General features: G+C 41.9%; 2 protein-coding genes, 2 long non-coding RNA genes and 1 pseudogene across 7 annotated transcripts; 2 read left to right on the forward strand and 3 right to left on the reverse strand.

Annotated features, from left to right (window-relative positions):
- Window positions 1–14,584: 14,584 nt before the first annotated feature.
- Window positions 14,585–68,262, forward strand: CCDC14 (coiled-coil domain containing 14). Of its 2 annotated transcripts, none has more exons than XM_060198254.1 (13): window positions 14,585–14,867; window positions 22,152–22,207; window positions 22,816–22,888; window positions 24,009–24,078; window positions 24,170–24,292; window positions 32,722–32,955; window positions 33,060–33,154; window positions 35,184–35,691; window positions 44,762–44,903; window positions 56,576–56,658; window positions 58,983–59,159; window positions 59,277–59,409; window positions 65,901–68,262. In XM_060198254.1, the coding sequence occupies exons 1-13, from the start codon at window positions 14,838–14,840 to the stop codon at window positions 66,823–66,825; spliced, it is 2,649 nt and encodes an 882-aa protein (XP_060054237.1). In that variant the 5' UTR covers window positions 14,585–14,837; the 3' UTR covers window positions 66,826–68,262. The 2 variants fall into 2 exon arrangements, with proteins under 2 accessions (XP_060054237.1, XP_016046211.1); XM_016190725.2 differs by having other exon boundaries at window positions 58,983–59,201; window positions 65,901–68,261.
- Window positions 68,263–99,300: 31,038 nt separating this feature from the next.
- Window positions 99,301–448,062, forward strand: MYLK (myosin light chain kinase). Of its 3 annotated transcripts, XM_007528900.3 has the most exons (32): window positions 99,301–99,528; window positions 208,414–208,581; window positions 270,459–270,663; window positions 285,347–285,398; window positions 286,322–286,487; window positions 288,021–288,186; window positions 289,925–289,943; window positions 291,301–291,824; window positions 293,265–293,471; window positions 298,820–298,954; window positions 302,024–302,176; window positions 322,138–322,275; window positions 324,636–324,833; window positions 327,131–327,380; window positions 332,182–332,253; window positions 332,687–333,717; window positions 341,209–341,325; window positions 353,958–354,044; window positions 376,436–376,486; window positions 377,610–377,737; window positions 380,137–380,290; window positions 386,876–387,178; window positions 396,847–396,879; window positions 396,987–397,080; window positions 398,859–399,062; window positions 409,921–410,138; window positions 413,160–413,283; window positions 421,640–421,792; window positions 425,376–425,499; window positions 433,377–433,506; window positions 435,273–435,404; window positions 446,010–448,062. In XM_007528900.3, the coding sequence occupies exons 2-32, from the start codon at window positions 208,504–208,506 to the stop codon at window positions 446,267–446,269; spliced, it is 5,706 nt and encodes a 1,901-aa protein (XP_007528962.3). In that variant the 5' UTR covers window positions 99,301–99,528; window positions 208,414–208,503; the 3' UTR covers window positions 446,270–448,062. The 3 variants fall into 3 exon arrangements, with proteins under 3 accessions (XP_007528962.3, XP_016046213.2, XP_016046214.1); XM_016190727.2 differs by lacking the exons at window positions 99,301–99,528; window positions 208,414–208,581; window positions 270,459–270,663; ... (12 more) ...; window positions 332,687–333,717; window positions 341,209–341,325 and adding an exon at window positions 341,635–341,761; XM_016190728.2 differs by lacking the exons at window positions 99,301–99,528; window positions 208,414–208,581; window positions 270,459–270,663; ... (24 more) ...; window positions 421,640–421,792; window positions 425,376–425,499 and having other exon boundaries at window positions 433,174–433,506; window positions 435,276–435,404.
- LOC132540459 (uncharacterized) lies at window positions 283,501–332,764 on the reverse strand. Its single transcript, XR_009551642.1, has 4 exons — window positions 332,636–332,764; window positions 299,104–299,157; window positions 283,844–284,648; window positions 283,501–283,715 (listed from the first exon to the last, which is right to left on the reverse strand). It is a non-coding gene; the product is annotated as an uncharacterized LOC132540459 (long non-coding RNA).
- Window positions 353,061–358,836, reverse strand: LOC132540460 (uncharacterized). The gene is made up of 3 exons (XR_009551643.1): window positions 357,486–358,836; window positions 355,720–355,918; window positions 353,061–353,376 (listed from the first exon to the last, which is right to left on the reverse strand). It is a non-coding gene; the product is annotated as an uncharacterized LOC132540460 (long non-coding RNA).
- Window positions 404,343–404,864, reverse strand: LOC103118694 (cytochrome b5 type B-like; annotated as a pseudogene).
- Window positions 448,063–462,959: the final 14,897 nt, after the last annotated feature.

Consider the following 462,959-nt stretch of genomic DNA (forward strand, 5'->3'; position numbering starts at 1 on the left):
AGCTGGGGCCCTATTCAGGGAGTCTTGAGATTCCCAAACAGACCTGATGGGCCTAGACCTCGAATAAATCCCTCTTTCCATTGTTACCTGTTATTTATATCAGGAACAACACAATAGACCCCTTTGTGAGCCCCCATAGGACTTTGCCCTCAACTTGGATCAACAATGGTACAGGCTGGATTATAATCTCTATGCTACAACTGAGGAAGCTGGGTCCTGATACTGGGCAACATGGGATATTCCTACTTATGACCACAGAATGTGAGCTCAGATCTACAGGGATGCAGAGGTCACATAGGCTCCTAAGCTGAATATGGGCCCCAGATAACATCAAATTGATGGGTTTTATAGTCAATAATATTTATACAACTTTCCATATTAGGGAGCTACTCTCTTCCCTGATCCAGCTTTCTGGTCCTTCTGCCGCCATGACATCACCTCCCCAGACAATAATTAGGATCCACCTGCTGGGAAATTGTGCAGATGCAGTCACATCTGCCATGTTGTCCCCTCAGGCTATTGCTAGTTCCCACGAGAGTTGGGACATTCTCAGAGCGCCTGTTCCACCATGTTGTGCCCTCAGGGCATTGTCAATTCCCCATGATAGTTGGAGTGCTTTGGTTACTCCTCCCCCTTCCTATTCTCACGAGAGTTATTATCCTACCCTGGAGTGCTATGGTTACTCCTCCCCCTTCCCATTCTCACAAGAGCTATCCCCATAAAAATCCCTTCTTCTTCTGCCCCTGGCTCTCTTGCCTGCCTTTCACTTCAGTGATTAGATGCAGGGAAGGTTGCTGCACGAGGCGGCCATTTTTGCTACCTCCACGTGGCCCAAACTGCTGCTCTCTCACCCAACTCTGAGGTGCCAGCGCGAATAAAGGACTGTGTTCCCTTTCTGCTCCAAACCTCCTTTTTCTGCATCCCACCACCGCCACCGCCAAGTGACACCTGGCGCCCAACGTGTCCCGCACTCACGCCCCATGGGGCGGCCTGGCCTGAGGTCCAGAAAAGCCACCCAGACACAGGTAAGTGGCAGCCACCTGACTGTGGCGCCACATTTCCCCCACCACGGGATTTTGCCCACTTTACGAGGAGGCGTCCCAGACATTTTATTCTTTTCTCATGGGACAGGCTCTCTCAGAGACGCTTTACTGGAGGCTGCACTGGGGGCTGCACTGTGGGTTATCTTGGCTATGTTTGCAGCTTTCAGGATATATATAAGGCGCCCTGCCAAAAGGTTAAGAGACCTTGAGGCTGAGATACAAGAGTTAAAGGAGATATTCTCGGTGCTTAACCTCCCTAAGCCTTCTGTATTTTGCCCCAAGAGTTCTGTTTCGGCAGACATGTGTTCGGTTTCTCTGGCAACCGCTTCTCCAGCAGCTTCCACTTCCATGACTCCTCCCCCCACTGATACCTCCTCATTAAGAGACCTTGAGGCTGAGATACAAGAGTAAAAGGAGATGGTCTCGGCCCTTAGCCACCCTAAGTCTTCTGTTTTGGTAGACACGTGTTCGGTTTATCCAGCAGCCGCCTCTCCAGCAGCTTCCACTTCCATGACTCAATCCCCCGCTGATAACTCATCATTAAACCAAGTCCACACCTTCCCGGTAAATGTGGCCCCCAATAAACAAAACCCTCAGGTGTGGCACCCATACTCCTCCAAAGTACCTAGAGAAGTCAGACAGGCAGTGAAGGAGGATGAGATCCATGCCCCATGGACCAAGTCCATTTTACAAGGCTTTTTCCAGCACCTTAATACCCCCCAAGATTGAAGGGACTTAGCTCTTGCTGCGCTCCCAGACCCCCTCTACCTGCGATGGGAGGAATGCTTTTGTGATGAATGCTCAAAACAATCCCAGAAAAATAGAAACAGATACAATGGAATTTTGATGCACTGTTTGGAGCAGGAGAGTTTGAAACTGGAATTCAGCAGGCAGAAGCCAAGTTTCCAGTCGGTTATTTTGAACAGGTACGCATCTGTGCAACACAAGCATGGGAAAGGTTAATCCCATCTACAGGAGAGGCCTCAGTCTCCATTAAATCCCTTCACCAAGAAACCGATGAATCCTTAGCTAACTTCATTGCCAGGATGCAGTCAACCTTAGAGAGAAAGATTTATAATCCTGAAGTCTGCTCTCTTCTCATGTATTCTATTGTCTGGGATGGCATGATTCCGCAATTCCATCAGGCATGCCTCAGTCTTAAACAGCAACCCAGATAATTGGATTTTAGTGACATAGGAACTTAGACCAGGCTCTTATTGGGCACCCATTACGACACAAGCTTATGCAGTTACCACACAATCAAAACGAGGCCTGCTTTCAGTGCGGTCGCCAAGGGCATTGGTGTAACCAATGTCCAGATAAACCACGACCACACCTCCAGTCAGGGCAACCACACTTCCAGTCAGGGCAACCCCGCCTTCAGTCAGGGAGCCAGAGGACACGAACCCCTTGTCCTAGATGTCAGAAAGGTTTTCATTGGAATAGAGATTGTTGGTCCAAGTTTCATAAATATGGCACGCCCCTGAATGGTACAAATTCAGGGCCTGAGATTTTGTGGACCACTCCTGTCTTACAACGAGGTCACCCTACTATGACAGTAAGGATTGGCAATATTCCTTTTAAATGTTTGATTGACATGGGGGCCGAAAAGATGATTTTAAGGCAACAGAGGCTCCCTGGAATTGGGAATTCCTCCCAGGACCCCGTTTACACGAAGTTGGAGGGTTGACCCAAGCCTTTCTTACAAGAGATTCGCTCATGTGGGAAAACCCTGAAGGGACTACCGGACACTTCCACCCTTTGGTAGCTGATATTAGCACCAACCTACTGGGCAAGGATCTTCTGGAATGTCTTGATGTTAGGATATCCACAGATACCTCTGCAGAGCATAACACCCGCTCCTGTGAGACTAGATCTAATCAGCACCCCCAATACTAACTGTCATTGTTTGTAACCAAACTCCCTGATTAGACTAGCTTTCTAATGAACCTGTCTGGGTGGAACAGTGGCCTTTGCCTAGGGATAAGCTAGAAATTTTAAAAGAGCTCATCCAAGAGCAGTTGTTCTTGGGACACATTTGTCATTCTCAAAGCCCATGGAATACTCCTGTCTTTGTGATTAAAAAGTGCTTGGGAAAATGGCACCTCCTCCAAGGTTTCCGTGTGGTAAATAAAACCATGCAGGTCTGGGGCTCCCCACAAAGGGGTTTGCCTCTTGCTTCTGCAATTCCCATGGGAATTCCAGTCATAGCTATTGATATACAAGATTGTTTTTTCTCTATTCCCTTGCATCCACAAGATTGTAAACGTTTTGCCTTCTCTGTTCCTTCTATTAATAACACCAGCCCTGCCAATCTTCTATTAATAACACCAGCCCTGCCGATATATTTGAATGAGTGGTGCTGCCCCAAGGCATGGCCAATAGCCCTACAATTTGTCAAGAGGCTGTTAAATCGGCCCTTTTTCCATATATTCATAAGGGCCTTAATGTTTTTCACTACATGGATGATGTCTTAATATGGGGAGAATTAGATACAGATCTCTGTGCCCTATGTGATTTTCTCATTCCTGCCTTAAAGAAAAGCGGCCTTAATGTAGCTCCTGAGAAGATACAGCTAATTCCTCCAATATCTTTCTTAGGTTCAGAGATTTCTCTAATGCAAATTCGTCCCTTAAAAACTAGTGTTACTTTTCCTTCTAACCTTACTCTTGCTTCTTTACAAAGTTTTCTTGGAAATTTAAATTGGCTTAGGCAGTATCTTTATCTGCCTACTAGCTGCCTCCAGCCACTGTTTGACCTGTTAAAAGGAAACAAACATCCCTCCTCAAAATGTATGTTAACTCCTGAGGCCTCCTTGGCACTGGAAAGGGTTAACCAGGCCCTCCAGGACATGCACCTTGTTCGATTCTCCCCCTCCTCTCCAGTAAACCTTGTAATCTTCAACTCCACCCCCACAGTAGAGGGGGCACTGTGGCAGAACCATGGGATTCTCGAGTGGCTTCACATGCCAGTAGGTGGAGCTCCAAGACTCCTCACTGAGATAGACGCATTAGCACTCATGGTTTGCCAAGGAAGAAACAGGTCTGTGCAGGTCTTAGGGAAAGAACCCGATTTAATTATTCTTCCTTTTTCTCTCACAGATACAGAGTGGCTCATACGCCATCATTTCCCATTTTGCCATAAGCTTCGTGGGGTTTCCAGGACAAATTGATAACCATTTTCCTTCTGATAAATTGATAGCTTCTTTACCTCTTTTGCCTCTACTAGTACCTAAACTTTTCTCTCGAGATCCCATCCCCTCTGCTCCTACAGTCTTCACTGATTGTGGAATAAAGAGAGCTGCTGCTCTTATATATTACACAGACAAGCAATCCCCTAAACCTCTTTTTATTGAGCTTCCTGATAATTCACCTCAGTACAAAAAACTTTATGCCGTTTTCCTTGCATTAAAAGCTGTACCAGAAGCTTTTTTTCTGACAGTGTGTATACTGTTAACTTACTTCCATGGCTTGCTCATTCTTATGTGAAAATTGATGACAACCCACTTTCCCCTCTTGATTCAAATTGCCTCTATGCTCTGTTCTCGAACCCAACCACTGTATGTTCAACACCTTTGTTCCAACAGCCCTCTTCCTGGTTCCCTGTCTGAAGGGAATGCTGCAGCTGACCGCCTTGCCTCCAGAGGAACTCTCCTTGTCTCTGTCTCTGATCCTGCTAACTTTCATTCCCTAGCCCATGTTAATCTTAAAGGCCTTTGAGCTCGATTTCCTGATATTCCTTTACCACAGTTGAAACATATCCTTGCTACATGTTCTTCCTGTGCAAGTCTCATAAAAACACCTGCTATTCAAACTCTTGGGGTTAACTCCTGAGGCTTAAAAGCCAACGCTCTTTGGCAAATCAATGTCACCCACATACCAAACTTTGGCAAACAAAAATATGTGTTTTTCTCAGTTGATACCTCTAAATATGTGGGCAACAGCTCAGATGAGAGAAAGCTCAAAAAAGCTTATAAGCCATATGCTCTCCTGTTTTGCTATAATGGGCTTGCCTCTTCAACTGAAAACTCACAATGGGACTACATTTACCAACAAACTATTTAAAGATTTTTGTTCCCTCTGGAACATTACTCATACCACAGGCATTCCCTATAATCCACAGGGACAAGGCATTGTCGAGAGGACCCATCAAACCCTTAAGGCTCAATTAAACAAAGATAAAGGAAGAATGTTCTCCCCCAATATCCAGCTAGCAAAAGCCTTAACTACATTAAATCTCTTTAATATTCACAATAACTTGGGCCTACCTCCTATTATTCTTCACTAGCAAACACCATCTACCCTCCCAGCTATTAAGGTTAATGGAAAGACCCACTCAATAAAATTTGGAAAGGACCCCCTATTGACCATGGGGAGGGGTTTCTCATGCGTTTTTCCACAGAATTACTCCAAACCTGTCTGGGTTCCTGCCTGCCATGTCCGACAATACCCGCATGATGGTACTGCTATCCCTGAAGAACAAGAAATACTACAAGAGGACTATATGCAGGATGCATCCCAGGATCCATAATACGACATGGCGGAATCTGGAAAATCTGGCTCACAGAGCCCTCTCTCCTACCCTTTCTCTGGATGTCTTATGTTATGACTGGCCAGTTGTGTTTTGTGAGTGAGTGTGTTGAATGACAAAAAAAAATTTTATATGACCCATCTGCTCAGAATACTCTAAAACTTAATTGACTTTATATAAAAATGCTGGATGCAGCCAAGATTTCTGGTGACATCCAGAAACATTCCAAAAATTTTTTTTTCTCTCTCTTTTGATTTTTTATATATAGTCTTGGTATATATGTAAAGTGCTTAGTCTTTAACTGTGTGAGTTAAGACGGATCTAAATTTGTTTTTAAAATGATATGTTTTCATAACAAAAGTTTTTCTCCTCCTGTGTGTTATAACTAAATGTTTATAGGTGTGTTTTCGAGTTTGGTAAACACTAATTTAACGGTTAAAAGTGTAACCTTGAAGCTACATTATTACCAGACAAGGTAAAAGTAACTAACTATTTAAGGTAAAGTCTAAATATTTAATGTGACAATACATCCCCAAAACTAAAAAGCAAATTCTCTATACAGGGCGCTTTTGGAGGGCCCCCAAAAGTGCCCTGTAAGCTATCTTGTGGAAATTAATCCACAACAGATCTGGCATCAATCTGGCACTGTAAATGTTAAAACCATTGTCACTAACATGTGTTAACTCTCTAAGTAACCTGAGTCTATTTATAGTCCAAAGTAAAAATAGTTTAAAAAAATAGTTTAAAAAAATATATTTTAACTAAAATTGGTCTGAAGATCCTGCTGTAGAGACTGCTACAAGGGATCACATTAGATGACCTTTAAACAAAATCACAAAGATACTTAAACCAATTATAATCATCGAGCTATCAATTATAGTAAACATCTAACTTGTTACAAGTTTTATTTTTTTTCACAAGTAAGTGATTACAGCTATCAAACCTTCACATGAAGAATCATCTGTTCATATGGTAATGTATTAAACTATAAAAAGTTCCTCCATATACAACTTATGTGAATTAACAACATTCACATATTCTTCTACACTTAGCTGATGTATCTTGTCCTGCCACTATAGGCCTGCCAACAATTTAAAGATACTTCCCTTTATAACATCACCCATGCCATGGACATCTCTTACTACCCCCAAAGACAAATGGCTGTTGAGAAGGCCCGCAAAACACCTAGGATCAATTAAGTAAAATAAGTAAATAATAATAATAATAATAAATAAATAAATAGGGAAGATACATCCCTCAATACTCAGTTGGCTAAGGCACCAAACCTCTTCTTCTATAAAAAATTCAAATCAGATGCCCTGATAACCACGAGAAGCAGATTGTTTGTGTTTCTTTCACAGGAATCCCGGGAAAAACCATCTGGACCCCTGCACACTCTGACATCACCCACTAGACGGCACAACTACAGTGGCACACCCCCCGAAAGCCTAGATGTCACCTGACGTGATCTAAAGAACCTGATTCACAGACTCCAAGGACAGAACTTTCTTACTGCCTCTGCCCTTTCTGCTTCTGCTTTGTCTGTCATGTTTTGGCGGTTCCAGATCACTCTCTACAGAAAAGCAGAATTCCAGCAGCTGACCTTCCTCATGCAGTGTTTCATCCCCTGCCATTTCTCCCCCTAGTTGCCTACTTTGGAACGACACTTCTATTGGACTTGCTGGTTTACCCTTTGGACACTTTACACAATTTTACAACAGCTTCCTTCCCTTCACACTGCTGGCTTTTCAAAGACTGTCCCTGAGTAGTTCATAGACTTTGCAGACTGTTGCCTTGAGGACTATACAATACCAAGTAGCCCCTCCGCTTGGCAGGCCATGCCCTCCTGCCCACAGGTCCTTCCCTTTGAGGCAGGAAATGCCCCCTCATTACGAACACTTGCCCCCCCCCCAAGACAGGGAATGTTCCTTTGCACACCAAGCCTTCCCTTGACATCACACTGACTCTTACTGCTCCCCTACTTGTCCCTTCCTGTTTTGTTATATCATTCAGGTTTATGCCCAAAAGGTTTCTGATCACCCCTACACTACTATTCCTCTGTCACAGATGGAGTATTTTATAGACATTGACCCATCTTAATGCAATGACTAGATAGAAAGATAGGGAAAGATGCAGAAAAATTGTGAGGAGATAGTGGAGCCTGGCAGAGCTTAACCTACGAGATGAGTCCCTCCAGGTAAGTCTCTCTCTCTCTACAGAGGGGTTGAGCACAGGGGGGGACACATAAATCTCACAAGGTTGGCGGCCATGTAAGTTTTCCCTCCCCCACAAAAACATCCTATGTCTTCCCACCTGAGCATGGCATTCCTTAAAAACATTTAAGCCTGCTCCACTCTAAATTTCCTATACTGTGGCCATTAGATATAAGGAAAGGGGGAGATGCTGGGAAATTGTGCAGATGCAGTCACATCTGCCATGTTGTCCCCTCAGGCTATTGCTAGTTCCCACGAGTGTTGGACATTCTCAGAGTGCCTGTTCCGCCATGTTGTGCTCTCAGGGCATTGTCAATTCCCCATGATAGTTGGAGTGCTTTGGTTACTCCTCCCCCTTCCCATTCTCACAAGAGTTATTATCCTACCCTGGAGTGCTATGGTTACTCCTCCCCCTTCCCATTCTCAGGAGAGCTATTCCCATAAAAGCCCTTCTTCTTCTGCCCCTCGCTCTCTTGCCTGCCTTTCACTTCGGTGATTAGATGCAGGGAAGGTTGCTGCATGAGGCGGCCATTTTTGCTACCTCCACGTGGCCCAGTCAGCCTGGGAGTATGGATCGACCTGTCAACACCCATGTTCAGTGGGGATGCAATTACAGAAGGCAGACCTTCCACCTTCTGCATCCCACAATGACTTTGGGTCCATACTACCAGAGGGTTAAAGTGTAGGAAAGCTATGAATGGAGGGGATGGGATACAGAGTTCTGGTGGTGGGAACTGTGTGAAGTACCCCTCTTATTCTATGGTTTAGTTGATGTTTCCTTTTTATAAATAAAAAATTAAATAAAAAAATCACAGGTATTTTTCAATAGGCAGATTTAAAAGACATATGAATGAATAGGGGTACTACTACCATCTGAAGAAAATCTGAGATTTTAATAAAAATAACTTTTAGTGTTTTGATCCCCAGTGTAGTTGGATAGTATGCCAGCTCCCCCCCGGCTTAAACACCAGTATGTCTGTATGAGATTAATTTGATCCCATTCAAAGCTGCGGTCTATTTACATAAATCACTTTTATATTTACATAAAGCACCACCTTCCCTCCAGGGCATTGGTGGTTCAGTGGTAGAATTCTCACCTGCTCCGCCCCCTCTCCTTGTCACACCCTGATCTTCCACCAGTCACTTTTCGCTCCACCCTCTCTATGTCACATCCTGTTTCCACCCTACTTGGAGAGTATAAAAACAGCTGCTCTTCTGATTAAAGACACTTGGACATTGCTTTCCGGCTCCGAGAGTGCCAGAGTGTATCTCCTGCGAAGTTAGTGCGGCACGAGTTCCTGATCCCTCTCCCACGCAGCAGCCTAGATCGGCTCCAGTTGAGTTCTCTCCAACCCAGAGAGCACTAGCTCAGGAAGAAGCACCCTCAGGCTATCCCGGCACAGTGTAACTCTTTTTGGATCAGGCACAAATCCATATTGGCTTCAAGGCAGTAAGTGACACTGCTATTTTAAAATCATACCCTCAAACTTGGCACATTGTCCCAAACCAATTGTCTCTTCCTTACAATGAGATCACCCCAAAGGGATTCTCTGGTCCTTGTTGACCATTGTTGCCATCTTCTTAGACCCATTCCATAGTCCCTCCTATAATGACTAGAAATATCTGAATCCTAACATAACAGTTAAGGATCAGGCCCTTGTTACATGTGGTTTATAATTCTCTAAAGAAAAATATAAGGAAATCAGATTTTTAAGGAAAAAGAAGTGGGTTCTGTATGCCTTAAGCTATTTTGATTAAAGTGAAACTGAAGATATGTTTAAAGTTTCCATGGAAAATGCAAAGATTTTGGCTCAGTTCCATATTTTCAGTTCAACTTCACCCTCTTCACAATGCTATTCAGTCATGCAACTCACTATCCATAGTTAGCCAGCAACTTCCAAGATTGCCAGAACTGCTGTAAAAGTAGCTGGACACTTGAATTAGATTAGGATTCCTAGCATGAAATCCTCAGAGAGGCTCCTGAATGGCTCTGATACCATTTTATATGTGAAAATAAGTTTCAGAAATGTGCATATTAGCATTTTTAGAAAAAAAATACAAAACCCTTAGCAAATTCCCAAAATTGTATAAATCTCAACATGTTGAGAATTCTTGGGCTAGAAATAATTTCAGAAGACTCAAAATGTCAAAGGAAGAGCATCAGGACATTCTCAGATCTTTTTAAAGAGAGGGGAGTTCATACTCTCAACAGTCAATTTATTGTCCAGTCCATAGCTTTCTTCATTACCTTTTCTTCTGGCTCATCATCTGTGTATAGAAATGACACAGATTCATACATATGAATTTGTATCTTTCCACTTTACTGAATTTTGTGATGGTTTCTAGTAGAGTTTTTTGATTTGTGAAGTCTTTACGAGTTTTCTATGTTTGTTATGTCATCTGCAAATAGTAATAGCTTAACCTCTTCCTTTCCAGTTTGGATTCATTTAATATTTCTTTCTTAACTGGTTTTACTGGCAAGGACTTCCAGGACTATGTTGAACAGTAGTGGTGAGAACATTTAGAATTAATCAAAGGGGTTGGGGAAACAGTATGATGGCTATGCAAAAAGCACTTCATGCCTGAGGCACCAAAAGCCCCAGGTTCAGTCCTAACACCACAATAAGCCAGAGCTGAGCAGAGCTCTAGTTAAAAAAAAAAAAAAAGAAGGGTGGGGGTGACTGGAGAGGACAGACAGTGGTGCATCCATTGAGTGAACATATTATATACTCAATGATCCTGGCTGGATTCCCATTCCCCACTTGCAGGAGAGGCACTTCATGAGTGGTAAAGTAGGTCTGCAGGTGTTTATCCTTCTCCCTATTTCCTCCTCCCTTCTCAATTTTTGTCTTCTCACACAAAAAAATAGAAAGGGAAAATAAGGCCACTAGGAGTGGTGGATTTATAGTGCAGGATCTGAACCCTAGTAAGAACACTGGTGGCAATTAAAAAGAAAGAAATAACTGAACCAAAAAAGATAAAATACCTTGAAACTAATGTAATAAGAAAAGTGAGATTACCCCCCCCAAAAAACACTTCAAAATAAATAAATGGAAGAATGTATCTTGTTCATGGATCAGAGGAATATTAAAATGCCCATTCTACTAAAATAAATGTATAGATTCAGTGCAATGCCTACCAAAATTCTAATGAATAATATAAAAATTCATGTAGATTCATAAAAGACTACAAAAAGTGAAAGAAAACCTGAAAGAAAATAAATAAAAAATAAGTATCACTCCACCTGACTTCAGTTTATATTAAAAAGCACTGGTAATTAAAACTGTGGTATTGGAACATAAATGAGCATGCAGATCAATGGAACAGAGAGTCCAGAAATAAAATGACATCTATATGGACACCTAATTATTTTTTTCTTTATTGGTGGATTAATGGTTTACAGTAAAATACAGTAGTTCATACATGTATAAAATTTCTCAATTTTCCCCATAACAATTCAACCTCCTCTAGGTCTTCCTCTGCCATCATGTTCCAGAACCTGACCCTCCCCCCCACCCCAGTCTTTTACTTTGGTGCCATACACCAAACCCAGTCCAAGTCCTGCTTTGTGTTTTCTTATTTTTCAACTTCTTTTTTATTATTATTAGTGATTTAATAATGATCGACAAGATTGTGGGATAAGAGGGCTATAATTCCTAACATTTCTCACCACCAGAGTTCTGTATCCCATCCTCTCAATTGGAAGGTTCCCTGTTCTTTATCCCTCTGAGAGTATGGACCAAAGGGATTGATATCAAAGATCTATAAAGAACTTGCAGTGGAGATAGCATAATGGCTATGCAAAAGACACTCATTCCTGAGCCTCCGAGGTCTCAGGTTCAATCCCCCCCCCCCCAGTACCATAAGCCAGTGCTGAACTGTGCTCTGGTAAAATAACCAACCAACCAACCAAACAAACAAACAAAACAGGAACTTGTACAGCTCAGTAACAACAAAAATAACCCAATTAAAAATGGGTAAAAGGGAAGTCAGGCGGTAGTGCAGTGGGTTAAAGCGCAGGTAGCACAAAGTACAAGGACTGGCATAAGGATCCTGGTTCAAGCCCTAGCTCCCCACCTGCAGGGGGGTCGCTTCACAGGTAGTGAAGCAGGTCTGCAGATGTCTATCTTTCTCCCTCTCTGTCTTCCACTCCTCTCTCCATTCCTCTCTGTCCTATCCAACAATGATGACATCATCAACAACAATAATAGCCACCACAACAATAAAAAAACTAAGGACAACAAAAGGGAAAAAATTTTTTAAAAATGGGTAAAAGAGCTGAAGATTGTTTACTTTCTTTTTAAAAAATATTTATTTATTCCCTTTTGTTGCCCTTGTTTTATTGTTGTAGTTATTATTGTTGATGTCATTGTTGTTGGATAGGACAGAGAGAAATGGAGAGAGGAGGGTAAGACAGAGAGGAGGAGAGAAAGATACCTGCAAACTTGCTTCACTACTTGTGAAGCAACTCCCCTGAAGGTGGGGAGCTGGGGGCTTGAGCCAAGATCCTTACACCAGTCCTTGCACTTTGCACTAAGTCTGCTTAACCCACTGGGCTACTGCCTGACTTGAAGACTGTTTTCTTTTCCTTTTTTTCCTCTCTTCCTTTCTTTTCTTTCTTTCTTTCTTTTTTTCTCTTTCTTTCTCTATTTTGCCTCCAGGGTTATTGCTGGGGCTCAGTCCCTGCACTATAAATCCACTGCTCCTGTGGCCAATTTTTCAATTTTTTGGATAAGGCAGAGAGAAGTTGGGGGGGGGGGACAGAGAGGGAGAGAGAAAGATAGACACCTGTAAAGTTGCTTCATCGCATGTGAAGCAACACCCCTGCTGGTAGGGAGCGGGGGGCTCAACCCAGGATCCTTACATGGGTCCTTGTGCTTCTAATATGTGCACTTAACCCATTGTGCCACTACCATGCCCCCAAGACAGTTTTCTAAAGAAGAGATACACATGGTCCACAGACATATGAAGATAAGCTCCACTTCACTTATCATTAAAGAAATGCAAATTAAAACCCATTGAGAGTCCATCTCACATCCATGAGAATGGTCTACAACAAAATAGGAAATGAGAAGTGTTGGTGAAGATGTGGCGAAGGGTTGCAACCAGTACTACCAGTGGCTGAGTAGTTCACACAGCTGTTTCCTGGAGGGATCTGGCCATTTGGAAATGGTTTGCTAGAATGTGGTAATTTTATTTCTTGTGTAACTTGAGATATCATTAAACTCTGTCATTTGGAGGTCTAAAAGTTTGAGGAAAAAAAATTTTTTTTTTCTGCCTCCAGGATTATGGCTGCGGCTCGGTGCTTGCACTATGAATCCACTACTCCTGGAGGCCATTTCCCCAATTTTGTTGCCCATTATTGTTATTATTGCCATTGCTGTTGTTGTTATTGTATAGGACAGAGAGCAATCGAGAGAAGAGGGGAAGACAGAGAGGGGAGATAAAGATAGACACCTGCAGAAATGCTTCACCGGCCTGTGAAGTGACCCTCCCTGCAGGTGGGGAGCTAGGAGCTCAAACTGGGATCCTCACTTAGGTCCTTGGGCTTTGCGCCATGTGTAACGCACTGCACTACCGCCCGCCTTCCGGAAAAAAACATTTTTTTTAATAAGACCCAGATGGTAGTACCACATGAGGTATAGCACACACTTTACCGTAAATTTGGACTGGGGTTCAAGCCCTTGGTTCTCATTGCAAAGGAGAAGCTTCATGATGCGTGGAGCATTGCTGCAGTTTTCTATTACTCTCTACTATCAAAAAAGAGAACAGAAAAGAAAGAGAAAAATGGCCAGGAGCAGTAGAATCACCTACAGTCACAATGTCCTAGTGATAAGTGTGGTGGCAAGGGAAAAGCAAATCCTTAAAAGCAAATCCTCTGAATGGCATGTTCCTAGTACCAGAAGACAGGGCAAAGGACGGGATGCACTGGATCAACCTTCCCGTGGTGCATCCCGTGAGTACCCATTCATTGGGGAAACTGACGATCCTTCCTAGCCGACTGAATCCACATGGATCCCAGTCACTTTCAAAGCCATTAACTGGAAGAAGGGCAAAGGACAGGTTCTTACATTGTTAATCAATACCTTTTGCTATGTACAGGTTTCCATGTGAGGGGGTGAGGGGATTTAAGAATTGCTTATGTGGAAAACAAGATGGAGTCTGTCATGCTTGCTCACTAACAATAATCACCTAGGCTGAAGAGCAGACGGCTATGCCTGGAGGTAGAGCCCAGCTCCCAGCTAGCGAGCCCTTTTCTGAGGCTGTGGACCAGAGTCATTTTCAAATAGTTATCAGAAGTCCTCCACGATAATCAGACTGCCTTCTCGTTGTAATAGGTTATGAGGAACACAAATTCAAAACCAAAATGGAGGAGCAAAACCCCAAAATCTGAATGCAGTTTTAGAAACCTACCCACCCTCTATCCTAGGTCCTTCCTTTGTACTTCCCATTTCCCGCAGTCTGTGGAGAGCCCTTAATCGCTTTCACCAGAAGGCCATTTGTTTACTTACTTATTTATTTATTTTGGTCACCAGGGCTACAACTGCCTGCATTAATCCCTTCTCTCTCGGTGGATATACATTTTCTCTTTTAAGATGGAGAATGCGAAAGAAAGCGCTATCTGGACCCCCCAGCGCTCAAACCTGCCCGCACCCTCGGTAAAATGTGTGCTCTAACTTAGTTTCGCCCAGTCAGGCCCCTCAGTGTCGCTCCCAGTCCCCTGGCCGGGTCTAGCCCCGCCCCGCCCCGCCCCGCCCCGCCCCAACGCCGCCCCACCACCCGCCTGAGGCTCCTTCCTGGAGCTTCGCCCACCTTCCCCAGTGTGACGGACCCCGGAGCCGGGGCCTATTGCGCAAGCCGAAGGCACTCGGCTAGGAGACTGTAGCTGTCTAGGCGGCTCGCCTCACACTGCGGCGGGACCTGTGGCGGGCTCCGCGCCGGAAGCGGAAGCTGGGGGGCGGGCCCGGGGCAACTGGAGCCCGCGGCAGTTAATTTTTTTTTACCGTGTGGTCTTGCTTCCTCCGACCCGACTTTGCTGAAGCTGCGAGAGATGGTCCGGTCCGGAGCTCGCCCGGGCCAGGTGAGGGCTGTGGAGCTGGAGGTATCCGCTCCGAGGGTGGAGAGGGACTTAGCCAGGAGAAGCGCAGGCCTGTTTGAAAATCATAATAATAAACAAAAGTTAATGTGTTGACATTAAAGTGCTAGGAAAGGAGGTGATTGGAACATCTGAGCACAGCCGCCCCGCCCTCTGTGATGGTTTGTCTAAACCGTTGTCCTCGAGATCCCCGACTTGGCTGTGGGTCCAGGCGCGGGTGGGCTTGGGCGCCTGGTGAGGGAGCCCCGCCTCGCGCAAGTCCAGGTTTTCGGCTCTTCCATTGCAACTGCTGATAACTCAACTGCTGGTTAGAGAGAGAAGTCTTAATAGCGCTTTTCCCTTTATTTTCACGAATGCACAGCTCCTCTGTTGCAACTAAATCGCTCCTTTTTCTGAAACTCTTTTACGAGATACAATTTCAGTTCTTGGGCCTGTCCACAAAGCCAGTTTTTCGGCCTGGCCAGTGCATTCCTCACTTTCTTATGCTATTATATGAGCTCTTTATACTTTCTTTTCTTTTTTAAATTTATTTCTTTATTGGGGAATTAATGTTTTACATTCAACAGTAAATACAATAGTTTGTTCATGCATCACATCCCCCAGTTTCCCATTTAACAATACAACCCCCACTATGTCATTTATCATCCTTCATGGACCTGTATTCACCCCAGAGTCTTTTACTTTGGTGCGATATGCCAATTCCATTTCAGGTTCTACTTGTGTTTTCGTTTCTGATCTTGTTTTTCAACTTCTGCCTGAGAGTGAGATCATCCCATATTCATCCTTCTGTTTCTGACTTCTTTCACATCTGTTCATTGGTTATTGGTCGCTTTTCCCGCACCTCAGGGACCACCTCTGCGAGCCTTGCTTAGAACTCTCACATTCCTCTGTTTGGGTGCCCCTTGGTACCCCTTTTAGGAACCCTGTGCTAATCTTTATTGAACTATTTTTCAGGCTCGAGGCATCTATGCGATTTATCTTCACATCTTCAATGCCTAAGATAGCACTTGGTGTTCATTTGCACATCACATATTCTTACTTAAAGTGTAGTCTTTCTCCTTAAATAGATCTATTTTGCCTTTGGTCCATTATCAACTAATCTACAATGCAGTCTTCCCAATCAATGTAAATGCTGCACTCTTTTTTTTTCCAAGGCCTCACTCAAAACTTCATGAGAACATCCAGACCAATCCCACCATAAAGATTTTTCTTTTATGTTGCATAAACTCAAAATATGTGCAATTAGCATAGGGGAGAGAAACAGTTTTAGAGTCACTTCCATTTACAGATTAAAATACCAATCTTAGGTGCCGCGCGGTGGCACACTTGGTAGAGCACACCCTACAATGTACAAGGACCAAGTTTAAGCCTTGGGTCCCCACCTACAGGAGGAGAGGTTCCCTTGGGTCCCCATCTGCAGGGGGAAAGGTTCGTAAGTGGTGAAGCATTGCTTCAGGAGTTTCTCTCCCTATCTCCCCAATTCCTCTGTCGATTTCTCTCTGTCTTCTATCCAAATAAATAAGATATGAAAAATATTGAAAATACTAGTTCTGTCACAGTGTTGGTAGCTGATAAAAGTAGACTACTTTAAAAATACTTAGCCTCCTTTCCTTTATCTATATGATAAGCATAAAATTCTGTGTGCCTGTAAAATCTGTAAGAAATGACATAAAGTGAATAATAATAAATAGACATTATTAACTTACATGGCAAACTTTTTAGCATTCCCAGCCTCCCCCCAACCCCAGAAAAATATATATACTAGCCCAAAATAACACATAGTAAAGAGGGATGATATGATATGCTAAATGCACAACCTGTTTATACAAGTTCTCCAGGAAGAAGTTGTTACAGCCACTTTCTCTTCTTGGTGTGTTGCTTCTATACTGATGGATACAAAACATGCTATTTTTTACTATAAAAGTGAAAATCTCTTGAATTTATTTTGATTAGAAGTCTTTCCCTTTTTACCTCAAATTTTATTTAATTATTTTTTTGTTTTTTATTTTTTATTTATTTTCCCTTTTGTTGCCCCTTTTTTGTTGTTGTTGTAGTTATTATTGTTGATGTCGTCATTGTTGGATAGGACACAGAGAAATGGAGAGAGGAGGGGAAGACAGAGAGGAGGTGGGAAAGATAGATACTTGCAGACCTGCTTCACTGCTTGTGAAGCAACTCCCCTGCACATGGGGAGAAGGGGGCTCAAACAGGGATCCTTATGCCAGTCCTTGCATTTCAGGCCACTTGTGCTTAACCTGCTACGCTACTGCCCGACTCCCTTGAATTTTATTTTATTTTTATTTCTTTTGTCATCAGGGTTATTCCTGGGGCTTGGTGCCAGCACTACGAATCCACCAGTCCTGGAGGCCTTTTTTTTTTTTTTTCCTATCTATTTTTATCAGATAGGACAGAAATTGAGGGGGGATGGAGAGAGAGAGGAGAAACAGGCTCCCTCCAGGTGGGGTGAGGGGCCTTGAACCTGGGTCCTTGTATGGTAATATGTGCACTTAACCATGTGCACCACAACCCAGTCAACCTCCAATTTAAAAAAAGCAGGAGTTATTGGTATTCTCAGCAGAGAAAAAAGTTTAATAATGCTCGGTGGAAATAAATGAGATAAACTTTTTCTCATGCATTTTAATTTGGGGCTTGCCTTTTGGAGAAAATTTGGCAGTTACAACAATGGCTACTAAACAACTAAATAGTCTTTCACCAAGCAATTAAACTTTTAATCCAGAATATGAAAAGGCTATTTTCAATACACAGGAACATTTGTTTTAGATTTGTTTTTTAATTGTGAAAAGAAAATTGAAGCAAATCAAGACCATGTTATATTATCTTCAAGGATATACTATAATCTTTTTTTTTCCCAGACTGTGGTTTAAAAGTGAAAGTGCATGATTTAAAATTAAACATCTGGAGTCAGGTGGTATAGCACAGCGGGTTAAGTGCAGGTGGCACAAAGCCAAAAGACAGGCATAAGAATCCCTGTTCCGAGCCCCCAGCTCCTCAGCTGCAGGGGAGTCGCTTCACAAGCGGTGAAGCAGGTCTGCAGGTGTCTATCTTTCTTTCCCCCTCTCTGTCTTCCCCTCCTCTCTCCATTTCTCTTTGTCCTATCCAATAGTGATGACATCAATAATAACAATAATATAACAATATTATATATTAATATTTTGTTGCCCTATAACAAGGGCAACAAAAGGAAATTAATTAATTAAAATTAAACCTAGTCATTGGGACTAATAGTTCATATAAAAATGACCTGGGGCTAGCAAGATAGCTCACCTGGGAAGTTTTTTATACTTAGATTTTATGGACCTGGTGTACTCTTAACCCTTGATTATAAATGCTTATTTGCCTTTTACCTGTTTCACCCTAATAAACCTTTTATTGTTTAAACCAGTTCCCAGCTCCCCACTGTGAATCCTTTTACACCAGCAGCAGTCCCCAAGTCCCAACCCCCCTCCCTTTTTCTTTGCCTCCAAGGTTATTGCTGGGGCTCAGTGCCTGCACCAAGAATCCACTGCTCCTGGAGGCCATTTTTCCCTCTTTTGTTGCCCTTGTTGTAGCCTTGTTGTGGTTATTATTGTTATTGTTGATGTCGTTTGTTGTTGGATAGGACAGAGAGAAATGGAGAGAGAAGGGGAAGACAGAGAGGGGGAGAGAAAGATAGACACCTGCAGACCTGCTTCACCGCCTGTGAAGCGACTGCCCTGCAGGTAAGGAGCCTGGAGCTTGAACTGGGATCCTTATTCCGGTCCTTGGGCTTTGCGCCAGGTGCGCTCAACCCGCTGTGATACTGCCGGACCTCCTCCCAGCCCCTTTTTTAAAGTTAAATTACAACACCCCTACGGGTGGTGACTGGGGGCTCGAACCTGGGTCCTTGTGCGTTGCGACATGTGCACTCAACCAGATGTATCACCACTCGGCCCCCAAATTAAATTTTCTTAGATATGAACTCATATATACATATATATATTTTGAGAAATGGCTATATACAACCTTACAGACAGTATACATATTTTTTGAAAGATATAAATTTCAGGAGCTGTTTTTGGGTTCAGCTGCACCATGGTTTGGGTTTTCATTGTGGTTCACACCAGTATCACTACACTGAAGGAAAAATCCCTGAAAGTGTCATGCAGGGGTCAATAGAGCTATATTCCATAGGGTCTTATTTCCTAAAATGCTTTTCAGTGCGGCTTCTCTATTGCACCATATTCTAATGTATCTTATGGAGAAGTAAAGCTGTCAACTCAGGTTTCTTGTTTTGTTTTTTGAGAGAGAGCAGTGACAGGGAGTGAACCCAGGTCTTTACGCATGAAAGACATGCAGTCTCTCATCATACCACCTCCCAGACTCCTCAATTCAGTTTTAAAGTGTATTTTCAGTAGTATGCTTATGATAGAGTGATATATATATTTATTCATATATATTTACATATAATATATGTAATAGTTACTACTCAAAGCTGTTTTGCAATGAAACATATACATGTCAAGAAAACTCATAACTGTCAATAGCGACTATACCAAAAGCACAAAATGACAGAGTAAGGAATTTAACTCAAGTCTTTAAAATATTCTGAATAAAGATTATATTTAGCTAATGTTAAAGTGATAAAGTACTACATGGAAAGTTTCTCTTCTTATTCTACTCCTGCCTTGCCCTCCCTCCGCCACCATTCCTTCTCAGTTTCTCTCTGTGGCAGCTACTATGAACTGTTTCTCAAGTAACTTTCAAGATAACAGATGCGTATAAAGGCAACTGTGTATTGTCTTCACAAATAGTAGCCCACCTGTGTTATTCTCAACTTTGCTATACACATTTAAAAATAGCAACTGAGGGGAGCCTGGCAGTAATGCAGTGGAATAAGACACAGGTTCGATCCCTCAGCTCACCACCTGCAGGGGGGTTGCTTCACAGGTGGTAAAGCAGGTCTGCAGGTGTCTTTCTCTTCTACTCCCTGTCTTCCCTTCTTTTCTTAGTTTCTCTCTGTCCTATCCAACAGCAATAATAGCAACAACACAATGGAAAAAAAATGGCCTCCAAAAACAGTGGATTTGTAGTGCAGGTACTGAGCCACAGCAATAACCCTGGAGGGAGAAAAAAAAATTGAGAGAGAAAGGGATCAACTAGGAATAGCACCAGAGAAAGCAACAAGATAAGATTAGGATTACTTCAGGAAACCTCCAAGCCAGGGATGAGTGCATACATGTGTGGGTCATGGACAGAGAGGGGCTCAATGAGAGATTACTGGAGCTGAAAGCCCATACCTACCTGTGAGCGAGACTGGCAGTTGCCAATTGATGCACCACCTCCAGTCTGAGTTTTATCAACAAAAATGACTGCTGAAGGGAGAAGATCGCCTAAACCTCACTAATTTACAACTGTGGGTCTTTGTTGTGGTTGGGCCTCAAGGGTTGGAACAATAGCCGGGAAGCCTTATACTGACATGGGGGCAGAGAATTGGCTGGGTAACTCAAGAGAAAATATATTCCTGGTGGTCCGGAGGTGTGGCTATATAGTAGGAGCCTTTTCACATCGTTCTTCTGATAAATAAGGAAAAAAGGGTAAATAATTCTTTCAGAAATCAGGATTTATTCTGAATCACAGGGCCACAGAGTGCTGCTTGGTTTAGCTCTGGCTGGTGGTGGAGTGGGGATTGAGCCCAGGATGTTGAACCCTCAGGGCTGTGGGAGTCTCTTTGTATAACCACTGTGCTATCTACCCCCTCTCCCCCCAGGTTGTTTTATCTCTTGGTCACCACAAAGTGATTAAGTTAAAAAGTCTACTTAAAGTTAAAAAGCCCTCAGGGTCCCATAGCCTGCAGGGAATATAAATAATATAAGAAGGTTTAACAGACACTGTGCTTCACCTCAGGGATTGAGATAACATTGAAACAGTTAATTACTGCAAGTGTGAACTCTTGAGTACCTTACTTAGACTCAAGTCAATCTAGGCAAGTGTGATTTGTGGCTAGAGAAAGGGATGTAGGTAAAGAGGAATAGTAGAAATTTCATCTACTCATCTTATTGAGCATTCTAAAGAATGTGCTTAAATAGAATTAGAGTTACAGAAATAAGGTTAGGAGCTCAGCTCTGTATCTTGAATTAGCATCTGTGTTGAACAATGTGAGGAGTACAGAATATGTTTAAGTCTTTTATTTAGCCCAACTTTAGTATAGCAGCCTACTTCTGAATTAAAATCTCATATTTTAGTATATGTAGACATAAGGAATAAATGTGTTGATTACTCATATTTTATATAGAATAATTTGTAATAACTCATTGTACTTGTGAGTTTTCAGGAAATAGATCACTTAAAAATTAATATGTGGTACAGTGGAATATTACTCAGCCTTAATAGGGTGGCAGTTTTGGCACATGGCTAAACTTTGAAGAAACTATGCTAAGAGAAATAAGCCAGTTGCAAAAGGAAAAATACTGCATGATTATGATTTCACTTTATAAAGAACTTCCTTGAGTAGTCAGGCAGGTTTGTAGGGTCAAAGTAGAAGGGTATTGCCAAGAGCAAGGGAGAGAAGGGTATTACTTGTTTTTATCGACAGTACTGCTATCTCTTACTATTAGTGATGCCATGTATTGAACCTGAGACCTCTTACTTGCAAATTCTGTGTGTTTGTGTTCTGATTTTTGGCCAGAATTGGAATGATGACAAAGCTTGGGTGATTGGTGGTGGTGATGATTAAACATCAGTGTGAATTTATTCAGTGTTACAAAATTGTATACTCAGGAAATGGCCAAAATGGTACTTTTAGCATAATGTATGCTAACACAAGTAAAACAGGAAGCATTTCAGTTTTTGTCAGGATGGAATAATGAGACTCAAAAGGGGTTAAAGGATGTACTGAAGAATTTAATATTCTGTAGTGGAAAGAGATGGTTTGGTGGGAAGTGAAGTGGAAGGTGAAATGTGGAAATGTATCCCTGTGACAAAAATCTTGTAAATCAACATTTAAAAAAATTCATTATTGGATAGAAACAGAAATTGAGAGGAGGGGGGAGATAGAAAGGGAGAGAGACAGAGACACCTGCAGTACTTCTTCATCACTTGTGAAGCTTTCCCCTGCATATGGGGACCAGGGACTTGAACTTGGGTCCTTGTACATTATAATGTATACACTTAACCAGGTGTTCTACCACCTGGCCCCTCTACGTTTCCTTAATAAAGTGATACTAAAAGAATGAGGATATAATAGAAAAAATTATTTGTACATCTACTGTAACATGGTACATTTTATCATAGGTGTTATCTTCAGGAAAGCACACAAGACCTACTAAATTAACAAATGGAAAGAAAGGGTAAGTACTTAAAAGAAGTTTGCAACTTTAGGAAATCAAAGGCACTTTAGCCCTTTGAGCTAGACTAAATTTCACAAGCTCAGTGGAATAACTTTCCATGTCTACACATGCTGAAGATTTTAGTTTTTTAAAATCTGGTCTTCAAAAAGTTTTCTGAAAACTCATAGAAGGTATATAACGTGTTGGTAAGAAAGTTGCTACTCAGATAATTTGGGAAATTTTTGTTTGTTCCTCTAACTTTTGAAATATTTCAATTCCTGAGAAAACAAAAACTCATATATATCCTAGATATACCAGTTGTTAATATTTCCCTATTAGTTATATTTAGTATTTATTTTGAAAATAAGCTATTGACATTGTAGTGCACCACCCCAGGAAACTTCAACATGCATCTCCTAAAAAATGTATTTCTCTATTAGTATTTTCACATCTGAAAGTTTTATATGAATTCAGTTATTATAAATTTAAATTTTGGCACCCAGTGGCTTTCTCAAATCCTTCATAGATTTTTTTTTTCTAATTTAAAGTCTAGATGAGTTTAAACACACATATATGTAATATATAGCTTGTGTTATTTGTAAAAAATGTTCCATCAACTTATTTTCTAGGACCCACTTAAGAAAGATTTCACATATTAATCCTGATTCTGCCTGTCCTGTCCATTCTGATTCAGAAAGCCAGGTAAGAGGAAATTGTAGTTATTGGGGATTGAAGGATGGCACAGAACCTTGGTGATGTGTGGGTATGAAAATACACCTGAAATCTGATAATTCTGTAAAACAATATTAAACCACAAATTTAAAAAAATTGCACAGGTACTATATATTCTATTTAAATCAGTCTTCAGGTTAAATGAGCTATTGGAGTAAACACTGAAAGAAAAAGTATGGGGTGGGGTAGTTATGCAAAGAGGCTTTCATGCCTGAGGCTCCTAAGTCACAGGTTCAACTCCCCATATCGCCATAAACCAGAGTTGAGCAATGCTCTGGTATAAAAAGAAAGAAAAAAAAAAAAAGGAAGAAAGAAAGAAAGGAAGAAAGAAAAAGTACTAAATACTCTAAAGATATGTGAGGGCATTTTTGCTTTAAAACATTTATTTTTTATTTAATTTTTTTATATTTATTCCCTTTTGTTGCCCTTGTTTTTTTTTTTTTTTATTTTCTTTAAATTTATTTCCCCTTTTGTTGCCCTTGTTTTTCATTGGTGTTGTATAGTTATTGTTATTGACATTGTCATTGTTAGGACAGTGAGAAATGGAGAGAGGAGGAGAAGACAGAGAGGGGCAGAGAAAGATAGACACCTGCAAACCTGCTTCACCGCCTGTGAAGCGACCTCCCTGCAGGTGGGGAGCTGGGGGCTCGAACCGGAATCCTTATGCTGGTTCTTGCGCTTTGTGCCATGTGACCACGTGCGCTTAACCCACTGCACTACCGCCTCCCTCCCACCCTTGTTGTTTTATTGTTGTAGTTTATTATTGTTATTGATATTGTCGTTGTTGGATAGGACAGAGAGAAATGGAGAGAGGAGGGGAAGACAGAGGGGGAGAGAAAGATAGACACCTGTAGACCTGCTTCAATGCCTGTGAAGTGACTCCCCTGCTGGTGGAGATCTGGGGGCTGCACTGGGATCTTTACGCTGGTCCTTGCACTTTGCACCACCTGTGCTTAACCCACTGTCCTACTGTCCGACTCCCGCTTTAAAACATTTCTAATTGATTCTAAATCAAAAATGTTGAAATATAGTATTTGTCACCTGCACAAAAATTTTATGTACAAAACACTAAATGATTTTTTCCTTACAGACTGAAACTATACAAGGGCTTGATGGTTGTGCTTCTTTGCTGCGGGACATTATGAGAAATGAAGATTCAGGTTTTATTTCTTAATGCTTCTTTGATGAACACCTTTCATCAATTAAGTAGTTCTCTTAATGCTAATGAGCTTTTGTTTTAATTATTAATAGGTTCAGAAATAGCATATTCAGAAAACAAATGTATTCACAGACATTTAGAAGACAGACGATATGGAACTAAGAAGAAAGGACATGAGAAACTTACTGTACCATTAGTAGTCCGGAAAGAAATGTGTGAGTGCTTTTTCTCTTATTTAAATATAATCTTTAATAGTTTCAGTACATTTGCAAGGTGAGATTGCACTAGTGCTATATTGGTTATTCAGATGTGTATGAACTAGTGTGTCCCTTTTCATATTGACCTTCTAATAGTTACTTTGTTTACTATTACTGTTCCAAGAAGAAAAGTAGAAAAAGTGACTGAGCTTTATAGAAAAACTCAGAATGACACTTAGGATATGAGTTCTTTTCCTCCTCCTTCTTCTTCTTCTTCTCCTCCTCCTCCTCCTCCTTCTTCTTCTTCTTCTTTTAATATTTTATTATTTTGTTCTATTTTTGCCTCCAGGGTTATTGCTGGGGTTCAGTGCCTGTACTATGAACCTGCTGCTCCTGGAGGCTATTTTCACCCTTTGTGTTGCCCTTGTTTATCATTGTTGTTGTTATTATTATTATTGTTGTTGTTATTGCTGTCATTGTTGTTGGATAGAACAGAGAGAAATCGAGAGAGGAGGGGAAGACAGAGAGAGTTGAGAAAGATAGATACCTGAAGACCTGCTTCATCACTTGCAAAATGGGGAGTCGGGGGTTTGAACCGGGATCCTTATGCTGGTCCTTGTGCTTCGCGCCATATGTGCTTAACCCACTGCGCTACTGCCTGGCCCCCCTTATCTTTGTTCTTTCAGTCACTTTTTTGCCAAAGCTAGTCACAAATTGGTTTTGTTTCATGTATATATTTACAGATAATGAGTCTTTAATTTTTTTTTTTTTTATAAAATGGAAACACTGACAAGACCAGAGGATAAGAGGGGTACAATTCCCCACCACCAGAACTCCATATCCCATCACCTCCCCTGATAGCTTTCCTATTCTTTAACCCTCTGGGAATATGGACCCAAGGTCATTGTGGGATGCAGAAAGTGGAAGGTCTGGCTTCAGTAATTGCTTCCCCGCTGAAAATGGGCATTGACAGGTCGATTTATACTCCCAGGCTGTCTCTCTCTTTCCCTAGTAGGGTGGGGCTCTGGGGAAGCAGAGCTCCAGGAAACACTGGTGGGGTTGTCTGTCAAGGGAAGTCTGGTTGGCATCCTGCTAGCATCTGGAACCTGGTAGCTGAAAAGAGAGTTATCATACAAGGCCAAATAAATTGTTGATCAATCATGAACTTAAAGGCTGGAATAGTGCAGATGAAGTGTTGGGGGGGGGGGATCTCTGTTTTGTAGATAGCTAGTAGGCATATTTTAGTTATATTCCAAAGGGCCTGTGGCTATACTTTTTTTAAAAGAAAGAAAGAAATATTAACACATTGGTGCAGTCGACAGTGTTGGACTCAAAATCATAAGGTGCTGAGTTGTATCCCTGGCATTACATGTGTCAGAGTGTTACTTTGGTTCTCTCTCATTCTCTTTCTGGTGCTCTGCTCTAGTTTCTCTGTTACCTTCTCTTATATAAAAAAATAAAACCACTAAAAAACAAAACAATACAAAAAATCCAAACATTTGTATTAATTATGTTCTAATAATAATATTTTGGACATAGGGGCTGGGTGGTGGTGCATCTGAATGAGCACACATATTAAAATACAATTTGGGTTCAAGCCTCCATGCCCTACTTGCAAGGGGGGGGGGCTTCATGAGCAAACAAATCTTCAAGTGTCTCTTCCACTCTTTTTTTTTAAAAATATTTATTTATTTATGTTCCCTTTTGTTGTCCTTATCATTTTTGTGGTTATTATTATTGTTGCTATTGGATAGGGCAGAGAGAAATCAAGAGAGGAAGGGAAGACAGGGGGAGAGAAAGATAGACACCTGCAGACCTGCTTCACCGCTTGTGAGGCGGAAACCCCCCCCCCCCACAGGTGGGGGCTTGAAGCAGAATCCTTACGCTGGTCCTTGTGCTTCGTGCCATGTGCATTTAACCCTCTGTGCTACTGCCTGACCCCTCTCTTCCACTCTCTATCTCCCGTTCCCTCATTTGCTCTCTGTACTAGCAAAACATAAATTTAAAAAATATTTGGACATACTGATATTAATAAAACCATATAAAATAATTTTACCTTTTTATTTTTACTTTTTATTAGTGATTTAATAATTCTTAACAAGATTGTAGGATAAGAAGGGTATAATTCCCACCAGAGTTCGTTTTTTTTTACATTTCTTTTTTTTTGTTTGTTTTTTTAATATTTATTTATCTCTTTTTGTTGCCCTTGATTTTTATTCTTGTAGTTATTATCATTGTCATCATTGTTGGATAGGACAGAGAGAAATGGAGAGAGGAAGGGGAAGACGGGGAGAGAAACCTAGACACATCTGCAGACCTGCTTTACCACTTGTGAAGCAACTCCCCTGCAGGTGGGGAGCCAGGGCTTGAACCCGGATCCTTACGCCGGTCCTTGCGCTTTGTGCCACCATTCCTTAACCCGCTGTGCTACAGCCCGACTTCCAGTTCCCACCAGAGTTCTATATCCCGTCCCCTCTATTGGGAGGTTTCCTATTTTATATCCCTCTGGGATTATGGACCAAAATTCTTCATGAGGTACAGAAGGTAGAAGGTCTGGCTTCTCTATGTAACTGCTTCTCCACTGAGTGGACATTGGCAGGTCGATCCATATCCCAGCCTATTTCTGTCTTTCTCTAGTGGGATAGAGCTCTGGGGAGGTGAGGTTCCAGAGACACATTGGTGAGGTCATCTGCCCAGAGAAGTCAGGATGGCATTGTGGTAGTGTCTGCAACTTAGTGAATGAAATATCCCTGCTAAAAGATTTTTTTTTTTTTCTTTTTCCTCCTCCAGGGTTATTGCTGGGCTTGGTGCCTGCACCATGAATCCACCGCTCCTGGAGGCCATTTTTCCCCCCTTTTGTTGCCCTTGGTGTAGCTTCGTTGTGGTTGTTATTATTGCCCTTGTTGACGCAATTCATTGTTGGATAGGACAGAGAGAAATGGAGAGAGGAGGGGAAGACAGAGAAGGGGAGAGAAAGATAGACACCTGCAGACCTGCTTCACCGCCTGTGAAGCAACTCACCTGCAGGTGGGGAGCTGGGGGCTTGAACCGGGATCCTTACGCCGGTCCCTGTGCTTTGCGCCACATGCGCTTAACCCACTGCGCCACCGCCCGACCCCCCCTACTAAAAGATTTTTAATTGCAGATGTGAATTACATTATATTTCTCTTAGACAACATTGTTTTAAATCAGGGCTGGGCGTATGACAGTTTTATTTTATAAATAATATTTAGTTTTATCCATTTTGTAAATAAGGTTTTATTGGAGCACAGCCATATCAATTCATTTATGTATTCACTCTTTTTTTTTTTTTTTGTCACTGGGATTATGGCTGGGGCTCTGCTGGCACTACAAATCTACTGCTCCTGGTAGCCTTTATTTCCAGTTTATTGTATAGGACAGAGAGAAATTGAGAGGGGGGAAAGATAGATACCTGCAGACTTGCTTCACCAATTGTGAAACTTCCACCCCTGCAGGTGGGGAGTAGGTGGGGAATGGGGGCTAGAACCTGGATCCTTGTTCGGTTCCTTCCGCTTAGTACTATGTGTGCTTAACTGGGTACGCCACCACCAGGTGCCCCACTTATGTATTCTCTGTGGTTGCACTATATGGCCAAAACTGAATACAGGTAGTGTTCACTGAGTGAGACTTGGTCCATAAACAAATTTGTCAAGAAACAAGGAACCTCCCCATACCAATATTTTCAAACATAATGTACTAAACTGGTAGTGAGTTTGTCAACCATTTTTAGGTAATTTAATGTCACCTTTGCTTTACTCATAACATTTTAATATCTTTTAAAATGTTTATTCAGTAGTGTATTTTATACATTGTACTGTAATAAAAAGAGCAAATAAATTGCACAGTAAAGTAAATATATGGATTAAAACCATGTGTATAGTGTACACTGACCCATTGAAACAGAGAGATGATGCAAGATGAGATGCTAGAAACTGAGCCACTAAACTGCCATTTTCCATGACCAAAGTTCTCATACATAAGCTACAATACTAGAGTTGGTCATAAACAAGTAGGTCACTATGTCAGGAATAGATGTAGTTGTGATAGGCCTTGGCCTACAGAATCTAACATATCTACTTTCCAGCCTTTTAAGCAAATGTGTGCTACTCCCTAATTTATACTCTTATAGTTACTGGAGCCCATTGGACAAGGAAACTGCCTATTTTTCCAATTTCCTCCTTTTTTTCTCAAGGCAGGTTATTTCTTGTCTAAGCTACTCTTCTCAAACATCTCACTTGGAATGTAAATGGCTGACAATGCTGTCATGCAGCAACTTGTTAAATCCTGTTTAACTGATTATTTAATTGATAATTTAATTGTTCCTGACAACAGGAAATAATTAAAGCACTAAAATTACAATAATTTGAAGTTTATTTATAAAGGGATTTATTACAAAGATGTGAGTGAGTTATAGAGAAACTACAAGGGATCAAGCTAGGAACAGCAGAAGCAGAGGAGCTATAAATGAAATAAATGATGTAGAGAGGGACAGGATACTAGGACTCAGAGTCAAAGCTAGCCCAGACTAGAGCTATTGAGGGAGCTGGGAATTAGTACTCCACGCTTCATGCTTCCTTTTCTTGATACGCCAAGACTCTCATTGGACCAGACACAACTGGAGCTCAGTGTATTTCACTCAATGTATTTCACTTTGGGGTTTGTCTTTTATTCTTACAAAGTATTAACTCTGCCTCACTTTGTCATGGGGACCACATATTTCCTGGGTGTTCAGATAAAGGACTTCAACACTTATAGCACAACATCAGTATATTTGTGTTGATTTTCCTTCATGTCCAGTTCCCATTGGGAGTGATGCAATGGATTCAGTGGAAGCTTTGTGTCCAGTAGGTTTCAGCTGAGCAATATTGAGGTTAGTAAGTCCATCTCTTTAGTAGCTTATACTTGTATCAGAGGGAAACATTACCTTATCCTTCAAAATTGTTTTCTATAAATACGATTGTAAAGCTTAGGTCAACACCTTACTTTCTTGATAGACTTGGCAGGACACATATGAGCTGAAGAGATCCAGGAAGGAATCTCTCAATAATGTAATGCAAATAGATCATCATACCAAGAAGGGCAGGATGGAGATTAATAGAGAAAGGCTTTAGAGGAGCAAATGAGAAATATCTTTACATCCTAGTATTTAGCATTAACCTTATTTGGACTAGAGTCAGGTTAGCAGTTTTGGTCTGTACTCAGGATACAGTTTTATCCTTTCCCTTACACTTTTATCATCAGAAAAAAGGGGCTTTCCTTAGGACAGTCTCCTTTAGGATTGCAGTATTAGAAATTAGTTCTTTTTTAAAAAAAAAAAAATTATTGATAGAGACAAAGAGGAATTGGGATTGGTGGGGGACAGAAGAAAGAAGCCTGTAGTACTACTTTACTACTAAGGTGGAGGCTGAGCACTTGAACCCAGGTCCTTGTGCATGGTAGCATGTTTGCTTTATCAGGTGTGCCACTGGCCAACCCCAAGAATGAGAGAGACTGTAGAGCACTGTTTAGCTCTGGCTTATGGTGGTGCTGGGACTGAACCTGGAGCCTCAGCGCCTCAGGCATGAGAATCTTTTGCATGACCATTATGCTGTCTCCCCAGTCATAGAAGTTAGTTTTTATTGAGTTGATTCATTAAAGCAAATAGCATCTTTCTTTTTTATTCAATGTTGCTGTGCTTTTTCAGTTTATCAGACTATAGCAGTATGGAAAGAATCATCTGTGTGTGTATGATACCAGTTAGTCAATATAAGGCTTTTACTGTTATAGCGCTCAACAATACAAAACCACTCACAGTTCTCTTTTCTTCCGTAAGTGAGATAATCATAAATAGAACTTTAAGGAATCCATTATAGTGTATTAACTAATATATGTCATCTTAATTTTAATGTACGTTATTTTACTATTTTAAGTCTTTTCTGAGATGTGACCTCCTTAGGTACTCCTCTCTGGAACCTGCCTAATAATTAAAGAGTCTGCGGGATCAGATCCACCCACCTAACACATACTGAGTCTGAGGGTGCAGAGAAGCAGTTCTAAATATGAACTGAATTTATTAGAATGGGCTTCTCACATCTTAAAAACTTTCTTTTGAAATATGGTACTGGCAGTTGAACCAAGGACCTCACTCACACAGGCACTCTGCCAGTGAATCACTTCCCTGATCCAATTTCTCTAAGTTTTAAAATTTATTTATTTACGAGTGTGTGAGAGACCAAATCAGTGCCTTACCATCCATAGAGTTCCACTTGAAAAAACACTTTTTTAAAAACATATTTATTTATTTATTTTCCCTTTTGTTGCCCTTTTTTTTTTTATTGTTGTTGTAGTTGTTACTGATGTCATCACTGTTAGGTAGGACAGAGAGAAATGGAGAGAGAAAGGGAAGACACAGAGGGGGAGAGAAAGATAGACACCTGCAGACCTGCTTCACTGCCTGTGAAGCGACTCCCCTGCAGGTGGGGAGCTTTATATCACATGCACTTAACCCGCTGCACTACCACCCAACTCCCAGAAAAACATTTTTTAAGTATCCAGCTTTATACATTTGATAATTGTAAATACTGTAGTCACATGACTTTATTTCTAGTAACATTTTGCTGCCCTCACATTGGTGAAATAAATCATAGACAGAATACTTTGATCATTGATTGCTCCCATCAAGGCCAGGTGTTCTTTTACATATTTCCAATTATAATCTGCATCCAGTAGCTCTTACCTGTGGGAGATGCTTGTCCTATATTTGGGTGTCAGGAATTATTTTGCCTGTCAAACAATGCTTTTACATCCAAGTGAGAGTGATTTCGCCACAGCTATACTCCAAGGACTTAAAAAGTTAAGTGTACTACACAAATAAATGCATGCCTTTCATGAATTCTATTTATCATTTGACATTAATTAGACATACTGCCATCATAATCTGTTAGGTAGGATTTTTATTTAGGGTACTTCGAGGTAATGAATAAAAGCAAGAAAATATACTTCATGGGCAGGAAAGAGAGCATATGGTTATGCAAAAGACTTTCATGCCTGAGGCTTCAAGGCCCCAAGTTCAATCCCAGGTACCACCATAAGCCAGTGCTGAGCAGTGCTCTGATTGGTTTGTCTTTCTCTCCTCTTCCCCTTCTCCTTTCCTTCTCTTCTTCTTATTCCTCCTCTTTCTTCTTTCTCTCCCTATGTTTTCAAAAAATAAAAACAAATCTAATCATTCAAAAAAAGAAAATACCAGATCTACAGGGATGCAGAGGTCACATAGGCTCCTATGATGAATATGGGCCCCAGATCACATCAAATTGATGGGGTTTACAGTCAACAATGTTTATACACCTTTCCCATATTTGGGAGCTACTCTCTTCCCTGATACAGATTTCTGGTCATCCTGCCAGCCATGACATCACCTCCCCAGACAATAATTAGGATCCACCTGCATATCAGATTTCAGGCTCAGGCAAAACAAAAAAACAAAAAACAAAACAAACAAACAAAAAACATTAGTATAGCCACAGGCTCTTGGGAATATAACTAAAATATGCCTACTAGCTATCTACAAAATGAAGGGCCCCCCAACTCTTCATCTACACTATTGCAGCCTTTAGGTCCACGATTGTTCAACAATTTGTTTGGCTTTGTATGTTAACTCTTTTCAACTACCAGGTTCCAGATGCTAGCATGATGCCAACCAGACTTCCCTTGACAGACAACCCCACCAGTGTTTCCTGGAGCTATGCTTCCCCGGAGCCCTTCCCCACTAGGGAATGAGAGAGACAGCCTGGGAGTCTGGCTCAACCTGTCAATGCCCGTGTTCATCGGGGAAGCAATTACAGAAGCCAGACCTTCCCACCTTCTGCACCCTATAATGACCTTGGGCCCATACTCCCAGAGGGTTAAAGAATAGGAAAGCTATCAGAGGAGGGGATGGGATACAGAGTTCTGGTGGTGGGAATTGTGTGAAGTTGTACCCCTCTTATTCTATGGTTTAGTCAATGTTTCCTTTTTATAAATAAAAAATAAAAAAAGAAAATATACTTTATTTGTATTTTTGTTGTAACAGGCTCACTTTAAAATTGTTTTAAATTTTAAAACTGCATAGTAATAATACTAATAGAATTTTTCTTTTACATCTATTTGTGGTTTTTAACTTGTCTTAGCTAATTTGCTTTAAGATTTTGTCTCTTAAATACAAATTTTCTGCATTGTTAGTAATGTTTCATAGACTTGGTAAAGAAATAAACTAGCTCCTTTAATTCTAAAGCTTTGATTTTAAAGAAATATGTTCAGAAATTGTGAAAATTACCTGTTGAAGACGAAGTGTATGATAACCAATGACTAGGCTTGTGAGTGTGAAAATCCAAGAACTTCTTTGTCTTATAAAACTAAGATTTCTTTTTAAAAAATCATATTTCAAGAATTTTTATTTTCTTCCACATTAGTATCTTCAAAAAATAAGAAACAGATACCCAGTGAAGTTTCTGCTAGAATTGAAAGAGACTTGTCAGATACAGCACAAAACTGGTCATTTCAAGATCATTATAGAATGTATTCACCTATAATATACCAAGCCCTCTGTGAGCATGTACAGACTCAGATGTCACTGACAAATAACTTGTCTGCAAAGAGTAACTCTGCAAGTCCTGCTGTATCTTTCCACACAGTGTCTAGTTTTGGTTAGTATGATTGATATTTTTACAAGCAACAATATAAGTTCTAAGTCACCTGTTATTGCATAAATATTAAGAGATGTGAATTTTTTTTTCTCATTAATCTCTAGAATCTCAGGTAAATCCACAAGCTAACTGTGGTGTATCTACCTCTACCCCAGCTCAGTTACTTCAGCAACCACCCTACCCACCAATGGTCCATTCTGTGAGTGTCATTTATATTCTATACAAGTAATTCTTTGCTTTTAGAAATTGAATTTTAAGAGAGAAAATTGAATTTACTGATTTTACCTTAATCCAAAGACTCACTAACTTTTCAAGTTATTTTTAATTATTTGTTATTAGAAAAAATAGTATCTATTTATTAGGGAGAATAAGAAGAAAAAGATAATCATCCCTATTCAATACCCAAGCACAGTTGTTGCTAATACATTGATAGAGCATTTTCCAGTCTTGATTCTATGTGTAGCTTTTGTTTTCTGGTTTTCATTTAAGTTTGCTTTTTTAAAAAGCCATAATTTAAAAATACTCTTGGTAGTGGTTTTTCATTGTTTAATCATAAGGGTGTTTTTCTGTTAACATATCTTTTTTTGTTCTGTTGTTCCTTATCTCTCTCTCTTAATCTTTTTATTGAGGGAGTTAGTGGTTTATAGTACAGTTGATGACACATAAGTACAACAATTTTGTTATGCACCAGGATCCAAAAGTTCTTGTTTGTCCCTTTGTTTCTTCCACAGAGCTTCCCTTCTTTGCAATAAACTATACCTAGTCCATGTTTCACTTTGGTGTTCCCTACCTGTCTCTATTAAGTCCTGCTTATAAGTGAGATCATTCAATAATTGTCTTTCTCTTTTTGGTTCATCTCATGAAGCATGATGTCTTTAATTTTCATCCATGATAGAGCAAAGGAGATAACATTTTTAACAGCTGAGTAGTTTTGCACCATATAAACATATCATGATTTTCTTATCTATCCTTGGATGTCTGGGTTGCTTCCAAGTTTTGGTGATTACAAATTGTGCTGATGTGAACATAGGTGATAGGTGTTTTTGTATCCTTTGGTAAATCCCCAGGAGAGAAATTGCTGGGGCATAGGGTAGTTCCATTTCTAGTGTTATGAGAAATCTCCAAACTCTTCCATAATGGTTGGACCAAGCTACACTCCTACTAGCAGTACAGAAATGTTCCTTTTTCCTCACAACCTCTCTAACATTTGTTGTTACTGCCCTTTCTAATGTCTCACTTTTTCACAGGTGTAAAGTGGTATTTCATTGTTGTCTTTATTTGCATTTCTCTGATAATCAGTGACTTTGAGCATTTTCTCATGTGTCTGTTGGCCCTCTAGATCTCTTCCTCAGTGAAGTTTCTGTCTGTGTTTTCACCCCATTTTTTTTTCTTTTTCTTTTTTTTTTTTTTTTCCTCCTCCAGGGTTATTGCTGGGCTCGGTGCCTGCACCATTCACCTCATTTTCTAATGGAATTGTGTGTTAAGTTTACTGAGCTCTTTATATATTTTGGTTGTTAGTCCTTTATCTGAGGTATGTTCTATATAAAGATCCCCTCCCACACTGTAGGGTGTCTTTCTGTTTCTCTGTTAGTATACCTTTTATAATTTTCTAAATTATTAATACTTAATTTAGTGGCTATGCTATGGTCTGTACAAATTATGGTTAAATATTTAATAGGGTTTTTTAAAAAATATATTTTATTTATTTATGTATTTTGAGTGAAACAGATTGAGAACTAGAGCACTGATCAGCTCTGTCATGAGGTGGTGCCAGGGAATGAGCCTGTAAACTCTAGGACTTGCAAATTTGGTACTCTAACAGACTGAGCAGTCTTCCCAACCCAAAAGTCAGTTTTCTGCTACCATATCATTTTTGTAAATATATAAATCTTTTTGTATACTTAAACTTATTTTCTTACAGTGTAATTTCTCAAGGTGGAAGTTTGTCTTAGTCTCAAAGTAGACTAATTTTTGATGCTTTTGAAAACTATTTGTATAAACAATCTATTTTAGTTGTGACTTTATAATGTTCCCATATTACAGAGTGAACTAATTAAATTTTAAAGAACTAGAATGTTGTGCTAAGGGGCAATACAGCTTATTCACTAGTAATCTACAACTCTATCCTAGCAGAGTCATTTTATAGTACTTTTAGGTTTGAGTTTATTATAACTAAGGTATTGAAGTCATTGCTCAGATATTTGAATGCTTATCTTTTTTTTCTCTAGGCAGTTCAGACCGATAGTGACTATCAGTTTCTATCAAAATCTAAAACAATGTCTGTGAATTATAATGATTTTCTAAAGAATTCATTCAGTGTTGATGTTGGAGCTCCATATAGACTACCCAAAACTGACAAGCCAGTTCTTCAAGCCCATCAGCTGGATTTTATTAATGGAACTCTGCCACAAGGTGTTCCTAGTGAACCAGATCTGCAGAAGTGTTTCCAAACATATATGAATCTGTTGTGTTCTCAAGAACAAGCAAGTCAATCTAATAGTCAGACACATCAAAGCTCTACACTCTTAGAATCAGCTTTCTTGGCCACCAATGAAGAACAGTGTGGAGAAGGACAAAGTGGAGAGATCACAAGTGATGGAAAGGATTTAAATGCACATGTACAAAATTCAAGAATAAAGGATGTGCAGAAGGCAAAAGATGTGAACCAGAGTACTGAAAAAATTAGAACTATAAAGTATTTGTTGGGAGAGCTTAAGGCCTTGGTAGCAGAACAAGGTAGGTGAGCCCTTTTACTGTTTTCTTTTTCTTTTTTTTAAAATTAATTAATTTATTCATGAGAAAGACAGGAGAGAGAAAGAACCAGACATCACTCTGGTAAATGTGCTGCTGGGAATTGAACTCAGGACCTCATGCTTGAGATCCAGTGCTTTATCCACTGTGCCACCTCTCAGACCATACTTTTTTACTATTTTCTATAGTATGGTTTACTGTAGTATGGGCACTTCATAACAGTGTCATGTAATTTAGCTATTACATTTAAAATAATTGACATGGAATTGGGCATATTTTCTATAGGATTATTCTTTGAATTAAGGAAATTACTTCTGCCTGTTTTATTTGAATTTGTTAGGTTTTAATCTGTCTTGTTTCCTATGGATTTGAGGTGTGCTGGGGCATATCAAACACCCTTTATTGGCAAGCTTGTATTCATTCTGTTAGATCCAAAGGGAAAAAGATTCAATTAAAATCAATTTATAAAAATGTATCTTACATTTGTTAGGACAGAGCAAAATTGAGAAGGAGAGAGGGGGAGAGAGAGAGAAAGAAAGAGAGAGAGCTGCAACACTGCTCTACCACTATCAAAACTTACTCCCTATATATGGTGACCAGGGGCTTGAACCCAGGTCCTTGCATGTTCAACCCAGCTATACCACAACCAGTCTACCTGGTTTCTTATTTGAAAAAAATCAGCCTACAGTGATAACAGAAAAGAGAGAGAGAGAGAAAAAGAGAGAGAGAAAGAAAGAAAGGTGAAGGGAGGGAGGAGAGAACAAGGGGACGAGGAAATGGCTCAGTAGTAGAGTGCATGCTTTATATACATATGTCCTTGGTTTTCACATACTTGCACACACACCTGTACCTCATAAAAACAAGAAAAGGAAAAAATAGAACACCATAGAATGGAACAGTGTACTGATTTCTATAACAATAAAAAATAAATAAGAGATTTTACCATAATTTCTTTAATAACCAAGTGTGGATGTATGTAACACATCTCACTTTAAAAAGTAACCCAAATCATGGGAGTCGGTTGATAACACAGTTGGTTAAACGCACGTGGTGTGAAGCGCAATGATCCCAGTTCGAGCCCTCCAGCTCCCCACCTGCAGGGGAGTCGCTTCACAATCGGAGAAGCAGATCTGCTTTCTCTCCACCTCTCTGTCTTCCCCTCCTCTCTCCATTTCTCTCTGTCTATCTAACAACAACAACATCAGTAACAACACAATAATAACTACAAAAAAAAAGGCAACAAAAGGGAAAATAAATAAATATTTAAAAAGTTTTTTAAAAAAGTAACCCAAATCTTTGTATACTTTTTTTTTATTAAATAAAAAAGTCTTAGTTGGAGCTATGAGATAAACTTGTAAGATAACAGGATACAATTCCATACAGTTCCCCCCAGTAGAGTTCCCTGTTCCATCCCCTCCATTGAAGCCTTCCCTCTTCATTATCCCTCTGGGAGCATAGACCAAAATGAAGAATACTATCTTATTTAATCCTCACAGCAGTCCTGTTAGTTACTGTTGCCATCTTCGTTTAAGTATGAAGCAGTCTTTTTTTTTTAATTTTTAATATTTTTTTCCCTTTTGTTGCCCTTGTTTAACATTGTTGTGGTTATTGATGTTTTTGGATAGGACAGAGAGAAATGGAGAGAGGAAGGGAAGGCAGAGAGGGGGAGAGAAAGACAGACACCTGCAGACCTGCTTCACCACTTGTGAAGTGACACCCCTGCAGGTGGGGAGCCGGGGGCTCAAACTGGGATCATTACGCTGGTCCTTGTGCTTTGCGCACGTGCGCTTAACCCGCTGTGCCACCACCCAACCCCCTTGTTTTCTCTTCTGATCTTGCTTTTCAACTTCTGTCTGAAAGTGAGATCATCCCATATTCATCTTTCTGTTTCTGACTTATTTCACTTAACATGAATTTTTTTCAAGCTCCATCCAAGGTCTGCTGAAAATGGTGAAGTCACTGTTTTTAAGCTGAGTAGTATTCCATTGTGTGTATATACCACAACTTGCTCAGCCACTCATCTGTTGTTGGACACCTGGGTTGCTTCTAGGTTTTGGCTATTAGAAATTGTGCTGCTAAGAACATATGTGTACACAGATCTTCTTGGATGGATATGTTGGGTTCCTTAGGCTATATCCCTAGGAGAGGAATTGCAGGATCATAGGGTAGGTCCATTTCTAGCCTTCTGAGAGTTCTCCAGACTGTTCTCCACAGAGGTTGGACCAATTGACATTCCCACCAGCAGTGTAGGAGGGTTCCTTTGACCCCCACATCCTCTCCAGCATTTGCTGCTGTTACCTTTTCTGATGTATGACATTCTCACAGGAGTGAAGTGGTATCTCATTGTTGTCTTTATTTGCATTTCTCTGACAATCAAAGGCTTGGAGCATTTTTTCATGTGTTTCTTGGCATTTTGGATCTCTTCTGTGCTGAATACTCTTTTTTAAAAAATATTTATTTTATTTATTTATTCTCTTTTATTGCTTTAGTTGTTTTATTGCTGTAGTTATTATTGCTATTGATGTCCTTGGTGTTGGATAGGACAGAGAGAAATGGAGAGAGGAGGGGAAGACAGAGAGGGGGAGAGAAAGACTGACACCTACAGACCTACTTCACCACCTGTGGAACAACTCCCCTGCAGGTGGGGAGCCAGGGGCTCGAACTGGGATCCTTACGCTGGTCCTTGTGCTTTGTACCGCCTGTGCTTAGCCCACTGCTCTACCTCCCTGTGCTGAAAACTGTCCATGAATGGCCTCCCTCCATTTTTGGATGCGGTTATTTGTTTCTTGTGGTTGAGTTTGGCAAGCTCTTTATATACTTTGGTTATTAAACTCTTGTCTGATGTATGGCATGTGAAGATCTCCCATCCTGTGAATGGTCTTTTTGTTTGTGTAGTGGTTTCTTTTGCTGTGCTTTTTAATTTGATGTAGTCCCATAGGTTTATGTAGTCGTCTCCTTCTTCTCCTTCTCCCTCTCCCTCTCCGTCTCCCTGTCTCTGTCCCTGTCCCCCTCCCCCCTCCCCTCCCCCTCCCCTCCCCCCCCCTCCTCCTCTTCTCCTTTTCCTTTTCCTTCTCCTTCTCCTCCTTCTCCTTCTCCTTCTTCTTCTCATTCTTTTTAAATTTTATTTATTGGATAGAGACAGCCAGAAATCAAGAGGGAAGAGGGAGGATAGAGAGGGAGAGAGACAGAGAGACACCTGCAGCCTTGCTTTACCACACGTAAAGCTTTCCCCCTGCAGGTGGGGAGCAGGGGCTCAAACCCGAGTCCTTGTACATTGTAGTACATGCGTTCAGCCAAGTCCATCACTACCTGGCCCCTTGCTTAGTCTTCTTTGTAATTGGATTCATTTCATTGAAGATGCCTTTAAAATATATGTGGGAAAGAGTTCTGCCAATATTTTCCTCTAAGTATCTGATAGTTTCTGGTCTAACATCCAAGTCCTTGATCCACTTGGAATTCACTTTTGTGTTTGGTGAAATATAGTGGTTCAGTTTCATTCTTCTGTATGTTTCAACCCATTTTTCCAACACCATTGTTTTGAAGAGACTCTGCTTTCCCCATTTAATAGTGTGGGCACCTTTGTCAAAGATTAGATGTCCATAGGTGTGGGGGCTTACTTCCAGGCTCTCAGTTCTATTCCACTGGTCAGTGTGTCTATTCATGTTCCAGTACCAAGCAGTTTTGATGACAGTGGCGCTATAGTACTGTTTGAGATCTGGGAGTGTCATGCCTCCAGTTCTGTTCTTTCTTCTCAAGATTTTTTTGGCAATTCTAGGTCTTTTCTGGTTCCAGATAAACATTTGTAGCATTTGTTCTATTCTCCTAAAATATGTGGTTGGGATCTTGATTGGGATAGCATTAAATTTGTAAATGGCTCTGGGCAGTATATTCATTTTGATGATGTTAATTCTTCTAACCCATGAATATGGAATATCTTTCCACTTCTTTGTGTCTTTTTCAATTTCCTTGAGTAATGAGTGACTTATAATTTTAAGTATACAAGTCTTTCATTTCTTTTTTTTAATATTTATTTTATTTTTATTTATTCCCTTTTTTTGCCCTTGTTGTTTTATTGTTGTAGTTATTATTGTTGTTGTCATTAGATAGGACAGAGAGAATTGGAGAGAGGAGGGTAAGACAGAGAGGAGGAGAGAAAGATAGACACCTGCAGACTTGCTTCACCGCCTGTGAAGTGACTCCCCTGCAGGTGGGGAGCCGGGGCTCGAACTGGGATCCTTATGCCGGTCCTTGTGCTTTGTGCCACCTGCGCTTAACCTGCTGCCCGACTCCCTAAGTCTTTCATTTCTTTGGTTAGGTTTATTCCCAGATATTTTACTGTTTTTGTTGCTATAGTAAAAGGAATTGATTTCTGGATTTCTTCTTCTAACTTAGTGTTTGCATAGAGGAATGCCACTGACTTTTGAATGTTAATTTTCTAGCCTGACACCTCACTGTATTACCTATTCACTCTTTGGAAGAACCAGCATTTACTTTCTTTGATCTTTTGTGTGGTTTTCTTATTTTCAATGTTACTTATTTCTGCCCTAACTTTAGTTATTTCTGTCCTTTGGGTTGCTTTAGGGTTCCTTTATTCTTCTTCTTCTAGGTCTTTAAGATGTGCAATAAGGCTGTTTATTTGTGCTTTTTCTTATTTCCTAATGTGTGCTTGTATAGCTATGAACTTCCCTCTCAGTACTGCCTTAGCTGTGTCCCAATTTTTTGATAGCTTGTGTCTTCATTTTCATTGAACTCTCAAAACATTTTGATTTCTTCCTTTATTTCCTCTTTGACCCAGTAGTTGTTAAGGAATGTACTGTTGAGCTTCCACATTTTGGGACTATTACTAATCTTTTGTTGACTGTTAAGTGTTAGTTTAATTCCACTGTGGCCTGCGAAGATGTTTGGCATGATTTCAGTGCTCTTGAATTTGTTGATGCCTTTGTGGCCTAACATATGATCTCTCCTTGAGAATGATCCATGTGCACTTGAGTAGAATATGTATTCTGGTTTCTTGGGATGAATGACTCTGAAAATGTCCAATAGTTCTAGTTTATCTATCTCCTCATTTAGCTCATTCATTTCTTTATTGATTTTCTTCCTGGTTGGTCTGTTAAGGTGAGAAAGTGGGGTGTTGAAGTCCCCTACTATGAGTGTGTTGCTGTTAATATATTGCTGTAGCTCTTTCAGTATGTTTGATGTATTCAGATGGTTTCTCATTGGGTGCATAGATGTTAATAATTGTTAAGTCCTCTTGATTGACTGATCCTCTGAGCATTAAGTAATGTCCATCCCTATCTTTTAAAATTTTATTTATTTTAAAGTCTATCGTGTCAGATATGAGAATAGTTGTTCCTGCCCTTTTTTGTGGGCCATTGGCTTGTATGATAGTTTTCCATCCTTTGACTTTGAGTCTGTGTTTGTCTTGTTGAGTTAGGTGGGTTTTCTGTAGACAGCATATTGTTGGGTTGTGTTTTGTGATCCATCTTCCTACTCAGTGCCTTTTAAATAGGTGAATTCAGGCCATTGACATTTATTTATATCAATGATTGATGAGATTTTAAAGTCATTCTTGTAGAATTTTTAGAGTTTTCTGATATATGGCATATTTATGGTGGTCTGTTTATAGAAGACCTTTCAGAACTTCTTTCAGGGCAGGCTTGATGATAGTTGATTCTTTCAACTTTTGCTTGTCTGAGAAGATTTTTATGCCTCTATCTAGTCTGAATGACAGTCTAGCAGGTTACAGTAGTCTTGATTGAAAGCCTTTCTCATTGAGCTCTCAATAGATATCTTGCCATTCTCTTCTGGCCTGCAGTGTTTGTGTGGAGAAGTCTGCTGCTAATCTTCAGGGTTTTCCTCTGTAGGTGACTCTTTGTTTTTCTCTTGCAGCCTTCAGGATCCTTTCTTTATCCTTATTCCTTTCCATTCTCAATATGATGTCTCTTGGTGTCTTTAAGTCTGGGTTAATTCTGTTTGGGACTCTCTGGGCTTCTTGAACCTTTATGTTTTTGATGATGTCTAGACTAGGGAAGTTCTCAGCTATTACGTTCTGAAGAATGCTTTCTTCCCCTCCCTCTCTTTCTTCCTCTACTAAGCCAATAATGCATATATTATTTCTTTGAAGTCATCCATATGTCTCTGTTGTTGTTTTCAGTATCTTAGTCTCTTTTTGAGATCTCTTACTTCTTTTTTAGTTGTCTCTAATTTGTTCTCGATCTTGCTAATTCTGTCTTCAGCCTCATTTATTCTTTTTAAAAAAATTTTTTTAAGTATTTATTTTATTTATTTATTCCCTTTTGTTGCCCTTGTTGTTTTATTGTTGTAGTTATTATTGTTGTTGTCATTGTTGGATAGGACAAAGAGAAATGGAGAGAGGAGGGGAAGACAGAGAGGAGGAGAGAAAGACACCTGCAGACCTGCTTCACCGCCTGTGAAGCGACTCCCCTGCAGGTGGGGAGCCGGGGTTCAAACCAGGATCCTTATGCCCGGTCCTTGTGCTTTGCACCACCTGCGCTTAACCTGCTGCGCTACAGCCCGACTCCCCTTTTTAAAAATTTTTTAAAAAATTTTATTTATTATTTATTTTTCCCTTTTGTTGCCCTTGTTGTTTAACATTGTTGTCATTATTGATGTCGTTGTTGTTGGATAGGACAGAGAGAAATGGGGAGGTAAGGGGAAGACAGAGAGGGGGAGAGAACGACATACACCTGCAGACCTGCTTCACTGCTTGTGAAGCGACTCCCCTGCAGGTGGAGAGCCGGGGGCTCGAACCAGTATCTTTATACCGGTCCTTGGGCTTTGTGCCACCTGCGCTTAACCCGCTGTGCCACCGCCCAACTCCCCAGCCTCATTTATTCTATTCTCTCTCCCCTCTACTGTTTTCTGGAGTTCATCTATTTTGTTAACCTATTCTGATACTGTATTAGCTTCTTTAGCTAGTTGTGTTCTTAGCTGAGCTATTTCAGCTTTCAGCTCTCTAATAACCTTGAGATAATTAGTGTTTTCTTCCGGAGTCTTATTTGTTGTTTCTGCATTTTTTTATGACAATTCTTTCAAACTCTTTACTCCTGTGATTATTTCCTTAACTATTGTGTGGATGTTGGTCGCATTATTTTGTGCTTCAACCTTTGGGAGGCTTTTGGTTGGACTCTTGTCCTGGTTCATTTCTCCAATATTCTTCTTGTTGGTTTAACCATTGTATATAGTGTGTTATGAGGTACCTCTCTCAGTACTTTTCAAATTACTGATCACTCCTGCCTGGATTGATTTGTCTCTAAGTAAAGTACTTAAAGGGCTTACAGCTGTGGAAATAAACAGTTTCAATATTATTTTAATCCCTGAGTTGGAGCTCAGTGGCTTAAAAGCCTCTTTTGTGCTTTTTCTTCTCTGTAGGCTATGGGAGCCTGAGGCTTTTAAACTATAAGTAGGCTTATTAGCTTCAGGTGATTTGGTGGGTTCCTGAAGTTGTTATAGTCCTTTCTTTTGCTGTCCCAGTTGATTTCCTTTGATATTCGTAGTTGACCCCACAACTAAAGTTTTATTGCTAGAAAATGGTGGAGTTCGTATTTCTACCTCTTAACATTTGAGCAGAACCTCTCTACAAAGGGTTGGTAAAAGAATGCTTGGTAACTGAGTCCAGTTGTTATTGTAATTGCATATTGGTTTACTTTTTATTTTATTTTTATTCCTTTATATTGCCTTGTTCTTTTATTGTTGTAGTTATTATTGTAGTTATTGGATAGGGCTGAGAGAAATGGAGAGGGGAGAGGAAGACTTGCCACGCCCCTGCAGGTGGGGAGCCGGGGGCTTGAACTGGGATCATTACGCCAGTCCTTGTGCTTTGTGCCTGCAGTGGTACCACACAACTCCTTATTTTTTCTACTCTCTGCATGTGGTCTTCCTTAGGATTCTAAAATACCTGTAGGATTGAGTACATTTTTGTAATACTGGACAAATGTTCTACGTCTTTTAGGTAGCAGCCAGTTAATAATATAAGTAAGTGATTTAATCCATAGAAGATTTGAGTGGGAATGAAGGGGAAAAAATAAAAAAGATAAAATACTTGAAATCTACCTTCTAGTTTTGGGTTGCCATCTCTAAAAATGGCCACTTTCCACAACTATTAAAAAACAGTACTGCTTTTGTTGCTGCATCAAATGAAATGTGACTTGTCTTAAAACTGTTTATTAAACAGTTAAATAACAAAAATGAATCTTAGTAAAGCCTCAGTTTTTTGCCAGTTTGAATCATGTAGACTGAATTAATTGCTCATATGAAAATCAAAGGCTGTATTATAATGCTAATACTATAATCAACTTTAGGGAATCTCTTAGGATTTATAGAACTCTAACATAGTCATCTCACAAAATTAGCCTAAGAAATATTTTTAAACTATCTTTCTATAAAGTTTTTTACCTAAAAATTCACTAATGAGATAATCGTATGTTTAAAGAGTAATCTTTGATTTGCTGTGCTAAATTCCTTTTTTTTTTTAATTGATGAAGTGTCTTTCTACAAAGTTGTTGTCACTAGGGTACCATTTTCCAGTCCCCCAGAAATAGTTTTCAGTACTTCTCGCCCATCACTTAAATTTCTTTAAAATTGTTCTGAATAAACAAACACAGGTAGCAGGAAAGAGGAAAATAGAATTTTATTTTATTTAATTTTTTCCCTTTTGTTGCCCTTGTTGTTTATCATCATTGTTTTTGTTATTATTGTTGTTGCATAAGACAGAGAGAAATTTAGAGGGGAGGGGAAGACAGAGAGGGGGAGAGAAAGATAGATACCTGCAATATTGCTTCACTGCCTGCGAAGGAAACCCCCTGCAGGTGGGGAGCTGGGGGCTTGAACTGGAATCCTTATGCAGGTCCTTGGCTCTTCGCACCATGTGCGCTTTACCCACTGCGCCACCACGTGGCTCCCAGAAAATAGAATTTTATATTCATAGTTGAGCTTATACCAAGTATGTACATATATGAACATTTTTAGTAGTATATATGAGTAATCTAAAAATTGTTTACAATATTGTTTTTATTTTCTTTTCTCCCTTCTATAGAGGACACAGAAATTCAAAGGTTGATTATAGAATTGGAGACATGTATATCTCTACTTCCAATAATAAAAAGAAACACAAATGTTCAAGTTGAAATAGCATTGGCCATGCAACCACTAAGAAGTGAAAATGCTCAGTTACGCAGGTAAGAATTTCTCTTTGAATATTTTTGCCTGTATGTAAAGATGTGTCACTGCCAGAACAAGGTAACAAATGAAATAATAGCAAGGGCCTCACAAGGATAATAGGTTTACTGTTTTACTCTGTTTCTACTCTGTCTTCCCTATTTTCCAAACTGTTGGCATTCTCTAAGTCTTCTATCACTCCTTTCTCCAACTTCTTTTACCTGCTATTGCTAGTGTGTGTGTGCGTGTGTGTGCATGTGTGTGTGCGTGTGTATTGTGTTGGAAGGAATGTAACACTTCAGGGTATTTATCTGGATAATTTAGGATATGCTGTAGACACTCCAAATACTCAGGCTTTTTTTCTGTTTTGTTTAGCTAGAAGGAAGGGATGAGGTGGTGGTACACCTGGTCAAGTAAACTTGTGACAGTGGACAAGGCCTGAGTTCCAATCCCTGCTCCCCACCTGTAGGGTAAAGCTTCACAAACAGTGAAGCAGTGCTGCAGGTGCCTCTCTCCCTCTCTCTCCATCTCCATGTCCATTTCCCCCTTCTCTACCAATTTTTCTCTGTCTCTATGAAATGAAATATTTAGAGAGAGAGGACTACTAGCACTAATAGCACTACTCTCCCATTCATGAACCTTATGTCATCAGGTGCTCCCATGTGGTGACTGGGGGCTCAAATCTGAGTCTTTGCACAAGGCAAAGAGAGTACTCTGCTAAGTGAGGTAACCCATTCCCTCCTTCCCCTCTCTTCCAACACTCTTTTACACTATAACTCAGGATCTAGGTTTGTTGGTATGCATGAGACCCCTTCTGTTTCATTTGGTTTAAATCCCCCCTGCTTAACACTATTCTATTTACATAACCACTTCATTCTATTTACATAACCGCTGTTAATAAGCACCACCCTCCCTCCAGGGCATTAGCGGTTCAGTAATAGAATTCTCACCTGCTCCACCCCCTCTCCTTGTCACACCCTGATCCTCTCCTTGTCACACTCTGATTTTCACCAGTCACTTTTCTCTCCACCCTCTCTATGTCACATCCTGTTTCCACCCTACTTGGCAAGTATATATAAAGACAGCATTGTGAGTTTTAGGGTACTTTAGTTTAGCTTAGCTGAGCTTAGATTGTGCTGCGTCCTGCATGAATAAAGAGATACTGCCTATAGCTCAGCCATGAGTCCCTGGTCGTCTGTTACCCACCCGTGAAGCCAGCCCCGTGAAGCCAGCCCGGTGAAAACAACATAGCCCGTTGAAAACAACATAGGTTCTCTTATCATATGAAGCCATTGTTTCAATATGTATTTTCCAGGAAAAAAAGAGAATGGGAGTATGACACACCAATTTACATACCCTGACCTAAAAGTGAGTCTCACTTCTACTTATATTTTGTTGGCAAAAACATAGCATGTATGTGGCCTGGTCTAATATGAAAATCTGGGGCATAAAATTTTTCTATTTGCCACGAATAGAAGGGATGTCCTAATTTAGGTTAACCAATAGCCAGCCTTTCCCCACTTAGACACACATAAACTTCATTCAATTTCTTAAATATTTTTTCTTTTGGTAATTTGAATTGATCTTGAATTTATAGTCTTAATCTGTATAAGAATTAAAAACCAAGGGTCTGGCAGTAGTGCACTGGGTTAAGCGCACATGGTGTGAAGTGCAAGGAGTGGCGTAAGGATCCTGGTTCAAGCCCCCAACTCCCTACCTGCAGGAGGGTTCACTTCACGAGCGGTGAAACAGGTCTACAGGTGTCTATCTTTCTCTACCCCTCTCTGTCTTCCCCTCCTCTCTCCATTTCTCTCTGTCCTATCCAACAACAACAACATCAATAACAATAATAATAATGATCACAAGAAGGATAAAACAACAAGGGCAACAAAAGGGAAAAAAAAACAGCCTCCAGGAGCAGTGGATTCGTGGTGCAGGCACCAAGCCCCAGCAATAATCCTAGAGGCAAAAAAAAAAGATACAAACCAGGGCAGAGGGTAGATAGCATAATGGTTATGCAAAGAGACTATCATATCTGAGGCTTCAAAATCCCAGGTTCAATCCCCTGCATCACCATAAGTCAAAGCTAAACAGTGCTCTGATAAAAAAAAAAAAAAACCAGAGAGCTGATCTAAAAATGTAAATATCACTTACATGTGATCAGTAATAGATCTGAATATTTTGATGATGTCCACTAAAAACAGTACTCTGATATCTTATTAGTATATTTTGCAGAGAATTAAAGGTCGTTTTCAAGAGTTTCTGTAGCATTGCAATGTAATTGTTCCCTGAGAGGGCACTAGAAGGAACTACAGGCATTGACCAGATAGGACCTACAGACATTTTCAAGAAACTGAAAAGCAAGTGAAGTAGGATTCCTATTTGGAATCTGATTCTGTAGTTTGCAAAGACAACACTTAATAAGATTGACCTGCTTAGCATTATTTCTCTAAAATTCATTAATTTCTAGATACTATACGATATTGTTGCCTGGCTTAAATTCTAGGAATACTTTATTTTTTTAGATTTTTTTATATTTATTTATTTTCTCTTCTGATGCCCTTGTTTTTTCGTTGTTGTTGTAATTATTACTGTTGTTGTTATTGCTTTTATTGTTTTTGGATAGGACATAGAGAAATGGAGAGAGAGGGGGAGAGAAAGATAGATACCTGCAGACCTGCTTCACTGCCTATGAAACTACCCCCCTGCAGGTGGGGATCCAGGGGCTGGAACCAGGATCCTTATGCCAGAATACTGTCTTTATTCCTGACCTTAGATATCACTGGAATAACATTAGTTTTTCAAAGTTCTTCATAAGTACAAATAGTAAAATGGTAATAGCCATTACTGCTACTGATCTTTATTGAAAGTTTTTTTTATATTTATTTTCTTTTTGTTGCCCTTGTTTTTTATTGTTGTAGTTATTATTGTTGTTGTTATAGATGTCATCATTGTTCGATAGGACAGAGAGAAATGGAGAGAGGAGGGGAAGACAGAGAGGGGAGAGAAAGACACTTGCAGACCTGCTTCACTGCCTGGAGGGTTGTCAGGGGCTACAACTGAGATCCTTATGCTGATCCTTGCACTTTGCGCTACGTGCGCTTAACCTGCTGTGCTACAGCCTGATTCTCTGAAAGCTTTTTTATGTGCCAGCTTATAATCCTTTATATTTATTTTCTTCTTAAATATTCACAACTCCAAGGTAGGCATTATGTAACCTCATTTGCAGGTGAAGAGACCAAGGCCCAGAGAAGTTATATAATTTACCCAAGGTTATATATTTAAGAAGTAAAAGACAACATTCAAGTCTGGCAGTGTGATTTTAGAGTGCATTGTTGTGTTTGTGTGTTTTAATTTTTATTGTCACCAAGGTTATTTCCGAGACCACTCCTGGTGGCCATTTTTCTATCCCCCCCCCCCCCTTTTTATTAGATAGGACAGAGCGAAATTGAGAGGGGAAAGGGAGTGGGAGAAAGAAAGAAAGATACTTAAAGCCCTGCTTCACCACCCCAGTGCAGTTGAGGAGCACCAGGGATTAAAAACTGGATCGTTGTGCATGGTGATGTGTACTTTCTACCAGTTATACTACCACCAGGCCCCTCAGTGCAGCGTTCTTAATCTCTACATTTCTGCAAGCAAGTACTCAGCTAGGAAGTAAGATCTTATTTATATTTAGTTGTATGTTATAGAATAAAAGACTATAAGTCAGGGGGCCGGGCACTAGCTGCAGTGGGTTAAGCACACATGGCGCAAAGCACAAGGACTGGTTTAAGGATCCTGGGTCGAGCCCCTGGCTCCCCACCTACAGGGGACTCGATTTGCAAGCAGTGAAGCAGGTCTGCAGGTGTCTATCTTTCTCTACCTCTCTGTCTTCCCCTCCTCTCACCATTTCTCTCTGCCCTATCCAACAGTGATGACAACAATAATAACTACAATAAAACAATAAGGGCAACAAAAAGGAATAAGTATTTTTTTTAAAAAAAACATGCTTTTGTCACCATTTTTTTGATCTTCCAAAAATCAAATTATTGAGAAATGGGGAGTCGGGCGGTAGCGCCGCGGTTTAAGTGCATGTTGCCAGAAGCGCAAGGACCAGCATAAAGATCCGCTTCAAGCCCTGACTGCCCATCTACAAGGGAGTTGCTTCACAGGTGGTGAAGTAGGTCTGCAGGTGTCATTCTCTCCCTCTGTGTCTTCCTCTCCTCTCTCCATTTCTCTGTCCTATCTAATGACATCAATAACTACAACAGTAATAAAAAAGGGCAACAAAAGGGAAAATAAATAAAAATAAAAAAAATTTGAGAAATGAATTTTTTGAATAGGTTCCTTTTATCAGAATGAGATTTTCAGTAAAAGCATAGCTATTTTTGTTACTCTTTAGTAGTCTTTGGTAAGAACCATCCCTAATCTTTATTATAAATAAAAGTTGGAATATGTAGGCATCTTTAAAAGTAATCTTTGATATTTTCAATACCAATTTTCTTTCCTATTGAATGTTTAGAAACTACAAATGTCTCCATTTTATGAAGAAAGTGATCTTCCTTCTAGGTCTTTCTTGGAGTTTATTGCCATCTTGTGGCATTAAAAAAAATAGCTAGATGTATTGTTTTGATAGCATTTGGACATTTTTACATTTTGGGCTGGACAGCTTTTATATGGGACAACTTTAATTTTTTTTTTTTTTACTAGTGATTTAATAGTCGTTTACAAGACAGTAAAATTTCAGGGTATATTTCAATACCACACTCACTACCAAAATTCTGTTCTCTCAACAGTGACCACCATAGTGCTTACAAAGTCTTAGAGGCAATTTGGGTACTATTTACTTTCTCTCCCCTTTTGTGTTTCAATTTCCTGTATTTCACATATGACTGAAGCTATCTGGTAGTTATTTTTCATCTCCTTATTTACTAAGCATAATTACCTCCACTTCCATCTATTTTGTCCCAAAAGACTTTATATCATCTTTTTAAGTGACACAATAGTATTCCATTGAGTATATATCTTTGTAGGACTACTTAATAGCGCCCATGGATGGGAAGTGGCACAGTAGGTAAAGCACTGGCCTTGGAAGCATCCAGAGTTCAATACCCTGCATGACATATGCTCTGGATTCCCATGTTTCTCACTGATAATAAATCTTTATTCTTCCTTCTCCTTTTCCTCCTCCTTTACAGAAAAAAACAGTGCTCAATATTTAGCTTTCCTGAACTCTAATCACTATGTATTTGTACTGCTTCATTCATTGTGACCACTAAGAGCCCTGGAACATTCCCAAATTTCCTTGATGGTGGTTAAGAGATACTATTTCCAGACAGGAGCCATAACACTAGAGAATAATCTACAGGACAAGTTAGAATTTGTGACAACTTCCTTGACATAATATATGCCAATACAGCAAAAAACCAAAAGGAAAGTGAGAGGAGCCAGGGTTAGAATTCAGGTTTTGGGGAGTCTGGCGGTGGCACAGCGGGTTAAGTACACATGGTGCAAAGAGTAAGGACTGGTATAAGAATCCCAGTTCGAGCCCCTGGCTCCCCACCTGCAGGGGAGTCGCTTCATAAGCGGTGAAGCAGGTCTGCAGGTGTCTATCTTTCTCTCCCCCTCTCTTGTCTTCTCCTCCTCTCTCCATTTCTCTCTGTCCTACCCAACAATAGTGACATTAAGAACAGCAATAATAACTACAATAAAACAACAAGGGCAACAAAAAGGAAAATAAATAAATATTTTAAAAAATTCAGGTTTTGGACTTAGTAATTTTTTTATTTGTCGTTAATAGTTTGTTACAAGATTGTAAGATTACAATGTATAGTTCCACATAACATCCACCATCAAAGTTCTGTATCCCCAGTTTCCAGCCTCCCAAAGATGACTACCATACTTCTCACGAATCTCAAAACTGTTTGCTTGCTTCTGTTTTGTTTGGATTTTTTTGGGGTAAGGGCAAGTTCATGAAGATCAAATCTCTAGATTCCATACATGAGTGAAACCATTAGGTTTTCATCTCTTTACTTACTTCACTAAGCATAATCACCTCCAGTTCCATCCATTTTGTCCCCCAAAACACAGTATCATGTTTTTGATCACAGAGTGATACTTCATGGAATATTACTCTGGATTTAGTAATTTGATATTATTCTTTCAGATTGAAGCTACTTGAAGAAGATAGAGAGGGAGAAAGACACCTGCAGACCTGCTTCATCACTCATGAAGTATACCTGCTGCAGGTGGGGAGAAGGGGCTTATGTGTGCTTAACTAGGTGCACCACTACCCAACCCCCAAAATTCTTATGTTTAAAGAAAGTTTCCTCTTTACAGCAAAGAGTATACAGATCTAGAAAAGCCAAGTCTTTTCCTCTATCAAGTATGACAAAAAAATTGGTCAATAATGTTTTTATTCATCGCTAGTTAGATTCCTGTTTCCAATACTCCATCTAAATTCTTCTTCACTTTTTGTGAGGCTTTGTCTATCTTCCTCTCAGAAGGATACTTTCCTATTTCACTACAAAACAGTTTGGGAGCAAAGTTTCCTCAAGTCCCATTTTCATAACACCCTGTTGTCAGACAAAAACTGACTTATAGATTGGTTTGCATTTTCCAGAATGTGGAGCATATTTTAATGTAATTATTTGATGTTTATCTTATTTGTTATGGTGTCTACTTAAGTATTTTACTCATTTTCCCCACAGTTGTAATAGTTCTTTACACATTCTAAGTACAAGTCCTTCATCAGATTATATATTATAAGTATATTTGGCTTATTTTTAGTAACAGCAAAATCTGAAGAGCAAAGTTTAATATTTTTATAAAACTCAATTGTCTAATTTTTTCTAGTTATTGAGAATATTTAAATCTACTTGTTTGTTTATTTTATTTTATTATTTCTTTATTGGGGAATTAATGTTTTACATTCAACAGTAAATACAATAGTTTGTACATGCGTAACATTCCCCAGTTTCCCATATAACAATACAACCCCCACTAACTCCTCTATCATCCTTCTTAGACCTTCTGTTTCTGACTTATTTCACTTAACATGAATTTTTCAAGGTCCGTCCAAGATTGTCTGGAAACAGTGAAGTCACCATTTTTTACAGCTGAGTAGTATTCCATTGTGTATATATACCACAACTTGCTCAGCCACTCATCTGTTGTTGGACATCTGGGTTGCTTCCAGGTTTGGCTATTACAAATTGTGCTGCCAAGAACATATGTGTACACAGATCTTTTTGGATGGGTGTGTTGGGTTCCTTAGGATATATCCCCAGGAGAGGAATTGCAGGATCATAGGATAGGTCCATTTCTAGCCTTCTGAGAGTTCTCCAGACTGTTCTCCACAGAGGTTGGACCAATTGACGTTCCCACCAGCAGTATAGGAGGGTTCCTTTGACCCCACACCCTCTCCAGCATTTGCTGCTGTTCCCTTTTCTGATGTATGACATTCTCACAGGAGTGAAGTGGCTTCTCATTGTTGTCTTTATTTGCATTTCTCTGACAATCAGAGACTTGGAGCATTTTTTCTTGTGTTTCTCAGCCTTTTGGATCTCTTCTGTGGTGAATATTCTGTCCAAGTCCTCCCCCCATTTTTGGATGGGGTTATTTGTTGTCTTGTTGTTGAGTCTGGCAAGCTCTTTATATATGTTGGTAATTAAACTGTTGTCTGATGTATGGCATGTAAAGATCTCCCATTCTGTGAGGGGTCTCTTGGTTTGGGTAGTGGTTTCTTTTGCTGTGAAGAAGCTTTTTAATTTGATATAGTCCCATAGGTTTATACTTGCCTTAGTCTTCTTTGTAATTGGATTCATTTCATTGAAGATGTCTTTAAAATTTATGCAGAAAAGAGTTCTGCCAATATTTTTCTCTAAGTATCTGATAATTTGTGGTCTAACATCCAAGTCCTTGATCCACTTGGAATTTACTTTTGTATTTGGTGAAATACAGTGGTTCAGTTTCATTCTTCTGCATGTTTCAACCCATTCTTTCCAACACCATTTGTTGAAGAGACTCTGTTTTCCCCATTTAATAGTCTGGGCCCCTTTGTCAAAGATTAGATGTCCATAGGTCGTGGGGGCTATTTTTTTATTTTTAATGCCACCAGGGTTATTGCTGGGGCTCATAACCTGCACAATAAATCTACACTTCTGATGGCCATCCCCTTCCTCTTTTTTTTTTTTTTCCTTTTTCCTTTTTTTGACATGGAAAGAGAAATTAAGAGGGAAAGGGGAGGTAGAGAAGAAGACAGAAAGATACCTGCAGGGAGGAAAACTTCACAAATAGTGAAGCAGATGTACAGATGCCTCTCTCTCCCTCTCTACTTTTCTCTTCCTTCTCAATTTCTCTTTGTTCTATCAAATAAAATAGGGTTTGGGAGAGGAAAATTGACTCCGGGAATGGTGGATTTGTAGTGTTTGCAGTGAGCCCCATTGATAACCCTGAAGGCAATTAGAAAATTAAATTACAATATATATTTTTAGAAATCAGAAATTTATTAAAACAAAAATAGAATTTAATTACATTGTACTGTATCTTGCTCCCCCCACCCCCACTCCCAACCCTTTACACTGTGCCTTGGAGATTATTTCATGTCAGTACATATGGATATCTCAATTTAAAGCTTTATCTGTGTATGTGATCTGGGGTGGGGGTTAGGGTGGCACAATGGATGAAGCATTAGATTATCAAACATAGAATCCCAAAATTGATCCTCACCATTGGATGTGCCAGAGTGGTGTTCTGGTTTTTCTTTCCTTCCATTCTCTCTCATAATTGAATAAATAAACCTATTTATTTATTAGTTTATTTTTTACCTGACACTGCTCAGGTCTGGCTTATGGTAATGTTGAACCTGGGAATTTTGGTGTCTTTGGCATAGGAGGCTTTGTGCATGACCACTATGCTATCTCCCCAACCTGAATAAGTAAATCTTTAAAAATGTGTGTATTAAGAACATTAATTCCGGGAGTCAGGCTGTAGTGCAGCGGGTTAAGCGCAGGTGGCGCAAAGCACAAGGAGCGGCATAAGGATCCCTGTTCGAACCCCAGCTCCCCACCTGCAGGGGAGTCGCTTCACCGGCGGTGAAGCAGGTCTGCAGGTGTCTTTCTCTCCTCCTCTCTGTCTTCCCCTCCTCTCTCCATTTCTCTCTGTCCTATCTAACAACGACTACAACAATAAAACAACAAGGGCAACAAAAGGGAATAAATAAATAAAATAAATATTTAAAAAAAAAGAACATTAATTCCCCAATAATAAAAAAATGTGTGTATTAGTAATTTATAGTATAAATATACCATAATTTCAAATTATTTTCAACTTCTCACAAATAAATATTATAGTTGTAAATATCTAGTCTATGTCTGCAAGACTATGGCTGTTGCAGCTGGGAGATATCTCAGTGGATAAAATGTTGAACTTTTAAACTTCAGGTTCTGAGTTCATTTCACAGCATCACACATGCCAGAGTGATGCTTTGGTATTCTTTTTTTCTCTCTCACTAGGAAATTTATTTTTAATCTTGTAGCTGTTTATAGCATGTATACAACCATATCTGAGTCTGTTAAATAACTTGGTAGAATTACTCCTTCAAAAATTACAAACATGTTTATTAGCTACTACTAAATTGCTATCTAAAAGGGCTATACCAGTAGACTCCTATCAATTGATGAGTCTCAAAAATGGTTTTGGAGAAAACAAAATTCTATATCATTACTATTAATTTGTCTTTATTTTTGTTAATGCTATGTCATTGTCCTTTTAAAATTTGCTTTCCTTCATAATAAGTGAGTGAGCATTTTTCATAGGCTTTCAGACCATTCCTGTGTATGTGCATGCGTGCGTGCGTGCGTGCGTGCGTGTGTGTGTGTGTGTGTGTGTGTCAGTAGCCATTGCCTCATGCATGTATATTTCACTGCTTAATGGCTACTTTCTTCATCCAGGTAGAGAGGAAAAGAGAAAGGAAGAGAGAACATAGCATACAAGCTTCTTCCTTTGCTATAGCACCTCTCTTCGAGGACTGGGCCTAATCTTGAGTTGTGTGCAGTGCAAGTTACCTTCCCCACTGAGCTGTCTCTTGCCATTTCTATTTATAGTAAAAGCCCATTTTTTCTCTTTTGCCACTTTGTACTGCTTTTCTTACTGATAGAGCTTTCTAAATGTTAGACCTTTTAAAATCTATTATATTACAGAGAGTATTTCCTTCTAGTCTATTAATCCTAAAATAACATAAATTTTTACACAGTTAAATCCTTCATTTTCATTGATGGTTGCCAGATTTTGAGTTTTTCTTAGAAATGCTTTGTCCACTTCATGATTATATAACTTTCTATTAAAAAAAGTAAACAAGTAATATAACTTTCTATTAAAAAAACAAACAAGTAATATAACTTTCTATTAAAAAAACAAACAAGTATAGTAAGTTTTTATTTGTGTATTTTATGTTTAGCTGCTTATCCATCCATAATTAATGTGTAAATGATGGGAGGGTACTATTATTTTAGATTCAGTAACACAGATAATTATAATAATGCAAAATATTTTCAGGTAATTCTGCAAAGATATCTGGGAAAATATCTTCTTGAAGTAAACAAAATACTTTTGTTCTTTTGTCTGTATATGAAAGCAGTTGCATATCACAAAGTTCACTGTAGAGCAAAGTTGCTGTGTATTACCATTCTCTTAAATAAGGGTATTAACTTTTCCACCTAACAGAGAAATAAGAATATCATAAATTTCCCTTTCCCAATTTTCCCAATGTGTGAGACAAATATCAAATAGATGTTTGATATTTATTCCATGTGGGGTATTCTAGTCCATATGTATGGTGGAGATTTTATTTTATTTAAGTACTTTTTTATTATCTTTATTTATTTATTGGATAGAGACAGCCAAAAATTGAGGGTAGAGGGAGAGAGACAGAGAGACACCTGTAACCCTGCTTCACCACTTGCAAAGCTTTCCCCCTGCAGGTAGGGACTGAGTGCTCAAACCTGGGTCCTTGAGCACTATAACATGTGCGCTCATCCAGGTGCACTATAACCTAGGCCATAGAAATTTTATAAGTTAGGTTATTAGCCCCTAGGAGTATGTAAAAGGATTTCATGCCTGAGGCTCTGAGGTCACATGTTCCATCCCCCTCCACCACTGTAAGCCAGATCTGAGTAGTGCTCGGGTTTAAAAAAAAAAAAAAATGCAGAGAAGGGATAAAGTAGATAGAAAAGAGATAGGAACTGAAATAAATGAGACAAACAAGGAAGTCACTGAGAAGATAGGAAATAAAAAAAAGCAAAAAAGAAGTGAAGATAAATTAACCTCTTTATAGTATGGGAAGGTTTTTGTGTTTCTGGCTTTTTTTTTTTTTTTAGAAACAGAGGGAGAGAGGCAGAGTATGAAAGAGATTATAGAACCTAAGCTTCCTTCAGTGCAGTGGGTGTTGGCAAAGAAGCACTCTATTCTAGTGAGCTGTTTCGCCCACCCTATGGAGGTTTTTTGCAGGTCCCATGCAACCTTTCTAAAACCATCTTAGGACTGATAGTAGTAACGTAGTTTTATTTGGTTTTTGTCTTGGGGATGAAAAGAATTTCTGTTATTATAATGGGTACCTAGTTTGTGTTGTCTTTTTAAATAAGTTGTGAAATAAATGTACACTGTTAAATGAATCTGAATGCGTGTATTCATGGTTTTGCATTATTTCTCTTAGACAGTTGAGAATTTTGAACCAGCAGCTTAGAGAACAAAAAAAAACTCCAAAGGCAACTGGTTCTATGGAGTGTAATCTTGAATGTAAGTAAAAGAATTTTAAGCACCTATGTTAAATTATTTGTGATTATTTAAGTATTGATAATGAATTCAACATTTTTTATTCATGAGACAGAAGGAGAAAGAACCTGCTCATTAGTCCAGCACCTACAATGTGATGAATTGAGCTCAGGACTTCATGTGTGAATCTAAGGCTTTACCCACTGTGCTGCCTCCTAGGCTGCAAAAATTTAGTTTTTTTAGTTATTTAATGTGGGGATTGGTAGAAGTGTGTCATTAACGTTTGGGGCTCCAGCAGGCCAGGCTAGCTTCGCGGCGGTAGACAGAGACTCGAGAACACACGGCTGGGCAGAGAAGCTATATTTCTTTATTCACGAGCAACGATTCAAAAACTAACCTAAAACTATCCTTCTCCTCCAGTGGCAGGGGCAAGAACTCTCGAAATCAGTAGGGGGCAGGGGGCGGGGAGAAGGGGGCTTGCGAAACTAGCAGGGGCCAAACCACAATCTCCCAGAGGCGGCGGGGTGAGACCAAAACCAATGTGAAGCATACAACAGAAGTGTCAATTGGTGAATCCTTTATTGAAAGCAGAATAGAAATATGTCAAAAGGTTAAAAATAGAGCAGCTGGTTCAGTAGTATTTTTCATGCCTTTAAAAATTTTTTTATTAGTGATTTAATAATGATGAACACAATTAGAAGATAACAGGGGTACAATTCTACACAGTTCCCAACATCAGAGTTCTATGTCCCATTCCCTCTGTTGGAAGCTTCCCTATTTTTTATCCCTCTTTGGGAGTATGGATCAAGATTCTTCATGGAGTGCAGATACATGCTCCCCCCTTTTTTGCCACCGTTAATTTTGGGGCTTGGTGCCTGTACAACTCTACCTTTTCTGGTGGCTATTTCCTCTTATTGAAGGGGAGGGGAGAGATAGTAGGAGAGACCTGTATTGCTTCACAGTTTATGAAGCTTCCCCTTGCAGATGGGCACCAGAGGCTTGAACCTGGGTTCTTATACAATAATGTATGCAGGTGAGCCACCATTGGCCCCTGCTCATTCCTTTTATGCATGAAGCTCTGGGCTCAAGCCCTGGTACATGTGAGAGCAACAGAGGTGAAACAAGTGAAACTTCATGAATTTAAATGTTTTGTTCATAATAAAATAAACTTGTTGGGGGGGAGTGGGTTAATGGTATAGTGCATGCTAATCAGTTTTGTTCCCCAGCACCACATACAGAACTTAAAAATAGAGACTCCTTATGATTGAGTTGTCCTACTTCTGGATATTTACTCCCCAAATACAAAACCCCCACTAATTTGAAAAGCGCTATATAAACTTAAGTTTTTGCAGCACTACTTACTAATAGCTAAGAACTGGAAACAACCTAAGTGCCCATCTGAGGACTGACAACTGGCTAAAGAAGATGTGTTCTTTATAAATAATACATTACTAGTCTTCAGCAAATATGAAATCCTTCCATTTGCCACAACTTGGATGAACTAATTGAAATAAGTCAGATGGAGAAGAACAAACAGCTTATGATTCCATTGTGTGGTATACAAAAAACACACAAAAGAACTAAATAAAACAGTAATAAACCTTTGGCCAATTAGTGGTTGGTAGAAATGAAAGGAGGGAATTAAATCAGGATAAATAAAACTTGTTTATTTTAAAAGTTGCATACCAGAAATTTGCATAATGCCTCAAACAAAAATAAGTTGAGCTTAATTACTTTAATGTAAGTGGATTTTTTAATCATTGTAAAAAAGAATATTTATTGAAATCGAAATAGTGCAAACACAAGAATTAAAAATTAATATTAGTTGCCTTTGGAGTGAAGAGTAGGGTGGAAGAAAGACTCTTCACTGAGATTATTTGATATCTCATGGTGTTTGCAATTTTTACTTTGTTCATGTATATTCTTTCATTTTAAAAAAATTTAAAAAAAAGACAACTTTACAACCAAAGTATCAAGTAGAGGTAAAAGTTATGACTTCTGCTGATCACATTTCAAAGTATATTTTGTATTTACCTGGACATACTTGAGCATATTGTTCAGCAAAATTAGTAAGTTTCAAGACCATTTTTCTTTTTTTGTGGAGACCTCATACATGTATAATTTCACCACTTCCAGACTGACATTCAGATAGAGAAAAACAAAGATAAGACAGAGAGAAAGAGGGAAAGACACTACAGTACTGGAGCTTTCCTGGGTGCCACTACCCCATGAGGGGCCAGGATTTCAAACTGGGCTGCACAGATCCTACCCAACAAGATATATCGCTGACTCAAGCTTTTTCTCTTTTAAAAACAGGTGCGCAAACAATTATTTAATTTGTATTTCAGTGTTTTCTCTTCAGTCATTGAACAAATCACTGCAAAATCAATTACAGGAGTCCTTAAAGAGCCAGGAATTATTACAGAGAAAAAATGAAGAGCTTTTAAAAGTAATTGAAAATCAGAAAGATGAAAACAAGAAGTTTGCTGATGTATTTAAAGAGAAAGATCAAACTTTACTTGAAAGTAAGCAGCAATTTGATATTGAGATAACAAGAATGAAAATTGGTATGTATTTAAACTGAAGTTATAGCTTTATGTTTTAAAAGAAATAAGGAAACTGAAATTGTTTGTTTGTTTTAGAATTCGAGGAAGCTTTAGTCAATGTGAAAAGCTCTCAATTTAAGTTAGAAGCTGCTGAAAAGGAAAACCAAATATTGGGAATAACTTTACGTCAGCGTGATGCTGAGGTGACTCGACTAAGAGAATTAACCAGGTAGTATTGACTTATTTTGAATAGCATATTTCTTTCATAAGATGTATCTACAAACTTCAAAATCATTTGAGACCTACCCTCTCTCCCTATCTTTTATGTTATTTTTATGTCGTTTTTTTCCTGCTAATTTCTAGTGATGTTTTCTTCTGTTTCAATTTAATTAGAAATTACAGACTTGGGGCCAGGTTGTAGCATAGCAGGTTAAGCACACATGGCGAGAAGTGCAAGGACCCGCACAAGGATCTGCGCAAGGATCCTGATTCAAGCCCCCGGCTCCCCACCTGCAGGGGAGTCACTTCACAAGTGGTGAAGCAGGTCTGCAGGAGTCTAACTTTCTCTCCCCCTCTCTGTCTTCTCCTCCTCTCTCGATTTCTCTCTGTACTATCCAACAACAATGACAACAACAGTAAACAACAAGGGCAACAAAAATGGGATAAAATGGCCTCCAGGAGCAGTGGATTCATAGTGCAGGCTTGCCCCAGCAATAACCCTGGAGGCAAAAAAAAAAAAATCCAGACTTAAGCTAAATTTTTTTTTAAGCTATGTGATTCTGGAAAAAGAACTCTGATGATGAACCACAGATGTGTTTAGCTAAGTGGTTAAGAGCTGTCCAAAAGCTATAGAGACCGGAAAGGAATCTCAGCTTTCTATGTACTAGCCACATTCTTAGGACAAGTTATATAACTTCTCTAAACCTCAACTCTAAAGTGGGGGATATGAGTAGGGTTGATGGGAAGACCAATGATATATGAGAAGCACTTCGTTTGGTAAGTGTTCTTGCCATATTGTCTTGGGTCAGGTAGCCTCTTTGAACCTCATTTACTTCATTAGTAAAAAATAAGGGATTTGGCAGCAATCTTTAAGATTATTTGTTCCCTAACATGTGTTTTCTCAAGTAAATAAAATCACTGTACTTAAATTTTATATGATGCACACTTAATAAAGTTTTTTTAAATGGAGGGGTTAATGGTTTACAGTAGATACAGTTGTCAATACATATGTAAATTTCTATTTTTTGTTGTTTTTTAATTTTATTTTATTTTTGCTCCAGGGTTATCACTGGGCTTGGTGCCTGCACTACGAATCCACTGTTCCTGGAGGCCATTTTATCCTATTTTTGTTGCCCTTGTTTATCATTGTTGTAGTTATTATTGTTGTTATTGCTGTCTTTGTTGTTGGATAGGACAGAGAGAAAAAGAAGATGGGAAGGCAGAGGGGGAGAGAAAGATAGACACCTGCAGACCTGCTTTACCACTTGTGGAGTAAACTCCCTGCAGGTGGGGAGCCTGGGGCTTGATCCTTGGATCCTTGTGCGTGGGTCCTTGCACTTCCCAGCAATGTGCGCTTAACCTGCTGCACTACTACCCGGCCCCCTAAAATTTCTGTTTTCTACAAAACACTCTCACCTCCTCTACCATTATGCACCACAGCCCGAAAGCACCCATACCCGTCTCCCCCGCCCCCCACCCCAAGTCCTGTACTTTGATTCAGTACACCAATTTAAAAAATTTCTTGAGATATTTGTTAAAAGTTGTATTTTAGCTTCTGCTTATAGACATCAATTATTTTTGGCCAGAATATATCAGAACTGATCATGTCTTGGGATAATTCTGGAAGTTTATAATTCCAAATATGAAGCAGCCCCGAATAATAAGCAGTCATTTGTTTTTCCATAATGAGAGAATCCATTTAGGGAAATAAATGAAATAATAATAATAAGGGGTTCGGTGCCTGCACTCCGAATCTACTGCTCCTGGAGGCCATTTTTCCCATTTTTTTTGTTGCACTTGTTGTAGTTTTTATTGTCTTAGCTGCTGTTGTTGTTGGATAGGATAGAGAGAAATTGAGAGAGGAGGGGAAGACGGGGAGAAAAAGACACCTGCAGACCTGCTTCACCACTTGCAAAGCGACCCCCCTGCAGGTGGGGAGCTGGGGGCTCAAACCAGGATCCTTATGACAGCCCTTGCACTTTACGCCATGTGCACTTAACCTGCTGTGCTACCATCCAGCTCCCTAATTATATATTTTTAATGAAAGAGAGATACACAGAGAGGCCAGAGCACTGCCTTATGGTGGTGGTAGGGGTTGAACTTGGGACCTCAGAGTCTCAGGCATAAGTTTTTTATGCTGTCTCCCCAGCCCCTATTGTTGTAATACTGAATACCTTTTTATATACTTTTTAAAATATTTACTTGATAAAGACAGAAATAAATTGAGAGGAAATAGAAGATAGAGAGAGAGAGAGAAGGAGTGACACTTGCAGCCCTGCTTCACTGCTTGCAAGCCCCTTGTAGTTGGGGACTGGTGTTTGAACCTGGGTCCTTGTGCATTGTAACGTGTGCTCAACCAGGTGAGCCACCACTCTGTACAAAAAAAGGAAATAATAATAATATATATTAATTTAGCTTTGTAAACATTTGAAGTGATTATATAAGCTTATATAAGCTCTGTTAATATAGAAATACTTTTTTCACATCCACATTTCATAAAATAGCTATATTCACACTTGTATTGAATACTTCCACTCAGATTTTTATATTAAAATTTTTTTTATTTATTCCCTTTTGTTGCCCTTATTGTTTTATTGTTGTAGTTATTATTGTTGTTGTTATTGATATCGTTGTTGTTGGGTAGGACAGAGAAATGGAGAGAGAAGGGGAAGACAGAGAGGGGGGAGAGAAAGATGTGAAGTTCCTCCCCTGCAGGTGGGGAGCCGGGGGCTCAAACCAGGATCCTTACTCTGGTCCTTGCGCTTTGTGCCACGTGCACTTAACCCGCTGTGCTACCGCCTGACTCCCTTCCACTCAGATGTTTATTGAACAGTGGGGGGAAAGTAGTAGATACTTCTTGTACTTACATAGTATTAGAATTAATTAAACTCTAGTCAGAGTATCTAAAATACAGACTTTTCTTGGTCAAAGAAGTTGAAAGTTCATTTTATGAAAAACTTTATAAGGTAAAAAAAAAAAGCAGTTGCTCTTTCTTGAGTAGTTCTGGGGTAAAATGTCTAATTGTCAAGTACTTATAGCAAAAGTAGACAATCACAAAATATACTCTCACATGTATATATGTAATATATATTATAATATACACATATTTTATAATCTTGTTTATATGAAAGGTCCAGAAAAGGTCCAGAAAAGTTCATGAAAATAAAGAATACTAGTAGGTGCTAAGGATTGAGAAGAGAGGAAAGAATGAGATGTGACTGCCAATGGGTACAGTTTTTTTTCTTTATCTTTTTCTTTTTAAAAAATGTTTTTATTGGGGGAATTTATGGTTTATAGTCATTAGTAAATACAGCAGTTGGTACATTTGTAATATTTCTCAGTTTTCTACATAACACTCTTAAGACCCCACCTATATTCTCTTCCACCATCATGCTCTAGGACCTAACCTTCACCCAAGAGTTATTTACTTTGGTGCAACATACAGCTTTTTTTTCTTCCAGGTTTATCACTGGGGCTTGGTGCCTGCACTGTGAATCCACTGCTCCTGGAGACCATTTTTTCCCTTTTGTTGCCCTTGTTGTTCTTACTGTTATTGTTGTTGTTGGATAGGACAGAGAGAAATCGAGAGAGGAGGGGAAGACGGGGAGAGAAAGATAGACACCTGCAAACTTGCTTCACCACTTGTGAAGCAAACTCCCTGTAGGTGGGGAGCCAGGAGTTCCAACCAGGATCCTTGTAAGGGTCTTTGTGCTTCGTGCCATGTGCGCTTAACCTGCTGAGCTATTGCGGGGGGGGGGGGGGGGGGATCCAGTTTCTTTTAAGGGTGTTAAAATCTTGTGAGTTTAGAAGTGACGGTTATATGACTATAATAAACTAAAATCCATTATGTTGTATATTTTAAAAGGGTGAATTTTTAGTACATAAATTACGTCTCAGACTTTCTTTTAAAGTATGTATGGTTTACGTTTGGAAATTAAAAAGTAGAACAGAGGGAGTCGGGCTGTAGCGCAGCGGGTTAAGCGCAGGTGGCGCAAAGCACAAGGACGGGCATAAGGATCCCGGTTCGAACCCCGGCTCCCCACCTGCAGGGGAGTCGCTTCACAAGTGGTGAAGCAGGTCTGCAGGTGTCTATCTTTCTCTCCTCCTCTCTGTCTTCCCCTCCTCTCTCCATTTCTCTCTGTCCTATCCAACAATGACAACAACAATAATAACTATAACAGTAAAACAACAAGGGCAACAAAAGGGAATAAATAAATAAAATAAATATTTTTTTTAAAAAAAGTAGAACAGAATGTCACCATAGTGAACTTCCATTTGTGGTTGTTTAAATATCTATCGCTTGGTAGCATTGTCTTGTTTCTAAGACATGTGGCTCTCAGCAGACCCAAACAGAAAATGAAACAGGATTTAGTTTCCTGGAAGTTTTCATCTCATGGCCACATGCAGTGGGGACTTGTCACAAGCAGTTAAGCAGGTTTTCAGGTGTCTCTCTTTCCCTCTCCCTATCTCCTTCTCCCCTCTCAGTTTCTCTCTATCCTATTCAATAAAATAGAAAAAGGAAAAAAGGCTGCTAGCTGTGGTGGAATCATAGTGCTCACCCCAGTGATAATCCTGGAGGCAAAAACAAAACAAACGAGCAGAAGAACCTGATAGAGTCATTTAAGAACAGTTTTTCAGAGTAACTAAATAATAATTCTAGATATTACCATAAATGGTAACCCAAAGAAATAAAGCTATCTATCTTACTTTCACAACTGTTAGGTACTTGAACTAGGACCTGAATCAAGATTTTAATTTCTCTCTTCAACCTTGCTTCTTCTTTTGAAAAGGACAATTTATCTCTGAGAAATGATCTGTTGCTGAGAGACTCTTCTACCTTTGTAGAAAAATATCTTTGGACCTGCTCTTTCTTTCAGATTAGCACGCAGTTGACCATTTCCAAAATTTATTGGGAATGAAAAAAGGATTACTTCCAACTGGAGCCTCTTAACATTTACCCTCACTTAGAAGCATAGGAATTGAGATGAAAGTGTCATTTGTTAGTCATTGTTTACCACTTACTTTAGTAAAGTCTAAAAAATGTAGACATTTTACTTTTGTCAATGCTATCAAGAATTTCCCCGGGCGGGGTAGATAGCATAATGGTTATGCAAAGACATTCATGCCTGAGGCTCCAAAGTCCCAGGTTCAGTCTCCATCTCCTGCACCACACAGAGTTGAGCAGTGCTCTGGTAAATTAATTAATTAATTAATTAAAAACCCCCCTCTAATTTTCTTCTATTACTGTCAAGGACTTTTTCTTAATGTTGGTTTATTGTTGGGCATAGATCTTACCTCCTATACTAGCTCACCTCACATTTAGTTGCCTCTAGAAACACAGTGGGCAGCCTTAGTATAGTGTCTTATAGGGTCTGATGCTATCCTCCATTTTCTGAATTTTCAGTGGCAAAATTAAAATGCTAAGTTTACCCACTGATGGAAGTTTTTGTTTAGTCTTATAAATTAAAAAAGCAAAATGGGAGCCCAGTAGAGCACACACTTTACCATGACTGGGAATGAGTCTCCAGTCACCATGTGGAAATAGCCTGCACAGTGAATTTTCACAAGCAGTGGAGCAATGCATGTGCATGGACCTAGACTTAAGCTAAGCACCACATGGGAGCAATAATTTTCAGTGTCTCTGATTAGAAATTGAACTTTTAAAATATGCTTGTCGGCTAGTTGTGATCTTTTAAAATTGCCTGTTAATATCTTTTTTTTTTATTTGCTTTTTTTTCCCTACCAAGGAAATAATATAATGCAATTCAAATAGACTAAAGGCTGGTGTATTAGATAATTTTGGTAGGACTAATAATAGTTGTGATCATTTAACCTGAAGCTCTGTTAAGCACTTATCCCATTTATATTGTTGTTTTATCTTGTTTAGTGTTCATTGTAATTTTCAAGTTGGTGTTTACATTTTGTTGTTTAGGAACTTGAGGTTCAGAAAAGTTGAATATTAAAGATCAAAGCAAGTAGTTAATGTTAGAATTTTTTTTTCCTGTTCAGTCTGACTTCAGACTCTGTTTTTCCTTCTATTGCACTTTTCCTGGTATCTGGCTAGTGCTGATACCTAGTTATTCCAGATAATCAATCTCTAGTTATACTTTCTTCTCCAGTTTTGTTTCAGTGTTTTTTGCATATATTTTTTATACTAAGAGCTAAGAAATAATTATTAACAGAATCCACTAGCAAATGAGTAGTATGTTTGCCATTTTTCAGTGTTGTTCAAGAATAAAGCATCTTTGTACCTTAGTATAGTCCTGAACTTCATTTTTAGACATAATATTAGATTTAAAACAGATGAAGATTTTTTTTAATCATTCATTTTAATATACTCATTACAAAGCATATTCTTCAACTTTATTTCTAGTTGCTTTTTTTTCATGTCAGAAACCTGGAACTGACCTCAAATCCTTTCTTTTAGAGATGAGGTGTATGTAAATAAATGAAAGAAATGAGCAAAAAGAAATAATTAGTGTGCTAAATTCTTCTTAACAGAACTTTACAGAGCAGTATGGCAAAGCTTCTCTCAGATCTTAGTGTGGACAGTACTCGATGCAAGCCGGGGAATAATCTTACCAAATCACTTCTGAACATTCATGAAAAACTTCAGTATGACCCAGTCCCTATTCACACATCCATAATGAGCTACCTAAATAAGTTAGAAACAGATAATATGTTCACACATTCAGAGCCACTCTCTACAGTTAACAATGAAGAAAACACAGTACCTTCTAGATCCTGTGAAGATATTCTGCCTTCTAAAGGCTCTCAGCATAGTAGGAGCACAGAGGAACTATCACCACCTGGAATCATTTCTACCCTTTCAAAAAATTCTGATGAGGAAATCGAAGTTATGACTTTAGTTGAAGATGAGTGCAATTTGGATAATACAATTTACATCCCATTTGCTAGAAGCACTCCTGACAAGAAACCACTGTCTAAAAGATTATCCCCACAGTCTCACAGCAGTGTAAATCCATCTCATCTGATTAGCAACAGTGGCCTTGCTATCTCTGAAAAAGAAAATACACTGTGCGTAGCTGGAGTTTGTTCTTTTTCCAAAAAGGAAGCAGAAGATACACCTGAGAAGCTTTCCAGAGCAGCTGATCTGGAGGATAAGCAGCTCCTCAAGAAAATAAAGGAAGTAATTGGTAAAATCCCATCTGCCACCGAGAAGCCAGAGGACCTTGCTGTGCAGCTTGGTCCCTCGGTTTGTCCGGGCAGCAACACTCAAGTGAAAAATAGAGCCATCTCTGAAGGTAGCTTTTTAAATTCTGACTTGATGTCAGATTGGAGCATCTCATCTTTTTCTACATTCACTTCCCGAGATGAACAAGACTTCCGAAGTGGTCTTGCAGCCCTTGATGCCAATATTGCAAGACTCCAGGAGTCCTTAAAGACTGACTTTCTGGAGAAATGAATTTAAAAGTAAACAGATTGAGTACTTTTTTTGTTTTTTAAGAATAGAACTTGATTACATTGAATGTATACTTTAAATTTATTTAGAGAAATAATGTTTTATGTTAATTATGGAATAATAGATTGTATGAATAAAATTGATTATTGGAATATATTGATATGGGAGCTTGTAAAAACAAGTCATCTTGAAAAATTGACATTTTCTAAAAGAATTTTTTAGATAACAAGGGTAAAATTTATTGTAAATAACATATTATTTTGGTCCTTAGCAGTTATAGGGGTTGTTCTTATTTACCCAACTGGTGTAAAGGTGCAGCATGGGAGGATTCTTTTCTTATCCTGAAGGATAATAAGGGAATCTAGGTCCAATTTTATTAAAATCAAACTAGTTTCTTTCATGATTCCTGTTTCTTTTTTCTTTTTTTTTCTTTTTTTTTCCTGTTTACTTTTTCAATGGTGCATTGTATTTTTATGTGATACGCTCTGTGCTCCAAGCTAGTGTTGTTGATGAAATATATAAACATCTCTTTTAAGAGGAAAAGTGCCAATATCTGTATCTTTTAAAAGCATTGATTGGTCCAAGAAAATGCAAAATAACATCCTAATGTACCATATTTTAAACATTGTCACTTTTACTTATTTTTATCTGATGCACGTTTAATTATGATCTTTAAGCAAAGTTGAACTAAAAAATGCTAACAGTCCTTAGGTTTTGAAATTTAGGTCTCTTCAATAAGAAATATTTACTTGGTTTTTGTCATTCTTATATGACAAAATATCTGAATGTGGTAAGTGTTTATAAATCTTATAATAGTTATAATTCTGCCTTTCTAAACCAATTGTTTCAGCAACTTACCTGAGAACATTTTCAGTCTATAAGAAATATGAACTAAGTTGTCTCTGTTCCTCTTACTCTTCCTACTACTTGGTATAACCCCCTTCATAAATAGCATATTTTTACTCTTGGAAAACTGAGTGTTCTGCTGGCACTAATACTCCATATAAGTTACCTGCCTGGTGTCAGTGTGTTTAGTGCTTGGGCAGGCATTAGTGTTCTGCTTGTCCCAGAACCTTCCCTGCTACTTTTGAAAGTGTTGATTATTTCTTGGATAGAGACAGTCAGAAATTGAGAGGGAAAGGGGTGATAGAGAGGGAGAGAGACAGAGAGATACCTGCAGCCCTGCTTCATCACTTGCAAAGCTTTCCCACTGCAGCAGGTGGGGACCGGGGGCTCGAACCTGTGTCCTTGCGCATTGTAACCTCTGTGCTTAACCAGGTACGCCACCACCTGGCCCCTCGTGTTAATGTTTTTTTTTTTTTTTTTCCTCCTCCAGGGTTATTGCTGGGCTCGGTGCCTGCACCATGAATCCACCGCTCCTGGAGGCCATTTTTTTTCCCTCCTTTTGTTGCCCTTGTAGCTTCGTTGTGGTTATTATTATTGCCCTTGTTGACGCAATTCGTTGTTGGATAGGACAGAGAGAAATGGAGAGAGGAGGGGAAGACAGAGAAGGGGAGAGAAAGACAGACACCTGCAGACCTGCTTCACTGCCTGTGAAGCGACGCCCCTGCAGGTGGGGAGCCGGGGGCTGGAACCGGGATCCTTACGCCGGTTCCTGCGCTTTGCGCCACATGCACTTAACCCACTGCGCCACCGCCCGACCCCCCCCTCCCCCCCCCCCCCCCCCCCCGTGTTAATGTTTTTAAAGTGAACCCCGGTGTAGTCTCTGACATGTCTAGGTTCTACACATAGACATTTCTTAAGTATACAAATATTTGATTTTAAACTACTTTTCACAGCTTGTCCATTAATATTTAAATTTTTCTTACTTTAGTATTTATAAATGGATCCCTTGGTTTATTTGAAGGCAATAGCCTACACTCTTTTATACCACTTCAGAGATAGCAAATAGTAAAACAAGGAAGAAAACTTACCTGTGTCCTCCCAAATACTCAGTTTATTTTTTATACCAGAGGTCTCATTAAGATTCAATACCTACACAACTCCACCATTTTCAGTGAGCATTTCTTTTGCATGCATATATATATATATATGAATAGAGATAGAAATAAAGAGGTAAAGAGGATGAGAGAGGAGAGGAGAGTTACCTACAGCTCTTTACCATTTGAGAAGTTTATTCCCTGCATGTGTGATCCAAGGCTTGAACCTAGGTTGTCACAAATGGTAATGTGTGTTGTCTACCTGGTGAGCCACTACCTAGCTCTGGTGATTGCCCTATTTTGTGCTTAACACAAACAGGCATCCTTTTATGCAAAAAAAAAAAAGAAAAAAAAGTTAATGCTTACGGATAGTACTAATTTGGGGTTAATTTGATTGAAGAACAGATGAGATGGGAAAATAGAAGGGCCGTTACTGTTTGATATGTATTTAATACATATGATATAAAGGCTACTTATTTGATGTAAGACCTATACATGGCATAAAAGAATGAAAGTATTTATTTTCATTTTTACTTATTTATTTTTACCAGAACACTGCTCAGTTTTGGATTATGGTGCTGCTAGGGATTGAACCTGGACCTTTGGTGCCTCAGGCATCAAAGTCTTTTTGAATAACCATTATGCTATCTCCCCAGCCTTGAATTTGATTAAATTTCAAGGTGGACTATGACTCTAGCAAAATGGATAGAATAAATTGTTTCATAGAAGTTTAGTTTAGATGGAAGCCAAAGGATGATAGTGGAAGACCTAAAAAACATTAAGATGTATTTGTGTGTTGAGGAATTTTTAATATTTGGATAATCCTGTGAATGTCCTAAAAGGATTACCTTTATAGAAAGATGATAACAATAAAATGTAGGTGTTGGTTGGATGGTATATTAAGAGAATGATGGGTACTCCAATCTTATCAAAATAGAGAGGACTTCAGATTATAATATAACACATATGGTACAATTTAAGAGTTGGATATGTTGGATTGTGGCTAATCAAGTTTTCAGGAGTGTTTGGGTGTCTTTGATGTTCTCTTTTAAATTGAGAACACTAGATGAAATTGGGGTGTTCTTAAAATTTCATGGGGTGGTATAAAATAGAAATTAGGAGGGAGAAGCTGCAGACCACTTAGAAAGCAATTGCTCTAGTCTATAGAATTTTAAGCCTTTTATAGTAAACATGAATGAAAAGAGATTGAAATTTTAGAAGGTGAAAGCAAAGATGACTTTGAGGTTTCCAGTTTGATCATTTTGAGTCACACTGAACAATAGCTAAACTGAAAAATTAAGTTCTTGGTTAAGTTCATGTTAACAAGTTCTAAGTGAAATCTTAATACAATGCTAATAGTGGAGTGCAGAATAGAAAAGAAAGAACCACATCCACAGTAGTCCTCTTTTGGTCTTCATACCATGAGTCTCACCATTGCAGTCTTAAGAAGGGTCAGACCTACCCCACGTCCCATCCCTTTCCCAAATTCTTCAGATACTGCAAGTATGAAAACATATTAGTAGAGTATCCCTAAGCCTCTGATAGGATGGATTTATTATTTATTGATATATTGGGTGTAGAATGTAAAAGAGACATCCATTAACATTTTGGAAACATGCTACTGTCACTTCCTGAATTTTTGGTAGTAATATAACAAACTCTTTACAATGATTTAGTATTTTTGAGTATCACTGAAGATACAGTTTGACCTTATTTGATCAAGTCTTTTCTGGACTATCCTTTTTGAGGGCTCCTTCTGACACTTTTATCTATTTTTCAAACCCATGGTACTTCTTTTTGTTTACTTTTTAAACACCTGTATTGATGTATGTATCAACTTACATAGCAGTCCTTCATACCCTGTAATCAGCTTAAGTACATGAACAAGGATATATTCAGACCTGTTAGACTTGATCTGCCTACTTGTTATTAAGACAATCACTATTTTTTGGACTTAGCAAAATCCTTAATAAACTATCATCTAGAATTCCCTTGATTTTTCTCTTGGTGTTAAGTTTATGCTAGTAGCTTTTTTATATACATGTAAGTCTGTAGCATTTACTTCTCTGCAAATTGTTCTGTATTCCTATTATTATTAATTTCTAAAGCAAAATCTAGTTGTTTAACAAATTTATGTATGTGACTGCTTAAGATAGGAAGAAACTAAAGTCTTGTAAACATTTAGAAAGGAAGAAAGTTGGGGGTGGGGGTATCATGTCACCTGTGCAGGAATAGTTTATCTCACCAACCTACCACACTGGTTTGTGGGAGGGATAATTGTAAGCAAAGCATTGAAGACTACACTGTACAATTGGTGTCTTCATTAAAAATTTGAAAAGGTTTCACCTTCTTACTCTCTCTAATACTTCTAGTTTGTCAGTTTTTTTTTAATTTCTTTATTGGGGGGTTAATTTTTTTAAAATATTTATTTTATTTATTTATTCCCTTTTGTTGCCCTTGTTTTATTGTTGTAGTTATTGTTGTTGTCATTGTTGGATAGGACAGAGAGAAATGGAGAGAGGAGGGGAAGACAGAGAGGAGGAGAGAAAGATAGACACCTGCAGACCTGCTTCACCACCTATGAAGAGACTCCCCTGCAGGTGGGGAGCCAGGGTTCGAACCGGGATCCTTATGCTGGTCCTTGTGCTTTGCACCACCTGCGCTTAACCCGCTGTGCTACAGCCCGACACCCAGGGGGATTAATGTTTTATAGTCAACAGTAGATACAATAGTTTGTACATGCATAACATTTCTCATTTTTCCACACAATACAACCCCCACTAGGTCCTCTGCCATTCTGTTCTAGGATCTGAGCTCCCCCCCTCACCCACCCACTCCAGTCTGTTTTACTTTGGTGCAATACACCAACTCCATTCCAAGTTCTGCTTAGTGTTTTCTCTTCTGATCTTATTTTTCAACTTCTGCCTGTGAATGTGATCATCCCATATTCATCCTTCTGTTTCTGACGTATTTCACTTAACATTATTTCTTCAAGCTCCATCCAAGATGGCCAAAAAATGGTGAAGTCACCATTTTTACTCTGAAAATGTCCAATAGTTCTAGTTTATCTCTTCATTTAGCTCCTTTGTTTCTTTATTGATTTTCTGCCTGGATGATCTGCCAAGCTGAGAGAGTGGGGTGTTGAAGTCCCCTACTATTACAGTGTTGCTATTAATATATTGCTGTAACTCTTTCAGTAGATGTTTGTTGTATTTAGATGGCCTCACCTTGGGTACATAGATGTTGATAATCATTAAGTCCTCTTGATCCTCTGAGCACTAAGTAATATCCATCCCTGTCTTGTTTTAATGCTTATTTATTTTAAGATCTATCATATCAGTTATGAGCATAGCTGTTCCTGCCCTTTTTTTTTTGGATCCATTGGCTTGTATGGTAGTTTTTCCAACCTTTCACTCTGAGTCTCTGTTTGTCTTGTTGAGTTAGGTGGAATTCCTGCAGACAAATCAGGTTGAGTTGTGTTTTCTGATCCATCTTCCTACTCTGTGCCTTTTAATAGGTGAATCCAGGCCATTGACATTTATTGATATTATAGATTGAAGATATTTTAATGCCATTATTCCAGACTTTCATTCTGATAAATGGCATGTTTATGGCAATCAGATTACAGGAGACCTTTCAGACCTTCTTTCAAGGCAGGCTTGATGATAGTTGATTCCTTCAACTGTTGCTTGTCAGAAAAGGTTTTTATACCTCCATCTAGTCTGAATGACAGTCTAGCAGGATACAGTAGTCTTGGTTGAAAGCCTTTCTCATTGAGCACTCAACAGATATCTTACCATTCCCTTCTGTCCTGTAGTGTTTGTGTGAAGAAGTCTGCTGCTAATCTTCAGGGTTTTCCTCTGTAGGTGACTCTTTGTTTTTCTCTTGCAGCCTTCAGGATCCTTTCTTTATCTTTATTCCTATTCATTCTAAATATGATATGTCTTGGTGTCTTTAAGTCTGTGTTAATTCTGTTTGGGACCCTTTGGGCTTCTTGAACCTTTATGTCTTTGATGTTGTCTAGACTAGAGAAGTTCTCAGCTATTATGTTCTGAAGAATGCTTTCTTCCCCTCCCTCTCTTCCTCTAGTAAACCAATAATGCGTAGATTATTTCTTTTGAAGTCATCTTATATATTCTCTGTTGTTGTTGTTTTCAGAATCTCTTAATCTCTTTTTGAGATTGTTTACTTCTTTCTTAGTTTTCTCTAATTCATCCTCAATCTTGCTAATTCTGTTTTCTGCCTCATTTATTTCTGTTCTCTATCCACTCTGCTGTTTTCTGTAGCTCAACTATTGTGTTACCCTGTTCTGATACTATATTAGCTTGTTCAGCTAGTTGTGTTCTTAGCTCAGCGATTTCAGCTTTCAACTCTCTAATTACCTCGAGATAGATAGTGCTTTCTTGAAGAATTGTCATCAGAAATGCAGAAATAACAGATGAGACTCCAGAGTCTCATCTCTGTTGTTTCTGCATTTCTTTTTTTTTAATTTTATTTATTTATTTATTCTTTTTGTTGCCCCTTGTTTTTTTTTTGTTGTTGTTGTTGTAGTTATTATTGATGTCATTGTTGTTGGATAGGACAGAGAGAAATGGAGAGAGGAGGGGAAGACAGAGGGGGAGAGAAAGACAGACACCTGCAGACCTGCTTCACCGCCTGGGAAGCGACTCCCCTGCAGGTGGGGAGCCGGGGGCTCGAACCGGGATCCTTCCACTTGTTTCTGCATTTCTGATGACAATTCTGCAAACTTGTTCCTCACTCCTATGACTGACTCCTTAATAGCATTTAGATGTTAATCTCATTCGTCTGTTTCTGCCTTTGGGAGGCTTTTAACTGGACTTTTGTCCTAGTTCATTTCTCCAATGTTTCTCTTTGGTTTAATCATTATTATAGCATTTCTGATGACAGTTCTTCAAGAAAGCACTATCTATCTCGAGGTCCTTCTCCCAGTACTTTTCAGTCCACTGGTCACTCTTGCCTGGATTGACTTGTGTCTAAGTAAGGTGTGTGGAAATTAACAGTTGTTTCAATGTTATCTCAATCCTTGAGTTGAAGCACAGTGGCTTTTAAAGCTTCTTTTGTTCTTTTTTCTTCCAAATAGGCTATGGTAGCCTGAGGGCTTTTTACCTATAAGTAGTTTATTTAGCTTAATCACTCCCTACCAAGAGATAGAATAGGGGAGGGGAGAGATAGCACAGTGGTTGTGCAAAGAAACTCCCACACCCCAAGGATCCAAAGCTCCAGGCTCAATTCAGCTTCTCTGCTGGCAGACAGAACCAAGCTGGGCAACACTGCTGGGCCCTGTGAGTCTCTAAACAAGTCCCGTTTATAGTTTGTATATATTTGTAGGTTCTGAGGCAATTCAGTCTGTTCTCATCATGAGGACAATGTGGAAAAGCTCTCACTATACAGCCCCACTGCTAGACCACTGTGGTGTAGATCTTTTCCTGGTCAGTTCTCTGCCCCAGATGTCAGTACAGGGACTTACCCCCTGGTGCTTCAGCCACTGAGGGCAGTAGCAAATGGAGACTCACAGTTGCATTTGGTGAGTCTTAGGGGAGTCTTCTCCCTTCAGCAGTCTTTTTGATGGTAAAAATAGACTGGAGGTGGCTCCTCAACTGGCAAACTGCCAGACTGTTACCAGCCACTTGGAAGTAGATATGGGCTTTAGCCCCAGGAATCTCTCTTTAGGCACTTCACTGTCCACAAGCCACATGTGTTTTCACTCACTGGTGACTTGGTGGGTTCCCAAAGTAGTCCCAGTTTTGTCTTGTTGCAGTCTCAGGTGATCTTTGATATTCCTTGTTCTTTAGAGAAGTTTCTCAATTGGGTAGACCTGGAGGTCCAGGCATAGTTGTGGTCTCTGGATGCTCTGGTGATTTGGTGGGTTCCCCAAAGTAGTTCTAGTCCTGTCTTGTTGCTGTCCCAGGTGGTCTCCTTTGATATACCTAGTTGACCGAAGAGAAGAGAAAAATGCAGCTGCTGCTGTTCTGTAGCCCAACCTCCGGAAGTCCATAAGTATTTTTTAAATGATTATTTATTTATGAAAGAGAAGAAAGGAAAAGAACCAGAGCATCACTCTGGCACATGTGATGCCAGGGATCAAATTCAGAACCTCATGTCCAAGATTTCAATACATTATCCACTGAGTCACTTCCTAGATTGTTTATCAATGTCTTAGTCTGAACGTTTAAATCTGGCAGTAAAGATTGGGAAATAGTTCACCTAGTAGAGTGCACATTTCACTATGCATGAGGATCTGGGTGCAATCCCCCAGAACCAGGTGGCCAGTACTCATAGTCTGAGTTGTGTAAACTGCATCTCTGTTGTACTGTAATATTTCCCACATCCTAGTTTTTTTTTTTCTTATAACTTGGCAGTGTAATTTAAAACTTGGCCAGATTTAGATTTGATGTTTGTGGCAATGATAATTCTATAGGTGATGTCTGTTTATTCATCAGGAGTCATATAATACCTAGCTGTCTTTCCATTTGTGATATCTGCAATTGATGTCTTGACCCATTGGGCTTACAATGTGCCAATAATTTAACTTTGCATTTTTTCACTCATTATACAGAGTATGTTTATAAAGAAAAAAGCACCTTCTATTTTTTTAACCTGATATCATCTATTCATATGTAAATGACACAATGAATACTTTATTCTTCCCTATTATTTATTTACCAGTTAGGTGCATCCCGTGAGTACCCATTCATTGGGGAAACTGACGATCCTTCCTAGCAGACTGAATCCACATGGATCCCAGTCACTTTCAAAGCCAGCAACAAGCAGCTCTTGACAGCTTTCAAGCTGTTGGTCCTGCTCTTCAAGTCCTCCAACTTAATGTTGAGGGGCTATCCTTTGCCAAATGCGTTCTTCTGTTAGACTTCAGTGGCAACTTTAGTATCACAATGGATTTATGGGTTACCTTTGTCCATTACTATCTTTTGTCTCATAGCATACCTGGAAGGGTGTCTGCTTTGCCATCCACAAAACCCAAAGCCCCCACTGCACTGGAAGAAGCTTTGGTGCTGGTATTTTTCTCTTGCTCCCTTTGTCTCTGTTTAACTCAGAGCAAGAGAGAAACAGAATACCACTTTGGCACATATGATGTCAAGTACTGAATTTGGGGCCTTGTGCTTTTAAGTTTAAACTCTAGCCACTGTGTCACCTACTAGAAAAAAAAAAGTTATCTGTATGTGACCAAATTGCCTATCTTTTATAGATTCTTAGTTAAAAGATTTACATATGTAACTTATTATTTTTCTTCAAGTTTAGAAATTATTTTTATTTGACACTAAAGTATTTAATCCATTTGCAATTTATTTTTGAGTTTAATATATTTCAAGATGGATAGTTTATTGTGCCTGTACTTTTTAATAGCTCATCGTTTTCTCGTTGAACTACCACTTTGGTACAGAAACCTTTTTCATAACTACTATAATATAATTACCAGTTACTTATTCTGTCCCTCAAATATACCTTATATATCCTTAAGAATATATTTGAATTAAATACATAAATTTACTGATATCCCAATAAGGCTACATACATATTTTCTCATACTTTATAGTTTTATTTACTTTGCCACTTTTTTCTGTATGAGCTTTAGAATTATTTAATCTAATTCTAAGAAGAATCCTGTTAGAATTTGGAGTCCTTGCACATGAGCTACCTCCCAGCCCCTGCTTAACTCTAAATATAGAAACTAAACTGATTAAAGAAAAGAAGCAATGTAAAATAAAGATACTTAGTGAATGAGTTATTTCTTTTTCTTTGTTTTTCAGAGTCTGGGCCTTGTACATGCACAGTTTCACCACTCCCAGGCCAACTTTTTCATTCAGATAGAGAGATGGAGATACAGAGAGAGGGTGAGTGACATCACTGCACCAGAGCTTCTAGTACCATGGCACTTCCCATGTGATATGGGGGATTTGACCTGGGGCTACACATATGCAAAGCACATGTAACACCAATGCTGCTACTTATTTCAGTTTAGATGTCTATTCAAAATACAATTTATGAAAATGTTTTCTGACTGTTAATAAGCAGTTGTAAAAGTGAGGGAAAGAATGTAAACAAAAATGTATTAAGGATATTCACAAGTGCTAAATCTTGGGTTTTTGCTTCATACCTGGCCAGGATCTTCTAGGTTTATATAGTTTCTTTTAGCACCTCAACCCTCCACTTAGTTTGTATGACATCTCTTGCTGCCACCTATCAGGTGGACTTTTGCCCAGGACCCTAAGTTTCAGCTCATAATCCAAGCTGGCACTGGATAAAGACCACATGAGCAAAGGTTATCAGAAGCACAGAATCATGGAAATCATTTTAGCCCTCCAGGGATCAGAGTACAGTTTGACATGGCATAGTTAAATAACTTACTTATATTCCACAGAATACTTAATTACTACTTGTGGGAAAATGATTACATGTCAAGCACTCTACTACTATGCTTTTCAGTGGATCTTCTTACTCAACTCTCAAAAGAATCCTATGAAGTAGAGAGTTTTATCTACTTATTTAAATGCTTATTTTATTTGTGTGTGTGAGAGAGGACCAGAGTATTACCCTGGCACATGTGATATTGGGGATTGAACATTATTACACAATTGTTTGAAGTTGCACAGTTAGTTTAAATAGCCCAGCTGCAAAAACAAACCAAGTGGCTGACTCAAATATTTGTATTTTACTATATTTACTTCACACAGTGAATTTGAATTAGAATTAATATGCCTTGCTCTCTATTATCCACTTCTGTCTACAAAACAAAATATTTTATTTATTGCTTTGTTAAGGAAGTATAATGTCGGGCTGGGGAGGTAGCATTATGTTTATGCAAAAGATTTTCATGCCTGGGACTCTGAGGTCCCAGGTTCAGTCTTCAGTATCACAAGCTAGAGGTGGGCACTGCTCTTCTACCATCTGTCTGTCTATCTCATTAAATAAAATATAAAGAACTATAGTTTCATATCTACAGATATGCAGTATATACAACTCACGATACCTGCTACTACAAAGGATTGTAAATAGATGATATTGCCTGGCAGTAGATTCCCATTATGCAGAAAATTTATTTAGCAGAACTTATGTATCAAGGATCTTACATGTAAAATACTCCAATTTCTTCCACACAGTAGATAGATTTATGTACCATGTACTCATTTTGTCCTTAGATGCTGTCTTTGTTGCTCTAGTCTTTATAGCACTTCCCTTCATGGTTCCTAAGAAAACCCCCTACAAAATGTCTGTGGGGGAGAGAGAAAAAAGAGAGCCTATTAATTATTAGTTGTAGAACATTAGAAGTATATAATGTAATCATGTTTGTTGCTATTTGTTTAGACTATTTAAAACAGTGGATATAAATAGACTTACATGAAATTCAGAAAAACAGAGCTTCTGTAGGCCAGAGACAGGTCCCGAAACCCCATGCCTCCCTAAATGTACATTGGAGTCCCAATTCTGTAGCTTGAAACCATGGATTTAAATTTTTTTTTTTCATGGATTTAAATCTTAAACTTGTTTCCAACAAAGTAATACCCTTAAGTATTTTTTTTATTATTATTAATGACACTTTGTACTATATTATAAATTGTGTTAAACAACTTACTGAGAAATCCCTTGGGACACACAGTTATATTTAGATTAAATAAAAATGATCACTTTCAAAAATCAATGTAAATGATATGTTATTAATACAAACCATCCCCTGACTCCCTGGCTTCCCATCCAATTTCTTTTCATCTTTTCCCCACCCACATAACTTTTCAGTCAGTCTTTCCACCATGCCTTCCAGTCTCCATGGTCTCTAGAAGGGTGACCCAGAGAGCACATGCCCTGCATACCAACACTTTCCCTCTTACCACCACCCCAGTGGTGGCACTGGATTTTCTCTGTGCTTCAGTTGGTAGTGATGTTTGTAACAGGACTGCATGGAGAAGGACCTGAAGGGACCCTCAAATTATTAATCTTACCCAGCTATAATTATCCATGAATATGATGATCCAAACTTTCTGGCAATGTGTTCTCAAGCTCTTGACTACTAAAATGCCAATCTAATATTCATGAGGCATAAAACCAATCTCTATGAGAGCTTTCACCTCTTTCCTGGTCAGCCTAAACTCTGTCACTCTATTGAACTTGTATTTTTTAAACCCTTACTTGACACCTTGCATTTCCTCTACTCTTATTTCTGAGAGCAATTTATAGTGTTGTTTATCATAAACATCCAGCTTATTTATTTTCTTTTTTATTGTTTTATTTGAGAAATACTGATTTACAAACCAGTTGCTATATGGGTGAAATTTCTCATCTTTCCATGATAGGTGTTTGCACACCGCTGCCACCACCAACCCAGGTCCTCTGCCATCTTGCATTGGGTCCCCAATGCCCTGTTAACCTCTTACTTTCACCCACATCCACATGTCCTTGGCCTTGTTGCAACAGACCATGTCTAGTCTAAGTTCTGTGTGGTGTTTTGCCTTTCCCTCCTATTTTCTTTTTTAATTTTTTTTTAATTTAAGAAAGGATTAATTAACAAAACCATAGGGTAGGAGGGGTACAACTCCACACAATTCCCACCACCCAATCTCCATATCCCACACCCTCCCCTGATAGCTTTCCCATTCTCCATCCCTCTGGGAGCATGGATCCAGGGTCATTGAGGGTTGCAGAAGGTAGAAGGTCTGGCTTCTGTAATTGCTTCCCCGCTGAACATGGGCGTTGACTGGTCGGTCCATACTCCCAGTCTGCCTCTCTCTTTCCCTAGTAGGGTATGTCTCTGGGGAAGCTGAGCTCCAGGACACATTGGTGGGGTCTTCAATCCAGGGAAGCCTGGCCAGCATCCTGATGGCATCTGGAACCTGGTGACTAAAAAGAGAGTTAACATACAAAGCCAAACAAATTGTTGAGCAATCATGGACCCAAAGGTTGGAATAGTGGAGAGGAAGTGTTAGGGAGGTACTCACTGCAAACTCTAGTGTACTTCTGCTTTCAGGTATATATTTTGCAGTAGTTTGTGGATACGTGTGAACATAAGCTCTCTCTCACAGAAACTGGTGTATATCTAGGTTTTGGGACTTTGTTAGAAAGTGAACCACCTGAGATGAAATTAGAGTGTACTTCAACGCCCATGTTCAGCGGGGAAGCAATTACAGAAGCCAGACCTTCTACCTTCTGCATCCCTCAACGACCCTGGGTCCATGCTCCCAGAGGGATAGAGAATGGGAAAGCTATCAGGGGAGGGGGTGGGTTATGGGGATTGGGTGTTGGGAATTGTGTGGAGTTGTACCCCTCCTACCTTATGCTTTTGTTCACTAATCCTTTCTTAAATAAAAAATAAAAAAAGAAAAAAAAAGAAAAAAAAAAAGAAATTAGAGTGTACTATAAAAGGAAAGGTCTCACTCGAGTAATGAAGCTGAAGGGTTGTCATTCCACACGTGAAGTCTCTGGACACAGTCTGAGGTGAAGCATGTTGAGGTGGCAATCGTTGCGTTGATTAGGTTGTGATCGGCAGATGCAATATTATTTGATATGGATTGGGAGAGGCATGTGGCAAACTGGGCCCTATCCAAGGGTTCCAGGACTGGGGGAAGTAGGGGCTCTATAGTGGAGATGTGAGGTTCCTGCTGTCTTAGGGTTCAAAAAGACAATCGATAGTTAATGTTATCATCACATTATTTGGTAATTGGGTTAACTTTGAAAAGTCCTTTTGTTAGGGTTTGCTGTACAGTATCCAGTATCTTGTATATAGCTGTGCCATTGTATGCTTCTAATCTACTTGGTCTAGGCTTTTGAGAGTTCGCATATCAAATACACAGCCTATATATTAGATTCAGTTTGTGTTTTGAAAAACTTTGAGACATACAATTGATTTTTCCCCCTCTCATATTAATTAACTACTGATTTATATGTCTACATTTTGCTAGGAGTGTACATAAACACCATTCCCACCACCAAAAGACTGTGACCCATCCCTCCCACCCACTCCCAACCCCAATGGCCCAGGAAGCTACATGTCTACCCCTCACCACAGGGTTATTACTTTGGTGCCCTACTTACAATTTGGTCAGGTCCTGCTTTTAGTTTCCCTTTCAGATCTTCTTCCTCAACTTCTGTTGATGAGTGGGATCATCCCATACTCATCTTTATCTTTCTGACTTAGCTCACTTAACATAATTCCTTCTAGCTCTGTCCAAGATGGGTCAGAGAAGGTGGGTTCATTGTTCTTGATAGCTGCATAGTATTCCATTGTATATATATACCACAGCTTTCTCAGCCACTCATCTGTTGTTGGGCACCTGGATTGCTTCCAGGTTTTAGCTATTATGAATTGTGCTGCTATGAACATAGGAGTACACACCTCTTTTTGGTTGGATGTTATGGAGCCCTTGGGGTATAACCCCAGGAGAAGAATTACTTGATCATATGGAAGGTCCATGTCTAGCCTTCTGAGAGTTTTCTAGACTGCTCTCCACAGAGGCTGTACCAATTTACATTCCCACCAGCAATATAAAAGGGTTCCTCTGTCCCCACAACCTCTCCAGCATTTGTTGCTGCTGTCCTTTTTTGATGTATGCCATTCTTAGAGGAGTGAGGTGGTATCTTAGTGTTGTCTTAATTTACATTTCTCTGACAATCAGTGACCTAGAGCAGTTTTTCATATGTTTGTTAGCCTTTTGGATCTCCTCTGAAGTGAATGTTTTGTTCATATCCTCTGCCCATTTTTGGATGGGGTCATTTGCTTTTTTGGTGCTAAGTTTGCTGAGCTCTTTATATATTTTGGTGATTAGTTTCTTGTCTGATATATGGCATGTGAAGATCTTCTCCCATTCTGTGAGGGGTCTCTCTGTTTGTTTAATAGTTTCTTTGGATGTGCAGAAGCTTTTCAATTTGATGTAGTCCCATTGGTTTGTTTCTGCTTTAGTCTTCCTTGCAATTGGGTTTGATTCATCAAAGATGTCCTTGAGGTGTAGGTGGGAAAGTGTTTTACCAATGTTTTCCTCTAAGTATTTGATTGTTTCTGGTCTGACATCTAGGTCTTTGATCCATTTGGAGTTGATTTTTGTTTCTGGTGAGATAAAGTGGTTCAATTTCATTCTTCTGCATGTTACAACCCAGTTTTCCCAGCACCATTTATTGAAGAGAGCCTCCTTTTTCCATTTAATCCTTTGGGCCCCCTTATCAAATATTAGATGTCCATAGGTGTGTCCCTCCTATTTTCTTAAATTTCACCTACAGTTGAGATTGTTTGGTGAGATGTTAAGTGAGATCCTTTTCCTTCTGGTTGATCTCACTTAACATCTTGTTTCTTTATCAGTCCTATAAGGTCACTAATGTAGGTGCCCTCCTAACCCTCAACTAACTCCTTCCTCTTTCCTCAACTCTTCGCCCCTTCATAATTTCATTCAGCTTTCAGTTCTGCCTTTTTAGTTTTCAGCCATTGACCCAAACCCCTAGATAGAACAGACACAGCAGCATCTCAAAACTAAAAAAAATAAAATTATTACTCATCTGCTAATAAATTCTGTAACACTTATTCAACTTATTAACTACTAAAGATATATTAGAATAAACATAGAAATGTATATCTAAGTAAATATGGCAATAATGTTGGTAATGGCACCAACAGCTTTAACAACACATGCTGTATCAACTTAGAATAAAGTAATTTCCACCTGTTTCTCAGTGAAAAACCTGCCCCTTCCCCAAAGAGGTGTACTTGGCAGCCATCTCCCGTTCTTGCTGAGCCTTTCTCTTCATGGCCTCACACTCCAGCCTCTGCTCTTCTATGATGGGCTTTGACTTCACTGGCCCAGAAATGCTGGGCTCTCTCCATGGTATTGGCTGGAAGCTGAAGTCTTGGAGCAGAAACTGGCTTTGAGGCTTGTGTAGAGGCTGGGGCTTGGTCACAGTGCTAGGAATAGGCTTCCTCTGCAGAGAACTGCAGGGTGATGTTTTGGAGGGTGTAGGCCTGGAAGCAGCAGGCTGAATAGGGCTGATGAAATCTGGCCCAATGGGTTGTTTGCACTTGACCAAGCTGGCCTGGCAGGAGATGGCAAACCTGCAGGATCTTTCCAGTGTGGATGGACATCCACAGACTGAGCTGGGTCAATAGAAGCAGGCCTGGCAGAGTGAGCCACAGCCAGTTGGGTTGAGGCCAGTGTGTGTAGCCTCCGAAGAACATGTTGGGCTGAAGGTTGGTCTATGGTCAGAAAAGGCAGAGGGATCAGCTTCACCTTCCCAGGAGGTAGTAGCATTGCCTGGGGTAGAGACGAATGCTCTCTTTTAGCATTGCTATTCAGTGTCTGGGCTTTGGCTTCAGCTTTCCCAGGAACTCTTCCTTTATGCTGTCCAGCCAGCCAGTGTTTGATAGCTGGAGGTGGCTGTGGGTCTTTGGGCTTGCTTGAATTTCCCAGGGCCTAGGAGAAAGAGAGTCCTGCTTTTTCACTCTTCCCTACCAGTGCAGCCTTCAGTTTGGTCTCACTTGCACAGCACCAGGGCTTTTTAAAGGTCTCTTGGCTAAGCTCAGATCGATGTGTCTTGCACTTGACCTTGGGAATGACTGGCTTCTCTTTGACTTTGACTTTGTTTCTTGGCTGCTGTTGCTTTTTGGTCTTCTCCTGCTGGGGGCTCTTCTGAGGCTTGTTCTTAGATGGTCTGGCCATGGTCACAGGTGCCCTGTCTCTGGCTGCTGCATTCCAATGGGTTATCTCTCCCATATATAGGCAGCCTGGTCTCTTCGGCTGCATTTTGGCCTTGGGGGCACCATCTGCAGACTCTGGGACCTTATGTTTGCTGTTCCTGGCTTCATTAGAGGGGACTTTCATGGCTTTTGGGATTTCATGATTCTTACTCAAGTTGGTAGTTCTGGTACCTTTGACCACTGAAGGATTTACCTTTCCTGTTGGGACCTGGTATGTACCCTGGGACTTTGCAGGCTTGGTTTTCATACCCTGAAAATTCTTGTTCTCTTGGTGTTTCTGGCTTGGAGATGGAGACAGTGCCAGGGTCCTAGAACTCTGAACTGGATCGATTATTGAATCATCCCCAATTCAGGTGGTGAGCTGCTCTCAAATATCTGCATCCTGCTACTGTAAGGTGTGGATTCTACAGCTTCTGAGAGGCAAGTTGGCTGTTCTGCAGGCTGAAATCCTAAGGAAGTGCCCATCCCTAGGGAAGTTTCCATCACTGCAAAGGAATCAAGGAAGAAATTAACCCCTGCTAAGCAAGATGCTTTCCCTTAAACACCAGTTGTAAATTTTCTAGCAAGGCACAAGGCATTTATACATAGTTTCTTAAGGATCATGGACAAAGTTCTGTGTTAGGGAATAAAGGTGGCTGTTCTAGTTTTTACTGGTCATCATTTGATGTCATTATTTATTGGTTTTCTTTATATTTTATAGACTTGTGATAAGCCAAATAAGGATGGTTATTTTGGTGCTCGGGAGATAAGGTAGTTAGTTTATAGGAGTTATATGGGTTGGTTGGGTCAGGTTCAACCCCTGGCCTAACGAGTAATCAGAACTGAATGGTGCTCTGGTAAAAAAAACTAAACAAATAAAATTTTATTTTAAAAATTTGAAATATTTTACAAGTGTAGCACTTTCAAAGAATCCTCCCAGTTCTCACCACTTTCATGAGATAATAAATTCATTATACATCATTGAATAGGAGAGGGAGTGGAGATCTTCCTCATGGAATACATAAGCAGGGACAAGTCCTGAGCCTGGTTGCTTTGGACAGGATCTTTGAACACAGGTCTTAAATGGTGTAAATTAAAGAAATTAAGGAAATGGGAGAAAATAATGCCTGAGGAGTTTAAAGAGATATGAGGGAAGGGGGTTTGTTTGTTACTGGATGGTGATATAGGGGGACTGATGAGCTAGGGCAGTGAAAAGTTTTGGCGTTCTATTATATGTCACAAGCTTTGGCGTTCTATTATATGTCACTTAGATGGCAAGAGTAGCATCTCTATCAGGTATTATTGTACATTCTGGACGTGGAGAGCCCTATGGTGAATGAGAACAGTGTTGTTAAAGTCTCAGAATTTAAATGCTTCCCATCAGTGGACTATACATTTCCCAGATGCAGATCTGCCCCCGATCTTGCAAAGCTGGCCTCTCTCCTGCTGTTTGTACTCACCTTGAGAGCTTGTTTCTGTGATGTGTTGAGCAGACATAGAGTAGTGTTTTCCATAGTTGGAGGCTGTGAGTGGGCCATTTGAGGGCTGGTCCTCCTCTGGTGCCATCACCATCTCAGGTGATTAGTTGTTATAAATTTGAGGGTCACAGTACCCACTCCCCATGTAGGGAACAGACCCATAGGGCAGCAGGCAGGGGCCAAGTTCTCCAGACAGTGGAGACCCCACTGTACTGTAATGACAGTAACTGGCCTGACTTTCTTCCTGGTAGGGAAATAATAAGCTCTGCCCCCGGTATGGAACCTGAGATGGTATCCCCTGAGCAAGGCTGGAAGAAAGGGATTGATACAGAGGGATTGTGCTATTGTCATTTGAAGTTTCACCATACAGGTCTGATCTGTGTCTTGATCAGGGACATCAAATGTGAAGTCTGCTAGTGTAGATGATTTGTTTTCAGTGCTCCCTGTAATGTCCCACTGAACAACACTGGAATAGGAAGCCACTGAGATGGACATCTGGCCCTGGCCAGTAGCCCCACAAAGCACAGTTGTGCTACAGTGATGATAAATGTAGGCACTGCTCACAAGTAGCTGGTCAGAAGTGCCAGGTGTTGGTTGCAGCAGCCATGTGATGCTGACAGCTGAGGAGGTACTGGAGAAACTGTAGGCACTTTGGGAGACAGCACTACTCAACACAGCCAGACAAAACTGTGGAGAATTTGGAGTTCCCAGTAAAACGATACTTACAGGGATACCAAAAATCAAGAAATTTATGATGGCAGTAAGTGCTGGAGCACTTTGGGATTTTTCTGATATGTAGAAGACCAAAGTGGCCCCAGCCTTGTCTTTCCCTTGCACCTGCATTACAATTGATTCATATGCTATTTTCTAGAATGGAAGCATTTTAAAGCTAGGAGGTCCTCAGAGAACATTGCTTCTAATAGTCTTACGGGTGAGGAAACTGAGGCTGAGAGAGATGAAACTGACCTTGTCAAGTTCTCCCAATATAATAGTATCATTATCAGTTTACACAACATATTACCCACCCTGATGTCCTCTTAAGGACCCTGGTTTGAATATTACATTACCAGAACCTGAAGTATGTAGGGGAGGATAGAATGGGGGGGGAGGGGGATTTGGTGGGTCCTAGTGTATGATGGCTAACACGTTTCTAGGCTGAATGTAAGAGCGATTTGTAGACACCTATCATGGGGAGGTAAGAAAGTATACTCGTGATCTGGGAGGTAAAGCAGTGGATAAAGCATTGGACTTTGAAGCATGAGGTCCTGAGTTAGATCCCTGGCAGCATATGCACCAGAGTGATATCTGGTTCTTTCTATCTCTACCTCCTTCTGTCCCTTTCATAAATAAATTAAAAAAAATGTTTTTAAAAAGTAAATGTAGGGGAGTTGGGCTGTAGCACAGCGGGTTAAACGCAGGTGGCGCAAAGCACAAGGACCGGCATAAGGATCCTGGTTCGAACCCCGGCTCCCCACCTGCAGGGGAGTCGCTTCACAGGCGTTGAAGCAGATCTGCAGGTGTCTATCTTTCTCTCCTCCTCTCTGTCTTCCCCTCCTCTCTCCATTTCTCTCTGTCCTATCCAACAATGACAACAACAATAATAACTACAACAATAAAACAACAAGGGCAACAAAAGGGAATAAATAAATAAAATAAATATTTTTTAAAAATTTTTTAAAAATAAAAAAAAAGTAAATGTAGTCAATTGTCAACAACTGTACTGTAAACCATTAACTCCCCCAATAAAGTGATAAAAAGATTCAAACCAAATTATAGTGACATTTTTGAGTTTTCTTTTTCTTTTTTTTAATTTTCTTTATTGGGGAATTAATGTTTCACATTCAACAGTAAATACAATAGTTTGTACATGCATAACATTCCCCAGTTTCCTATATAACAATACAATCCCCACTAGGTCCTCTGTCATCCTTCTTAGACCTGTATTCTCCCCACCCACCCACCCACCCCAGAGTCATTTACTTTGGTGCAATACGCCAATTCCATTTCAGGTTCTACTTGTGTGTTTTGTTTTGTTTTTTCTGATCTTGTTTTTCAACTTCTGCCTGAGGGTGAGATCATCCCATATTCATCCTTCTGTTTCTGACTTATTTCACTTAACGTGAATTTTTCAAGGTTCATCCATGATTGGCTGAAAACGGTGAAGTCACCATTTTTTACAGCTGAGTAGTATTCCATTGTGTATATATACCACAACTTGCTCAGCCACTCATCTGTTGTTGGACACCTGGGTTGCTTCCAGGTTTTGGCTATTACAAATTGTGCTGCAAGAACATATGTGTACACAGATCTTTTTGGATGGATATGTTGGGTTCCTTAGGCTATATCCCCAGGAGAGGAATTGCAGGATCATAGGGTAGGTCCATTTCTAGCCTTCTGAGAGTTCTCCGGACTGTTCTCCACAGAGTTTGGACCAATTGACATTCCCACCAGCAGTGTAGGAGGGCTCCTTTGACCCCACATCCTCTCCAGCATTTGCTGCTGTTCCTTTTTCTGATGTATGACATTCTCACAGGAGTGAAGTGGTATCTCGTTGTTGTCTTTATTTGCATTTCTCTGACAATCAGAGACTTGGAGCATTTTTTCTTGTGTTTCTCAGCCTTTTGGATCTCTTCTGTGGTGACTATTCTGTCCATGTCCTCCCCCCATTTTTGGATGGGGTTATTTGTTGTCTTGTTGTTGAGTTTGGCAAGCTCTTTATATATGTTGGTTATTAACCTCTTGTCTGACGTATGGCATGTAAAGATCTTCTCCCATTCTGTGAGGGGTCTCTTGGTTTGGGTAGTGGTTTCTTTTGCTGTGAAGAAGCTTTTTAATTTGATATAGTCCCATAGATTTATACTTGCCTTAGTCTTCTTTGTAATTGATTTCATTTCATTGAAGATGTCTTTAAAATTTATGCGGAAAAGAGTTGAATATTTTCCTCTAAGTATCTGATAGTTTCTGGTCTAACCTCCAAGTCCTTGATCCACTTGGAATTTACTTTTGTATTTGGTGAAATACAGTGGTTCAGTTTCATCCTTCTGCATGTTTCAACCCATTGTTTCCAACATCATTTGTTGAAGAGACTCTGCTTTCCCCCATTTAATAGTCCTGGACAAGCCCCAATACATCCCCCAATACTCAGTTGGCTAAGGCACCAAACCTCTTTTTCTATAAAAAATTCAAATCAGATGCCTGCTAACCACGAGAAGCAGATTGTTTGTGTTTCTTCCACAGGAATCCCGGAAAAAACCATCTGGACCCCTGCACACCCTGACATCACCCACTAGATGGCACGACTACAGTGGCACCCCCCCACTCCCGAAACCCTAGATGTCACCTGATGCGATCTGAAGAACCTGATTCACAGACTCCAAGGACAGAACTTTTTTACTGCCTGTCTGCCTTTCCTGCTTCTGATTTGCCTGTCACGTTTTGGCGGTTCCAGCTCACTCTCTATAGAAAAGCGGAATTCCAGCGGTTGACCTTCCTCATGCAGCGTTTCATCCCCTGCCATTTCTCCCCCTAGTTGCCTACTTTGGACTGAGACTTCTATCGGACTTGCTGGTATACCCTTTGGACACTTTAGACAATTTTACAGCAGCTTCCTTCCCTTCACATTGCTGGTTTTTCATAGACTGACCCTGAGTAGTTCATAGACTTTACACACTGTTGCCCTGGCCATTAGATAAAAGGAAAGGGGGAGATGCTGGGAAATTGTGCAGATGCAGTCACATCTGCCATGTTGTCCCCTCAGGCTACTGCTAGTTCCCATGAGAGTTGGGACATTCTCAGAGTGCCTGTTCCTCCATGTTATGCCCTCAGGGCATTGTCTATTTCCCCCACGATATTTGGAGTGCTTTGGTTACTCCTCCACCCTCCCATTCTCACGAGAGTTATTATCCTATCCTGGAGTGCTATGGTTACTCCTCCCCCTTCCCATTCTCACGAAAGCTGCTTTTCTTCTTCCGCACCTCTCTCTCTTGCCGGCGCTTCACTTGGGTGTTTAGACGCAGGAGAGGTTACTGCATGAGGCGGCCATTTTTGCTACCTCCATGTGGCCCAACCTGCTTCTCTTGCACCCAATTCTGAGGTGCCAGCGCAAATAAAGATTTGTGTTCCCTTTTCGCCCCGGACCTCCTCTCTCTCTTCTCCGCAGCGCAGAACTACATGGGCCCCTTTGTTGAACATTAGATGTGGGGGCTCCATAGGTGTGGGGGCTCACTCTGGGCTCTCAATTCTATTCCACTGGTCAGTGTGTCTATTCATGTTCCAGTACCAAGCAGTTTTGATGACAATGGCCCTATAATACAATTTGAGATCTGGGAGTGTGATGCCTCCGGTTCCATTCTTTTTTCTCAAGATTGTTTTTGCAATTCTAGGTCTTTTCTGGTTCCAGATAAGCATTTGTAGCATTTGTTCTATTCTCCTAAAGAATGTGGTTGGGATCTTGATGGGGATAGCATTAAATTTGTATATGGCTCTGGGTAGTATATTCATTTTGATGATGTTACTTCTTCCAACCCATGAGCATGGAATATCTTCCCACTTCTTTGTGTCTTTTTCAGTTTCCTTGAGTAGTAACATAATTTTCAGTATACAAGTATTTCACTTCTTTGGTTAGGTTTACACCTAGATATTTTATTGTTTTTGTTGCTATAGTAAAAGGAATTGATTTCTGGATTTGAATTTCTTCTAGCTTAGTGTTTGCATAGAGGAATGCCACTGACTTTTGAATGTTAATTTTGTAGCCTGACACCTTACTGTATTGCCTGATGATTTCCAAAAGCTTCTTGCTGGATTCCTTAGGTTTTTCTGTGTATACTATCATGTCATCTGCAAATAGGGAGAGTTTGACTTCTCTTCCAATCTGTACCCCTTTAATTCCTTGCTCCAGCCTGACTGCTATGGCAACAATTTCCAACATTATGTTGAATAGTAATGGAGATAGTGGGCAGCCTTGTCCAGTACCTTATCTGAGTGGAAATGCTTCCAGTTTTTCACCATTACGTATGATGTTGGTTATAGGTTTGCTATATATAGACTCTACTATCTTCGGGAATTTTCCATCTATTCCCATTTTTTGTAGTATTTTGATCATAAAGGCATGTTGTATGTTGTCAAAGGCTTTCTCTGCATTTATTGATATGACCATGTGGTTTTTGGTCTTGCTTTTGTTGATGTGGTGGATCACATTGATTGATTTACATATATTAAACCAACCTTGCATGCCTGGGATAAACCCCACTTGGTCATGATGAACAATCTTTTTACTATACTGCTGTATCTGGTTGGCTAGAATTTTGTTCAATATTTTCGCATCTATGTTCATCAGAGATACTGGTCTGTAGTTTTCTTTTTTGGTTGTGTCCCAGTCTGCTTTGGTATCAGAGTATTGTTGGCTTCATAGAAGCTGGCAGGGAGTATTCCAGTGTCTTCAATCTTCTGGAAGACTTTTAAAAGTAGAGGTATTAGTTCTTATTTGAAGGTTTTGTAGAATTCATTTGTAAAAGCATCTGGTCCAGGACTTTTATTTTTGGGGAGATTCTTGATAACTGTTTCAATTTCATTAGCTGTGATAGGCCTGTTCATGTTATCCACTTCCTCTTTACTTAGTTTTGGAAGTTGGTAGGTATCTAATTTTTGAATTTTCTACTATATCCTGCAACTTTTAATTTTCAAAAAAGTTTTTTCCATTTTTGTTGTCCTTGTTGTTTTATTGTTGTAGTTATTACTGTTATTGATATAGTCATTGTTGGATAGGACAAAGAGAAATGGAGAGAGGTGGGGGAGAGAAAGAGAGACACCTGCAGACCTGCTTCACTGCTTGTGAAGCAACTCCCTTGCAGTTGGGGAGCTGGGGGCCCAAACCAGGATCCTTATGCCAGTATTTGTGCTTTCTGCCACCTGCACTTAACCCGATTCCTGCAACTTTTAATTTTATAGAAGTCATGGAAACTATTATATCATTGAGATCAACCATAATTAAATATTAATTACATACACATACACACACAAAGAATCCAAGAGAAGCTTAATATAGTTATATTTTGTCAGTTAGAAAATAGTGCAGCCATCACCATATAATCCTCATTGTTTCATTTTCTATATAAAATTTACATGCCATTTCAAAGAGTTCACATACTACTCAGACCAGGTAACAAATTTATTTTTAAAATTATTTATTTATTTTGGATAAAGACAGAAATTGAGAGGGGTGGGGGAGAGAGAAAGATACCTACAGCACTGTTTCACTACTTGTGAAGCTTCCCCCTGAAGTGGGGACCAGAGGCTTGAACCTGGGTCCATGAGCATGGTAATGTGTGCACTCAACTGGGTGCACCAACACCTGTCCCCTAGAAATCTTTATTAATGATTTCATAATGATTTACACTATACAGGGACTATTTCGCACCAGGTAACAAATTTAAAGGTTCATTCTTTTCTTCATTGATGACTACCTAAGAGTTGGGTTTCTCTAGAAGTACTTTTTGAATGAAAAAAAATTTAAACCCTCTAAGTCTTAGGCTACTTATCTACAAAGTGGTTATAACAGCAACAAAAATAATAGATTAATAGTCACACAGAGGTACAATTTACTTATTACTTTTTTATTTATATGGGGTGTATAAGTTTTGTGAAGACCATTAAAATTATGAAAAACATTGTTCACACAACTAAAAATAAATGCGTAGATCTTAATGAGAAGAGATCTGTGTAGCAATAATAATTTTACTTGAGCTGGGAAGATAGCACAGTAGTAGTGCAGTAGAATTTCATGCCTGACTCCTGATAATCCATATCCAGTTAAGAGCTATCCTTTTTTTTTTTTCTCCAAGGTTATCACTAGGGCTCAGTTAATAGCTGCACTATTAATCCACTACTCCTGGAGGCTATTGTTTCCCTTTTGTTGCCCTTGTTGTTTATCATCATTGTTGTTATTGCTGTCATTGTTATTGAATAGGACAGAGAGAAATCAAGAGAGGAGAGGAAGATGGGAGAGAAAGACACCCACAGACCTGCTTAACTGCTTTTGAAGTGGCCCTCTGCAGATGGGGAGCCAGGGGTTCAAATCGGGGTCCTTACACTGGTCCTTGTGTTTTATGCCATGTGTGCTTAAGCCACTGTGTTACCTACCACCTGGTCCCCCAAGAGCAATCATTTCTGAGCTTGATTTAATCCTCTCTAGGCAAAACATGCATATAGCCTAAAACTCAGAATTAGATAAAACACTGGAAATGATTTCATCACCTGAGGTAAACATTTTTATTTGTTCTTATTTATAGGAAGCATCTTTTAAAAAAAAATTTAAATTTTTATTTATTTTTTTTCTTTTTCCTTTTATATTTATTCCCTTTTGTTGCCCTTGTTTTTTATTGTTGTAGTTATTATTGTTATTGATGTCGTTGTTGAATAGGACAGAGAGAAATTGAGAGAGGAGGGGAAGACAGAGAGGGGGAGAGAAAGATAGACACCTGTAGACCTGCTTCACCGCTTGTGAAGCGACTCCCCTGCAAGTGGGAGCCAGGGGTTCGAACCGAGATCATTATGCCGGTCCTTGCGCTCTGCGCCAAGTGAGCTTAACCCGCTGCACTACCGCAGCACTCCCTCTAAAGCATATTTCTAAGATGTTTATATTCAAAACTGTCAAGTGCCATCTGTGTTCTTAGAAACAACAGAAAAATCAAACAGCCAAAAATGACATTTTCAATAAAGTATATTTTTTAAATTTATTTTTCCTTTTGTTGCCCTTTGTTATTGTTGTTGTGGTTATTATTGTTGTTGTTATTGATATCGTTGTTAGATACGACAGAGAAATGGAGAGAGGAGGGGAAGACAGAGAGGGGGAGAGAAAGATAGACACCTGCAGAACTGCTTCACCACCTATGAAGCGACTTCCCTGCATGTGGGGAGCTGGGGGTTGGAACCGGGATCCTTACACCTCATGCCACTTAGGCTTAACCTGCTGCGCTACTGCCTGACTCCTAATAAACTACATTTTTTAGTGATATGCTATTTTATCTTTAGTGTCCTTCCTAATCTACCAATGTAGACATTTGCTAAACTCATCTTCTTTGCCTTTTGTGAGCTGATTTCACTATTATCTGTTTGAATTTAAAATCTTTGAATTCAAACAGATAATAGTGAAATCTCGGGTGCCAGGTGGTGGTGCACCTGGTTTAGCATACTTGTTACAATGTGCAAGGATCTGGGTTAGAGCCACCAGTCCCCGGCTGCAGGGGGGATGCTTCAAGAATGGTGAAGCAGTGTTTCAGGTCTCTCCTCTCCTCCTCTCCTCTTCTCCTCCTCTCCTCTTCTTCTCCTCTCTCCCCTCTCCTCCCCTCCGCTTTCCTCTGGAAGCAACGACCAAATAAGGATCTGGGTTCCAGCCCCCCCCCCACCTGCTAGGAACTTGGGGGGGATTGAGTCACAAGCAGTGAAGCAGGTCTGCAGGTGTCTGTCTTTCTCTCCCGTTCTCTGTCTTCCCCTCCTCTCTCGAGTCTATCTGTCCTATCCAACAATAACAGCAGTAATAATAACAACAGTGATAAAATAGCCTCCAGGAGCAGTGGATTGATAGTGCAGGCACAGAGCCCCAGCAATAACCCTAGAGGGAAAAAAATTAAAAAAAAATTTTAAATCTTTGACTCTCTTCAATATTCCATCCCAAACTACCTATACCCCCACTTGATAAATCCTCCATACTTTGTCATCATTCTTAGATACTCTCCTCTTTCTTTCACCTTATTCTTGGTTCCTGATGTTCTCTACTTGATGAAAATAATTCTTAACTTCGTTACCATAGAATACTGTCCATCCCTGTGATTCAGCACTCTCTAGCCTCTCCCTCTTATTTTCTTTTCACCTCAATTAGATAGAAAACTTCAAAACATATGAATACTATTTTTAAAAATCTTTTTAAAAAATATTTATTCCCTTTTGTTGCCCTTGTTGTTTTATTGTTGTAGTTATTGTTGTTGTTAATGATGTCATTGTTGTTGGATAGGACAGAGAGAAATGGAGAGAGGAGGGGGAAGACAGAGAGGGGGAGAGAAAGATAGACACCTGCAGACCTGTTTCACCGCTGGTGAAGTGACTCCCTTGCAGGTGGGGAGCCAGAGGCTTGAATTGGGATCCTTACACAGGTCCTTGCACTTTGCGCCACCTGCACTTAACCCGCTGCTCTACCACCCGACTCCCTGAATACTTTTTAAAAATTATTACTAACTTTATTTATTGGACAGAGACAGCCAGAAATCAAGAGGAAAGGGGGTGATGGAGAGAGAGAGAGACAGAAAGAAACCTGCAGCCCTGCTTCACTCGTAAAGCTTCCCCCTGCAGGTGGAGACCAGGGTCTCAAACCTGGGTCCTTGCAGATTGTAATAATACATGTGCTTAACCAGGTGTGCCACCACCTGGGACCCTGAATACTGTTTTTAAAGAACTAAATTTAAAATACAAAAATTGAATTTTAGTGGGGGAGAGACCTTTATAGTAAAAGATTGAGTTAGTTTTCTATACTACATAGGTCTCTATTTCTATTTAAACATTCTCCAGAAGTCTCTGATTTAATTTTCTTCATGGCTTCCCTTTAGGGTCAGTATCAGAAAGGGACGGAAACAAAATGACCTATCTAATATCCAAATGTAGATGAGAAACAAAATAGATTTTATATGATAGTCATTGACTTGCCAAAGTCATGCAGCTAATAAATGTCAAAGTTGAAACTGAAATCAGCCCTCTTTCTTCCTTTCTTTCTTTCTTTCTTTCTTTCTTTCTTTCTTTCTTTCTTTCTTTCTCTCTCTCTTTCTCTCTTTCTCTCCTTTCATTTATTCTAAGGTCATTCTTGTTCCTGAATAGCTGTTCCTGCCCTTTTTGGGGGTCCATTAGCTTGTATGATAATTTTCCATCCTTTCACTTTGTGTCTGTATTTGTCTTGTTTTGTTAGGTGGGTTGTGTTTTCTGATCCATCTTTTTAATAGGTGAATTCAGGCCATTGACATTTATTGATATTATAGATTGAAGATATTTTAATGCCATTATTCTAGACTTTCCTAGTGTTCTGCTATATGGCATGTTTATGGTGATCTGACTGTTTATAGGAGACCTTTCAGAACTTCTTGCAGGTTAGGCTTGGTGATAGTTGGTTCCTTTAACTGTTGTTTGTCAGAGACTGAATGACAATCTAACAGGATACAGTAGTCTTGGTTGAAAGCCTTACTCATTGAGCACTCAGTAGATATCTTGCCATTCTCTTCTGGCCTGTAGTATTTGTATAGAGAACTCTGCTGCTAATCTTCAGGGTTTTCCTCTGTAGGTGACTCTTTGTTTTTCTCTTGCAGCCTTCAGGATCCTTTCTTTATCCTTATTCCTGTTCATTTTAAATATGATGTGTCCTGTGTCTTTCAGTCTGGGTTAATTCTGTTTGGGGCCCTCCTGAGCTTCTTGAACTGTTATGTCTTTTATCTTGTCTAGAGTAGGGATGTTCTCAGGTATTATGTCCTGTAGAATACTTTCTTCCCCTTCCTCTCTTCTGGCAGGCCAATAATGCTTATATTATTTCCTTTGAAGTCATCCCATATGTCTCTGTTGTTGTTTTCAATATCTCTTAATTTCTTTTTGGGATCTCTTACTTATTTCTTAGTTTTCTTTAATTCATCCTTGATCTTGCTAATTCTGTTTTCTGCCTCACTTAATTCTGTTCTCTCTCCCTCTGTTGTTTTCTATAGCTCAGCTATTTTGTTACCCTGTTCTGATACTGTATTAGCTTGTTCAGCAATTTGTGCTCTTAACTCAATTATTTCAGCTTTCAGCTCTCTGATTACCTTGAGATAGTGTTTTCTTTCAGAATCTCATTTGTTCTTTCCCCATTTCTGATATTACATTCAAAAGCTTTCCTCACTCCTGTAACTATTGCATCAATTGGTGTTTGGATGTTGTCCTTATTCTTATGTGCTTCTACCTTTTGGGGGATTTTATCTGGGCTTCTGTCCAGGTTCATTTCTTCAATGTTTCTTCTTCGTTTAACCATTGTATATGGTATGTTATGAGGCCCCTCTCTCAGTACTTTTCAGTCCACTAATCACACTTGCCTGAATTGACTTGTGTTTAAAGTACGTAAGAGTTCACAGTTGTGGAAATTAATAGTTGTTTCAATGCTATCTCAATCCCTGAGTTGAAGCACAGTGACTGTTAAACTGGCTTATGTTCTTTATCTTCCTGCAGGCTATAGTTAAAAAAAACCTTAGGGCTTTTTAACTATAAGTAGATTTTTTTAGATTCACTCCTGATCAAAAGATAAAACAGGATGTGAAGTAGATAGCACAATGGTTATACAAAGCAACTCCCATTCCCTAAGGGTCTGAAGTCTTGGACCTAATCCCCACCCCACCCCCAGCTGGAGCTGAGCTGAGACAAGCAGTGCTCTGTAGCCCTCTGTTTCTGAATAAATCCTGATTTCTGGGGGAATTACTCACCCTTTTTTTCTAGTTTATCACAAGAAAAATGTGAGAAGGCTCCTACTATATAGCCATACCTCCTGACCACTGGGAGTGTAGATTTTCTCCTAAGTCTCACGGCCAGCTCTCTGCCCCCAAATGTCATTATAGGCTTTCCTTGCTGCTGTTATAGCCCCTGAGGGGCAACAGCAGTGGAGACCCACAGTTGTAAATTGGCAAGGCTTAAGTTCTTCTCCCTTAAGCAGTGTTTTTATTGATGAAACTCAGACTGGAGGTGGTGTTTCAATTGGCAGACTGCCGGACTGGTACCAGCTGCCTCCAAGTAGGTACAAACTTTTAGCCCCTGGAATCTACCAAATTTGGGGGGGGGGGGGAATCTAATGAAGAACCTTAGAATGTTTCTTTCCTTACCTGACATGGTCAGAGAAGAGGAAAAATCCACTGTAGACACAAAGGATGAGGAGATGATGCACTAGAATGTCTTAAGTGGCTGAAATTAAAGCGTGCATGTGTCCAGTATTGATTGAGGTCACTGGTCACTGATCATTCACAATGATCCTAGAGTTACTTATAGAGAGCTGGACCATACCTGGAAAAAAAATCTCATGGAGGCTCCAACTTGCACAGACTAGAAACTGATACTCCAGGCAGGGGCTGGGGGAGGCAAGTGGTGGTACACCCGGTTGAGCACACATGTAAGCATGGGCAAGGACTCCACCTGCAGAGAGGACACTTCATAATAAGGTCTACAGGTGTCTGTCTCTCTCCCTCTCTATCTCCTCTCTGTATATCTCTGTTTTATCAAAATAAAATAGAAAAAAAAAAAAAGAATGGCCACTGGGAGAGGTGTATTCCTAGTGCTGGCACTGAGCCCCAGTGAAAACTCTGGTGGCAATAAAATAAATAAAGTAAAAGCAAAAAGTAAAGAAAACTGAGACCTAAAGGCAGTGAATACCACATGTGCAAAAGTAGTACCAGAAGCAGGTCTTATACTAGGGGCTCCCAGTCTCAGAAAGACTGTTTTAACATTTTAATTCTTTTTTAAAAAAAGTTACTATGTTGAACAATTTCCATTTCCCAAGGCACATAAAAAAAAAAGACATTAAGGTTGTATCTTCTGAGGAGAAAGATGATGCAAAAATGGCCTCTTGGAGCCAGGCCTGGTTGGTTCCACAGCAGTTTGGTGGAAAAGGCCAGTTTGAACTTTCAAGAGACAGTCTGTTCACTCACAGAGGTCTTGGTTTTGCCTTCTATAGCCTCTCCCTCTTGCCTTTCCTGCTGACTGCTTCTAGGCTATCTAGATTAGGGGGACAGAGATTACATATACACATTTAAGAGTTATTGGGGGCTAGCCAGGATAGAAGGGCTTGTTGCTGTTGTTGGGGGGGGGGCGGTATGAGAAAGCTCAATAAGTAGAACAAGCCTTTCATTGCCAGAGACACCAGGGTTGATCCCAGCCACCACATAGGAACACCATAAACAACACCAAAAGGTACTCCATGGATGGTGGGATGTTGCTTTGTGGTCTCTCTTTCTTCTCTTTCAATTATATAGAAATTAAAGAAAATTGGGGAAGAGAAATCTAGTTTATGGGGCTAGGGAGGTACATATGCCCAGGGGCAGAGTACATGAAAGAGGCCCTGAATTTAATCCCTGGGAGATATAGAGGGAGAGAGATTATGAGACTGACCTGCTGCCTACTGCACTAAGGAGGCAGCTCAAGAGGGAGAGAGATAGAATGCAGCACTGCTTCACCAATCATGAAGCTTCTGCTTTGCTGGTGGGAACCAGGAGCTTGAATATGGGTCCTTGCACACTGCAAGTTAGGCATTTTGCCCAAGCACCACTGCCTAGGCCCTCTTTCTTTTAAGGACTTATGGGGGCGGGGGGGGGGGCAGAATGTCAAACAGACATTTGCAGAGTAAATGGTGGTGGGGGGCGAGCTATTTCAGGCTTACCAGTCCTGCACTCTACCCGATGAGTCGTTTCCATCACTTCAGATTATTCCCAACTTTAAAGATAAGCAAATTTAGAGTATAAGTAACATTTTGCTGCTGGAAAGTAAGGAGAATGGCTTCCAGCTCCAGAACCAGCATTTATTTATTTATTTTTAATTTTTTAATATTTATTTTATTTATTTATTCCCTTTTGTTGCCCTTGTTGTTTTATTGTTGTAGTTATTATTGTTGTTGTTGTTGGATAGGACAGAGAGAAATGGAGAGAGGAGGGGAAGACAGAGAGGAGGAGAGAAAGACACCTGCAGACCTGCTTCACCGCCTGTGAAGCGACTCCCCTGCAGGTGGGGAGCCGGGGTTCGAACCGGGATTCTTATGCTGGTCCTTGTGCTTTGCGCCACCCGCGCTTAACCCGCTGCGCTAAAGCCCGACTCCCACCAGCATTTATTTTTATTTTTTAATTTTGCCTAGACAATTTAGCATTTCCTCTGGGTCAAACCAAAATGCACATAATTTATTTCTAATTTTGAAAGTGAACAACTTGCACGGTTCTTTTTCAGGACACCTTGTCGAAAAACCAAGATGTATCCCTGTGAGGAATCAACCTGATTAGTAGCTTTTGACAGCCACAGCAAAGAAGAGGCAATGTTAAAATCTACATTGCCTGTTTCCAGTGTGTGGTCCTCTGTAGTCCTTTAAGAGTGTATTTTCAGGCGGAAAAATAAAAAAGTTTTTTTTTTCTAAACGTGGCTAAGACCCCCTGAAATGGGGCGGGGAGAGAGGGCGAGGAAGACCTGTGGGAGCGCTCGCTTCCTCTGAGAATCCCGCTGGGGCGCAGGTGGGCGTGTCCGCAAGGGTGGCAGATCCATTCCCTGAGCTATATGCAAATTACATGCAAATGTGCGCGTGTGGGTTAGAGTCCACAGTTTGAGCCGGGACAGACAGAGCTCCGCTAAGCTCTAGGTCTCTGGTCCTCTCGCGCCTTCGCCCTTGTGCTTCCATCTGCCGCCTCTGGCGCCGGGGCTGCTCTGCCCGCACCGACCCGCCTTCCCGAACGCGCTTGCCGGCTCGCGGCGCTGCCCGCTGGGCAGCCAGCTGCGGGGTGAGCGCGGCTGCCGCGCTGCGCGCCAACTGCCAAGGCGTCGTTCTGCCGAGCCTTGTGCTCCGCTCCCGGGCCCCTGTAGCCGCGCGGTGAGTGAGCCCTTTGGCGCTTTTGTCTGGAACCGCCGCTGGCAGTTGTGCTGCCTGGGTGGGGGTTAGGAGTCGGGGGTCGGGAGCCATCGGATGTCTGCCCAACTCCAGCATTGGCTAGGGGCTCCTGCGTGTGGAGAGGAGGTGTGTGTGTTCGGAGGTGAGGGGGGTGGTACGCAAAGAGGACGACCGGTCGACCACAGATACTCCACGCAGCCTGGCTCTGCTTTTTGAGAGGTGGGGTGCTCGGGGACTGGGATGTCCCGGCCTCCCGAAGGTGTTCCCAGCCCCAGCTTGACTCCCGGCGGGCCGGGCAGTAAAGGCGACGGCTAGAGCCTTGCAAAAGTGGCGCGTGGCGGGCGGTGCTGCGTTGCTCTGGCTGCTGCCAGTCGGGCTCCTGCACTCAGCGCTGCTTTCTCCACGCTGCGGACGGACAGGCTGGGAGAAACTGCTTCAGAGCTCCTCCCAAAGTGTGGCTGCTCACTCCGCGGACCAAGGGGCTGCTGGCCGCCGCTGCTTCACTGCTCTGGCCCACTATTTTCCCCCTCCCCCATCGAAAGAGACTGCAATAGAGACACCACAGCACCAGAGCTTCCCCTAGTGCCCAAATACTCATGTGGTGGGGGTCTGGGGGCACCTACCTGTGTCTCATGATTGGTAGAGCAGGTGCCCTCCCAGATATGTTATCTCTAAGGCTAGAATTTAAAAAAAAAATGTTATGAGTGCTTTAATATTGATTTGCAAAAATTACAGGATAACAGGTACAATCCTCACTGTTCCCACCACCAGAGTTCTGAATCCCGAATTCCTCCATTGTAAGTTACAGTTGTTCTTTTAAGGTTGCAGATATGGGTTGACTATTATTTCTACAACTAATTTGATCATTTGTTTTTCCTATGGCCCCATATTCTCTTCCTTTCCAAGTCACACATAGACCTATTAGTACATCCAAATGTCCCTCCCCTTTTCCTCTTCTCTCTCCGGGTTCTAATGGAGTTGGAGTTCAGAGCCCTCTGGCCATCTTCCCTCTATCACGTCTCCCCCACTGAGAGTATGGACCAAAATTCTTTATGGGGTGCAGAAGAAGGGAGGTCTGTTTTCTGTAGTTGTTTCTCTGCTGGACATGAGCACTGGCAGATCGATCCATACCCCCAGCCTGTTCCTATCTTTCCCTAGTGTGGTAGGGCTCTGGAGAGGTGAAATTCCAGGACACATTGGCAATGTTGTCTGCTCAGAGAAGTCAGGTTGGAAACATGATAGCATCTGCAACTTGGTGCTGAAAGGCAGAAAGGAACAGGAACCAAAAAGTAGAAACAGAGCAGACGAGAATAGGAATCTTAGGGTGGAGAGAAGCTAGGAAGTCCATTTTAGGCATGTTCTTAGGAACCCACTACTATGGTAGTTTTTGCTAATATCAAACTCATATGGTAGTATGAGTTTGATATTAGCTATATGGAGTTGGACAAAAATATTGTCTGAGAGGATGGTGTCAGAGTAGAGAATAGGGCTAGAAAGTTGGATTAGGGTAGAGGACAGCTTCCAATGTTGAAAAAAAAAATCTATGAATAAAATTAACTGTTTACCCCATCCATACGGCTAGAATTTTTTGGAGTGGCATTTCAGATGTATAGATGGGCTGATGGGGAAATGTTTTCTTTTCTTTTTTCTTTTTAAATATTTACTTGTTGGATAGAGATGGAGAGACAGGGGAGATAGGAAGAGAAACTCGTGCAGCACTGCTTCACTGCTCAGGAAGCTTCCTCCTGCAGGTGCGGGTTGGGGGGCTTGAACTGGGGTCCTTGGGCATGGTAATGTGTGCTCAACTGAATATACTGCTGAGTGGAAGAGGTTTTCTAGAAGCTCTTTTGTGTGTGTGTGTGTGTGTGTGTGTGTGTGTGTGTAGGGGTTGGTGGCAGGGGTTTGAGGAGGGAGAGCACCCTCTACACTAGGTTTGGGGAACATCCAACCTTGAGCCTATCAGGCCAACAAAATCATCTGGTCTGAACTTGCCAGGGCAACTGGATTTTTTTTTTATGGCAATTTAAGTGCTAAATTTTAAGTTGATAATTTTGTATGACCATAAGTGATATAATAAATATCTACATGGCCTTTGACAGGAAAAATGTTTCTCACCCCTGTTCTACATCATCATCTGAAAGAAAAAAAGGTTCAGCTTCTTTGGGCATAAAGGGGGTAGAAGTACCTCAGGGGGTGTCAACCTGGAGAGTGGGCATAGTGCCAGGTCTGGATCACTGTCACCACCCTTCTCCTCCCCATGTTCAGGTGTCCCCAGCTGTAGAGTGCCTGCTTTGGAGGTTCCATCCCATTCTAAAGTCTCCCTTGTCTTAGTGAATTTTCTTTTGGGGGGAGGGATAAAAATTCACAATTTGTCAATAATTTGTTTTCAAGTTGGGCGGTGGTGAGGGCTTGAAAGGACTGTTTGAGAACACCTATTTCAAAACATCAGGCATCCACTGTACAAGACTCTGGAGGAAGTATGAGTACTTTTGATAACCTTATGATTGTCTAAAAAACTATGTCAGGTTCCAGTAAAATAGCTTTTGTTTTTATTAACTTAAAAAATTTAATATTTATTTATTACCTTTTGTTGCCCTTGTTTTATTGTTGTAGTTCTTATTGTTGTTGTTGTTAGATAGGACAGAGAGAAATGGACAAAGGAGGGGAAGACAGAGGGGGAGAGAAAGATAGACACCTGCAGACCTGCTTCACACCTATGAAGTGACCACCCTGCAGGTGGGGAGCCAGGGGCTCGAACCGGGATCCTTGCTCTGGTCCTTGAGCTTTGTGCCATGTGCGCTTAAACTGGTGTGCTACTGCCTGACTCTCTGTTTTTAAACTTTTTTTTTTATCTTTTTAACTTTTAAAAAATTTTATTTAAGAAAGAAGACATTAACAAAAATAAAACCATAGGATAGGAGGCGTACAACTCCACACAATTCCCACCACCCAATCTCCATATCCCATCCTCTCCCCTGATAGCTTTCCCATTCTCTGTTCCTCTGGGAGTATGGACCCAGGGTCGTGGGTTGCAGAAGGTGGAAGGTCTGGCTTCTGTAATTGCTTCCCCGCTGAACATGGACGTTGACTGGTCGGTCCATATTCCCAGTCTGCCTCTCTTTCCCTAGTATGGTGGGTCTCCTGGGAAGCGGGACTACAGGACATATTGGTGGGGTAGTCAGTCCAGGAAAGTCTGGTCGGCATCATGCTGGCATCCAGAACCTGGTGGCTGAAAAGAGAGTTAGCATACAAAGCCAAACAAATTGTTGAACAATCATGGACCTAAAGGCTGGAATAGTGCAGATGAAGTGTTGGGGGGTACTCACCGCAGACTCTTGTGTACTTCTGCTTTCAGGTATATATTTTTCCCTGATTTATGGACACGTGTGAACATATGCTCTATCTCAGGGGACCTGGTCTATATCTAGGTTTGGGGACTTTATTGGGGAGTGGACCACCTGGAATGGAATTAGAGAATACCATGAAAGGAAAGGTCTCACCCGAGTGATGAAGCTGAAGGGTTCATTCCACACCTGAAGTCTTTGGACACAGTCTGAAGTGAAGCATGCTGGGGTGGGACTCATTGCCTTGATTAGGTTGCAATCAGCAGATGCAATATTATTGGATATGCATTGAGAGAAGCATGCAGGAAAGTGGGCCTCACCCTAAGGTTCCAGGACTGGGGGAAATATAGGCTCTATAGTGGAAATGTGAGGTTCCTGCTGTCTTAGGGTTCAAGAAGACAATGGATTGTTATTGTTATCATCACATTATTTGGTAATTGGGTTAACTTTGAAAAGTCTCTTTGTTAGGGTTTGTTCTATAATACCTAGCATCTTGTATATAGCTGTACCACTGGTTGCTTCTGTTCTACCTGGTCTAGACTTTTGAGAGAGTCCACATATCAAAGACTCAGCCTATGTATTAAAAAGACTCAGTCTGTGTTTTAAAAAGTTTGAGACATATGATCAGTCTTCCCCCCTCATATTAATTAAATAGTGGTTTATATGATTATACTTTAATAGGAGTGCACATAAACATCCATTTCCACCACCAAAAGACTGTGTCCCATCCCACCCCCACTGCCCCGGGAGGCTGAATGTCCACCTTCCTTCTCACCACAGGGTTTTTACTTTGGTGCCCTACTCTCGATTTAATCAGATCCTGTTTTAGTTTCCCTTTCTGTTCTTCTTTCTCCACTTCCGTTGATGTGATGTTATGTTATGTTATGTTATGTTATGTTATGTTATGTTATGTTACGTTGTGTTATGTTGTGTTATGTTAGTCATCCCATACTCATCTTTATCTTTCTGACTTAGCTCACTTAACATAATTCCTTCTAGCTCCATCCAAGATGGGTCAGCTAAGGTGGGTTCATTGTTCTTAATAGCTGCATAATACATAATGGTGTGTATATACTACAGCTTTCTCAGCCACTCATCTGTTGTTGGGCACCTGGGTAGCTTCCAGGTTTTACCTATTATGAATTGTGCTGCTATGAACTAGGTGTAAACATATCTTTTTGATTGGGCCTTATGGAATCCTTGGGGTATATCCCCAGGAGAGGAATTACTGGGTTATATGGAAGGTCTATGTCTAGTTTTGTGATAGTTCTCCAGACTGCTCTCCAGAGAGGCTGGACCCATTTACATTCTCACCAGCAGTGCAGAAGGTTCCTCCCCCCCCCAACAGCCTCTCAAGCATTTGTTGCTGTTGTCCTTTTTGATGTATGCCATTCTCACAGGAGTGAGGTGGTACCTCAATGTTGTCTTTATTTGCATTTCTCTGACAATCAATGACCTGGAGCAGTTTTTCATATGTTTGTTAGCCTTTTGGATCTCCTCTGAAGTGAATGTCTTGTTCATATCCTCTGCCCGTTTTTGGATGGAGTCATTTGCTTTTTTGGTGCTAAGTTTGCTGAGCTCTTTGTATATTTTGGTTATTAGTCTCTTGTCTGATGTATGGCATGTGAAGATCTTCTCCCATTCTGTGAGGAGTCTCTTTGTGTGATAGTTTCTTTGGCTGTGCAGAAGCTTTTCAATTATAACTTTTTAAAAAAATATTTATTTACTCCCTTTCGTTGTCCTTGTTGTTGTCATTATTATTATTGATGTCATCGTTGTTGTTGGATAGAACAGAGAGAAATAGAGAGAGGAGGGAAAGACAGAGGGGGGAGAGAAAGATAGACACCTGCATACCTGTTTCACAACTTGTGAAGCAACTCCCCTGCAGGTGGGGATCTAGGGGCTCGAACTGGGATCCTTACACCGATCCTTGCACTTTGCACAATATGCGCTTAACCCGCTGCACTACTGCCCGACTCCCTTTATTGACTTTTAATCGTCCTCTTTTCTTTTAAATTCTTGACCCCTCTTCCTTCCCTTAGTTTTAGTCTCTTTCCCAGCCCTGCACACTGCAGCAACTTTGGAGGGTGAGGTTTCTGACCCTGCAGTGCCCTAAACCAACATAGAATGTTCTTTCTGGTGCTTAGAGTGAGGCTGACCCATTTGCTGTACACCCTCAACCCCCAATGACCAAGAGCCTATAGTCAGCAGGTAGGAGCCCTGGCAGTTGGCCCTGGATGAGGAGTGGCTGGCTGCTGGGATGGGTAATGGGTTCACTGGGGACTTTAACTAGGATGTACATGTCTGTCTCCGATTTGAAAAGGATACCAGATCATATGAGAGTGCAACAGAGAGACACCACAGCACCAGAGCTTCCCCCAGTGCCATAGTACTGCCATATGGTGGAGGGCTGGGGGCTCCAACCTGTATCTTTTTTTTTTTTAATTTTTTTTAAATATTTGTTTTATTTATTTATTCCCTTTTGTTGCCCTTGTTGTTTTTTTATTGTTGTAGTTATTATTGTTGTTGTCGTTGTTGGATAGGACAGAGAGAAATGGAGAGAGGAGGGGAAGACAGAGAGGAGGAGAGAAAGATAGACACCTGCAGACCTGCTTCACCGCCAGTGAAGCGACTCCCCTGCAGGTGGGGAGCCGGGGTTCAAACCGGGATCCTTATGCCGGTCCTTGTGCTTTGCGCCACCTGCGCTTAACCCGCTGCGCTACAGCCCGACTCCCCCAACCTGTATCTTATGATTGGGAGAGCAGGTGCCCTCCCCTGTATGCTATCTCCAAGGCTAGAATTATTTTTTAAAAAAATGTATTAGTGATGTTATATTGATTTATGCTGGGCTAGCTTCGTGGGCAGGAGACAGAGGTGACCAGAGACTCATGGCTGAGCTGTACGCAGTATCTCTTTATTCATGTGGAACGCAGCACAATCTAAGCTATCTAAACTATATATAATCACAATTCTGTCCTTATATATATACTCACCAAGTAGGGTGGAAACAGGATGTGACATACAGAGGGTGGAGCAAAAAGAGACTGGTGCAAATCAGGGTATACTACGAGAGGGGGCGGAGCAAAAAGGCATCATGAATCAATGGGGATTAAACCAATGCCCTGCAGGCAGGGTGGTGCTTAGTTAACAGTGGTTTATGTAAATAGAATATAGTGTTAAGCAGGGGGGATTAAACCAATGAAACAGAAAGGGTTTTAGAAGCAGAATTAGAAGCATACCAACAGATGTTTAAAATTATAAGATAACAGGGGTACAACTCAACTGCTAAGCATGGGTTTAGTTCATCCAGTGTTGAAATATCTATGCTGGTCCATATGCTTTTCCTCATTTGGTTTATTTTATGCAATAACTGGGTAGCTGAAGAGCGGGATAGCTGGGGCCTTGGAATAGTGCTACCCATATTATTATTATTTATTTGTTATGAGAGTTTCTGACCCTCTTATCAGAGATTCTTTTCTGGGGGCTAGGGGGTGTCAAATCTTGGTGTATTATAGAGGGCAGACTAGAACTCTCTGAAGGCCCTGGTCTAATTTTAAGTCTCAGTGTATGCAACTGTTGCCTGCAACTTTGCAGACGGGTTTGTTTGCAGGGGCCCTGGCTGGTATTTGCAGGAAGTTTGCTGCAAAGACTAGTCAGTCACAAAGGAGGCAGGCCAGAGATGATGCTGAGGGAAGAGACCCTAGCAGAGTTTAACGTGGGGGAAGAGTCTTCCTGAGCCTCAGAGGAACAGATTGTGAATGCTCTGGGATTATTTGTACTCAGTTTTTAATCCTACTACTTTTTTTTTTCTTGAAAGTATGAGTTGAGAGTATGTGAAACAGTTAGTTTTTTTTTTTAATTTATTTTTTATTTAAGAAAGGATAAATTAACAAAACCATAGGGTAGAAGGGGTACAATTCCCACCACCCAATCTCCATATCCCACCCCTTCCCCTGATAGCTTTCCCATTCTCTATCCCTCTGGGGTCGTTGTGGGTTGCAGAAGGTGGAAGGTCTGGCTTCCCCGCTGAACATGGGCATTGACTGGTCGGTCCATACTCCAAGTCTGCCTCTCTCTTTCCCTAGTAGGGTGGGTCTCTGGGGAAGCAGAGCTCCAGGACACATTGGTGGGGTCTTCAGTCCAGGGAAGCCTGGCCAACATCCTGATGGCATCTGGAAGTTTTGAGAATATAGCCTGACTTGTGGTAGGGATCCAGAGGCCCCATGAACATGTGGAATGTCTTTCTGAGAACAACACTTGGTATTCTGGAATTATATACTCAGACACTTGGAAGCCTACATGAGTTTTCCTAATTCAAATCAACATACACATGTTGAAAAATTGTTCATTCTTAAAATCTAGCTGTCTGTGAGTATCCCCCTAACACTTCCTCTCCACTATTCCAACCTTTGGGTCCATGATTGCTCAACAATTTGTTTGGCTTTGTATATTAACTCTCTTTTCAGCCACCAGGTTCCAGATGTCATCAGGATGCCGGCCAGGCTTCCCTGGACTGAAGACCCCACCAATGTGTCCTGGAGCTCAGCTTCCCCAGAGACACACCCTACTAGGGAAAGAGAGAGGCAGACTGGGAGTATGGACTGACCAGTCAATGCCTGGGTTCAGCGGGGAAGCAATTACAGAAGCCAGACCTTCCACCTTCTACGACCCACAATGACTCTGGGTCCATGCTCCCAGAGGGATAGAGAGTGGGAAAGCTATCAGGGGAGGGTGTGGGATATGGAGATTGGGTGGTGGGAATTGTGTGGAGTTGTATCCCTCCTACCTTATGGTTTTGTTAATTAATCCTTTCTTAAATAAAAAAAAAATCTAGCTATCTACCTTCTGAACCCCATAAAGATCTTTGGTCCATACTCCCAGAGGGATAAAGAATAGAGAACTTCACATATATATGGAATTGTACTCCTCTTATCCTGTGTGCTCTTGTTGATAATTATTAAGTCAATATAAAAATTATTTTACATTTTTAAATAAAATCACTTTCTTCTTTAAAAAAAGAAAAGAATAGGGAACCTTGCAATGAAGGGGGTGGGTTATGGAACTCTGGTGGTGGGAATTGTATGAAGTTGTACCCCCTTCTTATCCCACAATCTTGTCAATCATTAAGTCATTCATAAAATAAAATAAAATAAAATAAAATAAAATGAAAATCTGCCTGTATTTCCTGTAAGAGTAGTGAAATTTGGAGCATGACACTTAGAACATCACCTTTCCCAACAGAAGACATTCTCCTAGCCCAACTGATTATTATGTCTTTTTCCTCTGACAGAGAATGTTGCCTGAGGCCACAGATGTGTCCATTTGAATGGGAAACATGAGTGGCATATGAGCTTAGACTCTAGGGGCCACCTAATATAATTCAGAGTAAGGACACTGCAGCCATACTGTGACAGGTTCCCAGACCATATAACTTTTGTTTCCTCACCAATTCTCCTGCTTCCTGCCTCATATTCATAGAAAGGAGAGAGTGCTCAGTGGAGTCTGCCAAGGAACCACACTCACTTATCCCACTTGTGCTGTTCTACATTTGCTTCTCTGTATTTTTTTTTTTAATTTAGGCTTCATACTGTCCTGTTTGTCTCAAGCCAACATGTTGAGCAAGTACAGTTCTCACTAGAGTCTAATATGTTCATCACTAAAGGCCAGCAGAGGCATCCTTCCTACCCTGCTATATGTGCCTGATGTGCCAGGGCTTCTACCCTTGTGTAATAGTGAAAGCCAGCCCTGTGAGTCTAGAGTGGGAGGAGGGCTAGTAAGCATTGCTTCCTTTTTGCAGTTTGTGGGATGGGGAGAAGACTGGTTGTTTTAAAAAAAAATTATTAGTGATTTAATATAGATTTACAAAATTACATGTCAACAGGGATATAATTCCATACTAATACTAGATTCCACCAGAGCTATGAATCCCCAAAGCCTTCATTACAAGCCACAGCAGTTCTCCCAAGGTTGCAGACAAGGGTTAACTGGAGATGGAGTGCAGAGCCCTCTTATTCTCTTCCTCCTATCACTTCTCCCCCACTGGGAGCATGGATCAAAATTGTTTTTGGGGTACAGAAGGTAGGAGTTCTGGCTTCTGTAATTGCTTCTCCTCTGGATATGGGCATTGACAGGTTGATCTATACCCTCAAGGACTGGGTCTGTGTGCACACCACTTATTTTCATTGCCCTCCTGCTTCCTTTTCCTGGGTGTCTGGAGGTTAATGCTCACAATGGGTACCCCTAGTAGGGAACTGTGAGACTTTCTGTTTATATTCAGCTGCTATTCCCACCCTCCACCACTGGCACTTTTGTCCTCCTTTTTTCCCTCCTCTTTCCCCTCCTCTCTTCTCTTGGGTCCTTGAGTGCAGAGCCCTCTGGAGACAAAAGAAAAGGGATGAGGAGAGGATTTTCTTTCTTTCAGATCTGCTTCTCTATTTCCCTTCACCCCTGGCTCTTCCCTCCCCCTCCCCAGATCTAACTCTGGTTGTCAATCCAGGACCTTAGTTGTTTTTGAACATTTTAGAAACTAAATACCTAAAGTTCTGAGCTTTCATAGTTGGCTATGCCATTTGCTTTGTTTCAGAATGAGATTTCTAGTACAGAATAGCTCTCCTGATTTGGGGAAGAAATAGCACGGGGGTAGAATGTGATCTTTGGTGTTGGGTTCAGGGCCACCCCTTTCGCTGTCAGACTGAATGCTTTTAGGTATGATGCTTAGCCTCTGTGAATGACTGTAGTTCCTTATCTGACAGTGAGGTAAGAAAAGTTAAATGAGCCTGTGAATATAAGCAACAGGCACAACACAAAGTGTAACTATTGCCATACACCTGGAGTAGTATTCTCTGTGGCTATTATGTACTCCTATTCACCTAGACCTGTGGAGGCTTATAAAACAAAGGAAGTATGTCCATGAAACTTTGGATCTCTATGGGGGAAGTAACTAACATGTATGAAGTAATTAGGAAACTGGGACAAGTTCTGTGATAGAGACTCAATTTGGGAAATTAAGGGTGGCAAGAAATTCAGGAGCTAGGTGTAGTTAGGGAAGACCTCAAAGATGATGGGAAGGAGGAGGAGGGTAAGGAAGAGGAGGAAGGGCATGGACTGGGAGTGTGGGCATTGGCTATGAGAGAGGAAGATGGGGAACACTAGGCTCCAGTTTCTAGAAACTCTCAGTTCCTCCGTTGATGGAACCTAGTGCAACACCTTTGACCCTGTGGTAAAGCTCTCAGCCATGCAGGCCTTCTTGCCCTGAGATTTATGTAGGGGTGGTTTTCATTTTAGACTTGTTTTCCCAGTGCTACCCAGAATATTCCTGGAAGTGATTTGTTTTCATTTTATGCTAGACCGAAAACAATGAGAAGCAAATCTTTAGTTAGAGTGAAAGCCCAGCCTCATGGGAGACTTTTGGGTTCCCTGGATTTTGTGTGCTTTCCTTGTGTTTCATTTGTTGCAGTTGATTTCCTAATTCTGACATGGTGGACTTTTTAGGTGGAGACCTATCCTTCTGACATCTGTACTGTCCTGAAGTAGAACTCATGGTCTCAGAAGTCAGGGGATTTTCAGAACCAGAACCAGCCAAACTTGTTCTCACATTGCTCTGTGAGAATATGGAGGATGGCCATGGGGTGGGAATGTCTGACTGAGGCCAGAGATGTGGATGTAACTTGATTCCATCATCTGCTCCTCCTGGTTCCCCAGAGCCTTTGAAGACTGTAGTTTAGTCAGATGTGCCCTGGGGAACAGAGATGAATGTTCCCTCTTTTATCTAGCTCAACTGTTATCACCACCATCTATCTGTCTGTCAGAACCTCTGTGTATCTCAGATCTGCCTACACAAATTCCACCTCCCCTTAAAATTCTGGCCCCTCAAACCTAATATGAAGACTTGACACCTATGGCAGACACCTATGGCAGGCACCTGGGTCTTCCTTGTTTGGGTCATCATTGCCAGGATCTCTCCCCTTTATGCACAGTCTGAGGCCTTGGTCATCTCCACTGATCTTGGCAAGAGTGGTTCTCCCTTTTTAGAGCTAAACTAGATGTAATGGCTTCCAACAAAGTGTGAAAAATCAGGAAGAGGCTGTGTTTGGAGTGTTTCCCAGGTCTCTACATGTGCATCTGTAAACGGTGACTGGCCCTTCTTTGCTTTACCTGAGGAGGCTGTGGGCAGGTAAGTAACTGTTATCAGTAAAGGAGTTGGTATTGTACAGTGTTCTATTTGGCTGTGAATTCCTGGAGTCAGACACCGTTGTGCCAAGAGGTCAGCTGGGCAGTGAATTCCTGAGGGCAAAGGCCATGATTCATCTTTGTGCTCTTTTAGTATGTGACAACCACAAGTGCATAGTACATTGGGTTGAAGAATAGGCTGATAGGCAAAGTGGAAATATTCAACAGAAAATTTCAAAGAACTTCCTGTCTGCTGCTCCATAAAAAGGCACTTTAATATTGCTTTTTTCAGAATGTCATGTAAATGGGTTCACATATTATGTAGCTTTTTTAGGTTGCCTTCCTTCACTTGGTTTAATGTATTTGTGATTCATCCATGGTGGGAGTGTCAGTAGATCACTTCTTTGATTACTTCATTGAATAAATATATTGGAATGTGCTTCTCTGTTCACCAATTGGAGGTTGTTTAGGTTATTTCCAGTTCAGGGCATACTTTGACTAGTTGTGTACATGATTTTATGTGAATTTTAAGTTTTTGTTTCACTCAGGTAAATATATTGAGGTAGGGAGTTGGGCAGTAGTGCAGTGGGTTAAGCGCACATGGCGCGAAGCACAAAGACCAGCATAAGGATGCTGGTTTGAGTCCCAGCTCCCCATCTGCAGGGCCCCTGGTTGCTTCACAAGCAGTGAAGCAGGTCTGCAGATATCTTTCTCTCCCCCTTTCTGTCTTCCCCTCCACTCTCCATTTCTCTCTGTCCTACCCAACAACAATAACATTAATAACATCAATAATAATAACCACAACAAAGATAAAAAACAACAAGGGCAATGAAAAAAAAAAAGGGAAAAATAGCCTCCAGGAGCAGAATTGTGGTGCAGGCACTGAGCCCCAGCAATAACTATGGAGGCAAAATATACATATACATTTATATATATGGAGAGAGAGAGAGAGAGGTAGAATTGCTGATTGGTATGGGGGTTAGTGCTTACATGCCTCCACCATTCCTGGTGGCCATTTTTTCTTTCCTTTTTATTTCGTTTTGATAGAGAATATGGACAGAAATAGGGAGAGAGACCAAGAAGAAAGACACTTGCAGCACTGCTCCACTATTCATGAAGTTTCTTCCCTATAGTTGGGGACCAGGGGCTTGAACCCAAGTCCTCACATAAGATAACACATGCAGTCTACTGCGTGAGCCACCACCTGGCCCTTCATTTCACATTCCCACTAACAGTGTATGAAGATAATGGTTTTCACATCCTTGTCAATGTTTGTGTGATATTATGATTTATAATAAATATATATTTGGTCCTTAGTCCCTTTTCTGGTACAGAGATCCCAAAGCTCTTGGAATTTCTTTGAGAGGAGAATGATAAAACAAGCTTTTTGTTACGTTAAAGAAGCAGCTTTAGGTAAGTGCCTAAGGGCAGAGATTGGTTGCCAAGAGAACTAACCTCTTGGAGGGTTGGAACTTTCAGCTCATCCATTTACATTTATTTACTCACTTATTATTATTATTTTAAATTGCCAGTAGGCATCAGGGTTATCACTGAGGCTCAGTACCAGCATTAGGAATCCACTGTTCTAGGTGGCCCCTTTTTTTTCCCTTTTCTTTTTCTTTGGTAGGACAGAGAGAAATTGAGAGTGTAGGGGAAGTTAGAGAGGGAGAGAGAAAGATCAAGTCATCCCTCATGAGGCTTCCACCTGCTGGTAGGGACCAAGGACTTAAACTCAAGCCCTTGAGCATGGTAATGTATGTGCTCAACTGTGTGCACCACCTCTCAGACCCTTCCATTCACCTTTAGAGACAGGAGAAGGGCTGGAGATTCAATCATTCCCCAGTGGTTAATGATTTAACCAATCATGCCTGTATAACGAAGCCTTCACCAAAACCCTGGGTTTGTAAAGTTTAGCGGACACATGGGGATTTAAGGGAGAATAGGACCTCTGAAGAGGGCATGGAGTCCCTGTGCCCTTTCCCAAGTTGCATCTTTTTCATTTGACTGTGCCTGAACTATATCTGTTTATAATAAATCAGCAATGTAGCAAGTAAAATGTTTTTCTGGATTCTGTGATCCACTCTAGCAAATTAATGAAACCCAGTTGGGGTTACTGGAATCCCCAATCTTTAGCTGACTGATCATCAGCAGAGGTGACTGGACTTGAAAGTGGCATCTGAAGTGGGGTCTCACTTATTTGTGATTCTACATCTCTCAAATTGACTCCCCCCCCATTTTATTTCAGATACAGACAGAGAGGGGGAGACATCATAGCACCACTCTACTATCCATGGAACTTCCCCAGGTGCTAAGGCACCCTTGTGATATCATAGCTCAAACTCAGGACTCTGCAAATGTTAAAGCTGGTACTCTACCAGGTGAGCTATATCTTTGCCCCAGAAGTTTTAGTTTTCAGTCCAGTTTAACTTTTGTTTATTTCTTTTGCTTCAATATGTTCATTTTGTTCTAAAGAATGAATTAAACAGGAGTGATGAAAGCAAGTATTGCATTATTTCCAATCTTAAGATTGATGCTATTATAGTCAATGTTGATGTTAGCGGAAGGATATTTTAAGATGTTTTTTATCTGGTTGAGTAACTTTCCTTCTACTGCTAGTTTTCTGATATATATATATATATATATATATATATATATATATATATATATATATATAATTTATTCCCTTTTGTTGCCCTTGTTTTATTGTTGTAGTTATTAATGTTGTTGTTATTGATGTCATCGTTGTTAGATAGAAAAGAGAGAAATGGAGAGAGGAGGGGAAGACAAGGAGGGGGAGAGAAAGATAGACACCTGCAGACTTGTGAATCGACTCCCCTGCAGGTGGGGAGTTGGGGGCTCAAACCGGGATCCTTACGCTGGTCCTTGCACTTCGCACCACTGTGCTTAACCCACTGCGTTACCACCTGAATCCCTAGTTTTCTGATATTTTAAAAAATATTTCATTCTTTATTTTTATGATAGAGGATAAGAGACAAGAGGAGAAGAGATTAGTGCACTTTCTTCTCTGGCAAGTGCTGAGGGTTGAACCTTGAGCCTCTGAGACCTCAGGCACACAAGTCCTGTGCTCTAATGTTGAGATCTCCCTTGTCCTATTACTTTATTTTTTTTGTATGAGATATTGCCTTTTTTCAAGTGCTTTTTGTTTTTTAATCTTCTGAGATGAACTTTTTTTCCTTTTCTTTTGTCCTGTGTTGGCAAACTTTTCCTTAAAGGGTCAGTGTCTTAGTCTGTTCAGGCAGCTTTAATGAAAAAATCACATGGGGGCCAGGTGGTGATGCACCTGGCTAAGTGCACATATTACCATATGCAAGAACCCAAGTTTGAGCCCCCCTCCCTACCCTACTCCCTACCTGCAGAGGGGATGCAGGTAGAGCAGGTCTGCAAATACCTAATTTTTTTTCTCTTCTACATCCCCCTTGTCTCTCAGTTTCTCTCTGTCCCTGTTAAATAAAATAGAAAGCAAAAAAAAAAAAAAAGTCACTGGGGGAGTGGTTGATTGTGCCTGCACTAAACCCTGGTGGTAATTAAAAGAAAAAAAAAAGAAAGCAAAGAAAAGTCACAGATAGAGTAGCTTATGAACAACAATTTATTGGTCACCATTCTGGGGGATGAGAAATCTAAGATCAGAGCAGGATATGACTCACCTGGTAGAATACAAACTTCACCATGCACAAGGGTCAGGGTTTGAACCCCACCTGGCCATCTCTTTATTTTACTCAGTAGAATCACCTGTAGTTCTATCCATTTTGTTCCAAATGATATAATCTCATTCTTTTTGATTTTGGAATAGTGTTTCATTGAATATATATCCCACCACTTCTTTTTTTAAAAAATATTTTTATTTATTTATATATTGTGTGGCCCAGAGTAAAATGTTCCAGAGACAGAGAAACTGTCTCATGATGAAACAGTAGAGGCTTTGGCAAACCTCTTCATAAGTAGAAGAGAAGACCATAGTGCATAGGTAGGCAAAGTCTTCACTTATCTGGGAGTTGCGCAGGTCCAGTCCCACATTGTAGCACCATAGGTTGTTTTCGACGGGTTATGTCGTTTTCGCCGGGCTGGCTTCATGGGCGGGTAACAGATGACCAGGGACTCATGGTTGAGCTGTAGGCAGTATCTCTTTATTCATTCAGGACGCAGCCCAATCTAAGCTGAGCTAAGCTAAACTCAAGGTACTGTAAAACTCACAATGCTGTCTTTATATATATATACTTGCCAAGTAAGGTGGAAACAGGATGTGACATAGACAGGGTGGAGAGAAAAGTGACTGGTGAAAATCAGAGTGTGACAAGGAGGGGGTGGAGCAGGTGAGAATCCTATCACTGAACCACCAATGCCCTGGAGGGAGGGTGGTACTTGTTAACAGTGGTTATGTAAATAGAATAGTGTTAAGCAGGGGGGATTTAAACCAAATGAAACAGAAGGGGTCTCATGCATACCAACAATATTGCATAGAAGCAGAGAGGAATTGAGAGGGAGAGAGACAGAGAGACACCTGCAGCCCTGTTTCACCACTCATGAAACTTTCTCCCTGTAGGTGGGGAGTGGGGGCTTGAACCTGGGTCCCTGCTCACCGTAATATGCGCTTAGCCAGGTGCACCACCACCCGGCCCCTATCCTACCACTTTTTAATCTAGTCATCTGTCCTCTCTCTCCTTCTCCCTCTCTCTCCTTCCCTCTCTTTTCCTTGAATCAGTTGTCCTTTATTAGCTTGCTAAAATGGAAATTTAAATAATTTATTCAAGATCTCCAGTGTTCTCCTTTTCTGGGAGACTTAGGTTAAAAAGAGGAATTATGAGGCATATACCCAGTGTTTCTACCTTAATCATTTATTATGAGAACTTTAATAAAAGCTTGTGCCATGTTTTTTCCAGGGAACTTTGAGGCTTTTGCCTGTGGGTGAAGCCCATGGGAAAAAGAAGTATATCTTAGGCTTCATTCTACATGGAAGGCTGTATTTGGTCTCTGGTGCTGATTGTCTAGGAACCTCATACTCATCTGCCTCTGATCCTGGTCTGCAGACAAAGGAGATGAGATGGATTGGAGTTACTACAGTCTTTTATTTATTATATTTATTTATTTATTTATTTATTTGGGGTACAGACAGCCAGAAATCAAGAGGGAATAGAGAGGAAGAGAGACAGACAGACACCTGCAGCCCTGCTTCACTACTCTCAAAGCTTTCCTCCTGCAAGTGGAGACTGGGGGCTCGAACTTGGGCCCTTGCACCTTGTAACATGTGCACTCAACCAGGTACGCCACCACCCGGCCCCACAGTTTTAAAAGGGCTAAAAGGGCTCTCCCATTATTTTAGAGCAGACATGGATGAACTTTCTGAAAAGAGACAATAATAAAATATTCTCAGTTCTTCAGTCTGTTTTATCATTAGAAGCAGTCACCTCATGGACCAGGCAGTGGTGTACTCAATAGAGCTCACATATTACCATACACAAGGACCTGGGTTTAAGCCTGCAAGGGGAAACTGGAACAGTGAGTGTTGTGAGTGTCTGTCTTTCTTTCTCCCCCCTTCATTTTCTTTCCCTCTCTGTTTCTCTTTTTTCTTAAATTTTACTGATTTATTTATATATTATTGGATATAGGCAGAGAGAAATTGAGGTGGGGGAGACAGAGAGGTAGAGAGACACCTGCAGCCCTGTTTCACCACTCATTAAGCTTTCCCCCTGCAGGTGGGAACCAGGGGCTTGAACCCGGGTCCTGTGCACTGTAATGTGTGTGCTTAACCAGGTGCACTGCCACCTGGCTCCTATTTCTCTGTCTCTATCTGAAAGAAAACAAAAAGGCCACGGCATGTAAAGGATGGCTAGTGAACCTTTGTGGCTTGGTAGCAGCAACTGAGCACACTGGTGTTGCCTCTTGAATTCTCTTCATGGATCTTCTCAGGGACCCAGAGGAAATGGGGTTGTGTAGAGGAGTTTGGCCCTAGTGGTGATAATATAGGTGGAGGCTGATCTTTCATTTTGGAGGCTATTTTGGAAACATGGCTTAAGTTTGGTCCATGAGCCACTACTTTTTAATTACTCTCTCATTTTCCTAGGGTTGTGGTTGGTACACTGAATGCCAAGTCTTGGAACTGAGGCATTCAGATGCCAACCTAGTGCTAGTGCTCTAGAAGAATCTGACAGATCCTTTGTGTGTGTGTGGGGGGCTGTGTGTGTGTGTGTGTGTGTGTGTGTGTAGAGAGAGAGAGAGAGAGGTGAAGGGGGGAGGGCCAAGCTCACCTGGCTCCTAAGGGTGAGCACTTCTGACCTTCATAATCTGGCCTTCAGATCTGGCTGGCTGTGCGTAGACCACATAGTGCTATGGAGACAACAGTGCCCCAGACAGATCTTGTACAGGCAAACTGTAGAGTCCTTCTCAGCTGCTTCTCTTCACTGATTGGGAGGGTCACATGGGTGACTTTGCAACTGGATTTGAATCCCAGTTTAATGGTTTACTTCATGGGATACCCTGGGAAATTTTTTTTTAACTAGTATAAACTTCCATTCACTCATATATAAAATGAAGATAGGGTACTAGCAGTAGGCAGCACACATGTTGAGCACACATGTTCCCATGCACAAAGCCATGGGTTTCAGGTCCCACTCTCCATTTGCATGGAGGAAACTACACAAGCAGTGAAGCAAGTCTGCAGATGTCTATCTTTCTCCCTCCGTCTTTACCCCTCAATTTCTCCCTAGCCTATTTAATGAAATAGAAAGAAAAATGGAACTGGGCAGATAGCATAATGGTTATGCAAAAAGACTTATGTGCCTGAGACTGAGGTCTTAGGTTCAGTCCCTGCATCACTATTAAGTCAGCACTGAGCAGTGCTCTGGTCTCACTTTCATTAAAATAAATTAATTAATAAAAAATTTTTTTGTCTACGGCCATACCATCCTGAACATGTCCAATGTCGTCTAAAATATAAAGAAGAAGATGAAGAAGGAGAAGGAGAAGAAAAGGGAAAAAAAAAAAAACTGCTGGGAACAGTGGATTTGTAGTATCAGCACAAAGCCCCAATAATAACCCTGGTGGCAAGGAAAAAAAAATTTAAGATGCTCAAGTGTGGGTACATAGCTCAGCTGGCAGAGCACTGGACTTTTATTGAGTGATGATCTGGCTTCTTTCTTTACTCCTTGCCTCATGGAACACACACACTCTCTCTGTAATAAATAAGGTTAAAATAATTTTTTGAATGAAATAAGGATGCTCACAACTCCCCAGCTTTGTTGTGAATGATACATTTTAAAATCCCCTACTCTTTCTTGGCTTGGGGAGGAAAAAGGAGCTTTAAAGGATATAAAATAGGGTGTGGTGGACAGGTGTACAGAGAATTATAAAACAACTTCCAAACATAATGGGAACATTCATTAGGAAATTGTTAGTGTGTGTGTATGTCTGGGAGAGAGTGGTAGCCTAGTAATTTCTCCTGAAGGGTGGGAAGGGATAACTGAGGGTCTGAGTCTCTGATTTTGATCAGGAGCTAGGAAGATTTGACTTCCAGGTTTAGTGATGCCTAGAATTGTTTGGTTCTTTTGTCTTTGTGTTTTTCAGTTTAGTTCACTGGGATGGGAGCAGGAATCCCAAGTGGTGCCAGATCCCTGGTTAGTAGAACTGATTACATTATTTCCTAGGATTTGCTGGTGCCAAGCCCCTAAGACTTGGAGATGGTACTAGCCCTCCATATACTTGCATATGTTCTCATTGTTATCAGGTCATGTTTATGCCATCCTTTTAGCTGCCCAGTGATGGAAGGGTCAGGAGGGTCATCTCAATTGCCATCAGAATGCTCTACCTCTTTGTGCATGCTGCCATCTCTGCTTTCCTCTAGCCAAGGTTCCAGACCCTTGGGTACAGCTCTTAGTGGATGAGGCTGCTGCTTTTTCTGCAGAAAGTCAGTGAGTTAAAGGTCCACTGTCTGGAGGAATCAGACCAAGATTTTATTAGCATACTCATAAAACTAGTTGAGGATAGGGAATTAGATAAAGTTCCAATTTTGTCACCCTGGAATGATCACATGTACATTAAAATACAGATCTGTTTATAACACCACTGGTTTTTAAAAAAGACAATGTTAATCCTCTACAACATGAAAAATAAAATACTGACTGTTCAATTTGGCATGGAAACTAGGCTACAATTAGACTCTGAAGATATTCTGAGTTATTGAGCAGCTGTAAGTACTTTATATTCGGCTAATGCTTTACAATTTGGATAGTGCTTAATGCTTTCACATATTTGGCATTTAATGTTTGTAAATTTCATGATGTCACTTTTAGTCCCATTTCATAGTTGAAATCCTAAGGCTTGTTAAAATAATTTGCTTGATTTTACAGGGACACAGCAAAGTTAAAACTCTGATTAAGCAGAGAATACAAAGTATAGTTACTTCTTCCTAATGGTGTGGTGCTAAGACAGTTTTCTTTATATATGAAACCTCTAAATTCACCTATGTCACAAAAATTTTGTGAGGGTAAGACAAAATAATCCAAGTGAAACCTTTCACATATGGCCTGCTATATAGTAAGGGCTCAAAAATCTTAGGTATTATTATGACTCTTTTGGTTCTGAAAAAAAAATTCTAATGTTTATCCCATTACAATGAGAAATGCTCCTATAATTATCTTTGCTCAAATGCTTTCTTTCTTTTTCTCTTCCTTTTTTTTTTCTGTTGTATAATTTTATTGGATTATATTCCAAGAACAGCATTACCAGGTGGAAAGGTATGATGTTCTTTTTTTTCAAAACCGTTCTTCCATATTGCCAAGTAGCCTGTTAGTGTGATGAGTCTCCTTTAGTAAGCTCTGATGAGACCCATGAGGGTACTTCATCTCCTGTGGGTGGCACTTACTGTTACCAGCCTGGCAGAGAGCCCATCAGTCATTCTTAACAAAGATAGAAAGGCCAATAGATCCTAGACTGCTTGGAACCAAACCTTATAAAATAAGTTTGTATCTACAAGACACAGACTAAGCTGGTCAGAAAACTATACTGAGAACACTGGAAATGACTGACCACTCACCTACTTCCTGAGGGGCTCATGGGAGCTTTTTTGCAGGTGCCCCATAGGCAGATACAAATGGGGTGGTACTGAGGGGGAATGGATGCTGCTTTTGAGCTCTAGACCTGGGGTTGCTAAGAGCAAGACATTGGGTGGCTCTAGATTTTGTATAGGAGCCTGTACTAGTTTTTTAGGGCTGCTACATCACAAGTACTACAAAATGAGTAGCTTAAATGGCAGAACCCTCCCCCCTTTGCTTTAGATTGCTAAAGGCAACAAGTCAAATAAAGGTGGAAGCAGGTCCATGATTCCTCTTTAGGCTCTAGGGAAGACTCCATTAGCTTCTGGTAGTGTGTTGGTAACCCCTGGCATTCCTTGGCTCACACATGCATCCCTCTAATATCTACTTCTCCATATAGCCTTTTCTCATCTGTGTCCATTTATATTTACATGGTGCTCCTCTTTCTGTGTGTCTGTTGAATTCTTCTCTTCATGTAAGGATATCAGTCACTGGATTAGAACCCATCCTACTTCAAAATGACCTCATTTTTATCTTGCAAAGGTCCTGTTTTCAAGGTTGAAGAGGTGGGAGCATGAAGGTTGAATAGGTGGGAGCTTCAACATGAGTTTTGGGTGGCATAATCCAACTCACAAGTGAAGAGTAGAAAGGACAATGGGAAATATCTTTTTTTTTTTCTGTGCTGCAGACTGTTGTGGGGGGGGAGTGTGATGGATATGTTGTGGCAGTGGTAGTGCTTCTGATGGGAATGTTGGCGGTTGTCTAGGGCCATTGATGTTCTTGAGCTTCCCTACCCATTGGAGATTGGGCTTGGACTTTGTTCAGTGGAAATATGGAAGACCAGATTCATTTGACTAGGGAGATGCAACAAAAGGAGAGAGATTAGTTTTGGATGGAGAGAAGCCAGTGGAGGGTACAAGGGAGAATATAGTCATGCAGAGCAAGGCATGTGTGGTACTACTGAGTCACCTGTTCATCCTTGGCCCCTTCCTTCTTTGACATCAAATAATTCTTACTCCAGAGCTTATGTTTTAGAGTCTAAACCTCCCTGCCCTGACAGTTGTAGTGACATCTGTCTGGGTGACAGGTGAGAACAGCTGACATAGGAAGGGTAGGTTGGAAGGAGTATCCAGATGGAGTCTGGAATTACCTACCACAGGCCTTTCCAATAGGACTTCACTCATGTTACCTTCTCCATAATGCCTTTCCACACTTCATAAAGCTTCAACCTTACTTCATATTATTTCATGTCTCAGCTTTAGTTTCTCTTTTTTCTTTAGATTTTTTTCTTTTTAATGCATTTTTATTATTGGGTAGAGACAGAGAAATTGAGAGGGGGAGAATGAGAGTGAGAGAGATAGGGAGACATCTGCAGCCCTGCTTTCCCTCTGCAGGTGGAGACTTAGGGCTTGAACCTGGGTCTTTGCACATTATAGTGTGTGCACTTAGCCGGGTGCACTACCACTGTTCCCAAAGCTTTAGTTTTTCGTTATTTATTTATTTATTTTTATTTAAGAAAGGATAATTAACAAAACCATAGGGTAGGAGGGGTACAACTCCACACAATTCCCACCACCCAATCTCCATATCCCACCCCCTCCCTTGATAGCTTTCCCATTCTCTATCCCTCTGAAGCATGGACCCAGGGTCATTGTGGGTTGCAGAAGGTAGAAGGTCTGGCTTCTGTAATTGCTTCCCCGCTGAACATGGACATTGACAGGTTGAGCCAGACTCCCAGCCTGCCTCTCTCTTTCCCTAGTAGGGTGTGTCTCTGGGGAAGCTGAGCTCCAGGACACATTGGTGGGGTCTTCAATCCAGGGAAGCCTGGCCAGCATCCTGATGGCATCTGGAACCTGGTGACTGAAAAGAGAGTTAACATACAAAGCCAAACAAATTGTTGAGCAATCATGGACCCAAAGGTTGGAATAGTGGAGAGGAAGTGTTAGGGAGGTACTCACTGCAAACTCAAGTGTACTTCTGCTTTCAGGCATATACTTTGCAGTAGTTTATGGATACGTGTGAGCATATGCTCTCTCTCACAGAAACTGGTGTATATCTAGGTTTTGGGACTTTGTTAGAAAGTGAACCACCTGAGATGAAATTAGAGTATACTATGAAAGGAGATGTCTCACCCGAGTAATGAAGCTGAAGGGTTGTCATTCCACACGTGAAGTCTCTGGACACAGTCTGAGGTGAAGCATGTTGAGGTGGCAATCGTTGCGTTGGTTAGGTTGTGATCGGTGGATGCAATATTATTTGATATGGATTGGGAGAGGCATATGGGAAAGTGGGCCCTATCCAAGGGTTCCAGGACTGGGGGAAGTAGGGGCTCTATAGTGGAGATGTGAGGTTCCTGCTGTCTTAGGGTTCAAAAAGACAATGGATAGTTAATGTTATCATCACATTATTTGGTAATTGGGTTAACTTTGAAAAGTCCTTTTGTTATGGTTTGCTGTACAGTACCCAGTATCTTGTATATAGCTGTGCTATTGGATGCTTCTGATCTACTTGGTCTAGGCTTTTGAGAGAGTCCGCATATCAAATACACAGCCTATATATTAAAAAGATTCAGTTTGTGTTTTAAAAAACTTTGAGACATACAATTGATTTTCCCCCTCTCGTATTAATTAACTAGTGATTAATATGTCTACATTTTGCTAGGAGTGTACATAAACGACTGTGACCCATCCCTCCCACCCACTCCCACCCCCCGCTGGCCCAGGAAGCTGAATGTCTACCCCTCACTACAGGGTTTTAATTTGGTGCCTTACTTACAATTTGGTCAGGTCCTGCTTTTAGTTTCCCTTTCAGGTCTTCTTAGTCAACTTCTGTTGATGAGTGGGATCATCCCATACTCATCTTTATCTTTCTGACTTAGCTCACTTAACATAATTCCTTCTAGCTCTGTCCAAGATGGGTCAGAGAAGGTGGGTTCATTGTTCTTGATAGCTGCATAGTATTCCATTGTGTATATATACCAGAGCTTTCTCAGCCACTCATCTGTTGTTGGGCACCTGGGTTGCTTCCAGGTTTTAGCTATTATGAATTGTGCTGCTATGAACATAGGAATACACACCTCTTTTTGGTTGGGTGTTATGGAGTCCTTGGGGTATAAGCCCAGGAGAGGAATTACTGGATCATCTCCTTCTGAGAGTTTTCCAGACTGCTCTCCACAGAGGCTGTACCAATTTATATTCCCACCAGCAATATAAAAGGGTTCCTCTGTCCCCACAACCTCTCCAGCATTTGTTGCTGCTGTCCTTTTTGATGTATGCCATTCTTAGAGGAGTGAGGTGGTATCTTAGTGTTGTCTTAATTTACATTTCTCTGACAATCAGTGACCTAGAGCAGTTTTTCATATGTTTGTTAGCCTTTTGGATCTCCTCTGAAGTGAATGTTTTGTTCATATCCTCTGCCCATTTTTGGATGGGGTCATTTGCTTTTTTGGTGCTAAGTTTGCTGAGCTCTTTATATATTTTGGTGATTAGTTTCTTGTCTGATGTATGGCATGTGAAGATCTTCTTCCATTCTGTGAGGGGTCTCTCTGTTTGTTTAATAGTTTCTTTGGATGTGCAGAAGCTTTTCAATTTGATGTAGTCCCATTGGTTTGTTTCTGCTTTAGTCTTCCTTGCAATTGGGTTTGATTCATCAAAGATGTCCTTGAGGTGTAGGTGGGAAAGTGTTTTACCAATGTTTTCCTCTAAGTATTTGATTGTTTCTGGTCTGACATCTAGGTATTTGATCCATTTGGAGTTGATTTTTGTTTCTGGTGAGATAAAGTGGTTCAATTTCATTCTTTTTTTTTTAATATTTATTTTATTTATTTATTCCCTTTTGTTGCTCTTGTTGTTTTATTGTTGTAGTTATTATTATTGTTATTGTCGTCATTGTTGGATAGGACAGAGAGAAATGGAGAGAGGAGGGGAAGACAGAGAGGAGGAGAGAAAGACAGACACCTGCAGACCTGCTTCACCACCTGTGAAGCGACGCCCCTGCAGGTGGGGAGCCGGGCTTCGAACCGGGATCCTTAGGCCGGTCCTTGTGCTTTGCGCGACCTGCGCTTAACCCACTGCGCTACCGCCCGACTCCCAGTTCAATTTCATTCTTCTGTATATTACAACCCAGTTTTCCCAGCACCATTTATTGAAGAGAGCCTCCTTTTTCCATTTAATCCTTTGGGCCCCCTTATCAAAGATTAGATGTACATAGGTGTGGGTATTTATTTCTGGGGTTTCAATTCTGTTCCACTGGTCTGTGTGCCTATTTTTGTTCCAGTACCATGCTGTTTTGATGATGATGGCTTTATAATATAGTTTAAGGTCTGGGAGTGTGATGCCTCCATTTCTGTTTCTTTTCCTCAAGATGGTTTTGGCAATTCTAGGTGTTTTCATGTTCCAGATAAATGATTGTAGTGTTTGTTCTATTCTCTTATAGAAGCTTGGTGGACCTTTGATGGGTATTGCATTAAATTTGTATATGGCTTTGGGGAGAATATTCATTTTGATGATATTTATTCTTCCAATCCATGAGCATGGGATATCTTTCCATTTCTTGGTATCAGTTTCTATTTCCTTGAGTAGCAACTCATAGTTTTCAGCATACAAGTCTTTCACTTCTTTGGTCAACTTTATTCCTAGGTATTTGATTGATTTTGCTGAAACAGTAAATGGGAGTGATATCTGGATGTCATCTTCTTCAGATTTAGTGTTTGCATAAAGAAATGCCACTGATTTTTGTACATTGATTTTGTAGCCTGATAACCTTGCTATATTGCCTAATAACTTCCAGTAATTTTCTGCTGGATTCTTTAGGTTTTTCTTTTTTTTTAATAAATATTTTTTATATTTATTTTTATTTATTTATTCCCTTTTGTTTCCCTTGTTGTTTTATTGTTGTAGTTATTATTGTTGTCATTGTTGTTGGATAGGACAGAGAGAAATGGAGAGGGGAGGGGGAAGACAGAGAGAGGGAGAGAAAGATAGACACCTGCAGACCTGTTTCACTGCTTGTGAAGCAACACCCCTGCAGGTGGGGAGCCAGGGCTTGAACCAGGATCCTTATGTGGGTCCTTGTGCTTAGCACCACCTGCGCTTAACCCGCTGCGCTACAGCCTGACTCCCTCTTTAGGTTTTTCTATGTATACTATCATATCATCTGCAAATAATGAGAGCTTGACTTCTTCCCTTCCAATCTGTATTCCTTTGATTTCTTTCTCTTGCCTGATTGCTATTGCAAGAACTTCCAATACTATGTTGAAGAGTAACGGTGGCAGTGGACAGCCCTGTCTACCCCGAGCTGAGGGGGAATGCTTTCAGCTTCTGTCCATTGAGTGTGATATTGGCTGTAGATTTGCTATATATAGACTCCACTGTCTTGAGGAATTTCCCATCTATTCCCATTTTTTGTAGAGTTTTGAGCATGAATGGGTGTTGGATTTTGTCAAAGGCTTTCTCTGCATCTATTGAGATAATCATGTGGTTTTTGGCTTTGCTTTTTTGATGTGGTGAATGACATTGATTGACTTACGGATGTTGAACCAGCCTTGCATTCCTGGGATGAATCCCACTTGGTCATGAAGAACAATCTTTTTGATATGTTGCTGTATCCGGTTGGCCAAGATCTTGTTTAATATTTTGGCATCTATATTCATCAGCGATATTGGTCTGTAGTTTTCCTTTTTTGTTCTGTCCCTATCAGCTTTTGGTATCAGGGTGATGTTGGCTTCATAGAAGGTGGAAGGGAGTATTTCTGTTTCTTCAATTTTATGGAAAAGCTTAAGAAGTATGGGTACTAACTGTTTCCTGAAAATTTTGTAGAATTGGTTTGTGAAGCCATCTGGTCCAGGACTTTTGTTGTTGGGGAGATTCTTAATAATGGTTTCAATTTTTTTGTCTGTGACTGGTGCATTTAGATTTTGTAGTTCTTCTTGGTTCAGTTTTGGAAGGGCATATGCTTCTAGGAATTGTGCCATTTCTTCCAGATTCTCTAGCTTGGTGGCGTATAGTTCTTTATAGAAGTTTTGCAGGATTCTCTGGATTTCTGTGGTGTTAGTTGTGATATCTCCTCCATCGTTTACAATTCTATTAATTTGAGTCTTCTCTCTTTTTTGTTTGGTGAGTCTCGCTAGGGGTTTGTCAATTTTGTTTAATCTTTCAAAGAACCAACATTTGGCTTCATTGATCTTTTGTATGGTTCTTTTATTTTCGATGTTGTTTATTTCTGCTCTAACTTTAGTGCTTTCTGTCCTTCTGGTTGCTTTAGGGTTCCTTTGTTCCTCTTCCTCTAAGTCCTTGAGGTGTGCAGTAAGGTCGTTCTTTTGAGCTTCTTCTTGGTGTTTAGTATGTGATTGTATGGCTATACATTTCTCTCTCAGTACTGCTTTAGCTGTGTCCCAAATATTTTTATAGGTTGTATCTTCATTTTCATTTGTTTCCAGGAACATTTGAATTTCCTGCTTGAGTTACTCTCTGACCCAGTGGTTCTTAAGGAGTATGTTGTTTAGTTTCCAAATTCTGTGACTTTTAATAATTGTCTGTTTGTTGTTAAATGTTAGTTTTACTCCACTGTGGTCTGAGAAGATACTTAGGATGATTTTGATGCTCTTGAATTTATTGATGCTGTCTTTGTGGCCTAACATGTGGTCTATCCTTGAGTATGTGTTATGTGGATTTGAAAAGAAGGTGTATTCCAGTTTTTTGGGGTGAAGGACTCTGAAAATGTCCAAGAGGTCTAGTGTGTCAATCTCTTCATTCAATTCTCTTGTATCTTTATTGGTTCTCTGCTTTGTTGATCTAAGTGTGAGAGTGGGGTATTGAAGTCTCCCACTATTATTATATTACTATTGATGTATTTTTGAAATTCTTTCAGTAGGTGCTTTATGTATTTAGATGGTCCCTCATTGGGTGCATAGATGTTAATAATTGTTAAGTCTTCTTGGCTGATTGATCCTCTAATCATTATGTAATGTCCTTGCCTATCTTTTATTACTTTATTTAATTTAAAATCTATTGTGTCTGAGATGAGAATGGCTGTTCCTGCCCTTTTTTTGGTCCATTAGCCTGTATGATAGTTTTCCATTCTTTCACTTTAAGTCTGTGTTTATCTTGTTGTGACAGATGGGATTCTTGCAAGCAGCATATGGTTGGGTTATGTTTTCTGATCCATCCCCCCACTCTGTGCCTTTTAATGGGTGAGTTTAAGCCATTGACGTTTATTGATATTATGGATTTAATGTATTGTAGTGCCATTGTTAAAAAAAAAATTTGTTTGCTCTGATATATTGCAAATATTATAGTGATGTTCTTGTTTATAAGAGGTCTTTTAGAACCTCTTTCAGGGCCGGTTTGGTGATGGTTGCCTCCTTTAACTGTTGTTTTTCTAAGAAGGTTTTGATTCCTCCATCTAGTTTGAATGAAAGTCTAGCAGGATATATTATCCTTGGTTGAAACCCTTTTTCATTCAGGGCTCGATAGATATCTTGCCACTCCCTTCTGGCTTTTAGATTTTGAGTGGAGAAGTCTGCAGATAATCTTATGGGTTTTCCCTTGTATGTGACTTTTTGTTTCTCTCTTGCAGCCTTTAGGATCCTTTCTTTATCCTTACTTCTTCTCATTGTGACTATGATGTGTCTTGGTGTCTTCATGTCTGGGTTGATTCTGTTTGGTACTCCCTGGCCCTCTTGAATCTTGATGTCCTTTCTGTTATTCAGGTCTGGGAAGTTTTCTTCTATAATTTCCTCTAGAATGTTTGCTTCCCCTTCCTCTCTTTCTTCCTCTGGCAGGCCAATTATATGAATGTTACTTCTTTTGAGATCATCCCATATGTCTCTGTTGTTGTTTTCAGTGTCTCTCAATCTCTTTTTAAGCTCTTTCACCTCTTTCTTAGTTTTCTCTAACTCATCCTCTGTCTGACTAATTCTGTTTTCTGCTTCTGTTAGTCTGCTTTCCCTTGCCTCAGCTTCTTTCTTCATATTTCAGCTTTCAGTTCTCTAATTGCCTCAAGATAATCAGTGTTTTCCTTGGGGGGTCTCAACTGTTGTTTCCCTAATACTGCCATTCCGTTCCTCCAATGTTGTTTTCATTTCTGTGATTAATAAGTTTATTATTGCTTGCATACTTTTCTTATCTATGGTTACTTCTGGCTGATTTGTAGTTTCTTCTGGGCTCTTGTCTTCATTCATTGGAGTAGCAGTTTTATTTGTTTTTGATCACCCATTTTTTTTGATTTATGTGTTTCTTTCTTTTTCATATGCTCTGTTGTTCCTCAGTTGTTGTGTCTTGAATACAAGCAACACTGTACTAAATACCTTTATGACAATTATACTCACCAACCTTAGGAATTACAGTAGCAACTGAAGCAAGTATTGAAGCAGTTTAATCGTTACCAGTTAGCCAAACAATTTCTCCAGTCCGTGAAAGAATAGTAACCAAATCCCAGTGAATAAGAAAGAGAAAAGAAAGAAGGGATAGCAAGAATAGACAGTTATGCAAATCTACTATCCACTGTATATTCTAGGGGTATCAAGAGGGGAAAGGAAAGTAGAGCAGAGATACACACATAGAGAGTCCACTCTGAGTCAGATTTCTTCCCCAAAATAATTCACAAATTCAGAAAGGCAAAGAAGAAGGAAGGAAGAAGTGTATGACAAGATAAAAAAAAAAAAGAAAGAAGAGACAAGAGAGAGAAAACGGAAAAGATTAGAAAATGAGCTGTAATTAAAGAGCAGTGAAAGGAAAGGTTTTTTTTATTACTTTATTTTTAATTTAATTTAATTTAATTTTTTTTGATTAGCTAGGATGGGGAGGGAGGGTAGAGGAGGTAGGATTAAGGAGACAAGTTCCTCCCATAATAGATAAGATGCCCACTACCCTAGCACTGAAATATATGCTAAGAGTTAATTCTGATCAACCTAAAGGGGGGGAAGATATATGCTTTTATATAATATTAATAGTAAAATAGAGCAGGGTAAAAAAAAAATAAAATAAAAACCCTGTCCCAGATTACCTCAAACCTTGTGATCAGAGGCAGCTGATTGTTAAGAATGAGAAAAAAAAAAACACCTCAGGACTAGACAAGGATAGCTGAAATAGACAGTTATGCAAATCTACTATCCACTGTATATTCTAGGGGTGGCTAAAGGAGGAAGGGAAGTTGAGCAGAGACACTCGCAGTGAGAGTCCACACTGAGTCAGAATTCTTCCCCAAAATAATTCCCCAATGTGTATCAGTGAATTCAAAAAAGCACACTGTTTGGTGGTGTGGGGGCTGAGGACTGTGGCTTTGGAAGCTGTAGGATTAAGGAAGAAAGGATGACAAGAATGAGAAAAAGAGAAAAAAAAGAGAGAGAAAAAAAGAAAAAGATAAGAAAAAGAACAGTCATAAAAGAGCAGTGAAAGGAAAGGGTTTTTTAAAAAAATGTATTCATTTTTAATTATTTAATTATCTATGAGGGGTGAGGTGGGGGAGTTGGCTACTTAGAAAGAAAAAAGGCCAGAGGTTTCTGAAGGGTATAGACTTAGAATGAATGATACTCCCTGGTGGGATAGGAATTTGGTAAAGACAGAAGCTCAGTAGGGGAGCCTGCTAGGAGCTGGTCCCCAGGGACTGGTTGCGGGGGGCAAGCGGGAGGAGGTATGCTTAAAAATTAAAAGGAAAAAAAAATTTTCCCCTTTTTTCCTACTCTAATTCTTAACCCAAATTAAGTTATAGTCACCTCCTTGGTGTCACCGCTAGGACCCCTTATTGACTGGCCTACTAAAGGCAGAAAATCCTACCGTTTCCAGGAAATGTGGTCAGAGCTCAAGCCACTAGCAGCTTCTCAGTCTGCCATCTTCCGGGAACCCCCCCAGCTTTAGTTTTTCTTCTGATACTTAGATCCTATCCAACATGATTTCTATTTTACTTTTTTTGTCTTGCTTATTATGCTTTTGTCCCCCCACTCAATGGTAAACTCCTGGAAGGCAATGATTTTTATCTAATACTAAGTGATAGTTGTACACAAGACACTCAATACATGTTTGAGGGATGCTAACTAGATGAAGGTATTAACTGAGTAAATGGGCTAAAGTTATAAAGAGATCTACAATTTCTCTTTATTTTATTTTTGTATTGCCACCAGGGTTACTGATGGGATTTGGTGCCAGCACCACAAATTCACTGCTCCTGGCGACCATTATTTCCTCTTTTTTTTATTTGATAGGAAAGAGAGAATTTGAGAAGGGAGGTAGATATAGAGAGGGAGACAAAAAGAGAAAGAGATACCTGCAGTATTTGCTTCATTGCTGATGAAGCTTCCCTTCTGTAGGTGGGGAGCAGAATAATGTGTGTGTTTAACCAGGTGTGCCACCCTCCCACACCCCTCATTTCTCTTTTTTTTTATAGATTTTTGGGCCTTCTCCAGATGTCTGGCCCACTAGGGAAAGATAGAAACTGGCTGGGGTTATTGATCGATTTGCCCACATCCAGCAGAGAAGCAATTACAGATGCCAGAACTCCTACCTTCTGTGCCCCCCAAACAACTTTGATCCATACTCCCAGTAGGGGAAAATTGATAGGAGGCAGAAGATAAGAGGACTCTGAACTCCAGCTTCATCAGCACCCAGAGAGAGAGGAGGAAAAAGAGAGGGACATATGGAGGTAGTAGTGTTGTCATAAGTGGCTTGGATGGGAAGAGAGGATTGATTGGATCAGGAAGAATAAAAGGGGCAATTACGTATAAATGTAGATAGTTGTAGAGGTGATGGTTGGCCCATGTCTACAGCCTCAGGGGAACTGTGGTGGATTGCTGTGGGGAGACTGAAGATTCAGAACTTTGCTAGTGAGCCCTGCCATTGTGGTGCCTCTTTGATTGTTCTGTTCATCCACTGATGGTAATAAACAAACATCCCCACTCTTAGCATAAAACAACAAACATTTTATTATGTTCAAAAGGTTCATCGGTCAGAAATTTGAAAGGGCATGGTAGGGGTGATTCTGGAAGACCTCACTGGCAAGAGCTGGAATTATTTGGATAGTTTTTACTTATAACCTGAGATAACTGAATGTTAGTTCATAAAGGACACATAGCCAAAGTAAGTTCTATTTTCTACATTTTTATTATGAAAAATTCAAATATTTAACAAAATTGAAATAAATGTACAGTAAATATATGCCATCTATCTAGATTCTAAAATTAATACTTAGATATACTTGTTTAACTGTCTCCTTTATTATCCATTAGACCAGTATGTTTAATGTGACACATTTAAAAGAAATTGTAGACATCAATGCATTTCCTCCTAGGTACTATAGCAGTCATACAATTAAATAGAGTTGCCTGCATTATATTTCTATTAAGGTTTGAAAACAGTGAAATGAAGAGATTTTAATTATGTGCATTTTTGTCAAAAAGTGAAGCCAGAGGGCTGGGCACTGGGGAACCTGGCCAAGTGCATACATTACTGTGCTCAGGGACCTAGGTTCAAGCCCCTGGTCCCTACCTGCATGGGGAAGCTCCACAAGTGGTGAAGCAGTGCTGCAGATGTCTCTCTTTAGCTAACACTCTATCCTGAATTCCTTCTCACTTACTATCTCTAGAAAAAAAAAAAAAGGAAAAGAGGTGGGTAAATGGTCTTTGAGAGCTATGGATTTATTATGCAGGCACCGAGCCTCATCAATAATTCTGGTGGCAATAAAACAAATATTTTTTAAAAAGTGAAGCCAAAACCTCATTTTAAAAGAAAAAATTTATTTATTTTATTTTATCTTAAATATATGTAGAGAGGGAAAGAGAGAACAAAGACAGAAAACTGCTCCTCTGGTTTAATGGTGGTTCTGGGGACTGAACCTGGTATCTAGGAGCTTCAGGCATGGATTTAAATTTTTTTTTTATTTATAAAATGGAGATATTGACAAGACCATAGGATAAGAGAGGTATAATTCCACACAATTCCCACTACTAGAACTCTCTATCCTATCTGCCCCTCCTCACCCTTGAAAGTTCTCCTATTCTTTATCCCTCTGGGAGTATGGACCCAGGGTCAATATGGGGTACAGAAGGTGGAAGGTCTGGCTCCTGTAATTGCTTCCCCGCTGAACATGGACATTGGCAGGTTGATCCATACTCCCAGCCTGTCTCTTTCCCTAGTGCAGCAAGGGCCTGGGGAGGCTGAGTTCCAAGACACATTAGTGGGGTCGTCTGCCCAGGGAAGTCAGGTTGGCATCATGGTAGCATCTGGAACCTGGCGGCAAAATAATGAAGCTGAAGGGTTGACATTCCACACCTGATGTCTCCGGACACAATCCAAAAAGTGAAACATGTCAAGGTGGTACTGGTTACATTGAATGGATTTTTTTTTAAGTATTTTATTTTCTTTTTCTTTTTTATTTATTTATTTATTCCATTTGTTGCCCTTGTTTTATTGTTGTAGTTATTATTGTTGTTGTCGTTGTTTGATAGGACAGAGAGAAATGGAGAGAGGAGGGGAAGACAGAGAGGAGGAGAGAAAGATAGACACCTGCAGACTTGCTTCACGGCCTGTGAAGCGACTCCCCTGCAGGTGGGGAGCCGGGGCTCGAACCCGGATCCTTATGACGGTCCTTGTGCTTTGCGCCACCTGCGCTTAAACCCGCTGCGCTACAGCCCGACTCCCTGAATGGATTTTTTATAAACATTTTATTTTAATGAGAGAGATACAGAGAGAAAGATAGAAAGACGAGAGCACTGCTCATCTGTGACTTATAGTGGTACTGGGAATTGAACCTGGGACCTTTGGTACCTCAGGATGAAAATCTTTTGCATAACCAGTTGGCTGTTTCCCTAGCACCCCCCTTTTTTCACAGTCATTATGCTATCTACCCAACCCATCAAGCCCCTTTCAAGATTTGGACATTATGGGCATTCCCCCCTGCAAGCGTCAACCCGGCTTTGACCTAGCACGTTATGATTGGGCCCTCCTCAATCGCTATCAAACAGGCCATGGCCGGTGTGCCGCTATGTTCCATCGCTGGGGAGCCAGAGACGACCCGAACTGCCCCTGTGGCTCCAGACAGACTATGACCCACATAGTCAACGACTGCCACCTCTCCAGATTCAAAGGACGTCTCAAAACTTTACATCAGGCTCAACCTGATGCTGTTGACTGGCTACAGAAGAAGGGCAAACGCTAGAAGAAGAAGGGTTTCTTCATATTCATTCTCAATTGATATCTGTTCTCACTTTAGTCACTATTCTGATTTTAAAAGTTTATTTGTTTATTGAAAGAGAGAGGGGAGAGAGAACAAGCAAGCACATACTAGAATATATACAGTGCCAAAGACCAAACTCTGGACTTCATTTATTTATTTGTTTATATATTTCTTTATTTTGCTACTAGGGTTATTGCTGTAGCTTGGTGCCAGCACGATGAATCAGCACGACGAATCTACTGCTCCCGGTGGCCATTTTTCCTTTTATTTTTCTTTTTCCTTTCATTTTTTTATTCAATCGGACAGAGAGAAATTGAGATTGGGAGGTGGGAGGAGACAGAGGGAAAGAGAAAGACTGGCACCTGCATGCCTGCTTCACTGCTTCATTGCTTATGAAGTGTCCCACTGCAGGTGAGGAGTGGGGCCTCAAACCCAGATCCTTGTATGGGCCCTTTTGCATAGTACAATGTGTGCTTAACTGGGCGTGCCCCTGCTCAACCCCCTCAAACTCTGGAATTTACACATACATACTAACTCTGAGATATATCACTGAGCCACCTCCCCAGCCACAATATTTTTGGTTTTTAAGTGAAAGACTCCTTGTAACTGACATAGAACTTCATATAGATGAAGTTATGCAGTATGTGCTCTATGATTGAAGTTTTCTTTCACTTGTCATGGTGCCACATCTATTAGCGGGTTTGTGTGTTTTTTTTTTTCTTAGTAGTATTATTCCAGCTTGTAAATCAATCATCTGTTGATGGTCTCTGGGATTCTTCCAGTTCTATCCTGAGTAAAGTTGCTATAAATATTCTTGTATGGGTCTTTTTGGTGGGTCTGTGCTTTCATTTCTTATGAAGCAGAATATGGTCAAGTCATAGGACATGAAGTTTTAACTTTATTTAAAAAAATCTGGTAGAGATTATCACTCTTATACATCTACAAACTGTACCAGTCTGCTTCCCCAGCATCTATGTGAGCATTTCATAGTTTGTCTTATTGATGTTTGCCTTTCTGGTAGAATACAGTATCTCAAGGTGATTATAATTTATATTTTTCTAATGGTTTGTACAATAAACACTTTTTATGTGCTTATTGTTTTTATGTTTTTCCTTCTGAAGTGTTATTGAAATATTTTCTTCTTTAAAAAACATTGTTTAACTTTTATTGTTGAATTATAGGAACCTTAAACTTATGAATACTGTTTTTTGTCAGGAATATGATTTGAAGTTTTTTAATTATGACTTACTATTTACTTTCAGACCAATATCATATATATCTTTTGGGCCACCAGGATTATTGCTGGAGTTCAGTGTCAGCACTGCAAATCCACTGCTCCTGATGGCCAATGTTTTTTCTCTTTTGCTAATTTTTATTAGGACAGAGAGAAATTTAGAGAGGAGGGAGAGATAAAGATGGGGAGAGGATCATAGACACCTACAGACCTGCTTCATTACCAGTGAAGTGTCCCCTTGCAGGAGGGGAGCAGGGGTTCGAACCTGGATTTTTGTGCTTGGTAATATGTGTTTCATAATATGCTTGTAATATGGGTGTTAAAGGGGCCCAGCCCCCTTACAATATCTTCTAATGAACAAAAGATTTATTTTTTCTATTCTCTCTTTCTTTTATATTTTATTTATTTATATATTATTGGATAGAGACAGAGAAATTGAGAGGGGAGGGGAAGATAGAGAGGGAGAGATTGAGAGGGAAGGGGGAGATAGAGACACTTGCAGGCTTGCTTCACTGCTTGTGAAGCTTTCTCCCTGCAGGTAGGTTCCAGGGGCCTGAACCTGGATCCTTGTGCACTGTAATGTGTGTGCTTAAGCAGGTGTGTGCCAACACCTGCCCCCTTAAATAAATGGTAATTTTCTATATTTATATGTGTGTGTGTGTGTAATTTTCTTTCTTTCTTCTTTCTTTCTTTTCTTCAGAGATGTTGTCTCATGTATGCAAAGTTTCACCACTCCCTGGGCCACATTTTCAGATAGACAGAAGGAGAGAAACAGAGAGAGGAATAGCCATCATAGTACCAAAGTATCCTCTGGTGCTATGGCACCTCTTATGTGGTTGTGGGATTCAGATCTGCTCTGTGTGAATGACTTGGCACACTCTGTCTCCACTGAACTACCTCTCTGTACCCTGATTTAATTTTTTTAAAGATATTATTAATTTTCATGAGAGAGTGAGGCACGGGGGAGGGGGTAGAGGAAAATAGAGAGAGAGCGAGAGTGAGTGAGAGCACATGACTGACCAACTGAGACCAGATCATTGCTCAGCTCTAGCTTATAATGGTGCCAGGGACTGACCTTGGGACCTCCAGGGCTTCAGACATACAAGTCTGGTGCACTGCCACTGCACGCTATCTCCCCAAACTAAAGATTTAACACTGATAAGTTGTGACCATATTTGTAAGACTTTTTCTGTGTTATAAGAAACTTCCTGATCTCCATATTACAAAAGTCATCTAATGCTTTCTTCTAGAGACTTTTTAGATTTAGTTGTGTTTAAATGTGTTAGCCATTTCAAATTAATTTGGATGTATGATATCAAGTGGGGGTCAGGTCAGAATTCTTTTCTGCACTTTATGGATGGATATTCAGTTTTTTTCTGTTCCATTGGTAATAGAAGCATTTTCCCTTTTGTTACCTACTGCTTTTTTTAAAATTTTTATTTATGAAAAGGAAACACTGACAAAACCATAGGATAAGAGAGGTACAACTTCACACAATTCCCACCACCAGAACTCTGTATCCCATCCCCTCCCCTGATAGCTTTCTTATTCTTTAACCCTCTGGGAGTGTGGACCCAAGGTCATTGTGGAATACAGAAGGTGGAAGGTCTGGCTTCTGTAATTGCTTCCCCGCTGAACATGGGCGTTGACTGGTTGATCCATACTCCCAGCCTGTCTCTCTCTTTCCCTAGTGGGGCAGGGCTCTGGGGAAGCGGGGCTCCAGGACACATTGGTGGAAATATATATATATATATATATATATATTCCCTTTTGTTGCCCTTGTTTTTTATTGTTGTAGTTATTATTGTTGTCAGATAGGACAGAGAGAAATTGAGAGAGCACGGGAAGACAGAGAGAAGGAAAGACACCTGCAGACTTTCTTCACCACTTGTGAAGCAACTCCCTTGCAGCTGGGGAGCCGGGAGCTTGAACCGGGATCCTTATGCAGGCCCTTGTGCTTTGCTTTTGCTGAGCTACTGTCCAACTCCTGAGTTATCTGTTTTTAACCCTCATTTTGCAGGTGAAGGAACTGAGAAATGTATGAAATAAGTTATTCATGGAGCCAATAGCTGATAGAAACAGATTTGGGACTTAAGCCTAGAGCTTGTATCCTTAACCACTGTATTCTGTTTCTTTATTACTCTGGTGACCCCAAGGCTTTTGTCCTGAGTGCCAGACAGCTCAATGGAAGACCTCTGCAGATAACTCAAGCTGACTGGGGGCGGGATGGGATGGGGGAAGGCCTTAGGGGAGTGAGGTTGGAGCCAATGGGATACCTTTTTAAAAATTTTGCAGCACTGGGACCTCACACATGTGCAGTTCTGCTGCTCCCAATGGATTTAATTTTTTAATTTTTTTTCAGGTAGAAAAAGAGACAGACAAGGAGAGGCACCACAGAATGGTGCCACTACTTGTGGAGCCATTGTACGGTGTTCCCATGTTGTGCTAGAAGCTTGAAACTGCTTCCTAACACATAGCAGATGTGCTCTACTGGATAAGCTATCTCCTAGACCCTTTTAAAAATTATTTTTATTTCAGGTAGAGCCATGTAGTGTTCTTATATGTTGCCAAGACTTTGTACATGGTAAGACAGGTGTTTTACTTGATAACCCATCCTTCAGTCCTAGCCTGTGGGATACCTGAATGGATACACTGGGGATATAGTAGATTAAAAAAAGAAGAAGAGCAGGTAGGAAAGGGGGAGCAAAGCAGGGGAGAAGAGAGGCTGCAGTAATGAAAGGGAACATTGTTCATTAAACCCAAATTTGTCTTTCATTTAGTCTTAGGGGTTGGCATACTAGTTCAGAAGAGCCTATGAAGCAGATTAATTTAGAGCAGATTAATATAGAATCTCATTGATAACAGTAAAATGAGCATGAGTTAACAAAGCTAGAGAAAAGATTTAGATTAAGTGGGTCAGGGACAGTTAGCATCGTGATCAGAAGACTTACTCCATGTTAGGCAAACCTGCTTTCAGCCTTTATGTCAGCTCTTCAACTCACTATGTGAGTTTGATCAAGTCACTTAATTTCTGTTTCATTAAAAACATTTTGATTGGGGCACTGGGTGGTGGTGCAGCAGGTTAAGCACACATAGCATGAAGCGCGAAGACCAGAGTAAGGATCCTGGTTCGAACCCCAGCTCCCTACCTGCAGGGCGGTCGCTTCACAAGCAGTGAAGCAGGTGTGCAAGTGTTTATCTTTCTCTCCCCCTCTCTGCCTTCCTGTGCTCTCTCGATTTCTCTCTGTCCAACGATAAACAACAAGAGCAACAAGAGGGGAAAAATAGCCTCCAGGAGCAGTGGATTCATAGTGCAGGCACTGAGTCCCAGAGATAACCCTGGAGGCAAAAAAAAAAAGTTTTGATTGAGGGAGGGTGAAAATAATTTTTGATTGACTGACTGGATCCTGACAGAATCGAGAGGGAATGGGGAACATAGGGAAAGAGAAAGAGAGACACCTGCAGCATTGTTTTAAAACATGTGAATCTTACCTTCTACAGGTAGGGACTGGGGGCTTGAACCTAGCTCCTTGCACATATGTGGTCTACCAGATGCACCAGTGCCTAACCCTTCTGTTTAATTTTCCTTGTGTATAAAATGGAATGACATCAGTCTTGCTAAAATGAACTGTGATTTTAGGGCAATTAGGACAGCACCTGGCATATATGAAGACCTCAGTAAATGATGTTAGTTATTTTATTTTTTCAAGATATTTTATTTTTATTTATTTATTTTTAAAGAATTTATTTATTTATTCATGAGAAACATAGGAGGAGAGAAAGAACCAGCCATCACTCTGGTGCATGTGCTGCCAGGGATCAAACTTGGGACTTCATGCTTGAGAGTCTAGTGCCTTCGCCACTGCACCACCTCCCGTACCACACAAGATATTTTATTTTTTTATATTTATTTATTCCCTTTTGTTGCCCTTGTTGCTTTATTGTTGTAGTTATTACTGTTGTTGTTATTGATGTCATTGTTGGATAGGACAGAGAGAAATGGAAAGAGAAGGGGAAGACAGAGAGGGGGAGAGAAAGATAGACACCTATAGACCTGCTTCACCGCCTGTGAAGCGATTCCCCTGCAGGGGGGGAACTGGGGGGTTGGACCGGGATCCATACACTGGTCCTTGCGCTTTGCGCCATGTGCGCTTAACCTGCTGCGCTACTGCCTGACTCCCAAGATATTTTATTTTTAATGAGAGAAAGACCAAGAGCACTGCTCATCTCTAGTTTATTGTGGGGCTGGGGTATTAGTTATTTTTTATTAAGATTCAGCACTTTAAGTGTGTGGTTAGTGCCTGAAATATAACAGGCTCTTGCAGAAACTTGGTGTTTGAATAAATGATCTGCGGAGACACAGAATTCTCCATCTTCATTGCACAGCCTGGCAGCTCTAGATTCACATGGCCAGGAAGTGAGGGTATAAAGCTGAGATTATAAACTGGAACTATTCTCTAAATACTCAAGGTGGCACAGGAGATGGTCCAGATGGCTGGTGCTGAGCCAACATGACCTAAAGATGTTCCCTGGGAAAGATACTGCCTTGCCAGCTGGCTTAGATTCTACATGGAGCGGCCCTACCTGGGGCTCCAGAGTGGACAGAAGATGCTGTGCCTTGGGGTGTGCAGAGAATGCCCAGATAGTGAGTATGAGAGTATCTTTTCCTGTGGAGGGGATGACACACTCTAGTGCTATCTTTTGACTCACAGAAACCCTTGCCAGTCTCTAATTTTGATGACCATGTCCTGCAACACCTAGCTGCACTTCTAGAAAAACCCATTTAAATGGAGTTTATGCAGTGGGGAAGGTGGCCCAGTGGCAAAAGCACATGACTTTCATGTGTGAGGCCCTGGGTTTATTACCAGGAATTGCATATATCAGAGCAGAGAATACTATATGTTTCTCTCTTTTATCAAATAATTTAAAAAATCTTTAAGTGGAATCTGTATGAGAAGTCTTTTGAATTCAGTCCATTACACAAATAAAAAGTAAGCTATCAAGTACTGTGTACACTGAGTCTCTACTGTATGCACTGCCCTTCAGAAGCTCATGCTCTTATTAGAGAGATAACAAACACATAAAGGTGCACACAACATGGTAACATGAATGTAAAAGGGTCAAGTCCATGAAAAGCAACTTGGGTGGAGCTTAAGAATAAATGCTTTCTAGGGAGTCAGGCGGTAGCACAGCGGGTTAGGCGCAGTTGGCGCAAAGCACAAGGACCCATGTAAGGATACCAGTTCAAGCCCCCGGCTCCCCACCTGGAGGGGAGTCGCTTCACAGGTGGTGAAGCAGGTTGCAGGTGTCTTTCTCTCCACCTCTCTGTCTTCCCCTCTCTCCATTTCTCTCTGTCCTATCCAACAACGACAACATCAATGACAACAATAAAAAACAAAAAGGGCAACAAAGGGGAAAAAAATAAATATAAAAAATAATAAATGCTTTTTCCAGATGTGAGGGCGATCTGGCTGCGAAATCTGTCACCACACTGATCACCAGGGTTGATTCGGCTGATCTGGCTGGCTAGGTGCGTGTCCCCTTCCTCCCTCATGATTCCACGTGCATCCCTCCCCAAGCTGCTAGGTCAAAGAGGATGGCCTTCCCTGAATAGAGACGGACCTGTCTTCCGTTGAGGGTATAAGGGTAGCTGTGCTCCCCTGCTAGAACCTCCAAACAAGCTCTCATGAATAAATGCTTTTTCCATTGGATCGTCAAGCCAATTCATGTCCTTCACCATCTTCTTCACTTTTAAAAATTTATTTTAGGGGTCCTGGCGGTAGCGCAGCGTGTTAAATATACATGGCACATAGTGCAAGGATCGCTGTAAGGATCCTGGTTTGAGCCCCTAGCTCCCCACCTGCAGGGGAGTGGAGTCGCTTCACAAGTGGTGAAGCAGGTCTTTAGGTGTCTATCTTCCTCTCCCCCTCTGTCTTCCCATACTCTTGATTTCTTTCTGTCCTATGCAACAACAGCAACATAATGGCAACATTAACAATAACAACAGTAAAAGGGCAACAAAAAGGGAAAAAATGGCCTCCAGGAGCAGTGGATTTATAATGCAGGCACTGAGTCCCAGCAATAACCCTGGTGGCAAAAAAAAAAAAAGAAAATTATTTTAAAGACAATTTATCTATTCATGTATGAGACTTTGAGCCAGAGCATCACTCTGGCATATGTGGGGCCAGGGGTGGAACTCAGTGTCCCCTGCTTGCAGATCTTGCGCTCTACCACAGTGCCACCTCCCTGGCTTAGAAGAGGGTAGCGCTTTAAATGGATCACCTCATTTACCCCTTGTGCTGCCTCAATGAGATGAGCTCTGTTGGTAACCCCATGTTTTGGAGGAAGAAGCAAAAAGACAGAGACTCCAGGAGACTTGCATATGGTCACATGGCTGCAAGTGATGGTTGCAGGTGTAAACCTCGCAGTCTCACTCCATAGCTACATCATCAGCGTCCAGCTGGCTAGTATTTAAGGACTTTGCTCTTTCACATATTGAGCAGGAAGAAGGATTAATGCCATTTCTTTCATAATCTTAGCCTGTAGTCAGACAGTATACAACTAGCTTTTTTAAAAAATACTTAATTACCTTTTGTTGCCCTTGTTTTATTGTTGTAGTTATTGGTGTTGTCAGATAGGACAGAAAGAAGTGGAGAGAGGAGGGGAAGACAGAGAGAGGAGATAAAGACGCCTGCAGACCTGCTTCACCGCCTGTGAAGCAACTCCCCTGTAGGTGGGGATCCAGGGGTTAGAACCAGGACCCTTCTGCCCATCCTTGCACTTTGCACCATCTACGCTTAGCCCACTGTGCTACCGCCCAGTTCCCCAGAACCATGGCTTCCTGTATAGAATATATTTCTTCCCTGGCTCTATTTCTGCTAAAGTAGTCTTGATTTTGTAAGAGAAGGCAACAAAACAGAACCACTGTGTTTACTGACTGATTTATACTGTCTCAGCACAGCTTTGAAGACCTGAACACAAGAGTGGATAGTTTAACAATCCATGGCCAGATGACAGCATCCTGGGCTTAAACACAAGAATTATTTTCAGTCAGGGCTCTTTTTCAGTGCCATAAATTCAAGCAGCTGGAATTCTTTTCCATCCTATTCAACCTCCTAAAGTCAAGAATTTTGCTTTTTATTAGGAAGTCTGCATTGCATTGTATAGCTAGAACACTATGTCCTTGGCTCAGGGGGTCTCCAGAGAAGCTGGGTCTTTATTTCATTGCAAGCATTGGGTGTCCTAAGGGCTCAAATATTGGCAAATATGTTTAAAGTATGAGAGACCAGAGACATATCAATGCTTTGATCATAGATTGTGAGAGGCGAAATGTTCACCCTAATGCAACCCAAGCCTTTTACACTTCTAAAAGAGAGTGATGCTGCTCCTTAGCAGCATAGCTGCTGCCTCTAGGCTGGAACTCTATGCTGGGCCTACCAGGGTGGCTACTTGGCATGCCCTCCAGACCAGCCTACAGCTTTGGAGGAGGGGTCACTTAGCCACAGTGCTGGAAGTCATGTCCCAAATCACCAAAATCCTTTTTGGATAATATATAATTAGCCCTATGGTGCAGTCATTGATCAAAGTGATTTGGGAATTTGAGTTTTAGAATTTTGTGTATGGTTTAGTACAGTTCTTTCCTTTTGAGAGGCTTTTGCTTTTTACTTAGGCATATCTCAAAGTAGTGAAAAGCTCAGCACTTAAAATTAGCATAATTATAAGAGTATTGCTTCTACTACCTTCAAGAAATTACTTGTAACTGATGCCCACATCCTACCAAATTCAGCCATTTTCGGCTTTTGCCTATTTAATGGATAATAAGAGCTACCTGTTTGCTATTTATTTATTCATTCATTTTGTGGATCCTGCCCTCTTGCAGGTATGATTTCACTGCTTATGGCCACTTTTTTATTCATATAGTGAGAAAGGGAGAGACACCACAATATGGGAGCTTATTCTAGTGCTGTTGCACCTCTCATGTGACAAGATTCAGGTATGCCTGGCAAATCATGTTCCCTACACAGTGAGCTACTTCTCCAACTCATTGATGAAAGAATATATATGTCTATGTGTATGTATATGTGTGTATGAATTGCACTCTGGGGATAAAACTTGGGACCTCATTCTTGGAATTCCTGAACTCTACTGCTATTCCACCTTCCTGGCTGTCCACTGTTAATCTCCTTTTCTTTCTCTTTTTCTTCCTTCTTTCCTTCTCTCCTTCTTTTCATTCTTTCCATCTGTATGATTCCACTGTCCTCAGCAAACCTTTTTTCCCTTTACTTTCAGAGAGAAAGTCTAGGAGAGAAAGACCAAGAAAAAAAGAGAAAGAGGAGAGTCATGATAGCGCTGCTTCACTGTTCATGAAACTTCCCCTGGCTTAGGTGCTCCCATGTGGTTTTTGAGGCTCAAATGTGGGTCCTTGTACATGGTAGAGTATACGTTCTACCAGGTGAATGATCTCCTGACCCTTCACTGTTAATTTAATTTTCACTTAACTCTGATGACAACTAGGCATGCTTATATTTTTTCTTTGTTTTGTTATTTGTGAATTATTGTCTTTGTCCTTGGCTCTTTTTTCTATTAAAACTATTTGTATTTTCCTTTTTAAATTTTTAAAAAATATTTATTTATTTTCCCTTTTGTTGCCCTTGTTTTTTTATTGTTGTTGTCGTTATTGTCGTTACTGATGCTGTCATTGTTAGATAGGGCAGAGAGAGACATGGAGAGAGAAAGGGAAGACAGAGAAGGGGAGAGAAAGATAGACACCTGCAGACCTGCTTCACTGCCTGTGAAGTGACCCCCCTGTAGGTGGGAGCTGGGGGCTGGAACTGGGATCCTTATGCCAGTCCTTGCCTTTGCACCACATGTGCTTAACCTGCTGCGCTACCGCCCGACTCCCTGTCTTTTCCTTCTTGTGTTACATAAGTTCTTTGAATTTTTTATTAGTGATTTAATAGTGATTTACAAAATTATAAGATAATAGGAGTACAATTCCACACCATTCCACTACCAGAGTTCTGTGCTCCCATCTTCCTGGAGCTCTTCATGTAATTATATTTGGGCAATCCTTTACAAAATAGATTCAGTTTTTGGATGGTTAATGTGTGACATGATTAAGCAGTCTTCGGTGATATCATTTTAGTAGCTTTAGGTTTGAAAGAAATTAAACCTGTCATAGACTTGAAGTCTGTTATAATCAGGAACCATCTGTGCTGGAAGTATAAAGATAGGCAATTGATTGGCTAGTTGAAAAAGCTGATGAGTGTATTCCTTAAATGCTTTAACTTAAACATAAGGAGGTGATCAGTACATATTAATTTAATCTTATCTGGACTCTCCAACCTGAATTTACATTAAGTTTTAGCAAGCCTATTGAATTGATTTGAATTAAAGATTATGTCTTTTTTTTTTTCCTGAAGATGTGCATCAGCTGCATTGAGCCTTTGAGAGAGGCAAATCTGAGCTTTCATATTAAGAGATAAAAACAGATTAGAGGGGGTCGGGCGGTGGCGCAGTGGGTTAAGCGCATGTGGCGCAAAGCGCAGGGACCGGCGTTAAGGATCCCGGTTCGAGCCCCCGGCTCCCCACCTGCAGGGGAATCCCTTCACAGGCGGTGAAGCAGGTCTGCAGGTGTCTATCTTTCTCTCCCCTTCTCTGTCTTCCCCTCCTCTCTCCATTTCTCTCTGTCCTATCCAACAACGAATTGCGTCAACAAGGGCAATAATAATAACCACAACGAAGCTACAACAAGGGCAACAAAAGGGGGAAAAAAATGGCCTCCAGGAGCGGTGGATTCATGGTGCAGGCACCGAGCCCAGCAATAACCCTGGAGGAGGAAAAGAAGAAAAAAAAAAAACCAAAAAAAACCAGATTAGATAGGCAGAATCCCAGGAATCAACTAACCCTCAATGAAGTTATAGAGGTACATGAGATTTACATGAAAGGTTCTATGCAAGTTTTATAAACAATATAGGTAGAGGATACTCTGGAGAGGTTAACCTGTCTTCAGACAGATTACATGGAAAACAGGTAAAGATGTTTTCAGAGGTCAAATAAGATGAAACTGGTTCAGGTAAATGGATCAGGAGGTACAGAGGTAAGGTCGTGGACTTCAAGGCTAGGAGGCCAGCAAGTCCCACTGAGCTTGAACTTCACCCAGAAAAATTAGAGAATCATGAGGAGACTTTTCATGAGGAAGTGCCAGAAATAAGTTTTGTGTTTTAGAAAAATCGGTTGAAATGGAAGATGAACTTGGGTTAGAGTAATGGTGGCTTAGGTTGAAAGCATTGTGACTAATTAGGCAATGGAGTAATTCAAGTGAAAAATCAAAAACAGTTATCACAGGTAGGTATTGTAGGAGCTAGGATCAGATCAGACGTAGAGTGATAAAAAGCATCATCCTGGTTTAGATAACAGGACTAAATTGAGGTCAGGAGGATAGGTGTCTTTGTTGATTCTATTGCTAAAAGGGCAATGTCTCTGCCTCCTTGTGCCTTATTGTTAAAATGGGAATGATGTGCCCTGTGTAGCCTACCTCCTACGATCAAATGAGGTCATGTATATGAAAGCATTAAAAGAAGAGGTTGGAAATAGCTTAAGTAGAGCAGAGGTTTCATTTTGCCTAAGGAGAAGCATTTTGGCCTATGGCTGCTTCAGGCTGCACATGGAATTTCCAGAAACCAAAAGAAAGGTTAGAATCTGCTTTCATTTCTGGGGAGCCAGCTCCAATTTTCCTTTCCTTGCTACTTTGAAGCCTCTCCTACTCTGGAGGCTTCTCAGTTCCTTTAACTTCCACTCTGCATTTTTCTTCCTCTTAGAACATCTCAGGGCCTAGGCCAATACCACAGGGTCTGGGCGCCATTGCAAGTGATAAAAATACGCTTGACAAGTAGACAGATCCCCAAAGTTTCTGCAATAGCAGTGACAGCAGGAAGAAAGTTACTAAGCCTCAGGACACTGACAAGGGTCCAGAATCCAGTACTAGTAGGGACCCAAAAGTTCTTGGTGCCTTTGCATTTTATTGGCAGCCAAAAGCCATCAGCACCAGAAGCAAAAATGACAAAACTGAGGCTGAAGGGGGAAATGAGTTGTGCAGTTCAAGGTGATTGCCCCAGCACAGGCTGTTTTAGGCTCTGGACTGTGCAGCTTTGAGAAATCATTGAATATCTCTAAGCCTATTAACTCGGTTGAAAAGTGAGGGTAATAGTATTGTACTGGGGGGGGGATGGGACCAGCGCTTTTCCCAACATTTAAAAAGTTCGTCATGCATTATCTCAACAAAGAATTGAGGAAAGAGCATAATTTTCAGAAATTTTAAACTTTACTAGGGGAAATTGAGAACATTCACATGTTAGAGAGAGAGAGAGAGAAGACAGAGTAAGACAGACAGGGAGAAGCCCCCAGAGCCCTTTTACTGGCATATTGATGGGGAGCTCACCAAGGATCAAGAGCCTGGCAGAGAGGGTGAGAAAGCCTGAAAAAATAGCTCACTCACATGGTGACCTAAGCTGAGAGAGAAAGGACCACCCTACTTACATCTTGACAGGAGGCCCATGTTGGGTAGATAGAGAAAGAGAAGCCCCTGAAAGATAACTGCTCACATGTTGATCAGGGCAGAAAGAGTGGCCACGCCCACAGGTCTAGTTTATAACACCCAAGCCCCCCTCCCTTTACCTTTCCAAGCCACACCTCTCACCACTCCCATTTCCTGGGCATAGCCTCCAGGTACCTCCTGTCCCTCAACAGGATGGCAAGAGAGCTCACCTGGGAGAGTGCCTGCTTTGACATGCATGTGACCCAATACAGTGGTATCTTTTCTTCTGTATATCTGTCTCTGTATCTTTCTGTCTGAAATGTCAGTAAGGAAGGGTGAAGCATTGGCGATGCTAAAAAGAAAGGAAAGAAAGAAAAAAAAAACGATAATTTTGTTTACATTGCATGCCTAGCTATTATGAAGATTAAATGGAATCGTAAGATGCATTACCATGAATTTAAAAGGCTCCCATTACATAGGAGCTGCATTATAGGTGCTGATAAATATTTGAATGGGCATTGTAGCTAGATGGAAAACTGCATTAGGATAGAGTTGACAAAAAGCAAAACTAGAAATGAGCACCCTACCCCTGTGGTTATTGCTGAGACTGATATGCCTCAGCTTATCCCACCTGTCACCCTGCTAGAGTCAATTCTGGGAAAAGTTGGGTGGATTCTGGATAGGAGAGTTGTCCTGGTGTCTTACAGGGAAATTTTCCTCTTGAAACTTTTCAATTTCTCTCTACTTACTCACAAGCAGGGAAAAGTCTCTTTCCACATTTAGGAGAAGGAAAACTACTTAAGTGTTGCTTGTTGTCGCTTCTCCATTTATTAGTCTCAGACTAAGTAGTGGACTTTTATTTGGTCGGTGGCTATATAAGGACAATATCCTAAAGGATGGAGACTCAGGTGCCTACGCTCTCAAGTTCTAGTCTGAAAGAACAGACTTGGGGGCCATATTTGGAAGCCTTTTTATGCACATACATTATAGTGTGTAGGACTTGAGTTTAAGTCCCTGTTCCCCACCTGCAGGGGGAAAGCTTCATGAGTGTTGAAGCAGGGCTTCAGGTGTCTCTCTATTTCTTTCTCTCTATATATCCCTTTCCTCTCGCATTTGCTTTCTCTGTCTTTATCCAATAAATAAATAGATAAATAAATAAATAATTATTTAAAATAACAAACTGATAGTTTTCAAATATGACACATCACAGTGTCAGTTATAATTTTCATTTACTTATTGACAGAGGCAGAGAAGAAAGTGAGAGGGGAGGAGAGGTAGTAAAGGAGAGAGAGACACCTACAGCACCACTTGCAAAGCTTCCCCCTGGTTCATTGTGGGTTCATTGTTCATTCTTCTTAATAGCTGCATAGTATTCCATGGTGTGTATATACCACAGCTTTCTCAGCCACTCATCTGTTGGGCACCTGGGTTGCTTCCAGGTTTTAGCTATTATGAATTGTGCTGCTGTGAACATAGGTGTACACATATCTTTTTGGTTGGGCATTATGGGATCCTTGGGGTATATTCCCAGGAGAGGAATTACTGGGTCATATGGAAGGTCCATGTCTAGCCTTGTGAGAGTTCTCCAGACTGCTCTCCACAGAGGCTGGACCAATTTACATTCCCACCAGCAGTGCAGAAATGTTCCTGTGACCCCACAGCCTCTCCAGCATTTGTTGCTGCTGTACTTTTTGATATATGCCATTCTCACAGGTATCTCAGTGTTGTCTTTATTTGCATTTCTCTGACAATCAGTGACCTGGAGCAATTTTTCATATGTTTGTTAGCCTTTTGGATCTCCTCTGAAGTGAATGTCTTGTTCATATCCTCTGCCCATTTTTGAATAGGATCATTTGCTTTTTTGTTGCTAAGTTTGCTGAGCTCTTTGTATATTTTGGATATTAGTCTCTTGTCTGATGTATGGCATGTGAAGATCTTCTTCCATTCTGTGAGGGGTCTCTTTGTGTGATAGTTTCTTTGGCTGTGCAGAAGCTTTTCACTTTGATGTAGTGCCACTGGTTTGTTTCTACTTTAGTCTTCCCTTGCAATTGGGTTTGTTTCATCAAAGATGTCTTGAGGTTTAGGTGAGAAAATGTTCCACCAATGTTTTCCTCTTAGTATTTGATAGTTTCTGGTCTAACATCCAGGTCCTTGATCATTTGGAGTTGATTCTGGTGAGATAAGGTGGCTCAGTTTCATTCTTCTGCATGTTTCAACCCACTTTTCTGAGCACCATTTATTGAAGACAGCCTCCTTCCTCCATTTAAAACTTTGGGCCCCCTTATCAAAGATTAGATGTCCATACGTGTGGAGGTTTAGTTCTGGGCTTTCAATTCTGTTCCACTGGTCTGTGTGCCTATTTTTGTTCCAGTACCAGGTTGTTTTGATGATGATGGCCTTATAATATAGTTTGAGATCTGGGAGTGTGATACCTCCATTTCTGTTTTTTTTTTTTCCTCAAGATGGTTTTGTCAATTCTAGGTGTTTTCTGGTTCCTGATAAATGATTGTGGTTTTTGTTGTATTCTCTTAAAGAATCTTGGTGGAACTTTGATGGGTATTGCATTAAATTTGTATATGGCTCTGGGGAGAATATTCATTTTGATGATATTTATTCTTCCAATCCATGAGCATGGGATGTCTTTCCATTTCTTGGTATCAGTTTCTATTTCCTTGAATAGTGACTCATAGTTTTCAGTATACAAGTCTTTCACTTCTTTGATGAGCTTTATCCCTAGGTAATTTATTAATTTTGCTGCAACAGTGAATGGGAGTTATTTCTGGATGTCTTCTTCTTTAGATTTAGTGTTTGCATAAAGAAATGCCACTGATTTTTGTACATTGATTTTGTAGCCTGACACCTTGCTATATTGCCTAATAACTTCCAGTAGTTTTCTGCTGGATTCTTTAGGTTTTTCTATGTATACTATCATATCATCTGCAAATAGTGAGAGCTTGACTTCTTCCCTTCCAATCTGTATTCCTTTGATTTCTTTCTCTTGCCTGATTGCTATGGCAAGAGCTTCCAATACTATGTTGAAGAGTAATGGTGATAGTGGACATCCCTGTCTAGTCCCCGATCTGAGGGGGAATGCTTTCAGCTTCTGTCCATTGAGTATGATATTGGCTGTAGGTTTGCTATATATGGAATCCACTGTCTTGAGGAATTTCCCATCTATTCCCATTTTTTGTAGAGTTTTGAGCATGAATGGGTGTTGGATTTTGTCAAAGGCTTTCTCTGTATCTATTGAGATAATCATACGGTTTTTGGTTTTGCTTTTATTGATGTGATGAATGATATTGATTGATTATGTATGTTGAATTCCTGGGATAAATCCCACTTGGTCGTGATGAACAATCTTTTTGATATACTGCAGTATCCGGTTGGCCAGGATCTTGTTTAATATTTTGGTATCTATGTTCATCAGAGATAATGGTCTGTAGTTTTCCTTTTTTGTTGTGTCCCTATCTGCTTTTGGTATCAAGGTGATGCTGGCTTCATAGAAGGTGGAAGGGAGTGTTCCTGTTTCTTCAATCTTATGGAAAAGCTTTAGAAGTATAGTTATTAACTGTTTCCTGAAGGTTTTGTAGAATTTGTTTGTGAAGCCATCTGGTCCAGGACTTTGTTATTGGGGAGATTCTTAATAACTGTTTCAATTTCATTGTGATTGGTGCATTTAGGTATTGTAGTTCTTTTTGGTTCAGTTTTGGAAGGGCATATGTTTCTAAGAATTCTTCCATTTCTTCCAGATTTTCTAGGTTGGTGGTGTATAGTTCATAGAAATTTCGCATGATTTTCTTGATTTCTGTGGTGTCAGTTGTGATATCTCATCTATCGTTAACAATTCTATTAATTTGAGTCTTCTTCCTTTTTTTTTTTTTTTAGTGAGTATAGCTAGGGGTTTGTCAATGGTGTTTAATTTTTCAAAGATCCAATAGCTTCATTGATCTTTTGTATGTTTCTCTGATTTTCATGTTGTTTATTTCTGCTCTAATTTTAGTGATTTCTGTCCTTCTGGTTGCTTTATGCTTCCTTTGTTCCTCTAAGTCCTTAAGGTGTGCAGTAAGGTTGTTTATTTGAGTTTTTTCTTATTCTTTAATATGTGATTCTATGGCTGTGAGTTTCCCTCTCAATACTGCTTTAGCTGTGTCCCAAATATTTTGATAGCTTGTGCTTTCATTTTCATTTGTTTGTAGTAACATTTGAATTTCTTGCTTGAGTGTCTCTCTGACCCAGTGGTTCTTAAGCAATATGTTGTTTAGTTTCCAAATTCTGTGTCTTTTAGTAATTTTCTGGTTGTTGTTAAATGTTAGCTTTACTCCACTGTAGTCTGAGAAGATACTTGGGATCATTTAAATGCTCTTGAATTTGTTGATGCTGTCTTTGTGGCCTAACATGTTGTCTATCCTTTAGTATGTGTTGTGTGGATTTGAAAAGAATGTGTATTCAATTTTTTTTTTGGGTGAAGAACTCTGAAAATGTCCAGGAGGTCTAGTCTGTCGATCTCTTCATTTAATTTTCTTGTTTTTTTGTTGATTCTCAGCTTTGCTTTCTTAATTTCTCAGTCTTTGTTTCTTAAGTTCCACCTATGAGTGAGTCCATCAGCTATTCTTTTCTTTTTGGCTTATCTCATTTAACACGATACCTTCAGGTTCTGTTCAAGATGTGGCAAAGGAGGTGAGTCCATCATTTTTAACAGCATATGTGTGTATGTGTATGTATATATATATCAGCTTTATCTATTTATTTATTTTGCATAGAGACAAAGAAATTGAGAGGGGAGGGGAGAGAGGGAAAGAGAGATACATGCAGCACTGCTTCACCACTTATGAAGCTTCCCCTCTCCTGCCGGAGGGGACTGGGGGCAGGAACCCAAGACCTAGCACATGGTAGCACCACCACCCATCCCCCTAAAAATTTATTACATATATATACATCAGAGTTCTGTTCAGCTCTGAGTTGTATGGAGGTTCTGGTTATTGAACCTGGGATTTCAGAATCTCAGGCATGAGAGTCTTTTGCATAATCATCATCCTATCTTCCATGCTATCTCTCCAGTACTTGTATATTACAACTTTCTTAGCCACTCATTTGTCATTAGTCATCTGAGTTGCTACCAAGTTTAAGCTGTTACAAATTATTATGAACAGAGGTGTACTCAGGTCTCTTCCAGTAGGCCATTTTGATTCTCTTGAATAGATCCCCTAGAGAAGAATTTTTGGATCATAGGGTAGGTTCATTTATAGCATTCTGATGAGTCTTTACACATTTCTGTATGGTTTTTACCAACTTATAGAACCACCAACAATTTAGAAGAATTTCTTTCCCTCCACAGCCTCTCCAATAGTTGTTTTTTTTTGTTTTGAGAAAATGAGTAGCTAAGGCTGTTCTCCATCATTCATGGTTCCTCTTGTCTCTGTCTTTGATGCTCTTATGGTGTTGAAGTTAAAACCCAAGGCTCACATAGTTGGCATGTTCTTTTTCTGTTGGGCCCACTCTTTTGGAAATATATATGCTTTTGATTTCATTTACTTTTATTTATTTTAAATTTGTATTTTGGCTAAAGACAGAGAAATTGAAAGGGAAGGAAGATAGAGAGGGAGAAGGGAAGAGAGATATCTGCACCATTGCATTACCATTCATGAATCTTACCTGTGCAGATGGGGACCAAAGGCTTGAATGTGAGACCTTGTACATTGTAACAAGATACACCACCATCTAGTCTCCTTCAGTCTTTTTTTTTTTTTTTTTGCCACCAGGGTTATTGCTGGGGTTCAGTACCTGCACAATGAATCCATCACTCCTAGTGACCATTTTTTCCTTCCCTTTTTTTTTTTATTTCCCCTCTTTTATTTGAGAGGATAAAATGAAATTGAGAGGGGAGTGGGAGGTAGAGAGGAGAGAGAGACACCTGCAGACATCTGCCTCACTGCTTGTGTAGTTCACCCCTGCAGGTGGGGACTGTGGGCTTGAACCTGGGTTGTAGCTCGTGGTTACATGTCCACTCAACCACATGTGCCATTACCCAGCAACCCCCCACCTCATACTTTTAGTGTTTCATTTTGCCATCCTATGCAAGCTTCAGTAAAGAGAACCATATTGCTAATTGACATTTTGTTTACATTTTGGTAACATTTTCTGTCCCAAACTCATCTCTGATGGTCAAAAAGAAAGAGAAAGCAAACAAAAATGGACATAAATATTTCTTATATATGTAGCAATCTTTGTGTGTGTGTGTGTGTGTGTATTATAATAAAAGAGAATTATAGAAGAGTGGCTGAAGACAGAAACTTGCTGTGCTGTGGGGTTGAGGGAGCTAGTGTTGCAGTTTGGCTTCTAAGAAACAAAAGGCCTAGAAGTGCCTAGCAGGCATTGAGATAGCAGAGTAAGCTTGAAGCCTCTGGCTACAGGAGAGCTCACCAAGTGTTGAAAGACGTCTGAGCATGGAAAAAAATGATTTTAAAAAAAGGGGAGTCGGGTGGTAGTGCAGTGGGTTATTGCTAGGGCTCAGTACCTGCATAATGACTCCACTGTTTGTGGCAATCTTTCCTTTCTCTTTTTATTTTTCTGTTCTTTTTTATTCTTTCTCATAGAGAAAGAGAGAAATAAGGAGAGATAGGAGGAGAGAAAGAGAGATGACACTTTTAGTACTGCTAATCATAATTCTTGGCTCCATTGTCTAGTCTTTAGGTTTCCACCTGTGTGAAGTCCTTTCTTGCTAATACTTTGACACTTTCTCACCTGACCTCCTGCTCATGGGTAGCTGAGAACTATATGAATCCAGGGCCAACTTTAAGAATTCATGATTAAGGGAGACCCTCTGAAGGTAGGGAGCATAATATTCCCAGAACTGATTGCCACTCCTGAGACTGGGAATTATGTAGAACAGGACTCTGGGCAGAGCAACAACCTGGAACAGGCTGAGAAGGACCTCAGGGGTGTGGTGGAGGTGAGTCTCAAGCCTACAAGAGCTACAAGCCACTGTGGGTTCCTCCTTCTGGGAAAAAAAATCACATGAGCAAGCTCTCTGCTCTGTCACTTCTCATCCCTCTGTCCCATTTCATCTGCAGGATCTGTCTGCTGGACCTTTCTAAGGAGGTCTGTCTAAAACCAAGAACCTCACTTTGTCTTTGTTTAGTTGGTGTAAAAGAGACCCCTGAGAGTGAAGAGGACTGCTCAGAGCTTGATTGCAGTAGTATAGGTGTAAGTAAACTGAGTCACTATGCATTCAATAAATGAGTTGTTGGCTGAGGAGAGTATAAACCTGGGAGGTTTATGGGGGCAAAGGGAGAGAAGTACCTCTTGAGAGAGGTCTCCCAGGAGAATATGAGATTAGTTGAGGTTCAGTGGATTCCTTTGTTGCTAACTCAAGAAGCATATTTGAAGGGATAAACCTCCTCACTTAGAGCAGAGCATCCCAGACTTGTTGCCATAGTGACTGTGCTCAAACAGAGGTTTAAAAAACACCAAGCCAGAGGGATTCTTTTCGAGGCTTAAAAAACACCAAGCCAGGGGGATTCTTTTCGAGCCATGATTCTCCTTTAGAGGATTCAGCTTTTGTGTCCTGTTGAGGAGAGGGGTAGGGAGTTTGAAAAGCTTCCCTTCCTTCCTGTCTCTCACTGTGGGACTTCTGTTTTGGGTTTTCTCTCTGGATTGATGTGGCCTTTGGAAACTGGTACCTTCCTGCAGAAGGAACTAGTCTTCTTCAAAACTTGTTAGAAGCTGAAAACAATAGCACTGAACCATGTGCCTCTCTCTCTCCCTCCACAAAAATTAGGAAAGCAATTCCATTTATAATAGTATCAAAATAATATTTAGGTGAATTACCTTTATACTGAAAACTATAATATATTGATGAGAGAAGTGAAATAAATAGAAAGATATCCTGTAGTCACAGATTGAATTAATAATGTTAAAATATCTACACTACTCATTTTCTTCACAGTTTCAGTATAATTGCTATTAAAATTCCACTACCATTTTTTTCACATATATAGAAGAAATTTTTATGGAGCTACAATAGATCCTGAATTGCAAAAAAATTATCTTGAGAAAGAAGAACAAAGTTGTAGGCACCAGTTTCTGGGTTCAGACTATATTACGAAGCTGCAGTAATCAAAACATTAAAAACAAACATAGGCCAATGGGATGGAGTAGAAATTCCAGAAATGCATAATCAGCATGCAGATACAGTTAATTAATATTTTTTCAAAATTTTAAAAATAATTTAAAAATTTTAAACTTTATTTTACTTGATAGGATGTAGAAAAATTTAGAGGGAAAAGGCTGATAGGGAGGAAGAGAAACAGAGAGACATTTGCAGACCTGATTCACTGCAAGTGGAGAGCCGTGGCTTGAACACAGGTCCTTGTGCACTATAATGTGTGCACTTAACCAGGTACACCACCACCTGGCCCCCATACAGTTAATTAATCTTTGAGTAGGGTTCCAAAAAAATAATGGTGAATCTTTTCAGTGAGTGGTGTTGGGGAAACTGGATCTGTGTATACAAAATAATTAAATTGGTGGTTGAGAGGTGAAGCACTGGATAAAACATTGGACTAATAAGCACAAGGTCCTGAGTTCAATCCCTGGCAGTATATGTACCAGAATGATGCTCTGGTTCTCTCTCTTTCTTTCTTTCTTTCTTTCTTTCTTTCTTTCTTTCTTTCTTTCTTTCATTCTTCCTTTCTTTCTTTCTTTCTTTCTCTCTGTCTCTCTATTAAATAAATAAAATACTAAAAAAAAAACCCTAAATTGTACTTTTATTGTATACCATACACAAAAATCAACTAAAAATGGATCAAAGACAGAAATATAATATATGAAAGTATAAAATTAGTGGAAGTTATAGGGAAAAGGTCTTTGACACTGGTATTGGCAATGATTTGGTGTATATGACACCAAAAGTTTAATCAATGAAAGCAAAAATAAACAAGTGAAACTACCTCAAAACTAACGACCTTTGCATATCAGAGGAAATCATCAATAGAATGAAGAGGCAAACTGTGGAATTGGAGAACATATTGGAAACCCATAAGTCCAGTAAGGGATTAATACCTAAAAATGTATCAGAAACTCATATAGCAAAAACAACCACCCCCATCCCAGAAAAAAGTAAGGAAGGACCTAAGTAGACATTTTTATCTAGTAAAAACATCCAATTGGCCAACAGATTTAGCAAAAAGTGCTTAACATCACTAAGCTTTAGGGAAATGAAAATCAAACTCACATGTTATGATGGTTACTATGAAGGTTCCAGATGATACCATGACGTCAGCCTGACTTACCTGGGCAGACGACCCCACCAATGTGTCCTGGACCCCTGCCTCTCCAGATCTCTGCCCCACTAGGGAAAGAGAGAGACAGGATGGGAGTATGGATCAACCTGCCAATGCCCATGTTCAGCTGAGAATCAATTACAGAAGCCAGACCTTCCACCTTCTATACGCGTAATGATCCATACTCCCAGGCGGATAAATAGGGAAGCTGTTAAGGGAGGGGATTGGACATGGAGTTCTGGGGGTGAGAATTGTGTGTAAATGAACCCTCTTATCCTATAGTCTTGTTAATATTTCCATTTTATAAATAAAAAAAAAGAAAGAGACAAGATCACAATTGCTAGATATACAGAATTTAATAACATTGTACACTGTTGGAGGAAGTGAAATTTGGTAAAGCTGTTATGCAAATGGTATGGAGGTTCCTCAAAATATTTACATTAGAACTATCATCTGGCCCAATAATCTCACTTCTAGGTATATATTCAAAGAAAATGGAATCAATATCTGGAGCAGAAGTCTGAATTCTATCTTCACTGCAATATTATACACAGTGGCAAAGATGTGGAATCAATCTAATTTGTGGATGAAAGGATAAAACTAATATGATACACAGAGGAACATTATTCAGCTTTTAAAAGAGGAAAATCCTGCCATTTTTGACAAAAATGAATGAACCTGGAGGTTGTTATACTATATGAAATAAGCCAATAGAGATACATACTGTGATCTCACTTGTATGTGGAATGATAGAAACAGAAAGTAGGATGATCCGTGGGTTGTGGTAAATTAACTTAAAATGGAGGTTTAGTGGTTGGGGGCTGCTGCAGAGGCACATAAAAGGATTCACAGTGGGGAGCTGGAAACTGGTTTAAACAATACACGGTTTATTAGGGTGAAGCAGGTAAAAGACAAAATAAGCAATTATCAAGAGTTAAGTGTGTGCTAAATCTAAAAAGTCTGAATATACTTATCAAAGTTTAGTCCCATAAGATAAATAATTATCAGCTCAGGTAAAGACTGCTCATGGCTGTAGAGTGGTCTAAAAGTTTACCGGCTAGCAGAGTCACATGTGTTCATTTCCCAGGAAAAGTAGCCATGGCAGATGGATGCCTGGAGCACCTCTGCCAGAGACCCATCAGACCAGAGAAGAAACAGCAGGCAAAGAGAACCAGAGTTCTGGCTGGCTGTCATTTTTAAGTCTATTCAGCCTACCCACAATGCTTTGCACACCAGCACAGTCTGGATCCACCTACACTCCACCATGCGCCTGCGCACATCACTGCATACTCTGTCAGCCTTCTGTCGCCAGAGCTGACGTCAGCATTGTTTCGGGGCATATAGCGTCACCACAGTGGGTGATGAAGCTGAAAGGTGACCAGTGGGGAGATATTGATGAACATATACAAATTTCCAGTTGTAAAATGAATGAATCTTGGAGCTCTAATGTATAGCCTGGTAACTGTAGTTAGAAATACTATTAATATATTTATGTCAAGGTCAAATAACCATATGTATTCACTATATTTTATACACATATTAAATCAGCACAATGTATGCCCTTTAAAAAAACTGAAGACATTTCGATTTCTTAAATTTATTTTTTATTTAAACATTTAAAACATAATTTATTTTTTGTCATCAGAGTTTTCACTGAAGCTTTTGTACTGGAATAATTCCACTACTCTTGGGATATTAATTTTTTTTTCAGTTTGCAAGGAGAGAGATGAAGAGACACTATAACATTGTTCCACTGTTCCTGAAACTTTTCCCTGGTGGTTTCGCATATGGCAAAGTATGTACTCTACCAGGTGAGCTATCTACCAGATCTGGCATCTCTCTCTCTCTCTCTCTCCCTTCCTCCCTCCCTTCCTTCCCTCTCTCCCTCCCTCCCTCCCTCTCTCTCCTCTTTTTAAAGACTTCATTTTTTAATATACTGACACCTTGGCTACTCTCTACCTGAACCAAATTCTCTGGAAAGTTAATTACCTTGCTCCTATGTAAGAATCATTTTGTAGCTCGCCACACACATATTCTCTTTGACTTGCCACTGATCTCAGAAACTTGACTTTTCCTTCCTACCTCAGAAGGGAAGGAAAATAAGAACCTTGGAACCAGACTGTCTGTGAGATGTGGTCACATGTCACTTGAGTTATCTGGACTCTAAATTGTACAGCACTTTGCAAGGATATATTAAGAGATGTGATTGTTCCTGGTAATCTCTGTGGCTTTATGACCTTTAGTACTTTTGGCATCCATTTGGCCTTCAGCAATTCTGTTTTGGCAATCTGGTTCCTAATCTTGAACCTGTATGATCTCGGGATCATTGACATTTGAACTACAGGGTCATCTAACTATAAGGATGAATGGTGAGGGGTAGCTAGATTCTTTCACTCATTCTGCTCCTAGATCCCTGCTTGATGCTATGTCCTACTCCTCCTAGCACAGGATCCTAAGATCATACTCTAAGACCTCACCAAATACTGTCTTCAATATCAGTCTGTAGGATAGAACTAACATGGTGAATTTAGTCCAAATATACTTACTGTCTATTGGAGTGACATAAGTGCACAAGAATGTAAGAACTGTTGATAACCATCAATGAAAGTCAACCAGAGCAACAAAAAGGAAAATAAATAAATAAAATAAAAAAATAAATAAAAAAGTCAACCTACCACAAGAATATTCTAGAAACTATCTACTAAATGTCTCCTACCTCCTTCCTTCAGTCTCTGCCTAGGGATATTTAGAAGACTTTGTTCATTTGTCTGATTACCTCTTTGAATGTTGGTGTTGTGTCCTGATAATACTCTCAGTCCTTCTAACTTCCAACATTTTGACTGTGTGTGGTACATAAAAGAGCTGTTGCAGAGGGATAGGAGAGAATGGGTAGGAAGGAAACTGTGGCAGGTGTCAATGACTCACTGAAAACATCTGAGTGTACAGGAATGCCAGAAATAGGGTGGTGACTAGAAAAAGCAATAGGTCTAATTGTGGGGCTTGATTTTGAGAGAGGATTTCCATAAGTGGAAAAAGCCTGATAGAAAATCATTAGTTCAGTGGTCTGTCACTCATCAGCTCTTTAGTTATCAGGGAAGAAAATTGTATAAAAATATTTATTTCAGGGAGCTGGGCGGTGGTGCAGCGGGATAAGCGCACATGGCTTGAAGTGCAAGGACTGGCAAAGATCCCAGTTCGAGCCCCCGGCTCCCCACCTGCAAAGAGGATAGCTTCACAGACGGTGAAGCATGTCTGCAGGTGTCTCTCTTTCCCCCCTCTCTGTCTTCCCCTCCTCTCTTGATTTCTCTCTGTCCTATCCAACACAATGACAGCAATAACAATAACAATGATGATAAACAACAAGGGCAACAAAAGGGAAAATATATATCTATTTTTCAGTCTTATAATAATGAAGACTCTCCCCACCAGGTTTATCACTCAGACTTGGTGTCTATTTTTTTCTTTCACTTTTTGGATACAGGGTGAGAAATAGAGAGAGGGAAAGAAAAGAGAGATATGGCTGCATGGTTCATGAAGCTTCCACCTGTAGGTGGGGCCCTGGAGTTTGAACCCAGGTCCTCATACATGTTAATGGGTACACTCTGCAGAGGGTACCACCATTCACCCTCAGTAATGAAATCATATATATATATATATATATATATATATATATATATATTCCCTAAAATCTAATCCTCTCTTTCTCTCATGTGATTTCATTCCATTCCATTTAGAAAGACTCTGGTATATATCTGTAACTCACCTTTTACCATCATCTGATCTTTCTCATTAGAGGACTTTTGGATCCCTTATGGAGCTTGTAGCTTTTGTTTATCAGGGCATCCAGATTTTTGTTTTTTGTTCTGTTTGACTAAAGTAATATTGCATTATAACATCATATACATTTCAAATTTGCATCATTGAAAAATCAACCCATGTATATACTATGTTGAGTTCACTACAAAAGTCCAGTACTATCCTTCACTATGTACCTAGTCCCTTTTACCCAATTTGCTTACCTTCCTCTTTTCCTTTCCCTTCTGGTAACCATTCATTGGTCTTATACTCAGGGCATCCCGTTTTTCTTTTCTTTTTTTTTGTTCTAACTAAAGTACTTACTCAGAACATAAAATAAATTGAATTTTGCCAAATGCTTTTTTATTTATTGATGCTATATATGTGTTTGTGTGTATATATGTATATATGTATGTATATATATTACATATATTACTGATTTAGGTTATTAGGATATTTTGATTTTTTTATGTTAATGAGGATTATTTGTAGTTTTCTTGTAATGTCTTTATGCAATTATCATATCAAGCTGAGTCAAGGTGAGGGGTGGTCCCTGTCTCCATGTGGGTTCTAAGGAGCAGGGGACATGGACTGGACCACTGGGTTGATGAGGTCACTCATTTCTGAAGACATTCTTTTCCCAAATGTAGGCATATTCTTCCTTCTTTTCCCATGTTAACCTTATAAAATCTCTTTAGGTTCATGTTATTTATTTCTTCTTGAGTGAATTTTGGTAGTTTATATCTTTTGAGGAATTATATTTCATCTAAGTTGTCAAATTTATGAGCATAGAGCCTTCATATTATTTACCTTTTTACTATCTGTAGGTGTTTTGGTAATGCCTCTTCTTACATTCCTGGGATTGTAAGAGGATACCTTTTGGCCTGAAAGTTTCTGCTGAAATTCCATCCTGAGTTTACAAGCTGTCTTTCATAAATTAATATACCTCTAGAAGGGTAGAACAGAGAGGGCTCAGAGATGAGTTATTCATGATAAGTAATTTGTGACTTTGAGAGAATAGATTTACTACTCATTATCAGTAATTGCTCCTCTCTTATGAAGTACCTGAGATTTGTTGCTGGGGCTGGGAGTGAGTGTTCTGAAGGACAAGAGGCAGTAAACTTCAGCTGCCTAGGTTAAGCTAAGTGGTGAGCCCTGTTGTACTGGGGGGGAGTTGACAGGCCATTTGTTTCCTCTACATTTAAAGTTCCATCAACATAATCACAACAATGAATTGAGGAGAAAGCATGATTTTCAGGAATTTTAAACTTTATTCAAGAAAACTGAGAACCTGTTAGGCTGAGAAGGAGTGGGCGCTCTCTCTCTCTCTCCCTCTAGAGAGGGAGAGAGAGAGAAGAGCCAACTTACTCACATCTCCACAGGTGCGCTCTACCTAACAGAGAGAGCGAAAGAGCAAAATGCAGCTTACTCACATGGTAACCTAGGCAGAGAAGCACCATGCCTACAGGTCTAGCTTTTAACACCCAAGCCCCACCTTCACCTTTCCAAGCCACACCTGTCACTACTCCCATTCCTGAACAACAATTTCCTTTCCCCAGGTACATACTTCCTGTCCCTCAACACTATGGGCTGTTTCCATGTGGTTTCTAGGGAGCAGAAGACTTCGATTGGACCCTTGGGACAGTGAGACTGTTACTCATTTCTGAACACACTCTTCTCCCAAGTATGGGTATATTCTTTCTTCCCTTCCTCTGGCCATGCCATGGAATCCAAAATCCCTGATTGCCTAGGACTCAGCTTCCTCCATAAAAGCCCATCCAGTGTCTGGGTGGTGGCACACCTGGTTGAGTGCCCAAGTTACAATGTACAACCATCCAGGTTTGAGCTCCTAGTCCCCACCTGCAGGGGGAAAGCTTTGCGAGTAGTGAAGCAGTGTTGCAGGTGTATCTCTGTCTCTCTCCCTCTCTGTCACCCATGTCCTTCTTGATTTCTGACTGTCCATATTCAATAAATAAAGATAATAATAAAACAAAAACAACATCCAGCACATAGTCTTTCTCCCTCAAGCCAGCCCAGCCTCTTTAGAATCTCCTTCTTAGAATCTGGCATCTGTCCTTTGCAGAGAAAGAAAATACCTCCTTTTGGTTCTCCTTAAAGTTATTGTTCCTGAACTCTAAAACCATAGTCTCCACACATGGTAATAAAAAGCAGCTATTGTCTTCTCCAAGGGCCTCTCCACTGGCTCTTCTCAGCCAGTCACACTCCCTTTTGCATGCCTTTTCTCTGTCCCCCCCCCCTTTTATTATCTCCCCCTTGCCCCCAGGCACTGGCCAAGTGGCTCCCAAATCAGCAGTGATTTAGCCCAGCTTCAGAGCTTTCAGACCAAAGACTCCCTGAGCCCACAAGAAAATAGACATCCCTCCTCCCTTCCTCAGCTTCCTTGTTCTCCCAGCCCAGTTGCCACAACAAACACCAGAGGAGATACTAGAGAGTAGGCAGTTTAAACTATACTGTGGACCATCCTTAGTGCACCCTGAGGAGATTACAGAGAAGTTAATTGTGCATCTTTTTGGGTGTTCATGAGAAACTGGTGTCTCAAGGTGAGGTGATGCCTGGCCAGGGGCCCTAGCAGATGGGGATGATGTCAGCATGCTTTATCATGCTCTGTTGATCTTGACTTAGTTGGAATTTAGAGCTCATGAATTCAATGGGAACTCTCAGTGAAACCAGCCAGGGAGACAAGATTGATTAAATGCCTGCTGGCTAGCTCAGCCTTTCTTGCTACCAGACTTTGGTACCCCAGACCAGACATAATCTTTCTCTGCTGCTACTCCAGGAAACTCAGGTTCATTTCATTTGGTTTAGATTTCCCCCTTCACTCTGTGGTTCCTTTGCAATCGGGTGTCTTTGCAGTTGGAGCACAGGTAGAATTTTGTGGTAATTGGGGGGGCAGGGCTAGTCCTGACCAAGAACTCCCACAGGCCCTGCCTCCCAGGTGTGATCATCCTCCCTCTGTTCTGTGAGAAGTCCAAGGTGGGAGGAATATAGAGTGGGGTGGTTCTCAGAGAGGGTGCCTTTGGGCAGTCATGTAGGTGGGCAAATATTCTCAAAAATCTGAGTGGACGTTAAGGGATTTTGATGCATTACTTGAGGATGGGATCCATTACTCTCTGAAGATTTGACTAGTGAAGCTTTTCCTCTACCACCCTCAGTCCTTTCCCTGGTCTCTCACAGACACAACACTTTAGGGTCCTTGTCAGCAGCAGCTCAAGGTGGCTCACACACTCACTCTTATGCCAAGGGGTTGACAGAGTCACACTCAATTCTAGTAGTGCAAAGTCAGTAAGGAGAAAAAGAAGGGAAAGAGGAAGTAGTCAAAGAATGCATACAAAACACAACTAAGTTATTTTCTTTATGTGCTAATGAACCTGTTTTGAATGATAGCCCCATCATTGAAGTGAGGGAATGGCTTTTTAGATTACTTTGAAAGACAAAACTAAATGCTCAGGTACCATTCTTTTGATAAGACAATAAATTCCATAGCTTTAAAGGATTTTTTTAAAAAAAACTAACCATGAAGCTGAACTCTAATGTGACTGATTAAGGGGGAAAGCAGTGTCTTACTACATCCTGAAAGAAAATACAGAACCTATGGCTGAGCTGGAAGGCATTATTTTAGGATTTAAGGGAAGCTGGATCAAAGTGAACCCTGTGGTCTGAGCTTTGCTCCCCCGAAAGGCAAAGCCTTAAAGCATTTTGACACTGTGAAACAACAAGGAAGAAGATCAAAGGAGGGCAAATTAATACAAGTCCTTGGCTGCAGTTAGGATGAAGGTAGAGCCTCAGGTGCTAAGGAATGGGCAATGCAAAAAGATCTTTCAGTATAGTTGCCAACTTTGTGCTTATGACTGAGAAATATATAGTGCAGAAAAGAGGCCAGACTTCCATTGTAAAACTCTGAGCAGACAGGACTGCAAAATCAGTGACATGGAAAGGGGACCTCAAGAGCAAAGGTATAACAACACCTCTGATCAAGCAGGGACTATCTAGAACATGGCACCCTTCTCTGGAACCCCTTTAAGCCTCATCTCACAGGCTACTCACAAAGGGTGTAAGAACTTCTAGCAAGTGCGAAAGGTTTAAATACTCTCCACAAAAGAGCAAGTAATTAATCTGCCCCATATTATTTTTAGAGATACTTGTGGAAAAATCTTTTATCTGAATCCCATGACTTTAGTAAAGATTTTAGGGAGTCAGGCAGTAGCACAGCGGGTTAAGTGCACATGGCGCAAAGTGCAAGGATTGTCGTTAGGATCCCAGTTCGGGCCCCTGGCTACCCACCTGTAGGGAAGTCACTTCACAAGTGGTGAAGCAGGTCTGCAGTTGTCTATCTTTCTCTCCCCCTCTCTGTCTTCCCCTCCTTTCTCCATTTCTCTCTGTCTTATCCAACAATGAACGACATCAATAATAACCACAACAATAAAAAAACAAGGACAACAAAAGGGAACAAATAAATAAATATTTAAAAATAAATAAATAAATATTTTAATTTTCTTGTTTGGTAAAATAATCCTGAACAATAAACAATGAACTATGATGCAGTAGCACATCCAATTACAATCACAGATGTCTCATTATGATTATTTTCTAATAAAAACACACATATTTTTAAGAACTTTGTATTGGCTGATATGACTTCTTTTTAAAATTTTTATTTATTTTTAATTATTTATTTGATAGAGACAGATAAATATAAAGGGAAGGTGGAGAGGAAGAGGAACAGACATCTGCAGCACTGCTTAACTACTCATGAAGCTTTCCCTCTGCAGGTAGGGGTTGGGGATTTGAACACGACTCCTTGAGCATTGTAACATTTGAATTCAACTGGGTTTGCCACCAACCAACTCTGCTTGATATAACTTCCAAGTATAAAGTTTGATCATATTTCTTGCTCAGAAGTTGAACATTAGATCCTTGAGTGTTGTTATAACCATCCCTCATACTGTTGCTTTATGATAAATTCAATTCCTTCCTAAGAGATAATATATTCCTTGTCAGTATTATTAACACTGATCTACTATACTAATACATCAGACATGGCATTCATTCATTCACCCAAAAACACCTTGAGCAATATTGACATGGAATATATTATTTCCTAGGAAGGAACTGAATTTATCATAAAGCAAGTTCTCCTAGTCGTTGAAGCATTGAGTATCATTTGTTGTATCCCACCAATATCAGGTTTATGGGGGTCTATCTTTTTGGGCCTTTCTACTAGATTTCCAAGTTTATGTGGTGTAGGTCTGATTGATTAGAGAATTTATAATGCCTTCTCTAGGCACTTCTACTAGGATTCCAGGCTTATTAGGTCTAAATATAACCAGGAAAAGCTATTAAGCACGTTTACTTTGAGGTATATAATTATCTCTTGCTATGGGTACATGTATACCAATATCCAGTACCCTAAACCCTAGCATGTATCTAGTATCTGTAACTTTGTTAGATAATGTGCAATCTGAAATGGAACTAGGTAGTCCCATGAGGTTAGGAAAGATCTCACCAGATTAGAGTAGTTAGGGGGTTGACATTTTAGGGTTGGTGTCTCTGGAGACAATCTGCAGTAAGTAGCAGCATAATGTGGCATAGCAGCACTGATAGCATTGATTTAGTTGAGGTCAACAGAGGCAGTATGATGGTAAGGAATGAGCGATAAGAAACATAAAAAAAATATGGCCTCTGCAACCCACAACGACCCTGGATCCATACTCCCAGAGAGACAGAGAATGGGAAGGCTATCAGGGGAGGAGATGGGATATGGAGATTGGGTTATGGGAATTGTGCGGAATTGTACCCCTCTTATTCTGTGGTTTTGTTAATGTCTCCTTTCTTAAATAAAAAAAAAAATATGGCCATAGTCCTAGAGGTTCTAGGACTAGGAGAAATCCTCATTCTCTTATAGAGAATGAGAAGGGTTACTTGTAGTCTTAGAGTTTAAGATGGAAATAGTTAATTATTATTATAACCAAGTTAGTTGGGGATTTGTTCTTCTATGAAAATCTAATGGTTAGGATCTAAGGTGATATACTTGATTTCACTATGCTTTGTGCTAATCTCCAAATCTTAGTTAATGACAGGGCCAAATGGTTTTCTTCTGTCTGGTCTAAGATTATTATTATTATTTATTATTATTGTTATCTTACATATTTTAAAAACTATATATACAGACATATTTTTAGAGCTACTTGAACAATTTAAATCCAGGGCCGGAATTTGATCATCTTACACATCTGAAACATTAAAAACTTAGACTAAAGAAAATATTTGTACTCCAGGTCCTGGAAAATGATGACAGAGGACCTAGTGGGGATTGTATTGTTATGTGGAAAACTGAGAAATGTTATGCATATACAAACTATTGTATTTACTGTTGTCTGTAAAACATTAATCTCCCAAAAAAGAAATAAAAAAAAAAGAAAATATTTGTACTTGTGGCTATAATCTAGGCAGTTAGAGAAGTTGAAGTATTAAATCTGTTTTCCCCTAATGTGTTATATTAATAATGATATAGGAGCTTATAAATTAAAGGATTATAATTTCCCACCTTTCCCACCACCAAAGGTCTGTCCCCCTCCCACCCCCAAATAACCATTATAGTCTTCCACAGTCTGGGTATGTGTTTGGTTTTTTGTTGTTGTTGTTTGTTTGTGTGTTCAGTTCTCTAAATTCCACATGAGTAAAACAATCCTGTAGTTGTCCTTTACCTCCTTTATTTATTTATTTATTTATTTACTTTCACCACTCCCATCACTGAAGGTCTGTGTTTTTATTTCCTTACTTACTTCACTAAGCATAATCTCCTCCAGTTCGATTTCATTTTATCCCAAAGGACACCAATATCATCTGCTTTATTGCTGTATAGTACTCCATTGTGTATATGTCCCATAAATTTTTTATCCAGTCATCTGTTGAAGGGCATTTTGGTTGCTTTCATATTTTGACTATTGTAAATAATGCAGCTATGAACATGGGGGTACATGTTTCCCTTTGAATTAGTGTTATTATCTCTTTTTTGGTAAATGCCTAAGTGTGGAATTTCTTTATCATATTTCCATTTGTGTTTGTTTAAGGATTCTCCATACTGTTCTCCATAATAGTTGTACCAGTTTACATTCCCACCAGCAGTGTAATAGAATTCCTCTCTCTCCACATCCTTTTCAACATTATCCTCTCTTGTTTTGTTGATGAAGGCCATTCTCATAGGTGTGAGGTGGTATCTCAATGTGGCTTTAATTTGCATTTTTCTGGAAATTTCTCTTTATCCCCGCTCCCTCTCAATTTCTCTCTGTCCTGTTAAGTGAAAAGAAAAAAAAAATAATGTTCACCAGGAGTGGTGAATTCATAGTGCCAGCACGGAGCCCAAGCAATAACCCTGGAGGCAAAAAAAAAGAAAGAAAGAAAGAAAGAAAGAAAGAAAGAAAGAAAGAAAGAAAGAAAGAAAGAAAGAAAAAGGCAAAAGGAGTTTGGATTTTGGATATTTTTCTGGCTATAATGGGTGGCCATTGAAGGGTGCTGATTTTGAGAGTGTCATGATGTGATGACTGTGAAGGGAAATGACTTTAGGGAGGCTGACTATAGGGATGTGAGCATGGCAATAAGGAGGCAGCTGGTAGCATGAATGATTGGCTGCAGTGTGGATGCTAAAAGCTGGTAGGGTTGCTGAAGATGCTTGATGGAGTAAGGGCCGACTTCTAAGCCTAAACATCTAGACGAACCTTCAGTGTAGACCTTTTGCTTGGGTGAGGACTGCTTCAGGAGGAGCATGCACCTTGAGAGAATGCATGGATCATGTTGTGTCTTATTAGATAAACTGATGGAGATGTGGAATAGGGGGGCCAGATGGTGTCACACATGCTATAGTACACAAGGACCCAGGTTCAAACCCCTGGTCCCCACTTTCAGGGGGAAAGTTTCATAGGTGGTGAAGTAGAGCTGCTGGTGTCTCCCCTCCCCCTCTCAATTTCTCTCTGTCTCTATCCAATAATAAATTAAATTAAATTAAAAAGACTTGTGGAACAGGCAGCTGGATGTAAAATCTTGGAGTTTGTGACAGGAAATATGTTTAGGAATTTCTAGTTTCTAGAAACTCCTAAACATATTTCCTGTCACAAACTGGTAAGACCACAGGGCTGGATTTTAGCCCTTTTTTGCACGTATGCCTATCAGAGATTATGAAGAGGAAATAGAAAAGGAGAGTGCAGCAGCTCAAAGCCAGAGAAGAAAGTCTTTCCAGAAAACAGGGGAGTAGTTAACTGTGTCAATGTAGCTGACAGTATCTAAATACATCAGTAAGCCAGGACTGAAGTTTTCTGAATTTCTTGTGTTCTCATGGGTATTATCTTATCCTATTCTACTAGGAATTCACAGAAGCCAGGAATGATTTATTTATTTATAAAAGGGAAACATTGACAAAACCGTAGAATAAGAGGGGTACAACTCCACATAATTCCCACCACCAGAACTCCGCATTCCATCCCCTCCCCTGATAGCTTTCCTGTTCTTTAACCCTCTGGGAGTATGGATCCAAGGTCAGTGTGGGATGCAGAAGGTAGAAGGTCTGGCCTCTGTAATTGCTTCCCCACTGAACATGGGCATTGGTAGGATGAGCCATACTCCCAGCCTGTCTCTCTCTTTCCCTAGTAGGGTGGGGCTCTGGGGAAGCGGAGCTCCAGGACATATTGGTTGGGCTGTCTGTCCAGGGAAGTCTGGTCGGCATCCTGCTAGCATCTGGAATCTGGTGGTTGAAAAGAAAGTTAATATACAAAGCCAAACAAATTGTTGATCAATCATGAACTTAAACACTGAAATAGTGCAGATGAAAAGTTGGGGGGGGGGTGTACTCCATTTTGTAGATAGCTAGTAGGCATATTTTAGTTATATTCCAAAGGGCCTGTGGCTATACTAGCTTTTTTGTTTTTCAGTGCCAGGGATGATGTCAATGTTCTTCTGCTTGCATTTGGAGTTACTCAGAGCCACTCAGAACTGTAACAGACATTCTGGTAAAGCTTTGCTTAGGAGGAGATCAAAGTCCAATGGAATTCCTCCTTATAGGAGCCAGTTTTGGAACTGTCCATCATTGAGCCTATTATGAAGAAGGAGCAGGCCCAGTTCTACACTAGCCAAAGAAGCTAGTTCTAATTCTGTATAGAAAGTTTGGGTGGGTGGTCCGGGAGGTGGATCAGTGATAAAGCTTTGGACTCTCAAGCACGAGGTCACGAATTCCATCCCTAGCAGCATGTGTGCCAGAGTGATGTCTGGTTCTTTCTCTCTCCTCCTATCTTTCTCATAAATGAATGAATGAATGAATAAATAAATAAATAAATAAAATCTAAAAAAAAAAGTTTGGGTGGAGAGGATAAAGCAGGCAAGGGAGCAGAAAAGAAACCCAGAAGTGTCACATTCCTAATGCAGGGAACTACCAGCCATTTGAATGTGGTGAAATACCTTCAACTGAACAAAGGAAGCAGTGAAAATTCAGATGAGCTCTTTGGCTGTTGCCTGATGGAGTAGTGTAAGATTTTACCTTTTTTCTTTGGGAAGAATATATAACTTCACCCCCAACTCCCCATCTGTAGAGGAGTCGCTTCACAGGCGGTGAGGCAGGTCTGCAGGTGTCTATCTTTCTCTCTCCTCCCTCCCCTTCTCTCTCCATTTCTCTCTGTCCTCTACAACAGTGATGACATTAAGAACAACAATAATAACTACAACAATAAAACAACAAGGGCAACAAAAGGGAAAATAAATAAATATTAAAAAAAAGAATATATAACTTCTGCTGTTACTGAAGAAGAATGGAAGATCCCCTATGGCTTCCTCTGGAGATACAGACTGAGAACCATCACTTAAAGTTCAAAGAGTAGAGCCTCATTGAAATTTGTGTATGGGAAGAATTTTATGCTTTGGAATAGATGTAGCCTGACTTCCTTTGACTTCCTTCCACTGGTCTATGTCCACTGGGGGTGGGGAGCATCCCCAGGTTTGAGAGTATGACCATCTCTAACTGGGAGCAATGCTTATGGTAGGACAACCTTAAAGACCCCTAAAAGTTGGACATCTGAGTGTTAATCTGTGTAGGGATAGAATGGGCTTTTTGGCTTCTTAGGGGTCTCGGATGTCATTTGGGTCCTGTTCTGTCTCTTAGACAGACACAGTAAAATCTAGGGAACCCATAAGGTCATAGGAAAGTATAAGAATTGTGTCTAGTTGGGGAAGTGGAGAATACTGAAGGGATGAGGGGACATCTTGAGGGAGGCAGGACCAGATATATATAATACAAACAAGATTCTGTGTGTGGGCTGAGGTTAAATCCCTGACCTGGAAGAGTTTGAGTTGGTGATAAATAATTTGCAAACCATGGGTCCATTCCATGGAGTTATCCTTAGAACCCAGTTACTAAATTTTTCCTGGCAGTTCCTGATCATAAGGCCTGATAAAGCCTAAACTTACTGCTAAAACTATGTTAAGATAAAAGCTGTTTTATTCATTTAATATCCATTAAAGCCATCGCAGATTAATCATTTTTCAAAAGAAAGAAAACTATGCTACAGTTCTGCAAGTAACTTATGACCAGATGTTGAGGTCTTGGAATACCCTGTCATACTTAAAAATATTATAAGAAATCTTTAGCCTGCAAAATCTAAAAATAAAGCCACTAATATTAAAAGAATGAATAAGGGAAAAACATTGCAATTCAAGAGGTTTATTGACTTATTTATTTTGATTTACTTATGAGAAAATTAAGTTATAATTTAGCACCAGATGCTGGGCACAGAAAAAAAAAACAATTTTGGGGGAGGGAAGGCAACTCTGAAATGCAATGGAGAAAACTGAAAATCTTTGGTAGTTCATCTGTATAGGCTGTTGGGTCTATAAGTTAGTGTTTATTTTGTGCCTGAATATTAGTGATGGTAGTAGTAGTGATAAAGGTAGCAAGGGTGAATCAAATCCTATGTTACCTTGGTATGTAAGGAAGATTTTGGAGCCTTTGACAACTTCCATATTTACCAACCTCCCACTAAGCTGCTTGGGGTGAGCTAAAGTTGTTTGAGGTATTTCATAACATGATCCCTAGTTATCTTCCTTTCTTTCTTGATGCCTGAGGAGCATATACATGGGAATTTTTTGATTTCCATGCCCCCATTTATACAGTTATGTTCTCAGATCTTAGCCTGCTCTGGGTTTCATCTTTTCTGTGTGTGTGTATAGCTAGGTCTGTAAGTATGTACAATTTTGCAGATCCAGTCCACTTTTTCATTCAGATAGATAGGTAGATAGATACCACAGCAACTGTTTCCTCCAGTCCCATAGCACCTCCCAGGTGATACTATGGCTCAAACCTGGGTCACATGCATGGCAAGGCATGTCCTAAACCTGAGTTATGACTTTTTTTTTTTTTTATGTGCTGTGGGAGAAATTCTTCTTACTTCTTCCTAACTTCTTCAGCAGATGTTGAGCTGATCTTTAGCAGTGTCAAGAACCCCCAGGTCATGCAACCCCATCCTGTAGGGTTGAGAGAGGTTAGAATGAGAGACCCTTTCAGTTTCTGAGGGCCAGGTGAGGACAGAGTCAAGATCATTTATCCAAAGCAGTAAAAGCTGCAGTTCTTTTGCCCATAAGTCAAAAGAAGGTATAAGCTTGACATGAGTTTTATATAATGCGAACCTAATATCTGATATAGATGAGACACTAGAGTTCAAAGGCAGGTCTACATGGTCTGGCAGGAGGAGGGAGTGGAACAAAAGGAGGGATTGTAGCTTGTGCATCTCATCTCAAGGAACTTGAAAGAGGAAACTTCAACTTTAAAAGACCCCCACCCCCAATACTTTAGAAGGACATCAAATGAATGGAACTTTGGATTAATATCAAGAAGATAAGAATCATTGTAAATAAGGAAAAATTCTTCACTTGGAATTTTTTAAATAGCTACTAAACATGAAGAGAATGTAATGGTCATAGTCTAAACCAAAAACTGGGTAGGGGGCTATTTTGCCACTATTTTTCATCTAGGTTGTTATTCATAACTAGGAAAGGGCCTGTGATTTCTCCTACTTTAAGCTAATGAGTCAGCCTGCCAATTTTATGGATACTGGCAGAAGATAAGACTCATGGGTTAGAGACAAAGGAATTTATGATTCACAAAAATAACAGCAACCAGAGCATCAGCATCTTCTTGCACTCCTTCTTGGAGCTCTTCTTCCCATAGACTGACACAAAGAGGGTTCTGGGGTACCTGCACATGTAGTGGGGAGAAATTCTGAGAGTGGGGGAATATCAGATCTTTTATAGTGCACAGTAAGCATGCCTGTGTTTTGCTCAAGAGGAAGACACTAGCTCTCTTTTCTAACACCCTACAAAACAAATATTCCTAAAAAGTCAGTCTAGAACAAAGGCAGTGCAGGCAGGCCTCTGCTTGCAAGATGTACAGAACTGCAGGGGACCCATGGAGAATGGTTCCCATCTGCTGCATCAAGAAAAAGGGAAAGGAAACTTGTGTTTACTGCCTCTTTGTTGTTATGTATTAAGCACTGACCAGAAGCCTCTCCTTTCCTTCATCAAAGCTCAGAGGTGGTACCACTGCTGTTCATCAGCAGGGAAGCTGGTGAATAACGGGGCTGGAATATCCAGCTGTAGGATTTGTGTATGTTACATACTTCTTATATGCTAAATAGTTTGCTAAGATATAACTAAAGTTTAATTAGCAGCTTATCAGATGCCTGGACCAATTAAGTAACTTTTGAAACTCTTGTTACTGAGATGATCAGGTACTGCTAATGAAACTGCCAAAGTGAGTTATGGGGCTAGAAATCAAACCTGATCATTTAATCTCTGAGCCACCACTTTCTTTTGGCCCTGGTGAAATTAGTATTTGCTTAAAGGATATGTAAGGATTGGCGGTCAGGCAGTGGTGCAGCAGGTTAAACGTACATAGTGCCAAATGCAAGGACCTGCATTAGGATCCTGGTTCGAGCCCCCGGCTCCCCACCTGCAGGGGAGTTGCTTTATAAGTGGTGAAGCAGGTCTGCAGGTGTCTGTCTTTGTCTCCCCTCTCTCAATTTCTCTCTGTCCTATCCAACAACAACATCAATGGCAACAATAGCAATAACGACAACAAAATGGGAAAAAATGGCCTCCAGGAGCAGTGGATTCTTGGTGCAGGCACTAAGCCTCAGCAAAAAAAAAAAAAGGAAAATCATTATCATAATCAGCAAAGTGAATTTCCTGAGTTCCATGATGGAATGGGTGCTTGTGAGGGTGGGGACTTCCGCTTGCTTGACTTTCTAGGTTGGGATGCCCTGACTAGGAGGGCCCAACAATAAGTATCTTTGTTTCTTCTCTATACAGGAGTTATAGCATAGATGTAGATGGTCAAAATATGAGATTTTAGGCTTTTCCTAAGAGAACAGACCCTGCTGAGCACAGTGACCTGAACTCCTTCCTTTGCCACTGCTTTCTCTGAGAATTCTCCCTGGACTCCCAGAGGGGATTCTAGGATGAATAAGGGTCCTGTTCTGACTCTAGTAACCCTGACAGACTAAGAACAACTTTGTCTTAGTTATGTCCCAAATCCTGGACCTCCTGACTCTCTGGGGTAGGGGGGGACTTATCAGGGCCTGGGGCCTGGGATAACTCACATAGATTTGGTTCAATCCCTGCTATCAGTCTTTAACTACCAGACTCAAAGCTTAAACCAGGCCCTGACAATAGTGTATACACACGCACACACACACACACCCTCAGCTCCACAGCTGGCCCAGTTTGAAACAGAGCAGATTCTTCTGTGGGGTGTAAAGCTGAATTAGAAGTAGAAGATTCCCAAGGTCTCCTAATTTTATCTGTGGTTTTGTGATTCACACTTCCATTATCAAGTGAACCAAGCTTTAAAAAGCAAGTAGAAACAGGTGGTTGCTATTCTGTAAGGACCTCACTGTCCCTGTGGTTACTCCCTTGGTCTTGGACAAGCTTCAGTATATATGTGTTAGATCTGGTCCCAGTGTAAGTTCAAGGAGGAATGCTAGACAGGTGGGGACAAGAATCTGGGGAGATGGTGAGGAATAGGAGCGGTGGTAACTGGTATAATAACTTCTGTTCCACTCAGTCAGAAATGTCTTCTGATGGAAGCAAAAGACTCTCTCAATATGGTCTCTATTAGCGTGTGCATATCTTTAAAATAATTTCATTTTCATCAAAGGGTTTTAGAGAGTGCTGTTCATCCCAGTGTAAAGGGCATGATCAGGATCCGATCTTGAACAATTGTTTCTGTTTTCCCAGATGTCAGCAACTAAAAATAGACTTATAGGTCGAAAGAATTCTTTGTTTATTGGACTCATCTCCTTTCTCTTTTAGCTTCCCTCAAGAAAGTTCAAGGGTGAAAAAGTGAGCCAAAAAGCTTTAATTACCCACTCTGCTGGCATTATTTTATCTGTTCCATTGATATTAAATTTGTATGGCATTCTGTTTTATTCACAGAGATAAGAGCAGTCTCTGCAAAGTTAGACCTTTGTCCTGTTTGTGGCCAGTGTTGTGTCTCCTATTCCTCCCCCATACCCTCCCTCAGACTTCTTAAATTCCAGAGTGCTCTGTGCTACCAGAATCTGTCTGTTTGTGGTATGTCTGTATTTGAGGAAAGTCTTTGTACTGTATGTTTATCTCCTGGTTCTACTCCCCAACTGATCTTGACCATTAGTGACTGAATTCTGATATGTGTCCATCCTTGGAGAAACTTAGATTTGGCAGGAGCATATTTTTATGATTGACATAAATGAGATTTGATTAGTTTCTACAATGATGTCAGTAGAGACAAAGCATTTAGATTCCCCCCCCCCCCACCACGGTGCTTTTTATGTACTAGTGAAAAATCCCGTTATACCTTAACTTTTCTGACTTGTCAATTGTAGTTCCAGTTTCAGTTTGGTTCTCTGGACTGTGACCTTTTCATTTGGTTTAATGTTGACACAGCAGACGTTTTTGCTATAGCTGCTCCCAAGTCACATTTGCTATGGCCTTCCAGTGTGCCCAACACTGTGCTAAAGGCTCTAGCCCTAATTTCTCAAGGCAAATGCTCTCACAGTCCTTTTACAAGTGAGATTGAGTAGTATAGAACTGTTTGACTTGATGTTCCTTCCATCTTGATGGCAGGTTCTCCACTGTATATACATGCAATAAGTGTCCCCATGAATCTTCAGGGAAATGTTGGTGTGTTCCCAAAACTCTTCCTCAGCAAATGTGTACTGAGAAATGACTGTTTGCAGGATGCCCTGCCTGGAAGATATAAAGACATGTAAAGTTGAGTCTCCTCAGAGGCCACTGCATGTGTAGACACAATCCTTGATGCTCAGAGCTGGAGCTCTGCTGAGCAGAGCACTGTTTGGAATCTGTTTCAGCCTATTGACAGAGATGTTGTCAGTGAGATATGCTTGTGGGAATTCACCTGAGTCTGTATCCTTGTGATGAGCCCCCAAAGACCTAAGCCAGTGTTGTGACTGGACTGGCCTCTGTGGTTCTTATGATTACAAGACACATCTCAGCAGCAATTATCAGAGAAATTTGAAAAGATATTGTGTATCACTCACAGGTCCTGGAGGGTACAGTGCATGCCCAGAAACACACAGCAAGGTCTTGGTAGATAGAATGTGGACCTGGGTCTCTGCCTTTTTGTGGATAAGAGTGGGAGTACCTAGAATTACACAGACTCATTCTTTTTAAAATTTAAATAGAAAGCTATGGAGACAGATGAAGAGAGTATGAGACACCACAGCTCTTCACCATCTGTAGGATTTTGCCCAGGTGATACTCTTATATGGTGCTGAGGCTTGCAAGGCAGGACATGCAACCTATTGGGTGAGCTATCTTCCAGGCCTAAAGGTTAAAGGAGTGAAAGAAAAAACAAGCTGTCAAATGGCTAGTCACCTAACTCAACCACATCTGTCTAATGAGGCAACTTCTTGGGTGGTACAACCTGGTTCTTAATATAGAACAATGGATAATGAGCTCATTGCAGATGGAAATGTGGGTGCTGGGGGCTTGGTGGTGGTGCACCTGGTTAAGTGCACGTTACAGTGCTTAAGGACCCAAGTTTGAGCCCCTGGTCCCCATCCCCATCTGCAGGGGGAAAGCTTCATGAATGGTGAAGCAGAGCTGCAGGTGTCTCTCTGTCTCTCTCTGTATCTCCCCCTCCCCTCTCAATTTCTAGCTATCTACAATAATTAAGTAAAGATAATAAGAACATTTAAAAAACGTGGATGCTTAGAGACTTATAGTGCAATCAACAAAGCTGATTGCCATGCCTTTACACCATGAGCTTTTTTTTTTTGTTGTGTTCACTGTTGTGTCTCCAGGGGCTAGCATAGCATTGGCAGGTGGTGAGTCCAAAATATGTGATGAACTACTAATTACACAAAGCCATGGGCATTTTTTTTACAAATAAATGAAAGAATACATTAATTAAAAAAAAAGCATTAAGAAAAAAAATCCAAAATTGAGGAATACCAAAGGAGATCATCTGGGACCACAACAAAGCAGGACTAGAATGACTTCAGGAACCCACCAAATCACCGGTGAGTGCAAATACATGTGGTTCATGGACAGAGAGGAGCCTATGGAGAAATTAAGTGGCTGGTAACAGTCTGGCAGTTTACCAGTTGAGGCACCACCTCCAGTACATTTACCAACAAAAAGACGGCTGAAGGGAGATGACTCCCCTAAGACTCACAAAATGCAACTGTGAGTCTCCATTGCTACTGCCCTCAGAGGCTGGAGCACCAGGGGGGAGGCCCTGTGGTGACATCTGGGGACAGAAAACTGACCAGGAAACTCAGGAAAAGATCTACACCTTGGTGGCCTAGCAGTGGGGCTGTGTGGTGGGACCATTTCCATGTGGTTCTCTGCTGGTACTCACTCGGGATGACTCTCAGCCAGGAAGGTAAGCTACCAGTTCTCCCTCGCTAGCTCGAGGGCTCAGCGATATAGACAAGAGACACCAGGGAGAATTCGAACACTCTCATTTATTGGAAGGTAGGCTTGGGTTTTTATAGGGATTCAAACAAAGAACATTTTTCAAATACATCAGAAATTACAGGTTTCTTAAAGGTCAGCTTGCCCCTATGGTAGGGGGCTGGTATGACAAGAATTGATGTGATACTTAAAGGTCAAGAGAATTATTCTCCATGATGCAAACAGGTTAATTATCTAAAGGCATTTGAGAGAAGCATAGGGGTTAAACCAGCAGGGTGAGATAGAGAGATAATAAATAAAGCTTGATGTAAATCATAGATATCAAAGGACATAAGGAAATACATTTTGAGGTTACTGTCTGGTGTCGAGGAGTTGTTTGATGGAGTATATTCTTCTTTGTGATCAAAAGTGAGGTGAATGTGTGAACTCTGGGTGACGATGTGAACTTTGAATGAACCTTAAAGCAGGCAGCCATGTGGCCTGCTGCTAGCAGGGAGAAACTGTGAGATCTCTTTAGGCTTGAGAGTCTAATAAGGGGAAACTGAGTCTGGGAGACTTTTTCCCCCTTTGCTCAACTCTGTGAGAGAGGCTAACAAGGGGGTGTCTTTTCCAGACCTCCATCCAGGGATGGGGGGAGTTCCCCTAAGCACTACCAAACTTTCACATAGTCCCACAGTTCTCCTGATGAGAATATAATGAATATTGCCTCAGAACCTACAGACTATAAATGGGACTTGTTTAGAAACTCATAGGGCCCAGCAGTGCTACCTGCCTTGGCATAGAAGCTGAATTGAACCTGGAGCTTTGGATGGTTGGTGTGTGAGAGTCTCTTTGCATAACCATGGTATTATCTCTTCCCCACCCTGCTTTTTCTCTTTGTCAAGAGTGAGGGATTAAGCTAAGAAGCCTACTTAGAGTTTAAAAGCCCTAAGGCTTCCATAACCTACAGAGAAGAAAAAGAACAAAAGAGACTTTTAAGCCACTGAGCTCCAACTCAGGGATTAAAATAATATTGAAAAAACTATCAATTTCCACAACTGTGAGCCCTTTAAGTACCTTACTTAGACACAAGTCAATCCAGGCAAGAGTTATCAGTATCCGTAGAATCCGTTTATTAGCAAAGTGGACATGAGTTAAATAGAAAAGCAACGAAGGAAATTATTGTTGAAATATGTCAGAAATTACAGGGTTCTTAACAGTCGGCATGCCCCTAAGGTAGGGGGCTGGTATGACATGAATTAATGAGATACAAGACAGTTATTCTCCATGACACAAGCAACTTAATTATCTAAAGAAGCATAGGGGTTAAAACCGTAGGGTGAGACAGAGAGAAGATGGATATCAAAAAGCCATATAGTTTAGAATTTCTCTTGTCTGGGGTCTGAGGTGTGTGATGAAGTGTGTGATAAGTGTGTTCTTCTGTGATCAGAAGGTGACTTTGAATAAGTGAATCTGCGGCCATGTGGCCTGCAGTTAATGGAGGGAAGTACTGGGGTTTCTGTGGGCCTGAGAGTCAAGAAGGAAAGAACCAAGTCTGAGTTTCCCCCCTTATGCTCACCTTGGTTGAGAGAGACTTACCAAGAGGTTATCTTCTCAGACCTCCATCCAAGGACGGGGGTGGTTCTCCCTAAGCTCTATTAGGCTTACACATAGTACCAACACCTGAAGATAATGGAGTCTATATATAGCTAACCTATATCCAATATCATACGCAATGGTGAAAAACTGGAAGCATTTCCACTCAGATCAGGTACTAGACAGGGCTGCCCACTATGTCACCATTACTATTCAACATAGTGTTGGAAGTTCTTGCCAGAGCAATCAGGCAGGAGCAAGGAATTAAAGGGATACAGATTTGAAGAGAAGAAATCAAACTCTCCCTATTTGCAAATGACATGATAGTATACATAGAAAAACTTAAGGAATCCAGCAAGAAGCTTTTGAAAATTATCAGGCAATACAGTAGGGTGTCAGCCTACAAAATTAACATTCAAAAGTTAGTGACATTCCTCTATGCAAGTTAGAAGAAGTTGAAATTCAGAAATCAATTCCTTTTACTATAGCAACAAAACCAATAAAATATCTGGGAATAAAACTAAACAAAGAAGTGAAAGACTTGTATACTGAAAATTATGAGTCACTACTCAAGGAAATTGAAAAAGACACAAAGAAGTGGAAGGATATTCCATGTTCATGGTTTGGAAGAATTACCATCATCAAAATGAATATACTACCCAGAGCCATCTACAAATTTAATGCTATCCAAATCATGATCCCAAGCACATATTTTAGGAGAATAGAACAAATGCTACAAATGTTTGTTTATCTGGAACCAGAAAAGACCTAGAATTGGCAAAACAATCTTGAGAAAAAAGAACAGAACTGGAGGCATCACAATCCCAGATCTCAAATTGTACTATAGGGCCATTATCATCAAAACTGCTTGGTACTGGAACATGAATAGACACACTGACAAGTGGAATAGAATTGAGAGCCCAGAAGTAAGCCTCCACACCTATGGACATCTAATCTTTGATAAAGATGCCCAGACTATTAAGTGGGGAAAGCAGAGTCTCTTCAACAAATGATGTTGGCAAAATGAGTTGAAATATGCAGAAGGATGAAACTGAACCACTATATTTCACCAAACACAAAAGTAAATTCCCAGTGGATCAAGGACTTGGATGTTAGACCAGAAACTATCAGATACTTAGAGGAAAATATTGGCAGAACTCTTTCCCGCATATATTTTAAAGGCATCTTCAATGAAACGAATCCAATTACAAAGAAGACTAAAGGAAGCATAAGCCTATGGTACTATCTCAAATTAAAAAGCTTCTGCACAGCAAAAGAAACCACTACCCAAACCAAGAGACCCCTCACAGAATGGGAGAAAATCTTTACATGCCATACATCTGACAAGAGTTTAATAACCAAAATATATAAAGAGCTTGCCAGACTCAACAACAAGAAAACAAATAACCCCATCCAAAAATGGGGAGAGGACATGGACAGAATAGTCACCACAGAAGGGATCCAAAAGGCAGAGAAACACATGAAGAAATGATCCAAGTCTTTGATTGTCAGAGAAATGCAAATAAAGATAACAATGAGATACCACTTCACTCCTATGAGAATGTCATACATCAGAAAAGGTAACAGCAACAAATGCTGGAGAGGTTGTGGGGTCAAAGGAACCCCCTTGCACTATTGATGGGAATGTAAATTGGTCCAACCTTTGTGGAGAATAGTCTGGAGAACTCTCAGAAGGCTAGAAGTGGACTTACCCTATGATCCTAAAATTCCTCTCCTGGGTATCCTAAGGAACCCAACACACCCATCCAAAAAGATCTGTGTACACATATGTTCTTAGCAGCACAATTTGTAATAGCCAAAACCTGGAAGCAACCCAGGTGTCCAACAACAGATGAGTGGCTAAGCAAGTTGTAGTCTATATACAAAATGGAATGCTACTCAGTTCCTAAAAACGGTGATTTCACTGTTTTCAGCCAATCTTGGATGGACCTTGAAAAATTCATGTTAAGTGAAATAAGTCAGAAACAGAAGGATGAATATGGGATGATCTCACTCTTAGGCAGAAGTTGAAAGACAAGATCAGAAAAAAAAAAAAAAAAACACAAGTAGAACCTGAACTGGAATTGGTGTATTTCACCAAAGTAAAGGACTCTGGGGTGGTTTCGGGGGAGAGTACAGGTCCAAAAAGGATGACAGAGGGCCTAGTGAGGGTTGTATTGTTATGTACAAACTATTGTACTTACTGTCAAATGTAGAACATTAATCCCCCAATAAAGAAATAAAAAAAGTCAATGAAGCTACATGTTGGTTCTTTGAAAGAGTAAACAAAACCAACAAACCTTTAGCCAGACTCACCCCCCCCCCAAAAAAAAAGGATTGTAAATGAAAGAGGAGATATCACAATAGACACCACAAAAATAAAAGTTTCATGTAAGGCTTCTATGAAAAATTATATGCCATCAAGCTAGAGAATCTAGAATAAATGGACAAGTTCTTAGATACCTACAAACTTTCAAAATTAAAGAAGATCTAGAAAATATGAACAGGCCAATCACAGCAAAAGAAACTCAAACAGTCATCAAAAACCTTCTTAAGAGTAAAAACCCTTGGACTAGGTAATTTTACAAATGTATTCTACAAAACCTTCAAGGAAGAGTTAATCCCTCTACTTTTAAAACTCTTCCAAAAGATTGAAGACACAGCAATACTCCCTTCCAGCTTCTATGAAGCCAACATCACCCTGATAACAAAAGCAGACATGGATACAACAACAACAAAAAAACTACAGACTGATAACACTGAACATAGATGCTAAAATACTAAACAAAACTGTAGCTAACCATATATAGTAGTAAATTTAAAAGAGGGTTCATTATGACCAAATGGGGTTTATCCCATGGATGCAAGGTTGTTTTAATATATATATAAATCAATCAACATGATCCCTACATCAATAAAAGACCAAAAACCATATAATCTATGATTATATCAATAGATACAAAGAAAGGCTTTGACAAAATCCAGCATCCCTTTATGATCAAAATACTACAAAAATTGAGAATAGATGGAAATTTTCATATTACGTATATAGCAAATATATATATAGCAAATCCACAGCCAACATCATACTCAATAGTGAAAAGCTGGAAGCATTCGCCCTCTGTTTTGGTACTAGACAGGGCTGCCCACTATCACCATTACTATACAACATAGTGTTCAAAGTTCTTGTTATAGCAGTCAGGCAGGAGCAAGGAATTAAAAGGATACAGATTGGAAGAGAAGAAGTTAAACTCTTACTATTTGCAGATTATATGATAGTATACATAAAAAATAAAACCTAAAGAATCCAGCAGGAAGCTCTTGGAAATTATCAGGAAGCATAGTAAGGTGTCAGGCTACAAAATTAAACTACAGAAGTCAGTGGCATTAATTTGTGCATACACTACATTAGAAGAAGAAATCCAGAAATCAATCCCTTTGCTGTAGCAACACAAACAATGAAATACCTAGCAATAAACCTAACAAAAAGAAGTGAAAGAATTGTTTACTGAAAATTATGAGTCACTTTTAAAAGAAATAGAAAAGACACAGAATTGGAAAGGTATTCTATGTACATAGGTTGGAAGAGTTAACATCATTAAAATGAATATACTAACCAGAGCCGTATACAGATTTAATGCTTTCCCAATCAAGATCCCAACCACATTTTTTTTAGGAGAATAGAACAAATGCTACAAATGTTTATCTGGAACCAGAAAAGACCTAGAATTGCCAAAACAATCTTGAGAAGAAAGAACAGAACTGGAGGCATCACGAAACTTCTAGATCTCAAAGTGTATTATAGTACCATTGTAATCATAACTGCTTGGTACTGGAACATAAATAGACATATTGAGCCGTGGAATAGAATTGAGAACCCAGAAATATTCCCCCACACCTATGGACATCTAATCTTTGACAAAGGTACCCAGACTATTAAATGGAGAGAGTCTCTTCAAAAAAATGGTGTTAGAAAAATTGGGTTGAAACATGCAGTAGAATGAAACTGAATCACTATATTTCACCAAACACAAATGTAAATTCCAAGTGGATCAAGGACTTGGATGTTAGACCAGTAATTGTCAAATACTTAGAGGAAAATAATTGGCAGAACTCTTTTCCATCTAAATTTTAAAGGCATCTTCAGTGACACAAATCCAATTGTAAAGAAAACTAAAACAAAAATAAACCAATGGGACTACACCAAATTAAAAAGCTACTGCACAGCAAACCACCACCCATACAAAGAGAACTCCCACAAAGTAGGAGAAGATCTTTATATGCCATATATCAGACAAGAAGCTAATAGCCAAAATATATAAAGAGCTCACCAAACTCAGCAACAAGAAAACAAATAACCTCATCCAAAAATGAGAAAAGGATAGGAACAAAATATTTACCATAGAAGAAATCCAAAAGGCCAACACACATATAAAAAATGCTCCAAGTCATTGATGGTCAGAAATGTAAATAAAGACAACAATGAGATACTACTTCACCCCTGTGAGAATGTCATACATCAGAAAAGGTAGCAGCAACAAATGCTGGAAAGGTTGTGGGAACAAAGGAACCCTCCAGCGCTACTGGTGGGAATGTAAATTTAGTCCAACCCCTGTGGAGAGCAAACAGTCTAGAGAATTCTCAGAAGGCTACTAGTTGATCTACCCTATGACCCTGCAATTCCTCTCCTGGGGATATATCCTAAGGAATCAAACATACTCATCCAAAATGATTAGTGTATACCTATGTTCATAGCGGCACGATTTGTAATAGACAAAACCTGGAAGCAACTCAGGTGTCCAACAACAGATGAGTGGTTGAAACAGTTGTGATATATATATAGAATGGAATACTACACAGCTATTAAAAATGGTGATTTAACTTTCTTCACCTCATCCTGAATGGAGTTTTAAGGGATCATGTTAAGTTAGATAAGTCAGAAAGAGAAGGATGAATATGGGATGATCCCACTCATAGGTAGGAATTGAAAAATAAGAATAAAAGGGAAAACACGAAGCAGAACTTAGACTGGGGTTGGTGTATTGCACGAAAGTAAAAGACTGAAGTAGCAGGGAGTGTTCAGGTCCTGGAACATGATAGCAGAGGAGGACCTAGAGAGAGCTGAATTGTTATGTGGGAAACGAGGAATGTTACACACGTGCCAATCACTGTATTTTATTGTTCACTGTAAGCCATTAAGGCCCCCAATAATGAAGAAAGAAAAAAGAAATAGAAACAGGGAGGGGAAGACACTAAAGCCCCAAATCTTTCCCCTCTATGCGATGGTGCTCCCATGTGGTTCCAGAATTTATTCCGCCTTAATTTTTTTTAAGTTAAAAATATTTCTTTATTTTTATTAGGAGATTAATGTTTAAAGTTGCCGGTAAATACAGTAGTTTGTACATGCATAACATTTCTCATTTTTCCACATAGCAATACAACCCCCACTAGGTCCTCTGCCATCCTGTTCCAGGACCTGAAACCTACCACCCCCAACCAAAGAACACACCAACTGTAGTTGAAATACACCAACTCCAGTCCACACTCTGCTTTGTGTTTTCTCTTCTGATCTTGTTTTCCAACTTCTACCAGTGAGTGAGATCATCCCGTATTCATCCTGTTTCTGACTTATTTCACTTAACATGATTTCTTTAAGCTTCATCTAAGATGGGCTGAAAATGGTGAAATCACCATTTTTAATAGCTGAGTAGTATTCCATTGTGTGTATATACCACAACCTGCTCAGCCACTCATCTGTTGTTGGACACCTGGGTTGCTTCCAGGTTTTGGCTATTACAAATTGTGCTGCTATGAACATAGGTGTATACAAATCTTTTTGGATGGTTGTGTTTGGTTCCTTAGGATATTACTGTAGGAGAGGATTTGCAGGGTAAGTCCATTTTTAGCCTTCTGAGATTTCTCCAGATTGCTCTCCACAGGGGTTGGACCAATTTATATTCCCACCAGCAGTGCTAGAGAATTCCTTTGTTCCCACAACCTTTCCAGCATTTGCTGTTGTTACCTTTTCTGGTGTATGACATTCTCACAGGAGTGAAGTGGTATCTCATTGTTGTTTTTATTTGCATTTCTCTGACAATCAATGTCTTGGTACATTTTTTTCTATGTTTTTTTAGCCTTTCTAATTTTTATTTACTTATTTTTAATCTCCGTTTTTAAATGATTTAATAATGACTGACAAGGCCATAGGATAAGAAGGGTATAATTCCACACTATTCCCACTACCAGAGTTCTGTATCCCGTCCCCTCCTTTGGAACTTGTTTTTTATTTTTAATGCCCATATGTGGCTAATGTCTAAGTATGCTTAAGTGCTGATACCTGTAATCAGTTAAGTGGTGATAACTGTAAACAGATAACTTCTTGCATAACCTGAGTAGCCTTTACTTATTTCTCAGGGCTTATCTTCTATTCTGTGGGCTCTGTCGTGCTTGACTGAGTGTGCACACTTGCTAAGCAGAGCATCAAGATGACTATCTGTGATTTGGGTCAAACTTTATTTTAGTTTACAAGAAATGATGGGGTGTGACTATATAGATGTAGAATTGGTCTGACCTAGAGTTCCCCAAGATGCTTGCCTTGAGTTTGTGGGGCTAGGAGAGAAGACTCAGTGTCTCCTCGAAGGTACTCTCAGTTCACAGCAGGTGTCAGCAATAGAGAAGTCAGACAGAGGCAGGTCACTCTGTACATGAATAGACAGGTAGATGTTCTAGGGATTGCTGAAGTGTATTTAGTAGAGACGTCCTCTGAGAAATGCATCCTAAGGCCACTTCATCACTATGCAAACGTCACAGCATGATTGCACAAACCTAGAGTGTATAGTCAACTACACACAGTAGTTATATGGTCTGCCATTGATCAAAACATTGTTAGGTGACTGTAAAAAGATATCCAGATCTTTTGTAGAGGTTTGATTCCAGCGTTGTAGGATACAGGTGATAACTGTGGGCACAAGTGTGGTGCCTTTCTCTCTCTTCTCTCATCCCTGCCTTCATTTTTCTTTATCTTTTGGGCTTTAGCAAGAAATTACCATCTAGCTCTTGGATACTACTTTAGCACTAGTTAAGGGGAATACCATCGCCTCACTTCAGACTAATAGTTTCATATCAGAAGCCATACAAGTTGTTATATTCTTTTTGGATTCTAATGCTGGAAAAATGTTATAGGGCCTGGGTGGTGCAGTGAGTATGGTGAACTTGGAAACTTGAGGTCCTGATTTCAGTCCCTGGTATCTCATGTGCCAAAATGATGATGGTGTTGCTCTCTCTCTCTTTCTCTCTCTCTCTCTCTCTCTCTCTCACACACACACACACACACACACACACACACACACACACACAATAAATCTTTTAAAAACACCCATTATAAATTAATGGTAACACTGCTTTCAGACCCGCAGCATAATCTAGTAAATCATAGCTAACAGGAACAGTCTACTCTAAGGGAGTGGGGGAAAACCTGTACTTGATATGGATTTAGAAAGCTTGGTTGAGAGTGAACATACTGGCAGGCATGCCAGATCTCAGCTCTGAGCCTGTTCTGCTGAGGAAACCTGACTTTTCAGTAGGGAGAAAGTGCTATCATGAAGGCCTAAGGTGAAACCAGTGTGAGCAAAACTGTCCTGAACTTTCTTTCTTGGTCTTGGTTATGCCACAAGGAATAGGTACTGTAACTAGTGAGGTCCAGTTGTTCAATTGAGCCCAGAAATCAAGAGGGACAAGACCACTAAGCAGATGGAGTCTACCCCAACTAAAGGTTTGTAGGGTTGGGCAAAAAAGATGATGGGAAGAGTTCTTCTAGCATCAGGGTCTCCTCCACCAGACTCCAGGAAGTTCCATGGGGCTTGCTCTTGTTAAAAGTGTTGGTGATGATGAAGGAAATTAGAGTTGGAGCTGGTCAGTAGTGCATCTTGTAGAGTGCACATATTAAAACATACAAAGACCTAGGCTAAAACCTTCAGTCCCCACCTCCAAGGGGAAGACTTCATAAGCAGTGAAGTAGTGTTGCAGGTGTCTGTCTTCCTTTCTCCTTGCTTTTCTGTCTTCCACTTCCCTCACAATTTCTCTGTCTATATCCAAAATAAATTAAAAAATTAAAAAGGAAACTAGAACAAGAACACAACCTTATTATTTACATGCAGCATCAGTGAAAAACACTCCAGATTTTAGCATTCTGTCCGGTGTTGTATAAGTGTTAGAAGTAAAGGTTAGTAACCAGAAAACCTTTGTTAGAAGATAAACTTGGTTTGGATTTGCACATTAAGTATTTTTTTTTTGGCACAATCACACCTGCAGAGGCCTCGCTGGCTGGTCACTGTGCCCGTTGGATAAAAACTTACCTAAATTGCCAAGAAGGAAATGTTCTGATAGCCGAATGGCAGTTTCAAAGCTTTGCAGTGATGGTAGGCTACATTGTTCTCTCTTTTTTTTTAAATTTATTTTTTATTTAAGAAAGGATAAATTAACAAAACCATAGGGTAGGAGGGGTACAATTCCACACAATTCCCACCACCCAATTTCCCTATCCCATCCCCTCCCCTGATAGCTTTCCCATTCTCTAACCCTCTGGGAGCATGGACCCAGGGTAGTTGTGGGTTGCAGAAGGTGGAAGGTCTGACTTCTGTAATTGCTTCCCCGCTGAACATGGACGTTGACTAGTCAGTCCATACTCCCAGTCTGCCTCTCTCTTTCCCTAGTAGGAAGCGGAGCTCCAGGACACATTGGTGGGGTCTTCAGTCCAGGGAAGCCTGGCTGGCATCCTGATGGCATCTGTAACCTGGTGGCTGAAAAGAGAGTTAACATACAAAGCCAAACAAATTGTTGAGCAATCATGGACCCAAAGCTTGGAATAGTGGAGAGGAAGTGTTAGGGGGGTACTTGCTGCAAACTCTAGTGTACTTCTGCTTTCAGGTATATATTTTGCAGTAGTTTATGGATAAGTGTGAACATATGCTCTCTCTCACAGAAACTGGTGTATATCTAGGTTTTGGGACTTTGTTAGAAAGTGAACCACCTGGGATGGAATTAGAGAATACTATGAAAGGAAAGGTCTCACCCGAGTAATGAAGCTGAAGGGTTGTCATTCCACACCTGAAGTCTCTGGACACAGTCTGAGCTGAAGCATGTTGAGGTGGCAATCATTGCGTTGATTAGGTTGCGATCAGCAGATACAATATTATTTGATATGGATTGGGAGAGGCATGCGGGAAAGTGGGCCCTATCCTAAGGTTCCAGGACTGGGGGAAGCGGAGGCTCTCTAGTGGAGATGTGAGGTTCCTGCTGTCTTAGGGTTCAAAAAGACAATGGATAGTTAATGTTATCATCACATTATTTGGTAATTGGGTTAACTTTGAAAAGTCCTTTTGTTAGAGTTTGCTGTATAGTACCCAGTATCTTGTATGTAGCTGTGCCATTGGTTGCTTCTGATCTACTTGGTCTAGGCTTTTGAGAGAGTCCACATATCAAATACACAGCCTATATATTAAAAAGACTCAGTCTGTGTTTTAAAAACTTCGAGACATACAATTAATATTCCCCCTCTCATTGTTCTCTTAAGAATATTGCACATCCTCTTTACTTTGGGGGAGCAAGGACATTTAACACTCAGTAAATGCCACAGTCCTCTCTAAGGTGAATGCTAAGGAATGAACTGCTGCTTTTGTGTGGCTCAAATGTCCTGAGCAGAGTATAGAATGCTTGGACTCAGGAATGGAAAACTTGAATGGTTTAAGGACCTGTAAAAAGGCCAGTGCTTGGTTGTTTTATTTCCAAGTCTGCTTTCCTAGTCCTTGGAATTTTATTATTCTCTTTTGTTAGATGGGCCTGGCTAATAGGATTTTAAGTCGCTCCTTCTTAAGGCCAGTTGTGAGCCTGGCTAATATTTGGAAATGACTTACTGATTGTCTTCTGTTTCAAAAAAATATTTATTATTGGATAGAGATGAAGAGAAATTGACAGGAGAGGGGGAAAGAGAGAGGGAGAGAAATTGGCAGACACCTGAAGCACTGCTTCACCACACTTGAAGCTTTCCCCCTGCAGGTGGGGACCAGGGACTTGAACCTAAGTCTTTGCACACTGTAATGTATGTGCTTAACCAGGTGCACCACCACCTAGCCCCAGAAATGACTTAATGCTTTTCTTGTACCTGCACTTGCCTGCACTTTCTTCTCTGGCAGCTGATGGGGTCTTGCTTTGGGAGCAACCCCAGGTCCAGGTGACCTAGGTTTCTGAGAGGAGGGAGGGACAGATGTTCCCCACTCCCCAATGGGGCTGGTTGAGCTGACGTCTCCAAGCAGAGGGTCTCCAAGACCCTCTCTCTGGAGGGTCTGTCTTGTTTTGCTGCCTTTCTACTGACACTGTCCCTCTACATCTAAGATTAGAGCCACAGAGACCTAGGCTTAGCAGACAGCAGCTCCATTCCCAAGGACTCCATCCAACTGTGGTCCTTCAGGTCAGGCCTTTCATCCAGAGTGGCTACTTAACTGGGGAAAAAACAGCTAAGCAGGTGGTGAAGAGGGCACTCAGGGCAGGTGGAAGGGAGATGATAGGGCCAAAAGGAGACTATGGCTGATTGAGGGAGGGTATGTTCTCACTCATCTGCCAAAATTGTGTGATCATATTGGGATTGGGATGGGGATGATTGAGTGTTTCCCACATCTTCTTTGTGCTCTAGTGTCCATTGTAGGTACTCAGTAAGTACAGAGTGATGGGTGTGTTCTGATCCTTAGGCAAAGGCTCTGTCTTCTCCACTGGTGAGAAACTAGTGAGAAACCTGGTTTGGTTGCCCCAGGTGGTCAGTATAGGACCCAACAATAATGTAAGTATCCTGAGTAATCAAGAGGGCATTGAAAGTCTCAGCATGATTGTTTTTTTAGGTATTTTAAACAAACACTAGTGGCCTAAGAAGTTGGTATCTGAGTTTGGGGAGATAGCATAGTGGTTATGTAAAAATATTTTCATGCCTTAGATTCTAAGGTCCCAGGTTCAATCCTCAGCTCTATCATAAGCGAGAGCTGAGCAGTGATCTGGTGAAAAATGTAAAATAAAATAATAAATAAATGAGAAAATATGGTCTGGAAGAAGATTCTTATAGATATGAACCACAGGAGTGAATGAACTTCTGGAATTTCTTTGGTGAGGGGGGAGTGGATACTTGTTCTGGGGGTCATGACTATAGTATATATACTCAGTTTTCCAGTGCTTGAGATATAGCTAATTAGTTTCAGGCTGGTTTATCACTTCAGGACATGAAGCCATTGGTGAGCCTCAACTAGTTCCTTTAGTGTGCTTTTCCCAGCTTTTTGGTGAGCTTTTTGGAGCTATAGTTCGCAGACCCATGGGTATGACTGCTCCCAAAGGTTGGCTCACAGAGGCTGGCTGGATCTGCCCGTCAGATTATACTGGGAATGTCTATGAGAGGCATCAGAGTTCTAAGCCCAAAGAGGTTAGGACACTTCTTCAAGGTCCATTATTAATAGATCCTGTTCTTGAGATTCAGTGATTCTGGTTTTAAACCAGTTCCTTCTTTTTGAGCCTTGGTTTTCTTTGTTTTATAAACTGAGAAGGTAAAGTCAGTTCCCCTGTGCATCGTAGCTGTGTGTCAATCCAGTGACAGAACCAGGACAAGTCTCCAGGATCTTGTGCTCTGGCAGATGCCCAGATCCTCCTCAAGTATTTCTAACAGTGCAACATTGTCAACAAGGATCAGAACCTTGAAGTTAAAACACAGTAGATAAGAAGTAGCTATTACTGTTAACTTTGTGACCTGGTTGCATTTTTGCCCAGCTTTTAAGTTCTCTTCATTGTCAAAGTGAGAATAATGCCTATATTTATGGAATTGCTTTGAAAATTATCGGGTTGCGTCGAGGGGGAGAGATCTCAACCGGAGCCAACCTGGGCTGCTGCTTACTCAGTGGGAGAGGAACCAGGAACTCGAGGCTGAGCGGGAATGCAATGCAATGCCTTTATTGATCAGAGAAAACGCATTTATATCTTTTGAAATGGAGGTGGCAGGTCAGAAAAGGAAATGGCTAGGAGAGGGGGTGGAGAGAAGAAAAGAGTTCGAAGGTAGCAAGCTTCCATCTAACCAGTGGGGATTAAACCAATACCCTGCAGGCAGGGCAGGTCTCAGGCAAAACAATGATTATGTAAATAGACCACAGCGTTAAGCAATGCAGGGGACCTGGCATAATGACCAACAGAAAATGAAAGTTAACTTGGGTTGGCCCCTGACTACACAACCTGACCTCCAAAAAACATTCAACAATTTCTTTTGTACCAGTACATATTGCAGCTCACAGGCACTTCATTTATCTGAACCTGATGTTTCCTTTTTGTAAAATAGGAAGGTTGTACTAGTTAGTACTTTTTTTGACTTTGCCAACCTTAAAAGAAGTAGAGAAATAATTCATGTTCTAGAGCTAGGGGCTTGGAGTGTAGCCTAAAACTATTTGCATCACATAGCTTTCATTATTTAAACTTATTTTCATTTTACTAGTGACAGAAAATGAGAGGCAGAGATAGAGAAGGAGACAGAGAGAGACAGGGAGAAGGAAAGACATCTGCAACACTATTCTACCACTCATGAAGCTTCCCCTCCTGCAGGTGGGGACTGGAGGCTTAAACCTGGATCCTTATGCATGGTAATGTGTGTGCTCTGCCAGGTATGCCACCACCCAGTTTCGAGTTACATATCTTTCAAGTCCTCTATCTGTAAAAGTTGCTTATAACTGTCATCATATAATGTGTAAGCATTGGTTTTAATATAAAAGTATGAGTATAGTTGGTGCTTCAGGATGGCATGGCCTCAGTTATCACCAAAGGGAACATAGCTGCACCAGCCTGAGATGAAGGTGGGATCACATCATTCCTTTTTAAAAATATTTATTTGCTAAGATACATAGAGAAATTGGGAGAGAAGGGGGAGAGAAAGAGGGAGGGAGGGACACCAAAAGACCTTCTTTACCACTCACAAAGCCTGCCAGTGGGGACCAGGGCCTTGAACCTGGGTTCTTTTGCATAGTAATATTTGTACTCAACCAGGTGCACCACCATTCAGCCCCAGGATCATATAATTTATTATTATTATTATTATTATATTTATTTATTTATTTTCCCTTTTGTCACCCTTTTTATTGTTGTTTTAGTTATTATTGTTGTTGTTATTGATGTCATTGTTGTTATATAGGACAGAGAGAAATGGAGAGAGGAGGGGAAGACAGAGAGGAGGAGAGAAAGAGACACCTGAAGACCTGCTTCACCGCCTGTGAAGCGACTCCCCTGCAGGTGGGGAGCTGGGGGCTTGAACCGGCATTCTTTTTTTCTTCTTCTTCTTTTCCTCCTCCAGGGTTATTGCTGGGCTCGGTGCCTGCACCATGAATCCACCGCTCCTGGAGGCCATTTTTTTTTCCCCCTTTTGTTGCCCTTGTTGTAGCTTCGTTGTGGTTATTATTATTGCCCTTGATGACGCAATTCGTTGTTGGATAGGACAGAGAGAAATGGAGAGAGGAGGGGAAGACAGAGAAGGGGAGAGAAACATAGACACTTGCAGATAGACACCTGCTTCACCGCCTGTGAAGCGATTCCCCACTGCAGGTGGGGAGCCGGGGGCTCGAACCGGGATCTTCAACGCCGGTCCCTGCGCTTTGCGCCACATGCGCTTAACCCACTGCGCCACCGCCCGACCCCCTGAACCGGCATTCTTATGCCGGTCCTTGCACTTCAAGCCACATGCATTTAACCTGCTGCGCTACCACCTGGCTCCCAATCATATACTTTCTAAGGCACTTAAAAATTATTTATGAAAAAATGAAAATATTGACAAGACCATAGGATAAGAGAGGTACAATTCTGTGAAATTCCCTCCACCAGAGCTCCATATGCGATCCCCTCCCTTGAAAGCTTCCTATTTTTTACTCCTCTGGGAATATGGACCCAGGACCATTATGGGGTGCAGAAGATGGAAGGTCTGGCTTCTGTAATTGCTTCTCCACTGGACATGGTTTTGGCAGGTTGATCCATGCTCCCAGCCTGTCTCTCTCTTTCTCTAGTAGGGCAGGGCTCTGGAGGTGGGGTTTCAGGACACAATGGTAAGGTCCTCTGTCAGGGGAAGCCAGGTTGGCATCATGGCATCTGCAACTTGGTGGCTGAAAAAGTATTGAGATATAAATAGAACAAATTGTTGAATAACCAGGAACCTAAAGGCAAGAATATAGCAGATGAGACTTAGGGTCTCCGTTTTGGAAAAAGCTAGTAGGTCTATTTTAGTTATATTCCAAAGGGCCCATGACTACTAATTTTTGCCCACACCCAACAGTTAATATGCAGGTGGACCAAAGGTATTGTCTGGGGAGATGGTTTCAGATTTGGAAATAGGACTAGAAAGCTGGGTCAAGGAAGAGAGTAGCTCCCAAGTTTGGGAAAAGTATATAGATGTTAACTATAAACCACATTGATTTAATCTGAGGCCCATATTCATTACAGTAGACTGTGTAACCTCTGCACACCTGTAGGTCTGAGCTCACATTCTGTGGTCATGACTAGGAACATTCTAGGCTGCACTAATTTCAGGACCCATCTTTCTCGAGTGGTAGAGTATGTTGGCTCAACCTCCCTTCAGAGAATGGGACTGTCCCTACCATTGTTGATTCACTTGATGGCAAGGTCCTGTAGGGGCCTACAAAGGGGTACACTATGTTGTTCCTGATGGAGATGATCAGTGATGGTGGAGAGAGGGATCTGTTAGAGTTCTAGGCCCATCATGTCTATGTGGGAATCCCGTGATTCCCTGACTAGGGTCCTGGGTGATAGGGTGGCCTGGTAGTAACCAAAAGGGCCATCACTAAAGTATGTCTAAGGCACTTCTATCTCTTACCTTCCAGGTTCTGAGGGTCAGTGAGTCTCCTCCATGTAGGACCTTATCCTGGTACCCAAGAATCTTGAAGGAACCTCTGAGAGTCAAGGCTCCCTTGTGCTTTGCTTCCAGTGGGATTGGACAGTGTTAGGTGGAGATGGAAATAGCAGAAGCAGGGAGTGAAGAGTGAAGAAGGGTGGAGAGAAGCAGGCTTTTGTCTGAGCTTGACTTTTGGCCCTTGACTGATATATCATACTGGGTTGTATTGGCAGCCCTCCATGACCCCAGGTAAATTCCAGGAAACACTAAGCCATTGTTCTTCTTCCACAGCTGGAGGCTGCCCTGGGTACTGGCCCTCCTATCATAGGGAGGGCTGGTGAGGGCAGAGGGTGAGCTGCATATGGAGACACAGGGCTTGTCACACTGCCAAAGCATCTTCCTGCAGCTCTGATATAGCAGCTTTAGTATAACAGTGTAGGCTGGGGTTGTCTATAGCCAGTGGGAGAGTTTAGGGGAGCCAGGAGAGGAGCTGTATGCTTGGGGAGTGGGGAGTGGGGTAGGGCCAATTACTGGTCTGTGAATGGATGAGAAGAATGCATGTTTGTGCATAGACAGGAGCAAAATTACTGATGGTAGCACCTGCCCTGTGTAAAATGCTAGAGATTATGTTCCCTCAGACACAAGAGATTAGAATGAATCATCCATTTGTTCAGGACAAATAGAAAACTTTTTCCCTGGCCAAGAGATTGGCTAGTCAGTTTTCTACCTATCTGATAATTATTCAGTAAAATCTAAAAGAATATTAAGACATTTGTTTTCTGGAAAATTCTTGTTGGGCATAGTATTTATTATAATATTTATCATATTTTGATATATCCTTCTTGAGCATATTACTAGATTGAGCCAGGATATGGATTTAAGAATGACTGGATTCTAGTTCTGCTTTCTTTTTTTTTTTATTTAAGAAAGGATTAATTAACAAAACCATAAGGTAGGAGGGGTACAACTCCACACAATTCCCACCACCCAATCTCCATAACCCACCCCCTTCTCTGATAGCTTTCCCATTTTCTATCCCTCTGGGAGCATGGACCCAGGGTCATTGAGGGTTGCAGAAGGTAGAAGGTCTGGCTTCTGTAATTGCTTCCCCGCTGAACATGGGCATTGACTGGTCGGTCCATACTCCCAGTCTGCCTCTCTCTTTCCCTAGTAGGGTGTGTCTCTGGGGAATCTGAGCTCCAGGACACATTGGTGGGGTCTTCAATCCAGGGAAGCCTGGCCAGCATCCTGGTGGCATCTGGAACCTGGTGGCATCTGATTGAAAAGAGAGTTAACATACGAGGCCAAACAAATTGTTGAGTAGTTCTGCTTTCTTAAAGGACTAATCACTTTGTTTCTGAGCCCCACATTCCCCAATCAATGAAACAGAATTGTATCTGTATTTTGTGAACTTGAAGTGAGGTATTGATTGAGGGATTGTTTTGTAAATTGTTAAGGCAATTTTTTATCAGTAATTTTAAATAAAAACCTTGTTAGTATCATTAACTGAGAATATTGCTGTCATCTAGGCCCTCTGTAGCCTAGAGTCAATTAATAACTCTGAAAACTCCTTTTCACTACATCCCTTTACTGTTCTGAGTTTCCATGTCTAAGAAGCCAGGTTTCCCCATCTCCCTCCCCCGGCTTAGCTCTCCTTCAGGGATCTACTGCTTAGATGACCCATTTTTCACACTATAGAGATACCTGTCCTGAGGATACATGGCCTGCTGGATATCCAGTATTCCTCATCTGTAAGTTCTTTGAGCTTTGTTTGTGACTTAGGTTCCCTTCAACCCTTACATTCTGTGACCCATTCAAATTCCAGTGTACTAACAATCAACTACAATTGAGAAGAATAAGTCATGCATATTGTCTTTTAAAAAGTTTATTCTTGTTTATTTATATTGGAGACAGAGAGAAACTGAGAGGGAAAGGGGAAATAAGGAAGAAGAGAGAAAGAGAGACACCTGCACCACTACATCACTTCCTATGAAGCTTTTCCCCCAAAAGTGGGAGCCAAAGTCCTTGTGCATGGTAGCATATGTGCTGTGCTGGATGTGCTATCACCTGGTCAATGTGTAGTCTTACTACTGACAAATAACTGATTAAAAAGCACACTACAGAAAGCCATGAATTAGTGTGATCTATGATCAATAAAGCAATATGAATTAATCCTCTACTCTCTGACTGATAAGGCAATATTTATACCACATTTCAATAAACTAGAGTAGCTAAGTAACATATGAAACCTCCAAGTCTTCATCATAAATTGACTGTTAATATAGAGAGTTGCCGTTTATTGAATGCTCTGTTTACCAGCATTGTTAGAAATTGCATATAGAAATACTTGGAGCTGTCTCTTATCTCCATAGAGCCCTATAAAATGATTTTCTAGAAGTGGAAATCATGTTTCCCCTCTCCCCTCTCCCCTCTCCCCTCTTTCCTTAGAGACTTTACTTAGAGATTAAGTAAATGACCCAGGATTCTCCAGCTATTCAGTGCCAGAGGCAAGTTCAAATCCAGGCGATCACTCATGAAATCCACTGGCTGGCTGCCACCACCTAGCTTACTTGTAGATAATAAAATTGTAGCTAGTCACCCTAGCTGTGTACTTGATACATCCCTGGCCTTGACTCTGGAGTGGGCACATGTCCTCTGTCTCCAACCAGAAAGCCGCCATGGGAGAACAGTACATGGGAAAAACCTACATGAAGATTTCCTTTCTCTGGCATGTTGGAGACAACCAGTCTCAGCCCCTGCAGCCTCCTTCTTTGTTTACCTGCCCTCATCTCTCAGTGCTAGCCAAGAGTAGAAAGGAAACTAGAAATCTACAATACTGTTTGCTAGGCCATTGGCTGCAGCCAGAAGAGACAGATTGTGTTGGTGGGAATCATGAGAGAGAGAGAGAAAGAGAGAGAGAGAGAGAGATAAAAACTCTCTAAGATTTTGTAAGAACTATGGTGAGAGGGTGGGGACACATAATTTTGGCAGGTGCAGTGTGGAACAATACCCTGTAGTCTTACCATTTTGTAAGCCACTATTAATCAAATAAGAAATGGCTTGAAAACAAAAAAGAAAACAATTACAAGCTGGGATTTCAGATCTGGGAACCTATAGGACTTGATCAATTCTAGCTGCTCACACCTCATTTTTCTGCTCTGGGCCACTTGGGGGAGAATTTATGAAAGCACCACCACAGGCTCTCAGTAAGGGAGCTTGAGTGAACTGTGGACCTTCCAGACTCTGGCAGGATAACAACTGCCTTGGGTCCCAGGAGGCATAGCAGCAGCTACTGGGCTTGTGATGGAGTGTCTTCAAACTGGGTTTTGGCTCATTTCTGTGGCCCCTCCTGTCAGTAGTGCTTTCTATCCACCACCGCTTGGGAGACAAGTTCCAGCCCACTGCCTGGGGCTTTCACATGGGAAAGCAGGACACCCACAGGCATGACCTCCATGTTCTCTCTCCTTGAATCAGTCAGGCATCAATCTAATCACAGTGCAAATGTTTGTTTTTATTTTTAACACAGTGCCTGAGAATCAGCCCAGGACTTCATGTAAGACTGTTACTACTGAGTCACTTCCTAGTCTTTTTTTATGCTACATTTTGAGAAAGAGAGAGAAATGAAGAAACATCAAAGCATTGTTCTACCATGGGTTTACTCATTGCTGTTCATGATGCTCTTATGTAGTATCTGAGATTGAACCCAGGGCCTCACGCATAGTAAACCTGTATAGTGTCCTGCTGAGTCATCTCTCAAGCCCCAAAGAGCTGATGTTTTCCCAGGAGAAATAGATCATAGATGCTTGTATTTTCTCCATATTATACAGAGAGGGTCAGCAACTCCATTCAGCAGGCAAGCCTGGGTGAGAGCTCACCTGCATGTGCTCTTAGAATGCAGTGCCCTCCTGACACAATAGCAGCTCCCTCAGAAAGAAAGGTGGAGGCATGTTAGTGAGCAGCTGCTGAAGCTGCCCAGAGTGTGTTCCAGGAGGGGTATGACCAGCAGAGTTAGGTTCAGTTTCTCCTTGAGCTGCTTTTCCAGAGTAGCTTTCTGTAAAGACTAGGGGAGAAGAGCAGAACAGACACATGGAATAGAGAGGTGGGCCTTCTCTTCTTCCTCTCTCTATCCTTTGTGGATCTCTTCTTCTTCTTTTTAAATTTTTATTTATTTACTTATTTATTTTCCCTTTTGTTGCCCTTGTTGTTTTATTGTTGTAGTTATTATTGTTGTTGATGTCATCATTGTTGGATAGGACAGAGAGAAGTGAAGAGAGGAGGGGAAGAAAGAGAGGGGGAGAGAAAGAGAGACACCTGTAGACCTGCTTCACCACGTGTAAAGTGACTCCTCTGTAGGTGGGGAGCCGGACGCTCGAACCAGGATCTTTATGCCAGTCCTTGTGCTTCACACCACATGCGCTTAACCTGCTGCACTACCGCCGACTCCCTGTGGATCTCTTCTTATCCCCCTGAAACTACATCAACAGTGTACTGTACTGCTAGAGGCTGCCCAAACCACCTGCTCCTCACTGCCCAAGATGCCTGTTCAGGATTATTCAAATTACTGTATATTGACTGAATGTGAAGAAAGAAAGATTGAAATGAAAAAAAAAAATCTAAAAATTCCAAAAGAAAATGAACATATTCCATTTACTGTGTGAGCAAATGATATGTACCAATACTCTACTACATCATTTCTCTGTTAATATTTCCCACTCTGCTAAGGGATTAAATGACCCAGTATACCAAGTACTTACTTCAGTGTCTAGAATGTAATAAGTGCTCAGTAAACCTGGTATAATACACCAAGCCCAGTCCAAGTTTCACTTTTTGTTCTTTCTGTTCTTGTGTCTTAAATTCCATCTGTGAGTGAGAGCATCTAGTTTTTTACCCTTCTCATTTGGGCTTATCTAACTTAATAACATGCTTCCTTTAAGCTCCAACCAAAGTGAGGCTGCAGCTCTAGTGAGCTCTCCTTCCTTTGTGATTTTATCTCCTACCACCTAACTTCTTTTTAAAAATATCTTTAATCTTTATTTACTTATTATTGGATAGGGGGAGAGAGAGAGAGAGAGAGAGAGAGATACCTGCAGCCCTTGTTTCACCACTTGTGAGGCTTTCCCCTTGCAGGTGGGGGACCAGGGGCTTGAACCTGGGTCCTTGTGCACTGTGTTGTGTGCACTTAACCAGGTACACGACCACCTGGACCCTCCTACCACCTAATTTCTAATTTCTTCTTTTGTCAAGGCTGTTTCTGTCTTATCAGTCTCTGCTAGGAATCTGAAAACATTAATAACAGCCACCACAGGTTGATCAATAGCAGAGAACAGAGAACAGACATTTACAGAGAAAGTATGTTCTCTGATATGGGGCAATCAGGGGTGTAAGCCATAAGCATTACTCCTGTTTTTAGGTAAATTTACAGGGTTTCCATGGAGTGAGGTGGGGGGCTTCCCTTCCTGTGCACTCACAGGGCTCACTCTTAGGGTTAAAGAAAAGTTGGGCAACAGAGCGTCTTCATCCGACCCCTTTCTCCCCTTTCTCAGAATTCTTTGCTTAGTGCTATATACACCATGCCCAGTCCAAGTTTCACCTAGTATTTTCCCCTACTGTCCTTGCTCCCCAAATGCCACCTATAAATGAGGTTATCTGGTATTCATCCTACTCTGGTTGGCTCATCTCACTCAGCATGATACTTTCGAACATCTTTCCAAGGCAAAGGAGCTGACTTGATTATTTTTAACAGCTACATAGTATTCCACTATATATGCATATCACGACTTTTCTAGCCACTCCCCAGTAAAATAAACAAAACAAAACAAAATTAAAAAACGGGTTGCAGTTGATCCAGCTTAGCCAGATGGGGGGAAGGAGGCATGTGTTGGAGAAGGGGTTGGCTGGAGAAATGAATGAGCTTTAGATGGTCATTAGACTGCAATGGAATACTTATTTGGCTAATGCAATTATAATCAGGGTTTCTTGTTTTGGCTTTGAATTCTTTCTGCATGTGACTTGTATTACAGAAAGCGTCTCTCAGCCTGTTCTCATTAAATCCCAAATTAAGCAAGAATCCCAACAGGAAGACAGCAGCTCCAGGAGAACAGATCCCATTCGTTCACACTGTGTGTGCAGTTGGGTGTGCTGATTCGATTTAATTTGGTGTGGTGTGTGTCAGTTGTTTTCTAAGAATAGCTAAAAATAACTGTGTCAAAGATGTGGGTACCCAGGCTTGTGCTGCTGAGCAGACATCCCCCTCCCACCTGTGACTTGCTACCTGCAAGCATGGCCTGGCTGATGTGGGCAGCCCAACCACCTGCAGAAGCTTTCTATGAAGAGAGACCCAGGAGGCCATGGGGAGGGGGAGGCTGCCTGTGGCACAAATAGCTCATCTCTAGGTGTGCCCCCCCACAAACCAGGAGCTCATTTTCTGGGGAATGCCAGCATGGAACCCAGGGAGGTACCAGGCTGGGCCATGACCAGAACCATTTCATACACAGAAAGACTGAGCAAAGAGAAAAGCAAGGAGAAGGGATGTTCAAGTTACACTTTAGCTCTAGAGCTAGGCTGGAACCCATATGGCAGGATCTAAGTACCTATAAGCCACAGATGGGGTAGAATTATTTAATAAGGTAAATATATATTACACAATATATTATTGTAATTATTAATAATATTGATTATTCTACAATGATGTCTCTCTTTCTGCTTATTTCCCCTCCCCTCTAAATTTCTCACTGTCCTATTAAATAAATAAATCTAATGTTTAAAAATCTTTTTAAAAAATAGGGAATCACTTAATTTCTTTTACTCCTCATCAAGCTTCCCCCCTTCTGGGGGTGCTGGGGACTTGAAGCCATGTCTTTGTGCATTATAACATGTGCACTCAACTGGGTGCACCACCACATGGTACCTATTCCCTGTGTGTGTGTGTGTGTGTGTTTAAATCTTTATTATCTTATTTACTTATTTATTGGAGACAGCCAGAAATTGAGAGGAAAGGGGAGAGATACAGAGACAGAGAGATACCTGCAGCACAGCTTCACCACTTGCAAAGCTTTCCCCCTGCATGTGGAGACCAGGGGCTCGAACCCAGGTGGTCCTTGAACATTATAACATGTGCACTCAACTAGGTGAACCACCACCTGCCCTGCAATTCTATGTTTTTCAAGACCAAATTTCTATTAACTCATATATTCTACAAGTATTTGTTGAGGATTTACTATCAGCTCATCAGTATTCTAGGCATTGGGGACACAGTAGAGAAGGAAGAGGGAAACACACAATCTTTGACCTGGCAGAGCCTATATTCCAGCAGGGGCAATAAGTGCTAGTGAAATAACACAAAACTGCTGACCATAATATCCAGGGCAAGGATAGTATAAAAGGTTTTGTTGTTTTCGCTGAGCTAGGTTGTTTTCACCGGGCTGGCTTCACGGGTGGGTAACAGACGACCAGGGATTCATGGTTGAGCTGTAGGCAGTATCTCCTTATTCATGCAGGACGCAGCACAATCTAAGCCGAGCTAAGCTAAACTAAAGGTACAGTACAACTCACAATGCTGTCTTTATATATACTTGCCAAGTAAGGTGGAAACAGGATGTGACATAGAGAGGGTGGAGAGAAAAGTGACTGGTGAAAATCAGAGTGTGACAAAGAGGGGGCAGATTAGGCGAGAATCCTATCACTGAACCACAAATGCCCTGGAGGGAGGGTGGAACTTGTTAACAGTGGTTATGTAAATAGAATGAAGTGGTTATGTAAATAGAATAGTGTTAAGCAGGGGGGGATTTAAACCAAATGAAACAGAAGGGGTCTCATGCATACCAACAGGTTTGATAGCACATCTAATGTGGGACCTGATCTACCTTCTGTGGGGCCAGAAGTCCAAGCTATGTATTTCCAGCCAGCTAGTTTATTCTTCAGTTGTTTGATTTTTTTTAAGTCAAAATATAGAAATTTAAAAGTATTTTTTATGCACTGCTAAACCTCAAACTCAAGGTTTCATGCATGTGCTCTGCTATTGAACTACCACTCCAACCCAATTTAATTTTTTTTTTTTTTATGAAAGAGAGAAAGAGAATTAGTGGAGGGAGGAGTAAGTTTACAAAGCACTGACTCTCCATGTAAAGAGTCTTCCTGTGGCTTTGTTATTCTTCCAAGGATTGAACCCAGAGCCTCACATTCTGCCACTAAGCCACCTGCATTGCCTTCAAAATTGTTATTTTGTCCTCTCAAGTTCTGGTTTATCCTGCTGATGTTTCAGGGTTATTTCTAGCATATGACATATTAGCTGTTTCTACTTACTTAGTATAATTCAAGAGACATATATCTTCACTGTGTTTGTCCAAATCATTGTCCTTGGTTCTGTCCAATTCAAAATGTCTCTCTAGTCCTGTTGTCTACCAGCAAGAGGGTGATAAAGCTTTCTATCAGTTTAATTCCACTCTTTGGTGGTAAACACTATTGTTTTTTGGACTCATGTCTTCCTTGCTAGTCATAGAATTCAAAGATCTATCACACCAGACTCTTTGACTCTAAGACTTAATTGATAGAAAGGTTTTCTCTTCACTAGTTTATGTCTTGGGTTTCATATCTCCCTGGTACACATTTATTTAAACATTTTCTTTGGAAGAATATATATATAATCAAATTATGCATTGATTCAACCCTCTCATCTCTTCCCTCAAAGCATACACCACTATTCCTATAAAACCATTTTCTCCCTTTCCACTTGTGTATTTTTAGAAGAACAAAAGTTACAGTGAGGCTAGGGAGATAACACAACAGTAACACGGGTTAACTCTCTACAACTATCTGTCTACATTTGTACCAGACTTTCATGTCTCTGATGTCCCAGCTTCTGGCCCCCTAAGCAGTGCTATGGTGGCTTTCTCTATCTCTCTCAATATATTAAGAAAAAATATATTTAAGATCGTGGCAGGAAAAGTAGGGAGAGATGAAGAGACTAAGACCATACTTTAAAAAAATTTTTCTATTAGTGATTTAATATTGATTTACAAAATTTCATGTCAACAGGGGTATAATTCTATACTGTTCCCACCATCAGAGTTCTAAATCCCCAGTCCTTCCAATTGCAAGCCACAACAGTTCTCCTAAGGTTGCAGGCATGGGTTAACTCTCTACAACTATCTGTCTACATTTGAACATAATTGCCCCCTTTTTCTTCCAGGTTCAGTCTTCTCTTCCCCTCTAAGTCACTCAGGACCTTATCACTACATCAAAATGTTCCTCCCTTTTTCCTTCTCTCTTTATGGGTCCTGATGGAGCTAGAGTTCAGAGCCCTCTTATCCTCTTCCTCCTATCACTTCTCTCTCATTGAGAGTACAGATCAAGATTGTTTTGGGGGTGCAGAAGGTAGGAGTTCTGGCTTCTGTAACATGTTCTGGACATGGGTGTTGGCAGGTCTATCCATATTCCCAGCCTGTAAAACAATACTTTTCTAAATCCACGGAGTCCAAATTTTTATAATCAGATATCATTTGCCTGTTTACTTGCCTTCTCTCTTAAGCATACAATGGGGTTTTGCAGACGCTACAAATAACTGGGCTGTCACAACAGACTGAATGCAGAAGCGGAAAATGTAGCAAATTTCTATGAAGCCAGACAAGTGATAGGAATTTGCAAAAATGAACAACCACTATTTACTAAACTTTTATTTGTGCTGGAAAAAAAATCTATGCATTAGGGGGCCAGGTGGTGGTGCGCCTGGTTGAGTGCACACATTACCATGCACAAGGACACAGGTTCAAGCTCCCAGTTCTCATTTGCAGGCAGGAAACTTTATAAGTGGTGAAGCAGTGCTACAGTTGTCTCCCTTTCTCCCTCTCTATCTCTCTGTCCATCTCAATTTCTCTTTGTGTCATAAATAAATAAAAACTTTATAATATATATATATATATATATATATATATATATATGAAAAATATATACTTTGTAGTGATGCCATTGATGCTTTTAAATGAATTAGTGTTTCTTAGTTTTGGTTTCTAAGGTAATAAATAATGGTAATGGCTAACTTATAAACAAAAACTCTTTGGAGTCCTCACTAATTTTATAACCGTAAAGAGGCTCTGAGACCTGTTGAGGTAGTGGGCTACAAAGGTGTTATAAGAAGACAAGCTATTAAAGAGTCAGTTTGGACCTAATGGAAAAGCTTAACTTCATGCCACTCCTGACTCAGATGTGCATAGTAAGATCCAAGGTGCAAGCTGCATCAGATGAGTGGTTCCTTTGTAACTGGATATAGCTTCTCTCTCCTGGAGAAAAGTTCTGAGTAGGGTACTTTCTTTCTACCATGCTTTACAGACATGTGCTGAGGAAAGCTCCTGGTGCTCCCCCAAGGCCAGGGCCAGTACTGCTGGGTCCTATGGATCCTATGAACACTGTGCATGGAACATTGATTGAATCTCAACCCAGGTTCCTTAAGACAAGAGCAGTCTGGGGTTCCCAACCCACCTGCTCTCTGGATGTGTCTCACACTCTGAAGAAATCACAAACACAGCTTCAACAGTTGAATTTAAAAGGATCTGGATCTCAGCAGACACGTGTCCCAGGATCCCTGTGTGGTACTCTTGGGCCTGCTCCGCCAAGGAGTGAGGGGTATTCCAGGCCAGATGTGGCCAGATGTGCCCAGCTCCAGCAGGGGCTCAGCTGTCTGCTCTGGAGCATCCTTCTTGGATTGGAGTCTGTTGCTCTGACTATTACGTTAAAATGTGAGTTCCCTCTCCTACCTTCCCTGGGACTTCACTGAGAGTCTCTGTGGCTGGTAACCAGGGTTTCAAAGATCAACCCATCCAGGTAGATTAGAATAACAGATCTCCCTACCCCAGTCAAGTTGGCTGCCCTGGGGAAGGCAAGTTGCAACATCTGTGTGCAGAGTCAGACTAAATTCCCTTAACTTTTTTTGCCTGGCTTTCTCCTTCACTGTCTGCCTTCTCCAGTGACCTCGGACCCAAGTCTGTGCAGTACAGTGATGAAGATTGGCTGCTCATAGTGTCTGACACCTGTGAGAGCTGCCTGGGAAAGGGGCCAGGGTAAGGTGTGTGGGGCTGCTGGTGTGTGGCCTAGCCCAGCAGTTTGCTCCTCGGGTCACACAGCATGGCAGTCTGGCACAGGCCACTATCAAGGAGCAGCTTGCTCTAGGATTAGGAGTGATTAGGGAATTTTTAGAATTTGAGTGCTGCTGAGAGAGGATTAAGGTTTAGAAAACAGAGCTGTCATTGCCTAAGGCATTTGCACCTAGGTGGCTTATTGCCTCTGAGTTTTGACTGGTGGGTAGTTTCAGGCTGGAAGCTTGAAACAACCCTTTTCTGTAGGGAAGGTATGGTTTTTCAAGGATGTCCTGCTACTTGAGCAGGTGCCTAAAGACAATGCTCATTTAAAAGGCTCCTATGTTTTGGGTAGAGAAAGGGACCTCTGCTTTTTCTAAACTTATTCTGTCATACAGCTTGATCCTTGATTTTTACTTTAAATAGTCTTTTTGCCTCAGTCTAGCATTCTCTTTTTGGCCTTGGTTGAAATTGGTGTTTTCTAGGTTCATGAGACAATTCAGAGTGTTTTTGATCAAATTAACTTAATCCTGCTCTAAATGGCTAATTTTGTTACTTGTGAAAGCCTTATTTGGAGGTGAGTTTTGGCCCAAGTTTTGTGTGTGTGTGTGTGTGTGTGTGTGTGTGTGTGTAGGGAATGGCACTGCTTACAGATCACTGCTGTTTTTAACCTCCTTCTCCATTTTTCTTTTTGTGGCCCTTTGATTTGTATGCAGTTGGTTTTGAATGAAAACCCTTAGTTGGGTGTGTTTGATTCCAGACACTAAGCTCTGCTCTGCCCTGCTGATACAGATGTGAAGTTATCTAGCCTTCCAGTGTTCTTGATATAGATTGTACCCTCCCCAAGCTGGACAAGGGATTAGAAGGAATCAAGGATGCTTTGGTTTGACTTACTAGTTTTTCTTCCTTTTTTTTTTTTTTTTTTTTGATATAGCATTCCAGATATATCTGCAGCCATAATTGGCAGCATGGACAGCATTTGTTTATGCTGCCAATAGCAGTAGACAGAGCAATGAGCTGAGCAGAGGTGTTAGGTGTATCCCTTGAGCCTGGGGCTCTCTCTGTCCTGCCAGTGTGATAGTTAAGTAACTGTCTCTCAACCCACTGCCACCAAGAGGTATGGATATTTCCTAACTGTCTTGACTTCTCTATGCCATTTCTAACCTGAAGTCAAGTCCTCTCTTGAGATGAGTGACTTCTGTCCTGTTCTTGAAGTCAAGCATTCTTTCTGATGAAGGCAGGACTTTTGGAAGACTTAGATGGGCCTGAGGAGATCTTGAATCAAAAGAGCCTTGATCCTTATGTGGCTACTCCTAGTTTCCAGCTCCCTTGACAGTAGAGGTGGAAAAGAATTGCTGTGTTTTCCAAAGTGAGGCAGGGGTAAAAGTTCAGGGGGCAGGGGGTCATGGTGGCAGTGAAGATAGGGACATAACTCCTGCTTCCTTTTTCTATGCAACTCCTAGGCATCTTAGTCCTTTCTTTTTATTGTATTTTACCCCAAATTAGTATCCATCTTTTAAAGTTATTGATGGGGAGGTTGGGTGGTGCACCCAGTAGAGTACATATGTTATAATGCTGGAAAATATGAGTTCAAGTCCTCTGGTCCCCACCTGCAGGTGGGAAGCTTCACAAAATATGCAGTAGTGCTACAGACCTCTTTCTCTCTGTCTTTCTCTTTCTCCCCTCCCTCTATAGAAAGAGAGAGAGAGAGAGAGAGAAGGAAAGGAGAAAAATGATCACCAGGAATGGTGGAACTGTGCTGGCACTGAGCCAAAAAAAGTTATTGATGGTATGCAGGTGTGTGTGTGGGGGGAGGTATTGCACAGTGAAGTGTCTCATTCAGAAGGGTTTCTACTTTGCCATGTATGCACATAAATAAAATTACTGATTGTATACTTGTATGCATTTGTAATTTCATATGTATGTAGTAAAAGCTCTCAACTTTTCTTCTTGTTACTGCAACCTCCAACACCCCTATCCCCACCTGCCAGTTCTGACTCACTTACAGAAAGAGGGTCCAGAGATTAAGAAAAGGACTCTGGCTTCAGGGGCCTGGGTTTAAATGCTAGTTTTGCCCTCTACTAAATTTTATGATCATGGATCCTTCTTAATCTCACTGTAACTAGGTTTCTAATCCAGAACATGGGAATGATGACTTTATCTCTGTCCCATGATGCTGTTGTGAGGAGTAAATGAGTCATTGCTTCTAACGTGCTTAGAATAGTTCCTGGCAAATAGTGCATGCTACATAAACTTGCTTTTATTTTTACTGACAGCAGTGAACCTGTTAGTCTTATTATTTTGAGAAGAATTATTCTTCACAAAGCTAATACTTATCAGTGAAAAAAATGCTGAGTTTGTCAAGCAAACAAACAAATTGGTTTTTTTTTCTGCTTTAACTTGAACGTCAAAAGATGCAGTCTTATTGTATTTTTGTTAGATATTATCAAATTTAAACACATTAATTACAGGCCCCAGAAGCCTTTGTTCATCTCTGTTGGTTTAAGCCACTCACAGCAGATTCAAGCATTTGACTGAAGGACCCTTAAAAGTGAACAGGAAAATAAAACCATAAATATCATTTCTCTTCTGTTTAGCAGATGTTTGTCCCACAACTGTGTCAGGCCAGCCAGTGTGGATTCTGTAACGAGATGTCAGCCCAAATGTGGAGTCAATCCAACTTGGTCAGGCTCCCCTCCCCGACCCCACTCTCCACCCCTCATGACCACACACACTTAGACTTGGAACCTGGAGTGATGGCACTTCAAATGTGCTCATGGAGGTGGCTATAGTGTCTAGTGACCTGGGTAAGGATTTGACTACTTATTTTATAAGTCTTGGACTTGGGGGATCCAACAAAAGAGGGGCCTCATTTTTCTTTTTAGTTTTTTTTTATAATTTTTTATTAGTGATTTAGTAATGATTGACAAGATTGTGGTATAACTGTGTGCATAATTCCATATAATTCCCACTACTAGAGTTTCATATTCCATCCCCATTCATTGGAAATTTCCCTATTCTTTTTCCCTCTGGGAGTATGGACCAAAAATCTTTATGGGGTGCAGAAGGTGGAAAGTCTGACTTCTGTAATTGCTTCTCTGCTGGACCTGGGCATTGACAGGTCAGTTCATACCCCTAGCCTGTTTCTATGTTTCCCTAGTGGGTTAAGGGGTCTCCAATTTTTTTTCCTTTTATTGAGGACCAGAATCAATTTCTGTAGTTTATAGCCAAGAATGCAGTTGTTATAATATAATAACTATAGATAAGTATAGTAACTCCACTCTGGGGTGGATCCAAAGGATCTCTCTTTTTCAATTACCTTGCTAGCCCCTTTGACTTCTACTTTGTGTTCAGTTCCAATTAGACCCTGGACCAGAAGTGAGGAGCCCAGTGTTCTTCCCTGTGATGTCATCATTCTGCCTTCTCTCTTTGAGGGAGTGACTCACCTTCCTCTAGGTCTGTTATAGACAGAGGTATTAGCCTGAGTAATCTTCTTTTCCTTTTGCTTTATAGAGATATGATTGATTTACAACACTATATAAGTTTATTGTGTATAGCTTAATGGCTTGATTTACATTTCTTTGCAAAATGATTACACAGTCAATCTCTTAACAACTATCACTGCATACACCTAAAACACTCCCTTCTCTTATGGTCTGTGACCTTTGTTACTTTTCAATCTTGTCCTCAAAGTGGAATTTCTTCCTGATCCTTGCTTCTTTCTCTCCATTTAACCCCAACCCTGTCACTTTACCCACCTCAGGATCCCTGCTGTATTCACACCAAACTACTTTACTTTTTTGCAGAATGGACTCCATTTTTCTTAAGGCTGGAAGCTCTCACAGATCAAGCAAAAGCATGAGTGCCTGATGTAGATGGTTCTGTTACATGACTGACTGCTAAATGCTGGTTTTAGGTCTCTAGTATAAAAACTTCAAGAACCATACTGGCTTTCCCTTCTTGTCCCAGCTACCCCTTTCCTAGAATATCTGATGAGCTTTTGCAGAGGCTAGCATGCAGCCCAGGTAGCTAACATCTAGGGCAGCCTGGGTCTCACACTGGCAGCACAGAGCTCCAAAGTATAAGCCTTTCATTCTCAGAGAGGAGCTCTAGAAAGACCCTGTCTTAACTAGGTCCCCACTGTATGTAAGATTCACAACAGTATGGCTGGAGAAGTGGGACAGCTAGTAGGGTGCCAGACTTGAATGCTTGAGGCTCCTGGTTTGGTCCCTAATACCACATATCTCAGACATGTGTTTTGGATTCCCCCATTCCTCTCTCATCTCATGTGAAATAAATAAAATAAAATCTTTGTCTGAGGAGATAGCATAATGCTTATACCAAAGACTTTCATGCCTAAGGCCCTGAGGACCTAGCACCACCATAAGCCAGAGTTGTGCAGTGCTCTGTTCTCTCTCTCTGTCTCCCTCTCATTAAAATAAAGGATTAAAAAATAAAATAAAAAGTAAAGGGACCAGTGGTAACGCACCTAGCTGCACAAGGACCCCGGTTCAAGCACCCCAGTTCAAGTGCCTACAGCGGGAATGGTGAAACAGTGCTGCGGGTATGTCTTTCTTTGTCTCTCTCCCTCTAAATCTCCTTCTTCCCTGCTAATTTCTTTTTGTCTCTCTCCAAAATAAATAAATAAATTTTAAAAAATAAAATAAAATCTTAAACACACACACAAACCACAGCAAGTACCACACCAGCTCACTTGGGCCCACAGGTGCTCCAGGGAAGACTGCTCAATTTCTTCTGACCTGGTTTTTACTTTCATTTGCAGGCTATGGGAGATGTGAAGCTGGTTGCCTCGACACACATTTCAAAAACCTCCCTCTGAGTGGATAAATCCAGAGTCAACTCCCTTCCCCTGATGGAGCCTCCAGCTTTCATTTTACCCCCTCGGAACCTCTGTATCAAAGAAGGAGCCACTGCCAAGTTTGAAGGAAGGGTAAGAAGCATAGGAAACATGAAAGGATGGGAGGGAGGCTGCAGGGGAGATGGGCAGGGTTGTTGCCCCTTCCCAAGCCTCTTCCTTAGCAGGCTGGATCTGGTAGAAGGCCTGGATCTCTTTGGGACCCATTTAGAAAATGAATAGATGCCACTTTTCCCTATTTCTTTTGTTTATGGTTGAATTTGAAAATTCTTGGAAGACTTGGGGATGAGGAAGGATGCTGAGATGCTCTGTTGTTCAGTAAGTTGTGTTCTGGGTAAGTACTACCTGATTAGAGGAAGAGGAGGAGACTGGTGTCAGGAGAAATGCAGCTTGGCTTTAAGTAGGTGCCATCAGTCCTGGACAGCTGAGAGCTGACTAATTATTCCCCACTTTTTTTTTTCCCTGGGAGGAGTATTTAGTTAACTGCCCTCCTGTGTAACTGTTGTATATTGAGAACAAAGAGGTGGGAGATAGAACCTCTTACAGTGATTAGTGGTCTCTTTCCATACTGGACCTACCTTTCTTATTATGCAAACAGGCACGATCATTTCTTGTTTATCTTATACTAGAAAGGAGAAGACAATGGGACTGTTGCAGAGTAACTATAAGGATCTGTGAGGGGCTGGGCAATGAATGGTACACCTGGTTAAGTGCACATGGTAGTATGCATAAGGATGTAGGCTCAGTCCCCCAGTCCCCACCTGCAGGGGAAAGCTTCACAAGCAGTGAGGTAGTGCTGCAGGTATATGTCTTTCAGTACCTCTCTATTTCCCTCTCTCTCTCAATCACTCTTTATCTTATCAAATTAAATAAATGAAGTTAAAAAATCTTCAGAAAGAAAATAAAAGAATGTCTGAAGGTACTGACTAATTAAAAAACTTTGAGTAAATTGTTAGCTCAGGCCACTGGCAAGTAAGATCAGCTTGGCACAGAGATTCATTGAGAACTCTGGGACTATTTATTTATTTATTTATTTATTTATTTATTATTGGATAGAGAGAAATTGAGAGAGGAGGGGAGATAGAGGGAAAGAAATAGACACTTGCAGCCCTGATTCACCACTAGTGAAACTTTCCACCTGTAGGTGGGGACCAAGGGCTTGAACTTGGGTCCTTGTGCACTATAATACATGCACTTAACCAGGTGCACCACCACCTGGCTCCACTCTGGGAAGTTTTAAGGTAGTATATATCATGCAATTAATCCAGGTGGTTCTTCCCCAGGGAGAGTTTTAGAAACCAAAAGGCACTGATCTGAGCAAATAACAACTGGGGTGATAAAATTAATCATTCTATAAATATATGCAATTAAAGAAGAGGTCCCTGCAAACTTGTGGAAGGAAGGGATTGAGTGCCTCGTTGTTCCTGAACAACACTGTGTCTCACCTTTGTTTAAGTGCCAGGCATGGTTTTTCATTGTTCATGTGGGTGTAAGGGCTGTATAGTGCTATATGTTTCCCACAGGTGTGTCTAGTTAAGGCTGTTTATTTGTGGGTCTGATATGAAAGTCCCTGTCATATCTTTTACTTGAAGAAGGTTGTGGGGGAATGGTGGTGATGTTACCAAGGGGTCTGTTTCTCCTGTCTGGAGAACACCAGATGGGGACTCTGGTGACTGTGATCCCCCCACCCTCACATACCTAAAGTTTGTAGGAACAATGTCATAGGAAGAATTCCTGGGGATTTAAAAATGATTTAAGAAATAGTAAAGTAGTAATACATGTCATATATAGCAGTTGAGAGAAAAGAGTCCTAAAAGACCACATATCAAATAGTTCTATGTATATGAAATGTCTAGAATAAGGAAACCTATAGATGATAGGAAGCAGATCATTGGTTAAAAGAGACTGCAGAATTGGAGATGACTGCTAATGGGTACAGAGTTCCCTTTGAGACAGATATGTTCCAAAACTAGTGATGATGATTGTATGACTTTGTGTATGTTATAGAGCACCAGCCTTACACTAAAGATTAGGAAAGAATTTTTAAGAGGGGGATAGGCTGTGGTGCACCCAGTTGAGCATGGGTTCAAGTAGAGCATGGATTCAAGCCCCCAGTAGAGCATGGGTTCAAGCCCCTAGTTCCCACTTGCACTGGGGAAGCTTCACAAGTGGTAGAGCAGTGCTACAAGTGTCTCTCTCCCTCTTTACCTCCCTTCTCTCTGTTTCTATCCAATAAATAAGTAAATAAGTATTTTTTTAAAGGAAAGAACTTTTTTTTCTTCCAGGGTTATTGATGGGGCTCGGTGTCTAAACTAGGAATCCACTGCTCCTGTTGGCCATTTTTTCCATTGTTGTTGTTGCTGTTACTGTTATTTTTATTTTTGTTGGATAGGACAGAGAGAAATTAAGAGAGGAGGGAAAGACAGAGGAGAGAGAGAAGGATAGACACCTGTAGACCTGCTTCATCACTTGTAAAGCAGACCACCTCTGCAAGTGGGGAGCTGTGGGCTTGAACTAGGATCCTTGTGGTGGTCCTTGTGCTTCACATTATGTGCACTTAACCTGGTGCACTATCTGCCAGCTCCCAAAGGAAAGAACTTTTTCCCCCTTTTGTTGCCCTTATTATTATTGCTTATTGTTGTTGCTGCTAGTATTATTATTGTTGTATTGCTGTCATTGTTGTTGGATAGAACAGAGAGAAATTGAGAGAGGAGGGGAAGACAGAGGGGGAGAGAAAGGTAGACACCTTCAGACATTTCAGACCTGCTTCACTGCCCGTGAAGCAACCCCTCTGCAGGTGGGGAGCCCGGGCCTCGAATCGGGATCCTTGCCCCATTCCTTGCACTTCATGTCTCGTGTGTGCTTAACCCACTGTGCTACTGCCCAGGAAAGAACTTTTAAAAACACCTTAGGGTTCAAGCCCACCAAGGGATGCCCCCCAAAAAAAAACACCTTAGGAAAACTGATCTCTCCATACACACTCTCCTGCATTAGTACTTCTCAGGGACTGACTCTGTCCTCAAATTCAGACAAATGTGGACAGAAAGCAATGACTTAGCTTCCTTTCCTGACATTGGAGGTCATGAAGAGACCAGGCCTTTGAGTTACTTGATTTGGAACCTTTGTAGTATGTGTACTGGCCTAGAATTTAGCACCCTGGAGCCCTCTGTGGCTTAATCATCGTCTGGTTGGCAGTTCAGGCTTTCTTTTTCTTTTTTAATTTAAATTTTATTAGTGATTTAATAATGATAGACAAGATTGTGGGACAAGAGGGATATAATTTATAATTTCCCACCAGAAATTATAAATTATTACCAGAGCCATATATCCTCCCCTCCACTGTAAGGGCCCCTAGTCTTTATCTCTCTGGGAGTATGGATCCATACTTCTAGCCTATCTCTCTCTTTCCCTAGTGGGGCAGGGATCTGGGGAGGCAGGGCTCCAGAATACATGGTGGGGTCGTCTGCCCAGGGAAGTCAGGCTGGCATCCTGGTAGCATCTGGAGCCTGGTGGCTGAAAAAGAGTTAAGATATAAAGCAGAACAAATTGTTGACTAATCATGAACCTAAAGGCTGGAATATTGCAGATGAAAATTTGGGGTCTCTGTTTTGGAAAAAGCTAGGAAGTCTATTTTAGGTATATTTCAAAGGGCTCATGCCTTAACTAATTTTTGCCTGAGTGGGCTAAAAATATTGTTTGGAAAGACAGTGTCAGGGTTGGGAATGGGACTAGACAGCTGGATCAGGACCCAAATATGGTAAAAGTAGATAAATAACATTAGCTGTAAACCCCATCGATCTGACCTAGGGTCCATGTTTATTTGTATTTAGTACAGGTGTCTGTGTAATCTCTGCATCCTTGTCGATCTAAGGTCCCTTTCCATGATCATAGCTAAGAACATTCTAGGCTGCACTTATTTCAAGACCAGTCTTCCTTGAGTGGCAGGATATGTTGGTCCAGCCTCCCTTCAGAGAGTGGGGCAGTTTCCACCATTGTTGTTCTTTTTTTTTAATTGGGGGATTAATGGTTTACAGTCAACAATAAAATGCAGTAACAAAAATAAAATACAGTAGTTTGTACATGTATAACATTTCTCAGTTTTCCACATAACAATTCAACCCCCTCTAGGTCCTCAGACATCATATTTCAGGACCTGAACCCTTCCCCCCCGACCCCAGAGTCCTTTACTTTGGTGCAATACACCAAACCCAGTCCAAGTTATGCTTTGTGATTTCTTATTTTTCAACTTCCTTTTTAAATTTATTATTGGTGATTTAATAATGATTGACAAGACTATGGGATAAAAGGGGTACAATTCATATATTTTCCACCACCAGTGTGCCATATCTCATCCCTCCCTATTCTTTATCTCTCTGAGAGTATGGACCAAAGATCTCTAAGGGGCTCAGAAGGTGGGAGGCCTGGCTTCTTTAATTGTTTCTCTGCTGAACATGGGCATTCAGAGGTCGATCCATATCCCTAGCCTGCCTCTACCTTTCCCTAGTGGAGTAGGGCTGGCATCATGGTAGTATTTTTCTCTTTCTGACTTATCTCATTCAACATGATTCCTTCAAACTCCATCCAACAGAGGGTGATGAAATTGAAATCACCATTTTTAATAGCTGAGTAGTATTTCATTGTGTATATATACCACAACTTTTCTCAGCCATTCATTTGTTGTTGAACACCTGGGTTGCTTCCAGGTTTTGGCTATTACAAATTGTGCTGCTGTGAATATAGGTATACACAGATCTTTTTGGATGGACATGATTTTCCTTAGGATATATCCCCATGGGAGGAATTTCGGGGTCATAAGGTAGGTCCACTTCTAGCCTTCTGAGAATTCTCCAGACTGCTTGCTCTCCACAGGGATTGGATCAAATTTACATTCCCATTGGCAGTGTAGGAGGGTTCCTTTGCCTCCACAACCTCTCCAGCGTTTGTTGCTGCTACTTTTCCTGATGTATGTCATTCTCACAGGGGTGAAATGGAATCTCATTGTTGTCTTTATTTGCATTTCTCTGACCACCAATGACTTAGAGCATTTTTTCATGTTTGTTGGCCTTTTGAATCTCTTCTTTGGAGAATGAATATTCTGTTCCTATCCTTCCCCATTTTTGAATGGGCCATCATTGTTTTTCTACATTGAGGGCAAGGTCCTGTAGAGGTCCACAAGAAGGTTTGTAATGTTCCTAATGAAGATGACCAGTGATGGTGGGGAGAGAGATCTGTTAGAGGTCTAGTCCCACCATATTTTTGTGGGAATCCCAGGATTCCCTGACTAGGTCCCTGTATGATGGGGTTGCCTGATACTGACCAAAAGGGCAATCATTAAAGTGTGTTGGTCTCTTGCCCTCATCCAGCTTTTGTATTCCTTACTTTATCTGACATGGTTAGAGTTTGTATTTCACCACTTGCGAAGTCATCCCCTGCAGGTGGGGAGCTGGGGCCTGGAACTGGTATCCTTACGCCGGTCCTTGAGCTTGTTGCCATGTGCGCTTAAACCGTTGCGCTACCTCCCAACCCTCATAACTATATCTTATGTACTAACAATACTGGTTGCTTCTGGTCTCCCTGGTATAAGATTATAAGTGATTCAATATTTCAGAAAAAAGTCATTAGTAGAAATGTATTAACAGTTTAAACCCAGTGTTAAAATTCAATCATTTTACTAATTTGAAACCTTAAGTGCTTGGATTGAAGGAATATATACTCAGAAATGAAGTCTATGCATTTAAAAGCTCAGATAGTCAATCTAATTTTCCCTCTCATATTGATTAAACTGATTTATGACTATAAATTTATATGAGTATATATTAATAGTATTCCTGCCACCAACATTCTGTGTTGCTACCCCTACCCCCCTATAGTGGAGCTGAAAGTCTACCCTTCTCTTGTCCTAATCTTTTCCTTTGGTGAATTACTACAAACTCAGTCAAATTCTGTTTTGTGTTTCCATTTCTGTTCATTCTCAATTTCTGTTTATGAGTGGGATCATCACATACTCATTTTTCTCTTTCTGACTTACGTTACTCAACATAATTCCTTCTAGCTCCATCCAAGATGGGTTGGAGAAAGTGGGTTCATTGTTCTTAATAGCTGAGTAGCATTCCATTGTGTGTGCATGTGTGTGTGTGTGTGTGTGTGTGTGTGTGTGTATCTCACAACTTTCTCAGCCATTCATCTGTTATTGGACACCTGGATTGTTTCCAATTGGCTATTATGAATTGTGCTGCTATGAACATAGATGCCCACATATCTTCTTGGATGGATGTATTTCACTCCTTAGGATATATCCCTAGGAGAAGAATTACTGGGTCATACGGAAGGTCCATTTCAAGCCTTGTGAGAATTCTCCAGACTGCTCTCCACAGGGGGTTGGATTAAATTACATTCCCACTAGCAGTGCAGGAGGGTTCCTTTGTCCCTATAACCTCTCCAGCATATCCCTAGGAGAAGAATTACTGGGTCATATGGAAGGTCCATTTCAAGTCTTGTGAGGGTTCTCCAGACTGCTCTCCATAGGGATTGGATCAAATTACATTCCCACTAGCAGTGCAGGAGGGTTCCTTTGTCCCTATAACCTCTCCAGCATTTGTTGTTGCTTCCTTTTCTGATGTATGTCACATTCTCACAGGGGTAAGGTGGTATCTCAGTGTTGTCTTTATTTGCATTTCTCTGACTATCAGTGACTTGGAGCAATTCTTCATATGTCTGTTGGCCCTTTGTATCTATTCTGTAGTGACTATCCTGTTCATATCCTCTCTCCACTTTTGGACTAGGTCATTTGGTTTTTTGATGCTGACTTTGGTGAGCTCTTTATGTATTTTGGTTATTAGCCTCTTGTCTGATGTATGGCATGTAAAGATCTTGTTCCATTCTGAAAAAGACAAAGAGGAGTCTTTTTGGGTGATGGTTTCTCTTACCATGCAGAAGCTTTTCAATTTGATGAAGTCCCATTGATTTGTTTTTGATTTAGTCTTCCTTGCAATTGGGTTTGTGTCATCAAAGATTCCCTTGAGATTTAGATGGAAGAGCCAGTATTTTCCTCTAAGTATTTGATAGTTTCTGGTCTAACATCCAGTGCTTTGATCTATTTGGAGTTGACTTTTGTTTCTGGTGAGATGAAGTGGTTCAGTTTTATTCTTTTGCACATTTCAACCCAATTTTTCTAGCACCATTTATTGAAGAGACCTTCCTTCCTCTATTTAATAGTTTGGTCCCCCTTATCAAAAATTAGACATCCATAGGTGTGTAGTTCAGGCTTTCTATGGACATAGGTTTCCTTATCTGAGCAGAAACAACTAGTTGTTCCTATATTTCCAGCTTTCATGGATATGAAAATGAAATAATTTTTAAAAATGTGAAAAGTATACCATAGTTAAAATGGTTAGTAAAACAGTAGTAACAAATGGTAGTAGCTTGTTTTTTCTTGCTTTTTGCTAACTTTTCAATAATTGAAGTAACATTAGTCTATAATATTATGTGGGCTTTAGGTGGATGGCCTTATCAACACTTGTTTGTGCTACATTATGTTCAGCATCAAAAGTCTGGCTTCCATCCTTCACCATGTAATTGACCCCTTTTACCCAAATTAATCACTTTCATTTCCCTTCTTTTATGATAACCACAATTTTGTTATTATACTTTAAGAGTTTGTTGTGTTTTATTTGCTCATTTTTTTTGTCTGTCTTCCACATAAGAGTTAACCATTGTTTGTCTTTCTTCATAAGACTTGTCTTAGCACAATATCTATTAGTTCCACCCAAAGATTTCTCTCTCTCTCTCTGTTTCTGCCTCTCTGGAAGAAAGGAGAGAGGGAGGGAGGGAGGGCGGGAAGGAGGGAGAGAGAGAGAGGGAGAGAGAGAGAGAGAGAGAGAGAGAGAGGAGAGGGAAAGAGAAGAGAAGAGGAAGGGAGGGGAGGGGAGGGGAGGGGAGGGGAGGGGAGGGAAGAGGAGAGGAGAGGAGAGGAGAGGAGAGGAGAGGAGAGGAGAGGAGAGGAGAGGAGAGGAGAGGAGAGGAGAGGAGAGGAGAGGAGAGGAGAGGAGAGACCACTTCCTTCAATGTGTTGGGCGTCAAGCTCAAATGTGAGTCAAGCACATGGCAAAGCAGGGCACTGCCCAAATGGTCTGAGGTTTTAACTCAGACCAAAGGGTTCAGTGTTTACTAATGTGGGTGTCACAATTTACAGGGCAGCCTGGCTGTTGGGATATGATCAAGTGTAAGCTGTGGAGATTGTGGTAAGGAAACAGAAACCCTGACATGTGGAAGTCTGAGTAATTCCTCCATTTTGTCTTACCCTACAGTGGCCTCCCTCCTCCACTAGCTCCTTCCAATTTGCTAACTCAAATATACTCAACCACTTAGAGATGTCTGAAAGAAGCAACTGGTGTGCTGTCTGTCTTCTAAAATCTTAATGGTGTGCTTCTGGGGAAACACATATGCTTATAAATCAGTAGAATATAGCACCATATAGTTAGGTGATTGAAATAGTTTGACTCATAGTGTGTATTGTAGGAAGGTATAGGAGATTCAGATAAAGTTTGGAAACTGGTTTGCTGCTTCCTGATTCCATCTTACCTATAGTACATGCCTGACTGTTCCAACCCCTGCTTACTATTCTTGAGCCTTGATGAAGTTCTTTAACTGTTGGATACAAAGCCTTTTAAAAATCATTTCATTGGAGGATTAGTGGTTTACAGTACACTGCCCCTGCGGCTACAGACAGACTATGACCCACATAGTCAACGACTGCCACCTCTCCGATTCAAAGGAGGTCTCGAAACTTTACATCAGGCTCAACCTGATGCTGTTGACTGGCTACGGAAGAAGGGCAAACGCTAGAAGAAGAAGAAGTACAATGTTGATACATGGATGAAATTCCTCATCTCATCATGATAAGTGTCTAAAAACCACTCTTAGCCCCAACTTAGGTCTTTTTCCACCATTATGCACCAGAAAATCAAAGCCCACTCCCTGTCTGTCCTCCTTCCCAAGAGTCCTTGGCTTTCATGCAATATACTGTGCTACTCATTCTCTTTTCAGCTTTATCCCTTTTATTTCCACCCTCTTTCACACAGTCTGTCCTTGTCTTCTTTCCTCAGCCACAAACACAACACAGATGGTATATCTAGTATCACCTTTGTGGATAAAATGGTAATTAAGAAGCATATTTGATCTTTCCTATACATTTGAAGTTAGGATTGGTGACAAGAAGAGAACAGACTTTATTGATATCTTATGAGGGCCAGGTAGGTAATCTTAGTTCTTTTACCACCATGCTAAAGTCAGTTCTACCTGCTCTTAAAAATATATATTACTGGAGATTTAATAATAGTTTACATAATTAAAAGAAAACATAATATTTTAGGAGTATAGTTTCATACCCACACATGGTATAAATCACCATATCCGCCACTGAAGTCCTATGCTCCACCTTTGACAACCATCATAGTTATCATAGTCTAGGAGGCCATTTAATTGCCATTTTTTACAAGTTCACTTGCTTTAGTCATCTATATTCCACATATGAGTGAATCCATCTGGTATTTGTGCTTTACCTCTTTCCCTAGTCCATTTAGCATAATCATCTCCTGGAGCTCCAGTGGCACATGGTACTTATACAGCATAATCATCTCCTATCTCATCCATTTTGTCCCAACATGCATATCCCCACTTTTCAGAGGAAGAACTTGGGTTTCAGAGTAATTACAAAATGTGCTCAGATTACATCAGTAAATCAAGGGTGTAATATTTTGGGGTTAATTTTTTTATTCTTCAAATATGATGCTGTCTCTTCCACATATCTCTGATTTGTTGAATCCATAACTGACTCTCACTCAACTTTGTGCCCATTTAGGATGGATGCTTGGATCCTCAGAGCCATGAATGAGAATGCTAGATCTCTTGTCAGTTTATTCCGTAGGTATTGTTCCCACACTGCTTCTAGGGTTTTCTCTCCTTATCCTATTCTACTCTGTGTGTTTCTAGAACCTTTCCTGCTCCCTACCCAGCTGCCCATTATCACCCCTCCCTTTTCTGTATTTACACTGCCTTTCCTTCTCCCCTTCCATCTTATTTGGCCTCTCTAATTAAAATTTTACCTCCTTCAGGATAGTCTCTTTTTATTATGTTTTATTTTTAAAGAATTTTATTAGAATACAGAAGAGCCATGGTAATAAGAAGTGGAATGTTCCCAGTAATCACATAAGATCATTTGTAAGTAATAACCACAGGAAAAGAGTTCCTATTTTGGCCTTTTTAAAATGTATTATTCATTAATCATCTTGCTATAACTTTGTTATAAAGAAAAAAATACTTAAATGTTAAACTATTTTAATACAGAAATTCAAGTTATATAAAAAACTTCCTTACCTTGACCTTTACTTATACTCACTAGAGATAGTCACTGTTAAATATTCTATGTAAATATAGGCATATTCACATACATATACATATATATATGGATCTATATATATTCACATATAGCTTTATTATTATCATTGTTATTACTTTTGGCCACCAGGGTTAACATTGGGGCTGGGTGTCTACACAACAAATCTACTGCTCCAGGCTGCCATTTTTCTCCATTTTATTCTTGTTTTCTATTTTTATTAGATAAGACAAAGAGAAATTGAGAGGGAAGGGAAAGATAGAGAAGGAGAAAGAGACATCTACAGATCTGGTTCACCACTTGCTTCCTACCTTGCAGGGTAGGAAGCAGGGGCTCGAATGGGTCCTTACACATGGTGATGTGTGTTCAATCCAGTGTACCACTTACTCAGCCCACTGTAGTTTGCTTTGTTTTACTTAACACCTTTTTTCTTTTTCTTTTCTTTTTTTCACATCCCATATTTTACCCTATGGATATAATTCTGGACCATCTAGCCCTCAATTTCTCTGCCTGAATTTCTGTGATATTTATATATATGATTCATTTTAACTGATCATTATCATTTGCTTTCTCAATGAGAATGAGTTGTACAAAGTCTAGCCCTGAATTTTCCTCTAGCATACCTACTAACCATATGTGATTATGTACATTTAAGCCAAGACTAATTAAATGTAAATTTAAAATTCAGTTCCTCTGGCAGGGGAGATGTCATAAGACACTATTCTGCTTGAGGCCCCAAAATCCTAAATTTAGTCCTCTACACCACTATAAGCCGGAGCTGAGCAGTGAGTGTTCTGGTAAAGTTAATTAATTAATTAATTAATTAAAGTAAAATCCATTCCTCAACCACATTTTCTTTTTATTTATTTATTTATTTATTTATTTAAGAAAGGAGACATTAACAAAACCATAGAATAAGAGGGGTACAATTCTGCACAATTTCCATAACCCGATCTCCATATCCCATCCCCTCCCCTGATAGCCTTCCTATTCTCTATCTCTCTGGAAGTATGGATCCAGGGTTGTTGTGGGTTGCAGAGGGTGGAAGGTCTGGCTTCTGTAATTGCTTCCCCGCTGAACATGGGCGTTAACTGGTCGATCCATACTCCCAGTCTGCCTCTCTCATTCTCTAGTAGGGTGGGGCTCTGAGGAAGCGGAGCTCCAGTACATATTGATGGGGTCGTCTGTCTAGGGAAGTCTGGTCAGCATCTTGCTGGCATCGAAACCTGGATTAGCCACATTTTCTGTGCTCAGTTGTTACCATGTTGCTAGTAGTTACTATGGTAAGTAGGGTAAATTACTGCACATATCTGTCATCACAGAAAGTGCTACTAGAAAAGAGCTGATCTAGACTATTCATATGTAAATCTCTTCACATATATCAATGACCCACAACTAGAAGATCCTTAGAAAATAGTTTAGTTCACTATAGAAATAAGACATTAAATTTTGGGGCTAGTTGGTGACACACATGATAGAGTATGTGTATATTACAGGATGCATGGACCCGAGTTCAAGCTCCTGGTCCTCACCTACAGAGAGAAATAGCAGTGCTACAGGTGTCTTTCTCTCTCCCTTTCTATCTACCCCTCCCCTCTAATTTCTCTATCTCTATCCAGAAAAAAATAAAATGAAATATTAAAAAAGACATCAAATTCTTTAGACTTACTTAGGACTTATAATTCATTTTAAAAAGTCTTCCCTTAGAGGGTCAATCTTTGTCTTCTTCCATCTTCATTACTGAAAAATCCTAATTTTGGAATCCAAGCAGGCTTGAATGTGCTCCTCAAATTTTTTATAGCTATCCATACAAAGTGGTTCAGAAATTCCCATGGCAAGGAGGCTGGTGATGGACCTCCTGTGTGTCACACACTTTCTGAATTATTCAAAGGAAAATCAGAATATGAAATAGAATATGAAATAACTGCACAAATACTTTTACAAAATTTTATTGGGGGAGTTAATGATTTACAGTCAAGAGTAAATACAGTTGTTGGTACATGGATAAAAGTTCTGTTTTCTACAAAACACTCATTCCTAGCCTAGGTCCTCCTCCACCATCATGCAACAGGACCTAAAAGCTCCCCTATTCCCCCCATCAACACACACACACACACACACACACACTCCTTTAATTTGGTGTAATACAACAAACCCAGCCCAAGTCCTACTTTTTGTCTCCCCTTCTGTACTTATTTCTCAGCTTCTGTCTGTGAATGGGATCATTTCATATTCATCCTTCTCTTTCTAGCTTGTCTCACTTAACATGATTTTTTTCAAGATTCATACAAGATGAGTTGAAGAAGGTGAATTTATTGTTTTTCTATAACTGAGCAGGATTTCATTGTGTATATATACCACAACTTTCTCAGCCACTTATCTGCTGTTGGACACCTAGGTTTCTTCTGGGTTTTGGCTATTACAAATTGTGCTGCTATGAACATAGATATACACAGATATTTTTGGATGGGTGTGTTTGATTCCTTAAGATATATCCCCAGGAGAGGAATTGCAGGATCATAGGAAGGTTCATTTCTAGCCTCCTGAGAGTTCTTCAGACTGCCATCCAAAGGGATGGACCACTTTGTATTCCCACCAGCAGTGCAGAAGGGTTCCTTTGCTCTGACAACCTCTCCAACATTTGGTGTTGCTATCATTTCTTGATATTATTATTAGCAATTCTGGTCATCTCTAGTTCAATATTCTGGACTGAACAGACTTCATAACTTTTCTTTCCTCCAAATATACCATTGAAATGAACATAATGAGGTTCTAAAGAGAATGAGTTCAAAACTGCACTGAAATCAGGAGCAAGAACATTGGTGGACAACAGATTTTCTAGGACTTGCATTGAAGGGTGTTATCAACTCTGTCTACCAGTACAGATAACAGGTGAGACAACTACATAACTGAGTGCCTTATATTTTATCTTGAAAGATTTAGAGATTAGGACTGGGATTTAACATCGAACTGGGTGACTAGAGGCAAAATTGTATTATGTCTGTGTGGAGAAAATGGAAGCTCCTCTTGTCATTAGTATCCTAAAAGAAATTAGTTTTTTTATTCTTCTCTATGATGAAAATGTGTTGGACTTACTGTGTGTCCACTTGCTCCATACCCAGACACTCTAAATGAGGCCTGCTAATATATAAGTCCCACTTAAGCATATGGAGTAGGCATTCAGACCCCTCATTGAGTAAAACAGGATTCCCTCCAAGGAATGGGGAATCTATACTAGCCAATACATTTGGAAACTAGTTCTTTAATCATGGAGCATAAGCAGCTAAGACACGACCACTAGATGTTTGAAGAAAATATTTACAGGGGCCCAGGCAGTGATGCACCTAGTTAAGTGCACACAGGACCTGGGTTCAAGCTCCTGATCTCCACCTGCAGGGGGAAAGCTTCACAAGTGGTGAAGCAGGGCTGCAGGTGTCTCTCTGTCTCTTTCCCTCTCTATCTCCCCCTTCTCTCTCAATTTCTCTCTGTCTCTATTCAGTAATAAATATATATATTAAAAATAAAATATTTACACAGTATTGTTATCAAGGAGACTGTTGTACTGTTTTTTGTTTTGTTTTGTTTATTTTTTTTAAACTGCCCTGATAGACTAAACTCAAGAGAACTAGGTATAGTCACAGAACAGAATGTAAATTCTGCAAGTTTTGGCATGCCAAAAACAAAGGAATAGTGAACAGTAAGGTACAGTTGGAATAGAAAGGAAGAGGAAAACTGTAGGACAGTATATAATTAGGAGACTGAAATAGTTCCATCCATTGTAAGTACTATAGTAATGCAGAGAAGCCCTCAATGACTTTACCTTAAAGAGTGGGAAGTGAGAAGATGCCATCTTAAATGAATGGGCCAAATCATAGCAGCTTGAATATATTATTTAAAAACATGATAGGAAACTTTTCTGGACTTCTGGGGGGGGTGGCCATGGAATAACAGGAATCTGATCAGTTCTCCCCCCAACACAACAAATAAATACAACAAGAGACCAAAATAGAATTTATCAACTACAACTGAAACATGTGTAACCTCAGACACCAAGTTGCAGATGCTACCATGATTTCATCCTGACTTCCCTGGGCAGATGACCTCACCAATGTGTACCAAAGTCTCACCTCACTAGGGTAAGATAGAAACAGACTGGGGGTATAGATCAACCTGCCAACACCCAAGTCCAGTAGAGAAGAAATTATAGAAGCCAGAAATTCTACCTTCTGCACCCCCAAAGCAACCTTGATCCATACTCCCAGTGAAGGAGAAATGATAGGAGGAAGAGGGTAAGAGGGCTCTGAACTCCAGCTCTGTCAGAATGCAAAGAGAGAAGAGGAAAAAGGGTGGAACATTTGGATGTAGTAATAGGGTTATGTATGGTTTGGAGGGGAAGAAAGGACTGGACCTGAAAGAAAAAGGGGGCAATTATGTACAAATGGAGACAGATAGTTGTAGAGATGATAGTTAACCTATGTGTGCAACCTTGGGAGAATGGTAGTGGTTTGCAGTAGAGGGATTGGGGATTCATACTCCTCTTGATATGTCATTTTTGTAACTCAATATTAAATTATTAATAAAAAATAATGATGGAGACCATGTGTGGCACACCCTGATTAGTGTACATATTACCATGTGCAAGAACTTGGATTTGAGCCCCTACTCCCTACCTGCAGGTGTCTTTTTCTCTCCTTCTCTGTCTCTCTCACCCTCCTCTCTTAGTTTCATTCTGTGCTATCCAATAAAATATAAAGAAGGAAAAAGGGGTGGGGGGGAGATGGGTGCTGGGAGCGGCGGATTTGTAGTGTGAGTACAAAGCCCCAGTATAGCCCTGGTGGCAATTAAAAAAAAACCACATAATGATAGAAATAAAAAAATGACCAGTTCATGGGCCAGATTTGGCAGAGACCTTTTGTGTTTGGCCAGTGATATTCTTAAATAATAATAACTGAGGCAAGTTTACAAATGAAAAGTTTACATATACAGTTCATTTCAGAATACCTTTGATCTGGCAATGCTTCTGCATGGTAACAGTGGATATTGTCTTTTCCAACTTACTGTAGTCCTCACCAAATCTAGTGTCTCCCACCCTGTGAGCAAGTATCTGTTGCCCGTTATGACTTTTTATTTTCCTTTGCCATGCCTGTGTTAATTAAGTAGGAAAGCATAAGATGGGCAGGAGGGATCTTATTACAGTTTTGTGTCTGTCCACTTTCTGTTTTATTTATTTTAATGAGAAAGGTACAGAGATAAAGATAAATAGATGGATAGTTAGACAAGAGCACTGCTCAGCTCTATAAAATGGTGCTGGGGATTAAACCTGGGACTTTGGAGCCTCAAGAAAGAAACTCTTTTGCATCACTAATATACTGTCTCCCTGCTCCTTCCCTGTCTACTGTCTATACTTGTGCATCCTGAATAGAATCTAAAGACACTTGTGTTTTAGTTGAGTGATTATGCTCTAGAGAGTAAGCCAATCTGAAACTCAAAGCAAGACTGGTAAGAGGAGGCACTGGACTTTTTCATCATTCATAATGGAAACCCTCTAAGTTTTATTTAAATCCTCAAAAGAAGAAATGGAAAAGAGTGTATTATCTAGAATTGTACAGCTAATGATAAAAAAGAATGAAAAAATTATTTCAGTGGCTGTATCTGAGAAGTGAAGGGAAAGAATAAGGGGAAAAAAACCTTTGCCATTTTATATCTTTAGCTTTCACCTTTTAGTTCATTACATTCTTAGTGTTTGCATTTTTTTCATAGTAAAAGGGAATTACTTCTATAATTTATAAATTATAAGCACCATTAAATTGCCTGTGTAAAAGATTTTGTATGCCTATTTGAGTTCACTGTTCAGATTATGCTTGATAAATGGTCAAAGATGAACACATAGCTTACAGTGAAAAGAATAAAGACAAAGTTGGGAGTGGGGAAATATACAGCAGTGCATAAAAATACACTAGACACCAGTGCTAGTGATTAAACAAGTGGAAATTAAAATACCTTTCAAATATGTTCCTGAAAAACTAGCAAAATAAAAGATGCTAAAAGCCCACTGTCAGGACCATGAAGAAACAGGGACAATCTTCCTTTGCTGGGAGAACTGATTGTTGAGTCAGCCTCCTTGGAGCTGCTTGTCAGAAGATTATAGGAACAATAAAACCACTGATGTATTTTACCAAGAATTCTGCTTTTGATACTATAATATAACTTTTAAAGTAGAAGGACCAAAGTAGTTGATACAAAGATGATCAGAGTGCTGTATAAAATAACAAAAGAAACTTGTTTGTGCTCAAAAAAAGAGACAAAGAAACCACTATAGCAGACATTCAAGGAAAACTGGAAAAGAAAATGCTATATCTCTCCTCTACCCAGGAAGAAGGACTTGGTGGCAAGGAGAAAAGAAGGTCATGGCTATTACCTCCATATAACATTATAAAGTGTATTTAAAACATGGTGGTAGTCACCCTAGCATGTATAGGAGTAAGTATTCTAAACTACTGGTGGGGAGAGAGGAAGTAATGGGGTCTGTGAAAGGTGAGGACAGAGTAACATAAAAGTACAAAAGAGAGTAAGATAAGTTAAACAGGAAAAAAAGGAAAGAGGTGAACTCTTGGGGGCAGGATGGTGGTGCACCTGGTCAAGCACACATATTGTTATGCACAAGGACCTGGGATTAAACTCCCAGCCCCACTTCCTACAGGCTGGAAGCTTTATCAGTGGTAAAGCAGTGCTGCAAGTGTCTTTCTCTCTCCATCTCTTCCCTCACCCTAATTTTCTCTCTCTCAAATAAAGGGTACTGGGGGAGTCAGGTTAATTGCAGGTGGCACAAATTCCAAGGACCTGTGTAAGGATCCCAGTTTGAGCCCCGAACTTCCCACCTGCAGGGGAGTTGCTTCACAGGCGGTGAAGCAGGTCTGCAGGTGTCTATCTTTATCTCCCCCTCTCTGTCTTCCCCTCCTCTCTCCATTTTCTCTGTCCTATCTAAAAACAATATCAATAACAACAACAGTAATAACTATAACAATAAAAAAACAAGGACAACAAAAAGGGAAATTTTGTTTTTTAAAGCCACTGGGAGTAGTGAATTTTCCATACAGGAACTGTACTCAAGTGATAATCCTGCTGACAAAAAAAAGTGGTGAATGCTTGTTAAAAAAGGGATAATAAAATTTTGATAACTTATCATCTGAATCATAAATATATTGAATATCTATATATGTACTCATTTATGTCAGAGAGCCCAGAGCAGAGCTGTCTCATATGTAGCATAGGGTATGGTTCCAGGGTTCATCATACATGCAAGTCCTACACTCTATGCATGAGCCACCTACCCAGGCACTGAATATTTTTATTGTTATTAATTTATTTATAAAATAAAAAATATTGAGGAATACCAAAGGAGACCACCTGGGACTGGAACAAGATAGGACTAGAATGACTTCAGGAACCCGCCAAATCACTAGTGAGTGCACACACTTGTGGCTCGTGGACAGAGAGGATCCTAGGGAGAGATTAAGTGGCTGGTAACAGTCCGGCAGTTTACCAGTTGAGACACCACCTCCAGTCTGCTTCACCAACAAAGGGATGGCTGAAGGGAGGAGAGGACTCCCCTGAGACTCACCAAATGCAACTGTGAGTCTCCATTTCTACTGCCCTCAGAATCTGAAGCAGTAGCAGGGAGGCCCTATGGGACAGAGAAATAAGAGGAAACTCAGGAGAAGATCTATACCTCCTTGGCCTAGTAGTAGGCCTGTGAAAGTCTCTTTGCATAACCACTGGATTATCTCTGCCCCACCCTGCTTTATCTCTTGGTCAGGAGTCAGTGAGTAAGTTAAGAAGCCTACTTATAGTTTAAAAGCCCCTAGACTCCCATAGTCTACAGGGAAGAAAAAGAACAAAAGAGGCTTTTAAACCACTGAGCTCCAAGTCAGGGATGAAAATACTGTTGAAACAATTATCAATTTCCACTACTGTGAACACTTTAACTAACTTACTTAGACACAAGTCAATCCAGGCAAGACTGATCAGTAATTTGAAAAATGCTGAGAGAGGGACGTTATAACATGTAATATAAAATGGTTAAACCAACAAGAAGAAGTATTAGAGAAATGAACCAGGACAATAGTCCAGCTAAAAGCCCCCCAAAGCCTGAAGCACAAAAGAATGAGGTCAACATCCAAACACTAGTTAAGGAAATAATCACAGGAGTGAGTAAAGAGTTTGAAAGAATTGTCATCAGAAAGGCAGAAACAATAAATGAGACCTGGAAGAAAACACTAATTATCTCAAGGTTATTAGAGAACTGAAAGCTGAAATAGCTGAGCTAAGAACACAACTAGGTGAACAAGCTAAAACAGTATCAGAACAGGGTAATAAAATAGTTGAGGTACAGAAAACAGTAGAGGGCAGAGAGAATAGAATAAATGAGGCTGAAGACAGAATTAGCAAGATGAAGGATGAATTAAAGACAACTAAAAAAGAAGTAAGAGATATCAAAAAGAGATTAAGAGATACTGAAAACAACAACAGAGACCTGTGGGATGACTTCAAAAGAAATGATATACACATTATTGGCTTACCAGAGGAAGAAAGAGAGGGAGGGAAAGAAAGCATTCTTCAGGACGTAATAGCTGAGAACTTCTCTAGTCTAGATAACATCAAAGACATAAAGGTTCAAGAAGCCCAGAGGGTCCCAAACAGAATTAACCCAGACTTAAAGAAACCAAGACACATCATATTTACAATGGAAAGGAATAAGGGTAAAGAAAGGATCCTGAAGGCTGCAAGAGAAAAACAAAGAGTCACTTACAGAGGAAAACTCCTACGATTAGCAGCAGACTTCTCCACACAAACACTACAGGCCAGAAGAGAATGGCAAGATATCTATCTAGCTGTCAGTGAGAAAGGCTTTCAACCAAGACTACTGTATCCTGCTAGATTGTCATTCAAACTAGAGGGAGGCATAAACACCTTCTCAGACAAGCAACAGTTGAAAGAAGTTCTGAAAGGTCTCCTATAAACAGTCAGAGGATACATCAAAACACTCTAAAACTGTACAAGAATGACGTTAAAATATCTTCAATCTTTGATATCAATAAACATCAATGGCCTGAATTCACCTATTAAAAGGCACAGAGTAGGAAAATGGATCAGAAAACACAACTCAACAATATGTTGTCTACAGGAAACCCACCTAACTCAACAAGACAATCACAGATTCAAAGTGAAAGGATGGAAAACTATCATAACAGCCGATGTCCCACAAAAAAAGGGCAGAAACAGCTATTCTCATATCTGACACGATAGACTTTAAAATAAATAGAATTTTAAAAGATAGGGATGGACATTACTTAATGCTCAGAGGATCAGTCAATCAAGAGGACTTAACAATTATTAATATCTATGCACCCAACGAGAAGCCATCTAAATACATCAAACATCTACTGAAAGAGCTACAGCAATATATTAAAAGTAACACAGTAATAGTAGGGGACTTCAACACCAAACTCTCTCAATTAGACAGATCATCCAGGCAGAAAATCAATAAAGACATGAGGGAGCTAAATGAGGAGATAGATAAACTAGAACTATTGGACATTTTCAGAGTCATTCATCCCAAGAAACTGGAATACACATTTTAGTCAAGTCCACATGGGTCATTCTCAAGGATAGACCACATGTTAGGCCACAAAGACACCATCAGCAAATTCAAGAGCGTTGAAATCATCATAAGCATCTTCTCAGACCACAGTGGAATTAAAATAACACTTCACAATCAACAAAACATTAGTAATAGTCCCAAAATGTGGAAGCTCAACAGTACACTACTTAACAACTGAGCCTGATAACTAACACGCAGGTGGACCACAGATATTGTCTGGAGAGACTGTATCATAGTTGGAAATGGGACTAGAAAGCAGAGAGTAGCTCCCAAATATGGGAAATGTATATAAGTATCATTTTATGGTGTCTTTTTTTTTTTTAGGTCTTTCTAGTTGCTTGCTGTTTTGGGTCACTCCAAACTATTGTGCATTTTTGCTTTAAGATGTATATTTTCTCCAAATTTATGGGTACATGTGCACATATGTTCTGTCTCATGGACCCTGATCTATATCTAGGTTCTGTGGCTTTGTTAGGAAGTGCACCACCCGATAGGAAATTGAAGAGTCCTATGAGCTGGGAACAGTCTCAACAGAGTGTTACAGCTGAAGGGTTGACATTCCATGTCTGGTGTCTCTGGACACAATCCAAAGTGAAACGTGTTGAGGTGGTACTGGTTGCATTGATTTAGTTGAACTCAACAGATGCAGTATTAAATGGTATGGATCAAGTAAAGTGTGCAGGAAGACAAGCCATGCCCTGAAGTTTTCAGGACCGGGAGAAATATGGGTTTTATGGGGGGGGGGGTTTCCCTGCTCTGTTGGAGTTTAAGAAGGCAATAAATAGTTATTATTGTAACCAAGTTATTAGGGAATTTGGTTTACTTTGAAAATCCCATGGTTAGGATTTTCTGTATCATATAAGACCTTACCATAATTTATGATTTATGCCATTTAATGCTATTGACATGCAGCTGTATCTTATATAGTGACACAATCAGTTGCTTCTGGTGTCCCTGGTCTAAGAATATAGGTAACATACTATTTTACATTTAATAACCATTATTAGAAATGCATTAAAAATTTGACCCCATTGTTAAAATTCAATCAGGTTATCAATTTGAAATCTTAAGTACTTAAGTGAAGGAATACTCAGAACTGAGGTTCTATGCATAAAAAAGTTTGAGGGTTTCCATATATTCCCCCCTCACATATTGATTAGTGATTTATAAGATTATAAGTTAATAAGAGTGTATATTAACACCGTTCCCACCACCAAAGGTCTGTGTCCCCACCCCTACCCCCCTATAATGAAGCTAAAAATCTACCCTCTCCCCCACCCAGAGTTTTTTACTTTGGTGAGATACTCCAAACTCAGTCCAATTCTACTTTGTTTTTCTCTGTTCTTTATCAGTTTCTGTTTATGAGTGGGATCATCCCGTACTCATTTTTGTCTTTCTGACTTACGTCACTTAATATAATTTCTTCTAGCTCCGTCCAAGATGGGTCAGAGCAGGTGTGTTCATTATTCTTAATAGCTCATTAGCATTCCATTGAGTATATATATATATATATATATATATATATATTAACTTTCTCAGCCATTCATCTGTTGTTGGGCACCTAGGTTGCTTCCAGGTTTTGTCTATTATAAATTGTGTTGCTATGAACATAACTGTACATATATTTTTTGGATGGGTATGATTGAGTCCTTAGTGTAGGTCCATTTCAAGCCTTGTGAGGGTTCTCCAGACTGCTCCCCAGACAATGATTTGGATCCACCTGCATATCAGATGTCAGGTTCAAGAGAAAACTAGGATAGTCATGGGCCCTTTGGAATATAACTAAAATAGGCCTGTTATCTTCAAAATGGAGACCCTGAATCTTCATCTGCGGTATTCCAGCCTTTAGATTCATGATCAGTCAACAATTTGTTTGGCTCTATATGTTAACTCTTTTTTCAGCCACCAGGTTCCAGATGCTAACATCATGCCAACCGGACTTCCCTGGGCAGAAAACCCTTCAATGTGTTCTGGAGCCCTGCTTCCCCAGAACCCTGCCTCACTGGGGAAAGAGAGAGAGACAGGCTGGGAGTATGGATTGACCTGCCAACACTCATGTTCAGCGGGGAAGCAATTACAGAAGTCAGATCTTCTACCTTCTGCTCCCACAATGACCTTGGGTCCATACTCCCAGAGGGTTAAAGAATAGGAAAGCTGGGAGCTGGGCAGTAGCACAGCAGGTTAAGAGCGGGTGGCACAAAGCACAAGGACCAGAATAAGGATCCCGGTTCAAGCCCCCAGCTCCCCACCTGCAGGGGAGTTGCTTCACAGGTGGTGAAGCAGGTCTGCAGGTGTCTATCTTTCTCTCCCCCTCTCTGTCTTCCCCTCCTCTCTCCATTTCTCTCTATCCTATCCAACAACTACAACATCAAGGACAACAATAATAACTACAACAATAAAACAACAAGAGCAACAAAAGGGAATAAATAAGTAAATAAATATTTTTAAAAAATAATAGGAAAGCTATCAGGAGGGATGGGATACGGGGTTCTGGTGGTAGGAAATTTGTGGAGTTGCACCCCTGTTACCCTATGGTTTTGTCAGTGTTTCCTTTTTATAAATATAAATATAAATAAATAAATAAATAAATAAATAACAGGTTGTACCAATTCACATTCCCACTAGCAGCGCAAGAGGGTTCCTTTGTCCCCACAGCTTTTTAGCATTTGTTGTTGCTGTCATTTCTGATGAATGCCTTTCTCACAGGGGTGAGGTAGTATCTCAGTGTTGTCTTTATTTGCATTTCTCTGACTATCAGTGACTTGGAGCAATTCTTCATATGTCTGCTGGCCCTTTGTATCTCTTCTGTAGTGACTATTCTGTTCATATCCTCTCCCCACTTTTGGACTAGGTCATTTGGTTTTTTTGATGCTGACTTTGGTGAGCTCTTTATGTATTTTGGTTATTAGCCTCTTGTCTGATGTATGGCATGTAAAGATCTTGTTCCATTCTGAAAAAGACAAAGAGGAGTCTTTTTGGGTGATGGTTTCTCTTACCATGCAGAAGCTTTTCAATTTGATGAAGTCCCATTGATTTGTTTTTGATTTAGTCTTCCTTGCAATTGGGTTTGTGTCATCAAAGATTCCCTTGAGATTTAGATGGAAGAGCCAGTATTTTCCTCTAAGTATTTGATAGTTTCTGGTCTAACATCCAGTGCTTTGATCCATTTGGAGTTGACTTTTGTTTCTGGTGAGATAAAGTGGCTCAGTTTCATTCTTCTGCATGCTTCAACCCAGTTTTCCCAGCACCATTTATTGAATAGGGCCTCCTTCCTCCATTTAATAGTTTGGTCCCCCTTATCAAAAATTAGGTGTTCATAGGTGTGGGGCTTTATTTCTGGGCTTCCAATTCTGTTCTACTTGTCTGTCTATCTATTTGTGTTCCAGTACCGGGATGTTTTGATTATGATGGCTTTATAATATATTTTGAGATCTAGGAGTGTGATGTCTCCATTTCTGTTTCTTTTCCTCAAGATTGTTTTGACAATTCTAGGTGTTTTCTGATTCCATATAAATGATTGTAATTTTTGTTCTATTATCTTAAAGAAACTTGGTCATGACATTAAATTTTTATCACAGGGTTATTGCTGGGCCTTGATGCTGGCAATATGAACCCACCACTTCTGGCAGCCTTTTTTTTTTTTTCGTTTCTTTCTAATTTTTTAAATTAGATAAGAAGAAGAGAAGTTGAGAGGGAGAGAAAGATAGACACCTACAGACCTGCTTCAATGTTCATGCTGACCCCCTGCAGGTGGGGAGCAAGGGTTTGAATCCTGGCCTTTGCACTTGTTAATATGTGTGCTTAACCAGGTGCACCACTGTCCATTCCTGCCACAGAATCTTTCTACTAGACTGTCTTCTGGGAAAAAATTGGCAGAGATTACAAAAACATACTTGTTATTTGAAGGTATTATATATATAAATGGATAAGTATATGAATAATAAAAACAAATATAATAAGGTTACCATGCACATTCTGATCATATAAAAGCATTACATATTCACTACCTTACATTAGAATAGAATTTGAAGCCATATACACAGAATTACTTTTTGTTGTAAGTTCTATAAGTGAATGTGTCTTTTAAAATTTTGTAGTGAGAGTTTACCTATCAGGAGTAGTAGGCTAGAGATGACCTGAACTGCCCCTGCGGCTACAGACAGACTATGACCCACATAGTCAACGACTGCCACCTCTCCAGATTCAAAGGAGGTCTCAAAACTTTACATCAGGCTCAACCTGACGCTGTTGACTGGCTACGGAAGAAGGGCAAACGCTAGAAGAAGAAGTAGGCTAGTGGTATCTACATCTTTCACTTTTTGTAAATAAGGTCTTTAGGTTCCTATTATTCTAATATGTTTTTAGTTATCTTGACTGTCTCCTTAGAAATGAAAAACAGGGGAGTCAGGCTGCAGCACAGCGGGTTAAGCGCAGGTGGCGCAAAGCACAAGGACCGGCATAAGGATCCCAGTTCGAGCCCCCAGCTCCCCACCTGCAGGGGAGTCGCTTCACAGGCGGTGAAGCAGGTCTCCAGGTGTCTGTCTTTCTCTCCTCCTCTCTGTCTTCCCCTACTCTCTCCATTTCTCTCTGTCCTATCCAACAATGACAACAACAATAATAATAACTACAACAATAAAAAACAACAAGGGCAACAAAAGGGAATAAATAAATAATAAAATAAATATTAAAAAAAAAGAAAAACAAGTTGTATGTACACGTTGTAACATGAATAGTGAGAGAGGGAGAGACCCAATTAGATTTTCTTACTCTCACTGCTTATAGTGACAAGACAGAATTTCTGGTTTGACGTTCCCCAGTGAGGGTCTCCATAGACCTGGGCAGTATCATTAAGATCTGTTTTTTTCCCCACATAGATATAATTCTGTTGAACCTAAGATGTTCACATCTCTTATAATACTCAACTTCCTTCCAAGTTTCAGTGAAATTGAAATTTTAAAAGGGTACTCCTCTCCTCTCCCTTCTGCTCCTCCTTCCCTCCCCTCCTCCTCCCCTCTCTTCTCCTCTCCCTTCTCTCCTCTCCTCTCCTCTCCTCTCCTCTCCTCTCCTCTCCTCTCCTCTCCTCTCCTCTCCTCTCCTCTCCTCTCCTCTCCTCATTTCTCCTCTTCTCTTCCCCTCTCTTCTCTTCTCCTTTCTTATTTTTTTTTTATTGCCATCAGGGTTGTCACTGGGATTTGGTGCCTGCATGACAAATCCACCATTCCCAGTACACATTTTTTCCCTATCTCCCCCCTTTTTGGATAGAGACAGAGATAAATTGAGAATGGGAAGAAGGGAGAAAGGGAGACACCTACAACACTGTTTCACCACTTGTGAAGCTTCCCTCTGGCAGGTGGGGACCAGGGGCTTGAACCTGGGTCATTGCACACAGTAATGAGTGTGGCCATCCCCTAAATTTTATTAGGGATTTAATAATGATTAACAAGATTGTAAGATAACAGGAGTACAATTTAACACAGTTCCCATCACCAGAGTTCTGTGTCCCATACCCACATTGGAAGCTTCCCTATTCTTTAGGCTTCTGGGAATATGGACCAAAATTCTTTATGGGGTGCAAAAGATGGAAGGTCTGGCTTCTGCAATTGCTTCTCTATTGGACATAGATGTTGGCAAGTCAATCCACACCCCTAGCCTGTTTCTATCTATCCCTAGAGGGGTAGGGCTCTGGAGAGGAGAGACCTCGGTACAGATTGGTGTGATCATCTGCCCAGGGTAGTAAGGATGGCATCATAGTAGTGTCTGCAACTTGCAATAAGCTGGAAAGCAAGACAATATGTTTAATAAGCAGGAACCCAAAGGTAAGAATGGAGCAGATGAAACTAGGGGTCTTCATGTGGGCAGAAGCTAGGAAGTCTACTTTAGCTATGTCTGGAGAGTCCCATGACTTTAGTAGTTTTTGTGTGAGCCTGATAGCTAACACACAGGTAGACTAAAAATATTGTCTGGAGTAAGTACCACCTCGGCATACTTCACTTCAGACTGTGTCCAGAGATGTCAGGCATGGAATATCAACCCTTCACCCTCATTACTCGGGTGAGACCTTTCCTTTCATAGGATTCCATTTCAGGTGGTTCACTTCCTAACAAAGTTCCCAAAATCTAGATATAGACCAGGTCCCATGAGATAGGGCATATGTTCACATTTATCCATAAATTAGGGCAAAATATACACCTGGAAGCAAAAGTGCACAGTAGTCTGCAGTGAGTCAGTATATGCAGCAAGCAAGTAGACCTAAAAAGACACCATAAAGTTCCTAATGAAATAGTGTCTACTTAGACTTAGATACCCTCCTCACCTATTTCCTATTACAGTTCTTTCACTCACTCCAAAGCTAACCTCATTAAAACAAGGACTGTAAAAGCTGAATAAGGGCAAGAGACTGGTATACTTTAACAATGACTCTTTAGTAACTATCAGGCCACCCCATCAGCTGGGGCCCTAATCGGGGAGTCCTGAGATTCCCAAACAGACATAATGGGCGTAGACCTTGAATAGATCCCTCTCTCCATTGTTACCTGTCATCTCTATCATGAACAACACAATAGACCCTTATATGGGCCCCCATAGGACCTTGCCCTCAACTTGGATCAACAATGGTAGAGAATGTTCCATCCTCTGAAGGGAGAATGGACAGCATGCTATATGTTCCACCTGAAGAAGATGGGTTCTGAAATTGGGACAGCTTGGAATATTCCTACTCATGATCACAGAACGTGAGCTCAGATCTGCAGGGATGCAGAGGTCGCATAGGCTCCTAAGCTGAATATGGGCCCTGGATCAGATCACATTGATGGGGTTTATAGTCAACAGTATTTATACACCTTTCCCATATTTGGGAGCTACTCTCTTCGTTGATCCAGCTTTCTGGTCCTTTTTCCAACCATATCATCTGCATATCAGATGTCAGGCTCAGGAAAAAAAAAATAGAAAGAAAGTAAAACTAGTATAATCATGGGCTCTTTGGAATATAACTAAAATATCACTACTATCTATAAAACAGAGACCCCTAACTCTTCATCTGAACTATTCCAGTGTTTAGACTCATGATTAGTCAACAATTTGTTTGGCTCTATATGTTAACTTTTTTTTTCAGCCACCAGGTTCCAGATGCTAACATGATGCCAATCAGACTTCCTTGGGCAGACGACCCCATCAGTGTGTCCTGCACCCCTCTACCCCAGAACCCTGCCTTACTAGGGAAAGAGAGAAACAGGCTGGAAGTATGGATCCACCTGCCAACACCCATGTTAAGTGGGGAAGCAATTACAGAGGCCAGATCTTCCACCTTCTGCATCCCATAATGACCCTGGATCCATACTCCCAGAGGGATAGATAATAGGGAAGCTATCAGGGGAGGGGATGGGATATGGGGTTCTGATGGTGGGAACTGTGTGGAGTTGTACCCCTCTTATCCTATGTTTTTGTTAGTGTTTCCTTTTTATAAGTAAAAATTAAAAATATATATATTGTCTGGGAATATGGTGTCAGAGTTGAGAATAGGGCTAGAAAGCTGGCTAGGGCAGAGTGCGTAGCTCTCAAACATTAAGAAAGTATATAAAGTAAAGGCTAATTTTTAAAAAGATGGTCAATAAGGTTAGGGATAGGGTTAGGGGTTAGGGGTTAGGGGTTAGGGTTAGGGTTAGGATTAAATTTTCCTTAAAAAGAAAAAAGATTTTCCTCTATGCTCCAGACATTGAAATAATACAGAAAGAAAGAAAGAAAGAAAGAAAGAAAGAAAGAAAGAAAGAAAGAAAGAGAGAGAGAGAAAGAAAGATCATGATCCCCCATGCTCTGCAAATAATAAGTGATCAAATTTGGTAGCAAAAAAATTAAATCTCTCTTCCTCTGTGAAGCCTCTGCCAGCACTTCCAACCTGTTGTATTCTTTTCCATTGCCACATTCTTAGTAGGGATATACTCCACACTCTATAATTTAGAATTTAATTAGATGATTAACAGCATGTACTATGTAAAGAATACTGGTCTGGGATTATGAAATTGCATTAGAAAACTTTTGACAAACCACTAAATCTTCATGAGTCTCAGATTTCTTCTTATAAAACCACTGTGTAGAATACTCTCAAATCCCTTTATGATCTACAGTTTTGTGACTGATATATCATAGTGGGTATTCTCAATCTCACATGTCTAATTTTCAAAACCACATCTCAGTTCCAGCTCCTGGTAAATGCCCAGTAAAGAGAGATTATTTTATCAGCCTGACATTTTTCTAATTTTTTCTAATTAAGCTCTTGTGCCATAAAAGCATTGTGTTGTCTTTATATAATGTAGCTTTCAAGTGTCTGGATTTTATTAATTCAGTCACTGGTTATTGAGCATTATTCCACCAGCCAAGGGACAATATTAACTAGAACCGGATGGATGCTGGATGTGTTTCATGTTTGAGGAGGAGAGGATCACCATTTATAAGGGCTTGGGCTTGTTATCTATAAATCCAGAATTGGGCCAGATGATCTCCTATCCCTATCCTTGGATTTTAAAATAATTTATTGTAACATATTATACATTTGAAGAAATACTTAAGTTCAGAAATTAAATAAGATTTTTAAAAATCATTTTCTTTTAAAAATTTTTTTTAAAGACTGAGAAACAGAGACAGGAAAGGAGAAAGACACAGAGAAGAAGAGATACCTGCAGTACTGCTCTACTGCTTGTTAAACTTTCCTCTTCAAATAGGCACTACCTGTCTGCTCAAAACATACTTGAAGACTGAGAATGTTACTCTAAACTTTTTTTAAGTTTATATGATCAATTAGAATCTAACTTCTTAACTGGGGTCATCAAATCTCTGCACCTGCATTTATTCTCATTTAGTAAAATTTCCATATAACAATAAAAATTATAATTTGTTATCCAAGTGAGCTACTTCACTGACTCTAGAGTGAGAAGTTCTATCATTTCTAAGTTTTTAAGAAAAGATACTCATGCTAAGATGGAATGCAATGTATGAATGGAAGTCTAATGATCCTAGAGCACAGCATCTTCTGGCAGGCAGGACGAGATGGAAGAATGAAGCCAGACTTCTTATCCCATCTCTGAGTTACACTTTCGTGTCTGCTGGCTGTTCTCTCCATAGAAGTGTTGTCCTAACTAGCATTCTGGGTCGACCTACAAGAACTGCCAGCTACTTGTTCTTTCTCTGATTCCAGACTTCATCTTCTGTGAGATTCTTTCAGTGTTCCTTCTCTGTCTAGAACCTTGCATGGATTGTGTGAGATTCCCTGCCTGGCATTTAGATTTCACAGGGAAGGCCTAACTCCCTGAGGCAGTACCCTTCTTGACTATCCAAAGACCTGTACTTTTCTGATGCTCAACAGGCCCTGGACTGCCTGACTTCTCTTTCTTTCTTCCTTTCTTTCTTTTTCTTTCTTCCTTTCTTTTTTCCCTATTTTACTTTTTGATTTTCTCTCTCATATTAATTAGTGATTTATATGACTACAAGTTAATAGGAGTGTACATAAACACCATTCCCACCCACCCCCACCCCCAGTGAAGCCGAACATTCACCCTCACCCTAACCCTCCACCCAGAGATTTTTGCTTTGGTGCCCTACTCCAAACTCAGTCAAATCCTTCTTTGAGTTTCCATTTCTGTTCTTCTTTCTCAATTTCTGTTTATGAGTGGGATTTCTGTCACTTTTTTTTTTTTTGTCACTTTCTAACTGGAGTCTGAACACCAAATCTATGAGAGCTGCCAAAACTCTTCCAAGCACCACTTCTGCTATCCTGATTCTCCTTATTGGTTGTGGGTTCCTTCATTCTGTATCATCTAGGACTTTTTTATACTATGTGTCACTGGATTCATGCTATAGTGCTATAGTTTTTTGTTGTCTGATGATGGTTGGTTATTGTCGAAGCTGGTTTCTGTTAGAATTAACCCTTGAACCCTAGAATAAGGGTGAGGTTTGCAGTCATGTGCCTGGGTCTTGCCTTCTAACTCACTCTGACCTCTGGACTTTAGTTTCTACCTACAAGTGAAGTGATCAGACTAGATAGCTCTGATGTCTATTCCTACTCTAATAATTTGTGATTCCATAGAACTGAAATTTAAAAACAAGGCTTTGGAGTTGAGACCTAGTAGTTTTATCAGCATCCTTGTCAACCGACCCCTGTAAGCATTGTGAGACTCAGGATCAACTTAAATTAATCCAGTTCAGCCAAGGTGAACTACATGCAAGGTGTTCACTACCTGGGATAAAGAGGTGACAGAGAACAAGAGTCTGTCCCTGTATTTAAGGGATTCACAGCCACCCTAAGTGGCTGAGATGGTAAACCCACCACTCCACACCTTTTATGCCTGATGGCTCATTTAGGTTGGTTTGAAGCCCTCTAGCACACACCCACCTCCACAATTGAAAACACTCTGACATGAAAATGGTGGAGTTAATCACCATCATCTTCCCTTCCTTGCCCCAACCTGCACCCCTGCCTGCTGCTCTTCACCTCATCTTCCCGTGACGCAGAGATCTCTCTATTCCACATTCATCTTGCACACTGAACCTCTCATTGCCCCCAGTTAAGTGTGAAATGTTATATCTTCAAAGTTCACTGCGTAGAAGGGGGTGGTGGGGAGAAAGTGGCAAGAGTGGCAGAAGTGGGTGATTGCCTTTGGAGACTTGATTCATCATGACTTCTTCAGACCAGCCATCTGCTTGTGAACATGGGCATTCTAAGTGCAAGTGATAGTCGTGGCAGGACAGGAGTCTCTGTGCAGGGAGCAGTGGATTGAGTAAAAAGAACAGATTTTAAATCCAGGAAGTTTGGGTTTGTGTTTCTTTTACATTCTTTAAGTTCAGTGGGTGTGCTGGAATCATAATTCTTATTTCACAGCATCTATTGAGGTAGAGGTGAAAGGGGGAGTGGGCACAGTGGCAGAAGTGTGTCAACACAGAGTCATTGCTTAATAAAATGATAAGCACTAGGGGACTAGGTGGTGGCACACCTGGTTGAGTGCACTTGTTACCATGCTGGGTTCAAGCTCCCAGTTCCCACCTGTAGGGGGAAAGATTCATGAGTGGTGAAGCAGTGTTTCATCTGTCTCTTTCTCTCTTCCTCTCTACATCCCTTATTCTCAATTTCTCTCTGTCCTATCAAAACAAAACAAATAAAATAAGATAAAATGGTAGGCACTATACTAATAACTTGATCAGGCTTATACTAATAGTTTGATCACTGCTGTAAAAATCTAACTTAAGAAATGTTTTAAAGTTAAATTAGGAATAAAATTAAAATCACCTGTGGTTTTGTAAGTTAATGTTAAATCACTAATAAAATAAAAAGAAATCATTCATGGTTCTACTATCTTCTATTATTAAGTTGGATGTTTCTTTTGTTAGCAAGGAAAAGATCAATATGGCATGTACAGGAGCAGAATGGCTTGCTGGAGTATGACAGGATTCATATCAGACTTAATTTTAAATTTATTCCATCTTTGGGGCCGGGTGGTGGTGCACCTGGTTGAGCATACATGTTACAGTGAGCAGGGACCCAGATTCGAGCCCCTGGCCCCCACCTGCAGGGGGAAAGCTTCACAGGTGGTGAAGCAGGACTGTTTCTCTCTGTCTCTATCCCTCTCTCTCATCTCCCTTCTGTCTTGATTTCTGGCTGTATCTATCCAAATGAATAAATAAATAAAAATTTAAATAAATAAATTTATTCCACCTTTTATTAGCTGTGATCCTAGTTAATTGATCTATCTACTTGCTGTTTTCCTATCTATAAAATGAGAATACTCCAGTGGAGAAGCAATTACAGAAGCCAGACCTTCTTTTTTTTTTTTTTTTGGATTTTTTTCCCATTTCTTTTTTTTTTTTTTTTTTTTTTTTTTCATTTTTATTTATTTTTTTTATTTTTTTTTATTTAAATTTTTAATTTAAGAAAGGATTAGTGAACAAAAGCATAAGGTAGGAGGGGTACAACTCCACACAATTCCCACCACCCAATCCCCATAACCCACCCTCTCCCATGATAGCCTTCCCATTCTCTAGCCCTCTGGGAGCATGGACCCAGGGTCGTTGAGGGTTGCAGAAGGTAGAGGGTCTGGAGAAGCCAGACCTTCTATCTTCTGCACACCATAAGGATCCTGGGCCCATGCTCCTAGAGGGGTAAAGAATAGGAAAGCTTCCAATGGAGGGGATGGGATATAGAACTCTGGTTGTGGGAATTGTGTGGCATCATACTCCTCTTATCCTATGGTCTTGCTGATCATTATTAAATAATTCCTTTTTTAAAAAGAGCTGAAGAAAACAAGAAGCAATAACATTTACCCATAAATGTAAACTGTTGAGACTTCAGCTATGCTCAGTTTCTCAAAATTTATTTCAGTTGCTATATAAATTTGTATAAACTTATACTTCATATTTGCAAATGAAACAGCTACACAATCATACTTAAGACAAAATGAATATTGGAAAATATATTTTAACTGAAAAAAAATAATACTGTCCACATTATGGCAAGTATTTTGGGAGGCTTCTTTGTGGCTTAGTGCTTGAAAGATTCCACTATTCCTGGCAAACTTTTTCTTTTCTAGATGCATCGTGAAGATGGTGAATGATGGAGAGGGAGAGAGAGACAGAGAGAGCAACCACAGCATGCTTTACCACTAGGGAAGTGTCCCCATATACAAGCTCCTATCATCTGGTGACTAGGAACTTGAGCCTAGGTCCTTGAGCATGGTGAAGTATGCACTCTGCCTACTGAAATACCTCTCAGCCCCCACCAAGTGAATTATCTTTGCTACATATGTAATACAGTAAGCACCTAGTAACTTTAAGGAATAACTGGTATCATTCTTGATGTTTTATTTTCTCATTTAAAATTCTTTTATAATATATATATATATTATTATTATTATTGGATGGAAATAAAGATAAATTGAGAGGGGAGGAGAAGGTAGAGATGGAAAGTGACAGACAGACACCTGTAGCCCTGCTTCACTACTTGTGAAGCTTTCCCCCTGCAGGTGGGGACCAGGGGCTTGAACCTGAGTCCTTGTATACTGCAATGTGTCTGTTTAACTAGATGTACCACAGCCTGACCCTGCTGTTTTATTTTCTTTTTTCACCTAACATGAGTTTTCAAATCACTCTGTCATAATTTCAGTGGTTACTATTCAGTTAAATCTGATATGCTTTCCATTTATAGAGTCATCTCTTTGTTGGTAGTTATTTAGTCGGTTTCCAGTATTTTCTTTTATAAATTAAATTGATGGATACATAAAGCTTTCAATTCCATATTTAACAAAATTTATTTGGGGTTGATTAGTTTACAGTAGTGACATTACTGGAACAAAATCTTTGAGCATCCATTTGGATGTTGGAAAGTCATGACATATTTTTTTATTGTTGTAGTTATTGTTGTTATTGATGTCGTTGTTGTTGGATAGGACAGAGAGAAATGGAGAGAGATGGGGAAGACAGAGAGGGGAAAAGAAAGATAGACACCTGCAGATCTGCTTCACTGCTTGTGAAGTGATTCCCCTGCAGGTAGGGAGCCGGGGGCTTGAACTGGTATCCTTACGCCGGTCCTTGTGCTTCTTGCCACCTGCACTTAACCTGCTGCGCTACCACCCGACTCCCACTTTTTTTTCTTGTTTCTTTTTCTATGCAGAAACGTGTCACAATTTTTTGACAATTCAGTCTAGCACTGGTGTGTCTCAAAAGGTAAGTCTTCAGCTCACAACAGTACTAGGCATAGTACCAGTTCTTATGGGCCACCTGATTCCTAATCTGGCAGATGCAAACTCAGCTTGTCAGTTTGGAGCACCTTCCAAGTACTGTTTCATGTCTTAGCTCATAGTGTGGTTCTTTCCTGTATCTGCCAACCTGCTCTCAAGGCCGGCATCCTGCATTAGAACCCCGTCTGCATCTGCCCACCAGTTCACCTCGTAACATCATCCTCCCTGGCCTGGTATCAGACACTGAATTACACAGGGATAGTACAGATCTCAGAGACTCAGATCCTATTTTTATTACATCCTAGACAAGGAGCCCTTGTCCTCTCCTAATAGAGAGGTAGCTTCCTGAGACAGGGAGCTTACCTACTGACTCCAAGCCTGCTCTGCAAAGATAATGAGATTTGCCTATAAGATAAGAGACTCTGAATACTCACCTCATACTCACTAAGCACTGATTCATTAAAAATAAAAAAAGAAAACAATGATTCAGCCAGTCAAGTCAATAAATGTATGAATGTATTATTTCCACTCAACCAACATTATCTGTAGTACTTACCACATTGAGTCTACATTCACTATTTCCTCTTTAACAATGGCTTTTCCCTATACTAGTCTATAGATGTCTTTGTTTCTTCCACAGATATCTAGCTGTCTACAGGTATGGGAGCATAGTACCTGTGTAAGACTGTCAAGTGACTATGAATGAACACACACTACTTAATGAAAAACCACCTATGCTCTCTGGTCAGAATACAAATTCCTATAAAATGTGCATCAAAAGTTATAGGCAAGAAGTACTCAGAGAAATCATAGAAAGGGTAGAATCTGTTCTAGGCCATTTTAGAAGTTGTTAATTTATTCATTTTTGAAATAAAGAGGTAGCACTTAATTATGCTCTCAGGAATATCCTTCTGAGAGGGATGGAGGTGGGAGACACTGATGAAATATCTTGCCAAAACACTAGGTTCTTGGAAGACCTTTTTCCTATCTGGAACTTTCTTGCCTAGGGGCCTATTTGACTTCCTTACATATCTGTAGTGGAAAATGCATGAATTTGGAAACCTTATACAAATTATCTAACATCTCCAAATTTTATTTTTCTTGCCTATAAAATAAGTGTAGCACTGCTGAGCTGGAATAGTTATGGAAGTGTTGAGTGAAGCAGTGTGTGTGCTGCTTGTGCAAAGCAAGGCTGAGTGTCCAGCCCTTTGTCACTGTGTGGCTGCAGTAGGAATGAATGCTAATTGCTTCTGGAGCCCTGTGCTGTGGTCTCTACTAACTCTGCAAAAGTGCCATGACTTGGCCTGACCTGCTTGTAGATTGCTTAGCAGAGTTGCTGAGAAGTGACGGGAAAAAGGTTTCAAGTGCAATTCATGAGTTAAGAGAATATTACTTAATTGTGGGTTTGATGGAAAACATTCTGTGAGGTTGATTCAGATCTTTCCAGAGGTCTGCCAGCAACCTCAGAAGTGGAGCCTTATTGAAAACATCTGGAGAGGAGGTTGGCACACTGCCTCTCCTTGCTTTTCCATGCCCCAGAGCTATCTCACCCTGTGGATGGAACTCAGCCCCAGCACTCTGCCAAGGCCCTGACAGCCTTAGCTGGGTGGGGCATTGGTCCTGCCAGGCTCCAGACTCCTGCTCAAAGGTTGAAGCCAGTTAGACCTGAGAGAGGCTAGTTTGCTTTCCTTTCAGAGCCTGTAGTTAACCCTTAACTTGAGTCCTTACAGTATGGGTTACCCAGTGCAAGATTTCTGGCAAGGGTGTAGGCTGCAGTGGGCTCCATTGTCCTTTGAGGCCTTCTCAGTGGTCCTGCTGGATGCTAGCTAGGGATTAGGAACACTGTTAAAAACTCTCATTCAAGAAGCCTCACCCTCTCTGCTATGCAAAGGACCTTCCACTGAGAGTGCTACTGACTCAGTTGTAGCCATGGCCCAATTGGCCCCACTCCAATTGGTCACCACCCATGCTGATTTCTGCTGACTTTTCTTAAAAACCAGTGTGCACTGTCATTCCCTCAGTCTTGCTCTAAGTGGTGGTTTTCTACTCACAACCCTTCTTTTTGTTTGTTTGTTTGTTTATTTTCCTTTCTTTTACTTGATAGGGCAGAGAGAAATTGATAGGGGAAGGAGAAAGAGAGGGGGGAGGGAAAGAGATGCATCTGCAGACTTGCTTCACCACTCATGAAGCTTCCCTTCTGCAAGAGGAGATCAGGGGCCTGACCCCAAGTCCTTGTGCACTGCAATGTGTGTGCTTAGTCAGGTATACCACCACCCATCTCTTTCCCTGTACTGTTAAAATTTGCTTTTAGAAAAATGTGTCTCTAGCAAATGTAGATGATTTGAACTTCAGTAAATTCAAATTTTAAACTTTTGTTGCTATTCCTTAAAGTAAAACACACTAATTGTAAAAAAAAAAAAAAAAAAAGACAATAGAATAGAGAAAAGAAAATAATGCCATTCAGATTTAACTGTTATTTACATTTTTGAAAATGCTCTTTTAATTTCTTTCTCATTTACAAAAGAAAGAAAGTGTGTGGTCATTATACTTATTAGTCTTATAAATAAACTTTTACTTACTGTTTAATGAGCATCTCATATGCTTCAAGATTATCCTTGTAAATAGTTATGTAATATTTTAGATTACTGCATCATGTCTATTTTTCCTTCTTACTATCTTCCCTTAGTAGGGTTTTATTTATCCTTCTCCTTTTTAATGATTTAATAGAGTTTAGAATTCAGTGATTTAATAGAGTTTTACAAAATTATTATATTTTTTCTCTCTTTTTAAAAATATTTATTTATTTGTTCCCTTTTGTTGCCCTTCTTGCTTTATTGTTGTAGTTATTATTGATGCCATTGTTGTTGGATAAGACAGAGAGAAATGGAGAGAGGTGGGGAAGACAGAGGGGGGAGAGAAAGATAGACACCTGCAGACCTGCTTCACTGCTTGTGAAGCGACTCCCCTGCAGATGGGGAGCTGGGGGCTTGAACCAGGATTCTTACACCGGTCCCTTGTTTTGCGCCACCTGCACTTAACCTGCTGTGCTACTGCCCAACTCCCCCAAATTATCATATTTAGGAGTATAACTTTGGACCATATCCTCGTCCAAAGTTCTGTGTCTCTGTTCTCTCCCCAGCCCCCACAATCTGGCAGTTCCCTTACAAGGGGCAGTTTAGTCAACATTCTTTTTGCAAGTTTGCTTATTTTATTCATCTATATTCCACATATGGGTGAAGCCATCTGGTAGTTACCCTTCGCCTCCTTATCATGATCCCTTTCAATAGACTATGTTTTAGGGATTTGGATTTCTAATATTTGATCTTTTAAATAGCTTAGACTTAATTTATCATTATGGATATATTTGATGATTCCTAAGGCAGATACTAGACTAAATGAATCTTTTAAAAGTTTTCTAGGGAGTCGGGTGGTAGCACAGCGGTTTAAGTGCAGGTGGCACAAAGCTCAAGGACAAGCATAAGGATCCAGGTTTGAGCCCCCGGCTCCCCACCTGCAGGGGATGACATCAATAACAACAACAATAATAACTACAACAATAAAAAACAAGGGCAACAAAAGCTAATAATTTTTTTTTAAAGTTTTCTTATAGCTGTTCCCAAGTTGCCAAGATAAGATAAACTTATAAAAGCATTGTATGCTGATTTATAGGGGAAAAAAATGAAGTTCAAATTGTTATCCAAACATTTTAACAAAATGTAGGAATTTGACTTCATGAGATTTTTCCAGCACTAGTTATGATTTATTACATTTACAAACTTTGATGAAATCTATCATTTTAATTTATATTTTATTAATAAGTTTATTTATTTATTAGTGATTTTATAATGACTAACAAGATTGTAAGATACCAGGGGTACAATTCCCAGCACCAGAGTTCTGTATCCCATTCCTTCCATTGGAAGTTTCACTATTTTGGGTTTTTTGGGGTTTTTTTTTTGCCTCTAGGGTTATCGCTGGGTCTCGCTACCTGCACCATGAATCCACTGCTCCTGGTAGCCATTTTTCCATTGTTGTTGTTGCTGCTGCTGCTGCTATTGTTGGATAGGACAGAGAGAAACTGAGAGAGGAGGGGGGAGAAAAGGATAGACACCTGCAGACCTTCTTCACCGCTTCTGAAGCAACCCCTCTAAAGATGGGGAGCCAGAGGGTCAAACTGAGATCCTTTTACTGGTCCCTGTGCTTCCCACTATGTACGCTTAACCTGGGCGCACCACCACCTGGCCCTCCTGCTTCCCTAGTCTTAATCCCTTTGGGAGTATGGACCAAAATTCCTTTTGGGGTGTAGAAGGTGGGAGGTCTGGCTTCTGTAATTGCTTCTCCCCTAAACATGGACATTGGCAGGTTGATCCTTACCCCCAGCCTGTTTCTATCTTCCCCTACTGGGATAGGGCTCTGTGAAGGCAAGGTACCAGGACACATTGGTTAGGTTGTTTGCTGCAAGTCAGTATTACATCTTGATAGCATCTGCAACTTGGTGGCTAAAAAATAGTAAGATACAAAGCAGAACAAATTGTTTAATAATCAGGAACCTAAAGGTAAGAATATAGCAGGTGAGATTTGGGGTCTTCATGTGGGAAGAAACTAGGAAGTCTATTTTAGGTATATTCCAAGGGACCCATGACTAGTAATTTTTTGCCTGAGTATGACAGCTAACATGCAGGTGATCTAAAAGTATTGTCTGGGAAGATGGTGTCAGAGTTGAGAATAGGACTAATAAGTTTTTTAAAGCATATTATACATTTTTTAAAAGATTTTTTCATATGTATTTATTCCCTTTTGTTGCCCTTGTTTTTTTATTGTTGTAGTTATTATTGTTGTTATTGATGTCATTGTTGTTGGATAGGACAGAGAGAAATGGATAGAGGAGGGGAAGACAGGGGGAGAGAGACACCTGCAGACCTGCTTCCTACTGCTTCCTTATCTGTTGATGGATGTTTAAATTTATTTCACATTTTACCTTTTGTTATAATGCAACTATGAGCATGTTATATTGCACCTATGAATATAGCCTTTCAAATTAGTAACTATTTTCATGTCATTTTCATATATACCTAGTAGCGGTATTGAGTGATTGTAAAATATTTCTGTTGTTGTTGCTTCTGCTACTGCTGCTGTTGCTGATGGAGGTTAACCAACCAGGCTGGTTAACTAAAACAGAATGGGCTAGAGAGCTAACATGTGTATGCAAAAAGGCTTTTATGCTTGAGGCACCAAAGATCCCAAACTCAATCCCCAGCACCGCCATAAACCAGAGCTGAGTGGTGCTCTGCTAAAAAAAAAGAAGAGCAGAGAAAAGAAAATAAAGAGGGAGAGGAAAACAGCACTGACGTTCCCCTGAAGTATGTTGGCAACTAGACTTCATCTTGATCACTTGCAAGCCAAAGAAAGAGTCTTCCCATGTGGGCAATCTTATAATCCTAGTATTCTCACTTACATATATATCTTTGTATTTATTGGAGAGTCAGTGTTCTATTTTTCAATTTTTTTATTTTATTTAAATTTTTTATTTATGAAAAGGAAACATTGACTAAAACATAGGATAAGAGGGTTACAACTCCACACAATTCCCACCACCAGAACTCTGTATCTCATCTTCTCCCCTGATAGCTTTCCTATACTTTAACCCTCTGGGAGCATGGACCCATGGTCCTTGTAGGATGCAGAAGGTTGAAGGTCTGGCTTCTGTAATTGCTTCCCCACTGAACATGGGCATCAACAGATTGATCCATACTTCCAACTTGTCTCTCTCTTTCCCTAGTGGGGAAGGGTTCTTGGGAAGTGAAGCTCCAGGACACAGTCTGAAGTGAAACATGCTGAGGTGATACTCGTTGCGTTGATTAGGTTGGGGTTGGCAGATGCAATATCATCTGGTATGAATTGAGAGAAACATGCAGGAAAGGGAGCCCCATCCTAGAGGTTCCAGGACTGGGGGAAATATAGGCTCTAAAGAGGAAGCAGGAGGTTCCTGCTGTCTTTGGGTTTAAGAAGACAATTGATAGTTATTGCTATAATCACATTATTTGGCAATTGGGTTAACTTTGAAATATCCCTTTGTCAGGATTTGCTGTGTCATACACAACATCACCATAATTTATGCCCTTTAACATTACTGGTATATAGCTGTGGTATATAGCTCTTCCCCTCCCAGGGTGGATGTTCAGCTTCACGGGATGGGGGTGGGGGGAAGGTGGGGGATGGGATGGGACACAGTCTTTTGGTGGTGGGAATGGTATTTATGTATACTTCTATTAATTTATAGTCATATAAATCACTATTTAATATGAGAGGGGGAAATTGATTAAATGTCTCAAACTTTAAAATCTCAGACTGGGTCTTTTTAATACATAGGCTGAGTCTTTGATATGTTGACTCTTTTAAAAGCTTAGACCAGGGAGAACAAAAGCAACAGGTGGCACAGCTATATACCAATAATGTCAAAGGACAAATTATGGTGATGTTGTGTATGATACAGCAAATCCTGACAAAGGGATATTTCAAAGTTACCCAATTGCCAAATAATGTGATTATAGCAATAACTATCAATTGTCTTCTTAAACCCAAAGACAGCAGGAACCTCCCGCTTCCTCTATAGAGCCAGTCCTGGAACCTCTAGGATGGGGCTCCCTTTCCTGCATGTTTCTCTCAATTCATACCAGATGATATTGCGTCTGCCGACCCCAACCTAATCAATGCAACGAGTATCACCTCAGCATGCTTCACTTCAGACTGTGTCCAGAGACGTCAGACATGGAATGTCAACCCTTCAGCCTCATTACTTGGGTGAGACTTTTCCTTTCATAGTATTCTCTAATTCCATTCCAGGAGGTTCACTTCCTAACAAAGTCCCAAAACCTAGATATAGACCAAGCCCCCTGAGATAGGGCATATGTTCACATGTATCCATAAATTAGGGCAAAATATATACTTGAAAGCAAAAATACACAATAGTCTGTAGTGAGTCAGTATAAAGTTCCTAATGAAATAGTGTCTACTTAGACTTAAATACCCTCCTCACCTACTTTCTATTACAGTTCTTTCACTCCAAAGCTAACCTCATCAAAACAAGGACTGTAAAAGCTGAATAAGGGCAAGAGACTGGCATACTTTAATGATGACTATCTAGTCACTATCAGGCCACCCCATCAGCTGGGGCCCTAAGTGGGGAGTCCTGAGATTCCCAAACAGACATGATGGGATTTGACCTCTAATAAATCTCTCTCTCTCACATTGTTACCGGTCATTTCTATCAGGAACAACACAATAGACCTTTTTGTGGGCCCCCATAGGACCTTGCCCTCAACTTGGATCAACAATGATAGAGAATGTTCCATCCTCAGAAGGGAGAATGGACAACCTACTCTATGTTAAACCTGAGGAAGATGGGTCAAAATGTGATTTTTTTATATCGGCTGATAGACACTTGAAAATCTTGACAAATGGTGTTTTTCCTAACCAAATAGAAATTGTTAAAACCAACTAAAAAAGACATTGAAAATATAAAAAGATTATTGGAAGAAACTAGAAAAACTGAAGCCATACATCTTGGAAATGCACTGGATCCAGATGTTTTTAAGAGTACTTTCATCAAACTCTTCAAGGATCCATCACTCCAGGCTTATGCAACACAAAGGTTATTTATAGTATAATGGACTATTTCTTTCAGGTCCTCTCTCACCTTTGTGTATTTAGTTCTGTTAAATCCTCCTAGAAAACTAAGATATGGGTGGAAAAGCATCTTCAAAGGTATGATGACTTCTTTCGATGATCCTCCAGCCTCCTTATGAACATTTTTTTGGGGGAAAGGATCTGTCACACTGGGTTCCTTTAGTTGTTTAGACATTGTTCTTTTTGGCATGACCCAAAATCTGCCTCCCTAGATTTGTGACCTATTCATCCCTTCTAGAGCTATATGATGCATAAACTCTTATTTAAGAGTTCACCTATTTGACACAGACAAGTCCTCCTTTTAAGACATTATTCCAGACTAAATATATTTCCATGAGCTTATCTTTATCTTCCTTCAGTAAAGACATATTAAACATTTGCAAGCCAGGCAGTGGACATTGTCATCATTTCACACTTTACCAATGTGTTATCATAAGTTAGTGCCAGTATCTGAAAATGTTCTGTCACTGCTGCTCAGATAGAATTGGACTGTCCTATGTTCGTCTGGACACTGCTTTCTCTCTGTTTATGCAGCTTGAGAGCAAATGTTTAGAAAACTTTTCTCCAGCTCCTTTGACATATGAATTGACTCCCTAACCCACATTTTGTCCAGCTGATGATTTAGAACACAAGATTTGTTCTCTTATAAATTTCTTTTTAGATCTGTGTTCTTTTAGAGTACTGATTCTGCTAGTTAGCATATCATGCTTACAACATTGATGCCAACCAAATTCAGCATCATGAGCATCCCTGCCACCTTCACTCAAATAGTTAATAAAATATTGATACAAAGGAGAAATATAGAATCCTAGAACCCATAAGAGAGAACAACTCATTTGTTTAAAAATATATACTAATGACCTACTATGTGCCAGGCATTGTGTTGGCAACTGACAATTCTCTGATAAGCCAAACCATTGCAGTTCTTCTATGGGCAGTTACTGTCTGGTGCTGTAAGGGATAATGTTAATTGTGTATGCTTGTGAATGATAAACTGTAGTGACACCCACTGCAGGGAGAGCACAGGATGCTGTGAGAGCATAAGAGTCTGAGTTAGTCTAGAAAATCAATAAGAGTTTCTGAAATAACACAAACCAGAAGGCAAAGGCTGAAGAAGAGAACCATCAGTCAACCAAACTCTCAGTATCAGGTTTGGTGGCAATGCTGGGCATGGTGAGAGAATCAGCTTAGGTGTAATGTCTAGTTCCCTTGCCAAGAAACTCAGTCTTGGAGGGAGTTGTGCCTAGAATAAACAATAGTATCAACTGTGTTCCTGGCATAGAAGCTGTCACCTCAAATTGTTGTGAGCCATTCTGATTTAACAGTCTCATTTTTTCCAATAGAGTCATTCAGCTAATCTTGGAGTTCCAGTATTTTGATGTTGAAACTTTTATAACAGCAACTCCTTGTACCTGGAGGCTGCTCATAAATCTCTTGTCAGAAAATATATCCTGCTTTTATGGGAAATATGGTCACTGCACTTGCTATAAGTCAGAAAGAAATATGAAAGCTGACATACTAGTGATTAGTTGTCCAAGATTTTCTGGGACAGGCCTGATTTTTTATCATTATCAGATAAATATCTACTGAATATAAAATTGCAGTCACTTTAAATAGTAGAGTATATGTGCTAAAAGTTGGGAGGTGGGAGAGTAGAGGGGGCTGGGTAGTAGTGGGGGCTTTCTAGTGGGGAAATGAGTAGTCCTGTGGAGGTGGGCAGAGACAGGAAGGCATTCTGAGTTGCTCCTTGCTTGTTTCTAATGCATGCACATTCCTGGAGTAGCTTTCTTTTTCACCTAACAGTGTGTGCTGAATATTTTTTAAAAGGACAGAAGTAAGAAGCTCAGGCTGACATAAGTTCCTCCCTACAGACAAATAGAAATAGAATTACATTTGCTTCCTTTTCTAATGGGGAAGATAATTAAGAATCATTGGTTGAGTTGTCATATAGCCTTGGGTTTAGGTGGTTTTTTTTTTTTTTTTTTTTTCATTTCTTTTCTCTAGATAGAGGTTGAGGGACAGGGTGGTTGTGGGAGGTAGAGAAACAGAGAGAGAAGAGACACTGTAGCACTGCTCCACCACTCATAAAGCTTTTCCATTTCAGGCATGCCCCTGTGGTGACCCAGGGATAGCACCCAGGTCCTTGCCCATAGTGGCATGTGCCCTTACAGTAGGGCAAATCACCTGCCAGTTGCCTGGGGTTTTTGTTTAACTTTATAAATAAGACCTGCATAATTCAAGGTGAAATTCTGCCTTGGGACCTATCCTGCACGTATGCTTAGAGAACTGGCTTCTTTGTGCCTATGTGGTAGAGGCAGCAGTGGTCTGAGTTCTGAGTAATGCTGAGATCTTAGAGAAGATCTGTTTGAGTCTCCCAACAGACTACTCCTGAAATTCACCATAAGAGCACCGTCTTTAACTGTTGCTTCTCCCTGCCACTCCCTGTGCAACTGCCCTTCCCTCCCTTCCCTCTCCCTATTCCTTACGCCTTACTTACCCCAGTGTCTGCCAGCACATCTGCTCATTTGCAACAGCTGCCTGGGCTATACCTGCAGTTCTCTGAGCAGGGTGGTCTGAGCAGTTACCCACACTGAGTTGGGCCCAGCCCTGCCTTCAATTTTCTCTAGCCAGGAGAGTAACAAGAGCTTTCACCGTAGAAACAGCACACATATTATCCCTAATTCTTGTGATTTTCTGTGACTAGAAGAGGAGTGCAAATGCCTGGACTTTTTACAGGCTATCTATCTTCTTCCTTTGGTGAGGGAATTTTAGGAGATGAGGAAAAAGACTGAAAAGCTCCCAACACAGGAAAATTTCCAGCTTCTCCTACAATGTTCTGGGAAAGGGACCTGGGCTTAGGAATTCTCCTTAGGAGTCAGCGTGTGTGTGTGTGTGTGTGTGTTGGGGGGGGGGGTCATGGGGGGTTAGGGGGAAGCAGCAGGAGATAAGTTATATAATTGAGCCTACACTTTGCCATGTGTAGGACACTACTTCAAGCCTCTAGTGGGAAAATCATGCAAAGGGGAAGCTGTGCTTTTGTGTGTCTCTTCTCTTGTCATTTTTTTCCTTATCTCTCACTCTTTATCTAAGCAATAATAGTAATCATCATCATCCACAAGCAGCTGCCAGATTGTTTCACTTATATGTGGAATATAGATGACTAAAACAAGCTTGGGGAAGAAAGAAAAAGGTAGCCAAACCTTTTTGGGGGGGCTTTGTGAGAACTATGGTGGTTATGGGAGGCATCGGAGGGCACAGAGCTTTGATAGAGGGTGTGGTAACTTACACCGACTATATGTGGTTGTGAAATTATACCCTTGAAATCTTATAATTTGGTAAAACTCTGCTAAGTCACTAATAAAAAGGGGGGAACCTACCAGAAGTGGTAGAATCATGTAGTTGCACAGCCTCAGCAAAAACCCTGGAGGCAAACAAACTAATAATAAATATAAATAAGTAGTAACAACAAAAAAATACCACTCAAAGAGCTTACTCAGGTGAAGGAGGTTTCACTGACTCTACCCACATACCCATGCACAGTGGGGAGGTACTGCAGCCCTCTAGCTGTGGCTATAACTGCCCTTGTGGGACCCCACCACCTGGGGAAGGATGCTCAGTGCCAGCCCAGCTGTGCCCCAGCCCTGTGGGTCCTTGAGAACCACATATTTGAAAAAGACATTGGCAGGAACGGGGGAAAGGAATGTTTGAGTGGGGTTTTTTTTTTGGTTTTGTTTTGGTTTTTTGTTAAATAGCTGGGCAGCTTGTCCCTCCATTTTTCCAGATGCTTCTTCAGAAAAAAAAATCAATGGCTTGGACTAAGGAGTCTAAATCTGCTTTAAATAAGTGTTTTGAACTGGGTCTCAAAACCCCACCACCTCTGTTTGACACACCTCGCCCCCCAGCATGCCACCAGCAGGCTCCCTCATGCCCAGACCTGACCACAATACCATCCTCTTTGAATGCCAGCCGCATTTGTTTCTTCTTTCCTGTGTCCTTTCTGATTAAAGGGTTAAATTGGGAATCTAGAAATTCTTTAAATAGAGAAATGAGTTTGGTTTGCTTTATTAAACTTTTATTTCTTGATTTTAACACTTAATATAAAGCTACTATGTCTTTATAGCAGTGTGGTATTTGGCAAAGGGATAAACAAAAAAAATAAAACAAGGCAAAGTTCAGAAATATATATGTGTGTATGTTATTGTGTGAAATATACATAGTATAAAATTAATCATTTTAACCATTTTTAAGGATATGATTTAAAACATTAAGTGTATTTACATGGTCTTTCTTACTATCACTTCCACCCAATTCCCTTTTTTTGTTTTGTTTTTACAAAAAAACTGAAACTCTGTACCCATCAAACAATAATTGTCTAGATCCCCCTAAGTCCTGGGAACCACCATTCTAACTTTTGTTTCCATGAACTTGATTAATATTGATATGTCATAAGTAGAATCATACCGTATTTGGTTTTTGACTGGCTTATTTGACTCAACATGTCTTCAGGGCTCATATATGTTGTGATACACATCATAATTTCTTTTTTTTTTCCTGCCTCCAGGGTTATCGCTGGAGCTTAGTGCCAGCACTATGAATCTGCAGCTCCTAGTGACCATTTTTTCTTTTTTTTTTTTTATTGGGTGGGACAGAGAGAAATTGAAAGAGGAAGGGGAGATAGAGAGAATCAGAGAAAGATAGACACCTGTAGAACTGCTTCACCAGGTGGGAAGCTGGAGTCTCAAACCCCAATCCTTGCATGGGTCCTTGTGCTTCATACTATGTGTGCTTAACCAGATGCGCCACAGCACCATCTTCCCACCACACCACACAAATACACATATTTTTTTTTCTTTCTAAGACCAGTATTCTATGAAAACAATACCAGTAGAACAACTTTTTCCCCATTAAACACTTGGTTTGCTTCCCTTCTCTGTCTACTGTGAGTAATGCTGCTATGAAGATGAACAGACAAGATATCTGTTCATTGAAAGTCCCTGCTTTCAATCTGGGCAAGCATAAAACCATAAGTAGAATTTCTGCTTCATAATGTTGACTTTAAATAAAAAGCAACTAATTAATTCCCCAATAATAGGTTAATTGAGAAAGCGCAAAATGTGCAGTCTTATATAGCAAGATACACACACTTCCCCAGAACAAAAGTCAGAGCCAACATATATAAATTCTAAACTGTTGTAACCAAAGAATTTATTGGAGGAAACTGGGAGTTTGATGTGTAAGTGCTCTTCATTTATTGGTTTCTGGTATTTTCTCACTGACTGAGCTATTGCTGGTCAGAGAAACCTTTGTCTTCTGCTGGGGTAGGGGAATAGGATCACTTCCCACTGGAGATGCTAAATATATTGAGCCCTACAGTTTGCTCATTACATGTACATGAACATTCTCTTTTAGCCTTAACCTATTTATTTGGGTATATTGAATTTCTCAATATCGTCATTATGCCTTTAAATTTTTGAAAGAACACCATACTGTTTTCTACAGCAGAAGTATTCCAGCTTCTCCACATCCTCATCAACACTTATTGTTTTATGGCTTTTTTTTTATTTATATGCCATGGTAAAATATAAGGAAATGAAAACTTGCAAAATATGAAGACAGAATGAGAAACAACAGCAGATAGGCAATGTTAATAAATCAAGAGGCAGTGGAAAATGAATAGATACTGAATTTCTTTTTCTTTCTTTCTTTTTTTTTTTTTTTTTTTTTTTTTTGCCTCCAGGGTTATTGCCAGGGCTCGGTGCCTGCACCAGGAATCCACTGCTCCTAGAGACCATTTTTTTTCCCTTTTGTTGCCCTTGATGTTTTATCATTGTTGTGGTTATTGTTGTTGTTGTTGTTGCTGCTGTCGTTGGATAGGACAGAGAGAAATTGAGAGAGGAGGGGAGGCAGAGAGGGGAAGAGAAAGATTAGACACCTGTAGACCTGCTTCACCGCCTGTGAAGCGACTCTCCTGCAGGTGGGGAGCCAGGGGCTTGAACCGGTATCCTTACGCCGGTCCTTGCGTTTCACGCCATGTGTGCTTAACCCACTGCACTACTGCAGGACTCCCAGATACTGAATTTCTAAATGCTGACAGACAGACTTACTGTGTCAACACTACCACCACTCCCATCACCACTACCAAATCAAGAAACTGGGATGTCTCTTTTTGTGGAAACTAATCATTTCAAGAAATAAGTTTCACCAGTATTGATAATTAAAGGGTTTTGCCATTTATTCATCTGTAAGGTCCAAATAGTAGACAAGGTTCTGTTCATTTGCATAGTTTTTACTTATTTATGTACATATGTTTATGTATAACCCAATGCAGGATCACAGATATTTAATGGAATCTTTTGTTATGAAAGAACCAAAAAGAGCCAAAAGAGTAACAAAGTAGAAACAGAAGACTATAGAAAACTTCCATTGGAGTTGGTGTATTGCACCAAAGTAAAAGACTGGGGGGGGGGGAGAGTACAGGTCCAAAAAGGATGACAGAGGACCTATTGGGGTTGTATTGTTATGTTGAAAACTGAGAAATGTTATGCATGTTCAAACTATTGTATTTATTGTCAAATGTAAAACATTAATCTCCCAATAAAGAAATTTTAAAAAAACTTCCAAAATGAGATGTTTCCATTAATGAAGAAGAGTAGATCATTCAAAACAATTTGGAAAAGCTGAAAAAGTAGATTTCTGGAGATAATATTAGCCAAAATAATAACTTCAATAAACTACTTGGAAGATAAAAGTTGACACAATTTCCTGGAGAGAACTGAAAATGGGAAATTAGGGAGAAAAGAGAAGATATGTCAGTATTGTTGACCAACATCCATTCCATGATGAAAACATAGAGGAAAACCATGAAAAGAACTGTCAAGATGTAAAAGTTCCTCAAAATTGAAAGACAGTAATAAAAAGACCTATTTTCAAAGATCCAGTATGATGAGGGAATGAAGATCCACACCAAAGCAAATCATTCTGAAAGTTTAATCTGTCAGGGATAGAGAAGATTCTAAAAGCCTTAAGGAAAATACACGTACACAGATATCAAGTCTGAAGAAGAAGGATCAACATTACAGTATACTTCTCAACTGCAACAATGGATTCCAGAAGCATTGATTTCAAATTTTAAAGCAATAGTTACAAAGTCATGGATAAAATAATAGAGTTCCACTTAGAATCCCATTCCTGGGTTGTTAAGGCAATTTGGCTGCAATGCTTATCACTCCATTTTTCATCAAGGTTGATTAGACTGGCCTTACTGGGTAAGTGGGTTTCCTTTTCCTTCTTCTCAGCTCCGGATGCCTCCCCAAGATGCATGCTCTGTCAAAAAAGATGCTCTTCCCCAAATAGAGGTGGACTGACCTTTGGTGGAAGATATGCAAATAGCTGTGCTCTTCTATTAGAAACTTCAAACAAGTTTTCCAGGTCCATTCCTCGACAAACTGTAAGTTAAATATAGAGTTAGAACACTTCTTGAAATGCCGGGTGTACTTAAAAAAATAATGAAATAGGAACTGTCTGGTGGTGCACTCAGTAGAATATATGTGTTACAGAGCAAAAGGACCTGGGTTCAAGCCCCTGGTTGCTACTTGCAGGGGCAAAGCTTCATGAACAATGAAGCAGTGGTGCATCTGTCTCTCTATCTATTCTTCCTCTCTAAATTTCTCTTTGTCTCTATCCAATAAATAAAATATTTTTTAAATTTGAAGATAATAAAAGCTATTTTTTTTGCTTTTGCCCTTTTTGTTGCCCTTGTTTTTATTGTTGTTGTAGTTATTTTTTAATATTTATTTATTAATTTATTCCCTTTTGTTACCCTTGTTGTTTATTGTTGTAGTTATTATTGCTGTTGTTATTGATGTTGTTGTTGGATAAGACAGAGAGAAGAGAGGAATACAGAGAGGGGGAGAGAGAGATAGACATCTGCAGACCTGCTTCATTGCCTGTGAAGCAACTCCCCTGCAGGTGGGGAGCCGGGGGCTCGAACCAAGATCTTTACGCAGGTCCTTGCACTTTGCACCACGTGTGCTTAACCTGCTGTGCTACTATCCGACTCCCAATAAATGATTTTTTTAAATTAATTAAATATTAAGTAATTAATAATTAATTATATATATTAAATAATAAGTCAGAAAAAAGAAGGACGGATATGGGATGATCTCACTAATAGACAGAAATTGATAAACAAGAACAGAAGGGAAAACACAAAACAGAACTTGGACTGGAGTTGTTATATTGCATCAAAGTAAAAGATTCTGGCAGTGGTGGGGAGGGCTCGGGTCCTGGAGCATGATGGCAGAGGAGTACCTTGTGGGGATTGAACTGTGATGTGGAAAACAGGGAAATGTTATGCATATACAAACTATTGTATTTTACTGTTGACTGTAAACCATTAATCCCCCAATAAAAATTTTAAAAATAATGAAATAAACAAAAATTTTAAAAAGCAGCAACAAAAAAATTAAGCCTCCTTGCATTCATGTTTAAGAAGCCATTTTTTGGGAGTCGGGCAGCATCGCAGTGGGTTAAATGCAGGTGATGCAAAGTGCAAGGATCGGAGTAAGGATGCCATTCAAGCCCTCGGCCCCCCCACCTGCAGGGGAGTCGCTTCACAAGCGGTGAAGCAGGTCTGCAGGTGTCTATCTTTCTCTCCCTCTCTCTGTCTTCCCCTCCTCTCTCCATTTCTCACTGTCCTATCCAACAATGACTACAACAATAAAACAAGGCCAAAAAAATGGAATAAATAAATATTTAAATAAAAAATAAACCATTTTTGGGCTACAATATAGCTTACCTGGTAGGGTTCATGCCTTCTCATGGCATGGCCCAGGTTCAAGCCCCAGAATCACTTTAGGAATGCCACTGTTCATGGAAGAGCTCCAATGTTATTACTTTTCCCCTCTGTCTGTCTCTGAAATTTTAAAAAAAAATGGCTCAGGATACACAATGGAATACTACTCAGCTATAAAAAGTGGTGACTTCACCGTTTTCAGCCGATCTTGAATGGACCTTGAAAAAATCATGTTAAGTGAAATAAGTCGGAAACAGAAGGATGAATATGGGATGATCTTACTCTCAGGCAGAAGTTGAAAAACATTATCAGAAGAGAAAACACAAGTAGAACTTGAACTGAAATTGGCATATTGCACCAAAGTAAAAGACTCTGGGGTGAGTGGGGGGTACAATACAGGCCCAAGAAGGATGACAGGGGACTTAGTGGGGGTTGTATTGTTATATGGAAAACTGGGAAATGTCATGCATGTACAAACTATTGTACTTACTGTTGAATGTAAAACGTTAATTCCCCAATAAAGAAATAAAAAAATGGCTCAGGAGTAGTGAAAATTACATGTATGAGCCCTGGATATTGACCAAAGAAAAGAAACGATTCTTTGTAAAGTGTGTGTCCTACTGGGTAGAATCCTCCAGGCCTCTAAGAAACCATTATTATATGGAGGACTGACATGTTCAACCAGATCCCACCATTCTCCCCCTCCCTCAAAGCCTGCCACCTGGGAGTGTTCAGGCAGAGAGCCTTGCATGGAGGTGCACCACTGGAGCAGGTCAGCAGGGGAAGCTAGGTTCAAAATTTAGCCAAGGAGGGTAAGTCAAGACATTCTCAGGTTATTGGAATCCCAGACCCTTATTGTCTACCTCTCTCTCTTTTTCTTTTACTAGATAGTACAGAGAGGAATTGAAAGGTCAGGGGAAGACAGAGGGGGAAAGACATCTGCAGGCCTGCTTCACCATTGATGAGCTTCCTCCCTGCAAGTAGGGAGCAGGGGCTTGAACCTAGGTCTTTGCTTATGTGTGTTCTTGTGTGTTTGCTCAACTAGGTGCATCACTGCCTATCCTTCCTTAAAAATTTTTTAAATCTTTTTATTTATTTGATAGATACAGCCAGAAATTGAGAGGAAGGGGAAGATAGAGAGAGAAGGAGATGGAGAGACACCTGCAGCACTGCTTCACCACTTGTGAAGCTTTTCCCCTGCAGGTGGAGACTGGGGGCTCAAATCTGGGTCCTTGCACACTGTAACTTGTACACTTAACCAGGTGTGCCACTACCCGCCCCCCCTCCAGCTCTCCTTTTATACAGAATTTCTTTCTTGTTCTCAGAAGGTCCTCATGTATCTTTGGCCCATACCCCGAGAGGGATAAAGAATAGGGAAACTTCCAATGGAAGGGAGGGCACGTGGAACTCTGGTGGTGGAAACTGTATGGAATTGTATCCCTCTTATACCACAATCTTGTCAATCATTATTAAATCACTAATAAAATAAAATATATAAAAGAAAAGAAGTCCTCATGTGACAGACATTTCTATTCTGTGACCATTTTTGGAGTATTGGGACTTTTGGACTCTGGTATTTGAGGGGTTAGGAGACACTGCCAAATGTTCTCTGTTATTTGGGGAATGGCCCTCTGCTCCGTCTCTCCTGCTTGTGAAGTATGTCTCTGGTTCTCTCGCCAGGCGCAGGCACAGGCATGACTTCCCAGGCACTATAGATTTATTACCACAGATTTATTTCCTTCCTGACATTCATCCATGCCCTTGAAATTCCAGGCTTGCATTACTCAGTGAAGCAGAATTAAGGGGATGAACTGTCTCAAAGGTGCACATGAGATTGCTGGAGTGGATTGAAGCTACAGTCAGAACAACAACCCAGACATCTGTTTTAAAATGTGCTTAATACTGCTGCATGGAAATAATAACCACTTTCCAAATGGAATTTACCTGCTTAGATGAAAAATAATGTTTGTTCAGCTAGAGTGGAAGGTGTTCTCAGCAAAAGTATTAAGTTTTTATCTAATTGAGAGTGTGATGTCTTTAAGAATAAAAAAATCTTGACAATGGTAATTAAATTCTTAGACTTTGTGGGAACTATGGGGGTTGGTGGACCAGGACACAGAATTTTGTGATGGCGGGGTGTGCTGACTAACACATGCCATGTGTGGGTGTGAAATCATATGCCTGTAATTTTTTCTTTTTTAAATATTTTATTTATTTATTAATGAGAAAGGAGAAGCGAAAGAAAGAACCAGACATCACTCTGGTATATGTGTGGCCGGGGATTGAACTCAGGACCTCATGCTTGAGAGTCGGATGCTTTATTCACTGTGCCAGCTCCCGGACCACTATATGCCTGTAATCTTATAATTGTGTAGAACACTGTTAAATCACTAATAAAAAGAACAGAGGGGCCGGGAGATGGCATAACAAGTTAAGAATACATATTACCAATAAAAAGGAGGGAAAAAATGTGGTGGCATTTATAAGAATAAAAGTTATATAAGATGGGGGCCCAGCAAGCCCAGGTGTTTACAAATACTGATATTTCTTATAGCAGTAATTTCAGACTGTTAACAAAGCTAAGTAGAATCTAGAACACCTTATTAGAAAGAAATAGTCACTTGGAAGGAGAGAGGGGGATTTTTAGACATTATTAACTTGCTGTTATGCATTTACTACTTCACTTGGAAGTAGATACCCCTCCATTTTACAGCCCTGTAAATTGAAAGCTAGGTAAGTAACTTATCCATAGTTGGGCATCTGGTAGTGCAGTCAACTTCTACACACCCATCTCTCTGTTTCTAGTAGCTTTGTCTAGTCCTGAATTCATCAGAATTCTTATTGCAAATGTCATGAAACAACCTCATCTAAGATTAAGCAGCTAGGATGTGTCATCTCTTATATTGGGTGATGTGGTTTCCCAGGACTGTGTCAGCCAGTATCTCAATCTCAGCCCTTCTTTCTTCTACATGTGACATATTCTGGAGATAACTTCCTTCTCCTGAGTAGGGACCAGAAAACAGGTGAGGTGGGAGAGGCTAGAGACATCTTTGAAAACCCTGTGAAGAGACATCTTTGGTCTTCTTTTATTATAACTTAAAAGTAAAGGGAAGAGTTCTGTTTATCTGGCTTGGGTCTTATGCCTGCTTTGGGAACCCAAGCACTTTGACTAGGAGGTAGCTGACTGATGATATCCTCACCAAGCTCAGCTGCAGTGGATTGAAGTAGGGGCCAGTTCTTCCAAGGAGGGGCTTACCCTGAGATTCTGAACAAATCAAAATAAAACCAAGGTGTAGGCATCTTACTGATATTTTAACATAACTAAGAGTATATCTGAACTTGATAGCAGAAACTGGAGAGAGCTCCCAGACCATACTCACTAGCTAAAAATTTCAAGTCCTTGGAAGTCTGTCCTAAGAAGGAGGAAAGCCAGAGCCTCCAAAGTTTATGTGATGAGTTCTGGGTAAAGTTGGAATCATGTAGCCATCCTGAGACAAGAGGTTCAAACAGGACACTTTTTTTTTCCTATTAAAAACCTCCCAGGATTTTTTTCTATTTATTTATTGGGGGCTTAATGGCTTACAATTATTGACACATAGGTACAGTTTCTCACCTCGTGATAGATGTCTGCAAAGCACTCTCACACACACACCCACTTCAGTTTAGGCTCTTTTCCACTATCACACACCAGGACCCCAAGGCCTTGTCTACCTTTTCCCTTCCCCTTGTTCCCCAAAGAGACCTTTGGTGAAATACATCATACCCAGTCTGAGCACAGCAAAGGGAGCCATCACCAAAACATAAATAAACCCTATGGAATGGAGAATGATCTTTACACACTGTACATCAGCTAAGAACTAATGACCAAAATATACAAAGAACTCAGTAAACTTAGCAACAAAAAAGGACACTTGTTTATAGAGAAATTATGAACCTGGAAGAACCAGGAAAACATCAGTATGAGCAGTCCCCTTAGAATTCTGCTTTTGTGTTAAACTGCATCAAAGAGTTTTAGTTATTTGCATCATTAAAAGAAAAAATTTTAAAGTTGCATGTGCTTAAGAGGTTGGCCTAGATAAAGAGAAATAACTTTTTTTTAGTGATTCAATAAGGGCCTGTGGTGTAACCTAAAACTGCCAAGTCATAACCTGCCTCTGTGGGAGAAATGTGAAGTTCTCAGATTTGCCTATGTGGAAGAGGCTGTGCCTTGGGCCATGGTGTGGGAGAAAGAACACACTGTTAAAAGTGGGAGACTTATAGCCAATACCCATGTGCTATTTGCAGAAGGGTTCTCTAGACTGATTTTATTTTTCACAAAACCACATTTGTCCTCACTGATTCACAAGTTGGACTAGGAGCAAAAAGCACCCTGCAGTTTAAACCTTTAGCTAATTGCTGTTTTTAGCTGGCATGATCTATTCCTGATGGATTTTGCCAGTTCAGTTAAGACTCTTGACTGCTGGCAGCAAGATTACTCAAAACCTTAATTAAGTGCCTGCCCGGCGGTGGGGCCACACGCCAGTTGCTGACATAGAAATAGGCTCCAGAGCTGGTTGTGCCATGCAGGGCCTTCACCCTTCACTCTTCACCCTCATAATGCATCCAGGATGTATGTTTTATTGGTGTCCTTCGTGATCTGATTTATTTTGGGGGAATTAATATGTTCTTTCTCTTTTCTACGCATCCTGTCTGTTTATTATCTGGCCTAGCTTTACTTGGAGCTAGATGAAAGATGCTTCTCTAGTCAATGCCTCAGTACCTCTAATCAATGCCCTATTACCTTTCAGTTTTAGAATCACCAGAACTGTTCTTTTATCATTTATCATGCAATAATTTATTCATTGTTGTTTGTTTAGTTATTTTATTGCCACTAGGGTTATCACTAGAGTTCAGTGCCTACACGATGAATCCACCATTCCCAGTGGCCATTTTCTTTTCTTTTTTCTTTTTCTTTCTTTCCTTCCTTCTTTACTTTTTTTTCTTTCTTTTCTTTCTTTTTGATGGAAACAGAGAGAAATTGAGAGGGGAGGGGGAAACAGAGAAGAACTAGTTCCCGTGAGAGTTGGGACTTCTCAGGCTGCCATAGCAGAAACACCATTGATCAGGTGGCTGAAACAGTGAAAATTTACTTTCCACAGACTAAGTGACTAGGAAATAACAAGGCAGCAACAGACTCAGTGTCTGATGGGAGTCTACTTCCTTATTTGCAGATGTCTCTTCTCCGTGGGTCCTTTATAGGGTGAAAGGATGGATATATAAAGCCAAAAGTTATTCTGGTTTTTTTCTTTAATTTTTTAATCTTTTGTTTTTTTTCCACAAGGATTATTCCTGGAGCTCTGTGCCTGCAGTATTCCTCTACTCTGGGTGGATTATTTTTTCCTATTTTTTAATTAGTGGTTTAATACTGATTTACAAAAATTAAGAAGTAACAGGGGTATAATTCCACAGACACACTATTAGAGTTCTGTGTCCCTATTCCCTCCACTGGAAACTGCAGTAGTTCTCCTAAAGTCACAGATATAATTTATATATATATATATCTTCTATAACTTATATAGAAATATATATTTGTCCATTTTTTTCTATGGTCCTGCCTTCTCTTTCTAAGTCACACCTATTGTTACTTCTGAATGTCCTTCCTTTTTTCCTCTTCTCTCTCTGGGCCTTGATAGAATTAACATCCTTTAAAGATGGAGGGGGACCAGGTAGTGGTGCACTAGGTTTAGATCACAAGTTATGGTACATGAGGACCTAGGTCCTTTCCCCTGCTCTCCACTGTGGTGGGGGGGGAGGGGGCACAAGTATTGAATCAGTGCTACAGATGCCTCTTTCTCTCTTCTCCTCTATCTCCCCCTCTCCTTTCAATTTCTCTCTGTCCTATCTAATAAAAAAGAAAAGGGAAAAATTTTTAATGGCTGCTGGGAGAATAGTGTAGGCATTGAGCCCCAGAGATAACTTTGGTGGGAATAAAATAAATAGATAAGTAAATAAGATAGACAGAGAGAAAGAAAGAGGAGAGACACCACAGCACAGCACTACCCCATCACTGTAAAGCTTCCCCCAGACTAGCACTCTCATGTGGTAGATGGGGCTTGAACCCATGTCCTCAGGCATGCCAAAAATATGCACTCTACCAGTGAGCTATCTTCCAGCCCCCAAGTTACTGCACTTTGAAAACTTGTCTTTTTTTTTTTTTTTTATGGATACTTGGCCATGAAGTTGTAAATAAGTATGAACTCCCAGTTTGGCAAGAAACTGATTATGGTTGCTATACCAGAGACCAGGTGTGATGATTTCAAACTGACAAACACTTGGTAAGGCCTTGGACTTCTGCCCATAAAAACATATAAAAACTGAACTGTTGGGACATCACTTCACACACTGCCACCCATCTGGTATGACAGATCTCCAAGTTTCAGATAACGAGCACAGGTTATCACCTTGATGACCAAGACTCTATCTTTAGCTCCTGCCTATCTGGGATTGCCACTTTAACACCCCTTTCTTGGGCTAGAGAACTAATTCAAGTAAGGTGCATTCATTGCAATGCACAGGTTCCAGGTTCTGCACCACATGGCCATGCCATAGCACTAGGGGAGGGTGGTGCTGTGCTTTCTCTCCCTCTCCATTCTCTCAATCTTGGTGGAAAATTTGGATTAGGATTAGTGAAATAGCACATATGTAAGGTCCCAGCTTTACAAAAAGAAAAGAAAAGAAAAGAAAAGAAAAGAAAAGACTCCTTTCTTCTCCCTACCTTGCTTGCTTGCTTGCATGCGTTGGAATTAAAGACTGTGTTTTTCCTTGTGTGATATTGAATGAGTCAAATCTGTTGACACTGTGATTCCTGAGTTAATGCTTGGAAGCAAAGATCTCTAGGTCCCTTGTAAAATGACACTGATTCAATTTTTTAAATCTTTTCTTTTCAACTTTATTGGGAAATTAATGGTTTATGGTAGAGCTGTTGACACACAGGTAAAACCTTATCTTTCCTATAATAGGTGTTTGCAAGACAATCTCCTCCAACCTAGGTCCTTTTCTACCATCACACACCAAGAGCCCAGAACCCCTCCATCCTATCCCTTTCCTTCCCCTTCTTCCTCAAAGTCCTTTGCTTTGGCACAGTACACAACATTCATTTCTGAAGGCTCTGTTTGCCTTCAACACCTGATCACCTCCCAAAAGCCCCATTCCTTTACTTCCTTTTTTTTTTTTTTGCCTCCAGGATTATTGCTGGGGCTCGGTGCCTGCACTATAAATCCACTGCTCCTGGAGGCTATTTTTCCCATTTTGTTGCCCTTGTTGTTGCGCCTGTTGTAGTTGTTGTTGTTGTCATAGCTGTTGTTGTTGTTGGATATGACATAGAGAAATGGAGAGAGATGGGGAAGACAGAGAGGAGGAGAGAAATATAGACACCTGCAGACCTGCTTCACTGCTTGCAAAGCAACCTCCTGCAGGTGGGAAGCTGGGGGCTTGAACCAGGATCCTTACGCTGGCCCTTGTGCTTTGCACCATATGCGCTTAACCCGCTGCACTACCGCCTGACTCCCCTTCCTTTTTTTTTTTTAATCTAAACTGGTTTTGATTTGATTTAATAATGATTGACAAGGCATAGGATTAGAGGGGTACAATTCTATACAATTCTATTACCAGAGTTCCACATCCCATCCTCTCCGTTGGAAGCTTTCCTATTTATCCCTTTGGGAGTATAGACCCAGGATCATTATGGGGTGCAGAAGGTGGAAGGTCTGGCTTCTGTAATTGCTTCTCCACTGGACATGGGTACTGGCAGGTCGATCCATACTCCCAGTCTGTTTCTGTTTCTGGAGAGTTGGGGTTCCAGGACACATTGATGAAGTCCTCTGCCCTGGCATGTCAGGATTGTGTCACAGTAGCAACTGCAACTTGGTGGCTGAAAATCATTAAGATATAAAGCAGAACAAACTGTTAAATAATCAGGAACCTAAAGGTAAGGGTATAGTGGATGAGATTTGGGGTCTCCATTTTGGAGAAAGCTAGGAAGCCTATTTTAAGTATATTCCAAAGGGCCCATGTCTTTACTAATTTTTGCCTGAGCCTGACAGCTAAAATGCAGGTGGGCTAAAGGTACTGTCTGGGGATATGGTATTATAGTTGGAAATAGGACTAAAAAGCTGGATCAAGGCAAAAAGTAGCTCCCGAATATGGGAAAAGTGTATAAATACTGTTAACTGTAGACCCCATTGATCTAGTCTGGGGCCCATGTCTGTTCATATTTAGTCTGTGTAACCTCTGCATCCCTGTAGGTCTGAGCTTGCATTCCATGGTCACAGCTAGGAACATTCTAGGCTGTACTTATTGCAAGATCCATCTCCCTCAAGTGGCAGAGTATGTTGGCCCAGCCTCCCTTTGGAGAGTGGGGCAGTCCCTACCATGCCATTAGATTAGAGGATTAATTTTAACATAGGAAATTTGGAGGACACAAGCATTTACTCTACATTATACTTGTTGGAATGTGATAAATGTCATGTCCCCCCCCCCCATAAAAAAGCCATGTCATTTTGTGGTACTGTCTTGGCACAAAGGCTCATGTAAAGGAACATCAGATTACAATTACTATATTAATAGTCATGCTTCTTATTTTCAGAAATAACTAAGGAAAGAAACTTTCCTGCGGAGAGAACCCCCTTGGGAATCTGGTTACACAGTGAACTTGGAAATCATCGTTGTCTTTTTCTCCATCTTGCTAGGCAGGACCAGACTAACCTGGATGGTCAGGACAGCTTTCTGTCAACTTCAGAGAAAGGGAGCACAGAGTACTGCAGCTGGGAGGAGATTAATAATTAACTGCACCAAAGGTGTCCTTAGCACTCCATTAGCAAGTACTATGACCTCCTACCTCTTACTTAGGACTAGCTGTGGTGGGTGGCCCATCAGGTCTGAGGTATCAATGAATGATTAACTGGGGATATTATAAGTGTTCCATACCTCAGAGACATGGATCTCTACTTCCCTTTCAATTACACACACACACACAAACACAAATACACACACACACACACAGACACACACACACACGCCCCAAACTGAACCTCACAAGTGTCCTGTTAAAATAAATGTGCAAGGATTTTTAAAATATGCTGAAACTGAAACCACTTTGAAAGCTGCATTTTGCAATGGGACTCTAGGCACCCTGCACCTGAATCAATGACAGCAGTTTGTATAATACTTTTATTTCCATTACTTAAATATTTTGAGGTGTTTAATAAATAAATAAATGCTAGTGCTATACGGTTCATTATACAGAAATATTAATAAAAGGAATATATATTTTTTGCTTTTTTTTCTACTTTACAATGACTAAATTAAACTGTCCCTGTGGTTCAGGATGATCTAATGTATTTTAGTTTGACTTTCTCTGTATCCCTTCTCTTGTCTTAAAGTAGATACATGAATAAACACTATTGTTACTGCCATTTTGTAACTCCTTTCTTATGTTTCTGTGGTGCCTTTTGAACATTTTCCTGCCCTAAAATTTCTCCATTCTGGGCCCAAAGCTGTGCACTGATGGGCCATTTTGAACCCTGCTCCTCCAATGATGAGTCCATTCTAAAGGGCCTGTTGAGTTTTCAGGGGGTTGAGGACCCTTGGGAAATTTTCTTTTCCTGAAACTCACAGTGATTTCTTTTCTTGAAATTTATCTCCCTCTGCTTGTTCCCCTTTGGGGAAATATATCTTTTTGAACAAGTTGCTCTGAGACTCAGGTGACTCAAGTACTTAGAAAAGTGATTAACACTTAGCACTCAACAGATGTTAGCTGCTAACTATTATTAGAATTAAAACTGAGTCTGATTAGCCCCTCTTTAGAAGCATCAAACTAATATGTGTAGTTGTAACTTTCTAGTAGAAATGTGGAAAGAAGCAGACAAAATTTCCTTTAGCAATACTTTTTTTTTTTGCCTCCAGGGTTATTGCTGGGGCTCATTGTCTGCTCTACGAATCCACTGCTCCTGGAGGCCGGTTTCCCCATTTTGTCACCCTTGTTGTTGTTGTCATTTTTACTATTGTTATTGATACTGTTGTTGTATAGGACAGAGAGAAATCAAGAGAGGAGAGGAAGACGGGAGAGGGGGAGAGAAATATAGACACCTGCAGACCTGCTTCACTGCTTATGAAGCAACCCCCTGCAGGTGGGAAGCTGAGGGCTGGAACCGGGATCCTTACCCAAGTCCTAGCACTTTGCACCATGTGTACTTAACACACTACACTACTGCCCAACCTCCTAGCAATGCATTTTATTATTATGTTTTGTCATTGCCAAGGCTTGGAACCAATTTTTTCAGATATAAAGAGAGACAGTGAGAGAGAGGAAAAGACAGCACAGCACCAAAGCTTCCTCCAGTGTATGAAGGCTGGGCACTATGTATTTTATTTAACACAGTGTCTTTAAAATACTATTTTGTTAAAGGATTTTATTTTACTTTATTGAGATAATACTGGTTTACAATACTGTCTATGCTCTAGCAGTACAGGTTAACACTTCTTCAGATATAGTTTACTACAGTACCATCTCCTCCATCACAGTCCATTGTACCTACTCTACTTTGCTCCCACCCATCCCCACAAATACTGTCATTTCAATATGTAATCAATACTGTTAAGAAATTCAAGACTTTTCATAACCTTTTTTTTCAAAGTAAATCTTCATAACCTGTTGTATAATTTATACATATGGCAGAACTCAATTAGGACTAGCCACAACTCAACTGCTCAGTTGTTAGTGATCACTTTATTAGTTTAGGTCTAGAACCTTCCTGTTCAGGTTGAGTTCTAGACACTAGCAGTATGGGTATTAGCACCGGCATCTGATTCTGAATGTTAAACAAGCATTTTTCATGCATGGAAGGGTGGGAAGCAAGGGCCTGAAAGACCCATGTCCAGTTTCCACTTTGTAATTCTCATATCATTGATGTAGGATAGGATCTAGGCATTAAGTTTGTATTTTTTTTAATGTCCCCTAGTGATTCTTGTATGGAGCCAGACTTTAGAGTCACTTGTCTAGCAGCCCAGAAGATGATGCAGTGAGTGAAGCATTAGACTCTGAAGCCTGGAGTCCCAGGTTCAATCCCCAGCACTGCATATAACACAGTGATTCTCTCTCTCTCTCTCTCTCTCTCTCTCTCTCTCTCTCTTTCTCTCTCCCTTTCTCTCTCTCTCTCCCTCTCTCTCTCATTAACAAATAATAACATGACTCTTTAAAGAAAAAAAGCACTTGTCTCCATTCCCTACTGCAGAGGGGATTGCTTCACAAATAGTGAAGCAGGTCTGCAGGTGTTTCTGTCTTTCTACCTCTCTATCCTCTCTCCCCTATCAATTTCTCTCTGTCCTATCCAATAAAAGGGGAAAAAATGATTGCCAGGAGCAGTGGATTTGTAGTGCAGGCACTGAGTCCCAGTATTAACCTTGGAGGAAAAACAAAACAAACAAGCAAAAAAAAAAAAAAAAAAAAACACTTGTCTGCTTCTCTAGTGAAGACTACAGCCAGGATGCCTGACTGCCACTTTGAAACTTTGAAAAATCTATCCAAACTTTCAGTGCCTCATTTTCTTACCTCTAAAATGGAGATGGAAGAAGTATCTACTGAAAGGACTATGAAGATTGAATGAGTTAACTCATTTAAATTAGCCCCCTAAATATAAGTGGTCATCCTTTCTTCTTTCCTTGAAGGTCCGAGGTTACCCAGAACCCCAGGTGACGTGGTACAGAAGCGGACAGCCCATCACCAGTGGTGGCCGATTCCTGTTGGACTGCATCCGGGGGACTTTCAGCTTCATGATTCATGATGTCAGTGAGGAGGACAAGGGAAAGTATACCTGTGAAGCCACCAATGGGAGTGGTTCCCGCCAGGTGACAGTGGAGTTAACAGTGGAAGGTGAGTCCTATGAGACCTTAATGGAAGCTGAATTGTCAGTCTCCCAAGGCTTGCAGCCCCTGGTCCAGCTACCCCTCTCTCCAGAGAGGAATCCACAAAAGAAAACTTGTCTCACCCCTGAATTCAAGACCTTTTGATCTCATGTGAGTGATGTGTTTTCTCTGAACAAGAGAAACATTGCAAGAGACAATGCTTGACAAACTCCACATCTGTTCCCTTCTTGCTCCCACCTCTCCTGTCTTCCCCTCATACAGAGAAGGAGGTCACATTTCTTGCATGGACTCCAGACCATTTCCTTACCTCCTCATATGCTTTTTACTCACCCTTACTCTCTGTGGTCATAGCCTTCACTTCCCTCACTTCCTCCAAGTCTTTGCATTCATCTGTTATTTCCTTAAAGAGTCCTCTCTGACTCTTCATCCCCATGACTCACCAGCCTCTTACTCCACCAACATTTATTCTTCTTTGATTCATCACTACCTTACATTTTATTATAGATAGAAGTCCTAGGAGGAAGGGACTTTATCTTGTTTACTGCTGTCTCTACAGCATTTGGAAACTTTCTGGCACATGTGAGATACTGAAATATTTGCAGAATGAGAAAATATGCTCACTATCATCTTTACAAGATAATCTGTGCCCACTATAAAACCTTTTATAAAACTCAGAAAATATATATTGGAGCTAAACATACTGAATATGTTAATATGTTGACTACCTGTTTGTCTTTTATTTGCTTTCTACTTAAAAATATTTTGTTGACATTATTAGCTTTGAAACTACCAGTTGAAATATTTGACCTAAAGTAGAGCTATATGTTTTTCTGGTGGTCTATCCCATTTGCTGAAACTGCTACACTGATGAGAAAATATCTAGTTTAGGGTACTAGTTGATGTCTGATGCTAGCCTGATGTTTGAAAGGACATGGAGTTTTGTCAGTACCTTGGAAATAGGACAAAGTTCTGTAAACCCTTTTAGGTCTTCCTAAGAACTTATAAGCCATGGGATCAGACTCACTCTCTCCTTTCACAGATGACAATCTTCCCAGCCTGGTCTGCAGGGGACAGTGTGTGTAAATGTTTAATTCATGAAAGAAGAATTCTATAAGTGGGTGGAGTGCACCTGGACCAATGACTACTCCTTGCCCTATTTTGCCTACATCATGGAAGGACAGACAGGCCATTTAAAAGAGCCAAATATGCATAGTTTGAATGTTTTCCTCAAATTCTTTAACTGAGTGACTCATTCATTTTAATGGCCTTCAAGTGTGTTTGGGTTGTAATGTTCCAGATGGGAAGCAGCCGCAGGTCAGAGTCTCCAAATGGCCTTCCTGCATCTCAGCCAGTTCTAGTGCTGTGCTTCCCCTTACATTATGCACTTTTCAGTGCTCCATATTTGAGTTGAGACACACAAGTAAAAAATCAGTTTATCATCTTGTAGTCAGTTCAGTTTTCCATAACAAAATATAACAGACTGCATGGTTGAAACTACAAAAACTTGCTTCTCACAGTCCCAGAGGCTGGAAAGTCTCAGATATAGGTTTGGCAGCACTGTTTATAGTAAAGACTTTTTTCCTAGCTGGCATTCAACTGCCTTTACATATGGTGGAGAGAGCACTCCAGTATCACATTCTCTTTTTTAAGAGTACTAATCCTGGGGGGTCCAGCTGTGGCACAGCAGGTTGAGCGCATGTGGCGCAAAGCGCAGGGACCACCATAGGGATCCCGGTTCGAGCCCCCGGCTCCCCACCTGCAGGGGAGTCACTTCACAGGCGGTGAAGCAGATCTACAGGTGTCTATCTTTCTCTTCCCCTCTCTGTCTTCCCCTCCTCTCTCCATTTCTCTCTGTCCTATCCAACAACGAACAACATCAACAATGGCAATGATAATAACCACAATGAGGCTACAACAACAAGGGCAACAAAAAGGGGGAAAAGATGGCCTCCAGGAGCGGTGGATTCATGGTGCAGGCACCAAGCCCAGCAATAACCCTGGAGGAAAAAAAAAAGAGTACTAATCCTGTAGGATTAGAGCCCCACTCCTATAACCTCACTTAACTTTTCTTCCTTTCTTTCTTTCTTTCTACTTTATTGGATATAACAGGGAGAGATTGAGAGAGGAAGGGAATACAGGGAGAAAGATAGACACCTGCAGACCTGTCCCACTGCTTGTGAAGCAACCCCCCTGCAGGTGGAGATTTAACCTTTCTTTATACCTGATCTCAGGTCCTATCTCTAAATACACTCACATGAGCATTATAACTTCAAAATATGAAAGGGTGGGGGAAGATAAAATTTCTGTCTATAAAGATCCTTTGCTAATTTCCTGTTTGGAGCTGAGGAACCACAGAAATACAAGTCAAAGCACCAGAATTCTTGTTCCCACTTTTGCCAATCAGATATGTGATTTCCCTGTTTAAACCCATGAGCATCTATTTCTGCATATTAAAGGAGGGTATGAGTTCAGTAGTCTCTATAGCCTGAGTCACCTCTGACTTTCTATCTTCTATTGTAAAGGAAAACTGGAATGAGTTTGGAGTGTTTTATGTATGTGTTTTGTGGGGGTGGTAGACATATGAAATTTTTTTTCAGTTCTCATCATTGAGGAAGTTAACTGATGTCTCAACTAAGCAGGAAAAATATTAGCAGGTTTTGGTATTGGGATGGTAGGGGGAGTAGAGACAAAGCAGAGTGAAACAAAGCTAAGATTCTCAGCCCTGCCTTTTGGTGTTAGTTTGGGCAAACTTTGATCCAGGCCCAGATTATTTAAGGTGTTGTATGCTTTCTAACTCTAGGAGACAAAGAATATTCTAAGAACTGTACCCTATTTACATCTGAGTGGTCTCTATATACATTCTGCTTCTATCAAAGCTCAGTTTCAGCCCATTTTTTGTGTAGGACTCTCCCAGAGATCATGGGCCTAAAAGAATGCACTCTAGTCCCTCCTGCAGTAGATAAGTCACTAACTTTGCCAGACTAGTTCAAACTTTTGCAAAAGGAATCTAGCAGACCACCAGCCTTCTTAATAGATATCTGTGTTATGCTTCCTACTTGTGATTTTTTTTTAAGTAAAACACACTTTTTATTTTTTAAAAAATCCACTTTATTGGGGGGTTAGTGGCTTAGCTGTTGACACATAAGTATAACCTCTTTCATCTCTCCATGATAGGTATCTGCAAGACATTCTCTACCCTAACCTAAGTCCTTTTCCATCATCATGCCCTAGGACCTCAGTGCCTCTTTAACTCACCCCTGACCCTCCTTTCCCAGAGTCCTTTGCTTTGGTGCCATATACCATACCTAGTCCAAGTTTCACCTTATGTTTTTCTTTACTGTGCTTGCTTCTTTATTTCCACCCATGAGTGAGATCATCTGGCATTGTTCTTCTCTTTCTGTCTTATCTCTTTCAACATGATACCTTCGAGGTCCATCCACGATGAACCAGATTACTTCAATCAACCACATAGGCTCCTTCTCTCCTAGACCAGCTGGTCATCACAGCCTGACATGCCACCTCTCACACAATTCTTGTGTATCCAAATCGCCACCATCTTATCCTGACTGCCATCCTTCCTTCCTTCCTTCCTTCCTTCCTTCCTTCCTTCCTTCCTTCCTTATTTCCTTTCCTCCCTCTCTTTCTTTCTTATTTGTTATTAGTCATTTGCTATATTATCATAAGATTACACTATATAGTTCCACACATCCACCACCAAAGTTCCATATCTCCACCTTCCAACCTCCCTGCCATCATTTCTTTCTTATTGCACACATTCCCAACTGGTACCCCACTCTGATCTCCATGTTATTATTATTACTTTTACAAACCATTTTTTTAAATTGTGATTAATAAGATTGTAAGATTACGATGTATAGTTATAGTTCCATACCACATTCATCATCAAAGTTCTGTGCTTTTTAAAATTCAGGTTTTATCACTCCCTCCATTTACATCCTCCCATGATGTACTATTGCTGTGACTCACTGCCATTCACTGCTGCTAGTCACCCTCTGTAACTATTGTTATGATTATCATTATTATTATTAGTTTGAGAGATGGGGAAGAAAGAAAGAAAGAGAGGGAGAGAGAGAAAAAAACACCTGTAGCACTGTTGGACCATTTGTGAAGCTTCTCCCATGTAGGTGAGGAGTAGAGACTTGAACACAGCTCACTTCATGGGTATACCACCACCATGCCTCCTGAGCCAAGTTTTTAATGGAATTAGTATCACCATCAAGGGATCACTTAAGAATCTTGTGGAGGATCCTTTCTGTTCCCAGTGATTTAGGCTATCATTAACATTTCTTTGGAAAGCACCTGGAGCACAAGATGTATTTTACAGCAAGAATTTATTACAACTTCAAATGTCTTGCCAGAATAGATACACTACAGATATAAGTCAATGGTTCCTTTGTCGTCAGTGTTACAAAAAATGTTTAAGAACTTGCAAATAAAAAGTCCACTGTGGAGTGGAAAATTTAAAAGGATTGAAGTTATTACTCAAAAATATTAAAAATTTAATTACAGCATTTCCAGGTATACTTACTTTATATAATTATATGTAATTATAATTAAACTTACATAACTAGACATACAAATAGTACAGTTACTATAATTTAAATTACATAATTTAATTCTTTTATAGTAACACCATTATTGCCCAGAAAATATGGATCAGAGGACACTTAAAACTTTTTATAAACTTCTAGAAATTTTTATAGAGACAGTGAGAAATTGAGAGGGGGTGGGGAGATGGGAAAGTGACAGACAGACATCTGCAACACTGCTTCACCATTCATGAAATTTCCATCCTTCAGGCAGGAACCGAGGGCCTCAATTGGAGTCATTACACATGTGCACTCTACCCAGTATGCCACCTGTTGTTGTGGCAGTCTGGTGTAGGGCTGCACCACGGAGAAGAGAGTGGACGTCCAGAGCAAAGGGGTACACAAATCTTTATTAAAGGATGGGGGGGGTTGGTTCAGACCACATGGAGCCAGCCGGCAATGGCCGTCCCCACTACCTGACCACGGGGGGAGAGCAGGGGGCGAGATCTGAGAGAGGGGGAGCAGAGAGCCCAGAGAGAGAGGGGGGGTGAGAGGGCTTTTATTGGGCGACAGCCAGGGGTGACGTGTGGGGCCAGGATTGGTTGAAGGGGGCACTGCTAGGATTTCACGGGCGTAGTAAAACCTGGGGGCGGAGACTGCATCAGAATAATTCCTCAGCAACAGCCACCATTCAGTCCCACAACTTAAGAGTATTAAAACCAAGTGGTATTAAATTTATGGAGATACATACATAGATGTTCTGTTGATTTTTGTTGCCATCTTACATATGTTTTTGATGAGCTCTCTGTTGTAGGAATTGGAAAATAGCTCATCTGGTAAAGCACATACCTTACTCTGTGTGAGTCACTTGGTTTGAATCCTGGTCCTACATAGAAGCACCATAGATAGCACCACTGTAACTCAAGGGATGGTGAAGTGGTGTTGTGGTTTCTTTCCTTCTATTAAAAGAGTATGCGATAGGAAACTTAACTGGGAAGACTACTTATTGGTATGAACCCTGGATTGACTCCATACTAACAAACAGGGCTGGGGAGATAACTTAGTAGTCATGCAAAAAGGCTTTCATGCCTAAAGCTTTCATGTTCCTAGTTCAGTCTCTGGCACCACTATAAGCCAGAGCTGAAAAGTACTCTGTTTTGTCTTTTTTTTAAATCTCTTATACAAATGATACATGTTATGTATATTGAATTTATTTATTGTTTGATTATTGCTGTTTTACATATGACTGCAAAGCTTCTCTCCAGCTTCCTTTTTTTAAAAATGAACTATTCCTTTGTCCAGTTGTTCAGTGGTATTTTCATATATTGATAAGATTTCTGTGGTAACTGCTTACTAATTAATTTCATATTGTTGATTAGTAAACAGCAACACATTTTTTGAATCATTTATTCTCTCCTCTCTCCCTGTCTCTCTCTCTCTTTCTCTCTCTTTTGCTTCCAGGGTTATTCCTGGGGTTTGGTGCCAGCACTATGAATCTACTGCTCCTGGAAGCCATTTTTCTTCTTCTTCTTTCTTTCTTTCTTTCTTTCTTTCTTTCTTTCTCTTCCTTCCTTCCTTCCTTCCTTCCTTCCTTCCTCCCTCCCTTCTTTCCTTCCTTCCTTCCTTCCTTCCTATCTTTCTTTTTATTGGATAGGACAAAGAGAAATTGAGAGGGAGGGGGAGATAGAGAGGGAAAGAGACAGAGAGAATCCTGTAGGCCTGATTCACCACTAGTGAAGCAACCCTCCTGTAGGTGGGGAGCTAGGTGCTCGAACTGGGATCTTTGTGTTTCGTACTATGTGTGCTTAATCCAGTGCACCACTGCCCAGCCCCCAAATCATTTCTTCTCTTTGCCATCATGATCACATTGTTTCTCTTTTCTCTGCATCAACTCAAATTTTCTATATGTTTTATTTTCCTACCATGATTATCACTGGGGCTTGTTGTCTGCACAATTGTACCATTTCTAGTGGTCCTTCTTTTCTTTTCTTTTCTTTCTTTCTTTCTTTCTTTCTTTCTTTCTTTCTTTCTTTCTCTCTTCCTTTATAGACAGAGAGAGGAAGGGAGAGAAAGAAAGAGGAGAGATACCTTTAGCACTGCCTTCCCCCTGCAGGTATAGACTGGGGACTTGAACCTGGGTCCTTGAGCGTGGCAACATTGTATGCTCTACCAGGTGTGCTACTATCTGACCCCTCTCTCTATTTTTTTTTTACAAAAAGTTCTAATTTCTCAGTCCGAGGATATGGATTGACCTGTTAATGCCCAAGTCCAGTAGAAATAACTACAGAACCCAGAACTCCCACCTTCTGCTCCACCCAAATAATTTTGGTCCATACTCCCAGTGGGGGAGAACTGATAGGGGGAAGATGACCAGAGGGCTCTGAACTCCAGTTCCATCAGGACCTGAACAGAGAAGAGGAAAAAGGGGGGAAGGGGAATATTTGGATGTAGTAGTAGGTGTATGTGTGACCTGGAAAGGAAGAGAAGATGGGATCATAGAAAGAAATGAGCCAATATATGCAAATATAGACAGATAGTTGTAGAAATAATAGTCAACTCATATATTCAACCTTAAGAGAAGTGCTGTAGTTTACAATGGAGGGATTGGGGATTCAGAACTCTGGTGGTGGGAAAAGTGTGGAGTTGTACCCCCGTTATCTTGTAATTTTGTAAATCAATATTAAGTTACTAATAAAATTTTTTTAAAGTTCTAGTTTCCTCCGCTTACTGAACTTCTCATTCCCACAAACTCCCAGCATTCTTTTACCTGTCCTTGAAAATGTTAAGATAAATATTTAAAATAACTTCAATATCTCAGTCTTTTATTTTCCTTGCCAACTCAATCTAATCTTTGCCAGTTCTTTTAACTTATTCTTCTATTTTTAGCATTTCTGCCTTAATCCTCTTTCCATTTTTCTAAATTTTTGCTATTCTGCCAGGTTTTCCTACTTTCACAAAATTAATTTTACCTTATCTGACAATTTGCAGCTCTAAAATTTTCCCTATAAATAGACCCTGTTAGTTATTCTACTCTGAATTCTCTTTTGCTTTGATGTCATTTGTCTGGTATCAGTTTACATAAAAAATAAGCACTCTTCAGTATCATTCTTAGCACTCTGCTTCTTGTGTTACCTTTTAAGTTTTACCATAATCTACTTTTACCTGATGTAGAGATGCTTCCAAGTAACATCCATTTGCTATTCTTTTTTTTCTTTTTAAATTTTTTAAATTATCTTATTTAGTTTTTGTATAGAAACAACCAGAAATCGAAAAGGAAGGGGGAAATAGAGAGGGAGAGAGACAGAGAGACACCTGCAGCCCTGCTCCACCTTGGGAAGCTTTCCCCCTGCAGGTGGGGACTGGGGGCTTGAACCTAGGTCCTTGTGCACTATAACATGTGCACTAAACCAGGTGTGCCACCACCCGGCCCCATTTGCTATTCTTTATGGAAATGCTGCTTTTGCTTTTATCTTTTTTGTTAAGTAACAAGGGGATTTTAACTTTCAGGTTTATTTATTTATTTATTTATTCTACCAGGGTTATTGCTGGGACTTGGTTCCTGCATGACTACTCCCAGTGGTCATTTTTTTTCCTTTTCTTATAGAAACAGAGAGATGAGAGGGAGAGAGAGACTCAGAGAGATATCTGCAGCACTATTGCACTGCTCATGAAGCTTATCTCCTGCAAGTGGGGACCAAGGACTTGAACTTGGGTTCTTGCTCATGGTAACTTATACTCTACTAGGTGGCCCATCACCATCAGATTAAAATGTTTAGTTTCCAAAAGTTTCACAAAAAATCTTTTTTATGGTGACAAAATACACACAACATAAAATTGACCATTTTAACTTTAAAAATCTACAGTTGATGGTCAGACGGTTAGCACACTCAGTTAAGCACACATAATGCGAAGCCAAGGACCCACGCAAGGATCCATGTTTGAGCCACCGGCTCCCCACCTGCAAGGGGGGTCGCTTCACAAACGGTGAAGCAGGTCTGCAGGTGTCTATCTTTACCCCTCTCTATCTTCCTCTCCTCTCAATTTCCCTCAGTCCTATCCAACAACAATAACAGTAGCAACAACAACAATAACAGCAACAACAATAACAACAATGGAAAACAGATGGCCGTCAGGGGCAGTGGATTCAAAGTGCAGGCACCAAACCCTAGTGATAACCCTGGAGGCAAAAAAAAAAATTATACAGTTCACTAGCACTAATGTTCAAAGTATTGCTTAATCATTGCTATTATCTACCATCAGTCTTTCCTGTTTCTATAGATTTACCTCTTCTGAACATTCTTTATACATGGAGTTACACAGGAAATGGCCTTTTGTGTCTACTTCTCTTCACTGAGCATAATTTTCTTAAGGCTTATCCACATCATAGTAGGTGTCAGTACGTTCTTCCTTTGTGTAACATTTCATTGTATGGGTAGGCCTCATTTTTTGTTGATCCATTCATAATCAGAGTTTTATCAGATCTTTACTCCATGGTGAAATGAGTAACACTGACAAGAGCAGTGGAGGACACTCATTTTTAAGTAGGAGTGTGGGTGATGTAGAACATGTATAAGTGATCCTATTAAGCTTCTCTTGGATACCAGAATATATTTTTTCAACTTTCTTCTCTTTTTTTATTTTAGTAATTATATCATGTTTTGGTTTTTCTTTGCCATCTTATTTACAGGTTTAGAAAGTACATCTTTAAAAAAAAAAAAAGCTTCAATGTCCTACCACTCAAATGCAATTATTATTAATGGCATTTTGATATGTTTTCTTCTTGTTATTTCCCTATTTGGGATATTTTATTTCATTTTTACCTAATTATAACCATGTGGTTAGAAAATTTCCTATGCTATTTTCTCTTTTTTAATTCATTGACTTAAATTTAGTAATTTAAGATTCATCAAGATAGAGAAATCATAAGATTGATTTATTGACTCAGGACTCATAAATTTAATAAATGTGGGGGTCGGGCGGTGGCACAGTGGGTTAAGCGCATGTGGCGCAAAGCGCAGGGACCGGCGTTGAGGATCCCGGTTCGAGCCCCCGGCTCCCCACCTGCAGGGGAGTCGCTTCACAGGCGGTGAAGCAGGTCTGCAGGTGTCTATCTTTCTCTCCCCTTCTCTGTCTTCCCCTCCTCTCTCCATTTCTCTCTGTCCTATCCAACAACGAATTGCGTCAACAAGGGCAATAATAATAACCACAACGAAGCTACAACAAAGGCAACAAAAGAGGGGAAAAAAATGGCCTCCAGGAGCGGTGGATTCATGGTGCAGGCACCGAGCCCAGCAATAACCCTGGAGGAGGAAAAAAAAAATTTAATAAATGTTTGAATACCTATTATGTTCTGAATACTTTTACTGAGTAAATAAAAAGTTCTGGTAGAGTGACTTGGGTGATAGCTCAACTGTTTGAGCATGGACATTTATGCCTGAGATTCTCAGTTTGATCCCCAGCACCACATGCACCACAGTGGTGCTCTGGCTTCATATATATATATATGAAACTGAGCTTTATTATAAAGTTGGTATCAGGGAGGAGGGGACCCCACAGTCAGTCCCAGGACTGACTCACACATAGAGGTCAGCAGAGAGGAGCAGGCAACTTGGTTAAAGCATCGGTGTGTGGAGGAGAAGATGCTGTGGAGAGTTGTGGCCCCTCACATCAAATGCAGAGCTCCTGTGTGGCTAGGGGATGAAGGCATGCTCATGGGTTTGGCAAGAGAATGGTCAGGATGAAGCCAACTGGAGAGGCTCCTGGTCCAGTTGGAGTGCACTAAGGAGCAAATGATAAAATATCTTAATATATTTCTGCATCTGCCATGTATTCTCAAGCCTAGTTTGATGGCAGAATGAGATGTTTAGCTATACATTTCTTTTGGCCACTTTTTGTCTCTCTACTGTGTGAGGTTCCTGTTGTTCCTGGGATGTCAGAAAACTCATGACATGTTCTATGTTTATCTTTGCAAAAATGCGTCATGACTTTTCCTACAATCCAATAATTTTTATTACTACAAATAAGAACATAGTGAGCAGTTTTGTAAACTGTCTTTCCTATGTTTAACATCATTTTCTTTGACAGGATGCACAACAAACAAACAAAACTAGGTGTTTTGATCCAAGAGCAAAGCATCTGTAGAGCTTATGACTCATATTCACATGTACATTTTCTGAAAGGACTGGCTGGCAATGAAAGAGACCTGGTGTCTTGACTATAATTGTCACTTTGGGTCCTCCCAGGGCATATCTCCTTCTTTGTTAGCTTAGAAGTCCTTTCAAACCTTGAACAGAGGATTGAATGACAAAAAACAAATGAGCATTAATGTACGGAAACTATACATATCTCATTAAATAGTTATATTAAACATCAATGCATATAAAATCAATACAAGTCATATGGAATCACAACGTAAATGTGAGACTGGCGTTTGCTAGTTATCAATCTTTTCTCACTGAGCATCTGTGAAACCTTACCAGAGGTCCAGGGAAATGCTCAGTCATGACCTTCCATTCCTTTCTTACTTTGCATTCATATAGATGTGATCACTGGTAGAACTTAATGACCTTCTCCAGGAAACGACCCACAAGTCTCTTGTAGTCATTACCTATTGGTATTAGGAAATGACTTCTACCCTTCTTATGCATGCTTTTGACTTCTTTTTTCCCCCTTTATTTTATTTTATTTATAAAAAGGAAACACTGACAAAACCATAGGATAAGAGGGGTACAACTCCACATAATTTCCACCACCAGAAGTCCGCATTCCATCTCCTCCCTTGGTAGCTTTCCTATTCTTTAACTCTCTGAGATTATGGATTTAAGGTCATTGTGGGATACAGAAGGTTTGCCTTCTGTAATTGCTTCCCCGCTGAACATGGGCGTTGACAGGTCGGTCTATACTCCCAGCCTGCCTCTCTCTTTCCCTAGTGGGGCAGGGTTCTGGGGAATTGGAGCTCCAGGACACATTGGTGGGGTTGTCTGTCCAGGGAAGTCTGGTTGGCATCATGTTAGCATCTGGAACCTGGTGGCTGAAAAGAAAGATAACATATAAAGCCAAACATATTGTTGACTAATCATGAATCTAAAGGCTGGAATCGTGCAGATGAAGAGTTGGGGGTGGTTCTTCATTGTGGACCCCCATAGGACCTTGCCCTCAACTTGGATCTACAACGGTAGAAAATGTTCTATCCTCCAAAGGGAGGCTGGACAACATACTGTATGCTATATCTGAGGAAGATGGGTCCTGATATTGGAGCAGCTTGGAACATTCCTACTCATGACCACAGAATGTGAGCTCAGATCTACAGGGATGCAGAAGTCACATAGGCTCCTAAGCTGAATATAGGCCCCAGATCACATCAAATCGACGGGGTTTACAGTCAACAATATTTATATACCTTTCCCATATTTGGGAGCTACTCTCTTCCCTGATCCAGCTTTCTGGTCCTTTTTCCAGCCATGACATCATCTCCCCAGACAATAACTTGGATCCACCTGCATATCAAATTTCAGGTCCAGGGAAAAAAAAAGAAAAGAAAAGAAAAAAACTAGTATAGCCACAGGCCCTTTGGAATATAGCTAAAATATGCCTGCTAGCATGATTTTTACTTCTGTCTTTTCAATGCATGTTTTGGGATTCCCAGCTTGTGGCAAAAAAGATCAACTTCCAGGCTGATTGCCATTTCAAAAACATCACCCTCTGCCTCTCCCTATTCCTTAAAAAAAAAAAACTAGTATGGTCATAGGCTCTTTGGAATATAACTAAAATAGGACTACTAACTATCTATAAAATGGAGACCCCCCCAACTCTTCATATGAACTATTCCAGCCTTTAGGTTCATGATTAGTCAACAATTTGTTTGGCTCTATATGTTAACTCTTTTTTCAGCCACCAGGTTCCAGATGCTAACATGATGCCATACTAACTTCCCTGGACAGACGACCCCACCAATGTGTCCTGGAGCCCCACTTCCCCATAACCCCGCCCCACTAGGGAAAGAGAGACAGGCTAGGAGTGTGGATCAACCTGTCGATGCCTATGTTCAACGGGGAAGCAATTATAGAAGCCAGACCTTCCACCTTCTGCACCCCATAATGACCCTGGGTCCATACTCCCAGAGGGATAAAGAATAGGAAAGCTATCAGGGGAGGGGATGGAATACAGAGTTCTGGTGGTAGGAGTTGTATGGAGTTGTACCTCTCTAATCCTGTGGTTTTTGTCAGTGTTTCCTTTTTATAAATAAAAATTAAACAAACAAACAAAAAAAAGCAAAAAACTCTTTATAACCACTTCGGTTACATTTTGAATTGCCCTGCCTGACTGGCAACTGGGTAGAAGTCTCTTGTCTCAGTTGCCTTGCTTTGCTTTGCCTTGCTTGGTTTGCTGTTTGACTGCTTCCTGCCTAGCAGGGCAATACTTGACCCAGGAAGGTCTGTGCCCTTGTGTGCAGCCAGTGCAGATTTGGGGTGAGATGTTTGGGTCCACATTGCCACTGGTCTCCAGTGATCTGCGGCTGCAGACAGACTATGACCCACATAGTCAACGACTGCCACCTCTCCAGATTCAAAGGAGGTCTCGAAACTTTACATCAGGCTCAACCTGATGCTGTTGACTGGCTACGGAAGAAGGGCAAACGCTAGAAGAAGAAGAAGCACAGATATTTCTGTTTGCTGGGCCATGAGTTTAAAGATGGAGGGCTGATTTTGTCCTCTGTGACCAAATACATCTAGAGAGTTGACAGTGTCTCTTTCTATGTGACCGGTTGCTTTTGAGAGAAGTCCTGGATGATGGCAGGATATTCCCAGAGTGGAATATATATTCCCAGACATATAACAGATGATTGAATGTCCTAGAACAAGCAGACCAAGGTGCATTCCTGCACTGCTATAGGCTCTGTGGCTTAAATAGCTAACTAAATTTCTGTGAACCTCATTTATATCATCTGTTTGAAGAAATAAAAGGACACTATGGTACCATATTTTTCATGTTATTGGATAAAAGCCAGTTGATGATACATGTAAAGAACCTACCATAGCTTTGGGCTCAGTTCCCATTGTCTGCCCACCCGACTCCTATACTTTTTTTTTCTTAATTTAATTTATTTACAAAATAGAAAATATCAACAAAATCATAGTATAAGAAGGGTAAATTTCCACACATTTCCCACCACCAGAGTTCTATATCCAATCTCCTCCACTGGAAGCTTTCCTATTCTTTATCTCTCTGAGAGGATGGACCCAGGACCATTATGGAGTGCAGAAGGTGGAAGGTCTGGCTTCTGTAATTGCTTCTCCACTGACATGGGCATTGAGAGGTAGCCTGTTTCTATCTTTCCCTAGTGGGGCAGGGCTCCGGAGAGATGGAATTCCAGGATACACTGGTGAAGTTTTCTGCCCAGGGGAGTCAGTTGGTGGTCATGGTGGCTTCTGCAACTTGGTGTCTGAAAAAGCATTAAGATATAAAGAAGATTAAATTGTTTAATAATCTTGAACCTAAAGGCAAGAATATAGCAGATGAGATTTGATAGTTTCCATTTTGGAAAAAGTTAGTAGGTCTATTTTAGGTATATTCCAAGGGACCCATGACTTTACTAATTTTTGCCTGCTCCCAATAGCCAACATGCAGGTGGGCCAAGGTATTATCTGGGGAGATGGTATCAGAGTTGGAAATAGGTCTAGAAAGCTGAATCAAGGCAGAGAATAGCTCCCAAATATGGGAAAAGTATGTAAATACTATTAAATGTAAACCCTATCAATTTGATCTGGGGCATATATTCAGTGTAGGAGCCTGTATAACCTCTATATCCCTGTAGGTCTGCGCTTTCATTCTGTGATCAGAGCCAGGAACATTCTAGGCTGCACTCATTGCCAGACCCATCTTCCTTGAGTGGTGGAAGATTTTGGTCCAACCTCTCTTCAGAGACTGGGGTAGTCACTATCATTGTTGATCCACACTGAGGACAAAGTCCTATAGGGGCCCACAAAGGGGTCCATTATGCTGTTCCTGATGGAGATGACCAGTGGCCCTACTCCTGTTCTTGACTCTTCCTGACTTTCACTGCTCCAAATAGGTAGCACAGAACTGGCACTTCAAGCCTCTTTCTCTCTCTCTCTTTATCTTTTTGTTTCATACTTGCAGGAGACTTTCTGAAGAAGAAGTTTGGCCAACCAGTTGTTTCCAAAACCTGTGGGTAAGTTCTGAGATTTTCAAGCCACAGCAAGAGTTGGATTGGCTTTTCCTACTGATTTGACAGATGTAGAGAGTAAATCTCCGTTGGGTATCATGCATTATAATGACTAAAGTGGGAGCCTCTAGAGATTAAGGTATAATTCAATCAACACATCTGAGTTGGCAGCCTCTTTATATAGCCTACTTTTCTGGGGTATCTGCTAAATACAGGGGATTGGGATACTTGGCCATACTCAGCAGGGATCTCTAGCAATCAAAGCAATGATCAGAAGACTTACACAAGCAAACTTAGATGAGACAAGCAAGCTTCGACACATCTTATATAGAGGGCAAACATTTATTGGGAAGGGTAACTAACTAGCTTTAACAAGCAAACCCCCTAAATCAAGAGAAAAATCAAATTTGTTTCTTACTCAAACATGGTACAATTCATATATTCTTGAACAAGCAAAGGACCTCCCCATTGTCTTTCAGGGATCCAGGCTCCTTTGTTTTGTAGTTCCATCATCTCCTCTGCCTTGGAACCTCTACTGAACTCTAACCAGAAGAGAAACCTGGAGATGATGTGGAAAATCTCATAGGAGGCTTTTCTGCATCTAGTCTGGAAGTGGTGTACAGCACTTCTGCTTAGTCTTTTAACCAAAACTCTGGCTTTGGACCAAAACATATAAAATTCAGGCATACCTTACTTCTTAGGTATGCTAGTAAGTAAAGTCAGCTACATGCCTAGGAGGTAGAGAAGTTAGCTTTGGGTCCCACAGATTCCCCCCCACCCCCCCGAACATACATTAAAGATGTGATTAAAGCATAGAGTTGAGAAGGCTGGTTTCTGATGCCAACTAAAGTGACTTTTCTGGGGCAGAGAGAAAAGAAACTGAACTGTAATGCCTCTTGTGGAGAGAGACTCGGATGATTTCTTTGCAGGAAAAGATTTGCCATCCCTGCAGTAGAGACCCGTCCCAGCATTTGGGGAGAGTGCCCGCCAAAATTTGCTACCAAACTTGGCCGAGCAGTGGTCAAAGAAGGACAGATGGGACGATTCTCCTGCAAGATCACTGGCCGGCCCCAACCACAGGTTACATGGCTCAAGGTGAGGTTTGTGTCTGTCCCAGACCTTGGGATAGTAGGAGTCTGTCTTTCCAGCCATTTCCTTCTGTTTCAGTCATCAGTGGTTCTCAATGTGTTTGATAGTCACACCTAACCTTGTGCCTATTTGCACACTCTCCCTCTGTCCTATAATCCACACACTCTCAGGACAGCAAAATACATGGTACCAGATTGTGGTGCCTTGTACAAGGACCTAGGTTCAAATTCCCAGTCCCCACTGGTAAAGGAGAAGCTTTGTGAGCAGTGAAGCAGGTTTCTCTGTTTTTTTCTCTATATATCTTCCCCTTCCCTTCAATTTCAGCCTATATTCAAAATAAGTAAATAAAGAATCAGAAAAAACCCCAAGTTGAAACATACTTGACAATCTTGAAACAGTCAAATTTGAAGTCATGGAACTAGGTTTCAAGCCTCAACTCTGTGGTTCACATGCATGTAATGTTGGACAAGTTCTTTGATCTTTTAAGACGTTGGCCTTAGAGATAACCCTATCTAGCTCATAGTACTATCAGGAGGTTTCCTGTGGAAGTGACTTGTACAGGACTGGGCAATGTGAAGACAGAAGCAGAGGAGAGGGGAGGAGCAGTGACTGGAGGGGGAGTGGATGTTATAGTCTTGGGAACACCTGAGGTCAAGTTCAGGGAGAGTAGACTTCACAGATGGATTCTTGGGGAAAAGTTGAGTTGTTAGATTTTTTTTTTTTAACCAATGCCTAATTCTCCTGAAGTAACCCTAGGAAAAGAATAAAAGGAAGAGGGAAACAATGGAAAATTGAAAATTGGGAACCTGTGTCAGACTAGAATTCCTTTAAAGTAGATTCCACACTTGCATGCGGGAAGCTCCTAATTCAATCCCTGTTACCATATCAGAGTGGTGCTCTGGCCTATCTCACATGAATAAAATGAATAAACAAAATAAAACATTTGGGTAGAGAAAGCACGAACTTGCATGCTCGAAGTTCCAGAGGTCACAGGTTCAATCTTAGGACCTCTTTATGCCAGGGCTGATAAATGCTTTGGTCCTTTCTTCTCTCTCTCTCTCTCAATAAGTTTAATAGTTAATTGCATCTTTGGTTTTTTCTTTTTTAATGTCACCAGGGTTATCAATGGGTCTCAGTGTCTGCGCAATGAATATACTGCTCCTGGCAACCATTCTTCCCCCTCCTTTTTTCTCCTTTTTAATATATAGTCAGAGAAATTGAGAGGGAAGTGGAGAATAAAGAGAGAGAGGGAGAGAGAGAGAGAGAGAAACACCTACAGCATTGTTTCACCACTTGTAAAACTTCTGCCCTGCCAGTGAGGACTGGCAGCTTAAATTCTCGTCTTTGTGCATGGTAACATGTGTATTCAACTGGGTGCACCACTGCCCCGCTCTATTAATTGCTTCTTAAAAATACTAAATAGAAATAAACTAAATTAGTCATAGACCATATACATAGACATTTGTGGACTGCCCAAAACCTGCTCTCTGAACATGTAGCAGAGCAGGTTTCTATGACCAGCTTCTCTATCTTCCCCAGGGAGATGTTCCCCTGAAGCCAAGTGCCCGTGTAGCTATGTCTGAGAAGAATGGGATGCAGGTTCTGGAAATCCACGAAGTCAACCAAGGTGATATAGGCGTGTACACATGTTTGGTGGTGAACGGGTCAGGGAAGGCCTCCATGTCAGCAGAGCTTTCCATCCAAGGTACAAAGGCTGGGGAGGGTGGATGCAGAATGACCCATGGTGTCCATGTCCTAACAGAAGTTGCTTCCTCAACTATGCATTACATGTGCACTCACAGAGCTACACTCCTGCAGCAGGTCATGAACCCAAAAAAAGGCATTGGATCAGGCAGCACAAACATGGCCATAGAGGAAGACTCTTCACTTATGTCTCCATAACCACCGACACCTGGGACTTTAGTCTTCTTGCACAAATTCTTTTTTTGTATCTCTTAATTAATGGTTGGAGGAGTAGACATAACCAATGCCTTGCTAGCACTTTAAATTTAATTGTCTCAATTTTAGTTCAGCATCTACTCTGTCCTTTGGATCAGTTGTCTCTCTCCAGACTAGATATCTTCTCCATCAGCTCTCCCTTTAAAATCTCTTTATTGTATCTCTGCCTTATGTTCTTCATACCCTTGTTCCTTCAAGCCCAACTGGGAAAGAAGGATTATGTGGGAATGGAAAGGAATTGCTGTCAGCTCCTTGGTGCTAGAACCTTGAGCAAGGTGAGACTTGGACTGTCTGGAAAAAAAATGACCCTTACTTTCTCTTCTCTCTCTCTCTCTCTTCTTTTTTGTTTCTATGATGTGTCTTATCCTTCTTCTCCCTTATACTCTCCTCCTTTCCCTCTTCCTCCTTCTCTCTTCCTCTTTAGAAACTATTCTTTTGCTCTCATTTTAGCCTAAGTATTTTTTTTACAGCCCACAGAAAGAAACTGTTTCTATAATGTAACTCAGGGCACACATAAGTATATAAACAAACATAATTAACAGAAATAAATTTCACGAACTAGTCCTTAGTTGTACTGTATATAGTGCATGCTAGAATTTTCTATTCCATTCTACACTATTGAGGGTGGAGGGTCAGGAGGAAGTCCTGCCAAGGAATTTGGTAGGTCCTACCAAGGAATACAACTTACTATGGGACCAGGACCTGCTGTTAAGCATCAGAGGTAGTATTTTAGTTCTTCTCCTTTTCCTTGCCCAACATTGAATTAAAGAACTTCCCAAAGGCTTACCAGAAAACTGATATTTTGCCTGAGAAGTATTTTAAAGTATTCCCAGAAACAGTTCCTCAGAAAACCAAAACAAAGAGGGGTAGACCAGACTGGCTTCAGAATTATTTCCTTTGTCCTAGGAGAATGAATTTTAGGATTTGTTTTCTATTCTTCTCTACTATTGTATATTTTAAAACTTTTCATTAAAATCTTTTTAGAAAAGAATGTGGCAGGGAAAAGTTTTTCCTTGAATAACTAAATGAAATTATACTATCCCTGTATATTTTTAAACCAGGTAGTTGTCAAAAAAAGAAAATACTTTGGGTATTCATTCCTTATGGCCACCTATAAATTAAGTTGTTTGGGATTGAAATTTTTAGCACACGGTTATTTTTATTCAGTTTCTTTTGTTTCCATGTATAGGCTGGTGACCAAGACAGATGCTTTGTTTAGGGTTTGGTGACAGAGGCCTCCATAGAAGGGTGGGATGGCACTGGCCCTAAATAGTATCTCTAGAAATCAAAGGAGCTTTAACCTGGGAAATTCAGCACTAGGGAATTTGGAACAAGTAAGGGGGAAGGGACCTTAGGTAATGGAGAAAATGAGGGCTTAAGAAATGTAAACTCCATACTACTTTGAAGTGATTATTCTTATCAGTTTCTCTTCTTGGTATATCAGATGCTTCACTAACAGTTCTTTCTACTTTTTCTTTGTGTAGGTTTGGACAACAGCAATGGGTATGTCTGTACTTTATAATATTATGCTTCTGTCTTAAAGGCTCTGCTAGAAAAGAGGGTTTATAATCAAGAAGCACCCTGGGGAGGGGGCCGAATGGTGGTGCACCTGGTTGAACACACGTTACAATGCGCCAGGACCCAGGTTTGAGCCCCCAGTCCCCACCTGCAGGGGAAAGCTTTGCGAGTGGTGAAGCAGTGATGCAGGTGGGGGAAAACACCACAGCACCATAGTTTCCTCCAGTGCACTTGAATGAAGGCAGTCTCAGACTTGGACTATACTCATGGTAAAGCAGGTGCACTATATAAGTGAGCTATTTTGCTGACCTGAAACAGTTTGTTTTTATTTTTTCCTCCAAGGTATCAGTGGGGCTCAATGCCTGCATAATGATTACACTATTCCCAGCAATCATTTTTTTCTTTTTATGACAAAGACAGAAAGGAATAGAGAGGGAGAAAGAGGAAGAGAGAAACACTTGTAGTATTGTTCCACTTCTTGTGACACTTCCTCCTTGCTAGGGGGGACTGGAGGCTTGAACACAGGTCTATGAGCATAGTAATGTGTGTGTTATATTGAGTACACCACTGCCTGGTCCTTCCTTCTCCTCCTCCTCCTCCTCCTCCTCCTCCTCCTCCTCCTCCTCCTCCTCCTCCTCCTCCTCTCCTCTTCCTTCTTTTTTGACACCACAGTTATCACTGGGGCTCAATGCCTACATGACTCCATTTTCTTTCTTTTTGATAGAGAGTAAGAGAAAGATAAAGAGGGAGAGACAGAGAGGAGAGACACTACAATACTGCTTCACCACTTATGAACTTCCCCCCATAAGTGAGAACCAGGAGCTTGAACCTTCATGCTTGTGGATGGTAGCATGTGTGGTCTACCCTACTAGGTGAGCCACCACCCAGCCTCAGTTTTGTTCTTAATAAGACAGATAAGCTGCTGGGAAAGCCTTAAGATTGGTTTGACTTGATTTGTGGTATGATTTTAAAAGATTTGACCGTGGTTATTTATGGAACATCTACTAGAGGGACCAATGTGAGAAAAGGGGAAGCCAACTGTGTGGTTTGAAATAGGACAGCATGAGAAGAGAAGAGAAAGGAGGAGTGTAGATCCTCCTATAATGGGGAAAAGGAGCAGGGAAGTATAAAGACTCTCTGCATGATTCCCAGTCTGGGAAACTTAGAAAATGGCAGAGAAAAGTCCTTTGGGGGAAAAAAAAGTCCTTTGGTTCTTGTTCTCTTAATTCCTGGGTTTCTGTGATCCCAGAAATCTGAACTTGTGGTAAGCAATGCTGGTGAGTAACCAGACAGCCATTCTATTCATCCTTCTCTTTCACCAATGTCCCCCACCACCCAAAAGGTCACTTGTGAGAGGAACAAACACCACTAATTCAGGTATCCAGAAGGAAGTGACGAATGGAATCACCCAGGGGCCAAAACTGGACCAGCTAGAGACTGCAACCAAAAATAAGAAATGTATCAGTGTCCAGAGAACCTGGACCACAGAGAGTCCGACTCAGTTCCCAAAGGAATCAAAGCTGGAGTTACATGGGGATTCACCCCAAAAGGCCCTGGGAACCCCAGTCCTACAGAGGACTTCCAGCACCATCACCCTGCAAGCTGCAAAAATCCAGTTGGAACCAACAGCACAGGCCTTGGGTGCCCTCACCTCTTCCAGAGAAGAAAAGGAGGAGCCAACCAGCTCCCCTCCCACCTCCTTTCCCATGAGCCAGGCAGGCCTGGCAAGTCAAGAAGTCGTGAACAAACTTTCTTCCAGAAAATTCTTTGTGGAGAGCCAGAGGGAGCCAACATTTCCCAAATTCAAGAGCAAGCCCCAAAGCCAGGAAGTCAGTGAAGGTCAGACAGTCAAGTTTATATGTGAAGGTAAGTTAAGCTGGCTAAGTCTAGACCCTCATAGTTTGGCTCATAAGTGGCCACTCCATTCCCTCAGCACAACATTCTGAAACACTCCTTATCCACCAGACCTACTTTTCCCCCTTGAACTAGACCCCTCTGAGAAGCCATCTTACGGGATCTCAAGATAGAGCCTAGTGATCCCTTGTTCTGGATTAACACCCAACAGGAATTCAGTATTCACTAATCACTACAGTATTATCCCTGTACCCTACCTTTTATTTTCCTTAATGTGGTACGAGAGAGAAAATTCAAAGTGTCATGCATTTGGTCTACCACTGAGCCACCTCCCCAACCCAGTTTTTTAATTAACTAGTTTGTTTGTATATTTATTACCACTAAGAATTGTCACTGGGGTCTGCACAATGAATCCACTATTATTGGTGATCATTTTGTTCTTTCTTGTTTTTGGTAGAGACAGAGAACTTTATAAAGAAGGGGGAAATAGAGAGAGGGAAAGAGAGGCACCTGCAGCATTGCTTCACTACTTATGAAGCTTCCTCCCTGCAGGTGGGGACAGGGAGTTGAACCCAAGTCCTTGCTCATAGTAACATGTATGCCTTTACCCAGTGCACCTCTGCCTAGCCCCATAGTTTTAATTCTTTTGTTTTTCCTCCAGGATTATTGCTGTGGCTCAGTGCTTACACCATGAATCCACTGCTCCTGGAGGTTTTTTTATTGTTGTTGTGGTTATTATTATTATTACTGCTGTCATTGTTGTTGGATAGAACAGAGACAAATTGAGAGAGGAGGGGAAGACAGAGATGAGGAGAGAAAGATAGACACCTGCAGACCTGCTTCATCACCTGTGAAGCGAACCCCCTGCAGGTGGGGAGCAGGGGCCTCAAACCGGGATCCTTGAGCTGGTCCTTGCACTTCATACCATGTGCATTTAACCCACTGTGCTACCGTCCGACCCCCTAGTTTTAATTCTTTGTTTGAGCACAAGATAGAGAAGTACAAAGACAATGCAAGAGTGACTGCTTTATCGTCCATGTAGTTCTATCCATTTTGTTTTTATTTCTCTCATGTTGTACTGGGTCTCAAACCCAGTGTCTCAAGAACAAGTCAGATGCTTTACTGCTGAGCCACCTCCTTGACCCTCCTGTGCCCCTAATACTTACCACCTTAGAGGTAGACCCATAATCACCATCACCATAAAAAAAATAAATAAATAGCCACAGAGCCTTTTATTTGTTCACTTAGATGGTTTGGGCCAACCTGGGGACCAGGCTTCCCCCTTTACCCCTCCTCCCCAAGACCCCTGTATCAGTCTGTAGTTGGAGTAGAGGGTTGAGAAGATGGACTCAAGTAGAGTTGGGTGACAGCTACATAACTGAGCTCTTTCCTTGGGTTCAGGCACAAGCAGTGTGCTCTCTGGGTCCTCATGTCCTTCATCTGGCCCTATAGTTTCAGGGATCCCAAAGCCCCAAGTGACCTGGTTCCTGGATGGCATCCCAGTGAGGAGACGAAAAGATATAGTTGAAGTTTATGAAGATGTAGACTTCCATTACCTCTGCCTGCTGAGAACCCAGACAAAAGATAGTGGAAACTACAGCTGCACAGCTTCCAATGCCTGGGGCCAAGTGTCCTGCTGCTGGACCCTCATGGTGAAAAGTGAGTATGTTCCTCTAGGCCCCCTGGTTTCTCCATGGAAGGCCACACAAGGGTTTGCATCATAGACAGAACAAATTTCATCTCCTGTAGACCCCATCCACACACCAAGGCCACAGTCAGTGTTCCAGCACAGTGATTCCTACTCAGGAGTGCACATTAGAATTGTCTCACAATGGTCAGCCCCAGGCCCCACATTCAGCACAGCTGAGAGCTACCTCTTTTCTTTATCTGTCTGAGTGATGAGATGACTGACTGTTATAACCACAGAGAACCTAATGTGCACTAAATACATGGGCCTAGAGTAATTCAAGATGATGTGGGATCCCACATCTTCTGTGTTTGTTGTAATATCTGTTTATGAAAGTAATGCTTGTTCATTGTGGGGAACTTGACTCACATACAGTTTCAGGAGTAAATGACATTTTAAGGTTCTTAAACAACATTGGCATTGTGTTGTTCGCATACTGCTTTTTACAATGATTGTGTTTTTTTTTTTTTTTGCTTTTCCATAGCATTTTTCTATTTACTTAGTGTTATTTGAAGATATGTATTTTTAATGGCCATAATTGTACTTTCTAGAAAGGCTATATCTATGAATGCTCTGATTGTTGAATATTTGGATTGATTCAATTTTTTTTCTGTTGCAACAAAACTATGATAGGTACTCTGTCTCTTTATAAATTTCCATCACTTAAGTTCTGTTTAGGGGCTCTACACTATTGAAGAATGTAGTAAGCAATGCCACAGGGATAGAAGCTTCAAATTATAAGCTATTGGAAATTTATGGGACAAATAATTGTCACTTACTCAAGCAAAAAAGAAAAGAAAAAGGTATGGGGGGTAACATAGTTATTACACAAAGTAATTTAATATCTGAGGCTCCAAGGTGCCAATTTCAGACACTAGTACTACCAGAAACCAGAACTGAAAAATGCTCTGATTAAAAAAAAAAAAAAAGATTGTAGGAAACTTAGATGAACATGATACAGTGAGACACAGTTACAATAGATGGACTTTGACTATCCTGACTAAGACTCCCTTTATATATATTTGCCTCAAGTTTTTTCTGGTGCTTGGTGCTAGCACTACTAACCCACTGCTCCTGGTGGCCATTTTTTCTATCAGATAGAACAGAGAGAAATTGAGTGAGGAAAGAAGATAGAGAGGGAGAGAGCAAGAGAGCTACCTGCAGCACTGCTTCACTGCTTATGTAGCATCCCCCCTGAGGGTGAAGCTCAAACCTGGATTCTTGCATGGGTCCTTGTGCTTAGTACTCTGCGCTTAGCCGGGTGCACCACCACCCAGTCCCCTTTTAAAAATGTTTTTACAAATACATCAGAAAATTTGAGCCTTGGCAATATATATCCTACAAAGAAATTTGTAGTTTTTAAGATGGGATGATGACCTTATGGCTATATGTTTAAAGTCCATATGTTTTAGAGAGAAAAATCAAGCTTATTGGTGAAATGATATGACTTCTGGTATCTGCTTTAGAAACAATTGTGGTGGGTATTGATAAGGGTATAAGTGAAATGTAGATATATGAGGATTCACTATGCAACTTTTTCCTACTTTTGTGTCTTTTTGAAATTCACCATAGTAAGAGTTTCAAAAATCAGAAAGCAAAGGAACTTTGTGGCCCATCCATACACTGGGAAATGTCTCCAAGACACATTAGCAAGGGAAAAGAGCCAAGTGTAGAGGCATGTGTATCATTTGTTATTTGCATTCTAGGAGTAAATCTAGTACATAGATGCAAACAGACACTTGTGTATACATGAAAAAAAAAACCAAATGGCTGGAAGAGTACACAAGTTGCCGCTAACTCAAGGCAAACTTGAGACCTATGTGAAGGAATAGGAGGAAATCTTCTTTTCCATCGAATCTTGTTGATTCATTTCTCAACTGGTATTTTTACTATGCAAATTCCTTGAAAAGAAACATTTTCCATCCCATTTGGAGGTGGGAGTGCCTGCAGGGAGAAGTAACATTCAGCTTCCAAAGTCTTCAATCAAAGGCTAGAAGCCAGCAGGCTTTCACTGTTTGGTTAGCTGTTATTATTAAATGGAAGTTGTATGTAGGGAGTACCTGCAGCAAATTAGGGGGTGAAAGACAGTGTTGGTCTTTCCAAAATGTGTATTAATTTATTTTTATTTGTATTTTGTACTTTTCCTTACTGCCACTAGGGTTATCACTGGAGCTTGGTGCTGGCACTACAAATCCACTGCTCCTGGCGACCATTTTTTCCTCTTTCTATTTTATTTGATAGGACAGAGAAAAATTAAGAGAGGTGGGGCAGATAGAGAGGGAGAGAAAGACAGACACCTGCTTATGAAGTGTTGTTCTCCCCCTACCCCCGCCACCACAGGTGGGGAGCAAAGGCTTGAACCCAGGTCCTTGTACATGGTAATATGTATGCTTAGCCAGGTGTGCCCCTGCCTGGTCCCACAGTGTTGTTGCTCTTTAAAGCTACAACAGAGCTGTGGCAAGAGGGATAGGAATTTGATAAGTACATATTAAGTAAGTTAAAGTTCCCTCAGAGATTACTGTTCTTACCAAGATCCAGCTGTTTGTTTTTTAATGAATGTTCCTCAGAATGTTGCAAACCTTTGGTTGATTTTCAGAGTTCTGAAGCCTTGTCTTTGACTGTTTGAATCAGTGTTCTTGCTGCTTTTTAGAGTGAATTTTCAAAACTCCAGACATGCTTGTGACTCCTATCTTCTTGGAGATACTAGCTGTTCTCAAATTTCTCTAGTCTCCAGAAAAGTTCCCAGTCATTCTTGGAAGATAACTTTACCAACCTACAGGTCACCTGTTATGTGTTCTTTTGTCATTTCCTACAATGCCCACTTTTTCTAATTTTCCAAATTCGGTAGAATTACCTATATCCTTTACCCAGGCTTTTCTTTTAATCTCTTCCCATCTCTATAAAATCTGTATCTAGTACTTCTCCCACTACTTATTCAATATCCACTTCCCACCTACTAGAAGCCTTTTTCTTCTCCCTACAGTTGCAGTATGGGTTGTCCCTAGACTGATAAAAGCAACAGTTCCTTCTTCCAACTTCCCCTTACTATCCCACTTTATTTCTATACTCTCTTCCTTGACTGACTATAAAGATAGCCTCTGTACACACCTCCCATTTTATAGTAAATAGCCAATGTTTGTTGAGAATGTTCTGTATGCTAACTGCTTTTTTTTGCATTGTTCCACTTAGTTACCCTAATGATCCTATGCATTAATGATCATCATATACATTTTCCAGGCAAATATACTGAACTATATATAAGGTTAAGTGACTTGTCCAAGGTTGCATACCTTGAGAAAGCTAGTGTATTTCTTTTCTTCTTCTTCTTCTTCTTCTTCTGAGTTTTTAAAATATTTATTTATTCCCTTTTGTTGCCCTTGTTTTTTATTGTTGTAGTTATTGTTGTTATTGATTCATCATTGTTGGATAAGACAGAGAGAAATGGAGAGAGGAGGGGAAGACAGAGGGGGAGAGAAAGACACCTGCAGACCTTCTTCACCGCCTGTGAAGCGATCCCCTGCAGGTGGGGAGCTGGGTGCTCGAACTGAGATCCTTACACCAGTCCTTATGCTTTGCGCCACGTGCACTTAACCCACTGTGCTACCGCCCAACTCCCAGCTAGTGTATTTCTAACTCAAGCTGGCATGATTTAAAGTCTTTTCACTGATTTACATTAGATTATGGGAATTTTCTCTCATGAAATAATTTAACTATGACTGGAGAGGTACCCCTTGGGGGTTAGTCTGTCCATCTGTTGCTCAGTGCCAGGTCTTTTTTAGATGCACCAACTTTTTGACTCATGGTTAACCTCCTACAGCCTGCTCTGTCCTGAAAGGAGCTCTGTCCAGAGGAAAGAGTGTGGATGCAGAGCCAGAGAGCTGAGCATCAAGCTTGGAGGCACAATTCAGCTTGTCTTTGGGAAATTATTCACTTCAGGACCTTCTTGGCCATGTGCTCAAACAGGTTTGAGTCTGTGCCCTACCATACTGGAGGAAGCTTCAGTGTAGTAGTGTCTTTCCCTCACTCTTTCTGTCTCTCTGATTCTATCAGAAAAAGTCATCCTGTATTGGTGAAGCCCTGGAAACAACAGAAATTATTTACTTCATTTGTAAGATGAGCTAAAGATAGCAATCCTGTGATATTCTTGGATTCTAGAGAAATGCCTGGCCCTCAACTATGAGTTTTACCTATATCACTGCATTTTAATATGGTTTTATTCCCTTATTACTACATCAAATAGCTTTTCCTGAAAAAAAAAATTAGTGATATATTCTCCCCCCCCCACCCCATTCTTTTTATTTCGACCATACTTATCACTGGGGCTCAGTGCCAGCACTATGAATTTACTACTCCTGAAGGCCATTTTTCCTTCCTTTCTGTTTTTTATTTGATAGGACACAGAGAAACTGAGAGGAGAGGGGGAGATAGTGAGGGAAAGAGAAAACAGACACCTGCAGACTGGCTTCACTGCTTGTGAAAGGTTTACTCCTTACAGGTGGGCAGCAGGGGCTCAAACCCAGGTTCTTAGGCATGTTAACCTGTGCACTTAACCAATTGCGCCACCTCCTGGCCCCTGGCAATATATTTTCTAATTACTCATTTGATTCCCTCTTCTCAGCTTAATGTTTCTGTAGCATGTTTTGGTTGTTGCAAAAGAGAGTTGCTATCCATATTGCTATAATTAAGGTCAATGTAGAAGGCACTTGGAAAGTCTGGTCAGTGTTTCTCAGAATATGAAGGTCCCTGTCTTTCCAGAGGTTTCATTCCATAGGCCTAGTTTGGGGCTCAAACCACACTTGGAAAAATCTTTGTTATCTAACTCAGTCATGAAATTGAAGAAAGTAACTGTAATTTTAATTTAAACATTCTCACCAGTGAGCACATGGTCACTTCAAGTAAAAAAGCTTCACACAAGGCTGCTGAGGTTCCCAAGGGACACATTAATGAAGAGAAGAGACCTTAGAGAAGCAGAGCAGCACCTAGAAAGGTTGACAGCAGGGGTTGTGGGGGATGCTCCCAGCCAGGAATCAGGACAACAGAGCAGCAGCTTCTTTGGTATTTGAGCAGAGGAGGCAAGCCCAGGTTCTCTGTTCTCTTAGGCTTTAAGTCCCTGCCTGTCACTGTGCCTTGGGCCCAGTCTCTACCCCAGAAGTGCCACTGCTCCCCAATGTGAATGTCCACAAGATAAAGCCAGGCCACTGAGGAAGCCATGGGTGCTCAGGGCCAAGAGGCCTCTTGCTGGGAGGGCCAGGGTGATACTGTAAGCTACCAGAGTACACAGCTGTGAGGAGAGAAGCTTATCTGCTCTTTGCTCTTGCAGGACTGGTCACAAGGGAAGTGGCCCCCTCATTCTCCAGTGTCCTGAAGGATTGCACTGTGGTCGAGGGCCAGGATTTTGTGCTGCAGTGCTCAGTGCAGGGCTACCCCATGCCCCAGATCACTTGGCTGCTCAATGGTGAGTGTCCACCTGGGGTCTTTTCTTGCCTGCATTCTTACTTGTCTACCCCCACACACACACACATACACACTTACCACTGAACATTTATGTGTGAGGAGGAAGTACAGGGGGTGGAGGGAATATGGGACCTGGGAATCTGTTCTCACCTGGCTGGGAGTCCTGGGTAAATTATTGCTTGACCTGATCCTTGAGCTCCTTATCTGCAAAACAAAATATTGACACCTACCATCAAGGGTTGTGAAAATTCAACAATATCTTTTTTTCTGAAATAGATAGAGGGACACATGGCCCATAGGTGCACTGGCAATTTGATTCTCCCCAGACTCCTAGTGAGCCCTCAGTAATGTTGAGTTAATGAGGATAAATTAGCATACTCAAAGTTGTTTGTGACCTTCACCTTTGATTCAGTAGTGGGTGACTTTGAGGTTCATAGCCCAGCTACTCTTGTTAGTATTCTTGTATGATAGAGACATGACAACTTTCCCTCCCCTGTTTTTCCAAGTCAGGCCCTTTGGGAAAACAAACAAACAAAATCCTTACCGCTCTTTAAAAAAAAAAAAAAACATTAAATTCTGAAAGTGTGAAAGATTTTAGCACTGAGAACAGCCATAAATTGGTGAATCAAGCAGGGTTTGGAGGGGAGCTACAGGGAAGATGAAAGAGCAATAAGAGTTGAATGATAGGGTACTTAGCCTTCTCCTCTGGCAGGTGATCTTGAACACCCACCTTTACCTTTCTGGGCATCTACTTCTTTACATGAACTAGTTGTTTCTGTGCCATTAGTATGCTGCCCATGCACCTTCCTCACAGTCATAGTCTGCTTAGACTTTGCCACAGATTGTCTTTAGTAGATGAGAGAAGGGGCCATGGAAAATTCTTACACAGGTAAGTAAGGCATGAAGTCTACCCACTCTACCCCATACTAAAGACAGAATTGTCAGGAAGACTGGCTCCCTGCCACAGAGCAAACATGGGCTGATGGTTCTGAGCAAGAGAGTTCCACTCCTGCCTTAGAGGCCAAACCAGGGCTCAATAAACATGTTCGACAAAGGGCTAGATAGTAATTATTTTTATCTTTCTAGCCTGTAAGGTCTCATCACAGCTACTCAGCTCTACTATTGTGACACAAAAGTGGCCAGCAACAACAACAAATATAGAACTTTATTTATGGACACAGAAATGTAACTTACATGCAACTTTTACATTATGAATTATATTCTGCCTTTGATTTTTTTTGTGTGCCATTTAAATACGTATAAAGGGTCACTTAATAATGGAGCACATGCTTTGCATACACGAGGCTCTGGGTTTGTACCCCAGTACCATATGAGAATGGCGAAGAAAGCTCAGTGGCTGATGGGGTGGTGCTTTGCTTTCTTCTCTCTTTCTCTCTTTCTAAAAATACTGGGATGAGGAAGTGACCCAGCTATAAAGTACATCTGTTAGATAAGATTTGCAGTAATGCATAAAATATGTGTAAGAGTCAGGGATGTTGTTCAATGGTCGAGCATATGCTTTCTGTGTGTGCAGACCTGGGTTCAATAACTGGCACCAAAAATAAAATACAATATGTAAAATTTATTCTTAGCTTTTAGGCTGGACAAAAACAGGTTTCACTGAAAAGTGACTCGCAATATTTCCATTTTTCCAGTAGAGGGCGGTAGTGCTCAAATCAGGATTGCTCACTGGTTCTGCCCAGTCTCTGAGAGTTCCAGGTCTTCCCTGAGCCAACAGATCTTTACTGGGACCACCATTCCAGCCCATTCTCATGAGCCAGAATAAGTTGTGCTTCGGTGAAAGGAGAGCTGTGTTAGAGCTTGTCAGCACATGCTTCCTCTGCAGAGGTGCTCTGATGTACATGGCATGTGCTGGCTTTCTCAAGGGAAAGAGGTGTTAGGGTGTCTGTGTTGTAAAAAAAAAAAAAAAAAAAAAAAAAAAAAAAAAAAAAAGCAGAGGTATTTAGTCCCTCAGTAGCTTTCCCCATGCCCACCCCCACCCCCTCCCCTACTCCAGCCCTTTTTTATGAAATGTGGTAGACAGACAAAAATCTCTTCCCTCCAGCTCTCTGGCATGCTCAGTAGTTTCACCAAGCTGTCATGGTGACATGAAGTGTTGCTATGTACAAAAGAAAACATTGCATTGCAGACAAAGTACTTATTTCTGTGTTGCCTCCCTCCCTTATTGCCCACCCCCAGTTTTATGAAGTGCAAACCAGGACCCCAGGGCCTGACAAGGGAAGAAACTGACAGAAGCTTCCTATATGGCAAATGGACACATTCCTGCTCTAAGGCCAAAATATTCTGTAATGAGATTCTTTCCTCTCCCTGAAACTGAAAGCTCACATCCTGGAGTGATCAAGTCCCAGCAACATATAGCATCAAGGAAACCACTGCAGTTCATGGCATGCACACTGAGCTCCATGCAGAGCTTTCTGTGACCTGGAAAGAAGAGCCAGAGTCATTTTAGCTCCCCATATTTATCTTTTTCCATGGACCCTAAAATGCATCTAATGGCATTGAATAAATGCACTTAATTTCAGTATTAGTTTGAGTGTTTGAATTGCCTTCTGACACATATGTGCAGTGGGGAATGGAATCATTATTTCCAGAGACATCTAAAAGGAGCCATCAGCCTGGTGCTCAGTCTGGGCAAGGTCTATGCTGCCTGTGGCTGGGCAGTGAGCCAGATGACCCTGTGAGATTCTTTCCAGGCTCAGAATTCTGTGAAGTTGAAGACAGGGATTTGGGGACTATTTACTTAACAAAAAGCACAGAACTATGTCCTTTTCCCTCCCTCATTATAAAAGCCTCTGGAATCTCTATCCCCAGGCCTTCTAGTCCAAGTCTTGCTCTTCCACCCCACATAGTCACCCCCTCTCCCTCACTCCCCTCACATCTGCCTCTCCTCTCACAGCCTCTGCCCAGTGGGTCCTATGGGGGAGGCCTGACCCATCATTGGTCCTCAGTGGATCTGAGAAAGCATGCCAGGCATGTTCTCTGGAGAAACTGCAGCCCTACTGAGCACAGCACTGATGTCCCTGCCACCTCCTTGTTCTTCCCTCCACAGGGCAGCCCATCCAGTATGCTCGCTCCACCTGCGAGGCCGGTGTGGCAGAGCTCCATGTCCAGGATGCTCTGCCAGAGGATGATGGCACCTACAGCTGTCTAGCCAAGAATCCCCTTGGGCAGGTGTCCTGCAGCGCCCTAGTCACCGTGCATGGTAGGAACCTCCTGGCGCCTATCCAGAAGCTCCCCCTTTCCAGACACATCTGTTGTAGAGAAAGGATGTGTGCCTGAGGGCAGACAGGTAGAAGAAATGGCCTCCAAGGGTTCACAATGACAGGACCTGTCATTTGGGGTGGGAGTGGAGATGTGGTTATTGATTTCCTCCTTTCCTCTGGCTCTTGGGAAGATTCAGGAGGAGAGGCCAAAGACTTTCTTGATTCAGGAGAGACCCAATCTGGTAAGAAGAAAACCACACACAGTGAAGGATGATCACAGAAAGCTCATCTGGGGGTGGGGGGTGGGCTTGCTCTGCCATGTGCTTGACCTAGGTTTGAGCCCAGGCTCCATTGCACTGGGAATAGTTTTGATGATATGGAATCTCTCCCTCTCTATCTCTGTCTCTAAATGCATCAAGCCATCCAGTGAAGCTGACCTTCCAAACCCAGACCCTCTTGGTTCCAAGACCAAGCCTGTGTCTATGTCCTGCCATTTTGCAGACTTGCACCCCTGGTCCAGAGTAGGAGGCTGGCTCCCATGGGCTGGCAGGTGTGTTAGCCCCCTAGGGGTGTAGGAACTGACCCTGGTGGAGTAAACTAGCTAGCTCCATGAAACTGCCAAGAGGGGGTACCCTCTCAGGTCTCTTTGATTCCTCTGCTGGGCCCCCAGCATGGAGCTGTCATCCCGGACTAGTCTCTTGTTTCCTTCCAGAAAGCCTGTCATAGTCAGAGCCTGACTCGGGTTCCAGAGAATTTGTTGGCTAGAATTCTGCTCAACACATTTATCCCCTTTATCCTCACAAATCATTTCATGGCTCATTAAAGGGCCTTGGGAAATAGTGTCATGAGACCGGAGAGCCATGTCTCCCTGAAGGAGCAGCCCTCACTTTCCCACTAGGGGGCTCTCCCTGCAGGCCCATGTGGCCCACCCCAGGGATCAATAACTGGCAGTGTCAGAACAGTGTGTGAGGGGTCTGAGGTGATCCCTGCTAATCCTGTATCTGTCCTGGGTTGCAGGTTTTCACATTAGATTATAGAGACCTAGCAGTGCTGGAGATGGGGATTCCCAGATGTATTTTTGATGTCACCCTCCTCCCCTCTCAGGGTTTGTGGAAGGTGTGGATTACACTACAGGAATATTTAAAAGCAGGAACAGAGAGATCCCCAGGAAGAACTCCACCAAGGTCATTTGGGTTTTCTCTGAGAGCCCCATCCCAATGTGGGGATATGCAGGCTTGTGAGAGCCAGACAGAGGCTCAGATACCATAAATGGTGAAGGAGGCTGAGAGCCACAGCCATGCACCCCAGCCAGCAGCCTGGAGCTGTCTTCACAGGACTGGAGCTGGTGAGCCTGTCACAGTGACACCCCTGGCTCCAGTCCAGCAGGCGCTCAGAAGCTGGAGTCCCTGTCCTGCAACATAATCAGCTGTCGAGATTTTGCAGCCTTGTTAGCAGTTTCTTTGCTCCAGACCCTCTGGGGATGAGAGATGCTACATCAGAGACATTTGTGCTCCACTGCACTGGTGCTATCCCAGCCAGGCCCTTGTGATTCCCTCTAAGAAGCCCCAAGCTGGCCCTTCAGTGAGGATGTGGAGCAGGCTGGCCCATGTGGCCTCACCTACCTCTTCTGTGAAGTGGGGTCATTCAATTGCGCCTCTGTTATCTGCAGGTTAAATGACAATAGAAGGTGTCCACAGTGTGCACTGAGATCAGTAAGTGTATGCCATTATGACCATTGCCCAGCAGAGCCCAGGCCCTTAAAAATAAATCTGTTCAGAAGGCCAGATCAGCACTGCCACACCAAGTGCTTGTATGTGTTTTTGATAAGGGAACAAGAGATAGAGGGGCTAGGCAGGCAGTTAAGCTCACATATTACCTACCATTGCAAGGACCTATGTTAAGCCTCAGGTCCCCACCTATAGGGGGAAGTTTCACAGGCATGTTTCTCTATCTCTCTCTCACCTCTCAATTTCTCTCTGTCCTACCAAATATAAATAAAATAAAATAAGATAAAATAAAATAAAATTGGGGGGACTATAAAGAAGAGAATTATGGAAGGGAGATGTTAGGCCAGGGGCTCAAGCCATAGTCTAGAGTGCATCCTAAGACTCTGGCCACAAGAGGGGACCATTCAGCAATGCATCGCCCTCTAGGTGTCTGGCTCTCTTGGCCAAGTAGTGTGGGGGGGTGGGGAGGGGAGGAGGCAAGCTCAGGCCACAAGTTCAGCAGATAATCTGCTCATGGCCAGATGTGGGGACTCCTTCTCACCTCCTTTGCCTGTTGTAAAGGTTTTGCAACCATCCAGAAACTGCTGAAACCCAACACTCTGACATGGTTTCATCAGCCACTACTCTCTCTGCCTCCTCTCCTATGTAACCCCTTCCTTCAAAAATATGCCTCTTAATCCTTTGGGTTTTTCTGTTGATAGTCAAGCCTATAAATTAACACAAATAGATTAGTAGGAAAAATAAGACCAACTAATCTATTTGTGTTAATTTATAGGCTTGACTATCAACAGAAAAACCCAAAGGAGTAAGAAACTCTTTAACAGTGATCTACACAGATAAATAATGGTGATGCCACTGGGAGCAATGGATTCCTATTTCAGGCACCAAGACCCAGTAATACCCTGGTTAAAAAAATAATAATAATTTCTGGATTGTTTCTTGAGGTAACCTAAATCTGAGTAATCTTTATTTATTTATTTTTTACTTTTTAAGATCTTTTTAAATTATCATTATTTATTTATTGCATAGAGACAGCCAAAAATCAAGAGGAAAGAGGAGATAGAGAGGGAGAAGACAGAGAAACACCTGCAAACCTGCTTTACCACTCAAGAAACTTTTCCCCTACAGTGGGGACCAGGGGCTTGAATTTGGATCCTTGCATATTGCAACATTTGCACTCAACCAGGTGTGCCACCAACTAGCCCCATAATCTTCATTTAGATTATGGCCATGGTAACAGCCTCTCTTGAAACCCTGAGGCTTAACTGGCCTTGGTTGCACATACCAAGGTGACCATGTTGGGAAAAGCTTGCTCAGGACAGCTCAGAGAAAGCCTGCACGAGCACATTGGGTACATGCTCTACTATAGCACCTGTGCCAGGCCTTGACCTGGGGTATCTACAGTGAGCAGGCATTTATATCCAGAGTGGAAATAGGCAATCATTAGCACTTAGTCTAGTCACAATAGAAAAACTGCTCTTAAGAAATGGGCCACCCGGTAGAACACACTTTGCCATGTGCCAAGACCTGGATTTGAGACCTTAGCACCACATGGGACCACCAAGCAGGGGGAGCCCCTTGAACAATCAAGCAGTGCTACAGTATCTCTCCTTCTGTCTCTGTTTCTCTATGTAAGTCTACCTGGAGCAGTGAGATAACACATGTACAGGCCCCTACCAAAAAAGAAAAGAAAGAAAATGAAAGCAGAGATAAGTAGAAAGGACCCTCTATGAGGAGGTGAGTTTGGAGGCAAGCCATCAAAAAACCACTAGCAGTCAGCACAGCCAGAGCAAAGGCCCTCAGTCAGGAGCAAGGTCATCCTGTGCAGGGGCAGCAGTGAGCTAGCCACTGTGGCCAGAAGAGAGGTAGTGAGTATATATCACACAGGTTCTGTGTGTAATTTACTCTGTAATTTAAATTACTATGTAATTTCACTCTGATCAAGTGTGCTAGGGTTGGGTTAGAGGTTAGATAGTCTTCCCTACCAAACTATAAGCTCCCTGTAGGGACTTTGTCTTATTCATTAGTGCATGGAAAATAGGCCCTGCTATTTATGAATCAGGGAAGCTAGGTTCAAGCCCCTGGTCCCCACCTGCAAGGGGAAAGCTTTGCAAGTGGTAAAGCAGGGCTGCAGGTGTTTCTCTGTCTCTCTCCCTCTCTAGCTCCCCTTTCTCCATTTCTAACTGTCTCTGTCTAATAAATAAATAAAGACAATAAAAATTTTTTTTTAAACTTAAAAAGGAATGAATCAGTAAACTGAGGTTCACAGTGCCTCCCCATTCCATCTACGTTCTCACTTGCTTGGGGGCTCAGTGCTCATTGGAGTGTGAAGGAGACCCACATGCTCTCAAGAGTTGGTCAATCAATATGTCTCTTTGTCCTTAGTAAAATAATAAAGTTCCCCATTATCTAACTAGGCAGTAAGAATCTTCCATCCTGACCCAGGATAGACTCCAAAGGCTGATTAATCCAGATTCCTTCAGAGTTCAGGAAGCTCTGGACCACAGTAAATATTTTAGTGTATTTGGACCAAGTTATTGGGGTTGTGGGAGGACTTCCTTAGGCAAGAAATTTTAATTTATACCTCCCTTGGAGTATTTTTCAAGGCTAAAATTCCTTAGTGACTAGATTTATTGCACCCATTTTAATCTAAGCCTAATGGTTTGTTTCCCTCACTGAAGTCCTGCTGGGCCAATTAAAGGTGCCTAAGGACATAAAATGTGGATAAGTCAAAGAAAATAAACCATCCTCTCAAATGAAAACTTTAACAAACACATTCATTACAGTGTTTGTTTTGGTGAAGAGTTCCCTAGGAAGACTGCAGGTACCAGCATAAGCTGCCCTGACTGGAATGGAAGAAGCATAGTTTATTTTCAGATTAGTTAGGGGCACACCTAGGGTAGCCTGTGCCTCCTGTCTCTCAAGAAGGGAGCTTTCACGGGAAAATATAATGCATTATGCAGTAGACTTCTTCTTCTAGCGTTTGCCCTTCTTCCGTAGCCAGTTAACAGCATCAGGTTGAACCTGATGTAAAGTTTTGAGACCTCCTTTGAATCTGGAGAGGTGGCAGTCGTTGACTATGTGTGTCATAGTCTGTCTGTAGCCGCAGGGGCAGTTCGGGTCGTCTCTGGCTCCCCAGCGGTGGAACATAGTGGCACACCGGCCATGGCCTGTTCGATAGCGATTGAGGAGGGCCCAATCATAACGTGCTAGGTCAAAGCCGGGTTGACGCTTGCAGGGGTCTGTGATGAGGTGTTTGTTCTTTACCTCAGCTGACTGCCAACTCTGTTTCCAAGAGTCTGGAACTATGTGCAGTAGACTATGTCACATTAGTGTCAGGTATATACCCTATTCCCCATGAGTTTAAAAACTCTGAAGAAGTTTTAAATGTTTGTGTTAGTTAAGGAGAAGAGTGTTGAAAGAGAAACATCAATTTCACCTCATGCTTTAAAAATATTTTTTAAGGAGGATTAGTCTACCCAAAACATGTCCAGAAATCTTTCAAATTCTAAAAAGCAAGCTATGAAATGTTGGATTACAGAACTGGAGAGATGGTACAATGATAGCACACAGGATTTGCATACAATGCTAGAGACTTAAAAAAGATTTAAAAAAAAAAACAAAAAACTTTTTCAAATAGAAAGAACAAGAAAAAAGGAGTGGGGGAAAGGGAGGGAGGGAGCGATAACCCACAGCACCAAATCAAAGCTTCCTTCAATGTGGTGGAGGCTGGGCTCAAACCTGAGTTCCACACATGATGAAACAACACATTATCCAAATGAGCTATTTTGCCAGCCCAAGACTTAAAACTTCTTACTTCTGTAGTTCATTACAGGTCATCTGTACCATTTATTTGCTTGGCATTTCTGACCAAGAATGCCATCAGAATTACAGTTTTGTGTCCCTAATGACAAACTGTGGTCTGTGACATTGTGGTGGAGAGTGTGGTTTCCAGCCACTAATAAGGAGGGAACATTGTGTGGTTTGGAAGCTATGTCTTCACGTTTAAAGTTTGATTATAACTTCTAAGGCAGGAAGATGGCTGTGGTCACAGTGGACCCTGCTTCCACATCTGACAACACTGTCGTTACTGCTCAGGGATCCTTGCAGGGAATAGAATGTCATATGTCAGTTTCATGCTTTTTCTTGCATGCTTCTCTTCCAGTTTGATTCTTAGGTCTTGGAGCAATAGGGATTCAAGAAGGAAAGCCAAAGAGGGCAAGGTCAAGGGAAGCTGACTTTCCATCTATGCCACAAAGATAGATGTATTGCAAGCTCTCTAAGTAAGCAGACTTTCACTAGGAGAGAATTTAAATACTTCCCAAGTGTTTTGTTGGGAATTAAATTAAATACTTCCCAAGTGTATTGTTGGGAATTTATGGCTGAGTTTTTTCTCCCAAATATTTAAAGGTTCCTCATGCATAATCCCAACAAAAAATTGAGGAGAGAGCATTATTTTCAAGAATTTTAATCTTTATTCAAGAAATTTGAGAACATTCACATGTTAGGCCAAAAGAAAGAGAAAGACAGAGAAAGGAACCCTTTACTCACATGATGACCAGGGCTCACCTAGGCAGAGAGAGTGAGCCAAGCCATGCCCATAAACCTAGCTTATAACACCCAAGCCCACCTTCACCTTTCCAAGGCACACTCCCATTTCCTGTGCAGCAAAATCCCAGGTGTGCCTGGGGAACATGTGTTTCCATGTGGTGCAGTAGTATCTGTGTCCCCCCAGGTACTTCCTGTTGTTTCTGACCTCAACAGATTCATACCTTGCATAAATGAAAATTTTCATACCCTGGAAATGAAAAAAAAATCCATTCCAAAGTGAAATGGCTTTACTTGCAATGGATAAAGTTGACCTTCCTTTGATGAGTACCCCCAGCTACCCTCAGAGCCAATAGTCTTGGGACTTAAGGAAAGGAGGATGTTCCTCTGAGGTCCCTGGACCCTGTTGGGTTTTGAGCACCAAATATAGGAAAATGGGAGGCCCATGCTTCCAAAACACCCCTTCAGTTGGTGATTTACTGAATTTCCTTAGTACAGTAGGTTTTAGAGTAGATCCAGTGTGCTGTGGGGGTGGTATTTTTATATTGTAATGACTAAGCAAAACAACTCAAGTTCTGGATTAAAAGAAGAAAAAAAATTAATGTTATTTATTTATTTATTTATTTATTTATTTATTTTTCTTTACCAGATCAGCCCTGGCTTATGGTGGGTGGTATGGGGGATTGAACCTGAACTTTGGATCCTCAGGCATGAGAGTCTTCCCTAAAAGAAAATCTTTAGTAGAACTGAGACAGGCACTCTTCCTGCCAGAGGTCTCTGTGTGTGCATGTGTGCTTGGGAGATGCAGTAGAATCTGGGCAATAAGAGGGCCCTTGGGGTCCATTTTCATGCATAACTACTTGGGAATCAGGGTTGCTGATAAAGCTGCTGATGGACAGGGGGTGAGACTGTGGACATGAGACTTAATGATGGCTATTACAGCAATATTGAGCCCCTCCTCTATAGGGCAGGAAGCTGGGGGACTCTGCTGAGGAGTGTTTCTCCTACTAGTTCTCTGTTTTCTGTTTCTGTGTCATCTGTTTAAACACTTTAAATATGATTCCCCACAAATGTCAGTTTTAATCTGAAACAAGTTATGAGCCGGGAGCCTGCAGAAGGTCCTTTCCAAGGAAAACTACTCAGTGTGTAAACACAAACTTTTAATGCAAATTAAAATCCATAACCCTCCCCCTCCCCCTTGGCAGGCTGGCTGGTAAAAGTTGACAAGTGGAGAAAGTGCTACAAGGAGAAACTCAGAATCTTTTTTTTCTTTTCTTCTATACCAACAGAAACAAAAACAGCGCTCTGATGACAGAAAGAAGTAATTGTAAACAACAGGAGACCCAAGATCAAGTCCAGTGGGATGCCTTTTTTTTTTTTTTTTTTGCCACTAGAATTATCCCTGGGACTCCATACCTGACAACCCTGTTGTTCCATTGAATATTTTAATTTTTTGGAGAAAGGGAGAGACAGAGAGGGAGACAGGACAGACATCACAGCACTGTTCCACTATGCTTCCTGCTTCCCATTTGCATAGTGCCCTGATGTGGTAGCCAGGTCTTGAACCCAAGTTTTTGTGTATCTTGCTCTGCCAGATACATACTGCTCATGCTAGTATCCCAGCCTCATTTAGGGGCTCTTAATTTCAATCCCAGAGAGGTGAAAGGCCTTGCTCACTCCCAGGTTTTAGGAACCGGTTATACAGATTATTGTGTAGGGATTAATGAGAGGGCTAGAGAAGACCACTCACCCAAAAGTGTGGGCCTCACTATGTGTGAGATCCTGTGTTTGGACCCTAGCACCACATGGGAGTACCACTGTATGTGGAGTTGGGACAGGGCGTGGGGTGGGGCGGTAATGGAAGCCAGGCCCCATGCATGGTGAAACAGTGCTGTGATGTCTCTTCTCTCCCTTTCACATAGACCTATGAGACTACTCAGTAGTAGCATGGTATGGGATGCTCTGAGTTCATTCCCCAGGGCAAAAGAGAAGAAAAGGAAGGAAGGAAGGAAGGAAGGAAGGAAGGAAGGAAGGAAGGAAGGAAGGAAGGAAAGGAAGGAAGGAAGGAAGGGAGAAAGAAAGGAAGAAGGAAGGAAAGAAGGGGAAAGGAGAAAAGAAAGGAATTGCACCTGCTGTGTGAATGGTTTACTTTCTCTAAATCAGTGTTTCAAAATATAAAATTGGGCTCATAATATAAAATTGGTTTCATATCAATCCATGTGAGTGTTTAGAAAACTATTGCCAGTGTTTTTAATGAGAAGCATTATTTTAGTGGAAAAAAAGTTGAATCCGTTGGGAAAGCTGGCTTGTTTACTTAATTGCCATAACAACTCTATTTTCCATTGTTGAATCACCTTTGCTTAAAGAGGACCTGCTCAAAGGGGACTTAGCTGTTCACTGTAGCCCAGCACTCAGCCCAACCTCTCCTGCCATGCACTTTCTCCTTTGATCTTCAGGAACTCTCATAAGTTATTCGTTTGGTACTTTTGCTTCACAGAGCAAGAACTTAATATTTATATACATGAATAGGAAATAACCTTCAAAAACATATTATGATGAGTCAAAACAAGGGCCAGAGAGATAGCTCACCAGGTAGGGCCTTGCCATGCACACAGTCCAGGTGGGACCTGCACCATATGGGAATGACACAAGGTTAAGTTTATTTATTTATTTCCTTTTTGTTGCCTTTGTCATTTTTATTGTTGTTGTAGTTATAATTGTTGATGTCGTCGTTGCTGGATAGGATAGAGAGAAATGGAGAGAGGAGGGGAAGACGGGGGGAGAAAAAGATAGACACCTGCAGGCCTGCTTCACCACCTGTGAAGCAACTCCCCTGCAGGTGGGGAGCCGGGGGCTCGAACCGGGATCCTTATCCCAGTCCTTGCACTTGACACAGGGTTAAGTTTTAATGCTATAGTGTCTTTCACTTTCTCAAGAAAATATCAGCCCAGGGCTGGCATAATACCTCACTTGATTGTGTGCTGCTGCTTTGCAATGTGCTCAACCCAGGTTCCAGCCCGGAAGACAGAGTGGTCTCTCTCTGTGTCTCTGTCTCTCTCTGCATCTTTGCCTCTCTCTCTCTCTCTCTCTCTCTCTCTCTCTCTCTCTCTCTCTCCCTTTCTCACTCTCTTTCTCCCTTAGGACTGAAATCACACATGTGTAAAGGCTGGGATCCTTCAAAAACAAAACAGCTAAAATGCCCCCAGAAGGGTCGGAAGACATGTCTTTCTCATCTTCTTCCTTTCTCTTCCACCCTCCTCCCACAGTTCTTTTATTCTCTTTTAACCTCCTCTTTCTCATCATTCTTGTCAATAAACTGCATTGTAAGTATTCTTAATTTTAGTTCTTTTCTTTCTCCTGGGAGAATGAACATTGTCTATTTTCATTCTTTTTCTTTTCATCCCCCCCCTTTTTTTCTTCCAGTGTTATCGCTAGAGCTCAGTGTTATCGCTGAGCATTACAAGTCCACTACTCCTAATGGACATTTATTTCCTTCTTTCTTTATTTATTTGTTCCATTTTATTGTATAGGATAGAGAGAAATTGAGAGAGGAGAGAGAGAGGTAGAAAAGGAGAGAAAGAAGAGATACACCTGTAGATCTGCTTCGCTGCTCGTGAGGTGCCTCTCCTGCAGGTGGGGAGCCTGGGGCTCGAACCTGGACCCTTGATCAGGTCCTTGTGCTTTGTACTATGTGCATATAACTGGGTGTACCACCACCTAGTCCCCCATTCTTTTCCTTTTCTTCTTTTTTCTTAAATGAATGAAGTAGGCTGGCAGCTGAATGTAGTCATTGGCCGATTGGTTGACTACCACAGTAACCAAGTGCCACCAGTTCACTTCTTTATTCTTAAATTAAGAAAGAAAATAAAGTCAATAAAGGAGGGAGGACCTTTAGGCTTAGCCACAGCAGAGCTGCAGGAAGAACAGCTGTGGGAAACCCGGGTATATTTAGTCTGGCTCCATTTAGCTGGGTAGTGAGTCTGTCCCTGGCTCCCAGGCACCATCCTTACTATTTATATGCCCTGGCCACCAACTGTACTCCCCCCTCACACACACACACACACACACACACACACACACACACACACACACACACACACACACACACACACAGGCTCTGGTGTCCTAAAGCCATTTCCCTGGGGAACCTCCCACCTCAGACCCTGGCTCTCCTGCCTCTGCCTGAAGCCAGCACTGTGCCTAATAAACAGTAATGTACAATACCAAAGAGCAAATGTCTAGGGGAATTGCTGGTTCAAGGCACTAATACAAAGACAGAAAGCCCCCAGGGAAACTAGACTTCTAGCTTCTACTCTCAGGACTTATTAGGACCTTACAGGACATGTCAGTCTCAGGCTCTGAGAACAGGTTAGCTTTTTTCACTAAGCCTCAACTCTTCCTCTGTAAAGTAGGGACACAGATGTCCTCCTAGAAGATAACACTGATGGAGACATGAGCACCCTTTATAAATCTATAAGGGCTAACTGGACCACCCAGTTGAGAGCACATTTTACCATGTGCAAAGACCTGGGTTTAACCCCCACCCCTGTCCCCACCTACACGTGGAAACTTCATGAGTGGTGAAGCAGTGCTACAGGTGTCTCTTCTCTCTTCCTCTCTACCTCCCCTCCCCTCTCAATTTTTCTCTATCCTATCAAATAAAAAAATTAAGGGAAAAAATTGCTGTTGAAAGCAGTGGATTTGTTGTGCAGGCACTGAGCCCCAACAGTAACTCTGATGGAAATTTTTCAAAAAGGAAAGAGAGAAAGAAAGAGAGGAGAAGGGTAGGAAAGAGGAGGGAGAGGAAGGGAGGGAGGGAGGGAGGAAGGAAGGCATGCAGTCTGGATGATGGGTCATGTTGCTGAGTGCACACATTACAGTGCACAAAGACCCAGATTCAAGTCTCTGGACCTCATTTGCAGGAGGGACACTTCACATGTGGTCTTCAGCTCTCTCTCTCTCTCTCTCCCTCCCCCTCCCTCCCTCCCTCCCTCCCTCTTTATCTCCTCTTTCACTCTCAACTTCTCTCTGTCTCTATCCAAAATAAACAAATAAGTAAAATATTCAAAAATAAAAGAGAGAAAGGAAGGAAAGAAAGAACACTGTCCTTAAACTGTTATCTCAGAGGAAATAGATAATTCCCTTTTAGTTCTGCCTGATTAGATGCCAACATCTTGGTTTGGGGGTCTTTTCTCATTGCAGTAGTTGTCACACCGTGTTTGGCCAGTCAAAAAAAAAAGTTTATTGGGAGTCAGGTGGAAGCACAGCAGGTTAAGCACCCGTGGTGTGAAGCACAAGGACCAGCATAAGGATCCTGATTTGAGCCCCCGGCTCCCCACGTGCAGGGGAGTTGCTTCACAGGCAGTGAAGCAGGCCTGTAGGTGTCTATCTTTCTCTCCCCCTCTCTGTCGTCCCCTCCTCTCTCCATTTCTCTCTGTCCTATCCAACAACGATGACATCAATAACAACAACAACAATGATAACTACAAACAAACCAAAAAAAGGCAACAAAAGGGAAAATAAATAAATAATTTTTAAAAGTTTATTAAGAAAGGCACAAAATATTTTTAATTAAATTAAATATTTTATTTTATGCACTTGTTATTTTCTAGCCATTTCACTTGTTCTAATCATCTAAAAACACTATAGTATTCATGCATTATGCCAATGATGTATATACACATAAATATTCTATTCTCTTCAATAATTGATCACTATATTGTCATTAGTGTAAAGGAAAAAACAGGCTTAGGCTGGGAACTGGCTTCAGATCCCACAGCTATGGCTACAAGTTCAGTACCTCTTTCTTCTCTTCTTTCTTTCTTTCTTTCTTTCTTCCTTCCTTCCTTCCTTCCTTCCTTCTTTCTTTCCTTTCTTTCTTTCTTTCTTTCTTTCTTTTTTAAAATATTTTATTTATTTATGAGAAAGATAGGAGGAGAGAAAAAGAACCAGACATCACTCTGGCACATGTGCTGCCAGGGATCAAACTCGCGACCTCATGCTTGAGAGTTCAAAGCTTCACCACTGTGCCACCTCTCAGACCACCAGTGCCACTTTCTATCTGCTTCTTCTCATTTTCTAAGCCCAAAAAGGTACAAGCATAAACTATTGCATGCTGTTTATGCCAAAATAATTCGCTCAGCTTTGGAATTAAATGGAGATATCTCTCTCTCTCTCTCTCTCTCTCTCCTTTATTTGACTACCCTTCCTCTGCTTTAGTTTTTCTCATTTAAGGATCTTGGTTGTGGGTCAGCAGATACTGTCTTGTGGAGAGTCCACTATGAACACCACAGGAGAAAGCTGGCTTCCTTATAATATAAGCCCCCTGGGGAGTCAGCGGGTGGCCCACCAAGTAGAACACATAAGTTACCATGCACAAGAACCCAGGTTCCCATATCTGGGGTGCAGGGTAATAGTGAGTGAAAAGCTTCATGAGTAGTAAATAAAGCAGTGCTACAAATGTCTCCCCTTCTCCCTGTCTCTACCAAAAAGGGTGGGGGAGGTGTTCAAGAATGGAGTTGTGCAGGCACTAAACCTTTATCTTAGTACAGAGAGGTTTTCTTGGGAGGGTTGGTTGGTTTTCTCACCTGTGAAGAATTCAGGATGAGGGGGTTGGGCTGTAGTGCAGCAGGTTAAGCGCACGTGGCACAAAGCGCAAGGACCGGCGTAAGGATCCCGGTTCGAGCCTCCGGCTCCCCACCTGCAGGGGGGTCACTTCACAAGCAGTGAAGCAGGTGTCTGGGTGTCTATCTTTCTCTCCTCCTCTCTGTCTTCCCCTCTTCTCTCCATTTCTCTCTGTCCTATCCAACAACAATGACATCAATAATAATAACCAGAACAACATTAAACAACAAGGGCAACAAAAGAGGGGAAAAAATAATAGCCTCTAGGGAGCAATGGATTCATGGTGCAGGCACCGAGCCCCAGCAATAACCCTGGAGGCAAAAAAAAAAAAGTCTTGGGCTAGTGAAATAGATCATTTGGATAGTGTATTGCTTTCCTATAAGAAATTTTTTTTAAATCAGGATGACTCAGCAATTCACTAGCCTGGGTGCAGTTATCCCCCACCCCCTACCCCCAGCCCAGGTGTAAGAATGGGCTCACTCTGTGCTTTTACTCCCAGTCACTTCCCTCATCCTTCCATTGTTGCTAGTGAGCTTGGGAGAAATATGCAGGATTAGAAGTGATGATGACATTGGAACCCCGACTCCAGAGCTAGTTTCCTATCACTTTTCTTTCTCCTGGAGGGAATACAGGGAAAATTCTTCCCAGTTTGATGACATTATGACATTTCTATTCCTCACAACCTTTGCCTTAGGCCACATGCCATGAGTTCTGTGGTGGCCAGGTGAGGGCCCAGTCTCTGTGTTTGCCGACAAACCCACTAAGTTCACTGAGTCCAAGTGGACAGGACTGAGTAGCGAGTAGGCTTATCAAGTATTTTCTCATGTTGTACAAAGTGTACCATCTCTTTAAGAATCCCCAATTCAAAGGAACCCTTCTGCACTGCTGGTGGGAATGTAAATTGTCCCCTGTGGATGGCAGTCTAGAGCACTCTAGAAGGCTAGAAGTGGACCTACCCCATGACCCTGCAATACCTCTACTGGGGATATATTATAAGCAACCAAACACCCATCCAAAAAGATTTGTGTATATCTGTGTTCATAACAGCACAATTTGTAATATCCAAAACCTGGAAGCAACCCATGTGTCCAACAACAGATGAGTAGCTGAGTAAGTTGTGGTATATATACACAATGGAATACTCCTCAACTATTAAGAATGGTGAATTCATCTTCACCTCATCTTGCATGGAGCTTGAGGGTATCATGTTAAGTGAAATAAGTCAGAAAGAGAAGGATGAATATGGGATGATTCCACTCATAGACAGAAGTTGAAAAATAAGAATAGGGGAGTCGGGTGGTAGTGCAGCAGGTTAAGTGCATGTGGCACAAAGAGCAAGGACAGGCATAAGGATTCCAGTTCGAGCCCCCGGATCCCCACCTGCACGGGAGTCGCTTCACAAGCAGTGAAGCAGGTCTCTGGGTATCTATCTTTCTCTCCCCCTCTCTGTCTTCCCCTCCTCTCTCCATTTTTCTCTGTCCTATCTAACAATGGCAGCATCAATAACAACAACAATAATAACTACAACAACAATAAAAAGGGCAACAAAAGGGAAAATAAATAAATTTTTTAAAATGTTTAAAAAAAGAAAAATAAGAATAGAAAACATAAAGCAGAACTTGGACTGGATTTGGTGTATTGCACCAAAGTAAAGGACCCTGGGGGTGGGAATGAGTCTTCAGGTCCTGGAGCATGGTGGCAGAGAAGGATCTAATTTAGGGGTTAGATTATTATATGGAAAACAGAACTTTTACACATGTACCAACTACTGTATTTTACTGTTGACAGTAAATCATTAATCATCCTAATAAAGGAAAGAAGAAGGAGAAGGAGAAGTAGTCCCAACTATAAGGACTTCTGTATGCAGGGCTTCAGACAGGCCTTTGCCCCTGAGTTCCCTGTGGCTAATAGAGCCAGTGAGCTGCCTCATGGAAAGCAGCACCCAGGTCACATAATGCTTCTGATCCCACTGGTCAAGACCCACAGGGTAATTTTACCAAACCAGAGCCCCCCAGCCAGGAAGTAGGATAATGAGAAGACCCCAGAGGGTGGGGTCTTGATGTTCCCAGCTTGAGGAAAGGAAGTGGGGGGGGGGTCATCTTGATGCTCTCATGGCACCTGGGAACAGAACAGAGCCCATCTGTAGCAAAGCTCGATGAAGCTGGGGACTCAGGCTGAGATGGCAGCATGGCAGGAACAGGGAGGAATCTGGATATGAGAAAACATTCTGTCCTCAGACCTTTTCTGTCTGTGCAAGACAGGAAATTCCTCAACTCTCCCGAGGCAGCCAGCTTTCCTGGCCACTACAGCCAAGGCCAAAAAATGAGATCTGTGCCTTTCCAATGCTGCCCTGCCCACTCCCAGGCACTTCTGCTAAGGCCAGGGCTGCCTGGCTGCCCCTCCATCAAAGTCATCGAGCTTGATGTAGGGGGAGTGGTCCTGAGAACCCAGCCACCCTTTACACTGTAACTGCCTTGGGGGGGGGGGGCGGTTCTCCTGGCTCCAGGCCTATCCTAGCCCTCCTCATTACCAAAGGTTGCACCAAGAGGATAGCATCTACCCATAAAAATTCAGTGGCAGGGGGCTGGGCTGTAGTGCAGTGAGTTAAGTGCATATGGTGCTAAGCACAAGGACCAGCTTAAGGACCCTGGTTCGATCCCCCGGCTCTCCACCTGCAGGGGGGTCGCTTCACAAGTGGTGAAGTAGATCTGCAGGTGTCTATCTTTCTCTCCTTCTCTGTCTTCTCTTCCTCTCTCGATTTCTCTCTGTCCTAACAACAACAACAGCAATAACAACAATAATAACAACAACAACGATAAACAACAAGGGTAACAAAGGGAAAAAAAAATCCTCCAGGAGCAGTGGATTCATAGTGCAGGCACTGAGCCCCAGCAATAACCCTGGAGGTAAAAAAAAAAGAAGGGAGTCGGGCTGTAGCGCAGCGGGTTAAGCACAGGTGGCACAAAGCACAAGGACCGGCATAAGGATCCCAGTTCGAGCCCCTGGCTCCCCACCTGCAGGGGAGTCGCTTCACAGGCAGTGAAGCAGGTCTGCAGGTGTCTATCTTTCTCTCCTCCTCTCTGTCTTCCCCTCTTCTCTCCATTTCTCTCTGTCCTATCCAACAATGACAACAACAATAATAATAACTACAACAATAAAAAACAACAAGGGCAACAAAAGGGAATAAATAAATATTAAAAAAAGAGAGAAAAAAAATTCAGTGACAATTTTGAAATTAGCCTTTCTCAGAACCACACAGCACCATGGAAATGTATCCCCATGGCTCCAGGCTTCCTGAAGAACTGGTATTTATGACCGTGTGCTAGTAAGAGACCGAAATACCAATTTCCTCCCCCAAAATTTAACATTTATGTAAGAGATATCCTAAGCATCGCCACCACTACCTCTATCCCTGTCAAAATTAAAAAGCAACAAGCAGAAAAGGGACTGTTGAACTGGGGCAATAGCTCAGCCTGTTTAAAGCACAGAACTGGCAGGGTACCTGGGAGGGGACCTCTTTTGCCATGTGCACAACCCAGGTTCAAGCCAGATCCCCACCACACTGGAGAAAGCCTCAGTGCTGTAGTAGCTTTCCCTCTCTCCTTCTGTCTCTGTTTCTATCTGAAAAAGTCAGCCCATAAATAAGAATGACACCTTGGCAAAAATGGAAGGAGGGAAGGAAAGATGGATTATTGAAAATTAAAGCAAAGTAGCCCACAGGGCTAAGAGCAAGATCAGAGCAATCAATGGGCAGGTGTGAGCCCATTCTACATGGGGGCTGGCCTGTGAGGAGATAGATCTGTTGCAACTCCTAAACTTCCTAAATCTCCTGCTAACAAGAAGCCACTTCAGAGCCTCCAAAAGTAACGGGAAACCTCTCTGTACCCATCTGTCTGGGTGGGAGTGAGTATGTCAGCCCTAAATCAGAAAGTTGTTCCAGTTTTTATCTTCCACCAGCTAGTGCACTCCCTGCTTCTCTCTGAGAGAGAGACCTTTTTTTTTTTATTATTCATTAAGAAAATAGTGATGAGGTTAGGAAAATAGCAAAGAGGACTTTCATGCCTGAGGCTCCAAGGTCCCAGGTTCAATCCCAAGCACCACCATGACTCAGCTGAATAGTGCTCTGTATCTCTTATTTAAAAAAATAAATAATTTCTAGAGAAAGAGAAAAAATGATGGGGGCCGGGTAGTAGCACACCATGGTGCGAAGTACAAGGACCAGTGTAAGTATCCTGCTTTGAGCCCCTAGCTCCCCACCTGCAGGAGGGTCACTTCACAAATGCTTCACAGGTCTGCAGGTGTCTATTTTTTTTCTCCACCTCTCTGTCTTCCTCTCCTCTCTCGATTTCTCTCTGTCCTATCCAACAACAACAGCAATGCCAACAATAACAACAACAACAAGGGCAACAAAATGGGGGAAATGCCCTCCAGGAAAAGTGGATTCATAGTGCAGGCACCAAGCTCCAGGAATAACCCTGGAGGCCAAAAAAAAAAAATACACAAAAGACTGTGTATATGTATGGTTTTTAGTTTGAAAACTGCCCATGAAGCCTTCATTACAGGGGAGAAAATGACAGATACCCGCAGACCTGCTCCACTGCCTGTGATGCAACTCCCCTGCAGGTGGGGAGCCGGGGCCTCGAACCAGGGTCCTTAAGCCAGTCCTTGCGCTTTGTGCCATGTGCGCTTAACCCACTGCACTACTGCCCGACCCCCCTTCATTACAGTTTTTAAGTGAATGTCTTCATTCTCAAGTTCCCTTACAATCTGTCCTATGCCAGGCAATCACTGGTCTGCTCTCTGCCACAATATCTTGGAATTTAGATAAGTAGAACCAGCCCACATGCATTCTATCTTTACCGTGTGCATTCTTTTTTATTCTTTCATTCAGTTTAACTTTTGTGATAGCATTCCCTCTTTGTTGTGTCCATCATTGGTCTCCCCTTTATATTGCTGAGTAGTATTCCATTACATGGTTATTACACAATTTCCTCATTCATTTGTGGATGCATATTTGGGTTGTTTCCTCTTGGACTCCAGTAGGAATAAGCTGCTAAAAATGTTTGTGTATAGATCTCTGTGTGGACACACGTTTTCAATTTATTTTGGTGTGAATACCCAAGAGCAAAATGACTAAAGCTTATGGGAAGAGTGTACTTAAGTTTTTAAGAAATAACCAAGCCATTTTACCCTCCTATCAGCAGTATGTGAGAGCTCTAGTCACTGCATACACAACAGAGCTTAGGATGTTCACTCTTTTTAGTTCTGGTCATGCTAACAAGGACCGTGTCCTTTGTTTACTTGAAGCGTGTCCTTTCTTTACTTGAAGTGATTAAAATTTTATAAGATGATGACAGAGCAGATTGCAATCATAGAAAATGATGATATAGGACTGGTTGGGGGAGGCACCAGGTTGAGCGTACACTTTACCATGTGTAAGGACCCAGATTCAAGCCCCCACTCTCCAACTGCAGGGGAGAAGCTTCACAAGTATGAGGCTGTGAAATAGTGCTTCAGGTGTCTCTTTCTCTCTCCCTCTTTATCTCCCCCCCACCCCCAGTTACTCACTGTCCTATCAAATAAAAAAGAAATAAAACTATGATGCTATTTGGTTCTATTTCACAAGAGACATCAAGATAATTTGTTAAATACAATAGCCAAATTTCAGTCATTGGGTATAGTGTGCTATCTTTTATAAAGAAGGAAGTGAAAATATGCCTGTGTATGTGAGAGGGAGAGAGAGAGAGAGAAGCAGAGACAAAGACAAAGACAGAGACAAAAGATACACATAGCAAGATTGAGCAAGATGAGAAGAAATCTGGAAAGATGGTTGGTGGCCAGAGAACAGGGCTAGAAAGGAAACTTTCTTTACACATGCTTTTTCATATCTTTTGAATTTTGTGCCATGTGAGTGTGTCATATTTTCAAAATAGTAAATAATCTTTAAGAAAAGTGTGTCTCAGAGAACAGGCATGCACTGACTTCTCTACCTGAGGATCTCATGAGAAACTGGCACTTAGGGGTGGGGGTAGATAGCATAATGGTTATGCAAAGAGGCATAACCTCTCTTTTTTGTGTTTTTTTTTTTTTGTCTGAGGCTCCAAAGTCCCCCCACCCCCACATCTTCATAAACCAGAGCTGAACAGTGCTCTGGTTAAAAAAAAAAAATACTCAATGGACACCTCCCATCTTGCTCTTTCCTGTCATTGCCAAAGTGCACTCATGTGAAGCAGAGGAATGGGCATGTTTTATACCAGGTGGTCTCCAGGGTCACCCCAAGCCCATTATCTGTTAGCAATCAGTTTCTGGTAGAAACTTAAGCTTCAACACAGTGAGGTGATTGCAGGGAGGTTATGGGGATGTGGTGGAGCCTGGCAGGGCTTGACCTGAGAGGTGAGTTCACCTGGTAAATCTCCCTCTCTACGGAGGGGTTGAGTAAAAAGGGGGACACATAAACCTCAAAAGTTTGGCGGCCATGTAAGTCTTCCCTCCCACAAAAACATCCTGCATCTTCCCGCTGGAGCCAATCTTGTTAAACCTGCTCCACCCTACATTCCCTGCTACTATGGCCAGTCCCTTTATTATCTACCTATCAATTTTCTGCTTTGTCTTACAAATGACTAAAGGTCTCCTTCCTAATTCCCCGCAGGGGATTGCTAATCCTGCTAGTTGAACCCCTAGCAACAGTTGCTGGGGAGGTCCATACCATTCCCGGCCCCTTTCTCCACCCCTTTCCTAACCATGTATGGTATTGCCAAGCCACTTCCATTTCTGTCTTGTCTCTTCCATGTCCCGACCGGGAGGAGGGCAGGCATGCAGACCGAGAGGCTGACACCAGCCATTGTGGTTGGTGCCACATGGCTTAACCAGGTGTGCTACCACCTGGCTCTGGAGCGCACAAATGAATAAAGATTTGTATTGCTTTGCCGTCACGAGCTTAGTCCCTGGGTCATCTCTCTCGCAAGCCATGCTAGCCCGACAGGTGATAGTGGTCATAGTCTGTGTTTACAGAGTAAATGAATGAGTGTCACATTTTCACCCCATGTTTTATTGTCACACAGAGAAGAAGAGTGACAGGAAGAATGAGCACCTTCTGCCAGCTGATCTCAGCAAGGCCATTGCTCCCCGCTTCCTGCAGGGCCTCTCAGACCAAAGAGTCATGGATGGAAGCCAGGTTACCATGACCGTCCAGGTGTCAGGTGTGTCTCTGCCTCTCTTGCCAGGTGCATGGGGGCGTCAGGGGTGGGGGAAGGGACCAGAGAATCTACAAGGAATTATCAGTAAGGGGACCCTAAGAAATGGAGCCTCTTGACTGTTCTTTTCAGCTTTCTCTGAGCAGGGTTTTCTGGACCCAAAGCCAAGTGAGCCAAAGCTGGGGTGATATCACAGCATTAGAGCACAGGACATGCATACCTGAGGCTACAACACAATCCTGTACCAGAGCTCAGCAGTGTGCTCTCTCCCTCCCTACCCCCTCTACCTGTCACACAATTATCAAATAAATCCTTTTTAAAAAAAAGTTATGTGGTTCAGAAGAAGATGGTGACTAATTTGAAAACCTAGTATAGCTAATACAGCTGGCAGATTTTGAGCAATGAAACAAAACCAGATGAGAACTACCCAAGCATCATGAGTTGCTTTGCTCAATTTTTACAGTGAGAAGATGGAGCAGAAGTCCTAAAATAGGGGCTGAGATGTCACTGTCTTTGCTAGAGGCCAACAAGAGAGGGCTGGGGAGGCTCCCACACAGACCTGTTGACTTGGTACTGGGGACATCCAGAACTTTCACAGTGCTTTCATTACACAAATTTTACTCAAATGGCCACAAATTACACAAATGGCCACTCATAGTCCCTCTTATAGTCTGAAGGTGACTTCTGGGTTTTAGTTCCTTTGGAGTCTCAAAAGCAATAAAGATAAGCTGTGAGAAGACCATGGGCACTTTCTTTCTAGAGATCCTTGACTGAACTCCTTGCCCTTGCAGGCTGGAGATGGCCCCCTGACAGTCCCAGCAAAGAGCTGGGTCCCTCTTCCTGTCCATACTCACTATATCAATTGCTGAGCCCTAAATCAATAGAAATTGAAGGTGTTCTGTACCTTATCTTGGGAAACATGCCTGCTGGTCTCTTCTCTCACTGGGCCTCCCCTGCCATCATTAAGGGGATCTAAGTGCTTTTCCAGAGGAAACCTCACATACTGTGCTGTGCCCCCATCAAACTACTGGGAACTACTCAGGAGAAAAGACTAGTAAGAACTGAAAATGCCATCTGTCAGGAGTCATGTTGGGACATCCTGTATGAGCTCATGCCCATCTTCCCCCTTGAGCATCTGTAAGGAAGCCAGATGGAAAGGCTAGCTAAGCTTTTCTTCTGGAGATATTAGTTAAGGTATTACTGTGCAGTTACCCACTTTTGCTTTGCCTGAACAGGCATGCATAGTGTGAGCCTGTGCACTGTGAACCCAGTGACCCAGTTACTACTTAGAGCAATATAAAACTGTTTGCCACTGGGATTACCACTGGAGCTCTGCATCTGCATGACTCCAGCTATCCCAGTGAGTTCTTCTTTTTAAAATAGAGGGTGAGAGACAAGGAGAAAGAAGTAAAGAAAGGAGAAACACCACAACATTGCTCCACTGCTTTTGAAGCTTCCTTTGTGTATGTGCTTTCTTGTGGTGCCTAGGGACTTAAACTCAGGTACTAGCACGTGGTAAAGTGTGTGCTCTACCAGATAAACTATCGTCTGTGCCCCACCCACCCTGAATTTTTTATGCAGTGCTGAGAAGTGATCCCCAAGGTCTTATGCTTGTGTGATACCAATGAACTACCTTCTGGTCCAAGTTTTTAATCTTTATTTTAGTAAGAGACACTAAATCACAGCTCCACCATCCACTGAGCTCCACTTGTTGCTGTCCTTGGTGCTCCCATGTGATGTTACAGATCAAACTCATGGGCTGGCACATGATAAAGCATGTGTTCTACTTATTGAGCTACCTCCCAAGGCAACAAATTCTAATTTCTTATTTTACTTTATTTTGCTAGTGAGAGAGATACATAGATAAAGATACATAGAAAGACCAGAGCACTGCTCAGCTCTGGCTTATAATGATACTAGGGTTTGAACCTGGGATCTCAGAATCTCAGGCAAATGAGTCTTTTGCATAATTATCTTATTGCCTCTCCCTGCCCAAATTCTAATTTCAAAACCATACTACCTGGCTTCTTTTTCATTCATAATTTTTTTTTTTATCCCTGGGTTCTTTCTTTCTTTATTTTTTCTAAATGATTGTTAGACAGCAATCATTATAATTGACATATATCAAATACTTCCTTGTACCAGATGCTATCTTAATAGAATGCTGAGAGCCATAATGATTAATTTAACCTAAAAAAAAAATGTCTCAAGCAGATAAGAAGCTTTACAGGTGGTGAAGCCTAAGCAGAGAGTTTAGTATCTAGTACAGTGTCACAGTATTAAGTGCAGAGGTGCCAGGTGACCCTGGGGAGCAGCTCTCTGACTCATCCTACCACCCTTTCTTCCCCCACCTCCACCCCATACAGGGGACCCACCCCCAGAGGTCATTTGGTTCCATGATGGGACCGAGATCCAGGAGTCAGAAGACTTCCACTTTGAACAAAGTGGCTCTCAGCACAGTCTGTATATCCAGGAGGTGTTCCCAGAGGACACGGGCACCTACACCTGTGAGGCCTGGAACAGCGCTGGAGAGGTGCGAACCCAGGCTGTGCTCACTGTCCAAGGTGAGGGTGACCAGGAGGGGTGGGGGTAACTGGAGTGGGGGTAGGGGGTGGAAATGAGTCATGACTGGGTGCTTCAGAAACACTGTGAACCTGCTTCATACCCACCTGTTTCCCATTGCTGCTTCAGAGACTGGTTCCCCACTCTCCATCCCAGGCTCTGGGAGAATGGGGCTGTCCTTCCACCTTTAAAGTTCTTTGTGTTGCTGGTGACAGGCTATATAGAGAATGCCAGGAGGAGTGGGCACAGCAGTGGCACGCCTGCTTGAGTGTACACATTACCATGAGCAAGGAGCCAGGTTCAAATCCCCATCCCCATGTGCAGGGGGGAAGCTTCATAAGTGGTAAAGCAATGCTGCTATTTCTCCCTCTCAATTTCTCTCTGTGTTGTCAAATAAATAAATAAAAATTGCAGGAGTTGGGCAGTAGTGCAGCAGGTTAAGCACACATGGCACAAGGACTGGCAAGGATCCCGGTTCGAGCCCCAGCTCAGCACCTACAGGGGAGTCGCTTCACAAGCGGGGAAGCAGTTCTGCAGGTGTCTATCTTTCTCTTCCCCTCTGTCTTCCTCTCCTCTCTCCATTTCTCTCTGTCCTGTCTAACAACGATGACATCTAACAACAACAATAAAACAACAAGGGCAACAAAAGGTAATAAATAAATTAAGAAAAACTCAGAATAATTTTTTTAATTGCATGCAAGGATGACTTTCAAAGAGATATATAGCCTATTAGAGCCCTTGCCTTTAAAAAAACTGTATTGTAGTTCCTCCCACTACCCAAGAGTGGGATATTCTGATGTGATATGACTTGGTAGGTTTTTTTTTAACTTTTACTTTATTATTATTTTTTTGTTACCAGGATTTTTTATGGGACTCAGTAACTGCATGACACTAGTAATCTGGGAGCCTTTTTTTTAAGAGAGAGAGAGAACTGTAACACTGCTACACTGCTTGTGAAGCTTCCCCCCTGCAGGTGGGAACTAGAGGCTTGAGTCTGGGTCATCATGAGTACACATGGTAACGTGTACTCTAAAAGCCCATGTTAAGTTTTTTGCTTGTTTTTGTTTGCTTGCATTTTTTTTTATTTTTTTTTTTAAATATTTATTTAATTTATTTATTCCCTTTTGTTGCCCTTGTTGTTTTATTGTTGTAGTTATTGTTGTAGTTGTCGTTGTTGGATAGGACAGAGAGAAATGGAGAGAGGAGGGGAAGACAGAGAGGAGGAGATAAAGATAGACACCTGCAGACCTGCTTCACCACCTGTGAAGCGACTCCCCTGCAGGTGGGGAGCCGGGGTTCGAACCGGGATCCTTATGCCGGTCCTTGTGCTTTGCGCCACCTGCGCTTAACCCGCTGCACTACAGCCCGACTCCCGCTTGCATTTTTTTTTTTATGTCACCAGGGTTATTTCTGAATCCGAGTAACATAATGAATCCATTGCTCCTCATGGCCATTTTTTTTTTTAAATTTTTTCTCTTTCTGTATCTGATAGAGACAGAGAGAAATTGAGAGAGAGTGGAGCATAGAGATGCCTGTAGCACCTACAGGTGGGGAGTGAGGGCTGGAGCCCTGGTCCATGCTCTGTTGAGTACATCAAAGTCTGACCCCTAGTAGTTTATTATTTTTTTACTCTAAACTACTCAATTTTTTTTCAAAATTATGGTAATATTGTTCCCAGACCCTGCTATACCCCACCATGACACCCACACATTCACACAATAAGCTACCAAATCACCAAATAAATATGTTCTACTTTGGGATGAGGGTGGCCTGGGGCACTGCATTTAAGAGAAGAGACAAGCACACATAAAGTGACACGTCTTAACTGTATGCCTTTGATGAATATCACTAGAACCTAGTGCCCCTATGCCCTTTGGCCTACTTTCCTTTACTTTGTATATACAGATAAATTTTGTTTTGTAATGTTTTGGTCATCACTAAAACTTCACTGCTCTGGGATATCTTTTTCATGAAGAGACAGACAGAGAGAAAGAGACAGAGAGAAAGTGAAAGAAACTACAGCATTGAAGCTTCCTTAAGTGCTGTGGGGGCTGGAATCAAACCTTGGTCATGCACATAGCAAAGCAGCACACTATCCAAATGAGCTATTTTGTCAGCCCACAAATTCTTATTAAGTATCCTCTGAGGATATAACCAAGATAGATTTTGCCTTGAGAAGGATGTTCTATGTCCAGAAAAAAAGTGGTTTCTGGACACCCTGTTATTTGACTTTCACTGCTATGGGACAGGCACAATCTGCTGAAAGGTCCCTCTGTCCAACTCAACCCTTTGCCTTCAGAGCCACAGGATGGCACTCAGCCATGGTTCATCAGCAAGCCACGCTCAGTGACAGCCTCCCTGGGCCAGAATGTCCTCATCTCCTGTGCCATCGCTGGTGATCCCTTCCCCACTGTGCACTGGCTTCGAGACGGCAAAGCCATTTACAAAGACACTGGCCACTTTGAGGTGCTCCAGAATGAGGACGTGTTCACCCTGGTCCTAAAGAATGTGCAGCCTCAGCATGCTGGCCAGTATGAGATCCTGCTCAAGTGAGTCCGCCTGCCCTGCAGACTCCCCCAGTTCCTCCCCCTCTAGATCCCTGCCTCCTATCACAATCTCTACCTGTAACTGAGAAGAAGCCAGAGTGAGTACTAAATGATCTGGGGCTAGAGCTGCAAGGCAAAGAATGTGCAAGGTTGGCACTGCTGGATGCTTCCATTTCTTCCACTTCAGTACATCAGAACCTGCCATCTGAGCTCAGTTCCCAAGTCCTATGCTTTATGGTATCTGGATGTTGTTCCTTCATTATGTGGTGTATGATGAATGTAAGGAGGGAGTGATGGATTATAAAGTGTTAATGTAGCTGATCAGGAGATGGCTCACCCATTAAGGCAGACACTTTACCATGCTTGAGGACTCTGGCTCAGGCCTGGTCAACTTCCCACTGCCCTCTGTAGTGCTTGTTCACTACCCTCTTCAGCCCCATCTGTTCAGTATGCCCTTTGCAGCCCAGTCTTTACTTATGTGACAAGTTTCCTTAAATACCCACTCATGTGCCTGGGGAGATAATATAGTAGTTTTGCAAAAGACACTCATGCCTGAGGCTCTGAAGTCCCAGGTTCAATCCTCAGCACCACCATAAGCCAGAGGCTGACAGGCAGACTGTCTGGGGCCAGCCGGGGACAGTCATAAAACTTAGTCTAACCCAGCTGGAAGGAACTTCAGAAGTCCCTTCTAGCCTCCGCCTCATCAAATCATGGGGCGGGGGACTGAAATCTCAGGGTCACAGACTTGCTGGTAGCCACCAAAGTGGAGTAACAAAAGTCCATACTGAACCCCCCCCCCCACCTCTGTATTTCAGCCAAATGTACTTCTATGTTTTTCCTATGTGGCCCAGAAACCTAGAGGACCTGGGAAACTGTGTCCATGCAACCCCCACACACCCAGCCTGTGCTTCCTCTCCCTCCCCAAAGTCTAGTCTCTTCATTTCCTTGGGAGGGCTGTTTGCTACCCTTGGATTTGTCCCCTGCAGGGAAGAGAATGGAGGCAGTGAAAAGTTCTCCTGGGAGTGTGTGCCAACCCTGCCAGGAGCCCCCCATATTTTTCTCCTAACAAAAGTCAGACCTAGACCCAGGACTGAATGCCTTTCAAGTAGAAATATTGGCTGCCTATGTGGCAGCTATAGGGGTTGGGGAGGGTCGTGGCTTCCACCTCCCCATTCCCTCTCAAGTTCTCATTTTGATGTCAAAAAATCACCTCAAAATTCCAGCTGAAATATTTGGAAGATTGATACTTGCTAGGAAATTAGTTCTTTAATTTTGCATCCCAGAGATGGTTGATTTAGCATGGGACAGGATCCAGAGTTTGTAACTAAAGTGTGGGCTTCTTATTCAGGGGTTGGGAGGCAGGGCCCGAAGGGGCTCTGTTAGTTTGTAAAAGGTACAGCTTATAGGATGTTAGCCCACACCCTCTGTAGCAGTGACTGGGCGTGGGGCTAGAACCTCAAGCTCATCCCCAAACCTGACTTTATAACAGCCTGTGCAGATAGGAGAGTGAGCCCAAGAAGCTGTTCAGTTGGTTCAGTTATCTGGTGTGTGGGGCCCCCAAGCAATAGAACTTGGTAACCTTTGTAGGATCTGAAATAGTCCATGGTTTGCCTTGAAGTCTAAGCCGAGATGGAAATGTGTGGCTATAGCATTAGTCAGCCCCCAGTTCCACTTAGTTTACTATCCCTACTTCTCTGCCTTCCACCAAACTGCCTGAGTGGCTGGCTGAGGCTGGGGGGTGGACTGAAATGCAGCCTCTATTGCTTTCCTGCTCTAAGACAGGTCATGAAAATAGCAGAAGCCTATGGAGAGGGAAAGTTTATGCCTCATCAGGGGACTGGCTATGCTGGGGCTCACATGGGGTGTCTCCAGCCAGGAGGCAAGCTTACCGATTCTCCCTCTTTGGCTCTAAAGGGCTCAAAGATCTAGACAAGAGACATTGGGGAGCATTCTGGTACAAACACTCATTTATTTGGGGGTGGGCTTGGGTTTATATAGAAATTTAAAAAAAGAACATTCTTCAAATACGTCATAAATTATAGGTTTCTTAGAGGTCAGCTTGCCCCCTATGGTAGGGGGTTGGTGTCACAAGAGTTGATGTGATACATAAAGGTCAAAACAATTAAGTCTCCTGATGCAGGCATTTAATTATCCAAAGGCATTTGAGAGAAGAATAGGGGTTGAACCAGTAAGGTGAGATAAAGAAGGAAGAACAAGGCTTGATGTAAATTAAGGACATCAAAAGGCACCAGGAAATAATATTTTGGGGGCTTTTCAGTGTGTGACAGGATGTGTTCTTCCTTTGTGATCAAAAGGTGAAGTGGAATGTGTGAACTTTGAGTGAGTGAATCCTAAAGCAGGCAACCATTTGGCTGACAGCAGGGGGAACTAAGTGAGAGAGGGTGTAGGCTTTTTTGTGAGCTTGAGAGTCTAACAAGGGACAGCTGAGTCTGGGAGACCTTTTCCCTCTTGGCTCATCTCTATGGAGAGAGGCTAACAAGCAGGGTGTCTTTCCAGATCTCCATCCAAGGATGGGGGGAGCTTCCCTAAGCTCTACCAAGCTTTCACATAGTCCTACATGGCTGCACCACTATTCAAATCCTCTGAGGGGTCTGAAAGCAGGTCCATCTGGGTAGTATCTCCTTCTGGTTTTGCATCTGGGCTGTGTTCTACTTAAGACAGCAGGAAATTTGGCTGAGATGCTGAGAAGAGCTACCAGAAAAGCATGCCCCTTGGACTTCCTGTCCTGGTCCAAACCAACCCCAGGTGTCATATCCTGTGTTTGGGGAGGGGAAAAAAATGTAGGAAAAGCAGCCTAGGAGGTGGTACAATGGATTAAAGCATTGGGCTTGGAGCTGTGAGGTTAGTCCTGAGTTTGATCCTTATGTGCCAGGGTGATATGCTGATTCCCTCTTCTCTCTCTCTCTCTCTCTCTCTCTCTCTCTCTCTCTCTCTCTGTCTTGCTAATAAATATATAAATAAATATTTTTAAATAAAAAAATTGCCTGGTCCTGGCCAACAGTATAGCAGAAGTAGGGTGCCAGGAGGTTAAGCCTCACCTCGAAGTGTTTGGCCATAGTTATTTTACAAGTTGGCCCAAGTTCCATACACCTTTAGAATGCTGAGTGTACAAGGCCTGCCATTAAGCAGGGTCCTTGTTGCTGTTTGTTGAGCAAAGGAGCACCTTGGCTCTTAACTCTCCAAATACAAGGGTCCCTGTGAACTCTGAGTCTCTACCCCCCTGAGAACCTGAGTATTGAAAACAGTGGCTGGGAGAGGACCTCAGTAGATGAGAAGAGAACAGGACAACATCATAGACCAACCTTTTCTTGCTTCCCATGTGTCCTAGTGCCCAGACCTGACAAACCACCACTGCATGGGCTGCCAGTGTCTGACCCAGTGAGAGGAAGACCAGCAAAGTGAGGAAACACACACATGTGCCCACAGAGCTACAGAGACAGATGCTCAGATCATGTTGGTCTGACTTCAACTTGTATATACTTTCTCAAACACAAACCTGCAGGGACCCTCCACACATGTGGCTGAGGAGTACACACACAGACTTGCATAAGTCTGCACTCATCCCCAAACAGATTTGCACCAGTGAGTGCTATTGAGCAGGTGGTAGGGCACAGGTCTTACATTTTGTTATACGCAACTCCCCACCCCTTTCCTTGCTAGCTAGCTCTGTGAATTTAGGCAAAGTTCTTAACTTTTATAAGGCCTCATTTCCCTCACCTATACTAACCCCAGCCTCACAGAGCTGTCATAAAGCTAAGAGAGATAGCCATCTCAGAGCAGGGTACCTCTATATCAGGACTGAATCATACCCCCAACTCAGAGATGCTTGGAAGGTGGTCACATCCAGTGATCAAGTCCCAACACTGTCTACTCACTCAGGAGCCTCCCTTCCTGACTTTGACAGCAGGCATCCTTGTGTCACTGGAAGGATGTGGGGGTAAAAATGGTCATGGGTGTCAGGACAGCCAGAGGTGCTTTATAAAATGCAAAGGTTATTAGCAGGAAGAGCCTTTGGTCCTCAAACCTGCCCCAATCCGATGCCCCCAGCCCATGCCCCAGTCCCATGCCCCTGAACACTCTTGGCTGGTCAGAGCTCAGACATGCCAGCAGGTGGCAGCTCTGTTGGACTGGAGGAGTAATCTCGTGTATATCACAGCAGTCACTGTCCTGAGCAGAGCGGCTCTTGACTGATGACCCTTCATGGCACTGGAGATGCTTGGGAGGGGAGACAGTGGATTAAAAGGTCTAGAGCCTTCCCCATCTGAAGAAAAGAGAAGACCACCCATGTGGGTCACACTTGTTTAGAGTTTAATTTATAGACTCTGACCTAGAAGTCAGTGGCTAGGATTCACTTCGAGAGCAGGCAAAGGGCATGTTAGCATTTGAGGGAGATGATGAGGAGAAGGAATAAACCACTGTGTTCAGGGAACAAAGAGCCAAACTTCGGGTTTCTGGACAGGCTGATCCTGGCCTCACAGACTGTGATGCTCCCTTATAGCAGGTAGAATCCTTATTCTTACTACTGATTGGCTGATTGAATATGCTTAGAATCTACTTAATAGGAAGGTATTTCTACTTCTGGCTGCCATCTGAAAGACTGTTTTCCAACAAGAGCTGGGAAAATAAAGGGTAGTCAGCAGGTGGTATGACACATTATGGCCCCATCTTCCCTGGCAGCCAGCCAGCGGCGTTGCATCCATGCCTGCCTTCCTCTTAACCCTAGGCACAGCAGGCTCTGTGCCCTGAGCACCCTTGATCTATATTGATCCCTTGAATTCTTCAGGAACCAGGTTGGTGAATGCAGTTGCCAGGTGTCCCTGATGCTCCAGAGCAGCCCTGTTAGAGCCCTCCCATGGTGAGTGCCCCCAGGAGTTGCCAGGCCAGGCCCCATGCCATCAGCCACCCACCTTCCCTCTGGCCCCACTCGCCAGCTCCTGGATTGTTTATATCCTCCAGCTGAGGCCGCTGAGCCAAGAGAGAGAGAGAGAGAGAGAGAGATTGGAAGGGGAATGAGGGAGGGAAGCAAGGGGGAAGTGGTGGGTTTTTTTTTTTTTTTTGCACACACCCTTATAAGGCTACTGAAGTCATTACCAATGTAACAAACCAACTAAGCAAGCAAGTCTCTCTCACCAATGTTCCCTTCTATAAACACAGCCTGGCCAGCCCCCACCTCCCTTCCCCCTCCTCTCCACCCTCCCTCCTCAGGGATTTGCACTCCCCTGACGTTGCTTTCTTACCCTGCCCCTTTTCCTCCTTCTCCTTTCCTTTTTTTCCTTCACTGGTTGCAGGCAGAGAGAGCCTGCCAGCTGTGCAGGCCTCTGTGGCCGAGGAACTGATGGTGGTGATGGTGGTGGCAGTGGTGACTACTATGGGACCCTGAGGCCTGGCTGGCCAGTGCATGGGCAGGACTGGACAGAGGAGGAGGAGGACAGTGAGGACGTGCGGGGGGTGCTGAAGAGGCGCGTGGAGACGCGGCAACACACCGAAGAGGCCATCCGACAGCAGGAGGTGGAGCAGCTGGATTTCCGTGACCTCCTGGGAAAGAAGGTGAACACCAAGACCGTGTCAGAAGAAGACCTGAAGGAGATTCCAGCTGAGCAGATGGATTTCCGTGCCAACCTGCAGCGGCAAGTGAAGCCGAAGTCTGTGTCCGAGGAAGAAAGGAAGGTGTATGGCCCCCAGCAGGTTGACTTCCGTTCTGTCCTAGCCAAGAAGGGGCCATCCAAGACCCCTGTGCCAGAGAAGGTACCCCCTCCAAAAACAGCCACCCCAGATTTTCGCTCTGTGCTGGGCAGCAAGAAAAAATCACCAGCAGAGAATGGTAACAACAATGCTGAGGCCATGAATGCCAAGGAAGCAGAAAGTCCCAAGCCTGTGGGCAATGCCAAACCTGCCGCAACAATGAAACCCATTACAAATGCCAAGCCTACCGACTCCCTGAAACCTATAGGCAACTTCAAGCCAGCTGAGACCCCGAAACCCATAGGAAATGCCAAACCAGCTGAGACCCTGAAACCTGTGGGCAACACCAAGCCTGCCGAGACCTTAAAGCCAGGTAGGAAAGAAGAACTCAAGAAGGAGGTTAAGAATGATGTGAACTCTAAGTCAGGACATGCAGAGGCCACAGGTAATGAAAAACGACCAAAGAGCCAAGGTGCAGCCCCAGCCTTCAAAGAGAAGCTGCAAGACATCCATGTGGCAGAGGGAGAGAAGCTGCTTCTCCAGTGCCAGGTGTCCTCTGACCCTCCAGCCACCATCACCTGGACGCTGAATGGGAAAACACTCAAAACTACCAAGTTCATCATCCTCACCCAAGAAGGTAATGGGGAGTTAGGGACTGGGGGATAGTGCCTTGGTGCAAGGGCCACCATCAGCCCCTGGGATGTGGGCTTGTGGGTTATCATTTGTATCCCAGAGGCTGGCTTAGAATGTCTGTGCCCCCTTACTCACATGATTGGTCCTCTACTCAGGGCACTTGGATACACATTCACAACTGGGGGGCAGGGGTGGGGGCTCTATGACACAAGCTAGGGCAGCACATCTATCTGCAAAGCCCTCTCCTTGCACCCCCAGCCAGGCTCCCCTGAGCAGACCTGAGCCCCTGAGCTCTGGCACAGAGATATCCCTTTTCATGAGCTTGGGAATGGGACTGGAGCTGACAAAGATTCTGATCAGTGCTCTGATCCTGCACCTTGAAGATGGCTGATATAGGATTGACAACAATTTAAGCCTTGCTAACACTATGGATTGAAAGGGACCTGCATGAGAAACCATAAACCCCAAACTACCCATCCAGCACACACCTCCCGGCTGTCAGAGCCACTCTTTTCCTAATTTGGATGAGACTTTTGTTTGCTGCTATTTCACATTCTTGGGTTGTGGGGAGATAGGGGGGGGCTTAAATCCTGCCCTCTGGGGCCTTTTGGGGTCTGGAGTTCGCAGATGCCGTACCCATTTGTACCTAGAAAAGAGATGGGGGAGAGAGAAGGGATTTTTCCCTGGAGCCTCAATTTGGTTTGAGATTTTTTTTTTATAAATTCCAAACCCAGATGGGAACTCTAGGGCCAGCAGGCTTCCCACACCCCACCCGGTGGCCGGCAGAGGCCCAGGCTGCTGGCATGAGAGCAGAGTCTAACCTGATGTCCAGATTGATGCTGGTGGCTCTGGAAAGGCTAGGTGCAAAGCTCTTCAGAGCTGGCATTTTCCCCTTGAGGGGTAACAGGCAGCTAAAGCAGAGGCCCTAATGGGCAGGTTCTGTCATTTCCAGATCAGCTGTCAAGCAGACTTACCCCACTCCTTCCCATCATCTGATTAGACGCTCTGTACACCCTTTCTCTCCCACTCATCCACTTCCTTCCTCTACAAAGTGGGAATGAAACATTTAAAGATAGGGGCACCCCTCTCAGCTCAAGGTCAAGTTTCTCTCTTCCCTCTACTTCCCAGACAGCAACTCCTTAAAAGCTGAGCATTTTAATCTAAATACTGCAAGACAGGAGAGATTGACCATGAGAGAGAGAAATGTTTTATTTTCTGCTACTGTGGTTAACATAGCCACTCTTTCATGTGCGTATCTCCAGGTTGGCAGAAACCTCTAGAAGTCCTCTTACCCACTCCTCTGCCTTTGCTGGTACACCTTCCCTTGGTTCACACACAGAAAGGCAAGGATGGTTGACACAGTGGGTGAGCTTTTCTGTCACCCCAGGACCTCTCCCAACTGAAAAGTTTTTGGTAAAATTAATCTGAAGTTTTGGCTAGAAATCTTGTGGTGATCTCTCTGAGCAGGACTGGGGGTAGATGTGGGTATAATGTGAGGTCCATAGCTATAACAGCCCTGGGCAAATTGACACTCTGAGGGTACTGCCAAAAGTTATACAGCTGCTCTGGAGCCTGCATGGAACCTGCAGACCCCAACAGGCCCTAAAACCCTAAAACTGTGCACTGGAGTAAGTTCCTTAAGCAGACCTCCTCATTTGCATCCTTGCCAGAATGTAGTGACCACTAGCCAGAGGGTTAGAGATCATAGGGCTGGTCACACCAGCATTGCCTCCTACAGAACCTTCTCAGAGGGACAGCATGAGTTCAAAGCAGAGAATAAAGGGGTGATTAAAAGCCCAGCCAAGAAGAGCCTGGAAAGAGACTAGGAGAGGGTATAGGAGTCTACAGAGACATGCAATTCTCCTTTGAAAAAGAAAAGCTTCCGTGTGTGTGTGTGTGTGTGTGTGTGTGTGTGTGTGTGTGTGTGTGTGTGTGTGTGTGACTGTCCTAAGAAGCTTACATCTTTCACTCATTTAACCCTCACAACTGCTACGCTGCTCATTCAGCTGAGAAGTTCAAGTGGCTGCTCAAGTTTGTGCAGCTAGTAGCAAGCTATCTGGGTGCAGGCAGCTAGTTCAATGCCTAGTACACTCTTCTCTGCTACCTCTTAACTAAGATTCTTTCATGTCAGCAGCCTGGCACAACTGAGCATTGCATATCAGGGGAAATGCTGGTAGCCATTTACTTAACACTGAACAGTTGTCAAGAGGCTGGAGGGTGCATGGTGCCTTCTGGGCTTGCCAAGTTTCTAGTATTTTTGCTGGAGAGGAAGAAGCAGCCCTTAAAATGTCTCTGCCCTCCTTGCCACAGCAGGGAAAGTGCCTCATCTCAAAACATCAGCCCTACTTCCTGTCCACCATCCCTTATGTTGAGCTCTCCTCTCCCAGTCTTAAGGAGGCTACCAAGGATATCTCAAAACCTTATAACTTACACATCAGCAAGCCCTGCTACAGAGAGGAGTGAACTCTGCAAAGTGTGAGTGGATCTGTTCTCAATGGATCTGGAAGAAGAGGGCGTATGTCCACAATGATTGAAGTGTTCCACCAAGTGCTGTTCTAAGCTTTCAGGAGGAGAAAGAAGAGAGAGAGTTGAGTGCCCAGGCTGCAGACAGAGGCTAGTGGTGAAAGAACTAGGAAGGCAGGGCTTCTGGCAAGAAGAGAGAGAGGAGGGTCCTCCACTGCTAGGGCAGAATACCCAGAGGAGGTTTGCTCACAGCACAGCTGGGCTGCATAGGCAGCATGGTCCCAATTTTATCCCTTCTCATGCTTAGGACATCAGTTCTATAATATATAGGGGGCAGGGGAGGCAGCATAATGCTTATGCAAAAGACTTTCAAGCTTGAGGCTCTGAGATCCCAGATTCAACCCTGGCACTACTGTAAGCTAGAATTGAGGAGTGCTCTGGTAAAAAATATATATATAATAGTGTATATATAATTTATAGAGAATCACAGAGACTTTGGAAAAAGGAGCAGTATGTACAAAGCTGAGACTTAGAGTTTTGGTGGACTGTGAGCTCAAAGGCAAGTAAGGAACCAAATGAGAAAGTAAGAGAAGAAGATGGTAAGGTCATCATGGGTACAGAGAGAGAATAACCAGATGTATGGAATTCACAGAGCCTGTTGCCTGACTTGAAAGGGGAGCACCAGGTATGGAAGAGGAAGGGGTACCACTGCCTGACTGTCTGGGGTCACAGCAGGGACATCAGTGGGAATAAGGAAACTGGCAGCTTGAGGTGATTGATAAGGAAAGTGGGGAGCAGTAGCTGAGTGAACCTCCCAGTCTAGTCCTTCACACTCCATTTAATATTCTCTCCACTTTCACCTCCCTAACACTGAGCCCTCCTGTCACTCTATTCAACCCATCCTATCTTCTCTTCTATGGTCAATGGCCACTTTCTCCAGGGTACCTTCCCAGATTATTGTCAGTGGCCTTAGGCCACAAGAGATCTCTGTGCTCTGCCTCCTTTGATCAGCATGCACATCTGTGTACCCACAGCTGGTAGACATAGTTTGGAAAAAAATTTCGGAGAGGGGGGCTTCTCTGAGGCCTGTGCTTGCATAGCCTCAGTCTACAGACCCACTGAAATAGAATATGACCATATGACATCTAACACCAAGGGGAGCAGAAGAGATGTGATGGTATGTTGGAGTGGGCTGCTCTTGGAGTGGCATGTGGAAGAGTCCTTCCTCTTCTTGAATAGCACTCCCCAGAGCTGCAGGGTTTGGTGTTCCTACATGAGCCTCTGGGCCTGAAAGGTGGCTTCCCAGGTCCATTCTAGACCTTATTCCTCTGATGGAAAACAGCTCAGAAGCCGAACGGAGCTCTGTGCTGCTTCTGAGAAGGGCTGTCTCTCTTCACCACACTTGCATCCTGTGTCTAACCTAGGCCTCACTCCCTGAAAACATCTCCTCTCAATCTAATAACGAATATTTATGCTTGTTGCTGTTATGATTCACTTTTCCATTGCCTTTAGAATCTGGTAGAGGCTTTTTCAAAACCTGTATACTCATCCTACAAAGTAGGGTTTATGCAGCACCTGTGATGGTCCTGTGTTCTGGTCCTGCTAGTGGTTTGCATGATCCATGGGAAGAACTCTGAGACTAGATTTTCCTTCCACTTTTAGAAACTTTAGTATCTTCTTCCATAGCAGGTTAGACTTGATTCAATACCCATGGCTGTAGCTCCCATAGTTCCTACCACATCACCTGGAAGCACTCTGCCTTGGTCATTCTTAGAATGGCAAATATTTGTTTGCTTGTTTGTTTGTTTGTTTTACTGTGACTGCATTCCAGCCCCAGGAAAAACACTCATAATAGACATAGATGATCACTTCCTCTTAAAAGAGCTGGTGTGGGGGACATGCGTATATGCCAGTAGTGGACTATAAGACATATTTTGAGAAAGGTGCAGAAGATTTGGTTCATCTGAGATTAGGAGTGTTTAGGGGTGATGTGGAGGTACCATCCTTGAGGAAGTGATCATTTACTGAGTGACACTGTCCAAACTTGACAGGGGGGTTGGGAGGCACTGTGGACAGAGGGCAGCCTCAGAGCAGAGCCTCCAAGATTTGGGACTGGGTCCTCCTGCCACACATACCTTGTCCTTCCCACTCCCCCAGGAGGAAAGCTCTCCCTGAGGCAGAGACATTCACTGGGTTCCTGATTCCCTGAGAGGTGCCTCCCATCCCCCTCATCTCCAGCTCAAAATTCCCCACCAGGCTGAGGCTTCTCAAAAAGAGAAAAAAAAAAGGGGGGGGGGGTGATGGGAAATGGTTTTTCTTCTGAAGGACAGGAATAAGCTCTCCCACAGGAAATACCAGATTCTCCACTCTGAGCTTGCCCAGCCTCCAAGCTTGTCCAGAGCCCTCCCCCAGAGCCCTTCCCTGGCCCGTGCACATGGTGGTCAGAGGTCCAGACTTTGGACAGTATAGAGTTTGCCTTCACTGATGCTTCCCCTGAGCAAGGGGGTGAGGATTGTGATCCAAAAACTCTACTCCTCTTGGTGGTCTCATGCCTTTCTCAGCAGTTTGTGTTGTTCTGGTTTAGGCTAGAGGCAGCTAGGGAACTGAGAAAGACAGAACAGGATATTCTCGGGGAGCGGGGACTTCCAGAGCCCTAGCCTCATAGAAGGAAAGCTGCAAGATGGGATTCATTTCCTCTAAGCTTCAAGTTTTGGAGCAAAAGGTCCTCTTAACCTTTTTCTGACCTCCCAGATGAATAGAAATCTCTCTCTCTCTCTCTTTAGTCAATGGGAGTCCTCATACCTCAATCTAGTGCCTACATGCTCTTCAAAAATCCAACTCAAGTCATTTCTGTGGCAGTGTCTACAGACCCCATCTCCCAGCCACAGTGGGAGGAAGATCCCAAACTGTTGGGGACAGCACAGGGGTAGAGTGAGACCCTGAACATAGACACTTTGTTGCACTGAGTTTATACACACATGTGAATTGGGGCACAAAGATAATGCACAAGCACATGAAAAGTGGAAACTTGAACACAAGATGCTCACTGTGGGAGGAGTTTTGGGTAAGATAACTGTACCTGGCACTTCCAGCTGGCCAATGGGAAGCTGGTCCAGATGTGACATGTGCACAAGATAAGAGGTTCTACACACAGAGACCTTCTTAGAACCTTTTCCAGGGCCCTTGGGTACCTATTCCTGAGTTTTCCCTTCTCTCTAATTTCACGTCTGCACAAATCCTATCTAATAACCTAATAAAGGAAGATTTGAAAATAATGTCGATCATACATGTTCCCTTATAATTCTTTTAAGAGACTTTGCATTAGACCCACAGGATAGGGGGTTGGGAAAAGGTCCCAGTAAGCCTCCCACCTCTTATGAACCCACAGCCTCCCTATAGCAAGGCTTTTCCCAAAGGGCAGAGACTGCAGAAGAGAGAAGAGTGGGAGAAATTCAGACATTCATCCTGGGCCAGGCGATCAGGAGATCTAAGCTCTCCCCAACTCTGAAGAGTAAAAAGAACTCTCATGCATGCCTCTAGTTTCTCTTCCAGCCTTCCTGAGGTTTGCTGGGCAGAGACCTTGTCCTCCTTCCTCTCTCTCTGAATCTTCTTGTATGTGCCCGTCAGGTCTGTGTATCTGTCTAATGGGACAGCAGTAATTTTTGAGATGAAAGACCCTTTATGTAGGCCAGGCAGTGGCACACCCAGTTGAGTTCACATATTACCAAGCCCAAGGGCCTGGGTTCAAATCCCGTGTCCCTATCTGCAGGGGGGATGCTTGACAAGAGCTGAAGCAGGTTTTCAGGTGCCTCTCTTGCTCTTTCCCTCTCTCTCTCTCTTACCAACCCCTCTCAATTTTTCTCTGTCCTATCAAGTAAAAAAAAAAATTATTAGTTAAATAAAAGAAAGTCTTTAGAAACAAAACCTTTAGGAGCAATATCTTATGTCTTGCCTTCAGGCTTTGTGCCTAATGCAAACTCTGGAGGTGCACAGAGCCCCCTCCCCTCTAGGATAAGTGGCCTGTGCTGGGCAGTGTAGGGGAGTGCATCGTGTGTGTGTGTGTGTGTGTGTGTGTGTGTGTGTGTGTGTGCAGAATCTGTTGTGTTCTGTCTTGCTCTTTGCATGACTATAGGCCAACTATAGGCCAGCTTTCAGCATGACTCATGCTTGTGTGCCTGACAGCAGAACCTAGGATATGCTTCCTCCTACCTGACAGAAGGTTTGGCCCCAGCTTACCTTTCCCCACACTCTGAGGAGAACCCACAGAGAAGGAATTAAACTGAGAGTTCTGGAATGAACAAGGAGCACATACCAGATTCCTGCATGACTCCTGCCTGATTTCTGTCCCCAGCAGGTCAGAAGAGGGGAGTATTTGTGAGGAATGAAGGTTCCACTGTGGTTGGGGGGTAGGATGTATAGGAATCGTGACAGAGAGGATTCAGGTTGGACCTAAAGACCCCTTGCTGAAGACAGTCAGCCCCCTGGCACCCTTCTCCTAGCTCCAAGCCCCCTTCTGGCCACAGACCATTGATGAAAAGCCAGCTCTGGGGTCTAGGCTCCAGTCACTCTCTCCCCTTCAGATTGGGCCTCCTGCCCCACCCTATTCCTTTGTTCAAAACTCCATTGTTTGAGAGGCATGGCAGTCAGCTCATCACTGTAAATTGAGCAAAGCTGACATGGGTCTATGTAAGGAGCCTGGGGCTGCTTATCTAAGTGCAGTCTCATTGTGCTGGGCCTTGGACCACCTGTCCTTCTGTCATATTGCTGCTCTCTACATGTGGAGATAATTCTCCCCTTTCTTCTGAACCTGTCCATTATAGCCCTGTAGGAGAACTCTGTGGAAGGGCTGGAGGGAGTAATTCAGGGATCAACTATGAGCAAAAGTTCCCTGGCCTTGGTAGGATATAGGGTTGGTGTCCACAGAAATTTGGAGCCCTGTACCATCCTCATGAGCCTGTTGTGTTCTAGGGAACTAGGGTCAGAACTAGGCGATAACCTGGTCAGCTCACTCATTCTTCCTCCTCTTCCCCAGGATCTCTCTGCTCCGTCTCCATTGAGAAGGCACTGCCCGAGGACAGAGGCTTATACAAGTGTGTGGCCAAGAATGCTTCCGGCCAAGCTGAATGTTCCTGCCAAGTCACTGTGGATGGTAGGTGGTGCCCACCTAGCCACACTTTATACCAAGTCCCACTTCTCAGCCCCTCTGTGTTCCACTACACTTGATGAGAACCCTATGCAAAGCTGCCTTCTCCTCCTGACTCATGTGTTTTGTGGGTGTCAAGTCATCTTTACAAAAACAAAACAGGAAGAAAAGTGAGAGCCCACCAAGACCAGTCCTGTATGATCTCATTGCCCCCATTCCAGCTGTGAGGGGGAGTCCCATTTGTCTAGTCCTGACCCCAACATGCAGATTCTAACTAAGCAGGGAAGCTTGGGCACTGGACAGGAGGGAAAATGACACACCCACAGGAAAATGACCATAGAGTGTTCTTCAAGGCACAACAAAGAAGGCTCAGTGCCTGAAGGACAGGCTGAGCGGAGGAGGGGAAAGAGTGAGGTCCTTGAGGGCCAACATCCTCCACAAGGTGAGTTGGGGCTGAGTCTTCAGATAGATGGGCTGGGGCTGCTGACACCAGAAGAGGGGAGTAGCAGCAGTGCATAGGGGGGAAAGGAAGGCAGGAGGTGAGCAGGGGGTGACTGCCAGGCTGATCCAAGTTCCTATGTAAGGAAGGCGCAGAGCCAGCTAGGAGAAATTAGGGTTTCTTCTAAGGACCTTCTGGTGGAATGTCTGACTCTTCTTTCTCTCCTCTGTGTGGTATTTAGAATTAGGGATTTGGAAGTCAAATAAACCTTATGACAGCATCTGCTGCCACCCCTAATCTCACAGAGAGGGCCTCACAGGCATGTCCCTGGCCAATCTAGGGCAGCATCCCACCCTGGGACTCAGTCCAGTGTCCTTATTATTGTGTTACTTGCCTGGTCCTCTCTAAAAAAGTAGTGTGGGGAAGACAATTTCTTGCTCTTGAAATGCTAGATTAGTAATTATTAATGGTATGGAAAAAAAAACTCATACCCAAATTCAGTGTCCTGAAGACCAACTTTGTCCTCCTTCTGCCTCCAGCTTCTGGTCACTTAAGGTCTGCTATCTTAACCTGTTTCACTTTCATTTCCTGAGATGTGAGATGTTTATTCTCCACTCCCACATCTAATCCCACCCCCACCTCATTCTGGGTTTAGTCATCTGATTTCCTGGTCACAGAAACTGAAATTTGTGCTACTTAATGAATGGGAGGAAAGAGAGTCGTAAAGAGGAATGTCTATTCTAATATATATAGTTAGTGGGGTTGGCAAGATAGCTCACATGGGAGAATGCCTACTTGGTTATGCATGAGACTCAGGTTTGAGCAAGGCCTGCTTTTAAAGACAAAATAGTATTTCTGGGAACTCAACTCCAGACACCAAATAATAACAAATACTAAGATTTGGATCTTATGTCTGTTCCAATCAATCTGTAACCAAGTCCAGCCTGCTAATGAGGACCACTGGCTTCTTTGAATTCTATTTATGTGGCTAACTGGAGGCAGGACAGTTTTTCATTTGTTTGCCTTATCTGCAAAATGTCAACACCTTTTGTAGTAGCAGTAAATGATTTATTTTATAACCAAACTTTGTTTTCAAAATAAAATTTCCCTTACAGAATACATTTAGGGATTTATTATTTTTTTTAACCACTCTAGGGTTATCGCTGGCTAGGGTTATCTAGGGTTAGGGCTCACTCAGTGCCACAGCTCTTGGCAGCCATTTGTTCCCCATCTTATTTGATAGGACAGAGAGAAATTGAGAAAGGAGGGAGAGAGAAAGATAGACACATGAAGAACTGCTTCACCACTTGTGATGCATCCCTGCTGCAGGTGGGGAGCAGGGGCTCAAACCCATTTCCTTGCACAGGTCCTTCCTCATAGTAAGTACTATGTGTGCTTAACAGGGTGCACCATCACCTGGCACTCCTGGGATTTTTTTTTTTTTTTTAAGAATTCATTTTGCAACTTCTGTGAGTGTTTTTTTTTTTCCTTTTTTTCCCTTTCATTGATTTCCATCTAGTAGATTCCTTGTTCTCTCCACTAAATCTCCATGACCATAATTATTCCCTTCTCATTTCTTCAAAGGACCCTCTGCAGGAGTGACCTCTGGCTGCAAACTGAGAGCTGGGTCTCAGGAGAGGAGCTAGGAAACAATCCAGCTGGGATAATAAAATTGGCTCAGGCTAATTGGGTTGTGTTTAGTTGGGTGTTTTTATTTTTTCAAGCTGACATTGTCTCCTAGCAGTCATTCATTATCAGTTGCACAAAAGGCACAGACCCTCAGTGCCTACTCTTTCCCCAATCTTTTTGTTTTAAATATCTATCTATTTATTTGTTTATTTATTTATTTATTTACTTATTGTATAGAGACAGAAAAGGGAGATAGAAAGGGAGAGAGAAAGAGAGACACCTGCAGTGCTGCTTCACCACCCATGAAGCTTAGCCCCTGTAGGTGGGAACTGGGTACTTGAACCCAAGTCCTCATCCATTATAACATGTACACTTAACCTGGAATACCACAGTCTGACCCACTCCCTGTTTTTATACATAGAGATGTGTGAATGTCTCTCCCACTATCGGGCTTTTTGCTAAACTTGGCTTTCTTTTTATATTTATTTATTCCCTTTTGTTGCCCTTGTTTTGTTGTTGTAGTTATTATTGTTGTTGTTATTGATGTCATCATTGTTGGATAGGACAGAGAGAAATGGAGAGAGGAGGGGAAGACAGAGAGGGGGAAAGAAAGAGAGACACCAGCAGACCTGCTTCACTGCCTGTGAAGCGACTCCCCTGTAGGTGGGGAGCCAGGGCCTTGAACCAGGATCCTTATGCTGGTCCTTGTGCTTTGCACCACCTGCATTTAACCTGCTGCGCTACCGCCCGATTCCCTATACTTGGCTTTCTTAACCCCAAGCAGGCAGTTGAAGTTGACAGTCTCCTAACTGCTCCTCTGTGCCTACTCTTCTCCTATGCTACCCTCAGCTGAGTGACCAGGTGCCCTGTCCTCACCCTGTACCCAGTCCTGTCTGCTCTCTCCTGTCTCCATGGCAATGGTACCTACATTAGAGATTACAAAAGGTTCATACACCTTTTGAAATCACAGGCAAGGTTTTGCATGCTTCTGGATTAAATCATTGTTCTGAAGTGAGAATCCATAGCTTTAAATCAAAATCATCAAAATGAATCATAAGTGAAAAAGCTGAGAAGAGGGGTTGGGTGGTAGCGTAGTGGGTTAAATGCACATGGCGTGAAGCACAAGGATCAGTGTAAGGATCCCAGTTCAAGCCCCCGGCTCCCCACCTATAGGGGAGTCGCTTCACAGGCAGTGAAGCAGGTCTGCAGGTGTCTCTCTTTCTCTCCCCCTCTCTGTCTTCCTGTCTCCATTTCTCTCTGTCCTATCCAGCAATGGTGACATCAACAACAATAATAATAACTACAACAACAATAAAACAACAAGGGCAACAAAAGGGGGGAAAAGTTAAGAGGGTAGGTCCAGTGACCTACGGTGGAGGGAGATGGCATTTTGGTGGGAGGAGTGTACTGACACATATTTAGGGGAAGTGTGAAACTGTACCCCTGAGACAAAAAGGGACTTATAAAATAACATAGCCTCAATCAAAACTATTAAGTAAAATGCTTTGGGGTGAGGAGTGAAGTGGTAGAGCACCAGACGATCATGTTTGCCACCATATGCTAGAGCTGGGCAATACTCTGGTCTCTTGTCCTCTCTCCCTTATTAAAACAAACCTTTTTGTAAGTAAGATAACTCCTATTAAAAGCCTGTTAAGAGCTCCAATTTACATGGCCAAGATCCCAGAATCTGCAGGGTCATTTCCTAGCACTACATTATGCCAGAGGTGAACAGTACTTTAGCATCATTCTCTCCTCTCTCAGACTCTCACTCTCACAAGTGTAGCAGAAGGCAGGCATCCGATCCTACTACAGAAGGGAGCTGAAGCCTAGAGTGGGTTAAGGACTTGCCAAGAAGCTTACCCAGGAGTAGAAAAAGCTGACCTTCAGCACCTGCCTTGGCCATTTGTAGTTGATGCAGCAGATGAGCAGAACATCTGTCTCACAGATAAACCAGGACTCACTGAGGCTCAGCAGCCTACCAGAACACTCAGACAACACACAAGAGATACAGTGTCTCTGGGTATGTGAGCCCAAAGCTAATACCCTTCCAACCACTGTGCACAGAGTGTTACAATGGGAGTGACTCTGGCAGGACTTGGACCAAGGTGTGTCCAGTTCCAGATACTGCACCTCTCCACCAGCTGCTGTGGCCTCCCCTGACCAGCAGTTTCCATGGCAGTGGCTCTCCCTTAGTAGTCCTCTTGCCTGCCAGCAATCCTGTGTATCCGGTGAGTGGCCTATTTCTTCTCATACAGACCCTAGTGTAAAGTGAGGAAGTAAAACCATTTGCAGCCTAAAAGTCCCAACACTTATGTCAGAAGATACCTCAGCACCCTCACTGGCTTGTCTAGCCTTCCCAGCCCAAGTCATCTTGCCCCATCCTCATTGGCTGTGTGTGTGTGGCCTCAAATTAAGATCAAGGGCTTTGTGACTGCAGAGGTTTGGGTATTAGTATGGCAGGAGTTGATGTTCCAGTCACTTATTCCAAGCCCCCACACAGATATGTTCATGCCACAAATATGTCTCTGCATGGCCCTGCCACTCTGTGCAGGTACTGCCCCCAGGGCTGGGATTGGAAGCAGTAAACAAAGTCAGAAGCTTCTGCCCTCAGGGACTTTACATTCTAGAGACTGAGAGGCAACATTCAGATGAACAAAAACATCCTATAATCTCAAGAAGCATTATTACGTGCTGTGAGAAAGGAGAGAAGGCCAGTGGGAGAGAGAATGCTGTGGTCAGGGAAGGTTAGGGCCTCTTCAGGAAGTGATGTGTGAGCAGAGACCTGAAGGAGGCAAGGAGAAGCCCCAGGAGTGAGGAGGAAGAGGTAATGATGACTTGAGCGAAGCCCTGAGCTGAGCCTAAGCTGGTGGCCTCCCCAAAGGGAGAAAGAGGAAAAGGGGGCCAGGGTGGCAGGGCCTAGTGCAGTGTGAGGGGCAAAGAGTAGCATATGAGACTGAGAGTGGCCTGTGGGCACCTCTGCCAGGCCAGGTAAGCTGTGGCAAGGACACTCTGAATTTTATTTCAAATGAAATGAGACTGCTCCAAATATTGTAAAGGATGGCTCAGGAGGCCATCTAACAGCCAGACCTAGGGAGGGAAAGAAAGAGAGCAAGGAAACCAGCTGGCTGCCACAACTCAGGCAGGAGAAGACAGTGTAGACACAGGAAGAGGGAGTAAATGAACAGCTTCAGAATCTCTTGATGGTAGAGCTGGTAGGATTTTCTGATGGATTGGAAATGGAGAGAGAAAGAAGTCTCAGGTGAGCCTTTCCAAGGGAGAGCCCCATTCACTGGTGGGACCACTTACTGATTAGAGTGCAGTTTCCATGGGGGAAGCTGAGAGGCCCCTAACCTTCCACCAGTCTCAGTGAACCTGAACATATGTGGAGTAATCCACATATGAAGTCATTTGATGCCCTGGTATTGAAGGAGGTCCCTGGGGCAGGTGTGGAGGGAGGAGGGAAGGAAAGAGTCTGAGGCAAGCCATAGGAGGCAGGACAGAGGTATGCAAAGCAGACAGAGGAGACAAAGGAGTGGCCTCAGAGAAACAGGAAGAAATCCAGGAGAGAGGGAGTGTCTCAGAAGCCAGATAATGATTATTTGAATAAGAAAGGCAGGACGGTGGGGGGGGGGGGGGAGTAGAGAGCATAATGGTTATGCAAAGAGACTCTTGCCTTACTGCTCTGAAGTCCCAGGTTCAATCCACCGCAAACAAGAGTTGATCAGTGCTTTGGTAAATAAATAAATAAATAAATAAATAAATAAATAAATAAATGCAAAAAGGGGCCAGGTGGTAGTGCAGTGGGTTCAATGCACATGGCATGAAGTGCAAGGACCAGTGTAAGGATCCCAGTTCCAGCCCCTGGCTCCCCACCTGCAGGGGGTTAATTCACAAGCAGTGAAGCAAGTCTCTCCCCCTCTCTGTCTTCTCTCTCTGTCCTATCCAACAACAACAACAGCAATAATAATAAGAAGAATGATAACAACAATAAACAACAAGGGCAACAAAAGGGGAAAAAAAAGCCTCCGAGAGCACTGCAGGCACTGAGTCCCAGCAATAACACTGGAGTCAAAAAAATGCAAAAAAAAATTTTTTTTAATTTTTAAAAAAATAAATAAAAATAAAGGCAGGACAGAGATTAGTGTGTGATGCCATTGCCAGGCAGGGATGAGCCCAGGTAGGGATGAGCCTGAGCATTGTTCATTGGATTTAACAAAACTGAAGATACTAGTGACCCTGACAAAGGGAGTTAGGGGAACGATAAGGACAAAGCCTGATTTGAGGTTTATAGACTGAGTCCTGGGCTGGCAAAATAGCTCACTTGAATAGTGTGCTTCTTTGTCATGTGAACCACCCATGTACAAGCCCAACCCCTACAGCACTAAAAGAAACTTTGATTAGTGCTGGTCTTCTCCCTCCACCCATCTCTATCTCTCTTTCCATCCTCCCCTCCCCCCCACCTCTCTCTGCCTCACCTTCCCTTGCTCCTCAATCCCACCCATCTTTATGAAAGAGAGAGAGAGAGAGAGAGAGAGAAAGAGAGAGAGAACAAGACCAAGTGACCTTCTGAAGTCACTAGCTAGGCAGGAATTTAAGCCCTTTTTTTCCCCCCACTTTCATTTTTTTTATTAGTGATTTAATGTTGGGTTACAGAGTTGATTATATGGCTACAGGGATATAGGTCCATACATACCCACCACCAAAGTTCTTCATGATAACCATCACAGTTCTCTCAAAGTCAATAGACACAGTTTGGTTTTTGTTGTTGTTTGCTCGCTTGCTAAACCCCATTCTTGACTCCCAATCACTTACTGAGTTCATGGTCAACACGGTAACTTCAGATGTGGCTAAGCTGATTTCCAGCCACCTGTCTTTGCTGGCCTCAGATCTGCTATATGCATAAATCTGCTACCATGTTCATATCTGTGTCCTGTATTGTCATAGGCAGCTCACATGTATCAGGTGGAGCTGTGTCAAGAGGTCAGAAACACTGGAATGTTAAGGAATTATGTGAATCTGAAGCATATCTACAGAGCATTTGGTGTTGTATCAGCACAAAGTATTCCATGTGTGCCATCTAGTGTTTTGGTCTCATTTATTTCTCTGTTGGAATATAGGTCTTTGTTTTTCTGGTGAAGCAGGTCAGACTCAGAAGAGTTAAGGAATTTGTGCAAAGACTCATGTCACCAAACAGCAGAGCCAGAAAAGAGCTGTTTCTTTAGTGGAACTCTCTCCCTCTCTATGATGTTGGTTTGCTGATTGTCCTTGGGCAGAAGAGAGACCAGGCTCCCTGTTGTGTCCCCTCATGGAGCTCCCAGAAGCTCCCTCAAAACCATGTTCCCCTGTGTTCCCTCGGGTTAAAGCTCAGGGAACCAAATCCTTGGTAGAGAAAAGAAAATACTGCCCCGAAGGCTGAGTCCAGAGCTGAGCCAGGAGTGGGAAGGGTGAGGCATTGCCCATATAAGGGCACATTTTCCTCTCTGTGGAGTGGCCCCCCACATCCTCACACTGCTGCTCCCCCCCCCATGTGCCTTTGAGGGCACAACTAGGCCAGCAAAGAACTCCAACCCTGGGGCCTTGATCTAGAAATGGAGTTCAGTTTCATCACAAACTGATTAAAATAGACAGTAAATAGACAAGAGGCTCTGAATCTTTTATTACAATTATTTTTATCCCCTGGGCAGCCATGTGAGCACAAAGCTGATTCTGATTAAGTGGATGGTACTTGTAGCCTACTCCTTGCAGTGGTTTTCATGGAGGTCTATCGGCCCAGCTTCCCGGTGGGTTATGCACTGCACCCAAGGAGAAGGGAAGCAGGCTGTAGTGTGTGTGTGTGTGTGTGTGTGTGTGGGGGGGGGGGGTTTGCTAAGTCCCACCCCTGTGGGTCTCCAAGTCTAGGGGTGTGCCTGCTCTAAAAGAGAAATTTGAGGCCCTTTCTCATGGCCAGATGGAAAGATAAAGACCACAAGAACTTCTGAAAACAAGTCTCACACATAATTGTGAGCACACATCCCAAACTAAAAACAAATACAGAGGTGGGAGAAAGGCCCACCAGGGAAGATTTTCTGAAGGTGGAAAATTTTATCTTCTTTAAGATTGATTTTTCTTTGTGAGTGAGAGAGGCAGGCCAGAGAATCCCTCAGCCCTGCACACATTGTGCCAGGGATAGAACTTGGGCCCTCATGAAAGTCCAGAGATTAATTGCTTAGTATCTTATCTAAAAGTGAGGACTTCTTATCACTTTATTTATCACTTTATTGGGGAAATGATTTATAAGACTGTTGTCATCAGTGTGAAGTTTCATGCCTCCCACTAATAGTTGTCAGCACACACACCTCCACCAACTTGTCATCTTCCTCCTCCAAAGGACACTAGGTCTTCAGCTGCCTTTAACTCCCCTCTTCCCCTACCCCCACCCCTGGTCTGCCACAATAGACCATAACTAATTGTAGTTTCACTCTGTTTTTCCCTTTTGTTCTTAAACATAAAGGTGGAAATGTCTATAGCAGAAAGGCAAGGTAACGTGGGGAAGAGTGAATTAATAGATGATCATTGTTCTGCTCTCCAGAACAGAAATGGATTCACTCCTTTGCACCTTGTAACACTGTGAGCTATAGAAAATGTGTATAGATGTGGCAGTAAAGACACAGATAGCCTAAAGTATTTACCTGTGATCCTGATATTGCTGATGACACAGCCAAAACTAAAACCTCTTCTCCTATCCTGTTCCCTAATGATGCTGGGAAGCCCAGCTCAGGAGGAGAGGAATTCAGAGGAGTCTCTTTCTTTTCTTCCAGAAACCCAGAAAAACTGGGCCTCTCATCTTTTGCTTGCTGATGCCTCAGTTTATCCACCAGTTAAAACAAACAAATAAAAAAATGACACTTCTTATTGCCTTCCTCCTCTGATGCCCTAGAACTCAACAGGAAAAAAAGACAACCAGGAAAGTAGCTGAAGCTTAGCTAAGCCCTACTTCTGAGTAGGCATCCCTGTCTGCTCCCTTTCTTCTCTTCCTGAAAGGAGATGGGATTGTAGGGCACAGCTCACCTGGTAGAGCACAGAGCACACACTTTACAGTGTGTGAAGGCTCGGGTTCAGAACCTAGTCACTACAGTGGAGCACCTACACAAAGGAAGCTAATCGAGGGGTGGAACAGTGCTGTGGTGCCTCCCCTTCTTTCTCTGTTGTTCTCTCCCTCTTTGTTCCTCACCTTCTAGCTAAAAATTTACTAATTCATTAAAGTAGTCTGCCAGGAGCAGAGGAATCATGTAACCAGAGTTTCAGCAATCACTTGGTGGCAAAGGGGCAGGGAGAGCAAGGGAACAGTGGTAGAGCTTATCACAGTGGGTGGAGCACCTGATTTACCAGCATGAGGTCCTGGGTTTGATGCCCAGTATCATATGTACTTCTGATACTTCCTCTTCCTCGTTAATAAGTAAGTACATTAACCTTGGAAAAGGAGGGCAGCGCAAAACAAATTCCTTCCTTCCTTCCTTCCTTCCTTTCTTTCTCTCTCTATTTCTTCCTTTATTTCTTTTTTTGTTTGTTTGTTTTTATTCCCACCAGGATTATTTCTGGGGCTTAGTGTCAGCACTACAAATCTACCTTTCCTGGTGGCCACTTTTTTTTTCTTTTCTTCTTCTACTTTTTATTAGATAGGACAGAAAGAAATTGAGAGGATGAGGGAAAGATAGAGAGGGGAGAGAGGAAGGTAGATACTTACAGACACCTGCTTCATTACTTGTGAAGCTTCCTGCCTATAGGTAGGGAGTGGGGGCTTGAACCTGGATCTTTGTGCATAGTAACATTTGTACTCAACTGGGTGTACTGACATCCAGCCCCTCAAAACAAATTAATTTCTGGGTGTACCTTTCTTTTCTTTTTTTTTTTTCTTTGGTCATTACAGGGGCTTCACTGTTCTGAGCCAACATTTTTCAGAAATAGTGACAGCAACAGAAAGGTGGAGAGGAGGGAAAGAAATCACAGCACCAAAGCTTCCTCCAGAGCAATGGGTCCTGGGCTTAAACCTGGGTCATATGCATGAGAAAGCAAGAACACAGTCCAAGCGAGCTAGTCTACAGACCCCAGAATACTTCTTCAAATTTCCATTGAAGCCTATCAGAAATTCTGGTCTGGAAGGAAGAGAAGAAAAGAGAGTTCAGGTCAAGGTAGCCATAGACTGATCCCACACCCATCTGCCCCTGCTCTTTCTCAGAGGAAACACTCATGGAGGTGCCTGTCTCTTGGAATAACCCGAAGCCCTTCTGGTTTCCCACTCTCACCTCCCTGCATACACACTGAGGACAGAGCTCACACGTGTTCAACCTGGCAGCATGTCAGGATCATCTGTGGAGCTTCTGAATCATAGTGATGTCCAGGTGCCTGCCCAGACCAATAAAAACAGGATGGGAGAGATAATTAAAAATATTGAGATATGGGTGCTTCTCATGTGTAGCCGAAGTTGAGAGCCTCAGAGGAAGGCACATGTACTGAGAATTTTCCACAGCTGAGAGAGATTAGAAATGAAATTCTCCCTCCCCTGGGACTTTCTGAGCCTCCATACATGTCCATGTGTATCATGGTATATGCATGACCCACCAACAAGACAGGGCTTAGGCAGGGCCAGCTACAGGTGGTAGGGACCCTGACTCACTCAAATGGGCTCCTTTTGCTCTTGTAAGGATGACAGAAGAATAACATACCATGGGGTAGGGACTAGGTTATCAAGTATAGCTTGAAATGATTTCTTCCACCTTTGCTCTCTTAGCCTGAGGTGCTGCTGTTTGCTGCCTGAAAGTTCACTTAGTACCCACCCCTAGCCATTCCTGCAGTGACATGTGTACAGAGTGTGGCTGTCTCTGGTGGGGTCTCATGCCCTACACCCTAACCCTGAGGCCTATGTATCTGGGAGCTATAGATAAACCCATGCAGTGAGCAATCCCCAGGATTATTCAGCTGACAGGAAATGCCTGGGGGGGTGGGGGGGAAGGAACGGATCCAGGGAGGTCTGCATTCTGGAGCAGAGGGACCTAGGGACCATCTTGGAAACATGTAACCAGAGGGGAACCCCAAGTCCATGTGCCAGGAAAGGCTACATGCCCAGTCCTTGGTCCCATGTTCCCCAAACTCAGAGCCTGCCTAAGAGAGCACCTGTGTCAGCAGCCAGGAATGCCCCATCTTCAAGCTAGAGGCAAGATGCCCCTTCCTCTCCACCAAGCCACAGGAATGTGGCTAAAGCCCTGGCTGGAAAGTCCCACCTGTGCCTTCCTCCCTTTCAGTTTCCTTCAGGAGCAAAAAAAGAATGCATAGGAAGAGGTGGTGCTGGTGTGTGTGGGGGGTGGTAGGAGGTTCCCTCTCAGCATAGCTCCCAAAGAGTGCCTTGTGGGGGACACACTGGAGCACAGTGATAAAGAGTCTGCCCTCTGGATGGTTTTCCCACAGCTCCCTATGTCCACCTGTCCCTGGCTTAGCCCTGAACAAAGAACCTACACTCTGACAAGTGGGAGGACCTTCCCTGGTCTTTCCCACATTTTGAAGGACAGGCTGAGAAGTCCTGCACCCCCTACTCAGTGTTTCACTTCTTTCCAGGGTCTCACTAAGTCTTTTTTGATTATTTTGAAGAAATGTTGGGTTCTCGTGCATATATGAGTCCACTGCTCCTGGGATGACTTTTTTTTTTAGAGAGAGAGAGACAGAGACAGAGAGATACATCCTAGCACTGCCCCATCATTCACGGGGCTTCCCCTGGTGCTGTAGTGCTCTCATGTAGTGTCAGGGCATAAACCTGGGACCTCCCCCATGATAAAGTAGACATTCCACTGGGCAAGCTATCTCCCAGGTCTCTGAATCTGCTTTGGACATAGGTAGCAGAAGACTCCACAAAGGATTTAAGACTCATTGCAGAGTGAAGCTTGCTGACCACCTTTCCAGAGGCCAGAGGTCTTCCATCTGGTCTGAAGATCTTCCAGTGCCCATCTTGAGAAAGGAGTCTGAAATGAAAGGGAATCAGAATTGAAAGCCCCCTTAGACCATGAGCCCAAGGACAGGACCCCTGACTCTTGCTTTATGTGAGAGAGATTTCTTACCAGAGTGGACTTCTGAGATCCAAAGCCTTTAGCTAGAGTTAGCCAAGAACCAAAGACAGGAAAAGAGAAGGTGAAGGGAGAGGGGAGTAGAGATCACAGCTATCTTCACCCCACTCTTACCCTCTGCCTCCTGCCTCCCTTCCAGCAGTGTGATTCCTGCAGCGTATCCTACTGCAGAGGGAAAGCTGGCTCCCAAGAGAGCTCATCCATCCATCTTGCCAGGCGACTGCATTCTTTCCAATTTATAAGTCCAAGGGGTTAGACACTCCTTTTTTTGATGCTCCTGAAGAGGAAGAGACCCCAACTGTAGGAACATCTGCTCAGCAGGCCCAGGGGACCTTAGGCATGGAAGAAGGTGGTGGTAGGTGTTTGGGGTGGGGGAAAGTATAATTCTGGTTGAGGTGCAATTTTTATGGACAGGCCTCCTTGGCTTATTTCCTTGGACAACTGCAGACTAATGTTTGCTATTACCTGTTTTGTTCCAGATGCCCCCACCAGTGAGAATGCCAAGGCCCCAGAGATGAAAACTAGGAGGCCCAAGAGTTCTCTTCCTCCTGTGCTAGGAACAGAGAGTAAGTACTTGTCTAGCCTCCCTGGCAACAGCAGGGGAGGCCATTCCAGGCCATTCCAGGCCCTTCAGCATCATATGCAGAGGCCCATGAGTTCCTGGTGACCAAGCCAGAGGCTTTTCACAGCCCTCTCCTGCCTCCAAAAGCCTTCGTGCTGTTTCACTTCTCTTGTTTGTGCTCTAGCCCACACCCAACGTCAGTCTCACACAGCTCCTTTCTGCTGTTACCCAGACTCCAGTGAGAGTGCCACCCAATCTATCACAGTGGGAGAGCTTTCTGGACTATAACTCAGAATTAACACTACTGGGCAGAGTGCCCAATGACTGTCCCTAGAACTGTATTTCTCACAGAAGAGTGTCTTCAATGTTGCTACCACATGCCTGACACACATGTGCACATACATTCCAGTATATGGTCTGGCCTCTCTTCCTGAGCACTGCCTCCTGTGTGTGCCAGACACCCCAGTATCCCTCCTCCTGCCTTGGCTTGGGCACTTCTCTCTATGGGGACAGGCTTCCACTGGAGAGCTCCTTGTCCCCAAGCTCTTGAACTCTCCTTTACTTGAGCTAAGGTAGCTCTTTCCTCCTACTCCCTCCTCAGCACCCAGAATCTCCCAGCTGTCCCAGACCATCTTCTTCCCAGGGTCAGGGTGATGTGTCTTTATCTCCTCTTCCCTCCTCTGTGGTAGGGCCCCTGAGGACCCTGGCCTGCCCACACCTGACCTCCTATACTGTGCTTATAAGAAGTCGTTGCTCTTGAGCTCCCAGAAACATGTTCCAGTTGTTTAGTAAGCAGCCCAAGGGGAGAGATACAGCTCCTGTAAGAAGGCCACCTCCCTCTTCTAGAATTCTCACAGGCCCACTTAGCTGTCAGCCAGGATCAATGGCTTCCACGAGGCTTTGAGAGGTCCACTGAGGCTTGTTAATATCATATACATTTAGAAAGAAAATGTTAACTTTTTTCGGGTGAAAAACTGTTGTCATCTACATTAATATATCCATCTTTATGCTAGCATGCAGTTTTAAAAATACTATTTATTTTGTGTGTATAGAGATAGGTATTTCTTGGTTTTGTTTTGTTATTTTAGGTAAAGCGAGTCAGAGAGAGGGAGGAAAGGGAAAAGAGAGGGAAGGAGAGAGGAAATGGACCACAGCACCAGAGCTTCCTTCAACGTGGTGGGGGCCATCCTGGAATCTGGGTCTCACACTCACACATGGCAAAGCAGTACATTATCTGAGTAAGCTATTTCATTAGCCCACCGATGGTTTTCATGGAGGATGGGACCATGAAAGCAGAAGTTCGCAGAGCCCACAGGTGTCACAAATTCAGTCCTGGCTTCCCCTACAGACTCATTCTTGCTCTAATTTTGATAGAACTATGCCCCAAAAACACATTTTAATAGAGGGCATGGAATTGTACTTTTCCAACACTTTTCTATGCTGCAAGAAAAGTACAAAGGATTGATTACTCACTCTGACAGAAAGAGAAATACACCTGTAGACCTGCTTCACCACTCATGAAGCTTCCCCCCTGCAGGTGAGGAGTGGAGATTTGAATCTGTGTGCACCGCCACCTGGCCCCTACCCCTTTCTTTTCAAAGATACATAGTAGAGGCTGGATGGTGGTGCACCTGGGTGAGCCCACATGTTATAATATGCAAGGACCCAGGTTTACTCACCTCTCCTGGGGGACAAAGCAATAGTTTGTGCACTTTGAGCTCTAGGGTCTGCAATGTCCGGACTGTAGCTCTGGCACATCCATTCCAGTGAGGCCCTGTAGGGGTTGAGTGGGGCAGAGGAGAGCAGGAAAGGAGAAAAACAACCCGGAGATAATCAGCAGACACCAGGCCTGAACTCTTTGCCCTGGAGAAGGAGAGGCTGTGGAAAACCCCAATTTAGATTCACAAACACTGCTGCCCACACTAATTAGAGAAGATCCCTGGGAGTGGGAACCAGGCTTCAATATTTGCTTGAACTCCCAGACCATTCCAGTGTCGGGTGAGGAGTGGGTCAGGCTGGAAACCAGCTGGTACAGAGGGATCATTTACAGGAGGGGATGTCTTTGAGGCCTTCACTCCCAGTTCCTGGCCCCCCTTTAACATAATTTATATTATTTATTTTGCCATCAGGATTATTGCTGGGACTCAGTGCCTGCATGACAGCTGTGCTATTACTGACAGCCTTTTTTTTTTTTTTCCTGCTAGAGACATACAGAAATACAGATGGAGAGGATGAGGGAGAGGAAAAGGAAGAGACAGAGAGGAGAGACACCTGCAGCACTGCTTCACCTCTTCAGAAAGTGGGGATCAAAGGCTTAAACCTTTAAACCCTGATCCTTGGGCTTGATTATGTGTGAATGTTATATGGTTTGCCACTGGCCCACTTCTTACCATTTTTTTTCTTTTTCTTTTCTTTTTTTTTTTCCTCCAATTGCTAGATATTGGTGTTAGCACTATAAATCCACTCCTGGTGGACATTTTTCTTTTTTTTCTTTTTGTTTTCTTGTTCGTTTTTTATTAGATAGGACAGAGAGAAATTGAGAGAGGACAGGGAGATAGAGAGGGAGAAAGACACCTGCAGACCTGCTTCATCTCACGTGAAGCAGACCCCCTGCAGATGGGGAGCGAGGGCTCGAACCTGGGTCCTTGAACTTGGTAATATGTGCGCTTAACCAGGTGCATCACCTCCCAGCTCCCTACCCCACTTCTTGTATTATTAGTTAATCACATGTTAAGTACGCAGGGTGTCTTACTTTAATATTTTATGCAGCATAGAAATATACCAAATTCACCAAATTATCTTTGCCATGTACAAGACCCAGCCTTGAGCCCAATTCGTACCTCCCTGGAGGAAGTTTCAGTGCTTTTGTCTCTTTCACTCTCTCTTCTTTGTCTCTATATCTTTTTCTCTGTCTCTCTGTCTCTCTCTGCCAGCCTCTCTCTCTCTCCCCCTCCTGCTCTCTCTCTTTCTCTCTGTCTGATAAAATCATCCTGGAATGGTTGGTAGAAAGAAAGAAAGAAAGAGAGAAAGAAAGAAAGAAAGAGAGGAAGGAAGGAAGGAAGGAAGGAAGGAAGGAAGGAAGGAAGGAAAAGGGAAAAGAATTATAGCAAATCCAGTGCAAAAGCCCTCTTTCATCTACCCCATAGCAAATCCAGTGCAAAAGCCCTCTTTCATCTACCCCAATTCTACTCACCTCCTCAGATATATTCACAATGGCTTTTTTTTTTTTCTGTGATGTGCATGTGCATATCAAACTATCACACAATCCACTCACCTCTGCAACTTGCCTTTTCCCCTTAGTGCTGCTGCTCCCTGTTCAGAGCCCTCTGAGTCTATGAGAAAGCCCAGAGGCCTGTGTCCTGAGTGGTATGGCTGCATATGTGTGTTCATTTTTGTCAAGGTCTGGAAAGTACCTAATCTAACCAGGAAAGCCATCTTTCCTAACTGTGACCCAGGGAAGGCTGAGTGGTTTCCTTGTCAATCAAGTCATGGCCAAACTCTCTCTGGCACTTACCCCACCCAGCTGGTGGGGTGTAGGGTCTTCTGAGTTGTGTCAGGTAGAGCAGACAGTACTCATCTGCAGCCTCAGCTTGCAGGAGCTGCCAGCCTCTGAGTTTGTGAGGAAAAAGCCAGGTCTATCTTCCCTACTCCAAAGGACAGGAAGGAGATGACTGACAGAAGTACAGGCTGTCCTGCCATAAATGAACTCACTAGCACAGGGATGATAATTTGGGAAGATCTGGGAATGGGTGTGGGGTGGAGATAAACCAGGCAATGATGAAGTTGAAGAATGTGATTTGGTGGAAGAGGAATAACAACATTGTTGGAGCTGGAAGGAGACACAGAACAGATGCTAGAATAAACAGTGTGAGGCCCCCCTTGGGATTCATCTACTTGTCAGGCAACATGAGAATTTGTTGACCCACACACACACATACACACACACCCCTCCCCCTAGTGCAACAGAGGTCACCTTAGCTGCTCAGTCTGTGTTGAGTCAGGTCAATCTCATTCTACAAATCACTGTTCCCATTTTACAGAGAAGCAAAATTGAGCCTTAGAAGTCAAGGTCTCATGTTTAACTTAGTAAAATATAGAACTGTGGGGACCATCCTGATCTGTATTGCTGTCACAATACTTATGTCTTACCTTTGTCTTAGGGCCGTAGTCTGTGGTCAACCTGCACCTGAGCTGTGCACCCCGTCCACTAGGGGGTCAGAGGCCTGGCTGCCTGCACCGAAGGGTGATAAGGACAGCAGTGGGCACACCTCCCCCAGACTCAGACCTGTCAGAGTCTTTACTGCTCACCTATCACTGGAAAAGTCTTAATAATGTTGACTGATATTCTCCAACTTAATAAGGATGTTACAAACATAGTGTAAGGTACTCTTGTAGAAAATTTAATTCACTAGTTATTTTGTTTAATTATTCTGTGTACATGTTTTTATATATAGTCACAATTCACATATCGAGAGAGATCATCATGCTTTTGTCTTCCAACTGTCTTGGTGTGTATTTTCAAAGAGCATAATCACAATACAATTATTACAGTCAAGACATAAAACATTATGTCAACACTAAACTAATCTATAGTCTAGATTTAATTTTATTTATTTATTTTTTCCACCACTGTTATTGCTAAGCTGTGCCTGCACTATGAATCCACCACTCCTGACAGCCATTTTTTCTGCTTTTTTTTAATTTTTAAAATATTTATTTTATTTACTAATTATTTATTTATTTAAGAAAGGAGACATTAACAAAACCATAGAATGAGAGGGGTACAATTCTGCACAATTCCCATAACCCAACCTCCACATCCCACCCCCTCCCCGATAGCCTTCCCATTCTCTGTCTCTCTGGGAGTATGGATCCAGGGTCGTTGTGGGTTGCAGAGGGTGGAAGGTCTGGCTTCTGTAATTGCTTCCCCGCTTAACATGGGCGTTGACTGGTCAATCCATACTCCCAGTCTGTCTCTCTCTTTCCCTAGTAGGGTGGGGCTCTGAGGAAGTGGCGCTCCGGTACACATTGATGGGGTCGTCTATCCAGGGAAGTCTGGTCAGCATCCGGAACCTGGTGGCTGAAAAGAGAGTTAACATACAAAGCAAACAAATTGTTGAACAATCATGGACCTAAAGACTGTAATAGTGCAGATGAAGTGTTGGGGGTATTCCCTGCATGCTCTTGTGTACTTCTGCTTTCAGGTATACATTTTTCCCCTAGTTTATGGGCATGGGTGAACCTATGCTCTATCTCAGGGGACCTGGACTATATCTAGTTTTGGGGACTTTATTGGGGAGTGGACCACCTGGAATGGAATTAGAGAATACTATGAAAGGAAAGGTCTCACCCGAGTGATGAAGCTGAAGGGTTGTCATTCCACACCTGAAGTCTCTGGTCACAGTCTGAAGTGAAGCATGCTGGGGTGGCACTCGTTGTGTTGATTAGATTGCAATCCGTGAATACAGTATTATTTGATTTGAATTGAGAGCAGCATGCAGAAAAGTGGGCCCCACCCTAAGGTTCCAGGACTGGGGGAAATATAGGCTCTATAGTGGAAATGTGAGGTTCCTGTTGTCTTAGGGTTCAAGGTGACAATGGATAGTTATTGTTATCATCACATTATTTGGTGATAGGGTTAACTTTGGAAAGTCCCTTTGATAGGGTTTGGGGTATAGTACCCAGCATCTTGTATATAGCTGTGCTGTTGGTTGCTTCTGTTCTCCCTGGTCTAGGCTTTTGGGAGAGAACATATCAAAGACAGCCTATGTATTAAAAATAGTCTGTGTTTTAAGAAGTTCTAGACATATCATCAGTTTTTCGCCTCTCATATTAATTAAATAGTGGTTTATATAATGTTTACACTTTAATAGGATTGTACATAAACACCAATCCCACCACCAAAAGACTGTGTCCCATCCCCACCACCCACCCCCGTCCCCCCCACCCTCCACCGTGCCGGGAAGCCCAATGGCCACCTCCCCTTCACCACAGTGTTTTTACATTGGTGCCCTGCTCTCGATTTAATCAGATCCTGCTTTTAGTTTCCTTTTCTGTTCTTCTTTCTCAACTTCTGTTGATGAGTGGGGACATCCCATACTCATCTTTATCTTTCTGACTTAGCTGACTTAACATAATTCCTTCTAGCTCTGTCCAAGATGGGTCAGATAAGGTGGGCTCATTGTTCTTAATAGCTACATAGTATTCCATTGTGTATATGTACCACAGCTTTCTCAGCCACTCATCTGCTGTTGGGCACCTGGGTTCCTTCTAGGTTTTAGCTATTATGAATTGTGCTGCTATGAAAATAGATGTACACATATCTTATTGGTTGGGCATTATGGAATCCTTGGGGTATATCCCCAGGAGAGGAATTACTGGGTCATATGGAAGGTCTATGTCTAGCCTTTTAAGAGTTCTCCAGACTGCTGTCCAGAGAGGCTGGACCAATTTACATTCCCACCAGCAGTGTAGAAGGGTTCCTCTGTCCCCACAGCCTCTGCAACATTTGTTGCTGCTGTCCTTTTTGATGTATGCCATTCTCACAGGAGTGAGGTGGTATTGCAATGCTGTCTTTATTTGCATCTCTCTGATAATCAGCGACCTGGAACAGTTTTTCATATGTTTGTTAGCCTTTTGGATCTCCTCTGAAGTGAATGTTTTGTTCAGATCCTCTGCCCATTTTTGGATGGGGTCATTTGCTTTTTTGGTGCTAAGTTTGCTGAATTCTCTGTATATTTTGGTGATTAGTCTCTTGTCTGATGTTTGGCATGTGAAGATCTTCTCCCATTCTGTGAGGGGTCTCTTTGTATGTGTGATAGTTTCTTTTGCTGTGCAGAAGCTTTTCAGATTGATGTAGTCCCATTGGTTTGTTTCTGCTTTAGTCTTCCTTGCAATTGGGTTTGTTTCATCAAAGATGTCCTTGAGGTTTAGGTGGGAAAGTGTTTCACCAATGTTTTCCTCTAAGTATTTGATAGTTTCTGGTCTAACATCCAGGTCTTTGATCCATTTGGATCAAAATAAATTTTATTTATTTATTTTTGCCACCACAGTTATTGCTAAGCTGTGCCTGCACTATGAATCCACCACTCCTGACAGCCATTTTTTCTGCTTTTTTTTTTTTTTAATATAGAGGGAAATTGAGAGGGAAGGGGATGTGAGGCCGGGTGGTGGTGCACCTGGTTGAGCACACATGTTATAGTGCCCAAGGATCCGGGTTCGAGCCCCTGGTCCCCACCTGCAAGGGGAAAGCTTTACAAATAGTGAAGCAGTGCCACAGGTGTCTCTCTGTCTCTCTCCCTCTCTATCACCCCTCTCAATTTCTGACTGTCTCTATCCAGTAAATAAAGATAATGCAAAGAGAGAGAGAGATGTAAAGGAACAGAGAAATAGAGACATCTGCAGCACTACTTCACCATTCATGAAACTTACCCTCTGCAGCTAGGAACAAGGATTTGAACCCAACTCCTTGTGCAAAGTGACATGGGTATGCCACCTCGAGCCCCCTAGATTCAGTTTTTTAAGATGTATTTTTATTTTATTTTGTTTTGTTTTATATGTCATGGAGAGTTCCACCTGAGAAGCCAGAGTATCACTCTGATACATGAAATACTGGGAATCAAATCAAATGTTTTAGGCAAGCAAGTCTGGTACTCTACCAGCTGTGCTATTTCCCCAGTTGCTACATTTGATTTTTGCTTAATTTTATGCCACATTTTTATTGCCTTAATTTTTATCCTGTTTTAAAGGAACTGAAACTAAAGCAAGCACATACAATAAAAGAAAATCCTAGGAGGAAAAATCTTAAATTAAGGAGTTTTAGTGTATTTGCATGCAAATGGTGCATATTTTGCTTAAAGACTAAGCATCTGAATTATATAAAAAATAAGTTTTTAAAAAGGAATGCAAAGGGAGTCGGGCGGTAGCACAGTGGGTTAAGCGCACGTGGTGCAAAGTGCAAGGACCAGTGGTGCAAAGTGCAAGGACCGGCTTAAGTCGAGCCCCTGGCTCCCCACCTGCAGGGGAGTGCCTTCACAGGTGGTGAAGCAGGTCTGCAAGTGTCTATCTTTCTCTCCTCCTCTCTGTCTTCCCCTCCTCTCTCCATTTCTCTCTGTCCTGTCCAACAACGATGACATCAATAACTACAACAATAAAACAACAAGGGCAACAAAAGGGAATAAATAAATAAATGTTAAAAAAAGGAATGCAAAATGCTTGGATACAGTTACATGAACATGGAGAGTTGCTTCTACATAAACCAAAATGCTTATATAAAGTACTTATTCCAAATTTAAATAACATTTTTTCTCTGATATACTTTTCTCACCAGACAGTCCTTGTTTTTCCCCTTATTATGTATAGCCACTAAACAATATTTAAAATGCAGATATGTAGGTGACAGATGATTGTAGAGAGACAAAGACCAATTAAATAGAAATGATGTCTAATCTTTCCAAAATCATGAATTTTTTTCTACAATAAGCTCTAAGTTTGTAAAGAGTTATTTTCTATAGTCACAGTCAGAATACTTTATTTTGTTTTTTTGTTTTGTTGTTGATTTAATAATGATCAATAAGACCTTAGGATAAAAGGGATACAATTCCACACATTTCCCACCTCCAGAATTCTGCATCCCATCCCTTCCATTGGAAGCTTTCATACTCCTCTAGGAGGATGAACCAGGATCATTATAGATTGCAAAAGGTGGAAGGTCTATCTTCTACAATTGCTTTTCCACTGGACATGGGTATTGGCAGGTCAATCCATAACCCAACCTGTTTCTGTCTTTCCCTAGTGGGGTAGGGCTCTGGAGAGGTGGGGTTCCAGGACACATTAGTGAGGTCGTCTGCCCAGGGATGTCAGGTTGGCATCATGGTAGCATCTGCAACTTGGTGGCTGAAAAGCATTAAGATATAAAGCAGAACAAATCCTTTAATAATCAGGAACCTAAAGGTAAGAATATAGCAGGTGAGATTTTGGGGGTCTCCATTTTGGAAAAAGCTAGGAAGTCTATTTTAGGTATATTCCAAGGGGTATATGACTTTACTGATTTTTGCCTGAGCCCAATAGCTAACATGCAGGTGGGCTAAAGGTATTGTCTGGAGAGATGGTTTCATAGTTGGAAATAGGACTAGAAAGCTGAATCAGGGCAAAGAGTAGCTCTCAAATATGGGAAAAGTATATAAATACCTTTAACTGTAAACCCCACCAATCTGATCTGGGGCCCATATTCTGCACAGGAGCCTGTGTAACCTCTTCATCCCTGAAGGTCTGAGCTCATAGTCCATGGTCACAGCTAGGAACATTCTAGGCTGCAATCATTTCAGGAATAGTCTTCCTCAAGTAGCAGATACTATGTTAACCCAACCTCCCTTTGGAGAGTGGGGCAGTCCCCACCATTGTTGTTCCATGTTGAGGGCAAGGTTCTATAGAGGCCCACAAGAAGGTTCTATGATGCTGTTCCTGATGGAGATGACCAGTGTGGAGAGAGGGATCTGTTAGAGGTCTAGGTCCATCAACTACATTAGATTTCTTTGTCAATTATCCTGTTATCCTTTCTGGCTTCCTCCCTCTCTGTCTTGCCCCCACCCCCCATGTCAGCATTCCTGAAACACTTTATTCATCCCTCTAGTCCAAAGCAAGTCCTTACCTCCCTTTGGAGAAAATAAATAAAGAAGAAAGAAAGAAAAACAAGAGAGAGGTCTATGGGCCTAGGAGAAACATCCAGAACTCCTTCACCTAAGAGGTGTGTGTGTGTGGGGGGGGGGGGGGGTAGGATCCCATGGGTGGGAAGGAATTGCTGAAAAGGTTGAGGTTTGGCATAGAGACTTGCTTTACAGTAAAAGCTGTGAGTCCCTGGGAGAAAAGTTGGACATATCCATGAATATCTTTGAAAGCTGGCACTAACCAGCTGGTACCTAGCCCAGTTACTGCTAGCCTCCAGCAAACTACCAATCTGTGAGGTCATGATACTAAACACCACTCTCCATCCTCCTCATACATGTAACTCTGACTCTTACCTCTAGGCACTACTACTTCCAGATCCTCTCATTTTGTACAGGGTCTCTTCCTGAAGTCAGTGAAACCAGGGTGAATCCTCCCTCAAAGGCTCAGAGGACACCCGTCCAGCAAACAGTACTGGCACTCTTGTCCGGACCATGCTCAGATATTTCTTTCACAGCCATCCTGAGGGAATAGGGACCAGTGTGTGCAATAGCAAGGAATACATTCTTACATGACAGCCTTTGCTGTGAGGGGATATGTGCAGGATATTTACCCAGAGATAATTGATTCTGGGAAAATGACTCCTACTTCCGCCTTATCTGTGCAGACGAGTGTTGGAGGCCTGTCTAGGCACCCAGACCTGTGACTGCTTCCACATGAGGCAATGGGGTTAACCACCCTCCCAGGTTCCCACTGCCCTAACCTGCTTTGATGTCACCCTGTGAAGTGACACTCACTCCATACTTAATGCAGCCTGAGCAACCTTGGGGGTGGGAGACAGAGACTTCAGCAGAAAGTTAATACTGATTTTTGGAAAATTTAAAGGGTTTGATCTGTATTTTTAGTCAACTACCTAAAAAAGGAAATGTCCCCAGAGAGGCAGCGATACATGGACCTCCCTGTACCCAAGGCTTCTCATTACCTCCAACTATAGCTCCCTTTGCTTTCCACTTTCTCAGATCCTTTTGACTCTGTGAGACCCGCCTTCAAGCTCTATAAATATCTCTCACATACTTGCTCTGGTTTGCCATGCTGCTAATTTCAGGTATTCAAGAGAGAAGCATGCCCTAGTCTTCAGATGGAGCCATCCAGAAGCACCAGTGGGAGCTGACTTCTTCTCTGAGCAAAGGGAAGATTCATGAGGCCAAAACCAGAAGCAAAAATTAGATCAATAGAGGTTTAGGAGGCTGGTTCCCCAACCCCTGCTCCAGATTTTTCAGGAAGCCTTTTATTTATTTATTTTATTTATTTATTTATTTATTTATTTATTTTTATTTAAGAAAGGATTAATGAACAAAAACATAAGGTAGGAGGGGTACAACTCCACACAATTCCCACCACCCAATCTCCATAACCCACCCCCTCCCATGATAGCTTTCCCATTCTCTAGCCCTCTGGGAGCATGGACCCAGGGTCGTTGAGGGTTGCAGAAGGTAGAAGGTCTGGCTTCTGTAATTGCTTCCCCGCTGAACATGGGCGTTGACTGGTCGGTCCATACTTATTTATTTATTTATTGCTGGAGCTTGGTGCCTGCACCACAAATCTACTACTCCTGGAGGTTATTTTTTCCCTTTTTGTTGCCCTTTATCATTGTTGTTGTCTTTCCTGTTATCATTGTTGGATAGGACAGAAAGAAATCAAGAGAGGACGGGAAGATAAAGAGTGGTGAAGCAGGGGGCTCCAACCAGGATCTTTGCATCAGTCCTTGTGCTTTGCGCCATGTGCCCTTAACCCACTGCGCTACCGCCAGCCCCCTCTAATTTATTTTTTCTCCGCCCTCCTGAAATAAGATTTTATGAAACAAAAAAGCAAACAAACAAAAAGTAGAAACATTGAAAAAATTTACCAATGCAGCATAGGATTTAAACATCATGTAGTTTAAGATAAGTAAATGGGGGGTGGTCGTATGGTAGCACAGTGGGTTAAGCGTACTCAGTGGGAAGTGCAAGGACTGGTGTAAGGATCCCTGTTTGAGTCCCCGGCTCCCCACCTGCAGGGAAGTCACTTCACAGGTGGTAAAGCAGGTCTGCATTTGTCTGTCTTTCTCTCCCCCTCTCTCTCTTCCCCTCCTCTCTCGATTTCTCTGTCCTATCCAACAATGACAACATCAATAACAATAGCAATAATAACTACAACAACAATAAAAACAGCAAGGGCAGCAAAAGGGGAAAAATAAGTAAATTATTACAGTAAGATATTACTTCCACTTAAAACTAATAGTCATGGTATAGATGAGCTTAATTTACCATGTGGATTTATTGGGCTGCTTCATTTCTTCCTCCCTCTGTCTCTTGGCTAGAATAAGGGCTCAGTACCTGGCAGCTTTGATCTTTCGTTGGTGACAGAGCAAGGAACCTTCTCGCTTTTAGTGAAAAGTTATATGGGGATTCTAGCCATGAGGCCTTTTTTCTTCTTCTCAGCATCAGAACCCAGTGATCTGTTCTTCAGAATCACCAGTTAACAGACACTACCAGAGGCTCCACTCACTCCTTTAATGGCTCTTTTTCAACTGTGGCCAAGTGTTGTGCTAGGCACTGGGGATAGACCATTTGGTATCTGCACATGAGAGTGGGAAGGGGTGAGTGTGTGCAATTACAGTGTCTTGTGATGAGTGCTGAGCTGGCACCAGCTTGGAGGGGCATGGAGCCCTAGTTGACAGGAGTGATGTGTGAGCTGACACCTGCCTGAAGAATGTTCATGAGTGAGAAGAGAACTGAGGGCAATTTGGTATTGTAGCAACAGAAAAGCCTTCAGTGTGGAGTCTAGAGCAGCACCAACAGAAGGGGTGCAAGCCCAACAGAAGCATCTCTTGGGTTTAACACATTTTCCAGATGATCACAATGTGCACTCATTTGAGAACTACTGATAACTGAACAATGAGAGCATTATGAAGGTGTTTCCCAAAGGGAGCAGTCAGAAAGAAAGCTAAAGATAAGTTGGGAAATCTCAAAGCCTATTTTTTTCTTCTGTCAAAGCTCTTTTTAAAAATAAGTTGGATTCAATCCTAGGGAACTGTGTGCAGCCAGTGGAAAGGCTTAAATAGGGGAGTAGCATCACATTTACATTTGAGAAAGGTCATTTTGTTCACAGAGTAATGTAGTAGGGTGTGGACAGAGACCAGAACCTAGGAAGTAGCTGGGGAGATAGTACAGTGATAGTGTACTGGACTTGCTGCCTGAGACCCCAGAAGTCCCAGATACAATTCCAACACCATCATATGCCAGAGCAGGGCTCTTCTGGTCTCTGTTTCTTTCCCTGTCTCATAAAAATAACTCTTTTAAAAATTAATTTTGTGAGCCAGGTGGTGACACACCCAGTTGAGCGTACATGTTACCATGAGCAAGGACCCAGGTTCCCCACTTGCCACCAGGAAGGGGATGCTTTATGGGCAGTCTTGAAGCAGGTCTTCAAGTGCCTATCTTTCTCTCTCCTTCTTTATCTCCCAGTCCCGTTTCAATTTCTCTCTGTTCTATCAAATACAATAGAAAGAAATAAAGGCTGTCAGCAGTGGTAGATTCCTAGTGCTGGTACTGAGTTCCACTGATAACTCTGGTAGTAATAAAGTACATACATACATACATACATACATACATGGGAATTTTAGGGGCCAAGTGGTAATGCACCCAGTTGCATATATTACCATGCACAAGGACCTGGACTCAAACCTCTAGTCCCCACATGCAAGGCTGAAGCTTCACAAGTGATGAAGCAGGTCTGCAGGTCTCTCTCTCTCTCTCTCTCCCTTTCTATCTCTCCCTCCCCTCTCAATTTCTGTCTCTATCTAATAAATAAAATATTTAAAATGTTTAAATAAAGTAAATATTAGGGCTGGGGAGATAGTATAGGGGTTTACAAAACAGACTTTCATGCCTGAGTCTCAAAAGCTCCAGGTTCAATCCCTGACACCACCATAAGCCATAGCTAAGCAGTATTATGGTTAGAAGAATAAAAAATAAAATATCTTTTAATGATAAGAACTTATTTTTTAAAAAGCCAGAAGGCTAGGAGGTAGTACAGTTTGGACTAGATTCGTGATGGTGAGGGTGTGGGAATAGCAGACTGGGAAGCTATTTAGTTAGTGAGTAGACCTGGACAGAGAAATGGGGACAAGGAGTGCTTTGGAGAGATGACTCTGGGTTTGATATTGGCTTTGTCCAGCTCATAGTTTGTACCAGGAAGGTGACAGGTAGTATAGAATGTCTAGGAGGACTGGCTCAGGAGAGCTGTCAGGGATCCAGGGCAAATGAGGGCAGGAGAGAGAGGGTAAAAAGAAGCTGTTAGAGCATCATGAGGAGCTTGATTGTATGGAGAGCAATTCTGTGCTGCAGGCATGTTCTACCTAGGGCTGCCTGCATGAGCCAAGTGATCAGATCCCTCCTGAGAGGGGCAGCTTGAGTGGAGTTTTCAAGACTAGCCAAACTGTATTTTCCTACTAAGACTCTCCTTTCTAAAAGTGGTTAGTGCACAATGTCTGAGTGTTGAAGGAACAAAAACTGAGTGGGTTGGCAAGAATAATAATAAATAAGGCTGAATCCAGGGGAGAAGAAACCAGTTAGTGAAAGGAGAACTGAGCCTTGGGCCCCTAAACCAGCAAGAAGACTGCCTTTGCTGAGACCTGAAATGGGAGGACATGCTCATGGTGCAGCATGAAAGCTCATGGAGTGTAAAGCTGAGCTTACAAACAATATGGCATGCTGAATAGGTGGAGGACAGTATAGAGAAGTCCTCTGGGGTTCTGTTTGGGAGAGATGGGTGTGGAAAGGAGGGGCTGGCATTAGAGCATGTACTGTATGCTCTCATTACAGTGTAGCTTAGTTCTGATTTTATTTATTCTTCCCACATGTCTGATGCTCTGAGAGGTTAAATAATGTGCCCTAAGTCACACCATCTAGAGAATGACAGGACAGTGTTTGAACCCAAGTCCAAATCCAGAACCCGTGCCTATGGCACTTCTGCAAAGAAGGAGAGAAAGGTTGCAGAGGCCTGGCTTGGGGGTTGGAGCAGATGTGGCCTGGAGCAAGGAGGCAACAGGGAGAAGGCAGCCACAGGCTGGAGCTAGATCATAGATATACTGTAGGCTTGATGAACCTTACAGGTCACCTGAATTATAGGCAAATCCATCTCTTTTTCATGAAATGAAAGCAATATGAGGTGCCCTCCCTGGTTTGTTGGGTGAAAGAACTAAATGAGAAAAAAGAGTGATAGGACATTGGGGCTTAGAAACTCAACATGTTGAGTCCAATACTCTGTGAGACACCAGGTTTTAGAGTCAGGTGACTACTTTTGTTGGTAAGCCATAACACAGTTCATGGATTTAAACAGATGGGCAGTGGGGAAGCAATTACAGAAGCCAGACTTTCTACCTTCTGCATCCCACAATGACCTTGGGTCCATACTCCCAGAGGGTTAAGGAATAGGAAAGCTATCAAGGGGTCAGGGGAGGATGGGATAGGGAGCTCTGGTGGTGGGAATTGTGTGACGTTGTACCCCTCTCATCCTATGGTTTTGTCAGTGTTTTCTTTTTATAAATAAAATAAAATTAAAAAATAAAATAAACAGATGGGCATATGAAATATGTATAGAATAGGCTATAGAACATAGTGAACACATAACTATTCTTACTCACAGGAACCAGACAAATCTCAAAGGCTAATGAATGCAAGCAACAGAACCTCCAGAATTTTAGAACAGACAACCTTGGCTTTAGATACACTTAACTGTAGCATGAAAAGATAAACTATTAGTTCAGGCTCTGTTGTAGCCACATAGGCTTACTGAGAGCTGCCAAGAATAGTAGAGGGCAGGACTCTGGCGTCATCTGGTTTTGTCCTGTGCCAAGTGCTGCCTTTTATTGACCCATATCCCACTACTGTAGGGGCTGACCACCCCCTTCCCAGTCCCTGGAGCCCTTCCACAGTTGTATTCATTTCTTCAGACTGCCAAACAAAGCACATAGACCGAGTGGCTTAAACAAGAGAAATGCATTGTCTCAGACTTCTGGAGATTGGAAGTCCAAAATCAAGGTTTTGACAGAGGACTGTCTGAGGACTCTCTCCCTAGATCACCATGTCCTCACATGGCCTCTCATCGCATGCATTCAGGTGTGTATGCACTCGCACACAAATTCCCTCTTCTTATAATGACACAAGTCAGTTTGGATTAGGACCACCTTAGCAGCCTCACTTTACCCCAGCCACATCTGGAAAAGTCCTGCCTCCAAACATAGTCATATTCTGAGATACTGGGGAGTTAAGATTTCAACACAGGAATTTGAGGGGGACAATTCAGCTCATCACAGCATCCCTTCCACCTGGGTCCTCTGAACAAAGAGCTCCCCCTCTGCCCAGGAGGCAGATTCAGTTCTGGCCCTGGTAAAAGTCTCTCTTCCCCTCAGGGCCTCTTCCAGTTGTGCCCTCTCCCTCAACAACCCTAGATGAAGTGGGGCAGGGGCTTGGTGGCCCAGCCAGTCATGGTGTCTATGTCACATCTGGTGTCCATTCCAAGGGATTTGGCTTTCTCAGCTTCTTGCTTACTAGCTTCTTAGGACTTTCACCCTCCCTTGAGTCTTAACTTTCTCCTTTTAAACCTGTACTTATTTATCACACCTTTACCTGACATTTCTTCTTCTGCCACCTTGTATCTCTCAGTCCTTTCACCATTGGAATTGTTGATGGATTAGCTGACTCCCTACCTGTATCTTTAGGGTCTTTCTCTGGAGTCACTTCTGACCCTACTGTCCTACTGACTACGCTTCTTCAAACACTGCCCACCATACCTGTCACACCTGAAGCCTATGCTTCCATCCCTATGCTCCTTCTCCACCCCTGGGAAGAGTAAGAGTCCTTTAAGCACTCTGCATCTCTCCACACCCCCTTACCTTCACCTTCATCCTGGCAACTCTTTATGGGCTTTCATACAACTAGACTCTGGCTCCTCTCATCTCTCACTGCATTTGTTTCCTCCAAAGAACTGACCCACCCTTACCATTTATGGTTGCCTTTTGATCTGAAGCCTTCCATTTTTGGTCTCTACCAATGTCTCTCGAAAATTCCTTGTTATTTTCTTTATTTCTTTTATTGCCACTAGGGTTATTGTTGAGGCTCAGTGCCTACACAACAAATTCACTGCTTCAGCCATTTTCCCATGCTTTATTTGTTGATAGAGGCAGAAAGAAATTGAGAGGAGAGGGGGAGATAGAGAGGGAATGAGAGAGATACCTGCAGCACTGCTTCACCACTCATGAAGCTTTCCCCTTGCAGGTGGGGACTAAGAACTTGAATCTCTGTTTTGTGGATGATAACATATGCACTTTACTTGGCACCACCACTTGGCAGCCTCTAGAATTCTTATGGACTTTTTATCTTAAACACAGACTAAATTGTTTCATCTGCCGCACTCCCCTGCACCACACAGAGCTTATCTTTTACTCCCAAAGTCCATATTTCATTAATACAGTTTTCTATATTTATTCAAGCAGGAAATCCCCAAGGAATCTCTCCACCACCCTATTTTTTTATCCTTTAAATCTTTAAAAGATCTGTTACTATCTCTTTTTTATTTTAAATTTTTTAATTGTCTTTATTTATTGAATAGAAATAGCCAGAAATTGAGAAGGAAATGGGTGGTAGAGAGGGAGAGAAACAGAGAGACACCTGCAACACTGCTTCACTATTTGTTAAGCTTCCCTCCTGCAGGTGGAGACAGGGGGCTTGAACCCAGGTCCTTGCACATTGTAACCTGTGCACCACGACCCGGCCTCACTATCTCTTATTTATATTCTTATCTCCTGAAACTTTTAAAAATAATTTTTAATATTTATTTATTCCCTTTTGTTGCCCTACTTGCTTTATTGTTGTAGTTATTATTGTTGTTGTTATTGATGTCACTGTTGTTGGATAGGACAGAGAGAAATGGAGAGAGGAGGGGAAGACAGAGGGGGAGAGAAAGACACCTGCAGACCTGCTTCACTTGTGAAGTGACTTGCGCTTTGCACCACCTTCGCTTAGCCCACTGTTCTACTGCCCGACTCCCATCTCCTGAAACTTTTACAGAGACTTGATATTTATTCTTTATTCGTTTATTTCATGAATGTGGTTATAGCCTTCTGATTTCCTATGCTTGTGCCCCAGGAGCTGGAAAGACCTCCAGGGGTTTTCTAGCTCAGCTGGACAGTGGTTTGTATGAGGAGCCACTGCTCCTACAAAACAAAGGCCTTATCCTTTCCCTGCCAAGCATCTGAACCAGCAAATCCCAGCAGAACTAGCTGCCTGTGAAGATGACAGTGCTCTGTGCCTGATAATTAGCGGCTGCTAATTGCATGTGGCTGCTGAGACTTAAAATGTGATTAATGTGGCTGAGTAACTGAATCTTTTGTTTTTAAAATTTAAATTGTATGTGTTTATTTTTATAAAAGAGGTGGAAAGACCAGGACACTGCTTACTTCTGTTATATGGTAATGTCAAAGGGATTGAACTTGAGACCCTTGGGGCCTCAGGCATGTAAGGCCTGTGCCTAAGTTTGACTCTAAACTCCCTGGCTTACTTTAAACTTTACACTGTATTCAGGCCACTGCTTTCTGGTCCCTGCTCTGCACTCATTCAATTTCCAACAACCCTCCCCAACTCCGCACACCACCACTACCACCACCACCCATGAACTCTGAGCCTATCTCTGTTCCCAAGCTCCTGGCACTCTCCTGTTCAGACTTGCTCTTGTCCTTGGACCCTTGAGTCCCTGGGTCCCCTGTGGCCATTCCAGCCATCTCCTCAGCCCAGTTCTCATTCTTCCTCCTTCATCTGAACAACCACATCATGTGGGCTGGATAAAATTACTAATTTAACTTTATATATAATGTTTACTTTGAAATAATTTCAGGCAAATAAAAAAAGTCCTTCAAAAATAGTACAGTGAATTTTGTCTGCCTTTCACTCAAATTCCTCAAATATTCCCATCTTACCATGTTTGCGTCTATCACATTTCCTCTCCCTTTTATTTTTTTACTTCTCACATCCTCTGTCTCTATATACGTAAATACCTACCTACACACACACATACACACACACACTATTTTTTAAGTAGTTTGAAAGTTATAAGTAAGGGAGATAGCATAGTAATAACTTACACAACTTTAATATCTGAAGCTCCTGAGGCCCCAGGCTCAGTCCCCAGCACCACTAACACTTTTTCTCTATGTCGCTTATGAAAATAAACAAATAAATCCTTTTTAAAATAAAACATTTCTTAGTAGGAAAAAGTTATAAATGTGGACAGCCTCTGATAAAACTGCAGTTTGGTGGTTAAAACACACTATTAGGGACCAAGTAGTGACACACATGGTTGAACATACATGTTACCATGTGCCAGGACCTGGGGTTCAAGTTCCCCTGTCCCCACCAGCTGGGGAAAGCTTCATGAGCTGAACCTTGAAGCAGTACTGCAGTCCCCTCCCTCTCCCTCCCTCTCCCTCCTCTTTTAATTTCTTTCTGCCTCTATCCAAAACACACACACACACACACACACACACACACACACACACACACTTAACATTGCTACAATACTATCATTCTATTTATTGGACTTATTCAAAACTTTCCAGTTGTCTCATAAAATATTATTTGTGGCAAAAAGTCTCTAATATTCTTTCCTGGATCACATGCTTGAATGTTTGAGCCCTGCAGACAGACCCTATTTCCTGCATCTGTCTACTTTTCTCCTCAGTTGTCAGGTCAGTAGTGCGCAATAACTAGCATGTGGCAGCATCCTCTGCTTGCTTTACAAATACACAGCTAATAATACACAAAATTAACTTGCCACAGAGAAGCTTCTTGTCCAAACCAGGACTTAGTGCTGCTTCTCTCTACTCATCTACAAAGATGCAGCTTTGTGGGTGAATACTTAATATTAAACCCATTCATTCATTTAATAAATAGCTGTAAAGAGCCTAGGTACATCAGGGAGACATCACTGGACAAGTAAGTTCCTGTCCTTATAAAGCATTTATTTTAGGGATGGGTAGTTGTGCACCCAGAAGAGCACACATGTTACTATGCTCCAGGACCTGGATTCAAACTTCATGATTGGTGGGGCAATGTTATCGGTGTCTTTGTCTCTCTCTCCCTCTCTGACTCTCTCTTTCTCCCACCTTCTATCTATCAAAAAAGAAAGAAAAAGGAAGGAAAGAAGGAAGGAAGGAAGGAAGGAAGGAAGGAAGGAAGGAAGGAAGGAAGGAAGGATGAAAGGAAGGAGGAGAAAGCCAGCCACCAGGAATGGTGAAACCATGTAGGCAACTAGTCTGGTGATAACTCTGGTGGCAAAACATTTTTTTAAAATTTCTTTATTGGGGAATTAATGTTTTACATTCCACAGTAAATACAATAGTTTGTATATGCATAACATTTCCCAGGTGGCAAAACATTTAAACATACACTTTAGGCACTAGGGAAAGATAGAAACAGGCTGTGGATATGAATCAACCTGCCAATACCCATTTCCATCAGAGAAGCAATTACAGAAGCCAGAACTCCTACCTTCTGCACCCCCAAAATAATTTTGGTCCATAGTCCCTGGAGACAGTTGTTAGGGGAAGATGACTAGAGGCCTCTAAAACCCAATTCCATCAGGACCCAGAGAGAGAAGAGTAATAGTTGTAACTATGACTTAAAATAAAAGAGAAGTAAGGCCCATAGGGGAAAAAAATAGGGAAATATACATACAGATAGATAAACAGGTAGTTATATAATTAATAACCAATCCTTATCTGTGACTTTGAGAGAATCACTGCAGCTTCCAATAGAGGCTGTGGGGACACAGAACTCTCGTGGTGGGGATGGTGTGGAATTGTACCTCTTGTATTTCATTATTTTGTAAATCACTAATAGAAATAAAATAAAGAAAAATAAAAAAACGTACTTTAGGGAGGATATTGTAATTTAACTTAAAAAGGGTTCTGGGAGCTGTGACGTGTGTGAAAGAATTCACAGTGGGGAGCTGAGACCAGATTTAAACAATAGAAGGTTTTATTAGGGTGAAACGGGTAAAAGGCAAAATAAGCAATTATCATCAGGGGTTAAGAGTATGCTAGGTCCATAAAGTCTGAGTATAGTCACCAAAAGTTTAGTCCCATAAGATAAACAATTATCAGCTGAGGTATAGGTTGCTCATGGCTGTAGAGGGGTCTAAAAGTTTACTGGCTAGCAGAGTCACATGTGTTCAGTTCCCAGGAGAAGTAGCCATGGCAGATACCTGGCACACCCCCGTTGAGATGCTTCTGACCAGGAGAAGAAGCAGCATCCAAAGAGAGCAGCCTGCTCCAAGTCTGCGCTTTTAACACATTTCCTTCTGTGTCTCCTCCTCCGGCTGACGGCTGACGTAGTCATTTGTATGCTAATAGTCCCAAACACCTGTTGGGGTCACAACAGGAGAAAGCAAGCACTCAGTAAACAAGCAATTTGCTCTATGATAGTAAGTGTAGGAGTGCAGATGATAAAGTGGGGTCAGCAGGAAAAAGAATGGTAGGTTGTGGATGTTACTCTTTGACTAGGGATATTAGTATTACAGTTGTTCTCTCCTTTTATTCTTTGTGTTTAGATATAGGGCACACACAATAAAATTTATCATTTCTGTTGCACAGGCTTTTATAAACACATATTTCCACACAACTACACCATCATAAAAAGATGATTCTTCTATTTTCCCCTTGATGGTTAGCCCTTGCCCCACCCATCCTGGCAGTCACTATCTGTTCTTTGCCCCTAAAATTTTGCCTTTTCTAAAATGTTATATGCATAGAATTGTGGTGGATAGTCTTAATTTTGAGTCTGCCCTCTTTTAGCCAATAGAAAGATGTTGTGTATTAGTACTTTTTATTGATGATCAGTACTTTATTGTATAAAAGCACCACAGTTCACCCATTACCCAACTGAGGAACATTTAGATAAATTCTACTTTGGGGCAGTTATACATAAGCATTCATCTGCGAGTATTTGTGTGCCCATATAATTTCATTTGATGTATTTTGAGCAGAGACCTGAAATAAATATGAAGAGATAACATGAAGATTACTGAGGCTCTCAGTGGGTTTGTGCCATTAAAACTGGTCTGCCTGAGTCACTTTTTAAATTTTAAGTTATTTGGAATAAGTAGGGGTAAGAAAGCAGGGCATTTTGGCTATTTCATTCATCTGTTCACTCATTCATTGATCCATTCAACAAACATTAAAAAGTGAATGCCACCAGTCCATAGTCTGTGGCCCAAAGGAAGCCTGAGACCCTTGGATCCACACCAGAGGCTAATTTTAGTTGGTTTATCTGACATAATTTCCTTTCTGAGCTTCCTGAAAGTTAGAGTGAGAGAACGGCTAGTAAATTTGGGTTATAATTCATGAAATGAACAGAGGAAGTTTAAGCATCTTAGTGGAGGCTGAAGGGACCCTTCTAGAGCACCCTGCCCTCAGCACTGATAGACATTAAGTGGTAAGCTTGTCTGAGAGTGCGTGATCTCTGAAGAGATGTTGGATTAAGAGTTCTGTCTAGATGAAGGGCCCCTGGGCAAGACTGTTTCCTCCCTGGACTCAGGGGACTTCTGGGGGAAAAAAAGAAAAAAGAAAGAACCTGTGGTGGAGGGGTTAAAAAAAAAAGAAAGAAAGAAAATAACCTGTGAACATCTCTCTTGCAGGTGATGCAACTGTGAAAAAGAAACCTGCTCCCAAGACACCTCTGAAGGCAGGTAATTGGTCACAGCAGCACTTGGGAGCAAGGGACTAGCCTACCACAAGGAGTTTTCCTTTGCTCTGAAAGACCAAGCTCTGGGAAAGCAGGTCCAGAAGAGCACCCTACCCCAACTCACAGTTAGGCAGGATTTTCTCTGTGTAGCCCAATCTCCCACTTCCATGGCTGCTTTCCCCCTGCTTCTGCTACATGGGCAGCAAGAGATGCTATCTCACTGTCCTGTGGAGTCCTGCCCTGCTTTCTGCCCTCTGCTTTACCCTTTATGAAATGACCCACTTTGGTGTGGGGGTTTTGTTTATCTGTATGCTTATTTTTAGATAGATAGATATGGAGAGAGGGGAGGCAGATAATGAAAGGGACCACAGCACCGAAGCTTCCTTCAGTGCAGTGGGGGCTGGGCTTGAACCTGGACTGCACACATGGCAAACTATCAAGTGAGCTATTTAACCAGTCTGAAAATGACCCACTTTGTGCTGTTTTAGAGACATATCTTCTCTGTTGCCCATCAAAAGATATTTGAAGATGAGGGTCTCCAAGATGCTACTTAATTAGTGAAGACCTTAGGATGAAGATTTTTTTAAATTAGGCTAAGGACACAAAGTAAAACTTGGACTGGTAGTGTATTGTGCCAAATCAAAGAACTCTGGGGAAAAAGGACAGAAAGGTAGTTTGGCCTTTCAGTTCCTGGTACACAATGATGGACCTAATTTGGAAGTGAGAGCGTTTTGCAGACATCTATATTGGTGAGACAAGAAATTGTTGCCATATACCAAAAACTACTGTAAACCATTAACCTCCTAATTAAAAAAAAATCAGGCTAATACACAAATTCCAGAGAAAATAGGTGTTATATCAGCTGTGTGGATTTCTTTGGTAAAAAGTGAAAGATTTAGGCAACCTGAAGAGATGCTAGAGCATTTGTGGGTTTCTTCAAAAGAAGTCAGAACAGCAGGTGCTTCCTCTGAGATGTGGTAGAGCAGTAATCACAGCCCTCCTCTCACCCTGTGGAGCCCCCAGGGTGAGGGAGTACAGCACACCTGTGTGGGCAGCAAGATCCAGAGTGCAGAACATCTGAGGCGCCCCCTTCCCCAATGCTCACATTCTCACTTGTCCTCTGTCAGCCATGCCACCTCAGATCATCCAATTTCCTGAAGACCAGAAGGTGCGAGCAGGAGAGTCAGTGGAGCTGTTTGGTAAAGTGACAGGCACCCAGCCCATCACCTGTACCTGGATGAAGTTCCGGAAGCAGGTCAGTACTGCTGGGGAGTGTCCATGACACCCCACACACCCATGTGACAAGAGGGATGAGAAAGGCTGTCAAAGACTCAGATTTGCTCTTCATCTCAGAGAACTGGAGTAGAACCCTTACACACCCTTACACCCACCACCAAGCCTGAACTCCTCTTAAACTTCTCTCTAATCTTCCAACAATGCCTGCTTTGTTGGCAGTTTGTGGGAGGAAAGAAATAGAGTGCATGGCCTCAACCTGTTTCTCAATCTAGAATTCTACTCAGAATTGGGAAAAATTAAACAAGTGACCTAAGGCATTTCAGACTATAAGCTTTCTGTGATTCTCTGCCAACCCAAGAATAAGTTTGCCCCAGCAATAAGTTTGATGGTAGATGATGACAATGGTGGTGATAAATAAAATATACAATTCAGGGCTGGCAAGATAGTTCACCTAGATAGAGTGCCTACTATGTCACGATCCCAACCCAGGTTTCCTGTCTCCCTCTGTCTCCCTCTCTCTGTGCTAATAACTAACTAACCACATGATGAATGGATTAGAGTAGATCTGAATATTTGGATAAATCAGTTGCATGCCAAACAGAATTTTGGTATAATAGCTCAGACATCTAGCTGCCATTGTTAATACCAGTGCTACTGAAATGTGTCTGAATTCCTGAACAACCAGCTTTTTAAAGACCATGGGGAGACTTGTTACCCCACTGTTGGTGGTGTGTGCCCAAATGAATATAGGCAGAGACAGTGGATTGGCACAGGAGAGCTCAGTAAAAGGTATGAAGAATTATTCTGAGCCTCTGTTGCTCTATTTTCAAACCATTCAAGTTGTCCTTAGATCCAGAGCAGGGAGTCTGGTCCCAGGAAGGAAAGAAGAACTGGTTTCAAAAGAGGAAAAAGATAAACTGGCCTTGTCGTCTCCAAACATGGGAGATCCCTAAGCTGTAGCACTACTGTCAGCTATATGGAATCACACCCCTTTTCAGAGATATTTATCTGAGTTCCAGCTCTGACCAACAATAATTGAAATAACTGTCAATAATGGAATTGTTCTTTTTTGTCATTCAGTGTGGTAGCCACATGGCTATTAATTGAGCACTTGTGATGTGACTCGTACAACTTAGGGACAGATGTTTGATTTTTAATTTCTTTTTTATTTTTGAATTTTAATTTCTTATGGCAACTTGGTTATGTTTTAAATTTGCCCTTTTAAAAATAATTCAGGATCCCGGACAGTGACACAGTAAGAGCATATGTGTTACTATTTGGGAGGACCCAGGTTCAAGCTCCTACTCCCACTCTCTTTAATAGCTAATCACTTATCTGCAGGGGAGAAGCTCGATGAGCGGTGCTACAGATATCTTTCCTTTACTTCTTCATTCTCCCTCTCTCTTCCTTTCCATTTCTCTCTATCTCTATTAGAAAGAAGGGGAGAGCAATAAAAGGGGAGTGGTGGAGTTGAAATGCAGGCACTAAGCCTGGATAGTGTGCCTACTGTGTCACGATCCCAACCCAGGTTCAAGCCTGATGTCCACTGACATTGCTGCTGGTGGAGTAAGCTTCAGAGTTGTGGTATCTTTTCCTCTCTCCCTCTGTCTCTTTGTCTGCCTAAAAAAATGTTGACTCAGAGTAGTAAAGCCACAGTGACCATAAAAATAACAATATAATAATAACATATTATACAATTCAGTGGAGTTTTGTGGGGGGGTTGTTTATTTGTATATTCAGATCTAGAACATTTTCATCACTCTGGGCCCATTCGTGTTTATTCTTCCACTTTCCTTGCAATGACTAACCTACTTTCTTTGGCCTATTTTGAATATTTCTTATAAATGAAATCAGTATATTAGAAATCAGTATATATGGCTTTCTTCTTTTCTTTTTTTTTTTAAACTTATCATAATGTTTTCTGTGAGCATTCATGTGGTAGCATCAATCAGCATTTTATTCTTTTTTATGACCTAAATCCTTTGTCTTAATCTATCACATTTAGGTTGTTTCCCTTTAATTAAAATTTCAGTGGACACACATAACTAATGGCTCCTGCATTCCATGACACAGAAAGGTCAAAGCCTGCTTTGTAGGTGACTTTGTTCAGAGTTCTCTTGCCATCCTATCCCAGAGGGGTGCTCCTAAAACCTGTTCCTTCTTGAACAGGGACTGCACACTGAGTTTATGTACCAAACTCGCTTAGCACCGTTCCTGTACATGCCCTCTGTAGATTCGCTCCCCACTCACTCACCCATGTGGCTTGGCTCCAGGTACAGGAGAGGCAGGGCCTGGGAAGGTGGAGGAGTACAAAATTCAGACAAGACTGAGCCCCACAGTATCTGTCAGGCAGAGGGAGCAGGGTCCAGAGCCCCAGCTCACCTGCCATTTCCAGCATCTGACCCTCTCTGCCCCCAGATCCAGGAGAGCGAGCACATCAAGGTGGAGAACAGCGAGAACGGCAGCAAGCTCACCATCCTGGGTGCACGCCAGGAGCACTGTGGCTGCTACACACTGCTGGTGGAGAACAAATTGGGCAGTAGACAGGCCCAGGTCAACCTCACTGTTGTGGGTGAGTCTGGGACCCAGTGGCTTGGAGGTGGGGCGCAGGGAGTGCAGACCTCGGGCCTCCTCATTTGGAAGAAGAGCCTCCCTTTGGTGTCCTTGCCCTCTGTTCAGGACTCTGTAACTTTCTTCCTCCTGCTCCTACTTTGTCCCTGTGCTTCCAGCTCAGAGCCTGCATACACCCCCACACAGCACTGTCCTTTCTCCATGGCCCCCCTCACCTCTTCTCTTTCTAATCAGCCTTGGGAGATCTGGAATTCAGTACTCCAGTCCCCCTCCTGCTAACATCCAGAGCTCCCTCTCTCTCTGGTCCTCCACCTCCCCTGACCTCAGCCCCCTCACCAGTCCTCTTCTCTATCACTGTGTCTGCTCTGTGGACAGAAAGGTCATGTCAGCTCCCACACTCAGTACTGGGTTCTCCCCTGGCCCAGGCTCAGGGGAGGCATCATGGCTGGTCCAAGTCCTCTCCCACTCTCTTTAATAGCTAATCACCCTCCCCCAAGCTTCAGCCTCCAGCATCTCTAAGAAAGGGGCCCTCCTTGCCCCAAATCCTTCTCATCTTCTGTATTTCAGTCCTGAGTGGACTCTCTTCTCCAGACTGATTGTCAGATTTCACTTTTCCCTCTCTGTCCCAGCCATTGTGTTTTCCATGCTCCAGTCAAAATATTTCTCCCCTGAAATAGCAGGCTGGCTTTCCAACTGGTTCCCATTGTCAGTTGTGCTGGGTTCCAGTTGTCTCTACCCACAAGGCAGGTGCTCAGGAAAGCAGGGGGGCAGGCAAGCAGGTGGGAGGCTTTGTCCTTATGCACATGTGAGCCTCCAGAGGTGGTGCTTATGAAAATCAAAGACTTGGTGTTTACTCATCTCATCCCCTCTTTTCTTTCCTTTCACCCTTTCACTAGGAGTTAAATCTGGGAAGGTCAGTGCACTAAGGGATAAAAGAGTAGGGTCCTTTTCTCACTCTTTCTCTGATTAGTGATGCTGTTGTTTTTTTCAGTCCTCTCCCTGAGGACTGAGGAATATCTAGGGGCTTGGGAAGCTGGTGTTACTAATGCAGTTTGTCTTCTCCTCTAGTCTTTTTGTTCCCTTTGTTTTGATGGAACCTATGCCTTGCATGTGTGCAACTTCAACGCTCTTGGATACTTTTTCATAGAGATAGAGAGACAGAGAGAGGGAAAGATACCACAGCACCAGAGCTTCCTCTGTTGCCATAACACTTCCCCTGTGGTGCTAGGGTTGGAACTTGAGCAAAGAAGGCCCCCCACCCAGTGAATATCTCTCCATCCCTGCCTTTACATCTAGACCTTTGACCTGGCTCCATGACCCTGCTTAGAATCATCAAGCAATGGCTTCTGGTTTTCTTTGGCGTTCTCCATCACTCAGGGAACTTTGAGGATCTACTCCTTTGAGCTGCTTTTCTGTGGCCAGTGGCCCTGTGCATGCACTCCAGCTGGTTCCTGGTTGGTGTCCACACAGTGCACCCTATGTTCCCCACACCCAGAGGCACTGTGCAGGCTGCAGTTCTGGCCTTTTATGGCTTCATTTCTGCCTCTCCCCGGCCAATGATGACAGGGCCATCGGTGTGGCTGCCCGCCAGCTGGCAGGAGCAGCATGTTAAATGCCGTCCTGGGAGGGGAATGGAATGGAGAGGAGTAGGCTTTCTGTCTGCCTCCCCCTCGCAGGGCTAAGAATAGAATTGCTCAATAAACTGAGGACTTGCACGGATGGCTACAGCAAAGCCACATTTCATTCAGAGCCTGTGGACTCAGAATGAGGCCAACGTGGGCCTGGAACAAGCCCAGGCGTGCCTGTACACCTCTAGGGACCCCTGTGCAGACTCTGTTGGGGCTTATTCAGCTGATAAAAAATGTACAGAAGGTGAGATAGGAGCTGTGTTGCCTGTCCCAGACAGCTTTCAATCTCATTGGAAGCATCAATTTAACACAGCTTCTATATGTGAACTATAAACTTCTCTTACTCTGTGAGCTTTAAAGTAAAGCCTTCCCCACCCCCAGCTTGGTTTTATTGCTTTCTGGCCACCTTTTGAATCCTTTTTAGTTCAAAGTGACAGGGAGAGGAGAGAGAGACCCCACAGCATGGGAGCATCCCTGATACCATGACTAAAGCACCACTGTGTTTTGATTCTGTGAATGCTGTTATTTAAAGTTGCCATTCCTTCTGTTAGTTTAACTAATCTACATTTACCTGTTTGGGTAGCTCATGCTTATTGCATTTTTTAAAAATTTTATTTATTTATTCCCTTTTGTTGCCCTTGTTGTTTTATTGTTGTAGTTATTATTGTTGTTGTCGTTGTTGTTGGATAGGACAGAGAGAAACGGAGAGAGGAGGGGAAGACAGAAAGGGGGAGATAAAGATAGACACCTGCAGACCTGCTTCACTGCCTGTGAAGCGACTCCCCTGCAGGTGGGGAGCCGGGGTTCGAACCGGGATCCTTATGCTGGTCCTTGTGCTTTGCGCCACCTGCGCTTAACCCACTGCGCTACAGCCTGACTCCCTGCTTATTGCATTTTAAAGGCAGTGCAGGAGGCTGTGGCTAGAGAGTCCTGCCAGGGCCTCCACCCTGTCCTGGGGCGGGGACTGGCTGCAGGGGAGAGTAATATAACCCAGATACATTTCTTCTTGGAGCTCAGGTAGCATGGCAAGTCTCTGTATATCTTCAAAGGAGAAAAACAAAGTGGCAAGAACCTGAAATGCCCATGAATCACCAAATACTCTCTCAACTTGGAATGTGCCTGCTTCTAAGGGGGAGTTGTTCCTTTGAAATGCTAGGCTTGGACTTAAGCTAAATTCATGCTTGATCTTACTCTGCCTGGTATCCTAGAAGATGGCAGCCCCTGGAGGAGTGGCGGGTGAGGGTTGGGGAGGGTTAAAATCTCCTTCTAGCTCTGCCAGTGACTAGTCAAGAATGAGAAAACTTTCTGAACAGAAAATGCTGGAGCTGGTGCTCTTGGAGACTTTTCTGTCAGTTCAATCTCCAGGGAGTCAAGGGAACATTCCCAGGAAGCCTGGAGCTGGGATCTCTGGACACTGGATCCACTTCTCACTATCAGGCCATGCCCAGGGGCTCCTCCCAGGCCCCCTGGCTATGTCTTTAGCATGGAGAGTGGTCCTCATAGCCCCGTTTGCAGGATGCCTATTCCATTCTGATAGTTTTCACCCCTGACTTCTAATAGGCTCTGTAGCTTGGAAAAAACTGAAAGCACTGGGTGGGGCTGTAGAGATAATTCCCCTAACAGAGTGCACCTACATCACTTCACGCATGACCTAGCTTTGAGTGCTTGCCCTACAGAGGAGGTGATTCTGGTGCTGTGGTCTCTCTCTGCCTCTGAAAGAAAAAGGAACCCAGAGCAGTGATAACACATGTATACAAGGCACACGCTCAGAAAAAAAAAAAAAAAGTGAAAAGAAAGCAAGCATAAGGTGCATCCCTTGATCGAAAGAGCAAATGTGGGGAAGAGGAACTTCCAGTCTCATGCATGAACATCAACAGACTTGAATCTGTTCTGAACACCTTACTCTGGTAACAAGTTATTTGAAAGCCTTGAAGTTGCACCTGGAATTAAAGCCTCCCTTCCCAAGTTATGCACCCTTTCTTGTGCTTCAGGGTGACACATGTCTCTCTCCTTCAGATAAGATACATCTGTAATTGGTTGAGGGATACAGGCTACCTCTTCTGCACCAGCCATCTCTTCATATTCCTAACCAAAGCAGTAGGAGGGGAAAAATCAGTGAAGTACTTTAGTTATATAAACGTACATGACTCTAAACATGTCCAATCAGATGCTTTCCAGGCCATTTTCTTTGAGGGAAGCAGTGAATCTGTCATCCATCCTTCTTTGGTTTTTTCTTTTTTCTTTTTTTTTTTTTGTTAACTTCCCTTGCTGGGTCTTGAAAGGACTTGAAGCACTTGCCTCTAAGAGAGTTTAGTGTAATAAACATCTTAGGCAGCACCAAAACATCTAGACAAATATATCTTCCAGAGTAGCTTTTTCAAAGGGAAAAAAATATTAAACAAGCAGTGAAAGTGGTTCCATCACAGGAGACCTCCGGGGTGCCTGGTGATGCTGGGAAGTGGTGCTGTGGTGATGCCAGAGTCGTTCAGAGGGGTGGGAAGTGGGGTGGGGGGCCAGGCTTGGCTCACAAAAAGGGCAGTTTCTGAGCAGCACATTCTTGGCAGAAGAAGAGTTGCAGCAGGATTGGGGTGGGTGGGGGCAAGGAGGATGAATGTGTGTTTGCTCATGCAGAGGGTTGTCTGCTTCCCTATGTGTACAAGATGATTTGCAGGAATACTCTTCGACTTTCTTGCCATTAGGGGTGGGGGACTAGGGGTTGTGCACTTGACCTGGGGTTGCTTTTTATCCTTGATCTTGCTGACCCCTCCTGAAAGGTAGGTATGCAGCCATACCATTTTCCAAATGAAAAAGAAGTCATGAAGCTCACTTCAATCACAGAGCTTGTAAATGCACATGGTTTGAAAGCATGGTTTTCCTTGTCAGTCTTGCTGGTTTACAGAGAGGGCTTTGCATACCAAACTTCAGTGGACTCAGCTGAAGCTGTACCTGTGACTAAACCAACTGCCTGAAGAAGCTACACCTGAAAAACAGGAGAGCTTTATTCAGATGAGCATGTAACAGCATCAGCAACACTCAGGAACCTCATTAAAGAAGCTACCGTGATTTGCCTTAAAGTTGGCAGTAGTGTTGTTCCATAGTGTTACTGCACTGAATGGGAAGGCAGCCAGCCAAAGGGGCCATTATTTGTTTGTGTCCTCTGCTCATTTTCCGGCCCTTAGTCAGGGGTGGTTATGGTTTACTTCTGGAATTTTCTAAATAATTATTTTTATATCATTTGATAGTAATTCTTTTAATGTAATAATTATCTTTATTTGAGAGGGGAGAGGAGGTAGAGAGAGAAAGAGGCAGAAAGACACTTCACTGAAGCACTGCTTCACCACTCGTGAAACTTACTCCTATAGGCAGGGACCAGAGGCTTAAACCCAGATCCTTATATATGCTCTCAACTGGGTGCACCATTGCCCAGGCCCCTGGAATTTTTAAATCTCATTTTATTCTAGACATATGAGGATAAGAAAGACGAAAGTAGAAAAAGTAGAAGTAAAGTTTTATATATTATTGTAAGGTTAGAAATGTGGTTGGGGGGCCAGGTGGTGGCGCACCTGGTTGAGGACCCAGGTTTGAGTCCCTGGTCCCCACCGGACGGGAAAAAGCTTCATGAGTGGTGAAGCAGTGCTGCATGTGTCTCTCAGTCTCTCTCCCTATCACCCCCTTCCCTCTCAATTTCTGGCTGTCTCTATCCAGTAAATAAATAAAGATTTAAAAAATAAAAAAAAAAGAAATGTGGTTGGTAGGGGTCGGGCAGTAGTGTAGCGGGTTAAGTGCTCGTAGCATGAAGTGCAAGGACTGGGATAAGGATCCCGTTTCAAGCCCCTGGCTCCCCACCTGCAGGGGGGTTGACTTCACAGGCAGTGAAGCAAGTCTGCAAGTGTCTGTCTTTCTCACCCCTTCTCTGTCTTCCTGTCCTCACTTGATTTCTCTCTGTCCTATCCAACAGCAACAATAACAACAACGGTAACAAAAATGGAAAAAATGGCCTCCAGGAGCAGTGGATTCATAGTGCAGGCACTGAACCCCAGAGATAACCCTGGAGACATAATAATAATAATAATAATAATAATAATAATAATAATAATAATAATAATAAATGTGAGTGGTGAAATAACTCACCTAGATAGTGTGCTGTTTTGCAGTATGAACAACCAAGGTTTGGCTTGGCCCCCAACTCACTGAAGAAACTTTAGGTGCTTTTGTTCTCTTTCAATCTCTGTTTGCCTCTCTGTCTCTAAGAAAAAAAAAATTAAGTTAGTAACAAACTCCTGGGATAATAATAATAATAATGGTCAGCTACTTAAGTTGGCCACTTTTCTAGGGATTTCTCTTAGCAGTTAACCTTGTAATTTAAGTGCTATAATAACCCACATTTGACCTATAAAGGAACTGAGGTGCTAAAGAGTTAACAAATAGTGAATGAGAACCGATCCATGTTCAAACCCAGACTAACTTCAGACCTGAACTCCTGTCTTATACTACTTCTTGGTGGGATTTCCTGACTTCCAGAGAAAGTAGAGATTTGCCACCTAATTATGGCACAGATCACTTTTCTAGGACCTGAAGGACACACACACACACACACACACACACACACACACACACACACACTTAACTCTCTCAAAACATATTTTTGATGAGAAGCAGGACACGCCTGCTGGGCAGCTTCCTAGACCTGTTTACTCTGAGAAATGTTTATGACTTGGGTAGAGTACAGGAAATCATGACTTGTAGACTGGAACACTAGCCAGAAAACAAGTTTTTTTGAGCCAACATTTAACTTGTGGGGTTTTCCACATTAGTAAAAGTGTCCAGAGATGTGCCCCTTTGGATAAGGAGGAGCCACAGCCCAAGCCATAAGCCCCTCCACTTCTACACACAAAACTGGCATTTTCCCCCTGCAGTTCTGGAGAGTTTTGTGATGTTGTGTCTCTCTACCTGTCCAGACAAGCCAGACCCTCCAGCTGGCACACCTTGCGCCTCTGACATCCGAAGTTCCTCACTGACCCTGTCCTGGTATGGCTCCTCATACGATGGCGGCAGTGCTGTCCAGTCCTACAGTGTTGAGATCTGGGACTCGGTGGGCAAGACTTGGAAGGAACTAGCCACATGCCGCAGCACCTCTTTCAACATTCAGAACCTGTTGCCTGATCTTGAGTATAAGTTCCGTGTGCGTGCCATCAATGTCTACGGAACCAGTGAGCCAAGTCAGGAGTCAGATCTCACAGTGGTGGGAGAAAAGCTTGAAGGTAAGCTGCCTTCACTTCCTCACTGGGTTGTAATACATGTGCGTCATGTAATTTGTATACAAACTGTCCTACTCAGGAACCGAGGAGACACGTATGAGGACTGGCAGAATCTTTGGGACTCTTGATTTCCAAGTTTGTGATGTAGACCCTCACTTTAAGAGAACTATATACCCCTTGGACAAAATTGAACCCTCAATTTAGTTACACTGCCACCAGAGGATGATAGTGTGTATTTAGGAGCAATGTCTTAGAAAGCAGGATCCCATATAGACTAAAATCCCTTGTGCTCTCTCTTCCCTCTTTCAGCTTTTTCTTACACTTGTGTGGGTGTCCTTTCAGTGTCATGTTCTTAGGACACAAAGACAAGGAGTTTAAAATCTGACTAGAGGGACAGCTAGCTATAATGAGATAGGGTTCATTCTGATGTGAGAGGTTTTTGTTTTTGTTTTCATTGATTGCTGAGGCCATGGACATAGAGGTCACTGAAAAAAAGGGTGACAGAGAAAATCAATACTGGGAGTGATACCAGGAGCCTGGGAGACCAGAAGAAAAGACTGAATAGGGAAAGAGCCTTGAGGAGGCTGGACTCCTGTTTCAGGCAGGGGCTTAAGGAACGAATTGCAAAGAGGGTACATTGAGCAACATCAGATGCTAAATAAAGATGAAAGAGTTGAGGGCCTCAAAAGATCTTTGGATTTAATCCTTTCAGAGGCAGTGATCTTTGAGAGCAGAGTTCATAGAATTTCCAGAGTAGAAAACTGATTGTGTAGGAGATTAAGGGATAGGTGAAAGAAGGAGGGGGAGTGGGGGCATAGAAGTTTCATGTAAAGAAAAGAAAGAGTGCTGGGAACTGAAGGTGGAGGAACATCTAGGGTAGGAAGGAAGATCAAGGGACACCAAGGGGAAGAACTAGAGAAGCAGGAAGAAGATAGTGGGAACCTTGAGGCCCAAGCCCAGCCTCCACCACATTGAAGGAAGCTCCAGTGCTGTGGTTTCTTTCACTCTCTCCCGCTTCATGCCTCTCTCTCTGAAGACTTCATTTATTTATTTTTAATGAAATGTATAAGAGGACAGGGAGAAACAAACCAGAATATCACTCTGGCACATGTGCTGCTGGAGATTGAACTCGGAACCTCATGCTTGGGTCCAACACTTTATCCAATATGCCACCTCTTGGACCTCTGCCTCTATTTCTCTATCTGAAAAAAGGGGGGAAATATATTTAAACATCACTTTCCAATTAAACAAAGGCTTTAAAAATAAACTTAGGAGGAGCTGGGTGGTGGTGCATTTGGTCAAGTGCACTCATTATGGTGCATAAGGACCCAGGTTCAAACCCTCCAATCCCTACCTACAGGAAGAAGTTTCATGAGTGGTGAAGAAATGCTACAGGTATCTCTCTTCTATATCTCTCCCTCCCCTCTCAGTTTCATCTACTCTCTATCCAAAATAAATAAATAACAATAATTTTTAAAAGATTAAAAAAAAAGAAACTTAGAAGGATAGCAATGGAAAGGCATCAGGTTGACATCTTTGCCAGCACAGCTGTATCTTGGGAGCCTGTACCCAGACAGCCCCAGAGATCCCTGGAACAGGCCTTCTTGAAAGTATGGCACTGTGAGGAGTGCAGATCCTTGTGGACAAAGGCTGGGCTGGGCCTCTTTGCTGCATTGAAAGTGACCTTGGCCACCACCACCCAACATGTCTGCTAAGGGAAGTAGAGATGCCATCAGCTAGCTGCCCATTGCCATGAGCTGAGTGGGGAGCAGGCAGCTTAGACTGGGGTTTCCAGGCAGTTCCACCTAGCTTACATCTGCTTACTTTAGAATTGGGCTTTTTGAAGAGGAGTGTTCATCTCTTGGAGCAGGGATAACTTTGCAGTGAGATGTGTGCATGCTGGAAAAGGGAGTTTCCAGGTACTTTATAACATAGACCAGGAGGAACTTCAGAGTTCCCAAGGATTCCACTGGGGGCTGGAGGCCATAGGGGCTGCAAGCTGTGACTTCAGGACAATGGTCCTTGTGCACAGGGAGGAAAAAAACAAGACCACCTGATTCGCAACCAGTGGCCTCTGCCTCCTTCACTGCTGCCTGCTGAACCCCCTGTGGTTCTCGACTCTGCTCTTGGGGGCCCTGGTAGCTGAGTGCAGAGAATCTAGAGGAAGGGTCCAGCTACCAAACCCCCCTCCCCACCGGACTTCCATAGTGGAAGCTGCTCCTACCAGGAGCAAGCAAATCTGGCTGAGCTGCCTAGAATGGGGGTGGGGGGGTAGAAGAGCTGATAACAGGCTCTAAGCTGGAGGGACAGTGTACAGAGGGGAGAGACAATTCCCAGCAGAGGCCCTCTGTTGGTGATAAGGTTGAGGCTACTTCTTGTCACTTTCTCCCCCCCCCCCCCTTATCTAAATCTTCTTTTCCCTCTTTTAGTGATTAAGTAGTAGCTTAATGCATTGGATCGACCTTCTCGTGGTGCATCCCGTGAGTACCCATTCATTGGGGAAACTGACGATCCTTCCTAGCCGACTGAATCCACATGGATCCCAGTCACTTTCAAAGCCAGCAACAAGCAGCTCCTGACAGCTTTCAACCTGACTGTTGACTGGCTACGGAAGAAGGGCAAACGCTAGAAGAAGTGGCTTATAAGATTATAAAGTCACAGGGGAAATAGTTCCACACTGCTCCCACCACCAAAGTTCTGTGCTCACTGCTTGATTCTCTTTCTTTATTTTATTTGTGTATTTATTTTACTTCATGGGGGTCAGTGAGTTACAGTACAGTTGTTGGCACATAGGTATAATTTCTCATCTCCCCATGATAGGTGTCTACAGAATACTCTCACCCCCAACTCAGGTCTTTTTCTACCATCATGCACCAGGATCCCAAAGCCTTCCCCAACCCCTATAATCTCCTCCTTTCCCAGAGCTCCCTGTTTTGACATAATACACCCTTTTCAATAAGTTTTTAATGTGACACCAGAGAATAAACTCAGGACCTTGTACATGCACAATACCACTCCTGAGCCACCTTTCAGAGCCTATTTTTACCTTATTTATTTTAGAGAGAGTGGTACAAGGGAGGGACAGACACAAAGAGAGATGTAAGACACTATAACATGTCTCCACCATCCATAGAGCTTCCCCAGTGCCATTCATGGTGCTCCCATCTAGGGACGGAGCTTGAGCACAGGGCCTCCTGTACTACAAGGCATATGCTCTACCCAGTGAGATATCTTCTCTCCCCCACACACATACACTTTAAAAGGGAACTGATTCTCAGAGAATGTGTGTGTGTGTATGTGTGTGTGTGTGTGTGTGTGTGCATGTGCGCGTACATGTGTGTAAGTAAATCAGGGATCACACAGATGGCTGGGTAGGGCATTTAATTAGCACTATTGCACTGTTGAGAAATGGTGGTCATCAAAAAGACAATGAACTCATGTTGACTCCCACCTATGTCTCCTGTCTCTGCTTCAGTGATTTTAATTTTTTTCTTCATTCTGACCACTCAGGTCCATCACTGCACAGCCATCTGTATGCTCCACATCAAGTATATCCTGCACTTCCTTGTTCCACTTCCACACTAGAGTACCACACTGGAGGAGGATGCACAGGGCTCCCCACTCTATTCAAGGGGCTCCAGAGTCACCCCCAACCTAGGACCTCTCACTTGAGGCTCCCCTTACCATCTTCTAAAGTCAAGGAAAGAGAAACACAGTTTCCCATCCTAATCGGATCTTGAAATCTTGACATCTGCTGCTTGCTTAAATCTCACCACACCTGTACCTTATTCTAATTTATTCTAGGCAGTATAATTTTTGGCATTCAGCTGAGGTTGAGGCTTTATGCTTGCAGCTACAATGATAGTTAAGAGATAAGGAGCCCCAAGGACCTTAGACCAGCTAATACACTCTGTGGTGGTTTATCTATGGACCCACAAAGACCCTCTCTGGGGATGGGGTGCCCTCTAGTGTCCACTGGGCATGCAGCAGCCCTTGGTGCATGTGGAGAGGGACGGCTCTTAGGCCTGGAGACTGACTAGACACATGGCCCATAAGGGGCCCAAGCTCTCAGTGGGTTCTCTTTCAACATCATGTCATGGAATGCAACACATCTTCTTACAATAATTCCTTGGAACCTTCTTCCAAATAACCCATACACTTAGCTTTTAGCTCTCAAAGTGCTTTCTGAATAGAATTTTTAAAAAATGTTCTGTTAAATTACCTCCTACTACAACTTAGCCCCTTCCTAAAATGGATGTCAAGTGGCTACACCTTTGGATCCTCCAGCTCTGTATGAATGGAGAGCCTGGCTAAGTAAACTCTGTGGTCTTTCCCCACTCTGCCCACTCCAACACCATCTCCCCTTCTGAGTAACAAAGGCAGGGCAAGAAAGGGAAAAAGAAGGGAAGCATAACACTCACAGGCCCTGGCTGAAAGAAAGACTGCATATAACAGAGGATTTGAAAGAAGGGCATAAACTCCTCTAGGATAAGGTGAGCCCAAGAAAGCATTCTGTGTCTGGATTACCCAGGATTGAAGCTGCAGAATAGGGCAAGGGGTGGTACTTGTGATGAGGGCAAGAAAGCCAGTTCCATGGCCACTGGTGTCAAAGTTGTTGGGTGAAGCCAGCTCTAGAATTGTATGCCCTTTTCAGAGCTAGCTGGAAATGCCCCCCTGGTGCCTTGTCATTGATGAAAATCCCTGTTGGGCTCATAGCACTGTTGCCACTCCTTCCTAGGAGAGTACAGACAGTTCCTCCTAAAGATAGAGGCCAAGGGCTAGCAGATAACTTGCCCAGTAAAGCGCATTGTTTACCATGTACAAGGTTCTGGGGTAGAGTCCCTGACTACCACATGGGAGCACCTGCACACAGGAAACTTCAGGAGTGGTGGAGCAGTGCTGTAGTGTCTCTCCTCTTTCTCTCAGTCTCTCCCTCTCTGTCTCTTACTCTATCTAAAAGGGGAAAAAAGTTCACTAGGAGTGGAACCATATAGCAACACTACTAGTGGCAAAAAATTTAAAAACACAGGCCATGAAAACTGACTTCTCTCTTCTACCTTCTCACCCAGCTGCTCAAAACACACAGGTTCCCAGTCCACACCAGGAAACTATGGCACAGGAGCAAAAAGATAAGGGGTGCCTCAGTGGTCTGACCACTGTCTCAGACTGGAGTTCCCAGATTAGAATGATGGGACCTCCCTGACAGTGGCCATTATATTGTTGTCCTTTTGTATCTAAGGCCCAGCCCAATGACTGGCATTCGCAAGTCCTCAGGTAACAATTGTTGGATTGACTTGAATCTCCTTTCCCTGTTTGAAATCCCATTGCCTAACCTCATTGTTAACCTACACACTGTTCTTATAACACCTCTTAATATGTAAGGTGCTTATGCTTTAGCCTTTCTTCTGTATGAGGCATAATGTTAAATTGTTCTCTCAAGTTATGGCATTTATTAGATAATGAAAGTCTGCAATCTTAATCTTGGCAACTGTAAGTTTTCTTTTTTTTTAATCATACCTATTATAGACTTCTTGCCAAGTTGATGAAGCCTACGCTGTTTAATTTGTTCTCTGATGGCAGCTCTCTCTCTCTCTCTCTCTTTCTCTCTCTTTCTCTCTTAAAGATTGATGGGGGAGCCAGGTGGTGGCATACCCAATTAAGTGCACATAGTACTATGTACAAGGACTCAAACAAGGAACCAGCTTCAAGCCCCCACTCCCCACCTGCAGCAGGGGTGCTTCACAAGTGGTGAAGCAGGTCTGCAAATTTTTGTCTTGGTGGGGGAGATAACATAATGTTTATACAAAGAACTTTTCCATGCCTGAGACTCCAAAGTCCTAGGTTCAATCCCTCGCACCATCATAAGCCAGAGCTGAGCGGTGCTCTGGTAAAAATAAAATAAAATACAACAAAATAATAAATAATATTTGGGGGCCAGGTGGTGGTGCACTTGGTTGAACACACATGTTACAATGTACAAGGACCTGGGTTCAAGCCCCAGGTTCCCCATCTGCAGGGGGAAAGCTTTATGAGTGGTAAAGCAATACTGCAGATGTCTCTCTTTCTCTCTCCCTCTCTGTCTTCCCCTACACTCTCAACTTCTGGCTGTCTCTATCCAGTAAATAAATATAATAAATTTTTTAAAAAGAGATCGGTGGATTTGTTTAGTCACAAGAGAGGCAGAGAAAAACAGCACTAGTCTAGCACATGAAATGCTGGGAATTGAACTCGGGATCTTAAATAGCAAGTCATCTACCACTAATCACCTCCCCAGCTGCGAGGCCTCCCTTTTCCTTCTTGGCTTTCTGACTGTTGAAAGCCAGACTTCCCAAAGTATGCGACCCACTCCATGCTCTGCCAGAGAGAGAGTAATACTGCTTGTCCATAACCAGTGCACTTTCTCTGATGACAGCATTCTCTTCACCAGAGCACTTGATTGAGGACCTGAACTCCTTCATTTGTATTTTAACTAGATGTTCATGGCCTGTCACCCTGAAAGATTGAGTGAATCACTTCTCCCTAAACATACAAACCACCTCTACCCTCTAGGAGCACTTCTCCCAGGTGTGCCCTGGTTATTTATGAATTTGAGAAAGCCACTCTCAGTCTTAGGCATGTGGTTTAGACAAAATGATCAGCTAGGCCTAAGTTCCAGCAGTGTCTGTGAAATGTCACTATTAATCTAAGTCTCCATCTTTCTCATCCTTTATTTTCCTGTGACAGTTTCCTTTCCAGTTACTATATCCCCCCTCCATTCTGCATCATATTTAGTTTTTAAAACTTAACTAGATGGGGGGTCGGGCGGTGGCGCAGTGGGTTAAGCGCACGTGGCGCAATGCGCAGGGACCGGCATAAGGATCCCGGTTCGAGCCCCCGGCTTCCCACCTGCAGGGGAGTCGCTTCACAGGCGGTGAAGCAGGTCTGCAGGTGTCTATCTTTCTCTCCCCTCTCTCTCTGTCTTCCCCTCCTCTCTCCATTTCTCTCTGTCCTATCCAACAGCAAAGCAACGTCAACAATGGCAATAATAACCGCAATAAGGCTGCAACAACTAGGGCAACAAAAAGGGGGGAAAATGGCCTCCAGGAGCGGTGGATTCATGGTGCAATAACCCTGGAGGGAAAAAAAAAAACTTAACTAGATGAACAGCATTCCCCCCCTTTATTGGGGGAGGCTTAGTGATTTACAGTTATTAGCATACAGGTATGATTTCTCTTCTTTCCATGACTGGTATCTGCAAAACACACCTATCTCCAACTTAGGTCCTTTTCCATCACATCATGCATAAAGACACCAAAGCCCACCCACAAGCCCTACCCCTTTCTCTCCTTCCCCAGAGTCCTTTGCTTTGATACAGTAAACCAAAAACCTAATCCAAGTGCCAAAAGCATTTAAAATTTTCTGCTTTATGCCTTTTTTTTTTTTTTTGCCTCTAGGGTTATTGCTGAGGCAAGGTGCCTGCACCACAAATCCACTGTTCCCGGCAGCCATCTTTTTTCCATTGTTGTTATTGTTGTTGGCTAGGACAGAGAGAAATTGAGAGAGGAGTAGAAGACAGAGGGGTAGAGAAAGACACCTGCAGACCTGTATCACTGCTTGTGAAGTGACCCCTCCAGGTGGGGATCCTTGCTCATGTCCTTAGCTTCACACTATGTGCTCTTAACCCAGTGCACTACCGCCCAACCCCCTGCTTTATGCATTTTTAAATATTTACTTAGTCTTATAAGAAAGCCCAGAACACTGCTCAGTTCTGGACTGTGATGCCAGGGATCAAACCTGAACCCTCAGGCATGTAAGTCCTGTTCTCCAATACATTAACATATCTTCCAAGCCCCTGAGCAGTATTTTAAGAACTTTTTTAAAATTTCTTTATTGAGGGATTAATTAATTGCAGTCAACAGTAATATACAATAGTTTGTACATGTACAACATTTCCACATAACAATATGTGGAATATGAACCTCACTAGGTCCTCCTCTGCTATCATGTTCCAAGACCTGAACCTCACCCCCGAGTCTTTTACTTTGGTGCAATACACCAGTGTTTTAAGAATTTTAAACAAATTTCAGCCTCTTTTGCTAATGGTCACAAGCTTATGAACTCTCCCAAAATCCTTTTTATTAACAAGGGGTACTTATCTCTTATGTGAACCATGTTATTATTATCTTTTTCTTTTTTGAGTGCTTGCTTAGGTTCCAATAGTTTGTTCTGCCTTCTGCCTTAGAAACTGCAGACAGTGGTCTGCAGTTCCAAACAGCACCCTCTCTCTGGTTCACACTCTTACATTCAAAGCATTATGAAGCTCAGAACTCACACAGAAGTCTTCACTCATGCGCAGTGTCTGGTCAACCCATCTGGGGTCCACTCTGTCTTCCTCTAAGAGACTTGTCTACTTACCAGTTCTTTCCTTCCCTTAGTGTTGCTCTTCTATGGGCTTCAGCAAACTACACATGTGCATACACACACTTTTATTTTTTTAATTTTTATTAATTATTTAATAATGGTTTACAAGTTTATAAGACTATAGGGGTACATTTCTATGCTGTACCCACCACTGAAGTTCTTTGCCCCCCACCCCCAATGATAACCATAGTTCTTACAAAGTTTTAAAGATAATTTGGCTCCTACTCCTTTTATTTAAATTCCCTATATTCCACCATGTGAGAAAAACCATATATAGTTGTTTTTCACTTCCATACTTATGTCACTAGGCATAATCACCTCAAGTTCTATCCATTTTGCCCCAAAGGACACAATATCATCTTTTTTATTTGCAGAGTAGCATTCCACTGAGTATATGTCCCACAGCTTCTTTATCTTATTCATGGGCATTTAGGCTGTGTCCGCTTCAAGGGCAACTTTTTCCAAGAAAGACTGCTCTGACTTTATAATAGTCCTATTCTATCTTCATGATATTCTCAGACTGAGCTTTGATAGCATGGCCTGATCATATATAACTTGTTTTTTTAATTATCTTTATTTATTTATTGGATAGAGACAGCCAGAAATTGAGAGGGAAGGGAGAGATAGAGAGGGAGAGAGAAGAGAGACACCTGCAGCACTACTTCACCACTCACTAAGCTTTCCCCCTGCAGGTGGGGATCAGGAGCTTGAACCTGGGTCCTGTGTACTGTAATATGTGTGCTCAACTAGGTGCACCATCACCCAGGCCCTATCACATATAACTTGTCTTTGATATTTTGTGTATATGTGTTTGCCTCTCCCTGAAATAATAAACTCCAAGAAAAAGGAGACTATGCCTTCTATGTATTTTTGTACTCCCTGGTAATTAACAAGATACTTGCTACACTGTCGGAATTCCATTAAAAATATTCAGTATGCAGCTGGGGAGAAAAGTTCTCTGAGCATAAGCCTCACACACCCGAGGTTCCGAGTTCAGCCCTCAACACCATTGTGTGTAGGTTTGAGACTATGAAAAGGTGTTTCTGGGGGACCATGAGGCTAAAGAAGAAGAGGTGGAAGTAGAACTGGTCGAGGAGGGGCTGGTGGAATGAGGAGGCCAGAGAACAGTGTACCTTACAGCAACATGGACTGACCAGCCCCTGGTGAAACCAGAGCTCAGGGCTTGCAGTTCTGTCTCTGGGAAGGCTGAGTCCCAGCACACTCCCATGCACCTTTAGTGCTAATCACTGTGTTCTCTCTGCTTCCCCCAGAGCCCAAGGATGAAGCGGAGGTGTCAGATGATGGTGAGTGCTGGCCATCTGCATCTGGGTAAACTCGAAGGGCTGGGTACATAGGGATGTCTAGGAATCTGATGGTTCTCACCCTCCCCCTGAACCCCTTACCCCTGCAGATGAGAAGGAGCCCGAGGTCAATTACCGGACAGTGATGATCAATACTGAACAGAAGGTGTCTGACATCTATGACATTGAAGAGAGACTGGGATCGTAAGTGGACTGGGAAATATTGCTTGGGCTCCCACAGTTAAGGTGGTGCAGGTCCCACATGTCCTGGGACCAGATGCTTGTTCACCTGGTCGAGCATACACATTACCATGCTCAAGAACCAGGGCTCAAGCTCCCAGTCCTCAGCCATAATAGAAAGCTTCATGAGCAGTGGAGCAGTACTACAGATGTCTCTCCTTCTTCTTTTTCATTTCCTCTCTCTCTCTTCCTCTCCAACACTCTACAAAAAGAAAGAAAAAGTGGCCTTGGGAGAACTATTGCAATTTACAGTGGAGGGAATGGGGACACTCAAGTCTGGTGGTGGGAACAGTGTGGAATTGTACCTGTTATCTCAGAATTTGTAAATTTATTATTAAATCACTGAAAAAAAAGAAAAGAAGAAAAGTAAAAAGCAGCCACTGAGAACAATGGAATAGTACAGGTACCAAGTCAGGCTGTTCTTTTTATCAGTAGGTTTATTTTTTATTTATTTATATATTTATTTTTATTGCTGCCAGTGCTATGGCTAAGGCTTGGTGCTAGCAGTATAAATACACCACTCCCAGCAGCCATTTTTTTTCCTTTTTATTTTTCTTTCTTACTAGTGTGTGTGTGTGTGTGTGTGTGTGTGTGTGTGTGTGTGTGTGTGTGTGTCCCTTTCTGCTCAGGCACCTCTGACCCTAAGTGTTGTGGGGTATGTTTCTCTTTGAGAGACAGCACATGGACCTGCTCTCTAAGCTGACTTCCTCGGTTCTGAACAGCAGCCCCAACAAAGCCTTGTCAAAGAATTACTTGGGTTCTTGCTAATTTCCATTTCATGAGAACCTAAAGAATCTGAGTCCAAGAGCGCTTGAAATGGATGCTTCTTTTTTTTTTTTTTTTCCTTTATTGGTGGTGGTGGTGGGGTTAATGGTTTACAGTTGACAATAAAATACAGTAGTTTGCACATGTGTAACATTTCTCAGTTTTCCACATAGCAATTCAACCCCCTCTATGTCCTCCTCTGCCATCATGTTCCAGGACCTGAATCCTCTCCTTCCACCCCCGACCCCAGAGTCATTTTACTTTGGTTCAATACACCAACTCAAGTCCAAGTTCTGCTTTGTGTTTTCTTATTTTTTTCAACTTCTTTTATTGTTATTAGTGATTTAATAATGATCAACAAGATTGTGGGTTAAGAGAGGTACAGAGAGAAATTAAGAGAGGATAGGGAGATAGAGAGAGGGAGAGAAAGAAACCTGAAGACCTGTTTCACCACTCATGAAGCAGACCCCCTGTAGATTGGGGAGCAGGGGCTGGAATCCCGGTTCTTGTTTTTGGTAATATGTGCACTTAACCAGGTGCACCACCTCCTGGTCCCCCACTTTCTCTTTCTTTTACTTATAGGGACAGAGAAAACTTAACTGGGAAGGGGGAAATAGGAAGAGAGGCATCTGCAATACTGCTTCATGACTCCTGAAGCCCCCCCCCCCATAAGTGGGGACTGAGAGCTTGAACTTGAGTGCTCACACATGGTAATATGTATGCTTAACTGGGTGCATCCCTACAAAACTAAGTGCTAATGGAATTAGTCATGACTGTTTCCTTACACATGATCTTTGGAGGTTTTTGTGCTCCCATAGCAGAGTGGTAGTGGCAGAGACTATATGGCCCATAAAACCCAAAATATTATCTATCTGGGCCTTTACTGATTTGTCTCAGAGGTCATAGTTTGCCAACCCCATTTAGTGAAAAATGTGGCTGAAGTTGCCTTTTCTTCTTCTCTCCCATTTCATTTGCAGTGGAAAATTTGGACAGGTTTTTCGACTTGTAGAAAAGAAAACTGGAAACATATGGGCAGGGAAATTCTTCAAGGCATACTCAGCAAAGGAGAAAGAGAATATCAGGCAGGAGATCAGCATCATGAATTGCCTTCACCACCCCAAGCTGGTCCAGTGTGTGGACGCCTTTGAGGAAAAGGCCAATATCGTCATGGTCCTAGAGATGTAAGTAGCCTGCTGCCAAGCAGCCTGGGCACCATCAGCCTGGGAGCTCAGTGTTTCTCTCACCTCCCACTCAACCCCCCACCCTAGGCAGGAGAGCCCCAAAGGCAGGGATTTGATATGCAAGACACTTGCCAACTATATGGCCAGGGGCTGGCTGCTCAGAATAGCAGGTCTGTGCATGGTACCAACCCTGACCCACCACTCTCTGGCCCTACATACATCTGGCCCTTCATTCATGCCTGAATACCCCTGTAGGATGAACTCCCACAGGTATGGGAGAGCTGGGTCAAAAGATGTATACACTGCATGCATTTGAAATTGCTGTAGATATTGTGAAATTGTCTTGGGCATTCTAGAATTGCTCACCCCAAACCTCAGGGATCACAGTCCTTTGGAGAATTGTTGATTGATATATTGGTGTTATTTCTCAGGAAAGATGAGACCAGAGAATTCTCTCCAAGCTTGAGTGAGGGGTGAGTGGACAGTGAATCTCTTCTCTCCTGTTACCCTTTGAGCATGTACCCCTGCTGTAGATGTTCCTTAGAAAAGGCAGTGTGGTTAAGAGCACAGACTTGAGTCCAGTAACTCTCATTTCAATCCTTACTCTGCCTACTTACTTGATATGAAAGCTGTGGAGATGAAGTGGGGTAGTGTATATCGAGCATAGTGCTCTATAGCAGTCTTTTCTAACAATGTGAAAACTTTCATGTGTTTATACATCCTGATTTTCTTGCCACTTATAATTATTTTGTGAGCATTTTAACATCCAACTAGGTGTTGGGAAACACATCCTACTTTTTAAGAAACTTGAAGTCATATTCTGTTTCCTTTTGAGTCCTCATTTTACAGTTGTTAGATCCTTCCAAAGAGATAAAGTGTTCTGATTAATTTCCCTCTTAGTTCTTGAATTCTGCAACTCTATGGAACTGCACAAGATTCTGAGAAAAAATTCCATTTGCATCTTAAAATCTGTTGCCAGTCACAAATTAAAACTTAGTTTCCCAGAAAAGAAAATATCTAGCCTGTGGCCATGGGCTCACGTACTTACTCTACCCTCACAACAGACCTGTGGGTAGCAGCTTTTCACATTTATCTGGGAAAAAAGTTGCTTGATCCAGGCAGTGTGGGCATATGAGGACATGTGAAGAAATGTCTTATCTTTAGAAGCTAAACTTGAGCAAGTTCGTGAGAGGGTAGAGGGAGGGCCAGCAGGCAGCCAGGCCTTGGTAAGACTGGGCATCAACACCAGTGGGCAGAATACCATACTTAGCTTGGAAATGGGAGTTGGCAAGCTGGATGGAAAATGTTGGGAGAAAAAACTAATTATGCTTCAGCTGGTCTGGCTTTTATCCCTCCACCCCACACCTCCCCCGTGGACAGGAGCAGATCTGACACACAGATGCCAAAGGTGCTCGCTGCAAATAAGAAAATGAGAGGATCCTTCATGTAAACCCAACCAGAGCTATATTTCTCCTTCCAGCTGAAGCAAACTTTGCCTCTGAGAAGTGCAAAGAGTCTCTGAGACTGGCTTTCAGCAAAATAATTTGTTTGCTCCTTGCTGGGTAGAGAAACTAAGGTTACCAGAAGGACAATGCCTAGTGACAGAAAAATGCAGATGTACTCCAGGGTCCCAGCCTCCACCCCAATGGTCTCAGGTCCAGTGAGAAATCAGACAGAGTGAGCACCTTTCTTACCTCTGATGACACAAGCCTCCAGCACTCCAGCAGTGTTGCTCTGAGCCAGAATGAATAAGCACCTGGCTTGTGGTCTAGGGATAGTCCTTTGAGAAGTGCTCAGTACACTCCAACTAGAGGTGGGACCCTGAGCACAGACCCTGTGCACGGAGGCCTTATCTCCGTGGCCCCTCTCACTTTAGGAAGCCATTGGCAAAAGATGTCAAGGAATAGGCAGCTGACTGCTTCCAGGCCAGGACCAAGGGCCTGGGTATCAGGTCTCCTACACCACCGTGCCTGAGGCCACCAGTGAAAACTAACTGAGGTCTTTAATTTGTGGAATACATTTGATCCTTTGGAATTAGGTGGCCTTAATGGTGGGTATTATTATATTCATTTAATTAGTCTCTGTTCATTTATTAAGCTCACTTTTCTTCTGGATGGTTGCTTTATACTCTCTCTAGGCTATTTTTTCCTGTGAAGCCAGTGTTTTCCATCCACAGACTAGAATGTTTTGAAGCCCTTACTCCTGTATATATAAACCCCTGCCACCCTAGAAAAAATGGACCATAGGAACAGTTTCCAAATTACATTAACTATATTTGAGTAAGTCTGGACCTGTATTGAATAAGTTACCTCTAGAAGTACAGTTGTCATTATCTCCATAGTTTGCATTTCTACTGATTACTGCCTCAGATACTCCCAAGGAGTATCTGAATATTTGAAAAACATTGTTTATTTATTATTATTATCATTATTATTATTATTGCTTCCAGGGTTATTGCTGAGGCTCTGTGCCTTCACTACAAATCCACTGTTCCTGGAGGCCATTTTTCCCCCATTTTGTTGCCCTTGTTCCTCCATTTTGTTTCCCCTGTTGTTGCTGTTATTGTTATTGCTGTTGTTGTTGGATAAGATATAGAGAAATGGAGAGAGGAGGGGAAGACAGAGAGGGGGAGAGAAAGACAGACACCTGCAGATCTGCTTCACCGCCTGTGAAGCGACCCCTCTGAAGGTGGGGAGCCAGGGGCTCAAACTGAGATCCTTATGCTGGTCCTTGTGCTTCACACCATGTGCACTTAACCCGCTGTGCTATCACCTGGCCTCCAAACATTGTTTTTTTTATTAATTTATTTATTTTCCCTTTTGTTGTTGTTGTTATTGATGTCGTCGTTGTCATTGTTAGATAGGACAGAGAGAAATTGAGAGAGGAGGGGAAGGCAGAGAGGGGGAGAGAAAGATAGACACCTGCAGACCTGCTTCACCGCCTGTGAAGCGACTCCCTTGCAGGTGGGTAGCCGGGGGCTCTAACGGGGATCCTTACAGGTCCTTGCGATTCGTGCCTTGTGCACTTAACCTGCTGCGCTACCTCCCAACCCCCACCTTGTTTATTTTTAAAGAATAGAGGAGAGAGAGGAAGGGGGAGGGGGAGAGGGAAAGAGAAACTGACACTAGGACACTGCCCAACTCTGGCATATACTATGCTGAGGATTGATCCTGGGGCTTCCCTCAGATTTGCAAGTCCTGGAATCAATCACTAAGCTCTCTACCCAGCCCCAGAATATTTTAAATTTATAATTAAACATTTGTGGGTAAAAAAATAGCTCATCGTATTATGTACCTGCTTTACCATGTGCAAAACCCAAGGTTGAGCATAGTTCCCACTGCACTGGAAGAAGCTTTGCTGCTATGGTATCTTTCCTTTTTCTGTGTCTCTCTGTCTCTCTCTTTTTTATCTCTGAAAGAGTCATCTGTGAGCAGTGGTGACTAAATTAGTTAATTAATTAAACATTTTGGGACACGTTGTCTATGCCATATGTTAACTGGTATAAATAAACATGTCAGGTCAGGGAAGTCACTCAGAGGTAGATCACTTTCCTTGTGCATGTGAACTTCTGGGTTTAAATTAAGCCCTGGCATCACATGGGAGCATCATAGCACCAGAGGAGCTCCAGAGATGGTGGGAGGTGCTGAAGTGTCTTCCCCATCTCTCTTTCTCCCTCTCTCTCTCTCTCTCCCTCATTTTCTTAAAATTTTTATTATCTTTATTTATTGAATAAAGACAATGAGAAATTGAGAGGGAGAGAGGCAGAGAGACACCTGCAGCACTGCTTCACCACTTGTGAAGCTTCCCCCCTACAGATGGGGACTGGAGTCCTGAATCCAGGTCCTTGTGTATTGTAGAGTGCGCTCAACCAGGTGTGCCAACACCCAGAATCCTCTCTCATTTTCCAAAATAAAAAGGATAAAAAAAATGGACCCCAGAGGCATCTCAGTAGTATAATACATATGTGAGTTCCTGAGTCCATTCCCTGGCACATAATAAAAAGAATAAGAAAAAAAATTAAAACATCTAAGGATGAACTAGATCTTTTTTTTTTTAACTACCAGTATCTTTTATTTTCAACAGAAAAAAAGAACAAAACTGCAAATTGGAGCCATGAGGTAAAATAGAGATAAAATGGAAATGTTCTCTTATCAGCATCTCCCACTTTTGAAAGTCATTTTACTATAGTTACTTTACAAGTCAAACAAAAGTTCAAATATTCTATCTCTGGTTAATTTGAAGTCTCTTGTAAAACAGGGAATAAGAATTCTGCTAATCAGTAAGTAGAAATGCATCACACTTTCAGGTACCGCTGTACATAATTACAAGTTTGTATTTTAGCAATAAAAGATGTGGGGAGGAAGACCACTAGAAACTTGTATCAAAGTGAAGGCTAAAGTCTTTGGTGCTTTATGTCCTAATATTTCTCAAAAGAAAGATTGATATGTAATTCTCCCTACCCCCAAAATTCATCATCTTTTCTTCTTCCATTTCTCTCCACTCCACATAAATATGAGAAGTGTTATCTAGCATTTTGGGAATAAAACAACCTGGATATAAAGGACAAGAGCTACCTACCACACTGACTTGGGAGGAAGAATATGATCACAAGGTTTTAACAAATATAAACATGGGCTATCATTTGGCAGTAGCATTTTAAATCAGATATGCAGCTTCACTTAATGAATTAAACCTCTATTGGTAAATAATTAAGCTAGAGTTCTATATTAATCATTTAAAAGAAAGATGAGCAAAGAAAAGCTTACAGATAAGAATGTACTACCCTCTGGACTCTCAAGCATGAGGTCCTGAATTCAGTCCCTGGCAGCACATGTACCAGAGTGATGTCTGGTTCTTTCTCTTTCCTCCCTTCCCTCTCATTAATAAATAAATAAAATATTTTTTAAATGTGCTACCCTGTTAAGAACAGTCTAGTATGCACTTAAAATATTGGAAAGCATTTTACCAGTTGACAGTGTATCTAAAAAATATGGAAGGCCATTAGAAACTCAAGTTTTGAAATGTAAAGGTACACAAGAAAACTGGGAAAAGGGAAAACTCAGGCAAGGACTGAAAATAATGTATAGGTGCTTAGGAGTATAAGGCTCAGAGATGAGACATGGGTCAGGTCTGAGGTGGATGTCTGGCCAGCTATCTAGGCTCCAAAAGGGAAAATACAACTGGTAGGATTCAGAAAGAGGGCACCATTGCAGCCTCCAAAGAAGTCTCTAGTTCTCACTCCCAAGTGGATAATACTATCCAGACTTCAACAAGATCTCCTCAGGAGGACTTGCTTTTCGAAGTATAGTAATGTTACAGGAAGCCTAAGAGAACAGCGCCTATGATGGGTAAAATCCAATATGACCAGCAACTTTTGCACGTGTCATTTTTCAAAGGATCCTTACTACCACTTTCAGGTTTAAGATCATTTGGATGCACATCGTCAATCTAGTACTGCTTTAGCATTTCTCTGTCATCAATGGAGTGCTCTACATCTTCAAAGCTTTCACTTGCATCTGCACCAGCTTGTTCCAGCAAAACTTCCCCACCAGGATGCTCGTTAAGGAAAGGGATGATATTGTAGACTTGCCCGTGGATCACCAGCCATATCTCCTTCAAGGAGATGCGCTTCGCCACCTCCTCCAGAGGATAAGTGACAGACTTCACCACCCCTTGTCCATTCCCATCACTGCCACCAGTTCCCATGGACGCCATTACACCTGCAGTCTTTTGCTTCTAATTACTATCGAGCTAGACCTTTTTCAGACATAAAGTTGTTCACAGAACAATAACAAAAAACTTTAGGACAAAGCAGTCTTTTTAACTTTTTTATTAGTGGTTTAATATTAATTTTCAAAAATTTAAGATAATAGGGATATGATTCCATGCCGTTCCCACTGCAATAGTTTTCCCAAGGTCACTGGTATGGGCTAATTCTATAACTACCTCTCTATATCTATGTATATTTTTTCCCTGCCTTCACTTCCTTTCTAGGTCACTCCTACACCTATTACTACTTCCAAGTATCTTTTTTTTTCCCTCTTCTCCCTCAAATAAGCGAAATTGTTCCTGGCTTCTTCTGGTGTTTTCCAGACTCATTTTCCTTTCAGTGATTATATACAAACAAGATTCAACAAATGCTTCAGGTCCTGGTGGAATGGGGGTACAGAGCCCTCTGATTTACTTCCCCTATCATTTACCCCTCTGGGAATATGAGCCAAAATTCTTTTTGCAGTGCAGAACGTGGAGTTCTGGATTCTTTAATTGCTTCTTTGCTGGACATGGGTGTTGACAGGTCAATCATACTCCCAGAGACAAGGCAGTCTTGATACAAAAAAAAAAAAAAAAAATCCAGAGAAATCCGAGGATGGAAAGTTCATTTCATTTGAGGATTTGGAGTGATCTCTTAAAAGGCATAAAATATGCTCTTTTGCTCTCTCTCTCTCTCTCTCTCTCCCTCTCCCTCTTCCTCTCCCTCTTCCACTCCCTCTCTCTCTCTCATCTCATTCCTTCTCCCCTTCTTCCTTTCTTTTTTTTAATTTTTTTTATATTTATTTTATTTATTTATTCCCTTTTGTTCACCTTGTTGTTTTATTGTTGTAGTTATTATTGTTGTTGTTGTTGTTGGATAGGACAGGGAGAAATGGAGAGAGGAGGGGAAGACAGAGAGGAGGAGAGTAAGATAGACACCTGCAGACCTGCTTCACCGCCTGTGAAGCGACTCCCCTGCAGGTGGGGAGCCGGGTTCGAACCGGGATCCTTATGCCGGTCCTTGTTCTTTGCACCACCTGCGCTTAACCCGCTGCGCTACAGCCCGACTCCCCCTTTCTTTTTTTAAGATAGAGTGAAAGAGATTAAATTACCAAAGCTTTCTTCAGTGTGGTAGGGACCAGGCTTGAACCTGGATCACACACATGATGAAGCAGCACGCTATCTAATTGAGTTATTTCACTGCCTGGAGCATATAAATTTCAACTGGCCTCCCAGAGGTGGTGATTCAGCAACTTAGTATTTCCTTAACTTGTAAGATAATAAAAATGGGGAGTTGGGCGGTAGTGCAGCGGATTAAGCACAGGTGGTGCAAAGCACAATAACCGGCGTAAGGATCCCGGTTCGAGCCCCCGGCTCCCCACCTGCAGGGAATTGCTTCACAGGTGGTGAAGCAGGTCTGCAGGTGTCTATCTTTCTCTCCTCCTCTCTGTCTTCCCCTCCTCTCACCATTTCTTTCTGTCCTATCCAACAACAACGACAACGACATCAATAACAACAACAATAATAACTACAACAATAAAACAAAGGCAACAAAAGGGAATAAATATATTTTTTAACTTATTCCCTTTTGTTGCCCTAGTTGTTTTTTTTCATTGTTGTAGTTATTATTGATGTCGTTATTGTTCGATAGGACAGAGAAATGGAGAGAGGAGGGGAAGACAGAGAGGGGGAGAGAAAGACACCTGCAGACCTGCTTCACTGCCTGTGAAGTGACTCCCCTGCAGGTGGGAAGCCAGGGGCTTGAACCAGGATCCTTACACCGGTCCTTGCACTTTGGGCCACCTGCGTTTAACCCGCTGCGCTACTGCCCAACTCCCGGGAATAAATAAATTTTTAAAAATAATAATAATAAATATGACCTGGGTTACTTATTAAAATATGGATCCCCAGGCCCCTTCCATGATTTTCCAAATCAAAATCTTCAGGGGAGGGGTTTGGGTATCTTAATTTTCAATAAGAGCCCAAGTAACTTGGGAGGGGCAGGTGGCAGAGAGGCCAGAGCAGCAAAACTTCCCCTAATGCCATAATATCCCAATCTTATAAGCTGGCGTTCAAACCAAGCATCCTACCTTATGAACCTTGCCATCCCCTCTCCCAGTGATTTTTAAAACATTTTCATTCGTGATTTACCAGTGATTTGCAACATTATCAGGTAATAGAGGTATAGTTCCACGCCATCAAAGTTCTGTGTCCCAGTCCCTACACTACTGCCATACTTCTCCCAAGGTCTTAGAGACTGGTTAACTACTTTTTAATTTTTCCCTTTTTTTCTCCTTCTTCCTCTTCTTCTTCTCTTCTTCTCCTACTATCTTCATCTACTATTTGGATAGAGACAGCCAAAAATTGAGAGGAAAGGAGGAGATAGGAAAAGAAACACTTATGAAGCTTTCCCCCTGCAGGTGGGTACTGGGAGCTTGAACCCGGGTCCTTGCGCATTTTAACGTGTGTTCAGCCAGATATGCCACCACCCAAACCCCCCCTCCTCCACTTCCTCTTTCTTCAAGTGTTTTAATTCCCTATGTTCCACATATGAGTGAAACCATCTGGTAGTTGTCTTTCATTTCTTTCCTTCCCTTTCCCAGTGATTCTAAAAAAAAATTCTTGATAATTAACATTATTGAATTCTTGCCATGTGGCAGGCATTTTTCTAAGCATTTACCAGTATTAACTCAGTATTCACAGAAACCTTGCTGGTGTGTGTGTGTGTGTGTGTGTGTGTGTGTGTGTGTGTGTGTGTGTGTGTGTGTGTGTGTCCCAAATGAAGAAACGTTGAGGCACAGACGTGGTAAGAATCCTCTGGGACTTGAAAATGGGATCAGAAGTTGGAGTCTTGCAGAAAGCAGATGTGCGGGGTTTGCGTGCAGATGCGCCACCTGCTGGCTGCCAAGGATCCTCTTTCTTTGGTTACTTTATCGCCACTTCTAGTAGCCTCTGGCACAGATTGGCCTTTCCCAGATCATTCTTTAAAGGATCAAAAACATTTGTCATATCAGTCTCTCCCTCGGACCCGTGACAAGACCCACTTGGCCCCCTCAAGTTGTTGGTATATGCTGAGCCCTACTGTGTGTCTATAAGGCATGGTCAGATAAGGAAGCTGGGGCCCAGAAAGCCTGAGGTTTTTGTTGTTGTTGTTTCTTAATTAGTGATTGAATAATGACTAGCAAGATTGTAGGAGAAGAGGAGTATAATTCCACACAATTCCCACCACCAGAGTTCCATATCCTTTTCCATCCATTTGAAGCTTCCCTGTTCTTTATCCCTCTGGGGGTATGGATCAAAATTCTTTATAGGGGGAGTTGGGCAGTAGCGCAGAGGGTAAAGTGCAGGTGGTGCAAAGTGCAAGGACTGAGTAAGGATCCCAGTTCAAGCCCCCGGCTCCCCACCTGCAGGGGAGTCGCTTCACAGGCGGTGAAGCAGGTCTGCAGGTGTCTGTCTTTCTCTCCCTCTCTTTGTCTTCCCCTCCTCTCTCCATTTCTCTCTGTCTTATCCAACAACAACGACATCAATAACTACAACAATAAAACAAGGGCAACAAAAGGGAATAAATAAATATTTTTTAAATGTTTTTAAAAAATTCCTCATGGGGTGCAGAAGGTAGGTCTGTCTTCTGTAATTTCTTCTCTGCTGAACATGGACATTGGCAAGTCAACCCATACCCCCAAGGGATGAGGGTTTTTTGTCCAGTGGCACACAATTTTCTAAATGCAGAGCCAGGATTCAGGCCCCAGCTCTTTTTTTTTTAATTTCTTTACTGGGGAATTAATATTTTACATTCAACAATAAATACAATAGTTTGTACATGTGTAACATCTCCCAGTTTTCCATATAATAATACAACCCTCACTAGGACCTCTGTCATCCTTCCAAGCTCTTTTTTTTATTATTGATTTTATTGCCACTAAGGCCTGCATGACAAATCCATTCCCAGAGGCCTTTTTTCCCTCTGTGTTTTTAATTGATAAAAACAGAGTAACTGAGAGGGGAGGATGGGATAGGAAGAGAGAGACACCTGCAGGACTGCTTCAGCACTTGTGAAACTTCCTCCCTGCAGATGGGGGACTGGGGCTTGAATCCAGATCCTTGCACATGGTAACGTGGGCCCTACTGGATGTACCACTGCCCAGCCCCTCAATCTTAGCTCTTTTCCTTCTTCATGCTGCCTTTCCCAGAAGAGGCTAGATCCAGAATGAAGCCCACCCTGCCTTATCTGGCCAGTGGACCTTTAGGCAATTGTAGAAAGAGTTTACTAATGCCTAGTTACTCTAAATCTCTGAAAGATACTTTAAGCTTTCTGAATAGTAAGCAAGGAAGGTGGTGTGAGGTCAGAAAGAAGGCCCATGAGATTTGAGGCCTTGAGCCCTTAGCAGAGGAGACCTGATTAGCCCCAGAACCATTGTGACCAGAATCCCAGGTCTCTCAAGGCAGGAAGGTCTTACTACGCAGCCAACTTGGGTAAGAAAGAGGTAAGAAAAGTCATTTAAGGCCAGAAGGAGTAAACAGGCATTACAGGCCTAGTCAGAATTAATGACTTCTGTAGGAATGTTTACCATCAAACATGGAAGCATGACAAGTTACAGCCAACATATTTTAGAAAATTTTCTGAGGTTCTTTTCTGTGGAAAATATTTTTGTGTGCCTGACTTTACAAAACACTTGCTTAGGGTGCTGTGAGTATTGTCAGGATTGAAATTCCTTGTGACTAGAAGACACAACTAGAGTATAGGAGTGATCTTTTTATACATCTGTGGTCATTTGAGAAAGAAGGCTGCCTACTGGTCACCCTTTGAAAGAACAAGAAGACTTTATCATGTCCTGACAACCTCTGAAACTGCCCAACCTAGATGCTTTCTTGAATCCCCCAACATTTCTCTAGGTGCCAGGGAGGTCTCCCCACACAGAAAACCAGGTCCAGACCCTCCTCACACTTAGAAAATCAGACCCAGCTTTACAGAGCAGTGACCTGGGACTCAGGAAACTACAGAGTGCCCAGAACCCCCCAAAATAGGGCTTTCCCATCAGACCCCACTGCCCTGGGCCAGACAGGTTGTGAGATCCTAGGTACAGACTGCCTACATCTGTCCCCACAGTGTGTCAGGGGGTGAGCTGTTTGAGCGCATCATCGATGAGGACTTTGAGCTGACAGAGCGTGAGTGCATCAAGTACATGAAGCAGATCTCGGAGGGCGTGGAGTACATCCACAAGCAGGGCATCGTCCACCTGGACCTCAAGCCCGAGAACATCATGTGTGTCAACAAGACTGGCACCAGGATCAAGCTCATTGACTTTGGTCTGGCCAGAAGGCTGGGTAAGTTACCTCTCACCTTATCACCAACATGTGATGACCCTGATGTTTATGTTCCACACACTAGTATTAATAGGAACGGGGCAGGGCTGTGACACATATATACAGTGGAATGCTACTCAGCTGTTAAAAAAAAATGATGAAAGCTTCTCTTCTGCTACATCTTGGATGATATTTGAAGGGGTCAGGCTGAGATAAGCCAGAAAGGGGAGGAGTACCAGATGATCTTGCTCGTTGTTGAGACTTAGGAAACAAAGAAAGGGTACCAGGTGGTGGCACAACTGGTAGAGCAGAAAGAACTATGCACATGGAACCAAGTTAAATCCGCCTGATCCCCACCTGCAGATAGGAGGCTTCACAAGTGATGTAGCAGTGCTGCAGATGTCTCTCCCCTCTTTCTCTTCAACTCTCTGTCTCTCACCCTCAGTCAAAAAATGACTGCTGGGAACAGAGTAGTGCAAGCACCAAGCCACAGAAAGAAGTAGAATGAAAAGAAGAAAGGGAGGGGAAGAAAGAAGGAAACAGAAACTAAGAAGGGGAAAAGACAGGATGAAAGTTTAATTAGCCATGGTCTATTATAGCAGATTTCAAAGAACTCTAAAGAGAGGAAGTAGGAGGAGACTAAGATGGGTATGGGCATCCAGTGTCCTAAGGTGGAGAAAGATGGCAAATTGGAAAGATAAGTAACTGTACAACAAGAACCTTGTAAAAAATCAGAAGCCATGAGACTGCTTAACTTCAAGTCCTATTTCTACCACTTACTGTATGATTAGCTGCAAGCCTAGGAGCCCTCATCTGTTACATAAGTTGATAATCTAATACATTATTTTTTACTGTCATTACCCTCTCTCATCTTTTCACTATGGCACCTTTAGCCACAGAACTTCCTTTGAGGATGGCGCTCATGCTGCATGGCTTCCAGCACACCCTCACTTGCCCTCTCTCCTATGATTCTCACAGAAGCCTCAGGAGTAGATGTTATGCACCCCAGCTTAGAGTCTGGAAAACCATGGCTCACACTAGAAGGTTCTGGGGCTGGATAAGTACCTCAGGGCTCTCTGAAGCATCTCTGCCGCCCCTGCACTTCTGGATAAAGAAAGCAGGACCTTTGGCCCCCAGCCCTGAAGTCACTTTGTTGAGGGGCCTCACATCCCATCCACATCTAGTCTGCTTGTGATGAGGAGACCTTCACCTGCCACCACTGCCCAGTGAACAGGAGCCCCAGGGGTTGGGAAGCTGCTCTTTCTTTCACAGTCCTGGGAGCAATGAATGCCACCTGCATCTCTTCCCAGGAGGCCTATTTGTCCAGTGAGGAGTAAGGTGAGGGAGCCACGGCCTGTCATTTGACTGGGGACCTGGTGAGCCATGCTTCCTATGGTGGGTGGTTGCACTGTGCTACATGGTGACAGCACCCAGCTCCAGGGCCTGCCTGTGGACAGGAGCCTCAGGGTGTGTCAGAGCCCAAATAACATAACTCTTGGGCTCCCTTAGTGAGGGGACATTGTGGAGACAGTGATGGCCCACGACCAGAAAACTGGGAGCAGTGAAATAAGAGTAGGAAGGTTTCAGACTGGAATTGAAACTGGTTGTGAGGGCTGTAAAGTGCTTCACTTAATGTTTTTAATATTATTTATTTATTTATTTATTTCATGTGATAGGGCAGAGGAATTGAGAAAGGAGGGAGAAGATATAAACAGAGAGAGAGAGAGACCTACAGTACTGCTTCACCTCTCATAAAGCTATCCCCTACAGGTGGGGACTGGGTGCTTGAACTCTTGCACACTGTAAGGTGTTAAAGTGTTTCACTTTAAAAACACTTATGGATATTGCACCAAAGCAAAAGACTCTGGGGAGGGAGGATAGGAAGAAAATTTGGGGAGCCTGTTACATAATGAAATTGTGTGCGTATGTCAATGATTGGATTGTAAAGCATTAACTCCCATCATCATCATCATCATCATCATCATCATAATACACTTATGAACTCTGTAGTCAACCAAGATCAAACATGACCCACATGTGTTATGGCACCCCCTCCCACTGGCAAGGACCCATCAGGACCTGGTACCTACAAAAGATGCTTCCCTTTAGCATCTCCTTCCAAGCGTTTCTGACCCTGTATAGCTCAGAGGCACCACCTACGGCTTAAGAATGGTTCTAGGAAGTCTGAGAGTTAGCTCACCAGTAGAATACACACTTTGCCATGTATGAGGACCTGGATTCAAGCCCCACCACCACATGGGAGGACCATGCAATGGGGATGCTTCAAAAGCATTGAAACAATGCTGTAGTGTCTGTCTTTCTCTCTCGGTCTCTCTTTCCCTCTCTATCTCTCACCCTCTATCTAAAACCAAAACAAAGTCTACCAGCAGCGGCAGTAGGATCATGCAAGCATGAAGCCCAAAATAAAACCCTGGCAGCAAAAAAGGAGGAGGAAGAGAAAAGAAATTTAAAAAATAATGATTCCTACCCTTTTTTCCCCCCTGGCAACTCCCAGGAGGAAAGGGTAAAGCTAGTTGGGGGAGGGGGAGTGCAGTGAAAGGGACAGGACTTGGGAATTAGCCCTCATGGGTTCAGGTCTTGACTACCACTTATTAGCTAGATGAGCAAATTACTGATCTTCCCTGGGCTTTCCTTTCCTCCTCAGAAGCAGGAGGGTCACACATCCTTCACAGAGTTGTCAAGAGTGTCAAATAGGAATATCCTAGTAAAACAGGTGGCAGGGCTCTGGGGCATCATCGTGAGTGTTAGAACTTATTAAGCAGAAATCACTTCCCTTCCCTGGGACATCTGTGGGAGAGACAGACACAAGGAGATACCTGCAGGGGTGGGGCTTCATCAGACCCCTTCACACCCAGCAGCTCAGGAACAGGTAGCATATGAGCTTACTGGGGAGTTGATGTCCTGGTCTCCAAGGAGACCAGTCCCTGAGGCCAGTCTTGTCTGGGTCCCACAGGGAAGGACACTGGTGTGGACCAGCTATGAAAGACTCTGGTGACTGACCCCTCTTCATTCTGGTTGCAGAGAATGCCGGGTCTCTGAAGGTCCTCTTTGGCACCCCAGAGTTCGTGGCCCCTGAAGTGATCAACTACGAGCCCATCGGCTACGCCACAGACATGTGGAGCATTGGGGTCATCTGCTATATTCTGTGAGTCTCGGGGAATATAGGTGTGGGGCGATTGCCCAGTCTACACTGATGTTGGGGTGCAGGTGGGTCCCAGAGTTAGGAGGACTCAGGCTCCCACTGCCCAGCCTTGCTGAGGCCAGCACCCGCTTGACCTCTGGAAAAGTGTCCAGCTCCACACACCAAACCCCCATGCAGCACCCTCCACTGCTCTGCTTCTGACCAGCCCAGGGCTTCTGCAAGGGGCTGTGGTGTGTCAACTGCCATGAAATTTACGTTCACTTGTGTATGTGAGGAGGGAAGGGGCCCAGATACCCATCTGCAGGGGACAACACTCCATCCCTGTGGGAGGGGAACCTCCATTTGCCAGCCTCACCTAGGAGTCTAGTATATGAACTGATTAACATGCACTTATGATAACAAAACCTTAAGGGGGCTCATCAGACTACACACACAAACACAATAGTAAGAAATAGCTGGTAAAGGGCCATGTTACAGAGCACAAGGACCCAGATTCAAGCCCCCAGTCCCCACCTGCAGGTGGTGAACGGCTTCTCCCCCCTGTTCATTCCTCCCCCTTCCCCATCTCCATGTAGCTCTCCTCTTCCTCTCAATTTCCCTCTGTCTCTATCCAAAATAAATATTTTAATTAAAAAAAAAGAAAAGAAATAGTTGGGAAATTTGGTGAGAAAATATAGCTATCTCAGTTAACCATGCTAGAAAGAGGGGAATCCAGAAATCCAGAATGGTGCTCTGGCAGCTCTAATGTGCAAGGTGACTGAGGTCTCTCCATGAATGGCAGGCTGCTTCAGAAGGTTCGAGGAGCCTGGGCTTGCACATTTCTAGCAGGATCAGGTGGCTGGTGGTGCTACTCTGAGGGTAGACTCTGAGTAACACGACTTGAGAATGTACCCACTTGGACTTCCACTGGTTCAGTTTCTGAAAGTTGGGGTACAGTCAGTAGCTTTAGGGCCAGATAATAACTCTTCAGATCCCATATTGCCAATATGAAGCAATAGAATGGCTTCTAGAAGGGGCTCAGGCACGTGTATTCATCTTGAAAAAAATTATTTGGGGGAGTCGGGTGGTAGCGCAGTGGATTAAGTGCACATGGCTAAAAGCACAAGGACCGGCATAAGGATCCCGGTTCAAGCCCCCGGCTCCCCACCTGCAGGAGAGTTGCTTCAAAGGCGGTGAAGCAGGTCTACAGGTGTCTATCTTTCTTTCCCCCTCTGTCTTCCCCTCCTCTCTCCATTTCTCTCTGTCCTACCCAACAATGATGACATCAACAGCAATAATAACTACAACAACAATAAAAACAATAAGAGCAACAAAAAGGAAATAAATAAATAAATATTTAAAAAATTGTTTGGGGCTGGGGGTTGCTGAGGAGATAGCATAATGGTTATGCAAAAGGCCCCAGGTTCTGAGCAATGGAGAAAAAGAAAATTCCCTGGCTGGGGTATCAGGTGATGGCTAACCTGGTAGAGTGCACACATTACCATGTGTGAGGACCCAGACTCAAGCCCACCGCATGGAAGCACCTTATAGGAGGAAACTTTATGAGCCCTTGGAAACTGCTACAATGTCTTTCTCTCTCTCCCTTCCACTCTCTGTCATTAACTTTTTATCTAAAAAAAGAAAGAAAAAAGAAAAGAAAGAATGGCTACTGGGAATGGTAGAATAGTGCAGACACCAAGCCTCACTGATAAACCTGGTAGTCAAATATATATGTACCCCAGCTAGTAGTACATTTCCCTTATCCTATCCCTACTCTTGGCAAAAGGGAATGATGGCAAAAGGAAACTACACCTGATTCCGTGGTCCTGACTCCCTTAGTCAATAAGGACTGGAAGGACAGTAGACCCAGACTTTCCTTTCTGGAGCTGCCCTAAGCTGTGCAGGGCTCACACTGATCTCTGCCTATGGAAGAGAACACTGACTCGATCTTGGATAAACACACTCTGTTCAGACCTGACCATCCCACAGCCTGGCTTGGCCCCTGCTCCCTCTGCATCCACCAAGGATATTTGCCTCCCTATCTCTCTCTACTTCTCCCATCTGTAATGACAAAGGCTCATAGAGTTTCTTGATCCTCAGAATAAACCTGGGAATAAGCATGGCAGGGATCCAATCTCCTTATGGTATTGAGGTGACAGAGCCAGGACGTCTAGGTGCCTGTGTACTTGCCACAGTGCTAAGGATGACCAGCCACTCCAGTTCCCCTGGGACTGATAGCTTTCCAGGATGCAGGTCTTTTGATGCTAGATCGAGGGTGGTCCTGGGCAAACCATAGTGATGGCTCTCTACTGGTCAGAGACAGAGAGGAGCTAGATTGCTCAGAAAAATTTCAGAAAAGGTAGCAGCAACAAATGCTGGAGAGGCTATGGGGACAAAGGAACTCTCCCGCACTGCTGGTGGGAATGTAAATTGGTCCAACCTCTGTGAAGAACAGTCTGGAGAACTCTCAGAAGACTAGAAATGGACCTACCCTATGACCCTGTAATTCCTCTCCTGGGGATATATCCCAAGGAACCAAACACATCCATCCAAATAGATCTGTATATACCTATCTTCTTAGCAGCACAATTTGTAGTCGTCAAGACCTGGAAGCAGCCCAGGTGTCCAATAATAGATGAATGGCTGAGTACGTTGTAATATATATATATTACTCAGGTATTAAAAATGGTGATTTTACCATTTTCAGCCTATCTTGAATGGAGTTTGAAGAAATTATGTTAAGTGAGATAAGGCAGAAAGAGGATAAATATGTGATGATCTCACTCATAGACAGAAGTTGAAAAATAAGATCAGAAGTGAAAACACAAAGCAGAATCCTGGACTAGAGTTGATGTATTGCACCAAAGTAAAAGACTCTGGATGGGGGGAGGGTTCAAGTCCTGGAACATGATGGCATAGGAGGACCTAGAAGGGTTTGAATTGTTATGTGGAAAACTGAGAAGTGTTATGCATGTGTGAACTACTATATTTTATATATTTTGCTGACTGTAAACCATTAATCCTTCTCAATAAAGAAAAAAAAAAACAATTCAGTCAACACACCTATGTAACCTAGACCCATATCAAGAAACAGAATGTTACCAGGGTCCCCACAACCCTCGTGGGGCCCCTCTCAGCTATTGCCTCCCTCCAGGCAAGCAATATCCTCATATTCAATGCCATGCATTAATTTTACCCAATCTTCAACTTTATGTAAATGAAATCCTACAGAAGGGAGTGTCTGACTTCCTATGCTCAGTACTGTCATACTTCTTTGTTATTATGTGTGACCATGTGTGAGCATAAATTGCTCATTTTCAGTGCTGTGTAGTAGTCCACTGTGTTACCATCATCCTGTGTTTTTATTCATCTTATGCTAATTGACTTTTGAGAAGATTCCAGATCAGGAATAATGAGCATTCTTGTGCATGTGTTTTAGTTTCTAGGTCATAGAGCATTTTATTTTAAAATGAAATGTCTGCAGTTAAGAGAGGTGGCTCCGTATTAGATCACAGAATTTGCATGTGTGAGGCCCTGGATGCATATGCTCACTTGCTCGCTCTCTCTCTCATTAAAATAAATAAATAAATAAATCCTTAAAATTAAAGAAGGGGGGGTCAGGCTATAGTGCAGTGGGTTAAGCGCACATGGTGCAAAGCACAAGGACCGGCGTAAGGATCCCGGTTTGAAGTCCCGGCTCCCCACCTGCAGGGGAGTCCCTTCACAGGCGATGAAGCAGGTCTGCAGGTGTCTATCTTTCTCTCCCCCTCTCTGTCTTCCCCTCCCCTCTCCATTTTCTCTCTGTCCTATCCAACAATGAACGACATCAACAACAACAATAGTAACCATGACAAGGCTACAACAACAAGGGCAACAAAAGGGGGAAAATGGCCTCCAGGAGCAGTGGATTCATGGTGCAGGCACTGAGCCCCAGGAATAACCCTGGAGGCAAAAAAAAAAATGAAGAGAGATAGCTCACCTAGTAGAGTGTGTGCTTTATTATGCATTAAGACACATGTTCAAGCCCCAGCCACCACGTGGGAACACCTGCATAGGGGAAGCTTCACAGGCAGTGTAGCACTGCTATAGTGTCTCTCCTCTCTCTCTCTCTCTCTCTCTCTCTCTCTTTCATTCTTCCTCTCTGTTTTCTTTTTTTTTTTTTTTTTTACATCAGAGCACTGCTTTTACGCTACATAAGCGATCGCATATGGTGGTACAAGGAATTGAACCTGGGACTTTGGAGCCTGAGGAAAGAGAGACGCTTTATATAACCATTATCTTTAAAAAAAAAAAAAATGAAAGAGCCCATTTGTATCAAGCAGACACAGAATACATAATACAACATAGCACATGTATTGTTTACTAGATTATTTTAATACTAAGGTCAAGAGACAGGCAGGAAGAAAGGAAAATTTATGTCACCTTAACAAAGAGACAAATGATGTCTAGCTTTTGGACAAAGAAAAGGAGGGCAGATAGTATCCCCTGCAGCTCAAAGCAATCCCTACTCATATATGGCATATATGAGGGCAGTTTAGTCTGACCCCCTTTAGTTCAAAACTAGGTCAGGGGACCAGGAGGTAGCCATCCAGGAGGATGTTTTCATGACAAAGGACCAGGGTTCAAAGCTCCAGTCACCACATGGGGCAGGGGAGGAGCATCATGAGTAGTGAAGCAGTGTTACCTGGTTGCAAAACTAAGTAAGACTAGCATGAAAGGTTGAGTGGTGAGTAGCTGTGGGTTGTTTTGTTTATTTGTTTTTAGATTTACTTATTTATAAGAGAGGTGGCAGGGAGAGAGAAAACCAGAGCATCACTGTAGCACATGTGATGCCAGAAATTGAATTTGGGACCTGCTATTTGAGAATCCAGTGCCACATCCACTGCACCATCTCCCAGGCTACAAATAGTTGTAGTTGTAATGCTAAGATTATATTTGATTGGATTGATTTCATTTTATAAAAAGAGACAACATTATCCTTATGTATCATTGCTAAATTCTAGCTATAAAGAAAAAGTCTTCTCCTCCTGCCCCATTCCTGTCAATTTTTTAAAACCCTGCAAAGTCTCACCACCCAGAAACAACATTACTAAAATTCAAACACTCTGTCATCATGTTCATTCCAAATTAGGATTTTCCAAACATACTCTTTGAGAAGGACATGGGGGCGGAGGGGATGGGGCAGAGGTTGAGCAGGCAGAGAGCCAGTCAGACACAGAGGGACAGAGGATAGTTCAGATGGATGGGAAGGGGGAGCACCAGAGACTGGAGGAGTGCCCTGTCTGTGAACATGACAGAGATTAGGTCCTATCTTTGCAAGCTTGCAGTTCCTTATTAGGAAAGAAGGAACTTCACAGAAGGGGACCTTTTCACATTCCATAGCAGAGTGCTGGCTTTTCCCTCAATCTTCTGGAGTACTACAGGACTTCCCCCTCTGCATCTCAGATGGGAAAAAATGTGAAGACAGAAAGCAGCAGGGAGCTGACAACCAAAAGTCAGGCTACTTTTGGTGAGGCTGGGTTAGGTCAAGCAGGAAAACTGAGAGGTCACTACGAATGATAGCCCAGAATTCTTGGTATATAAGATGTGAAAACCAGGGAGTCCGGCGGTAGTGCAGTGGGTTAAGCACACGTGGCGCAAAGCACAGGGACCAGTGTAAGAATCCCTGTTCGAGCCCCCGGCTCCCCACCTGCAGGGGAGTTACTTCACAGGCGGTGAAGCAGGTCTGCAGTTGTCTCTCTTTCTCTCCCCCCTCTGTCTTCCCCTCCCTCCATTTCTCTCTGTCCTATCCAACAACGACAACAACAATAATAACTACAACAACAAAAAAACAACAAGGGCAACAAAAGGGAATAAATAAATAAAAATAAAATTAAAAAAAAAAGATGTGAAAACCAGGCCCAGAGAAAGGCACAGAACAGCATATTAAAGACTCAGAGACTGATAAACTCCATCTTGTCCCACATGGTTTTGTGACTGAGAATAATTATCCCTATGCCTTCTTTAAAAAACTATTTATTCCATATCCAGTGGAGAAGCAGTTACAGAAGCCAGAACTCCCACTGTCTACACCCCATAAAGAATTTTGGCCCGTACTCCAGAGGGAGAGAAGTGATAGGGGAAGATAACTAGATGGCTTTGAACTCCAGTTCCATCAGGACCTGGAGAGAGAAGAAGGGAAAAGGAAGGGCATTCGGAAGTAGTAATAGGTGTAGTTGTGACTAAGAAAAGAAGAGGAAGCGGAACCATAGAAAAAAAAGGGGGCAAATATATAAAAATATATATAGACAATTATAGAAATAATAGCCAACCCATATCTGTGACCTTGGGAGAACCACTGAATCTTCCAATGGAGGAAATGGGGGACACAGATTCTGGTGGTGGGTATCTCATAATTTTGTAAATCAATATTCTCACTAATAAAATGTTTATTTTACTTATTTTATAAGAAAAAGAGAGAACCAGAGATTATTCTGGCATATGTAATGTCTAGGAATCAAACTCAGTTACCTCATGCTTATTGAAACATAAATCAGTATCAGGCTAGCAAAATAGCTCACTGAGATAGTATGTTACTTTGCCATATATGCAACCCAGTGTCAAGGTCCCCACTGCACTGAAAGAAGATTCACTGCTGTGGAATATCTCTCTCTCTCTCTCCCTCCCCCTCCCCTCTCTCCGTGTGTCTCTCTCTCTCTCTCTCTTTCTCTCCCTTCTCCTTCCATCTCCCTCTTGCTTCCTCCCTCCCTTAACTTTATTTATTTAATTTGGTATAACAAAGAGAAATTGAGAGGGACAGAGGATAGAGGGAGAGAGCCAGAGAGATACTTACAGTACTGCTTCACTGCTTGAGAAGTTTCCCCCCTGCAGGTGGAGGCCGGGGGCTTGAACCCGGGTCTTTGTGCATGGTAATATGTGCACTTAACTAGGTGCACCATCACCCAGCCTCAAATTTTTAAAACTTTTAGTTAGTAATGAGAGAAACAGGAAGAGAGAAAGGAGAAACAGATATCCCTCTGGTACATACATTGCCAGGAATGGAACTGAGAATCTCATGTTTGAGAATCCAATACTTTACCCATTACACAACCACCCAGACTATTCCATTCTCTCTGTCCAAAAAAAATATAGATAGATAGGTAGATACTAGTATCTCACTTCAAGACACTTTTTAAAAAAATATTTATTCCCTTTTGTTGCCCTTGTTGTTTCATTGTTGTAGTTATTATTGATGTCGTCATTGTTGGATAGGACAGAGAGAAATGGAGAGAGGAAGGGAAGACAGAGAGAAAGTGTGGTGGTGTTAAGAAGGATGAGATTCATCTAGTTTTCAGCTCTTTGCCCAGTGCCTGGCACATAAATGTTGCTGCCAGGGCAATAATAATGAGGGGGAGAAGTCAAGGCTCATACGTGATCACTCTCTAGTTAAATCGTATGTTCTCCACTCTACATAGGAGGCAGCTGTGATGTGGATAGATTAGGGGATTATCCCAGGTCCCCCAGAAAATGAACAGGCTATGTGTAGTCCTCCCTATACTCTGTTTTGGGGAACTCTCAAGGTTGACCTGTTTGTTTCTGTCACACTGGCCTGAAGTGCAGCTGTCTCTCCATGGTGCTGACTCAGAGCCCACCATGCACACACTGGACCCTCTTGTTGGCACTGACCAGTGTGAAGGTAACAGGTGGAAGGGCATGAGACAGACAGGTGCAGTGATGACAGCTACATTCCCACAACTGTCCAAGAGGCCAGGGCCTGAGGGAGGAAAAGTCTCTTTCACCCAGGAACCTTGGAGAGCTTCTATGAGATGAGGTTCTAGCCAGGGCTCAGGGAAAGAAGAGAAGACAAGGAGGAGGGACCTTGCTGTGGAAGTCCTCTCAGCTGAGGAGAATGTTTTCTGACTCCACCCACACAGGCAGGTGGTGTCAAGAGTGGCAGGATTGGGGGGTGGTGGGGCATAACTAGTAAAGTGTACACGCTACCATGGGCAAAGAACCAGGTTCAAGCCTCTAGTCCCCTACTGCGGGCGTGCTGTGGGAGTGGGAGGGGTAGCAGTTCTGCATAAGTCTCTGTTTCTCTCCCTTTCTTCCTTTCTCTTTATGTTTTATCTTCTATCAAAGAAAAAAGGGAAAAAATGATCACTAAGAGCAGTGCAATCATTGTCCAAGCACAGGGCCCTAGCAGTAACCCTGGTTTCAGTCTCTCTCTCTCTCTTTCTCTCCATCTCTCTCTCTCTCTCTCTCTCTCTCTCTCTCTCTCTCTCTCTCACACACACACACACACACACACAATTACTGAGGAAGCCTGGCCACACAAGCCTCTGGGGGGAACTCCCTGCCAACCTCCCAGCTCACCCCTGCTCTACTGCTCTTATCTCCTCAGGGTCAGTGGACTTTCCCCTTTCATGGGTGACAACGATAATGAGACCTTAGCCAATGTTACTTCAGCCACCTGGGACTTCGATGATGAGGCGTTTGACGAGATCTCTGACGATGCCAAAGATTTCATCAGCAGCCTGCTGAAGAAAGATATGAAGTAATGAGCTGGGATTTCAGGCTTGTCCTGCTCTCTCGCCTGGCTGGTATCCAGAGGCAGGAATGTCCACGGCCTTTGCTGACTTCCTCCTCACCAGAGAATGGGAAGCTGGGCATTGCAAATGGGGGTGGGAAAGGGGCCTTCCTGGGCTCTATTCACAGCTAGAATCAAGGAAACTTCACTTGAAAATCAATACCAAAGTAGGTGTGGTGAGAAGAGCCGCTTCTGTGTGATGAGTAGCAACTACTGCTTTCCTTTTCTTCTTCAAGCTTTATTTATTCTATTTTATATAGTAGAGAGGCAAATTGAGAGGGAAAGAGAGTTAGAAAAAGAGAGATAGAGGGGGCTGGGCAGTAGCACAGCAGGATAAGTGCACATGGTGTAAAGCGCAAGGACAAGCATAAGGATCCTAGTTTGAGCCCCCAGCTCCCCACCTGCAGGGGGGGGTCACTTTGCAGACAGTGAAGCAGGTCTACAGGTGTCTATCTTTCCCTCCTCCTCTCTATCTTCCCCTCCTCTCTTGATTTCTATCTGTCTACCCAACAACAACAGCTATAACAACAATAACAACTACAACAAGGGCAACAAAATGGGAAAAATGGTCCCCAGGAGTGGTGGATTCTAAGTGCAGGCACTGAGCCCCAGCGATAACCCTGGAGGCAAAAGAAAGAAAGAAGGAGAGGAAGGAAGGAAGGAAGGAAGGAAGCAAGGAAGGAAGGAAGGAAGGAGAAGAAAGAAAGAAAGAAAGAAAGAAAGAAAGAAAGAAAGAAAGAAAGAAAGAAAGACACCTACAGCACTACTTCACCACTCATGAAGTTTTCCCCCTGAAGTTGGGGACCAGGGACTTGAACCTGGTTCCTTTTACATAGTAATACATGCATTTAACCAGGTTTGCCGCTTTTCTTTTCCTTTATTTTGCTTTTTCTTTTTCTCTCTTTTTTCTTTTTGTGGGTGTGTTTTGTTTTTTATTTAGATAGAGGCAGAGAGACAAACAGTGAATGAGAAAGAGATCACAGCACTGAAGTTTCCTTCAATATAATGGGAGCCAGGGTGGCATCCAGATCACGCATATGATAAAGTAGCACACAATGTAAGTGAATTGTTTTGCCAATTTCCCCCCCCCCCCTTTTTTTCCCCCTTACCAGAGGACTGCTCACAGAGGACTGCTCAGCTCTGGCTTATGGTGGTGCTGGGGATTTAACCTGGGACTTTTGGTGCCTCAGTCATGAAGGTTATTTCTATAACCACTGTGCTATCTCCCCAGCCCTCCACTCGTTTTAGTTTCACCTATGAAATCCCTGCTGAAACTTCAGCCTCTCCTCTGGGGATCCCAGGAAAAACCTTATTTGTAAGCCCTGCTCATCTTCCCCTGATTATTATAGCTTGACATTCTCTTTTGATGTCTAAATTATTTAAGAACAGCCTGCCTAAAAGTGGACTAGGTACCTTCTCTCACTGGCCAAAGTTAGGCTGCTGAGCTCAGCCCAGTCCCACCATGCAGCCTATGGGGCTCCCCACCTCCATCTGCTGGTGCTGCCTGGAACTGCCCTGAGCTGCTTGAGTGGTAAATGGGAACAGCGGTCAGCAGCAAGTGGCCAGTGCTTTCAGGTGGACTGATGACCACCTCAAACATACAAGGCATTTGATAAGAATTTCAGTGAAAGGAGGGTTAATTATGGAGCAGAGAGGGGTGCAGAGGAGGCCAGGCTGAAGGGGCATCCCCAAGTGTGCCTAGACAGAATGTGTTGGTGTGAACCCAGCTAAGCTAACACAGGAGGGCAAGGGTTCTGTGGGCATGGGGAGAGAGGGCTGCTCTGCCCATGGGAGGGGCAATGGGAAGCCAGCTGGCATTCTGGGCTCCTGCCCCCCTCCACCACCAGGAGCAGATGAGGCAGGGCTCCAGGGGTGCCAGGAGTTGTGTTTGGTAGTTAGGAAAGAACAGTCAGGCTTTGCCTGAAAAGGTTGGTGTTGAAATAAGTACTGTGCTAAAGGATGAGGAAAAAAGGGGAGGAACAGGCAAGAGTCTTGGCAGTGGCCTGCTGACTTTTTAGTCTAGGTCTACCCCATCCACTCCCCCAGAATGTGTCAGTCATCTTGCTCTTCTGTAGGAAAAGGCTTACCTGGAACATAAGAGTACAGTTGATAAAGGAGAGATGCTGGACTATCTCTCAAATGGTCCTGTCTGCTCCCCTCTTAGTACTTTTATCCATTTCAGGGCCATACACCCCCAGAGTCTACACTCTCTTTGACAGTGAGGTCTTTCTTCATTGTGTTGTCACTGTCTTTGTATCATATGTAGTATGACCCAGACCCAATGAGAATCTCGATGGTGTTTGGGGTCTGTATGTGATGAACCCTCCCAGGTGAGCAATCCCTATACCTGAGGTGTTTCCAGCAGATACAAACTCCCTTCCTTTTTTTTCTAATTTTTTTATTAGATAGGACAGAGAGAAATTGAGAGAGAACAGGGAGATAGAGGGAGAGAAAGATAGACAATAACAGACCTGCTTCACTGCTCATGAAGTAGACCCCCTGCAGGTGGGGAACAGGGCTTGAACCCAGGTCTTCCACTTGGTAATATGTGCATTTAACCGGTGCACCACCTCCTGGCCCCACAAACTTCCTTCCTAACAACTCTTCCCCAAGAATATTTTTGTCAGTCAAGCTTTGCTTGTGAAGATTTGGTAGATGATTTACTATGTATGCTTCCAATTTTCTCATTTAATCTGTAATTAATTTAGTAGTGAGCTGTGTTGGCCTCTCCAGTGTTGCAAAAGTGCAAATTTCAGATGCATCAAGATACTAGTTTCCCTTAAACTCAAAGCCTTCTCAGTGAGAAATTGCTATAGGCAATTTTAAATTTTAAAATGTTTTTATAATTAGTACATGTAAATGGTGAGATATTTGAAAGTTAAAATCATTCATAATCTCTTAGTGATCACATATCTCTTTCCTTCCTTCCAGTTCACTTTGTATGTATGCTAGCCTTTGGTTCTGTGGGAAGTAATAATCGTATTACAGTTAGCATAATGACCCTGGAATGTTTCTAAATTCCCCGTACTTTCAGGGAGATTACTTCCATATGGCTCTAAGGTTGTCATATTTCATAGGTTGTATGTGTGACATACCCTCTAACATGTAACAGGAAAAACCTGATACTCAACTGCACCGTAAGTTAAGAGTTGAATGTTTCTCAGACCTATTGTCTCATTCAGAGAAGCAGAAGGATTGGACTTCTGCCCCCCCAATGTTATCCTGAGAATGATGCCAACCATTTCTAGTCATCCATGCCCTTTATGCTAAACCAAGATTTCAAAGGAAGATTGAGCCACTCTCTAGGTGATTAGGACTTCTTAACACTAAGATATGCTAGGTCTGTTGAGTGCAACCCTGAAAAAAAAGGGGGGAGTGGGGAGAACTTCACTAGCAAAGTGACCCTAATTGTGGTAGAAAGATTGGCACCAAGGAGCTCTGACTTCTGCCCTCTGAACCAGGGACAGGTGACCTTTCATTTCTGATCTTAACCAGCAGTTTCTGAGTTCCCCTCCTACTCATGAATCTTCTGATCCTCTGCCTTCATCAGAAATCGCTTGGATTGCACCCAGTGCCTCCAGCATCCATGGCTGACAAAAGACACCAAGAACATGGAGGCCAAGAAACTCTCTAAGGACCGGATGAAGAAATACATGGCAAGGAGGAAATGGCAGGTAATGAGGGAGTCACTTTGATCTGGGATGCAGCCCCCTGGTATGATTAATTCAAGCCACCCTCGTTCCTAATTTGCCTCACTTCGGAAAAGATTCCATTTGCTTCTGAAATAGCCTGGGACCAAGGTTGGCATTTCACATCTTGTTGATTAGGAATGAGCAATGTCACCAATGGTGCTATTGTCAACTGGAAATTGCAGCATCTTTAAATGCAGTGTGACAGTCTTTCTGATGGAGGAGAGCACTTGAACTAGAGAGATGCACTATTCCCCCCACACCAGATTGTCATTAGCTCTGTGCCCTTAAGCAAGTGCCTTCCTTGTTGTCTGTAACAGTGAGGGTGAAGATGATACCAATGTCATGCATTATTATGGGAATATGCAAGGTACTCTTCACCTAATCTTTAGCACCCTAACTGGTACATACCGAGTCTTCAAAATTTGCACCAGTAGCTGATGTGCATATCTGGCTGAGGTATGTCAAGGAACATATAATACATTTATTATACATGAAGCCTTTTAAAATCCCAAGAAGCAGGATCTATGATTAACCCTGCTTTTCAGACAGACTGAGGCTGAGAAAGTCTAGGGAAATCACTCAGGGGTCCGCATTGAACACACATGTTGTAATGTGCAAGGTCCTAGGTTCAAGCCCCCAGTCCCCACCTGCAAGGAGAAAGCTTCGTGAGAAAGCAAGTCTGTAGGTGGCTCTCTGTCTCTTTTCATCTCTTATCTCCCCCACCTCTCTTGATATCTGGCTGTCTCTATCAAATAAATAAATATAATTAAATATATATTCTAAAAAAAAGAAAGAAGATCACTCAGGATCACCTGGCTCGTATGTAGAAAAAGGAGGACTCCAACCCCAAAGCACACACTCTTGACAGTCTCATAGAATTGCCCAGGTTATCAGCAGATGGATAAAAATGATGATCTAAAATCATCGTGAAGCTGTCATCTATTTTTTACTGTTTTTATCACCACTGTTAGCATTAAAAATTCCTGAGCTACTGCTGGGTACATGGTTTCTATAATCAAAGAACATATAGTATAACAGGGAGTCGAAGTAATAGACATATATGGGCATAGCATTCACCAAGTTATATAAACTCATCAGTATAGTCAGTATAGTTCTCATACCCATATATGTGAGTGTAGACAAGAGTGAGGCCCAATCTGGATTGGTGGTAAGGAAAAGCTGCCAGATAGGAGTTTGACATTGGCTATGAAACATGAGCTAGGAGGCAGAGAGCTATCAGTGAAAGCAGAGGCAAAGGCACTGAGATGAGTCCAGACCTCACCTGGTTATGTTGTCCTGATAGCAGCAGGCCTTCCAGTGGGGAAGTCAAAGCATATTTAGACCCTGCCTTCAGGGAAGCCTTTAGGGGTGACTGGGACCAGTAATTTACCACACAGGATGATTAAACTGCAACTCCCTCTAAAGGGGCACAGGTTGAGAGGCAGAGTGGAGGTAGCAAGGGACATTTGTGTGTAAAGTGATAGGGCTGCCCTGCCCTGCCCTGCCCACCTCAACCAAAGCTCCTCACAGTGGGAGTCAGTTCTAGGTTAATCTGCTGGCTAAGTCTCATGCAAATGTTAGACAAGCTGCAACACCTGCACTGCCCACATGCTGGTGTCAGGATCCAATGTAATCAGTGTAACCATGTTTTTCAGTGGAGTTCATAAAAATCAGGGTTAGCTGGATTTATGATTCTCTGCCCAGTGGACCACAAAGAAACAGTCATGTTCCTGGAGCAGATAGAGTGGCTGGGGCAGGAGTAGGACAGTCCTTAGAGCAGAATGGCACTGGATTTGCATAGATGAGGATGGGGGTAAAAGGTAACCGTGTTGGGCCAGTGAAACAGCTCACTTGCATAGTGTTCTGCCTTGCCAAGTGTGCGACCCAGATGTGAGCCTGCCCCACTAACTTGAAGGAAACTTTTGTTCTCTCTCTCTCTCTCTCTCTCTCTCTAGTTGTCTTTAGTCATATGAATCAGGCAACCACAATTTGTGTTGATAATGTAATCACTTGAGGTTTTTTTTTCCTTCTTTTTTAAATTGTTAGTAACTATAGAAATTTCTGGAAATGGTGAGAGGAAAGAAAAGGGCAGGATTCAGAGAAGGAGCTCTAATTGCAGATTTTGATAAAGGTGGCAGTATACAGAAATGATTTTCCCACAAAACTGTGGCTAGGTTTCACAAAATCTCTTTCTCTCCCTCTCCCTCCCCCTCCCCCTTCTTTCTCTCTCCTTCTCTCTCTCTCTCTCCCCCTCATACACACACATGCACACGCGTGGCTGGGAAGATTGCATATCAGTTTAAGCAACAGACTTTCATGCTTGAGACTCAGTTCACAGAACCACTATAAATTTGAACTAAGCAGTACTCTGTTTTTAAAAAAAAAAAAAAAAAAAAGTAAGCATCAGAAATAATTCACAAATTCCATTTGAGATATAATTGTCCAGAAGCTTAATTTTCACTGATGCAACTTCACTGGACCATCCTGTGCTGTGTTGCTTCCTAAAGGAAGCTGTTTCCACATTGTCAGCTCCAGCTAAAAATCCATCAGTCTTACTGGGTTAGTTTAGATAAGATTGTGGATTAAAGCATGTTCTAGGTCCCCTGGGATAAGGATTCCTTCTCAGGGTGTCAGAGGCTCTGCAGTGGGGCAGGGTGGAGTAAGTACTGCAGAGTAAATACTATAGAGGGTGTGGACTGTGATGGAAGAGGCAGGCACAGGAGGCCCAGTGCTCTGCATAGATTCCTTGTCATCACCTTGTGATTTCATCAAAGGCCCAGAAGAAGAAACTCATGGGGAGAAATTTCTACTGGAAAGGCAATGTGTAGATGACTAATATAATTGATCTTTAGATAAAGGTATTCTGAAAGAGGGTATTTTTTTTTCTATGCAGGGACTTTAAAAGACTTGAAGTGGGCCAGGTACATCTGGTTGAGTGTACAGTGGTGGTACATCTGGTTGAGTGTACATGTCACAATGCACAAGGATCCACATTTAAGCCCCCAGTCCCTACCTGCAGGGAGGAAACTTGACAAGTGGTAAAGCAATGCTGCAGTCAGGTTTCTCTCTCTTATACCTCACAATTTGTCTCTCCCCTCTTGACTTCTTTATATCTCTATCCCATAAACAATAAAATAAAAATATTTTTGAAAAAAAATAAAAGACCACTAGATGGTGAATAATAGCCTTAGGAGTAGGTGCATTTAACAGGTTAATAGGACTTCAATATGAGAAGCTGGAAAGAGGAAGCATGGTGGGGGTGCACCAAGTTGAGCAAACATGTTACCGTGCACAAAAACCCAGGTTCAGGGTCCTAGTCCCCACCCGCAAGGGGGAAGCTTCATGAGTGATGAAGCAGTACTGAGATTCTTCCTGTCTTTCTCCCCCTTCCTTCTGTACTTCTCTCTGTCCTATAAATAAAAAATAATTGGGAGTCAGGCAGTAGCACGAGTTAAGCGCAGGTGGTGCCAAGCGCAAGGACAGGCATAAGGATCCCGGTTCGAGCCCCCAGCTCTCCACCTGCAGGGGAGTAGCTTCACAAGTGAAGCAGGTCTGCAGGTGTCTATCTTTTTCTCCTCCTCTCTGTCTCCCCTCCTCTCTCCATTTCTCTCTGTCCTATCCAACAGCAATTATAACCACAACAATAAGGGAAAAAAAAAGGGCAACAAAAAAGTAAACATTTTTAAAAGTCTTAAAAAATAAATTAAAAATAATTAAAAGTTTTTTTAAAGTTAAAAAAAGGATTGGTTTAAAAAGAGAGAAAGAAAGAAAGAAGAAAGGCCTAATAATTAGAGGCCTGTAGGCAGCCAGCTTTCTTTCTTGGGAACCACAAAGATAGTAGCAGTATGGACCAAAGGGCAGCCAGTGGGGAAGAAAGCTCTTGGTTCAAGATAGCAGAGTGTTCTTGGTCATCAAAATAGGATCATGTGCACTTTCTGGGGGAAGTTATAGTCTCAGGGTCATTGGTATAGATATGACACCTGTTAACAGCAGGCTGGGGTGGCCTATTGGTTTGCCAGAGACTCAGCATAAACACTGAAAGACCTTTATCCTGGAAGATTCCCTGGTCCCGGGCATACTGAACTGGCCAGTCACCCTCATAGGCTGGCCTAGAAGAAAGTCTCTACTGCACTACAGGGACAAATACAGACACTAGTTTGAGACACTACATGCTGTATTGCTCCATCTGATAGAAAATCTCTTTCTGCGTGTGACCTATTTGTTACCTTGATCCTGATACTTCCTCTGCTGTGTGATACTCCTTTACTTGCCTCATTCTGGTAACTATTTCATAGTTAGTTATTTTGTTCATGAAAGAGGAAAGACATCATTATTCTGTACCATGCAGGCAAGGACAATCCTGGCCTGCCACCATCCAGAGGTTTAGAATTAGGATGTGAGTGCTCATGTTACTATGTACAAGGACCTGGGTTCAAGCCCACTGTTTTTACCTGCAGAGGGGAAGCTGCATGAACAGTGAAGCAGTGGTGCAGGTACCTCCCTGTCTCCTTCTGTTTCCCTCTCCTCTCTTCTCAATTCTTCGGTCTTGTCAAATTAAAAAAAAAAAATGGGGGCAGGGACAGGGTGGAGGGGAAAAGAGAAAGACCACCAGAAGCAGTGGATTCATTGCCCAGGTACCTGGCCCCAACAAAAACTCTAGTGGCAATTAAACAAAAACAAAACAAAAAAAAAAAAAAGAATTAAGGAGTGAGTGAACTTGCCACTCTCATGAATAAACCATAGTCTTTTTGTAATAGACTGCAGGGAGATTTGAATCTTCTTAAAACTGGTGAAGGGGCCTGGCTATACATAGAATCAAATGGGTAATTGGGAAGATAAAGTGCAGTTGTAATATCATGCCAGGCAGGCAGAAGACATCTTCCCAGCTCTGATTCCCCACTCGCTGGCCTGGAGCACCTTTGTCAGGAAGGAGAAAGGGGTGCAGGATATGGGAGCTTTAGCTTCAAGTTGTTAGATATGTTAGCCCAACATATAAAGCAGAGGGGCTTTAAAGTCATCATTTATCTAGACACCTAGTGTTTGATGTTTTACACAAAAGGAGAAAGAAGTCTTTTGGCAATCAGATAAACTTAGGAACAATCATAGTAAAAAAATAACCTGGTGGGCCAGTCTAATAGCTCACCTGTATAGTGCTCTGCTTTGCCAAGCATGTAACCAGGTTTAAGCCCAGCCTCCAACATGTTGAAGGAAGCTTTGGTGCTGTGTTAATCCATCTCTCTCTCCCTCTCTCTCTTTCTCTCTCTCTCTCTTTCTCTCTTTCTCTCCCCCTACCCCCCTGCCTCTATCTAAAAAGTTAATAAAGGGCTGGGCAGTGACACACCCAGTTAAGCACACACATTAGGGGTCCCCACCTTCAAGGAGGAAGCATCATGAGTGGTGAAGCAGTGCTTCAGGTGTCTCTCTGTCTCTCTCCCTCTGTATCTTACCACTCCCTGCTTAATTTCTGTCTCTATCCAAAATAAATAAAAGTAATAAAATAAAAAATATCTCTGGAAAAGATCTGTTCCACTGCTTATTGGCTAGGTGGGAGGGAGCTACAGCTGAGCATTACATAAAAACTATCTTTGACAGGAAGTCTGTGTATTAGATGGTTTCATTCTGGTCTAAGGGTATGAAATCCAAAGAGGGAAATTGACTTTCAAAGGTCACACAGCAATCATAGCTCAGAAAATGAAGCTGTCCTTTGTTGAGAACAGACTCTTGAAGTATAGAGACTCCTGACCCAGGGCAGGCCAATCTATATTGAGTAAAGGGAAGGGGAGCCTGAGAAAGGCCAAGTCTAAGAGTTTGGCCAGTTAAGATGTAGTTGATTCTTATGTCAACTCCTCAGAGAGGGCTACTGTAGTTACACCACATTTTCCCTATCCCTGAGGTCAGTGTCAGCTCCCCCAGGAGTGTGCAACTGCTAGACTCAGTCCTTATGATGTTCTCTGCAACACCACAGTGCCTGTGCACAGGGTTCAGCAGGGTGGTGGGCACCTCTCACCTGCATTGTTCCTCACTTTTTCCCCCTGGAGCTTCCTGGACTCTGTTCAATGACCCAGCCCCACTGTGGTGACAGAATCATACCATAAAGTGATGTGTACACAGAGGCTGACAGTCAAAGGGCAGGCAAGATGGCATGCCTGGCGATGTGAAAATGGCTTGCAACAAAGTGGGCATGTGATGTAACAGGTCTCTGGTACACACACACACACACACACACACACACCACTTTTCTGTATGATTCTTTAGTATCCTGAAATTCTTTGTTTTGAGAATGATTCATCTTTTCATTGTAGCATTCTGGCTTTCTAGTTGTTTGAAATCATGAAGCTTTTCCAAAGCACCTGGGTATGTGAAGTTAAATCAGGAGACAAATAGCTTTGCCAACATAATTTGAGGTTGAAGGAGCTAGTTCTAGCCATTTGCCCATTTAAGGTCTTTGTCTTCCAGTCTCAGGAGAGGAAACACAGCCAGTCTGTGAGGACATCTGTTCTCTGGACATGCAGCACCTGGACGCAGTAAAAGATACTTTGAGGGGGCCAGCCGGTGACACACCCGGTTGGGCACACACATTACCAGTACAGGGACCTGGCTTCAAGCCCTCACTTCCTACCTGCAGGGAGGAGGCTTCACAAGTAGTGAAGCAGGTCTACAGATACCTGTTTTTCTCTCTCCCTCTCTATCTCTTCCTCCCCTCTCAATTTCTTTCTGCCCTGTCAAAAGCAAAATAGAAAGAAGTGGGGGGAGGGAAAGCAAGAAAGAAAGGGGGAAAATGACTACTGGGAGCAGTAGATTTGTAGTGCCAGCACCAAGCCCCAGTGATAACCCTTGTGGCAATAAAAGTAAATAATAAAAAGATGCTTTGAGAAAGAAACAGAGACTTGCCTGAGTGTCATTCCACTGACCTTAGAAAGGAGTTGAGAAACTTAGAAAGGAGGTGAGAAGCATGGACACATTGCAAGAAAACATTATTTCTTGACCTAAACCCTATGCCTGGTAGGTTTTCACAAGGCATGGAACATTTTCATCTTAAGTGCCAGCAACCTTTTCCATAGAAATTCCGTCCTCTCCCACAGAACTAGTCTCAGAAAATGCAGAGGTCTGCATGGAAGCCATGGAAGGCTGCACTGTGCTTTCATAGACTTGTTCTGGGCCCAGCCAGTGTGTTTCTTAAAATCTCCTAAGTATCTGAATCATAAACAGAATTAAATGAGTCCTTAGAGATTATCTTGCCCAACCCTCTCTTTAAACAGAAGGGAACTGAACCCCAGAGAGGTTAAGTGACTTGCCCAAGATCAATAGAATTTCCTTCTTTGTTTCTCTCTCTCTCCCTTCCTTCCTTCCTACCTTCCTTCCTTCCTTCCCTCCTTCCTTCTCCTTCTCCTTCTCCTTCTCCTCCTCCTCTTTCTCCTTCTTCCCCTTCTACTTCTTTTTTGCAAGGCCTATGGGATTGTAGTAACCCTCCTTCTAGCCAATTAAAATCCTATCACTAGCATTGTTTTACAAGAAACAGCCCCACTGGGCCCCATCAGCAATAAGTCTTTGGAGCTGTCTCAGCCTGCAGTTGCTTTATATAAACTATCCCTTTTATGGGAGTTGAAGCACAGTATGAAAGGGTTTTTGTCTCATGTTGACCTTGTTTAGTCACATTAACGCACACATCAGTTCCAGGCCCCATTCCATTCTCCGAACATCTTCTGACCCGCTGATAGTGCTGAGCAGAGCAAGGCTGGGCTCACTCCTCTAGCAGAGCCTGGGGACAGTGCTTCTCCTGGGCTGGACTCTCCTCAGCCCCACTGCCCAGCCAGAACTGGGGATACTGCCTGAACCCAACACCACTATCTATTTTCTAGAAAACGGGCAATGCTGTGAGAGCCATTGGAAGACTATCCTCTATGGCCATGATCTCAGGGCTCAGCGGCAGGAAGTCCTCTACGGGGTCACCAACCAGTCCACTCAATGCAGAAAAGCTCGAGTCGGAAGGTAAGGCGGAGGGTCCAGCAGATTCCTTCAACCAGCCGGTGAGAAAGGAAGGGCTAGGGAGTTGGAGGGACACTTTGAGATTTCATTTTGTTTTAGTAAATTTCAGGAAGACTTTTCAGTTGCCCTGAATAATTGCCAAGTCTAGTCATTTTGTTTAATGGCTTACCCTGAGTTCTGTTTTCAGAAAGTTATTGTTGGGGGCTGGGCAGTAGCACAGTGGGTTAAGCGCACATGGCATAAGGATCCCAGTTCGAGCCCCCAGCTCCCCACCTGCAGGGGAGTTGCTTCGCAAGCGGTGAAGCAGTTCTGCAGATGTCTATCTTTCTATCCCCTCTCTATCTTCCCCTCCTCTCTCAATTTCTCTCTGTCCTGGATAGGACAGCAACAATGGCTATAACAACAATAACAACGACAAGGGCAACAAAGCATGAAAAATAGCCTCTAGGAGCAGTGGATTCATAGTGCAGGCACTGAGCTTCCAGTGATGACCCTGGAGGCAAAAGAAAAAAGAAAAAGTTCTTGCTTGTCTAACAGAACTAGATGGTGTTGCTCTCCTCTTCCCTACATTTTACATACTAAAATTAGCAAAGGCTCTATTAAAAGCTCTCTTCTCATTACAGAAGTGGCCTGTGGATAATGAAAAGCAAACAACCACATAGAGTAGTATGCTTTAAAAAAATGCCTTTCCATTTCTTTACTGTATCATTGCATTTTTCTTTTAAACAAGAACTAAAACATACAGCCCATATTCTTTTGGACTTTTTCATGATGCTGAACCATTGTCATTTGAACATGTCATTAGACTGTGGTTGACACGGCTCTTTTTGTAGACTGATGGGCATAGTTACTTCTTCACAGTCTTTGAAATGCTGCCCTATCCATCTCCCCCATTAAGGCTTTGGCCTCTTCCTCCTTCAGATGCATGTAGGGTCTGACCTACTTGTTCTCAAGGTACCTCACTTAACCAGAGACACCATCTATCTCCTACTGCCTGGTGTTCTCCAAAGTAAAAATAAAAGCTAAATTGAGATCTCTTTCTTTTTACCCAAAAGCAAGGTTATTAGCAAGGCCACTTGCCAGACTGTTGTGCTGTGGCTGGGGACAGAAACTGCAGTACACGATCTTGGTCCCTCCTGCTCTACTCCTGCACTCCCCAGATTAATTAGAAATAGTCAGAAAAGATGTAGGAGTTCTTCCAACTTTTCCTGTGCAAATCCCAAATTCCCATCCACAATTAGTATTATTGTGAGGTTAATATTATTGTGGTAGACAAAACTACTGGCAAACCCAAAATGCCTTTAGGTCCTGAGTCCTTCCTTCAAGAGCAGGTTATAGGCCTTCTATGGCAGAGGGCAAAGATGCTGCAGAGGTCAGGACAGCTGGCAAAGCTTTGTCCTTGTTAAACACCCTCAAAGGAATCTTGAAACAGCATGAAACACAGCCAAAACTCCTCTCTAAAGATAACTTCCTTTTTTAATGTGTCAGCAAAAGGGAAAGGGGAAAAGCCAAACATTTCCTCACTTGGGGCACAGTTCTCTCTTCTACCAGAACCATTTGGCTATAGGTCAACTTGTCCCCAGGAGAAAGGTACACATATAATGCAGTCGCCCAGGCTGGACTACTTGCAAAATTATAGCAAATCTTGGTTTAAAGTCAGGTGAAAACAAACAAACAAACAAACAAAAAAAACAGACAGACTAGGAAAGAGGCAAAGGAAAAATGTGAGAGAATGAAGAAATAACCACATGCTCTTCCTTGTCTTCTAGAAGATGTCTCCCAGGCTTTCCTTGAGGCTGTTGCAGAGGAAAAGCCCCATGTAAAACCCTATTTCTCCAAGACCATTCGTGATTTAGAAGTTGTGGAGGGAAGTGCTGCTAGATTTGACTGCAAAATTGAAGGTAAGTGGTCACTGTTTTTCCTCTACTACAAAAGTGGGTATGACCAGCCTATGAGCCCCCACTGTGTGCCTTGGACAAGATGTCACCCTCAGCTGTGGAGAGGCAATTAGAAATGGCTGGACTGTAAGCACAGCAGGGCCAGGGGGAGTGGTACCTGAGGCCTACTAGCCCCACTCCCCCTCCTAATAGTCCATGGCCTTCTGCGACCCTCCTAGAGCACATTTGGGGCATTGCTTACCTACATCCAGCACTAGAGCAACAATGTAAAAGGGGGAGAGAGTAGACCTACTTGCATCTGGGACATATGTAATGAAATGGGCTTAGCAAGCTCCTAGGAAGGCTCAGAGCTGCCCACAAGGCTCCCAGAGGAAGGCTGGCACTGAGGAAACAGGATGTAGAGTCAGCAGCTATGCTGGCATTAGGAGACTGTGTGACCTTGAGGACAAGTGAGGTCTTTTGAGCCTTGAGTTTTCAACTATAAGATGGTGCCTAGTGCCCTAAGTCCCTTGGGGTTTCTGTGACACACATATATGAAAAGGAAAAACTCTTTTTATTTCTTACCATCAGGGTTATCACTGGGATTCAGTACCTGGGATTCATTCAGCCAATGACTTGACTACCCTAGAGACTATTTTGTTTTCTTTTCTCTAGATAGAGAGAAAGGGGGAAGGAGAGATAGACAGATAGATAGAGAGATAGATTAGATAGACAGGAAGGAAGAAAGAAAGACAAAAAAGAAAGAAAGAAAGAAAGAAAGAAAGAAAGAAAGGAAGGAAGAAAGGAAGAAAGAAAGAAAGGAAGGAAGAAAGAAAGAAAGGAAGGAAGAAAGAAAGAAGCTAGCAGAGACACCTGGAGCACTACTCCACTATTCATGAAACTTTGACCCTGCAAATGGGGACTGAAGGTTTGAACTCAGATCCTTGCACATGGTAACAAGTGCACTTTACCTGATAAACTAAGGGAGATACATTTTGTTTCCCTCCCCACCGCAGTTGTCACTAGGGTTCCATGCCTGCATGATTCCACCACTCTTGATTGTCCTTGTTTGTTTGTTTTGTTAGAAAGATGTGAGACAGAAAGAAAAAGAGAGAGACACTGTAGCACCACTCCACTGCTCGTGAAACTTCCTGCCTGAAGATACTCCCATGTAGTGGCTGGGCTCAAACCTGCTACCTTGCACATGGTGACTTGTAGACCAATTCCTGGCTCCCTCCCTTTTATGTCTTTTTCCCCTCTAGGGTTATCTCTGGGGCTCTGTGCTGGCACTACAAAGCCACTGTTCCTAGTGGCCATTTTTTCCATTATATTGGATAGGACAGAGACAATTTGAGTGGGATGGGGGTATGATAGAGAGGGAGAAAGAAAATCACCTGCAGACCTGCTTTGCCACATGTGAAGTTTCCCCCCTGTAGGTGGGGAGTGGGGGCTCAAGCTTGGATCTTCGCAAGGGTCATTGCACGTAGTACTATGTACACTTAATCGGGTGTATCACCACCCAGCCCCCCCTTATGTCTTTTTGTAAGAAGATTTATCTACTAATAAGAGAGAGGGGAGAGAGAGAGAATAAACCGGAGTATTACTCTGCTACATGCAAAACTAGGAATAGATCATAAGTCCCATTCTTGAGAGTCCAATACTATATACACTGTATCACCTCCCAGGCCACTCTTTCATGTCTTTTAAAGGGGTGAAAGGGAAAGTATGAGGTTGGTGAGTACAGAAAGACAGTGAATATACAGTGTGACTTCAAGTGAGTTGGGATACAGGCCACACCTCTGTGTTTTGCATCTTTCCCACTCTTGTAGCTTCTCTACCTGGAAGGAGCAAGGATGCTACAAAACCATGAGTTGTTAAGAGTTCAAGAGGTCTTACGGGGTCTTAGCACTACACGCAAGAGATCACCAATGCTGGTGATGCAAAGCACGAGTTTTCCTGGGAGAGAAGGTGCTAGATACACAGGCCTCTTTGCTTCATGCTAACCACTGTCATGAGCTATCTGAATGAAGGGCCCTTTCCTTTCCTACCTGATAAAATAAAGCATCAAAGTTCATTAGCAGCTTTCCCAAGACTGCATACAGATCACAAGGCAGCAGTCAGGGCAGATTGTGCCTTACATTTCTTAAGATTCTCCAATGATATTGTATTTACTGACAATTGCAAAATATTAATCCCCTAATAAAGAAAAAAAGATTCTCCAACCATAAGACTAAATCATTCCTTTTGGAAGGACTAATCCTAAGTTAGCAATGGAAAAAAAATCTTTAACCTGAGTCATTATATTATATAAATGCCACCTTCCCACCCACCCCCATTTTTTTCTTCATTGCCACCAGGTTGTTGCTGGGGCTTCATCCCTGCACTACAAAGTACACCACTCCTGGTGGCCATTTTTAACTTTTTTTTCCTTTCTACTTTTTTTTTTTTAATATTTATTTTCCCTTTTGTTGCCCTTGTTGTTTTATTGTTGTAGTTACTATTGTTGTTGTTATTGATGTCATCATTGTTTTTATTTGACAGAACAAAAAGATATTGAGAGGAGTGGGGAGATAGAGAGCGAGAGAGAAAGACAGACACCTGCAGACCTGCTTCACCGCCTGTAAAGCAACTCCCCTACAGGTGGGGAGCCGGAGGCTCGAACCGGAATTTTTCTGTCAGTCCTTGCACTTTGCACCACATGCGCTTAACCCACTGCGCTACCGCCTGACTCCCTTCTTCCTACTTTTTTTATTTGACAGAACAAAGAAAAATTGAGAGGAGTGGGGAGATAGAGAGCTAGAGAGAAAGACAGACACCTGCAGACCTGTTCACCACTTGTGAAGATTACCCCCTGCAGGTAGGGAACATGGACTTGAACCCTGGTCCCTGTGTTTGGTGGTATGTTTGCTTAACAAGGTTCATTACCAACTGACCCCCTAAATGCCTCCCTTTACCACCGTCTCTGTTTTCATTCCTTTTTTTTAAAAAAATATTTATTTTATTTATTTATTCCTTTTGTTGCCCTTGTTGTTTTATTGTTGTAGTTATTATTGTTGTCATCATTGTTGGATAGGACAGAGAGAGATGGAGAGAGGAGGGGAAGACAGAGAGGGGGAGAGAAAGATAGATACCTGCAGACCTGCTTCTCTGCCTGTGAAGCGACTCCCCTGCAGGTAGGGAGCCAGGGGCTCAAACCAGGATCCTTACACCAGTTCTTGCGATTTGCGCCACCTGCGCTTAACCCGCTGCGCTGCAGCCCAACTCCCTTTTTTTTTTTTAAGAAAGTGCATGTACTGCTTCTGCTAACATGGGAGTGTCAGGTGGGGATTCTACCACCTGCTCTTGAGGCCTGTGGTGTTTGTACCTCTCACCAACCAGCACCAGTGTCTTTGCATCTCTTGAAGTTCTTGACTTTTTTCTTATTTTAATTGTCAAAAATATACTATGGCATCATGATTCTCATCTGGGTACTTAATTTTCTCTTTGTGATTATTTCTTTGGTATTTGCATAGTTTGAGCTGGAACACTAAGCAGAAGTACGTGGATGCTGTTCTTATAAAAATAAAAGTCTACTTGATGTTAGAGTTTTTTTTTTATCATTTTATTAGGGGTTAATGGTTTACAGTCTAGTCATTGGACCATGGGTACAATTTTCCTTTCCCCATGATAGGTATCTGCAGAACATTATTTTATTTTTTCTAAAGGAGGAAATGTGATTTTTGCAAGACTATTTTTTCCTCTTTTTTTTGTATTTTATTTACTTTATTTTTGAGAGAGATGCATAGAGAGAAAGACACAGAGGCAAATACCAGAGCACAGACAGCTCTGGCTTATTGTGGTGTGGGGGACTGAACCTGGGACTTCAGAATCTCAGGCATGAGAGTCTTTTTGCATAACCATTATGCTATCTCCCCCGCCTGCAAGACTATTATTGTCACAAGGATATAGTCCCACATCACCCCAAATAGGTACCAGCACACACCATCCCCTCACCAAAGTGCCAGCTCCTTCCACCACAGGACACTGGATCCCCAGCTCCCTTTCACCCCCTCCTGCTTCTTCCTTTTGAATCCTTGAATCTGCTGAAATAGACCCGTTTACTAATGTTTCACCCTATGTTTCCTTTGCTTTTATTCTTAAATATTACCTATGAGTGTGATCATTGATTACATGGCATTCTTCTTTTGGCTTATTTAACTTAGCGGGATTACCTCTAGTTCCATCAGTGTTTAAAATGTTTATGTTTTTTGTTTGTTTTGCCACTAGGGTTACCACTACAGCTCAGTGCTTGTGTGGCTCCACCATTCCTGGTGACCATTTTTTTTTTTTATAGAGCATAAGTGATAGAGAAAGAAAGAAGGCCAAGTGGCGGCACAACTGGCTGAGCATACATTACAATTTACAAGGACTTGGGTTCAAGTTCCTAGCCCCTATCTGCAGGGGGAAAGCTTTGTGAGTGGTGAAACAATGTTGCAGGTGTCTCTCTGTCTCTTTCCTTCTCTATAACCCCCTTCTCTCTTAATTTCTGACTGTCTCTATCCAATAAATACATGAAGACTTAAAAAAATTAAAAGGAAAGAAAGTTCTTTAAAAAAAAGAAAGAAGGAGGGAGTCGGGCTGTAGCGCAGCGGGTTAAGCGCAGGTGGCGCAAAGCACAAGGACCGGCATAAGGATCCCGGTTCAAACCCCGGCTCCCCACCTGCAGGGGAGTCGCTTCACAGGCGGTGAAGCAGGTCTGCAGGTGTCTATCTTTCTCTCCTCCTCTCTGTCTTCCCCTCCTCTCTCCATTTCTCTCTGTCCTATCCAACAACGACAACAACAATAATAACTACAACAATAAAACAACAAGGGCAACAAAAGGGAATAAATAAATAAAACAAATATTTAAAAAAAAAAAGAAAGAAAGAAACTATCATATCTAAAAAGAAACAGACAGAAAGAGACTAGGTGGTGGCACACTTGCAGGGGGAAAGCTTCACAAGTGGTGAAGCAGTGCTGCAGGTGTCTCTTCCCTCCTCTCTCTCTCTCTCTCTTTCTCTCTCTCTACCTCCCCCCACTCTTTCTCTCTGTTCTATCAAGTAAGATATATAAAGTTGAGAGGAGGGGAAGAGACACACCTACTTCATTTACTCATGAAGCTTCCTTGCTGCCAGTAGAGGCTGGGGCTTGAACAAAGGCCATCGAGCATGATTATGTGTGTGTTGTATCAGACATACCACTGTCCAGCAACTAGTTCGATCCCTATTGAAGCAAAAGAATAAAAAACCTTACCTTTTCTTAAGCTGAATAGTATTATATAATATATATATTTTTCTACAAACAAAGTTTTAGAATGTTTAAGTTCTCTTTTTTCATTGCCACCATGTTTTTGTTTTGTTTTGTTTTTGCCTCCAAGGTTTTTGTGTGGCTTGGTGCCTGAACTACAAATCCACTGCTCCTAAATATATAGATTTTTATATATGCACCCTGGAGCAGGTGGATGGAGGTAAATAGTTAATTTCAGCCACAGAAATTTTTTTTTTTTACAAGAATGGGAGCTACTCCCTGCCCTAATTCAACTTTCTAGCCCTTTTTTCTACTCTGACACCATTCTCTCAGACAATATTCTGATCCAACCTCAGGCTAGCTACCAAACTCAAGAAAACTACCATAGTTGTGGCCCCCCAGGAACATGCCTAAAATGGTTTTCCTACCTTTCTCCTACCCTAAAATCCCTAATCTTGTCTGCTCTAATCCTATTTTTTGGTTCCTGTTCATTAACCATTTTGTCTTAAGTCATGCCACTTTCCAGACACAAAGCTACAAATGCTACCATGACTCCATCCCAACTTCTCTGGGCAGACAACCTCACCAATGTGTCCTGGACCCTAGCATCTCCAGAGCTCTGGTCCACTAGGGAAAGATAGAAACAGGCTGGGCATATGGATTGAACTGCCAACACCCATATTCATCAGAGAAGCGATTACAGAAGCCACAACTCCTATCTTCTGCTCCCCAAAAACAACCTTGGTCCATACTTCAGCAGGGGAGAAGTGGTAGGATGAAGGCAGGAGGGCTCTGAACTCTAGCTTGATCAGCACCCAGAGAGAGATGGAGGTAGGTATGTTGTCATGAGTGGCTTGGAGGGGAAGAGAGGATTGAATTAGAAAAAAAAAAGTGGGGCAACTATGTATAAGGTGGACAGATAGTTGTAGAGATGATGGTTGGTCCATGTCTACAACCTTAGGGAACTGTGGTGGACTGCAGTGGGGAGACTGAAGATTCAGAACTCTGATGGTGGGAATGGTATGGATTCAAAGCCCTGTCGACATGTAGTTCTGTAATATTAAAAAAGAAAAAAAAAAAAGGAATAGGGAAGCTGCCAGTGGAGGGGATGGGATATGGAACTCTGGTGGTGGGAACTGTATGGAATTGTACCACTGTTATCTTATAGTTTTGTTAATCATTATTAAATCACTAACAAAAATTTAAAAAAGTAAAAACAAAAATCTACTGCTCCTGGAGGCCATTTTTTTCTTATATTACAGAATTACATATCAATAGGGTTTGAATCCACACCATTCCCACCACCAGAGTTCTGAATCTTCAGTCTCCCCACTGCAGTCCACCACAGTTCCCTAAGGTTGTAGACATGGACCAACCATCATCTCTACAACTATCTGTCCGCATTATACATAGTTGCCCCTTCTTTTTCTGATTCAATCCTCTCTTCCCCTCCAACGACTCATGACATCATAACTACCTCCATATGTCCCTCTCCTTTTCCTTCTCTCTGTCTGGGTGCTGATGGAGCTGGAGTGCAGAGCCCTCTTATCTTCATCCTACCACTTCTCCCCTGCTGAAGTATGGATCAAAGTTGTTTTGAGGGTGCAGAAGGTAGGAGTTCTGGCTTCTGTAATTGCTTCTCTGCTGTACATGGGTATTGGCAGGTCGATCCAAAGCCCCAGCCTGTTTCTATCTTTCCCTAGTGGACCAGAGCTCTGGAGATGCTAGGGTCCAGGACACATTGGTGAGGTTGTCTGCCCAGAGAAGTTGGGATGGAGTCATGGTAGCATTTGTAGCTTTGTGTCTGGAAAGTGGCATGACTTAAGACAAAATGGTTAATGAACAGGAACCAAAAAATAGGATTAGAGCAGACAAGATTAGGGATTTTAGGGTAGGAGAAAGGTAGGAAAACCATTTTAGGCATGTTCCTGGGGGGCCACAACTATGGTAGTTTTCTTGAGTTTGGTAGCTAGCCTGAGGTTGGATCAGAATATTGTCTGAGAGAATGGTGTCAGAGTAGAGAAAAAGGGCTAGATAGTTGGATTAAGGCAGGGAGTAGCTCCTCTTCTTGCAAAAAACAAAAAAACTCTATGTCTAAAATGAAATATTTACAGGAGGGCATTTTTTTTTTATTGGATAGGTCAGAGAGAAATTGAGAGAGGGGAAGATAGAGAGGGAGAGAGAAAAACATCGAAGCTTGTGATGTACCCCGTACCCCACCCCACCCGGCCCATAGGTACAGAGCCAGGTGCTGGAACTGGGATCTTTTAACGGATCCTTGAACTTGGTATTATGTGTACCTAACCCAGGGAGCTACTGCCCAGCCCCTGCCACCAGGTTTATCAAGGGGGCTCAGTGCCTGCAGAATGAATCCACTCCAGATGCCAGTGCCTGCTGCAGCTTCTTTTTTTTTTTTTTTCTTTCTTCTCTTTCCCCTTCCCCTCCCCACCTCCTCCTCTTCCTTCTATTTGATAGGACAGAGAGAAAATGAGCGGGGAGGGAAAGATAGAGAGGGAGATAGAGAGACACCTGCAGTACTGCTTCAGCGCTTATGAAGCTTCCCCCCTGCAAGTGGAAGTCAGGGGTTTGAACCTGGATCATTGCACATGTTAATGTGTGTACTCAGCTAGGTACACCACCACCTGGCCCCCAGGATTTTTAAGTTTATATGTGTAATTTTTATTCTAGTTTATGCTACAAAATTTTCCAGTTACAACACTGCAAATTTTAAGTACAAATCAGTTGGAATATATATATATATATATATATATAATTAGAGGTATGTTATAACTGTCTGTAGTGTTTTCTTTCAAATATATTTCTTCCAAATACAGATATATATGTGTATGGTTTTTATGTAGTGCTAGGGATCAAATCTAGAGCCTTAAACTTATTTTATTTTGTAGTTTTTAATTTTATTATCCATTTATTTATTGGATAGAGATAGCCAGAAATCAAGAGGGAAGGGGTAGATAGGAAGAGACAGAGAGACACCTGCAGCACTGTTTCACCACTTGCAAAGCTTTCCCCCTGCAGGACGGCACCAGAGGCTCAAACCTGGGTCAAACAGGTGTGCCAACACCTGGCCCCTATTTTGTATTTTAATGAGATGCAGCAAAACAATGTCCAGAGAGCTTCATCTGTTCTATTTTGATACTTTCATGTATACCAGGGATTAAACCCAGTACTTTACCCATGGAAGGCGTGTGTTTCCCCACTAAACCACTTCACTGGTCATATGTATATGTATGTGTATCTACACACATTTTTTTCATGCTGAACCTTGCAGAAACATGACTAATGCATAGAATGAGGCTAACCAATGTGATCAACTTCCAATTATCTTAAGACTTTGGACCAAACTAAAACAAATACAAGTTTCTGTTTTTTATCAATATTCTATGCCCTCTAACCTCTATTTTTATACAGATGTTTTATTTATTGAGTTGTACTTTACATGTCAACAAAATCTTCTCATTTTAAGGGTACAGTTCAATTATTTTTTTTGTTTTTTTAATATTTATTTATTCCCTTTTGTTGTCCTTGCTGTTTTATTATTGTAGTTATTGTTGTTGTTGTTGGATAGGACAGAGAGAAATGGAAAGAGATGGGGAAGACAGAGAGGGGAAAGAAAGATAGACACCTGCAGACCTGCTTCACCGCCTGTGAAGCGACTCCCCTGCAGGTGGGGAGCCAGGGGCTCGAATTGGGATCTTTACGTTGGTCCTAGTGCTTTGCACCACCTGCTCTTAACCCGCTACCACCCAACTCCCAAGTTCAATTATTTTTAGTAAAAATACAGAGTTGGGCAGCCTTCACCATAATCCAGTTTTAGAACATTTCCATTACCTCCCAGTGTTCCCTTGTATTCATTTTTGTCTAATTTTCTCCCCAAGATTTATTTATTTATTTATTCATTAACACGAGAGAAGGAGAGAGAATGAGAATCAGAAGGCCAGCACAATAGCTCACTTGCATAGTATGATGCTTTTCCATGTGTGTAATTCAGGTTTGAGCCCAGCCCCCACACACTGAAGGAAGCTTTAGTGCTGGTGTTGTGGTCTTGGTCTGTCTCTCTCTCTCTCTCTCTCTCTCTGCAGCACTGCCTGTTTCTAAAAGAGAGAGAAAGAAACAGAACATCACACTGGCACATGTGATTCCAGGAAAAAAAACTTGGGACCTCATACTTAAGAATTCAGTATTTTGGTGCCAGGTGGTGGTGCACCTCATTGAGCACACATGTTATAATGCGAAAGGACACAGGTTCGAGTCCCCAGTCCCCACCTGCAAGGGGAAAGCTTCCCGAGTGGTGGAGTAGTGCTGCAGGTGTCTCTCTGCCTCTCTTCCTCTCTATCCCCCCCTACCCTCTCGATTTCTGGCTGTCTCTATCCAATAAATAAATAAAGATAATAAAAAAAATTTTTTAAAGAATTCAGTGTTCTAACACTACACCACCTTCCACAACCCGACCCTTATATTTTTATGTTCAAGTTTTATACAAGATAATTTTTTTTTTTTTTTACCCAGAAGGATATTTCTCTCTAGGAGTGAAGCTGGTGCTCCTGGGGTGGTGCTCCAGGTAGTACTGAATATTTATATGAAGTTGTTGGGGTAGGGCTGGGTGATGACACGTGGTTGAACACACAGTTTACAATGCACAAAGGCCCAGCAAGCCCCGTGTCCCCACCTGCAAGGGGAAAGCTTCACAGGTGGTGGAGTAGTGCTGCAGGTGTCTCTCTGCCTTTCTTCCTTTCTGTCTCCCCCCCCTCTCAATTTCTGGCTGTCTCTACCCAATAAGTAAATAAAGATAATTTTAAAAAATTTAAATGTGTGCATGTGTTTTAAAGAAAAAAAGGTGTTGGGGCTGGGCAGTGGTGCACCTGGCTGAGCACACACATTACCAAGTGCAAGGACACAGACTCAGGCCCCCACTCCTTACCTGCAGGGGAAGCTTCGTGAACAGTAAAGCAGTGCTGCAGGTGTTTATATATTTTTTCTTCCTCTTAATTTCTCTCTTTCCTATCAAATAAGTTTTTTTGAAAAATGACAGCCAGGTGTGGTGGATTTGTAGTGCTGACATTAAGTCCCAGTGATAACTCTGGTGATGATAAATAAATAAATAAACAAATATATAGTTGGTGCAAGCCCTACGTGGTTGGGAACTGAGATGACTGTGAAAGACTTTATTTGGAGTTTCAGATACTGATACTTATAATACATGCCCATATTTAAATGTGAAATTTAAAGTCTACATATTTTTTTCTTTTTCCCTTCATCAATAGTGGCAACTTAGGAGTGACTTGCATAAAATAATAAATCTTGAATAACAGTCTCTGCAACTTGTGCTCTACCTCTGTGACGCAGGTTACCCAGACCCTGAGGTCGTGTGGTTCAAAGATGACCAATCCATCAGGGAGTCTCGCCACTTCCAGATAGACTATGATGAGGACGGGAACTGCTCCTTAATCATTAGTGACGTGTGTGGGGATGACGATGCCAAGTACACTTGTAAGGCTGTCAACAGTCTCGGAGAAGCCACCTGCACGGCAGAACTCATCGTGGAGACCATGGAGGAAGGAGGAGAAGGAGAAGGAGAGGAAGAGGAAGAGGAAGAGGAAGAGTGAAACAAAGCTGGGGAGAAATAGTTTTAAGTCAGATTTCATAGACTATTTTTCTAAATCTTCCCCCCCCAAAAAAAAAAATTCAAGGTAGTAAAAGCAACTAGTGTAATAGATAACCAAGTTAGGCCATTTGAAGATTGATTCTTCAGCCACAGCAACTGATACCTAGTAGTGTTATTGATGGGCATTAATTTGAGTTAGATGGCACCTTATGATACTATTGCAACTTGATTTCATTTTGGAAAATCACCAGTAACTTGCCTGACCATTCTATTTTAGAGAGAAAGTAACCAATGAAATATTGGCCTGGGAAGAACCATTTATCCCCCCAACTGAAAGCACTCATGAAATAAATAAGACCCTGTGGCCACAGCTTAGCACATTGTGTTACTAGATGTGGGGGCTCTCTCCCAGTTCCTGCCCCAGAGGACTGGCATTCTCCAGTGACGCAGCACTGTGTTCTCAAAGCAGATGAGCCATTTTAATTTACAAGGCACATTTTACTCCAAAGTATACTGCAGACAGTCAGATTTTCCACTTCTCTCCCCTGCCCATTCTCCACCCGAGCTTGCCAGAGATTAAACACTAAGGCTACTTAGATTCTGAAGACAGGGCTCTCTGCTCCTGGATAACTGCCTTCCCTAGGGAAACAGAATCTCCTTTCTTCCTACATTAGCAGGAAATCTAAATGTAGATGGCTAGCAGCTTCAGGCATTCTCCTAAGAACCTGTGGGCTTGGGGGTTGGGAAGGAGTCCTTGCAACTGTGCTTTTCTTCAGAAACCAGAATTCACATTTGTGCTGTTACAGAAAAGCAGCTTTCTAAATGTGGTACAGATCTCTATCAGAATGTATGAAAAAAAGTTTGCTGGAAAGTTGGTCTTAGTTATTTATTGGCCTGGGTGAAACAGATTTGAGGGCGAAGAGCTGTAGGACTCCACATACTTTGACATCTCCTTCAGATAGTCTGAGTTCCAAACACCTTTGTCCTAAACAGTTCAGAGAATTCTCTCTACCTTAGGGGCTCCACAATGTGTTATTTTTCGGAATGTACATCAATCATGTCTTACCCCCAACCTTGAAATATACTTTCAAACCTGATAGTGCACTCAGACTTGCATCTTTAGGAATTATTTTTAGCTTTCTTTCACTACATTGGCACTTATATTTTTCTCTACAAAACTTGTCAAAGGGCATAAACAAAGACCATAAACTGATATGCCTAATACGTTTTCTTTGTGTGTATGTGTGTGTACATGTGGAGAATTCCAAATACTTTTTTCTTTTCCACTGTTTGTAAAGTGCATCAATTTAACTATTCAAGGAACTCTTTAATAGTTCCTTAAGAACCAATTTTAAGTTACTCCAGTGCAATGCTACACTGTATCAACATTAGAAATTTGGCATTCCTTAGTCTTGTATTCTTTTCCATTCTATTTTTATCTGCTTTTTTGCTGCTACTTTCAAATTGCCAGTATTTTCCTTTTTGCTTTTAAACAGGTACATTATTTTTCATAATAGCCACAGTATTGCCACAGTTTACTATGATAAAGGATTTTTGATTTAGAGCATTGAAATCTTTTCTTCATCACTTTTGTGTTTAGATATAACCTTTGTGTGTGTGCATGTATGTGTGTGTATGTCTGTGTGCATGTGTAGTGTGTGTTTGTTTACAGGCTTTTAATGCCTTCTTAAAATTGTGTTAATGTTCTCATTTTATTATGTCATCAGAATGGTAGATGAGAACAGTGCAACTATAGTTAGCTCACAGTTTTTAAATAAAGGATACCACAGTGCACATTGTCTGTTCAATTTTTATAACATTCTCTTTCTTTCTCTCTAGAGGGCCAAGATCTTGATAATTGTAACAAACACTCCACTGTATAAAAGGCTTATATGATCATGTTTTGCTAAGGAACAGAATGCACTAGGGTTTTGTTGTTGTTTTGTTTTGTTTTTATAGCTGGGGCTTTACTCATAAGCAGTGTCACTTCTCTGGGCAGCTTCTTCATTAAAACCTGGGTCACATGAATGACAAAGCAAGCATATATCCAGGTGAGCTATCCTCCCCACCTGGTTTATATATTTAGTTAAAAATGTATTAATAATATTTATTTATTGGAAAGACATAAGAGAAAAACTGAGATGGAAGGGTATATAGAGGAAAACAGACATTTGCAGCACCACTTCTCCATTCATGAAGCTTCCCTCTACAGGGGAACTAGGACCTTGAACCTGGGTCCTTGGCACATGGTAACTGTGTCCTTAACTAAGTGTGCCCCCTTACCTGGCCCCCTTGGTTCAAAATTTCTTTCAAGCATCAGTTTGGTTCAATTACCTTCTAGAAGAATATTGCAGTGCTTTCACAATTCTAAAGCTATGGGACAAAATCAGCCATCATCAATAATATTTACCAGAGCTGTTTTAATTTGTAATCTTGGCACCTTTTGTTATTGGCTGCCAAGTACTATTTTCCTATGTCCTGACATTAAAGCCTTTGTTATTAGGAAACCATCACTCTTGCTTCATAAGAAGTTTGTTATCAGACATCGGATGGTGAGTACCCATATTTTGAGATGTTTGAATAACATTGTAGAAAGATTTTTTAATATCTATCTTTTTAAAAATACTTATTTATTTCCTTTTATTGCCCTTGTTTTTTTGTTGTAGTTATTATTTTTGTTTTTGTTGATGCCATCGTCGTTGGATAGGACAGAGAGAAATGGTGAGAGGAGGGGAAGACAGAGAGGGGGAGAGAAGGATAGACACTTGCAGACCTGATTCACCACTTGTGAAGCGACTTGCCTGGAGGTGGGGACCCGGGGGCTGGAACCGGGAACCTTACACTGGTCCTTCGCTTTGCGCCAGGCGCGCTTAACCCGCTGCACTACCGCTCGACTCCCTCACTCTATAAAACAAATTAAATAGTGTCAACATGCTTCTATGCCCACTTTGTATATTTACAAATATTTAACTGGTTCTTATTTATGCTAGCTATAATTATAATTACATAATTTAATTACTCTAAAAACCAACAAAAACTGAGTGCTAGAGGGCAGCAGTATTGTTTCTATGGAAACTGAAGGGGAGACTGTCTATGGCAGCCTGAACTTATTTCCCGTCTCCCAAAATATTACTAGAATGAAAGTAACAAGACCAACAGCTAAATCCATTAGGGTAGAGATGAAGACTAATGATAGGGGAGTCAGGCGGTAGTGCAGCAGGTTAAGCGCACTTGGCGCAAAGCTCAAGGACCGGCGAGAGGGTCCAGGTTTGAGCCTCCAGCTCCCCACCTACAGGAGAACCGCTTCACAGGCGGTAAAGCAGGTCTGCAGGTGTCTTTCTTTTCCTCTGCCTTCCCCTCCTCTCTCCATTTCTCTCTGTCCTATCCAACACAGTGACAACAATAATAACTAGAACAATAATAAGTGTAACAAAAGGGAAAATAAGTAAATATTAAAAAAAAGTGACAGTATAGACTTGAGCTGCCAACATACTAGGTGTATTGACTAATTGGTAAGTAATTTTGCCTCACTGTTCAAACTAAGCACCACAAAGGAGCCTTGCATGTGTGAGGCCCTGGGTTTGATACAGTCACCACCTCATGAGAGCAACTACAACCAAAGTAGAACTCTAGGATGGTGAAAATGGTAGAGCAGTGATTCTCTCTCTCTCTCTCTCTCTCTCTCTCTCTCTCTCTCTCTCCCCCTCTCTCTCTCCCTCTCTTTCTCCCTCTCCCTCTCCTTCTCCCTCTCTCTCTTTCTCTCTCTCAGACTTCTTTAATAAAAAGTCAGGAAAAGGGAGACCAAATATACAGAAGAATACATGGGCAAAAAGTAAAAAATGAGGATAAAGCTGATCTTTTATTCACTTCTAAGGCACTGCCTTTACTTCCTATCTAAGCCACACCAAGACCTATTACAACTTCCAGTGTCCTTCCTTTTACCTCTCAAGTAAGGGAAACAAAGCCTGAATTCCTCAAGTGCTAGAAAATTCTCTTCCCTCTCATCTCAATCTTATAAAAAATAAAATTGGAACTTGGACTGTGGGGGCCAGGAGATAGTTCACCCAGTGAAACCCACACTTTTACCATGCTTGAAGAATCAGGTTTGAGTCCTGGCACTATATGAGGCATCCATACTTATCTATTTATTTACTTATTGTTTTTATCTCCAGGATTATCACTGGGGCTTGGTGTAAGCATTATGAACCCACTGCTCCTGGAAGCCTTTTTTTTTTAATTGGATATGACAGAGAGAAATTGAGAAAGTAGGGAGAGGTAGAGAGGGAGAGAGAGAAAGATACTCACCTGCAGCCTTGTTGCACCACTTCTGAAGTAAAACCCCTACAGGTGGGGAGCCCAGGGCTTGAACCAGGATCCTAGCTCAGGTCCTTGTGCTTTGTGCTATGTGTCCTTAGCCCCATGCACCACTACCTGGATCCCATAATTTTTAAAAAAAAATTTCTTTATTGGGAGATTAATGATTTACATTCGACAGTAAATACAATAGTTTGTATATAAAATTTCTTGGTTTTCCACATAACAATACAACCCCCACTAGGTCCTCTGTCATCTTTTTTGGACCTATACTCCCCCCCACAACCCCAGAGTCTTTTACTTTGGTGCAATACACAAACTCCAGTTCAAGTTCTACTTGTGTTTGCTCTTCTGATCTTGAGAGATGACCCAGGAACCAAGCTTGTGGTGGCAGGACAATTCAAATCTTTATTCATCTGAGCTTCCCAAAGTCGGTGGTAGCACATCTGGTTAAGCCACAGGGTGCCAACCGCAATGGCTAGTGTCAGCCTCTCGGTCTGCACGCCCTCCCTCCTCCAGCTCGGGACCCAGAAGAGACAAAAGACAGAAATGGAAGTGGCTTGACAATACCATACATGGCTAGGACAGGGGTGGAGAAGGGTTGGGAACAGTATGGACCTCCCCAGCAACTGTTGCTAGGGGTTCAACTGGCAGAATTAGCAATACCCTGCAGGGATACAGGAAGGAGACCTTTAGTCATTTGTAAGACAAAGCAGAAGATTGCTATATAGATAATAAAGGGACAGGTCATAGTAGCAGGGAATGTAGGGTGGAGTAGGCTTAAGTCTTTAAGAAATATCGGGCTCAGCCAGGAAGATGCAGGATGTTTTTGTGGGGGAGGGAAGGCTTACATGGCCACCAACCTTTTGAGGTTTATGTGTCCCCCTTTTTGCTCAACCCCTCCATAGAGAGAGAAACTTACCAGGTGACTCACCTCTCAGGTCAAGCTCTGCCAGGCTCCACCACATCCCCACAACCTCCCTGCAAGTAAGATCATCTCATATTCATCCTTCTGTTTCTAACCTATTTCACTTAACGTGAATTTTTCAAGCTCCATCCAAGATGGGGTGAAAATGGTGAAGTCACTGTTTTTAATAGCTGAGTAGTATTCCATCGTGAATATATACTACAACTTGCTTAGGCACTCATCTGTTGCTGCACACCTGGGTTGCTTCCAGTTTTTGGCTATTACAAATTGTGCTCCTAAGAACACACCTATACACAATCTTTTTGGATGGGTGTGTTGGGTTCCTTAGGATATATCCCTGGGAGAGGAATTGCAGGGTCATAGGGTAGGTCCATTTCTAGCCTTCTGAGAGTTCTCCAGACTGCTCTCCACAGGGGTTGGATCAATTTACATTCCCACCAGTAGGGCAGGAGTGTTCCTTTGTCCACACAACCTCTCCAGCATTTGTTGCTGTTACCTTTTCTGATGTATGACATTCTCACAGGAGTAAAGTGGTATCTCATTGTTGTCTTTATTTGCATTTCTCTGACAATCAAAGACTTGGAGCATTTTTTTCATGTGTTTTTCAGCCTTTTGGCTCTCTTCTGTGGTGAATATTCTGTCCATATCCTCTCTGCATTTCTGGATTGGGTTATTGTTTTCTTGTTGAGTTTGGCAAGCTCTTTATATATTTTGGTTATTAAACTCTTGTCTGATGTATGACATGTAAAGATTTTCTCCCATTCTGTGAGGGGTCTCTTGGTTTGGGTAGCAGTTTCTTTTGCTGTGCAGAAGCTTTTTAATTTGATGTAGTCCCATAGGTTTATGCTTGCCTTGGTCTTCTTTGTAATTTGGATTCGTTTCATTGAAGTTGTCTTTAAAATTTATGTGGCAAAGAGTTCTGCCAATATTTTCCTCTAAGTATCTGATAGTTTGTGGTCTAACATCCAAGTCCTTGATCCACTTGAATTTACTTTTGTATTTGGTGAAATAATAGTGGTTCAGTTTCATTCTTCTGCATGTTTCAACCCATTTTTTCCAACACCATTTGTTGAAAAGACTCTGCTTTCCCCATTTAATAGTCTGGTCACTTTTGTCAAAGATTAGATGCCCATAGGTGTGGGGGCTAACTTCTGGGCTCTCAATTCTATTCCACTGGTCAGTGTGTCTATTCATGTCCCAGTACCAAGCAGTTTTGATGACAATGGCCCTATAGTACAATTTGAGATCTGGGAGTGTTATGCCTCCAGTTCTTTTCTTTCTTCTAAAGATTGTTTTGGCAATTCTAGGTCTTTTCTGGTTCCAGATAAACATTTGTAGCATTTGTTCTATTCTCCTAAAAAAATGTGGTTGGGATCTTGATGGGGATAGCGTTAAATTTGTAGATGGCTCTGGGTAGTATATTCATTTTGATGATGTTAATTCTTCCAACCCATGAACATGGAATATCTTTCTACTTCTTTGTGTCTTTTTCAATTTCCTTGAGTAGTGACTCATAATTTTCAGTATACAAGTCTTTCACTTCTTTGGTTAAGTTTATTCCTAGATATTTTATTGTTTTTGCTGCTATAGTAAAAGGAATTGATTACTGGATCCTTATTCCTGCCTGATTGCTATCGCAAGAACTTCCAACGCTATGTTGAATAGTAATGGTGATAGTGCGCAGCCCTGTCTAGTACCTGATCTGAGGGGAAATGCTTCCAGCTTTTCACCATTGAGTATGATGTTGGCTGTAGGTTTGCTATATATAGACTCCACTATTTTGAGGAATTTTCCATCTATTCTCATTTTTTGTAGTGTTTTGATCATAAAGGGATGTTGTATTTTGTCAAAGACTTTCTCTGTATCTATTGATATGACCATGTGGTTTTTGGTCTTGCTTTTATTGATGTGGTGGATCACGTTGATTGATTTATATATATTAAGCCAACCATATCTGGGGTAAATCCCACTTGGTCATGATGAACAATCTTTTAAATATACTTCTGTATCTGGTTGGCTAGAGTTTTGTTCAATATTTTCATATCCATGTTCACCAGAGATATTGGTCTGTAGTTTTCTTTTTTGGTTGTGTCCCTGTCTGCTTTTGGTATCAGAGCAATGTCGGCTTCATAGATGCTGGGAGTATTCCAGTGTCTTCAATCTTCTGGAAGAAGATCTGTTGGGGAAAAAAACAGAGGCATACCCTCTGCCCCATGTCAGCAGGGGAGCAGGGCCTAACCAATTATTCCCTTGTAATGGGTCCTTATACAGGACTTGTGGTCTTGGTAGTGAACGGTCCTGTGGAGAAAAATGACATTCAGCAGCCGTCTGATTAGAGGAATTGCAATTTAAGAAATTGCATGGCTAGCTCAGTCAGTAGAGCATGAGACTCTTAATCTTAGGGTCATGGGTTCGTACCCCATGTTGGGCACCAGATATTGTAAAAACACATAGACTCATTTAAGATTAAAACAATAAGGGATTTATTTAGAAAGTCACAACAATCATGAAGAAATGATTCTAGTTAAGAGAACAGGCAAACTCTAAAATGTGCAAACCACCCAAAACCACCATGTGTGAGGATAAGTCCGAAATCCAAACCAACAGGAGTGTGCTGCAGAGAGGGTGACCAGGCCAAGAGAGCACACTGCTCTGAGCTCCTCCTTTTATGCATTCCCCTCTATGTCTCCTCCTCAGGAGGGTGTAGCCACTTGAATGCTAATAGTCCCAAACTTCTGTTGGGGTCAAAAGTACCTGCAAGTCACTACCTGCAATGGCACGAAGTTGGAAGATTTTCCCTGACAAGCAAGATCTCCCAGAAAAAATGACTCACATATATTGTCACTGGAGAACTGCTCAATAGAACAATTTGACCCTTACCATGTAGTCACTGTGGGTACTGTGCACTTAATAGCAGTTTTTGTTTACATGCACACATAACTTACTCAGAAGCAATTATTTTTTTTTATGATTTATTGGGCTGAGGAGTTAGCATAGTGTTTATACAAAAAAAAAACAAAAAAAAAAACTTTCACTCCTGAGGTACCAAAAGTTCCAGGTTGAATCCCTATCACCATAAGCCAGAGCTGAACTCTGAAAGCAATAATAATAAATAAATTTACTTATTCATTTATTTATAAGAGAAAATATGAGAGAAAAGGAGGTCAGAACCTGGGCATCATGTGGCACATATGATGTCAGGGATCAAACACAGGGTCTCATGTTTGTGAGCCCAATACTTTAGCCACTATGCCAATCTCCTGAGCCAAATTCTGGATTTTAATTTATTATTATTAATGTGGTGCTTGTCCATGTGCCATACCACTGAATGATCTCCATGGCCTTTTAAAAAAAAAATTATTCTTTATCCTTAGAGAAAGAGAGGGAGAGGAGAGAAGGGCAAACAGGAAGAAGAGAGAGGGAGAAATACTGCTCTACCATCTATGGAGTCTCCCCAGTGCTACCCATGGTGTCCTTCGTTAATAATTGATTGTTAATAACACAGGTTGCTTCATTAACTTCTTTTTTAATTTTAATTTATTTATTTATAAAATGGAAACACTGACAAGACCATAGGATAAGAGGGGTACAATTCCTGTGGTGGAGCCAAGATGTCGATGTAGAGACAACACCTGGTGTGAGCTCCAGAAAGAAGCAGCTTACAACCTGGGATTCTCTGGAGAGGGTAGGATCTGGGACTTTAGTGGAAAAGGTGAATAATGGGTGGTCAGGGTAACACCAAAAAAAGAGTTCTATAACCCACTCTTGGGCTGGCAAGCAGAGGCCAAAAGGACAAAGAAAGGAAAAATTTGGCTTGACTATTTTTAACCCATCCTCCCCCCACCCCAAAACCAGCCCCCAGTGGCTGGCCAGTGTCAGGGTTCTCCCTGACAGGTAGTCGCGAGGAGGGGAGATCTGGACCAGCCAGACCCCCCTTCTGGGGCTGAGTGGGAGGGAGAGTGTCGACGACTTGAGAAAAGACACCACACCAAATCGGGAGTTCTGTCAAGGCAGTGACTCGCTTTATTGAGAAAAAGACCATTTTTTATAGGCAGGGAGTAGAGGCAGGGATGGGAAGGTAGGGTGAGATGACGTTAGAGGTGGTGTGACGTGGTGTCACCATCAGTGGGGCCTATGCTCTTTATGCATCATCAGCTGGAGGGCAGAGGTGAATTTAGGTACAGCCTACAGGAAATGCTGTGTCACTCTGAGGAAGTTAGTGACCATCAGCGAAACTCGAGCCAGGCTTACGGAGTGTCTGCTGGGCCTAGATCGGGGGCCAAGCAGACCCCAACAGGCCAGCTGCTCCTAGCACGCTTCCTGTGGAGCTATTTTCTTTACCAAGATTCCTGGCTCAGCAGGGGTGTCATTCCAAGCCCTTTTCTTTTCCTTTTCCTTTTCTTTTTGAAGGGGCCTGGAGCTCTATTTGAGTGACAGAATAATTGACCAATCAGAGCCTCATCCTTGCCTGGAAAAAACTAGCTGGAGGTTTTTCTTTCTTTCTTTCTTTCTTTTTTTTTTTTTTTATACTTCTTATAATTGGTTGTCTTTTTTTGCTTTAGGAAGGAGACCAGGCTGTGTGCAGCCAATCTGGAGTGGTCCAAGCTACAAACTGTCTATTAGGATTTTTACTTTATTTTATTATTACTATTATTATATACACGTGTCCGTTTTCCCTCCTTTTCAGGTTGATCAAAGTTTACTGTTGTTGCTTTTTCCATTGATAGGTGACTGGGTGTCCTATCCATTGTGAGAGGAACTTGTTTCTCTCTCTCTCTTCCCTCTACCCTCCTTTTTATCTCTTCCTAGCTAATGAAAAAAAACAAAACAAAACAAAAAAAATCTCTTTCCTTTCACTGCCTTTTTTTCCCCTTCCTTCTTTTGCTTTTTGAATTCACTAACACTCGATTGTGAATTATGTTGTGGAAGAAATCTGATTCCGAGTGGACTGTGTGTGTGTGTGTGTGTGTGTATGTGTGTGTGTGTGTGTGTCTTTCCTACTTTCCCTTCTCCTCTTGCTGTCCCTAGAATTTATAGTGGACAGTAGATTTGCATAATTGTCTATTCTAGCTTAGCCTTTTTTCCTTTCTCTTTCTTTTGGTTTTGTTTGCTTTTTTTCTTGAACTGGGGGTGTTGTTTGGCTAACTGGTATTGGTTGAACTGCATCAATCCTTGCTTCAGTTGCTATTGTTGTAATTTCTGAAGTTTGTGACTGCAATTGTGAAAAGTCTTTAGCATAGTGTGGCTTGTACTCAAAACACAACAACTGAAGAATGACAGAACAGAAGAATACAAACCACATCAATTTTAAAAAATGGTTAAATTAACAGCAAATAAAAATGCTACCACAATGAATCGGGACAGGAGTCCAGAAGAAATTCCAAATCAGTCAGAAGTAACCATACATAATAAAAGCATGCAAGCAATAATAAAGCTAATAACCACAGAAATGAAGACAACTATGGAGGAAAGGGCTAACAGAAATAGGGAAACAACAGATGAGACCCTCAAGGAAAATACTAGCTACTTAGAGAACTGAAAGCTGAAATAGCTGAGCTAAAAGGCCAATTAGCAGAACAAGCTAATACTATAACTGAACTGAAGAAGGAAACTGAGGGAAGGGAAAGCAGATTAACAGAAGCAGAAAACAGAATTAGCCAGATATAGGATGAGCTAGAGAAAACTAAGAAAAAGGTAAAAGAGCTAAGAGGGGTACAATTGCCACCATAGAGCTCTGTAGTCTATCCCATTCCCTGATAGCTTTCCTATTCTTTAACCCCCTGGGAGTATGGACTCAGGGTCATTATGGGGTGCAGAAAGTGGAAGGTCTGGCTTCTGTAATTGCTTCCCCACTGAACATGGGCATTGACAGGTTGATCCATGTCGTTCTTCTTGTGGGGAGGCCTCTTCTCAGGTGCAGACTCCACCCTGTTGCACCCCAGATGCAGGGGTCTAGGAGAATGTCACCCAAGGCAGCAGGGGCTGAGTCTTACAGGACTCACTCTGTGTCCATGACAAGAGATGACCTGGAGACGAAGTTGATATCAATGGTACATTTATTGATCAGAGAGGCAAGGCTTTTAAGGGGTTGCAGAAGGAGGTGGCTTGTTTATACCATATATGGTTAAAGCAGAAAAGGGGCGGAGAGAGGTAAGGGGTTGGGAAAACTATCAGGTGAGTGATCTAAGGAATGAGGAAGCTAGGCTTTGATGTGCATGGGTGTAGGGGTCCTTGTGTGTCAGGAGGGTGAGGTTTGGTTATAGTCTTACTCAGAAGTGCAAGAACAAAGAAGTGAGAAAAGGGTAGCATCTGTGATATCTCTGTGATATATCGGTGATATCTCTGATAGCATCTGTGTAAGCTCCTCCTGAGCCATTTTGGGAATGAGGAAGTAGGGTTATCAATGGCTAGCAGACAGAGAGGTGTCCTGAGGGTGGAGAGAAGATGGGTCAGTTATGATAACTTCTGGTAGCTTTTGAATAAGCAGACCATTTAGTTTAAAGACAAGGAATTAAGCTATTGTATTGGGAATGCAGAGTCCCTGTGAGGCAGAGAGTCTGACAGGTGAAGCTGAACCTGAAGGCCGTTCTCTCCCATGCTCAATCTCTGTAGAGAGAGGCTGACAGGAAGACCGTGTTCCTCAGGCACCCATCTTTCAATGGGAGGATCCACCAAGCTCAACCATATCCTCACAGTTTTCCTACAGATCCATACTCCAAGCCTGTCTCTCTCTTCTTTCTCTAGTGGGGCAGGGCTCTGAGGAAGTGGAGCTGCAGCACACATTTGTGGGGTCATCTGTCCAGGGAAGTCCGGCTGGCATCATGGTAGCATCTGGAACCTGGTGGCTGAAAAAGAGTTAACATAGAAAGCCATAGAAATTGTTGATTAATCATGAACTGATTAATCATTGAACCTAAAGGCTGGAATATTGCAGATGAAGATTTGGGGTCTCTGTTTTGGAAACAGCTAGTAGGTCTATTTTAGGTATTTTTCAAAGGGCCCATCACTTTATTAATTTTTGCCTGAGCCTGACATCTGATATAGGTGGACCCATTATCTGGGGAGACGATGTCATGGCTGGAAAAAGTGATAAAAAGCTGGACTAGGGAAGAGAGTAGCTCCCAAATATGCGAAAAGTATATAAATATTGTTGACTGTAAAGCTTCATTAACTTCTAATTTGTTGTAATTTAACTTAATAAGGGGCTCATGGGGCTGCTGTGGTACGTAAAAAGATTCACAGTGTGGAGCTGGGAACTGGTTTAAACAATACAAGGTTTATTAGGGTGAAACAGGTAAGAGGCAAAATAAGCACTTATCATCAAGGGTTAAGAGTACGCTAGGTCCATAAAGTCTGAGTATAGTTATCAAAAGTTTAGTCCCATAAGATAAACATTATCAGCTGAGGTCAAGGTTGCTTATGGCTGTGGAGGGGTCTAAAAGTTTACCAGCTAGTAGAGTCACACATGTTCAGTTCCCAGGAGAAGTACCCATGGCGGGTACCTGGTGCATCTCTGTTGAGATGCTTCTGACCAGGAGAAGAAGCAGCAGCCAAAGAGAGTGACCTGCTCCAAGTCCTGTGCTATATACCTTCCCTTCTCTGTGTGTCCAGCCTCAGGCTGACATCATTCATATGCTAATAGTCCCAAAATCCTGTTGGGGGTCACACTTCTAAACTCCATAAATGTTACCTTTCCATTAGGGGGAATCTTGGCAATGCACTTCAGTTTGAGGTTTTCAGACAATACACAAGACATATCCCACATTACTGCAGTCTCTGACTTCTCTGAGCTCCCCATATAAAGTCCCATTCATACAAAACATCAAAGTATATAGTGATCCTAGTGTCAGAGGTGTGACACTGTCTGCTGTGCCACTTCCCATGTAGCTAAATATTTTTAAGAGATTTATTTTATTTTATTTCAATAAAACACATACACACATCAGAATACTGCTCAGCTCTGGCATATGGTAGTGAAGGGTTCGAATCTAAAGTCTCATACAAAAAGTGTGTCTGATTTGTTAGCCTGTAAGTAGGGTAAAAAACTTAGGCCTGACCTCATCTCCCAGGACTCTAGTCAGGGAATCCTGGCATTCCCACACAGACATGATGGGCCTAGACCTCTAATAGATCCCTCTTTCCACTGTCACTGGTCATCTCCATCAGGAACAACATAATGGACCACTTTGTGGGCCCCTGCAAGACCTTGCCCTCAATGTGAATCAATGACTGCCCCATTCTCAGAAGAGAGATTGGACCAAAATCATCTACCAGTTGAGGAAGATGGGTTCGGCAATGGGTGCAGCCTAGAATGTTCCTAGCTATGACTACAGAATTTGAGCTCAGACCTACAGGGATGAAGAGGTTACACAGGCTCCTGCACTGAATATAGCTCCCAGATCAAATCGATGGGGTTTACTTTCCCCAGATTTGGGAGCTACTTTCTTCCCTGATCCAGCTTTCTAGTCCTATTTCCAACCCTAACACCATCTCCCCAGATAATACCTGGCCCACCTCCATGTTAGCTGTTGGGCTCAGGCAAAATTTAGTAAAGTCATAGGCCCCTCGGAATATACCTAAAATAGACCTACTTACTTTTTCCAAAAGGGAGACCCCAAATTTCATCTGCTATATTCTTGCCTATAGGTTTCAAATTATTAAACAATTTGTTTTTCTTTATATATATTTTAAAATATTTATCTATTTTTATTTATTTTCCCTTTTGTTGCCCTTGTTGTTTTATTGTTGTAGTTATTATTGTTGTTGTTATTGATGTTGTCATTGTTGGATAGGACAGAGAGAAATGGAGAAAGGAGGGGAAGACAGAGAAGGGGAGAGAAAGATAGACACCTGCAGACCTGCTTCACTGCCTGTGAAGCGGCTTCTCTGCAAGTGGGGAGCTGGGGCTTGAACCGGGACCCTTACACAGGTCCCTGTGCTTTGCACCACCTGCACTACCACCTGACTCCCTCTTCTTTATATCTTAATGCCTTTTCAGGCACCAAGTTGCAGATGTTACCATGAAGCCAACCTGACTTCCCTGAGCAGACAACCTCCCCAATGTACCCTAGAAATCCATCTCTCTGGAGCTCTGCCCCACTAGGGGAAGAGAGAGACAGGCTGGGAGTATGGATCGATCTGCCAATGCCCATGTTCTGCAGAGAAGCAATTACAGAAGACAGACCTTCCACCTTATGCACCCCATAATGATTTTGGGTCCATACTCCCAGAGAGATAAAAAATAGGAAAGCTTCCAGTGGAAGGGATGGGATATGGAATTCTGGTGGTGGGAATTGTGTGGAATTTTACCCCTCTTATCTTATAGTTTTGTCGAGATTTTATAATTTTTATTTTATAAATAAAAAGTAAAAAGTAGGGAGTCGGGTGGTGGTGCAGCGGGTTAAGCGCATGTAGCGTGAAGCGCAAGGACCGGCATAAGGATCCTGGATCAAGCCCCCGGCTCCCCACCTGCAGGGGAGTCGCTTCACAAGCGGTGAAATAGGTCTGCAGGTGTCTATCTTTCTCTTGCCCTCTCTGTCTTCCCCTTCTCTCTCCATTTCCCTCTGTTCTATCCAACAACAATGACATCAGTAACAACAACAACTACAACAATAAAAAACAACAAAGGCAACAAAAGGGAAAATAAAATAAATGAATATAAAAAAATTTTTTAAATGAAAAAGAAAAATGTAAAAGCAGAAAAAAAAAGAAAAAAAAACTAGGCCTGGGGGTCAGGCAGAGTTCAACCAGTTGAGCACACATTACCATGCCCCAGGACCCCACATATGAAAGACTGCTGCACCTCTGCTGTGCTGTCTTCCTAACCTTGAAATAAATCTTAAAATGGGGGAAACAAACAAACCTTACTCTAAATGTTGTACCCTGCTTCCTTCCTAGCAAACTCTACACTCTACTCACTCTTGAGGCCCTGGCTCAAGTGCTCCCTCCATGGTGTTTCAAAAAAAAAAAAAAAAGACATTTCCTGACTGAAGAGCTTGGGTGAAGAACCAATTCCCCCAAAGCAGGGAGCTGGCACTTGAATTGGGTCAGTGAGAATAATGCCTTTAGTCAGTACTCCAGGAGGACGTTCCAAGAACTGGACAAAAACTAGGTCCTTCTCTGCTGTTAGGTCCTAGAAGGAAAACAAAAAGTGTGCCTGATTTGTTAACTTTTAAGTAGGGTAAAAATATTACGGACTAGGGCCCGGGCAGTGGTGCAACCAGTTGAGCACATGTCATCATACACAAGGAACCAGGTTCCTGGTCCCCACCTGCAGAGGGAAAGCTTTGTGAGCAATGAAGCAGTCCTGTAGGTGTCTCTCTGTCTGTCTATCTTTCACTGCTTTCTTGATTTCTCTCTATCTCAAATAAATAAATACCTTAAAAAGAAGTAACCATATTAAAAAATATTAGACCTCCCATAAGTTCTGACATAACAACCACTTTGCCATATTTGTTCTTTGCCCACAGTTGTCCTTCCTTTCTTTTAATTTATCTTGATCATTATATGAAGAGAAAGAGGGTGAAATGACATAACACCACCTTTATACATGCAGTACTAGGGACTGAACTAGAAACCTCTTACAGGAAAAGTTCCTTGTTCTACTGGTTGAGCCACTTCCCCTCCACCTGCTCAGTTTCTTATGTTTGTGTTCTTTTATTAGACCACAGATTCTCTAACACACACACACGCACACACACACACACACACACACACACACACACACACAATTTTGCTGAATCATTTAAAAGTTTTTGAAAAATCATCTTCATGTCTGAATGGTATACTATTTTAAGCCTCTTTTTTACTAATGACTTATTTATTTTTTTATTTCATGTGAGACGGAGTTTCACATGAGAGAGGGAGGGAGAGAAGACATAGCATCACTTTGGTACATGCAATGCCAGGGATTGAACTGGGAGCCTCATGTACGAAAGTTCTGTGCCCACTGAACCACCTCCACAGCCTCTAAGTTTTGATATTACAAATAGCATTGTGATAAGCTTTCATAACTATTTTTTTCACATCCTAAGTTATTTTTTAAAACATTTTTATTTATTTTCATAAGAGAGAGAAACATAGAGGCCTTCTGGTTAAATTTGGCTTTTGGTGGTACTCATCAAGAATTGAACTTATGACTTCTGGAACCTCAGGTCCAGACATGCTCAGGTCAGACATGTCAGAATATCAGACATGCTACATCTGTGCCATATCTCTGTCCTTAAATCCCACTTTTAAAAAATTATTTTACTTATTTATTAATGAGAAAGATAGGAGGAGAGAGAGAAAGAGCCAGACATCACTCTGGTACATGTGCTACTGGGGATTGAACTCAGGTCCTCATACTTGAGAATCCAATGCTTTATTTACTGCACCACCTCCTGAACAACCCACTTTTATTTATTTATTTATTTTTAAAACATAGCACCATTCAATATTTGCTGGGCTA

Source organism: Erinaceus europaeus, chromosome 9, assembly GCF_950295315.1.
Source record: "Erinaceus europaeus chromosome 9, mEriEur2.1, whole genome shotgun sequence".
Classification (NCBI taxonomy): domain Eukaryota; kingdom Metazoa; phylum Chordata; class Mammalia; order Eulipotyphla; family Erinaceidae; genus Erinaceus; species Erinaceus europaeus.

Excerpts from the sequence above, each read along its gene's own strand:
- CCDC14 (XM_016190725.2), top strand. The coding sequence starts at position 14,838 with ATGGTCCGGTCCGGAGCTCGCCCGGGCCAG. Across the intron at positions 24,293-32,721 it reads AGTAGTCCGGAAAGAAATGT|TATCTTCAAAAAATAAGAAA; the intron begins GTGAGTGCTTTT and ends CTTCCACATTAG. Across the intron at positions 35,692-44,761 it reads GGCCTTGGTAGCAGAACAAG|AGGACACAGAAATTCAAAGG; the intron begins GTAGGTGAGCCC and ends TCCCTTCTATAG.
- MYLK (XM_007528900.3), top strand. The coding sequence starts at position 208,504 with ATGGAGCCTCCAGCTTTCATTTTACCCCCTCGGAACCTCTGTATCAAA. Across the intron at positions 341,326-353,957 it reads CTGCCAAGTCACTGTGGATG|ATGCCCCCACCAGTGAGAAT; the intron begins GTAGGTGGTGCC and ends GTTTTGTTCCAG. Across the intron at positions 399,063-409,920 it reads ATCGTCATGGTCCTAGAGAT|TGTGTCAGGGGGTGAGCTGT; the intron begins GTAAGTAGCCTG and ends CTGTCCCCACAG.